We start from the raw sequence: 572,822 nt of genomic DNA, 5'->3' as shown, positions 1-572,822 counted from the left end.
TTTGGTTGGGGGGATTTTTTTGCCTCCATTCTTACATGCTGCTTTCTCTCTTCCTTTCACACTCTGTGATCGAGGAGACAGCAAATTGTTGTGAATGTGTGCGAAGCGTGTTAAGGTTTGCTGAGAGGGGCGCTCAAAGCCCACCCTGAATAGGCCATCAGCTCTTATCACCAGTAGGAACTAAGGGCTTTTGCTATAGGGTTCCCTTTTCAGTATAGGGTGATAGCCGTAACTGTATCATACATTGCAGGATAGAGAATCAAGTGCATCAGCCAGTGGTAATAGCACACTATCCATTTCTCGAGGGACCAGTCGCTAGTGGTAAGGGATGGAACTGTCCACCTCCCCAGTTCCTTTTCTGAACAAGAATAGTCATCACAATTTATTCCTTGATCCAACCTAGGCATACACATGCACACCTTCAACTTCCCCTGCAGTCCCACTGCCAAGACTTGCCCTGAATTATTGTAATTTGGTATCCATACCCTTTATGATATTCAGGAATCTTCAGCACTATTGCAAGCTGATCTGGGGTTTTTTATGCCAAGAAATTTATTTATCCAGGTCCCTCCAGCATATCTATCTATATGCACAAAAAGGCAGTCACCTAATGTTGAAGGGACTCATTCCTCAACATGCTCTGGCAATGGATACTGGGAGTCTTGCTTCCAGCCCTGTGGTTTCTCCAGAGTCTTCTGGATCACTTGCATTTAACCAGTTGCATGTCTCTAGCTGCAATAAAGCTAATTTGTCATCCTTGAAATACATTGAGCAGGTAGCCAAGAGCGGGAGCAAAAACAACAGAGACGCCCAGCTGACTTTTAGTAGGGCAGTTTGCAATCCTATAAACAGGCAGTCCTGTCAGAAGTTTAGGGAGCTGAGAGCTCTGCTTAGTCTAAGGAAAAGCAGGCTGGCAGTGGATGAAATTTGTTTTATGTAAGTTTAAATCTCTAGTTTGCAGCAAGAACACTTAGCCTCAGTGAGGCTGCAAGCTGTGTTCTGTGTTCTGATGGTTTTCTATGGGATAATGACAAGATTGGAAAGCAGAAGAGCACTGAGCAATAGGGGTTTGCAAAAGAAGCATTTGCTCAGTGTCCCCCCCCTTCTCTTTTTTGCATTGGTGCATCTTAGACGGCATAGGAGTCATGGACAAGCTGGTGGGTAAAGGAAGTCTGCACACAAACGTAATCTTTGTTTACTATAGATGCAAGGGGTTTGAATTTGGGGGAAAGAACTGCAAAAGCCTGTTACGTTTCGGAAGAATCAGGAAGATTAGGAGCTTGCTATGTCTCTCCAGCTATCCTCTGTTAGGAAATAACTTGCATCTGCCTGGAAACCTATCCTCCTCCAAGACTGACTTTCCTTTCTGTACCTAATGCTCCTGTCTATGATTAGAAGCATTGACAATCCTCAACAGCCCCTGAGACTTAGAACATGCCCATGTGTTTGTTTGAATCCACATCCCCACCTAGCGGTGTTCTTCTTCCCATCCAGGTGTGGCCACACCCAAACACAGCACTCTGGGCCCAGTTCCCAGGTGAACCGTGGACTTGGCCTAAACCAGACATCCATTCAGATACTCTTATATCTGTGGCACACACTATATTTCCCTGCCTTCCTCTCTAGAGCTATGGCAAAACACCCAAGGCTCTTCTGGCAATTAGTGCCAGGGCGCAGCCAAGCTTCCTGCCTGGATCAGCCATGTCTTTTGGCCGAGCCAGTAATGGATCTTGCAGGTGAGGTGGAAGAGAAGTTTCTGACACCGCAGAAAGTCACACAGGGCCCTCCCCCTTCCGAGCTACGTCAGGGCTCATGCTTTGGTCGTCTTAAATTGTGAAAAGTGGTCTTCTATAGCTGGATGTACAGGAGAGCCCCCTGGAAGCATTCATATCCCACAAGCCTGCCGTCTCTCCTTCCCTCCTTTTATATGTATTCTTAAACTTTGTACAGGTAGTTCCAAAGCACACTGTTCCCCCCGTTTCCTCTGTATGTGTGTTTGTGCACGCGTGCGTGTCCTAAGCCGAGTTGCTGTGCAATTCAAATCTTGGCTTGTTTTACTTCCAAGGGGGAGGAATGTGTTTGAGGGTGGATCTTCTTTTTTTCCTCCCCTGTGCAATACCTACTTCCTGTCTCCTAGATTCAGACTATTAGGACACTTTTGATGGACTGTATTATTATTATTTTTGTAACTGTATTGGAAGCGTGTGCTTCCGTTGGCTTTTCTCTGACAGTTTAAATGTTTTGTTGGGTTTTGCCATTAAAATATAAGGATGGACATTTTACTTCCTCTCCCTCTTTCTGCCTGCGGTGGGTGGGGTTTATAATAGACAAGGTCTTCTGTGCCCCAAGAAAACCTGGTGTTATGTCCCTTTTGTGAACAGGGGCTCCCTACATACATTGACGTATACACTGTTTGGAATGGCTTCTAAGCCTAAGTATTAGTAATAATTATTATTATTTTATTATTTATACCACGCCCATCTGGCTGCGTTTTCCCCGCCACTTTGGGGAAGTGGAAACAGCAGATCAGATTGCCCAGCGTCCTTTAGCTTCCTTGTCTCTCTGTACCTGTTGTAAGCATTGTAAGCTTAGGATGTGGAACTGCTGGCTGGTTCTCAAATCTTTTTCTGCCGTGTATTCCAACCCATGGGCCATGTTCAAATATCACAGTAGGTTGCAAACTATGGCTTACCCCACATGAGCAAAGCAGGCCTGCTTTGTTCCTCACTGCTAGCATGTGGAAGAAACAAACCATTATTCCTGACATATGGTTATGTCAGAACCAGGAATTGCGTTCTTTTGCTCCAGACAAACCACAATGATAAGCCAACGTTTCTTCTTACCTGTTGTGGTTTGTCTGAGCAAAAAGCAAACTATGGTCCCTGGTTCAGTCAGATGCAATGCTAAGCCCAAGCATCATGGTTTGTTTCTTCCGTGCACTACCAGGGAGGAGAAAAGTGGGCACGTTTTGCACCATAAACCATGGCTGATAGCTTACTGTGACATGCAGCTTCCACCTGTGTGTTGTGGGAATGACAGTTGTGGACAATGTGACATCACAGTGCCCATGTACATTTATGTTTCTGTCCCACTGTCTATGCCATTGCAGGTAGCCGTTTCTTAACACGTTACTGTGGACTGAAATGCACACTTGGGAAGCTGTTGTCATATTGCATCATATAAACCTCATGCAGCTTCCTGGAACAGTTGTCATCTTAACGTGTTGTTGCAAAAAAAAAAAACCAGTCTTGGGGAAACTTTTTAAACATTACAATTTATTGTGGTATGCACTCAGTAGACAAACAGATTACTTCATTTGAGAGGGAAGGGTTTCCTTGTGGAATAAAAGCAGACCTCACCATCAGAAAAAGAACCTCTCAAGAAGGTATGAATATTGAACAGGATTAGAAGAAAGATGTTTTGTCCAGGAATGAAGAGCATTTTCAGCTGCAAGCAACACTACATCCAAAAATACATACCCTTTCACACATGCATCTTTTCCTCCTCTTTAGTTCACACTTATTTCTAGCAGGGTTTACGTCCATGTAAATGTATTTTTAGATTGCAGCTGCAATCTGGCATGAAGAATAGTGGAGAATTCCCTGCTTAACTGAGGTGATCAGCTTTGTGCCTGAAGTATAGGGCAGGGACTCCCAGAAGGCTGCATCATCAATTTTATTCTGGCAGGGGGGTAGCAGGCTCCTACGAGGGAGCTTGTACACATGAATCAGACTTTCCTTTTTCATTTGCAGTAGATTTTCTTTTTCATAATATAGCTTGGAATTTTTAATCAATGTTTATTTTGGAGCTCCTCAAAAGAACTCTTTGGCATTCACTACCCTGCCCATAAATTGCCTGGTCATATCTCCTAAAAGGATATGCGGTTTCAAACTTAAGACTGAGGTCTGATTGTAATTCTGCTCCCGGCTTAGCTTGCTGACTCATATTTGGGGGGAATATCTCATTTCCGCCTCCTTTTTAACAGTTTCCCTCTCCATAATTCTCAATATTTTGGGGGGAGATTTTGGATCCAAATGCATCCAAATGCTCCATAGCAAGGATGGCTGCTCTTTACTAGTGCTGTGCATTCAGTAAAATTCTGGGGAACCTACCAGACTGCATATTTCGTAAGTAATACATGGCATTTGAACATACCTTAAAATGCAGGACTTTAAAAAGCTTCTGCAAACTAATCATGGGGAAAAGACATTTATTGTAATGTAGCAGTTACCTTTTCTCCTTTTGGACAGCCAGAAGATGTCCAATTTAGTTCTTCACTCTAACCTTTGAAATTGCCTGTGTGTACTAAGATCCCTTGGGTGTTTTCCACTTAAGTGCTTCAGATGATGCCATTCCATGCAGAAGGTAGCAGTAGGACTATGTGTGTAGTTGTGCACAACATACCTGCCCACGCAGTTCCAAGAGCACAGTTGAAGAAGAAGCATAAAGAAGATATCTGCTTTATCACTACCCTAAGGAGTCTCAAAGCGGCTAACAATCTCCTTTCCCTTCCTCCCCCACAACAAACACTGTGAGGTGAGTGAGGCTGAGAGACGTCAGAGAAGTGTGACTAGCCCAAGGTCACCCAGCAGCTGCATGTGGAGGAGCGGGAAAGCGAACCTGGTTCACCAGATTACGAGTCCACAGTTGTAAGCTATGCCATTGAGGGGGGGGAGGTCTACATATTTTAGTGCCTAAAACTCCATATCTTTTGATTTCACCATGTTTCTTCTTAGCAAGTCCCAGGTTAGAACCACTAAACACTTTCTAATAGCTTGGGTACAATTCTAGCTAGAATTCTGTTCTCGTAGGATTACAGCTATCACATGCTACTGAGGAGGGTATCAGTCTTCAAATGTGGCATTGCATTCATATGGCTTCCCATGGCCTTTAGGAAACTGTGCAATTGTGCGAGGAAGACTCCTGCAATTTGTAGACAAGCAGAGGGGAGTGGGGGGGGGGAGGGAGGCAACAGACAAAGCCAAGCAAATCAAAAGTACAAGGCCATGCTTTCATGTGCCAAGTACATCTGTGTGCAGCAGAGCCTAGCCTGGATGTATATCCTGCCAGCACCTTAATTAACCAGGAAAACTTGCCATAAATGAATGACAGCATGCACAAGAGAGCTAGTGTTCAGACCTATGTTTTTCTTCCCATCCAGAATACAAAAGACGAAGCCAAGGCTTTTTACACCCTGAGCACACTGTCACACTTCCACTAAGATATTCACATTTTGACAAACAGGCAGTTTGCTCTTGAAGCAAACGGGCAGTGTGATCTTGGCTGATCTTTCCCCACCCTTCTACCACTGTGATCCTACTCCACTTTTGAAGAAACCTGGACATGGGTTTGTGTTCTCCAATAAAACAACAGCCTGGACCTCCATTGCTACTTCTCTGCAGCTCCACTTTTCTTTCAGAAACTTTCATGTTCAAAGATTGCATCACCCATCCATGAATGCCTTTTCAGTTATGCAGCAAAAGGTAAAGGACCCCTGGACAATTAAGTCCAGTTGAATTCGACTATGGGGTGTGGCGGTCATCTCCACTTTCAGGCCGAGGGTGTGGCGGTCATCTCCACTTTCAGGCTGTCTGCAGACAGCTCTTCCAAGCCCCGGACCACTTACCACTTTCAATGTTGCTATTTCATTAAGAGGATGTCATTTTCTCCTAACCATAATAGCTCTCTTCAAAAAATACATTTTAGCTTTCCTAAGTTGATCAGTAGAGTTCCTCAAAATTTGCAGAGATCAACAGCACTAGCAAGAGAGAAAATTCATTGAGTGCTTAGTTTTGCTTCATGTATACTCAACACTAAAGAACCATATGAAGCTATTTATCCCCATTCAGCAAAGGAGAAACAGACTTCTCTGCATGGTGCAGGTGTGCTTAAGAATGAATTCATGCCCCGCATCAGCCTTACTGTATGCTCATTAGGGTCCCACTGAACTTGCCAAATACTACTACTGCTATGCTTTTTTCTTCATCTCCCAAGATTTGGTTTGCACTGTAAGGGTTGCCATTTCAAGCGGCACAAAAAAACATTCATGCCAGAGGCAGGGGACTACCACTTTTTCCATGCCTATTTGCAATTCTTGTTTCTCTGATCTGCTGGAGCGAGAAATTTATTCTTGTTGCTCAGGCAACTGAGCCAGTATTCCATACTTTGCCACGCAGCTTCAGCAGTTTCGTTGCTTGCCAGTGTGGCATAACAAGACTTTTTACACCAGCCCAGTTCCACGATTTGCATCTTTGGATGTGCATGGGGAGATATGCCACCATTCAAAGCCACCGCTTGTTATGCACATTAAGTGTCTGAGGCTCAGGACTGGGGAACCAGTGGCCCTCCAGTAGCTGTTGGAAAACAGCTCCTATCATCCATGACTATTGACTATGCTGGCCTTTGCTGATGGCAGCTTGGAGTCCAAAACATCTGAATGAGATCATTTTGGCTATCCCTACAACAACCGGACAAAGGGACGCGGGTGGCGCTGTGGGTTAAACCACAGAGCCTAGGACTTGCCGATCAGAAGGTCGGCGGTTCGAATCCCCGCAACGGGGTGAGCTCCCGTTGCTTGGTCCCCGCTCCTGCCAACCTAGCAGTTCAAAAGCACGTCAAAGTGCAAGTAGATAAATAGGTACCGCTCCAGTGGGAAGGTAAACGGCGTTTCCGTGTGCTGCTCTGGTTCGCCAGAAGCGGTTTAGTCATGCTGGCCTGGAAGCTGTCTGCGGACAAACGCTGGCTCCCTCAGCCAATAAAGTGAGATGAGCGCCGCAACCCCAGAGTTGGTCACGACTGGACCTAATGGTCAGGGGTCCCTTTACCTTTTTTTTACAACAACCGGACTGAGGCCAGTCACTGGAATTAGATGAGTAACGTGGGGGTTCAAGTGCTCCCATTTGAATTAGTACACATTATGCTCTTCTAGGTGAAGTAGAAAAGGCTTAAAAACCAGGCTGTGAAATACAATATTTTATGAATGGCAGTACTTCGTAGTTCAGTTCATAAGTTTATTGTTCTAGCCAAAGGCCAGGATAAACTTGTAGCAATAGTATCAATAAAATACTACAGAACATACATCAATAATTTAAGCCAACATCCATGGTGGAAATGGAGAGAAGGTAGCAGGGACACCAACAAACTCAAATCCAGCTTGAGTTCTGATTAAACCTGAATCACCACAACAATTTAGCAATTTTTTTCTAAGTCCTTTTTCCTGATTCCCCCCCCCCCAGCCAGTGCATAGAGAGCCACTCTCTGTGTTACGAAGCTATTACTGCCATCCAAAAGAAATTGAACTATTTTGCTTGCAAAATACAGAAAGTAATCTCCTGAGTCTCTATATAACAGACAGGATAGCAGATAATGAGTGATGTCTTATGAATACCGGTGGTCAAACACCCTCTTGCAGTGTCCTCCAGCAATGCCTCAGTGGTCAGATCATGGCAAAGAGGAAGCTCCACCCCACCAAGCACCTGCTCCCACCCAAGACAAAATCCACATGCAAAGCTGCTACCGATGTCACTGGCAATTTATGTCTGCCTCAGTGGTGGGCAAACACTAAAAAGCACCCACCTCTAGACCAATCCAGGAGCAGGACACATGGCGTCCAGGCAAGGAGATCGGTTAACTGGCTTGATGATACACCCCAAGTGCTTTCTCAGGCTAGCACCACCTCTTCAAAAATGCCTTCCCATACCTTCTCATCAGAGTTACAAGGGTAAATCCAGGGTACCAAATGCAACAAGAGGAGGTCCTCCACTGCAGCATGAACCCTGTAGTCCAGTAGTAAAGGGGGTTCTGTCCAATTACTCTCTGCTGATGTGTCCCCTACAGCTAGGGATGTGGGAATCCCACTGCCTGTGGGTGGTCTCCTTGGGAGTAGAGTTTGGCAACTTTGGCCTGCCTCCCCAGACACTAAACTACTGATAATGTGGTTCAGATGGTCTAAGCAACTGTGGGAAAATGACCAGCCCTTTACTGTCCAGCAACCAGCATAACCCAGAAATCCAATACAGTAATTTACACAAAAGGAGTATATGCAGTATAGGGAAAGAAAGAGTGAATATGTAGATCAAAATTGATATAAAAACTACCAGAATGGAACTACACTAATCCAAAGTAACACTGCAAAACTTAACTCTCATTGGTTACCTCTGATGTTGGCAGCTTCAGGCATCAGATGCAGGTTGAGGGATCAAGAGGGATAAAGGACTGCTTGGCAACAGTCGTCTTTTCAAGAGTTTACAGCGCGGGCCTAGACCCTGTGGCATTACCAGCACCACCCCATACTAAGGCCCTGCAGACAAGCAGCATAAACCATGGTTTGCTTATATGCTTGGAAGCTCAGTTTCCACAAAACAAAGTTTGCTGTGGTGTCTCAAATCAGGCACCGGTCTCTGAGTCCTGAAACATATGAGAAGAAAATTTGTTGATCCTCCATATATTGAAGTGCAAACTGAAAAAGAAGCCACACAGAAGTAAGGTACTCATTGGAACTGCCTATTGCGGCTCTGCATACAGGAGACATTTCAGGGGAAACGTGCATGCATTTTAGCACACACACATGAGATAATCCTTGAGCTGAAGTTGGGGACCAGCCAGCAATATGTGAATTAAGAGTAGGGACGGCTTGGCAAGAAACCATTGTGTTGAAGCAGCTCATAAACTCCTTGACAGCTTTAGCCCCCTCTGCACAACCTCCCAGAGGGGGGGGGGGTTTGGAAAAACGGTCTCATACCTCACCACAAACCAATTCCTTAGGTATGACATGAGCTCCCACAGTCTACTGGCAGCTCAGCAGGAGAGCCAGACTCAGCATTCCTCTCTGGACTGGAGAAAAGTGAACGGGTCATTTCCTAAGATTTTACAGTTGTGAGATACTCAGGGGAGGTGGGGTGGAGGCTCTGGGAGAATGCAGCCCTCAAGTGACAACAGTGACACAATAACTCTGTGAGACCCAAATAATAATCACAAATCAGCGAGCCAGCTTCTGAGTTTCACAGGACTATCCCTCAGAGGGAAAGAAGCGAGAGGTGTGGAGGGGAAACACTGCTGGTAGAGTCATGGACAAAATCTCATCTTGCAACATGGTGCTGTCTAAAGGTTAACAAATTTATTGCATGGTAGCACAAGCTTTCATGGACTTAGGGGCAGGGCTTTTTTTCAACCAGAACTCTCAGGTGGGCACCATTGCTATTCTAAGAGAATGAGGGAGGTGTTCAAGTTGAGTTCCAGTACCTCTTTTTCTAGGAAAAACAGTACTGCGGGGCATGTGTCTACAAAAGCGAATGCCATAATAACTTGGTTAGAGTTTAAGGTGCCACGAGACTCTTTGATTATTTACTTACTTACTGCAAGAGACCAAGATGGCCACCCCTCTGGAAAGCCTTAAGATGAAAATTCATGAAACTCTTAACTAGGTTAGACTGTAACCACAGGCTGCACCAGATTATACTGGGACAAAGAAGCAACGCCAAGATGCTTCTGAAATATAAATGCCTGCCTTTCTCTGCATCCATCTCTGGGACTGATCTGAACTCCCAGGTCTCTTGTATGGCAGAGAACGGAAGTGAAGGAGAGCATTATCTGTCTATCAGTATTTATGCCCCACCTTTCCACTGTAAATAATGCTCAGGAGTAGTTCAGATGAACAAAACCCACTCTGACATTACTATTTTGACAAAACAAACAATACCGTTTAAAGGGATGCTAACCTTTTTACTGGTAGCTACAAGGCAAGTATGCAAAGCATTAGAAGCATAAACAAGGCTATCTTAAGCATACCCGGTGCCGTGGTGCAAAGATCCCTCCGGCGGCGCCACCCCTGGCAACTCCAAAGCAAGGGAGGGGGTGTGGAAAATGTCCTCTGCCTCCCCCAGCGTGGTGGCGGTGATGAAACAGGAAAACATGCTGGCGGACGTGCTCTCTGGCATCGGGGCGCCCGAGAAGGCAGCCCGGGAAGGCTGTGCGCCGCCTTTCACCGGGACGCAGGAGGAGGACAACGACCGAGAGCAGGGCCGTCTTTAGCAGATGCAGAGCCTAAGCCTCTGTGGGGATCGCTCTCCTTCTGCAGAGGCTTGGGAAGAAAGCTGCACGCCTGCCCACCATATAGTTGGTGGGGCGCAGCTGGAGGGCGTGCAGGGAAAGGGGAGGCTGCCAGCAAAGCTGCGCAGCTCCCCCATTCGCTAGGGTGCCCCTGAGAGGCCGGCACCCTGGCGCAACAAACCACTAAGACCAATGAGAAAGACGGCTCTGAGCATAAGGATGGATGGATAATACAATAATGGTAAAAACTATGCCTGGAATAATGCACCAGTTGAGAAGTTGACCAAGTAAGATGGCCAGACTATGAGGATGATTTATTCTCTCAAGTGTTTCTTGTTGAAAAGTCAAATGCAATCACACAGTTAAATTAGAGCCACTCCACCAAGATGTCAAAGTGGGTGGAAGATTCTGGATAGTTAAAAGTACAGCACGCAGTTAATCTATGGAACTCACTCCAGTAGAAGGCAGCAACCTAGATGGCTTTAAAAGAGGATTAGACAAATTTAGAGGGCTATTGATAGCTACTAGCCATGATGACTGTGCCATACATCCACAGTTGGAGATAGCAATACTTCTGAATACCAGCTGATGGAAATCACAGGAGGAAAGAAGTGTTCTTGTGCTCGAACCTGCTTGTGGATTTCCCACAGTTAACGACTGAGAATAGGCTACTGGACTGGATGGGCCATTGGCCTGATCCAGCAAGCTCTTTCTATGTTCTTAATGTTAGAATGCAAGAAGACAAAGCCATTACCCAGGGATGCAGTCAGTTTGAATATGGTTAACAATCATTAGGACACGATGCTAAATTTAAAAGCTTGTTTTCATCCCCTGTGGATTTTCAGAGTGCGTCATTCCTTCATTATTTGACAAACTGTTCCCCACCCCCAGCACACACTCCTCTGCTAAGTATTATTGTCTCCATCCTTCTGGTTGGACTGTCTGTGTTCTCCCTAGCTTTGGGCTATGGGTTCATTTAGACTGGGCTTCTTCCCAAGAGGTTTCCACCCACATCCATATGTCCTGCTTGCAACTGTTTATGTCAATCTCATCCACACTTTGATAGCTAGAGATTAAGAGTCAATTGCATGTTTTAGGTTGGGCCACATTCACAAGTGACGTGAGGAACACCACCATTTACAGTGGTATGTGACACTTAGGAATGTGATTATTAATATGCAACAGGAAGCAGAAGAAAAGTCATTTTAAAACTGGACATGCATTGTAACCAATGTCGGTTTTGCATTCAGCATATACATACTGGAAATTCAAAGTAATTTAAGCAGTGCTTCTGAAAACGGGCTGCTTTTTACACTCTCTGGAAAGAGCAGTCTAATGGGGGAACTGGTAGCTCATTTAGCAGTATCAAGAACTGACATGGTACATACTAGATCACTGAAGATTTCGGAAGTTGCTAAATCACCTCCCAATGCAATCCTTGGAGGACTCTTATGAGTGAAAAACATGACACAAAGTAATGTGCAAAATGGCATTGTGAGTTTCTTCTGGGCTAAGACTGGGCTAGTAACTTACAGACATCAAGGTGCTAGGGCGATATTTCCACTAGAGGTACAATTAACACTTTTAAACTGTGTAATACACCACTTTTGAACATGGGACAAAACGTGAAAAAGAGCAGTTTTAAAACAAGCCTGTTTAGATGACATTGGCTTTATTTTCAAAACCGAGGTGTGACAGGTGCCAAAACATCACCCTCACTAAACACAATGCTTAATTTTAATGGTCACAATGCAATGTGCAAGCTCTCAAGAGTTGCACGAAACTTGTCCGCAAGCCAAATCTTTGGGTTTTAAACGACAGAAAAGAAATGAAAAGTGAGGGAGAATATGTTTTTGAACGGAGGCGAAAAAAGGGCTTGGTGCAAACAGCCACATTGATGTTGCATGTATCGCATCTGTGGGATGAAACCCACCTTGAGCCTGCACTGCAATGCCTGTGTCCGAGAGAAGGAAGAAAGAGGCCAAGAAGGTAGTTTCCAGACTCTGGCAAACGTTGCTCGGAGTCCCCATGGAAGAAGGCGAGGAGGACGAAGACGCAGGACAGGAATTGGGGTAGGACTAGCCTCTGGGGGTCTCTGCAGCAACTTAGGCCCAGCTTGAGTTTGCCCTGTCTGAGCTGGTCCGCCTTTTGTCTCCAATTCCATGAGGGAAGGGGGGGTGGAGGAGGAGGAGCCTTGGAAGTAACTTTGGGCTCCCCAAACTACCTTTGGTGGTCAGCTGGGCGTGACGTCAGGGGCCGCCGCCGCCGCCGTGCCGCGCAAGGTTGTGCCCACATGTGACCAGCTTAAACTAGTTCTGAAGACACAAAGGGAAAGGCAAGGCGAGATAAGGAGCCAGATAGCGGGGCGGGCGGTGGAGCAGGGCCAGGCGAGCGGCACGGCAAGCAGGAGGAGCAGCCTTCGTCACGACAGAGCGACCCAGGCACCGGCAACGAGACCCGCAGCATCCATCCAGGCAAGTCGCGCACCGGGCGCGCTCTTCTTGCGCGCCAAACTTCGCCGCCGCCGGCGGGAAAGGGGAGGCCGGCGCCCAAAGTGGCGCGCGGCGGAGGAAGGTGCGCTCCGCAGAGCCGTGCCCCAGGGCGGGGACGGGGGACCCCGAGCGACTCGTGTACCTCTGTGAGGAAAGCCTCCGTCCCCAGAAAGAGGGATCCTGGTTGCGCTTGAGTTTCCTTTTCCCAACCTTATAAAGCGCCCATGTTTGGAGTTCCCCGGGAACTTTTGCTCTAGCGGCCCCGAGCGAAGATCCAGTGTAAACGCTGTAACACACGTTTGGTCACTGGCACGGCGGGCGGGCGGGAGGGTGTCGAGGCTCCATCACAAATGAAAGGGGTCCTTCCCCACCCCACCCCCCGGCGCTCCCGGAGCCTCTCCAGCTTTTAAAGAAAGGGGCCGAGATGATGCACAGGCTGAGGCGCGAAGTTACCTTTTCCGAGAGGGGGAAGCGGGAAAGAGGAGCGGCGGGATAGCCGTTCAGAGCTGATCCCTTTCGCCGGTTATTTCCTGCCCGGCCTAAATAACATTGATGGTGAAGGGATGCGGCGGATCTGTTGGTTGAAACTTTTTTGCCCCAGGATCTTTGGGAGTCCGGCAAGAGTCTGGATGCTGAGACGCCACGGGGAACCAACCTGTATCTTTCTAGTTCCCTCAGAAAAACCCGGTGTGTTGCAGGGTGAAGAGAAAGGGTGGGAAGACTTCTCTGGGTGTGCCCTGTGTGCTAGATGCAAATATTGAGTCCTGTGTTTCCACACCTTTAGTTACCAGGGAGTGTTGTTTTATTTGTGTTCTGAGCACTAGGTTCATTATGCTATCTGGTACCACATATACAAGATCACACCCTGCTCTCTGTAGTAAGCAATCCGAAAGATCAGTCTGCATACATATAGTGTGTGCGCACATATGTTTGCGAGCATACATTGAAAGTGGTCGCAATGGAACAACAGGGCTTAAAGAGCGCTAAGTTACTTAAGTGAGCTAGAGCCTGTACCCTTATTATCTTTAGTAAGCGTTCTTCTGCCCAGACATCTCTGTAGAAGTGCATGTAGCTCACTTTGTGCCTGCCACCCTCTAATCCGGATTCTTTGGGCTAATATTGCTAGTGACTGGAGATGTGTGTTTGTGACTTGGGTATTCCTGATCCCTGTAAGGGTCTGCAAAAGATGCCCTTGAGATCCCACCCAGTTCCAAGGCAATTTTGGTTGAGGATTTTTTTTATTTTTTTGAGGGGAAACAGAAGAGTGGGGTCTCTATTCAGTCAGTCCCACAGTGGTATGCTTTATGATTATGCACGGAGGGAGAATTTCAATGGCTGCTGGTTCTTTCTCCTGCTGCAATTGAGACAGTGCTGTGCATTCCTCCTTTGGTTCTGTTGTTGCTGGAGTTGACCCTCGCTCAGCACGGAACTCCCCAAGCCAGGCAGGAGCCAGGCATTTTGGAGCACAAGAATGCATCTCATGCAAAATGTGAGCACCTCTATTGAAAAAGCCCCTCCACTTGGATCTGCTCCAGCTTGGAGAAGAATGAGAGAAGGTTGTTGTCGTATGTCTGCCATTCCACCCCCCACCGCCACCCCATGGCTGGTTCCAGGAAGGAAGTGTCCCAGTGAAACTAGGACACCTCGTTTCACTCTGAGCACACACACACTCAAACTGTGTGTTTCTTTTTATGAGAGGGGAAGTGGGTGGTCAAGTCTTTAAAAACCCCTTTCACTAGCTGTTGCAGCCATGGTTCAGAACCCTTCGTAAAGGGGGCTTCCCTCAGAGCTCAGCGTGTTTCCTCTACCAAGCCTTGATCCATGCTTCTTTGAAGTGCGTCTTTATCCAGCCTTCTTATAGATAGATGTAACAGCAGAGGTGCAAGGCTGCATCCTGCTCTTCAGATACTCCTGTTCTGGGATGGTCTCCACACACCCAAAGCCTGAAAACTCTTGGCAACAAGGAGGTACTGAGGTAATTCCTGTTTCTCCTCCCCCCCCCCCCCCATTACTCTTCAGGATCTTGGGCTATGGCCAGAATGCACAGAGCTGTGCACCTTTAAAAACCTTCTGAAACTACTTCTACAGTTGGAATTCAGACCAGTTTGTCATATATTTACCAACTTTAGATTCACTGTTCTGTTTGCAAGAATGCTGATTTTCCTTCCCATGTTTTTGGAAATTTTGAGTACCTGTAGTAGGTGTTTAGGAGGGTGCTCAATAACACATTTTAGGTCCTGTCTTTCATTTCAATCTGCAGTCCTAATGAGTTGGTGGGTTTGGGGGAAGTGGCCACTTTATGAAAGCCAAGAATCTTGGAATTTTGCAGAATTTGAAGCTGGATTTTAAGCCATGATAGTGTTGAGATCTCTGACTGTGTCTCCAAATGCTCTCCTACTCTTGAGTTTCTTGATGATGATGATGATGATGATGATACCAATTTCCCTCTGCATCTCCACATGCCATTATGATTTGTTAAAATTTGATCCGTTGTGCTTGGTGATGATAAACCTATAGGAAAGACCTCAATCAGAAAAGCAACGTTTCTTCCATGCTGTCAGGGTAGCATTCCTGTTATTTTGCTGGCCGAAAGATCATGTTAAGGGTAGGGAATGAGGGAGAGGTTTGCATTCAAAGCTGAACTTAACCAAGTTCATCCTTTCTTGAAACAATACACAAACAGAAACACTTACCTGAATTTTGCAGTGCAGTTCTCCGGCCAAGAAAGGTGTAAAAAAAATGCATGTACTGGGTAAACTAAAACACTCATAGAAATGCATAATATTAGGGGAAGTTGCTTTGGGGGAAATGTATTAGAGCAAAACTGCATATAACAATGGATTTATTAGGAGAAATTCACACTAAAATACTGGTGAATTTCCATGAGAATTAAAAAAGAAGATAGAAAATTGCTACAGAAATGTAGAGAATTGAATTTGGGGTTGGAAAAATGAGAAACAGGGAGACCCGAAATTGACAGATCCATACATCCCTAGTCAGGAGCCCCTGTGTCTGCCAACCATTCCTGAGACTAGTTATGCATAGCCCTCTATGGGTTCACTCCACCTTTTAGAGACTAAAGCCTCCTTATGTACCCTAGCCTCTTTAGCTTTTTTATTAATTTATTTTATTAATTTATTTTAGCATTTATATTCTACCTTTCCCCCGATGAGTTCAAGCTGGCATACGTGGTTCTCCCTGTCCCTCATTTTATCCTCACAACCCCCCCCCCCATGAGGGAGGTTAGACTGGGTGGTCCCTGGTCACCCAAGTGAGCATCACTTTCCTTGGTTTCAGTGCTTGAAATGCCATATACCCGAAAGACTGCACCACATATTTTTGATTTCACTGTGCGACCACCCTGTTTAAAGTTGTGGTGGTTTCATTGGGTGCTTCCCAGTGGGATTATTTAGTCTTGTTTTTCAAGTGCCAGGTGTGCTGATTCAGGGCACCCAAGGCTAGCAAGCCGCATGGGAATAGTGGGAATCCATCTTGCTGGATAGATGCTAAGTAGGGCAGCCCAGGTAAATGGAAACATTGGCAATGTTTGGTGCTTCTTCCTTGACAATGCAGTCTTGTCCTGTTGACTTCAGTGGGGCTTGCTCCCAGGTAAGCTTTGTCCTCTTTCCAGATTGATGCTCAATCAGTGGGGAAGGAATCTCGTTGGGATGCAGCCTTAAAGAGAGATTTTGCTTGTGCCATGTATACCCCAGGAAACATTTGCAATGGTGAGGAAGAGGAGGGGGCCTGAGAATAGAAGGTGGCAGGAGAGGAGGCAGGGAAGGAAGGATCTGAAACCTGCCAGGACACAGCCTGAGGGAAAGGAGGTGGGAGAGAGTGGAAGGATCGTGCATATTGTTGAAGCTGCATTTGGCTGTAGGAAATGGAAACCTGAGGGGACTGTTGAGGCCAACTTTTCCTGCATTTTTATAAGAAGGAGGGGGCAAGTCCAAAGATGCAGAAACACAAAGGACCCAAGAGGAAGGGCTCATGGTAAAACAGGTCGGAGAGGGCTGGGAGGAGAAGGCATGTGGTAGCTCTCGAGACAGAGCAGGAAGCAAACACCAGAAAGAAGGTGGGTGGTCAGGGCACCTTAGCAATTCAGAGTGGCTGCAGCTGCCATTAAATGCCCTATGTTTTAATTTAATGGATCTCTCTTATTTGAAGTTCTTTGTCCCTCACAAAAGAAATCATACGTCCCTTGTTTTGGAGCCCATGGTTTTCAAAGTAGTCAGTGTTTAAGTAATTTTGTTCTGGCAGCATCTCTGTATGCAGGGGAAGAAGTTAGATGCGAGTCCTGCATAGTGATGAAAGCGAGCTTCATGTCTCTCTCTCAAACTTCCATCTAGTCTGGCCTGGTTCTCTAAACTCACTGAGGAGTGTTGGTGAAATAGTTCAAAAGTTTTGTGAATCTGTTTATTCCCACCTAGTTTCGGAGTGAGTTAACACGATAAATCCAAACATTTTCTGAATGATATGCCACCACTATCTTATTGTGTGCAAGCAGTGCCTCTCTTTTTCTTAAAATATTCCTGCCTTCCTCACGTTGTTAGATGATGAGCTAATAATGATGCTTGCCACATAAGCATGTAATCATGTTGACATCTGCAGTGCACCATGAAGAAAATCTGTTTCTTGCCATGGAGGGAACTTTGGGTCATATCCATACCATACATTTAAAGCACTATCGTACCACTTTAAGAGTCATGGCTCCCCCCCCCCCAATGTCAATTCTGCCTTTGAAATCCCAGTAATGTCCAGGAAACTCTGGATGTATGGCAGCCCTAGTTAAGGGTGCTGGGGACTATACCTTTGTGAGGGGTCTTCTTAACAGCCTTAATGAACTACCATTCCTAGAATTTTTGGGGGAAGACATGACTCTTAAAGTGGTACAAGAGTGCTTTCAGTGTGTGGTGTGGGTGTGACCCTGATGTGAAGGAAATCTGGAGCCAAAGAAATAAGGGAAAACTGGAGTGTGGGTCACTTGCAATGTAGTGGATCATGTGCTAGTTTTGAGGGTTGAAAGCAACTATTCAAGTTCCTTCTGGGCCATGAAGCTTAGCCTACCATATGGTGAGATCCTGCACATGCCCACTCAAAAGTAAGGCCTGTTGTGTTCAATGGGGTGTATTCTCGGGAAAGGGTACAGGATTGCAGGTGGTTGCCAAGATGACAAATAAGCATTTTGCAGTTTATATATTTTTTCATATAGATTGTTATATGCCCTGTGGCTGGCTTGGCGTAGTGAATGAGGAGAACTCTGTCGGAAGGTTCGAGAAATAAGCTCTGTGGGATTCACTCGCCGCCCCCAGGGTCAGGTATTACATATGGTGGCTCTGCTAACACCTTTATAATCCTTTGCTCCATTGTCCTTCCTTCAGCATTTATGCAGCAGCAGAACTAGGAATGATTAGAAATTAGTTTTGCATAATAAGCTGGTACTTATTAGGAAGAGAGAAGCAGGGATTATTATCCCCCAAAGTGGGAACAGCCCATCCTGAGAGATTCTGTATGTAAGACAGGTGAGCAGTGCTTACATTCTGGAACGAGTGCAGATGCCTTTGAGGACAGAGAAAGCAAACCAGAACAGCTGGGTGGACGGGGACTTGACAGTTTTTCCTGTTCTGACAGAGATTTGGACGGTTCCTGTAAAAAGCACGCCTCCTCCAGCAATGTGTTCTGTGACTGAGGAGAGGGCTGTGTATTCTTCCCATCCTTTATGGAGATCCCTGCAGAGGCAATATACAAGTTGCTTGACTGCAGTAAGCACTAAAACTCAGAGGCAGGGGAGAGCTGCTGATTACCATCCCACTTATTTGAGGAGACAGGGCACCTGGAGAAAACAGATAAGTAGATTGGCTCTAATAGGGGTGCGTGTAGCAAGATGCTGCTGTTGACACTTTGAGCCCAGTTCTGTGTTTGCTTAGATGTAAGTCCCGCTGATTGAACAGGACTTACTTCCAAGTAAATAGGTGAGCTTGAAGCGGCAGAGAATCTTGCATTGCCACTGTGAAGGAGCTCAGTGCATGCGGGATGACTCATCTGGTGGAGAGGAGGCAGTGCAGCATCTAAATCTCCAAGTGCCGACAACCGGGTTAGAAGTGACACCTGGAACAGATCTTGCTTGGCAGAGAAGGGAGGCCAGGGAAAGTGAAAGGGCCCCTCGTTATTGTGTTTGGCACCTGCGACCCCATTCCAGCATCACCCAGAGGTTTTCCATGGACTTGGTCCAGGGTTAGACAAATCCTTGGCAATCCTGACTGTTGCCAAAGTATGTCTAAATTTTCAGCTGCAGCTCAGCATGTGCAGCCTGTGAGGAGAAAGCGTTAGCAGAAATGAGGTATGCTCTAAGACCTGGATACAGGAAAAGTTAAACGCGACAGGCATATAATGAATTGTCGAGGATCCAGGGAGAGCAGCTCACCAAAAATATCAAGGGTTCTGTAGGGGAAGGGGAACTGCCCCAAATATTAGTTTCATCTTAACAATAAATTTCTCACTTGGGATTGTTTAAACTGTCTCTCCCTGACCCCCATGCACAGAATATCTGATAGTTGGTGTACTCCCTTCCTTTAATTTCTGTCTCGTTCTGTATCACTGCTCGACTTGTAAAGCTTTGTCCCACAAGGGAATAGAGTACATTCTTGAAATGATCAGCAAGAGGGATGAAGGAGAGAAGAAGCATTGAAATAAATGTTTCAATTTTGGGAGAGAAAGCTTAGTATACGCACAGAAGAACAAAACTGAAAAGGAAGGAATAAGCTGATTTCTTCTTCTAGTTTTGCTTTCTCTTCACTTCAGATGAATTCACAGTAGCCACCGGCCCATCTCTTACCTTAAGCTCATTGGAAAGGTAAAGGACCTAATGCTTGCACTCTGCTGAGGTGCAGAAAGACAACGACAACTGTTCCCACAGTTACCAGCAAACAGGACTGTGGTAGTGATGTGGGTTGCAGAACTAAGCGCAGCCTCCCAAAATTAGCCTTCAGCAGATGGCGTAGCACAAAACAAGTCCTGACTTCTAAGAACGCTATTGAATTACACAGGTCAGTTGCATGGCTGGTTTGCTGTTTGTTTGTTTACTGTGCAAACTAGTGTCTTCTCCTCTCTCCTTGCCCGCTGTACACCTGTCCTATTAGAGTCTGCATTCGAGAACTTGCATATAACTATTCTGTTTACTTTAAAAAAATGGACTCTGCAACAAGGTGAGCAAATTCCCGTGCTTCTAGCCCTAGTTATGGCTACTCTTAGTTCTACTGAACCACATCACTTCCACAGCCAAATGTGCTCAGGTTCAGGTGGGTTTGTCTTGCCACATATTTCTCCCCCATCCAGCATACATGCTAAATGTGTTCCTTGCATTTGCTCTTAATTTAATTGTTACATTTTAACGGAGGAAGGTATACCCTCCCACTGCACGTTGGGAGATTGGCCATGTTCCTGACAGCAGTCACTGCAGAGGAGGCAGATTGCTGAAGCTGGAGAGAACAGCAGACTGCAGGCTGATGCCAAGAAGGGAAGGGCAGAGGACCCGTGCCACAGGACAGAATAAGTGCATGGAGCATATCTAAACAAGAACAACAGTTTTTTTGCTGGATTTTGAAGTGGTCAAAGGAGGAAACTGAGGATGATAATTATCTGTGTTTCTTTTTTCTTTTTGCATGAAGAAAAGGACAATTAGAGCTCCAGGAGACCAAGATGATAGAACTGCAATAGGCCAGTCCAGAGGAGATGAGGCTCTTACTGTGGAATTTGTAGCACACAAGAGCCAAGCAGCATTAGAAAGAGAAATAAAGGCAAAATGAAGAACAAAATGGATATTGTAGTGATGCTTTTGCACTTAACCAAATAGACCAGGTTCAGACAGATTTGTCCCAGGGTTCATATACCATAGTTTACTAGCAGCCCTGTACCCTCATGTTGATTGGGAATGCTAAGGGGGGGGGCAATTTTGTAATGGGTAGTTTAAAAGTACATTATTGAAAGGTTCAGTTCTCCATCTTGATTCAAAATGGAATCCAGTTTTATCCAAGAAAGACTTGCCCCTCAATCTCGGGAACCATCACATAAAATTTGGTTAAGAGATGTTAAGAAATGTCAAAAGGCACAGCAAACAGAAAAAGTAACATTCCAAAATATATAGTAGAAGATGAAGCCATGAACAAGCACTGTGGCCATGTATTCCTCCCTTGCCCCTCCTTTATACGCTGGTTTCAGTGTGGAGATCTTGCTTGCATTTAAGTCAGAGTTCTCCGTAACATCCAAACAGATTAGGATAAGCCAGGATCTGATCCGCTTTAAAATGCCAGCTCAAGATAGAAGTGCACTGAGTAAACCTACATTAATGTGTATTGCCGTTGCTTCCATATTTAGGCTATTGTTCCCTACCTTCTTGCAACTAGTTGCAGTCATTACAGATATCATCAGCTGCAGGGAAAGAAACAAGGAATCCCACAGAGATCTTGTGAGCTGAGTTAGCCTTCAGGCCATGCCTGGTTGCTGTGCAGCACTTTTCCACAGTGAAAATTATTCAGATAATATTAATAACAAGAAGAAGTTGAAGATGATCTCCCGGGGGAATAATTCATGTTCGCTGTTTGGTGGGGAGGGACATTCAGCCTGGATTGATTTGTTACCTTTGCGGTCTGTTTGCTGCTCTGTGCAGCCAGGTCTCATGCCATGCCAGCAGCTTCTGAAGCAGGAAGACACATCAAGGATTGGCAGAACATGGGGTTACTTCTGACATTTCTGCCAGCATTCCTTGGAGGCCACAGGGCTATCATAGAAAATTGAACAACATCTGCCCAGCCCACATTGTGTAGCGGTTAAGGGTGTTCGATTCGGATTGAAGAACCCAGGCTCTGATCCCCACAAAGCCAAAGCCAAAATATAAATATAACAAATAAATTAAATTCCTGCTTGGTTTAAAACTTACCATAACTTGACCAAGTGGAAGCAGCAACCAGATTGCAAACCCTAATGTGAGAATTGGTCCAGAATGAAAGTGCCGTCCCCCCTGCAAAATGAACACAATATATTCACATAGGGTATTATTCATTTTAGACTCTTGCTATTACTCTTTCCAAAATAACTTAAGCTTTACAGTAGCTGGTCACAGAAGAGATGGTTTAGGTTTCAACTTGCTAGGTATCTGTTATTGAGCCTAGCAGAAGCCATTCTTTGCCTCCTTAACTCCCACTGGAAGGGGGACAAATGGCTCAGACCGCCATGACCCACATCTGGCAAATCTTGTTGTCAGATATTCCAGTCATGGAAGAGCTTGGATCTGGACCACTCTTGGTGCTGAGCTCCTGCCCTCTTGGGCTCTGCCTTGACAGGCCCTTGTCTCCCCCGAGGGGAGTTCCCCTGCTGAAGGGGGCAGGGGAAGTGGCCTTCGTCCCTTAGGCGTTGCCTTCAGCTCCCCAGCCTGTGTAATTCTCTGTGACAGTTCAATTCAGAATGAATCTGGCCGCTTCACAGCAACAGACATACAAAAGGTGAGCCCAGTGGAGCCTGAATAATGAAGAGAGCTGCTCTCTGCAGTGGGCTGCCTGGGGGACACTGTGGGGGAAGGGGCAAAAATGCTGACCTAGTGTTTCTTTTCCCTCGGTCCTCCGGGCTATTTCTTTCCCCTACACTGAGCACGGCATGTTTCATCCCAGTCTGTGATGCAATCGGTTCCTCTGAACTGCTCTGGCAGTGGGGGCAGAGGCAAAGGACTGTGTCTGATACACTTCCAAGTTGCCTTGTCCAAAGCACCATTTATAACCTGTTTTTCCCCTTCCCCCACTTTTTTCCTCTTCACGGGCATATTGGAAGGAGGATTAAATATCCCACAAGTGCATATAATGGAAGACATGTGCTAGTTAGATCCCCCAGCACAACAAAGATACCGTGAAGTTGTTGCATGTTTTCAAAGTCAATGCAAAACCACCGCACTGCAAAAGCCCCAGATCCATCATGTGCCAGAAGCCTTAACTAAACAGCTAAGCTAAGTTTCCAGTCCTCATGCCCAGGTCTCTGGAGCCTTAGCTTCAGCCTAGAGTGCTACCACTCACCTTTAGTATATAGAACGATGTAAATTCCGCTGCAGCACCATGCAACTTTGAAATCATGTATCAGTCATGGTATTGAGAATCACCTTTTATTTTTATGTATCTTTTAAAAAATTTCTAAGCTTTAGGCTCTGTAGACTGTTAACAACTCGGAAGCCAGGAAATGGCTGATCAGGATTTTCATTGGTTCAAGGATAGATCTTTGGTGCCCTGCGTAGTCTGCTTCGTGCCTATGGGAATTAGAATAAAACATGCAAAACAAGCATGAACATGTGCATCATGTATGCAAATTGCAGAATTCAGAGGTGTAAGGGGGAATAATTTTGGTGTTTTGCGTGTGGCTCTGTTACAAGTTAATTTATGAGTTTTGTGATGCAAAAACTGTGGGGGAGAGTAGGAGGATCTATATTTTAAACCCAGATGGAAGTTGTGCCATCCACTTATTCTTTGGGGCCCCCTGTAACCATTTCAGGAGTTGCAGAACTGCAGCTTAAATCAGCTGTGGTTGTTGGCAGTGCAGTACCTCAGCATTCCAGTACTTGATAAATTAAGGCCAAAATTACCAAAATCCAGTGGCAAACAAAAGACCTCCCCCTCCGTGGTATAGACATACTCACAGTTTGTCATCCTGGTGCCATTGAAAAGTGTTACACATACAGAAAAGGATGCTCTAGCAAATTCTGTAGAACTAAGCAGTCCCTTTGCTTTCTGGTACATCCCCACTTTCCTCCATCACCACTCTTAGTGTGGGAGCACCAGGTGAATGAGTTTGCTGGATCTACCTTTATTTATTATTTCATTACTGCTGGACTCTTCCAGGTGAGTAAGATTTGCATTCCTGCCCTGTTATCTGTTTGCAGGTATTGGAAAAATAAAATAACCTGAGTAACATGTCTTTCCTCCAATGTTCTCGTGAGACTCTTTGTTGAAACAAAGTTTTTATAAGAAGAGAATCACAAGGCTGGCCACTAGTTCACTCTAGCTAGGCCATAGATGAATGGTGCTTCACCAAACTGCCTGTTGAATACTCCGCTACTCTCAACATCTGCCCTGGAGGCAGTTCAGATCTCTTGGTGTACTGCACTGAGTCTGTGGGCAGAAACACATCCTAGCTGACATGCTGCAATGCTACAGTGCACTCACTTCCCTGCTTCTTCTCTACACCTGCAGTTTCCCTTCTTTATGGTGCGCACATACACACACACACGGGCACACTCTTGCTTGCGCTCTCTCGCTGAGCCTTGTTTCCATAGATAGACCTTTTGTGGGGATATGGTAATAGGCTGACATTAAGAGAGCCAGCAGGGGGAGCAGCCTGCCTTCTAAAGCTCCACATGAGATCTAATTGTGTTGAGCTTTTATTTTTAATCTTCTGTTTTAGTTCTCAAAAACTCTGCCTGTTGGGGGCTTCTTTTCCCACCCTGGATTCTTTTTGAGCTGGATAAAGATTCCATGGCAGCTGAGATCCCCCCGACCTCGGGGAGCTTTGGCATTGGCGAGGTAGCCTGCTGAGCACCAGATAAAAGAGGCAGTGGGAAATGAGGGAAAATGTGGGAGCATTTGAGGGGAGTGGGGAGCAGGGCCTCACTATTGCCAGCCCGCAGAAGCCTTCTGGCTTCCGAAAGGCAGCAGCAGCATAAATCCCTTTGGCAGGTTTGCTTTTTCCCAGTTTCCACTTCGTTGCTCTAGATTTGCAGTCTAGGAAAGGGGGGTGTCAGAGACCAGGGTGGGGTAGAAAGTTTGCAGTGCTCCTCAGATTATTTATTTGCTTATTAAAAGGGGGGAAAGGCCCCGAGTCTTGTTCAATTTCTGCCATAGGCCCACAATAGGTGCAGGAGAATAACGTCATTTTGTTTTACCTTGTGGGCCAAAGGCTCATTGTGAGGGGAAGTGCCCATTGACTCGCACCACTGTGGGAATGGCGTGTTTGTGTCTCAGTAAGTGCAGGCCTTGTGCGGGCTTGCCAAGTGGCACAACACACCAAAAAAGGGAAGCACAACAGAGCAAGAAAAGACAGACATCCCAGCAATGGCAGGGAAGAAATGCTCTCAAAGGCATTGTGTTAATCCCAGTGGGTCGTCTCCAGTGCTAGTCCTGCTCAGAGTAGCCCATTGAAATTAATGGACCTCTTAGTTAACCAGGTCTATTAATTTCAGTGGGTCTACTCTCTGTGTGTTTCAGACAAATACCAGTAGCTCTTTGTCAGATCACTGTTTGTATCTCCTTGCTCCAAACTGAGTCACTCTTGCAAAAGTCACTGAGGTTGCCAGTCCATTAGCGCCAGTTATTAAAGAAAGTACCATTGATAACAGCCCTCAGAAAGAGAGCTGTTTGCTCAAAATATGTTGTGAATCATACAGCCATTACTAATAACTGATTCCCAAACCTTCTGGGTTTCAGTTTCCATACTCTTAATGCTGCCCTTGCAGAAGTCAGCAGGGAGAAGGCGGGTGGGGACAAAACTAGAATTGCATTTCTCTTCCTGTCATTGGCTCTGGTGCCACCTACTGTTGGCCTCCCTGCCTTCCACCCTATCAGTTCCATTGAGCACCAGCCATCACTGCAGGGCTTTGATGCATGAGTTGATTCCTTATCCTTTCCTTCTACAGAATGCAGGTCCGTGGACTCTATTTGCTTTTGGTTCTGATCCTTCTGGCTGCATCTTCTGAGGCTGGCAAGAATAAGAAAGGTGAGCTGACTAGGAGAGTTCTGGCTAGCAAGTGGGATGCAGCCTGATGTTCTGAGGGCTTGCTTGTAGGGCGTGGGCAGGGGCTGCATTTAATGCCTTACAGTGACCTGGGGGAAAAGGAGAAGCTGTTTGTTGTGTGTTATAATGATTGCCGGCTCCCTTATGATCACTGCAGAAAAGGTGAAGAAAAATGGCTCGGATTGCGAGGAATGGCGCTGGGGTCCCTGCGTCCCCAACAGCAAAGACTGTGGTGTTGGCTTCCGCGAGGGAACTTGTAACGAAGAGACCAAGAAACTTAAGTGCAAGATCCCCTGCAACTGGAAGAAGGAATTTGGAGGTGAGTGTGTGTGTTGCCCTGAGAGAGAGAAGGGTGAGACTTAGGGAATGACACACCAGTCTTAAATGGGACCTTGGGAAGCCAGCCAGCCTACCAGCTTAACAAATTCTGGAGAAATTGTGGTTCTTTGCCTGGAACGATTGCAGGCAGTTAGCGAGGAGTGTGCATTCAGTCTTGGGGGTCATGTGCACACCGTATGCTAACTTACTGCCAACGTTAATGCAGTGTCGGTTTTTGCTGTTTACAGTGAGTTTGCAATTGATAATGTGCTCGTTCTGCATCCAGCACTTCTGTATTAGATGCACATTCTGTGGCTTCTGGAGGCAACTGGGCTTTCCGCAGAGATACTTGACTGCGGTTTCTGGCAGCTGTCATTCATTTGAAGCAGACTTCCCCAACCTGATGCACTCCAGATGTTGTTGGACTGCAACTCCCTTCATCCCTGACCATGGACTGTGCTGGCTAGGGCTGATGAGAGTTGAAGTCCACAACATCTGGAGGCAGACGGTTGGGGAAGACTGTCCTTCTGCTTAGGAGCATAGATAAGGTTGCATTATACCAAGTTGGACTATCAGTCCCTCAAGCTCAGTTTTGCCTAGATGGCTCATCCAGCCTGCAAGTGCCAGGGATTGAACCTGGAATCTTCTGGGTGCAAAGCACACACTCTACCTTTCTACCTTACTCCTTATCTGAGAGAGAATATCTATAGTGGTTGAAGGACAGAGAGATTCTGGTAGGGGGTCTTGGATCCAAAGGGAAACAAGATGGTGGTGGCAGTATGGGGCAGAGTCCCTTTTATCTGGGTCCCACTGAAAAGGTTGCCATCACCAAGAGATAAAAGTACAGCTTCCATGTCACTCGCCTTCTGTCGAGATACCAGATTATCTGTCCATACTCAGTCCAATACTCTGAGCAACTCCTGATATACCATCATTTCCCAACAACTCTCAGGGCAGTGGGATCAAGGAGGATCCAGGAGTACAGAGGACAGTAGATTCCAGAAAATAACTTGGATCTGAGCAGAGAATTAAGTGGCTTGAATGCTGACTGGAAGTTTTCTACACTTTTAAGCCACGCCTCACACATTCCCTTTGTCTTGCTATTCCCACTTCCTAGTTACTTCCATGCTCCTGTGTCTGCTTCTTCTCTATTTAGGTTAGTGAGGAATTAGGTTGTGGCTGGCTGGAGAAGAGGTTTGGCAGTCAGTGCTAGCTTTGCAGCTTCCTTTTTCCCTCCACTGTGGATTCCTCCCCTTTGTTTGCTTGCTATTTACAGCATTGGTGTTTATCCATGTACCAGGTCCTTGAAAATTACCTGTTTGTTTGGTGTTGTATTTTAAAGAGTCAGGCCTACAAACCACAAAGTTCCTAGTTCCATGACAATGTTGTGCAGCAGTTGCTACCAATCCATTTACCCTGATCCAGCTAACATTTAGTCCCAGTAACATTTAGATCTGCTACTTGTTGAGCCGCATGGACATGATTCATAGCAATTTGGTAGATAGCCATGGTGAACGCTCTTTGGGATCTTAGGTGTCTCACGGACAGGACCATTGTTTGTTTGCTATAACAGATCTAATGGCTCTTAACTTCTCTCCTAGCTGATTGCAAGTATAAGTTTGAGAGCTGGGGTGGTTGTGACTCGGCAACAGGTCTGAAGTCCCGTTCGGGCACTCTGAAGAAGGCCCTCTACAATGCCGAGTGCCAGGAAACTATACAAGTGACCAAGCCCTGCTCTCCTAAGGCCAAGTCAAAATCCAAAGGTGAGTCCCAGCTCTTAGGCTCCCTTTTCCTGCCTTAGATAATTTGCCACGCATTACTCTTGATGATCCAAGAAGGATATAACTCCTGTGTTAGGGATGGCAAATTAGGAAACATGCAGTTTTCTAGGCAATTGCCATATTGCTCTAAAACACACTGGCAGCACAGTATTGCTTGGAGAACTACAGCTGACTCATGAGCTGAGTGTTTGTCTCACTGGTGTCTTTATACGTGCTGACCTTTTACAAGAAAACACCCGTGATAGTTCACAAGCACCCAGGTGATGACAAGATTGCAATTATATGGTGCTTCAGGTGCTGAGAGGAATCTAAAGCCCACAGTGTTTGTCCCCCAGGGGTGCATTTGTGTGAATGGGGAGAAGCTGGAGGCTGGAGTGAGGTGTCAATAAATGGTAGAATCTTTATACCTGCAAGGCAAGTGCAAGTGTCCAGACAGGAGGAACCCAAAAAGCGACAAGACTGGATGTGCTCCAGATGCACAGCTTGTATGCTAATGCAAATCCAGGAGACTAGTGGTCAACTGGCGTGTTAAGAGTGCTAGTAAATGCCGGACCAGCACAGAAATAAATGAGAATGTGTGGGGCCCCTGTATGTGGTGTGTTGCACTAATGATCTTCCATTTGTTTTAAGCAGCCAGAAAAGGAAAGGGGAAGGACTAGAACGATGGATGCAGCCCCACTGTCTTCAGGGCATGGTGCCTGAACCCTCTTGGACACACACCACTTGGAGCTCCAGCGTGGTCCCTCCCAGCTTGGCAGACCTTTTGCCACATCCCACCCCTCTTCTGCCTCCACAACCTTGCCCTTCACTGACATACCATTTCTAATCACTAGTTTCCTAGGGAGCAAGCGCACCCTGTCGTGAAGAAAGCGCCCTTTTGCCTTCCCTGTAACATCTCCTTTCTACCATGCTTCCCCTCTTCCCGATCTGTGCATCTCGGTGCTCTTTGCTCTGGTTTGTTTCCCCGGAATTCCGCACGATGCGTTTTGAGATGCGGCTGGGCTCTGCTAAGTTGTGGATAGAGTTCTTCACCTTTGGGCTCCTTGGCTGAAGCCATATGGCCCTTTGGCGCATCTCTCTCTCTCTCTCTTGCAAGCTTGGCAGCGAGGCCTGTGGTTTCCTCGTCCCCCATGCAACTTCCCATAGGCAAAACTCCAAATTAAGTTAGCCGAGGAAACTGATTTGGAGAGTGTAATGGAGGGGAGGGGAAAGGGGGGAGTTAATGAGAAGGGGGGAGCCCTATGCCTGCCTTACATTCCTCATAAGGTGACTGTGTGCAGCAGGACTTACTTTGGTTTCGCTTTGAGCCCCTCAGACTTACAAGGGGCTAATTCAGTGCCTGCTGCCCAGGGTGCTGTGTGTGAATGTCTGTTTCTGCCTCCCCCCTCCAATATATATAAATATATATATCCAGTACAGGCTTGTTCATAAGCAGACCATCCAGAAGGTGTGTGTGTTTTCAATGAGCTGTGTTTGACCTTTTGTCAACAAACCACCTTTTGCCTTTCCTTCGCCACCCAAGAATCTCCCTAGAGTTATGAGCATTGTCTTATCTTTTTCAGTCGCAATGTCCTCATTCCTTCTGTCCCTTCTTGTCTCTATATTTGCTGGGACACTGTGGCCTTGTCCTCCTTTTACTGGTGCTGGGTAAGCCCTCTTTGCTTTTTACAATGCCCCCTCTTTTCCAATAAAAGTCTTTTTACAAAAAAAAGAAGAAAGTCCTCTTTTTTGTGGGGGTGGAGTGGGTTGACGCCGTATTTCTGTGTCAAAGAGCTGCAAGCCCATGTGGTACAGAAGTGCTGGCTGTGTAGGAGGATCGCAGCTAGCCAGGCCGTGCTGGGCCTAGTGCCACCATGGGAAGGAGCACAACAAGACTCTGAGCTGTCACTGGAGGAAGGCCGCCACTTCGAGCTTGACAACGCTCAGTAGGCCAGGAAAAATCTGACAGGCATTGACTGCAGGGCTGGGGTAAGGAGCTTGCTGTCCATTCAGATTTCCCTGCTGTTGTGTTTTTTTTAGGCCGATGGAGTGAAACAAACTTGACGTCGGGGATATTTAAAACAACCGCTTTGGGCAAGGTGAGAATAAATACAGGGTTTCTCTGCCAAGGAGAGCTCGAGTGACATGGCGTTGAGCTCCAGATACCTGTCAGCTTTCCAGAGCCAAATGGTCTGTCACAGGAAAAGTCTCTGTTGAGTTTCCTGCCTCTCAGCTGGTAAAGAAGGGCTCGGTCTAAGACCAAGGACAGTTAAACAAAGCAGGATGAGGCAACAGGGTCTTTCCTCTTAGACTGGATTGTAGGTGGTCTGGAGAGTGAATTTCCCCTGCAGTATGAGGGGGGAACCTCTGGTCCACTGGATCCCCTGCTGTCATTTCCTCCAAGGCCCTACACCCTCCTTCGCCCTTCTGCCCTATTGCACCCCTATTTTCTTCACTGCTTGGCTTTTTTTTTTTTTTTTTTGCCAATGGGCTGAGCAGCACTGGGCTGAGGATGGGGGATCTCACACAAAGCGAAGTTTCAATTGGGGCAACCTTCTCCCCACCCACCCTCACATTTGGCTGACTGGTGAGAAACAGTCCGAGCAGCGGGGTGGGGCTTCAGAGCATCTTGCCCTCAAACTGCCCATGAGAGATTTGTATGAATATGGTGTGGAAATGGCTTTAACCCTGTCCACTGCTGGCAGAACTTTGTCCCTTAATTGCCCAAACTCTTACATCATTTTTATCCAGTCCAGCAATTAAAAAGGGGATGAATTCCACGCTGAATTTGTCTGATCGTTCTGTCAGCACAAGCATTTTGGCTTGCTAAATGAAACAGTCCCTCCTTTCCTCTTGTTGCATGCTGTTCCCATCCTCCCCCAAGCCAATTTCAGGGTATGGGGCAGCTAGGAGATTGGGGGTGGGGAGCCTTGTTGCGTGCAAACCTTAGACAGTGCTTCCACTGACGAGACTCATTCGTTCCATCCCACCCTCAGTGTTTATTCTTAACTGGGCTTCTTATAGAAGACAATGCAGTCTTGCCTGCACCAACTTAAGAATACCGTGTAGGTAACAAGGGAAGGAAGCATTCCTAAACTGGAGGAGAGTGGATTCTTTCAGGCATTGATTGTACCTCAAATGTCCGAGATGGAATGTGTGAGCAGGCAGACTAATGGTATTTAATTTTATTTGTCAACTAGTAAGTAACTTGTGCACATATTTGCATGGCTGTCACAATGGACCCTAAATCCCACAGCAGAAACTAACTTTGCATCTTAAACCAAGTCAAGTGTTACTAGGTGATTTCTCATCCCATCTGCCTTGGACAAGGAAAGCAAAGAACCTCCATTTGGTGTTGAGTAAATGGGCACCAAACAAGTCATCAACCCAATATTTTACCAGTGTGGAGAAATGTCTTCAGTGTATTTCATGGATGATCATTAGTCCCAAAGTTCATTTTAAGAAATATAGTTTATATTTTATTTCAGAGAGCTGGTGATTCATTATGAAATGATTCGTGTGCAGAAGCACTTAACATGTATATTTTATTTTTAACAAGCAGCAAACAACAGCAAGATTTCCCTTTCATATAGAATTCTTGTAGGAAAATCATTGGAACTTTCACTGGCTTGTGGTCGTGTTGTCTGGCAGCAGCCCTCCATTTTGTGCTCCTGTTTAATTATTTGAAGGCTGCTTACTTCCCTTCTCCAGGACAACTTCCTTGTTTTTTGCTTTGTTTAAAGTAGTCACACCTATTCCTCATGCTCTCCATGCCACAAAGCTGCTACTTTCATTATGGCAGGAACCAGAGATTACTGGTGGGTCAAGGTCCTGGGCTTCCAATTAACTAGACAGGCAGGTGTCATGGCATTCCTCTTCCCCCGCCCCACAAACATTTAAGAAAGCAGGAGTGCAAATGCCATGAATATTTTACCAGCTGCTCCCTGGATTCCTTCAACTCATTTCTATCCCGAGTTGTTTTCATATTACCGTCAGAGAGAGACGGGTGAGTTGTCAAAAGCTTATTAAGTCATTTGCTGCTTTCTCTCACAACAGGATTTTCTTTTTTTAAAAAAAAAAAGTTTCTAAACTGCATAGTGTTGTATTTCTTTTTCTACAGAAGGTAAAATATATAAGTGCATAAAGTCAATTAAATAGAATTACCATAGAAGCAATTCAATAAAATGCCATATTTTATGTTGCATGAACTGAATGGGTGGATTTGGGTAAGTGTCTCCTGGCATTGCTTTCTGCTGCTCTTAACAAGTGCCAGAAAGAAGAAGTTGATACATTGGCCATGTTTGGCTGCATTCAGAGCTCTAGAAATTTACAGTAGCCTCTGCCAATCTGTTGCTCTACAGAGGTTTTGCACTACAACTCCCAGCGGTGGCTGGAGCTGATGGGAATTGTAGTTGAGAACATCTGCAGGGTACCAGTTGGGCAAAGGTGAGTTCAGGGGAATAGCTGGAAATCAGAAATCAGTTGTACTGTGTTAAATATTGGTTTCTCTCTGGGCTTTATGAATGCAGCCTCAGTATCAAACACTGTTGAAGAGCTTTGGTGGCACCTTTTGCCATAATAAATGTATTGGTCTTAGGGTGCTGTGGGACACTTCTTTTCGCTGGAAGAAACGTGGCCACCCTTCTGGAAATCTGTAGTATCTGAAATGCATCAGGACTCTGCAATTTGCAACACAGAAGTGCTACATATATGATTTCTTTCTACATTCAGAATTGGCACGCTCCAACCTCTTTTGTAGAAACAGCTTTAGGCCAGTTTCCCAGTGGGAAAGAGTTCTAGCTTACTGGTAGAGTGCCTGTTGCACCTGCAAAAGGCTCCTTGCAGATTCCATATCCAGGTTGGGTCTGAAATGACACTTGTCTTAAATCAAGGAGAGCCTCTGCCAATCAGTATAAACTAGGAGTAACCCTCCATTTGGTGAACGGTCAACCTGGACTTGTATGACCAATGATCAGGGATGATGGCTATTGCGGTACAATATGAGTTTGACCAAACTTCGGGAGGCAGTGGAATACAGGAGTGCCTGGAGTGCTCTGGTACACGAAGGGGGTCACGAAGAGTAGGACACAACTAAACAACAACATCTGGAGAGTAGCCTGCTAGTTGCCCACAATATCGACAGTACTGAGCCAGGTAGATCAATAGTCTTGACTTGATATCCATTCGTTTCTTATGCTCCCTGCCCTGGCTCATTCTGATCTAGCTTCAAATATTGCTCAGCTTGGTGCTATTGGGCATCCCTGTGCGCTTTCCATTGAAATTAATAACAAGAGCCTGCCAAGTCAGACCAATGGCCCATCTAATCCATCATTCAGCTCTCACAGCAGCTAGCCAGGTGCCTAGGGGAAGCCTGCAAGCAGAACCTGAGCACAACAGCCCTCTCTCCACTTGTGACTCCAAGCAACTCCTATTTACTGACTCTGGCAGTGGGAGTCTAGCCATTAGGGCTAGCAGGCACTGTCAAACAATGTCCACGAATTTGCCTAATTCTCTTTTAAAACCACCTGAGTTGGTGGCCGTCACTGCCTCTTACAGGAGCGATTTTAACTGCTCTGTTAGTTTCTTTTGCTTCATTGGTTAGCCCTGAGTTCTAATATTATGAGATGTGGGGGAAACATAGAGTTGAAAGAGGCCCTGAGGATCATCTAGTCCAACCCCCTGCAGTGCAGGAATATGCAGTTGTCAAATACGGGGATTGAACCTTGGCATTATCAGCACCATGCTCTAACCAACTGAGCTTTCCAGGCCCTCCAGACCTTTCCCACTTTCTCTATGCCTGCATAATTTTACGTACCTCTACCATATTCTCTCTTACCTTTTCCCTAAACTGAAAAGCTGCAGACACCAAATCCCATTTATTACAACTGGGTTGGTGCAAAATATATTTGTCTTCCCTTCTAGGATCTGTTCACACCGCACCTTATCTTTCTCTCCGCTCACCATTGTATCCCAGTGGCCTCTTACTTCCATGGTGACACAGCTTGCCCTTCTGCCTCCCTGCAACTCCTCTCCCACGTGGGTCAAGTGACCTAGATTGGGAAACTCTTGGCACTGAAGCTGCCCTAACCTCTCAACCTCTTGGTGGAGGCAGCTGTTGTAGGTTTAGGCGGCTATTCTGCTGAGGCCAGCAAAAGAGCCTCCACATGGTTGGGAGTGCAGGCATGCTGCCCAGTCAGTACCTATTGACAAAGGGGCCTCTGAGGGTCTTTGTGTTCCTGCAGGGACAGCTGCCTGAGTGCCTGCCCATCCCTCCTCCTTGCTCTCCCCCCAGTGCACCCCTTCGCTGATCGGAACAAAATCCCTGCCCCAGGCGCTTGAGCTCCCTCAGTTAATGCGGCATAATTGCTACCAGACCTGCACAGGGCTGGAAATGCTGCAGGAAGATTGGAACCAGACTCTGGGGCAGGCGAAGATCCCTTGGGCAGACAGCGTGCAGGGCAGTGCCCAGCTAACCTGGGTCAAAGTGCGGGTTGAGTCTCCAGAGGTCCCAGAGGAGCTCATTCAGGATTGGTCCCAAAGCCATGAAAACTAGACAGAGAGTCGCCCTCTTCAGATCCATCCCATTACTTTGGCCGAGTGATGCATCCATTTCCTTTTGCCCAGGGAACCCTCTAATCATAGGAAAGGATCATTTGTAGGCTCCTGTGGGGGCAGTTTTCCTGCCTCGACCTAGCAGAAGAAGCTTGCAAAGTTTACTCAGCACATTCCATGCTGGAGAGGAAAAGTCTGGCGTCCTTGTCAATCGGCAATGATTCTTGCACTCAACCAGGAACTTCTCATAAACCATTGGGCTTTGGGGATGGGGCTGATGGAAGATGGAGCCTTGTGACACTGAGAGGGCTACAGAGCCCCATCCTTGTTTCATAATTTCAAATTTAATCCACCCTATGCCTAAACTGCTTGCATGTGAGTATTGAAAGAGGACCAAAAAAAATGACCCAAAGAGCTAATATATTTACTTCAATTACTTTATTGGTTTAAGTGGGGCCGGCTGTTAGTTGTAACAATTAAAAAAACCTGCAAGGCATTTGGGGCAACATGATGCAAATTATTCTAAAGGCAGTGGCAGTATGGCTGCCTCCCCAGCAGAATGAGGCAGCAGCCTTTGGCCAACTACAATGGCGTCTCGCAGGCTGAGAGTCCTTCACCATGAGACGGAGACTTCCGTGCCTGTGTACACTGGCCCAGTCTATGCCAGGTCCTTGATCTGCATTTCTTGCTGACGTGCCTGAGGGTGCAGACACCCTCTGGGCTCTGGAGAAACTGAGCAACAGCTGGAATGGGTTGTTCTGTGCTGGACATCATGAATATCCTGGGATTTAGGCTGTACACTTTACACTGGAGCCCACATGCTGAGGACTCCATGACGACACCGACTAGAAGGGAGGTTAAGTCCATTTACAAAGCTCGGTGGCTATCTTCTTGATATGCCCACAGGCACTTGGAGCAGAAGCAAGCGGGGAGGTCTCTAGTTTCCCTCCCCCAGCCCCTATAAGCAGGGATGAAGAAACTGCAGCCCTCCAGCAGTTGCTGCACTACAACTCCCATCATCCTTGACCATTGTCCATGCTGGCTGCAGCTGATGGGAGCTGGAGTCCAACATCATGATGAGGGTCACCTGTTGCCTATTCCTACCCTACAGAGGAGTCTTTCCCAACCATGGGTTCCCAGACGGTCTCAGACTACATCTCCCATTATCCCCGACCACTGGGCTAGGAATGATGGGAGTTGTAGTCCAACCATATCTTGGAACCCAAGGTTGAGAAAGGCTTCTATAGAGGAACCAAAAATCTCTTCGGTAAAGGGCATCTCCCTTAACCAAGTCCTTGGAGCCAGGAGGACACTGTGGTGCAGCTGGCATCTAAAAAAAGCAACCCAAAATGAAGGGAAACCCTGTTTACATTAAAAGAGGCTACATGGCCTTTGAAAGTCTCCCCAGTACAGGAATATCCCGCTATTGCAGATGCCTGGTGCAACGTTATCCTCCAAGGGCCTTGTCAAGCATTTGCCGCCTCAAGGACAGTCGCTCTTCACATCGACACAAATACCTTTGTAGAAGCATTTCCCTTGGCATGTGGTCAAAAATGTCACAGTGCTGACTCTGTCTCTCTGTGCGTGCGCACATGTGCCGTTTGCAATTTTTTATTGTTCAAAACAACTCAGGTGTGTCATTGTTTCAAGGTAGGAGTGAGTCTCTCCGTTCAGCAGGCTGGCTGGCGGGCTCAGCTGCCGGCCACGGGGAGACAAGATGGAGTCAGCACAGGATGAAAGTTCCTTAGGAAGCCTCTTAAGCAGGCAGGTTTGGTTCCAGCTGTAGAATACTCTCCCTGAGGGGAACAAATCCCACTGGAAACTCAACCGGGAAAAGGGCTAGGATGTATGAAAGGGATTAAGTGTGCCTTGGTTGGTCATCTAGTCTGAGCATGCCCAGCCTAAGGCTCCAAGCAGAATCCACTGCCAGCTTGGTGGCTGGCGATGAGACAGTCCCCTTCTGCCTGCACATTCATAGTTTATGATTTTGTTAGCATTGCTGAACCTTCCCATTCTCTCTCTCTCTCTCTCTCTCTCTCTCTCTCTCTCTCTCTCACACACACACACACACACACATACTCATACACACCACAAGTGCAAAACCACCAAGACATCCATGGAAGGGAATAACTTCCATTTACATGTTTGTGTGTCCCACTTAGCACATCAGCATAGGCATCAGAAGGGGACACTGCTTTTATCTAGTGATATCAAAGGTTAATGGAAGTTCAGCCAGCATTTCAGGAGGAACAAGGCAGGGAGTGGGATCCACGAAGTCTGTCCATGACGCCTTATTGCAGCATCCAGTCCCTGACTTATTTCTCCTTCATTTTCTGGAGAAGCGCAGTCAGGGGTCGTAGAGGCGCAAGGACTGCTTTGTGACTTGAAGGCTGATCAGGATTAAAAGGGTTGTGTCTTATCTCTGGTTTTAGTTTTGCATTTGGTGAAAGGCTCCCTCTGGAATCCAGTGACACAGTTGCAGCAGTACATCTGTCTGGTTGGAGAATAAAAGAACAAGTCTCCACAACACCTTGCTTCCAGATTATCTTGCCGTGCCGATGTTCCTGTACTGACACATGAGAAGGTGCTTAAAGGTTTTCTTGAAGGTGGCGTTGCAAAGAGCGTAACAAGCTGGGTTGATGGTACTGTTGACATAGCACAGCCAGTACCCGATATACCAGACCGTGTCAGGGACACAATAATCGCAGAAGGTATTAATGAGGACCATCACATTGTAAGGCGTCCATGTCAGGATGAAGGCCAGTAAGATGGCAAAGATGGTTCTGGTGACTTTCTTCTCCCGGGCTGCCATTTGACGCTTCTTCCTGACCTGACTCCTGGCAATGCTAGCAAATTTCCTGGCAACGTTCGCCGGGCGGCTGTTGGACAAGGTGATTGGAGTGGAGCTGGCTTCTTTGTCTGGGACAATCTCAATGGCGGTGACACATTCAGTTCCGGTTTGCTTTGTGACAATCTTAATTTTGGACCACTTGGAGGCAGGGTTAAGCCGTGTCGGGGCTGGGCTCTGCTCCAGATCAGCCGGTGCAATTTCCAGCACCGGCTTCTCTTTGTTGGTCTGGGTGATGCTCACTGTGCTGGATTCATTGGACGTCTCCTTCTCCTCCTGGTGGCCAGTGGTCTCTGACTGCTGTAAGGGCTGCTCTTCTACTTTCCCGTTTTTTGCCTCCTCCTTCACCTCCGCCGCTTTCTTTGGAGAGTTGTTGTTATTCTGCTTGACCAGAGGGCTCTTCAGGAAGCCAAGTGACTTGGACTTCTTCTCCTTCTTGCTCTCAGGCTTGTGCCTTCTGATGCGGCTCCGGCTGGCCAGCGAAATGTGGATGTAGAGCACAGTCATGATGACCACGGGGAGGTAGAAAGCCGCGATGGCTGTGCCAAAGGTCACCGCCGGGTTGGAGAGGAACTGGATGTAACACTGCTCTTTCTCAACTGTCCTCTCCCCAACAATGAACTGCCAAAACAAGATGGCGGGTGCCCAGAGGATAAAGGACAATATCCAAGCGACTGCAATCATCAGCCCTGCCATTTTGGTTGTCCGCCTAGCTGGGTAGGTCAGGGGCTTGGTGACACAGAAGTAGCGGTCAAAACTGATGATGAGCAAGTTCATGACAGAGGCGTTGCTCACCACGTAGTCCAGAGCCAGCCAGAGGTCACAGACCACAGCCCCTAGTGGCCAATAGCCCTTGATGATGTAGACTGTGTAAAGGTTCATGGAAAAGACTCCAATTATCAGGTCAGCACAGGCCAAGCTGAAGAGGAAGTAGTTGTTTACAGTCTGAAGCTGGCGGTTCACTTTGATAGACAGCATGACCAAGATATTCCCTACCACGGTGACAAGGCTAAGCGACCCTGTGACGGTGGCTATGAAGACCATCTCCACCGTCTTATACTTGGGGGTGTCCTCCTTCGTGAAGTTGTCATTGGTGAAGTTGGGCATCTTTATCAGGTGAGAAGACAAGTTGTATGCAGAATCTGCAGAAAGAGAGGCAGGGAGAGAAAGACATTGAAGAAATATTATGCATCTGCAACACTCGGTCAGGAACGTCAGTGTGGTGCAAGCCTTAAAGGGTCAGATGAGAACTGGGGAGACCCAGGTTTGGATCCCCACTCAGTAATGAAGCTCATACCTTGGCCCTGTTGACTAACTGGTCCAGGCTTTAAGATATGGAACAATACCTTGTTGAAAGGTATCTGTGCACTTCCATCTCCTAGACTTGGTCTGTGTTTGAAGCACATGACTTCCCCCTTCCCAAATCCTGGGAACTGTAGTTTGTTAAGGCTGCAAGGAACTGTAGCACTCTGGGGGCTAGTTCCTGGGATTTTGTGGGTGATGCCATGGGCTTTAAAGGTCTAGTGTGTATGCCGCCTCAGAAAACATTTCCACCTGGCCAGCCTACAGAGCAATAGATAAAGCAAACCTGAACGTTACTACCAGGAAGTTGTAGGAGAGCGCTAAGCAAACTGGGAAAGAAGCCAGTGTCCTGTTCCACCCCTGGACGGATTGTCAGCTCAGCCAGAACAGCCGTGTCTCTTCAAAGCCCAGCATTTTCCCAGGCCTGTGTTATCTTTAACCCATGTCTGAAAAATCCTTCTGTACTGTTTCCATCTGCCCCCAAATCTCTCTGGCCCTCTCCAAGGGAGCTATTTATGGCAGCAGCTTGACTGGTGGAGTGGGGCAGCCTCAGAAGGAGCTCACAACCTTTTTCAAATTATTTCATGAGTTTATGTAGATGCACGGAGCTCCAGAGAAAACAAGTGAGATTGGGGAGGGGGGTTGTGACCATCTAATAGGCCTGTGGATCCTGCATTCTGTAAGGTTTTGCTGAGGGGAGCCCACCCTCTGCTGGATATTCTTGGTATTGTACCATTGCAGTCAGCAGTCCGAGGACTTCTGCAAAGTCTGCCTCTTTTCCAGCAGAGTGTGCCCTTATACAGTGGTACCTCGGGTTACAGACGCTTCAAGTTACAGATGCTTCAGAAGTTTGCTTCAGGATGAGAACAGACGGTTAAGAACTTTGCTTCAGGATGAGAACAGAAATCGTGCAGCGGCAGCAGGAGTCCCAATAGCTAAAGTGGTACCTCAGGTTAAGAACAGTTTCAGGTTAAGAACAGACCTCTGGAACGAATTAAGTTCTTAACCCGAGGTACCACTGTAGAAGACTTTTCCTAGGCCTGGGGACACATTCTTCTGTGCAAGTTGGAGAAATGTTCGCTGTTTGCCTGTGATACAGCGTTTGGCTTAGCTTGCAGTAGAGTGTGGGCTACCGTAGCCACTTAAAATGAGTCAGTTTCCCTAAATTGTGTGCAGACAGTCTGTCAGGGCTTGTGGAATGCCCCATGGGACCTGTGGGATTTTACTGGTACTTTCAGCATGGCTGCAAATGCTTTTGGGGAGCAATTGCCTAGATTTCCTACAGAGGCGGTTTTAAGGTGGAGCAACCAGTGCAGTCACAGTGGGAGCCACAATGCAGGGGCACGAAAACAACACAGCAGGGTGGAGCGTGAGAGGCAGGGGGAGCTGAATTTCAACATCGCATAGGGCACTGCTGAAATTTGGGAGCCCAAAGTCCACCACTGTTTCTTTGCACTGTCACACTCAGTGCACCACATTACACCATTCCTGGCTTAAGAGGGAAGCACGCTTGTGCAAATCCTTTTTCTCCTTCCTGTCTTATCAAATGCACTGTGGACTGCATTAGGGCTGCCATATGTCCAGAATTCCCAAGACATAACCGGAATACTGCAGTCGGCAGCAGTGGCCAGGCGGAAATCAGCTCCACCCTAAAAGGTCCAGGAAAATCCAGACATTTAGCAGCCCATGCCGATTTCCCATAAAAATAGCTCCAAAATGGCATATTCTGTTTTGCAATTTTGCCAAGAAAAGCTCAACAACTTACTAATCTGGGGGTCCCTTTCAAATGTTCAGTTGCCCCAGGGGCAGAGTGTCTGCATTTTCTTCTGGCCTTCCTAGGAATAAAAGAATCAAAGAGTCGGAAGGGACCCGAAGGGTCATTCCTAGTCGAACCCCCTGCAATGTAGGAATCTTCGATAAGGAAGGCACAAGTTCCTCCTTACTGAGGGGTTGGGAATCTGTGATTGCAGCTGTTGGTAGACTGCCTCTGCCAGCATGGTCAATGGGCAGGTCTGATGGCAGTTATAGTCCCAAAACGTTGGTGGGGGCACCAGGTTGGGAAAAGTTGCTTCATATCAATGTTCTGATCATTAATATATTTACTCAGAAGGAAGTCACACTGGTTTCAATATTGTTTCTGTCCATAGTTTATGTGCAAAAATGTAATGAAAATAAATATTACAAAAATAAGGCTCACATACAAATGTTTAAGACTGCAGCCTTAATTCTAATTCCAATTTAAGATTCTATTTTCATTATTATTTGTCTTCCCCAGGTGCTTCTAAAATTCAAGAGAACAATAAGAGGAAGCCTCCTTGGTCTGTCTTGGAGAAGCAGGATCTGAGTGGGTAGAAAGGATTGCTTTTAGCAGCGGCATAACCGAACTTACAGCTCAACCGGGGGGGGGGCGGATTTCTGAGCATAGCGATGCAGCGATGGAAAGTTTTACCTGTTGAATTTCTGCATGTTATGCAGCTCTTAAAGGCGTAGGAATGTTGGCAGAAAAAAGGGAGCAAGCAATCATAGGTACCAGGTTGCATCAGAGGTCTCTTGACAAATAGTTCTGAAATATACTCAGAGTTGCAAAGTGATTTCATGCTCTTTATTCAGCTCATAGTGGTGAGGAGGAATGAATGAAAGTCCCCTCAAAGTATCTGCTTTATATACATTATTTACACAATGGGCTGCACATGATTGGCTAATTCCGGAATTCTACTGTAAGCCAATCAGGTTGTGGATTCACTTCTATCTGGAGCATGATTGGGTGGTTCCTGCCAACAATCATACTGCTGCATTGTTCTAGGACCAATCAGACTGCTGCATTCTGAATCCTATTGTTCTAGGACCAATCAGACTGCTGCCTTTTGGATCCTATTGTTCTAGGACCAATCAGACTGCTGCAGTTTGGATCCTATTCAACTCAGTACATAACAAGTTCAGTAAAATAATCAAGATCGCTCAAGTAAGTGACTCATAAGTCAGGCTAGTGAAGCAAGTGAGAATAATATTAATAGTATTCCCTGTTCAGAGAGAGAGAAGGAGGCAACTCTGAGGTGAAAAGGGCAGGCGGGGGGGGGGAGCAAAATGGCGATGAAACAAATACTGTATTGAAAGGATGGGTGAAATCTACCTCTAGACAAGGTTACATCTATTTACTCTAAATTCACCTGGGACTGAATGAGTTATTATTGTTATTCTTGATTAAATTTAAATGGCTGCCTATCAATAAACCTCCTCCGGTAGCTTACAAAACACACAAAAACAAAAATTTCATACTATGTTTATAAATACAAAGTTCAGTAAGTAAAACAACCAAAATCAGTAGCAATTGGTGCGATGCAGCGACAGGTCTTTCATTTGCCCTCGCTGATTAAAATTGGCACCCACCAGTTAATCAGCCAAAGTTTTAGTCTGTTAATCTACCAATTGAACCAATTAAACCCTGCAGTCCTAGTTGAAAAATTCTCGCCCAATCAGAAAAGCAATTTGACTATTCCATCACATACATGAACAAGCCTTTGCAAGATAATTCCTAACTTTTGACAGGGGGGAAGGCGGAGAGAGAGAGAGAGAGGGAGAGAGAGAGAGAGAGAGAGAGAGAGAGAGAGAGAGTCTCTGAGACAGGCTGTGTCACTTCACTGCCTAGAAGTGGCTGCCGTTTCTAGGTCAGCTTCTCAGCCTGAAGCTACCAATTATCTCCTCCGGCCCTGGCCAGGTTCTGCAGATTTTAATAGGACAATGAAATCCTTGCTCTGTAAACCGGCAGCTCCCCCATTTCCACAAGCTCCTCCAGAGATGGCTTCAGTGTATCATCCTTGCACAATCCCCATGTGATGGGAAACAGTTCTGACAGCCTGAGGCTGTTTCCTTCTCTCTCCTCAACCTCCCAAGCCACCCAAGGCCCTGTAGCTGGAATAAATGAAGGATGAACTCCACTCGGAGGCAGCCTGAGAGAAAGCTGGTGATACAGCACCATATCCCTAGTCAGTGGCGTAGCGTGGGGGGTGCAGGGGGTGCCGGCCGCACCGGGAGCAACATCTGGGGGTTAGGGTTAGGGGGCGCAAATCCATGGGTTAGGGGGCGCAAATTACTTGCCTTGCCCCGGGTGCTGACAACCCATGCTACGCCACTGTCCCTAGTTAAGTTTTTCCACACAGTGAGATTAGGATGGAGAAGATGTTGTGGATGAGACCAGGCTGTGTAGGCAATAATAAAACATTAGCAAATCCTTTCTACTTATTAGCCTGGTTTAATAAGACAATGTTTTGTGAAGTCAAAACAGAACTGAACAATATATATAAGAAGACTCCAAGTGGAAATATCCTGTTTTGTGACAAGAATGTTTCAGTTACAAGACAGGTAATTATACCTGGGCAGTGGAAAGCTAGGTTTGAATCTGCCAAAAAGCCGACAGAATGCCTTTAAGCTAAGTCACTATCTCTAGGCCTAGACAACCTCGCAAGGCTGTTAAGAGGATAAAATGAGCACTTTGAAATAGGACTGGGTAGAAATATGAAGGAGGGAGGGAGCGAGGAGATCATGGGAATTTGGTTTGTTGATTAATTTCTGGCTACAGAATATAATTTTGGTTGAGATGGAGGCTAGATCGTTTTCTTCTTCTGCCAAAGGTAGCAGCAGTGAAAGTATTGGGAGAAATGTAAGTCAGCAAGCCAACTTTTGTGAAAAGCCCCTTTTTCATCAGAATCAACTGGAATTCAGATGCAGTTTCTTTTTACTTTTCGAGTAATGGCTTCTTCATGCCATAATGCCAAACTATAATTAAAGCAAACTGAGCTTCATTAGCCGACATCAGGCAATGAACAAATCATAGCTAAGCTGCTGTGGTTTGGATGCTCGAATAAACCATGGCTTAATACACTATATAATGCACTATAGTTTAACAAACCATTGCTTAGCATTATGTGCTAACCAAGCCAGTGGGACTGGCTTCTGAGTCTTAGCCTTGCATGGCACAAAGGGAGCATTCTGGTGAGCTGAAATAAAACATCAACAAATCAGTTTCTCCCTCTTCTCTCTCACGTGTGCGTCTTCTGTTTGTGACATTTCCCTAACCCTGACCATTTCCCTTTGCCCCCAATGTCATTCATCCCATTTCTTGTGTCTCTTTCCCCTGTTTACTGCTGTCTGGCATATCTGTAGAGTGCAAGGGCCCAGGAGAAATTGCAGATCTGACGCAATGATGTTTTGAAAAAGGTTCTCTGGGCATGATAACCATTGGGAGCGATAAAGATAGATGCCAATTGGATTTGCTCCTCGCCACTCTTCTGGAGAGGTCAGCAGATGGCTTCGCAGACACACTTTGACCAGTAATCTGGGACAAACTCAATTTCTGTCCTCCTCATCCCCTACCTCCCACCTTTGTGTTTTACAGATGGTTTGGCTTCCTTTATGGTTGTGTTCACACTGCTCTTTGCTCTGCCTCCACCATATCTATCCTGTCATTTCTTACGAAATTCTGAGTTTTGATGCGTTTCCCCTCCAAACCAGCTTTGCCAAATTGAGAAAGAAGAACAACCTGGCTGCGTGGAAAGCAGGTAATGGATTCACAGCCTATATATTGCCATCACCTTCGTGGCCTTGTTACACCTGGGAGGTAAGATTGAGCAGTGTGGTTCGAGAAAAGAAATCAAAAAGTAAAAGAGGCTATTACTGGGTGGGAAAATGGGGGAAATAGTTTTCCTAAACACACTGATTGGGAGAGTAGGCATCAGTGAACATAATGAGATATATATACAGACATACATGGGCATAGCAAGGATTTTTGTTGGGGTGGGGGCAGCCCAAGTTGTTGAGCTTTTTTCATGGGTAAATATACCCCCCAGACTTTGGTTGGGCGGCAGGCTTCTGCTAGGGGGACGGAACCTAAGTTAATTGAGTACTTTCAATGCTTTTCAATAATTTGCATGCTATAGCCATGCAGACATATTGCATGTTGAGAGTACATAAGCCCCTCTGCCTGAGAACCAGAAACTTTGCATCATTCTGATATGTCTTCAAGCTAAGTACATATGCAGCCTAAGTCTCCTTCTTGCTAGAATACCCTCAGATATGTTCTCTAAATAGGAAAGTGCAGCAACTAAAAACAGGCTAAGTGGAAGCATCTGCCCAATAAGAATAATCACCAGGGGGAGAAAAAGGACAAACACTAATAAGTCTGTAGGAGGAACATGTAGATACGGGAACAACATGAATTAGATAAACCAATTAATTTCTCTAAGCCATATGAATGTAATCTCCTCCCAGAGGAGATTGGCCTCTGATCTGTGGTTATTAAATCAGGACCTTTGGAGAAGAACAGAGCTTGGGAAGAGGTAGGCTGGTGGGCTGTCTCCTTCCCAGACAGCAAAAAGGGTTGATGTGATTATTTATTTCCTTTTAGATGCATTATAAAAAACAAAACAAAACAGGCTCTCTGGTACCCATCCAAATCAGCAGGCTGCCTCCAGCATTTAAACCTACATATTCCTCTTTCCCCATGTCAACTCTATACCTCTCCCTACCAGGAAACAAACCAACAAACCAGGGCAGAGCCCTCATCACAAACTTGGACTCTAAGGAAACTCAATTTTGCTGTCAATAAATGTGACAAGAATGCGCACTGAGAGCCATAACCTGAACAAGAGATCTGCGGTAGGTTTCTAAAACAACAATTTGTGACAAGGCAATGAAGAATTGTAATGCTCTTGTTAGGGCTGGAGTGGTGGTGGAGGAATGCTTCAGATGTAGGGCACTTCTTTTGGTGAAGGTTTAAGGCTAAGCAAGCAGAGTCCTTGAGGAGGCAGGTGATTTATGGAGATTTCTAGGGTGGGTGGTGTTTTGGAGGAGGGCATCTTCATTTAGTAGTCATTTTTAAAATAAATCTATGATGTGGCCACATGCGGAACACACTCATATACTTTTGCTGTGAAAAGGTTTGGTTTGGTGAAAAGTGCTAAAAATATGGAAATGGAGGTTTGGCACACACAAAAAGGTTAAAACTCCACCAAGAATTATTGTTGTTCTCATTGTAAGTGAATTGATCAAAAGGCGGACAATCTTCTTGAAATGAATGATGGATTCAGAGACAATGAGCAACAATGGTCAGCTGAGTACAGTTTTCCGGACGATCTCTCGCATTTCCTACCAAACCTATTCCGCCTCCTCCAGTGCCTGCAATTCATATAACTGCTCTGCATATGAATAATTGCTTTTTATCTCTCGCCCAGATTTCATTCTGCTTATGTCAAACAGGTTGTTTGGATAAATAATTCATCACAACTGCAAACTGCAATTTTTCGCACCCCTTCTACCCACATTTGAAAAGAGCGATGGCAACGTGCAAAATGTGTAAGGTCATGACCAACAATTCAGACAACCTGTTCAAGCCTCGTGGTGGCCGGGGCAGGGGGTGGGGAAGGCAAGGAGCATACTTCATCACATACAGGTTGGAAGGTTGTGTGAACTAGCTCTAGCAGTGAAACTAAGGAGATCTTTAATGGTACAAAAACTAAACAGTGTGTGACTCTGAGAAGCCAGTCATCAACTACTATTCCCTGTACGTCATCAACTTGCTGTTCACACTACATACAGTTCTCTCTCTCTCTCTCTCTCTCTCTCTCTCTCTCTCTCTCTCACACACACACACACACACACACACACACACACGGGTTTACTTTCAATAAGTAGGATCTTGGTTTTCGATCCATGTTGTTTGCTTGGTAACAGCAACAGCTAATTAAATCGCACATGGGTGAATCAGAGATGTAGTGCTCAGCGGCTAGGCACCAAATACACAATAATCAAGTGTGAAGAAATCAAGTAATAGATTTTTTTCTAGACATTCCTTCAGAAGTTTGCTCCAGGTGTTTAGTGGTTCAGTCTTTCGTTCACACAGCAATGCTGCTAGGAGGTTGTTTGCTTAGCCAGTTAGTTCATGGATTTTACATATCGTGGTCTACGGTTCTCCAGTCGCTAAGGAGAAAAAAATGCCACCAAGGAATACTCAGAAGGAAAAAGAACTAAGAACTGCATAAGTGCTTGAAAAATAAATGAAATTGTACCTTCATGTGGAAGGGAGAACACTGATGGAATGAATAAGATAATGGTGCAAAAATATAATGAATGCCATGTTCCTTCTCCCTTCCCCCGCCTCCTCATTACGCCTTTTCCCTTAGCAGGAGCACTCGTAGACAAAGGCACTTTGCAAGTATTTTTTATAAACGTGCTTTTTGTTGCTATCGGTGTAATGGTTGGTGTGTTAAACGTGCTGCTATGTGCCATGCGAAAGGGGTGGGAGGTTGGAATCAGGTCGACAAAGGCTACGTGTGTCCCTCTCCCCACTGTGTTTCAAGTCCCCTTTTTTATATCGCTTTACACCCCAGAGAGGGGGGCAGGGATGCCACCACCTGATGAACATTGTCTCCTTCATTTCCTTTCACCTGCAGCTATCGCCTAGTCAATGGAGCTATCATCCACACATGTGCAACAGCCACACCTCGGCTTGACCGTAGCTTCCAATTTCTAATGAAACGGAAGCTGGTTTGAGGGAAAACTCATTGGGCAACAGTGCTGCTCAAGAAACTGCAGGATACATATGGATTGTGGCTAACCTTATGGGTGGTCAGCTTCAAACACCAATAGTGTGAGCACACTGGAGCCTAGAGCAAAGGGTCAAGTGTACACAGCCAAAGAGGGGTGGGAATCCTAACCCTACTTACCTGGGAGCCCCATTGAATTCAATGGCTCTTACAGATCTAAACTTTCAGAAATGTATCTTGATACATTTTCATTGCATGGGGCGTAGGAGCCAACTCCTTGGGGCCAAGGTCCCTTCGGATCCCCCAATAAAATATTTGAGGGGGCTGGCCCTCCACCAAGTTGATGGGCATTCAAATGGTATGTGTGAGATTGATTATGGGGACAGGGCTTACCTGCCCCCCCCCCAATATTTTATTCAAGTTGGCAGCCCTGCAAGGGGGCCTGGTAGTATTGTTCATACACAATGTGTTTAAAGTCTCCATAGGGATTTATTCCCTTTGTATTATGTCAAAGAGTTCAGAGCAAAGTACATACTGCAGATCTTCCACCACCACCACTGCCAGTTTATCTTCACGAAAACCCTGTGGAGGGGATTAGATTGCGAGATAGGGATTGGCCCAAAGTCACCCAGTGACCTTCATGGCTAGGTGGGGATTCGAACCTGCATCTCCCTAGTCCTAGTCTGATGTGCTGACCACTACACTACACAAACACCGCCTGACCTGTTCCACAAAAGCACAGAGAAATTACCTCAGCCAGAGGAAGCAGAGGTAGATTAACCTCCCCTCTTCAGAGATTGTAGTTACAGCCTGCAGGGCTTCTAGCGGGACACCTCTCCCCTCCTTGGTACTCCTGCCAGCAGGGCTAAAAGCTGTAACCTGAGAGTAAATCCCATTGAATTCAATGGGATAGGTGTCAAATTGAATTTGATGGGACTTATATAGACTTGATCTGTAAAATCTAAGCAGCTTTCTTAGTGTATGGAAACTTCTTGCACCAGCAATCTGCATATAAAAAGATCCTGTATGTAGATGTCTAACGAAGCCTTTGCAAATGTGCACTAAGGATTCACACTAAGGCAGTTTTCCATGGGCATAGCCAAGCGGGGCAGGGAGGGGCAGCGTCCCCCCAATCAATAAAAATACATAGCTAACTGAGGTTCGGGCCCCCCGAAAAGGCCTGCCTCCCCCTAACAAAAATCCTGTCTATGCCCAGGCCCTTTTCACTGGAACATGAGCTTGAGGAAAGATCCTGAGCAGCTTCTAGAAGATAGGTAGGATGGGGGGGGGGGTGCAATAAGCCTGCCCTCCTTCCAGTGCAAGTCTATCCCTGCTTAGAAGCCTCTGTTTTGGCAAATGACGTTGCCTCTGTGAAGTCCATAGCCCTTAATGCCCCTGTGCCCTACTCATGGAATGTGCCAGGAGTCTAAGGAATCCTGTTTCTATAGGAACCTGGTTTTGGTGAAGAGATTCACCGGCACATGTGGCCAACAGCCACTAGGTGGCGCACTTGATTCTGGGAAATACGCTTTAAAAAGCGAAAGCCTCCTCTTGCTGCGCTAACAGTAAGTGGTGTTGATAGGTCAATACTATTACATCTGATTGATCAGTGTGGCACTGCCAAGACTATGGCATCCTACTGATAACAGCTTTGATCCTGTTAACAGGCAGGGTTCTTCTCCAGCTGAGCCCCAGACAGTTGTTTGCAAAGGTTGATTTGCACAATACACTTTTCGCCTGCGGAGAAACTCCTGACATAGAGGAACACAGCAAACTGATGCGATACTCAGTTGAACTCCTGGTCCATCCAGTTCAGCATCAACTATACTGATCAGCAGAGTTTCAGGCTGGAGATATTCCCATTCTTACCTGGCCAGAGAATGAACCTGAGACCATTTACATGCAAAACAGATGCTCCACAGATTCCTCTTAACCTTGCCAGGCATGTGCTTATGTGAGAAAACATAAATGTATGAAATGAGTCGTCAGAACTATGGACCACAATAATGCCCAAGTACTCAGTAGCACTTTTTCTCCAGCTCCCGTTGTCACAGAAGGGTTTGGATTTGATATCCCGCTTTATGACTACCCAAAGGAGTCTCAAAGTGGCTAACATTCTCTTTTCCCTTCTTCCGACCACAACAAACACTCTTGTGAGGTGAGTGGGGCTGAGAGACTTCAGAGAAGTGTGACTCGCCCAAGGTGAACCCGGTTCACCAGATTACGAGTCTACCGCTCTTAACCACTACACCACACTACACCACACTGGCTCCCAGCAATTGCACCACACTGGCTCCCAGCAATCGCTGTGACATCCACTGCTTGCTTCACATGTTATTGTCTGTCATCTGTCTGTCTGTCTGTCTATCTGTCTAGTTACTTTGTCAAATGCTTTCCCTCTCCCATTGCAATCAAAGCAAACTGAAATAATTCACAAATGAAAACAATTTGGTCCTGAAAGTAAATCTAATGATCACCAGGCAAGAAGGCTAACCAAACAACACCAATAGCAAGACCATCATCAGTGACTGTGGGAATAGGCAAAACAACAGCAAAAATGTAACTGAATGGCTGAAAGCACAGTGACAGCTTCCCCTCCAGAAAGAGAGGAGATATAGATAAATATGCTTGTCCGTGTGAGTGCATACTATGGGAAGGTTGAGACTGCTGTGCTGGACAGACAGAGTACTCTGTGTATTCCCCACCCCTCCTTCCTAAGGCTCTCATTATAGTTTAGCTTGAGGGCCTGGCTGCTTTCTAACAGTGCTGATGTGCTTTGCAGTCACATTCAATCACTCCAACACAAAATTCATGCACAGCTAATGAAAGGATGCATCCAGTTTGGGTTTGGTGGCATCTTCATTCGCAGGGCAAATTAACCTACAGAAAAGCAGGACCTGACTCGGAGGGGCTGCAACCCAGGATCTGTGTTGCTGTCATGATGGAGAAGCCCTGCTGGTAGTCTCATTTGGCTGAGGCAGTGTGAGCGGCTGCTTTTCCTCAGCAGGGTCTACTCACTAGGAGTATCCTTCCTATGTCAGTACTCCATCATGTCCCCTTGCCAAATATTGTGGTCAGTAAACTAAAGCAGATATTGGATTATGAGCTTTTTGTCAATACATACTTAATTCTAGCCCTTTCAACCTCTTCCAATATAGAACACTAGGTCTGGGTGAAAGGTTGGGTTTTTAACCATGCTCTTTTTTATGTTTCTGCCTGCAGCTGGTCTCCAAACTCAAAGTAGCTTCCACCATAAAACACAAGAGAAAGATGGACCACATTGCTGTTTAAAACACCTGACGCAAAATAATGTATTTACTGTTGAGTCAGGAGCATCCAACTTTTGAGCTGCAAAGAACTCTGTCAGAAGAAGGGCAGCTGAAGGCTTGGTCAAATGTTTCAATGATGTAGAAGACGACTTGCCCTCCTAGTACTGCGTATGATTCACAATTCAATTATTGCTACTGAATGTCAGTCATTGGCAAAATGTTCTTAGGAGTTTGTAGTAAGTGAAGGCTATCTGCTAAAAAAAAATTTAAAAACCCAAATACAATGATTTCTTTTGGAAGTACAATAAGCACCTACTTGTCAGTGCCTGTGACATCACCAAAAATGAGATAATAAATTATTCCTCCCCCAAACCTCAACTGAGGTGCACAGTTATGAAACTGGTTTTAAATATACAGAATGGTTTAGCTCATTAAAAAAATTACCATGCACACCTGCATGGGGGGGACACAACATCTGTCCGCATAAGTGACCTGACTTCTCAGCAATCTTAGCTGTCAGGTGGCCAAGGTTGGCACAAACACACAAGGATGTGCCTGAATACAAATAGTTCAGCAATAGTGCTGGCAGCTCTGGGTGGGTAACTCTTCCTCTCCTATAACTACAAGTGTTGCAAGATCTGGGATGAAGTCACCAACTAGCACTAAGACCTTCAAATTGCTCTATAGGAAAGCGATGTTTTGTACCAGCCCTAATGCACTGCATGGAGAGAGAACATTATTAATCAATGCAAACATCATTAATAGCTCAGAGGAGATGCTTCTGCATATGAACCAATACAGTGTTCATTATGAGATAATAAACTCAACTTTATTGTGTCTCTTCATCCTCTGGGAAAACGCAGCTAATATGATGTATATGCCATCATGTGCCAGCCATGGCCTTCTGCCATTTACATTGGCTAAATGTGTTGTCGGCATGAGAATAAATGAGCACAAATCAGGCATGACAAATGGTAACAACTCAGGGAGAGCATTCAGGACAAAACTTGAAAGTAGCCATACAAAATAAATAAATGCATTAAAAACAAAAATCAAACAGAAAGACTCTGTGCAAAGCCACAGAATAGAAATTCAAAGGCAGATTTGACATGATCAGACAAGGGCTGAATAGGCAGCGGTCAGCAAACTTTTTCTTTTCTTTTTTTTAAAAAAATAATATTTATTAAAGTTTTAAAGGTTACAGAAAGAAAAAGTAAAAAACACCATTTTAAACAAAAACAATACAACACATCACAATAAGGAAGAAACAAGAAAGAAAAAAAGAAAGAAAAAACAAAAAAAAATCCATTAAAGCAAACTTTTTCAGCAGGAGGCCAGTCCACTGTCCCTCAGACCATGTGGGGGGCCAGACTATATTTTTTTTGGGGGGGGAATGAACAAATTCCTATGCCCCACAAATAACCCAGAGATGCATTTTAAATAAAAGCACACATTCTATTCATGTAAAAACACCAGGCAGGCCCCACAAATAACCCAGAGATGCATTTTAAATAAAAGGACACATTCTACTCATGTAAAAACATGCTGATTCCCGAACCTTCCACGGGCCAGATTTAGAAGGTTATTTGGCCGGATCCGGTCCCTGGGCCTCAGTTTGCCTACCCATGGAATAGAGGCTAAGAGCTTGTCCACACTTCTGCTTGTCCTGTGCCTAGAAAGCAGAGGATGAAGCCATTTTCCCTTTGCCCCACTCCTTTCCCAGGGAAAACCCACTCTTTAGCTCCAAATTGGAACAAATGGCAAAGAGTGATCTTCCCCGAGGGAAAGCAGTGTGACAAGCAGAAGTGTGGATAAGCCCTTATAGCATAAAGTTATGCATGTTTTACTTCGAAGAAAGACAATGTTCCCTGGGGTTACCCCCTGGTAAAGTGTCCATAGGACTAGGGCTTGGGAGCGGCCAGCTTACTACAAGAAGTGATGCTATGCTGGCTGGGACTGAAGAGAATTCTAGTCTATTTTTTGCCAGATCGTCTTTTGCCAGATCTGTACACTATTCTCTGCCAGTTCACTAGCAGCTGGTAGTGAGTCACCCTCTCCTCCTCTTTTTCACTGGACCTTGTTAGGATTTGATTCTGCATAATAGTGGAGCACACCTCCCTTTGCCATTCCTGGGTCTTCTGGCCTCACTTTGCAGTAATATCCCCTTCTCCTTTTCTGTGCCTTATGTGTGCGCCGATTAAAGATGCTCTTCACGAACTGGTGAGATAGATGGAGGTGGGATAAACCCTGTGGTCCTTCAGATGTTATCGGGCCCCATCTCCTACCAGCCCCAGCCAGCATGGCCACTGGACAAGATTGCAATCCAGCAAAATCTGGAACACCACCAGCTCCCCACTCCTGAAGTTGTTGGCATTTGTCTGTCTCAGGAGATAATGGAGCAATGAGCCCTTAGGGGTGTAGTCAAACTGCCGAAAGGTTGCAGCGCCTGCTGTGGCTGTAGAGACCGATACAGGAGAGACATGTTTTGTTGCAGCTTGGGCAGAAGAAGGCTGCTCCAAGGGCAACATGGCATTTCTTCTCTCTGCACTCATCCCAGCGGTCATTCCTCCTCTGGTCAGTACTGTGGATGCAAGGCCTGTCTATCTCCAGGAGCTGAGCTGCGATCATCTGCAAAGGATTCCCACACGCAGAGCTGTAGCTACAGGGGTAGGGCAGGGTTAGCCAGGGATTTTTGCCCTGGTTGAAGCCTCCCCCAGAGGGGCAGCATTGAGGCTCTCAGCCTGTGTGTGCACAAATGCACATGGTTGTTGCTTTTTGCCAAACTGAGTCTTTGACCCAGGTGAGATAAAGCCAAGTTTCACCCCTGCCCACATGGTGGAGTTGAAGTTGCCAGCCCTCATGTCACGTTTTCAAGCATCTTTGTAGTGCAGAATTGGGACTCAGCTATATTAGTCAAAAAACAGCATTTTGAATGCGTTATAAACATGCAACATCAGATGCACTGTACATAGAGCACAAAACTTTTCTATGTGATTTTACATAGCATTTCCCCCCTTTTGTTATAACAATTTTATTTATGACTTATTTATAACATCGTCCCCCCATGTATAGATCCACCCTTGGTCTGCCAACCGGCCTGGTGCCTGAAGCCAGCTCCTCACAGGGTACATCCTTAGGATCCTTCTATCTTCCATTCTGTGGACATGAGAAAGCCAGTGTAGACATCACTGAACATGCTGGGAATGTTGACTCCACCCGCAAAAGCATATACCACAACACATTGGTTAGCCTTTCAGGTGCCACCAGACCATTCTTCCCCCATCAAGTGCTGTCTACTTTAATTTTTGTAATGCCTAGGTAAGAGTGACATAGATTACCCTGTATCAATTTAACCCATCATGCAGATGAGCCCTTGCTTGGCACCTGAGATGTTAGAGATCTGCTCGCACAAAGCATGTTGCTCCACCATGCAATTACCATGATTGTGAACTCCGCCTCGCCGTGATTGGACAGAGGTGGCAATCATGAAGAGCTAGGAGCATCACCTCGAGACTCGAGATGGAGCGCCGAGTTGCCACTTAGTTTTAATGCAGCTTGACTGGGTGCTTTTTTGGCACTCAGCCATTCCTCTTTAGCTCTGCCTCGATGCTAAGCAATGAGCAATTTGAAATTTGAATACATTTAAATGAATTAACCTATTCAACTGTGCAATGTCTCTTGTTTGCCCCTGGGACACGGAGGGAGAGAGAGCGAGAGCGCTGGAGGCAGTTTAGCAGGAGACTTGCTCTCCAGCACATGTTTCCGCTTCCCGCAATCAGCATAGCTCTGTTCCATAATGCCTAAGAGGGCTTAGCCACACTTACTTTTCCTCCGCTCTTTCCAGGCATGGTCAGCACTTTAAGGCTCTGTGTCCGAGCACCCTTGGCGCTTTCCCCATGAAAACCCACTCTTTAAAGCTCCATCGGAGCAAACGGCAATCCGCAGAAAATCCAAATTGCCGTTTGTTCCAGTTGAGCTTTAAAGAGTAGGTTTTCATAGGGAAAGTTTAGGGGTGGAGAGACCCACACTTGGACATGGAACTTTTAAGCTGTACCTGTGCATGGAAACATATATAAAAATAAAATATTTTTTTAAAGAAATATTTATTAAAGTTTTACAAAAATATAAATACAAAAACATATAATAAAAGAAAAAAGAAAAATAAAGATAAAAGTACAGAAAAAATAAGAAAAATTAAAAATAATTCCATTTTTCATAACTTAAAACTCATTTGCTTGTTTCTTTGACCTCCTCACACCTCCCCTTCTTGTATTCCCATTTAAATAATCAAATAAGCAAATCCTTACCCTCTTTCATTTATCTTAGCTCTATATCTTAACATTTTATAACTCTATATTTTCATCCATTATCAATTCATTTTTGCATATTCTTATTAACTTTGTTGCTAATACCACTTATTTCCAATCCAGCATCATTTTAACATTCATTAATTTTACAGTGTTTCTGCAAATAATCTTTAAATTTCTTCCAATCTTCTTCCACCAACTCTTCTCCCAGGTCTCGGATTCTGCCAGTCATTTCCGCCAATTCCATAAAGTCCATCACTTTCATCTGCCACTCTTCCAGGGTGGGTAGATCTTGTGTCTTCCAATACTTTGCAATAAGTATTCTTGCTGCTGTTGTTGCATACATAAAAAACGTTCTATCCTTCTTTGGCACCAATTGGCTGACTATGCCCAGGAGAAAGGCCTCTGGCTTCTTCATCAAGAACATAAGAGCTCCACTGGATCAAGGCAATGGGTCTTCTAATACTGGGGGGGGGACCCCAACCCAAATCCCACGCATGTCGGAGGAGTGACATTATTCATTGGTGAGGGGATACACTCTGTACATGATCAGAGGCACTCTTTTAAAGCCAATGTTTCACTTAGTCCATCACTGAGCACTGAAGCAGGTTATGGGAAGTCAGATCTGGAGCTAAGCTCTAGTGAGCCTTGACCAAGCTGAGCCCAGAGCAAAGTTCACTGCTTTGAATTGTCACCAAAGGCCAAGGTCAAGGGATGCCAAGAGGCCATGAGAAGTCAGGTTCCTGGAGCCAGTGAGAAAATTTGCCCAAAACCCAGAGATGGTCTGAGTGAGAATCATTCCAACCCAATTGCCAGCCCCACACTGCTAATCTCTGCTTGCCAAAAAGCACTAAAAGGGTAAAGATCTAAAGGGATTAGTTCTGTCATGTTAAACTGCTGGCTGTAATGCAGGTTTCAGCATTTAGAACTAAACCCCTGAGGATGGAGCCAGAAATGGAAGGGAGGGAAGGTGGGAGAGAGAGAGAGAGAGAGAGAGAGAGAGAGAGAGAGAGAGAGGAAGCAGGAGGATGGAGCGATGGCAGGATGAAGAGTGAGGGGGAGGAGGCCGGAATGATAAACAGATATTTATGCTTATGAAGCATGTGCCTCAGAGAGAGAGAGAGAGAGAGAGAGAGAGAGAGAGAGAGAGAGAGAGAGGCTATGCAGTCAGGGATGGTTTTCAGCGATAATAGCTTTATCTAATAGTCGTTAATTAGTTACTGAGTCACGGCACCCGGTTTACATTTAGCAAGCGATTGTTCTAGCTGACAGATGTACACCCCTTCGAGAGTGTGAACAGAGCGCTCTTGTGCATGCCAGTAAGTACCTCCTAGGCACCTTAGAAATGTCTTGGGATAGAGAAGCAGCTCAGTGCTGCTCAGAGACAGGGATGGATCTACTATGAAACTAATGACAGATGTTCCAAGTGTCCCTATTTTCCAGGAACAGTCCAGGATTTACAGAAGCCATCCTGGTTTCTGATTTGATCCCGGAATGTCCTACTTTTCCTTACGACGTCCCTATTTCCATTGGAGAAATGTTAGAGGGTATGGAGTTATGAACCAAAAAGGTGAGTAACTATGCAACCTCTAGAAGACATCTGAAGGCAGCCCTGTATAGGGAAGTTTTTTAAAATAATATTTAATGTTTTATTATGTTGTTATATATGTTGGAAGCCACCCAGAGTGGCTGGGGCAACCCAGTCAGATGGATGGGTTATGTATAAACAAACAAACATTATTATTATTATTATTATTATTATTATTATTATTATTATTATTGAATAGGACATCCCTCTTTGCATCGGAGAAATGTTGGCGCGTATGTAATGAAGCTTAAGCTTCAAGGGCTCCAGAAGTGACTTTAGTCTACATTGCTTAAAAAGTTTGCTTTAAAAAGTGCACCATGCATGTATATAACATTTCCCTAATTTTCCCTAATTTTCATCCCCACATCAGAGAATAGTTGGAAGGGACTACAAGGATCATCTAGTCCAACCTTCTGCAATGCAGGAATATTTCACCCCATGTGGGACTTGAACTCATGGTCTAACAACTGACCTGTTACTCAAAAACTATAAGCCATAGGATTTTTTCTATTCACACTGGTGACTTTGACAGGTGAGATAATCCAGTACAGCAATTTTAATCAAAATTGAAGATGAAGTAGCTTCATGGCAGCATCCCATGCTGCTGGCCGCTCCTGCCAGGGGTAGATCACATGATGCTCTCCAGCTAATGTGACTCCAATTCCCATCACCCCTGACCATTAGTCATGTGAACTGAGGCTGATGGGAGTTGGAGTCCAACAACTTCTGGGGGCACCATATTGGCTGGCCCTAGTTTATATGCATACTTCTTTTACCTTTGAAACAATACAAAATCTAGCAAAAAACCAAGAAAGCAAACAAACAAAAATATGCCAGCCCCATTTATTAGAGGCAAAAGTGTGCATATGAGCACTGATCTTTCAAGCATGTGTTACAGAACCAAGGTAAAGGTAAAGGTAAAGGGACCCCTGACTATTAGGTCCAGTTGTGACCGATTCTGGGGTTGCGGCGTTCATCTCGCTTTATTGGCCGAGGGAGCCACAGCTTCCGGGTCATGTGGCCAGCATGACTAAGCCGCTTCTGGCAAACCAGAGCAGTGCACGGAAACACCGTTTACCTTCCCGCCAGAGCGGTACCTATTTATCTACTTTCACTTTGTGCTTTTGAACTGCTAGGTTGGCAGGAGCAGGGACCGAACAACGGGAGCTCACCCCGTCGTGGGGATTCAAACCGCCGACCTTCTGATCAGCAAGTCCTAGGCTCTGTGGTTTAACCCACAGCAGAACCAAGGCAGACACTTAATCCAAGGAAAAGCAGCTTTGGGAGAGGACAACGTGAAGCAGAGAACCAGTGAGGAAGGGGGGGGGGGCTTAACTCATTGCCCTCCTGAAACATCCCCTGCCTCAGCCACTTCCTTTCCCCTCCGTCACATGCAAGTGGTGATCAGGGAGAAACAATGGCCAAGGCTAAGGTCTGAAAATCACAACATTAAACTAGACTTACAAAATGACAGATTTGTAAATGGCTACAAATTACACACACACACACACACACACACACACACACACACACACACACATTTGATCGTCATCAAAGATGCCCCCAAATAAAAAATGATCACAACCCAAGGAACACTTATGGTGTGTGTGAGTGAACATTTCCTGAGCAGTAAGCTTGAATTCTACTTGATCAACTTTGTAAGCAGATGGTTGGGGAGCTGCTGAATAATGGTCAGATCTTTACCCAGGTCTTATTGCACCTCAGCTTTCCCTTTGTACTGGGACTGTGATGATCTGGAGTTTATCACGATGGTCCTGCACTTGCTTGGCCCTCTATGTTTCCAGCTGAAAAGCACCCAACTCCATTTTGGGAGTTGGCAACGCTACTTTCTCTTACTTGGTATGTGTGTTGCTGTGTCTGTCACCTAGGCAACAATAAGAAGGCACTGGTCAACCTTCCCTGGAGAGTTGTCAGAAATTGTATTCTTTCTGGGATTCCTGATTTAAATGCTAATAAGTTAGTTAGCAAGCAGGAATTTGTTTACTCAGCTCCAGGAGCAAGTTGTCATTCATGTTTAATTGACCCAGGGGTCTAGAGGTGTGGAAATACGATCATTATCCAAGGAGGAGCTGGCAATCTTAAAAAAATGAACTCTGTCTCAGCATCTATGTTTGAGAGAGAAAGGCTGGCTGGAGCTGCTCCAGAGCCTACGCTGGTGTAATGGATCTAAATAGTGGGATTGAAATGAAGCACTCTCGGACAGTGCATAAAACAAAGGTAGCCATGCTGGGTTTTGAAGTTCAGACAACATACACAAGTCTTGAATTGACTTGGCATTAACACCCCAGCCCAAAACTGAAGAATGGCATCTGCCTAAGCAATTCCTGATGTTAAGCATATTTTTAATTGACTGCCTATGAATTCAACTCTGTGCCTCTCTAGAAGGACATTTTAAAAGCCCTGGATCATACCAAATGCCCAAATGCCCATTGAGTTCAGCATCCTATTTTCCAACCAAAAAGACCCCAAAGAAGTTTATAAACAGGGAATGGAGACAATCACCCTCTCCTGCTCTTCAGCAGCTCACATTCCTGGGACTGACAAACTCTGCTGTCATGTCTCGATTAAATCTCAGTTAGTTAGCCCATGTCTGGTCTGTTACCAACAGCCTCCCTGTGACATGTAGAAAATAGATTGGTGTCATCAACGTACACCCCAAATCTCCCAGTTATTTCATGTAGATATTAAACAGCATGGGGACAAAGTGGAAATTCACAGGGTGTCAGTCAGCAGTCCCCTGGTGCTCCTTTCTGAAACCTGCCCTCTTTAAAGGACCACAACCAGAAGAATATAGTGAACCCAGGTTCCATCCTGGCCCAGCAGTCCAGCAGGATGCCCCTGAGGTTGACACCCAAGGCATCTAGCAGAACCAGCTTCCCTGTCAACTTCTTGGCTACAATCATCCGCCATGCTAGAGTGTGGCTTGGCTGGAGATGTCAGGTTACTGCTTGCAACAGGAATGGTCAATATCCTTAATGCTTCAATCCAAATGAGACAACACACTTATTTATATAGCTTAGACTAGCGCACCACCTATCCAGGCTGGCTGTAGAGCATCAAGACTCTCCACAGCCACATTCTTCCTCTGCTCCCATTTGGGGCATATTGTCCATCAGTGCATTGATGATACCAACTATGTCTCTATTTCCAACATATCTCAGAGAGGCTGAGGTCCTTAACCAGTATTTGGATTTGGCAATGGACTGATGTGGGCAAACAAACTGAGATTTAATTCAGACATTACATCTCTTCTGTGCCCTCCACTGCATACTATAAGCCCTTTCATCACCCCCTGGCTCAGCCTTCTGTGCATTCTTGCCACAGCAACGTTCTTCTTTGGCTGGAAGACAGGCAGAGTAATGCACATGCTAGCTTCAAGTCTTCCTCCTCTGTTCTGCCATTGCTATGGCAGGGGTCTTGTGCTAAGTTAGGTAGACATTTCCCAAATACATTTTGGAAAGGTGGATCATCATCATCATATTTGTCAGGAATAGCTGCACAAGAACTGCATGGGAGATTTTTTTAATGTATTTATTTATTACATTTATATATCACTTTTATCTTCCAAGGAGCTCAAAGTGGGGCACATGGTTCTCCTCCTCCCTGTTTCTTCCTGTGAGGTAGGTTAGGCTAAGAAATGGTGACTGGCCCAAGGTCACTCAATGAACTTCATGGCTGATTGGGATTTGAACCCTGGTCTCCAAGGTCATAGTCCAACACTCTAACCATTACACCACACTGACTCTCATATGTAATTTAAGAGGTAGGATAAGGATTTTCCCTCTTACCCATTCTTATGCTGAACCAAATCCTCAACAACGATCTCTAACAAAGAAATGCCAACTCACAGTCAACAAACTACAATTCCCAGAATTCCTTGGGAACAGGGAGGAGCCAATAAGGTTAAAGCTTTATAAAAGTGATGTTTTTGTTGACTTGTTCACTATAACTCACAGTATAGGTTTGATGTGGGGATAAAGTTGGATAACCCCATACTTGCTGATCCAAGTCAGGCTGCAAATATGATAAATGATTAGTTCTTTCCTGTCCAGAATACTGCCAATGGAAGTATAGTTGTATATTGTATATGTTGCAACTTCCTTCTGGAGAACAGACATGTGAATACCAGGGGACACATCTTTTCATAGACTTAGTAATAACTCTGTGGCAGGGTAGACTGTGCAGAATGACTTATGAGCCTGTTTTGCAGGAATCTCATTCCAATTCCATAGCTGACAGTAAAGCTGTAATTTAATATAGTTCTCTTGAAGTAATATTGCAATTCGATGGAATCAAGACTTATGTTTAAGGACTCCTGTTGGAAAGAGACAATTTGTTTAAATGATGCCAAGTTGATTGACATAAGCCTTCATATCAGTCTGCACAGGGAGCTCCCAAAGAACTCGAGCAGGAAAGATGTTTGGAGGACGTACGGCACGAGTGTGACATTGCCACTAGTACAGCTCGCTTGTAATCATATTTACTCAGATGCAAGTCTCGTGGGTTCCAACAGCATTTGCTCTCAAGGCCAAACTACACATTATGTTAAATGCACAATTGCACCCAGCATGCCTGGATGTTGTTGGTTAAATTTAAGCCATGGGGAGAGCAGGATCAGGGGACTTCAGTGTGCAGAACGGGTTATTTTTCTTTACCCCTGTGTCAAGATCCCAATGAAAATCACCCTCCCTCCTCTGCTCCTTCAATAGTGGCTTCCCTCCAATACCAAATAGCGATCAGTATTTATTTATTTACTTAGTGTTTATGAACTGCCACCTCATGTAAAATACTCAACTGCAGAAGCTCAGTGTGGGGGAAAGCATTAACCTTCCTCCCTTGCTCCCTCAGTCCTAATCATACTCAAAGTAGCTGCTATGTAATGAAAAACACAGCCAGACATATTGAAACAGAAGAATGGGTGACAGCAGAGCATGATGGAATGGTGGGTGGAGTCAGAATGAGTGGCCTGTCACTAGCAACAGAGAACAAGTCTGCTCTATCCTCCGTGTGACAGCTCTTCATATATTTTAAGAACACTATGATGTCTCTCCTCCCCATAGCCTTAATCTTTCCTTCTCCAAGGAGGACTGGCCCTACCATTTAGCAGAGTGAGCAGTTGCCTCAGGTGGCAGATGTGGTGGAGAGGCAGTAGCAGCCTCCACCCTCAGTCATTTCTCCATAGTCTCCTGCCTGTTCTCCTCTTTTGGAGTACAGAGCTGTATCTGCCTTGGGGCCTGTCTTAGCACAACTATACCAGCTGGCTATGTTCACAGATGCAGTGGAGGATGCTATTCCACAACCAGCATTAAAGTTGAGATTTAGCTGCCAGTCCAGCTTGGCATGGGCGGGAGGGGTTGACAACCATCTTGTCCTTTGCCGCAGGCAGCAAAATGCTTGGTGACAGGTGGAGAAAGTCGCTTGAGAAGGACAGGAGAAGTGGCAATTGAGACAGAGGCAGGAGAGAGAGGGAAGGAGGGAGGGAGGCAGAGAGGGGAGGAGGAGGAGGAGGAGGAGGAGGAGGAGGAGGAGGAGGAGGAGGGGCAAAGGGGAAAATGAGGGTTAAAAAGGAGCACCAGGTACGCTACATCAGGATAGTAGAACTATTTTGCTATTCTGTATTAAATGATCACTTGCACTGATGGTTGTTTCCCATAAAATAAATGTATGTACTGATTTTCAAATGCACGCATGTGTTGTGCTCTGGGGGATTGTAGGTTAGGAGATCTCCTCCCACACGCTGACTTTGAACTACACAGCGAGGAAAATAAATAGTCCTGCTTCCCTCCGCAAATCAGTAGGTAGTGGCAAGAGCTTATTTGAGGGAGGATTAAGGAATGCCTTGACTCAGCAGGCCAGCTGAGTGACTGACCTAGTGACACACGTCACACATGATCACACGTCTAATTTTATGTGCGCTTTGGCTCCTTGGCTTCATACTTAACAGCAATTTCCCGGGAGGAACACAACACAACACAACACAACACAGCCTGCTCCATTTAGAATAGGGTGGGATGGAAACCACAGCACATTACCATAGTACATTATTTCCTCGACATTATGACTCTTTATGAAACTTATTCAATTAATCCTTTGATTGTGTTAGGTTAGATTTGCATTAGCAATTATTATCATTATTATCAGCAGCAGAAGCAGGGGCATTAGCATGACAGTAGTTTCCCATTTTTAAAGACAATGCTTCTTCTACAGTAATGACAACCTCGTGTATCTTGGGGTGGAATATTTTTTATTTTAATCGACACTTTACGTAACGCGTTGATTTTATTTGGCTGTTACCTTGGGGTCGTTACCAGGGTTTCTGATGATGGCAGGGTTCACTTCAGCTCAGTGCTGAAACCACTTTTGAACAAAAGGTTTCCTCCTGCAAATCTGTGGAGCAAAGTCCAAAGTGCCTCTGGGCATATGCAGAGGGCTCTCTCCTGGCCGTAGTCAGCACAATGTCATGTTTGATTAGAGAAAAGAAGGGCTTTGATTCCAGCCAGGCGGGAGCCCCAGCACTGCTTTGCTAGAGATTCCGCTCTTGATCTTGATCTTTCTCAAGCCCTCAGGATTTGATTGGTTTATAAATCTAATAATAATAATACTCAGCATGTCTGCTGCACCCTTTGAGTGCTCCAAGTGCTCCTTACGCATGGCTTCAGTCCTTTTGAGCAGTGAGTATTGCTATGCCCACATTGCTGTAGCTGAGAGAACATTGCGCTGAAAGAATAGCCCTTTTGGATCAGATCAGCGCTCCATTCAATGCCTAAATGTCTCTGGGAATGCACAAGCAAAGCATGAAGGCAGTGGTCTTCCAACATTCAGTGGCACAGAAACATGGAATTCAGAGGTTCTGTATAGCCCTCAAGGTGAATGGCCATAGATGAACCTCTCCTCCATCTGCATTATACATTTAAAGCAGCAGCAGACCAGACATGGCTTCCTCCAAAGAGTCCTGGGACCTGACGTTTGTTAAAGGTGCTGAGAGTTATTAGGAGACCAGACCCTCAAAGTGTTCCTATTTCCCAGGGACATCCTTGATTTAGAGAAGCCGTCCCGGTTTCTGATTTGATCCCAGAATGTCCTGCTTTCCCTTAGATGTCCCTATTTTCATTGGAGAAATATTGGAGGGTATGGGTATCCAACCCCAGAGCCGTCTGAAGGCAATCCTGTACAGAGAGGTTTTTAAAAAAATGTTTAATGCTTTATTATTATTTTTTATATGTTGGAAGCTGCTCAGAGTGGCTGGCGCAACCCAGGAAGATATGTAGGGTATAAATAGTAAAAATTATCATTATAGAGTGGGACGTCCCTATTTTCATCGGAGAAATGTTGGAGGGTATGGGAGACCCCTATTCCCTTCATGGGCCTACTGCTCTCAGAGAGGTTTTCCTTCTTCCCAGGGAACTCTGGGAAACATTGCTCTGATGGAGTGACTTGCTTGACACCCTGTAGCTCTCCAGATGTTACTGGGCTCCAGTATGGCCACCTGCAGCCCATCAACATCTGGAAGACCACAGTGGGTGGAGAAGGCCCTTATTCATTGCCATGAGCTCATTGGAAGAAAGGTCAGACACAAGTGAAATAAATTAAATAAAATTAATGGTGCCCCTGTTACCTACTTCCTAGTCCTAATCTGTCTTACCTCATAAATAACACTAGAAAAACCCAGCTACCAGTCATTCTGGGCCGTTTACCTATAATTTCCCAAAGAAAAACTGTTGCTGGCACCCTCTGTGCTACTGCCCACTAAGGAACTTTAAGTATAGTTATGGAATCCACTCCCACAAGGAACAGTGATGGCCACCAACTTGAATGGCTTCAAAAGCAGATTAGACCAAAAAATAGACAAACAAACAAGCACAGATTAGACACGTTCATGGAGGAGAAGGACACCAATGGCTACTAGCTATGATGGCTCTATTACACATCCACTGTTGAATGCCAGCTGCTGGAAACCTCAGGAGGAAAGAGTGGTGTGGCATTCAGGTCCTGTTGGGGGCTTCCCATAGACATCTGGTTGGCCACTGTGAGAACAGGATGCTGGGCCAGATGACCCATTGGCCTGATCCAGCAGGTTCTTCTTATGTTCGTACCTTTCTTGCTATTTGAACAACAATGCATTTAAATCTGTGAAAACAGATTTCTGTGTTCACCCAAAAGCTTTGCTAGCGGAGCTGCTTCTGCAGGAGCGACCCCCCAAAAAACACACACACACTTTCTGCCCAGTGTGGGTTTGGCATGAATGAAATCAGATTTTAATTATCAGTGGTGGAGCCTTTCAGTGGTAGTTCCTAGAACCCCGGAGGCATTGAAGGTGCCGTGTGATTCCGGGCTTCAGAACAGCAACTTCTGTCTTCATGCACACAAGCAATTATCCACAGTGTCCTTTTCAAAGGCTCTGCCCTGCACATTTGTATCCATCAATCTGTCGTGTAGGATCCCCTCCCACGCTCAGCACCATAGTCATTAGGAGCAAACAATGAGAAAATGGAGAGCTGCTGACGCTCGGGAGAATTGTGGATGGAGATGCTACAGAAATGAAATAGGCATTGAGGTTCTCACAGAAAAAAGTATCACAAAATAATACTCTCATAGAGTTGGAAGGGACCTTGAAGGGCATGTGGTGCAAGCCCTGCAATGCAGGAATCTTTTTTGCCCAGCATGGGGCTGGAACCCATGGCTCTGAGTTTAAGAATCTACTCTGGGGATATTTGCAGAAGTCATGAATGTGGTGCCCTCCAGATGCTTTGGATTACCTCTCCCACCCACTTCAGTCAGCATGGTCAATGGTCAGAGATACTGGGAGTCATAATCCATAACATCTGGAGGGCACACAGGGGCCACCTGCCATACAGAGACTAGGTTGTATCCAACCGAATTTGGCTCAAAGTAAACTCACTGAAATAAATGGGCCTAAGTTAATCACTTGGGACGTGGGTGGTGCTGTGGTGTAAACCACTGAGCCTTGGGCTTGCCAATCGGAAGGTCGGTGGTTTGAATCCTCACGACGGGGTGAGCTCCCATTGATCGGTCCCTGCTCCTGCCAACATAGAAGTTTGAAAGCACGTCAAAGTGCAAGTAGATAAATAGGTAGTGCTCCACTGGGAAGGTAAACAGCGTTTCTGTGTGTTGCTCTGGTTCGTCAGAAGCCAGTTAGTCATGCTGGCCACATGACCCAGAGTCGTTTGCAAGTGGACTTAACTGTCAGGGGTCCTTTACCTTTACCTTTTTAAGTTAATCGCTTACATTAATTTCAATAGGTCTGCCTTGAGTACGATTAACACTGGCTACATCTCAGTATTCCCATACACCGGGCACCATACGACCTCAAAAGAGGGACATGTATGGATGAGGAGAAATGGCCTCAAAAGTCAAATTAAGAACCCTGACTGGCCCCATTTGCCCAGTCCAGAGGTTCCCTAACCATGTCACAAGTGACTATCATATAGTACAACAAGACAGAAGATGGGGCCACAGTGAAAAAGAATCAGGTTTGCAATAGCAAGGTGTTTGTGAGCCACCCTGGCAAGTGCTGCATCCATGGACAAAATATTTGCATAGCTAGATCAGCACGGAAGGGGACATCTGTGTGTTTCATATGCAGCATTCCCATTACAATACATGGAAGATGTGAGAAGGGAAGGACTGGACCCCAATGCTGTGTATTATAAATGGAAAAAGTGTCCTGGAAACAATTGATACAGTGCTCAAGTATCAAAGTAAGAAATATCTTGTGTTATAAATGACCTATCTGCTTTCCCTAAACAATATCTACATAGAATTGAAAAGCTGTTTTTTAAATGAATTGTACACCAAGGGTGGCTTGCAATCATTTACATCTACATTAAAAAATATAATCTTCACAGCCTGATTACCTATTCATTTCCCAGTTGTAGCATTGTGTGCAGTATAGAAAGACTCAGAAGTCAGTCCCTTTGCAGCATACTTCTGTGTAAATGGCTTAGGACTGCAGCCTTTAACGATGTGCAGGCGTCAAAGTACCCGGTTTTTTCAAGATCTGTATCACGCATTGCATGCCACCCAGAAGCCAATGCTATTGTATTAGCAAAGATGTATCGCCTCCTCCCTCTGCGCAAAGCTATGCCTTCTCCAAAAGATGCTGAAGGGTAGCCAGACTGCTTAGTCAATGGACTAATGTCAGGCCATGATGAGCAAATGCTTTGTGTATCTTTCCTTTGGAACAGGCCAGCAGTTTATCTGTGTGCTCCCTTCAGCTTTATGCGGACAGATAAGACATTCAATAAGACAAGATCTAGTTAACCTTTGGGAAGCCAGGCTCTTCTAGTTAATTAACTTTAAGAATAGCTTTAAAGTGAATTCTGTAAGGTCTTTAAACCAGATTGGTAAGCAGATATCACTTTGTCACTCCAGTCCAATGTAATCTAAATACTCCCTTGGGGAAAGGCCACAGCTCAGTGCTTCAAACACTGGAATCTACAGGAAAAGCTGGGGAAAACTCCTGGAGAACTGCTGCCAATCACAACCAACAGAGACCCTCCACTGTAGTCGGACTACAACTCCTGTGGAGGCTGATGCCCACTGGATAAGTGAGGAAGAAGGCGGGGAGGCCAAATTGGGTGGTAAAGGTAAAGGTAAAGGTAAAGGACCCCTGGCCATTAGGTCCAGTCGTGGCCGACTCTGGGGTTGCGGCGCTCATCTCGCTTTATTGGCCGAGGGAGCCGGCGTATAGCTTCTGGGTCATGTGGCCAGCATGACTCAGCCACTTCTGGCAAACCAGAGCAGCGCACGGAAATGCCGTTTACCTTCCCGCCGGAGTGGTACCTAGTTATCTACTTGCACTTTGACGTGCTTTTGAACTGCTAGGTTGGCAGGAGCAGGGACCGAGCAACGGGAGCTCACCCCGTCGCGGGGATTCAAACCGCCGACCTTCTGATCGGCAAGTCCTAGGCTCTGTGGTTTAACCCACAGCGCCACCCGCGTCCCTAAAGTGGGTGGAGCCAGAGCCAATTATAGGAAAGGTCAACTAAGGGTTTATCCACACTTCCGTTTCCCCTGCTACTTCCTCTCAGGAAAACCCATGGTTTAGCACAGAATTGGAGCAAACAGCAAATTGCTGTTCGTTCTAATTTATAGATAAATAGTGGGATCTCTGGGGGAAAGTGATGGAGCAAAGGCAAAACCACTTGGATCCATGCCTAGAAAGTTTGGGACAAGCGGAAAACTGCTCAGACCTGTGTTTTCTTGGTACAGGACAAGCACAAGTGTGGATGAACCCTAGTTCCGGCTTTGTCCCCAACCTCCTCCCTGTTTAATTCTACATGGCAACATGGAGACTAAGGAAGAAGCTGGCAGTCAGTGGCATCCCCTGGACTGGTTGTAACTTAGGGGGTAGGCAGGCGGAGGCTGGTTGAGGGCAGACTGAGCTTGGTGGGGCCTCCACTGTTAACAACTCTCAACACTTCTGCCCACTGGCCACGCTGGCTGGGGCCAATAGGTCCTGAGCCCAACAGCATCTTGAGGACATCGCATTGGCTGCTCCAGATGTAAACAATATTGAGTTAGATGGACAAATGTTTCACCTAGTTGAAGGCAGCTTCCTATGGCCAATGGTGGGTTACAACATAGCATGCCCCATTTTAGCTGATAGATAACAGGGAGGTGCAATATTAATCTTATTAATAAGATTAATATTGTATATGTACATTTTTCTAAGCTTTTTCTGCTTTTAATTTGAATTCTGATCCACTCTGCATAAAGGGTTGGATTAGATGAGCCTTGGCGTCCCTTCCAACTCTACAATTCTACTGTTATATAAAAATGAAGCTCTGTGGTCCCCATCCACTATAATAAGGGATCTTAAAACAGCTATAGCTTCCCCTCTTTGACCAAAGTGGATGAAATTTCCAGGCACAGAAGCTCCCTTCAGAGTGCAAACAAATAGGTCTGGAGATTTTTTGTGGAGGAAGTAAAATGGATTTACTTTCCTCCATAATCCTTTATTGAGGGAATGTCTCTTGCTCTTTCATATCTTAATATAATTAAGAGATAGCCATGTGACATCTTTGGTTGTAGGTACATTTTTTGATACCTTGCAGCTTCATACTGGTCTTTCCCCTCCAGTGCTTGTTTGTATTTCCCAATAGGCCTCTTATAGGCCTTACAACATGAGGCTGCCTAGAAGACTGCTTAAGGAGTACTGAGGAGCTGTGGGCTTACTTATTTATTATTAAAGTAAAACAATGTAGGATTTTAAAAAAACTTAAGTGCAGCATTTAAAGACAATCCTCTGCTGCTGCGCTTTAATAACAACAACAACAAAAGTCCAGAGGTTGTCAAGTGCTCCACAGGCAGCGGCAGAGCAAGTCAATCGGGCACCTGGGGCAGCGCGCGTGCCCTGCGCCCATGGACAGGGCCAGCCACCCGCGGGGTGGGGGCGGGCAGGGCCGGACGCTCTGCAGGGCCTCCAAGGAGTCTGCCTGCCTCCTCCCACTCAGTCACCCAACAGTTGAGGGGGAGGCAGTGGGCGGACCGTTTGGGGAAGCGTGGAGCCTGCGGGTGCCCAAGCCACCGCATCACTCCCAAGAGAGACGTGTGGTTCAGGTGTGCTGCAGGCCCCGTGGTGAGTGCTGCCCAGCATTTTGTCACCCCCCTCAGTGGTGACACCCGGGGCGGCCCACCCCATCACACACCCCTTCCTCCGCCCCTGTCCACAGGCAGCATTTTGGACATCCTTACTTCTTGCAAAGCCTATGGACCTAGGGAAACATAGAAATAGACAGGTAAACATAGCGATGATAGGCTTTGTGGGGGTCCTAATCCAGTTTAGAGATTTTACAGAATTGCACTTCACACACCAAGCGGATGCAAACCCCCAATAGAAATCTGAATAAACCACTAACAAGTGAGAGTTATGATTCAATTAAAGCTGGGTCTCCCATGTAAAACCTCATAGCCCACTAAGTCTTCTTGCACCCATCTCTGTCGTCGTCCTGTTCTAGAAAGTTATAACTATGGAGTGAATTGGAAGGCTTTTCAGACGGAGACACCATAGAGCTGTAAATCTCAGGAAGTCTGAGGAGTCTAGAGGGAGATTCTTACAATTAAATGATTATGTTGCTCCCTTCTGTCTGGTACTGACTGGTGCTGACCTCTCATTCCACATTTCCTATCTTCCCCACAGTCCTTGCACAGATAGGCACAACTTGACCACCACTGGTCCTCTTTGCCCTCCAACCAAGCTAGAGGCCTGCTGCCACTCAATCAGTGTTGAAGTGGACTTGTGCCAAACCAAGGAACTACAAGCAGCTAGAGAAACTGCATAAGCAGAGCATTTAAATCCAAATTGTTTTGGTAATCTGGTACACGGGGAGCAAATGGCTTGGCAGGCATCATGGAAATCTTCTGGGGGTGCACTGGTGCCCACAGGCACTGCATTGGTGACCTCCGTGATAGTGAATCATTAGCATTAGCCCAGCTCATCAGCTCTCTTCCTGGAATCTCAAAGCGGCTAACAATCTCCTTTCCCTTCCTTCCCTACAACAAACACTCTATGAAGTGTGTGAGGCTGAGAGACTTCAGAGAAGTGTGACTAACCCAAGGTCACCCAGCAGCTGCATGTGGAGGAGCAGGGAAGCGAACCCGGTTCACCAGATTACGAGTCCACTGCTCTTAACCACAACAGCACACTGGCTCTCTAGAAATGCACAACAACTGATGTTTAAGCTACATCCCTTTTTTTTTAATGCTTTATTGGTTTTAAAAACAAACAATACAAAACAGTCATCAAAAATGATCACAAATCAATACTTATTACAAAAAAAGATTTAAGTTCACACATAACTAATTCCAACATGACTTCCAAATCCCCCATTGTGGTTCCTAAATTACTTTTTTGACTACGCACTTAACTTTATCTCTCCTAAGTTATTCAGTTGTATTAGTTTTGTTATGTTCTCTTATTTCATGCAGAGGTCAATCCAGGCCTGCCAAAGAATTTAAGTTTTTACAATGTTCTTTCAGGTATTCTCTGTAAATGTTCCACTCTCTATTGAATATTTAGTCTGTATGGTCTCGGAATCTTGCTGTCAATCTTGCTAGCTCTGCATATTCTAACATTTTGTTCTGCCAATCCAATTTAGAGGGAATAGAATTTCCTTTCCATCCCTTTGCAATTAGAATTCTTGCTGCTGCTATTGCATACATAAAAATTCTCCTTAAATTTGTTGGAATTTCGTTATTCATTATGCCCAGCAGGAAGGCTTCGGGCTTCTTAGGGAAGGAACATTTAAACATTTTTTAAAGCTCATTATATATTGTTCCCCAAAAATCCCTTATATTTTTGCAGTTCCACCACATGTGGATCATCATGCCTTCTGCCTCCCTGCATTTCCGACAAACGCTTGACCTGCATTTATACATTTTGGCCAGTTTTACATCTGTAGAGCATTTTCATGAAATTCACTTTCAAAGCATAGCACGCAGTGAATTTCAGGTCGTCCCTCCATAACCTTTCCCATGATTCCATTTAAATATTGTAACCAAAGTCTCTGGCCCATTGTACCATTACTGATTTTACTTCTTCCTCCTTGATCTCCCAGTCAAGGAGAAGTCTGTACATTTTAGAGAGCGGGGTGTTTTTTTGGGGGGAGTGGTGGTTAGGTCTTTCTTGAGTCTTGAAAGTTCTGTGGAAAAAGTTTCTGTTTGTCCTTTGGAAATGTTTTGTTTAGTTGGAAATATTGCAACCAATCAGTCAAATGGCTCCAAATTTCTTCAATTTTTAAATTTTTTTAGCCTATTTTCTTTTTCTTCCAATAGATCTTTGTAAGTTGCCCAATTACTTCTCATTTTTTTAACCAAGAATGCTTCTGTCGGGGATAGCCACCATGGCATTTTTGGCTCTAATAAGTCCTTATACTTAGCCCACACCATATATAACGATTTCCTAACCACGTGGTTCAAGAAGCCTTTGTGGACTTTGACCTTCTCATATCTTAAATAGGCGTGCCAACCATATCTATTATTGAATCCTTCTAGTCAGTATTTTGTAGTGTCAACCATTCCTGGATCCAGGAGAGACAAGCCATCTCATGATACAGTTTCAGATCTGGCAGTGGAAAAAAACCCCTCTCTTTAACATCAATTAATAGTTTGTGGTTAATCCTGGGTTTTTTTACCCTGCCAGATAAATCTTGATATGTGTCTCTGTCAATCTTTGAAACAGATTGCTCCCCTGATCACTGGAATTGATTGGAATAGAAAGATCATTTTTGGGAGCACGTTTATTTTTATTGTAGAGATTCTTCCCCTAAAGCAGATGTTTAGCCTGCTCCAGATCTCCAAATTCTTTTTACATCTCCTTCCAGGTCTTGACGTAATTGTCCTGGAATAGATTGATATTCTTTGTCGTGAGTCAAATACCCAGATAATTTACCTTTTTTTGCTAATTTCCAAACCACTAATTTCTTGTAGTTCACTTTTTTCTTGGATCCCCATATTTTTTTACCAGTAATTTCATGTGTGTTTTTGCTATTGAGTTTGAGTATTCCCCAATTTTAAGCAGGTTTTAGTTTCAGCTAATTAATCATCAGCTGAAACCATCAGCGGTACAGGAGGCGGTCCTATGAATCCACTGGGACTTAAAGCTGAGCAAATGTGCATAGGACCAAGACCTGTGTCATTCCAGAAGGAGATGGTGCTTCCTTCTTTGCTTTCTGTGCATGAACCCTTTTCTAAGTTTTCAGCATTTTTGTTATAATTTGAAAATCAAGCAAGGCTGTTTAATGAGATGCTTTGGAGGGGTGGGAGTCAATTCTTAAGCCAAAATATTAAAGCTACAATTGCTTCCTGATTATGTTGATTGCAGCAATGCAGCTGACAGGCCCAGGCTAGGACTCGAGCACAGAGTATCTGCACATGATGCAATAAGATAGATCTGGAGAATGTGTATATCACTTTCCAAACACTGGAGAAGTGCCCTTTTGTAAGTAGCAAGATCCCCCCCTGCCAGCAGCCCTGTTCTGCATTATCTGAGAGACAAGAAGCTTGGCTGCTATGCCAGAGCCAGAGGTGTTCCTACAACTACGCAATTGCCCCGAGAGATGCACTCCTCCCTCCCAGGTTCTAAGGGAGTAATTACAGGGCAGGTGACAGGGTGCTTGTGCTCTTCACAGATACGCTGCAGGGGATGGGAAGTGGGGAAAGCAGTCCTTGTCTACCAAACAGGCCTTAATCCACTGGGCCTCAAGAGGACAACTGGCTGAGGGGTGAAGAAAACAAAGGAGCACACCCAGCTTCCCAAGAACTGCATCCTATCTTTTTCTTGTTTCAAGTGTTCTTCAGTAAGGGTGTTAAAGTGAGCTTGGTTGAGCTTTCCTCAGCCTGGTGTCTGATGAGAGTTGTTGTCCAAAATATCTGGAGAGCCCTAGCTGGGGAAGATTACTCTGAATAGCAATATTTTCACAATCGGCTTGCTGCCGATAGTGCTGCCATTGCAGCAATAGTGGCCTATCTAGTCAAGCATCCTGTTCTTACAGATGCCTGTGGCAAGGACTGGTTCATACTGGAATGACAGGGGTTTATTTGTTTATTATTTAAATGTATGCCCTGCCTTTAGGCACCCAGAGACACACACCTTTCCCCCATGGCTAGATCCCATGCCATCCAGGCAACATTTAATAGTGAAATCACATAAGATCATGTGGGAACTTCTAATTATTATTGGCAAGGGTACAGAACTGGGATCCAGGAATGCTCTGGCAATGTTCCGGTAATGTATACAATTGCCCTCAGATTTTCTTCTTGCATAACACTCAAAGCACTGCAGCACCCATGGAAAGCTTCTCGTCCATATGCCCTCCTAGAGAGTTGTCATGTTAAACTAGTGGGGTCAGTAAAAATCATAGCTTTTTAAAAAAAATAATCACACATTGACCAGCAGTCAAGGAAAGTGTAAAGACTGTGCTTGATAGCTGTGTACAGATGGTTCCTGTGAACATATCTGCCTGAAGATGGAACCATTTGCTGGTTGCTGAAAATGGTTCCTCTCACACATCTCAGCAGGAAAAGCAAATCTTCTATAGGGGGAAGCTGATTAGGTTAACTAAGATATGGCTCTGCTAATCATGCTCTGTACACTGTCATTGGTGTCAGCTTCGTTCCTCCTGTTTGGTATCTAATCCCATCATGGGAAAAGGTGGATGGAGCTTTGCCACACATTTCCTGGCTTGAAGTCATGGGCAAAAGCCAAACAGTAATTTGAAAAACAAAAACCAAGAGTCTGCTCACAGGATCAGTCAGAGGAGCAAACACAAAGACATGGCAAGAGAAGCAGAGTGGACAGGAACAAATCCAGTCAATTAAGGGTTCAGGGAGTCATCTAACTGAATGTATTGTTACCATTCAGGAGCATTCCGTACAGGACTAGGATGATAAATTGCTATGGCCAGGCTTGCAATGAATTAATGCATCGACTAATTAGATATGCAGCACTGTGCCATTACCCTCAGTAGTACCAGGATGAGACCTGTGCAGAACAGAGCCTTTGTTGAGACGATGGTGGTTTTTCTTTTTAAAAAAGTACGGTATATTGGAAGAAACCCTTAAGAAAGCAGATGATTTTCAATTATCCATTACTCCTGCAAGAGAGGCTCTGAGGGCTGATTATTTCAAATCCTTTGTGTAAATAAATATACCTGCAGACATGATCCACCAAGCTGAATAAGTGCTTCAGCCATCGATTACAGCCTGCCCAGTGCTCAACACATACCCACTGACCAGTTTTAGAAGTCCCAGATTGGTGACAAAAGCAGGAGATTTATCAAATCCCTGGCGGATTGTCAGGCAGCATTTGGCTTGCTGGGTCACAAATGAACAGGCCTGATAACAAATGTAGGGTAGCAATTAGACCTTGAGAATCTGAAAGCCACAAAAATCCCAACTGATGCTGTTTTTGTAAAAAATAAAAATAAAACCAATAAAAGTGGGAACAGTCATGGCATAGACATTTTCACTACCAACCCACTTTCTGTAAGGTGAAAATGAATTTGCAAAGTCTCCTGGACAGCCCAGGGAACAATTCTAAAGAAAAAGGTAGATGTGTGACTCATGGGCGTAGCCGGGGGGGCAGGGAGGGGCAGCTGCCCCCCAATCAATTAAAATAAATAAAAATACATAGCTAACTGCGGTTCTGCCCCCCCCAAAGGCCTGCCCCCCACAACAGAAATCCTGGCTACACCCATGGTGTGACTACACAGAATGCTTTGCGCTGCTAATGTAGCTACAGCCTCACTTTTCAAGAAACAACTTTCTTTACCACGTCTGTCTGTTGCAATCAAATTGACACAGATAAATGTGAAGTATTAATGTATTGGGGGTACAGAAGCAGTTGGCTGCATGGTAGTGAAAATCCCTTTGGGGTGAGATGTAAAAGAATCACGATCTCCAGCTGCGATCTAGCGGTGCCCCTTCTCCACAAACATCTGGAGGGAAGAAGTGCTTTGCACTGCACTGACAGGCAACATCCAGCTGCTTTTCCTGCTGTAGCTCTGAATCAGCCACCTGCGGCCAAGCAGCTTCCTCGGGGGGCTTGGGAAGGGGGTGCACCATCATCCTACAGCGTTGCGACACGGTTGCCAAACAACCAACATTGCTCTTCAGCCCTAAACACCTATTTGCCAACACACAACATATGGTATTTTATTCACATACTTGTGATTATATCTCAAAATGACAAATCGTTTTAGATGATATAGAGAACAGCTAGAGAAAAAAGTATGAACCTATTCGGGGCATTTCCTTACTTCTAAATGCCTGCAGCATGAGTTTTGCACATAAACATTCCTTTTTCATACTGCTTAATGGGACACACTGTTGGGTTGCTATTTGCCGGATTTTGGCAGTCTTCAAAGTCATTAAGCAGGTGTGCTAATACCAGATCTCATCCCTGCCACCAATTTTGGTTCCCTGGTTGTGTCTCAGCCAATATTGTCTTGATCAATTTAGGGCAATTACATACAGACTTCCATATGTATACGTACCTTGGGCCCTAGATAACTCCCTCCCCAAAGAGGCATGTCTGGCATGTTCATTATATCCTGACTTTTGACACTTGGGTGATTGTTTTAAGGACACATCTTTGCTTTCAGGATTGCATGTTGTTTTGAGTTGTTATTGATATTGTGCTTTAAGGCTGTAAGCCACCCTGGGGCATTAGGGTGAAATGTGGACAATATATTAACAACAACTGCCTTAGACAGTAATATTAGGCAAGTAAGACATTTCTCATAAATACTAAGGTTCTGAATCAGCTAGCAAGTCCCGCTGGTGGAAGCCCACACAAAAACCTTCACCACACAAGGGGACCTTCGCTCACCTCTTCCCTCTGTGCACCCCTGCCATTGGCTGCCCCCAGAGCAGCACAAAGGTGAAAAGTGGATGGAATTGTTTCATCTGGCAGAATTATTGCCATTGTGCTATGTGGAATCCCTCTCTAAGTGTTTCCCATGTCCAGTAAGCTTTATTAGCTAGGCCAGGGTTTTGGAAACATGGGTCTCCAGCCGTTTTGGGACTGCAAATCCCATCATCCCTAGCTAGCAGGACAAGTGGGCAGTGGGAAGCCATGGAGAAGGGACAGTACCAAGGCAAAGGAAATGACCTTGCTGAAGTGTGTTTGTGGCTGAACGGAGCCTCGGAACAATGGACTTTCTAGTTTGTATTGAAAGTTCCAAAGTTGCTTATGGACAACAAGCTAGGAAAGCTCAATCTGCAGCTGAGACACACAGCAATCCTAGGCAGCCAAAAGCCCACCAACAAGGCCCCAGTTAGTTATCCATAACAGCACTGCTTTTGTAAAAAAATAAAATTCATGAAAGAGAGTGCAGAAGTTTTCACCACCAACCTGCTTTCTTTAGGCTGAAATTGAACGGAAGACTTTTTTTCAGTAACACATGAAAACCCTCCCCTGTTCTTACATGCAGAAGCGGCTTGATCCATAAACTGTCATTTGTGTGAACAGCTTCTATGTTCATGCAAAGTTTGACTTATGCCTTATTCCTCCCCTCCACACGCACACTCTGCAGATAATTCAAATGCCTTATATTAATGATGTGTTGCTTTTGACCCTGCATTGCAAGGGAACAAACTGCAAGCAAGAACTAGCCCATCCCGTTCCTGTCAATTAAATTGGAAGTCTCAAGACCCTCAGATAACTTAATTGAACAGATTAATAGACTGCAGCAGGTGGCATGTTTTAGCATGAAAACATTGCCCTTTTCTACTGAACCACGCCAACGATACGTCATTTCTAAATTTAGATTAAAAAGGAATTGTAGTTAAAGGAAACTACGGTCGCACATTGAGGTCAGTATACATCTAAACCAAGGAAACCTATTAAGTGTATTGCATTAGCCCTCGTTTTCACAGAGCCAGCCTCTACGGCACCCATGCATCAAACCCCTTAAATGTTATATTCTCTCAATATCATATTGTGACTGTCTGGATCTTCTGTCAGTTTGTATAGACTTTGTGAACTGTAAGTCAGACAAAGAAAGCCAATGCCAGGAGCACTTTTCATGGCAATATTAACTCCTCCACGTGACATATGTTTCTGTTCAAGAGCCGTGCTTCTAAATGCCACCAAAATCTTACAGCAGGGCATTCCGAGGCTGTGCCTTTCTGGCTTGATCCATGTATTAGAAGGCATATGCTTAACTTCAAGAGTGTCCGTCCTCCCATCCTTACCTGCACATAGCCACCCTTTTCCACTGCTGGCATGAGTTTTATGCCCTACTGACTTCCACACTAATTACCTAACTAACTACCTTATAAGAAGCTACCAATTAGACAGCATATTTGGAGCCTCTTACGGAAACAGACATGATATTCCCAAAATGGGACTGGCATCCCTTTCTTTGTCAATAGGTCTTCCTTTGACAATGGGTGCGTTTCAATAAGCTGGAGGACGAATTCCCCACCTGCCCCGAGAGGGACCATCCCTACAAAGCTAGAACTCCTAGTGGCCGTTTTCCCTGACATAGGAGCCTCCTCTTTGTTCTCGCAATCGGCACGAGCTGTGTAAACGTTGTAAGTTACAGGCACACACGCCAGGTTTTTATTGGCTTAGCAGTGTTTTCCCCAAAGAACTTTGGGATCCGCCTTTCTGTGCAGGGGGCTAGAAATAGGTAATGGAAACTTCACCACAACTTCTCCTAATCACACTTCCCAGGATTGTTTATGAGAAGCCACAACAGTATAAAACCAAAATAAGTATCTGGTGCAGATAAACGGCTTTGAGTATTTTTCTTGCAATCAAGCAGTATATGCATGTATGAAAGCAATATGCTCTGTATGAACTGTGACTGGTCAGGAGGCTGCAAATCAGGGGCAGGGAACCTCTTGCTTTCCAGGTGTTGTCGGACTCCAACTCCCATTGGCCCCGGCCAGCATGGGATGATCTGAGTTGCAGTCCAACAACATCTGGGAAGCAATAGGTTCCTCATCCCTGCTGCCTTTCCAGCATTTGAAGGGCAGACCGTCATTTGGCTGTAGCACTTGTAACATGCTGGAGTTGACTTTTTCATCAGATTTGCAATGGTTAAACCAAGCTTCAGAATGGTCCGGTACATTAAAGTTGCCTCTCCAACCCCCAACCCCCACATTCTGGTTCAATGTATATTTTCAGATGCCTTGAACCATATGCAAATCCAGAGTTCAGGAAATACCAGTTCAGTACATGCACTGAAAAAGTTGAACCATCTTGACTTCAACATGTAACAACCATTGTTTTTTTCCCCCTATTTAAAAAAAAACCACCATGCTATTTGAAACATCATCAAATCTGGGTTATTTCTGGTAAGTCAAGGTTCCATTTATCTTTAATTAGCCCAACCGTACATAAATATCTTCTAGATGAGCATCACACGGACACTTATTTTTGCATGCATATGGCATTTCGTTAATAAGAAAAATGTGTTTTCAATTTTCCCCAGCGCAAATAGGAGAGGGAGACGCCAGGTGTTTTTGTATTATTTTATCTGAATAGTTGTGACTTTTCTAACTCAATCAGATTGCAACATGGGACCTGATTCACTTTCACCAACCCGTTCACTTTGTACATCATGACCCACATCATTTACTTACAGACTTTCGGAGGCAGGTATTCATTTGGAAATTAACCACTGAGATGCAGGCAGTTTGCTGCTGGGAAAAGACCTCTCTTTGGCAAAGAGGACAGAAAGGCAGGTGCCTGCTTTGATGCCCGGATACCAAGAGGTGCTTGCTCTCATGTCACTAAATTCAACCTTTGCATAATGGGTCTGCCCTCGAAATGAACAATGTAAGCATTACACCAAATTAAGCCGCTGTTTAAACAGGAGCGCAGCAATGAGAGCACAGTGATAGCTAGAACATCATGTTATACTTCTGTCTTGTTTGTTTATCCAGCACTGCTCTGAGTCATTTTATACCCTGCAATGTATAGAGCAAAACGAAAAGAAAGGGCTTCTGGGCAATGCCACATGGATGGGTGGGATCAAAAGCTACATTAAAATAAATGGATGCAGTTCAAAGAAGGGGAATTACTGCAGGGATTGATGAAATTCTTGAAAAGAAGCATGCCTCCAAGTCATTTGGGAGCAAAGGCAAGGGAAAGTAGTCCATATTGCATGTCTTTCAGGCTACAGCAACTTGCATTGAACTTTACTAAGTAAAGAATAGATGCATAGAATTGTGCTGTAAATTTCACAATTTATGAGTCAATCTGTTGAGTTCCAGAGGTCAACTTTTGTTTGTTTTTGAAATGCAGGGTGCTAGCAAAGCTGTCCTGTTGGTATCCTATTAGTGGGGATTCGTTTCCACCACTAAACCCCCCTCCCCATCACTCTTGCAAATTCATCCAGAGATCCTAGAAATCACTCTGCCTAAACTGGACTCAGAGTTTATCCTGATTCCACCCCGCAGTTACTGTCCTATCAAAATGTATCATTCACAGGCACATATATTGGCATTCTCGCACACTTGTCACCAGAACAGTGGTCACTCCCAACAGGACAGAGTATGCCACATCACATCCTTGTATGTGTCCTTCATCTAAAACAACTTTGCTAACATTCACCCTTTACCAACCTTTCCCCTACCATGCCTCGCCTCTCACCATGAACCTTATTTCTCCCTCTCTCCCTTATGTTGCCCCTGTACTGTTGAAAGTTCAAGTACAGAACTGTAGAGTTGGAAGAAACCACGAGGGTCATCTATTCCAACCCCCTGCAATGCAGGAATCTTTAGCCCAATGCGGGGCTCAAACCCACGACCCTGAGATTAAGAGGCTCATGCTCTACCATGGGGCAGGGTCCTAGTTTGCTTCTGCTCATGGATAAAGTGCCGAGTAAACAGATGGCAAATGTGCAAGCAATAATCAAGTCACAGTCACCGTTGGTAACATGGGACAGAACCTACACTTTGCCACCATCTAGCCTTGGTTACAGAGCAACTGGAGCGCCTGCATTAAGTGAGCTACAACCAACTCCACCACGGTCATATCTCACCCACAGCCGTCCCTCTTATCAGTTCCATTTTTATTGGTGCGTGGGGCAGGGACCAAAGGCCCCCCACCCCCGCATCCCCACAGTTCCAGCCCACTGAAGGACCAAGGAGAAAGGGACAAAGCACTGCAACTCTTCATCCCCTAATTAGCACGCGTTTAGCCAAGAGGGACGATCCACATTTACATAATCCTGAATCCTGCTCCTGGAATGCTGCAGCCAGCAGAATCAAAGGAGCTGGATCTGAAGTCAGGTTAATCCTCCCGCAACTTCCATAGCCAGGTGGCTTTGCCACAAGGGCAGTTCGATGCCACAACTCCCCGAACGTGGGGCTCTGCCTCAGAGCTTTTTCTCTCTCGGTTCAGATTGGGAGAACGCGGGACTGTGAAGGCAGGAGGGCAGTGGGTGGAACAAGGGCAGGATAACTGCCCCTCGTCCCCGTTGGGGAAAGGACTGTTCTTTATCATTCATATTTATCAGCTGGTTCAAGCCAGCCGAGCGGCTCAGACCTCTCACCTTGAACCTGCACCCCATCGCTCCAGATATTTGGGGGTGGGGAAGGAGGTGTCTTTCCAGCAGTGAACTAAATGAACTCTGCACTCGCACAGAAACTCTCGCCCGCTCACTCATTGCTTGAAAACATGTGGTAGGTCCTGGTTCGAACTCAGCCCTTGGTGTCCATCCCTCCATCCTACTGCCTTACATTCACTGCTGTGAGTGAACCCCACTGTCAGACGTATCACGGTGCTGCGGGACGTTTGGTCCAGAGCAAAGGCAAGAGTTGGGGGCAGCTGGTAGGAATCCCAGATACTCTTTCTACAATACCCAATTCGAGAGGGGTAAATCCATCCAACCTGCACCAGGTTTTCTCGTGGGTGTTATTACAATCACCACGCTTAGAGAAATAATGAAGCAGAAGAAGCCGCGCAATAGACGTTGCAGACAAATGGACCTCGGGAAAGTTTGTGGGGGAGCAATGAAGAAAGGTGATTCCATTTGCTCCAGATCGTCCCTCAACGCAAAGTTTGAGGGAACGCAACCGCGTGCTCCCCCTCCCCACAGATGTTCGTCTCCTGGATGTCACCCCCCTTCCCAGAGGCTGGGGGGTGGGTTGTGTTTCTTTGGTTTTCGCTTCTCCTTAGATCCCACGTGCCAAACTTGCCCCTTCTCAGTGTGCCTTAAGTAGTACCCGGAGTGTCCTTGCTCCGGAGCAGAGGTCGCTGGAGGACCCCGTGGCGCCCCAGTGGTTCCTACCGGACAGAGAAGGCAGCAGGGAAACGGATGCTCGACCCAAACGGATGCCCGTCTCTCAATCCGGTTAACTCGTTTGCTCCCCCGGGTTTGGGTGCGGGGATCGAGATCACACAAAAGCCAGCTCGGAGGGTGACCTACTGGAGCCCTTTCGCACGCTAAAGGGGTAAAGGCATTCCCAGCGGCCCCGATCCCAAGGCAAGAGCCCGTCTCCGCGAGTGAAACTTACCAGCCATGCCCCACCGCTTGTCCGTGGCGTTCTCAAAGCCCATTTCCCCGCACTTGGGCGGCAGGCGCGGATCAGAGGAGACGGAGGAGCCCTCGCCCTCCAGGATCCGCTTCATGGGACGTTCTCCGGAGCATCTTCCCGCTCTCCAAACTCCTCTCTGACCACCTGGGGCTGGGAAGGAGTTCGGGCAAGCCGCTGGCCACCGCTCTGGGGGAGGGCGTGTGTGTGTGTGTGTGTGGTGCGGGCACCCAGTCCTCCCTCTTCCCCAGATGTGCTTCCCGCTCCTACTAACTAGCGCGCGCGCACTTTTCTCCCCAATGCAAGAAAATCAGCGAGGCAGCCCAGGAAAGGGGGGAAAATGATGTAATGGCGCCTCATCCAATCATTAGGGCGCTGCGAGCGCTACTTTTCCTCCTCTTTATTGTTCCCCTTCAGCCTGGGAACTGGGGCCGCCGCTGGAAAACAGGGGCGGGGAGTGGAGAGACCAGGGGAGACACCCACGAGGTCATCCGTCTCACCACTCACTCGGCACGCTATCTCCACTATCTCCTCGGGTCAAAGGGGTCTCCCCATCCAGCCACCGGAGCGAGGCGACCTGGAGAAGCCTCCCCGCGCTCCGCCCTGGCAGTAGGGAAAGCTTGAATGAGCGCGACCTGGAAAGGACGCTGGTTCACGTCTGTTTAAACGGAGATGGGTGGCTCTGCTTGGGGACAAAGGCGTGCTCTAAGGCTGTTGGGAGGAAAGCTTTCACGTCCGTGAGCTGGAGAGGAAATTGAGAAAGCCGGTTAAGCCCTGATTAAACAGAGGGCCGGGGTGGCTCCGTCGGCTCCCCTGAGCTCAGAGCAATTTGCCAACTCCGGTGGAGCGAAGTGTGTCTGTTCTGGAAGCCTTAGGGAAGCTGGTTGTTATTTTGGAAGAAAGCGCCCTGCCAGTTCCACGTCCGGGTGCTTTCAGGACCAGAAAGGCTAAAGCGCCCGACAGGCGATTCAGCACTGGACAGCTCCTCGCGGAGCGGGTCGCGCAAACGAGCCCAACCACGCAGCTGAGCAGCGAGGAGAGGTTTGCTAATGTCGCTCTCAAGGTTTCCTCATTTCCCCTTGGCTGGGTTTTGAGGCTGTTGGCGTCAAGAGAGCCCTCACTGTAGGACTTGGGGGCGGAAGTTCAAGGTCCCATTCTGCAGAAAAAGGCCCCAGACGCAGCAAGGTTCGTTTATTGCATTTTTAAGGAAGTGAAGTAATACACGCTGCCATCTATAAAACAAAGGGATCCATTAGCCTGGCGTCTAATACTACTACTAGGCAGGCATCTAATATGACCCAACTGACTCTGTGGACCCACTCTTAGCAAGAGGCCTTCGTAGGGTAGCAGCCCAGAGACTGGGAGTCCCTGGTGCCACCTCTGTCATAGCGTACATGGTGAGTGAGGTATACTGCTGTGTATTAGCCTCAGGCCTTTATGCAACCTACAATATGGAGATAATGTGGACCTGTCTCAGATGCAAAGGTTACTGAGATAAGAGATGGCCTCTGAAGTGCTACATACAACAGTGGCCAGCTCTGTCCAATGAAGACCACTATTGGTGTGGAAAGCTTGTCATCGAAGCAATCAATCCAGTAAAACATGGGCTGGGGATCTCAGGGACCAAGTGTAACCCTTCATATGCACACACACAAAAACACATTTCATTTCTGGACCACTTTATGATTTTAAGGGAGGGGGAATCTCAAAGTGGTTTGCAACACATTAAAACATCAAATAAAACAACCCAGAAGAAAACATTACTGGAGAAAGTCAAATATAAAGTATAAACACATGCACATGCACACACAAAAAATAAAATAAAATTACAAGTTTGGGTAGACCTACCTAAACAAAGAAGTTTTTGGCAACTGCCAAAAACAATGCAGTGAAGGCACCTGCTTATCAATGGATAGGGAGTACCAGTGTAGGTAGGTAGGCTTCACTGCCCCCCCTGCCCCCCCTGCCCACAGCAGTCCGGAAAGGCTTTTCTAATGGTGCCAACCAAGACCTCTATGGTTCACTATTAGAACTATTTAGGGAAGGCTGGGTAATAAGTAAAGACTCAGAGCCAATTCTAGCACAGCACAGTTGTGTTGAAGATGAAAAATACTGGGAATATGAACCAGTATAGAAACTGTGCAGTGTTTAGCAATTTATCATTGTACAAGCCCTAGACCACCTACAATATTTTTTTTTGGGGGGGGTTGTATGTTCAGGTTATCTCAGCCCCCTTCCCTGAATATTCAGGTTTTGTTCTTAGAAGAAGTAACCCCTTAGCCTTTGTACTTAATGAGATATATGATACATACCTCCTGAATGAAAGCAATGTGATTGACAAGCACTTTGAATATATGTTTGAATTTTTGTATGTTTTGTTTTGTTTACATTTGCTCATGACAAGAGAGTCTCAAAAACAACTTATAACACAAATGTAAAAAAAAAGACAGCAAACTAAAACTGCCCCTCCCCATAAACAGCATAAGCCTGATCACCAATAGGTTAACCAAGTAGAAAAAGAAAAAGAAAGCAAAAAATATTGATAATCAAATGCCAGGAAGAAGAGGAAAGTCACTGCTTGGCACTGAAAATATGTTAATATAGGAGCCAGGCAAATCTCATCTGGGAGAGTATTCCACAAGTGAGGAGCCATCACTGAAAAGGCTCTCCAAGCTTCTGCCAAAGGGAATGCCTCTGGTGATGAGCTCAGGGCCCGAGTAAGCACACATGTAGTCAGTAAGTTGAAGGCAAGATCTAGCCATAAAGAGGCACATTTATGTCCACTTATCGTGAAAGATATTTTTGTGATTAACTATGGGAGGAATGTGGTCTAAACCACTTTAAATCTACCCAGCTATTTGTAGTAAGAAGTTTGCTGTTGCATATGGGCCGATGAGCACTTACTGTTCCCAAACCTAACCCTGCAGGAAGCCATCTAATCAGACTTTAATTTGATTCTGACCTGTTTTTAGGAGGTAATTTAATTATTGTTTGATTTTATCCAATGTTTTATATTTGATGTTAGCCGCCCTGAGCCTAACTTTGGCCAGGCAGGGCGGGATATAAATAAAAGTTTTTTGTTGTTATTATTGAGTTATAATGGCCTTCCTCCATAAAGCTCCCCTCTATAGGTCTGAACCCTGCCCTGCATTGCTGGAATGGAAAACTTGCAATGCATGCAATCCTATTAAGTAAGGACACTTTCGTTCATTCCCCTGAGATGCAAAAGGATCTACCTTAAATCCCTCAGTTATAAGAGAATCTCTTCTAAGGAGCCACTTGGTAAGAACAGCAGGACTCCATCACTGCAGCAGAACCTGCTATAAATCCTCCAGCTCTGGGGATAAAATTTCACTCCAGAGGCAGAGCATCAAGTTGTTTTTATCACTTCTTTCTCTGTCTCTCATTCTGCTTTCCTACTCGGATTCCTCAAATACTCCTGTCAGCACAACAGATCAGGCAGACGAGAGATCAGTGATGCTATAATAAAAAAACAGGGAAATACATCCACAAAGGCAGCAGCTGTTCACATTTCAGCAGATGACACATTGATCTGAAACCCTGCAATTTCACCTGACATTCATTTTAAATATTGATGGGGGAATTTTTCCTCTTCCTCTCTCTCTCTCTCTCTCTCTCTCTCTCTCTCTCTCTCTCTCTCTCTCTCTCTCTGAATGCACCTTTCTCCCCCTCTCCCCACCTCAAATGTCATTGTAGGTTAATGCACACACAAAAGTATTCTTAACTCAAACTGTTTAGTGGTCATCTTAAACAGAACACTTGTGGATAGACATCACTGGGGAAATCTGACTCTGGAATTCAGTGTGCTGCATATCTCTCCATGGAACAGCCTCTCACAATTCAGCACCACGGACAGAGTGTCCACACCTACACAACAGAGAAACTTGTAATGTGGGGAGCTGAAAGAGACATTGCTTTGATTCATTGCTTGGTTTATAATAAAAGCACCCCTTGAAGTGTGAATGAAGTGGAAGCATATACATTACTCAGCTCTTGAAGAGGAGTCTTCTGAGATGTACACCAGATGTACCACAAATAAAACAGAAGAATAACCTATATTAAGTTAAATAAATGATCTCCCTGCCATTTCAGACCTAGCAACCTGCTCCTCCAATTTGTAGGGCAACCACAATAAGAGTTATAAGTACCAGTTCATCATATCCAATATAGTCCATTGAACCATAAGACTCTGAAGGGGCATTGCCTTCCCAGATCCCTCACAGGAGGAAGATCAATGGTCTCTTTTCGCTCCACCTGGTCTAGCTAATTTGATTTGGGAGTCAAGTGTCTGGAAGTCAGATTAATACTCCTCATCCAAACTGGGCTGGTTACTTTCCCTCTCTCTTGTGGAACCCAGTCTCTCTATCACCATAAAACTAGCGAAGTTGAAATTGCATTGTGAGTGGAATGAATAAGAATCATGGACAATGCTCAGCAGACTTTCGCAGGGAACAGGCTATCCATTAAAAAAAAAAAAACTTCTGTATTTTTCACACGGAATGAAGTTTTATATGACAAAGTCCACTTTTCCAGAAATGAGTTGCCACACCTCAACAGCTTCTCTGCTCCCTTTATGTCAATTCCTCACTTGCATGTGGTGGTTTGTTAGTGAAATAAAAGGAATGACAAAATTCAGTTCCCTTCCTGACATATTTTATAGGCATTCCCAGTGGAGCCAGTTCCAAGACAATTTGGTGCCTGTGGCAGAAAATCCAAATGGTACCCTCTCTCCTACTAATTAGTAGGGAACATTACTCTACCAAGATGTTCTGCTGCACAAAGTTTATTGAAAGGAAAAGAAGGTGCATTGTCTGTTTGTAACTCCAGCTCTTTGCAATGAGGTCTGTGCAGGAGAACTTCCTGGTTGATTATTTCTTCCTGAGATCTATTGAACTCTCTGCTTCTCACTCTACTGCCCTTAATGACACCCAAGACAAGTCACCTGAGGCTGCTGCCTCATCTTGCCTCATTACAGGACTCCCAAGCAGACAGCAGGACTCCCACGCAAGTCTGAGCCCCAGAACCTCTCCTTTGAGAAATGGAGCAGATTTTGTGGAACCCCTTGTTAAGAGACTGTCATTATTTCAAGAACCCAGAATCTAAAGGGACATCAGCTAAGAGGAGGGGGGGAGGCTGAGCTTGCTGTCTCAGCTGTGCCCTTGCTTGGAGTTTCCTGCCCTGAGAGACGAAGACATTTCTGAGTCACAGCAAAGATAATAACATATTGTAATAGAGGCCATTTTCACTCCTGTCACTTTGTCAGCGTTAGACACTTCAGATGCATCATTCAGTCTCTGGGAAAGGTCAGGCACAGAAACTGCTTGCTGCAGCTCCTATTGTGCTTCTCTCCACCTACCTGGGACAAATCCATCTTCCCTGGACACTGGAGGCAAGGCACAGAAATGCTTGTTGTTCTCCTCACCACAGGCAAGTTCCCTACATTGTCCAGCAAGCCTCTAGGAAGAGGTGGGGAAGCTCTTATGCAAAAGAGAGTGAGAGACAAGACTGGCGTAAACCAGGGGCCTAATCTGATGAAAAACAATAGCAATTGCATTTGTCGTTCCTGTGTCAAAAGAGCATTGTAGGTCATCTTTACACTGAAAATGAGGCAGGGGTGAGGGGAGCTAACCTCCTCTTCCCTCCCCATGCTCCATAGTCCAGGGACTCTTCTCATAGTGTGGCTCTGATATCAGCTAATTTGGGAGTAAAGTGGATGAAGGGCAAGGAGGTAAGCAGGGCTAGCAATAAGGTTGAGCGATAGGCATCTGCCAGAAGTGAGCCTAGGGCCCAGTTCCCACTGGGACTTGAGCCAGGGTCAAGGGCTGCACAGAACCATGTTAGAGCAAAAGGAGCCTGCCTTTCAGATAAGGTCCCAGCCCAGAAAAGAGGCTCTTTTTAACAGCTCTTCCTGTCTGGGAAGCTGGGATGTAACAGCACCCAGTTGGGTGGGCCATTCTACAACCCGAGAATAGTCAGGAAGATACTCTGAACAGCAGTTCTGATCATCTCATCCAGGGGTCAGCAGACATTTTCAACAGGGGGCCGGTCCACTGTCCCTAAGGCCAGGGGGCCGGACTATATTTTGGGGAGGGAAATGAATGAATTCCTATGCCCCACAAATACCCCAGAGATGCATTTTAAATAAAAGGACACATTCTACTCATGTGAAAATATGCTGATTCCCAGACCATCCGTGGGCTGGATTTAGAAGGCGATTGGGCTGGATCCAGCCCCCGGGCCTTAGTTTGCCTACCCATGATCTCATCCTTCATAAATCTGTCTCTCAAAAGGCTATTAGTCATGATGGCCACACCCTGTCTTTAGGATCAAGGGCAGTATGCCTCTGAATACTAGTTGCTGAGGAACACGAAGAAGAGAGGGCTATTGGGGTCTGTGCCCTGCTTATGGGGTTTCCCGTAGGCACCTGGTTGGCCAGTGTGCAGGAACAGAATATTGGACTAGATGGGTCTTTGGTCTGATCTACCAGAACTCTTCTGGGCTCACCATGACAGTCACATGCAAAGCTAACAGCTTCTGGTTCCAACCCTGATAGCTTCCTAGAAGGAAGGCTTGGCTTAGCTCACCTCCCCTTCCTGCCCCTTTTGATGTCAAAATCAGACACAAACAACATATCCGTACCCCACACTTATGTGACACGTGGAACATCAAAAATGGCTTTCCCTGCTGCGTCTAGTTTCTTCAGCCTCCAATTCCATCTCCAGTTCCTCGAATCCAAAAAACTCTGGAGATGTACACCAGGGCAAATCTAGTCGATTTATCTGCTGGGATGAATGAGTGGTGCAGGCACTCGTGTGCTTACCCAGAATGTTACATTTCACAAGCCTGCCAAAAAAAGAAGACCAGGCCATGCTGAGTCATATTGCTAGGCTGTTTCTCAGCGCTGCTTATATTGGTGAGTCATCTGGGGTTAAAAACCTTTGGGAAGAAAAGAACCATAGCAGGAAACACTGCGTTCCTGCTGAGGAGGGACCCTTCATCTGTGTTCAAGTACACTTCAAATGCTGGACTAGCATTGCCAGCTGCAATCCCACAGTTCACTCCTCTGTTGTTCACATGCCATAGTTCTTACATCCTTCTTTCCATCCATCCTGGACACTGGGAAGCCATCTCATTTTACACCAAGTGATTAAAAAAAAGCATGGTTTTCGTTCAAGCCTGACCAACTGGTCCCAACATGTTAAAACTTTACCAACTGCATAACAGGTATGGGGAAAATTTGGCCCTCCAGATGTTTCTGAACTACCACTCCCAGCATCCCTGGCTATTAGTCATGCTTGCTGGGGCAGGTGAGAGTTCAGCAATAGATGGAGGGCCAATGCTTCCCCACCCCTGCTGTATAAGCTTCTGAGAAATAGTGCAGATCCATGAACAAGCAAGTCTTCTCCTGTCCACGTGTCCTGTCCCTTATCTTCTCCAGCATCAATGAACGTATGCAAATCTGCCTTGTGCCCAGTATGACATTGGTCTTTCTAGAAAAGTATTATATACTCTGGCACTGATTCTCCAATAACTTGGGCAGTGAGGAATCTTCCTCGGTCCTACTACCTGAGGTCTTTTAAACCTAAGCTTGGAGTCTTCTGTGTGTGAAGCACATAACCACTGACCTATGGCTCTTTTCCCCACATCATTAAAAACAACTGCAATCCTGCCAACAGACCATCCATGGCAATCCTGCCAACAGACCATCCATGCCAACAGAAACTTGCATGCAGATCTCAGAACTCCAAGGAACCTCTTTCAGCTTGTGGTCTTGATGGGATGGTTGCCATAAAAACACCTGTTGACAAAAGCATTTCCTGTCAAGTCTTCTTCTAAGTTAACTTCAAGCCAACTAATTTGCTTCTTGTCTGTCCTCCCCATCTTGAGCCCTCCCCAATGTCAACAACAAAGCTAGACAGAAACTACGAGAACTTTCATCTGAAGGCAGCAGGGGAAAGAAGCTCAACTTGCTCTGCTTCAAAGACAGTTTGATTACACTGGAGTCGTGTTAGTTGATTGGATTCCTGTTTCAAGCCTTGACTCCCCACGGATAGACACAAGACCATAATGAACAGCATGGATTCTTCCTCCAGAGCTGATCAGACACCGAGATCAAAAAGTGTAATCAAACTGGGTGGAAAAACCTGAGCTGTTACATGGTTAATTCTCATACACTAGTTCCACCCACCCTCATTAGTCAGAAGAACTTGGGGCTCTCTTGTGCGTGTAAAAGTAAATGTTTCAGCAAATGCAATCAGAGTACAATTTGCTGCTTCTTCTCTCTCTCTCTTTCAAGAATTCTAATGCACTTATCCAGGTCTCAGAAGCTATTACGAAGTTCCCTTGGAGAATGTCCCCCACTTACTCAAAAACAGAATCACCAAGAACACAAGAAGAGCCGGCTGGATCAGGACGGTGACCCACCTGGTCCCCCCCACATGGCTGTGCAAAACCTGCAGGCAAGACCTGAGCACAAGGGCAGTCTCCCTCCTGCACTTTCAACCAACTGGCATTTAGAAACATTACTGCCTCTCTCACACACACCATTTAAAAAAATTCAGAAAAATGAGCTGGACCCACAAGGGGGTCTGCATCTGCCATTCTCTCCCAACACACCACCACCATCCCTCTTGCTGGTACTGCATCTTGTTGCAACCCAGAGTTGGTTCTCAAGGCTTGCGCTGCCTTTGCGTCCATCAACCTGCTCCCTGAATAGCTGTAAAATGAACTCAGACTTGGCTGCAGCGCTTGTCTTCTTCCACTGTGTGCTGAGAGGGCTATTTATTTATTATGACCGTTTATAATCCACCCAAAGCTCCCAAGGTGGAAGATGCATAGATATTTAAAACCAAGAATTAACAATATAAAACTAAACCAAATACAATACGCATCAATAAAATTACAATAAAATCACTATAAAAGCCACAGGCAGCACCAGCTAAACGAGGCACTCTTGTTCCTAACCATATTGCATTAGTACGTCAACATTTGCTGCTTTTCAACAGGGTACAATTTGAGCTAACTTGTGAACGTAATGTCTCTGGTGACTTTTAGATGTCTCTGAAAGCAAACACTGAAGGCTGGCTGCTCCTTGCACCAGTTCTAGTTCAGCCCTGTCCCCTGATTAAAAACGTATACTGTAGAAAGCCTTGAACTTCTACATACTTTTCCAAATTTGGGGAGATCGAAGATGGAGCCTGCTGCGCGGACCCGTTTGCAAATGATACCGGTGGATGCTTGATGCAGTGACATGATTGCTTTCAAAAATTTATAGTCTACCATGCTTCGAAATTGATTCTTTTGTTGGCTTAGCACAATTGAATAAATCACTATGGAAATGTTAGCAGCTACAGAAGACAAATCGAACTTTCCATAGATGGCTCGCTATAGAAAAGACATGTAGAAAACTCAACCATTGTTATCCAACTCCCTGATCCTAATGACGGCTGATGGCTTCTGTGCACAATCCACTGGGGAAATCTCTGGCAAAAAAAAAACCCCTGAAGACAATGGGAACTGCACAAAAGGACTATTGCAGGAGAACTCCTTGCAGCTTGTGGGAACAGAGGAAGGTGCCTTATACAGATTCAGACAAGCGGTCCATCTAAGTCAGCATCCAGCACTGGCTGGCAGCATCTCTTCAGAATTTCAGGGAGGAGTCTTTCCAATGATATAATGAGATGTTGGGGATTGAACCTAGAACCTTCTTCATGTAGAACGGGTGCTGTCCCACTGAGCTATCCCCCTTGTGTGGCTAGAAAAGGGACCCAAGAGAAGTGACCTCGCTCATTGGCCCATAGATATAAAGGCCATATGCAGACTGCTAGGAAACCAGATACGTTGCATGGATGCACAGGAACACATGTGTACATCCATGCCCCTTTGACTAGCTTTTAAAAGGAACTGAAAGTTCAGGCAGTTCCTGGTGTTACCTATTAAAAGGCTCAAGTAGCAGGTAACAGGAAATACCTCCAGCTCAGACTCCTGATCGCCACTGCCAGTCAGAGCAGATAGTGCAGGCATCCTGACCTGGAATGGGGCAGCTGCCTCTGTTCTTCTGCATTGTGCCTGCTCTGCAAGGATATTACACCAATCCTGCAAGCAGAAAAGACTAAGGCAGGTTTGATGACCTGGGTGCCACAACATAAGGGCTGTTCTTTGCAATTGTAGCAAAACCAAAAAAATAGCATCCCAACTGCATTTTACCATTTGCTAGATATTCCCAGATATCCCCTTTGTCCAGCACCAACGTCATCATATTTAGTCTCTATATAATAGATAGAAGTTATTTTGTAGCATGGAGGTGGGGAACAAGAAAGAAATGCATGGCTGTTATCAACTTTAAAAAAACCACACACACAACACAGCAGAACAGAGTAAGTACTGCAGTGTTGCCTTTGCACAGCAAGGAAGCATACAGAAAACAAGGACATTTTAAAATTTAATTGTAATGAAAGTTCCTAAAATGGTAAGGAAGTACAGGGTAGGGAAGGACATCACTTTGCTGTTTTCTGTGTATTTATTTGTTTAAAAAGCATTAGTGCTGGACAAGTAATCCAGCTTTGCGTTTGCACAGCAGGCAAGCTCACAACCACTGAAAACATTTCTTTTAAAAATGTAAAACCAAAGGTGCTGTCTTAGGTTCAAAATCGGCCACTTACGCTGCTTTGGGAAAGGTCACCTGCTTTGCAAGCAAAAAGCTCTCCGGTTCAAACTGCAACAGCTCTAGGGAGGGCTGGAACCCTTGGGAGCCATTGCGAGTCAGTGCGGACAATACTGGGGTAGATGGACCATTGATCTGGTTAGGTATATAAGGCCACTTCCTACACCTTTTGCCCAAACAGATATGCTGGTGGAGCCAGTGGCAGAGCTACATGCCCCAGCACCCGGAGTGCAGAACCTGCGGGGGCATGGCTGGCGTGTGTCCCAGGGGTGTGCTGCATGTCCTGGGGTGCGTGGTGGGCAGCGCGTGTCCCGAGGGGCTGGCCGCGATGTCACCCCCCCCCAGGATGGCACCCGGGGCGGACCGCTTCCCCCGCCCCCACCTTTGTCCGCTAGTGGGTGGAGCATGCTGCAAGGTAGACATTACATTGGTGAAGGCACCCCAGCAGAACAGCTGAAACAAGGCAGATGGGATGGGGATAAACAAACTTGCACCATATCCTACACTCCCTCCCTTTGGATAGCAAAGGCAAAACTTTACATCAGCCCCAGGCTGGATGAAGAGAATTTCCCTCCCATCAACTTCAGTGGGGGGGGGATTAAAAAATAGCTGCCCCAGCATCATTGTCCACAATGTCAGTGTTACCACGACAAAGCCTAGGCTATGACGGAACTCAGCACCCAATCACAGCACAACAACCACCAGTATCTGGGGGGGGGGGGAGCACATGCTGTTGTGTCAAACTGCTACCATGGCACCCCATACCTGCTTTTGTTAGATATGACTACTCCGTCTTCTTTGAATGACATTCCTCTTATTGCAGTTGGCAGCATAATCACTACAACAGAAACACTCATCCCCATGTGCAGGTCATGCGACTCCACCCATTGCCACTGCATGCTAAACACGTGTGAGGATCAATGCTCAGGGATCTGCAGCAGAACAAATCCCGTCTGGGTTTTGCTAACAGCTCCAAAGGGGGAAGCACTCCATTCAGAGTTCCTATAGTCTCCCACTCCACTCCTGCTGCCCCTTGCAGGGAAAAACTGAAGCATAAGACCTAGTGGAGTATTCAAGTGGTGGCATAGTTGTTCTCTTTCTCTCCTATGCCACCACTTGAATACTCCACTAGGTCTTATGCTTCAGTTTTTCCCTGCAAGGGGCTGCAGGCTGAACTCTTACAAGTATAGGACTAGGGTAGTCAGGGGAGGACCTTTAACCACTGTGCTGCATTGCTATGTACGCCACACCTTCTGCACATCTATTAAATGTTCAGGATCCCCCTCTCCTTTTACATAGGGTCACCCTAGGATCCATTGCCCATCGTGTTTATGAAGAGGGAGGCTCATGCCATGGCCAGCAGTTGTGACCAAGCTGGTTCCAGCTGGTCTTCCCTGGAGTTGGTAATCTGCTTGCTCCAGGACAGTTGTGTACCCTTACATACTCCACAACAAATCACCTTTGCATCAGGTGAAGGTGTTTCAACATGGAGCTGGGTCGCCACTACACAAGGGTCACCACCCCACCTGTTCCTTTGCTGCCTGTGAAGTCCCTGTCCAAGGCACAGGAGACCTGCTGGGGCAGGGGTCAACAACGTAATGTCTGTGCATGCCCACGTGCCTGCAAATGTCTTCCTTGGCACCCCTGGGTGCCCTCCACACTGACTGAAATTAGGCTTGAAGGAAGTTTTCTATTTAAGCCAGTAGTTGCAGGAGCTGTGTGTGTGTGTGATGCCCACAACCGTTCCTCTGGTTTGCAATTGACGCATGGGTCCAAAAAGGATGGTGATCCCCGTGCTAGCATGAACCATTGGCAATTTTCAGGATAGCCTCCATTCAAATAAGGGCTATGCCAATGCCACATGTTTTGTTTCTTAGTTGGCAGGGAGTGACAAATAGAAACCTCCCTCCTGCATCCTCTTAGGATCTGGCTCAGGATGGAATTCTAATAGAAGCAGGTGCAGAAATGCCTTTAGGCTCATAATCCTATTTACTCTTGCTTAGCAGTCAATATTGGTGCACTCAGCAGGACTCCCTCTTGCATAGGATCAGCCTGCATATGTTGTTGGGTGGACACAATGACACGGCTTAGCATTCTGGGAGATTTACATGCAGATCCAAAGCAGGGTTACTCAGAACCAATTTCCTCTCTGTGCAATGGATATTACTTCTGAGTGAGTGTGCTTTGGCTGCAGTCTAAATGCCACTGAAATCAAATGGATTTGTTTCTGAGTATACATGATTGAGGACTGCGCTGGTTGATCTTATTAACAGGCTGGTTTCACCAATTCTTGAGAAATTCCATTGTGTTGCAGATTCTCTTTCTTGCTGATGCCACAAGGTTTAAGTGAGGATAAAATAAGATAGGAATGACAAAGTCCTTTGCACAGTGGAAGTGCCATTTAATGACCACCTCAGCATCTATAAAAGACACCCAGCAAACAATGAAATTGCTTGATCCACAGATGCTACGTGTGGAAAACAGTCTTAGCTGCACCCCTCCTATACAAATCTGGTGTTTCTCTTTTATTATTATATGTACTGTCATTTCCTCCTGTATTTTTTACAGCATTTACATCCTAGACCTGGAGTTGTTAACGTTTTGGGTGGCGCCATGTCCACTTCACTGCTCGGAATGACAGCTGCTCCCAGCAATTAAGTTTTACTTTTTACTTGCTCTGTGACATCAATAAATGCCGCAGCTCGAGGCAGGGTGATGCAGTGCTTTGGCACACTGAGCTGGCCTGCCTGCGTTGATCAACGTGGAGGCAGGTGCGGCTGGGATGAGACTAGACTAGGCTTCCTCAAACTCAGCCCTCCAGATGTTTTTGGCCTACAACTCCCATGATCCCTAGCTAGCAGGACCAGTGGTCAGAGATGATGGGAATTGTAGTCTCAAAACACCTGGAGGTTGAGGAAGCCTGGACTAGACTGCTGTAATGCATTGTGCGTGGAGATTCTCTTGAAGATTACTCAGAAACTGTACTTGGTATAGTACAGATGCTGAGTTGCTATGTTTAAAGAACTTCCCTGATTCCCTGGCCATTTCTGAGCACAATTCAAAGTGAAGGCACTTAGCTTTAAAGTCCTACACAGGTTGGGTCCTGGGAGGAGCACCTTTTCATGCATCAACATGCAGGGAGATCATCTTTGGAGCTTCTACTCTGGGCATCCCCTGCCATTTGAGGTGGGGAGCAACAAGGGGAAGGGACAGTGTGTGAGCTCTGGGCAAGGCACTCCACTCCATCAAGGGGCCCACTGACATGGGTGGGGTCCTGATAACTCCAAGGTTGCAGGTTTGTTCACCATATGGGCCACCTGCATATTCCTGCATCAGAGGGGGTTGAACTAGATGACTCTCAAGGTCCCTCCCAACTCCACAATTCTATGATTCTAAGAGGCCCCTTGACTCACTGCCAGGAGAACATCAAGAGTGCTGCTGGCATGTTTAGGTGGACATGTAAAAGGGTAAAAGATTATCGGGAAATGATCTATAATGAAGTGAAAAAAATGTTTAAAAGTACTTCTCCCCCCCCCAAAAAAAAATCCCCTAGAGTCCTTTCTTTTGGGGATAATTCAGACTGAAATCCCCAGGTGTCAGAAGAGGTTATTTATGTATGCAACAACTGCAGCCCGTGTTTTGTTAGGCCCAAAATGGAAAATGAGTGAGGTCCCAACCAAAGAAGAATGGCAACTTAAGTTGACAGAATATGCATAACTCGCAGACTTATTCTATATAGAATAAGAGAACAAGAAGAACATACGTTTAAAGAAGATTGGAAAACGTCTATTGAATATATGGAAAATAATTCTATACAGCTGAAAACCCTGGCAGCATTAAGATAAATTCAACAGAGCAAAGAAGTTTTGATGGATGCAGTAATGGAAAACTGATTGGTATAGTTTTTGTAAAATATGCAGGGATTTAAGATATGTAAAATGAAGCATGGAAAGAGAAGAAGGAAAGTCACTGATATCTTAAGGATGTAAAATGAGTATTTGAAATTGTATAACAGAAAATTAAAATAATAAAATAATAACGATTGCTGCTGGTGTGTGGGTGGGCCCTCAGTCAATGTTTCAACCATGCTGGTGCCAGCCCTGGAAATTGTAGAATTGCTTCCCACCAGACAGCCTTGACTTGTGTCTCTGTGAACTGGCTTTCAGCACCTGGCAAAGACCTTTGCTCCTTAATATCTGGTGAGTTTTTAATACAGGATTCTTTTATTGCTGCTGTTTCATTTTGCCCTCTTATTGGTTCTTTTCATTTATGTATTTAAAATATTTCTAAGCCACCATTTAGAGCACCAACCTCAGAAAATGCGCTGAAATCATCAGATCCTAGTAAACCACTATAAAACAGCAAGTCAAGCCAGAAAGATACCATGGAAAGTGATTTTTCATAAAGCAGATTTAAAACAGCTCTGAATTTCAAAAAATAAAAATAAAATAAACCAACCAAGGAAAAAAACCTCAAGAAAAGGTGACCAAGATGAGTCTTCAAGGCCTGATTGAAGGTTTGTAGTGTAGGGGACAAACACCACTAAATTTAAAGGGAGCTCTGCAACTGGCTGCTTCCAGGACCATTTGGGAAAAGTCATTTTCATAGCAAACAACAGTGCATGCGACTGAAAGCTGCGTATTCCGTGAAACAGTTTTTGTTGGCTCCTTATTAAATTGTCTTTGGCAGTGTTTAAAACAATCTAATAAAAGCTGATTATTAATAAACTTTACTGCTCTGAAACTTCTCTTCTCAGCCGGTCTCTGGGGTCTCGTTTCATACAGTTTTCTTCCTGGACTTAACTCGCACCCATTAATATCTATCTCAGATGCAGTCATTCGTTAAGACGTAATTTGACTTCAGGCCTAATGCCCCTAAAAAGAGAAGAAGAAACCATCTTGGTATTCTTATTTGAAAACGAGGTCCTGAAATCCTCTCAGGCATTAAAGGGTTTTGATTGATTGGTTTTTATGCAGCTCCGACTAACAAACAATTTGGGTTGGCAGATTAAGGGGGAAAAACAGTTATTGCAGTAAAGATGGGGTATAAAAGGAGTCATGAGGTTGGTCATATTCTGCATAAGTATCTGTGCATATTATATTTGCTATCATACTTTATTATCTGTTTTCAGATGTTTCCTTTCTTTATTGCCTTTCCCATAAAATTATCTATGCCTCTTGTCTGCTTCGAACAATTACTTTGTCTCCATTATCCACTGGCAAAGATCCACCAGGTTCCTTTCGCCTTCGTTCCTTCTTGCTCCCACATGCGATTTATAATCCTGGGAAGCTAAAGATGCCCTCTCTTTTATAGCCTTTCCCATAAAATTCTCCCTGACTCCTGTCTGCCTTCACTATTACTTTGTCTCTGTTATCAGCTGGTCCAGGTCTAGCCAGATCCTTTCGCTTTAAATCTTCCCTAATCACACTCCCACATTCAGTGGATAAATCTGGGAACTTACAGCAGGAGGTATGCTTTTATGGGTGCTGAATAGAAATATAGCTGCATCTTCTGTCTTGAAAGGGAACTGATCTCATTTACTTGTTGCACCATCTCATTAACAATTGCGACCAGAGGGATGTGGTGATGGGAAAGCATCTCAAGAAGATAGAACAAGCCCAAAGGAATAATAATGGAGGATTATAAAGTCCAACGGGTTCTCCAGCAGAACTTCACTCAAGCTCTGCTCCTGCCATGTTAAAACAAGCCCACCTGTCTCTGAAAGACATTCACTTCTACTGGAACAATATACTACGTCTGACATACTATTTCTAAATTTCTTTCTGGAGGAATCCCTAGAACAGTTATGTGGGGAGGGGAGAGGGGGAATTGTTCTGTCTGGCAAGCTGAAAAGCTTGCATTGACATGTTTACTGCAGGGCTAAGTTGAGTTTTGCCCATAGTCCAGTGACATCTGGGAGAACCACCAATTCTCCATTCCTGCTCCTGAGGTTCAGGTTCGCTGTCAGGGGTGCTGATCAATCCAGCTTGATCACCAAACGGCATCCTTGGCTGCCTCCATCATCCGCTGTGGCCTAAATAGCCTGGCAACAGTCACCCAGGCTGTGATAAGCATCGGACCACTGTGGTACATGCAAGGCTTCCTTTGAAGACGTCACAGAAACCTTCATTAGTCTCCAAAGCAGCTGCTAGGCTGCTAACAGAGACCAACCAACTGGAACACCTATTGCCAAACCTTAAAGAGGTGCACTGACTGCTTCTCTGTTTCAGGGTGGAATTTAGGCTGAGGGTGCTAAGAATTAAAACAGGGAGGAAAGCTTATATTCATGCTGGCTGCTGGAAGACAAAATGAACAGAGCAATGGAACAATGGGAAAGCTCCCTGTAAGTGATCAGTTCAGGCCTCGGGGTGGGGGGGTACTCTTTGTCCTTCATCTGAGGGGAGGGGGAGAGGACAGTGTCAGAAAGAGAAGTAAAAGAGGTAGTTCTGGTCCCTGCTCATCATCAGCATTCAGTCCCTGACAGGTTGTGGCACCCACACCTGTTTAAAAGTTTTAAATAGCCTGGGACTCAGTCAAGGGACTTGTTCCCCATACTACCACCACCCCAACTTCTTAAAAGGGTGGTTACTTCTTAGTGGAAGTTCTTTCCTCATGTAAGCTCACACAGCACAAAATGTGACATCCTTCTGACACCAGGCATATATATTATGTTATATATTATAATGTGCATATATATCATTTTATTTTTTTAACCTTTTAAAAATATGTTATAACCTTTTACTTTTTTATCCTTCTGTTGTAGTAATTGGTTATTATGTTTATTTGCGCTGCTCAAAAAGGTTTTTTTTAACTGAACAAATAAATAAATAAAATAATACACCCCCCCCCAAAGCTGCAGTTTAGAGTGACTCAGACCAGGCACTGCCTCCATTTGACCAATCAGAAGCAGCTTAACCATGAGGCAATATGAGGCAGCCATCTTTGGCTTCACATTGGGAATTGTCATATGGAGCCAGCTCTGCCATTAGGCAGAATGAGGCAGGTACCTCAGGCCGCAATAGTGCGGATCAGTAAACAGCAGCAAAGTCTCAGAGACCAGAATTATATGTGTCTCATAGCCTAACAGGCCTCCCACTAAGCCAGCATGCTGCCTGTATATGTTGTCCCATCACCAGTGCTGAAATAAGAGTCAGCTGCCAGTCTGCTCAACTTCTGTGTGTGGAATGAGTGGAGACGTTTTTATCTCAGGCAGCAAAGTGTTTTGGGCTGGCCCTCAATTAGGCACAGTTGGCAGGCAGATCATGGACATCCCATGTCTACCAAAGGCCTATCCCAGTGAATGCATACGCTGGCCCAAAGGGATGAGAAATGCTTTGCCTCTTGTGTGTATTCAGGCTGCAGCTAGAGAACCAGAAAGAAGGCTGACCAAGGACTCAGCGATGACAACCTTGTTGGATGGCCATGTGGTATCCATGTGGTATCCTACCTACCTCCATATAACAGGACATCCCCCAAACTGCTTTAATCCAGCTCCCCTTCTTCAAGTGCCCAAAACAGCTTTTGGCCTATGCCAGCGATGGTGCTAGAAGTTAACATTTGTGTGTATGAGTATGTATCCCTATGCATTATGGCTCAGGAATGTACAAAATTCATATGCACATATCCCAAGGCCTATTGGAGATAATGCATATTGCCCAGGAAATGTGTACGATTCCCCCTTCAAGGAAGGACTATGTGCACATTCCCCATGAGGTCTCATGTGCACAATGGCTGGTTGTTTTGCACATACAACACACACACACACTCCTATTTTGCTATTAGCTAGTAATACTCTTGATGAATATATTATTATATTATACTTGTTCCGGGACTATACTACTTTAGACTGAAGGTAGTACATACTACAGATATATATATATATATATATATATATATATATATATATATATATAGGGGAGGTTTAGAAATATATTATCTACCACCTGTTCATAGAAAACTAGCTGTCAAAGAAAATAGTTCTATCCTAGTCTTCTCCACATATGCTAGTTTTGTATGAATGAAAAGGGATCCCCCCCCCCTAATTTAGAAGCATTTAGCAATGACTGCTCACCATTTGCGTCGGTGGGTGGCTTTTGCAACCCATGTCTGAAGCAGATTACCATAGAAGAAGCTGAGATGGGGTGGTGGTGGTGGTGGTACCCAAAGAGAAGCTGTTGCTGCAACCTAACACTGCCTAATAAGAAACTGAGTCTCACTCCTCACATCAGATGCGGAGTTTTAGAGGGGCTGGGGCACAGTGGATCTCACCAAAGAGAGAATTTGACACCAATCATGAGCTGATAGTGACTTCTGAAGGGATGCTGCAATGACACTGAACTCAAGACGTTGAAGTTTGCCTTGACATGAAAACGTCACTGTGATGCCTTGACATAATTCCCTTTCAAAGTACTTTCCACTTGAAGAGGCATTTATCACTTGCCACTCTAGTGATTTAAGCAATGAAAGCCATTTCAGAAAGATAATGAAGTAATTAGCGAGAGGCTCTCTGGACATATATCATTATTCACCTGCCTGAGACAGATTTTGCCTTCCTTTCTCCTGAGCAGGCAGGATCCTGCACCTTTGGGAAGCTGTTGTTGAAATGGCCTTCTCACCTCCAATCTTCTACAGGCATATTTGTCCTCCTTTCCCGTAATAGCTTATATTGGATTTTCCTTCCTAGACCCCACTCCAAACTTGAGAGGGGAAGCAATGTTTCTTTTTTGGGGGGGGAGCTGCTGGCATAGCAAAAAGGCACACGGTCAACTGGACTTCTGTGGAAATGTGGAGGGAAGTTGCATGTTCTCCATGGAGACTTTATTGCCTCAGTTTTGTACCAGAGAGATACATATTTTCTTTGATGTGATGAATTCAGGAAATATCTCCTTACCTGAAAAAAAGTTGGTGAATGTGTTCCAGAGAGGTAGCCATGGTGGCCTGTATCAGCAGAAAGAGCTCATCCACACATCTTCTGGTTTCACTGCTTTCCCTCCGCCAGGAAAACCCACTCTTTATTGCTGAATCAGAGCAAACATCAATTGGTTTTCCATGGATTTATGTTTGTTCTGATTCAGTGTTTGTTTCCCGGGGAAAGCCATGGTGCAAATGGAAAACTTAGACTTGTGCCTAGAAAACATGGGACAAGCAGAAAACATCTTGGACCCGTGCTTTCTAGGCATGGGACGACCAGAAGTGTAGATGAGCCCTCTCTCTCACCCTCCAACATATTTTCTCCTACCCACAAGATACAAACACTTCTGGTTCCTTTTTTCTGAGCTTCGCACACTGCACTTCAAATATTTTCTCCCTCTTGCACACACTGACTGTGTCCCTCCTCCTCAATACACACATGCAGATTTTTTCCATTTTTACTCTTGGCCTCGCACATGTCATGCACTTGTAGAAATTCTTGGTTCCATCTGCTCCCCGCTTCCCCCACACTCCCCAACAGACCTGCTAAACCAATTCCTACGTCTTTAATATTCATAAAAGTCAACTTGGGTCTAAAGAAAACATGTGGTTGATGATGAAAGTATTTACATTGCAAATCACATTAAATAACCCTCCTGTAGTCAGCCTTGTGATACATGCTAATCCTTCTATCAAGCCGAGAGAGCGAGAGAAGGAAGAATCAAATCCCCTTCCACTTTAGACTCCAAAGGGAGGCTGCACCAAATGTTGTCATCAACACCTGTTTCTTCATAATGTGAAACTGAGACCCTGTATAGCAGAACCAGCACTTCATTCCTATTCCCAAAGAAAGGAGGGAATCGACACAGAAAACATGTATATATATAATGGGGGGGGGGGAGAGAGAGAGATGCAGACAGAAAATGTGAACACGTCAAGCAGAGACTATGCATGATTAGAAAAGAGGGAGGATCTTTGCACAAATGTGTTGGCATTGATGAGTCAGGTGAATGCGCAGAGAGGGAATTGCAGAGGAAATGTGCTGCTAAAACTTTATGTAGCTTTGGCACATAACAGCCCAGAGATCCTGCCTGTACCTTTAAATCAGGCAGGAACCTGTGGCATTCCAGATGTTGCCACACTACAACTTCCTTCCTCTTTTCCTAACCATCAGTGGGGAGATGGAATGGAACAACAGCCGAAGGGTCACAGATCCCCTACCCCTGCTTTAAATGTTCTGAGCTGCGAGTAAAGATGCATCTATGATCTTTTCCAGCCTCTTACACCACTGGTCTCATTTACTCCATGCTTGCTGCACTGGGCCATAAATAGGTGGGAAAGTGAAGCCGTGCAGGAGTGGACAGGGAACCCAGCCACAGGGGCAGACCTTGGGATTTCAAATTTCAGCAGCACCCTGTTCAGTGCCAAAATTCAACACCACGCCTCCTGGCCTCTTGCCTTCCATTCTACATCATAGATACCGCACCCACTGTAGCACCCCAAGGACTCTGCACCCAGTACAACCGAACCGGTCACACTCCCCTAAGCCCATCTCTGCCAGCGACTTTATATTTACCCTTGAAATTTTGACAGCAAAAGGCAAAATCTTTGAGTGACTGTCAAGCAGCTCTAGTGTGTGTGTGTGTGCGTGTATATGTGTGTGTGTGTGTGTGTGAGAGAGAGAGAGAGAGAGAGAGAGAGAGAGAGAGAGAGAGAGAGAATTCTTTCAGATGTTGTTAATGCATAGTGGGAGCAAAATTGCAACAGAGCTGCCACCCCACCCTACATGCCTTAATTTCAAGATCTACATAAAGCCTGCATGCAAACAACTTTGGCCACCTTGAGTAAATGCAGACTTTCAAAATGAAAGTGCAACTGTTGGGGGCACAGACGGCAACCCTACACCACAATCTTGTACCCTCCCCCCATATGCATTCATTACATTTAAAAAGAGCTTGCATGTGGATCAGGACTTCAGAGCAATAATTTTCAACCTTTTCAGATCCTGGACTCATTTTAATCCCAACATGCAATTAAAAGGGGGGGCACTTCACAAGGGAACTAAATACCTATTTGTTCCAAATTGCTTTTTCTTGATACGTATACTTTGCTGCTGTTAACTGATCGGGTGCTGAATTTATTTTATTCACTGCAATTATATTATGCCAAGTCCCATGCTGCTGCTTACCTCTATTCTTGCCTGCTGCTGCTTTCTTGATTTTTATTCCTGACTTTTATGCAGCTTCTGTATGTTTTGTGGTATTTTTTGTTTTTGCTTTTATTGTGATTTTATATTTATATGATGGAAACCACCTTGTGAGGGCTTAGTGCTAGTTCCAGCAGTTCAGTGCTTTCCTAGGTTAAGTTTACTTTGGAAGGAAGTGACGTATTTGTGTTTTTTAAAATGTTTGAGTTTATTTACAAATGTACAGGTTGACCATAGGTGGAGACATAGCTTATACACACCACCAAACAGCAAATTACACAGCCCTCCAGCAGATTCCCAGAGAAGCCTCCCTCAAAAAAATATAAAGGTACCTCTCAGAGCCTGCTCTCTCTGTCTGTCTCTCTCCACAACTTTCAATCTGTCTCACAAAATGCTTTTCTGTTATCATGTCCCCTCCTTCTGGCTTGGAAAATAAGTTGTGGGGGAGGGGGGAATGAGGATGAGTCACCTTCTCCAACTAACTTCTAGCTGGAAAAACAGCAGCCTGTGGGCCTCATCTGGCCCATGAGCCCTGGATGTAATTAACTGGCAATAGTGGCAGCTTCCGTGGCAAGGAAGAGCAGATTGAAGGAAAAAAGGAAAGAGTGCTGTGATCTGCTTGGATGCCCTCATGAATCATCGGAGCAGATTAGAGAGCTGCTTTCTGTTTCTCATGGACTCCATTCTACTCTTCGCTCCTACCAATGTCTCCATAGGCGGTGTTGGGCCGGGGTAAGAAGAGCTCTCTTGGGCCCAGAACAGCGTGGCTTCAGCAGGAAATGGGGTGCTGGTCTGGGGTGTGCATGTTCATGTGGTAATGTGCTAGAGCAGAGGGGATGGGGGGGTGAGTGGTGCTGGGCCTTGGGAGACAAACCACTAGTATGCTTCTTGGTTGTTTTCTGATTTACATGCCACAAAGCATATAAGAATGGAGAGCAGATGGATCAAAGAAGATCCACTTCATCTACTTGCAGGGGACTTGGCCTTAACTTTCATTTACCCCCATCTGCCGCTGAGTCTTGAAAGTAAGGGGGTGGGGTGGGGTATGAAGGGGTGGGGTGGGCAAGAGCAGGGGGGGACAACACCCACTTTGGGGGGCAAAGGGATCCAGAAGGTTCCCGAGAGGTCAATGTGGCCACATGAGATGTAAGCCACCCTTCTTCTCGCCCCCTTGCAATGGTTGCACGTAAAAGCCCCTGGCAGAAGTTGTGCCTGGCAACTTTGCCCATGCATATTATGGGACATGTGCACTCCTTCTGAAAATGGTCTCCTTCCCTACAGACCCTCTTGAGTGTCATGACTGGCAGTGGTGGGGTCTCTTGGAGTCCGTCACATACAGAAGATGGGGAGGGGAGAAGAGAGAGCTTTCTCTGCGGCATCCCCTCCAGTGTTTCGCAAACCTGGGTCTTCAGCTGTTGTTGGACTACAACTCCCATCATCCCTAACCACCACTAGTCCTGCTAGCTAGGGATGATGGGAGTTGTAGTCCAACACTGTGGGCCTAAGCTGTGGACTTCACTCACCACAGAGGTGTACCTAACACCTTCACTATTTAGTTCTCATCTCACACTGAAGATGCACCTCTTCATTTTTTACACCTGAGATATAGAATTGTAGAATCACCAAGTTGGGACGAGTCCCAGGGGCCATCTAGTTCAGCCCCTGTAATGCAGGAATCACAGCTAAATATGTATTTTAGAAAGTAATTAGTTTTAACTTATTTTAATAGTTCATTTAAAAATTATTGTAACCCACTCTGGGACTTCTTTGCAAAGGACCTGTAAGAATCTAATACTTATGAAGTTAATACTAACAGCAATTCTGGCCCCATCAGCCTTCTGATGTCCAACCCCTAACCCCCCCATTCACTAGATTATAAACAAATAAACAAGAGCCTGGTTTTGGAGACTATTAGAGCAGAGAAATAAAAGTGGCCAGCAAGCAGCATCTGTATTGGGCCATCAAAGCAGCACAAAGGCTGCTGCCTGTCTCCCCTCGGTGGTTAAGAGACAGAGACAGGTATTAGCACAAAGCATTTGTTCTCCCATTCAATCTGCAGGCAGATAGGGATGTTGTTTCCTATAGGAAAACTGTCCTGTCCATCAGCTCACTTTGAGGAAACTGCCAGCCTCTCTGCGGAAAGAGAGCAGAGGATGATCCTGTGCTTGAGAACCATCACAATGCAGCTCATGGGCATCCTGCAGACCAGGTGTAAGAAGCCACAGCAGTTTATAAGTGTACTGCAAAGGGGAATCATTGAGCTACACTCCTAGCCCTGTGTACACATAAGGGAGACTTTACAGGAGAATTCTGTAATTGTTGCTTGTGAATAGATCTCAAAATGCATACCATAAGGGAGTTAAGGCTGCAATCAGATGCACACTTACACATGAGTATATAATTGAAATAAATGGGACAACAGAGTAAATATGCATAGGGCTGAACTGCAGAACTTCTCCTTACATGCAGCACTCAGGAGTACCAGTCTTTACTTTTGCATCTGAAGCAAAACCATTTCTCTCTCTCATTCTCTCTCTCTCTCTCTCTCTCTCTCTCTCTCTCTCTCTCTCTCTCATGCACACACACACACACACAGAGAGAGAAAGAGAGAGAGAGAGAGAGAGAGAGAGAGAGAGAGAGAGAGAGAGAGCGCACTCTGGATTGCAATTCATTCTTGTCTTTTTTTCAAATTAAACACAGGAGATGGAATTTAGAGGAAGGGAAATAACAGCCCTTCTAAAATTTGTTGCCCGCAGTGTCCACTTCACCCTAAGGTTGGCTTTGGTAGTTATATTTTCATCCTTTGCTTATCACTGATAATCATCAGAAGCACCAGCTATGGACACTGTCCCTTACAGAACTTAAATGCAGAGATAGCATAACACCAAAGTTAATTGATTGTGGTATATGGGCATCCCATACAGCTGAGCAGTTAAAACTACTATTATGCTCCTTGTCTATAGAGAGAATCCCACCAGGAGTTAACCAATGGAGCTGGGATACCACAAGGGTCTTAATTACTGTCAAAAATTGATCTGAGGGAAGGAGGAGAAGGAGGAGAAGGGGAAAGCCTCCTCGGAGCTTCCCAGGAGGAGGCCATTTTTGGCACAACCTAACCCTGTCATGTTTTCTGTTAAAACAAGGAACAGGGGAGGAAAACAATGCAAACACTTCACAAGAAAGCAGTGTTCAGCAGGTAGCATTAAGCTCAACTTCCTCTCCACTTCCTGGATTCCTTGTAAACATAAAATAATGAAAAAACAAACAAAAAAATTCCTTCCAGTAGCACCTTAAAGACCAACTAAGTTAGTTCTTGGTATGAGCTTTCGTGTGCATGCACACTTCTTCAGATAAAATAATGAAAGATTCCACACACACACCCTAAATAGACACCACATTTGTGTACTTATTTATCTTTACCAAATACACAAATATGGTGTCTATTTAGGGGGTATGTGTGGAATCTTTCATTATTTTATGACCTTTCGTGCTGTGGAAATATGCCTAACCAATCACCCACAGAATACTGTAAGATTCAGGCAATAATATGGACAGCCATACAGGTTCCCCCAACTGTGGGATTCTACTGTTGCCCACAGAGGCCATCTTGGAGTGGGCAGAATAGTTTCCACCACAGATCAAGTGTACTCCAACTTCCTCCTTAGGTTACTAATAAAGAAAGCCAATGACTGTTGATAATGAGGGTATAATTGCGGAAGCTCATCAAAAGGCAGGAACCGGGCCTCCACTTGAGAGGCACAAAAGGGAATCATGACAATATGGTTAATGGGCAATAAGCTGCCCATCGGGTTTGAATGTGATTTAATTGGTATTTTAAGAGCAGTATTCAAAGCATCAGTGATGTGGCTTGTGTGGGCCCAGTTTCCCAGTCTGTGTGTACAAGACTGCACTCTGGAGCCTTCTCATTCCACGGTCTGAATTTAGTTCCTTCTCATCAGGTAGCAGCGTCTGCAAACAGGCCGCCAGCATGTCATTCTGTTTGTCATTAATGCTAAGCAATTAGCTACTCATTTTTATCAGTCAGATGAGAAGAAAAATCATTGAAACATTTGTAAAGCGCCCATTGGAGAATTATATGGATGACAGCTCTAAGTAAAGAGGCAGATGAAAATTATAGACCTTCCTACGCTTAAAATGTCCTCCTTCAATAGTCTCCAGAGATATCATTTCTGGATGACTGCAATAGGAAAAGAGCTGCATCTTTCTTCCTCCAATCAAGAAGAACTCGCTGTACTTTCATGTCTCATTACACCAGCCCCAGACTGGCCTAGCAAGAGAACTCCTGCCACAGTCCATTTTGTGTGTGTTCAGTAAACATGGACCAAGGAGGGAAATAGGTGCTAAGCCAGAGTAAACTTATGGGCCTTCTGGGGTCCCTCCTCAGGAAATCAGATGTAGGGAGTCCAAGAACTGGGATGAATCGAGGCCATTTTTGCTATATGTGAAGGTGTTAAGGGGACATAATCAAAAGAAGACCATGTGCCTGATCTAACTAGGCAGCAGGAGAGTTTGTGGCATGGCTTGTGGCAGGGTGTGTGGTGTATCTGTGGTGTACCAATCAAAGACTTTCCTGTGTTGTAAACATTGGGCAACATTCAATCAAATAAAAGTACTGGTTCAAGGATTAGCATGTGTGCACTGAGTCCTCTCCACAGAAGGAGTCCTTCTGCACGCACCCTGTAGGTTGTCCCTCAAATGTGCTCTGGGGTGGGGGTGGGGAACCCAGAACAAATCTAGTGGGGTGCTGGTGGAGAAGAGGGGGAGAACATTTCAGCATGCAATGATAAATCCTTGTGCTGGTGGAACGTCTTCCTTAGCACCACATTGAATATAACTCATTATGCCAGACCTGTTGCTTGTACTTGTGGTGTCCCAAACTGCAAAAGAGACACCCTTGCATCCAATCCATGACTCTCCCATTTTAGTTCCAGAGGTAGAGTGCACTGCTGCCCCTGTACCTGCAGGGATGAAGAGGAGTTCATGCCCTGCAGAGGACTCTTAGAAGACACCAGCTGAAACTCATTGCTATGTGCCCCTTGTCATGTACTTTAAATTTGTCCCCAATACAGGAAAACTCAGGATTGCTGTCTAGACTGCAAGAAACAGCTGTGCTGATGGGCTCCAGCAGAAGCAAACATGAGAAGGAAGAGCACTCCCTGTGCTGGGGAAAGTCTTTCAGTTGCTAGCACTGTTTCCAAAGAAGGACTTTGACTTGCATGTGATTAGCACCGGGAAAGGATGGGTCTGCAGAGCCAGCTATAAAGACCTCCAGTAGTATCCTGAACCTTGCAATGCCTCTTCTGGTTCAGCTCTGCCTCTAAGCCTCGTGATCTAGTTACTGGGCTGGACAGGTCCCTTGCTGTTTTGGCAGCAGAACAACTTCCATCCATACACATACGCAAACATTTCCCTTCCTACTATCATGGCTTTTTAAATTTTACTTCCAGGTCATAGTTCTCTCCTGGTAGTGCCAGAGAGTTCCACTTTTATCTCTCCCTGGCCTGGAAGCAAGACTAGCAAATGAATGCCTTCTTTCTGGTGTGCCTTTCAAAGAATCTCAGGGATTACACAATGAGGGACACGATGACTGAGACCTCCCCTCATGCCATTGATGCCTTCCCATTTATGGCTAATGAACCTTGCAAGCCACTGCTCAGTATGTCATGTTGCATTTTCCTTGATGTGTGTCTCCTTGAGGGCCATCTGAGAAAGGGCCTGCCTGGGACTTGACATCAGCTGCATTCCTGGACCCAAGCTCAGCTGGCGAAGGAGCACAACAAGGGCAAACCTGGCCAGATCTCTGCAGGTGCTCTGGGAAGGAGGATTTATCGCTCCTGTTAGAGTTAAGTGCAGCATTCTTTTCCCCATTCTTGTGCGCTGTGTTCTCATTTCCATCAATAATCATCCACTTTTGTGTTTTAAAAAGACGGCTGCTGCTATTTTAAGGATGCACTCAATTCTGTCACATTTGCCATATAAGCACGACATGAGGTATTTCAATATAATTGTTTTGTTGCAGACTCGGCTCTTACAACTCTCACTTTTGTAGGCAGAAGGAGGGAGAGGTGCAGCACTCTCAATCACTCCTTTTATGGTGTTCAAAAAGCAGAACTCCAAATCTTCATCAGGCTGTTTAGCTGTCCATGATGAGACACAAGAATCCATTGCTAAAATGCTATGTCTTTTAATGCCTCACTCAGCAAGAGCAAAGCTGGTGGGCAACATAAAGAAAATATTGAGCGGTTCTTATTTTTTGCTTGATGGACATACCACTCTCTTTTATCTAGTACTTCCAAACTGTAGTCCATGGAGGTTGATGGCCCTTGAGGTACTCTAACATGCAGCTGCTGCTTCTATCAGAGGTGTTGCAAAAGTGTGCTACTGTCCCATCATTCAAATTCCAGAAATGATGGGAATTCACAATGAAGCACAGATGCACCCATCTTCTCCATACATAAAGAAGGGCTATTATGGCTCAGTGGCAGAGCCCAATTCCCCATCATCTCCAGGTAAGGCTCAAAATAGCACCTGTTTGCAGCCCCAGAGAACTGTAGAGCAGACTCTCTCTATATTTTGGTGCTCTCCATGTATTTTGAACTACAGCTTCCATCCTCCCGGAACATTGGCCATGTTGGCTGGGTGTTGGGAGTTGGAATCCAAAATGTTAGGAGGGCAGGAGACTGAGGAAAGCTAGTGCAGGCAATTCTGACTACATGGAGCAATGGTCTAATTAGGTGTCAGGAAGATTCCTCCGTAGAACTCAGCCTGGAGATTACCTCTGTTCTTTTAAATCCTCAGTGGAATCGGGAGATGAGGCAGCCTGGGCTTCTCCCTTTTGGTTCTCCTGCTATCCTTACATGCGCTGTTCTTGTTCAACTGCTCTAACAAGCCAGACAGCAGAGATGGAATGGGAAGTGGGCAGATGAAAGGGCCAAAAGAAAAACAGCCAGCAGACACTGAAGTTGCCTTGTCTCCTGTTGCAGCCATGAATTTAAAGGTACAGAGGAAATATCTGTGTTGGAAACTATCAATAACGCTCTTTCCTTTCTCTATTGAAAACCCAAAGCTGTTGTGTCTACTGCCAAGGCGAGGATATTCAAGGGAGCCTTCCCCCGTTAGGATTCCCAGTTATTTGCAGTCCATAAACTGATAGAAAGGTGAGCTTTTGTGGGATGAGACAGGTCCAAATGTTGCCTAGATCTGCCTATTCCAATTCAGAGGAACATAGGGAGCTCCCTTAGCTACTGAACTGGTGTATTGTGACCACTGCTGGGTAGCAGGTCTGTGGAGTTTTAGACAGAGGCCCTGTTGTTGTTTAGTCGTTTAGTCGTGTCCGACTCTTTGTGACCCCATGGACCAGAGCACGCCAGGCACTCCCTTCTTCCACTGCCTCCCGCAGTTTGGTCAGACTCATGTTTGCAGCTTCGAGAACACTGTCCAACCATCTCGTCCTCTGTCGTCCCCTTCTCCTTGTGCCCTCAGTCTTTCCCAACATCAGGGTCTTTTCCAGGGAGTCTTATCTTCTCATGAGGTGGCCAAAGTATTGGAGCCTCAGCTTCACGATCTTTCCTTCCAGTGAGCACCCAGGGCTGATTTCCTTAAGAATGAATAGGTTTGATCTTCTTGCAGTCCATGGGACTCTCAAGAGGACTCTCAGAGGCCCTAGTCCCAGCCTTATCTCAAGATGCCTGCCTGGGGTTGAACCTAGCATGTGATCTTATCACTGATCTATGGCTCCCCCCCCCCCCCACAACTCTCTGAGTTTGAACTAGCAACTTTCTGAGCATGTCTATGCCTACTTTGCAGACTGCTGCACCACAGAAGCCCACTAAATTCTATATTCCAACCAAGGATGCCCTGCACCTCAGATAGCAGCAGTTTACTCTTGGTGTAACTTCAGCAGTAGAGCACTACTGTCCTGTCCACACTAGCAAGGCAGCAGGCAGTGGTGGCTGGTGTCCCTGGGGCTGGTTGGACAGAAAGCAAGGAGGCCAACAGTAGGCAGTGCCACAGCCAATGACAGGTGGAGCCAACTAACTCTAGTTTTGTCCCCCTCCTTGTTGAGTTCTACAGGGACTAAGGAGGAGGCACCTGACAGTCAGAGCCCCTCCCAGGGCTGGTTGTAAGAAAGAAGGGAGAATGGCTGAAGACAGACTTAAGATGGTTGGCCCTAATGCACCAGCCTTCACTGACAGAGGGTCACAAACTCCTCTGGCTCACTGTAGCGTGTCTGCACCCATGGAGGTGAAGTACTTTGCTGCTTAGTGCTATTTAAGGGAGGCAGGGTGGGTGCAATCATAGCCCACAGAGTTCCAGTTTGGAGATCACCACTTGCAATGGTGGATTTGGAGCTTTTATAGATTAGTGGATGCTGGGCATCTATCAAGTCCTTTATTAAGACAGGCAGGAACAGCCTGCAGCCTCTTTCACGCAGTCACTAAGCATGTATGAGCCTAAGGGCTAATAGGAGATCAAAATATTGCTTAGAGCAAAATGCCACAAATTCTCATTTGCAATCAATATCATGCAAACTGCACTGGCAGAGTGCCCACTTTGAGCATCAGTGCCAAAAGAACCTGGACTGTGATGATTTCAGACACTGTGAGCATAATTACCATGTTCACAGCAAAGCCAGAAAAGGCACATTTACGTTCTTGGGGGAGCGTTACTTAGGAATCTAATGAACAAACAAGCAATCAGCTGTGCTGCAGTTGGGGATTTGGGGGCTTTGGACAAATGAATGGGGGAAACAGATTTAATATTTGGAGTGGAGGTACATTTCCACAGCATCCCACTTCTCTTAACAATGAAATATCAGCAAACGATGCTCAAGGAGCAAGCCAGGGGAATGTGCTTTGAGTGCATTTTTTAGTAATTCTGCGCCAAGAGCTTAGTTTGGAGAATCAGTCCGGGGCTGAGAACTTTCCCCTTTGACCGTGATGCGCCAGCTTTGGTGCACAGATCCTGGCTTGCATTGTATGGAGAAACATTCCAGGTTTATTTTCATGGGTTGTTAACCAGCATTTTAAGCCAATTTGGACCTAACGGAGAACTCTGGCTCAGTACAAACCAGCACCTTCCTGCCTAAGCCAACGCACAACTGGAGGAAGGGCACTTAACCACTCCGTCAGCCATTGCACCAAGCCCCCTTCCCACCCCCACCCCGTCTCTCCCATTCATGGTTAATTTCTGTGCAAGGCAGCCTGACGATACCCGCCTTTTAATAACCAGGCCACTAAATAAGTATTTGCTTTGATGCGCCCATTGTTCCGGGTTCCCTTCTGCTGGATGTAATCACTGGCGCCGCTCCGGCACAATGCGGGCGGCGCGCCTCACCCCAGGCAGCGCTCCTTCGCGCCGAGGTTTGGACAGGCCCTGCGCCGCCCCCGCACCTATTTACCTAAGCAAGAGAGCTCATGAATATTCATGCCAGCCCCAGGACTGTTCAAAGGCAATCAGACCAGGAGGAATGCTGCTGCTCAAAGGCTGCAAAGCGTCGCCTTGACCTTTTTGCACGAGTGTGCAAAACCGCAGTCGCTAGAAAAACAGCCGGCAATTGCTGTGTCAATACAGAGTTTAAGGCAGGCGGAGGAAAGCATGTAATTTCCCCTCCCGAGGAAAGGCAGGCTCCAGAGATCGAGGGAGGGAGGGAGGGAGGCGTCGTGTGTGAGCTGGCAATTTCTATCCGCATGGCCGGTTTATGAAATCCTCTCCTGTCCATGCCGTGCCCTCCCTGGCTCCCTGGCAATAAGAACCTGTCGCCCTGATTGGATAATGGACAAACGTGGAAGGCGAGGCAGAAAGGGCTTCTCGGTTCCTTTCGGATGGGCGGTAACAGCGCACGGGGCGAGACCCACAGCTGGGGGTGTCAGAGACTTCGGCGCACCACAAACAACCCTTTAAGCCTGCAATCATATATATGGAAGATCTTAGGGGGGAAGTGTGCTGCTGGAAAGCTGGCAATCCACACAAAATTGCCACTGACTGAGAAGGCAATTGGCACTTGGAGCTGCCTACTGGAGGCAGTGGGGCAATTAAGTAATTCTAGACACGACTTAATGGTGCTCTTTCGATAGCAATGTGAATTACCTTAATTGCTTCAAATATGCTAAGCAAACGCTGCTGTGTTTGGATGCCGAGAGGGGTCTTGGACGTCCGTCGCAAAGTCCTGTTGTGATGGCAGTACTGGCTGATGTCTGCGGTTGCCAGGCACAAATATCCATACGATACATAGGAGCCAACTCCTAGGGGCTGAGGTCCCTTCAGTCTCCCTAATAAAATTTTGAAGGGGTCCCCCCTCAAGTTGATGGGTATTGCCACTCAAGTGGTGTGTGCGGGCCATATCTTGTGATCAAATATGCAGGGTGGGGCTTACCTGCCCCCCCCATATTTTATTCAAGTTGGCAGCTCTGGAAGAATGCACTTTATCAAAGATTGGACCCACTGGTTCAATACATTCCATTGTGAAAGTGTGTGTGTACAGAGTATCAGCATAAGGCTTGGAACTGCCAATTGACAGAACTGCTATTAAAAGTTTCCCCCCAGTGTTCTAGAATCTAGACTCTATTTTCAGAATGCCATCATAAGAAGCATGGACTGCAATGGATTTCTAAAAAGAGAGGTGCTGCATTGGAGCCTTGGCAAATGCCCCAGAATGCCCCTTTGCAAATGCCCTGCTCCATCATTGTGAGAGCCAGAGAACTGCCCCTTTCACTTTTGTGCTTGTTTTGTCACTGAGTTCACTGGTGCTGTGGTTTAGATTGTGTCAAGAGATGGCAGAGTCCTTTACTGCCATTGCATGGTCTCCAGCACAAAGGCCCACTGGGTTTTGCAAGACAATCCCTGGGCAATCCTTTGGCAGATCCTATCTCATCCTGCCTTGAGTCTGTCATTTGGAAAGTGGGCATCAACTTTGGCACAGTTCTCATACTGCTTTTGAGGGCATATCAACACTGTGGACTTAATTGGTTTAATAGTAGTTCCATCTCTCTTGAAGGACCTTGGGAACAGCTGTTCTGTGAGAAGGGATCTCTAACAGAGAAGTTTCAGCACTTCAAAAAAAAAAACCCCAAAAAACAGAATCCCTGGGAGACTTTGGGGAAAGCCTTGGAAGCTAAGCTTTTATAAAGCCTATACAGCACAGAATTCTCTGTCCTGAGTGTCAGGTGCACTGTGTTGGTGTGTCTGACACCAAGCAAATCATCTGTCTGGAAATGCCCCTAGAAAGAAGCTTAATTCTGCTTGAAAAGCCTGTGTAGGCAGATACACAGTGTACAGTGTAAGTGTGTAGTGCAGATAATGTCCCAAATGAACCAGCAAGATCAGCACAGGTGATCATGCAAACCCAGCAAAAGGAGTCCAAACTTCTATGCTGGCAGGTGGGTGTTTTGTTTTTGCTGTGTATTCCACTTCCTGCGTATTTGAGGCTAAACCTGGTGCATCCTTAGAGCAAATAGTAATGAAGACACCATAAGAATTCAATCAGATGCCCGTTTCAGTTGGAGGGACCCGGGAGAGAGGATCTTCAGGGTGCAGGAGAATGGGTCTGTTCTTTGCCGGCCGAGCTAATAGTCCTATATTACATTATGGTCTGTGATTTGTGTATCAGCTGCCTCTTTAGATTTATCAGCGTAATTCCTGATCCTGCCTTGTCAGAGATCATTATAATCATCTTCCTACATTATCCATCAACGGATAATGGGGAGAGTAAATGTGGTGGGTGGGGACCTACAAGGATAGGCCTGGAGAGGTGGAGAAAGCACAACATTTCTTGAATATGCAGTGAAACTACAGAAAAACATTTAAGTATGCCTGTATGGCAGAAGAGCGTAACTGGCATTCTCCATGGCATGGAGTACCTTGGAACAGGTTGACTGACTTCTGAGTAAGCACGCAAAAAACCGGCTGCTCATGAAACTGAGCAGTAAACTTGGCTCATTGTTCCATCACCATTGCAGGTATCATGGGTAGAAGTGAAAGGCAGGGCCTTTTCTGCAGTGGCTCCCAGATTGTGGAACTCCCCTCTCCAGGGAGATATGCCAGGCTCCTTCTTTGCTTTATTCAAAAAGACAGTTAAGGCCCATTTGTCCCAGCAGATTTTTTTTTATGTCTGCTGGTGGCTGTATTTTAATATGGAATGACTTGTTGATGCTGCTGTCTGTGATGTTGTTGTTATAGTTTTTTAATGTGATGTTTTTCTTGCTTTGAAAGTTTTATGTTTTGTGGCTAATTGTTTTAATTAGGTTGCTAGCTGCTTTGAGTATAGAAACATAGGACATTCACCAGCAGGAGGTTGCAGATGTGACATTCTTGGCTTATTATTACAGTAATGTACTTGGAAGCTTATATACTTTCTAATGTACTATTATGGGAGATGATGATCTAACAAAAGACAACTTCTTTATTTAATATTTCCTACTAACTGGCAAAGACTGCAGAAAGGAGATTTTATCAACAGTATAAGTCATGACTGCTTGGCAATGGAATGTGAAAGAGTGAGATATTTAGCAAGAGCATCTGAACCACCTTTCAGTGTAGGCTAGAGCAGAAAGTATGCACAATTTTAATTAAGCACTTTCACCTCAACCATCCCATAACTGGTGCCCTCCCAGTGTTTTTGAACCATGATGCCCATCAGGTCAATGGGCAAGTTGAAGTCCAGAACATCTGGAGGGCACCTGGTTGGGGAACACTGTCTTAGTTAATCAACCCATCTGAGAGAGAGTTCTTCACAATACAGTATTGTGCATGATTAGTGGTCCAAGTTAGAAGATGGGAGTCACATCCTCATCTGCCTTGCAAGATAGATGAACCCCCCAACAAGTTGCATCCCTTGGGAAACTGTGACACTGGAGACCTAAATGGCGATACAACTATGAGATGTGCATCCAAGTGAACCTTGACAGAATTTGCCTGCAGAAATTGCCCCTGTTGCTCAGAGAGCAAATGTTGGAGAGGTAATCTGGGCAGCCAGATGTTGCACACAGCAATCCCTTGGGATGCATTTGTGCTGTAACACTATAAGAGACAGGTCTTTGCAATATGAATTTTCTCTTTTTAATCCATCAGTATTTATTGATGCTTTTTAAATGAAGTTTTATGGATGTTTTTTGCTGATTTTAGTCTCATATCTTGCATAACACCTTGATATATTTTAATGAAAGGGTGGGTTATAAACACATAAAGAAATCAAGTAGCTTGATCAATCAAGAACTTGCACTAGAGAGAAAAAGATGGAACCAGAAAAGAGGCAACCCATTGTCTTTGCCTAGCAGCATTCTCTGTTATACCCAATAATCCTAGGGTTGCCATATTTCAAAAAGTAAGATTCCTAACACCAGCAAAATTGTTGAGCTTTTATAAGGAAATCCACCCAAATTGTTAAGCTTTTCTTGGGAACAAACCCAAATTGTTGAGCTTTTTTGGGGGGGCCTACCCCAAAACTAGTGATTTTAAGATTTTTGAGCTGTTTCCGCTGCTTTTTCCATCATGTTGCCATACATCTGGGTTTTCCCTAACATTTTGCCAATTCGACAAAATTTCCCCCGATGCCATTTTTACACCCGTAAACCAGAACGTGTCAGGAATTTTCCAGATGTATTGCAAGCCTACAATAATCCAAGATGGAAACCTGGGAAGAATCAACAGGAGCTCTATTTTAGACTTGGCATGAACCCCGGTGCAGGGGGCGGGGAGGCTAGTTGAGGGCTAGACATTAACCCATTTAAGCATCTTGGGTACCCAGGTATCCCGTAGGGCAAGGCCAGATGAAGGCATTACAGTAACTTTCATAAAGCAAAGGCATAATCAATCCCTCCACTGGGTGCCTCTGAACTGTGAAATTCCATTCCTCTCCTCTGTTGGAAGCCTCCCTTTTTCTACCTAAGGGAGATCTAGCAATGGGAGAAAATTAAATAATGCTTGATTCAATTCTGGCCACTGTTGGAAATAGAATTCTCAGGCAGATGGGCCGTAGCCCTGCCCCTGCCCTTATGCTGTTAACTCTTGCCTTCAACAAGCTGGCTTGTGATATGGCCAAGAGACTGGCTGAAGAAAGGACCTCTTCACATAATGCTGAATCAACTTCTGGGATTCGTTTTGATGAGTCACTCACCAACTTAGATGACTACAGTGGTACCTTGGGTTAAGTACTTAATTCGTTCCGGAGGTCTGTTCTTAACCTGAAACTGTTCTTAACCTGAAGCACCACTTTAGCTAATGGGGCCTCCTGCTGCCTCCACGCCGCCAGAGCACGATTTCTGTTCTCATCCTGAAGCAAAGTTCTTAACCCGAGGTACTATTTCTGGGTTAGCGGAGTCTGTAACCTGAAGCGTATGTAACCGGAAGCATATGAAACCCGAGGTACCAATGTGCTTAGAAAAAGGATTTGATGTTCTCGAAGGAGAAGGTATCCTGATGGAGAGACCAAGAATCCCTTCCTGGAAGTTTCAAAGCAGAAGCTAGATAGCCACCTGCTAGGGATGCTCGCACCTTGCATTTCCAGCACCAAGCGCAGAGATGGATTAGGTGCCCTACAAGGTCTATGAGCTCTGACAGATGAAGAGACCCTACCTATTTAGGGGCAGTTTACCTCTGGGTTGGATGGTGTTTTGTATGCCTCCTTCTGGCAACTCCTGCAGCCAAGTTGGTGCCAAACATATTGCTCTGCTTTTCTTTGGACCACATCACCAGGGCCAAGAGGGGGTCTTGCAGTCTGGGCAGCCCAGGACCTCCATACATGGAGGGAGGTCACTTTGGTGCTGGGGAGAATAAAAAGCTGGGGGTTGCTCCTGTCTTCACCCCCTGCTTGTCACCTTGTTGTGGGCATCTTGGAGGCTGCTGGAGGAAATAGGATGATGGGCTATGTAGAACTTGCTCTCATCCCGCAAGGCCATTCTGATGAGACTGGACTAGGTGGCCTTATGACCATAGCTGTCAACTTTTCCCTTTTCTTGCAAGGAATCCTATTCGGAATAAGGGAATTTCCCTTTAAAAAAGGGCAAAGTTGACAGCTATGCTTATGACAGGGAATGGAAACTTGTAGCCATATGAAGGACTGTGGCTTAGGGGTAGAGCATCTACTTTGTGTGCAGAAGGTCTCAGGTTTGATCCCCGGAATTTCCAGGCAGGGCTGGGAGAGAATCCTGCCTGAATTCCTAGAGAGCTGCTGCTGGTCAGTGTAGACTGTACTAAGGTAGCTGGACCAATGTTTTGACTCAGTGTAAGGCAGTTTCCTATGTTTCAGATGTTGTTAGACTCCAAAAGTCTCATTCAGTTCTGCCAATGATCAGGGATAACGGGAGCTGTAGTCTAACAACCTCTGGAGGGCCATAGGAACCCCCACCTCACCCATAACTTTTGCAATATTCTACCAGAAGGGTTTTGTGAAAAGCAGACAGGGAGGCAGTTGAGGAGAAAGGAGGAAATTTGGAAGAGGACTTTGAGATGGAAGTTAAAGAGGCAATGGAGCCCATGAGGCTGGGCAGGTGGGGGGGCGGAGAGAGGAGCTGGCAGCTAAGTGGATGCTAACATCCCACCTAAGATTTTTCTGGAAGAGCAGTTTCCTCTCCTTTTGCTGCAAAGCAAATCCCTGAAGATCCAATGAAGGTGAAAATTGGAAGCCTCTGTTTTGGCAGTAATCCCTCACCTCTAGTTAATTCCCAGTAATTGCATCATTTATTTAAATAAGGCTCAGAGCAGCGAGTGTAGCCAAAAAAAAAAAAAAGCTGGTGAGGCCAACCTTGCTCAGCCAGCCCCAAGTGTGTGTGTGCGTGCGTGTGTACATAACATCCTACAAGGAGCGATCAATATGGCTGGTGCAACAAACCTGCCCCATCCCTGCACAGCTCTGGCACACACACACCCTCCCTCATTTCTAATTATAGCAGCTACAGGCAGGCATCGCTGTTTCCCAACCCATACAGCTGGATCTGTGCCAGGCCCAGAAACATAGGATCCATTTGATATGGCCGTGTTTTCTGTTTATAAGCCGTTGTTTGGCAGAGCACAAAGCGCACCATCACTTTGTCCCTTGGTCTCGCATCACTGGCTTTGCACAGAGATGCCTTCAGCCAAACAAAAGGAAGGACGCAGATCCACCTGGGCGGCTCCTGGCAGCAGATGGTGGAGGATGCGGAGGAACGAGAACAGGAGGGAGGGAGGGAACTCCCTGCACTAGTGCTAAACTGCACTCTTGGTAGGTTAAGCAGAGGACATGGCCCAGTGCCTCTGCTCCTTGCTTCTTAGGCCAAGAGTTGGCTCCAGGCCTTGGGGCAGTTTTGCTATTATTTATAGCGCAGAGGCGTGTGCCACCGGAGATGAACAAATCATGCATCTGATGCTCAAAAGAAGCGACAGCAGGAACAGACCCCATGTGCTTGCAGTCATGGGACTAAGAAGATGCATTAAGCGATTCCTTAATCAGGGGTCGGAGGCCACCAGTCCAAGTTATGAGAGCCTCCTGGCTGCTGCTGTGATTGCTGTGAGGAACAGGGGCACTGGCTGAAACCTAGCCAGGGTCAGAGGGGCTCACTGAAGACAGATACATCCTTTGGGCTACGGGTCTCTGGAGGGAGGAGCTGTTGTGAAAGATAGAGAAGTGCAAATAGAATGAGGGCACCATGCAGTGGATTGACCCTGTTGTTTATCCTGAATGTCTCTGCAGCTCTCAGTACCAACCATGATAACCTTTCGGAGGAGGTGTCACAGTTGTATGCTGCAGCTTTTGACTTTCCATTCCAGAAGGTAGTGCTGGGAGACCTTGGCTCTCTTGCAGGGTTCTGCTTTATCCCCCACCCCCGAGTTGTTTCACATCTACCTGACTCTGCTGAGTGAGCTTGTCTGAAGATTTGGAGGGAGTTGCCTTCAATAGGCAGCACAGAAACACCTGACACTGCATTGTACTGCCAAAGGCCACTGGTCTATGCATCTCTTCATCATCAGCACTGCACCAGCCTTGTTTAGGACTTTGTGGGACAGAACCAGTACTTTGAATTGTGCCTGGAAATGGACTGGAAGCCCCTGTCATTGCCTAGCCAAGCTGTGCATATGTCACTCTTTTTCTCTCACTCTCATCAATCAATCCTTTGGGTAGTTCATCACTAATACTGCTCTTCTATGAACTCCCGCCAGTAACTTTGCAGGCATCTGTTGGGTATTGGTTTTTCTTTGCTTTAAAATCAGAGCCGCTGCAGGCACCCTGATAAATGGATTGAAACAGACTGCCTGATGTCACCCTCGCTACTGTACAGCGCTGGTATGCATCTTCTCTTCTGAACATTTAAATGCTGCTGTCTGTTATGACACCCTTCACTAAATCTCAGCGCACATCTCCTGCCACATGCCTAGCATGTGGTCTCCATTTTCTCTTTCCCTGCAGTGCGAGTAGCTCAGCATTGTTTCAGGAAGCTGTGCTCACCAATCCTGTAATGCAAGGACCAGAAAGCTCCATGTGGGACAAGGCGGACCAGACGAGATGCCTCCTGGGAGAGAAAGAGAGAGAGAGAGCCAAGTTTGTGTCACTGAGCATGGCTCATTGCAAAATGCAAATCGGGAGTAAGGGCTTTGGATGGAGAACTTCTGACAGCCCGGGAGCCATTAGCAAACATGCTCCAGTTTGCTGGCCAGAGAAGCGCACAGGACTTATTAGCCTCTTCCACAAGATCAGTGGAGCAGGAGGTGACAAGGCTGCACATTTGCCTGACCACAAGAAATAGGAATGGATTTCTAGGGGAAGCATTTATAGCTCTGACTGAACACAGGCTGCAATTCTATGCACTTTTCTGGGAGTAAACACCATTGAACGCAATGGGACTTACTTGCAAGTAAAGATGCATATGATTATACTGACAGTATGCCAAGAAGGCCTCATTGTGCCATGATTACTGGAGTAAAAGATTGACCAAGGACTGAGGCTTATGACTGACTATGGGTATGCATGCAATAGCTGTGTCTGTGAGGCAGGGGCAATGTTCAGGATGGCTTCTGTCACACAGCAAGGCAGTTGTGGGCACCTACTATGGCGAAACACATATAATTATGGCACTGCACCACAAACTCAGTTATCCATGTGTTCACATTGCAGTGGATGCCTCCAAATAGTTCACCAAGGGCTGAACCTGCACAGATTTTCCCAGCCCTTCCGTCACAGCTCCTGTGCATCTCAGTGCTTGTGCAGTTCAGTTCCTAGATGTTCCCCAGGCAGCTCTGCTCAGATTGTTAATGGCCAAAAGAACTCTGTGCCCTCTTCCAGCTGCATCAAAGAACCCATCAAGCTTGATTGCCAGGCACAAAAATGTCAGCCAGCTGCGAGGAGGGCGGCTGACCTTCAGGCATGTGTAGGATCAGCAAAAAAGCAGCACCCGGTTTTTGCACAAGAAAGGCACACTGAGTAGAAACTAGCCCCACCCAAACAGGAATAACCCTTCCCATTCATTTTGGAGAGGATCTAAAAGCCAGTGGCGTGGTCCCTTAGAAAAATGAATGCTTTGCCTGGGCCTAAATCTTTTGAATCCATTATGGATTCATATGATAGAATTACAGAGTTTGAGGGGGCCATATAAGTGACATAGGGAATCCAGAGCTAAAGGAGCATCTCCAGCAGATGGCTGTCTGGAGGGGGAGAGCCCACCTCCCATCCCAGGTCAGTTGTGGGGAACCTTTGTACCTCCAGATGCTGCTGAATTACCACTCCCATCATCCCCAGCAAGCACGGCCAATGTCCAGGGATGATGGGAGTTGTAGTTCAGCAACATTTAGAGGGCCAAAGGTTCTCCATACCTGTCCTAGATAATTGGTTCCATAGTCATGAGGTTTCTTCTAAGGTTCAGTCAATGAGCTTGAGTAAACCACTCTTAGCCTCTGTTTCCTTAAGTGTCAGGAATCTAGTCGTTGCTGAGGAAGTACCAATGTAGTTCTTTTGTGATATGCACTTCTAGAATGGTTTGTTTCATGGAGTTTTTTTCCCCCTGATCATTCTAAAGCAAGGATCTGGAACCTGAGGTTAGAATCATAGAATTGTAGAGGGAGAGTTAGAAGGGATACCAAGGATCATCTAGTCCAACCCTCTGCAATGCAGGAATCTCTGCTAAAGCATCCATGACATATGGCCATCCAACCTCTGCTTAAAAACCTCCAAGGAGGGAGAGTCCACCACCTTCCAAGGTTCCATGGTTGAATATCTCTTACTCTCAGAAAGTTATTCCTGATGATTAATCAGAATCTCCTTTCTTGTAGCTTAAAGCCACTGGTTCGAGTCCTATCCTCCAGAGCAGGAGAAAACAAGCTTGCTGCATCTTCCATGTGACAGCCCTTCAGATATTTGAAGGTGGCTATCAAGTCTCCTCTCAGTCTCCTCTTTTCCAGGCTAAACATATCCAGCTCCTTCAAGAGCTCCTTGTAAGGCTTAGTTTCTAGACCCTTGATCATCTTGTTCACCCTCCTCTGCATACGTTCCAGCTTGTCAACATCTTTCCTAAATTGTGGTGCCCAATCTGACCAACGCAGAATAGAGCAGGACTATTACTTCCCTTTATCAGGACACTACTGTTGATGTGGCCTAGAACAGCATTAGCTTTTTTTGCTGCTGCATCACACTGTTGACTCTTGTTAAGCTTGTTGGTCCACTAAGACCCCTAGATCCTTTTCACATGTACTGCTAAAAAGCAAGGTTCTCCAGATGTTGTTGAACTTCAATTCCCATCAGCTTCACCCAGCAAGGTCAACAGTTAGGATGGTGGGAACTGTAGTCCCATGATATGTGGAGGGCCACAGGTTCCCTATCCCTATCCTATAATTTGTCATGTCTCTGTTTCAGTGTGGTTTTGTAAGCCGGTTCTGGCCTCTCAGTTACGGAGGGGAGAGGGAACTGAGGTAATTTTTTGCATAAAGAAAGAAAACAACATCAAGTTCACACCCTAAAAAAAATTTGGGTAGGGGATTTGGATGTTCAAAATAGCACCCCTTAGCTGTTCTCTTCCATTTATAAGCTCAGAAAAATACACAATTTCCTGGCTGTTTGCTGGTGCTTGGGAGGCACTGCCTCCCTCTGAGTACTGGAAAGAAAGGAAGAGATGGCTGGAGCTACCAGGGTTAGGGAATCTGGCTGGCCTCAGGAGTGTTCGAAGCCACCTCAAAGCCATTCAGAGAGTAGCAACCCGGTGGGGTCACCCAGAGCGGTCTCTGGACTTTGACAGGGACAAGAACCAGTTTTCCCATAAGCAAGGTTGATTGGCAGTTCTGTTTTGCTTCTGGAGCAGCTTAGTCCTCCTCCCCTACTGGAAAGCAAAAGCAGAAAACACATATTTCTTCCTCTGGTACCCAGGCCTCTGCCTGCCTACCTCCCTGAACTCTCTGTTTTTTCTCCCCATCCACTCTGTTGAGATGAAGATTATGAACTCTTCAACATACCAGGGGCTTGGCTTTCTCCCTTTTTTTTTTTGCTCTTCTTAATCTGTTAATGTAAAGCACCCTGTACATTTATGGTGCATTATGATGATGATAATAGCCTGCTTTTCGTTTAACTCATGACATTTTCTTGAGCCAGCCGGATTTTATTGCCAGACATTTTTCTTGGGTGTTTAGGCAGCATCTCGGGATCAGGGATATTGATCGCTGCTGTGCACTGCTTGCGTCGTGTTAATTAACCACTCTGGGAGCCTTTTTGGCTGAAGAGCTGGGTAAATAGGCTTTTAATAAATAAAAAAATAAACTGATTATGGTGAAATGAACAAAACACCATGACTTACCAGGAGGATTCTGTTTCAGTGCAGGAGGTTTTGAACAGAACACCCATTTTTCCAAGGCCCTTCCATGGAAGATTCTCCAGCTACCGATCTCCTCACCTTGCCTTCACCAGGGCTGACCCAGCTATATTACCCCAATCCTACACCAGCTGACTATATTTTTTTCTGGTTTAATTCAAAGTGTAAGTTTTGCATTTAAAGCCCTAAACCACTGGGATCCAGATTACCTCAGGGACTCTTCTAAAGGACTTCCTGCAAGGTAACATTGACATCTGAGGCTTGGCTTCAGACCCCACCTTTGTGTGAGTTCAGATGCGCAGGTATCCCAGGACAGGGCCTTTTCAGTGGTGGTGCCAAGAATGGTGGATTCCCTGCCTTCCTCTTGGAGGGCTATGGAGCCCCTTCTCTCTGTTACTTAGCCTTTTAGATGATAGTCTGGAAACAGTTTTGCTTTTGGCAAGCTTATGCTTCTTGAGGTTGTTTTTTTTTGCAATTTGATGCAGCTGGATTTTTAAGCTGGTGTTTTGGACTTGCTTTTCTTGATTGCTCTTTTAAACTGTTTTGTTTGTTTGCATGATGATTGTTATTTATCATATTTAGTTTTATTGCTGCCTTGTAAGCCACTTTGTGTCTCCAGGGATAGAAAAGCAGGGTGAAAATAATAAAACAAACCATAGAGGCAAACTAGGTGAAGCTTAGCGATGTGAAAATGTTTGGGGTTGTCTGCTCAGCCATTTGAAAGAAAGGAAGAAAAAGGAAGAAAGAGATTGCCTACTATTTTGGAGAAGATGCACAGAGACAGTTGAATGAGATCCACTGCATTACTAGACTCCCTCTGGAGAGTCTTCCAATTGCCATCTGTTGCATAGACGTACTTGTAAGATGGAAGGGTGTGAAGAAATGTCTAACATTCAAAATGAAACCAACTGAAGGGTATCATGCTCCATTCAGTCTGTTATACTGCTGAGCATATCATAAGATACAAGTGGGAGGGATTTTAATTTGCCTAGGAAAAATTCTGGCTTCATTGATGTGCTCTTGGTGGAACTAGTTGGCTTAAAGCCTGACCCACAACAGAATCAATGAAACCGATTCTACATTTCACAGCAACAATATATCAAAGGCAAAGGCATTTGCCTCACTGAATTCTTCTCCCCTTGATTCCGAGGAGGAGAAATGTCTGCTGGCAGCCAGATCCTTAAGGAACTCAGATGCCTGGTTCCATCTCAGGCACACAGGTTCAAAGTGTTGTTGCTGACCTTTAAAGCCCTAAATGGCCTCGGTCCAGTATATCTGAAGGAGCGTCTCCACCCCCATCGTTCTACCCGGACACTGAGGTCCAGCTCCGAGGGCCTTCTGGCGGTTCCCTCACTGCGAGAAGCCAAGTTACAGGGAACCAGGCAGAGGGCCTTCTCGGTAGTGGCACCCTCCCTGTGGAACGCCCTCCCACCAGATGTCAAAGAGAACAACAACCACCAGATTTTAGAAGACATCTGAAGGCAGCCCTGTTTAGGGAAGCTTTTAATGTTTGATGTATTACAGTATTTTAATATTTTTTTTGGAAGCCGCCCAGAGTGGCTGGGGAAGCCCAGCCAGATGGGTGGGGTATAAATAATAAATTATTATTATTATTATTATTATTATTATTATTATTATTATTATTATTACAGGACTCAGCTTTGTCTGGCTTTTCCTATTTCCAGAAGCAAAATCTCTCTTCTGCTTTTGTCTGAAGTCTCCTGCAGAGCACCCCATTTCTTTCCTGTCTCTTTCAAAGCAGCAGCTAACTCTGCTCACTCAGTAGGACCTGGATTAGGGCCAGCGGGAGAGGTGAACAGAACATGGTTCAGATAAAAAAATCTGCCCATCAGGTTTCACCTGCATACTGAAAGCTCAGTTTGACAAAACATGGTTACCTATCAGCAGGACACAGTTGCATTAATGGACCACCAGTGTGTATTTCTTAGTAAATTAGCAGCATGGTTTTAGCCAATTAACCTATCCATTACTCTATGAGAAACCTCAGAATTACTGCAAGGGTTCTTTCCACAACCTGCGAAAAGGAGGAATGAGTTTTCCTTTCCATTGCCAGAGCCAGCCTGACTACATGAGCAACCCAAGCAGTATCTTGGGGTGACAATACTTTTAGGGGCTCAATTACCCTGGTGCATCTGCACTTTCGTTGGAAGTAACCCTGGGAGCTATCTTAGGATGGGCTTTGTAGTAGGAGGTGCAAGCTCAGCCTTTCTCAACTTTGGGCCCTCAAATGTAGTTGGACTACAACTCCCATCATCCCTGGTCTTGCTAGCTAGGGATGATGGGAGTTGTACTCCAACAACATCTGGGTTGCGAGTGAGAACAAAGGAGAGGCAAGCCACAGGTGTGCCTTCATTCATGTGTTCCTGGTGGAACAGGAGTGTGGCTAATGTTTCATTGTGTGAGGGGTGATGGTGGTCCCTGCTCCCTTGAAAGAGGCTGCGGTACAACTACTCTGAAAGAAACTGTCGCTGGAACTCTTGGACTGGAGCAACTACCAACCAGTCACAAAGACCCCCTTCTTGGGGAAGGTGTTGGGGAGAGATGTGGTGGGGCAGCTGCAAGAATTCTTGGATGACTCTGATTATTTAGATCTCTTTCCACCTGGGTTCAAGCCTGGCTATGGGACTGAGTTGTCCTCAGTCACCTGATGGATGATCTTCACAGAGAACAGGACAAGGGGAGTGTGACTTTGCTCTTGCTTCTTGATATCTTTGTGGCTTTCCATACCATATAGACCAGGCTTCCTCAACCTCGGCCCTCCAGATGTTTTGAGACTACAATTCCCTTCATCTCTGACCACTGGTCCTGCTAGCTAGGGATCATGGGAACTGTAGGCCAAAAACACCTGGAGAGGCCATATAGGTGCAGGACTGGTGCCTCCATGCAGTGGTGCTCCCTGCCTGCAGAAGCATCCCAGGTGTGGAACTTGACTCAAGGGATGCTCTCAACAGCGGAAGGCTGTTGTCCCAGCTGTTTCCATCTTGACTGTGGTTGCTGCATGGTTGGAAGGGGAAACCATGCACTAGTGGGGTGTAGTGGTTAAGAGTGTTCGGCTAGTTCTAGGAAGCCTCAGGTTCAAACCACACCAAGCCATGAATCTCATAGCCTACCTCTCAAGGTTGTTCTGAGGATAAAACAGAGGGAGAAAAGAAGAACCCAGTGCACCATTTGCACTATTCAGAGGGTTATAAATAAATACTGGAAACAGACTTCCTTTACCTGCTTGTGGTTCTGGAACAGCATTGGGATGCCTGTCCTCTTGCTGATTCCCACAGAGTCCATTTTTGCACAAGATTTGCTTTGTCTTCAATATTTGCCAATAGCTGGAGAAACCAAGCAACCGCACCCCGCAGGAAATGTGAACAGCGACGGCACAAGCCTTCTGGCACGTGAGCACAGCTTCTCGGCATCTCCTCTCGACTGCTGCGGAGGCTCCTGGGTCAGGGGGGTCCCTCTGCTATCCGTCTCCTTGATCAATAGAGACGGATGTGTGACAGGTACAGCTGACACGTTACTGTCGTGATTGAGCTGGGATTCTTCAAACAGCGCTGAACTGTGACACAAATTATACTTTTATGAGGCCTATTAGGCCATCTGGATGGATTTTAAAAAGCCTTAATTGAGATGGAGCAGGGGCTGCTTAAAGCAAAGAGGAATCTTGGTAGCATCAGCTCATTTATTATTGCCCTCAGCTCAACTATTCATGTTAAGTAATTGGAAAGAGCCGGGGGGGGGGGGGTAGAGGGGGCACATGATGCCTTTCCACCAGCTGGGGAGTGGGAATGAAGAAAGAAGCCAAAGCACACCTGCCTGACATACATTTGCTGGTTTCTTTTCATCCAAAGTCACATCGGTGGGTAAAAAGAAATGGTCTCCTTGCGTCCTGCACCCCTTCAGCTTAAATCGCTGGTTCACTTCTGTACTTTCTCGGAGGCAGCAATGTGTTGATTGGAGGGATAGGAACAGCAAGGGAACTGCTCTGTTTATTACGTAACTATATTTGCATCCTTTTCACCTAGGAGCTCAAGCCAGTGTACATAGAATCATAGAACAGTGGAGTTGGAAGGGACCACAAGTGTAATCTAGTCCCACCAGCTGCAATCTTTTGCCCGACATGGGTCTCAAACTCGCAGCCCTGAGATTGAGAGCCTCATGCTCTACTGACTGAGCTATCCACAGGGATATAGTTCTCCCCTCCTTCCATTTCATCTTCACAATAACCCTGTGAGGTAGGTTAGGAGAAAGCTCCCAAAATGTTTGGACCCAGTGGTACATGGTTGATGGAGGACTCTGGGTGAGAGGCGAGGAAATGTCAGCATGCCAGGGTGAGAGGCTGGGAGGAGAAATGAAATATCCCAGTTGGGAGCTGGGAGGGGCTACTACCTTCTATGGGTGGCAAGGGCTAAGAATTACCCTTCAGAGAGGACTCCACATTCTATTTCTTTCCCTTTTTTTGTAGCTATTTTATTACTGTAGTATGAAAAACTTTAATAAAAATCTTACTATCGACAAAACTTTTGGACCCAGGTAGGTAGGTAGGTAGGTAGGTAGAGTTAAACCACAGAACCTAGGACTTGCCGATCAGAAGGTCAGCGGTTCAAATCCCTGAGACGGGGGTGAGCTCCTGTTGCTCGGTCCCAGCTCCTGCCAACCTAGCAATTCAAAAGCACATCAAAGTGCAAGTAGATAAATAGATACCGCTCTGGCGGGAAGGTAAACGGCGTTTCCGTGCGCTGCTCTGGTTCTCCAGAAGCGGCTTAGTCATGCTGGCCACATGACCCGGAAGCTGTACGCCGGCTCCCTCGGCAAATAAAGCGAGATGAGCACCGCAACCCCAGAGTCGGCCACGACTGGACCTAATGGTCAGGGGTCCCTTACCTTAGGTAGGATCTAGCAGAACAGAATTATACAAATTTCTAGAACTGGGATGAGGTGTGGCTCTCTAGCTGTTGTTATTAGACTCCAGCCAGCATGGCCAATGGTCAGGGATGGGTATTGTGGTCCACCAATATCTGCAGGTCACCATGTTGCCTATCCCACCTCTCGAAGGAGATCCATTAATTCTCATGGGTTGATGAGCTCAGGCCCATCCACTGCTATGGGTCTCTTTAGAGCTTTGATGGTCCTGAAATATATTTTCCCTGCTGAAGTTTGCATTAGGCTGAATCATCTCCCAGTTGTGGCATTGACAAGCCCTCCTACCCACATAAGAAACTACACCTCCCTCCCTTCTAGCTCTCTGAGAAAGAGAAGAGTTGGCACAGAGAGATGCTGTTGCGTTCTTCAATCACCCTCGCATATGTCATCCATGAAGCTAGAGAGGGTTGCATCAGAAGAGACGGCTTCTAGCAACAGGTGCCTCCTTCTGCATATTGCTTAGTGAAAGGCATGCACCATTATGGACTATTTATCTCCTAGGAAGCAGAAGCAAGCACACTGTTTTTCTTTATATGGATGGGTAAAATGTTGGAAGTGAAACAAAGAAATATGAAAACCGACTCCTAGCAATTGCAGAGCACTTTGCACATGGTAAAATGCTACACAATTAATCATAAACCTATATCATGGAAGTGGCCTTAATTCCTTATTGGAATTTTTTCCCCCAGCGGTGTTAGTTGTGTCAGTTATGTTGTCTGTATTATTATCAACAATCATTTTATGAAAGGAGAATGTTAATAACATAATTATCACTGTATTTCATTTCTTTCTTGACCTCACAGTCAACAACCTCCCCTCCCCACCCCTTGTAACTCAAAATAATACTTCATGCATCTGATGAAGTGAACCCTAGTCCTCAAAGGCTAATGTTATAATCAGTCTGTTAACCTTTAATGTGCCACAAGACTCTTTGCCTTTTTTACTGGAATGAATGTGATGGATTTCAGCTGCTCAAGCACGCAGAGTCTCTCAGCTGGAAGAAGCACCTTCGCTCAGAAAATTAAAGTATGCATTTCAGCAAAATGAAAAAGCAAGCATGGGAGCTGAAAAAGACAATTGGAACCTAAATGGATTCCTGTTTTACTTGAGCATTGTCAAGCCAGAACACAGGCAGGAGGGAGGAGGTGTCTCTGTAGGCAGCAGCTGGGTAATACAAAGAGAAATCACTAGAAGAGGAGATCTAAGCTATCCTCTAGTTCAGCCTTCCCCAATTTGGTACCTCCAGCTGTTTTGGACAGCAGCTCACATAAGCCTTAGCTAACACAGTCATGCTGTCTGGGGCTGATGGGAATTGTAGTCTGAAACATATTGGAGGCACCAGGTTGGGACAAAACTGTGTTTGCCTTCAAGCACGGACCTGTACTTCTTCCAGGGAGAATAACCTAGAAAGCTCATTGCAAGGGACTAGCATGAGAGGCCAAGCAGGGAGAAAGTGGCCTTGGCAGACTGGTCATCTGCTCTCATGTAAAGTCTGGCTGAGGCTGCTCCACATTATGAGGTGGGGCAGGGCTCCCATGTGCACTTCCTTTAAGGGACTTCCTTCCAAGTAAACAGACTGGGCTCCATGGCTCATTAAAATCACTGTTCTCACTGATTAAGTTACCCCCATCCAACACTATTTCTGTCCTTGCAAAATTCCAAGCATGTCTTAGAATAGCTGCTTCTCCAGAAGTTAAGATCTATGTTGTCAAGATCACTGAAGACAAATGAGTTAACCTTTGACAACAACCATTCACAAGATCACTTCCCATGTAACCTTTCATAGATGTAATATTATTTTACTAAACAGATATAGAGCAGGAAAGCTTCAGATATAGGGTGTCCCTACATCTGAGGCTGTGTGTGTGTGTGTGTGTGTGTGTGTGTGTGTGTGTGTTGGACTAACTGATCCACTGGGCCCCTCTGAATCCTACATTTTGGTCCTTTATCATTGTTCTTCAGAAGAATGAAGGGGGGCCACCTTTTTATTATCCTGATTGCATTTAAAAAATGTCTTTTTTAAAAAAGTGGTAATTGGACAACTATTCAGCATCAAGTGATATTGGGCACCTGTCCTTTCCCCCCATTCTCCTGCCCAGTCACTGGAATACACCAGGATTTATGATGCTTTCCTCTGAGGGCACCACAAAGGCATTGCCAAGCTAGACTGCAACTGTTAGAAGCACAGCCCTGCTCAAACACAAGAGAATGGCAGGCAACCAAAGGAATCTGACATAAAGCCAGGGCATGGCAATCTAAAAAAAACCCCCAAACAAACCCATTACTGGAATCTGTTCATGGTATGGAATAATGCTTGTCACTCCAGCTCTTATGAGGAACTTCTACCTAAACGTTTTAGAGAGCAGAACTGATACCATGCAACAAAGCCAATGCCAAGAGGTAGCCTGGGACATGCTTATCCATCTTCCTGTGTTTATCTGCTTATGCCCCTGAACCAAGTGTGAGAAATCTGCATAGATGACATTTTTATAGATCGTGATATTTACCTGTAATATGAGAGGGCTCTAGTGTGAAAAATGGTATTTCTGTGTGCTTAGATGGAAGGCTTTATAGAGCGAGGAAGCTATATTGGGCACAGAGACAGGGAGGTCTATGCAACACTTAGCATTTGCACTGTACATTACAAGGGTTGAAGGCATTTCATGTTTAATACCTTGGTAACCCTAAAAACAATCCTGTAAAGTATACAGTATCTGGATTATTATGTTAGGTGGCTATAAGGTAAGGCTGAAGTGAGATTGAAACCAGGGATAGGGAATTATGGGTTCCTCAGATGTGTGAGAGGGATGCGGGTGGCGCTGTGGGTAAAAGCCTCAGCGCCTAGGGCTTGCCGATCGAAAGGTCGGCGGTTCGAATCCCCGCGGCAGGGTGCGCTCCCGTTGCTCGGTCCCAGCGCCTGCCAACCTAGCAGTTCGAAAGCACCCCCGGGTGCAAGTAGATAAATAGGGACCGCATACTGGCGGGAAGGTAAACGGCGTTTCCGTGTGCTGCGCTGGCTCGCCAGATGCAGCTTTGTCACGCTGGCCACGTGACCCAGAAGTGTCTCCGGACAGCGCTGGCCCTCGGCCTCTTGAGTGAGATGGGCGCACAACCCTAGAGTCTGTCAAGACTGGCCCGTACGGGCAGGGGTACCTTTACCTTTACCTTTACAGATGTGTGAGACTACAACTCCCAACATCCCTAGCCAGTGGCCATCTTGGCTGGGAGTGACGGAAGTTGGAATCCAACAGTACTGAGTGTGGCTGGGTGTTACAAGCCCCTCATTCATTAATTAAACCATGAACTTCTGGGCTCACATCCTACACATTTAACAAATATGCTACAGAGCAGTAAGTAGCCAGATAGTTGCCCCAACATCATATGTTAAGAGGCAAGAAACTATTGAAATTATTGACTGACAGCTGGCGTGCTGGTGTTGTTGTTTATTAACTAAATTTCTTAATTTTTATTATTATATGTTTTATCCTTACATCAGCTGCATTTCAGACCCAGCTCGGTTAAAAACCAAGGTGCACTAAATAAAATAGAAGACTGAGTATCAAAACTGACTGATTCCAGACACTATAAGTTAAATGGAATTTCCATATTCATAGCTCTGAGTGATAGATGACACTAGGAAATTAAGATGGGAAAGCTCTGAATTTTCTGGCCACAGATACATAAAGGACAGTAATGAACACCATGAACGTCATCTTCCTCAAAAACATCAGCTTAGGTTACACTTTGTCTGAATTCAGATGCAGTAACAAATCATGCTTACAAAGATGAGCATATGCAAGCTCCAGGGATGTGCATGTCGTGCAGGGATGGCCCCAGAGAAAGTAGTTTGGGGGAGCAAAGAGGTGGCTTAGCCCATTATTGGAAGAGCAATGATTTAATCAAGGCTACAGGACTTAATAGGGATGCGGGTGGCGCTGTGGGTTAAACCACAGAGCCTAGGACTTGCCGATCGGAAGGTCGGCGGTTCAAATCCCCGTGACGGGGTGAGCTCCCATTGCTCGGTCCCTGCTCCTGCCCACCTAGCAGTTCAAAAGCACGTCAAAGTGCAAGTAGATAAATAGGGACTGCTCCGGCAGGAAGCTAAACGGTGTTTCTGTGCGCTGCTCTGGTTCGCCAGAAGCGGCTTAGTCATGCTGGCCACATGACCCGGAAGCTGTACGCCGGCTCCCTCGGCCAATAAAGCGAGATGAGCGCCACAACCCCAGAGTCGGCCACGACTGGACCTAATGGTCAGGGGTCCCTTTACCTTTTATAGGACCTTAATATACTGTGGTTGGGAGCAAAAGGGGTAGCAGGAAATGTTTTTGGGGAAGCGGCCAATATTTCTCTCATATGTAAAATTATATACATGTAATTTTATTAAGTTTTCTGTTTTACAATTTAAAATACTCATTTTACATCCTTAAAATATCAATGACTTCCCTCCTCTTTCCATGGTTCATTTTACATATCATAAATCCCTGCATATTTTACAAAAAACTATACCATTCAGTATTCCATTATTGCATCCATCAAAACTTTTTTACACTGTTGAATTTATCTTAACGCTGCCAGCATTTTCAGCTGTACTACTTCTCATCACCTCATAAAGTCATCTCTGCTCATTTGTTCTCCCATTTCTGCCCCCCTTTGCCATGTAAGAGTGGAAGAGATTAGTAGATTCCACTTCTAGTTAGCAGGAGAGTGTGATTTGCTGTTGTGTCTTCATGTGAACAGAAGAACTCTGCTGGATCAGACTAAAGGCCTATGTAGTCCGGAAGGCTGTTCTTCAGTAGACAATCCAATGTCCCCAGGAAGGACATGAGAGTAACAGCTCTCTCCATCTGTTGTTCCTCTGTGACTGCTCTTCAGAGTCACCCTACTTCTGAAGCTTGAGGCTGTATGAAGTAGTCTAAGTCCCCTTTGAAAACCACCTAAGCTGTTAGTTATCACCCCCATCTTATGGAACTGAATTTGATGGATTCAGTTATGCCTTGTGTGAAGTATTTTCTTTGGTCTGCCCTGAATCACTTCCAGTCATTGGATGATCCTGAGCACTAGCATCATGAAATAAGAAGAAACCCTGGTTTGCTCAAACTGTACAGTGGTGCCTCGCAAGACGAAATTAATTCGTTCTTTTCGTCTTGCGATGTTTTTCGTCTTGCGAAGCACAGTCAGTCGCAACTGCACCTCTTCAAGCGGTTTTAAGAAAACGGAAACAAACTCGCAAGACGTTTTCGTCTTGCGAAGCAAGCCCATAGGGAAAATCGTCTTGCGAAGCAACTCAAAAAACGAAAAACTCTTTCGTCTTGCGAGTTTTTCGTCTTCCGAGGCATTCGTCTTGCGAGGTACCACTGTAGCTTGCCCACAAACCAGGATCCCAAACCATGTTTTGATCCTAGTTTGGAATCTTCTTTCCCCCTTATTAATTAATTTATCTGAATATATATAAACAGCCAACTCATAAAAAGTGTATTGGCAGTGTACAACAGAATACAGTACATAACAAATGACCAACACAATAAAACCCCTCTCTTTTCATTTTTCTGTGGACAGACAACGGTTCAAGCAGAGTAGACTTTGCTTACTGGGATGCAAATTTGTGTTGTGGTATCATCAGCTAGAAGCAGAAGCTTCTAATCTCCCCTCCTTCCCTTTGCATGCAGAGGAAGGGGAGAAGGGAGCATGTGAGCCTTTGGCTTGAACATAATTGTCCTCGTAATGACAGACCATGGCTTGTCATTATGTCTGAATTGAGCCAATATTGGGCAAGACAAAGGCACACAGTTAACAGAGCAAAACTGAATGACTAGAGAGATGCTTGAGGGAGTGCATAGTGCTGATGCTGTTCTTGTTCTCCGTAGTCCATGGCCACGGCCAAAGTCCTGCAGCTGGAGCATTTCGAGGCATATTATAAAACACGGCTTTGTCCTTGGTAATTCCATTTGTTGCCGTTCTTTACTCCAGGCCCCTAGAGCCCAGCAGCAGAAACTTAGTGGCTGAGCAAGGCTGCTTTTGGAAATGCATAAGTATCAGTTTGGTTTCTTCCTTAAAGAATGGTTTTAATTAGTATTTGCTTTGATATAGGTGATTAGCAGGGGGCTTCTGGCAGTGCAACTTGGGCACTTTCACAGTGGGCAGGCAGATGTGGGCCTGCCACATCTTCCATAGTATTTAAGCGTTTTAATGTCACCCTCCTAATAGCTACCAGTCAGTCTTCATTAGGCAACTGAGGCTCTTCTAATTATGCCTATGGCTGAACCCACTGCACTTGGTAACGGAAGAGGCTTTCTGATGGCCTTGAACATTTCAGCAGGATCAAGTTTGAGAACACAACCATGATATTTACTTGACAGAATAACACTGCTGTCTTCTTGTTAATTATCTCCACTGTCTCATTACCAGGGATAATTGAAGAAGAGCCATGCCTTGTCTGTTTCACAGAGGAAGGGGCAGGTGAAAGAGTGGAGTAGAAACTTACCTGTCATTTTTGTCAAGGTGGCAACTACAGTTCATCATCCTGGAGTCAGACCGGCTTCTGGGTAACTTTCACTTGGATTTGGCAGGAGTAAAATTGGAGAGGGAGGGTAGCCGTAGCAAAACTGGTGTGTGGTGTAATGTTTCCTGGTGTGTGTGTTTTTAAAATGTACATGGCCCAGATAATTCATTGTTAATGAGTGGTATAAAAATGCTGCCAAATATCATAAATAGCAAATATGTTCTGCTTCAAAAAAAGACAAAGTGACATTCTTTGAAGCTAAAACATGGGATAGTGAGGATCAAAGTAATAAGTCTCATAACAACATAAGCATTTATCAAATTTACAGTGCAATCCTACATATGTCTACTCAGAAGTAAGTTCCGTTGAGTTAAATGAGGCTCACTTTCAGGTAAGTGGGTATTTGATTGCATCCTTAATCAGTATAAGGTCCAACTCACACATTAATTTAGCAGCACAGCCTCTTTCCCTCAAGGCTGAGTCCCAGACTGCTGCAGCACCAACCGCAAGGAGGGAAAATGTAGGCCAGCCAAACTACATGTTTCTTCTCCCGGGAGGTGCTGATGTGAAGAGTCATTCCATTTGAATGGCACGAGTAATTTCTTTTTCCTAAAGTAACCTGAGCAAGATGGGATCAGACAGTGTGGAAGAGATTTCCTACAACACTTTGGCAACATCTGTGTTAAGCTTACATTTCTTAAGTTAGTCACATTCATTTATTTCAGTGGATCTACTCTGAGTAGGACTAGCACTGGAGTCAATCCTACATGTCTCTCAGCCATCATGTCTCTCAGGTGATTTCCTGGCAGTAGCAAAATAATCATAAAATTAGGGAAGTAACTTTTATTTTGGATCAGTCGTGTCCTTAATTTTCTGGCAGAATCATTATAGCCATTTCAGCACCATGGTCAGTGGACCGTCTTCTGCCTATTTATGTTTTCCCTACTGTCTGGCAACTTAACAAAGACACACATTGTGCTTTAGCCCATTGGAGCAAGAGGTAAATGCTATATTTACTTTCAGAAAGCTAAGTGGTAGCAAGGAGATTATTTGTTAGTTACAAAAAAATGGAAGGGGGTGCACCACTGGTGATCTGTGCCAAAACAGGGCGCAGGCAGCAACTGCCCCAGGGTAAAACTAATAATCAATTTTAGACATATGGATCTATCTGAATTTTTAAAAACTTCCATGGTACAAAAGAGTTTGACACTGCAATGTTCTTGAGACCTGCAAACTGCTCCAGGGGGTTTGCACATTTTGCTCAACTACTTCCCGTGTAAAAAACAAAACAACAGGAAAGCAAATAAAATCTCTTGGGAGAAGGTGCAGAAATGGAAGTAAGCGACTGGGCCCCAATGTCCAATGGAACTGATAGAACAGCCTTCCCATACCTGGTGCCATCCAGGCATTTTGAAATACAACTCCCCATCAGCAGCAAGCAGGGCCAATGGTCAAGGGATGGGATGGGAACTGTAGTCCCATCACGAGGCACCAAGCTGGAGTAAAGCTGCTCTAGGACAAGATGACTGCCTTAAGTTCCACTGCTTTCTAATAAAACCGCAGCACATTCCAGCCTGTGGGTACTCCATCACCATGTTCTCCTGTGATTAGTGGGGCATACTTTCAAGTAAATGTGAATAAAGATGGCAGCATTAGTCACAACTTCAGCTGGACTGGGGCCCCTCTGGCTTCAAGTTGCATGCAGCACAAGCTTTCTATAGAAGTGGAGCTCTAAGCAGTATAATAAAAAAAGATGAGAAATCTTGCTGGAGTAGGTGGAAGGACAGAGGTTGGTTTCAGAAACCATACATCAAAGCACTTTGGAGCCCATTAAAACCTCTCTGGGAGGAGAGAGGAAAAAAAGTCTGCTGAAATGCCTGGTCAGCAGCCAGAGAATGCTGTGCTGATAACAGGCTCTTGCTTATCCCCAGCTCCGTCTTAAGTCTGACACAAAAATAAATAATCTGCAAATTAAAGTTCGCTTCTGAAACAGCAGCTTTGCCCAGTGCTCTGCTCTGAAGGATAGATTAGAGCTGATCTGTGATCAGAGCCAACCTGTGATCCTATCAGGGTATTACTGTATTATTGAACTGGGAATTGAGCAACCTATTTTAATAGCTATGATCTTATCAGGACCTAGCACTAAAATTACAGGAAAAAGACCACACTCCATTTTCTACAAGGGAGCAGAGAAATCACACCAAATTCTTGAGGGTGAAAATGTTTTACTCTCTGCCTCCAAATTCACCCTGCTCTGAACCCTCACTGGCAACCAGTGTTATGTATATGGTAGTACTAGCAACGTGGGAAGAGCTTTGCAAACAGCCCAAAAAAGATTTGGTTGTATAAAATAACCTGAAGTGTAGTCTTTGGCAGCAGGTGTGACAAAGGCATGGTATCTTAACCATGGAGTAAGACGTGTGCTTCACTAACTTTCTGTTTGAGGACCCTCCCCCATCCCACACACCCAATTTTCTTTCTCTTCATGGCCACTACTTTATGAGGACTTAGAATTTTTTTAGAAAGGGTGTACGTTTGTACAGTGGTACCTCGGGTTACAGACGCTTCAGGTTACAGACGCTTCAGGTTACAGACTCTGCTAACCCAGAAAGAGTACCTCGGGTTAAGAACTTTGCTTCAGGATGAGAACAGAAATCACGCAGCGGCAGTGGCGGGCGGCCCCATTAGCGAAAGTGGTACCTCAGGTTAAGAACAGTTTCAGGTTAAGAACAGACCTCCAGAACGAATTAAGTTCTTAACCTGAGGTACCACTGTATAAGACAAAGGTGCATAAGATGATGGAAGAACGTCAGACCTTCCATTGAGGCTGAATGTTGGAAGAAGATTCAGGACAGATGAAAGAAAGTACAGCACATAGTTAAACTCCCACAAGACGTAGGAATGGCCACCAACTTGGAGGGCTTTAAAAGAGTATTAGGACATGTTCATGGAGAACAGGACTATCAATGGCTACTATCTATAATGGCTCTACTCTACCCCTCTGAATAATAGTTGCAGGAAATACAAATGTGCAGAGTGCTGTTGCACCCATTTCCTGTTTGTGGGCTTCCCATAGATATCAGGTTGGCCACTGTGAGAACAGGATGCTAGACTGATGGACCTTTGGCCTGATCCAGTAGGGCTCCTTAGATGTTCTTAACTGTTCTCTTCTCGGTTGCCTAAAAAACCCCAGCCACCAGAAATAATTGCCTCGGCTGCTGCCTCAGCACAACAGCATAAGGATAAGCACAAATCGTGAGTGCCCCTGCCTACCAAACTCTCTTCTTTGGGCTCTTCGCTGTGGATTTTTGCTGGCCTGGCACGTTTATAATGTTGAGCTAGGCCTGCATTGGCCACAAAAGTTTATAGCACAAGCCTAATCATGTCTACTCAGAAGTAAGTCCTATTAAAGTCAATGGGTCTTACTCCCAGGTAAATGATATTAGGGCTGCCATTTCACTTGTATGTTGCAGCTTAACATAAATAACGTCCATTTTAGAAAAGGGCCCAAACCCTCTTTAGGAGCTAACTATGCTTGTCCAAGTTTCCTGGAAAGGAATGCTGTGATCACCAATAGTCAGCATGGATTTCTGAAAAATAAGTCATGTCAGACTAACCTGATCTCGTTTTTTGACAGAATTACAAGCCTGGTAGATGAAGGGAACGCAGTGGATGTAGCCTACCTTGATTTCAGCAAGGCATTTGACAAGGTGCCCCATGATATTCTTGTAAAGAAGCTGGTAAAATGCGGTCTTGACTATGCTACCACTCAGTGGATTTGTAACTGGCTGACTGACCGAACCCAAAGGGTGCTCATCAATGGTTCCTCTTCATCCTGGAGAAGAGTGACTAGTGGGGTGCCACAGGGTTCTGTCTTGGGCCCGGTCTTATTCAACATCTTTATCAACGACTTGGATGATGGACTCAAGGGCATCCTGATCAAATTTGCAGATGACACCAAACTGGGAGGGGTGGCTAACACCCCAGAGGACAGGAACACACTTCAAAACGACCTTGACAGATTAGAGAACTGGGCCAAAACAAACAAGATGAATTTTAACAGGGAGAAATGTAAAGTATTGCACTTGGGCAAAAAAAATGAGAGGCACAAATACAAGATGGGTGACACCTGGCTTGAGAGCACTACATGTGAAAAGGATCTAGGAGTCTTGGTTGACCACAAACTTGACATGAGCCAACAGTGTGACGCGGCAGCTAAAAAAGCCAATGCAATTCTGGGCTGCATCAATAGGAGTATAGCATCTAGATCAAGGGAAGTAATAGTGCCACTGTATTCTGCTCTGGTCAGACCTCACCTGGAGTACTGTGTCCAGTTCTGGGCACCACAGTTCAAGAAGGACATTGACAAACTGGAAAGTGTCCAGAGGAGGGCAACCAAAATGGTCAAAGGCCTGGAAACGATGCCTTATGAGGAACGGCTAAGGGAGCTGGGCATGTTTAGCCTGGAGAAGAGGAGGTTAAGGGGTGATATGATAGCCATGTTCAAATATATAAAAGGATGTCACATAGAGGAGGGAGAAAGGTTGTTTTCTGCTGCTCCAGAGAAGCGGACACGGAGCAATGGATCCAAACTACAAGAAAGAAGATTCCACCTAAACATTAGGAAGAACTTCCTGACAGTAAGAGCTGTTCGACAGTGGAATTTGCTGCCAAGGAGTGTGGTGGAGTCTCCTTCTTTGGAGGTCTTTAAGCAGAGGCTTGACAACCATATGTCAGGAGTGCTCTGATGGTGTTTCCTGCTTGGCAGGGGGTTGGACTCGATGGCCCTTGTGGTCTCTTCCAACTCTATGATTCTATGATTCTATTCTATGATTCTATGATTCTAAGTTTCATGCCTTGCCACTGAAGGTATCTGATCCATTTCTTTTGCAGGATCAATCTGACAGGCATAGACTGCAGGGCAGGGTGTTGTCACGCTGGTCTCTTTCAGAAAGGCATTCCAGGAAGTGGTTATGCATTTTCTATCTACCTCTCCTCCTGCTTTCTTATTGTAAAAACTAATCAACATTGTTGCTAGGTAGAAATATGCTACTTACTCTGCTTTCATTAGCACGAAGAATGGAATCTTATTTGCACAAAGTTTCCTGATTGTCTTGCACAAGACCCTGCTTCTTGCCATCTTGTATGACAAGGACTGGTTCATGTCCTGAGGATGGGCAACATCCTTTTGCTCAGTGCTGCACCATTTCCTTAATAAAAGTTAAACACTTTCCCAGTTGGGTGTCATCTGCAAATTTGATGAGCATCCCCTTAATACCTCCATCCTAGTTGTTTATAAACCCCCAGGACAGAACCCTGCAGCACCCCACTTGTCACTTTTTCAGCATGACAAGGAATCATTACTGAGCACTCTTTGGATTCAGTCAGTCACCCAGATTAATACTACTTTTATGATACATTTTGAATGCCAAACTCATTATTTCTTAATAGACTACCTTCTTCGATTTTCAGTGTCTCTGTGGATTTTAATGGTCTGTGCATACCCCTGCTTAAATGCTTTGTTATGTAACATTTTACTAATAATCAGATACTTCAGCTTTATGAAGAAACCAGAGTTTCTTTCAAGTAAGCATAGCTTGGTGGAGGGAAAACAGAGCACCTGCATTATCACAGCAAGCTGGTGACTGGTGGTCAGCATCAGGCCTCCAAAGATTTTGTCTGACCTACAGCTCATTGAAGTCACAAGCCTGTGCCTTCTTGGATGAGATCTGTAGGAGTCTTAGAGCAGAATTGCCTTGGCTTTCTTTTCTGACTTCCTGAATTCCTTTACTCCAAACTTGCTTAAGAGATTGCTAAGAGGGAGTAGAGAGAAGACAGTACTCCCATCTTCAGTGAAGATGTCCAGAAAGAAAGGCATTTTTGCCCCGCAGTCATTCTCCCCTGAGCTATGGCCATGTTGTCGTGGCTGAGAACCCAGCTCTTGAATAGCTTTGTTGGGAGAAACACGCATGCACACATTAGGAAGAAGGCCACCACTGTGATAGTAGACCAGGAGAGTCAATGTGGTGTCCTCCCAATGTTGTCGGACTACAATTCCCATCATCCTGGGCCATTGGCTGTGCTGACAGAGGCTGATGGGAACTGGAGTCCAGCAACTTCTGGAGGGCCCCACATTAGCTTACCCCTGTGGAAGACCCGCTGTGTTGTTCAAGTCACACAAAGGAGAGTCGGACAAGGGGGAAAGAGACAGTGAAGGGTGGAAACATTCCTGTCAAAGCCTCATCAGCTTTAAACTTGACATGGCCCCCTTCACCTCCTGGCACCACAGGCAGGACACCAGAGCATGAAAAACCTGGACGTCTGGTGTGCCAGGCTGTACAGATTGGGCACCATTTGCTCCAGTATGTGCTGCAGGCTAGCAACGCTAACTTGAAAGGAAAAACAAACACGAGGAAAGGGAAGTAACCAAGAACAGATGAGATGTGCTTCGATGAGGGACGCTGTGGGGAAACAAATACGTATATTTGCTGGAACGCAGCGAACATGTTTTAATGAGCCTCCCACCCAATTACCATGGCAGGGATGCCAGGCAGTGACAGCAGGGTGGAGGAAGTGGGGAGGGAGAGAGGAAGGGAGGGAGGGAGAGGCCAGTGCTCCTTCAGGGAAGGAGAGCAGGGATAGGAAAGGAAAGGAAGGGGCACGAGGCAGTAATTGGTCCGTGCTCCACAGAGAACGTTGGCTGGGAATCAAGGTTCGTGGCCCCCTTGGTGCCTGCGCTCCCCCTCCCTTTCTCAGCACAGAGCTCCCCTTGCACAGATTTCGGAGGAGAATGACATTTACATGCTGTGTGCTGAGATCCCAATTAAAGCTAGGACAGCTCACCACATGGCACGCTTTAATTAATATGCCTTTTCCTGTTGGAGAACAGCTTTGCTGACAGATTGGGACTAAGTGGAGAGAGAGCAGCTGCTCCAAGGAGGGCTGCTTCTTCCATCCACTTCAGTCCAGGGCAGGGCAGCGAGGCAGGTCTGCCCCTTCCGCAGGGTGGCAGCTCCTCCTCTGCGTGGATCCGAGGAACAGCCAATGCCCATCCAGGCTGAGTCTACCGGGAGAGTAAGAGCACCCCACGCCCCACACTGTACACAAACACAAGTGCATGGCGTATGTTGTTGTTGGGTTCCGTTCATTTATCTGCATTTCTGTGGGAATAGAAGTGGGGAATTCCATCTCCCCACATCTCCTCCTCCTTGAACAGACAATGCAACACACACACACAAAGCAGCGTGGGTGGGATGGGGGAAGCTAAGTAAGCAAGAGGGAAAGACTCAATGGGGAACGAAAAAGGTGGAACAGTTATCAATCTTGCAAACCACTGGAAGATAATCACAAGTCTACTAATTCTCAGGCTGAAAAGTAGCTGAACTGGATCAATTCAGGTGTTTCCTCCTTATCATTAAACAGAAAAAGTTCTCTCTCTCTTGGACTGTTCGTTCTTCTGGGTGTCTCACTTCAGTTTTCTGCCTAGGATTAACAGCCTGTATGGAGCATCCATCTGAAACTTCACCTCTGAGAAAGAGGAGCCCCTTCTTAGTAGCAATTAATTTATGGTATCTGCAGGGAAACAATCCTGCATGCCTGTCGTTGTGGGTCTTCCTTCCAGAATGCTTTTTAAAGGGGCGGGGGATGCATATCAAGGAAGGAAGCCGGATGTGGTGCCTCTAGTGCACCAACCTTTTGGGGGGACTGTGAGCACATTTTCGGACAGGAGAAACTGTCACGAGAATCACTGCTGCACACTGCAACCAAGCAACACTCCACAACCTATTCTATTGATTATGATGGAATGCTTCATTCAAGCCCGATTTCAGCATAGAAACCTAATATCATAGAATATCGCTCTGGTGAACTCCCTAGTTGACCAGTTTTCTGATGCACCAGGGTTTTCTGAGGCAGTGAGCCTGCAGTTGGGGCAGGAGCAGAAGGTTGCACTATGCCAGTGGTGTCCAAACCTTTTTCAAAAAGGGCCAGATTTGATGAAGTGAAGGGCCGACCAAAGGGCTGACCAAAGTTGTTAAGTTGTTGACCTTTTTTTAGGATTAAAGTTGTGGAGGGTTTTTTAAGGATTTTACCTCAGGAAACAAACTGCCATAAGGGCCGAATTAGGCCCCCAAAATGGACTTTGGACATGCCTGCACTATGCGGATTCTGATCCAATCTTACAGAGGTGGGGAAACTTTCAGCTTGAGGGCCACATTTTCTTCTGAGGGAGCACATGGCAGAGCTGGGCAGGGCCAGAGAAATGAATGTAAATTGTACCTTTAGATAGTAGGCTAGTTTCTGAACCCACCCACACCCTCTCTGTCCTCCTCCTCCCTAGCAACCTGCCATCGTGGCCAAAGACAGAAGGACTATGGACTTCAGAAGGCAGCCCCTAACGAAGGCTCAAAAATAGTGACAGCCTGCATCTTTTTTGATGAAGCAAAAATAAAAATGAAAAAGAGCAAGCAAGAGAGAGGCCATCCACCATGGACACCCAAGTCAGAAGGTCTGCATATTCCTCTGTTTGCTATTAAGATTGACATTTTACTAGTAAATAAAGAGAAAAATTCCCTACCATCACCGGCTCCTGGCCTTTGGTGAATTTTAAAAGGATGTGAGAGAGAAGTGGCAAAGCAAACAGAGACAAGGGAATGTGAAAACAAAGACATGGACAAACACCTATATTACTAGGAGGTAAAGAACCAACACACTCCAGAAGAACTGTCTTAAAAGCATTCAGCCATTGCTTTGGGGCATATGGGGTTGTTAGGGGAGGGATGGTACCTCTGGTGGGGGACTCCTCCTGGGGTAATTTGTCCAGTTTTGGTCCTCAACTTGCACTCAGATCTTTCCTGTGGCTCCTAGCATGCAACAGCGGCCACACCATGGGAATGGTTTTGACTGGCAGGCTAAACCAGGTGAGGGTAGCTGATGGTGTGGGAATGTTCAGGGTGGCAGGAGACAATATATTGTTTATTAATATCCTTCCTAACTTGTGCTAGCAAGTTCCTTTACTTAGCAGAATGCATTCCCCTTCACACAGCAGAAAATTAGTTGCAAACTCGTGTGAGTTTCTTAAGACAATAAACAATTCAATCTGGCTTGTCCAGATTGAAATGTGTTCTAATATTTTCCTGGTAAGACCCCTTGAATCCCTCCTAAAAGAATAAAGACACCACAGTCTTATTCATAAGCATTAAAAAAAAGTTTACTCACTATCAGACAGAGCACAGTGTGATCCCTGAAGGCAGGCTTTAGGCTTAAAGTTACAAAACAGGTTTACTCCATAAGGGAGATGTCCTGAGGGACTGCTTGGCTGGCAGCCAGCAGTTCATTCCAGGAAGTACGCAGGACGAAAAGAAGGCAGCATGCCTTGGCCTTTTACTAGGTCTGGAAAGGTCACGCCCACCCACTAGCCACATGCAAGGGAGGATGCTCCAGGCCAGGAGGAACAGGAAGTCTCGACTGGCTGGACCAAACACTCCCTTGCATGTCCACTCTAGCAAAACAAGGAATGTTGTTTTTGACTGCTCCCAGTGGATTAAATCCCACAGATGGGTCTCAAACCCTAAGTGAGTTAGGGACTTCCCCTGTATGCAAAGACAGGCTCTGGTAGATGGAGCGGACGAGACCAAAAGTGAGTCCCACAGGCAAGAAGACAGTTTCTGCATGCACTCTACAGGGAAGCTTGTCAACCTGGGAAGATAGCCTTGTACATCTCCTTCTGGAAACTCCTGCAGCCAAGTTGGTGCCAAAAGCATTGCTCTGCTTTCCTTTGGACTATCTCAGAAAGGTTGAGAGGGGGAATCTGGGCAGCCCAGCACTTCCATACAGGCTGCCCAGGCTTGTGCCCCAGGGAGGTCATTTCAGTATTGCTAACACAGCGGTTTGACTTCACCCCCGGAGGCACACTCCATTGTCTCTTGAGACAGATACCAACAATTGCCTTCTTTGCATCTACACTCTTGTTCATGTTTAAAAATTTGGACTCAGTGCTGGCTTGGCCTCTGAACATCCGCTACTGGGGCTTTAAGGGGTTTCTAGCCAACCTTTTTCCAGTCATTGCGTAAGAGGGTTCTACTCTGCCTTTTTCACCATTAAGTAGTTTTCTCTTTTTGCCAGCTCTTAACCAGAGTTCTACAACAGCTTAGCATTCCCAGTTCCCTCCTCCTCTTGAGTAACCTAGATAACTGTGTGTCATCAGCAAGTTTCAGTTCTGCTAGTACCCTTCTTGCCACCCATTAAGACATTTATAGAACATGGGCTTTGGTTTAGATCCTTAGCCCAACCTATTATAACCTTTCATGCTGAGAATTGGCCATTTATTTCGGCTTCCTATCACAACTGTTTTTAATCTACAAGAGAACCTTACCTCTAACCCTAAAGGTGGCCACATTTCCTTAAACACCTGCCTTGTGTGGGGCTTTTTTTATCAAATGGCTTTTTGAAAGTTTAATACATTTTCTCGCCAGCCTTCTCCTTCATCCATGCTTCTTAAGATGTCTAGCAGGTGGCTGAGCCAAGAAAAGCCTTGAGTCTTCAGATGACTCCCTGCACCCAAATGATAGATCTCTCATTTCATTCCCAGCTGTGGAATCTGGGAACATCAGCAAACAGTAGGAGGGTATAGTCAGGTTTACCAAGCCAGGTTTCGTTTAAATGTTATGAGTTGTCACCTCCAGCCAATGGAAAGCTGCATGTTCTAGTGGTGCACCACAAGACAAGTACACCACCCAGAGCTATGTGTTCGTCAGACAGTAGTCCTCAAAATAAATAACGTTGGTCTTATGAAACCCATCCTTCCCCTTTATTGTGGAAGGAATAGCTAATAGGTATTTGACTCACTGCGCAGAGTAGACACCAAGGGAAGGGTTAGTCAATGCCAAAGGTGTAGCTCCTTGGCACTACCCTGCTCATGTGTGAGAACACAAACACAATACATCTGCAAAAGGCTAGTGATGCAACTGAATGCAGCAAGAAGCTATGGAGATGTAGAGGTGAAGATACAGTGTAAGGGGAGGGTGGTAAACCTGCAGCCTTCCAGATGCTGCTAGATTGCAATTCCCACCATCTTAGAGCATTAGCCATGTTACATGGAGCTGAAGGGAGCTGGAGTCCAACAACATCTGCACAGGACCACAGGTTGCGCTTCCCTAGCATAAGAGGTGGGCTCAGAGGTTCCCACTGCCCTTTATTTATATCCCACCCATCAAAAGGCATTTCCAAAGCAGCTGGAGGACCAACTCAGATATACCAGAGGCAAAAGTATGCAATATGACATGGTTATTATGTATGTGTCCTTTGTGTGTACTGCTGTCATCCCAAGCATTAGCGCTTGAATTATAGAGGAATTAATGAAATCAACACCTCCTCCCTGTTTTAGCTCCATCATGCTTTAGATTTCTAAAAAATAGTAGCTAAGGGGGACATCACAAAAGGGGTTGGGTCCCCCTGGCACCCTTGTAATTCAGGCACTACCAGACTTTAGAGGCACCAAGTCTACCCACCGACTCAACACAGTAAATTGGCTGTAATCAGTACAACTTGGGGGGAGTGGGGAAAGACGTGGTACCTACCCACTGCTCATTACTGCCTCCTAGGTTGTTCACATTTTGTAGTCCATCCATCCAGCGTTTGCATCTTCATCACAAATGTTGTCTGCAGCATTGGCAGATCCTACCTGCTTTTCATACCCCATGCAACAGGATTCCAAATTATTATGTTTTTTAAAACATTACCTAGCTCTTAAGAAAGTTTTCATGTCCCTTTTCCAGAGGAACAGAGTCCATTAAGAAAAGCTGATTAGGCTGCAGCTAGAAGATCTGATTGGTCAGGCTTCCTTCACATTCACACCCCACATTATTTGAGTTGAATATGGAGTGATCCCACACTACAAATAACGCAGCACAACACATGGGCAGGTCTAATCGTGCACAGGAGGGGGCTCCCCATGGAATCAGCACCCTTGCTGGATGCCAAGATGGACCTATGTGTTCAACCCTACCATGTGGGTTGCACTGTTCAGACATTATTTCAGTGTGATGAAAACCAGGGAGGAAAGAAGTTCACTTATCACCAGAACCTGCGTATTTTAAATAAGAGACCCACCAATATCACTTCATAATGTTCAGTATTTTTGTTCTGCCTTCTGGCTTGGTAATAGCAACCATGTCAAAAATGTGCTGCCTCAACCCAGATATTGAAAAACACTGGCTCATTATGAAATTTAAAATCTATGTGCAGCTATAATTGCAAAAAAACAAAAGTCCTGGCCAGTCTTCTGAGAAGATGACAAACAAACCTGAGGCTCCAAATTCCTTTCAAGAAATGGCACCAAAAGAAATAATAGTTTTCTATTTAACACCAGGACCTTCAACCTTGCTGTTTGGTCACCAGTGGCAGGGAAAGGCAATTAAGAACTCGTCTGGCAGGTATTCTCTGCAAGTTCTTAGGGAAGAAGGAGACTTTAGAAAAAATGTAGTCTTTTGCATGAAACACCCTGATTCACTCTCCTGCTAATGTAATGCAAGCCTTCCCAATCCACCACACCCCCATCTCACATACCCGCTTTCCTCCAGTGTAGTGAACCATTTGTGAACTCTAGGCATTAGTCTATTCCCATGTAGGCATGCGGCAAAGCTATAGATGGGAATTCCATTATCTGGCCGAGGCTCCTGTAGCTCAGAAGTGCAACTGGCACAGGGCAGATTTTAGTGCTTCATTAACACTCTGATGAGGCCTGGCAGCCAGCTGATTTGATTTAAAGTTCATTTCCATGCTGTGATTTAAGGAAACGTTTGCTTAATGTTCTCTAACAGACTCCTCTGACTGTGAGCATAAGAGCTACTTAACAATAGGCTTTATTTATTGTCATGCACTCATGGTGCTGAGAAGACACAGGAGCTAGGCTGAGGGCAGTCTCTTGCAGGTGCTGTGTAAGCATTTCTCAAAAGTATCAGGGTAAATTCACTTTCCTGCACCAGCAGGGTAACTGGCTGTTTCCTTTCTTCTCCTCCAAGATGTGTTTTTTTAATAAAAAAAACCCCCAAAGTTTAAAAGAATTCAGTTTCTTAGCAAAGCAGGCCAATACTGCTTGTTTCCAGAGTCAAGCAGAGAAGACCCTCTCCCACACATTTTTCCTGGGACTTTCAGGAGAAAGCCCCCCTCTTCCCCCAAAGTATGGTCAAGTGAACAGGATGGCACAAGCATGAGCCCATTATTCCAAATACGTTCAACCCAAGCCCTTACCCACAAGAGAAGACAGGAGTCCAGAGAAGGGTTTGTCATATTTTAATGACGTTGATCTTTGGTGTTTCCCTCATTAGCACACTCTCCCCCTACCTTCCTGCTACAAGCTCACTGGGATGGAGAGTTACAAACGAAAAGGAAAATCACATTTTAGACTAGAAACAAAAAAATATCAGCGCCTTGATTTCTCCACTAGAAACTACATGTACAAGGTCAAGGTTTTTCACATGCAACACCTTACATCACAGACACATACCTCACGCTCTGACGCGGAGCTAACCCTCTCTTCCCACCCGCCCCACCCCGCCCCACACAGGGAAGTGCAACCTGGCCATGGCACCATGATCCCGCCAAGCCTCGCCAGGTTGAATTACTATTATTGGCACAGCAAGGGGTGCGAAGTCCTGGGCAACTTCTGTCTAAGTGCCATCTTTACTGGGGTGTGGTTCCCACCCTACCCACATGCTTTACAACTATAATGTTGCCCCACCCACAGCAGCCCCTAAGAGAGTCCTGCTTGCATACAAAGTAGATACTCTTAAAACAAAAGGCCCACACTCCCGAGAGGTTCCTGAGCATGAAGGGATGGTGAAGCCCAAGCACAGCTCTCCCCACCTCCAGTTCTGGGCTGGAAAGAAGAGTAGAACAGAGCCTTGGAGAAGACTACCTTGCCTCATCCAGTCTGCATTATCTCAAGCCATCCAAATCTTCAACTCCTGAAGAGTCGCCTAGCACTTGCTAGCAGGGTGGCAGGGAGTAGAACTCTGGCCTGGAAGATAAATCCACTCTGGTAGCAGAGCTGGGGTGCAAATCCCCTCCACAGTAGCACTTAAACATACACACTCAATAAAGGTTTCAGGTCTCCAAAAGGAAGAGACTACAGTCCTTTTTTATCTGATTAGCTGGTAAGTCAAAAGAAGGGAAAGCGTTTTTTTTTTTAAATAAAAAACCCAAAACAAAGAGTAACATTAAAAGCACTGCAGGGTTAGGGCAAAGCTTAATGGATTCCTGTAGCCAGTGAGCTGAGAAATTTACATAAGGCTCAGCTGAATATCAAGGTTTATTACAGCTACTGTAGAAAATGTGCAGCAAAATGGATGCGGGAAGCTAAGACACAGAATAAAACCTCTTTAAGGATCCTCCTATACAACTGATGGTCTCCCTCTCATCTCCCACCCCTATATACCAATGCCCACTGAGTTACCAGCATCTGGTCAGAGCCAAAATCTCCTACTCCTTCAGTTCCTGGTCAGCTGTGAGGTACAAGTCTCTGCTTAGCAGTACAAGAGTAGCACCAACATACAATTCACCTCTACCTGTTCCGAGATTCTCCACTGGTGCCACCATTACTGTAGAAGTTGGTATTGTCAGGAAGATGGTTATTATTACTTAGGTCACTGTACTCAACTGGTCCCTCAGTGTCCATCAAGGACTGAGCCTGCTCTGACAGGCTCTGCCCACTAGCTTCTTCTCCCTCCACCTCGTCAGAGGACGTCCGTGGGCTCAAGCCACGCTCTGTCACCTGCATGGACTCAGAAAGGGTTCGTCCTTCAAGCTCAGATAACAGCTCCTGGGAAGTGGATGGCTGAGCTGAGCTACCATCTGTTCCAATGGATTCAGTGCCAGTTTGAGAACTGCGGTGGATCCGGTGACTCACAATGATATTGTTGCCAAAACCACCCATGGATGCCATGGTGGTGCTTTGCTCTCGCTGGACCACAGCAGTCATGCCACCCTCAGCCATCAGCCTTTGGATTCGGATCAGAGCATCCTCCCCAGAAGCCCCATATTCTGGACCACCTGGAAGAGAGGAAGAGGGAGGCAGCTTAATTTTTGTTTAGAAGATTGGTATCCGTATCTTTTCATCAAAAAGGCAGCTGACAACATTATTTAAAACACTACAATACTACAACACTATAACACACTACAATAATACAACAAGGTAAAACAGAAAATAATATTATAGCAGGAAATGTACGGATAAATTCTCACCAATCTTAAATGCTGTCAAAAGCCTGAGCATATAAAAATAGCTTTCAGCCAATGCCTGAAAGGCAGAAATCTGTGGCACAAAAAAGGCCATGAAATAGGCAAGGAAAGAACAGGATGATGCACACCAGTTGGGAAAGCAAGCAGCATGTATAGGATGCTACTATGTCCTAAAAAATTCTCTAATGTTTAAATTGCCTACAATTAGCCTGGTGGTTCCAAATAGCATTTGTATAATCACTGCATGTTGAGTACTCGCTTGTTGCACTCATTTCACATATCTTCCTTCAGGAATGTGTTCTTTTACGTGTCTATCACTTTGTGAGCAGTACATACCCTATTTTTTGTACTTCAGAAAAATTCAAACCCCTCTTTGCAGCAGCCACAGCACTATTCTTTTGTAATTTATATGTAGGAGTTAAAACAGACAAGCAGCAGTCACACATTTATTGCTGGGCTGCACCATTACCTTCCACAAGTGTGTGAACTGATTGTTTGACCACAAAAGCTAACATGCCATGTTAAGAGAAGGCTAATGAAAAGCCTTCTCTTTAAGTAGCTAATTATGTAAGAGCCCCTAGTACTTCACATGGTGAAACATTCAAACATCCATCCCCACATCCACAGTATGCAATGGGGTCATCCTGCAACAGTTTCATCATGTGGGGCTTCTGCTCCTCTGTTTAAGTTCTGGAACATGGCTAAGTTTTCACAAAATGGGCACCTACTGGATAAGACTGTGAGACTATTGGTAACAACCAACATTTCTTAAGTGTTGTGTGCCGCACCAAGACCTCTTCAGTTCCACTGTTTGAAAGGCCAGCAGCGACATCAGCCCAGCACCACATCAAGCCTATTCTCCCAACAGTGATGGAATATTGCACGTAAGAGGTAGAAGACTGGGACCAAGGGAGTTCAAGTGTTAATGCAACTAGCATACACTAAAGTACTATTTGACTGCCTACTGGACCACTGCATGCTACTGCCAGTGGTAAATAACCAATTTCTTTCCTATTAACATTTCATTTGAATTTTTGCTTAAAATAGTACATGTTGCAACATTAAGTGGTTCAAGAAAACATCTACTACAGAAACAAGATACCAACCACTTCCAATCCTAGCAAATCTCCCACCTAGATAATATCCAGCAATAGATTCATAGGGTTGAATCTAATGTAGTCATAGAGTAGAACCACTGAAATCATGACTAGCTTAAATTTCATTTATTTCAATGTTGCTACCTTAAGGACAGCAAAGTATGGAACCAGCATATAGCCTTCAACCAAGAAATTTTTCACACTGTTATATATGTATAAAAATCTAATTTCAAATTCATTTAGAGTGTGTGTGTGTGTGTGTGTGTGTGTGTGTGCGTGCACACGCTTGTAAATGAGCTCTTATTTATAGGTTCCCACATAGCATGAGACTTGTCCCAATAAATACTTGAAAATTGGCTGAACATTTTGAAGTTACCTTTCAACCACAAAAATCATTTGGCAGTCAACTAAGCTGTGGAGTGCACAACTCAACACAGGTTTCAAGTAAAGGCATCCTTTTTGAAATCAACGTTTTAAAATTGGATTAGCAGAATAATGTGCTTTATAGTCCCAAGGCCTACACCCTCATAACCTGCATCCAAATGTGATGCAAAAAAAGTGGTCCACTGTTGGATTGCTCAACCAAAAGTGGAAATAAGAGGTATGCACATTTTTCAATTGTGTCTGCTTACTAAACAAGTCACTGCCCCCTTTCCTCTCAGACTGTGGAAAAAAGCACTGCCTATTCTTCAAGCCCTCAAAGAATCATGAATTGTGGAAAGAATGGTGCCCCAAGGAATAATTGTAGCTAGGAAAAAAAATGGCTCACTGGAACAGCCTGGTGGAAAGATCAGCAATTAGCTGCCTCTCACTTATAGGCTGCTGAAAAGAAATATCCTTATTCAATGGAATGTTCTGAATTGCTCCATAGAGGGATGCAGCAGCCACAGGCTACCTGATCCTTATTAAAGATATAAATCTTTCTTCCAGCCTTCAAAGAGCCATCAGGACCAATTACAAGAGAGGAAGAAGTGGCCAAATGCTTCCTAAGCAACAGGCAAACTGAACAGAACATTGGAAAAAACAACAGCTTAAAAACTAATGTTGAATGAAAAGCAAAATAAACTAACACTTAACACACAGTTACGTACCCAATATAGCTTGGAATTATTTGCCACAGTACAAAGATACTAGAAGCACAGGTGTGCAGAGTATGGAAGCAGATTTTCTGTCAAATATGTACTAGGAAAGCATGCAATGTACCATCAAATGCTCCTCTAAGTTCCCATAGCATTAAGCAAACAGAAAGGAGTTCAAGTAAGCTACATGAGAATGTTTTTCTCTAAGGAAAATGCTTTTTACATACTGTTTACACTACAGCTTTCCCCTGGGATGAAAACTGTTAATAAGCAATACTGACATTAGGTGCTAAAAGTAGATAATGACAAAGAATCTCAATTGGAATCAATGCTATTTAGCTTATTCATAAAGTGATCTGGAGTCAGAGGTGAGCAGTAAGTTAGTCCAGTTTATGGATGACACATTATTCAGGATAGCAAAAACCCAAGAGGACTGTGAGGAGTGTTTAAAAAAACAAAACCTCTTGAAACTGGATGAATGAGCAACAAAATGCTGGATGAGGTTAAAGGCAAGTTACATACATACTGAGACAAAGATAACACTTCAGTTGATATCTGAGGTAGCTAGGAAAGAGATGTTGACATTGTGGCATATAAAAACGTAAGAACCTGCTGATTGGATCAGGCCAAAGGCCCACTTAGTCCAGCATCCTGTTCTCACAGTGGTGAATGAGATGTATATGGGTAGCCCACAAGCAGGACTTGAGGCAGGCCTCCTACAGCTGAGGTACAGAATAGCTATCATGGGTGGTAGCTCTATGAAAAAAATGGCCAAAAAAACCAGCTGGGAGATTGCAGGAAAGGGAGGGACACTCCTAGAGGTGATGATCTCTTCTTTTATACAAATATATCTTCTATCCTAAGCTGTAGAACAAAATATATACACTCAGAGCAGCCCTGGTGATAACTTGGAGAAGTTTACGGCCATGTTCAACCATGAGTTTGGCATCCCAAGTTTCTCAGAGCATTCACCAATACACTCAGAAGAAAAGATTACCCCAGTCAGCATGTGCTTAGTTTAAACATTCCAAAATTCAGAGTAGTCATGACCGTCTGCTACATGAAAAACAACAAAGTCTTGTAGTACCTTCAAGACTAAAAAAATATTATGGTATACAGTAATACATGTTAGTCATTAAGATGCTACAAGACTGTTGCTGCAAAGTACTAAAATGGCTACAAGACATTGGAATGCCTAAATAATTTTCTTAAGACCTTAAGGTGCTACAAGACTTTTTGTTCTTTCTCCATCATTAACATCTACATTTTGGGAAGCTACCCTTCTATAGCTTTTGGTGACCAAAATCCCAGTTTATGCGAATCACAGCTATAAATGTAAGCTGTATTTAAGCAACTTATATTACACAAATGAGAAAAGATGAGTAAGGAGTGACATGATGACAAAAGTTTATAAAATTATGCATGGCACAGAGAAGGTGAACAGCTTTTTCATTTCAAGAAGACTCCAGTCCAGTAACTAATGCAGTATTACTATAGCTAGTGGACAACAAGGAAAAGGGGAGGAGGGGTCCATGTTGTTTCTCCTCTCTGAAGCTATTCATAGCAAAAAACTTCACTGCACTTACCCATCTGCTGAGAATACATCAGGAAAGGGTGACCATCTTCAAGCAAGGAAGACCTTCAGGCATTCTCTCTTATTATTAGCAAGTACTATCCTTATCTCAAGGGTATTCAAGCTTTAGCTAAATCTAGCATCTTTCATTGGATACTGTTGGAATGACTTGAGTGAGGTAGATATTAACTACACCTATAGACCTTCTGCTTTATGTGAACAAAACCAGCCCCAAGTACTAGAAACCATCTAAATATTTCTTAGCACCTGACGTCTTCCCTTTGTATATCTTTGTCATATAAAATGAGGAGCTCATCCTTTTTAGAAATGTAAGTCTACCACACTTGTCAGCTATTGCTTCACTTGCAAGCCCTAGGATGTGCTGAGCCTTTCAGGCAGAACATGCCAACATGCTCTTCCTTCCTGGCTTCCTCTTCCACACAAGTCATCTGTTTTAATTCTGCGGCAAGGGCAAAATTCCAGGGGCTGGGGCTGTTGCCTAGTCCCAGAAGCAGCAGGTGCTGATTTCACAGCAGGGCTGGCTGCTTGGTAATTTATCATGTCAGGAGTGATCTGATTAATAAAGACTAGGAAATGCAGAGAAGCCGAAGCTAGCATTTTTACCAAGGGCTTCATCTTCAGCAGCATTGTTAGGCCCACAAGGCATCAGCATTTGCCCTGTTGCTCTCTTGGCCTAGCTCATTCCCCCTCTCCCTCCCCTGAATGTATTAGCACTTCCATCTAACAAATTTCAGACAGGAAGCAGTTTTCATCATGTGCAGCAAGAACACAGAGTCCCACGGCATCTTTAAAGATGCACACGTTTATTGTGGCATGAGCCAACTTCAGCAAATGCAACAGGTGTTTCCCCCAGATGACAAGAACTGAATTGCACATTATAAAAAGGTGCAGCACTCTTTCCTCAGTGTAAGAGAAGTGGATGCAGCACATGATCTAAAGGCTGAATGTCAACCATTACCCAAAGTAACAAGCAGCAGCAATAGAAGAAAGTATCTCAAGAGGTTTTCCAATGTTGTTTTGCATAGATATTCATTCCTGGACACTATGCCCTTTTCAGGCTTTATTAGTAATTTAGATGTACCATGCTTATGTATTGGTGATAAGTAGCAATTTTGATGCCCCACCTATAAAAAAGGCTCAACATAATCAGTTGGAACATCATGAGAACTACTACTTTATGAAAAAAATTAAAAAATGCCCAGTAGCACCTTAGAGACCAAATAAGTTTGTTCTGGGTATAAGCTACAGTATTGCTACAGGACAATTTTTAAATTTATTTCAACTGCGTCAGACCAACACAGCTACCTACCTGAATCTACTACTTTATGGTGCCATGCAACTCCTGTAAATTTGTTGCTCTAAGCCAATTATGCAGCTTGTTATTGGGATATTACAGAGCCAGGAGGGAGGGAGATCATATACTCAGGTGGGAAAGAGTGATTCAAATGGCTCCTGGTTATGAACATGTATTGAGTCACAGTGGAATTTCAACATAAGGAAGCAGCTCCCATGCGCTAATGAAAGTGCAGCTGAGCTCTGAGTCCCAAATATCTTTTTATAACGAATGAAATTATAAGCAGGTGGGTGCCATATGGTATTTAGATCACAGTTTTATAAATTTGCCTCTAATCATGATTGTATAAATAAATTAAATAGCATTGTTCCATATGGTTCATTGTTCAGGAGATATTTTTCTAATCGAGTAGTTTTTAAAGTTCTTGCTTTAAAAAGCCCTGTCTACACAAACTCATCTCCCAAGGGAACACTAATATCTGCCGTGGAGTACCATGCATGTTGCAAAAGATTATGTAAAGAGCTCTAGAACACACATTCTGTCCATGCAGAATACTGGCTAGATTCAGTGGGACTCACCATTGCTTCATACAAAATTTGCAACCCAACACACCGTATACCCTGCACATGCAACTTTGCATTTACAGGAGCATCAATAAATGTGGGCAGGTATCTTACTAGGATTGTTGCTCACCATTACTGATCTTCTCAATGAACAGCCTTCAGTAAACACCCTAGGGTTGTTTACAACAAGACAAGAAACCACCAGCATAATCAATTATTTCCCCCCAACATGACAAAGACTGGTCTTGCATCTAAAACAAGACTAATTAGTTTTCTATCTACTTAAACTAGCCCTTGGAGTCCTTTTGCTTGGTGTTATAAAAACTAATAATTTACTGCTGTTTGCATGACATTTATTTGCAAATATGAAAAAGTGGAAACAACTATATTACTCATATATATTTAAGTTCCGTTTCTCCATGGTGAAAGAACATTTGCAGTCCTGTTGCATCCTTTTTCTTGTTAGTTTTTTTTAAAAAGGCAGAGTTTTGAATGTTTAGAATTCCTCCACTGGTGATAATGGATATCCAGCAGCGACATTTTATGATACTCCTTTCATGGAGACCTGCGGGATTCTTAACTCAAATCACTGGGCAACATAAATGATTGCTTGGGTGCTTTTTGGTCTTCTTGCTTGTTTTGATCACCTTGCTCTCAGACTGCCATAGCTTTTATATGGCCCACACAGAAACAATAATTTGGAAAACCGACATCGCCACTATATATTATAACCCTATTAGAAAAAAGAACATTACTGTATTTGATACCAGTTTTTGGTGGGTTTTTGGTGGTTTCTTAGAAAAATAGGTGCCGGTTCTCACCATAAAGTTGTTACAGTAAGTGCCACACTTTTTAACAACAAAAAAGAGATGCCAGTACTGCGTACCCTTGAGTGCCCCCTTAAAAAAAAAAAAGACTGCTTATTAATTGCATGTGTGCAGGTGGGAGAGATTTTTAGAAGCAGATTCATTATTATACATGAAATTCTGTCCGGGAAGGATACTGTATAATTTCTCTAATATTACAGGGGATTTTAAAAGTTTAATTAAAGGTAGGAAGTTGAGTTCTATAGATCTTTTATACTATTTGATAAGATGATTGCAAGGTATTTAATTTTTGTGCTTCACTGCATGCATTTTACCCTTAGAAGTAAATAACTTTGATTTAGAATAATTTTATGACAAGGAACCTTTTCATCTCTTTCATAATACTTGGGGGGGAAAGGTTAATAATTCTAAAATGGTTAGAACATCTTAAGTTCACTAGTTCCTAAATATACAATCCTCTTTTTCCCTGCTACCCATAAATCCTTTTTAGCAATGGGTTCTATAAGTAAAGCAAAAAGGGTGCCTAGGGGCATCCTTGACATAACTCTCTAAAAAGGTGAAAATGAAGTTTGCTATGTGCCCTTAAACTTCAATCAATCTTAGAAGGGAAAATGACAGCAAATAAATGACTAAATTCAAACCAGCTGAAAAACCAACTCGGGAAAGACAACACTGGGTGATGTGAGCAGATGTAACACAGAGGGAAAAGCAGCTGCTGTCCTTTCACTTTGGTTGTTCCCACACTGGAAATCACCTTAAAGCAAAATCTACCCTTCAAACACCTGAGCTGTTCTGCCATTCGCTCTAGGTGGATGTCATTCAGAGAACGGACCCACCAAGTTTTTGAAACAGCCCAAAGCCAGCCTCTCAATGAGCACAACTTAAATTAAAAAAAAATATATGTGTCCACTGCAACACAAAAACAAAACCCTATTGCCTATACATACAGTCACCATCATGGTATCTCATTCCACAGAGAGGGACACTGGTGCAAGTCCACAATTCCAATCCATTTTGCTCAGTCTGAAAGAATGATCAGGTACTAGATACAAAATTCAGAAAGCAACTACCAGATTCCTCATTTAAAATGACTTAACTGTATTTGAAGGAGGACTAAAGTCCTGAAAATTTGATTCCAAAGCAATTGGCAACCACATTGGAGGCCTCTACAGTTAAAGGAGGTATTTCCCAAGGAACTGGGGAAACTTTTACATCCAGAATGATTTTCCTACATGTGTTCAACACACTCTACATGAACCTGAATAACTGAAGAAGTAAGTTCTGAAAAATGAATTCACCCTGCACTGGAGACCCCCAGAAATGGACAAAGATATTCAAGGTAAAAGACCACAAACTCGTTCAAGGATGATTATCACTAGCTCATATGCCATATGACTTCTCATTGGACTCTGAAATATCTTGGCTACAAATCTCAAGTCATGGAAGAAACCCTGACATCAAGATGACAAGACGCTGCACCATCTCCCTTTGCATCATTGCAAATTATTTAGGAATTTGATTTTAAAATTAAGAACAATTGCTCTCATTATTAAGTCAAAGGCTTGACGACTTGCCAAGGATTGGGTATATGATCAATTCCCCTTCACTGTTCTGCCAGTGCCCTCATATTTATAGGTTGACAACCTCAGTATTTGGCCAGAAGTGATAAGAATAATAGCCATTATGAGCAAAATCTGTGTCCTGTTTATTTCAATGAAAGAGTTAAACATGTGCTTAAATCTCCCCCATGGAATCAATGGGACTGAAAGTGTGGAATTGGATTGGATATTGCCTTGTACTGGAAACATTTTTAACCAGCAAGAGATCTTTGAGCCTGACATTTGTCATTTTCATTTGCCTAAACTTACATTTCTTTGATTGATGTAGGCTTTAGCAGCAACAGAGTACACAAGACAGCAATTAACTGACAGAAAAGGAAACATCTGCACTAGAGGGATTCACTTTTAATAAGTTTACTCACATTATCGTCATCCTTCCAAAGAAGGAGCAGAGACTCTCAGAAAGACAATCTCTGCAGAACCCTGCAGAAGGGGAAACGGGCTACATTTACCAACGTGACAAAGACCTGTTTCTAATGCTATGCTGTAGGTCTTTCCACATGACACCTGTGATAAAAAGTGCCCTGCCCTGGCAAAGCATTATACACATTAAGAAAGCCTGCAATCCAAGCCATTTGTAATACACATTTCTCCTTTTCTGTCTTCTTCCAAAGTAGTCACTGAACCAACTGAGTAATGTCTTTTATCATCCTGCTGAGTGCCACCAATACTATTCAGTCTCATAATGATTTACATCAACAAAGCTCTTTACAAATACTAATTAATCCACAAAACCTCCTGGGGAAATACTGTAGGAAATGTTTATTCCATTTTACAGACAAATTCAATCATTTTCAAAGGCTGCATGGCGAGTTCATGGCAGACTTGGGATATTCACTCAGGAATTTTTGAATCCTAACTGTGTTACTTGATTGGCAGAGAATACTGCTTCGCTTTTATAGTTATGGCTGAGCTTCTCCTCACCCCCTGGCTTGCCTTGTAAGCAGTTCAGTTGTTCTAAGCTTTGGGGGAAATGTGGTCTTTCCGGGCTTTTTCTGAGAAAGCACCAAGCCCAGCAATGCTTGGAGCCAGCCCTCTCTGCTGGTCCCCTTCCCTTCCCAAAAGCTTACTATTGGGGGTGAGATAAACTGTAGTAGTGAGGACTTGCAGAGGCATCCACACCTTATCTTTATGAACTATCAAATTACTGATGGGAAAGCTGGGAAACAGGAATTCTAAATTCTCTCAGCTTAATGGATTAAAGTGGAAGACATTAGGAACTCTGCTACCCAGTAGCAATCTGAGCATGTTTAGACTGAACAGTAAATATTTAGTTTCTCCTCCTCCACTCCTCCCACCCCGCTTGCTTTATTAAGCTATACTAAAGACTGAGCAGAATTTAGGGTTCTCAAGTAACATTAACTATATATAATAAAAAATAGGGAAAACAAGCTTCCAATTTTCTCCTGGTGGTCATGCTGGGAGAGCAGGGGGTAGGGGAGCTACAGTTCAGCATTAGAAGCAAACACAATTATTATCCACTCAATCTACTGACAAATGTGGTGGTTCCTGATATCTGATGCAAATCTACTTTCTGAATTTATCCTCAAATAGAAACCTGAAGGAAAGATTGCAATCACTTCACAGTAACTGATTTTACAACTGCTGCGAGCGGAAGCTGTGCCTGTAACAAAAAATGAATTGCTTACTGAGATGACAAGTCAAGGTGTTATGTCCTACAAACTAACATGCTCTATCTCTATTTAGTGCAAGTGGAAAAGACCCCTATATCTTTGTTCAAAGGAAGCCTAGCATCTATGATAGGGCAGCTGATAAACAGGAGCACTATAGAATTGTTTTAAGGATTTACTTTAGTATGGATGACTCCAAACAATCTGATTTTCTGGTGAACCTTCCTATCTGCACAGGTTGATGCATTCTGTGTCAGTGGTCTTTTACAAATGACATCAGTGGGAGGAATCTGGCTTCCAGCTTGAAACCCAGCACGTTCACAAGAATTTCCAGAATCCCAGCTTTAACTTTTAAAAGTCTCTAAGCTCTCAGAGTTGCACAGGAATAATAATAAAAACAAATCAAGATACTGAAATCAAAACATAGGGTGGGCAGTGTTTCCAAACAGCTAGTGGAAGGGAATGAGTTGCCCTATTAGTATTCAGACAGTCCAGATCAAGCCAGTTCTTCAGTATCTCTTGAGGTCTGGCCTTCTGGTACTTCTCCCCCCGCCCCCAAAGAGTATACCTAAGGTCTAAGTGAAACATATGTTCCCACAGAGACTATGGGTAGGTGGCAAGCATTATTTCAGAAGCTAAGCATCAAAACATTATTTAGATGTGGGCACCTGCTGGCAGAAAAACAACAACAGAGAAGAGCGCAGGAGGAGACATAGTGCTGGTGACCAACAACTGATTTCCATCAGTTGCTTGTCATCATTCAGTGAAGTCCCCAACATACTTGCAAATGTTTGCAATTCACACAACGTTTGTGGTCTGTTATGTGTGAGAGAAATGTTTTCTAAACCTCCGCAAGTGACACAGAGAGGAAAAGTTTCCTTTGCTAGAATCTTGGCACTCTTTAATCTGAGGAAGGAGCAGCAATTTGTTGGCTTATTGATAATGTTTTAGATGCAAGCCTCTTTGGACACAAGCTCAAGAGGTGTGAAGACCAAAAGGAAGGTAACCTATACTGGAAAAATTACAAGATTCTTTCACTCTATCAAGGAAGGCTGTGGCTATGGATAAGGCAGCTTTTATATGTAGATAAATTCTACTTTTAAGAATGTCACATCCCATGTTCCCTTACACAGTGTATAAGACAACAACTTTTGGTTATTTTACATCAGTTCTAACCTTCTGCAGTCCCTGAAGCAGAACCTCCTGGTTCCTGAACTTCCCTCTCCGTTTGTGTCTCTGCGTTCTGCAGCTGAGGAGCCAGAGTCTGTGTGCCCTGTGATGTCACAGAAGTGGTTGGGTTCCGTGGCTGCAGGCCTATGGCATTCATTAGACCCATGTCCCTGTCTGTCCTCCATGTGGCTCTGCTAGTTCTAAAGAGAGAGAGAGAAAGAAATTGAAGGGTAAACACACAACATCCTCTATGTTCCTGAAAACAGTAATTTATCAGTAATTTGTCCTGCACTTCAGTGAACACCATAAGCATCTTCTTTGTACAATGATCTAGATGTTGTGCACTATAGTTTGCATCATCCCTGACCACTGGCAATGCTGGAAGTTGCCATCCAAAACATCTGGAGGACACTATACTGGCTAAACATGATCTAGAACAGGGATGTCCAACCAGTAGATCACGATCTACCAGCAGATCCCTGGCTTATCCTGGTAGATTGTGGGATCCTTATTGTGTACAAAAAGCTAAAAAACTGTGCAATCCTCCCCCCCACCCCAAAAAAGCTCAACAACTCTGAGCACTTCACTCCTAAAAAAAAGTTCAACAGCTCTGGGCAATCCACCCACCCCATGCACACTCCTCCTTCCAAGGACAATGGGTAGAACACTGCCAGTTTTTTAATACTGGGAGTAGATCACAGTCTCTGGAGAGTTGGACATGCCTGATCTAGAAGGTAGTCAAAGTGTCTATTTAGCTATCCTCTACCTTTTATCTCTATGAATGATTTTGGTTAAAGACCTCAGTGTTAGTGCCAGATTCTCTGTTTTAGGTTGTAACTAGTCTCGCCTCGCAGCATTTCCCTTACCATCATTTATTTCTATTTCATGTAACATTTTCACACAAAGCACATATAGCTTCTCAAATGACTTAAATGAGGGTATGATTGGCAGCTAGAAGGACTGCAGTTGACAGATGTATTTTAAAATTTCAGCCTGCACCAGTGAATAGACCAAACGTAACCACTGGTAGTCAGTCAAGTGCCAAAGGGAAGATAAGTTTTAAATATTCAGCCATCATAAGAGGGAAACACAGGCATAACCAGCCCTTGTAAATTTGATGGAAGAAACATACAGCTCAGCATGTGCTCCCAAGCTATGACTGATTGCCCCTACACTCATCCCCCAAGACTCACCCAGGCCGCTCGGTACTCCTGCTGTTGGAATGCACAGTGAAGACGGTCTCATTCAGCTGGTCCCAGTAGTACTCAACCCCAGAGTTTAAGGCCCTGCCGTACAAAAGGAAAATGGGAAATTAAGACATTTTTCTCCATAAGACCTCTATAGGAAGACGTAACCATGCTACTATACTTGGCAAAATAATCAGTTTCAGAACTTGCAGCATATATTGTCAAAATGTGAACTATATAATCAGGCCGGGTCCCACAAACCTGTCTGTTCACCTGTGATCATGGTTGCTACTATGTGGAGAGTCATTTGCATTCTGAGATTTTCTACTTGGATTTGGTTATTTTCAGCACACTGCTATGAATGCCCAGAAGTAGCAAGGTATAAATCTTATTTGCGTGAAGAGCAGCTGTAAACTTTGGTAGCTACATATAAACTAACCCTGTCAAAACATTCAGTGGCAGAGCCCTATGATGCCTAATGGCAGCAGAAGGGCTTCTTAAAGGATCAGGCAGTAGGACTACTGAGGAACACATGCATCCGTAAAGCTCCATAAACAGGACCATATTGCTCAGGTGGAATTTTGCATGCAAGACTGTTCGTATGTGTGACCCTTATAAGCAGCCAGATAATTATTGTCTGGCTTATTTATGGCATTACCATTAGCCTGGTAGCTGACTGACAAATGGATTAGGCCTACCTGAGTCAAGAAAGTGTAGTTTTATTTTACTTTAGGTTTTTCAAGAAGCACCTGTCTGACACACATAAACATACTTCAGTATGCTTTCACTTCCCCTTCAAATTTCATCTATTCTGCATTGAAGTCCTGGAAATTAATAACAGCTGTGTTAATTACCCACCCAAGACTCCAAGGAATTGTGGAGTCCTCAAGATAGTGCCATTAGGGACATTCCAAGATGTGGGAGCAAGAAAACTAGACAATCATGAAGCGCATCTAACTAACCTAATGGAACTAAAATTTAAGACAGACATAATATGCTTTCTGTAGTCACTCTTTGAACCCATGTGACAAGCAGCAACCCTAGCCTAGCCTTGCCCACAGCAACAAAAATTGGAAGTATGGCATATTGAGGGCATATATTAAGAGCTTCAGAGTAGGGAGAAGCTCAGTCAGGTGTGAAAGGTCCCCAAGGTCAGCTTGACAAATTTTGTGATTGCACAGGTCCCTGGTTGACTTAAGACACATGAAGTACCACTGAAGAAGTGTTCCACAAGTGTCCTGAGCACTGTTTAGCATAATAAAGCTCTGGAAGCTAACTGTCTAAATATGTGCCCTACAACAAAAGCAACACACTTCATTAATAAGATACATGCCTGTTAAGGAGTGCTTGCAAATTTTATACAAAATACGGACAGCCCCGTTTATGTGGGGGTTATGTTCCGAGCCACCACATGGATCGGGGAAATCATGTATAACTGAAACTCATTGAAAAAGCCTGCAAACACCCCATTCTGCCCTTTTAGTGACGTCTTTATGACGTTTCTGGGTCACTTCCAGGTTCGGCACAATGTGCAAATACATGGTTGCACACATATTGAATGTGCATAAATGGGGGGCTTTCTGTATTTCAGTGGAGAAAAAATGTGTAACCTGTGTGAAGATTGTTTCTTGCAATACTCACACAAGTTTTGTACTTTGTGAAACTTATAAACAAAATGGAGAGCAACAACTGAACATAACTACAGATGTGTCATGTAACAATTTCCATACTGTCCCAACAAATGCTCTTCCACGTGGGAAATTTGTAACCTTTGAAGCTACCTTCACATGTGGTGCTAAAATGCTTATGCCATAAAAACAACTCCTACTGGATGCAAATTTGGATTCAGCTATGACAGTCAAAAGCACAAAAGATCAAGATAGCAGGCCTCTGTAGAAGGTTTCATTCCAAATTCTCAAACCTTCCCCTTGTAGATTAACTAGCATATTTGCAGTCTCAATGTAACAAGCAAGCACCAAGGTGATTTGGCAGGATACTAGGAATAGGTTGCCATCTGTCACTTAAATCCGAGGAAGATGTAAATCAAAATCTCTGCATTTATAATATCTTACACAGAGTGAAATAAAATAAAAACTAAAAAAACCTCATTTCCCATTTTTAATTTTGGGCTGCAGCAAACAAGGTATTCCAGCAGAGCCTGTGGCTCCGTAATAAGCTTCTGTCAGGCACCCTTCCCAACACAAAATATCGGCAGCAGTGAGGATCTCAATCCAGTCATTATTTGAGATTGTATTTCCCCCACTCTACCATCCCAGTCAGAATAAAGGAGGTACAGATTGACCACCTTTTCAGAAGGTGATCTAGAACTAAGTTTGCTCTACCAGCAAGAAAGCAAAGAATCCAGTGTCATTACTTGCCCTCATAGTTTTAAGGCAATGTAAAACAAGCCTTTTCATCCCTCCATTCTTTTTTTGCTGGATGCTGTAAACACAGCCTTTAACACCCCTCTATACTCTGCTGCCGTGTTGGAAACTGAGATATGAAAGCTAGGAGCTAAATTTCACCTTAAACCTAGGTTATGGGCGCCGCAACGGAATGGCCAGGCGTGCTTTTTTTATAACAAGATTACAAAGCTGAAAATGAATGAACTTCTACTAAAACCTTATATTCATTTTTCACATAGTCTAGTCCTCATCTGAAGACTGAAAAAAACAAATCCACACGTCCCCTGCTCCCCCCCCCCATATTCCTATGTGGGTTCATATGGAGAAACCCAGCCTGATGGGTGGGGTTTAAATAAGCAATTATTATTACTATTATTTCCCCAGTCCTCAGAGAGTGGCTGGAAGTGGGGAGGAAGAAATCTTAGGCACAGTACTAAGGCCCAGAGCTCAGAAACTGCTCGTATTAATGAAATTCCCAGTCACAAACTGTGCCTAGAACAATGGGAGTTTTGAATGCTGATCTGCTGCCAACTGAAAGAAGCGGGACTTTACAAGAACATTTTGGCCCTTGCAAAAAGCAGGGGACAAATCACTTGAATGATTTGAAGGGGCTAAAAGCAGACCACTAGTTTGGAAATGGTAATTAGGCAGGATGCGGAGATCAAGGGTGCAGGTATTGGAGGTGCCAAGCAAGCTCCCTTGGGAGCCATAAGTGGGGAGCCCAGTCTTGTGTTGCCACCCTCTGGACCTATCACAGAGGAGGCACTCAGAAGAATGGCCTCAGGTGACAGTCGCAGTGTCTGGGTTGGTTAACATGGGGAGAGGCGGTCCTTGGGGTATTGCACACTTGAGCCCTTTAATGCTTTCTAAGTCAAAACCAGCACTTTGAACTGGGCCCAGAAACTAACTGGCAGCCAGCGTAGTAGGGCCAGGATTGGCGTTATGTGCTCAAACCATCTTGCCCGGGTGAGCAACCTGGCTGCTGAATTGTGCACTGGCTGAAGTTTCTGAACCATCTTCAGAAAAAACCCCACATATAAAATGTTGCAGAAATCTAACCTAGAGGTTAGATTTACTTGGAAGGATGGGAACTATAAATTTTAAAAGGCATAAGGAAAGCCAGAGGGGAAAAAACCCTAAAACAAATGAGCATCCAGGATAAGTCCCATAACTGTTTATTCCATGCTTGTTCCATGCTTTCCCAGGTACATTGATTGGCAGAGTAAATAATGCAACTGCAGAGGTGATTCAAATTGTGTTTCTTTCTGGAAACAGGTGAAAACACTTGTAGCTATCTGGCGTCACATATGCAACCTGATTATTCTCAGCTACATTCCACATGAGCAGCTCTTCCATGCTGTGGGGTAAATGCTTACTGCTGCTCATATCACACACACACACACACACACACACTAAAATCAGGGACAACTGGAGATTTAAACATGATGCAAGATCTACAGGAAACAAATATACAGCTGCAATTTTGCCTCTTTGTGAACTGAACATTTAGCCTCTATTGATGCAGGCTTCAGGGTTTCAGAATAAAGGCAAACCTAGAGCAAACTAGATACCATACAGACCTAAGGTCACAAGGCAGATTCCTGGAATTGCCATATGAAGATACAGTCTTCATTCTGGGTGAAGCTAAGAAATGCCATTGCTGTGCCTGTCTGAAGAGCTGAGGTGGTGAATGGGCTTCAAGGTAGAAGAACATAATGGATTCTTAATGCAAAAGCTTCTACTTAAGACCCATCATGTGCAGAATGTGGACTTGTTTCACTCATCCAAATAAGTCATTCCCTTCTAATGTGCATGCGTATAGAAACACTAGGCAAAGGAAACAAGAAGCCCATATCCTGCAGTTTTGGTGTTTGTTTTAGGAAAGACGCCAATACTGTTAAGATAATTGGCTGAGCAGTAAGTGACTGCACAAACAGGCATGCTAACGAAACAAATAGGATTAGCAAGTGGATTCTGTTCAAACTCATGCTGTTTTTTAAATCAAGACCAGCACAACAGGCATAGGTGACCACTGACATTTTACTGCCTTAATAGCAGCATACTGTATCTTCTCCTAACAGCCCTTGTACACCAGCTACTGCTTGGATCAAATTTACCAAACAAGGCTTAAGAATAGAAAATTTAGCCATGTCAAAACAACATTTTTGTGAGAATCCCCTGCCAAGGCAGTAAGGCTGCCCTACATTCAAGCAAAGAGAGAGAGAGAGAGAGGAAGCAAGATTTGGGAGGACAGTTCAAAACCATTCACAGAACAATAGCAGCAGTAGCAACAAACGGAATGGCTGTAGGGCGTTTCTGGAAGTATACTAAAAAATGTGCCTTCATGATCAGAAATCCAATCTACAAACCAAAAAGATATGCATTCATTTATTCATTTACCCAGTAAATTTACCCAGTAACTAGAAACTGTGCACTGGCATCTAAGGGGCAAAAGGTGTTCTACAGTGGGTGAGCAGGGCCCAGGAAACATAGTAAAGAGGTGAGACTTATAATGATGGGGCAGGTATGACCTCTTGCCTGCTAGAAACGCTATCCACACGTTTGATATATATTTTTTAATTAAAAAAACCCTCCCGTATGACTTTAACCTTTTCTCAGCAGCCATGAGGTCTAAAAACTTGCTGGACTCGAATGCTAAACTTCCTGATTTTATGTTCAATGCCATATTTAACATTTATTAAACTGACCCTCTAGAGTTTGCTTTGCATTGCTACAGTCTCCAGAAGCCCAAACAGTTGACACTGAAGGTGCATCTTTTTTATAAAAAAAAACCCATTCACCTCCAAGAATCCTCTGAGATATGCTATATTATGAATGGGAGATGTCTCCTCTGGATCATAGTAATAATTGGTAGTAGGGACCACGGCTGCTTCTCAGATTGTAATCTATACACAGTGGAAGTGATTCCCCCCTACACACACACACTTTATGAAGATACTGGACTTCCAGCAACAACTTTTTCTGCTTCTTCTTGCTGTTTGAAGAGTGTCTGTTAATTCCTAATTGCAATCATTTCCAGTCCCCATGCACAGTGATGAAGTGGCAGAATTCAACTTCAAGTAGCTTCTACTCTAGTCAATTTCACTCTGAAGAATTAATATTTTCTTCAACAGCAAGGAACTGCTGAAAGGAGACACAACTGTGTATCTCTCTCTCTCTCTCTCTCTCTCTCTCTCTCTCTCTCTCTCTCTCACACACACACACACACACACACACACAAACACAAACACACACTTATATCCCACTCTTCCTCCCAAAGTTGTCCAGGTAGTCATCTTTAAAGAACTAGTGTAAATGCACACATTCTTGTTTTCAATAGACTTAAGGGAACTATTTCAAAACTACTCCTGCATTGTATGCAAGACTCACTCTAAGGGCACTATCCAGTAAGTGCCTGCAATTTTCACACCACAATGAAAACGTCTACAGCACTAGAGCTGGTCATGCTGCTCGAATCTAATCCCAGCTTCTCCTCAAAACCCGCTAAAAAAGATAGGCAATATGTACCGTATTTTTTGCTCCATAAGACTCACTTTTAATAATAATAATAATAATAATAATAATAATAATAATAATAATAATTTATTATTTGTACCCCGCCCATCTGGCTGGGCTTCCCCAGCCACTCTGGGCGGCTTCCCAAAAAATATTAAAATCCTCTAATACATCAGACATTAAAAGCTTCCCTAAATAGGGCTGCCTTCAGATGTCTTCTAAAAGTCTAATAGTTGTTGTTCTCTTTGACATCTGGTGACTTTTTCCCTCCTAAAAAGTAAGGGGAAATGTGTGTGCGTCTTATGGAGCGAATGCAGGCTGCGAAGCTATCCCAGAAGCCAGAACAGCAAGAGGGATTGCTGCTTTCACTGCGCAGCGATCCCTCTTGCTGTTCTGGCTTCTGAGATTCAGAATATTTTTTTCCTTGTTTTCCTCCTCCACAAACTAGGTGCGTCTGTTGGTGGTCTGGTGCGTCTTATAGAGCGAAAAATATGGTATTTATTTCTCACGTTTTTCAGATGCTCAAGGTAACTCACAAACATGTTTTTAAATGATGCCATGAAAAGTTTGATACCGATAGGCACTGAATTGACCCAACATAATAAAATGTGAAAAATAAGCAAGTCCTTTTACTGCAGCCAGTTGAATTGGTGATGCAAGCCTTAAGCTTGCCCAGGGGGAGTGTGTGTGTCTATGTGTAAATAAAAAAATAAATGGCCTCATTCCGGGCTAGAAAAAGAGTGTTGCAATATTTGACTGTAAACTCCACAGTCCAAGTTTATTGCATAGATGTTCTACAAAGCATGGAGCTTGTTAGTTTACTGGAGAGATTAAAAATCAGAATCTACAAACTGAACAAACCTTTTAAACCATGCTGATAGCCTAGAACTTCAGCCACTTAAGATGATAACAATGCTACCACTGCTTACATTGTTTTGATCCCTTGGAATAGCTTAAGCTATTTAGGTCCTGTCAGAGCAGAGAGCTACTTAAAATCTTTAAGCTACTTGAACTGCTCTAAAGCTTTACAGCATATTTTAAATTGTGTTATGCTCTTAAGAGCATCTTAAACTTCAATGTACTCTTTAAGGCTAGGTAGTGTTGAGCCGATTTTAAGTTCCAAGAATGATCAACCCAACCTTAACACTTAAGGCTAACAACTTCAAAACCTTTTTTCTTTAAAAAAAAAAAACTAGCTCAAAATAGAAGAAAATTATTTGCACAAAGCAAAGTCAATAACATTACAAACTGTAAGAGTAACCCTATACCTCAAGAGAATAATGCACACAGCTTACAGCTCCCAAGTTATTACCATGATTATATACAAGTAGTAGCAAGATCTTTGAAGCTGTAATTTGAACCTTAGATGTCTTCACACACACATATACACATTCTCTATAACAGAAAGAGATAGTATAGGAAAAATCCCTCCCTTGTGCATCGTCCCAATTGGTAACTAAGATTTGAGTCATGTCACCAGTCACATTACGTTCATTTCCAGTTAGGGGGCTGTTTCTCTTGCCATTCTGTCTCCTACTCAATTGAGCAAATGGAGAAACTGCCTTGTCCCTTATTCCTCTTCACCACTCAGCCATGTTGTAGAACTAGTTCTCCTCCCATTACCTGGCTATTCCAGTTGTGTTACCCCAACTTCTAAAATTACATTACAGATCAGCATATGCTGTCTTCCAATTATACCTCCAAATTCAGGGATGACATTTTTTGGGAGTGGAGGAGGACATGGCAAAAAGCAACAGACATTAAAACTATGGAAAAGTAGGGCTATTTACGCTTTCCTCGTTATTTTTATTTAGTGTTCTTATTTGTCTTTATAGAGAAACATGCAGAACCTAATTCTTTACATTAAAATTTCCCTCAAAAGCTGCAAGCTTGGGTCAGAGAGAAATGGAGAACCCACCAAATATACTGATTGGTTATTAGCATCATAAACTATGAGTTATAGCTATTGCATAAGCCACTCACATATGGCTTAGAGTGCATTTGAGTCCTATTTCCACAGTGGTGATGGCAGACAAGAGTTTACTTTTCTGCCACCATTTTGTCTGCACAGTGCCTTCCAGAGGAGCTACTCCAAAAGGCAAAGGACCTGTTACAATCTGACCCTTGGAGGGAAATAGTAATGTCCTAAGCTGCTTGTTGTGACCAATATGCAAAGCTCCTTGTGGATAAAACAATTTCATTCGCTCAGACAGACTCCACATTAATTAGAGAATTGCTTTTGGGTGTTCAAACTGTCTCCGACTGACATGTTCATATGGATTTATTTTGGTAACCTTTTGCAGCCTGAGAGGTAAAAGTGACCACTCGCATACTTGATCCTTGCTCATTCTGGCACATTAGACTGGCTGAGGTTGGGAGCAGGGGAGACTCTGAATGACCGAGGTTCTTAATGCTCCATTGAAAGAGGGGTCTATTCATGTGGTGCAAAAAGCAAAGGCTGATCCAACTACTTATCAGTCGCAAATATGTCATTTTGGGAAGAGATATTCAAGCAAAATGTCATTTTCTTTTATATGTATCCATCCTCCATCTCTTGCTTCAATTTCATTGTTTATTTTTGTATATTCACTTTCTTGGTCTTCTGGCCCTCTGTTAGCCTTTACATCTTATTTCTAATTCTGTTTTCAAATGTTCGTGCCTTTTTGCTTACTATTCCTTATTTAAAGCATACATTACCACCTGATATTTGGTGAATTGAATCTTTTCCCTCACCTGTTTACTAATGTATGACTAAGATGCTATTCTATTAACTTTGGCATTTTCTTTCCAGTCTATTTTGTTTCTGCCAAGTGCCTAGTTGCATAGGTTATATCCTCTAATGCAGGGTTGGATAAGTGGCGACCCTCCAGGTAATTGTTGGGCTACAACTCCCAGCAACTGGACAACAATGGTCAGGGATGGCGGGAGTTGTAGTCCTGCAACACTCACAGGGCCAAAGGTTCCTCACCCTTGCTCTAATGTCATCTTAAAAAAAAGTTTTCTAGATATTCAGTGAACATTACAACACCAACGTTCAGCTGTTCACAATTTAGAATATTAAAAATGTGAGTCATTAAAGCCCTCTCCAGGCATCCATCATGTTGTAAAGGGGGAAAGGGGGCTAGCTCTGTCCTCCTGTTGCCATGCTGTAACTCTCCTGTCCACATAGAGGCTCCCAGCTTCAGAAGTTCACCCTCCAACTTGTGGAGGGTGATGAAACAGTAATGAGGAAAGCATTAGTGCATTCATCCCTGCTACCTCCCACCTGCCACTCACATGTTTACTTTTAAAAAAAATACCTAAAGAGGGTTTGAGGATTTTAGAAATTATTGTGAATTTGCCACAAGTGAATAGGCATTACACATTTTATTACCTAAGAAAAAAGAGTTTTGAAAGCTGTTTTGTGTGACTTCATAGTATCTTGGGATAGATGCCTGTAAAAAACGGTCAATATATGCTCCAGATGTGTCCTTTAAATAAACTAACACAGTTTATCTGTACCATCAGGGGAGAAATCTTGGGAGGCTGGGATTTGGACAGCTTGAGAAACCTAGACTGCAGGAACGTGCCACTTTCTGACAGCAGTAACAAAAGAGCTACTGAGAAAAGAAAAGAAAGAACTACACAGAAGGACTTCAGCTTGCCAAGGTGAAATAAGAATATTCTAAATACGTTAGGGAAAAGGTGAGTTAATAAGAACGTCCATTCATTGGTGAAGAAAAGGAAAAATGACTCAGGTGGCTTTATTTAGCAAAAACAAAAAAGCTAGAGCATCTTGCACAATAAAGGGAAGAATTTTAATGACAAGAGTTATCATCAAAAGGAGGTAATCAAATAAACCAAACTTGTATTTGATAGTAAGTACACAACACAAAGGGGTATTAATAAAGCTGGTAAATGAAATGCATTGGATTTACCTATTGATTCTGTCATTATATAAAACTGGAGTGATATTCAGAACCACGTATGAATAATAACTCCATAAGGAAATGGCAGACAGAATTTGTCAATTGGCAGTCTCCTGGATCTTTTTTAAAAAGTAACCAAATAAGAGAAAAATAGATCCATTAACATCTAAAAGGAGAATGAATAACCAGAAAGATTTATATGTTTGTTTTGTTTGTTTATTTGGATATATGGATATGAAAGTAAAAAAAGGTAAAGGGACCCCTAACCATTAGGTCCAGTCGTGGCCGACTCTGGGGCTGCGGCGCTCATCTCGCTTTATTCGCCGATGGAGCCGGTGTATAGCTTCTGGGTCATGTGGCCAGCATGACTAAGCCGCTTCTGGCGAACCAGAGCAGCGCACGGAAACGCCGTTTACCTTCCCGCTGGGGCGGTACCTATTTATCTACTTGCACTTTGAACTGCTAGGTGGGCAGGAGCAGGGTCCGAGCAATGGGAGCTCACCATGTCACGGGGATTTGAACCGCCAACCTTCTGATCAGCAAGTCCTAGGCTCTGTGGTTTAACCCACAGCGCCACCCGCGTCCCTTAGATATGAAAGTTGTAATATATTAATATTATTGCTATAAACTACCAAGTGCCAAATATACTCAGAAAAGTCCTTGGCATACTCAGAGAAAGCTGCTCAATATGTAACTATTGTATGTGAATGCTCTTCAGCACACTGAAATGATTTAAGATCCACAAAGACTCCAGGGTTTTATATTCAACATGACAAGCAGACTGGACTGCTAAGTTGCCCATTTACTTCTACATTGAAAATATCTGAGCTGTCTAGCTACAAGCAAGGAGCATCACATTAGTCAATGCTTTAACATATCCCAGGGGTACAGAAAGCAGCAAGCAAAATAATTCACATACACACTGTACAAGAAGCTTGCGGCTATTAAATAAGCTGATCCTAAATCCATAAACATGTAGGAAAGGCACCACAGGAATGCAAAGGCAAAATTTCCTTTTGTTAATGCCTGTGTCCACTTTAAAAAAAGTAAGTATGCCACAAAATTCTCCCATTTTGTGTTCTGTCAGCAAAGACAAACATACTAATGCTTGGTCCAACCTTCTATTGCCATGGTAACTTTGAAAATAAGGATTCAATCTATGGGATCTCTAAGCAATTTGTTGGGTCAGATGGCTAACCTATCTTAGCTAAGAATGAGACCACTACAGAACCTCCATCTAGCCTTCAACAGTCACCTTGGCCAAGAATGATTACACTTAAAAGGTAAACAATGCATCAGGGTCTCTAATGACTGAAAAGGCTGGCAGGTAAATGGTGTTAGCCACCAGACACACATGACAGATAGATACATTGGGGCTATATACCCAAAACTAGGTGAAAAATAAGCTGCCCTCACAGAATGATGCGTGGTTGTGAAGAAATGAAGTGGCACAGAAAAGCAATCTCAGGATCATAGTATAATTGTATTTTAAATTACATTTTTTACATTTGTGCTTATGATAATTCTGTATTCTATATCATGCATATTAATATAATGTTTAGAGCACTGACACCAGCCCATAAGCTAGGATTATTCTTTTCAGCTTAGTCATCAACACATGGGGGAAATCCAATCTTTGGCTGAAAACTTTACAAACTTGAAATAAATAATGGTTACTTCTCTCTTTGGAGTCACTTCATGATAATTGGATATATTTCCTTACTGCCCTTCGGGGAACATATGTGCACATCTAAGTACAATTAGAGAACCATTTTTACTTAGTCTCCTGTTCACAAAACATCTTACAGATAAAAATGAAAGAGGGACCTGGTGCACAGGACAGGCAAGGGTTTGGGTTCATAAAAAGGATGAGAGCCTTGGGCATTAATTTGGGGTACACCAACCCTTGTTATTAGCTGTATATTAGCTACTTCCACAAACGAGAGGGCGTTTTCTGTGGTAGCAGCCCAACTTTGGACTGAACTAAGGAGGCACCCTGCCACCAACATTACAAATTTTTCGCTGCTATTGGCCCATGCATTTTAGATTATTGATGGTTCTGAGGAACTGCATCCTTTTATTCCATTTTTAAGCTTTTGGGGTTTTTAATCTTGTATTTTGTTGCCAGTTTTAAATTGTATCTTTATGTTGTGTGAATCTTATTCATACTTCTGTATGCTAACCTGGAGTCCCTGGTTAAAAAATAATGTAATTCTAAATCAATATAACCACCAAGTAGCCCACACAGCTATAAACAAACAAACTTTGATGCCACAATGTATCCTGGCCAAGATACAAATGGATTAATGAAGTTCTTTTAATCACACTCGATTCCTTTCCTTTCTCCCTCCCCCTCCCTGCCCCATGGTACTTCTTTTGTATATTTAGGCTATTGGAAGAAATCAACTTCCTGTGCAATCTCATACTTTTTTCTGTTAGACATTATGACAGAGGAAGCTAGATATACAGCAGACATGTGTTTAGCTTTGTTACACCGAACCATATTTATCTATTATCTGACACTATAATATTCCACACTCCCCTTGCTAGCCAGTGTTGAGAATGGATGGTGAGGAAATAAGGATTGTTGATAACAGGACACAGGGGGTAATTAAACACGTGACAGCTGTTCCTACAGCAGCTGCATGTTTGGCATCAAGTTTGGTTTGGGACATAGAAAACAGACATCCACACATGAGCAACACTTGTGATTCCACATAAATGAATGTCAACTTTTCAAAGGCAACATAAAAAAAGTGTGTTCAATTAAGACAGGCCAAACCAAATAACGACTAACAAGGTGACCCAAAATTTAGGGAACTTCGGACGTGTGATTTGCATTGTACTGAATACTACATACATATTGGGGCTTCTTTCCTATTAGAAGTCATATTTAAGCCCAGGGACAAAGCTGTCAGAAAATATTGAAGCCTAAATGAACATTCCTTCAGTTAACCTACTCATTTACCATTTCTAAGCTGCTGCTTCTTAACAAACAAACAAACAAACAAACAAACAAACAAACAAACAAGAAAAGTTAACTTCACAGCTATATTATGAGTCACCTGGGTAAGAGAACGGTACAGTATTATCAAATGCAAAAGGAAGAAAAAACAGGGAGGCTGACACAAGAGTTTTGGAAAGCTATATTATACCTGATAGGTATATTATATTTGCTCAATGGTTCCTGCTTTTCATAAACTTCAAAGATTAAAGATGAAATATGAAGTTATGGTAATTTTAAAGGAGGAAACAAACACTACAATAGTTATCAGGGGAGAAATTAATCACTGAAAGTTTCGTTATAATTGAGGATGAACTGCTGATAGAAAATTCATATGAACTAAGGGTAAGAAGGCGCTCAGGCTCTAAACCAAGCACTTACTCCGGTCGGCAAATCACCAGGTCCCCCTTATTAGTGCCATATGCCAATCCCAAGCCTGGTTCAGGCAGCCAGCGAGCAGAATTTATGCTGACGTGTCTCCTTTGGTCAGCAGGCATTGGGTACAAGACGTTGAATACTCTCTGAAAGGGAAAAAAACACATACATCAATGCTTCAAACAGGTAACAGCAAGTTGCCAATAGACCAAAATTATCTCAACAATTATCTCAACAAAGACAATAAACATTAAACAACCTGAATAAAAAGTTAGCGACACAGCAGTCTTTCTAGAATGGGGAAAGGGACTGCAAGATGCCGTTGGGGTAAGAAGATGGAAAGAGCTGGATCAGGTTAATGGTCAAGCATCCTCTTTCTCACAGGGGCCAACCGTAAGTTAACCATGTGACGTACTACTTGCATTGGGAAGTTTTTTATGTTTGATGCTTTATTATGTTTTATATACAGTGGTACCTCGGGATAAGTACTTAATTCATTCTGGAGATCCGTAGTTAACCTGAAACTGTTCTTAACCTGAAGCACCACTTTAGCTAATGGGGCCTCCTGCTGCTGCCGCGCTGCCGGAGCACGATTTCTGTTCTCTGTCCTGAAGCAAAGTTCTTAACCTGAAGCACTATTTCTGGGTTAGCGGAGTCTGCAACCTGAAGCGTATGTAACCTGAAGCGTATGTAACCCGAGGTACCACTGTATTCTGTAAGCCGTCCAGAGTGGCTGGAGAAACCCAGCCAGATGGGTGGGGTAGTAGTAGTAGTAGTAGTAGTAGTAGTAGTAATAATAATAATAATAATAATAATAATAATAATAATAATAACAACAACAACAAAAAAACATGTAGGATGCAGAACTTCAGTGATGTATGCAATTCACTACTGCACAACAATGCAGAAGTTAGAATGCACCAGCAGAATGAGGCAGCAGAGAATACAATGATGTTGGCCAGAAATAAGGAGAGGTGTTCAAGGCAATAGCATATTGCAGTATAAGTATTGTGACAGCTGATATCCAGCAGTGCTTATATCCAACTGTATCTTGATGAACCCCCTTACCACTGCTTTCCATCCACCCTCTGATCCTCTATGAATCGTTTTTGCATTATATCTTCTACTATACCTACCATAGTGAGCTTGTAGGTCAACATTTATTGTTTATAGAATTATAGCAACAACAATGACACATCAATAATGTTGCACACCAACAACAGGCAACCCTACTAGAATATCAAGTGACTCTTCTCAAATGTTTCTGCCAAAAGATATTCATCAGTGCTCTTTGGTCTTTTATTTTGCTCAGCAGAGTAAGAGACATTCAGTGTCAATTGAGCTGCTGTCTAGTCCCTGGTGTTCTCTACAATACTTACACAATCTCAGCATATTTGCCCTATTCTTTTCTTCTTTTGACTAGGTAGGGAAGAATCCTATGTATGCTGATACCATCAGTTGCCATGGAGATTATGTTATGCACTCCAATTTTAATGGGGTTATGATAGCAGAAAGGCATTTATAAGAGCAAAGCAGCACTTATTCAGAAAACAAGCATTGTTTGAAGTGTGACAGAATGAAAAGAACACACCCCATGATTATACTGCAAACCTATTTCATAAACAAACAGTTTCTCCTGGGCAATTGCCTCCTGTTAAGGAACAGCAGCTAGCAGATCTGGTTTCCAAGGCTTGCCTCCGTGTCTTGCATTTGCTGTACTACACACTCACTGGCCTTGTTCACATGTCATCTAAACCATACTGAATGGATTTACTGTGATCATGCCTGTATGATCTGTGTTTATCCTCCTTGCTAGCATGAGGAAGAAGCAAATCATAATTTTCAGTTTAGTGTTAAGCCTAAACCAGAGATCATGCTTTCTCAAGTTCCCAAAGCATGATCTGTAGCTAAGGCTGGGTCTCGTCTTACTGAATTAAGTTTTTGGGAGCAAAAGAATACATAATCCCTAATTGACTGTAACGCCAAGTCAGGGATCATGGCTTATTTCCTCTGCAGGCTAGTGGGAAACAGACATACAGACCAGAAGAACATTATCACAGTACATCAATAACTGTAGTTTACTCAGATATGCAAACTGAGTGTTTGCTGCACTGTTAATTGCTGTACATCTTCCTCCAATTGAAGACCTCAGGTTTCTCAAGAACTTTTCCCCAAAACTTTTTTCTGGGTTCATGCTTTAGGTTAGTGGCCAACTAACATATATACACACCTACTCACAGGCTGGCATACTTAAATTTAACAACTGTGTTCCCTAACAGTTTGCACATGATTTAAAAAAAAACACCAAACTGAATGAATGTCACTTGCATGCACATAAAAGTTACCAACAACTTCTTATTTGCAGAGATAACTTTCCTACTTTTCCCACATTACCAGCAGCATGATAGCAGCACAAACCCCACACCCCTACCCCCTTCTACCCTTTCCCCATTGTGGCTTAATACATTCTACATCAGGCTTCCTCAACCGTGGCCCTCAAGATGTTTTTGGCCTGCAACTCCTATGATCCCTAGCTAGCAGGACCAGTGGTCAGGGATGATAGGAATTGTAGTCTCAAAACATCTGGAGGGATGTGGCTGAGGAAGCCCGTTCTACATGCACAACACTCACTTTACTAATACAGGGACCGATAACTGCAATACTTCGTAAGACTATATAGTACACTCTTGCTACATTCCTGGTCACAAAACTATACGAAGTTTGTAAGGCACTTCAGAATTCTCAACCAGATTGATTTCATAGTAAAACAGTACTGTATGGCATAATAAGCTCTTAGTGTTGCTGCTATAATGTGAAATATATGACTGAGAAGAATTATGTTCAAGTAAGGAAATTTACCTGGTGAGGGTTCATTTAGTCACACAGCAGTGCTCACCAATCTGTAGCGAATCTGTAGTGCCTGCTTTGTCATCTTCTTAAAATCCATATAACTTTGGGTCAAGGTCTTGAGTATGACTTAACTGAGTGTATGAGAGTTAAGCAGTCACTGTTCACTAGTGTACAGATAGTGAAACTGTGGCCCTCCTGATGTTGGTCTACTATGCTGATCGGCCCCAGCCAGCATGGCCAACAACCAGGGATGATGCAAGTTGTCGTCCAACAACATCACCCTAAGAACCACAGATTCCCTACCCCTGCACTGGTGAGGGAGAACCCCTCCCATTTCTTCCTGTCCATCTAGGTTTGACTAGCAGTCATATTCCATGATGGCAGCTGAACTAGCAGTCCTGCTGGCACTAAATGCAGGCATAATAAATGCTTTCCATCTAGCAGCAGAAGCGCCTAAGATTTCAGTATCAGACCCCGTGGAGCTATAAGGGAGTTGATGGATAGAATAGCTGATGGCAAAGGCAGAAAGAAGAGAACAGTGATAGATGGCAGAGGACAGTGTGACATGGTCAGTGAAAGAGAAAATGAAGGGGCAAGTAAGTTGGAAATGGAACAGCAATTCTCCATGTGCGCTTTATGTGATAAGCTGGTTAAATTATTTCACTGATGAGTTTGAAGCTTGGAGGCCATGGACAGTTTTCTCTCTCTTGTCCACTGTGCCTCCATGCGCTAGTGCTTTTTGACACAGCAGTCACAGTGTCACTAGAAATGTATGTCTCAGATTATTCCTAATAATCATTGTTATCGCTTGCCACTTAAAGCAACATTTGAAGGCAGGCACTAAAGTCTGTGAAGAGAAAGATATAGACTCGAAAAACAAAGTGATGTTTGCAATAGAATAAGCATTGGTCATTTCTCCTTTTCTCCTAGCTAGGGAGAAATTTCAAATGCACTGTGCACTTCAGAATGGCTAAAAGTGGAGTAATAGTTTCTTGGCTTTCCCTGAAGCTATGAAGCCAAGTATAGGTAATGGTGACCCTCAATATATTTAAGAACAAGACACCATGACTCAGCTTTTTCAAATAGTACTTTCTGTTTTACAAAGGCTAGAAATTTTCAGTTCTTTTCTTCATTTACTTATTCTGCTATGGACTTCTGACCAGATGAATACATATCACTACGTCATCAATATATGGTTGACGTATAGTCTTGCATATTGTTCTACTGAGGCCCAGCTGGCTGAGAGGGGAGGATGAACTGACAGCTTTAAGTACATCCTCTGCTTTTGTCATTGTAACTTTGGCCATATCTTTACCAAACTGGATTTTTGCTGTATTCTGTATTTTGATAGTTAAGCAAATTGCTGAAAGGTGTAGTTCATAAGTTGTTGTACCTACAATGCTAAGAAAAAGGACTGTCAATATTTTTTTCAGTAAAATGACAGTTTTTGCTAGCCTATTATAAGATTAGTGGCTGTTGGAACACTTTGCTAGAGATCAGCAGTAGCTTGGAGCAGAATCCTGTTTGGCTCAGTTCCTATTTCTATCTGAACTAGCTGCCAAATACTCATCCATCTCCTGTCATTCAATGGCAGGATCTTCAAGATTTCTGCTGCGTTTCCTCTTTGATCTGCCCTCCACCCCCGCAATGAACACAGCCTATTGTCTAGGTTAGGTCTATTTTCTAGATTCACTTGCTTTCCAATTTTTAGTTTCAGGAATTGCTTGTGCAATTGGGCTACTGGGAGAAACAGGCAAGAAAGTGAACCAATGAGACACTCAGTTAGTCACAAGCCAAGTACATTTCCCAGTGGAAGTTACATTGTGTGACTGTTCCCCTGAAAACCTATCCTTGTCAATTTCCTTCTAACTGCTTGCTAGTCAGTTAAAAATACCTCCTTAAATGATTATTTCCCTGCTCTTAAGAGATACCATGTGGTGCCTCCTAAAGCACCCTCAGAGACAGCTTAATGAGTGACTCAACAGTTGGCAGGTCAGCAATAAACTATGATTTTTTTAAAAGCAGGATTAAAAAAAAAACAACTACCAAGAGATGCCAGTGCTTTAGCTTTATTTGTTGTGCAGTATTCGTCTCATGGGCCATACACATATTAGAGAATAAATGAGCACATAGCTCTATAGCATATATTCATAAAACATTCTGAGCAACTATTAGCATTCTCGGGGCTGTGCTGTTTCAGTTGTTTTGGGCAAATAATGCACCCATCCATTTTATGTTTGAAGTTGGCTTTGTCACATCTTATTGATTTTCTAAGGATTAATTTCAGACTCAAATCCACTTCATTCAAACCATGCTTCCTAAGGACAAAATGAATATACATTATATTGAAGGCTTGAATCTAGTTGTAATTTCTTATGATACCTGAGCCACTTTCTTGGGGTGCTGTAAATCCAGGACTCACTCTGGTGCTTAGGATGGTTAGCATGCCTATAAATTTGGACATAGCCTCCTAGCCAATGATTGTGGAGTAAGGGCATCTGTTGAACAGAGCATCTGTCTGTCTGTCTGTCTGTCTGTCTGTCCTGTCCTGTCCTGTCCCAGGAAGCTGCCTACTGAATTCAGCACCTCTCTCCAAAATCTTCCAGATGGACTATGATTCAACAGCCACAAATACAGATACAGTTTCTTAATGCTACCTTTCTCAATATGAATTTAGTTTCATTTGACTGCATTTAATAAGATTGATTAGAATCTTATAAATGAGTAGTACCTCCATTACAGCAAAAAATTCTACTAGAATTTCAAAAGGAATAAAGGCAAGTGTTCCTGTGAAGCCTCATTATCTGTCTTCTTTCCCTCTTTCTTGCTTTAACTTATTCATAGATTCCGCCATCACCCCACTTCTTATAAACACAAAATAAAGGGGGGAGGATCTGTTTCACTATTCTTCCTTTGCACAAATAAATTTGCTCCTTTTAAACCTCCTTTGAGATATAACAGGGTCCTTGTTGGGATTTAGAGGCTTTCTACATTGGCATGGCACATAATTTACCCCATAGGCAGGACAGTGGTAGTAAACAATGTTCAACTGGGTTTAAAAGCAGGGAATTCATTATGCCTTTCATGGTGCCAAAAAAAAGCACGTGAGAAACCATATGTGAATGCTTTCAACAGGTGTTCTTCCAATCTGAACAAGCTGTAAGCAACCAGGGTTGTGTACATTTAGGTTGCCTGAAAAATCTTCCCATTCTCCAGCACAGGGGTAGCTAACCTTTTTCAACCTGAGGGCTGCATTGACGGTCAGCCAGCCTTCTATGGTCACATGCCAGTGGTTGGTGCAGCAAATGTATATCCACATACTGTGCTCTCTTTCTCAGATACACAGTCATACACACATAAACATGCAGGCAGACAAAAGTGCACACATAGTGTTTCTAGCCTTCTCTACCCCAGTGCTAGGATGGTGGTGGCAGCTGGAAATGCTGGGGTTTTGTTTTTTTACTTTACACAGGTCATTTTGTGCAAAGGGAACAGGCAACATCTCTCCCCACCCTGATTCTAGCACGGGTATACTACCTTGAGCTCCTTAGAGGAAAGGCAGGATATAAATATATTGAGAAATTATTTTTATTTTAATTTTAAGGGTGAGAAACATTCAGATTCTGAGACAATCATATATGCAGGCTATTTCACAGGTGGCTAAGTGTTCATGGTCATTTCTCCCCGACTTTCTTCCTCCTGCTGTCTGCGGAGTTCTGATCAAATTACCTTAAGCTTGAGCATTTGTTGCAGCTTAGCTGTAGCAAATCCTCTTTTATTAATAGAAGAGAAAATTTTACATTCATTCCTGTTGGAAAATAAATAAATAAAAACAAACCAATTCTAAAAAATAAATCACAACACTACAGGAATAATAATTATAGCAACTAATTCTTCAGCTGACTTCTGCATTTTCTCTAAGGGAGAAAACATGGAAAAAAACCTATGAAAACATAGGTCATCCTTCCTATATCACCTTCCTATGCAAATATCTGACTCTCAGTATTAAGCAAACAGGATATTGTGCAAGGTATAAGCAGCAGCTCTCCAAAGGTCTTTCACAGACCTTATTTTCATTAACTGGAAATGCAGGGAAGTGGAGCTGGGATGTTCTACATGCCAAGCATATACACTCAGGTAGTCCTCCTATAAAATATACCATTGTATTCTAGAATAACCATGCTAACTAGTTACTGCAAGACACAGAGTTATAGTATCTTACAGGATAGCACGCTTATAATTTGGACATATGAAGCTGCCTTAGGTTAGTTTATGATAAAAACTAACACACCACCCAATTGATCATGGCATGCATTTCATAGGAAGGAGTTTACTGCATCTCTTGATATGTGTCATTCTAAATTCCAATTGCTTTCAGGGCTTGAAATGTTTTTGGGATGAATTCAACACTGCACTATGTTGATCGTTCTGCAGGGCAAGCATTTCTGGGGGTTCTCCTGCCTCCCCCCCCCAGCCTGGACTTAAAACTTGTGCAATGGTGCTCCTTCACCCCCCACAATGTATATGAAAGTGGGTTCTGGCAAGAGTTTTAAAGAACCCACTGCCCTGGAACAGCACATTTGCCCCATCTGGCAAGCTGAAATGCTTGCTCTGAGGGAACAACTGGAAGGGCTTGTCATTGAATTCCTCCCAAATACTTTACAAATTTCTTGCCTAGCTTTTCCTGAGCTACAATTGGGGAACACCCAACAACCACTGAGTCTTGTGATGACATTATTTCATTAAGTCAAAAGTGGGAAACAGTTGTTGGGGCAGATCCTGAGCTCTCTTTTCCTCCCTGGGCCACTTTAACTGGTGGACAGGGTTGTCCTTTTTGTCAAACGCCTGACTGTCAAGTGATTCAACTTCAAAGGAAAGGATCAGCAGCACATTCCTTTGCAGCCTGGCCTGAGTTCAAGCAGTCACTTCAAAGGAAAAAACGTTCCTTTGGTTTGATCTTAAGATGGACTTGTCTTTGGCACCAAACTTAAAAGGTGCCAAATGCAACTCCTACTTGCCAGGGAACAACTGGACGTGCACATTAAGGCTCCTACACACCTGGTGTCACAGATGATATCAGGTGTGGGGCAAGTAGGCATGGTTTGGTAAAAACAAACTCACAGGCCAAATTAGTTCCCCCGCCAGGCCAATTTGGCCTGTGGGCTGGAGGTTCCCCTTTGCTGCATTAAGTTAAAATACTTTAACCTGAATTGAATCAGGACATGGTGTTTGGCCTTTCAGATAAATTCAGTTCCAACAATAGAGTACATCTTTGCCAAGATTGGCTGCAAGCTTGACTTCCTATATTTATACCTCAACCCCTTTCAAAGCTTCATGCAGGTAGCAATTTAAAGCCTATTACAACACACTAAAACTCCAACCTTCCTGCAAGCTTAACCCTAGTACTGAAATCCAGCCCCAAAGAATTACATCTTACAATATTTTTCTGAAAGATGCTCAGGATTCGGGCAATTTCAAAGGGAAGGAAGCTCTGTGACTGAGTAGGGAAAGCAGAAGAAACAAACTCATCCAAATCCCTCTTTGCACCCTGCCCGAATATAGCAAAATATGGTCTCTGTTATCCCACCAACAGCCAGCACATTTCAGACCTACATGACTTATTTCATAATTGTAGAATTTAAACCTCATAAAATACAAATAATGAATGTGCAATAGACCCAAAATCCCCCTACATGCCAAAACCAACATCTAACACATTGTGGCCCTACCAAATGATTAGCTTACCTATTCAGGTTATAGTACCATGATCAACAAGCAAACATTTGAAAAACAACCTTAATTAATATTGTGGTTTTATTACAAAACTTGAAAGTACACAGAGTTACATTCAAAACTCATCATTTAAGAAGGTATGCCAATTATCAGTTTATGCACTTTTTATTGTTGTGCTCAAAGATGATCATTAAAAAATAAATCACAGTTTTACTGTGTTCCCAATTGTTTGTCAGGTCTTTGATTACAAGGTGAGAGGGGAATAAATGAAGCAGGAAAAAAACTTCAGAGAAACTTGATACCATGAAATCTAGAAATGTCATTCAAACTTTCCCAGACTTGACACAGTCAAACATGAGATTTTAATAAATGAGCCAAACAACAGAAACAGAGGTCCCTAAATTTGGAACCAATTGTATTTAACTTTTTAGTTCATCATATGTACAAAGGGGAAGAGGAACATCATATTAGTGGAAGTAAATACTCTTAACATTTTTAAAGAATAGACAGTACTAGGCTGGAAAAGACCAGAAGCCAAATGTATACTGGTGGCGGTGTGGAACTAATACAGTGGTACCCTGAGTTACAAACGCTTCAGGTTACAAACGCTACAAACTCTGCTAACCTGGAAGAGTTACCTCGAGTTGAGAACTTTGCCCCAGGATGAGAACGGAAATCGTGTGCCAGCAGCACAGTGGCAGCAAGAGGACCCATTAGCGAAAGCACGCCTCTACTTAAGAACAGTTTCAGGTTAAGAACGGACCTCTGGAACGAATTAAGTTCGTAACTAGAGGTACCACTGTATGTTACTTCCTAATCAAATTCTCATGTAACCTTTAGAGCAAGAAATAAGGAACAAATCCACACTACCATTAGACTTGAAGGAGTTAGCATGAAGGTGCACACAACATTGTTTAAGTGTGGTTTTCCAAAGCATAATCAGGTATTACAGCAGATTAACTGGAGTTCCACAAGTATAGTCTGATTATCTGTTCAAAAAGGTCTGGAGGAAAGTGTGAGCAGCACAACTTTCACAGTTAATTGTAAGCTGGTGTGGGTATTAGTGTGTGCATAGTAATTAAAATTTTGAGACATGCCAGAAACAGGAAGCTCTCAAGAGAGATTGAAAGTGACCAATAAAATTGAATGCTAAACTCATAATAAAAATGAAACTAGATAAGAATCAATGAGATAAAACTCAAAATGATAATTCAGGCTGAATACAACAGGTTATTTGAATAATTAATCTACAGGGATCATGCTCGTCACAGATCTACAAAGAGATTAATTTATAGTAAAGTCTGTGAAGACAATTTTCACTGAATAATCTTATCTTCAGGGTGCTCCTCTAAAATTATTCCACAGTACATGAGTTAGGATCGTATCTATACTTACATGGAAAAGATCATACCATTAATGAAATCAAATAGCTGGAAATGGGAAAGCTACTTCGAGGTTCCAATAACAGTCACAAGCAGCAGTTTCTTCCTTGGCAAGAACACTGAGATCTGCCCCAGACTTTGTTAAATCATTAAGTGAGCAGTTCTAAAGTACTAATTTCTCTGCATTTTGAACAGTTTGCAAACTAACAATAGAAACAAGAGTGAAATCTAAGCAGTTAACCAGAACGTAAAAAGCTGGTATGTTCCCTGCATTTCCCCAAAGAACTAAATTTATGGTAGGAACAATGCTGCTAAAATAGATGAAAAGTTCAGAAGAGACACTGAACACTAGGGAAAAACATTTTTTCTTGCTTTATCAGTTATGCAATTCTAATTCTGGAATCTATTCCGAAGTGTCCAGCTGCCAGCCAGCCAGAGGTCAGAACTAGATTGAGATTAAAATAGGGGTAATTTTTGGGAAACCACTGCAAAAGGAGACATTTGTTGAGGAAGCACTGTTCTGAATTCTTTTTCTGCCTTCAGTCACTTCATCACATTCCTGCCTGGCCAACATGACAAGTCCAGGAATCACTGTCCTTGCTTAAAATCAGCTTGTTTTCCACTCAATGGCAACAAGCTGGGCTCACCTTTTAACACTTTTAGGGATAGCTGAATGTGAGTTTTCCCTTCTGTAATTGATGCTGTAGACTTTTAACTTTTCTGTTTTATTCTTTATTTTAAATATAATTATATGTTTATTTTTATTGTACCTTGTCCTTTGTTTTTTTGTGAACAGTGGGTAATAAATATTTATAACAAATGAACAGGATATAGTGAAATCTGGTTATGAAGCACTGTGAAATCATACACATGACTGATCAGGATCAGCCTGGGAAGGCGAAAAGCCAAAGCACTGGCTGATTTTGAGGAAGCAACAACCTGGTCCTCACATAATGCCAGCCCAAGGTATGTCTTAGTGTGAACAAGGAGCATGCTAGTGCCCAGTTAAAAAAATCAGTCACTTCACTTCTCTCCTCCTTCTCCTGCGCTACCCAAACCTAAACCACAGTTTGGCTGAGTGTTATGTCCAAACTCAGGCTTCTCATTTGTCTTAGTCCAAACAAGCCACAAACTTTAACCAAAGTTTGGTTCTTATATCATTTGGTGGGGGCTGGGGGAAAGAGACAAGAAACTTGGGTTCAAACATAACATTAAACTTGGCTTAGCATTATGTGTGAATGAGGCCACTGACAGAGAAAGGACTCTTCCTTTCTCTCTCAAAAAAGGTGAACACTAAGTAACTAAGATGTTTCAGGAACTATTTCAGTCCTTTCCCTACCAGGGTTTTTATTTAATCTAGATGGGTAAATTTCCTTTCCCAGGTTGCAATCTCTTCTCTTCTGTTTTTTCAGGGACTGGTGATGAACACTTGATTTAGGCAAGTCTTTAGTTCGGAATAATGCCACACATCCAAAGCAATATGTAATTGTAATCTGGCTCTCTTTTTTGTTTTCTTTTAACTAGATTGCCTTGTTTTATTGTATCTAAATTCTTGTTCCACTCAACTATAGAAACATTGCCAAATAGTTCCATGAGTTATAGATGGCCAGAATTAACACCAAAGCCACTACCTCTACCACTGACGAAACCTACCTGCAAACAAAAATCTAATAAAAATAAAAGTGTTTATTTTTTCTGTTTTGAGAATACAGTATATGAGAGTGTATGAATGAGAATGTTATGAAGTACTATTAGTTAAAAATACTAAGGGAACTCCACCAGCAGTAGAAAACAAAACTATCTATAGTAAAACATTCTTTTGAAGGTTTCACATATCTCTGGTAGAGAGGCAAGATATAAAGTTGCTGTAACAGATAAGAACTTAGTTGTGCTAACTGTTTTTGTGTGCAGGGGAATTGCTGTGTATATACAAGCATTAACACACAACATTCTTATTCTTTCTCAACTTATTTTTCAGGAGTCACTTGTATATTCCTGGAGACGCTGTTTAATCTCCAGGTCAAAATGATAATGCATGGGCTGATTAACCCATAAATAATATAGGAAACTTTATTCAGAATAGCATTTTTAAAAATTTAGGCAATTCCCAATTTAATCAATTGGTCTGTTCAGGGAAGAGCTCTAGTTAGATTTACACCTTCCTTTATTGAAAGAGCTCAGGGCAAGTAGCAATTATACTGAGATGTGGTTCCCTGACACTGAAGGGCTAACAGTCTAAGTTTACTGGTTCCCAGATGATGAAAGCAACATTGGTTGCAAATAGGAAATCTTAAAGCAGATAATACCCTTCTAATGTATGTTCCGACTAAATAAATATTATTCATTTATAAAGCACATTATAAGTGGTACTTCAGAAGTGGATTTTTTCTATTTTACTGAAGGATAACTAAGACTGAATGATAATGATTTATCAAATGCCATTGAGTAATCCATGGTTAAGATGGATTCCTTGCTCTAGAATTGCCCCCATTCAGACTAGACCATGCAGACCACTAATATAACGAAACACAGAGCATTACCATTAGATAAAACTAATGGCCCTACAATATGGTCTGAAGGCAAATGAGACCACTACCTTGCTGAAGCTAAGCAGGACTTGGTGTGGTCGGTGCCTGGATGGGCTACTACTTTTGAACAACATATGCACACCACCTTGGGTTCCATGATGGAAGCAAGACAAGAAATAAATACTTAACAAACAAACAAACATCATCAAATGCTTAGCTGGTGATCGACTCATTTTCAAGTTATATAGCCTTTTTGCTATTTGGTTTAGAAAACTTTTTTTTCCACAGTGGTAGCTACTATCAGAGGTACACCGTGGGGGGTGCTGTGGGTGCTGTGGCCCCAGGTGCAATTTTGAGAAGGGGAAGAAACAGGCATCCCCACAGCAGGCTCCTTCATCTGAGCTTGGCTCTGTGCCAAAGGAGCTGCGCTTTGGCTGTGGTGCTTGTGCCTGGCGCAGCTCCGCCCCTGAGTCAGGCCTGACGCAGGAGAGGAGAGCAGGCACACCTCATGTCCGGTGACAGCAGCTCTGCCGCTAGGTCACTTCTGGCCCAGCGGCGGAGAACATCCTACCTCGGCCGTGGTGAGGCACGTCCAGCTGCAGCAGCACTGCCTCCCCCTGACCCGGCGGCGGAGAGCAGGGGGAGAGTGGGGGGCAAAGCTGCTGTCTGCTTTCCTTGTCCTGGCTGCAGAAGCTCCACTGCAGGGTCAGGCCTGACCCGGCGGCAGAGTAGGAGGAGAGTGGGCAGCAGCTTCCCTGCCCCTCTCCTAACCCTGACCTGGGGCACGCGGAGGGGACTCTCCATGCCCCACCCCTCTCTGGGCCGTGCCATGCACACTCACTTCAGGCAGCTCCACCGCTGCTTATTATGTGAAACTAAGACACTGGACAGTGAAAACTAAACACATAACTAAGGCTGGAAGCCACTGCCTTACACAACACAGTAGTATTTACTTCCACGTAAACATGCCTAGTTGTAAGACAATGAAACAATAATACAGACATAGAGATAAATAGCTGGAGAAGCAAAGAAATACTATACTACTTACCCTCATTGAGGTCTCCCCTCCATGTGGCTGCTGCAGCCTGAAGACCTGAGCCACCATATGTTCTGTGGAAGGGTGCAAGAGGATACGACGGGATGCCAGTCCTACCATGACATACCTGCCCATTGGGGACAGGCTCACAGAAATAGCATTGGGACCTAGAGATAAACACAAATACATATTTGCTTTCTTCACTTAGGGACCTGCATGATGATTTCTACCTTCCTTCATGCCAATTTCTGCAACTGGGGCTGTAACAAATTCACTCTATGAATCCTTGTAAAAACAACCATACAAGATTACCAGTTAATAATCTGCAAGAAGATTATTTTTTATTGCAGAATCATTAAAGACAAAAGAAATAGAAAACAAAAAGGCAAAAAATACAGGGAGGGGAGGAAAATCCAGCAGCTCACATTAACAAAACATTTAAACATAAATACATCCACCTTAGTTTATACATGAAGATCAATATATGCTGTCCAAATATGTATCCAAGCAAAGTTGGTGTTTATAGAAAGTACACTAAAATGTACCAACAGTATTAAGGTCATCAAAACATTGCATTAGAGGTGGCAGATATTTATCCTTCCAGACTCATAATATAAGTCTCCTAGTGATTATTAGGGCATATAAGATCCATTATTGCCATCCTGTTGTTGATCTCCATACTAGAGGAATATAATTTAGAAGTACATAAACACCTACAAATTTCAAGGATTTTGCCAATACAAAATTGGAGGTGACTACAACTTCAGAACCCGCCACCCTCAATTTCCTCCTACAGGATCACAACATGTGTTTCAGCATTGCATTTCCAGCATCTATCTGAATTAGACAATGCCTTTTTACAGAATCAATCTCAATTTTAAATCTAAAGAAACATTTTATATGGACTCTAAAGCAATTTCCCATTGTTTAGGTAGATCATATTCCAGTTCACAGAAAGCCAGGGCTTGCCGTTTGTTGCTCCAAACTTCAGGAAAGGTCTAGAGAACAGAAGTGATTCAGTAGTGTGTACTTGTGCTCATGCTAGGTCATGGTTTATGGTTTGCTGTGATGTATGAAATCTACTGTTTTATCAGTTTGATCTCTGGAACATGACATTTTCATTTCGAAGTGTATCCAATATTAAAACCCTGATTCCCCACCCCCCGCCCTAAACCACTTGACCCGTCAATGAGCTCTTACCAAATCGCTTTGTGTACAGCATCTCGCCCAAGTTATGTGGTGCTAGGGAATATACTGCCAGTATTCCCTCATCAGGAAAGCCCCGTTGACTACTAGGAATGAAGGCTGCCAGGAGCTGCCCGTCTGCAGAAATATCACAACTGGCATCATTGTATATCTTGCAGTTCTGAACAAGCACATTCACAGAGGCTGAAAAAGAAAAAAGAAGGATCAAGAATTTCAGCTGGAAATAAGGGAGAATAGAAAATACACCCATAAAAAAAACACTGCATTTTATACAAAAGGCTGTGGAACTTGGGCTTTCCCAAAGCTGTTCAGAGGCATTACTTGTCTTGCTGGGTTACAATATCTCTCAAGAAGAAGATGGCAAAGATGAGGATTGGAGATCCATGCACTCTTAGAACCAAGCATGAATGAAGCACTTTGGTCCCTGGGAAATAGCTGTTCACAAAGCTGAAAATTAAAAGCATTAGATCTGACAATAATAAAAAAAGCATTTCTTGCCTTGTTACTCTCCTTATATTATTGCATAATATCAATTGCAGTCGTTGCTATGACAATGCAGTGAAGGGCAGAATGATGACAAATAGGCACATTTAAGAATCATAGAATCATAGAGTTGGAAGAGACCACAAGGGCCATCGAGTCCAACCCCCTGCCAAGCAGGAAACACCATCAGAGCACTCCTGACATATGGTTGTCAAGCCTCTGCTTAAAGACCTCCAAAGAAGGAGACTCCACCACACTCCTTAGCAGCAAATTCCACTGTCGAACAGCTCTTACTGTCAGGAAGTTCTTCCTAATGTTTAGGTGGAATCTTCTTTCTTGTAGTTTGGATCCATTGCTCCGTGTCTGCTTCTCTGGAGCAGCAGAAAACAACCTTTCTCCCTCCTCTATGTGACATCCTTTTATATATTTGAACATGGCTATCATATCACCCCTTAACCTCCTCTTCTCCAGGCTAAACATGCCCAGCTCCCTTAGCCGTTCCTCATAAGGCATCGTTTCCAGGCCCTTGACCATTTTGGTTGCCCTCCTCTGGACACGTTCCAGTTTGTCAGTGTCCTTCTTGAACTGTGGTGCACAGAACTGGAGACAGTACTCCAGGTGAGGTCTGACCAGAGCAGAATACAGAGGCACTATTACTTCCCTTGATCTAGATGCTATGCTCCTATTGATGCAGCCCAGAATTGCATTGGCTTTTTTAGCTGCCGCGTCACACTGTTGGCTCATGTCAAGTTTGTGGTCAACCAAGACTCCTAGATCCTTTTCACATGTACTGCTCTCAAGCCAGGTGTCACCCATCTTGTATTTGTGCCTCTCGGTTTTTTTGCCCAAGTGCAATACTTTACATTTCTCCCTGTTAAAATTCATCTTGTTTGTTTTGGCCCAGTTCTCTAATCTGTCAAGGTCATTTTGAAGTGTGATCCTGTCCTCTGGGGTGTTAGCCACCCCTCCCAGTTTGGTGTCATCTGCAAATTTGATCAGGATGCCCTTGAGGCCATCATCCAAGTCGTTGATAAAGATGTTGAATAAGACCGGGCCCAAGACAGAACCCTGTGGCACCCCACTAGTCACTCTTCTCCAGGATGAAGAGGAACCATTGATGAGCACCCTTTGGGTTCGGTCAGTCAGCCAGTTACAAATCCACTGAGTGGCAGCATAGTCAAGACCGCATTTTACCAGCTTCTTTACAAGAATATCATGGGGCACCTTGTCAAATGCCTTGCTGAAATCAAGGTAGGCTACATCCACTGCATTCCCTTCATCTACCAAGCTTGTAAGTCTGTCAAAAAACGAGATCAGGTTAGTTTGACATGACTTATTTTTCAGAAATCCATGCTGACTACTGGTGATCACAGCATTCCTTTCTAGGTGCTCACAGACTGTTTGCTTAATGATCTGCTCCAGAATCTTCCCTGGTATTGATGTCAGACTGACTGGGCAGTAATTATTTGGGTCCTCTCTTTTCCCCTTTTTGAAAATAGGGACAACATTTGCCCTCCTCCAGTCTGCCGGAACTTCGCCTGTTCTCCAGGAATTCTCAAAGATGACTGCCAGTGGTTCTGAAATCACATCTGCCAGTTCTTTTAATACTCTTGGATGCAGTTCATCTGGCCCTGGAGACTTGAATACATCTAAACTAGCCAAGTATTCTTGTACTATCTCCTTAGTTATTCTGGGCTGTGTTTCCTCTGCTGAATCATTTGCTCCAAATTCTTCAGGTCGGGCATTGTTTTCTTTATCGGAGAAGACTGAGGCAAAGAAGGCATTGAGGAGTTCAGCCCTTTCTGTGTCCCCTGTTTGCATTTCATCAACTTCTCCTCTGAGTGACTCCACTGTTTCTTTGTTCTTCCTTTTGCTACGAACATACCCATAAAAGCCTTTTTTGTTGCTTTTAACCTCTCTAGCAAGCCTGAGTTCATTCTGTGCTTTAGCTTTTCTGACTTTGTGTCTACACGTGCTGGCTATTTGTTTGAATTCCTCTTTGCTGGTTTCCCCCCTTTTCCATTTTTTGTACACATCCTTTTTTAATCTTAACTCGGTTAAAAGTTCTTTAGATAGCCACCCTGGCTTCTTTAGGTACCTTCCATGTTTCCGTCTCATTGGTATTGCCTGAAGTTGTGCTTTTACTATCTCCCTCTTAACAAACTCCCAGCCATCATGAACTCCCTTTCCTTTTAGTACTACTGTCCATGGGATCTCACCCAGCACTTCCCTAAGTTTTATGAAGTCGGCTTTCTTAAAATCAAGAAATTGAGTCCTAGTATGCTTGGCTGCTCCTTTCCGCTGTATAGTAAACTTCAGAAGAGCATGATCACTTGCGCCTAATGATCCTTCCACTTCTACCCCACTAACCAGGTCATCAACATTGGTTAGGACCAGATCTAAAATGGCTGTTCCTCTTGTTGCTTCTCCCACTTTCTGGACAATGAAGTTGTCTGCAAGGCCAGTGAGGAATCTGTTTGACCTTATGCTCTTGGCTGAGTTTGACATCCAACAAATATCCGGGTAATTGAAGTCCCCCATTACTATTAGCTCCCTTCCTTTTGCATGCTTGGCCATCTGTTCCAGGAAGGCATCATCTATGTCCTCCGTTTGGCTTGGGGATCTATAGTAAACTCCCACAATGAGGTCACTGTTATTCTTCTCTCCCTTAATTTTGACCCAAATGCTCTCACTTTGGCTTTGAGGTTCTAAATCTTGGATCTCTTCACAGGTATACACATCCCTGACATATAACGCCACTCCTCCTCCTTTCTTGTCTGGTCTGTTTCTCTGAAATAGATTGTATCCCTCCATTATTACATTCCAATCGTGGGACTTATCCCACCAGGTTTCAGTGATGCCTATTATGTCATATTTAGTTTGCTGTACCAAGAGCTCAAGCTCATCTTGTTTATTTCCCATGCTTTGCGCATTAGTGTACAGACATTGAAGTCCATTAATCATTCCCCCGTGTCTCTTATTTAAGGATTTTTTCCTCCCACCACTAGGTCTGCGTGCTGTTTGCTCCATTTGGTCTATGACATTGGGATGATCATCTTCATCAATTGATAGACTCCTACCTTCAGGAGCACTGTCTCCCTCCCCCACATTAGTCAGTTTAAAGCCCTCCTGATGAGGTTTCTGAGATTTTTGGCAAAAACATTCCTCCCAACTGTTGTGAGGTGCAGCCCATCACTTGCCAGAAGTCCATCTTTAAGAAACTGCAGTCCGTGATCTAAGAATCCAAACCGTTCCTGTTTACACCATTTGCGAAGCCAGTTGTTCACTTCCACTATTTTTCCCTCTCTCCCTGGGCCACGTCGTTCAACTGGGAGGACAGATGAGATGACAATTTGTGCATTTAATTGCTTCAATTTCCTGCCCAGAGCCTCGTAATCTCTTTTGATCTTCTGGAGGCTATTGCTTGCAGTGTCATTGGTTCCCACATGAACCAAGAGGAAGGGGTATTTGTCAGTGGGTTTTATGATTCCTTGCAGTCGTTCAGTTACATCTTGGATCTTAGCCCCGGGGAGACAGCACACTTCCCGAGACATCTTGTCAGGCCCACAGATCACTGCTTCTGTTCCCCTCAGTAGGGAACCCCCTATCACCACTACACGCCTCCTCTTAGGTCTGGTTGGGGTTCTTCCGTGAGCTGTCCGTTCCAAGGTCGCCTGCACATTCCCTGAGGACTGACTTTGCTGCTCGTCTTCATATACCTGATCGACTGTAATGAGGGAGAGATCCTCAAATGGAGTCTGCTCTTCGTCTTCCATGCTAGGGGAGAGGACCTCAAAGCGATTGTGTATTTCTAAACAATCAGAGCGAACCCTGGGCCTCCTACTTCTTTGAGTCACGTTTCTCCATATATCTGGCTCCTGTGTTGGTGTACTAGCCTCCTTCTCAGGGGAGTCCCCTGTCTCCTCCTTGGTGGAGACGGTGTGCTCTGTTGCTTCCAAGAAGAGCTCCAGCTCGCTAATTCTTTGGAGCGTAGCTACACGTTCCTCCAGTTGCTGGACTTTGTCTTTTAAGAGGGCAATCAACATGCAATTGCTGCAGGTAAAGCGGCCTGCAACCTTTGGCAAGATGGCAAACATTGCGCAGGAACCGCAGGCGACTGCAGCTGTTCCCTCACCCTCCATCTTGTGAACGTGTAGTTGGGGGTGACTACAGCGGTCCTCCATCATAAAAAGCGTGAAGACAGGACAAATAACTCCCCCCCAAAAAAAACCTAGGTCTCCCCCAACAAACATTTGAGACTAGCTCCCCTAAATCTAAAAGATGGATAAAACTGCGCGCGCCACTACCTCAACAGAAACCCTGCCCCCTCTGACCTTTGCACAGGGAGAGCAGCTAATCAGCCACAAAGAAACCCACACACAAGAAAACCCTTTTTTGCACCTTCTTCAGCTGCTGCCCTGCAAGCTCTGAAGAATTTGTGGACATCTGCGACCAATGCAGGAGAAGCCAAGAAATTCTTTTGGAAGTATTGAAATTACATACATAGGTAGTAAATGAACATATTAAATATGTTATGGGAGAAAGCCCATTTTGGTGCCAGCACATACAGGTTCGTCATGTCTGTTAAGTTAAACACACTCATTTCTTTCTTCTTCAACATCCAAACTCCAGCCAACTGCTGCCACTTTTACCTAGTGATGTCTGGGAACTTCTCCAAGTTCAGGCTCAGAGAATAACATTATGGATTTGAAAAACCTACCTGAAATGAGTAATACAACCCTCTAAAGTCTTCTGCACCCCATGGCCATCTCCACCAATGCTCACCCTTCAGAAAATCTATTCTCCCCTTCTCTTGCAAGTGATAGGGAAGAGACAAAGTGGTGAACACACAGGGGGATTTCTGCCATTCCCACCACTATCACTCCTCACTGTTACCCTTACGTGCTGATAGAGACATAAAGCCCAGGGGATTGTGGGAGCTATGTTCTGAGGACTGCTACAATTCTACCATTAGAGACTGGGTCCAATCTTATGGCAGGGTAGATACTGCACTGCTTCTTTCCCTCGCATGTAGTTGGGACCTGAAAGGAAGTGGGAATTTCTTCCAAATTTGCCACACACACCCCCCCACACACACCATCAGTCAACCACAGGAGGACTAATCTTGTTATAGGATAGGGCCACAGATAGCAAACAGAAAGCCAAGCTTGTTATCACCATTTACAATGCTTATATTTCATATCCTATAGATTGAACTTGGCTCAGCCTAGGTCTTGCCTTGCCTTCTTTCTTCCAGGGTGGATTTGATCTCACCTCACAACCACTAGGTTGCCACTCCCTCCCTACGCTTTCTAATCCACAAGAGGAAAAAATTGCATACAATTTATTTATTTTTTTGCCAGCTCATCATGTTGCTGAAGCATCAGAAAAGGTTGGAGCTGGAAGAATTTCTCCTTCTATGCATCTTTTAAAAGATACATGCTGCTTCTGCATGACAGACTTGGAAACCATATACAGTGTTACCTCGGGTTAAGTACTTAATTCATTCCAGAGGTCCGTTCTTAACCTGAAAGTGTTCTTCACCTGAAGCACCACTTTAGCTAATGGGGCCTCCTGCTGCTGCCGCACTGCCGGAGCACGATTTCTGTTCTCATCCTGAAGCAAAGTTCTTAACCCAAGGTACTATTTCTGGGTTAGCAGAGTCTGTAACCTAAAGCGTATGTAACCTGAAGCGTGTGTAACCCGAGGTACTACTGTATCCAACTGGGCTATTTGCCCCACAGCCCTCTGTCTTCCAGAGATTTCTTGCACACTCAATTCTTTCCTGCCCTTCTTATTCAACCTTCTTATTCTTATGCAACTGTTGGTCCCCAGTGCAACTTTTTTATTTGGCCTTTTCTTCAGCAACGTGACTCTACTATTCGCTGTTTCCTGCTTTTTCGTCCTGCTGTCTAAATCAGTCTTGCTTTGTTTAATCTACACTGGTTCTCAGTTTCTGCTTTTAGGCCCTATTTTGAGGTTTTTCTCTACCTCCCTATATTTACCCTTCCTCTTATACAGTCCTTGGCTTTGCTACCTTTTTATTTCCTCAACCTCCTCCTACCTCATTCACTCAGCCCACTTTGGTCATCCACCTTTTTTGCCCCATAGTTTCTTCTTCCTTCTAGAACCTCTTGTTACTCAGTCTGCCTACTTTATCCACACAACTTCTCCTATTGTACAATCAACATTAGGCTTTTGAGTCAGCCAAACCAGCTTTGTAATTTCCCTCACACTCCATTTTGCCTAGTTTGTTTTCCTAACATTCAATGCCACTGTTGCTGATGGCCCCACCCTCACATTAAAATATACAGACTAATATGTTTCTAGCAAGATGCTTTCAGAAGTGAAGAATCTGCGCTAATGAAACGTTCGCTAACATGAGCATTTAGAGGAGGAAGAATTGTCTACATCAGAGAAATTGTTGCAACTCGACTGCCTTTCATCTCTGGTTTTCTTTTACATTGTTAATGATGCCAAGATCAAAGATCAATTGGGACACCAAGGAACACTTACGTATAAAACGGAGGGAGATCCAGAACTATCAGCAAGAGACATACTCTGTTTCTTGTGAAAACACAACTATTAGTGGCAACCACAATACTCTGATGATTCTCAACAACTGGCTTTTCTTATGGGCTGTTTATTTTTACACATCTCAATTCCTGTTTAACATTTCATTTCTAATTGGGTTATTTTCAATCTGTTGTGTGGTGAATTAGAAGACACATTTATCAAATAACCACTATTGACTCTCAATTAAACCCTGACTTATGTTAACATGAGAGACAGGATTTCTAGCTACTAGTTGAATGATGGCCTCAAAGTAGCATTAGCTACATGTTCACCACTTAAACTTAATATGGTGCACATGCAACTAATCATGTGTAACACTGACCACCTAATATCTGAGAAGGCATGGAATGTGGTGGAAATCACATCAATGCAGGCAAAGGACTGCACTATGTTTACTGGAATTGGAGTCACAATCCAAATTCTGAAATTGCCAATTCCCCTTCCCCATCCTGAAAGACTTAAGAGAATTTAAAAGGCTTTCATTTAAACTGTTCCATGGAAGACAAGATCACATATTCAACTCCTCTGACTAAGAATCCCATGTTAAAGGGAAAGGACATATACTATTCACTCTAGTATTAGGAAAATAAGCACATGATGGGATGACATTTTATGATATGGCTGCTAAATAGACACTTAAAATTTCTGATTATTTAATTAACCATACAAGTTTCTCTTCTCAAAAGGGGTCTGTTTTATTCATACCAAAATCCATTCTCACTCTGTTCAAGCCTATATCTAGCTTTCTTGAATTCAGAAAGCATGAATCTAGCAGTCATGATTAGCTGTGAGTCACATCAGCTTTTTAAAGTCTACTACTTGAGTCTTCTGACAGCCTATTACAAAGCTGCTGTGACATATGCTAATTTTTTAGCAAGATTACTGCCGCCAAATTGTAAGTGTCCATGAAGGTGAACCTCTGAGCTGCCATTACGTACCTGCTACTTTTATTTTACTTTATCTGTTTCATAAAATCTAAATACCACTTGATTGTAAAACAACAACAACCCTCAATTATGAAATAAAACACATTTTGCATACTTGTTAGAGGCCGCACCTTTTCTGGTTTGTCTCCTGGAAACAACTGTTTTATAATAAGATTTTCTAGAGGTACTGTTGTGAACTGATTTCTGAAGTTCTTGCCTACTGACACATCAAGCAGACACCTCCACTGTACTCTTTTCAAAGCCTGCTAAAAACATTTTTGCTTAGGCAAGCAAATCCAGACATGTAGAATGTTGACATGTGTTTTAATCTGATTTTCAGTATATCACTGGTTTGTAATTATTTTTTTAATGTTTTTAATAGTCATTCTTTTATTGATAATTTTATTGTTTTATTCTTTTTACCAGCAGGGAGCAGGATTTGATCTCCACACACCAACCCAACCGATGAGCAGAAATTAAAGTCCTTCTTCTTTAAATTGGAGGGAGGGAGGGAGGTGGCATTGGAGTTCACACCACTGCTGCCACCTGCTTAAAGGAGCAGCAACATAAAACACCATTTGAAACAGGAATTCCCTTCCTATAAGGCAGAGTGGTGATGGGAGGCTGCTTCAAAGGCTGCTTTATTGTTTTAAAACAATTATCTCACTTCCATTGCAAGCAAGCAGTTAAAACATTCTCCCCTTTAAAGGAGGGGAGAGGATGTTTCAAAAGGTGCTTTGCTAAGCCATGGAGGGAATTTTGACAAGATCAGACCCATGGAGCCAAAAAAGTTCCCCACCTGTCATCTAGTAACCAGATTAGGGTTAAACCTCTACACCCAGCTCAGCACTCCATTGGGGATGCAAATCACCCCATCCTCAGCCATCAAATGGATCATTTCATGAGCAGGGAGGAAGTGATAACCCATCCTCCTCATCTGATCTACATGGATCCGCAGAGGAGTGGGGCTATGTGTCAGTGTGGTAGAGCAGCAGTATGTGGCTCCCAAAGACAGGGAGCAAGCACACTGCCAAGTCTTCAGCTGAGTCAATTTCCTTAAATGACACAAGCTTTTGGCTTTATTTGCCTTCAGCAACACTGCAGTTTAATCAAAGCTGACTGGATAAATTGCATCATGGCATCATGATGTCAGCATTAATCCCTAACTAGCTGTGATTACTGGAGGAGGGGGTGACCCCTTTGCCACCAAATGGCACCAGAGCAGCAGCAGCAGCTCAATGTTACGGCCAATGCATTAAATACAGAATATGCCAGGTTCAAATCCTGGTATTTCCAAAGAGCCAAGAAAAAAATTCCCATCTGAAATGTTGGTCAGCTGCTGCCAGTCAATATACACATCACTAGATAGAATAGTGGTCTGACTTGGTATAAGCACATACACTTTTTAAAAAAAAAACCACAGTCCTCATTGCACCACAGGCACCCAGCTGAAGCCGTGATTGTACCCCGCGAGCATCAAGTGCACTGATCACTGAGGTAAAACAATTAACAAAATGAAGAACTCATAAATATGACTGCACAGAGATCATGAAGAACTACAGCTTGCTGCTAAGTGCTGTGAAAAGGTGAGCTGTGTAAAGCTTGAGTGGTGTTTTACAATGAGCAGAAGCTGCCCTCTCACCTTGACATGTTCAAGAGGAGAATCTGGCAAAATTCTATTCAAAATCCAATTAATAATTGAAATTATAAAGGATTATGTCCTGCTTCACAAGTTGCCTTTGCAATTCGGCTCCCTTTCCAGCTTACCATTGCTTATTTCAGGTAAGTCAAATTTGGTGAAATCCCACCACTGAAGCCGGTAGGTGGTGTTGGCAATATTACTCGCTACAGCAGACTGCCCATCTCCAATCACAGCCCCTAGGGACAAAACGAAAAGAAGATTAGTGAAGTTGAGCGATTGATTTAGTAAACAAAGCAATCAAAACACACCAGCTGGAAGGGAGGAAGTCCAAAGGTTTTTTGACTCCTTAGCACAATCAAAGAGGCAAGTCAGAGGACGCATGAAAGCCAAAGAAATAAGAAAGATGCATCTAAAAATGATAACATCATTGGAAGACTTTAAATGGTAAGCAACAATAAATCATCAAGATTACAGAGTTGTATTCACCCTGGAATTGTGAAAAATACTGAAAAATTGCAAAACCAGTAACTATAATACATAATCCTGCACTAAAATGAAGATAACATGACAGTGAATTTATTTTATTTAAATAATTTATAAAATAAAAATTCTAATACAGCATCAAAACAAAAAGAATACATTAAATCCATCTGTAAAGGCCACAGAAGCAATATCCAAGAATGTTACCCAGAAAAAAACCCAGGCTAAAGAACAAATTATTGGTGTCATCCAAGTTTCCACAGGGCATGTATTCCAAAGTCTTTTATTTTTATTGCTTCATAGAACAATCAATCTGTGCCTGTGCCAATATGCTGCTGTGTTATGATCCAAGCATATATTCACTCTAAAAAGTTCCTCCCTGATGCAGACTGCCGTCTAAGCCAGCCAATACCTCTGCCATCTTGGAACCTTCAAGGTTCCAACAGTGGCATCCCTAGTGCCAAGGAAGCATAACTTTCTAAGTTTTCTGTCCATACAGATACACTACCTAATGCCTTAACATAGAATGGTCAAAACAGGCAAAAATACATGGGCAAAAATAGTCCGGTCTCCGTCTTCAAGGAGTTTACAATCTAAAATAAGACAATGGGGAATGCAAAAGATGTGAGAGTCAAGTGTTGAGAAGAGTATGGGAAAAGACAGTTACATTTATTTTTCAAAGATCAGTTGCAGCTGAAAATAAACATAAATGTGATAAAGCTAAAGGTGATGTGGAAAAGGAGAGTTTTGAGGAGAAGAGGCAGTGTCATGTCTGTCAGACAGAGCAATCCACCCCACCCAAATTTACCATGCAGAATGGTGTTTGGATGAGGGAGAGGTGATCCTCCTAGCCCTGCCCGGTTTCATCACTGAGCAGTGCTCCAAAGCGCTTGCCCAAACATGAGAAGAGCCTTCTGGAGCAGGCATCTTGCTTTCTCAGTGGCCTACCAGATACATATGGGAAGCACACAAGTAGGACTTGAGAGCAACGGTGCAACAACACCCTCCCTTCCCGTGGTTATCAGAACTGGTATTCAGCAGTGTTGGCTGGAAGCCCCCCTAAAAGGGGTGTTTGTGGGGCTCCGCCAGCAGAGGATTTGCTGGATCTTGAGCTGGTCCTGATACCAACATGTGACTGCATCAGCCTGGGAGCTGGAGAAGCAAATATTTTCCCCCTTCCACTCTCCACCACTTTCTGCCCATCTACCCCTCTCCATTCAGCACTGATGATGCCAGCTGGCAGTTTGAATTGCCCCCTTAGATCTTGTGAAGCCTGCAGTTAGCTAAAACATTGTGAACATTATATTCCAATCACTATATTCTTTGAAGGAAGCTACAGGAGAATTTGCAACTCCAATGCTGAACAAAAAAAATCCAGGTAATTCAGACTGTGCTACATGCCAGACAGTCCAATTGTTTTGGCAGATGATTCAAGTTTGCTATGCACTGCTAGGCATGAAAGCATACAAGGTGAACAGGCCTAGTTGTCTATGTTCTTTCCATTCTTCTCTCCTTTTGGCCTCTGCTTATCAAAACCTAGCAAGAAGCAGAGTACTGTGAAAGAAAGGCACAGGGAGGGGAAACTCTAATGTCCTCATATATATATATTTTACACATGAAATAGAAAGCCAAAAGGAAAGAGAGACAATGAATTGAAGAGGGAGATTTTTGAAATGAATCTATCAGCCCTTTTGCATGAACTAGTCAATTTTGGGCAGCCACCTAATTCCACAACAAGTTTAAGGAATACAGTATGTCCTAGCAAAAATAAGGGCTTTCATAATGTGCACTCTGCCACATCAGACCTGTCCTCCACAATACACTGCTTGGTCTATACTGTGATACCTCGGGTTACATACGCTTCAGGTTACATATGCTTCAGGTTACAGACTCCGCTAACCCAGAAATAGTACCTCGGGTTAAGAACTTTGCTTCAGGATGAGAACAGAAATCGTGCTCCGGCGGTGTGGCAGCAGCAGGAGGCCCCATTAGCTAAAATGGTGCTTCAGGTTAAGAACAGTTTCAGGTTAAGAACGGACCTCCAGAATGAATTAAGTACTTAACCCAAGGTACCACTGTATAGTAATTTTAGTTGCATTTGTAGGATATGCAGGTAAAGCAAATGTAAGAACCAAACAGTACGGAGCAAACATAAGAAGATAACATCATTTTACTCAGCCATGTTGCTTCCTGGCCCAGGACCTTAGAGGCTACGTGGACTGTTAGCAGAAATCAGTGGGATAAAATATTAATTGCAACTACATAAAAGTAAGGATAGGAACCTGTGGCCCTTCAGGTGCTTTTGTATTCGAACCCCCATTAGTATGGCCAATAGTCAGAAATGATTAGAGCTGTAATCCAAAAACCTGTAGCATCAACCATTCCTAACTTAAAGTGACCAGTAGAAATATTTTAGCACTGATGAAAGCTCAATGGTCTGCTCCTTGCCACTACTGTGAAAAAAAAAATCACAACCTCTATTCAAAGATTATTTAGATTTCAAAATGCTGAAGTGGAAGCTGAAGGGCAATTGAAATGCAGTAAACGTGGGTTTGATTGGCAACTTTCCTGCGTCTGTCTATCACTGGATAATGAACACTGGGGGATGACAGAAATGAAGATAAATCCTTTCTGCAGTACCCCTCCTTCTCCAACAGCTCTCAGTCAACATATGACAGAAGAGACATGGGAGGAAATCAGCACTTCAACAACAAAATGGGGTTGTGCTCACCCTGTTGCGCAATGCCTTCATGCAACTCATCCATCCATCATTTAGAAGATGTGTGCTTTTGAAGCATATTGTGGAATCGACAATATTTGAGTGATACATCACATGTGCATGTATATAAACTTGGACCAGCCCAGATGGTATGCCTTTGGAACAGCCAAGTGATGGTAAAGAATGGACATTCTGATCCAAAGAGAACATTCCAAGAATACTTTCCTTTTGGTTTAGCAATCTTGGCCTTCATGGTAAAAAAGTCTATGCAATTTTTTCCTCAGCCACAAGTCTAAGGTGAAGAACCATTTTAGAAAGAAAAGTAGGGGCGGGGGCAGCAGAGAAAGGAGTAGTCTCCTTTGACAGCTTGCTTCTATGACAATTTTCTGCGATTTGACTGATTTGACAGTTTTACTATTCCAAAAATTAAACTTCAGGAGTGGAATGGAAAGTCCATTTGTAAAACATAGTACATTAGGATCTGTATAGTACATTAGGATCTGTTATATCCAACCAATATGATGGGGTTGCACTTCCTCTGAAGGAAGGCTCATTTGACAGCAACAGTAAACTGAGCCTTAAAAAAAAATCTTTATTAATAAATATATAAAAATATTGGATTAGGTGCAACTTTTTCAACAAGAGTTAGGATAATCTATGCAAATCAGGGTGCTTTTGTTTCTGTTAATGAGATAAACTCAAATATATTGTATTTAAAAACAGAAACACAACAGGGCTTCTCCCACTCCATTATTGTTTTATTGCATCCTTAGCTGAAGCCACAAAATGTAATAAAACAATTAAGGGGGTTAAAGTAGGATTCGAGGAACGTAAAGCCAACTTATTCACAGACTATGTAGCAGTATTTGTAACTAATAGCGATAATTCACTTTAAAAGTTAATAATTTTGATTAAAGATTTTAGTGAAGTCTCAGTTTATAAAAACAATTTTAGAAACCCAAATGGAAAGCTTTAGCATGGGTAGGCCTGTGAAAGAAAAAATACCCAAATGTACAATCCCATGAAGAGATTTTCCAATTAATTACCTGGGAATATGGTTTATGCAAAATATCAAAGGCTTAATCCAAATATAATAATGTTAAATTATTATAGGAAGTGGAAGGTGATACAAGTCTACCGGGGGGCGGGGGAATCTCCCAGATTGGGGAAAGCACGGCTTTAAAAAATACAGTCTTGCCAAAGACGCACATTTTTAGTTTTAAATATACTGTTATTATTACTGTAGATGTGATATGTCCTATGCTTGTTCATGTACTATAATGCCATGCTTTAGTATTATGTCCATATATAATTTCCCCCCTCACACCATCACACAACTTACAAAGGTAACTAACAATTATTCACAAGTATAGAGAATTTGGGAGACTTTGTTCTCCTAGCAAAAACCTATCAATGTCATTAAAAGAATTACTCAGAAAAACTGCTAGTTTCTCTTACTTTGGAAAAGCTTGATTAAACTTTGTTTAACTGTCACTCAGTTCAAGTTAGGTATTTTAAAATTGGCTTGTGTATTAAATACATCCCCCACAACGGTCTGCTGATGTTTGTTTCCAATTTATTTTTGCTTTTAACTAGTTTTTCACTTTCTATGAATATATATACACACAGTATATATATATATACCCCTGATGTACAGCCACACAGCCATTTCAAAAGGCTGTTGGCCCTTACTGATATGTTGAGAGCAGCCTGATAAAGGATTAGGGAATGAAAACCTAACTCTGGGACATGCAGCAAATGGTGCAGGCATGTTCAATTACCCAAAAGGTGGCACATTTTAGAAAACATTAGGTTGGGGAATACTATTTGGCAGACAGAAGCTTCACACAAGGAAAAAAATCAAATTTTCAAACAATTACACAGGCTGTTTGTTGTTATATAACCTGTTCCTCAGTAGGATCTTGAGACAAGAAACAAAAGAATAAGTTAATCAGTGTGCTCTCCCCTGCTTCTAGGTTTGAAGGATTTTCCAGAATATTGAATGATACTTGCCTGACAAGAACAGTTTTCAAAAAGAGATGTTTTTCCTAAAACTGCTATAGCATAGATTCCTATTTAGATGAAGATGTTTCTCTGTTTTTATTTGGCAATGATTTGTGATGGGACCTACTGAATGCAACTGATTTAATTTTATTTGTAACATTTGTTTTCCATGAGCAAATTGTAGGCTCTTCAACACTTCTCCAGAGTATTCATGAAGTGCTGCATTGTTTTCCAGAATTCTATTCCATTAATTGTTAGCTCTTTGTACAATGTGTTCTGCAGCAATTGTATTTCCTATTGGTCTAATCCCAATCTTTTTTCTTGATACACCAGGAAAGAATCTAGTGATATGAACAACTGGCTGTGTTTGATCATGGGACATGATGATTCTATCTGTTTTTAGTACAAATGGGACAACAGTGCTCATAAAACATGGACTTCATATAAAGAGCACATTTTTGGCATTGCCATGTACTCCTTTTAAATATCCACCAGCCATTTCACACAAACACACACCGTCCCCACCATTGTTTGGGAGTGCAGCCTCCCGCCATCCGATTCATCACTGCCATACACCTTGATGTTGCAATGGTCAAGCATCTTTCTATAAGTGCCAGGCCGCAATTATTTGCCTGTAGTTTAACAGGTATAGATTCAACTCCTCTGCAGTATCTCTATATGCTACTGAGGCATTTGCCATGCACTAGCGGCACAGAGCACCAAAGGTGACCTCAGCCGGTATAGTTTTGCTAAACTGCAAGTACTTGCTTGTAAAAAAAACCAAAAGAATAAAGGTAACATGTAGATCTATCATGTGCAGCCACAATGTGAAAACCGTACAGGCTTTTTTCCCATGCAGAAGTGCTGTGTAGGAAAGCTATTGTGTTTAAGATGCTCACCGTAAAATCACATTGGGAAGGCTATAAAGCAAGCTTCCTCAAACTCGGCCCTCCAGATGTTTTAAGACTATAATTCCCATCAACCCTGAGCACTGGTCCTGCTAGCTAGGGATCATGGGAGTTGTAGGCCAAAAACATCTGGAGGGCTGAGTTTGATGAAGCCTGCTATAAAGGAAAAGTGAATTTCTTAGAACTGCAACATAACTTTTTAAAAATATATATATATATTTATTAAAATTTCAGAGGAAATACAAAAATATATAAAAAAAGAAAAAAGAGGGGGAAAAGAAGACAAAAAGATACAAAATACAGAAAAATAAAAATAGTTAAAAACAAATCAGTCATTCCATATCCTATCTTTCATCTGCCTATTTCCCTGACTTCCTCACACCTCCCTTTTTTGTATCCTGATTCAGTCATTGTTTCAGCAAATCCTTTCTATATTTTAGCTTATAACCAATTAATTAACTCTATACATCCTATCCATCTTTCACCATATTCTGATGTTCAATTTACCTTACTTTATTTAACCTTATCTTACCATAAAATACCTTAACCTTATCTTACCATAAAATACCGTAAAATACCTTAAAACTTAAAAACTTAATACTTATTTATCCTTATATCATTTCTGCTAAAGCCAGACAATTTCATTCCAACATTCTCCCTAATATTCATTAATTTTACAGCAATTCCCAAAATAAAAATTTTTCTTTATAGACTCTTCCAGATTTCATCCAACGTCCCTTCTTCCTGGTCTCGGGTTGTGTCAGTCCTTATTATCCAATTCCATCTAGTCCATCAACCTGGTAGTCTGATATCCGAGGCTCTTAAGTCTCTTCCATGCCCCTTCTGCAGATCTTTTTCTTCTTGTTTATACTTGCACTTTTCCTTGTCTTTTGTTGGTCTCTTTCTTAGTTTCTTTCCTTTCTCCTTAGGGAGTAGGTCTCCGGGGAATTTCCATCCATACTCATGTCCATCTCCCCACTTCAAACCAGCCCATTCCCCACAGTCCCACTCCCCACAGCCATCAATATAATCCAAAAGATCTTTAACAGCATATTTCAAAAGCTCTCCAAAGTTGAGATCCTCCTCAGCTCCAAATTCCTTCAGGCCTAATTCAAGTTCATTCTTCCAAAACAGCGGCTTATACTCCTGCAGGGCCTCGGGTCTCACCATTTGTGTTGCTTGAGGTAGCACCGTAGCTTCCTCCATTATTATCTGCCCTTGCATTTGCCCAGTCAAACCAGTTTCCTGGATTGGTCCCTGTACAATTTCTATGTCAATATTCTCTATTTGTCCACATTCACTAGTTGCAACAGTCATCAAATCCAACTTCTCATTCATCAGATCCACCTTCTCATGCAACTGCTCCAGCAAAGCACTTGTCTTGCAAAAAGCAATCACCAGGACTTCTTCCAAACACATTTTTATTCAAGGTCACAGTCTGGTCCCACGATGTTAATCTCGCAGCTGTGAAATCCCCAAGTAAACTGCAGCAACAATTTGACAAGCTCCCTCTAGAAGATACAATTTCTATTTGTGTCCATTTTTTAAAATCATGTCCAACAAAAGAAAGTTACTTTCAGTTTTCAAATATTTTGTTTCTTTAGAATGTAACAGGCAGCAGTGGAATCAATTTGTTTCTCTTTTTTCTTACTATCTGTCAAAATGTTCCATTCACAGTCAATGAACGTCTCCGAAAATTTCTGTCTCTGGTACCCCGTTCCCAGGTTTGAGACGGTAGAAACTTATTTTCCTTTACTCCCTCTCCTGCAGGCTTGAACAGTTTAACCCCCCCCCTTTTCTCCTGCTTCCAAGGGGGTTTTAATGGTTATAAATGAAGGAAATTTCGACCTTTGTAAAGCGACTTTCCAGGCTATTAGCTTACAAGATTTTTGCTTCAGTCTATTTACAGAAAGCGGAAGGCGGACTTCCTGTCTTGAACCTTCCCGCTTCGGTGCCAAATTAAAATATTTCTTGATCCAATTTTCCGTTTCTACTCACGGGTACTTGTTTAGAATCCAATTGTTGACAGGAAAAAGTCAGCGCTCTCCGGCAATGGCAATGCAGCTTCCCTCCGTGAAAATAGCAGTCAGTTCGCAGCACCGCGCCGACCACCCTCCTTCGCTCCGGAGCCCCAAAATGGGGTTCCCCGTGAATAGGGGAGGCGCTCCTGGTGCTCTGCCGAACCCCACGTTCCCAGGCTTCTACCACCTGGGATTTCTAGCGGGTCCCCACCTTTGTCGCGGTGGGTAGACCCAGTTTCCACGGAGACAGTTCCTCCGGTTGGAGAAACTCCGCCATTTCGCCGATGGCGCTAACCCGGAAGTCCAGAACTGCAACATAACTGGCTGCCAAAATTAAGTTCTCTGTCAACCATGTATGCCAGGCAACTGAACATAGTATCTTGCGCAGAATTAGCTTCGCAAAGGTTATCAACCACTATGACCAGAAGCTGAATTATTTCAGGGAAGGGAGCACACACTATTTTTTCAGCACCTAAACAAGTATCAACATATTAAGGGCTTATGCACTGAAAGCATACTGCTAATACATTTCAGTCTTTCCAGAATAATCCTACAAGTCAGGATTGGAAGGCACTCGTGTGGAATATAGTTCACATGTACAGTGGTACCTCGGGTTAAGAACTTAATTCATTCCGGAGGTCCGTTCTTAACCTGAAACTGTTCTTAACCACTTTAGCTAATGGGGCCTCCTGCTGCCGCCGTGCTGCCGCTGCACAATTTCTGTTCTCATCCTGAAGCAAAGTTCTTAACCCGAGGTACTATTTCTGGGTTAGCAGAGTCTGTAACCTGAAGCGTCTGTAACCTGAAGTGTCTGTAACCCGAGGTACCACTGTACTGCATTGTTGTAGCAATCAAACACTATATTGTGGTGGCAGGAGCTGATGGGAACTGTAACATAGAACACATGGAGGGCATCAGGTTGGATCAAGGCAACTCTGGAACTATGTGAACTGTGTAGGTAACCATTGATAGTGAAGGTAAATGAAATTATTACAAGCAACAGTTTGTTTTTCCATACAGTGGTACCTCTGGTTATGAGCGCCTCGGGTTACGTTTTTTTGGGTTACAAACGTTTTTAACCCGGAAGTGAGTGTTCCAAGCTCTCGGAGGCCTCGCTGCTGGCCGGAATCAAACCCGGACATTGATGGGGCCTGCAGAGGCTCCACGACTGGGCTCCAGCAGCGGGAGCTCTTGGAGGCCTCCGTGAATGCTGAGAGCCAGGCCCCGATATCTGCAGGATGCCCCGCAGGTCACATCCCAGCCCCGAAGTTAGGTAAGATACACTTACCTAACGAAGACCAAGAGCAGTGAAGCTGTTAAGAAAACAAAGATGAGCCTGGCTGAAAAGCCCTTTACCAACCCTTGCCCCACCCTCAGTTATAGAAAGATGGCACCTAACCAGGTACCCTGTGGGGGGGGAGTGCAAAATTTTGGGATTCTGCAAGGGATTTATTTATGTGAGTCTGCCCTGTTCCTTTGTCTCTGCTTTGTTCCTTCGTTTGGGGGACTTCTGGGGGGCTCTGCCCTCTGCCATTGTTTTGGGGATTGTGTGGAGCTCAGTTCAGCTACTGGTTGATTGTGTGACTACAAAAATGGATAAAAGACCCCCATACAAACAATGACTATAATCAGTGCATGTAAGAAAAAAATAAATGTAAATTTTTTCATCTACAATACTATCTTATTTATTTTATAGTACAGTACATTGATTATTGCCTTCATTTTATGGATCAATGGTCTCATTAGAAAGTAAAATTCATGTTAAATTGCTGCTTTAGGGGGTGTTTTTCATCGTCTGGAACGGATCGATCCACTTTTCCATTACTTTCAATGGGAAAGTGCGCTTCAGGTTAAGAACACTTCAGGTTAAGAACAGACTTCCGGAACCAATTAAGTACTTAACCTGAGGTACCACCGTATCCTTAAATCAGCTTCAATTCCATGAAATAATATAGGCAAGAAGGCATGTGTTATACTACAATCTGAGTTCTTGGAAGGGCTCACCACCCAGACACTGTCCCATTTAGTCACATCACATTTAGCCACCCTTTGCCACATCACAAGATATAGACAACAATGGAAAATGAATCAGATTATGTTATCCTGCAATTCAAGGTTAACAATAACGGGTTCATACTAACGGCAAACAAATTTAAAGACATTTATATTTGCCTAGCTCATCTAGCACTTAACAAGAGTACAGGTTCACACATCTCCTTTAGTCACCTTTTCAACTTATAGGTGAAAGCAAAGAAGTGAAGTTCTTCTGCGGGCTTCTGAAATCACTGTGAACTGGCAGGGTCTTAGAAAACTGATCTGTACGTTGTTACAGAGCCTCTCATATAAAAGGCTGCTCTCTGTAGTTCAACCCCTTGATCTCATTGCCTGGTTACTTTTCCATCTTCATTAAATGCTGTAGAAATCTGGTTTTTAGTCTACACATCACTGTTTATACTTTGCACAAAAACAGAGCAAGATCTATGCCTGGCAGGCAGTTCTTTGTGTAAAGCTCTCTCTTCCTTCTTTCTGACTTTTCAGAGCATGAAATATGCCTGCTAATTCTAAATGCTTCACATGGCAAGCCTTGCAGTGCAGGACAAAGGGACTACCCTTCTTCTAGTAAACTTTAATTTGTATATTTTCTTCTTGTAGGAAACAACTGGAGAGCAATCATGGTAGCTATTCTTTCCTGCTTTACTAACTACTAATAAGGGAAGCTTGCTGTAGAGTCTTTAACTAACTATAGAGCTTCACTGACAAACCATCTTTATAGAACTCTTCATTTTCCTGCTGTAGGGTCAATGGCTCAAGATAACAGAGTCCAAAATATTTATGTTAATGTTCTAATCTCACCAAATTATTGTGAGAGCGCTCTCTCCCACAAAGCATTATTTCTGTCAAAGAAGAATATCAAGGGCTGTGTGAGAGAACTATTCCATAGAGCGAATGTAACTATTTTTGTCCCAATTTCTCAACTGCCTTGTCCTTAATGCTCAGGGGGAGATATTGCTGATGTTTTAAACAGCATTTAGCTCACGACAAAAATCAGGCAGAATACATGCCAAATGCTCAGACTTCTAAGAACCTAACGTGAGCCACCGAAAGCTGTTCCAACACAAAAGCTATCTTGCCTTTCCAAACTCCGCTCTGGCTTAGGTTTTTGCCAGGTCTTCAGGGGACTTCTACATCTGTTCATAAAAGCACACAGAAAGGCCCTCTGCATTGATTCATTGTCTCAGCTTGTGTGGGCATAACTGAGAGAGTGGTTAAACTTACCCAAGATTCTGAAGACTTAAGGAATATGATGGAGTCACCAACCTGTTGCACACAAAGGCCTTCACTGCCGTCCACAGTCTCTGAGCTTTATTAAAATTAATTAATTTTAATTTTAACTAGAGAAATATTATATTCCTGCAGATGCAAGAGTCTGTGCTCTTCCACTCCTACTTATTGGGCAGTGAACTCTTCCCCTCCTCAGAGGGACCAATGAGGAGTGGTGATGGTTTCCCTGCTCCCTTCATGGTTTGCCTTCCCACTTTTACTACAATCGGAAAGTGTATTTATGGGGGGGGGGTGGAGTGAGGAGGCTGTCTTCCCCCTTTTCTTAACCCAAATGGCATTTTGGTGTAGGGGTGGGACAAGCAGTGAGGGGAGATGCCTTTCCAGACATGGAGAGCATTTTGATAGGAGGGGAAGTGTAAAGGCAACGTGCCTTCCTCACTTACTTTAAGGGTTGCCTTCTTGCTGTTTTTTGCATTTCGATTTAGAGTGGGTAAGGGAGGGACAAAAGAGATGTCTTCCCTACTAGGCTTAAGGCTTGTCTCAATGCTTTTCTTGCCCCAATGGGAGTTTTTATTTGGGGCTTTATGTCCTCACTATCAGGTGCACTGTGTACCCATTTAAAGTAACCCCCAGACAGAAATGGAAGGTGAGTCACAGTGGATGCACATTGCCTGTCTCACTCACTGAATCATCACCGTGTCATGGTGAGTGGGTTTGCATGTTCCTATGACCCTTGTGAGCGAAGCCGTCTGAAGTCTTGTACTAACAGCAGGGTCACCCAAGGCAGTAAGGTGAAAGGGGAGGAGCTAGACAAAGAATGATCCAAAAAGTCATCGGCAGCAGAACAGGTGGAAGATAACAGGTGGAAGACTGTGCGTTGGTCAGCGTGCACTGATCTACACAAATAAAACAAATTTACACACAGGCGTCTTCCAAAAACCCATCCGAAACCGAAACCCAAAAAAAGTCCCATGGCGATCGGCAAATGGTAATGGGGGCAGGACCGTGAAATCTAGAAGACCCTAGTCATGAACCCGCACATGGGTGGTGGATACAGATTCAGTCGTTCTGACTCAAGGAATGAGGCAGTTGAGTAGTTCAGCAGCTGTATCCATGACTAAGCTGTCCTATTTAGGATCCACTCTGCTCACCCCGAATAGGGGGAGGGGTTAGAAAAGGTCTCCTAAACATAGTCTGCCTTTTTACCCCCCTGACTGGATTACCGTGCCCAGCTTTCTCCTGAATGAAGTACAGTGTTTGAGGACCAGGACATTCGAAGGGAAACCAAAATGCTTGTTTACAAAGTTATTGTACTACCAACCTTACTGTATGCTTGTGAAACATAGACCACTTATAAATGCCATCTCCAACTCCTCAAAAGATTCCATCAATGGTGTCTCCAAAAATTTTTACATATCACTTAGGAAGACAGGCAAACTAATGACAGTATACTGGAAGAAGCAAAGATCACCAGTGTCGAAGCAATGATTCTTCAACATCAACTTTGTTGGACTGGTCATGTTGTGTGGATGCCTGATTATCGTCTTCCAAAGCAGCTATTCTATTCCCAATTTAAGAGTGGAAAGCGTAATGCTGGTGGTCAACAAAAGAGGTTTAAAGACTCAAGATAAATCTAAAAATATATAGTATAACACATACAACTGGTAAACACTGGCATGTGAGCGCTCCAATTGGAGAACAGCTTTTACCAAAGGTGTCATGGACTTTGAAGATGCTCAAACTCAGGATGAAAGGGAGATAAGTGCTGAGAAGAAGGCGCATTAGGCAAACCCTCATCATGATCAACTCCCACCCAAAAACCTATGTGCCCACTGTGGAAGGACATGTGGATCCAGAATTGGCCTCCACAGTCACTTATGGACTCACTGTTAAGACCATGTTCATGGAAGATAATCTTACTCGGCTACAAGTGATCACCAAAGAAGCAGCAGCAGCAACAGAAGAAGAAATTGCCTGGATTGCTCGGCTGCAGGACACTTGAGTTTCCTTTCAGTCTATTGAGTCCCTTTCTTTCTACTGAGATTTGCCTCCAATTTTCAATCCTGGAAGCAGCAAATGAAATGCAGAGCAACTGGTAGCATGAATCCAACAAACAATCCCTTCCCCTCTGTTCCTCTGCTGAGTCTTTCTATAGATTTCCTGCCCATGGTTGATTTTTCTAAGTTACATACAGTCAAAATCTGACAAATCAACATAAGATATTGCCAGTGAGCAACATGCCCAAGTTAAAATATATACACTACACCCGATTAGCATTGTATGACTGGAGTAGTTCTGCTCTACAAGTATTTACTTGAACTGAATTCATACTAATGTGAGGGGATGTTAAGGCTAATAGCACACCCATAGGGGAATAGGAGCTTCATTAATAAAAATGAAGTTCTTGACAACTTAAATAAACCCGCTTTTGTAAAGATGGTCATAAGGGAAACCAGTGCTGACAGCTCGTGCCTACTATAGATTACACACCTAGAGCACTCTGTGCTCATTAAGAGCCACTACCCAGTGTGATGGCTCCCAGGCCAGCTGCTGAGCCTGAGCAGCATCATTCACCTTGTCTGAAAGACACTAGGCTGAAGGACAGTGCCTGAGGGAGTAGTTTACGATTCTTCCCAAATTTGATGGCAAGGGAGCTTGAGCAGATGCTAGGATATGGGAAAGTTGGGACAAGACAGCAGAATAGTATAGGAACAGAAAAGTGGCAAATAAGTGGGTAAGACAATAAAAACAGAGGTATCAAGAGATTAGGTAAGACCAAAGGGCAGCAGACTATATCTAGGAGGAATCCCAATTGTAAGAAATTGTTGTACACCTCAAATTCTAATAGGATGAAGGATGGCACATAAATGCTTTAAGTAAGAAAAATCTGAAGATCTACTGGTCCTAAAGTTTCAAGCAATCTGACAATGACCTATATAACCAGTATGCAAACACAGAGGCTCTTCGCAGTGTTGTAACCCTCCCTGGAACCTTATGGTAAAGAGTGGGTAAAAAGTGAAATAAATAAATAACTACTAAACCGCATTAGTACAAGAAATTTGGTGTTTGTTAATTTTTCTGTATTTTATGAGTCGATAATATTTTAATGATGTTCCCTGTTCTAGCCTCAGCAACTCCTAACACCTTTCAAAAGATCTGGTTTGAAACATGTCAAAGCATTTATACCCCAATCTCAGCCAGAAACTCCCCGAGAATTAAATATCAGCTAACACAATACAATCCCTGTCCCCAGGCTTACAATCTAAAAATACAGAACACAAAAGGAATAAGGGACAAGTAAGAAAGAAAACACAGCAAACTCCTGCATTAGGTAAAGGTAAAGGGACCCTTGACCATTAGGTCCAGTCATGGCTGACTCTGGGGTTGCGGCGCTCATCTCACTTTATTGGCCGAGGGAGCCAGCGTACAGCTTCCGGGTCATGTGGCCAGCATGACTAAGCCGCCTTCTGGAGAACCAGAGCAGCACACGGAAACACTATTTACCTTCCTGCCGGAGCGGTACCTATTTATCTACTTGCACTTTGACGTGCTTTCGAACTGCTAAGTTGGCAGGAGCTGGGGCCGAGCAATGGGAGCTCACCCTGTCGTGGGGATTCAAACCGCCGACCTTCTGATTGGCAAGTCCTAGGCTCTGTGGTTTAACCCAAAACGCCACCCTATTGTGAAGTTCTTATAATAACCAGCTGGAATAGAAACAGGGCCTTCTCGGGACCTGAAAAGTAGCAGGTGACTCAACCTTCTTGAAAATGGTTGAAATGCAGCCAGAAGTTGTTGACTGTACAGGGTGGGACCTATGTCTTCTGGGGCCTAGCTGGAAACTTTTATTTTCCATCTCAGGAGGTAGATTCATAGGGTCCCAATTTATACCATTGCCCCAAGAAGATAAAGTTATAAAAATCTCATGGCACCATAAACCAGTTAGCTCCTAAGGCGTGACCATACTTACTGTTTTAACATGGTCACTGTTCACTCCGGTTTGTGGGGAAAGGAAATTTATGAGCTAAACTTGACTATCTGTGATACAAAGGAATGATACAAGCATTAAAAATAAAAATAAAAATAAGCTGGAAGGATGAAGATCTGTGGGCTTTTGGGAAGGCCCTGAATAAACATTAGTGCCATCTGTGATGTGAAATTTATATCAATACAAAAGAAAAGGAAAGCTACTTAACAGGCAGAAAATCCAGCGAGTTAAAGTGCTTGGATGTACAGTTCAGGACAACAGGTAGAATTATATGTCAGTATCTAGTTAAATGGTTAATTTATCCAATATCTGCTTATGCTAGTGGCTCAGCAGAATGTCAGCCCATACCTGTTCCAACTCAGCAGGATTTAACATAATTGAATAATAGATACACAAGCCAGGAGAGAAGTATGTTATCTCTTTATATATTATGACCACAATCTCAAACAGACTTAAGTCCATTGGAAGTCAGTAAGTTTAGGAGTGCCTATCTATATCAGATCACGATCCAGGGGTTGGGGTTGGGTTTATTTATTTTATTTTTTGGTTTTTTTGTTTAAGTCATAGAGTTGAAAAATATGTCTCAGGCAAGTTATAAATCAAACCGCAGCTTAGGGCAAAATACAGAGGAACTACTCAGCTTTTAGCCCTTGGCAGACAAAAAAAGCATCTTTCAAGTAAGTTGAATTTCTTTTCAGGGCAGAGTTGACCTTAATCCAACTTAAATTAGTTCAACATATTTCAAAACACCACTAAGCAGAACTGACCACAAAGTGGCTATCCAGCATAACAGCAACATTTTTCTTTGAACAAGTTGCTAACAGGAAATAGGAAGAAATTTTGACAGGAAAAGAAATGAGCTACTACTGTCAGTAAGGAAAAATGGTTACTACAGCTACATCTATCAAGATAACTGACTATAAATTCCATAGTAGTTTATAGTAGAATGTACAGAGCAACATAAAAAAGAAAAATAAATTAACTTTTCACGGACCAAGAAGCTACAGATTTAGGGCCACCAAGCATCCTGCTCATTCTAAAAGTCTAAGGACACTGGTGCAGTTTGTATGTGGTGGACCCTCCTCTCCACCTGCAAAAGATGATGTAAATTTGTGTCTTCTTTTGCAAGTGAGTCGGAGGGCCCAATGCATATAGAGTGTACTTGACCCAGAAAATGCTGCTGTCAACCTGACCACAAGTCACTCTTGGCAATTCCAAAAGAAACAAAGTTAAAATAAAGTAGGAATAAGAGCAGATGAAAGAAAAGACAGCTAAGCCTGTTGACTTGGTAGAACAGGATGGATGGATGGATGGATGGATGGAAGGAAGGGGGAGGCAATCTGGTATAAGAGACTGCAGATTACCCACCCACCCCCATTAAAGCACTATGCAAGGAGAGAACTTACTGAAGAGAGAAAGGTAAAGCAAACATCCAACACAAATAAAAAGCATAGCAACTCAAGCATACAAACAAATAAGACATTGCCACATGGAGTCCCATAAGGAAACAATAGAAAAATAGAAAGTTGAAGATGTGGCTCTTTATTCGCATGAAGCAAACGCACGCACCCATACAGGGTCTGCTTCCAATTGTCAAAAGCTCCCTGGGCCCTGCCAACAGCTACATGGTGCACGTGGAATAAAAAAAATAAAATCATTTATTCAGATGTCCACACACAGCATGGAAGACACCAGGAGACTATGTATTAATGCTCTTCTACACATGGAATTCTCTTCACAAGGATAATATTTGATTGTGAATTATCAGAAGACTTTTCAGATCATGTATTCATTGCAGCTCCCAAACTAAAGTCCAACCAAACTAGAGTCAGGGAACACAGTAACAGCAGCAGCAGGGAAGCAACAGCAAAACTCGGCGGCAAGTACACACCAATCTATCTGCCAGGGATGAGTGCCTGTTGACTTATAGTGAGAAGAGTTCCCAGCAGCCTCAGACACAAGGACAGCCTGTTCCATTTCATCACCTGAGTTAAATGGAAACTGCTGCCTACTGCCCTGCCTTCTGACACCATGGTGCTCCAGTTCTCGCTAATCTTGGCGGGAGCTTGGGTTTCCTCCAACGGTTGCTGATCAGCTCTCCACCCCACCCCCAGTTGCAGTTAAGAAATGGAGTGGATCCATGAAAGATGGTAGGCATCCTTTTGCTGAAGACCAATGTGTTGTACATACTAAAATGTATTTCTCCCAGTACAAGGTCTGGTCTCCCAGTACAATTGTGGGTTACACACCTGCAAGTCAGGATGAACAGGGCTGTTCAAAGGCAGGCATATCGCCCTTAAAGAAATGCTGGAGGCTGTTAACCCTTTTGGTCTAGGAGGTAGAACTGCATACTATCCTAGAGCTAGTCCTGCATGTACGTGCCCTAAATAATCTTACTGGCCTCAGATATTTATGGAGCAGTTGTCTTACCTACAGCTGGACTGAAAGGATCCATATACTACCAACCTAAAGTCTTTCTGAGTGAACACATGAAAAGGATACAGCTACAAGGGGAATCACATATGATGGCAGAAATAAATACAAAAGACTGGCCACCAGATGCGTTTTAAGATCATTTAATTTTAAAAGAAATAGTTTATGAGATCAATGGCTTGTACATGCAGCATTGTTCAAGGCCTAATTGATCTTCATTTCTGTTTAACAAAAAGCTTCCCTAAACCTGATTATGAGCTGTGTAAAACAAGAAATAATGGTGTGATCAATGTGAAGCTTCACTGTAATGATCAACTAAGATCCTACCCTTTGTTCATCATCTCTGAGTTATGTATTCACTGTCTGCTCAAGGAACAGAAATGAATAACAATATTTGCACAAAATATTCAAATACAGGCTTCCATACATTTTAAAATAAAGTTATATAGTGTACAAATTCCCTGGTCATAAGGTTGTCTTGAGAGCATTCATACTTAGAAAGGATATACTCTGTGTGTGAATAAAATAGGAGTGCCCTCCAATTTTGATAGATTGAGTGGGGTATAACTTTATCTTTTTGCTAGCCTTCAGCTTCAAGTTTGAATGGAAAAAGTTTTTTTAATGCTTTTTCAATTGCCCATCTATGGTGCTACTGTGAACCACTAAGGGAGTGGGGGTCACAAACTCATGCATAGTTTCAAGGGGCTTCGCGCATTAGTCATTATTTTCCTCCGTGCAAAAACTGTGTGCTGCGGGTAATGCCCTCTTAAAAGATCCAACAGAATGTGAGAAAGTACTTTTATGGCTGACTAAGTGAGCTTTAACGCCTACAAAGAGACACAAAGTCCCAAGGGGCTTCATCGCCCACAAAGATTGGAGCAATGCTGCAAATACACATCCCTTCCAGCTTACTGATAACTAGAAAGATGCATTTTTGGCAAGATAGTGAAGCAGTAGAATAATGCAACCCTTTGATCACAAATACCTTTCTGTCTTTACAACACTTGATCAGCCTCTCTTAACGATATCAGCAGCTCCCTATTTACACAATCACAGAGAACAAAACTCTGGAAGCTCCACTTTTAAAACCTGTAACAAGGCAGAGCTCTGGCTTTGACTCTTTCACTATGTTGATACTGAGCAACCTTTAGGTCAAACATGGGGAACCTCCAGCCTGGCAGGACTCTCAAACTTGTTGCATCCGTTCCTCCAGGTCAAACTTGTGATCCAAGCTCCCCAAAAATAGTTTCCCCGCTAACGTAACTATTGCAAAGCCTAACAGAGCGTTTGTAGTTTAATTTAAGTGGCAATCCAAACAGCTGTATTACTGCCTTTGCTCTTTTGACATGGAAATTGGTTTCACTAGATGCTATTTATTCTGCCTTTTCTGCTGTTTTTAACTGGTCATGTTTTGATTGTAATGAATTGTAATGAATCATAGTGTTATATTGTATACCACTCTGAAACAAATGCTATGCAGTGGGTTCAAACCTTGTAGAATAAAAACTTCCCACTCTACTATTCTACGATTCTTTGAAACAAAACAAAAAGAACTTGGTGAAGTCTCTCACTCAGCAGTTCCATGAACGAGAAACATTAAGCCTAAACTAGATGAGATGCTGGCAGTTCTGAGTGTTCAAATAAGGAATTACCCCATTGTGACCCTCATATTTCTGATGAGAAATTTAAATGTTAAAATGTTCTGTTTTAGAAACTTCAAATTGCAAATAATTAAGTGTGTGAAAGAAGAAAAGCCTGGTTTTGTACTTCAAACAGAAGTCAGAGTTATGTTGTATTGGGGTTCAGCTTGCTGTATACCAAGAGCCAATGATTCCGATGCTGAAATCTGAAGGTTTCATTTATGCTAGACACCACAGCTTTTATAAGATTCAATGGAATATGATATGTGGATATTCCTTTCAAACCTATTATTTAATAGTTCTACACCAATGAAATTTTGGAATTCCAGTGTGAACTTGGTGAATTGCTGGAAGCCTGTGGCTGGAAAGAATGCAAAGTGCAAGCTCCGAACTGTTTCATGGTCTGAAGTCAGAGAGCAACTTGGCCAGTCTTTGGGAGACTATGAAGAGATTCAAAGATGAGTTTAACAAGAGACTTATTAAGAAGTGAAAATCAAACCTGAGAGAGTCAGAAACTGGAAGAAGCAATAGCAACCGCCAGGGGGAGCCCACAGAGGGACCCGGAGATGAGGAAGTCTGGTAGTTAACTAGCAGATGACAAAGAGGAGAGAGCCAATGCCCTAAAGATGAAATCAATAAAGGCAGAAGCTAAGACAGTTTGCAAAGAAGGGAAGAAGACTGCAACAGCCCTCCTTTGGGAATTGCTAAGGCCACTATATCAGCAGGTAGCAAAAACAGCAAATATCCAACTAGAGACAAGACTTCTGGTGAAGACCATGTAAAAAGTCTGTGAGGAAGAGAAGACTTTGATGCATCCTTACCAGTCTGTAATTTAACTAAGGGCAGAGCTGAAAGGGTAATGGGCTAGTGGTGGTGGTGGTGGTGGTGGTGGTGGTGGTTACTGCTGCACAAACACCTATTTAAAGCAACAGTACTATATGCAGTTATCAACTACTGCTATGTAATCAACCTGTGAATAAATATTATTTATATTATAATAAATATTGAATAAATATTATAAATATTGAATAAATATTGAATAAATAAATATTGAATAAATATTATTTATATTATTTTTAAGCTTTAACAAAGCTTTTAAGCTTTAACAAATCACCAATGTCTCACAACAAATGTAATTGATCTGTAAAAAACACAAACTGAAAAAAGCGATGCACATACTTTTGTAAACTAAGAAAATCTTTAATAAAAACTATTTCAAAATAATTACAATATATTTGTTTTCTATTTCAAGCCCTGGTCTGTCTCTCCCATGCCTATAGACAAGTACTATATGGGTTTATCTGTTTTTTAAGAAGGCTATATATTGGTATTTTTATTTAAATCCTAATGACTGTAGCAAGAACACAAAAAGGGCAATAGAAGCAAGCAGCCCTGTTTAGGGAAGCTTTTAATGTTTGATGTATTACAGTATTTTAATATTTTTTTGGAAGCCGCCCAGAGTGGCTGGGGAAGCCCAGCCAGATGGGCGGGGTATAAATAATAAATTATTATTTTTTTAAAAGTACATTAAATGTATGGTTATGTGACAGGTATCCAGCATGTTATACTATAATGATGGAATTGTAAACCCTAGCTTGCCCACAATACACCACATATTTGGTGACAGATGGTGGAATAAAAAACATGCACATCATGACCACTATCCAGAATAGTTCAGTTTTAAAGATAAAAGGAGCTTTCTGAGTACAAAACCAACCAAGAACAATTCCAGTATTGAGATGTACACAGAGGGTTCTACTGAAGTCCTTGTCTGTGTGCCCCTTTTAAAATCAAGCCCCTATTCCCTTCTTTATGCATGGAACCGCCCATCATGTATAAACACAGAACTTCCATTAGTGCATCTAATTGAATGCTTAGTCTCATTGAAACAGGGGCAGCATAGGTGCAATGCTGGCTCTCCAGCCTGCTTAGGAAATTTGTAATGATTAACAATTCCTAGATTCATAATGATTAGCAATGATTAAGAAATTATTTTGCATTGTTGGCTACTGTGATTGTGATGACACATTCTAGAGATTGCTTACCATAGTTAGCAAAACAGAAACCCGAGAGCCAGTGTTATGTTTACACCAGCCTAAAGATTGAAAAACAAAAGGTTCTCCATAATTAGGCCTTGCTCGTTAGTTTCTTTCAAAAGACATCAAAGAGAATTATTAAATAATATTTGGTTGGCATAAGCCCCAAGTCACAATAGCAAGCAATGTAAAGATCAGGAGGAAGGATGCTAATTAGAAAGGGGCCTGTGAGCTATATTCTCTTCCAAACAGGCTCCTGACTCTCACCTCAGCCCCTTTCCTCAGAACCAATTGTAGAATATGAAAGTACAGAGAAATACCCACCTGCTTTATCTAGTCCACAGGAATGACAACACTGTCAACTTTTTAAAAGATAAAACAGCTAACAAAACCAAGCAACTGCCTATCTTTTCCTCAGAGTAAAGTTGGGATTAAGTCTTGAGTGAAAGCATTAAAAAAAACTTCCATAAGACACTTAGTAAGACAGGGACTGGTGAGTTGGTGGTCAGGGCTGCCTTCAACATATCATTAGGTCCCTATTAAGAAGAAAAAATGAGAAGAACTTGGAGGAACTACTGGCTCAAATAGCAAAAGTAGCAACACACAGCAAAAGATCAACCGGTTTACTCACTCTTCAGGTGTTTATTTCCAGTGAAGCAGCCTTGCCATTCAGCTAGCTTCTGCCAGTTACTATACTTTTGTTCTGGACTTCAAACTAAACTAACGACATCTGAAAAAAGCTTCAACAAGCAGCTATATTCATTCAAATAAAACTATTCACTGAAGAAAGCTGCCTGCAGCACCTCAAAAACCTTTTGACCAACTTGGCCTTGCTTAGATCTTTCAAAAAAGTCTCTTAACTCCTAGTAAGAGAATTCTTGAATAAGTAAACATGAAGGCCAAAGGTCTATATTCATAGTCTGAAAAAGCAGTGAAATGACATCCTCTGATCTGTCATTAGCAATGTAATCATGATGCCAGTACCCACTTCCCCATATGATAGTGATAATTACCAAACAGAAAGCTAATAATTTCCTAACATTCTCCTCTCTACAGTGACAGAGACATGCTGTCACAGAATATCTCCTCCCATGTAAAAGGAGACACAGGAATGCTAAAAACATTTGCATATTCCTAGATTCTTTTGGTGTATCCTTCTGAACACAAACCAGGACTGCTCAAAAGACTATCCTCCATACTGTGGCATTAATCTTCAGAATGCAAAGATCAAAATGGAGAACAGGGAAACAGGAACATCAGCACATTTAAGACACAAGCTGGGTTTAGACATCACTTTAAACACAGTGGTACCTCGGGTTAAGTACTTAATTCGTTCTGGAGGTCTGTTCTTAACCTGAAACTGTTCTTAACCTGAAGCACCACTTTAGCTAATGGGGCCTCCTGCTACCACCGTGCCGCCGAAGCACGATTTCTGTTCTCATCCTGAAGCAAAGTTCTTAACCTGAAGCACTATTTTTGGGTTAGCGGAGTCTGTAACCTGAAGCGTATGTAACCCGAGGTACCACTGTACTGTAAAGCGCATCTTTAGTTTTACCATTCTCCAGATTCCGTTTTTGTCCACTGTACATTGATGTAAGTAAAAGTTGGCTATGCTCTACTATAAACCATGGGAACTGGCCAGTTTATTATGGATTAAACTCAACACTTAAAATTTATGCATTCACCCAATGAGTCTCAGTGCATTAATTAATATGCAGATGATTTGTCAATTCACTTTTGACATCCTGTGTGATTCTGCCCCCAGCACAGCAGATGGTTAAAGTTAAGTATGCCAATTGGCCTAGCTGCACCATGGACTACAACCACCTTATCAAGGATCACTAAGTGTCAGCTTGTGTTTACTGCTTAGAAGAGGTCATCTGAGACAGCAGAAGTATCAAATATCTTACATCAATTATTTCATTTGCAGAAAACCTGTCTTACAATAGGCTTGGTAGTATTTGACTCACTTCTATACAGATATCAACACAGAACAAGTTTAGAATTTTAAAAGTGATGGTTGGCCCTGTTTTATAATACACTTAGTGACATAACATTATGGTGAAAGTCCCAACAAGTCAAGATGACAGCAGAGAAACAAAAGAGAGGAAAGGCAGGAACTTGCAATATTTGTTGAACTCAGTGCTTTATATAAGGGTACATGTGACCTTGTACATTTGTCATTCATTAATTAAATACCATCTTAGAAAAACTAGGTGAAATGCTCAATAAAATGCCACATACTGGTTTTGCTGTCCAACTAATAGTACCAGAGAAACTGGCTCTGGGTAATAGAACCTAGGAGATTATAACACAAAATCCGTCTTACCAGAGACCCTTAATTGAAGGGAGAAAATTTAGTATTAAAAGGGTTGAATGCAGAAGAAGTGTCATTCCAGAACATTGAGAAAGTCTGAGTAGCTACTTGGAATATGGTTTCCAAGGCAACTAAACCAGCTTGTTAACATGCTCACTTTCATCATTAAAGAAAAAAGTAAAAGGTAATTGGGTTAATTATTGAAGCAACAGCCAGAATATAGCCAGCATACCACCACTAATTGTCCATTTACCTAAGGCGTTTAAACAGCAGTTCAGATTCCTACTGGGGTGAAATGTATCACAATTCATTCACTTGAATGAGTAGCTTACATAAAAAGTGAGTGGATAATCAATTAAAGAGCCATGTACAGATGCAGAATTCCCTAACAGGAAATCATTTCTTACAAACCACAGTTGCTGTATTCAGATGATTTCCAAATCCTGGTTTGAATATTGCAAACGAGCCTTTTCAACATATATGACATGAGCACAATTTTTAAAAAAATCAAAACCATTACTGAAGGGATAAACCAGTAGATAAAACAAAAAGTACACCACTGCATCAAACAAAGAAAATAACCCCCAAAGCAGTAAACCAAACTATTAAGCCAAAACAAGCATACAGATATTGTGAGAACATAACTGAATATAAATCAGCTACAAAAAGCCCAGAGCATCAGGACAAAGTTTGTCTGGCTTCCGAAGCATTACAGAGAAGGTGGAAGGCAGATGTCACCTTCCATACATGGGATACAATAAAAGAAAAGGCCCTCCTTCCGGTAGCCATCACCTAACCTAAATACCACTGGAAAGGGCACCCAGAGAAAGATCTCTAATAGCACTCTTAGTTGCCAGGTAGGCAGACACAGTGTCATTCAGGGGGGTGGGGGCCTAAGAGGGCTATTTGGCCTGGGCCAAAAAATTTAGACACATTAATTTTTGGGCATTTGATAAGTTTCACAACTTGTTTTTCTGCATGCTGGACCAAATTGTGACACACACACTCCCAGTTTAGAGATGCAAACTAAAAGAAGAGGTGCAATTTAGCAAAAGACTCTTCTTGTTGCTGTTAAATGATATATGTTTTGTCATATGCTTAGCATCAACTGTGATATTACACAAAAGCTCTCCTGTTCTAGTCTATGAGAAGAGGCTGTGGTTTGCAAGGAGGAACTGGTGGTGCTAATGGTTAAATGGTGTAGGATACATCGCAATTTAATTGGATAGAATATTGCCTGCATAGTCCCTGTCTCTTCCTTTTGAACTGTGGTGGGTACAAGCCATAGCATGGCAAACAACAGGCATCTCTGGTCTGGGCAAATAGACACTTTTGCTAGTGGGCTGGGCCTGGGAGATTTGTTTGCACCAGCCTCTCTTGTGTCCCTGGCGACTTAGATACTGATTCAGTAGTCAACTTACTCTCAGGTGCCTCCCCAAGAGGAGGCTCTTTACTGAAAGGACTGACATGAGTGGTGGCCCTTTAGGGGGTGCCTGTCAAGAGGTCTCTGATATCACAGGGGTGAGACTCCTTTCCGAAAAACTGCTTCAACCTTATTACAGTGGTACCTCGGGTTAAGTACTTAATTCGTTCCGGAGGTCCATTCTTAACCTGAAACTGTTCTTAACCTGAAGCACCACTTTAGCTAATGGGGCCTCCTGCTGCTGCCACGCAGCGGTGGCACGATTTCTGTTCTCATCCTGAAGCAAAGTTCTTAACTTGAAGCACTATTTCTGGGTTAGCGGAGTCCGTAACCTGAAGCTTATGTAACCTGAAGCGTATGTAACCCGAGGTACCACTGTACTGTGGTACCCTGGTCTCCGAACAGCCCTGTTAACAAACTATTTGGTGAATGAATTCCGCAAAACTGGAAGCAGGTGTTCCAGTTAGTGAACTTTGCTTCAGAAGATGCACGGAAGCCAAATGGTGGAGGGCACTGGCGGCGGGAGGCCTCATTAGGGAAAGCGCACCTCGGTTTAAGAACGGCTTTGGTTTAAGAACAGACTTCCAGAAAGGATTAAATTCGTAAACCGAGGTAGCACTGTATTATTTATTGAATTTATATACCGCCCTATACCTGCAGGTATAGTTCCACCCAAGAATACTTGTGCTATCTGAATTCAGCTTCAGTCTATAATCCCTCAGTCATCCCATTGCTAACTACAGGATATTAAAGCGAGTATGAACGGTGTTGCCGTAGCTGGATAATTCAAATGTGAATTTAGTTCAGTGTTAATCTCTACTGTAGTGATCACATAAGGAAACAGCAATAAAGTACCTAGAAAATCAGAGTGTATTTTTATTTAAAGTAATGGTATTTATATGCCTAGCACTGTTGGTAGGTAAGGCAATTCAAATGTTATGTCGTTCTGATGGGGAGGTTCCCAAAATGCCTTTCTGGGGTGCCAAATATTTACTTGTATCCAATGCCTAGGTTCAAAGATATCAACAAGTATAAGCACACTCCATCAAAGGAACATGAAAGGAGACAGCTACTAGCAGCTAGAAGAATTTGCCTTTCACCCTCAAAACTAGGTAACATTTCTTGTTATCACCACAAGCAGCTGAAAGATTCTTAACAGGGAGCAGAAGCAGATGTCTCCAGCTAAGCAGAGCAGGGGGGAAATTCGGCAGCGTTGCCTGGCAGCAAATTATCATCATCTCCTGGTGAGCTATTTCCATATTCCTACGACAAAATCCCACACAGAAAACCAGAATAGGGAAAGGATGCATCTCGTCGAAAAGCAACAAGCACTAGCAAAGAGGTGCTTAGCAACCTTAAAGTGTTGCAAGAAAAATGTAAGAAATGGGGATATTGTATCATACCTGGTAAAGTCTCCTTTCTACAGATGAGCAAAGTGACAAGATCACTTCCTCAGCAAATAGGAGGGAGAAAGTTAAAAGTGCCCTTATCTGGTAGAGGGAGGCTCCTACCCTCAGTCTGGAATAGCAAAAGACTTGAAACAAAAAACTTTAATGACTAAAGAACAATGCCAGTCAAACAAAGAGCCTCTCAAGAAATTTTGAACCATATGGAATCTGAAAGGGTGGGGTGGATGGAATGGCCCTCCCCTTATTCCCAGAAGTTTAATTTACTAGATAAGACAAAGCAAACTATCCCCATATCATGTCTACTCCTATTCAATGGGTCTTACTCCCACATAAGTGAGGTTAGGAACACATTATTAGTAAGAGGACAACAGTATTATTATCATTATAAATATGTGCCCAGATTTTATTTGGCATACCTATTCACAGACATCATGCTCTTGGTTATAGTCTTCTTATACTAACAGCATACACAAAAAGTAGACCAGCTCTATACCTTTTCATCAGAATGCAACAGAATAAATATATTACAATAGTGGGAGACTTCCATATGTTGTTAGCCTACAACTCCCATCAGACCTAGCCATCAAGGATGATGGGAGTTGTAGTCCAACAACATCTGAAGGACATTGTGTTGGCCACTATGTTAGAGGATTTCCAAGAGATCAATAAGGCAAGAAAGTCCCTGAAAAAGAATATGCTTATTTAGCTTACTACAGCACCCTTTAAAATCCAAGAGCACATTGTTATAAGCTTAATCTAGACAAACATTAGATCATTATTGCATTAGGTACTAACAAATACCAAATTCAAGGTGCATGAACCACCTCTATAGAAATTCTGTCATCACAAAAAATCTCGTTTTATCTACCTTCTACCTACTCACAGACAAAGTACTTTCTAGTTGGCTGTGCAATATTCGTATATATTGCCAAAGTTTTAATATGCACCTATTAGGATCCTAATTGAATCTGAACTGCTCTTGAGAAGTTTTACAGCCCAGAACATGAACAAGGCACCCTATAATTGAATTAGAGGGACCTGCAGCAAACTGATCATTAGCTTGTCAGAATGTTAATTTTTAAGAGAAAAAGAAACAGAAACACTTATGCTTTTGAAAAGAAGTTTTCAAAAATTGTTCTGCCTGTCCTTGTTCTTGAATTAAATTCTAGGATTTCCCTGCGTGCAGCTTTCTTTCCAAAAGAATGTGCTATCAGTAAATACGAAAAATGTGCACAAATGGATAATACAGTCATTCTGGAGTCTATCTTTGCGTTTATAGATTAAGGCCATGTCAGTTTTGATTTTCATACCCATCCTAGCTCACCTATATAAGTATCAGATTCAAAAAAAGAGGAGCAAGAGATCCTTACCTGCCAAAACCCTGTTAACAGAGGAATGAGTGGCCAAACCAGGCTGTCCCCGCTCATGGAAAATCCCAGCATAAGGCAAGTACTCTGGCAGCAAGAAACGCCTAGAAGGGGAGACAGAATCCATGAAAAATACTGCCAAACCACTGAGACCAGGGTTAATGCAATGCCACATGTGCAGGTCTTACCTGGGGACAAAGCGCCCAAGGGATGGGGCAGACATGCGGGCATTCCGAGGAGCTCGATGTCTTGATCTGTCTCCGTTGTCCCTTAAGGAGGAATAAAGAATATGTTAATTACAGATTCCACATTGTCAGGTTAGGATACGAGAACTCTTCTAAGCCAGGCACCATGATCAATACAGAACCAATGTCAAGCAATCTGCTTACAACTTTTTAAAATCTACTCCCGTTTCTACTGCACTACAGTAAAGGTCACCAATTTAATACACTGATCTCACTCATGCCCCACATGTGAGCAAGAAGTAGGACAAAGTGTGGAATAATCCACTACTCCCTCCATAATAATCTGGACCAATATTCCTATTTTGGCAATTTTCCTAAATAAAATATTAAAACTGAGGAGAGACAGGAGAGACACTTGTACGTCCTGAACATACAGTATTTAGTTGCCTCCACATATTGCTTTGAATGAACATGGGTTCTATAAAATGCACTTTTACTCCAACACCTTACACAGGTAGCTAAGGCTCCACAGGCTTGCAGAGAAAAAACAAGTTACTGTTCATGCTTCCCATTCCAAGACATCTCCATCTCATTAAGCAGCAGATCAATTGTGCACCACCATTTAAGAGCACCTGCAAGGAAGATGTGTGCCATATGCCATACAATTTAACACTAAACCTACACAATTCTCTTCCTAACACTTTACCCTGGTATGTTTCAGGAGCCCACTACTAAAATTTTAAAGGCTCCTATTCTATTTAATTCAAACATAAACATTTCATTTTGATTCTCCCATGCCTAAGATAAACCCCAGTGAAAGATGGTGGCATTGGTACTCCTCTGAAGAGTGTTTCTGAGAGGCAACTAGAGCACCACCAGGTGGGTATTGTCTCAAAGAGGCAGAAAATGTCATCCTTTCTGGATGTGAACTCCTCTTCTTGAAAGAGGCAATTCCCCTGCCCCCCGCCCCCAGCTATGTTGAGTCTTAAGTCATTCATTCATACAAGGTTCGTACACAGGATTCAACAAGTCATTTCTTACTTAGTGTTCATATAATACAGCAATACTATTGCCCTGTCGTGTGAAAGGATAGCTGTACATTTCTCAGCCAGCACCAGGCACAAGCTAGTGGTGCCTTAGTGCACCTTCTCAAAGTGACACTCAAGTTAGCTGCTCACCACTGCCTTTCCCATAGCTCTGCAGGAGCATCTGGGTGATCACTGCTGGAAGGTGGAATGCTAGTCTGATCCAGCAAAGCAGTTTCAACATCCTTATGCCTGTTTGAGTGGTTCTATGGTATGAAAACATTCAGCATTTAACAACAACAATAAAAGGAAATGGAGACTCTGGTATTGCTATGTTGCCAGCTCAAGGTTAGTTCAGCCCCTTCAGAAAATAAAACTCAAGAACCTTCCAACTGCTCCAGATTGGTAGGTGGCATTTATGTAGCATATCAACACTGCCAAAAGAGGGCAAGGAAAGCAGATGTTATGATTGCAGTGCAAAGACAAAACAAGGCATCTCAGGTTTTTAAAGTGCTATAGTAAATTTAATAGCTTAATTTTTACTCTGACAAAGTTCAATGGGACTGTTACCCTAAAGGCAATGTATATGGGATCGCAGCATATACAAACATTGAATAAATTATGTATGTAAGCTTGCAAAGGCAATTTAGCAGCAAAATGGCAATTAACAGGACATAGTATATATTTTGAAGGTTTTCCCAAGAACATAAAAAGATGCTACAGGATAGGAATCTTAGGAGTTTCCTGCCCCTAAGCTGTAACCCAGGGCGTAGAAACTGAGAATCCATCTGAATCAAGTAATACCTGAGGGCAGGAATCTACTGTAAAGATAGTCATCGGCTTTCCCCAAGTAATAGGGTAAAATGCAAATCCCTGGGATAAATATCCCAAGAGACATAGAAGAACAGGAAAACCAGCAACCAACTGGCGTTTTGACATCTGAAAAAAAGGCCACTCAAGGTCAGGGTACCAAAAGCAGGAAAGAGAAATAAGAAGGAGAAATCAACAGTCTTGCAGAATGTAGGCAGAGAAGGATCCCTTAGACCGAGCAGAGGTTCTCAAAACTTTCTATCCCCAGGGCTCACTTGAGAACACTGAAAATTACTGATGCCCACCAGTAACAACAACAACATGGCCGTCCATAGAGTGAACCAATCACAAAATTATGGCTGATTGAGGTCGAACTTGCATATTTGGAAATTGCTATTTTTCACCTCATAAGATTATCTTGTGGCAGGGACTTGTATAGTTCAGCTTTCCTTATGCTAAGTCAAAATACTGGAAGGAATTCAACATCACACTATGACAATCGTTTTGTTGGGGTAAGCATTTCAGCTTTCCAGAAAAAATGATCCTTGCTCTCCCCGGCCCTGAGGTGTTCCAGGGGTTCTTCCAACCCCATGAGAGCCAATTTCATGGGGCACAGTGGAGGAGATGGGGGAAAGCCCCATTGTGCAATCAGAAATCCTGGAGCAGGACTTTGCTTATTGGACTCCTTAGTTGAATCGTGCTCACAGGTTCTGAAGATACTGTGCTTCATTCTCTTCATCTTAGGCAAAAGTTGCTGATCCAGAAGATGATCAAAACAATGAAAGCTTTTTATTTTATATTTTCCTCCTGCTGCAACATGCCTCAAAGTATTTTTACTCCGCTCCTGCTATTTCTTCTCCACTTCCCCTTTCATACTTAATTTGTACTGCAGCCTTCCAGGAGCTTCTGAGTTTTAATCAATATTCCCCACTTTCCCTCCCTTCTTCTTCTTCTTCAGTTGTTATTGTTGATGTTGTTAAAACCATTGCTCTGCAGCTCAGAAAACTGAAGCCATTCGAAAACTGCCTGCTTTTTATAGAGGGCCCTATAAATAGCTAAAAGAATGAGATATTCATGGAAGTTCTTAACCAGTTTTTCCAGCAAGTTTATTTTTTTAAAAAATTATCTCTTTAGAATTAAATCACACTTCCATGTTCAGCCCTTTTCAATAAAACAGCTGGATGTGTGGCAGTTTGTTACAATGTTCTGCCCTGGGCCCAGTATTACTGTCACCAAGAGAGATACAAATAAAAGTGTTGACAAGACTCTTATAGGTATTTAACTTTCATTAAATACCTATAAATGAACCCGTCAAGAACCACTGTTGGCAGGACTGGCAGCAACAGCAGCAGACATAGTCTATACTTATAATATTTTATTCTCTTGCCAATTATTCAGTATCAAATGTGCATTTTTTATTTGATTTCCTTTTGAAACGTTTAAATTACCTTGGTTGCATTAAATGTGCATTCTGTAGTTGACCTCTGTATTGTGTCTTCTGTATACAGTGTCTTCTTAATGGACTGAACTATAAACTTAAAAGAAGTACCACAACTTAAATATTTTAAATACCTAAGTTTTTTGAACTGACCTAACCCTCTTGTCAACTCTTTTTAAATATCCCTCTTGTTGTTAGTAACTTCCCTTCATTCAAATCAAAATGGCTGAAATGTTAAGTCCACTCTAATATTCTTAGGTTATCAGGTTCCCTTCTTTAAGCAAAAGGAGGATTAATCTAAACTACTAATTTATACAACTAGCCAATTAATACAACTGCTATGCATCTAAACGCGGGTGGTGCTGTGGGACGCGGGTGGCGCTGTGGGTAAAACCTCAGTGCCTAGGACTTGCTGATCACAAGGTCGGCAGTTCGAATCCCCGCAGCGGGGTGAGCTCCCGTCGTTCGGTCCCAGCTCCTGCCCACCTAGCAGTTTGAAAGCACCCCTAAGTGCAAGTAGATAAATAGGTACCGCTTTATAGCGGGAAGGTAAACGGCGTTTCTGTGTGCGGCGCTGGTGCTGGCTCGCCAGATGCCGCTTAGTCACGCTGGCCACGTGACCCGGAAGTGTCTCCAGACAGCGCTGGCTCCCGGCCTTTTGAGCGAGATGAGCGCGCAACCCTAGAGTCGGACACGACTGGCCCTTACGGGCAGGGGTACCTTTACCTTTACCTATGCATCTAAAGCCAAATCATCAGAAAGTCCATTTAGAGTAAAAGGGAGAGGCATCTTAACAGATTAATCTTAAATAGATTTTCCTCCCCAAATTATCTAAAAATTGTGCTGATCAGTTAAAAGGAAATAATTAAGTTAAAAATAAACTTTTAAAACAATTGCTAAGATTTTGAAGGATTTATCACCATGGAGAGGAAAGAAGAGAGAAGTATGCTGAATAAAAGAACATTCAAATTACACAAAAGCATTTTCCTGACAGGATATGTATTAGACTGTGGAAGCAATCTCCCAAGAGATGGACTAAAAATGTAATAAAATTTAAGAGGAGGGGGAGAACACTAGAAAAATGCAAGGAACAATTTCATATTGGCTGTAAATATGCTAGTAGATTAGAGTCTCCTCTTGCCACTCGAATCTCATTTTCGTACAGAATTTAATTTATAAAGTAGCAGCCAGGTAGAGCCAGATTGCCATGCTCACGAAGTTTTAGGTAGCCTTTCCCACTTGTGAAATGTCATTCCCTCCCTACCTGTGACATGGGAAACACCAAACTTGCCAATTTATCAGTTAAAGTTTTAAGCCAGCAGGGCTGCAGATAGTGGGTTATTAATGGTTCTCGCAAAGAAGTGGGGAAAAACGCTAAACTACAGCCTTGATTACGTCTCACATGGCCATTTAAAGAATAAAAAGATTTCTACAACATAGAAAAGCACTTCACAAGATCAAGTACCTCTGACAAGTACCAAATACAAGAGGATTCATCACCTGGTCAAATGATATGCAGTGCAGCAGAGCCCTGCTAAATGCCGAAGATGAATTGCTATAGGAAAGCCAGTTTGAAAAAATGAAGTCACAAGTCTGTGTCCTGACCCAGAAACTAAATGAGTCTCCTATGATCCTACTTGTCTCACTGATAAATAATTAGCAAGACAACAATGAACTGTTATATTCAACTGCAGCAATGGGTCACTGGATACCATGGCAATTGGAAGTTTTCTAAAGGGAAAAGCAGAACGCTTGGCAAAAACACACCCTTAAAAAGCTGAAGTGTTAATAGACACCATATGAAGGCAGCATCAGTACAGATTAAAATGGTAATAGGGATGTTCCTCTAAAGAGGGAGCTTGCAATGATGAACAGATACTCTTCCCTTATTTGTCTGAAATCGTCCTCTCCCCTGCCCTACCTCACAGCAAGCAGGTAGCAACTGTGGCTGGCAGGGAAAGTCAGCAAATATTGGACAGCAGACTCTAGCAGGGGGCTTCAAATGGTCAAAGGGCTAGAAAGAACCATTTCTATCCCTGCAGGTCTAGTATAAAGAATTGAGATCACTTGTTTAAGTCTCCACAAAAACCAAAGAAAGGAAGATTTAGTCTGTACAAACAAAAGAATGTTCTTCTCAGAATTCATTAGAAGTTCTAGATTTTGGTTACTTCCACATCTACTGCTAATAGAATTCCATTGCAGTGGGGGAGCAGGCCGAACAAGTTCTGTGCAAATTACAAAATACTAACTTGTACTATACAGAGAACATAGGAGGAAATTCAACACTGTGCTACAGTGAACATCCGGCCAGTGCAAGCACTGCAGCTTGCCAGGTGGAACAATTCTCTGTTTTGGAAGCTCTCTTGCCCCCGCAATCCAGGGAGCACTGGGGAGAGGAAGGGGGAGGCCCCACTGTGGAAACAGAAGCCCCAATGCAGTAGTATACACGCCTACCTCATGTTTAATGGGCTTACTCCCAGGTAAGCGGTTAAAGGACAGCAGGCTAGGCTTTGGTTTTGGGTTGGCATTGAGGAAAACAGGGTTCTTGTGTCTTTAACAGCTGTATCTCCACAATCAGGACCAGCAGGATATAGCTGACTTCCTGTGGTAAATATGAGGTTGCTCAGGATAAGGGAGAAGCAGCAGCAACTGTATTCTCTGTACAGTGGTGCCTCGCAAGACGAAATTAATTCGTTCCGCGAATTTTTCCGTCTAGCGAATTTTTCGTCTTGCGAAGCATGAAATCCCATAGGAATGCATTGAAAATCAATTAATGCGTTCCTATGGTCAAAAAAAGTCCAAACAAAGCCAAATTTGGTACAACAAGAGTTTATTAAGTGCTCTTTAAAGTCACACATACTGTAAAGAGCATTTCAAAATTCAAACCCAGAATTTTTTTTAAAAAACAGCAGAGTGGCCCAATGGTCACAGAAAATCATAAAAATGCAGAAAAAAAACGCAAGCTTCCAGATTATTGCAAACCCCTCCCCAACTGTTCCCCCAGCCACCCAGCACACAGAAATTCAAATCCAGAATTTTTTTTAAAAAACAGCAGAGTGCTCCAATGGTCACAAAAAATCATAAAAATGCAGGGGGAAAAACAAGCTTCCAGATTCTTGCAAACCCCTCCCCAACACCAAGTCCTTGAATTCCAAACACCCCAACCCAAAATCCAACCCCTCCCCAAAGTTTTAAAAGCTTAACTTACCAAATGGCTGCAAAAGAAGTTTTGGAAAAGCTTCAAAAATCACCAAAGTCTTTAAAAACCTCAAAAAAGGCTACTATGTACACTGCGTTCTATGAGTTGCTCCTCGAAGTCAAGTCGCAACTCTATTAACGGTGTTAAGAAAAAGGAAACAAACTTGCAAGACGTTTTCCTCTTGCGAAGCAAGCCCATAGGGAAAATCGTCTTGCGAAGCAGCTCAAAAAACGGAAAACCCTTTCGTCTAGCGAGTTTTCCGTCTTGCGAGGCATTCGTCTTGCGGGGCACCACTGTAATCCTGTGTTGTGCCATTTTGTGACTGGTGCCCACTGCACACTCAAAGTTCAAAATGGTCCACTGGTCCAAAAAAGCTGGTGAGACCCGGTGTACCCCATTCACAACAGAAAACCACTCAGAATGGTTAATTTGTCTCATATATGTTAGACAAATAGGCCCACCTTGTATTCAAAAAAAGGAAAGGCACAAAATAGTTTGGCTATAAAGCATCATTTGAAGAATATGAAAGTAACTTAGATGTCATACAACCACTGATCCAACAACCAAATGAATGAGAGGGCATGAAAAGTAGAGGAGATACAATATCCAAAAAAATTATTTTATATGAAGTGGTTTCTATTAAGTAGCTTACTCTTGAATGCAGGAATGTTTTATGAAACAGTGATGAAAAATTTCAGAGGTTTTCAGACAGAGCAACTCATGGTCCTGAGAATCTGTATTTCAGTGTGTGTCAAAACACAATAAAATCTGCATATTTTTCCATCGCTTGCTGAAGACAGATGGCAGAATTAAGGACATTGCCATATTTATATGTGTAAATTTTCAGTCTAAGAATGTAACCTTTCTGTGCTCAAGGAAACTACTTATAGCAGGTCCAACTCCTGTGAGATACTTAGGAACAATTATGTTGCTGCATAATACTTAACATACATGCAAGAAAAAATAGATTATGAGCTTCACAACTCATCCACCTAATACTAAAAATGTGTTGGAGAATTCTGGAAAATCCCATGAATGAAACTGCAAGCTGGCTGTGCATGACAGTGGCTTCTTGGAGAAAATAATAATCTGAAGGTTATGTTAAAGAGATTTTTCCCATTCCCAATCAGATATAGATCTAGTCAGTGTTCGAAGGAGCATTTTGCGAGAGCAAATTTCATTAGCGCGAGCAGTTTCTGAGCTCTGGATACATTACTGAGCCTAAAATTTCAGATTAAAACTGTAGAATGGAAGAAAAGGAAAACTGTTTTCTGCATCCCCACTTCCAGCTACTCTCTTAAGACTGGATAAGAGACCCTCTGAAGAATATTAGGGGGGTGGGCAGAGGAAAGACTAGACCATGTGAAAAATGAACATAATATTTTAGCTGCAGTTCATTCATTTTCAGCTTTGTATTCTTGTTATAAAAAAGTGCGCCTAGACATTCTCTTGTTGCGTCCATAACGTAGGTTTAAGGTGCCATTTACTGTAGATCCTAGCTTTCATATCTCAGTTTCTAACACTAATCTAGTCAAACTGTAGGTCTGTGTCTCTCTCTCCTTTTTAAAATCCAGCATGGTATAGGAGCTAGATAAGAGACTGGAATATGGGAAGCTTAAGTTCAGGTTCTCCACTCCTCAATAAAGTGGGCTAGGAAACTTTGTGTAAAGAACTCTAAGCCAACCTCATGCAGGATACTGATTTAATAATAGACCATCTTGGGTGCTTTGGCAGAAAGGTGGTACATGCAATAATAAATAGGTGTAAAGTAATACACAGAAGAGCGTAGCAATAAGTATTATCCTGACCAGCAATGTATGAAGTTTCAGGAACAGAAACTGTTCTCCCAAACACCAGAAGCAACACCACCTACTACCTAAAGAAGGATGTGTACAATATTGCTGCTATCACACAAGAATGATCACTTGGAAAAGATGAGAAAAGTCTGCATCATATTAGAATGTAAGAAAAACCCTGATGGATTAGACCAAAGGCTTAGTCAGTTCAGCATTTTGTTCCCACTGTGGTCAACCAGATGACAATAGGAACCACTTTATGGCTAGTGCTCCCCAGCAACTGATACCCAGAGGCATACTGCCTCCGCTACTGGAGATGGCTATATAGCCATTATGACTAGCAGCCTTGACAGCTTTATGCTCCATGACTATCACCTTTCCACTCTATAAACAGGTTGTTTAAATAATTATCCATAATTTATATTTTATATAAATAAAGGCAAAAAAGGAAAAAATGATGCTAAGAAATTCAGAAACACAAAACCTTCAGTGAGGAAAGGAAAGGTTCCACCTAAAAGGGCCCCTCTACCAGTTTCCCAATCAGCCAAGAAGGGTAACCGCATAGAAGATAATACCTCAAACGCATAGAGGAGCAGAGATCACAATGGAACATTTGTTACCAAAAAGCACAGCTAGTGCATAGGACACAAATGCACTCCCTTCCCTACTCAGCATGAAATAAAAGGCAGTTTGGGTATGGCTGACTGAATCACTTTCCTGAATGGACCCCTTCCCTGCTTGAATATTATCTGCAGGAGAACACATTTCTCCACAGGTATCTGCTTAGCCCTGTGAATGAAGAATGTACCAATTCTTTTTAGCAGTCAAGCCCCCTTCCCTAGAGGATGAATAGGAGGCAGTAATGGAAATAACTGAGGGTTGCTCTTGCTGAGCTTTCCCCATCACAATAGGCCTCAGCAGGCTGCCTCACTCCTCCAGCCTGCAGTGCTGCTTAGGGAAAGCTATTAGGCGGCTGACGCTTCTACATATCTCCCCTCATTTACATCTTACACAAACAAAACCACAATGAAAGGGGGAAGACACACTCATTCCCCTGCACTTCCGAGTAGTTAATTGCTAGAGCATGAAATGACAGCTCCAAAGAACAAGGGTTCTGCCTCCACCATAAATTCTCTCCCCAGAAGGTTATTTCCTGCTGCTCTAGGAGGAGCCCAGTTCAGACTACCTGGTTCAACTGGAATTCAAGAGTATGAGCAGTTTAGATTATTACCTGAGCTGATGGCACTATAGAATCAACATGGATTGTGATGGAGTACTCCATCTACTCAGTCCCAGCTGGAGAGCATTTTTGAGGAGGTAAGAAATATCTATCCCAGTCAAGCAGTTTACAGGTCATATGATTGCTAAGAACCACAGAGAAGACTATTGTGGAGACACGCTGTACTGTACTTGTACTTTGAGATTAGAACTGCCACAAGAAAGATCACTTGAAAGTGTCCTTATTGGCTTAGAAACTGAATAAACAGGAAGCAAAACAAAAACAACACTCATTCACTTAAAAAGCAAAGAGTCTTGTGGCACCCTAAAGACTAATATATGAAGTAGATTCTAGACGATGAATAAAATTGTTAGCTTTTAGGGCACTACAAGATGCTTTATCGTTGATGTAAATTGTTACTTATCTGTTTGTCATCAAGAAATTCAGGAAGCAAAAGTACCAACTTAAGGAGGCAGCAGGGTTGCACATATTCATTATGAAAGCCATAATATAAGAGACTGAGCAAATCAGATAGGGATATCTAGCCAGCCTGGAATTACTGTACTCTTCAACTCTGATTAGGGGGCTTTTTACACTGGATCAATATACTCAGAATATATGAATCTAAAGCCCCATTTCCAAAAAGTCATTTTCTCTTCTTTCAGCCCCCTGCTCATACAACAACCACAACTATGGGTTACTGTGGCAATGAACATTACCAGTTATCAGGTGTGCTCTACACTTTTGATAATTATAAGTTCTGTAGCATATTAAAACATATGACTGCATTAATGCATTCAGGGAACTGACAGAAGCTTTAGTTAAATAAGTGATTCTTAAGGAAAATATGAATAGACAACAGAACACCAAAATGACCATTCTCTTCCACTGCACCAGTACTAACCTTGGAAAGCTGAATAGGATTCAAGTTTAGCCAGCTAATGTGTCTACTTACCCATCCAAATGCACAACAACTTGAAAAGTTGCTGCAGTTGCCTTCCATTTATTAAAAATAGACTGGTTAATGTGTTCAGTTATTGAGGAAGGATTCATCTAACAAGCTGCATCAGCGCAAGGTGAGGGATTCCACTTACTCCACAAGGCTTCTCCTCCTCTCGCCTCAAACTGGCTATAGCAGGAGGTTGGGAGAACCCCCAGAACAGCATGCAGCAGGAGGAGAGTGGGGATCATTCCATCTGGCAAGTTGCAGCACTAGTTGATTTTCACCCATGGTCTTTGAGAAGTATGAATGAAACCTACTATCTTATTTAAAAAACCCTCAAGGTGCTTATGAACAGAAGAAGAGAGGAAAAGTCAAGCATGGTGAAAAAAGAAGAATGGACACTTACTCAAAGTCTTCAAATTCCAGATCATTTCCTTCTACAGATGGACCTGTATTCTCAGAAGTGGAAGCAGAAGATGAAGATGAACGGAGCCGATTCTGCTGGTATCGCATGGAGCGCTGACGAATACTATCTCTGCGTGAAAGATACTGGATCATTCTCTGGGCATAATAAGCAGCAGGAGACAACCTGAAAATATGAGAGACCATTGTTAGTTCAGAAGCAAGTCTCACCAGATACAACTGAACTTGCTTTCCCATTAAATGTTTAGCACTGCAACTTTATTGTCCAAATCTGTATCTGCAGTTAAAAGATTTCTCCCACTTCCTGAACTTTGATGTATCCATAATTCATACAACCAATATCTAAGGTAGATCAGTGTTACACCCTTATTACTTTTGTTGTTGAGGAGTAGAGACTCAGAAATAGTGCATTGCCATCTAAGTGAGTTCACCAACCAAGGTGACATCTACAGTTCATATTTCCAACTTTCATTCTCGGCTGCCCTGTTGACAGCCAGCTGGGACAATTAAAAAAGTGTCTCAGACCCCATAAAATTTACTTTCAGTCTCTCCTCACCCTACTAAAATATAAACAAAAATTCAGCCAACTACCTGGATTTCTCTCCCCGGCCTCCCCAATTTTCTGCTCTTTCTTTCCCTTCCTATTCCTCATCCCCATAAATATATAATGCATGGAGAATGTTGATTTCTCTTTTGATGTTACAAAATGAATCTCTTAACCTGTTTTCTACAAGTTCAGGTAAGATCTATGTTTAAACAAATGATCTACCACCATCGTGCCTAGTTTGGCCCTAGCTCTTTGCTCAGACAGAATAGTTCCCATCAGCTATATCCAAGGAGTCAATAACTACTGGTCATGATGATTTCATCCTGCCTCTAAATATCAGTTGCTGGGGAGAGCTATTGCTCACAAGCAGAACATCCTAAAGGCACTTGGTTGGCCTCTATGGAAAAGAGGGCTGAGGACTAGATGGACCTTTGATCTGAACTCCAGGGCAATTTTTGTGTTCTTGTGTAATAGACATTTCCTCACATTTAGAAAATAAATAATTCAGATTCTTGTAACTCGATTCCATTGGTTTGAGTCAAAGAAGAATAGCCATGAACTGACCACTGAACCTACCATCCAATAACATTAGTGTATCCAAGACATAGTAATATTGGCATCTCTTAAGAAATACACTTGTATTCCAGAATTTAGCTGTCCTTTGCAAAACACATTACTTGTTTGTCTTTTTTGGTAATCATTCTTTATATATGTGCAATGACGGACCTAAAGTGCTATCAGGATGGAGAACTCAAACAGGCCAATTATCCTGTAAGCCTTCTGTTTAATTGTAAGCAGGCGGCAACAAATTTTAAGAATTTTTTTGTAGGTTAGGAAGAACAGATTCTTAAGTATTTTTATTTCAAATCCCAGTGGTTTGTGACATTTCAGGAATAACTGTCAGCAATTCTTTTTTGCCAATTCCTTTATCACTCTAATTATATCACCTTTCATATGGTCAATTTTTCAACACTCTCATTTGATTCCAACAATACTTACAAAGTTCCCATTATCTCAAAAAAAGCCAACCTTGACTTCTCCTCTTTGAACAGAGATTTAAATCAATCACTTTAGACACAATTGATTTTATCTCGGCCATATATGGATCAGCCTACTTTTTCTGTAGGATTTGCCCTGCTACCAATTCATTCACACAAAGCTTGTTTCATTACTCATGTTACATTGCGTTTTTCTTTACTTAACCATCTATCCTCCTTTCCCTTACTTGTCTATGCCTAGTAAGGAGTTTTTGTGAATTTTTTTACCAGTAATATTCAGTTTTTTCAAGCTACACTGTTCACTTTATTCTTTGTAGAGCTGTGTTTTTCAAAAAGCTCTGTCATCAGTGGCACCTTAATTATAGCACCCAAAGAATTTCCTACATCAATACTTCCTCTCATTACCTTATTATTTCTTAATTTTTTCAAAAGATGCTTTCTACAAACCCCTCTTTCTGCACTCTGAATTCCCATGTCTTACTCGGATCCAAATAAGTCATCATCAACATTATTCCTTGTTACTACATCATTCATTCCCATCCTATTAATAATGCAGCATATCTAAGAAGACTTATGTGCTTCTGATCACAGCATTATCTTGCACATTATATAAGGAGTTCATAGTCTCTATTTAGCTCTATAGATGCCTCTACTCTTTCACTAACACTATTCAAAACAGGCTCTGCACAGTCCAGACCACTGCAGGAGATGGTTCCTTAAACACAAATCCCTATTATGTTTTATAGCAACAACATAGTTGGTACGTCATCTGTAACTATGAACAAGAAGCAGCTTTAGGCCCGGAAAAGAGTATGAAACTTTTTCTTCTTCTTTTTGCAACATGGAAGTGAAAAGCAAAGAAACTGACAGGCAAGGATAACAACAAACCAATGTGAACAAATGCTAGTAGTATATATACTTAGTTTCCATTTCAGACTCATTTCAGGAAAAGGGGAAATGGCTTAAGCTAAAGGCTTTATGGAACAAGTGTGTCTTGAAGGGAGAGACAACAAACAGAGTAATTTTCCTTTGCATTCTCTTCTTCTCTCTAGGTATGCCTTTTTCTTTAAATGAGTGGTAGTGTAAAAGGAATAGTCAGAGACGGAATACAATGAAAAGAACATCACATACTCCTCTTATTTTGTGGTTCACAGGAGCCCACAAAGTTATCTCTGGGTTCAATTCTGTCCTTACCTAGCTGGATCAGGATAGATTGGATGTTCCCGAGATCCTGCCCCATCATAACGGGATAATGAAATGAGTGAAGACTCCAATAGCCTCCTAAGGAAGAAAACAAAAAGCTTTAACTGGAAAGTTGAAACTACTAGCATCCCATGTGTCCACCTTCTTGAGTTCTCTCAAATTAAAATGTCAAAGTCCATATATTCTTTAGTATTTTTTTACCCACCCACCACATCTTCATAGCCAATGTAACAATGGTAGAACTCAATTAATTTCACCTTCTAGTGAAGTCATGGCCCAGTTTCTTTCACTGTTCACGATATTAAAAGCCTTACAAGTAAAAAAAAGGACCTTTATGATCTAACATTCAATGAAGTACCATCCTCTATGGGTTATTTCAGCACAATGTCAACAAACATAGATTACCACACAATGCACATAGGCTGGGAGCATGGAAATAAATCAGGTAATATTCAATTTCCAGATACCATTCCCTCACAGGGCTGTTTCAGGTGTTAAAGTTCCATTAAAAACAATAATAGAATACATATAGTTACACTTGCAATCTAACACTTTCTCTCCTGTGCACACACAGTTGGAAAAACATTTGACATGGTTCCTCCACTGAATACACATCTCAGGAACAGGCAGCAAAAGAAATGCACATGGAATTGTTGGGTGTACGTAGCTGCTGCCACTGCCATCCCACCCAATGATTCATGTTAATTTTGTGTAAGCCACTTACATTACTTAAAACTGTTTAGTATTCCACTAACAATAACAAAAAACATTACTTTGTTTTTTGTCCAGGCAGCCAAAATTACCAAATACCATAATGGACATACAAACAAATTATGCAAGGCTGCTGTTAAAGGGATTGTTCTACATCAAGTAAAGTCTATGGGCTGCATCCAACATTATCTGTACAGTGGTACCTCTGTTTACATACAGTGGTACCTCGGGTTACATACGCTTCAGGTTACATACGCTTCAGGTATGAATTAAGTACCACTGTACTTAATTCGTTCCGAAGGTCCATTCTTAACCTGAAACGGTTCTTAGCCTCAAGCACCACTTTAGCTAATGGGACCTCCCGCTGCTGCCGCGCCGCCAGAGCATGATTTCTGTTCTCATCCTGAAGCAAAGTTCTTAACCCGAGGTACTATTTTTGAGTTAGCGGAGTCTGAAACCTGAAGCGTATGTAACCTAAAGTGTTTGTAACCTGAGGTACCACTGTACACTAATACAAGTGCTGTTGTGCTAGCAGACAGTTGACCTTTATTGTTGCACAACAGAGAGATCCAATACCACAGTTGTGCTTCTAGAGACTGATGGATCTATTGTGCAACCAAATTACCAGCAATCTCCTTATGCATTCTTTTGCAGAACATTATGCTGATGTAAACAATTTCATCAGGAAAACAAGTATACCACTTAATGACTTTAACTTAGTGCTACATTCCTTTAGCAGGTTTGTCAGACTTGGAATATGGTTAAATTTATTAGGTTTAAGATTAAACATTAAACATTAAACTCTTGGGCTGGGGTATTGTTTAGGGGAAGGTTGTTGCTGTTATTTATATTAATTGTTTGTATCTTTGTTTTAGATCTTATTATGATTTATGTGGAAATTGTTCGATTTCATTGTGTATTTTTATGTTTATTGTTTATGACTACTTTTTTTATGTTTGTAATCATGTGTTTTTTCATGTTGTAAGCCGCCTTGTGCATGGTTTGAACTATGGAAAGGCAGCATACAAATAAAATGATGTATGTATGTAAACATCTCCTCCCAAATGATATTCTTTGAAACTTTCTTGGGAAAGTCATCTTTAGATTTGCTTTATGGTACTTTGTTTATTATGTTTTATTTTATTATACATTCCTTGCTGTGTCCTTTGATAGAAAGGAAAGGCAGCTAGATAGACAGACAGACAGATAAGATAGATAAGCCATTAAAAATATGGAACTCTTGATTTCATAATAACTGACCATAGTGTAGCATGGATCTGGATTAATATCATATCGCAATATTAAAAATGCTGGCTGTTAACAGAAACAAGCAACCGTGTTCTTTCAGAGAACAAAGCTTTCACATAGAATTACATTCTATGTACATACAATTATTTCAATTACCTGTACATGTGAGTTGTACACACAGCTATCATGGATAAGGATAGATAATTCTGTATATATAATTTTCATTAAATTTTCTGTTTTACCATTTAAAATACTTATTTTACATCCTTAAGATATCAATGACTTCCCTTCCTCTCTTTCCATAGATCATTTTACATATCATAAACCTCTGCATATTTTACAAAAACTATACCATTTAGTATTCCATTACTGCATCCATCAAAACTTATTTACACTGCTGAATTTATCTTAATGCTGCCAGCATTTTCAGCTGTACACAATTATTTCCCATATATTCAATAAACATTTTCCAATCTTCTTCAATCTTGTTCTCTTATTCCAGGGGTCAGCAAGGTTTACCTTGCCTGGGCCAGTTCACTCCAGCAGAGATCCCTCTGTGGGCCGGATCGCATGCCCGTGCTCATGATTTCTGCCGTCTGCGCAGACGCAATTTTCAGCACCGTGGAAGCGAGTCCCCGCGCCAGTTTAGCGCAGCGCACGGGGACTCGCCAAGCGGGAGGCTCAGTTCAGGGGTGACTCATGGGCCGGTTAAATGACCCCCGTGGGCCACTTGTGGCCCATGGGCCTTAGGTTGCCTACCCATTTCTTATTCTATATGATAAGTCTGCAAGCTGTGCATATTAAGGATAGATAATTTTGGTAATTTGAAAGAGATGACCCTGGCCTCTTTCAGGCCAGGATCACACAAGGAAGTAAACAAAATTCCCTGGTCCTTTTAACTAAGCAAGGAAGTAAAGTCAAGGTGTTGTACAAACATCATCTTGTGGTAAAACTTTCTCTTCCATAATCACAAGGGGTAGCCAAGAACAAACCTTGACTTAGTTGCCATGCTACGCTAAACTAAAAAGGACCCAAGAGGAGCAAAGCAGATGTGATCTCTTCCATGGTAGCCCACATGTTCACACTAAACCATGGTTCAGCTAGGCACTATGTGCATACACAGCCCCTGACATGGTGCATAAAGCAAAGTTTTAATGCTAACTGAGTAATAGCCCACTGCAAATATAATTAGTCTGGAACTGTATTTCACATCTCAGTTATCCTTCTAGATAATGGATCAGGGACCCTTGGCCCTCCATGCAAGTATGGTTAGGGATGATGGGAGATGTAATTCAACAACATCTGGAGGACCAAAGCTTCTCCACACCTGTTCTGGGCCATGCATCAATCCTTAAAGGCTCCTTCTTTGGTAGTCTGTTTCTGTTTGAACTGTAAGAGGCTATGGTCTAGAATCTCTACCCCAAAGGAATGGCCAGTCCCAATCAACATGACTTCTAACAATCAATACCACAAACAGGAAGCATTAGATGATGTCCAGGTTTCGAAGAACATGAACAGAGGCTTGACAACCATATGTCAGGAGTGCTCTGATGGTGTTTCCTGCTTGGCAGGGGGTTGGACTCGATGGCCCTTGTGGTCTCTTCCAACTCTATGATTCTATGATTCTATGAACACCACTGTACATGTGTAAAATGTACAGAATTGGAAGTGGGAAAGGGATTTCTTGCCAAGGCAAGCAAACCCAGCTAGGCTCTCAGAACAGCCCCAGCATCCAACCAGACTTTAGGTCCAAAGAGCCAAGGAGAAGGTTCACTGGATTATTTCATCAGTTCTTGAATTTACTACAAAAGCTAGAAATCTGGCATCTGAAGAACCTTAGCAGTTTTAATTCCATCAATCACACTTGCAGACAATGCTTCAGGTTAAGGCTCAGACTGAGATTGGATAGGACATGAAAGAAAATAAAAAAGGGACAAACTTCACAAGGTGCTGAAGGAAAAAAATATGACTCATTTACAAAAGTGCCCCAATTTTCTATTTTTGTGCCTAAAAGGTTTCAAGTTTAATGGTTTCCCTTCAGAGGCAAAGGACAAACACTCCACATTCCAGAGAAAAGAAACGACTATTACCTCTGACAAAATTATTTATACTGCAATGACGCTAGGCGCAACTGAAAATACTTCAGTTGCCTCCACCATGTGGAGGCCTTTTCTGTGAAAGTGGCAAAAAGTTTGGAATGCCATACCAAGGAGACACATCTGATGCTAGCATTACAATATTTTCAGTGGCATGATAAAGCCATCATTTTTACTCAGACAATTTAGATAGGATTTTAGTCTGAACTGCTTTTTCTGTTCCTTAGTTTTGTTTTGAACCCACTCTTTATTTTGTTTTTAAATAATGTCTACATGTGCTATATAAATGATTAACACACTTCTGTACACTATCCTTGAATCTTCAGATGAAGAGCTATTGAGAAATATTCTAAATAAATAAATAGCTATAGATAGGTAGTAGTGATAATTTCTTTCAATTTATAACCCTATTCCATTTTTGCCAGGAAACACTAAATATTATTTTGAAAATTCAGTTCCTCTCAGGTGAATTTATACAAAATCAAACTAAATCTATTGCATAACACATACTTAAATTTCTTGTGAGCTCTGAATGTGTTTTTCCTTAGGGGACAATATATTTATTTTTAAAGAACAACCCACATTGTCCTGTTAATTGACTGAGGAGAGATCACAAGTCAGCACTTTGCTAGAGGGAAATCACATATGCAAAAGACTGCGACATCAATAGGTTACGAGTTGATAGGAATTGTGATTTGCTTTTTCACAAACTTCTTTCAATAGTTTGTGAAATAAGGAAATCAAGCATTTGTCAAGCTTAATTGTCAAGCTTAAAGCTAAAGACCTGTAGCATCTACTACTACTGACGGAAGCAAAAGCAGATTCCACAAACAAATCTTATGTGCTGATACTTGTTCATAGGCCATGCCACAGAATGGAATACATTAATTAGAAAGTTTCAAGAAGAGGTGCTTGCCAACTGCTGAGTTTCCCAAATTTAATGTTCAAACCCCTGTGAATTTGTCACACTGCATTTAGCAAGACCTGCTTCAACCCAAAGCATAATGGCAGTCAGTGGTCATAACCACAGCACAAAGGATTATTGGTCAACCTCTCCCATCTTTGGAAGAATTGTACGGTTCCCGTTGTCTTAGGAAAGCAAACAACATCCTGCAGGATTCATCTCACCCGGGATACAGTCTGTTTGCACTACTGCCTTCTGGCAGGAGATATAGAAACATCAAGTCAAGGACAAATAGACTGAAAAACAGTTTTTACCCGAGAGCTGTGGCCCTTTTGAATGCTGTAACTCGATAGTGTGACCTGGGAGATTGATGGGTGTGGGTGTGGCTGGAATGTGGTTTGTTGGTTGTTGTTGTTGTTTTGCTTTTGTTGTTTTTAAGGGATGGCATCCAATTTCGTTGCACTTGTGCAATGTTGCACGTGTGTAATGACAATAAAGAATCTATCTATCTATCTATCTATCTATCTATTTAAGTACATCAGCTTTATGATATTCTATGAGCTACAAAAACCACAATGCTGAATTGAAACTTCTTTCTATGTGCTCACAACAAGTTTTACCTTTCCTCATTCTGTGTCTTTGCTTACAAATTAATGTGCACTAGACTCCCACAAAACAGTTTTGTTTTCACACCAAAATAATAGTTACTGTTCAAAAAGTTTGTATTTTATGCTTCAACTTAACAGAAATATCAAAATGTGGTTTTCTACTGCACACAAGTGCATAGTAAGGCTGGGCGATATCTGGTTTTTCATGTCACAATATATCGCCAGCTAAACATCACAGCACAACATACCAATATACAGTGGTATCTCTGATTACAAACTTAATTCGTTCCAGAGGTCCGTTCTTAAGCTGAAACCGTTCTTATCCTGAGGCATGCTTTTGCTAATGGGGCCTCCTGCTGCACGTGCGCCTCTGGCGTGCGATTTTTGTTTGCATCCTGGGGCAAAGTTCACAAGCAGGAGCAGCTACTTCCGAGTTAGCGGAGCTCGTAACCTGAAGCGTTTGTAACCAGAGGTACCACTGTATCACGATCTGAAATAAGATGGAGCTTTGTAGAGGTGAACATGGTAATATCCTAGCAACTGCTACTAAGTTACAGGTCTAAATCACCACACACTGATGAAATCGTCGCTTCAACAGCAGGCAAGGCAAAATGCATCCAAACAGGACTTTGGTTTGGGGCTTGGATACCAAGTGGTGGTATTCAGGTCCAGGACAATCCAAAATACAGTGATGAGTCATTCTGAATACAAATAACCTGGGGAAATGTTGAACAACAACAAAAAAATCTAAATTTGATGCATATAATTATATGAAAATTAACTCAATGATAGCATGCTTCAAATAAACAAAGATTTCTGGAGAATATATTGAGTTTTAGGAGCAAATTTAAAATTAACAAAAGTAGTAGATTTAGTAAAATATTAATTAAACTTGCATATGATTAACAATTTAATCTGTTTTCTACCAATTTAAGAGTAATTTACTAGTGTCAACTTGTATCTTCTTCGCCACTCAGAGGACCAACTGTAATTCTATGAATGAGTAAGCACCACTTATTTCAACTAAACTTACTTCTACTTTCATTGGTAAGCCCCATTGAATTCAGTAGGGCTTACTTCTGAGAAGACATGCATTTGCTTGCACTGTTGAATGACAAGCACCCACCCTCCCCCCATCATTCTCACCTCACAACAACCACCCAATCTCCCATTTCAGCATAAGGCAGCAACTTAATTCCCCCTTTTGTGACACCTTAACTCAAATTATTTCTGTCCCAATGTACCTTTATTGTGCTTTTAGCACAATATAGACATCTCTTTAAAATGAAAGGAGAGCTAGTCATCTCAAATATCTGACCAAAACTGGCTAGCTACCATGTACTATCAGATACAGTGAAGGATCAGAAGTAGGGATACCAAAGAATAATCCAGAAATTGGGGAAGTTAAAAATATCTGCAATTCAAGGATGCTGTTGCATCAATGTTGGATACCTAATCCCATTTTGAATAATATTCAAAAGCACAGGTTGTTATCAACCAGTCATGTTGAATCCTTTTCCCCATCTAACACAAAACGATCTCTGGAGTGCTTCACAAAGCTCAAGCCTAAGGCCTCTGCATAACTTTTTAAACTAGCACCCCACAATGCACACTGAATGATCCAGGAGTTTCCAACAGAAACATTCTGCTGAAGATTCATTTTCACAACAGTCTTCAAGATACAGCCTAGCATTTATTTAGATTTATATCCCAGCTTATCCCTGGAGGTTCAGAGTGGGCAACATTTATAAAACATCATCATAAAAAATGTATGCAAACATACTAAAATAAAACCCCTACTTATCCCTTGGCCTCTGAGGGCCCATTTATACAATCAGTAGAATCAAGCAGTAAAGCTTTTCCTGCATTTCCAATGTTTCCTTTAATTAGCTTGAAGAGAACTTCTGTGCCCTTACTTCTGTTAAGGGCCCTGACAAAATATCAAGAGACACCAAGACATGCTATGAACAACAGACACATGAATGCCAGGGTCCAACAAGGAGAAAACGAAGTTGCAGAATTCCGATAATCTCTATACAGTGCTGCAAGGGACTGTTATTATTGTGCCCAAAACTAGCACCAACATTTTATTAGTTAAAATAAATTTGTTCAGGGCTAAAGCTAATGTTGTGGGTCAAGCTAAACTAAAGAGCACCTCCTAAAAGCCTGATAAATGGCTTCAATAATGCAGATGCTTCTACACTGAAAGACTCTGTGACCTGTAACACTAACATAGTCATCAAAAGCATTCAAAGAATCAAGGCTTGCTTTAAGAAGGCCCATGGGTTGCCGGGCAAGACAAAGACATTACCTTTTGGAATATGTCCAGCTCCAGGAGTCTGCAAGCAGCAATACCAGTTTTAATGTACTCTAAAGCAGGAAGAAGGCACCTGTGGCCCTCCAAATGTTGCTGGACTACAACTCCCAGCATTCCTGATCCTTGGCCATGCTGGCTGGGAACGATAGGTGTTGGAATGCATAAACATCTGGAGGACCACAGATTCCCCACCCTGCTATAAAAGCTTGAATTCTCAACCCAACACTACCCATGACACAAGGACTATCAAACAAAGGGTGGGAGGGGGCACAAGCCTTTTCAGTGCCCCAATGCAGACAACCCCTCTACTTCATTCCACACAAGTTAACAAAACACCCTCAAGGCTAGAGAGCACAGGACAAAGAAGCTGATCTACCAATAGCTACTACTACATTGCTCAACACCAGCCCCTTGTCTATTCCATTTGTATAATGCAGGTGTATAGGAGTGTTGAATTTGCAACCTGCCAGCAGTAGCAATCAAGTGGGAAGGGTGTGCAAAGGGTAGTAGCGATGTTTTTCGCGAGCTGACAAATAAACTGAAGACAGGGATGACACATCAGAGATGGGCTGTTTGGCATGAAAGTAGATTTTGTATAGCAAGTGGTGGCACATAGGAATGTCAGGCCTGAAGTAGAGAAAAGGCAAATGGGAGCAGCACCAGTGTAAGGATTTTGATGCATTCAGACTGGGTTATGTGGAGCATATTTATAAGTGAGCTACTGGACCTAATTACCTCCCCCATCAAAACCAGTATTTTCTTTGTGGCAGAGTGAAAAATTATGCTATGTGTGATCCCTGGATATCTTCCAAGTGATGAGCTTGGCCCTTCACTCCTTTCCAGTTGATGCCTCTGCAATAAGAAATGAAAGCTGGTATACCGCCTAGTGTAAAATGTTGATTTATGAACACAGAAGGGAGAAGAGATACATAGCCAGGGATGTATTCAATCACAGAGCACGGGATTGGGGGACACGCAACTGGTAGAACTGGGTGCAGAATTCTGCTGAGAATTCCCAAAAACAAACCAGTGAGTGTCTAGCTGTTATGCTATAAAGATATGCCAGAAAGTATACAGGCTATGCCTACTGAAACCTCAGAAGCCAGAGGAACACCTAAATAAGTTTTCTAGTGTCAGGGGACAGGGCATCAATGCCCTGCATGTTTCCTAACTCCTTCAAGGACAATCAGTTAAAATCAGAATAAAATTATTTAATGCTTACCATTTTAAATTTAACGCAATTTAAAGTGGTAAACGGGATGCGGGTGGCGCTGTGGGTTAAACAACAGAGCCTAGGACTTGCCAATCAGAAGGTTGGCGGTTCGAATCCTCATGACGGGGTGAGCTCCCATTGCTCGGTCCCTGCTCCTGCCAACCTAGCAGCTCGAAAGCACCCAAAAAAGTGCAAGTAGATTCATAGGTACCGCTCCGGCAGGAAGGTAAACGGCATTTCCGTTGTGTCGGTGTTCCATTGCACCAGAAGCAGCTTAGTCATGCTGGCCACCTGATCCAGAAAAACTGTCTGTTGAGCGAACAAATGCCGGCTCCCTCGGCCTGTAAATAGAATTGAGCACCGCAACCCCAGAGTCGTTCGCAACCGGACTTAACTGTCAGGGGTCCCTCTACCTTTACGTTTGATGTCACACCAGGAGTGCCCCCTTTGAATTCCAAGTTTTTCCTCAGCCAGACTGCCCAGATCTACATCTGGCTAGCAATAGGCTCAAGAACCAATTGCTCTGCAAGCTGTCTAGACAACATGAAAATTGTCACAAATGACAGCTAAAGCACAATTAGCCGAGAAACTGCAATTTCCATTCTGTTCCCCGCTCAGCAGAAGAATCGCACATTAGCATCCTCCAGATTGTCAATCAATGCCTCAGTGATGAAGATTAACTCTACGCACTGTGAGAGGTGCTGTAGATCTGGCTTACTAAATTAGCCTTTGTCTTTTTAAAAATCTTTTACTATCAAGAGGCATAAATTGCTGTCTGTTCAATAGTGCTCTCTGTTGCGATGTCAACAAATTGTCTGCTTCCAGATATTAGTACCTGTGGAAAGGGCTTTGCAAGACCACTGCACCTGCTCAATGTTATTTCGAGGGCTGGAAGCATACACTGCTGCTGAAAACAGACGAAAGGATCTGAAAGTCCCAATTAGACTGCTAATAAGTTTTCAAAAGAAATTTTTCTGAGAGCTTCTCTTTGCCCAAGAACACTGTGATCTGAATTGCAATGGAATGGATTAGAATTAAAAACAGCAAACAGAGTGAAATATTAAAGTGACACAATTGTCAAACTGCCAGGGAGCCCAAGTCAACCATTCCTTGGTAAAACTAGAAAAAGGGAGTCAACATAAACACTGTTCCCAGTATCTTAGTTCTTCATGGGAGAGTCATTTTAAAAGCAGATCCCATTTCACAACACTGCAAGAAGCAGTCTTTCCATACCTGCCTAAGATGCTATGGAGCAAGAAAGCCAATGGTTACCTTTAAAGATTTAAACGCATTCAACATCGGGCCTTCCTGGCAGAACAAGATATTTGGAGGTAGCATCTTAGAGCTTCTCTTCATGCCCAGAAAGTAGGGAGGAAACTAAACCAATGCCATCTTAAATATAAGATATTGTGTTGGGCAATGTATGCTTATTTTGCAATTTCTTAATCCTATAGACTAATAAACTAGCTCACTCTCCAAGCAAAGTATCCATATATAGTAAAAATGACACCATGTACACATAATAAAAGCTCACCTTGTTTTTAGATGTGTCTATCACAATATGGGTGACACTCTCTGAAAAATGATACTCCCTTCTATGTAAATGGAGGCATGCATCTTCTAAGATTGCACCTATCTGCAGGGTTTTTTAAGTACTTTAATTGCCCAATTAAAAGGTTTTTAAAAATACATTACTGATTAAATGCCTAAACACTGAAGGCTTATATAGAAAGCTTCAGTCTTGCTCTGCTCTCACACCTAGACATTACTTGAACACACAAAGAGCAAAAGGACTCTGACTGATACCACAGTTCCAAGGTTTATCAGGTGCACAGAAACACTGTTATACAGTGGTACCTCGGGTTAAGAACTTAATTCGTTCTGGGAGTCCGTTCTTAACCTGAAACTGTTCTTAACCTGAGGTATCACTTTAGCTAATGGGGCCTCCTGCTGCAGCCGCGCTGCTGGAGCACGATTTCTGTTCTCATCCTGAAGCAAAGTTCTTAACCTGAGGTATTATTTCTGGGTTAATTCAGAGTCTGTAATCGGAAGCGTCTGTAACCCGAGGTACCACTGTATAAAAACATATAGAAAAGATAGTGTAGTATAACAGCAACAAGACTGAGGTGCAAAATCAGGATATAGCTAGCTCACATTTTGCCTCTGCAATGAAATCATGAGATTGCCTTAAGCCTCAGTGCGCACACCACACCACCATCTGCAGTATGGGAGATAATCCTGATTTACCTTGGAAGGCTCCTGTATGGATTACAACGAGATAATTCATGTGAAGCACTTTGAACACTTGAAAGCACTACACACATTTAAGTATTGTGATTAAATGTAGCATTGAAACAAAATAAACAACAATAGTAGCTCTGCTGGATTAGGCCAATGGCCCATCTAATCCAGCATCCTGTTCTTACAGTGGCCAACAAGATGCCAATGGTCCTGACAACAAGATGACAATCAGGTCCTGAGCACAACAGTACTCTTCCCTCCTGCAGTTTCCAGCAACTGGTATTCAGATGCATATGGCCTCTCATCATGGAGGCTGAGTATAGTAATTGTAGCTAGTAATCACTGGTAATCTAATTTGTCTAATCCTCTTTTAAAGCCATCCTAGATGGAGGCTATCACAGTCTCCAATGAGAGTGAAAAAGTACTTTCTATTGTCTACCCTGACGCTTCCTACATTTGGTGTCATTGGAGATCCACGGACTTTAGTGTTGTGAGAACACATATCATGCATAATTTTATATACTTCTGTCATGTCTCCTCCTACTTGCCTTCTCTCTAATGTAAAAAGCCCCCAAAGCTGTAACCGTTCCTAATGGAAGAGTTTCTTTATCCCCTTCATCACCTGAGTTGCTCTTTTCTGAACCTTTTTCAAGTCTACAATATCCTTTCCGAGATGAAGAGATCAGTTGCAGTCACACCATAAATGTGTATAATGGCATTATGGCATTGACATTATGATGGGGTGACATCTTCACTGAGCTATCCACTACAACCCCAAGGTCTTGCTCTTAGTCAATCGTTGCCACTTCAGACTCCATAAGCATATATGTGAAATTAATAATTTTTTGCACCTACATGCATCACTTAACACTCATTTACACTGAATTACATTTGCCATTTTACCACCCATTCACACAGTTTGGAGAGTTCTTTTGGGACCTCTTCCCAATGGCCAGAATTAGCAGCACTCAGAAGATTCTGTCTATTTGTATTTCAGCATGAGTTAGTGTTCCTCCAATCAGGCATACAAAGAACAGCAGCACATACAGGTATACAAGAGGCAATTCTTACTTTTACATAATCTTAAGCGTAAAACATTTCAAATGCAATAGTGAAGTGCACTTCTCATTTTAATTCAGAAAAAAATAAAACAAATGTTTCTTGGCTGTGAGAGATTTAGGAACCATTAGTAAAATTGATCCCTTTTGGAATTTTTCTTTAAGATAGTAGAGAACTAGCATATGTCCTGTGTTAATTCCCCTTCTGTGGTTCAATGCAGAAAGGATGGGGTGAGTTATATCACTGCAGACTCAAAGCTATCTGGAGCAATCAGTTAAACAAGCATATGGAAAAATAATTAGAATGCACATTAGTTACCCAACAGACCAGAATGGCTAAATTGGAGAAAGCCAAAGTCATCACTTTTCCACTTAAACTCATCAAGTGAAGCCACAGATATCTCCACCCACCTTTGCATTAGGCAGAACCCTGCTGGGAGTAAGGTCCCCAGGTAATTGGATCCCAAAGCTGTAGCTCTCCCCATTGCAAAATTCTATAATGAGCAAATAATTACATCAACATGCTCCAGTAAGACAAAAGCTGCTCTGCACAAGTTTTATAGCCAGGTACAAAAAATAAAACAAGTGTACAGCTAAATTAAATCCTGCCCATTTTAATCCACCACCACCCTTATCCACGCTACCTCTCTTCAAAATATCAAATTAGTACAGTTGTACCTTGTTTTGCAGCCCTGATCCGTTCCGGAGTCCCGGCCGCTAGCCAAAAAGGACGCAGGGCAAAGCGCCGCGTCTGCACATGCGCAAAGCGCAGTTTAGCACTTCTGCACATGCGTGAGCAGCAAACCTGGAAGTTACCCATTCCGGTACTTCTGGGTTTGCTGCGGACATTCGCCGGAATGGACGCTAGACAAGGCGGACGTTCGAGGAGGTATTACTGTACCATAGTGAACTGGTGGGCTACCAAATGGCGTCTTTTTAGAAGAAACAGAATATGCCAAGAAATGTATTTTAGTGCTTTGACCCAAGGCAGAGCACACATAGAAGGGTTAAAAAGGTGACAAGGTGGCTGTAGTTAGACTAGATGTTACTAAAGTCTGACCTTGAATTCCTTTTTGGAGGAGAGAAAATATAGCTCCTGTATCCAACAGTTTAATCAATGTACCAAGTAAGTACTCAATATTCAGTTAGAAGAGTCAGTTGTTAGTTTGCAATCTACTTCCCATCAGGATAGTCCCTGGTGCAGTGTCAGCATTATTATGCTTCTATTGTTTGTGGTATATATTTTGCATGCTCCTCACACGCAGTCTCCAATACACACATCATTTTCAGCCCAGCCCCAGAACAGGGCGGAAGCAGAACGGGCTTATATATACAATGACCAGGAACACAACCCCCACACAAACGGAGAGTTTCCTGTATTGTGATACATAAAAGAGCCCATTGGACTGAGAATATAAGAACACTCATCAGTCCTGCAATCTCACCTAGTACCTCCCCTCTTAATTGCTAATTCTCTCAAGAGGGCTGTCTATTACACATAGGGTAATGCACTGGATTTTTTTCATTCACTTTATGTTTCAAGAATTCCTAGATGACCTACAGCAACTTTCTTGCCTCTCTTTTTGGGTGCTCAGCTGCAACCTGAGGAGATGGTGTTCGATCATTCAGAGTACGTTCCTAAAACACAAGCCTCAAAATATCTTATTCTTGTTTCATTTGGCCATTGCTCCAGTTCACTGCATATTGTTTTTGCAGTGTACACATATATATTCACTCCATTACAGTATTTGCTGTGGGCACATACTATATTTTTAACAGGGAAGTTGTTTCGTGGACATGGTTGTTTCTTCTCTCTGTTGCATAAAACTGATTTTTAAAATGCCTGTTCTCACTGGCTAAAAGGGAGAAATCAATTTTCACAAATCAAAAATTTAATATGTTTTAGGCTGTTTGGCAACATGGAACCTTCACAAACACCTTGTTTAAAAAAAGCCCATGCATTTCAATTCAGACTGTGAGCAACTACCAGAATGGCAGGAACAAGATTCCTGCTTCTACCTTAGATACAATAACAATGAAACCACATCTAGGCCAGGAATGGTTCAGATATTGCCCCTCCCTTATCGGTTTATAGCACAGCTCAGAGAGAAGCAGGCACGGAAGCATAAAGTCCTCTATTAGTCATTATGAAAGTGAGGGAGGAAGAAGCATGTATTTCTCCCACCAAACTTCAACAACAAAAGGAATCAGAGTAAAAGGGCAAAAGTAGTGAAATAGCAGTAGCGTTAGTGTTCCCAAAATAGGAAGCTACAGTGGGTGCAGAAAAGATTGCGCAAAGAGAAATCTCAAACAGAACCATGAGTCAAAAAGGAACAATTGCGAATAATACAAGCCTATCTTTCTTCTATCAAAAGTTGTTATAACACAATTGGGGGTGGACAAAGGACCATTTCCCTAATTCTTTGTGATGAAGACTGATGCTTATTTGCTTTTTAAAAAAATTATGTGAAATGTTCTGCATCAACCTTCCCCAGCCTGGTGGCTTCCATCAGCCACAACTTCCATTAGCCACAGCCATGCTGGTTGGGGGGTGATGGGAGTTGCAATCCAAAACATTCAGAGGCCATTGGCTTAGGGAAGGTGTCACTCTACATTCTTGATAGACTTTCAAATTGTGAATCCTCCCTTACCTGTCCACTTTCAATCAAACTTTTACAGGATGAGTCTTTTTAAAGAGGCCCAGTGGAACACGTGTACTCTGTATCCACAGGGCCTCTTTTAAAAGACTCACCCTGTAGTATTTGCCCTCTGCAATCACACCCAGTTTGTTTATTGCATTGGAGTTGGAATGTGGGTAAGCAACATGTGAGCACAAGTAATGCATAAGCCACAAGTAAATCTGCAGAGGGAATGCAATGAGTAAGAATCTGGTGTTCAGGCTAGTGTCCAGTAGCTCCATTGGCCTCTTTACAATTATTCTTTGCTGATGGTGATTAAGTTAAAATAGAGAACAACCATCACAAAGTGGGAGAGACCAATACTCTTATATCTAGAATTCTCCAATATCTCCATGAACAAATTACACATGTTGCACAGAACAGAGATTGCACATCTTGCAAGGTGTACAGTTAAGACAAAAGACAGACAACAGAAACACAGTAGACCATTCCAGTTAACAGATACCCAGGTTAAACAGGAACAAGAGAGTATGCCATAAAACCCTTCAATACAAGGCACGAAAGTCAGGTATGCCTGGTCTAAAAATGTTACTGCAAGCCATATGAACTGTCAAGTGCAAATATAGTAGTAACCAACCTAAAGCTGGGGCAGGCAGACGGTAGATAAAGATTTTCTGGTAGGTTGCTGGATGATCTTCAGTAGATCAGCAAGTTGTTTATTCAAAGCAAGTAAAGTGAGTTATCTGCCATGAATGGTCTTGTGTTGACCACTTATCTTCCTGACTCAGTATGCCTTAACTACCAAGTGACCAGGTCACTTTGGCTTCATTCCCTTAATCATCATTCTGTATCTAGCTCCTCACAACAATCCTGCATCTGGCACTGGTTGACAGACCCTGGGATTCAAGTGAAAAACAACTTCTGATTTAAAGAGTATTAATTACAGATTTACTAAGTAAAACTTCAAATGGAACAGGTCTGAATCCATAAGAGTAGGACAGCTGAAATTTAATTTGACTGTCTACATCATTCTACATAAGAACACCAATCTTATGCTATCAATCTTAAGACTTTATTACAATCTTAATCCCATTCATTTTTATTTAAACACAACATTTATTTAGAGAAACTTTCATTTTGGACATAAAAATGGCAAGTAAAAACAAAATCCCCACCTCTACCCACTGGAAGTGAAGTCTTAGTACACCTTTTTATTTTCTAATTCAAAAGAGTTTGCTCAGTTTTCAGCTTTCAGGTATTGGTTCTTATATTAGCTTATGGACTTCTGTATCCAGTCTACTTCTACCTTCTTTTCAAATAATATCACATTATTTTAATATCACATGGCAATGCCAACATTTCTTTTTTACATTCATATTTTCTAAAAGCCTTAAAAATGTTGTGAATGAAAACATGCCAGTATTCCAATAGGCATAGATGCTTCCAACATACACAAGAGCAAAACCACTTTCCTTCTTCCCATTATTCTGTGGATCATTTCAGATGGCTTATTAAGAAAGAGAACTCAAGCGCAGTTGGATTCATTTATTGTGCTTCTTTCTGCCATTCACCACCTGCAATCTACACCAGGGGTCAGCAAACTTTTTCAGCATGAAGCCGGTCCACTGTCCCTCAGACCTTGTGGGGGGCCAGACTATATTTAGAAAAATAATAATGAACAAATTCCTATGCCCCACAAATAACCCAGATGCATTTTAAATAAAAGCACACATTCTACTCATGTAAAAACACTAGGCAGGCCCCACAAATAACCCAGAGATGCACTTTAAATAAAAGGACACATTCTACTCATGTAAAAACATGCTGATTCCCAGACCGTCCGCAGGCCGGATTTAGGTGATTGGGCCGGATCCAGCCCTGGGTCTTACGTTTGCCTACCCATGATCTACACAGTGAAGCTATGTGTTTATAACACTTTTAACAGCCATGGCATCCTCCAAAAGAATCATGAGAATCTGAACTGATTGAGAGCAAAGAATTTTTAGCAATCCTTAGCTGCCCATCCATCATCCAACAGAATAGAAGCCAGTGTAGATCTGTTCAAAGAGGGAGTGACTCTCAAAATTAGTTTAAATCTACAGTGTGGATAAGCTCTTTAACTTGAATAAAGGTAAAGGTAAAGGAACCCCTGACATTAGGTCCAGTCGTGACCGACTCTGGGGTTGTGGCGCTCATCTCGCTTTATTGGCCGAGGGACAGCTTCCGGGTCATGTGGCCAGGATGACTAAGCCACTTCTGGCGAACCAGAGCAACACACGGAAACGCCGTTTACCTTCCCGCTGGAGCGGTATCTATTTATCTACTTGCACTCTGATGTGCTTTCGAACTGCTAGGTGGGCAGGAACAGGGACCGAGCAACAGGAGCTCACCCCATCGCGGGGATTCGAACCGCCAACCTTCTGATTGGGAAGTCCAAAGCTCTGTGGTTTAACCCACAGCACCACCCAAGGAGATGCTTAAAGGCAAAAAATAATTGTATGAATACAGAGCTTTCAGCGCTATCTGTGTGAGCATTTAACACAAATAAAAGTAACCTCACTATGAGTTCACAGCAAAGAATGTCTTGTAGTAATAATAGAAAATCCTTTATATCTAAAGACATATCAAGTTGCTCGCATACAAAGCAAATTAAGTTTAAAGTCTGCCCTATAATGTTCACTGGACTGGCACAGTTAGCACGTGCCAGCCTATGGTTATTTCATCCTTTTTGAAGGTATTAGGTGCTTAACGTACATTTAGAGAGACTTCATTGGGATAGATTCTGCACATTATTTCCCAAATACCCTGTGACTCTATAATCCAAAAGGCATCAAGCTGGGACAGTCTATATTGACAACAGTGTGTTGACAAAGAAAGGAGACTTAACTAAAAACAGTTTCATAATAGGGATGTGTCAAATTTAAGAAAACTTAGTTGAACCTCAAATCAATTGTATCTGCACATGATTAAACCTATTCTGAAGGGGAAAGCACTGTTTTTACATGAAACCTGTGTTTTGCAGCACACTGTTTTAGAAGAAAAATACTTTCCCTCCTGTGAGACAGAGGAAAGGAAAAAGTTGAAGTATGAGATGTATAGCAAATCAATATATCAGTGTATTAAAAACTTAGTTGTGTCTGTCCAGATTGGGTGACTTGAGTCAGTTAGGTGTACAGTTTCATTTCATCACCTCTAGTTCTAGTTTCAGCTAGAGTGTATGAGAGAGAGTGAGGACTCAGCTATACAGCTGCAAATAAAGTGTTTTAAATGTGTTGTGAAGTGCATTATACAAATGTGACACTAGATGGAGACAGTGAGCTATGCCAAATTCAATGCATTTTTCAAAACTTTTTTTAAAAAGCATTTTCACAGCCTCTTTTTAATGTGTGTACATTCTACTAGAGAGATGGAGAATATGAATGTGGTTCAGGCATGAGCATCTGCCCAATGTGGTAAAGAAGGTACAAAGAAAGATGGTACAAAGATTGCTGGTAATGATTTTATATAAACAGCGCTGGCTCCCGGCCTCTAGAGTGAGATGAGCGCACAACCCTAGAGTCTGGCAAGACTGGCCCGTACGGGCAGGGGTACCTTTACCTTTATAAATGGGTGCGGGTGGCGCTGTGGGTTAAACCACTGAGCCTAGGGCTTCCCGGTCAGAAGGTCGGCGGTTCGAATCCCTGCGACGGGGTGAGCTCCCGTTGCTCGGTCCCTGCTCCTGCCCACCTAGCAGTTCGAAAGCACATCAAAGTGCAAGTAGATAAATAGGTACCGCTCCAGCGGGAAGGTAAACGGCGTTTCTGTGCACTGCTCTGGTTCGCCAGAAGCAGCTTAGTCATGCTGGCCACATGACCCGGAAGCTGTACGCCGGCTCCCTCAGCCAATAAAGCGAGATGAGCGTCGCAACCCCAGAATCGGTCACAACTGGACCTAATGGTCAGGGGTCCCTTTACCTTTACTATCTATCTATATCTATATCTATATCTATATGTTGTGTCTTTTTAGCTGTATGCTTCTCAGTCTTTGTTCATCTGCCTTCTTGCCAACTTCAATTAGTTTCTGCCTTAGTTTGTGGTTATTTTTGTTTTCTTCAGTTGGTCAAGCCTTCTACATTTAAAGGGAAACCTTTTTGCCTTTGATTGCTGTTTGCTTTTCTCAATAACCATTTCCCTGTACTTGTTTCCACCTTTCTGAATCTGTGGAAAATACTCTAGCTATGTTTATATTATTTTGGTTTCTAATCAAGCAGGCATAAAACTTAAAAGTACACTTTTGTTACTCTCCTATCCTGCACTCCCAGGGAGCATTGCTTATAAAGATCCATATAAAAAAAGTGTTTGGTGTGTGCCACGTTTCATATTTTTATTCCAAATAATGCAATTTTTGGCTTAACTGCTCAACTAAGAAGCAAAGTTTGCTGATGATGTCAAATAATTCAGTATAGTGAAAATCCAAAGGGCCTGTGAAGAGGTCCAAAATGATCTATTGAAATTGAATGAATGAGAAAGAAATGACAAAGAGAAATTCAAAATAAATAAGCACAGTAAGTGATGCACAATGGGGCAAAAAAGTTAACTTCACATTTACACTGGTGGAGTCTCACCTAGCAGCAACTAGTGAGATAAGATCTTGGTCTGTGTTTCACAGCTCATTGAAAAAGTCAACAGCATAAGGCAGATGTGAACAGAGAAAAAATTCCATGCTAGGGATTAGGGACTGACAATAAGACAGCCAGACTCATAATAATTTTATATCAATCTCTGGATGCAGCTACAATTAGAATTCGATACACGTGAAACAGTCTTTTTGAGATGGGATTATCAGCAGAGGTGAAGAACAACCAAAACCATCAATAAATTGAAGCATGTCCCCCACAAGAAAATGCTGAAGCATATGTTGTTCAGTTTTAGAAGAAAAGATGACAACCAAAAGTGATATTTATAAAGTTTCACAGACAGAAACATTTATCTCCCTCTTTCATAATACCACAGGCCATCCAATGAAATTGACCACAGATTCAGGAATTTACATAATGCGTAAGAAATTTTCTGTAACAAATTGTGGTGCTAGCCACTGATTTAGATGGCTCTAAAGGAGGCTAAGACAAATTCAAAGAAGAAGAGTTTATCTATTAACTAGGGTAGTTTGTGGAACCTCCATCTTCCACTGAATAACTGCAGAGTTGGGGGGCAGGGCAGGGCGGGGAAGAGAAAGGGAGGGGGGAGAGGAAACAGCACAAGAGGACTGCAACCTTCATGACCTGTTTGTGGGCTTCTCTGAAGCTCTGGGCCCATCACCTGTGAAATATAGGACACTGAACTGGATAAAAGATCCCTGCTGAATCAGACTGTTTTTAAGCTTGTGTCTACCATTTTAAATTTCTGTAAAGCACTTGTATTAAGAAATCAAGATCAATTATTTTAAAAACTCAACTGATGTAGTCAAATAAATGTTCAGGCCCCACTTAACAAATTACATTTAGATCCTGTAAGGCAGTGGTTTTCAACCAGTATGTTATGGCACCCTGGGGTGCCTTTGAATGATAGCCAGGGGTGCCACGGGGAACACTGGCCTCTGTTCCTTTCCTTCCCTCCCTCCTCTGATGCCCTCTTGCATCTCTGCCTCCCAAAGGCTTGCACAACTGTTTGTTGCAGCAGACCTGGATACAAGCTCCCCAGGCAAATGGTGCCTCTGGGGTTGGCCATGGGGTGCCTCCCAAGCCCCTGTGGGACAGTGTGAGGAGGCACCTCTCTTTATGGGGGCAGCTCAGAGACTAGGGGTGGCAGCAGTGGCTGCCCAGGACTCCCAAGAAGAGGGGAGAGGAGAGGAGGCTGAGGGAATGCCCCACAAGGAATAGTGTTTGAAAAAGGATGAGAAGCTGCCAGATCTGCAGGCCAGGGGCGACATAATTGGGCTCTTGAGCCCCACAGGGGTGCCACAGAAAGAATGCAGTTGGTCAAAGGAGCAGTGGACTAAAAAAGGTTGAAAATACCTGCTGTATGGGAAAAGTTTAGGAATGTATCATCTAAATATACATGCACAGTGACTAGGACCTGGTGATCTTGCTACAAAGAAGGTAACAACAACGTTTATACCACATCCATCTGGCAAAGGGTTGGTTCAGATGACCGCCACGCTGGGAGGCTCCCAGCAGAATAGGAAAAACACAATAAAACATCAAACATTAAAAACTTCCCTAAACAGGTCTGCCTTCAGATGTCTTCTAAAAGTCAGATAGTTGTTTATTTCCTTGACCTCTGAAGGGCAGGTGTTCCATTGAAAAGGCCCTCTGCTTGATTCCCTGTGACTATTGAAAAGGCCCTCTGCTTGATTCCCTGTAACTTCGCTTCTCGTAGTGAGGGAACCAGCAGAAGACCCTTGGAGGAGGACCTTGAATGAAGATTTCTTAAAATTATATTCAGCTGGAGAAAGAGCTGTGTTTTTGCTCTTTAATACTGTTTCACAACAGTATTCTTATATCATCTTTAAAGATGTTATCAACCCACCATTGAGTTTGAGAGATGCACCCTCTACTGGCAAAAAGAAAAGAACACTGTCTTGCATAAAGTAAATCATGCTATTTAACACAAATATACATGGAGGTTATGGTCTATAGATCTATATCAGTGTTAAAAGGTGGATTAAGAACCAGGGGTGTTTGCTGTCATTCATCTGTCTCAGGAGACAATGGAAGATGCAGTCCTGAGGCTGAAAATAAAATCTCCTATCACATTTCTGCATGTTAATTCATTGGAAGAAATGTTACTGGTATTAATGTGATCTGCTCGGTGGTGGGGGAAAAGTACCGAACAATTAAAATATAATGGCAACCAGGCATTTGTCTTTGCATGTCATGCCCAGAATGTATGTCTTGTTTAGTATTTTAGACAGTGGAGCTCTGGAAAGTGAAATATGGCTTGTAAGAAAGGATGAATGGGTTCAAGTGGGATTGAGTTGAGCTTAATTTGTTGTTGGTGGTGGTTTGTCCGTTGTTGGTATCCATTTGCCTCAGGACACAATGGAGGAGTAGGCCTTTGGGGGTGAAGTCAAACCATTGGAGACTGACAGCGCCTGCTGTGACTGTAGAGACCAATACAGGAGAGACATGTTTTATAGCAGGTGGGGCAGATGAAGGCATCCAGTTTTGTTGCTACAGGTGCACTGTTGCGTTTCTTCTCTGTGCTCCTTTCAGAGGTTTGTTCATCCTCCTCTAGTCACTACTGTGGATACACAACCTGTCTGTCTCACTAATTAAAAAACTAGAAAGCAACAAAACTTTCTTTACACAAAATCTTTAAGCCACTCAGGTCAGACAGAAGATGTAAACAATTATATAAAGTAAATTAAATTTTGGATAGGAATTCCCACAAAACATGCAGAAATTTAAGAGGAAAGTCTCCACACAGAGAAACATATATGTACATTCAAGAATACACAGGGAAAATATAAAGTACTAAGAAGTCACTAGCAGCAAGGTACCACTATGGCTTGGAAAATGGCAGACTTCTCTTTCTAAAAGCTTTTTAAAGCAGATATTGGATGACAATCTATCAGGATGCTGTACTGGTGAATTTCCTGCACTGGCTAAGGGTTGGTCCAAATGACCTTTTCTACTCTATTATTCAATACAATAGTACTGTTAAGTTTCAGTCACAAATCTGAAAGGCATTTCAAGATGGCTAGAAAATACAGAAATCAAGATATGAGAAGGCCAGTACGGTCAAATCAAAAGGCACCCAAACTTCTGGTTTTATTCCCAACTCTTCTAGTCATGCTGTAAAAGTTTCTACAACCCTTCCAAAAGTTGGAGGGTTCACCATCAATGAAAGCAACATGAACATCATTTAGCATAAAAAGAAACTTCAATAAACAGTTGCCGCAGGCAGAGATAAATGTATTAAAACATCTGAATATAAATATTAACATTTCCCTATCTAAGCAGGAACAGTAGCAATGCCAGCAGCTTGGCTTGAGAATTGTGTCTGGCTCATCTCATCTGGTGCCAGGCCAAGTTATAAGCTGGTTACTTCTGTTTCATAAAAAGAAAGATCTGAAATCTTGTGCTCTGCTCCAGCAACTGACAATCTCATTGTGGTGGTGGGCAGAAGTCAGGCCAGTGCTCCATGTCTAATTGCGTGGCTAATGCCATGACTAAATAGTAGAACATCTGTTCTGCATGCAGAAGGTTCTAGTTTAATCCCTATCATCTCCAGATAGGGGTAGTAATATGGTCTGACTTGGTGAAAGGTGGCTTCATATGATCCTAATTTTCAGAGGACTACCTACCACTTGCTAAGTGTTAGGATTTTTGCAACAAATACCAGCCTGCATGGATCAAGATTGTTCCAGAAAAGAACTTAAGATGTTTTGGAACAAGTTCGGTATCATACCACCAATCTGCCCAAGTGTTTTTTTGCAAAAGAAAAAAAGGGGGAAAAATAACCTCAAGCTTTTGACTGTTCTCTTTAGCACTGGTGGGAAGAAATAGCCAGGGTAGGGTGCTGTAAGATTCGTAAGTTTCTGTTCTAACTATGTGTACAGCGTTAGAAACTCAGATATATAAGCTAGGCACCAGGGTTATAGTCGCCAAAATGAAATGTCTAGGTGCCATTTTTGGGCCAGACGGCCGAAAAGCCGTATTTTTCAATACGAGTTTTTGGTTTCTGAAATTTGTTCACATTGTGCAGATAAAATATTGCGGATAGAATGCTAAAGGATGTGTTGTTAGTGTGCAAAAACAGGCAAGATCTAAGGATCCCCAGACATGCACCTCCAGATGGTGGAGATGTCAGGCACCATCCTGGTGCCCAGGCATCTGCACTTGGTTGCAACAGGCCAACAGCCAGGTGCAAATTCGCCTAGTGCCTGGCAAATTTCAAACGTATGTGCACTCCTTCCTAATTTGGGGTTTGACTGCCTCCCCCATGCAGACATTGTGTGAGAGGCCCCACCTTCTTTTTTAAAAATAGTCCCTCAATTAAAATTATCCATAGTTAATGAGGTGATTCAGCTGAACTCAATACCCAGGAAAGATTATATGGGTTGTCTCTATGACCTTGCTCCTCCTCTCATTCCTCCTTATATTGCTACTTGGACCTTTTGCTCCATCAGTTCCAATATGATAGAGTAGCAGAAAATCATATATGATGCTGGCAAATCAAGTATCCAAGTGCCAGTCCTCATGTAGTCAAAATTATGCCATGGACACACAATAGGGAGGTATTAGCATGCCTATAGGAACCCCAATATTTGCAAAGCACAAAAACCTTTCCTTCTTTACTTTCTATCACCACCTGTATTTATTTTTCTCTTGCAGTTCCCCATCACATGGATGCCCTTTCCCAATGAAACAACCCATCATTTTCACCCTTCTACCCGACATCCAGTTCTCAGCCTCCGTTATTCAGATAAAAAAGTTAGCAGAAGTGGGAAGGAGATAATTTTTCTCCAGCTTGGACAATCTTAGCCAACAAAAAAGAACAACCTGGACATCATAATGTTCACCTTAGATTAGAGTTGAATGAGCTGCCAAAAAAGAGGAACCTTGGCAGGATTGATTAATAAATGAAGAAATCTGCATCTACAAATTATAGCAGATTGCATTGCAAGTGTGAACTAAACATTACTGTTTCATGCTAAATGAACCTGCAATTAAAACAAAAATTAACTGACAAGGAGGGTAGGCAGTCACAATCTGCTAGCTCAACACTTTCAAGAAATGTAATGTTACAAACTGCGTTATCCCATAACATGGAAAATAGTTACAGGCTTTATCTCATTATTTGAAAACACTTAACATGCAATCCTAGCCACACTTACTCAGGGATAAGTCCCAAAGTCAGCAAGACTTACTTCCAAGTAAACATGCCTAGAAAAACAAAGATAAAAACACTGCAAAAGGCTGCCAGAAGATGATCAGAGTACCAACTTTGTGTCTTGCTTAGTGATTTTCCTCTCATCCACCAGCATACTTAATGAAGTAGCTTGCGCACTGACACAGCAGTATTTCCAAAATTCAGTCACCCTGGGGTCCAACGGAGAGACAGACAGGCAGATGGTGAAAGCATCTGTAAACAAGAGGTCCTGTCCTTCAAACAGCACCAATCAAAAGATCACTGGAGAAAATTAAGTCTTCATATCCCTCATTGCTTTGAAGCAGACATATGGCCTTATTTCACCTTACAGTGTACACATCCACAAAATATTGCATTATGCATTACCTGGAGACCAAAGTCCCATGGCTAGAGCACAGTGTCTGTGCCAAGTCATGCTAAGCAGCCTACCCTGGCTTTTCCGATAAAACTGTCTGGAAGGGGCATGTGCTGTTTTTATTGGGGTTCTCGCTTATCTCCTTTGATTAACAAAATGAGACCAAGGATAAGATCAAGAAAACCAATTAGATGCTTATTAATGCCTATGTTATTAGCTTCAGATAATTAGTCCAGAGCAGTCAAAAAACAGAACTCTCTTTTCACACATGGCCAATCTGTGAAACATGATTCAGAGAGGGACAGCCTTCATTTAGTCATCATTAGCTCCATTCACCCGGTGCAGGCACACACTTCACAAATAAGGAACTTCTCAAACAGATAAACGAGGTCAAGGAAATGAAGCCCACGCATAGGTAGCAAGCACAACCTGTTTTCATCTTTCAACCTTCTTTTAAGGCTTTCAGCTACCAATTCAACAGCTGCATTGCTAAGTGTGACATCTGCTGGATGAACTAGCAACAGACACTATTTAATACCAGAATTTATTTGCTGATCCCTCACCTCTAGTACATCATCACAGCCACATGACTTTCCTTGGGAGTTCTGCACCTTCCTTTGTGTTGTCTGCTGCTCAAAATGTGTGTGACACCACAGATTACTAGATTACTCTAGTAATCTAGAGTAAAGTGACAAAAGTAAAGTAATAACCAGCTCTTCCCTTCATATCTGACCTTGGTTTAGCAGTTTTGATATTCAGAGGCTGCTGCTGCTGAGAGCTGGTTCAGGTCACCAATAGTAGACTCTGGTTTCCTTTAGCCATTCATAAACTCTCAGTCTGGGAGAACTCCCATATCCTGGATTTCTAGTTGACAGCAAAAGAAGGTTGCAGTATAGTACACACACTTTTGGCTTTTATGAATTGATAGAGGACTGCAGTGCCTTATTTCCCACTTTGACATTTCAGCAATTATTTAGATCAACAAAATTAGCTCAAGATTTCAAGTATTGGTCTATAATGGGAACTGCCCTGGAACGCTGCTCAGAAGCTAGACCTGGGACATAATAGCTCACATCTCCATAGGGATGGGTGAGTGGGGGCACATTAACAATCAGGTTTCAGCCTTGTCACTGGCTTTCTATTGCCTTCCTAGCAAATGTTCAATGTACCAATTGAACCGCAGAAAGTTATACTAGGTATAACTTTACAGAACAACTTCACTCCATCACATCCCTTCACAATCAGCGTTAGAAACTGGGATAAAAAAGCTACGAGCCAAAAGGCTTCTGGGACCTGGGTTGTGGGCACCCAAACAGAATGTCTAGTCGCCATTGGGGGGGTTGGCAGCACTTATTATTTATTATTTTGATAAACATGAACGAATACGCAATTCACTTAAGTGACACATTGTTAATATCACATTTTTAGCAGAAATTGTTAATACATGTTTAATTTGGTGTTTACAATAAAAATATTGGTACCATGCTTCAGTTTTCAAAACACTCTACTCTTTATTATGAAACTCCTTAACATATTGTCTATCCTTGACATATACTCCAAAGAACATACATTTCAGTAATCCTTGAGTGACAGCTAGGTACAAAAAATGGCACCCAGACTTTCTGAGGTGCTCACAAATGGTGAATCTTTAGGTGGAAAATATGCCTGGCGCCCTGCTAATTTCTAACCCTGTTGACAATTGTAGTATCCTGTCACAGCCTTTGGCCTCATTCACTTCTACCTCCAGTTGCACAAAAAGTTTTACCATAGTTTCTACTTAACACTGTTGCCGGTAACGTCTGAAACAGAGAAGCAGCATACTCCCCGAGTCCTGCACACCTGATCACTACTCTCCCTCTTTGCCAGGTAAAGGTCCCATATAATTGCCCCTTCACATACATTCCTAAATTTAAATACTCCTGGCATAGGACTCACACTAGTAATAGTAAGAGCAACTGAGGCACCAGCTCCTGCTTCATACTGAAAAAAGGAAAATATTCATCAGAGTGTCGGAAGTGAAGAGAATGTGAAATAGTGTTTTGCACAGCGAAAAGCTACTGAAGCTTTGTGCTACTGGAATTCTTAAGGACTGAATACCAAAAACAAGCCTGAGCACTAGGCTGCATACTATAAATTCATTTACCATAGCAAGAAGCATCTGGTCAGAGAGATAAAATGTCAGTCACAGCTGCCAGCACCTCAGAGGGGATGGCAGGAACATAAGCATCTATGACAGTTAAGTCACCCCAAATATTCAATCAGCTGGATCATAAGCAACAAAGAAAGAGAAGTCCAAATAGGTCACAGTGACCATTCCCTAAGAAAGAACCAGCTTGCCTTCTAAACTATAACTGCACTAGAGAAAAAGGAGCCAACCCGAAGCTCTCTAGATGTTTTGCACTGCAACTCTCAGCAGCACCAGCCAGCACACCAGGTTGGCAAAGACTGCCTTGGAGACTTTTAAGTCTTCCAAGCATTTCTAGGAGTAACGTCCGTCTCATAAATCTACTTTCCTCTTCCCCAATCCAATTCCATGGCCCCACAGATACTCTCCACAGCTTTCCTTTTTGTTTGCATGCACAGGCACCCTTTCACTCAGCCCCCTTGTCCCTGTTACTGTGTATCTTATACGGCTTTTTCTTTGTATTTATTTAAAAAAATGTATATGAATGTTTTAAGATGATCTATATCTGTAATGCCTAATAAAAGTTTGGAAAAAGAAAGCACTGACCGCCTCTTCTGATTAGACAATGGGGCAGCATAACAAATGGATACTTCTCTGAGACTATACATCATCAATACTTTAATTAAACACAATCCCATTCTTTCTAGTTTAGTCCTCTAGGTAAGAGGGTCTACAGATCACTTTCCAGGCCTGTTAAACACAGCAAATGCTGAAGGGCCTCCTACATGTGGTAATCACTGTTCCTTGTCATTCAAAGAACATCACTAGTTCAGCCTAAGGTGAAAGCCCCTTGGTTGCTGCAAAATGGTTTGAACTGATGCAATACCTGCATGCCATTTGGTGGGTGAGGGCTTGTATAGGTATGAAGAGGACAGCTGCCAATTTCAAAGGCATTCAAGGTAAGATTAGTCATTCATGAACAACGGGCACCTGACAAGATGAGTGTTAGGTAAACTTAGGAAAAGAAAATGTAATCTTACAAGCAGCCAGAAAAACACAGGGAAGTGGGGGAATAGAGGCAGGGATTTTAAAATAGGAGTTATTCTGTCATCACCAATATTCATCATGCAGCTAAGAGAAATGTTATTCTCAAATCAATTCAGGAGCAGATTTCCTGAAGCAATAAAGGAAAGGGATATAATTCCCTCAAAATATACCATCAGCATTCCTGTTTGTTTTCTTTTGTGGTGATCAGGCATAATCCAATACCAGGAAGAAATGTTTCAGATACTATCTCAACCACCTACAAGTCATTGGCAGATATACAATTGAAGAACAGGGTGACGTAAGAATTGGCATTATTTCTCACTATGGGAGAAATAATTGTCACATGCAGATGTAATGATAAGTAGTTGAACCATCTTAGATTCAGAATTAATCCTGAAAAGTAAGGAGCTGTTTTCCCTATACTTAACAACTGGGAACATACGAAAAGCCTAGTGGACTGCATTTGCTGCCATTGTTAACAAGTGCTACAGTTAGCTACTCCAAGCACTGCCTCAATGACGTAAGAATGAGACTTGGGGAGAAGAGTTACTTTCAGCTAGAAATTATAGTACTCTCCTCTGAATGCTTACTCTACGCTTTAGATAGGTGCCCCACTGCAGCCAGCAACTGATCCCTGAATCCAATATTGCTACCAGCCAGATTCATGGCAGCATCAGAAATGAGTACCTCCAGATCTTCAGTAGTTCACACTTCAATGGTACAGCTTCAGAAAGACTGAGGAGGAATTAGAACGGTCTAGCAATCTTACCTCCTAAGCGAATCCTCCTCTGAACTTTCCTCAGGCATTTCCTGGTTTAAGGCGTCCTGTGATACATTCCCAGGTCTATTTGAAGCAGATTGGCTGTAAACTCTTTCCCAGTGCCCCGTCTCCTGGTTAAAGACCACTCCCACGGTCCTTTCCTCTGGCGGATTAGAAGATCTTCCCAGTGGCAGTCTGCTAGAGGGAGAAGTTCTACTTTCCATTCTCTCGGAAGGTGGTAGCTGGCTACTGCTGGATGGCACACCTTCAAATGTGCTTTGGACCTGCCCTGGTGCATATCTAGGTGTACTTCTTTCCCAGCGAAGTGTGTCATTGTTAAAAGTCAGCAGGTTGTGACAGGCTCGACAGCGGTTCAGGTGCCCCCGTGACAAATTGGAATTGTTTTCACTGCTATGTGGGGTCTGTTGATGAGAAGGACCAGGTCTATCAGGCTCGATGTTGTTATTAAGCATCTCCTGGGCTTGATGTGACTGACTGGGTTCACCACCTATCCCCTGATCTAGCTCCTGAAGCCTATCATATTCCAAGAAGAACCGCCTCAAGTCACACTGAAACTCATTGCGAATGCTGGTTGGATTGCTTGGACCAGCATTGCTAGTGCTTTCAGCTTCAGCACTAGGAGCTGGAAAACCCCTCCCTTCTGTAGCTGAAGTATATACAGAGGACTGGGAGCTTCCTTCCTGCTGTCTCAGTACCGACAACAAGCTCACTGAAGAGGCACTGGTTCTAGGAGGAGGCATACCTTCCAACTCAGAGCGAGGGCCCATATTCAACACTGTTCGAGTCCACTCAGAACCCTCCAACCCAGAGGCCATCTCTCTTGTAGACTGGTGAAATCTGGACGAGTGGCCAGACAAAGGCCCACTAAGGGATCTACGAGTGGGGCCGAGGCTAAGGTTGCGCAGGGTGTTGCCCGCAGTACTGCTTTGTACAGTGCTGAAAGCAGATGGTCGGTTAAGGAGTCCCTGCTCCTGCTGTGCTGTAGTTGCCTGCTCCTGGGGCTGGTAAGGCTCCATTTGCACAGAAGAAAAGGAAGTGCCAGTGGACCCAGAGGATGTGGAAGGGGTGTTGTCCTGGGACGGAAAAAGAGAAGGAAGTCTTGCACTAGAACATCGCCTGCAAAGGCACAGCACCCCCAGATGTTGGCAACATTTTACTGAGGGGAAATTGACAGGCTCACTGAGGCCATTATAGGCAGATGCTCTAGAGGCTTCACTAGCTGGAGGTGGTGGTGGTGGAGGTGGAGGTGGTGGTGGTGGAGGAGGAGGGAGAGGAGGAGGAGGGGAGGGAGTAGCCGAGTCTTGCATGGCGTTTTGCTCTCCCACCTGGATACCAGAAGAACGTGAGGACAGCATATGCAGGAAGTTATGAAGGAGTGGTGTGCGTCTCACAGGCTGAGATTGGAGGATGGAACGCTGACGATAGTGTGGCATTTCGGTACTATCCACAGGTATTTCCACCTCTTCATCGTTCTGCAGAAGAAAGTGCAAGTGATCAATTACCTTGCATCAAAATAAGATGCAAAAACGGGATGCACTTTGCCACAAGCAAAGCAGAGACTCTGCCCTTGGGCAGGACAAAGTTACTGAGAGACTCTCTATTACTATTATTTTTAACTACTCAGATCCAGGAAAGAAACACAAAGGTAACTCATGTTGTTACAGTTAACTCCGACAATGGCAATTCTGCCAAAGGTGAACCACAACTTCATTTTATACAAAGAGCAGATAGCCTTTTTGGTCTGAGGGTCACATTCACCCTCAGTCAACCCTCCTGGAACCATATACCTGTAGCGTATATGCACATGTGCATGCATGTGTGCGTGCGCACACACAGATCTCTCCCTCCTCAATTGCTCTGTGCAGATCAGCTGAGGATACCCTGTCTCTGCTCCAATGATCAAGCTGATGACGAGGGAGAAAATGATTTATATCCTCATTCAGGGACTGGATCTGCCCACCTCAGAGCTATGCCTATTTTTATTTTTTTTTAAAGCTGCCACCAAAATTGGTGGGGGTACTGTTGGCAGCTACAAGAGCCAGGCTTCCAGTTCATGAAACTGGGAGACACCACACTCCAATACCGTCTATATGATTTTTTTAAAAAATCCTGCTTTTATTGCAAACTGAACCAAACAGAAGCCAAGAGGCTGCTTGAGATCTGCCTGAGGGGGAAAGTAGCTGAAAGAGTTAAATTGATCGCCTCAAGGAATATGATGTCACAAGTTATATGTATAGGACATGACCTTGGGCAATATGACCCAGTCAGCCATCAGTACAATAAGGTACCCTTCCAGATTCTCTGTGAACCAGCAATAGGTACCCTTTTAAGACCTGAGAGAGAAAGCAGAAGATTGTCAAGGGAGAGGGCACCATATTAGTCTTACACAGTTCACAGGAGTGAAGCACTAATGCAGCTCATAAACTTCATCACAGACAAGGAGGCTTTGGGCTGACCAGTATGGATAGCTACAACAGCAAAGCAATCAGCAGCACAGCAAGGCCAAGTATTCGTGAAAATTTCAGAACTTTGGGTATGAATTAACATTTATTCTGTAGTACTATATCACAGCCTTTTTTTCTTTTCATAGGAAGCTGAGACCAAATTACCACGTGGTTTTCTATCCAGGTGTCACCAGATTCACACATATTTAGATTTAAGCATTCTACATCAAATACACCTAGACCATTCATATTCAGTCAGTTTAAAAACAGCAAATATCCACTGTCTATTTAATAGGACACAGAACTCTACACCAGGAAACACCAGTTATACGTCTAATAACTGAATTAAAAAGTTACCTGTTGATTGGAAGGGTTAACAATTGCTGTGAGTAAATAATGCCCAAGAGGATCGAACCGAACTAGTCTGAAACAAAGAAGAAAGGTTTAATTTTAACAGAACAAGCTGTTCCATTAAATAGTACTATCGAGAAGGACTTCTTGCATTTCTGTAGTGCGCCACAATGTAAAGAAACACCAAGTTTCAGATTCACAAATAACAGGGAGTGGGAGATGTTCATCCATCCCTGAAGTGTACCCAATTCCCACAATGGCAAAACACTGCCAGGCATGTGAATGAGAAAACACTGTACACAATTTAGCAAAATGAACATTCAAATAACAGGAACTGCTAAGGAAGAAGACTGCATTGGTAGATTGAGGAAGCTGAATGGCCACAGAAGCATGTGAGCCTGCCACGTTTCAGACTCCACGGTATATTGTTTCTAGAAAGAAAAGAAAACAACTGACTGATTTTACATCTCCATATCTGAGCAAGAAATCTGAAGACAAGGCTAAGAAAACAGGAATCTGAGCACCGTATCCAAAGGCCCAAACAGCAAGATCTCGGCACACTACGTTGTTCAATTTTTGCTCATGAATTCCAATTCAAGAGTAAACTCTTCCAAGTCCAAAAAAGAAGGACCTCCAAAATGAATTGTTATACATATTACAAAATTTGAAGAAAAGAAAATTTTACTTCCCAAGATATAAACTTGCTTTATGGTGCTTTAGCTTAATTATTTAAGTCTTACACATGGTAGATACAGTACTTTAGCCCAATATATTGTCATTATAATCTCATGTTTCCTGTATATAGTGTTGAGTATATTAGCAAAGATTAACCTTCCATTAGCTTTCCAGGACCGCCCTGAGGTCTATGGATAAAGGTTGGTATACAAATTTAAGTAAACAAACAAACAAATTACTTACTTACTTCATGGCTACCTTTTACTCCTAACTGCCATTTCTCACTACCAAAACTTCAAAACAGATATGACAATTAGATTCTCTTCCTCTAATGAGTCATTAATCTATTTTTCTTCCTGCTCAACAAAGGCTAAGCACCACTATGCTTCATAGTTAACAAGAAACTAGTGGGGAAATCTAGCATTGACCTTACTTAGAATGCCTAGAACTTGTCATTTGTTAAGACAACCCACAGTAGCAGCCTCCAAAAGAGCAACCACATGTTCACCTGTCTGCATCATTTTGCACTCCTTCATAAGACCCCTCTCTCTAATAGCACAGAGCTGCTTCTAGCCATCTTCAGTTATTTTCTGTTAACTTTATAGGCTGCATGACCAAGTCACATGATGCAACCTGACACTGTCTGCCTGAGATATAAAAGTTGGGCTAAGCTAGCTCAGACTACCAAGAGATCCTGAAATAGTAGTAACAACTGGAAAATGCCTTCCCATGTCTGGATTTTAAACAGATATTCATGCTCTGGTATACATTCTAACAATAATTCTAGCAATCTCTGCCCTACATGATTCTAAGTAAAACATTCAATGAATCTCATATTACTGCCCAATTGCCTGGTAACAGTACTAATGAAATGCTACAGTTGTATGAAAAATGTACCTACACAATGAAAAACTGTAACAGGTGAGCCTGTAAAAAAATGACACATTTCTCTGCTCAAGTAAAACTCTGGATAACTAGTCTCTTGCTGCTCCATAATAAATGCATTGGTAATAGCAACTACCAGGGATATTCTATGGCAGGTTTTATAAATAGTGCCAAGTTTGTCCCGCTATTTGTCTGGAAAAATATTTGCTTTTGTCCATCATGTGTATACTCCAAGCCTTCCTATAACAAGAACACATGGCAGCTAAGAACACAAAATACGTTTAGAATACATTAACAGAATAAAACCATCATTAAAACCGTATCAAATCACAGCAGCAGAATACTCTAATACTTCTCCTGTAACATCAGAGTTAGCTTATACAATTTTCCTTATAGATTATTGTAATACATTATATGTGGTGCTGCCTTTGAAGGCTTGCTGGAAACTGCCATCAGTACAGAATATGGCTGAAAGAGTACTAACTATGATTGTATTACACAAGGACTTCATCATCTTCACTGACTCCCAGTCCAATTCCAGTTCCAATTCAATTCCAGGTTCTGACTTTTAAAGCCCTTCATAAGCTTGGGACCACAGCATCCAAAGGATCCTCTTCTCCCATATGTACCCAACAATGACCTCTTATCATTGTGTGCCCTCACAAGCTAAAGAAAGGTAGGAAGCCAGGATAGTGGCCCCTTGCTTGTGGAATGCTTTTCAAAATTGGTGAAGATGCTTTTATTCTCACAGGCCTTTAAAATCTTATCTTTTATCCTTATTTTTTAAGGTGGTATTTCTATGGCCATAATGATCTGTTTTGAGCTTATTATTTAAATGCTACTTCTTAGAATTAGAAACACAGTAAGCAGATAAATAAATATGATTGCAGTCTATAGGGCCAGGCCTACTTGACTTGAGCAGTTAAACCACACTGTGTGCCTTCAAGTCCGTACTTTCATCTTCTGGTTTACTAGTGAACCCTGGGGTGCAATTAAGAGTTTTCCAAGCTGTCTCCAGTGTCATAGGGTTTTGTTTTTTTCCATTTCTGGCTAAAACTATGTCCCAAGCAATTATCTTGAGGATTTTTCCTCAAGATTGCTCCCTCTTATCTTCGTCTTCAACTAGATACACTCATGCAGAAGGATTACTCACCGGACTCTCTCCATTTCACTGGCTGTTTTCACAACTGCAAAAGGCTCCCGGCGACTCCAGTCCCAGAAGTGGATCTCATTGGCTGTTGCAATTAGCAGGAGCTGGGCCGTTGGATGGAAAGCCAAAGATGCTATGGCATTGTTGCTATCTGTAAACCAGCTCTCACTTCCACCCTGGGAGCAAACCAATCTATGGTCAATGGTATTGAAACACAGTAATTCCAAACAGGATCCCATATACACTATATGGTGACCTAGATTTATATCACAAGCATCATCGCATGTGCTTCCGTTTTATATCACCCCCCCCCCAACTGCATAGCCAAATTTTAAAGACCTTTGTCTCACTAATTACAGGAAAATCATTATATACTGTTTGTATAGGCTGTCTGAGACTCACTGAATGTTTCAGAGTAATTAAAAGAATTTGATTATGTAGAAACATTTCAGCCCTTCAACATTAGTATGGATAAAGATCATGACACACTACAGTACTACTTAGAGAAAGCATTTTTTAATTCTTGAAACCTACAGTAATCTTTCACTGAAATGTTTGCAGAAATAATTATAGGTCATCCAAAGGCTTTATCATTAACTAGCACAAGATTTCTGCTACAGCCTGCCAATAAGGCTCTCAACTGGCAGAGTTGGCATTTCATGATCAGAAAATAAAACAAATCCATAACAGTAAGGTAAACAGGTGATATTTGGAGGGATGGAACCATGAATTTGGGTTTATCCCTATTACTAGAATAATATGAGAAAATGCTACAGTGAAGAAGGTCCCACACCAGTGTGGCAATGCATGGATTAGCCTGGCATAGAGTGAGGTAAAGAGCATTAAAAGGAACTTACGTGCAAATCCCAGATTCTAACCTCTCCATCAAGGCACCCTGAAGCAATAAGCCCTGGAATGGTAGGATGAAAGGTTACACACCATGGTGTGCGTCGATGCCCAACTAGAGAGTGAACACATTTGCCCGTTTTCACCTCAGTGATGTAAATATTGTGATTCACATGAGTAGAAGCCATAAGGGTCCTGGGGAAATTAAAAAGCAACATAAAAGAAGGGGAGGGAGGATGGGAAGAGAAGGTTGTTTAGCAAGCAATTTTGGATGCAGAAACAGAGGAGAGAAAAATATGAACCTGTACAGATATGCCTCATTGCCTGTCAAGCCCAACACCCAAACCACCAAGACATCACAGCTCCAAGACCAACTTTCTAAAAATAAGTCAATGATACTTCAATCTAACCAGCCTCACAGCACACATACTTGAGTTTTAGAAAGCTTACGTGTAAGATTGTTAAAAGTTAATAATTATATTTCCCACGTTAACAGGTAAGAGAATAGTTACCTGTTAATAATTAAAGTACATTTTTGTCATTCTAATATAGTAAATATTCCAAAAAGACTTAACCATTACTCAAGAATAGTAGAGTAGTAAACTCAGCTATACAGTGGTGCCTCGCAAGACTAAATTAATTCGTTCCGCAAGTTTTTTCCTTTTGCGAGTTTTTCGTCTTGCAAAGCACGGTTTCCCATAGGAATGCATTGAAAATCAATCAATGCATTCCTATGGAGACCGTCCAGGGACAGAGGGGAAGCGCCGCGCACCTTCCCCTATGTCCCCGGACCTGTTTAAAGCAAGGGAAGGGGCAGCGGGGAGAATCGCTTCTCCCCATTGCCGCCCCTTGCTTCAAAAGAGGGGACAGAGGGCGCCTTCCCCTCTGTCCCGGGACCCCTTTTGAACCAAGGGGCGGCAACGGGGAGAAGATCGCTTCTCCCCATTGCCGCCCCTTGGTTCAAAAGGGGTCCGGGGAGAGAGGGGAAGGCGTGCGCGCCTTCCCCTCTGTCCCCGGAGATTGCGGGGCTGGCAACGGGGAGAAGCGATCTTCTCCCCGCCACCCCTTGCTTCAAAAGAGGTCCGGGGACAGCAGGGAAGACGCGCTGCGCTTCCCCGCTATCCCCGGAGCTTGCGGGGCAAGCTTCGTTTTGCGAAGCAAGCCCATAGGGAAAGGTGTCTTGCGAAGCGGCTAAGAAAACGAAAAACTCCTTCGTCTAGCGAGTTTTTCGTCTTCCGAGGCGTTCGTCTTGCGGGGTACCACTGTATTTTTAACTGGTCAAATGCTCATAAAATGATAGGTTCTCCAAATTGTGCTTTCCACCTTAATATCTATACCATACCATCCCTACAGGGTGAGTCACTCCCAATTTTCAAACATCACTTCTTTCTGATATGCACTGCAACAATCTTGCTTGTGGTACATTTGGACAGTGGCCAGGCCCTAAGCTCTCTTGTATACGAAAGCCAATTCCTGGTTCTCATCTGTCACACTCTAGAAAAAGGGTAATCAATGTAATGCTCTCCAAATGTTCCTGGACTCCAAACTATCATTAGTCTCAACCAGCATAGATGATAGTCAGGGATAATAGGAACAACCTCAAGGACACCATGTTGGTTACCCCTGCTCTGGGGTGACCAATTAAAAGAAAATATGAGGTGGCTATGAAAACAGGGATGGAATAAGTTTTCATTGGCTCAGCCTTGCATACTGTTCTATGAAACAAAAGCAAGCGGACTACAAGGACATTTGAGAGGGTGGAGGAGCAAAATTGTATTCACTAAGCTGTATTCACTAAAGGAAAATTGATACTACCACAGTAGGAACAAAACCTCCACAGGGCTCTCGAGGACTTAGCACCTTCCCTGTAGGGTCCCTGAACCAACCAACACAACAAGCATTTCACCAGTTTATATGAACATCTCCTGCTACCAAGTTCTTTGCAAGTCTACATTCTGTCATTATCATAGTTTGCAAAGAGTATTCCATGTACACAAGTAGTTTCAAATAATCAAAAGAGTGAGCAGCACTTGGTATAGCGAAGATGGAAGACTCTTTGGAAGCTCTCACAGGTATGCTGAGGAACATTTCTCTTCGCAAATCTTTCTAACAGATAAAAGGGAACATAAAATAAATAATAAATAAATAAAAAGAGAACAGAAAATATATACATAGATGTGTACCTGTCTGGACTGAATGCCAGTAGAAAGGTGGAGCGTGGACTGTCTGGCAACTCAACCTTCTGAAAGTCAAAAGAGCACAAAACATTTTCTGAGCTCAAAGTATCAGTGAAGTATACCAGTACCCCTCCCTCGTGTGAAGTTTGAGAGAAGAAATGATACTTTTGCACAATTGTTCCAGGAGTATGAAAGGGTTATAAAAAATTTAAAAGGTTCTATCCATTTATTCTGAATCTGGCACATACCAGATAAAAATATTTAATTCAAATTCAGAAACCTAAGAAGTATATATATAACTCAAATTACCCACAGGAAGAAGTGTCATACCCAGCCTGAAGCTCCATGGTTAAGAACTTGCTTTGTATGCCAAACTATCCTAGATCACTGTATGTTTAGGTAGGACTAGGTAAGACCCACAAAGGGAACCCTTAAGTATTGTCAGTGTAGATAATGCTGAGCTACTTGAACCAATGTTCTGATTTTGTGCAAGGCAGCTTCCTAAGTTCAGTTGACTTGTAAGTGTGTCATAAGGAGCTTTACCTTGCCCTCCCATTTCATCCAACGGGTTTTGTCTTCTACCAACTCCTGCAGAAGACGCTGTGCTCCCAAAGCTTGTGTGCCCCGTTCTCGGCCCCAAAGGATTCGAACAGCATTCTTCTCTGGTACAACCTTCATGGCTTTTACTGTCTCAGTGCAGGGGAATGAGTCACCGAGAGACACCAGATCACAAGTGCCAATAATCTACACAAGTGCCATCCACTCCTTGCAAGGCTGTCCTCATGGAAATCTAGATAGTGAAGATATATTTCAAGGAACCCAAGTCAGATGTTTCCAAGAGGTCAATACAAATTGGTATCTCTCTGTGTAATTGTTAACATTCCATCCCCACCAACATAGCATTACTATTATCATCATCAGATTCTCAAGAGAGACCACTGTAATTGCAGCACATTCAAGACAGATCTTCCTCAGGTTGCAGAATGATGGGCCCAGGTCCAGCATTTTCATGCCAAATCTAACACATAGTAGATGGCCTGCAAAGTCTTACGAGAAAAACTTTGTGTAGTTGGAGATTTAACAAACAGCAAGTCACTCTCTTATTAGCCATGGTTCACTGAACACCTGATTCATGTTCACTTCACTACATGGATACTCTTGTCAAACTTTTTTAAAATAACTCTTCGTAAGAATTGATTTGTGGCAATTTCATTTTCAAATGTATTTTGTAGAATTTAGAATAAAAGTATTTTCCAGTCAAGACAGTTTCAGCTTTAAAAAAAATATCTTTGAGAAAGATAGAACATAAACAGATTACATTTACAGTGGTACCTCAGGTTAAGTACTTAATTTGTTCCGGAGGTCCGTTCTTAACCTGAAGCTGTTCTTAATCTGAAGCACCACTTTAGCTAATGGGCCCTCCTGCTGCTGCTGTGCCGCCGGAGCACAATTTCTGTTCTCATCCTGAAGCAAAGTTCTTAATCTGAAGCACTATTTCAGGTTAGTGTGTAACCTGAAGCGTTTGTAACCCGAGGTACCACTGTACTGCTGCTAAATCACTTCCTGTCATCATAAAACTCACCATATGAGTTATGTCACAGGCCGAATAAAGTGACCTAACCCAAATCACATAGCAAATACACCACCAAGTTGGATGTGAAGATATTTCCAGGTCAAGCACACCATCAACTGGATTTACGAAAGCTGGTCTCATCAAATACTACAAACTATCAAGGCATAATATGAAACTGGGGAGTTCTCCTTACAAATTTTACTTTATTGAGAACAACTTCCAGACTGCTGACCCAAGACAACAGCTGCTTACCAAGACGGATATTTTTAATCAATTGCAAGAAAAGAAACTTTCCTTACTAAGGAAAGTTAACAGAGAGAGTTCTCAAGGGAATTTTCTTGAGGAATTGCTTTGCTCACCAGTGTAATAAATCAAGTTTACATAAAGTTAATGTGTATACATTTGATTAACTTTCATAATCCATTCTGAGTGCAATCTGAGAGTGGTTTTTCTTTCTTCCTTTATGACTGGCCCCGGGGGTGGGGGTGCTCTGAATGGGCGGAACACCTAGGCTTAATTTGTTTCAAACACTGATGTTTTTAATTTTTAAAAGAATTACGCAACTGTATGATCACATGGGTAAAGCCAGTCATCTTTAAGATTTAATCTAAGTAAACCTTTTACAAAGAAAATACGAATACCATTATGCAGAAGATTAATGTGTTCATTCTACCCTCAACCATTTACAACTGCACTTCCTCATGTCCTGTTTCTATTCCTTGTGCAAATTGGGAACAGAGAAAACTCCTCTTTCACACTTGTTCCATAATAGGAAGAAGTTGGAGTCACTCACACTTTTTCTTTCCACTTCAAAAGCAAATACACATACATCAACCCCTTTGGGAATCTGATCTGGCATGAGAGTGCGCCGTGGACATTCCAAGGGATATCCCATCACTATTATACATTGGTTTCACTCATCAATATTCTGAAAGAATGCTAGATATCTACCTGGTAATGTTTATCAGATTTTGGAAAAGTGTTTCTACTGCTTTCAACTCCAGGTACATACAGAACAGTTCTAGCAATTGTGTGAAAGCCTGTTTAATCAAGAGCAGAATAAATGAATGCAGATGCCAGTTGCCAACAAAAACACCAGAAACCTCCTCTGAGGAAGAAGCATGGGATGTCATGGAGCACCCCAGTACTTAATACTTAATACTTGGAAGAACTTGAAAAAAATCCAAAGTGCCTCAGCTCATGAATGTCTTGCCTGGAACCCAAAATAATCCATCCAACCATATAATGAGCCCTGCCTTGATTTCTAAGTAAGGTCCATTTGATACCTTTATTGACATACTTTTGGCACCAAGTAAACACTTTCCTTTTCCACCAGGTTTTTGATGGTGCAAATCAAGGCTCCCACACACCTGGGAACAGGTAATACAAATTAAGGATAAGTTAACAGAAGCACATGGAAGAGCCTTGGCTCACTTGAGAGCATAATACTCCAATTCATATCATGCATGTTTCCAATGCTCTTCATGTGCAACTTACCCAATCAGCCCACATTTATTTAGTGAACAAAGCTAGGAAAGGGGTAATCAATGTTGCTGTAAACCGAGAGCATCACAAAGCATACAATGAATCAGAAACAACAAAAGGTTTAGGGATACCAAGCACACAGCTGTGGTAACCAAGATGGCGCCCTCCATATGTTGTGGACTACAACTGCCATTAGTCCCAGCTAGCATGCCCAAAGGTGAGAAACAATGGGGAGTTGCAGTTCACAACATCTGGAGAGCACCATGTTGGCTACCCCTGCTCTGCAGGAAACATTCAGCAATCAGTAATCTTAATATCTTTTGCTGTAATTATTGACTAACCCAAGCCTCTTTCACTAATAGACATGGGTAGTGAATGTGATGCCCTCCATTTGTTTTTGAACTATACTTTCATCAACCTTGACCATTGGCCATGCTGGCTGAGGCCAATGGGAACTGGAGCCCAGAACATCTGGAGAGCGCCACATTGGCTATCCCTATTTCAAAACTTACATCCTATGTCTTTCTACTTCATTTGTTTCGTGTAATCCATGAACTTGTTCAACACAGAAAGAGCAAGACCAACATGAAATCTGAACAATCAACCAAAAACACTGGCATGGGTTGCATGGCTGCAATTCTAACCATATTTAATAGGAAGTATAAGTCATTGAGGGTAATGAGGCTTACCTCTCAGTAAATGTGTTTAGAATTGTGTTGCACACATCTCAGACATCCGTATCTCAGAGCATATTGTAGTATCCATATTAATATCAGGTCAAAAGTGGCAATTTACACAAGGTTAAACCCAAGACACTGGTCACAATACAGCATTCATCAGCTATATAAATGGCTATAAAGGGGGGGACGACCAGAACAAGGATGACTTGGCAAGGCAGTATTGCACTGAGAAATTGCTAACCTCCACACTCCCTGACAGCATTTACTGTACCCAATAAATCCTTGCCATAAAAATCAAAAGCTGCCCCACAAGCTGCAAAATTCCTACTGGAAAGTTGTCCTTTTATTCTTATAGCCACTTTTAGAACACAGGGAGAAGCAGACCAAATGTCCCCTAATAACAGAGAATAAATCATCACATTACAAGAGAGAGTGAAGATCCCTATCCATATTTACTATTATTTAGAATACAGTGGTACCTCGGATTAAGAACTTAATTCATTCTGGAGGTCTGTTCTTAACCTGAAACTGTTCTTAACCTGAGGTACCACTTTAGCTAATGGGGCCTACCACGCCGCCACTGCACGATTTCTGTTCTCATCCTGAAGCAAATTTCTTTATCCGAGGTACTATTTCTGGATTAGAGGAGTCTATAACCTGAAGCGTCTGTAACCTGAAGTGTCTGTAACCTGAGGTACCACCATACTTCAATCCCCATTCTATAATCCCAAGATGCTCCCTGAGATGCTCTCAAAGTGGCTTACAGAAATAAAAACTACACAGTAACTGCATGGAACCAGAATTATTTAGGCAGCATTTTCTGCTTGCATCCTTGCTCTTCCATGGTGTCATACCAGGAACAGCCCTCACTAAAATCTTGAGGCAAAGGAGCATGGCCGAGCAGCTGGCTCTTGCTCATTCCATGAGGGAAGCAGTATTTTCTTGCTGGCAGTTGCCAGGCAGCAGGTCCTTTGAGGCATAGTAGTAGAGGCGAGCAGCTGGAACTCACTCAGCCCCATGATGAAGGCCAGTTGTCCCCTGCTAGCAGTTGGTACTTCCAAGGCAATTGTGCCCACCAAGGTCCTCTAAAGTTAAATAAGAGGCTGAGCACCTCAATTTCACTCAACCAAATGGAAGAAACTGCAAATTTTAAACAATAAAATTCCAGCAACATTTTATTTTCCTGCCATGCATAACTTAATTCCCTTATCAGAACATGCTTCTTGCCATAACTCTGTAATGCAATGAAGTTCATTTGTTATTTTGAAGCTATAACCCACTGTTTTAAGGTCCACAGCAGCAGGCCAGTATTAGCATAAACTACCAATAGCCAAAACAGGTCCCAGTAGTTTCACACAGATTGCAACAGCATCTGCTTTCTTGTTTTCCTCAAAGACGTCTTACAACATTCTGTGAGCAACTGGATTAGCTAATGAAAGCAAATCAAATTTAGAGTCCTATAGCTCTTCAGTAATAAAAGTACAAGACAACAAGAACATCAACAGTAAATGGCTCTAGAGATAGTAAGCAGAAGGTAACCATTAATTTACAGTGATGAACAGAGGTGTGCACCTCAAAACTCTGAACTGGACCTTTTTCTTATTAACCAACATTAGATCTGCTCTAGCCCAAATTTTCAAAAACAAAGTAGTAGCAGGGACATTTGGGGGTGGGGGAATGTGGTAACACTTTTGCCTGTCTGGTAACTCTTGCCTATTTTGCTATATTTTAAATACATTGTAAGTTGCTTACTTTGGTTAGTAGGTGGGGTGTAAATACTCCAAATGAATGAATGAATGAATGAATTGTAACCTGCAAAAGCATCTGAACAGTGAAATTGTGCATTAATGGCATTTTGTATGAAAATATTTAGCAGTGTTTCAAAGAAATGTAAGTCTAAAAGTATACAGTGGTACCTCTGGTTACGAACTTAATTCGTTCCGGAGGTCTGTTCTTAACCTGAAACCATTCTTAACCTGAGGTACCACTTTAACTAATGGGGCCTCCTGCTGCCACCGCGCGATTTCTGTTCTCATCCCGAGGTAAAGTTGAGGTACTATTTCTGAGTTAGTGGAGTCTGTAACCCAAAGTGTTTGTAACCCGAGGTACCACTGTACTGAGAAAAGTTACAGGACCAACTACTATTGCTTAGTGGATGACCCAATGTACAGCTGCTGCACTTGGATCCTCTCTCTCTGCCCCTGCTCAACAACAAGTCCTAGAGTCCTGAGAAAGAGAATAATAAGCATGAAACCAGACAAAGGACCAATCACTTGCCAACCATGAGAATGAGATGCCATTCTATTGTTTGCTTGTTTGTCATCATTCCTCCAAAGGAGCCCAGGGTGATGTACAAACATATATCCATCATAACACACACAGTAAAAATGTACCACTAAAACAATTATTAACTCATTAAAACACTGGTTCCAGTACTGTTGCCAAGGGTTAAACATTTAAACTACAAAAGCCTAGATGAATTAAAATGTCTTTAATTGACGTCTGAAAACCAAAGTGGGGGCGACAGGCATACCTATGGGGGTAATTCTAGAATTCGGGTCCCACTATGGAGAAGGCCCTTCTACAGATCCTTGCTCCCCAAATCCTGATGGGGGGCTGCAATAGCCTCCCATTGCTAATCTTAAGGATCAAGTTGGCAGGAAATGGAGGTTTGAGTCCTAAGTTGTTGAAGACTTTGCAAGCCATTACTAATAACTTGAATTAGGCCCAGTGGAACACAAACCACCAGTGCAGTTTTTAGGATTGGTTATACATGATTCCATCTTGCTGCCCTAGATATAAGCATGGGAGCTGCATTCTGCAGGATGAAAGGAAAGAATGAAGTAATGAAAACTGTTTTGGAAGAACTTGTAGTACTGCCTGTAGAACAGCACATGTTGCAAGGTGCAGAAGCAGCCCTAACGCAATTATACTCCATTATTTTATATAAGCCACCTTGAAAATCCTTCTGGATCCAAAGGTGGAAAAGAAAGTATTTTTTTAATAAACTGTTCACAGCACTGAGAATAGGCAGCAAAATGGCAGATATCTGTATGTATGTGAACAAGTGTTCAAATTCCCTAATATACTTTATTAGTAACATCTGAGGGAATTTTGGCTGCTCCTCTCAAACTGGCACCTAGCCTCTGTCATTTGTAACCTATTTGGATTACTGCCATGAACTCTACACAGGACTGCCTCCTGTTTGAAAGATGCAGATGGTGCAAGAGCCAACCGTTCACCTTATGATGGGTACACTTTATAAAGAACATATTATTCCTGTTTTATCAGTTGCACTATCTGCCTATTTGCTTCCAGGCCCAATTTAAAGTGCTGGTTCTCAGTTTTAAAGCAGTGTACAGCTTGGATCCTACATACCAGTGAAAGTCTCCTCCTCCATAAATACCTCCCCATCTCTAATTTCCCAACCTGCTGGGGAGACTCTGTTCATGTCCCTTCTTACACACATGTGAAATAGAAAGGCACGGATCCAGGTCTTCTCCACTGTACCATTCAGTCTATGGAATACCCTTCTAACAATAGTCTCTTTTGCCCCTACTTTGACGACTGTTCACAGGCAGTGAATATTTAAGAAGGTGCTTTTGATGGGCTAAAATAGCAGCAGCTGTAGATCTGTTCTTGAGCTAATTTACTTTCAGCAGCTGCTTTACATGTCTTTAATATCTTGTTACATTGGTTGGTTTTAACCACGTTTTATTATAGTTTCTGAACTGTGGACACTACTTCAGTTGAAGCATATGCTAGAGATGAGTGAACAATAAAACAATCAAAGCCTCTGGCACAGTGGGAGTTAGGTTAGTTCCAGTACCACTTCTTGCAAGTGCCTCAACTCTAGAGAAAAAGGGAGGGAAGTCATATTCCCACATATGAGAATGTATTTTCCAAAGGCCTTTGTATTAAAAAGCTGGAGGGCTGCAACTAATTGTCCCATTTCAGTTCATACAATCCATGCATCTGTATCCATGTAATAGGTCATAATAGACAAGTTTTATTTCTGTGGAACCACATGCAATGTCTCTGCTGTGGTTTGGCACTCTCAGTTTGAGAAACAATTTCCTACCAAACTGTGAAGTACAATAAGTTTTCTCTTATCAGCTAAGTGCAGGCCTGGTCAATTTTGAGTTTTCTGAGAGAAAATCAATGTTGCAATAGCAAAAGCTAGTTTTAAAATGTGCCCAGATGTTCCTGCTGTGGATGCACATTTACATCATTATAGTCTGAAATGCCATCTTCTCCTCAGAGACAAAAGTCAGGGGAAACTTGGTCCTACCATTTGCTATAGAAGTTTGCTGAATCACGAGGATTTGGTAATGATACTAAACTCCCCACATACACACACACACTTGCCAAATAATTTTCTCCCCTACTCCCCAAATAAGTTTTTCAACATTTGAAGAACTGATTCTGCTTTATTTATTTATTTATTTATTTGTTTGTTTTTAATAGAGACTACTCAAGTTAAATGAGTTATATATAGTACTTTTTTAAAAAGGGAAGAAAGTTCTTAAAGTCAGGCTCAAGCCAACATAGAAAACACGAAAAACAATGCATCTCTTTTTAAGTCCGAACGCTGATGCTCACATGGTTAAGAAAAGGAGAATCTTTTTTAAAAATCTACAAAGAATGAATGCAGAAAAAGCCAGCTCCTATACTCAAGGGGGATACTTACCATGGAGTTTCTCAAGCCTAAAATTTATGTTAACTGGATGTGAATTGATGAGACTGTCCAGTTGTTTACAATGCAACTCAATACATAAAAGATCAAAGAATAGTTCTAAGATTTTTCTTACCAAAACAAAGGAAAAGTAGATCCACAGATGATAGAACTTGGCAGGTTTGGAACTAGTGCATTCCTGAATGACAATCTGAAGAAGACATGAAGGAGGGAAAGTAAGCTTGGGTTATACTTCACAGTGGCAAAAACGACGAAGACAAAATGAAAAAGAGATAATAAAACAATCATTCTAGTAAGCACACTTTTAATAGCACTTTGCTGAGTTGGGTTAAGGCAACAAAACACAGACTGGAACTTGTCAACTCAGAAAGAACATTCTGAGAGACAAGGCCTTGTGAAAGCTATATATTATACAACATAATATACACATTACATTGTTAGACTGCAGTAATACTACACAATGGCCCAGTTTACACATCACCCTAAACCATATTTTAAACTAATGATGTTGTAATGTGAATGAGCAATGTGCTGGTGCACACTGTTCAGAAGAGTCCACAGCATTCATCCCCGCTCCTGTTGCATTGAAAATGAAACAAGACAGAGAGCTTAGCTTGTTGTGTTGTCCAAACCCGGACTCACAGTTTGCTTCTCTCCAAGCCAAAGTGGTAACCAAAGTTGTTCTTGGCTTTATATACCATTCATGGTTTGTTTGAAGAGAAGTAACCATAAGCTCAGGTTCAAATATGACAAAACAGACGCCAGCTGATCTCATCTGCAACATGGCAGAAATGGGGAAAGAGCACTGGGGGAAATTTTGTGCAGCACAAACCAACACATGCAGCCGTTGTCTGTTTTAAAATATGGTTTAATGACACTCAAACTGCACTTGTGTGGTCTGTTCTAAAGCAGGTATGTCCAAAGTCCGTGGGGGGGGGGATATCTAGCCCCCTGGCTGGTTAAATTCGGCCCCTGTGGCAGTTTATTTCTTGGGGTTAAATCCTAAAAAAACAACTTCAACAACTTTGGGGTAAAATCGTAAAAAAAGCTCAACAACTTTGGTCAGCCCTCATGCATTTTCACGTCATCAAATCTGGCCCTCTTTGAAAAAAGTTTGGGCACCCCAATCTGAAGGACTGCAGCAGTAGAAAACCCTAAATAAGGCACTCCACAATACTGTCACCTCTGCAAAAGGGGCCTCTCATAAATACTCAATCAAGAGCACAATAGTGCTATTTGACAATTTCACATTAAATAAAACTTTCCATGACCTTTTTTGTAATGATTTTTTGCTCACCCTTTTGAATCTATCTGTACACCTGCCTATGTTTCAAAGTTAAGATTATAATACTGCAGATATGTCTTTGTTTAATTTCTTTTTTTAACAACCCAGTCTTTTTGGCCATTCAGCCTTACTGGAGCTTCATCAAGCAACATTCCAATCCTCTGTAAGGTTACTCCAACAGAAGTAAGGTAAATCCTACAGAAGTAAGGTAAATCCTACAGAATTCAGCGGCACTTCCTTCAAGATTTCATCCTTAAAGGAAGCTCAACATAAGTTTTCTCACCCAGCTTCCCTTAGAAGGCCAGTTATATAACCACCCTTCAAATATTTCAATCCTCTAACTTTTACAATTGTGCATATACAGATAATTTTTTTTTAACTGTATTAAAATGCAATTATATTTCAGTTTCATTTGCTTTATAAGGGGACTAGCAACACCAGTTAAAGCAATCAATCTGTTTTAATCTATTTTTAATGCGGTATGTTACCTTGGGACCATCTGATGAAAAGGTAGATATTAAATATAATAATAATAATAATAATAATAATAATTATTATTTATCAGTTTTAGACCTAAAATATTTGCTCTGCTGGTTCTTCCTGTGCCTATTGCTTGGTTTTATCATACAAAACCATTTGTGTATTTTAGGGTATATCACCTAATAATTTTAGTGGTGACAACAGCAAGTTTATTTTTTAAAAAAATACTTGGATGAAGTAGTTATCCATTCATTCAGATCTGCAAGTACAACACAAATGGGAGTAACAGTAAACATGTTGGATGAAAAGCAAAACAACTCCAGATAGTTTCAAAATGAAGAGCTGAGGAGTTAACAATGAAGTAAAATTCAACAAGGTCAAATGTAAAATGTATATACGAGACACATCCAAGACACAACTATAAAAGCAGGTGTGCCAATACTCAATAATACTTCTGAGAAAAATGTAAACAAATGAAATGAGCAATGAAGGCAATGATGCAGCTCCAAAGCTTAATGCCATCCTGAGATCTGTATCTGCATTAGATTTGTATTAAATACTGTAGTTCTTTCTGTACTACCCAACGCTGAGCAGAGAAGTTTCATTCAGTGTGTTATGTTTACCCAGATACCTCAGTTAAAAAAAGATGATGATAGGTAGAAGATTCAGAGAAAAACTACAAAAGTGATAAACAGTCTAGAAAGCAAGTCATATTAAGACAAACTAAAGAACTGAGATAGGAATAACATGCTGCCAGTATTCAAATATTAACAAGCTTCCAGAAAATAGTAAATGAAAAAATATTTTCTGTATCTAAGAAGCAGTTAATATAAACTGCAAGAAAACATATTTAGGTGACATGTTAGGAAATTTGTTTAAGTATTTAAAAATCTGAATCAAATGTGAAAGGCACTTGTGGAATTTACTTTCAGATTTACAGAAAAACTCAGGAGGACAGGTGAGCATGAACTACTGAGATTTCAAATACTACAGGTTTATGCAGACAGGCAAAACTGCTAAGATTTATGAAAACGTATGCTCTGTTGTCACTTTCCTCAGAAAGACGTTTTTTGGATCACCTCATGGCTTATAGAAGTTGCAACATCCAGTTTTGCACAGTATAACCAAAGTGGCATTTTAATTTTAGCCATGTTTCAGACAGAAAACATCAAACTAACTTATCTAAAATTAAGTGTACTTCCCTGCAAACTTGCAATGTGTTTTGTTGGGGGGAGGGCAAAGTTTTGAATAAAACTTGGAATTGGGGGTGGGGGGGAGCTAAGTAGGGCTTCAGTATTTTATTTAGCACACTCTTCTCCAAGCTACCTGTCTTCTATCTCCATAACCCATTTATTCTAAGTTGCCATACTCTCTCCTCGCAATACACACTGAAGTCCAAATCCTTAAAGCATACCAAACACACACAGTTTAGAAAACTAATAAGCAATTTCATGGTACAGAACACACACACACACACCAACATATACCAGCCCACAATTCTGTAAAATCCTGATGACCGGAAAAAACAATTGTATCCCAATTGTGGTGTTAAATATATGGCTGGATGGAGTTATAAAAACATTGGGGAAAACAGGCTTGAGTTCTCCGAACCAAATACCTTCTTCTACATACAAAGCCTCACAACCCTCTTCACATTTAATTATTCTTAATAATAATTAATTAAGACCCGTGTACAGAGAGACCCCAGCGAGCTAACAGCCAACTCTCCCTGCAATCTCGTGCTCGTTTCCTCAGAGCCAAGCCGTCGTGGTCCCCGTGCCCACCAGGCCTTACTCTCAAGGAAGCGCAGGCAGGCTCGGAGCCACATTCGCACAGGAAAACAGACATCCCGCTGCGAAAAATTCCTCCTCGCATCCCTGAAAAGGGGAAATACCCGTGCGGCCGAGTGTTTACGTGGGCGGAGGGGAACCGAATGTATTTTAAATTAAGGAAGCGCTGCCTCCCTGTATTCAGACCGACGGCTCCGGAAACAACACAGGGCGGGCCTTCAGAGCCTCGCTCTGCGGGTCCCGGGAAGGAAGGCCAAGGCCGCCAGGAGTCTGGCTAGCTGGTTCTCCGAGCGGGGAGGACGCGGGGGCCACAGTCAGGCAGCCTCCTCGCGAGAAAGACGCGGCTGCGGGAGGCTCCGCGGTGGGCGGGGTGGAGCGGAGGACCTCGACGCCAGGCGACCCTTCCTGAAACGCGTCCCGCCCTTCGCCTCAGGCTCCCCAACTCCCCGACCGGCCCCACCCGCCGTGTTTCTCTCCCCGCCGGCTTGAGGGAGCGCGGCAACCCCCCTAGAGAGGAACGAGGCCCGGAGCCTCTAGGCCCAGAGCCTACCTGAGGCGAGGGGGGGGCGGGCTGGCCAAGGCCTGGCGCCCTCGAATCCCGGAGAGGACCGGAGCGGTGGCGTGAGGCACGCTCCGGGCTGGTCGGGGCCTGGTCCAGGGAGGGACAACCCAAATCCGACGGCGGCCTCTCCCCCTGCAGTTTCTGCCGCCGCTGCTGCTGCTCCGAGTTACTACCAAGGCCAGGGCGCCTAGCCGAGCACCTAAGCAGCCGAGTGCGGAGATGCCGAGTGTCGAGCCAATCGAACGGCAGGCGCAAAAAGCGGAGCAGGGCTGACGAATGGAACGCAGAGAGCGGGATCGGCGCTGTCCTCGCGACCGGGGGGCGGGGAAAGAAGGCAGGGGGCGGGGCCCACGGGGAGGCCTGCGTCAGGAGGCGCCTCCTTCCGGGGCTCTGAGATCGTCTGCTGCGAAACAAGCCCTTAGCCGAGGGATACGTGGAGGGGAGATGTTCACCTTCACATCGCCCTCGTCCCCTTGGTAATCATCTGCCAGGGACCTCCATAAAGTACAACACATGTTCTTTAAAAATGGCTACACCCCACCCCCGCAAAAACAAAGCCATAAATAACCACCACTGCCTCCAATACATTTTTATTGTAAGACTTAGGGAAAAAATCAGTATAACTTTATTTGGCAAACGATGACTGCGCACTGGATTTTTGTTCCCTTAAAAAAAATAATCACATTTCCCAAATTTCCCCATACACTATCAATTCCACTTTCTATAATGAACGCACACTCTTTTGTGCAGAAAAAAAGGTTCACGTCCACACCACACATTGAAAGCTTTCCCCCTAGTTTGTGCTAGGATTTGGGGGAAACCGTGCACTTTATATGTATGGCCGTTGGCTTAGGATAAGCCCCATTGAACTCACCAGGACTCGTTATGAAGTAAATATGCACAGGGTTGCTGTTAAAACTGGTGGCACTGATGACTCACCTACATTAGTCAAAAAAACAGTGTTTTGAAAGTGTTATAAACATGCAACACCAGATGGTGCTGTAGAACAAACCAGATGGTTCTGTAGTGTTTTTTTCGTTCGTTATAACGATTTAATTTGTGACTTATAGTGTTTTTTCCTGTGTGTAGATCCACGCTGAAACAGAGACTTAAGAGGCCTCCTACTGCTACCACATTGTGATTTACTTCTGAGTAAGCCTACATAAGGTTGTGCTGCATGACTTTCTAGATGTGTCTGAGGATATTAGTTCTGCTAAAAAACTAAGAAAAGGCACAAGAAGCAAATGCTTGTATTCAACAACTCACAAAGCAAAATGTACTACTCCCTGTGCAACAGCTGCAATCATAACCCCTTTTACCTGGGGGTAAACCCCATTGAATTCAATAGGAGTTTCTCTGAGTAGACAAAGTTAGGATTGCATTAAGACTAGGCTCTCTTTAGGCTTGCTTTTCCCATCTTTTCCCATCTATTCCTCTTAGCTCTCAGAGTCACTGACAGCTCTGCCATGATATCATCAGGAGCTATGCATCATAATTACAACACAAATATAATTAAGGACAGGTACTTAATGAAGGTCCTGCATCACCTGCTTGTGCAACAATATGTTGTACATGTAGGTGTCTGAGTTTCATAAGGCCCTCTCGTTTCTAATCAGTTTTGCAGCACCAGATTTAGGGTGGTGTGGGTGATTCACCCTGCACAGGGCACTAAGCTGAGGGGGAGAAAAATTGAGAAGATCCATAACTGAGAAGATCCATTTTGAATGGCACCAAATTTTGTCCGCACCCAAGGCACCACGTTACAACAGATTACCAAACTCTGTCCCTGAGTTTTGCCTCAATCTGGTTTCTGAGTTTAGCATATATTAGCATTGTTGCCTAAATGCTAGCCTGACAAACATTCATTCAGAGTTACAGCAGCACATCCTAGCATTGCAGCATGTTCTCAAATACCATAGGTAAAAGGTAAAGGGACCCCTGACCATTAGGTCCAGTCGTGGCCGACTCTGGGGTTGAGGCACTCATCTCGCTTTATTGACCAAGGGAGCCGGCATGGTCATGTGGCCAGCATGACTAAGCCGCTTCTGGCGAACCAGAGCAGCGCACAGAAACACCGTTTACCTTCCCGTTGGAGCGGTACCTATTTATCTACTTGTACTCTGACTTGCTTTCAAACTGCTAGGTTGGCAGGAGCAGGGACCGAACCGCTGACCTTCTGATTGGCAAGTCCTAGGCTCAGTGGTTTAACCCACAGCGCCACCCGTATCCCGGATCTCAAATACCATAGCAAACATTTAAATTACAGAAGTACTTTACATATCTTGTAAAATAAATTTTGGAATATGGAGTCAATTTTTCTACAAATGAGTTCAAAAAGCTTTTCCTCACCATGGTTACTAGCTTTCTATATATTTGGCACACAGTTAGATCTAGCTGCAACATTACCAAGACTGGAAACCAACTATCATAGGTACATCTTCCTGGCAGTTAAGTCCCAGTGAACTGTACTTCTGAGTAGACATGCATTGACTTACACCGTTAGAAATGGAATCTAGAGCAGGGCAAATACTGTAAGCAGGTAAGAATTTATTCCCATCATAGGCACTGGCTTTAAGGAGCCAAGGCTCTTTGCACCACCTCAGGTTTTTTTTGAGGGGGCAGGTTCCCCATTATTGAGATTGGGTACAGAGCTGGGCATGGAGTGACATCAGGACTTCTTTTCCAGGCCAGGGCCTCACCTGGGGTAGAAGTAGTTAAGAATGGAAAAAGGGTGCTGGAACCAAATCCTTAACCCATCACTGGAAACCATAAACACCAACAACTGGGAAACACTGGCCTGCAAGCACTCCAACTGGAGAACAGCCTTTACCAAAGGTGTCATGGGCTTTGAAGACACTCGAACTCAGGACGAAAGGGAGAAACATGCTAAGAGGAAGGCACACTTGGCAAACCCTCACAGTGATCAACTCCCGCCTGGAAACTTATGTCCCCGCTGTGGAAGGACGTGTGGATCCAGAATTGGCCTCCACAGTCACTTACGGACTCACTGTTAAAACCGTGTTTATGAGTTAATGACACCTCGTGTGAATTGATTTGGGAGGCCTATGATACCCTGTGTGCGGAGGCTTTGACTGTGATAGAGAAAAAACAGAAAGGGAGAGCAAAAAGCATAAAAGGTTATTATATGTGATGGCAATGTAAAATCATTAAAAAAGCCTGGGATCAGACATATAAAGATTTGAAAACAAATTGGGAAATGATTGTTGTTCAAAAAACTGAAGTTATGACATGGAGATGTACAGAACTTGTTGGACTTATTGAACAAAATACATTGTTCCTGTATGAAAGATTGGACACCAGGCCCTACAGAAGGAATAAGCCTCCGTTAAAGAAGACAAAGAAGACTGGTAAACTAAACTATTGAACTATACAGGATAAACTAGTTAATGTAGAACCCAAGACAGAAAGAGGACTTTGCATAATAAAAAAGGGGTAAAGGTTTAATGCTCATCTTTTAAGCTTTGTGTACAGACTTTCACGTTAGTATAACTTTTAAAACTCACTTGTATTAAGATGAACAAAGTTTAAAAGTTGAATTATTAAGATTATAAGGACGTGCACGAACAAGTATTAAACAATGAAACCAAGAGGGGGAGGGGAGGGAAGTCAAGCAAAAATAATGGTTTAAATTTTTTTATTATGATGGTTTTTTTCTCCATTATATATTGTTGTTTTTATGTTTATTTTTATGTTCTTTTTGGAAAATTAATAAATTGTTATAAAAAAACAAAAACCATGTTTATGGAAGACAATCTTACTCAGTTATGAGTGATCGCCAAAGAAGACTCCCTAATCTGACACTAACATAGACTCCATGAGGTGCAAGTCTCTGTGAAGAATGTAGGGGTCTCTACAATAAACCTTTCTTACACCCACAGTGAGAGGTTAATCTCTAGTTTAATGATTACTAAGACTTTACAAAGATTTGTGTTGGTACATTGGGCAGAAGTAAGGATATTTGATCATAAGGAATATTTTTGTAGATTTGTTGAGGCTATTTTTGCTCTGACCTCTCATTCTTGATGACTCAGGAATTACATGTCCGTTTCAATGTTGGCCATTTTCCCATTTTGTAACTGGGACAACAAAATGGACCACAAACCATTCCTTCCCTCCTACCTCAATCTATATAATAACAACATCCCTTTCTGTTACACAAATCCAGTTGCTGTTGGATGAAAAAAGGCAGACCAGAGTGATAAGTTACCAAGCAAAAAAAGAGGAATGCTTCTATTTTTAACCATGTGTAAGCCACTTTTACAGTTTAGTTAGTTGGCATTCGTCTGTCTCAAGAGACAATGGAAAAGTGCACCATCAAGGGTAAAGTTAAACTGTTGGGTGAATTACAGCACCTGCTGTGTCTGTACAGACCAATATGGGTGAACTTCAGTTAATAACTGAAACAAAAGTGTTCCGAATCTGTTACACCATACACAAGATACATTTTATTATTTTTAAATACTTAAAAATACAATATTAAACTGAATATGCATTCCTCCCATATCATATTGTCCTTGATAAATGGTCCTCCAATAAGGCTGGACACTAAAAAGTAGCAGGTACTGAAATACTGAGTACTGACGGAATCAGATACAATGTGCACAATGAAACCAAAATAGTATATTAAATGCAAAATATTATACAAACACAAAATTTCAATTTCAATAGTTGCATCCCCATTTATTTCTCTTGCTGAATGTAAGAGGAAAATCAGGATCTATCATAATTGTTTGCATGTCTTTTAATATGTCCAACTTAGTATGTCTTGTAATGTTAGCTAAAATGAGTGAGTAATAATTCCTGACGAACTCGATCAGCTTCAGAGTCAAGTGATTCCATATGTTCATATTCTTCCTCTGGCTGTTCCATCTGTCCCATCGTTTGGGAAGACCACACATCCAGTCCATGCTCTAGAGAAATGTTATGAAGCACGCAGCAAGCCAGAATGATGTGGCTGGCCTTCTCGGGAGAATACTGCAACGTGCCCTTTGACCCATCCAGACAACGGAAGTGGGACCGAATTGTCCTGAATGTACGTTCAATGACATTGTGAGTGGCTGAATGTGCCATGTTATACCGGCACTCTGCAGGCGTTTCAGGAATATGCAGAGGGGTCATTAGCCAAGTGCGAAGAAAGAATGAACTATCACCTGTCAAAAGAAAAAGAAAGATCACAAACCAAACAGGGACAGGAGAGTGCAAATAATTCCATCACCTGATAATAAAACCAGGCATCTATATGAAGCCAGTTATGTGTATGAAACCAGGAGGGCAACCAAGATGATCAAGGGTCTGGAAACTAAGCCTTATGAGGAGCGCTTGAAGGAGCTGGCTATGTTTAGCCTGGAAGAGGAGACTGAGAGGAGATATGATAGCCATCTTCAAATATCTTAAGGCCTGCCACATGGAGGAGGGAGCATGCTTGTTTTCTCCTGCTCTGGAGGGTAGGACTCAAACCAATGGCTTCAAGTTGCAAGAAAGGAGATTCAGACTAAACATTCGGTAAAACTTTCAGACAGTCAGAGCTGTTGACCACGAGAAGTGGTGGACTCTCCCTCCTTGAAGGTTTTTAATCAAAGGTTGGATGGCCATCTGTCACTGATGCTTTTGCAGAGGTTCCTGCATTGCAAGGGGTTGGGCTAGATGACCCTTGGGGTCCCTTCCAACTCTAAGATTCTATGTTTTATGCTACCCTATTATTCTGTTTCATGCTACCTTTGTTTGATTTATCTTTACAGAGGGAGAACTGTAAAATCTGCAGTTTTGACACATAAATGTTATGTGGCATGTTACAGAACCAAACAGAAATTCCACCAAAATAGACTTTCAAAGATGCCAGTCATGAGAAAGAACTTACCAAGTAGCCAGCCATCTTTGTGCATGCCAGCTTCAAACTGGTTCCTGAGGGCTGACTGCTGCAGCACAGCACAGTCCTGCAAGCTGCCTGGCCAGTGTGTTTCCGCACTCAGTAGCATTCCCCTGGCGTCACAAACCATGAGGCAGTTTAAAGAATGAAGGCCCTTTCTATTCACATATGACAAGTCCTCAGCACTGGGTGCCTTTATTGCGACATGGTTGCAATCAACTAGTCCTAGTACCCCTGGCATACCTGCCAGCCCATAAAAGTCATCTTTCAGATGCTGCACCGACACTTCATCATCTGGGAAATGAATGAACTGAGATGCCCTCTCCACCAGGGCCTCAGTAACATTGGCAACACAACGGCTCATAGAGGCCTGGCTGATGCCAATGGCATCTCCCATGCGAGTCTGGAAAGAACCAGAAGTGTAAAAACCTAATGCAGCAAGAATTTGCGTCTCTGGGCTAATGGCCCTTGATCGTTGTGTAGGACGAGAAAGGCTGGCACCCAGAAGATCCACCAGATAGTAAATGAAGTGACGTGGGAAGCCATACATAGACACCAGATATTCATCAGTCACATCCTCCAGTTTGAAACGATCAAGTGTTCGATGCCCACGACCATATAGCAAGAGATCACAATCAAGAATGGCTATGGGAACAGCCATGATGGGTTGATCTTTCTTCTCTCTACTCACCTACATTGGAGCCAAAAAAAAGGAAAATTGAGGACATGGATCCTAACAGCCTACTTGATTCTACTAATACTAATTACACACAAATAAACCTATTGGCTTAAGTAAATAGGGTTTTGAAATTAGTTTACAAATGTACACTTTAATTTAACTTGGCATTTACACTAATTGCTATGAGACCAGATCATACAAATGAGAACTCAAGGAAAAGAAATATAGAAAACTTTCCCACAGTCCTATTAACGTGGCTGAGTCCTACCAGATAACATTCTACCAGAAAAGTTGACAATATTATCTCCATGGGATTCTGCTATTAATTTCAATGAAAGAGCCAATGAATCATGGTCGTAGTTCTGGGAAATTTCCAGTGGAATTTTTTTTGGAGCTGTATATAATTTCACACAGGGTCGTGGGACATTATTGAGAAAGCAAGAATGCACAATTAGTACTGACCTTGGGTCATACGCAAAATTGGAACTGTTGAGTACATATTTCACAATAAATTAGTGCTATGTTTACATTCTCTCTCTGAACCGGTTAAACAAGACTAGGAAAATTTCTTTCTTTATGTGTTACTGCATTAAAATTAATTGGCTGTATGAGGCATGAGGGTGTGAATTGGCAAAACTTAAGCTGGTGATATTTTTAGAAACGTGCAGCACTGAAAAACAAAGAGTTGCTTTGTTCTAATGCTTGTTAATAAGCTGTGCTGTCCCTCAAGGATATTTTTTCTGTTTGTCCAAGTGCACACAAAATCTAGAATTCTGGAACAACTGGAGTTGATAAATGTACTGAAACTATGTGCCTAAGAAGAGCAAGTTATATAAACAGAGATGCTTCACCCAACCACTCTTTTCCATTGTTAAGCAAGTCAGTCATATTCTAGTGGCAAGGAGCTGTCTTGAGAACCAAGGAGTTCCAATCTTGCAAAATCAAAGTTTCAACAAAGTAATACTGTATTTATTGTATCCTGTTTTTTAATGTCTACCAGTGACTCCCAGTAGTTATAATACAAAGGAGACAGGTAGGTATCTAATTAAATAGCAATGTAAGGGGCACTTTGGTATCAGATATAGCCTATAAGTTTAGGGTGGCATCTCTACAAGAGAATTTTTCTGTTCTCAGCTGGAGTCCATTGCTGGAAAGAGCCAAAATGTTAATAGTTTGCATTATCTCCTCATTCCTGCATGTAATAAGCATTTCCCCCTCTTCATATACCCATGTGTTGCATTACATAAACATAACATTCTGTCCCTCTGAATGTATGGACAATGCTTGATTGTCATCCCCTCTCTCATAATAGTTGTGTTATTGTGCACTCACAAGATTAACAATTTAATAATAATAATAAAAACCAAAAACCAATGGATTGAATCTGGTCTGGTTCCTCTATGAACATCTGATACCAAAGGTGTGAATTCCCCCAAACAACTGAGGGATTACCTAGTATTAGCCATCATTGAAAATAAGCCCACAAAAGTAATTAGCTCACCACCACAGCTTACTAAGAAGCCAGAAGTCTGTGTTGCCATGGTGGCCATGGAGGAGGGAAAGTCCCCTCTTCTGTGGCCAACATGAAAATGCAAGCTACTAGACTCTTAGAAGGCAGCTTTTTTAACCAGCTTGCTAAGTGAAAGGGCATGTAGGAAGGAAGGGTATATCTGCTCCTCCTTCACTAGCCTATTTCGTGGTTATGAAAGAATAGGCTTTCCTTCCTGCCTGGTTAGCAAAGAAACCAAGTGGACTGGCAGAAAAGAGACCAAGTAACCCACACCTCCTCCACCAACCTGTTCATTCACCTACATGAATTTCCTGGTCACCCATGAGTACCAGGCAAGTTGTCAAAAACAAGGCAGGTTTTACCTACGTCAATAAACCAACTCAGAAGACGTGCCAGCATACATACAGACTCTGCTACCAAGACTCAGCTACACAGCTGCAAATAAAATATTTTAAATGTGCTGTAGAGTGCAATATAGAATTGTGACACTAGATGGCGAGAGTGAGCTATGCCAAATTCAATGTATTTTTCAAAACTTTTTTTAAAAAAGCATTCTCATAGTGTTTTCTAAATGTGTGTAGATTCCAGCCAAGAGACTAAAAGATAAATGCTTTCCCTTTTCCAGCAATGAATACAAAAGTAGTTGCAACTGACATATGTGTAATATATTATTTTGTCTCAGTAACAGCTGAGGCAATATGTCTACTTAAAAAAATTATTCCTGGTATTTAGCAGCTAGTTGTTAAGCCCACAATTAACTGTTGTAACTGATATGTCATTAATATCCCTATCATCATTTTGAGATAAATAGATTTAGGAGGAAATGTAGCATCATTATCAATGTCTGAGAATGCAATGTTTTGTCTTGTAACATACATGAGACACATCTATATGAGTATGTCTACAAAAACATGCAATAACCTTTGTGCAGCAAAATACACGTCTGACGCTCAAGACTATGTTTGAAGAAGAAAGTGCACCCAAAGAAGGAGGCCATCTCCAGGCATCTGGTTAGTCACTGTGTGAGAGCACAATACAGAATCAAATGGGCCTGTGGTCTAATCCAGCTGGGTTCTCATGTGTCACTTTCAAGGTTTCATTCACGCTTCTCGGTTGAGCCACCAGGAATGACTTTCCTAAAGGACCCAAAGCATGAATGACGGAAGGTGAAGGGGTGCAAGAGAGGGAGAAGAATGGCAACAAGGCATTAAACTGTTTGTGGTGGGAAGTGAAGGGCACCTGATGAAGCAGGAACTGCAAAAGAGAGCTGAAAAGCAGGCAGGTCTCTGCGAAAGGGGCATGAATTTGCCTTATTGGAGGATGCTGTGAAAGCAGAACATGCAGCAGGGTAACCCAACAGTAGTTGTGGGAAATCTCACCCGCTCCAACTCTCCCCATCAGCACCGGCCAGCATGGCCAATGGTGGCAACGGTAGTGCAACACCATCTGGTGGACCAGTGCCGGATTTACGTATAAACTAAACAAGTTATAGCTTAGGGCTCCACTCTCTTGGGGGTCCCAAAAAAATTTAAAGGGGGAAAAAATGGATGTACATTTCCAAAATATAAGATAAAAAACAAATAAAATAAAACCTACATACAGTAACAGTATTTTGTATTGTGTAGGCTCCTATTTGTTATGTGCAAATGGCTTTAGATACCTATTAGGTCCATAAATTACCATATAGTATATACAGTATTCAACACAAAAAACAGCGGCAATTTGTTGTTGACAAAGGACAGCTGGACATATAAAGGGTCCCATTACCTTCAGTAGCCTAGGGCCTCATCAAACCTAAATCCGGCCCTGTGGTGGACTACAAGTTCCTCCCTAGAGAAGCGGGGAGAAGACTGGGGGGGGCGCAAGGGGGTCTTCCAAGGAGGACGGAAGCGGGAGAGGGGTTCTGCGCTTGGAGAAAGACTGAAAGCGCAGGATATATATACTGTAAGCACGTTTCGCGGCGCGGCTACGCGTCCACACCTCCCTCTCCGCCGGGCCTCCGGTTTACCCCGATAGCGCAAGGGAGCCTGTCCCGAAGTCCCTTCCCAGCACCCGGATCCCGAGGCGGAGCTCCAAGTCCCTCTCACGACGCCCGGCCTGTTCATTCCCAATCGCAGATTCCTCACGAGACCGGCCCTTCACCCCTTTAAGCCTCCCAGGTGGGCATTCCCGCCTCCCGCCGATAATTAACGTCTGCGGGCTGGCCCACTGGGGCGGGGGGGGGGGTCGCTGATAACGGGAGGCGGGTCCTCGTCTCTGTGGAAAGTGCCGCGGCGGATGCGGAGTCAGCGCTCCCCGCTTGCCCCGAGCGGATGAAAACAAACAGCAGCAATGGCGGCGGTGGCGGCGGCTGCCCGGGGAGTCTGCGGCCGTGAGGGACACCCTGGATGTGTAACCTGCGACGACGGGCAGGTCGGCTCGTAGGGCCTGAGCGACTTCTCCTCGAAGGCCGGCGCCGGTTCCTCAGAGCCTTCCTCGAAGGGGCGGCACAAGCGGAGACTCCACACGTACGCGGGCCAGCCAGCCTCGGGCATTCCCAACCCCTTCCCTGGGCTGGACCAAGCACTGGGCAGCGGCGAGTGGAGGCCGGATATTGGTCACCCGCCTCGGGACTAAAGGTCCCAACAGCCCTTCTCCCCAGCAGGCGCTGTTTTCCCGGCAGGCTTGGGCTACGAATCTACGAACCACCCCCCCCCCGCCATATTCCCAGACGGGGCTGAGGAAAGCCTTGTCCCGCGCGGGAATTGGGCAGCGGAGCCGAGCGCGAAAGGTGCGCTAAGGAAGAAGGGAGACGAGAGGCGGGCGGCCCTCAAGTCTGCGGGGCCGAAGGGGTCTTGGTGTTGCGAGCCCCCGTTGGGGTTCCTGAGGTGACCCCAGCAAAGGACGTTCACTGCCACGTCTCCTCTCCGAGGAAAGAAGCCACAGGAGGCGGCGAGGGCGGCACCTTCCAGCCCTTCCAGTCGAAACCAGCCGCGAGGATTTCGGAGAGGCCCACTGGGTCTGACCCATGAGGAGGGACTAAGATAGCCTCCGGGCTCGTCCCCGGAATGAGACCCCGAGCCGTCACCTCAGCCTTCTCCCCGCAGGTAATTCCCCCCTGCACCTCAGATGCACATAATTTGATGGGTTTCGACTAGGCTTCTGCTGGAGTAGGGTGATGGGTCTGCTTCCACAGAGTAGGTAGGGGTGGGGAGAGCAGCGGATGACAGTCTGATTGTATAGAGTTGTGGGTAGTAGGGAAAATAGGGCTGTGAGGACTGTTTATTTCTAGACAAACCTTTCAGAACCTAAGGAGTACTGAAAATAAAACCTCCTTGAGGATGTGATGTAGTCAACGTATGACGTGGCACGTGCATGACCTTGGGTTTAAACCCAGCCGCACCACTAAATTTCTTAGCGTGTGTGATGTGGGAGCTTGAATATATCTGTAACTTATTTCATGACCTTGCCAAAAGGGAGTTTTGTTGACTGACGTTGTTTCAGATCTGCTGTTGATAACTGATTAAGCGGCTTTAAAGCAACAGTATTCAAAGGATTCCAGTAACACAGGACCTATTTTCACTAACTAGTTCTACATCATGTGTTCCTTTGAGGATCAAGCTGCCAGTCTTTATGCTGCATACTTTGTCTTCATCATGTGATCTGACCTCATGGTCTTTTGATCTAGAGATATTTCTAAATCTTTCAGGCAACAATGTGACTGAAATAATGTGAGGCTTTTCTAACTCTTGGGCCACAATTCAACACAAATTCAAGTATGCTTAAGTTCACTGAAATCTTAACCAAAAAGTGCAATTCTGCTACGAGGAGTGGGACTTTCTCTCTAGTTAATACGTTTAGTATTTCAGTCTTGGTGTGCCTAACTCTGCATTGGAATGTGGCTCTGGGTCTTTAAAATACCTATTGCGTAATGGAAAAACTAGGCCATTCGCATAAACAAAAAATAGTTTAGTTAGAATCACTGGCTTTTTTGAATTTCAATAAAAGAGAAAAGGCATTTTAGAAACATGTTTTTATTTGCCTTAAAATTACATTTCTTTTCCCCTAGAATTTATATTAACTTAGGGACTAAGCAATGTTTGCTACCTTCCAGTTTGTTGTAACAACAAGAATAAAAAAGTTGATAATCATAGTTTGGTTCCTATCAAGAAGAAAATCTACCTCAAAACCTAAAATAGGGCTGCTTCATATTTACAGGAATTAAGGCATATGCCTCTGTGTACTATATCTGCCAATAGGGTTCCTTGTAAAGTGTTAGAATTTTATGTCTGCTCTAGTTGATTTTCATGTATGCTGCATTCACTGAGGGACCCCAGAGCCAGCCGTGGCTTTTGATGACATCTGTAGTGCGCACACAAATCAAACAGAATATGGTTCTTGCACATAGTGGGCAGTGTTGTAGGTACACATATTATACTATGCACATTGGAAGCAGCCCTCAGGAGGTACAAAATGGGGAATTCTTGTAAGCTGTCTCACTATTTTAGGAAATATAATAAATGGGGATAAGTGAACCATAGGTCTTTAGGACATCATATTTAGTATTTTCTCCAAATTTAGAAATATATGTTCATAATGTAACAGAATTAATTTTCATTCCAGAACAAAATGAGATCCAGCTTGTCAAGTTTATAAACATATGCTTTCTATCACAGAATCTGTACTAAGAGCAAATTCAATTATCCAAGTGCCAGTGTTTATGTAATCAGAACATTACCATGCATGCACAAGAGAGAGATATCAGCAGGCTTCTGGGTATCCCAGCTTGCAAAAGTACTAAAAATCTTTAGGTTGAGGCAGGGGAGTCAAAACAGCCCATTGAAGGCTGAGTACATTGACAGAGGTGGGTGATGCCAGGAGTGTAAGGAAGGAAGGCTTGGCTGACTGGAGCACTATACAGAAGCACTCCATACTGCAACATATTCTTACTGGCCCAAAATATTATATAGTCATGTTTCCTTCTAATGCTGTTAAATAATTTATGATTATTATTACATGTAGCTGTTGTTTTTTAATTCAGGAAATCAGTAACTTACAGTGGATTCCCACAAACTCTCCTTTCTAGGTACTGAGCAGGCTGAAATTTATATAGTAATAATTATTATTATTATTATTATTATTATTTGTACCCCGCCCATCTGGCTGGGTTTCCCCGGCCACTCTGGGCGGCTTCCAACAAAGATGAAAGATACACTAAAATGTCACATATTAAAAACTTCCCTGAACAGGGCTGCCTTCAGATGTCTTCTGAGTGTCAGGTAGATGTTTATCGCTTTGACATCTGATGGGATGGCGTTCCACAGGGCGGGCGCCACTACCGAGAAGGCCCTCTGCCTGGTTCCCTGTAACTTGGCCTCTCGCAGTGAGGGAACCGCCAGGAGGCCCTTGGAGCTGGACCTCAGTGTCCGGGCAGAACGATGGGTGAGGAGACGCTCCTTCAGATATACTGGACCGAGGCCGTTTAGGGCTTTAAAGGTCAGCACCAACACTTTGAATTGTGCTCGGAAACGTACTGGGAGCCAATGTAGGTCTTTCAAGACCAGTGTTATATGGTCTCGGCAGCCGCTCCCAGTCACCAGTCTAGCTGCCGCATTCTGGATTAGTTGTAGTTTCCGGGTCACCTTCAAAGGTAGCCCCACGTAGAGCGCATTGCAGCAGTCCAAGAGGGAGATAACCAGAGCATGTACCACTCTGGCGAGACAGTCTGCAGGCAGATAGGGTCTCAGCCTACGTACCAGATGGAGCTGGTAAACAGCTGCCCTGGATACAGATTTGACCTGTGCCTCCATGGACAGCTGTGAGTCCAAAATGACTCCCAGGCTGCGCACCTGGTCCTTCAGGGGCACAGTTACCCCATTCAGGACCAGGGAATCCTCCACACCTGCCCGCCTCCTGTCCCCCAAAAACAGTACTTCTGTCTTGTCAGGATTCAACCTCAATCTGTTAGCCGCCATCCATCCTCCAACCGCTTCCAGACACTCACACAGGACCTTCACCGCCTTCACTGGTTCTGATTTAAAAGAGAGGTAGAGCTGGGTATCATCCGCATACTGATGAACACCCAGCCCAAACCCCCTGATGATCTCTCCCAGTGGCTGCATGTAAATGTTGAAAAGCATGGGGGAGAGGACAGAACCCTGAGGCACCCCACAAGTGAGAGCCCAGGGGTCTGAACACTCATCCCCCACCACCACTTTCTGAACACGGCCCAGGAGGAAGGAGCCTTTAACATTTCTTGCCTTTAACATTACACTCAGTTCTCTGGGTCCAAGAAAGACTAATGGTGAGGTGGCATACATTAGATCTGCCTGGACTTGAATTCAAGGATAATTATTTCTCCTGAAAGAATCAACCCCTAAGTTGGAGCTCTATCTAGTGTTTCTTGTTCCTCTTAGGAGATTGTGATGCAAATGTTGCCAAGACAACTGCTCCCTACTCTCAAAACATGGTAAACAGGCAAAGGAGGAGCAGGTTCATAAATGCTTTGTGTGTCACCCAGATGTGTTTGGCTTTTATTTGAATTTTTTTATTGGGCTCTTTTAAAATGTTTTCCTGCTTTTAAGGAGTTTGCACTAGAGAAAGCAATGCTGCTGTTAATTGGAAAGCCTTGTGAAATAGAAAACTGTCTTATACTGAGTGCATCTAGCCCAGTACTGGTTGTTTTGACTGGCAGTAGCTTTCAAAGTTGTTGAACCAAAGTTTTTCACATCCTCCTGTTACCCAAGTGCTTTTAACTGGTGATTAAACCTGGAACTTTCTGCCTCCAAAGTTAATGCCTTACTACTGACCTACAGCTTGGCCCAAAGTGAATGATCTGTAACCTGAGAATCATGAAGTATCTCTGATATTCTAGTACCTTGTGAAGGTTCTAGAATCACTGCACTGAGAGACATAACCAGTATAATTGTCCATCCTGTATTCTCATTGAAATGCTATATGGGTTGAGGTTACTAATTTCTTAACACCCTTTGTTTTAAATGTGTGCCAGAATGGAGAGCAAAGAAAGCTGTTTCCTTACCCTGTAAAAAGAAACCTGCCACCACAGTGTTATTGAAGAACAGTTTTGATCTGAGAGAAGGCGATATCTAGCTTTTGGAAAAAAAGTCATTGTAATTTGTTTTTGCTGCTTTATTACTCCGTTTTAATTAATACTTATTAATTTAATTTTTTTTGTAAACCGCTTTGTGAGATTTACCTGAAAAGTGTTATATAAATAATAATAAATGAAATATTTTGCTTTAGATATGCTGTGTATTATAGTTACTCAGGAAAGAGGCACTAAAAGCAACAAGGGTTTAGAGTAGGATTGGTCCCGTGGAAATTACCACCATGCAGTAAAGCACAAGCGTGTCTGAAATATACAATAGACCATCACAAAGAAGGTGTGTCACATATGTGAATTTGTGTTAGATTTCCATTATATAATGGAAGTTTTTCTTCAAAACTTCAAAAATGAAAATTTTGATAAGTGCTACAGTTTGTGTGTATGGATTTTCATGTGAGGATGGGGATGTCAGTTGCAAAAAGGCTTTCTGAAGCCTAGAACCCAATAGTTCCCTGACCTGACTAGCTCATAGGTAAAAAATATCACCTTTTAGATAATGTTGGTTATCCTCTGGGCTGAAAATAAATATTCTGACATTAAGGCTCCAGCTGTGTTCAGTAACATTGGTAGATCACTGAGAAAAATAGTGTGTGATGTTTAGCATGATCCACTCAAATTCACGGGACAAGTTAGTCAATTTGTGTTCCATTGATTTCAGTGGGTCTTCTCAAGCACGACTTAGTCTGTATCCAGCTCATGATCCATATATTGGTCAAATTCTGATATATAAAACTTTATTTTCAGCAAGCAAACATGCAAATTTTCCTAACTACAGCTTAGGTCAAATCTGTTGGCCCTTTTTGTTCTACACTGCATTTTATCTGTCACAGTTTCATGATAACTAGGTAGGTATCATTGTTCATTTATCAGGAAATGAAATAGTTTATCAAATATCACACCTGTTTAGAGAAAGAGACAGTATTATTCAGGTGTACTTCGCACTTTTGCCCAGTGCTGAGTCCATTGCATTTTAACATTATATTGTTTCAAGGAATGTACCTGTGAAGCATTCTGGGATGGTGAAGAGATGGGATGGTGGGGAGTGTCTGGGGGTATCTTGAAGACATTTATTATGGCATGAACTTTCACAGACTAGCACCTGCTCATAAGTATGACTTAGCTACAGTAGGGCTGTGACATGACAAATGCCAGCTCTGCCCACATATCCACTCCAGCAACACAATTGGAGGACTTAATAAAAATATCATCAGCTATACTGCCATCAGGGGGTCAGTCACCTGCCAGTACTGCTCTGCTGCCTACATAGGTCAATTTTTATGCAAAGAATGACTTCCATGTGTAGACTCTCGTTGCTTTGTACAAATGTGCTTCTTTAAATGCATATAATGACCAAACTCATTTGGCACTTAGTTCTAGCAAGTTCAGCAGCTTAAATGAAATGTAATCTTTTCCTGCTCCAGTTCCCATAACAACTGAGCTGATTCTGAAAATGCACATAAACTTTTCACTGGTGCATATTCTCTTCGTGGCTAGTAGTTTATTAATGTAAATCACACAAATTTATCTCAGCAAGGTTAAGATTAGTTTTATGTCTCTTTAAGAGTACCATAGTTTCCTGAAGTTCATTAACTTTTATTAGTTTAAATAATATAGTAAGCTCTCCTGTTAGTAACAAATTGGAATATTTATGCCTGTTCTATTCTAGATTTCCATATGCAATGGACACTGATCTCAGCTCCCAGGACAGGAAGGACCTGGACAAGTTCATCAAATTTTTTGCCCTGAAGGTAATTTTTTGTTTTTGGGAATAGAAGTAAAAAAAAAAATCCACATTCCTGTTGCACTGTGACAAACCAAAACTCCCTGTACTTATTGCAGTGCCACATGCTGCCGTGCCATAATGTTGATTGATGCAATGTCAAAACCTTTTAAAACAACATTTTCTGCTGATCTCTGACTTCATTTGGATTTCTAAAAATATAGATTATAGTATCAAAACAAAACAAAGCCCCATAGTCATCCAGCTTTTGAATATGACAAGCTCTTATTTGACTGTCAGGTGACTTGTCTGCAGACCTTGGGACTGAATCACATATGCTTAAGAGTCAAGAAAAGGGAGTTTGGAACTGGGATTCCAGGTAGACAAAGCAGGAAGCCACACAGTGGTGAGGTTAGGGAAGGGAAGGGAGGTATCTAGATATCAAAGCCTTGCTTATAGACAGCATCCTATAGCACCCATTGATTGTCCTGCGCTGATTGACTGAGATTAGTATAGATGTTGCAGAGCAAGCTGGTAAAGCGTATGTACAGATTAAAGGAGAAATGTATGGTTTTACCAACAAGAGAGGTGAATGATCTCAACAGCAAGAGGGGAAGGATAAAATCATGGAAGACCAACAAAAACACTGAAGTAGTGAAAGCGTTTACTTTTGTTTCTGTGTTTCATCTCATCTCTCTCCTTTTAGTAACAAATCTTGACTTCTCACAAATCTCATATTTTCTCTTTCAGACTGTACAAGTGATTGTCCAGGCCCGACTTGGTGAAAAAATCTGTACTCGATCATCATCCTCGCCAACAGGCTCTGACTGGGTAAACTATATTCCTCATAGCAATCCCATTATTCCCATACTTGTGTCATGTTAAGATACAGGAAACAAAAGACTGAAGCAGAACTGCAGACATAGAACCATGCAAAAATGTTAAAACAGTATTCCTTTTCTTTTTAACCACATAAAACTACTATTTGGGCATCTTGTGGTACTGGATATAAAAATAATATATATGTCTGAATAGTTTCTACCTCAGCTGATTCTGGGTAGATTTCTCTTAATTGCTTTTCATCTTTGGCTCTGATAAAAGCTCTCAAGAGAGGAACTGTAAATAGAACAGGGAAGGAGCTGGGAAATTTTTGTGATGATATTATCTGCTTTACAAAAAAAAAGTAAAGCAAGGCTGTTATTAGTAATCATCAGTGTGTGACAGTGTCAGGCCTGGTCGTTGTCCTCTTCAGATCACCACACAAACGCTTCTTGTTCTTTTATAAAACTTTTTATTGCGTATTAACAAAACAATCTTATAAACGGTTCTTAAATATTATTCCTCAGAGTCACTTCTTTCAGATACCTTCTGAGCTCTGCTTCTCCATGACCAGCCACTCTCAAAATGTGGAACGCGCCCTTCCCTTTCTTTTCCCGCTCTTTTTTCTAACCACCTGGCTATAGCTGGCTTGTATCTCCCCTCCTCCGAATCTGAGCTAGAACTTAACCCTTGCCTTTCTTGGGAACAGCCGGTCCCTCCCTGTTGTTCCTCCTGTTCTCTTCTATTAGATTCACTGCTCCCCTCCCCCCCTTGGGGAATGCTTTCTCCCTCTGAGAAACTGGAAACTTCTAACTCTTCCCTGACAGACAGCAGAGAATATTTTGTCCTGTTGTCATCTTTATACGAATCTAATGTGTACCTCAAATTTCAAAACCTGGAAACCAAAAAAGTATTTGATTGCGAATGTAAATGCGGCATCAAATCTAATGCGCACACTAATTTTTGTGATGAAATTTGGCAAAAAAAGGTGTGCATTACATTTGAGTAAATACAGTAAGTTGTACGTTCCAATACATACATTCCTGTTGTGTGACACATGGTAGATTTCTCAAATAAGTTCCTCAAAAGTAAAATCAACTCTCTTAATTTTGCAGTTCAACTTGGCAATCAAAGATATCCCAGAAGTTACCCATGAAGCAAAAAAAGCCTTGGCAGGACAGCTGCCTGCTGTTGGGCGATCAATGTGTGTGGAAATCTCTCTCAAAACCTCTGAGGTAAAGCCTAAGCAAAACTATACTTCTGCCATCTTCATGCTTTAAGGCTCATGTCAGCAATGTCTTCATACTATACACATGATATCTATTGCAAGCGTTTTTTAGCGCACCACTACTGACACTGTTAAGGAGAGTCTATACATAAAAAAGAGCCACCCTAGGTCATAAACTGCAGTTACTATGTTGTTGTCACATTCTTTGTAGCGGGTTGTGTAGAGGCACCCTAACTATCCAAAATAGTTTTTCAGCCTAAATACAGTATCTGTTTTTAAAATAATCATCATTAGAAAAATAAAACATGAACTGTATGATGGTTACCACGTATAGGGTTGAGCTTTAAACAAGCAAACAAACTGCTTTCAACAAACAGCCCACCAGAAGCATGTGGGCTGGGGCCAAACTGTTGAGGCCATTTGTAAGTATATTTGTCATTTGAAGTCAAAAGGAAGCTGAGCGCATCTCACAAGGGGGGAAAGGTGCTCCTGTTTTTATATACAAATCTTTAATCTTATGAATCAGAAGGAGCAAACCATAGCTACAAATTCATTATTACATGAAGTATTTTGAATTTTGTGTCTCCATTCAACTTCCAAAGAAACCACAGTAAGATCAAAAAAGATTATTCATATGATGATAAACTTATTTTGCAGGTTTTTCCCATTCATTGAGCATCTCACAAAGATGTTATTTAATCATTCCTTTTTCCACTGCAGGGGGATTCCATGGAGTTGGAAATTTGGTGTTTGGAAATGAATGAAAAGTAAGTGTGTGTTGCTGATTCTTGTCCAATAAGCAGATATTCCTTGGCTGACTGAGTGCATAAGGGCACAGGACTTCATCTGAATACTAGTTGCTGGGAAACAACAATGGGAGAGGGCTGTTGCACTCATGTTCTGTTTGTGGGCTTCCCATATGCATTTGGTTGGCCACTGTGGGAAACAGAATACTCAACTAAATAGTTATTTGGTCTGATACAGCAGGACTCTTAGTCATGTTCTTAGTCATGTTCACAGTTTCCCCACTTGCTTTGAAGCAGATATAACAGGGTAGAGCTAAAACCATATGAGGTTTGGATTATCTTCAATGACTATAGTTGCAATCCAATATGGTTAAATGGTAATAGCAACCACTCCGTGTGCACTCAGGTTTAGGAAATGCATGAATTACGAAATAGGAAAGTTGAGTTAAATTAGGTTGTTTTCTGTTGGTTGTTTTGGTTGTTGGTGATTTTAAATGACTAATTTAAATCAATTCACCCTGGATCTAAAAGGGCAGTTATTATTAGATGGCAGAAAGCTCTAAAATAAATCCTCCTATTGACCCATGATTTAAATGGCCTGTTTTGATTTAACAATGTTGTAGAAGACACTGGAGTTAAATTATCTACAGTGAGTCAGCAGTTTAGTTCTGATTTTTTTTTTTTAATTCTGCATCAGGCAAACATAATTAGCCACAAGCATCTGCTGCTTCGTAGCTTTTACTTGTCTCCTAGACTAGAAAAATTGCAAAGGGACTTAAGGTTTTATGACATTTATCATTCAAGTAAGAGAGAACTCTTGGTATCTGTTAGCTGAGAAATTCAAGTGTCTTTTCACAGAACATACCTACTCAGTATTTAAAGTCATGTGTATCTTTTTGGCTAGGTGCTGAAGTACAAGGATTTCTAATTGATTAAAAATAAGAATTATGCAAGATAATTATATAGGTATCTATCTGCTTGGCAGGGGGTTGGACTCGATGGCCCTTGTGGTCTCTTCCAGCTCTATGATTCTATGATTCTATGATTCTACAAGCTATATAAGAAAATAAGCTACAAAATGCTCAAAAACTTAACAGTGATTAATTCTAGTACAAGATTATTTGTAACTTCTGCAAATACTTTTTTGCAATTAGATAAATATTCTTTGGGAACAAATTGCATAAGGTATATGAATAGATTGTGTTTCTGAGGGCAGGTTGTAATCTCAATTGCTTCTATTTTACATGGCTAAATCTAAAGTAGACCACAAATGTCACTGTCTCTAGCTTGTATTAGTGTACTTTGTGTCACTTCATTGAGAATATTGGACTAACTCATTTCTGTGTGCTTTTTAGGTGTGATAAAGAAATCAAAGTTTCCTACACTGTGTACAACAGACTGTCTCTATTACTGAAGTCTTTACTTGCTATAACAAGGGTGACTCCTGCCTACAGACTCTCTAGGAAACAAGGTCATGAATATGTAATATTGTACAGGTAATAAATATTGAAATAGAAACAATAGAACTATTGGCTCTTATGCACTTTTCCCACTTCTTTTTTCCTATGGTATTTTGCAATTCTTGATCAACGCTTCATTATTTTTCTTTAGCTTCTCCATATTCTTAGAATATCTTTCCCTTTAAAAGCCAACTTGCTTCCTCAGTTGTTTCCTTTAAAAGGATCCTTAGTTAAAGCATAACTTTTTTCTCCCATCTTTGTCTTAGAACATGTCTGGTAGAAAGTTTTCGAACTGCTAAAGGTTTGGCAGGTGAGGGGGGATCCTTTTTAAATAGAAAAGGCAAGCCTGAATTGGGTCTTGCAATGGTACTTCTGGTTCATCTGATGGAATATGAGCTGTGGGTTCAGATTTCCAGCTCAGCCATGAATTTACTGGATGACGGCATTGGACAAACTGCTGTCTTTCAGTCCCAGTTAATAATAATAATAATAATAATAATAATAATAATAATAATAATTTTTTAAAAAAATATCTATATACTGCCATCCCCAGCCGAAGCCGGGCTCAGGGCGGCTAACAACAATGTACTCATGAGTAAAAGGCAATAATACTCAGATAAATATTGTATAGGTAAAGAATCTTAATCTTGTAAAGTACTTTGTAAATCAGAAGACCCAGCTCAATGATAAACACTTAATGCACCTGACTTTATACTACCTAGTAGACTATATTTAATGTGCACTCTCTCTCTCTCATAGGATATACTTCGGAGAAGTTCAGCTGAGTGGCTTGGGAGAAGGTATGGTTTGGCAATGAACAAACTAGCTGAAGACTTTAAAAAAAACCAATTACTATATACCAGTAACATGAAGGATTTTGGATGTAGAGGAAATTAGGAGAGTCCCTTACTGGAGGTCAATAATAGCAATATAACATTTATTAACAGCACGTGCATCAGTCCCTACATGGACTAGCACAATTAGTAAAATAACTTTTTTTAAAAAGATGCTGAGAGATTTATTAGGAAGAGGTATGCCTTCAGTAAGGGATATGGCAGGAGAGCATATTGTTATCCCTTTGTTGCTAGCAGAATGACATAAACTGTCATTCAGCAACAGAGAAATGGCAAATCAATCTTTATCTTTAATGCTGACTATTAAATTATTATTATTATTATTATTATTATTATTAATTATTGGTAATTTTTCTTCTATTTCCATAGGATTTCAGACCGTCCGTGTTGGGACAGTGGGTACTCCATTAGGCACCATCACTTTGTCCTGTGCCTACAGAATCAACCTAGCTTTCATGTCTACCAGGTGAGAGCATGAGAGTCAAACTAATCCACATTTTCCAGGACACTTTCCATTTCTGAAGCCCAAAATCCTGGGCTTCTCAGATTTTTGGGAGTGATATTGTTTGGTAGCCCTGAGTCATGCTCCTGAACACCAATTTCCTTGTTCATGTGTGGAGTTGCAGGGTTGAATTGTGGGGATGCTCTGCTTCCCATTAACTGATGCAGAAGAGCAGTTTAGCTGTCAGAATTGGGGTTGCAGCAGAGAAGAGAACACAGTCTTATGAATAACACCATTTGCTTGTTGCATTGCAGGCAGTTTGAGAGGACCCCACCTATCATGGGGATTATCATTGATCACTTTGTGGACCGTCCCTACCCCAGCTCCTCACCCATGCATCCCTGCAATTACAGGTGAGGAAATGCAAATCACAGATCATAGGTGAAGGCAGTTCTTCCCAAATACAGAGCCTCTACATCATGCACTGCTGGGTGTAGAAAAGAAAAAGTCCTTACATGAAATGGAAAACCCTGCATTTTCTATTCTATAAGAAGTGGGTGAATGGCATATGGTCTAGAGCAGTGTTCCCCAACCTTGGGCCTCCAGCTGTTTTTGGACTACAATTCCCATCATCCTTGACCACTGGTCTTGCTAGCGAGGGATGATGGGAGTTGTAGTCCAAAAACAGCTGGAGGCCCAAGGTTGGGGAACACTGGTCTAGAGGGTTCTTAGACTTTCAGACTCTCTCCAGTTCATGTAGACAGTGGTTCACATGAATTCTCATTTGCATCATTAGTATATAATCAGAAAAAAATACAATGCAGAGTGAAAACTCTTAACTGCTAAGTGAAATGAGTTGCAGAAGAAAGCTAACACAGTGCATTGCAAGCATTGATTTTAGTGTTTGTACACTCAACTGTCAGCATTCAAAAGCATTCGTGGTTCATTTATTTCATATAGTTTTCAAATACTGGATCTACTTTAATTTGTGAAAGGGAATGTTTACCAGCAGATACTTCTGCTGGGGGAAGAGGGACTGGAGGTATGCCATCTCCCTCACTTTTTGCAACCCTCAGGAGCAGTGAAACTAGGAACTGATGAATAGCTACCCCCTCCTTATCCAGCGGAGGCATCTTGGAAGTGGAATTCCTCTTATGGGAAGCCTAGAGCCAACCCATTGCAATGTAGAATATTTTGACAAAGAATCATAGAATTTTAGAGTTTGAAGGGTCCTCTAGTCCAACCCTCTGCAGTGCAGGAATCTCAACTGAAGCATACATAACAGGTGGTCATAAAAATCAAAGGGTTCTTTTAGCAAAAGGTTTTATTTTATAAACATTTCCTTTGCAGTCAGACCAAAAACAATGATAAGGTGCTTTAAACTGGTTTTGAAGCTACGTTTTGTACATCTCTACAGCATAGCTGTCAACATTTCCCTTTTCTTGTGAGGGATCCTATTCGGAATAAGGGAATTTCCCTTTAAAAAAGGGAAATGTTGACAGCTATGTTCTACAGCTGGTAGCATAGGTAACATTTATCAGGAAGAATCTTCCTAACAAAAACTAAAAGGCAGATAGGTGAATAATGTTTCATACTTCTCCTGGACAAATAAAATCCAGACTTAACCCACTCTAGTAGCATTTATTTAAACCCCGATAAGGAAAGAGTTAGAGCTCCTTCATAATTCTCCTTTCAACTCCACTCAGATGTTCTGGGTCTGTCTACAATGTCTGTCTCTGTATGTACTTTAAGTCTTGCATTTTATTGAACATTCCCATTTTGAAGTTTATCTCCTCCTGTTACAGAACAGCTGGTGAGGAAAATGCATACCCATCAGTGGAAGATTCTCAAGAAGCCTGCACCACCTCTTTTTCTACTTCTCCACCATCACAGGTAAACAATTTTTCAGAGACCATTGTATGTTTTCCAGCATGCCTCTTTCAGAGAGGCAGCTAGCTGTACTGTCATGTTTGCCAACAAGGCACGTTTTAGTTTACAGACACTTGTATTTTTAGTTAACGTTTTAAGAAATTGAATATTACAGATTGTTAGACAAATACAAAAATGAAGGTTACTGAAAACTAAATGATAGTTTACTGCATCTGTGCCTAATGATAAATTTCCTTGTGCATACATTTCACTTCTACAAAAATTCTGTCTCTTTATAGATAAAACAATGTGGTATTGGTCACACTTGATTGCACAGAGTACAATTTAAGTTCTGAATCAATTTTGCTGACAATCTGTTGATTGCAGAGTATTCACGTGTTTCCATCCTGCTGCAATTTAAAAACCTTTCTCTATACCTGGCAATTGTAAAAAACTTAAAGATGGGTCACTTTTCTCTTCTCTGTTCCTTTTAAAACTTTGCATACTCAGGCCGATGTATTCAATAGATTTAAAAGACTGGCAAAGAGCCTTTGGAGCTGTGCAGTTGGTGTTGAAGGTTTAGTTTTCGAATCTCCTTCACTAGGGCAACCCTGGTGTGGAAATGAGTTTCTGATTGCATTTCCAGAAGAGAAGATATCATAGAATCATAGAGTTGGAAGAGACCACAAGGGCCATCGAGTCCAACCCCCTGCCAAGCAGGAAACTGTGGCTACAGCTATGTAAACAGATGTTGTTAGGGAAGGAGAAGGCATGTAACACTTGTTGTGCACATAATCCTAGGAAACTGCTGAGGATCATATCTTAACTTCAGGCTAGAGGATGAGGGCATGCTCTACAGGCAGCTGTGGGTTGGGCACAGCCTTCTGCTTCACCCCTGTTTTCCTGGATCAAAGTGTCCAATTCCAATTTATGTATGTTTTGGGGCACTCTAAAGATTTTTGCCTTATGCTTAGGGGCTCTCCTGGTTGCCCAGTCAAATATCACAGAAGAAACAAGTTCCTATAAAAGGTTCTGAATCTGTTACTTCAGTTGCCTCAATCAAACTCTAGTTTGAAGACACATGGCTTCTGACTTTGACAGTCAGCACAGCTGATGAGTTTGTGGCTCAAGGCTTTTTCTCTGTTCTTGATAGGGTTTGTGCTCAGCTGCTCTGTAACAGGGTGAGGTATCTTTAAAAAAAACAACAGTGTTTGACAAAGCCTATTGTCTTACTGTTTGTATTGAACCTTCAAGCCTAGTGCAACTGGAGATTGCTTTGATCACTGAGATGCATGAGGACTTAGTGTGATCTTCACTTTATATAGCTCCCCCTTCGCTCAGTTGTCACCAACAGCTATTCAAGCCTAGTTGTTAAGATGATCAATAATAATAATAATAATAATAATAATAATAATAATAATAATAATTCCTACTACATCTGACTTTAGAAGAGAGTTTCAGGCTGTTGGTTATATATGATCAGCAGTGAATTCATTGATAAAGACTACAACTAGGAACACTTTTTTTTATTTCAGTTTCCTGACATTTTAAACCCTTTATAAGGCATGCAGCTCAACTGCAATTCTGCAACTCTTTGACATGTATGAATGTTTCTCATAGCTGTAGCCACAGTCCTCACCAACATTCACTTCATCCAATTCTTTTCAGTTTTTCTTTCTGAAGTCTTTTTCTTTCTTTTCCTTTTGTGTTTTCTTTTGTGCGTCTGTGTTCAGTGTGTATTTACTGTCACTAAAGCACATTTTCAGACCCCTCCTCCTGTCGTGACGGATACATTGAAGGGCCCTTTGATGGGGCTGACCTTTTCACATCAAGTGAGTTCATAGTAGTAAAAAATATGTTTGGCCTGACAACACCTTTAAAATAAAGAAGGTGCATGACAAAAGTATTTTTTCACTAACTAGTAAATCATTTTCCTTAGATTTGGCTCTTTAGGCTGGTTAGCCTAAAATAAAACATGCATTTGAGTTTAATGTGCTTAGACGTTTGCAAAATCTGTTCAGTTACTGACTACCTTTTAGAAAAGAAAATGAATCAAACATCTCTGAAGTTATAAATTTATTGTCTTTATTGCTGAACAGGAAATTTGCAAAGAAGCAATGAAAATATGTAGTTTAGACCACAGGGCAAACTGTATAGAGCAATTGTAGAATACTGATTGCTTCGTGGAATACAGTTTTCTGGAAATTGCTGTATGTTTTCTTGAGTTGACCAGGGACAGGAAATAAACAGTATTTTTCACCTCTGAAGAAATTAAAAGTTTATTGTCACCATTGTAAAGGGCTGAAGCAGTTATTGTACCTCAGGAGTCAATTTTATTCTAGTGGATTAATTTTGTTATAGTTGGCCTTAGACATTGGCTTTTGGAGCACATTAATTAATTACTGTGAGCCCAGTATTCCACATAGGCATTTCTTCTGTTTCTTTTCCAGAGCTTTCCGATAGCCCAGTGAGGAATTTAATATTTTGTTGTCGAATGTTTTTCTGTAGCTGTTTCAGACTGTGCTTTGGGGGTGTGATACCAATAGATTCTATTTTTTAATGTTACCTGAGTCATTTTGAAAACAGTCCTGTTTTTATTTGTTTGAATTCCCTGAAATCCTGTTTTCATTTGTTTTATATGCTTTTACACAACTGTTATTTTAAGGGTTTGATGTAGTATTCTTTTTTTAATGATATTGTTTATTAGGTTATATATGCAATTTAAAGATTTTTAAAATATTAAGCAGAGGAAGGTTTGGGCTATGAGGTGGACTTTCACATTGAGGACTATAAAATGCCTGCTCTGGAAACTTTTGCCTCTATAACTGAGATGCAGAATGTGAGGCTTTATGTTCGGGCTTTGCCCTTCTTGGTGTGGGAGTCAAAGAGAGGCATGCAGTTGGTCACATGCTTTGTTTGACAATGAACCTATATCCACAGTTAGAGTCTGCTGTCAGAGCAATGGTTTTCCAGGCTTCTTCTGTAGCATTTATTTAATAAAGGCAGTGAAAATCAATAGGAAGTTGAAGTAGCATATAACAATAATATATAAAACATTTCAATAAAACACAGAACAGTCATTTAAAAAAACCTCATAGAAAACAAATAATAAACACAGCTTTTAAGTAATTGCTCTCTTGTCCAGCATGTTATTGGTCAACATACTTCATACTATCCTCTCAGTCCTATATGAATGTCATCTCCATCATTTGTAGGTGTTGATCATCATTTTAAAGCAAAATCCAGGCTTGAGAGTGGTCCCTGGTAATCCTAAACACAACTTGAAAATAAGTTCCATTGAAATCGGTGGCAACTTTTTCTTTTAAGTAAAGATGTTTAGGATTGGTTTGGTTTAGTTTGGTTTTGTGTGTGCATGTGGCTCAGACTACCTCAGTTCCAGCCTAGTATTTTATTCTGTAAATCTGATTTCTTTTCCTGGCCTTTTCCAGTAATTCTGAAAATTATTCAGACTGTGTGGGGTTTTCCCTTTCTCTCCCTTTCCCTTTCCCCCTCTCATTTCTTAGCTCTCCAGCTCTCGTCTTTCTTATCAGCCTACAGCCCTGGGAGTTGGATCAGCTGACCTGGCCTACCCAGTAGTCTTTGCTGGCGGCTTGAGTGCTGCACATCCTCACCAGGTATTCTTAGAGGTTTGAGACCATTTTATATGTCTCATAGCTAACTCTGTTCCTTAACTGTTGACATATTTCTCTATCCATTCTTACCCCATTATTTTACTTGTAGGGTACAGTCAGAGCTGAGCAACATGAGAAGCAGCCTTGCTTTCCCTGTTAAGAAATTTGAAGGCTTTCTGCCATAAAGCAAAGAAAACTGGAGGATATCCTAGTCAAGTGCTGGGAATGTGGGGCCAGTGCCCAGCTTTCTTTGTCATGTCTGGTTATCACTCTCCTTAGTTGATAATTTCTTCTGGTGCTCCCTGTCTTAACTTCATTGTAAGTGACTGAGATCCTCTCCAGCTCTCTTTACCTGTTGGTAGGAAGCCTTCAGGCAGAACCAGGCTGTTTCTCATATCATGAGTATAACATGTAACCAGCTGTCAGCTACCTATCATTGAGAGTCAGGCAACCATACACTTGAAAATAAAAGAGCCTAGAGCTTTTTTAAATGAATACTAAAATATCTAATTTTCTTATCCCTTTCTCCTCCAGTTGATGGTTCCAGGGAAGGATGGAGGAGTGCCCTTGATTCCTAGCCAACCAGTTCATGGCACTCAGGCTGATCATGAGAGAATGGCCACATGCACCCCTTTGGATGGGGGTCACTACTCTGCAGTTACTCCAGCTAGCAGGTAAGTTTTCCATCTCTCCATGGTGATTCATAGCCTTACTACAGGTTTTAAAAATAATAATTCATTTGCTAGGCTATAAGCAGCTTTCTGGAAAGAGGCAGTTAGGAAGATCATTAGAGGATTTTAACTTTCCCTAATTCAGATTCTTTTTCCTCCCTTTCTTTCCCCCCCAAAGTGAAAGTGCAGAGAAAGCACGTGTAAGTAGGATTCTCCTACATTTGCAGTAACTACAGCCCTGTAGGAAGATAGGACAGTAATTTTACAAATCCAACAGCCGTTTGATAGAATGTTTTCATAGTAAAATGCATCTACACACATAAAATCAACATTATTTAGTATTCAGTAATTACAGTAACTTTCACTATTCTTGATGGATCAGTACCTAAAGTTCAGCATTGTTTTGGACTTTGGAAACTTTACAAATTTCAGTAGCAGCTAAAAATGTAAGAACTGGAGCTGTACTCTTGGTAAGATCTACATCTGTCTGATCCAGCTACTTTTAATGCCACTATTTCCACCTTGTGACATTTCATTAGTTCCACATACTAGACTCTTCATTAGTAATAATAAAGTAGTTGTGGTTTCATTTCTGTAAAATGACTGACTGCAGGTACTAAAGCATAGTTGTAGCTTCTAACAAGAATGCCTCAAACACCAATTCCTGCAGAGCTTCTGTTAGGGTTAAGCACAAACCTTGCCCTTTAGAGTTGAGGACAGGATCAACACTGACATTTGCAGTTTAATACTGGTAGCTTTGGCAAACTTAACATTTCTATTTTTCCTGAGGATGTAATTTAGACAAGCGCCTGGGATGCTAGTCTCAAATTGCCCACTGTCTGTCCCCTTAAATAAACTTAAATAAACATGCAAACACTTCATCTTCACTTGTAAAGCCGTAACACTATTTAATACTGGTTCAGCCAGCACTGCTGTACAGTTCAATTTCTTGATGTTAGTACATTTCAATTAATGTTAGGAAGCTCCCACAAGCTTAGAAGAAGCCAATTTAGTGTTTTTTATGTTTATGTGTGATATCAATATATACAGATTGACAGATCCACATGTGCCAATTAATCACCATATTTGACAGGAATAAATCATCCATGCATACTACACCTCAAAGTCATGAAATGGGATACAAATGCAATAAAAAATAGGGCTTTCAAATGCTGAAGAGGTGTAGGGCGCACTATTTGGTCTAGGGCCTGTTCACATGTATTCCATAATCTCTGGGTAGTGCCCCTGTTCATATGGCTGTAATCTCCCTCTCCACACCTGTACCTGCATCCATGAGGGATATGATCAGGAGGCTCTAAAGGCCTGGAATGACATTGCCTTTTGAAGACATTTATGGTGTGGATATTAATTCAACATACAAATCACAACTTGAAGTGGGGAGATACCCATGAAAATATTAAGAAAACAAAATCCATTGAGGAAAATTCTGTTTTGCACAAAGAAAGAGAAAAGAGTAGTGAAATATTCTGTGGGAAGAGTTTTGTAGTCTTTTATCTAGAATGTGGCTGGGAGGGTTCTGTTCAAATTGTATTACACAAATCCTCTACCAACTTCACTGGTTACCAGTTTGTTCTCAGGCTCAATTCAAAATGTTGGCTTTGATATTTAAAATCTTGGGACCACAATATGTTAAGACACACACACACCCTGCAAATGAGTCTGTCCAGGATTTCTACTCCACTTTGGAGGCCTTCCTTTGGGATCACCACCTTCACCACTATCTGAAATACAGCAAGTGGGTACCCAGGAGAGGGCCTTTTCAGTTTTACTTGGGGTGACTACTGAGATAACTTTGATTCACCATGAACTTTGCTGATATTTTTTACACATTATGCATTGTCCTTTGTGTGTAGAATACTGCCTTTTGTACCTGCAGTACAACATATGGGTAAACAAATAATACACTCTCATGTACCAGTGCTTCATTCCAGAGCTCGTGCAGAGCAAGAAAAACAAAAGGAAATCAATTAATACCCCTTCTCTTTTCTCTCTCAGTGAGGACACAGAAACTGTATCTAACAGCAGTGAAGGAAAGAGTGGGTCCCCACATGATCTCTGGGAGACAATATTTGTGCGGAAGGTGGGAGCCTTTGTCAATAAACCTATCAACCAGGTAATTTAAGTTCATTGATCTTGGAGACTTTGTATCAGAAATATGGTGGTTGCAAGACTTGCATTGAGCAAGGGGTTGGACAAGGTCTTTTCCAGCTCTGAAATTCTATGATGTGCTGTTCTTTAGGAAAGAAAAAACACAAGGAATATCCTTTCCTTGAAACAGCAGGCAGAAAACAACAGCAGCCTTTCTATTTCTTTCTCCTTTGAACATTAGTTGATCATAGTTTGAAGATTCACAGTGCTGTGTTGCATGCTGGGTAAGAGGAGCGGCATTTGACTGAACATTTGGGATTCTGTCTTTTGATCCTTTCTAGGTGACCATGGCCAGTTTAGACATTCCTTTTGCTATGTTTGCTCCCAAGAACATTGAGCCAGAAGATAATGACCCCATGGTAAGAAATGCCAGTCTTGCTCAGTCCTGCCTTCTCAGATTTGAGTGGGTCTTAATTTCCTAACCCAGCCATTAGCATGCTTGTGCTTTCTGACTGAAAAACATAACTTTTAGCATCCATTTAATTCCCTCATGCCAGTGTTTGGGTATGTTGGTCTGACACTTGGATCTCTTCAACAGGTGAATCCTCCTGACTCTCCAGAAATAGAGTCTCCCCTCCAGGGCAGCCTACACTCTGTGGGCTCCAGTGGCAGCAGCAATGGGAACATCCATGACGATTTTGTTATGGTTGATTTTGTAAGTTGATGCAGCCCTTTACATACACATACATCCTTCGCCTCGATGTCTGAAGCAGAACTGAAATGCTAAAATATATGAAATTCCTTGGGAAAAGGCATCTTCACAGAACCAATGTGGGGCAAATGGCTCTGAATATTATTTCATTAAAAAGCAGCAGTGTACTGATGTGGCCTCCCAAAATATTGAAAGACTGAGCTTGCAGGAATTCCAGCATATTGGACCCTTTTGAGAGACCTGAAACTTTTATTCTTAAGAACCCATGATGAGTTTTACTCATGGGACTAGAACTCAAAGGCTATTTGATGCAGCCTTCTGTCCAAAAGTGGCCCTTTTCACAAACTGTCACCCCAAATCAATCTCAGCAAATTCTCTACATCACTCAGATTGTAGGGTGACATGAGCAAAGAGCAGTATCTAAGAAGGTGGTCTACAACACAGGTTATAATAATAACAATTTATTATTTATATGCTGCCTATTTGACTGGGTTGCCCCAGCCACTCTGGGCGGCTCCCAACAAAAATAGTAAAAGCAATATAACATCACACACTACAGACTAAAGGTTCACCTGCAGTCCAGAGAATAGCCAGATGACCAGTTTTGATAGGAGAAAGATGAAAACATGTTCTACTATATGCCGTACATTGTGCTGTTGTTGGGTGAAACAATGGAATGCATTTCATTGGTAGTGGTTAAATACATTATCAGATGATGATTGAACAGAGCACTGTTGTGTTATCAATGTACAGCTGACTGATATTTGTCCATTTAATTCTAGAAACCAGCATTTTCTAAGGATGACATTCTCCCAATAGACCTTGGAACATTCTACCGTGAATTTCAGAATCCTCCTCAGCTCAGCAGCCTCTCCATTGACATTGGGGCTCAGTCCATGGCAGAAGATCTGGTATGCAAAAATGGGATTTCAGTTTGAGGGACATTGCTCCCTGCCATACATAAACCAAATATGCCTTATTTGAGAGGACTGATCAAACAGGTCATTCATTATTTAATGTGTTAGATAACTGTGCTGTGAACTCAAAAGTGCCAACGCCAAGTTCAAATCTTTTGTAAGTGCTATAAAAATACATGGCCTTAGGCAGGCCACTTTCTCAACACCTTAGACCGCCCCAGTGACCACCCACACAATGTACTGGAATAATCATTTTGACATGCCTTACAGGGTTTTTGTAGGGTTCCTTGAGATAAAGCACAGTATATGAAGAAGTAACATTTTGAAGTACAACATAAATATGTTGTTACAAGATCGTCCAAGGTGTTTTCTGACACTGGTTCTCATTTCCCTGCTTCCCTACATCCTCAGAATTGTACCATCCTTAGCTCCCTCAGACAATATCCTGCACTCAGTCACAACTTCATATGTTCTCCTATGTGCAAAACTGATTCCTTAAGCACAGTGCTCCCCCTGCCCTTTGAGCATATCTTTCCTATGAGGTCTTTGTCTTAACTCTTCAGTCTTCATTCCCAACTGTAGCCGAGCAAGTCTGACTGCATTTGCTCACACTCTTCTCTCCCTCCCTTTTGTTTTCTCTGCTTTATTATAGATCATATGCTCTTCATGGTTAATGACATGTTTGTTTTTGCCTCTGAAACTCTGTAAAATGTACAAAAGGTTTTTAAAGAAAATCCCTGCAAGTTGCCATCTGTTAGCAGCAGGCTGACAAGTGTAATTGTGCTAAAGCTGTTCCAGCAAATTTCAGAGGTCACAATCTCATGCACCTCACACCTACAAACAAGCCATGGACTTGGATAGATGCTGTTTACAGCATTTTACTCCTTTCCAGGGTAGCTGTGCATACAGGTTGGCAGAACTTGAGCATTTCATAGTTTGATAGTAATGTTGTGCTGAATCAAATCTGTCTTCAGATAAGGCATTATTATTATTAATTATGCCTTACTCTGCTCTTCTGTTTTATGTTTTTTGAACTACCTCTTTTACTCCTGTGTCTCAGGGGTGAGGAGCCTGTGGTCCCTCAAATGCTCTTGGACTACCATGCCCATCATCCCTTACCATTGACCATGTTGGCTGGTGCTGATGGGAGTTGGAGTTCAACAACATCTGGAGGGCCCCCACACCTGCTGTGTATTATGTTAAAAAAAAAGAACTGGCTAATGTAGCTACTGATAATTTTTCTTTGTCTTCACAGGATTCTCTACCAGATAAACTGGCTGTCCATGAGAAAAATGTCAAAGAATTTGATGCCTTTGTAGAGACCTTACAGTAAAACGGCTTATTCTACAGCAGCATTGAACTTTTTAGACACCCTGGAAAAGGAAGCCCATGCATTCTGCCTTTCTTCCCTTAGTGTCTTGTTCTGTCCCCATCCCCCAATTTCGTAGGCACTATTGCTTTGCTCTGTCAGGTGCAGAAACAGTGGTCTGTATCTCTTTGAACTAGTCCTTGGGAAGGGTGTGACTTGCTTTCCTACCCGTGTGAGGTTCGTATTGAATACAGTGCATTAGGAAACAAGAGCAAGGCCTGTTCTTCTTCCGTTTTCTCATGTGTTGAGAGACACCGATGCTTCTTCCTCCCTCAACAGGGCTCTACAATCTGGTTTCCTGGGGACAGTCTTTTTCCCTGCATCTGCAGTAACGCCAAGCAGAAATAACTCTAACTAAATGTAACTGTCTTGTGAGCACTGTAGATTCTGCTAGCGTGGTTCAAACACCGGCTTGCCTTCAGCAAGCGCAGCTAAAACATAAGGGCAAGGGGCCGTTTTTCACCAGTGGTGCCCTAAACAAAGCAAACACAATGTTGCACATCTGTGTGGAAACAAGAATTGAGGGGCCTGACCTGATTGTCTAGTGCAGTTTCAAAGTAAGCCACAGACGCTAAAAGAATTGTTTTTTGCATATTACCTGCCAACACGGTGTGTGTCAATATATTGCCTCCCCAAGACCACAAGCATGGTCTGTGGCATTTGGAGAAGATCCAGAGTTTGTAGGCTGTGTTTACAGTCAGCAGTTGTAAATATGAATTAGGAATCCTAATTCTCTAGGGTTATTTAATTTGGGGGGGGGGTCTTTAGTCCAAAGTTCTTTCCTCTATTCCCCTCAAATGTTGCTGCTCTATCATAAAATAAGAAATATTTATTACTCTAAAGGAAACCTATATTTAAAAAAAATGTATGTGGATGCTTTCACTTTGTAAAGTAGCCATATAGGCTGCTTTGTCCTTTGTCACTGCAAGTATGTTGTTCCAAACAGCTGTCATTTCCCCCGCTCCCGTTTGCAGGGTAAACTATAATACTTATTTTCAGAAACAGACATGGTTATGCTTTCAAAGTGATCTCTTCTGGTGACTCGATTTCCATTCTGCCCTGTTGGGTCTGTGGATGTCATAAATAAAAATGCACATGTTGATGCAGTGCACTGGTAGAAAGTTTCTAAAATGATTGTCTCTGACAGGCTTATACATTCGCTGTGATCTGCACTTAGTTAGAAAGTAGCTTTTTCAGACAAGCACATTTTAAAGAAGTTTGTGGTACTTGTTTTAATTGATGGGGTTTTGATTGGCTAAAAGTTTATTTTTGTAATGACTTAGCCATTAAGCAGTGTGATTGGCTGACATTGCTATGTGTTTGATCTGCCTGCTCTGTTCTTCACCAAATATGGGGAAGGAAAAACAACACTAAGCATCAGCTCAGGGATAAGTTAGACTCTGGGCACAACTTCTTTCTTCCTTTTCATTAGAAACCAGGCTGAGACTGCAATCCTGTGCAAACTTTCTTGCGAGTAAATCCCATTAAACTCTGTGGAAGTTAATTCTGAGGAAACATGCTTAGGATTGTACTGTAAAATGCCGAAGACCATTCCCTGCAACCTGTTATAAACTATTTCTTATGACTGTGGACATGAAGGACCATTTATGGTTTCCTGATTAAAGTAATGAGATGTTAACTTCCTGAAGTATATGGTTCCATTTCTTGTTGATGAAGGGGGTTTGTTTGTTTTAGACAACAGCCATAATTTAACCATGTAGCCTCTCTAGGTTTCTCACCCCTACTGCTGGACAGAAATGAGCTGAAGCTCCAATTTCTTGCCTTCAAGCATGTTGCTGTTTTGCATTACTAACTCTCAGTACCTACTGGCAATGCCTTTGCATGACTGGTCCATGAAAAAACATGATCTAACCCCAGTCTCTGTGCTCCTGGGTAGTTGTCTTTGGCAGAAGTAATATCAATATCAAAACTACCCCTAAAAGTCTCTTGCAAAATGCCACAAACTGTGTAATGTCTGATCCAGGGCCTTCTGTGGTTTGTTAGGTGCTTTGGGAATTCTTCATCCTTCTAGCCAGACTGGAATATAGCACAATGAAATTATATTTCTATAATGACCTACAAGGTGACCAATGGTTTTCCCAAGACCAGCTGATGATGATAGTACAGTGGTACCTCTAGTTACGAACTTAATTCATTCCAGAGGTCCGTTCTTAACCTGAAACTGTTCTTAACTAGAGGCGTGCTTTCGCTAATGGGGCCTCTTGCTGCTGCTGCGCCGCCAGCACACGATTTCCATTCTCATCCTGGGGCAAAGTTCTCAACTTGAGGTAACTCTTCCATGTTAGCGGAGTTTGTAACCTGAATCATTTGTAACCTGAGGCGTTTGTAACTCGAGGTATGGTACCACTGTACTGCTATGGAGATAATGTCTACATAAGTTGGCTTTAGTGCACTGACAAGAGAATCTGTTAAGGGAACATCTGCCTGCTCTCTGGTTAGTTACTTGCAGAGTGGCTGATCCCGCTGCAATGATCAAGTGACATTTGCCTCCCTACCAGCCAAATTATAGTTACTAGATCACTCGTAACTATTTTTTGCAGCTTCCCCCTGAAGTTTTTCCATATGATGGCAATGCCTGTATAGTTTCTCCTCTTCGCGCCAAGATGCTGCAATAGTTAAAGGAAGTTAGCCAGTTGCTGCCTGTCCCATTTGCTTCAGACCAATATATCTCTGCACAGAACTGCCATGGAAGGGCCCAATAAATACAGATGTGCCTCTATGCACGGAATATGCAGTGCTGCTGGGTTTTTTATACTGCTTTCTTTGTGGTTTTCCAAGTCTTGCTACTTGGTTCAGTTTAAGAGTAAATTATTCCTTAGTTAGACCTGATCAAGATATTAATTTACTAATGTAAAACGGGGATCCAGTTTTTTTCAGACTTTCAAAGATAGATATCTTACTGCCCCTTATGTGGTACTTTATTGCAGTAAATGAGAATACAGTGGAACTCGGGTTAATTCGTTCTGGAGGTCTGTTCTTAACCCGAAACTGTTCTTAACTTGAGGTACCACTTTAGCTAATGGGGCCTCCCGCTGCTGCCGCTGCACCACCACTGCGCAATTTCTGTTCTCATCCTGAAGCAAAGTTCTTAACCCAAGGTACTATTTCTGGCTTAGCAGAGTCTGTAATCTGAAGCGTCTGTAACCCGAGGTACCACTGTACATAGCTAATAATTTACAAGTGCTTTGGTTAAAAGGAAAAGGGTCCTCAATTATATTTCTTTGGAACTAATTTTCAAGAGTTACTTCAACATGTATTCATATACTTTCCAATAAAAATGTTATGTAACTTACTTGAGCTGTCAGCCAGAGGCCTAGTGAAAAGTCTTTATTTTAAAGAGATAAGTGGTGGAGCTGCTGGAAAATGCTAACTCTTCAACTACTTTAGTTACTGAAATACAATTTCATTTTTTAAAAAATCAACATGGTTTACAGCAATTCTATATACACAATAAAAACATTTAAAATCACAGGTCATCAACTACCTATATTCCAGACAGTGTGTTTCTTATTATGCATATGTCTGATGCCATCAAAAGGTTTTGAAGGTGAATATTGAATATACCTATTCAATCTCCAGTGGAAGAGTATTCCACAGGATTGGGCCAATGGCATGAAAGACTTGGTTTCTTGTTGGTGTCAAATAAGCCATACCGGGGGATGACCAGCAATGTGCCTACAGAGGCACTCAGTAGTTGAGCTGGTTCAGATGGTCCCAAAGGTACCTCAGGCCCAAGTTGTTTAGTGTTTGTAAATTAACTACCAAGCCAAGTTCAACAGCCTTGTATTAACAGGCAACCAGTGTAGATGTTTTAATTAGTGTTGTCAGCCATGTGCCCCCATCAGTCTAGCTACCACAATCTGCACCAGCTGGAGGTTCTGCATCAGGCCCAATGGCCAGCCACAGAAAGTTCATTGGAATGATCAAGCCTTGAGGTTACCAACACAGAAGTTGGTGGTAGTGCCATTCTTAAACCAAAAGCCAGTAAAAAAGGGGGGGGTCAAAGGCAGGGGCACATCCTCCCTTCACACAGGGGAAAACATTTGTCATACCCATTATCTAGCAAAGATTGATTTTCACCAGCTTTCACTTGGGGGAACATGATTGCCTGGGAAATGATCAGCTATGAGTTCAGGTTGGTGAACGTAAGATGAATAAACCTTAAAACTAGGAACTGGGTGCTAGTGATGTTGAAGATGAATATACTATATTAAATACAGTGAGTCTACATGAGGGTTCAGTTCCTCACTCAAAGTCAAGATTATGCACTCCCTTCCCTAAGCCCAGTAAACAAGGAATACCCTGCTGGGGGTGTGGGGTGCGGGATAAATATGCACAGGGGAGGATTTCCCCAGCTCTATTCCTCGTCTGCATAAGGTGATTGCACAAGTAAAACAAGCACAAGCTGCAGGTTTACTGTATATAGCACAGACAGCTATGAAGCAAGTAATGTAACAAAGTACAGCCTGAATAAAAGGTGGAAAAGTCCCATGATCAATTTACACCTACCAGACAGTGCTACACTGGGCAAAGGATGAACAAATAACCTTCTCCCTGAAGGGGATTAGATATGCATTTCACCACTTACTGTATTGTTGTATAGGCACCAGGTGGATGATACTAATCAGTCTCTTTTGTTGACTGATTCTAGAACAACACATTGAAGAAAAACACCAAAACTGGTATTGGCTTTGGGTTTTTATTGAAGTACAAAAAGTGCAAACTGTGAAATACAAGATTGGTACCATTAGAAGGAAATAAACATGGGTGTGTAAATTAATGTCACAGTAAAAATAAAAATAAAAAACCCCAGCCCTGCTCCCAATAAACATCAATGAGAACAAAAATGCAAGATAACAGCAACAAAAAGCAAAGCTGTAAACTCTGCATACAGACCCCAGTGGAGAACACGCAACCAGGGGTCACTTGGCCATCAAAGACCTCTGCTGAGTCAGCAAAGAGACTTGCCATAAGGCAAAGGTGGAAAACCGGCAGCCTTCCAGATGTTGCTGGATCACAATTCCCATCATCCCTGAAAACGGGCCAGGCTGGCTATGGCTAATGGGCACTGGAGTCCAACATCTGGAGGGCCACAGGTTCCCCACTCCTACCACAAGGCATCCAATTAGCTTCAGCATAAGCAGCAGCACCCATAAGCTGTTTTCACTACAGATACATGACTGACTGCTAGAGGTGAGAGCACAGAGTGTATTCAGGAGGTACCAAGACACTGATGGGCTTTATTAGGCAAGCAAAGGATACAATAGAGATGGAGCGCTCCACCCACAGAAGCACTGTGGCCAATATCTAACATGGAAGCTACATGACAAGGAGGCAGCCAAGCAGGTGTAGCACTGGAAGTTTGCAGGAGGACAGAAAACAATGTGCATCCATGGCGATCTAACCAGCTCTTGGCCTCTATTACAAGAGGAGCATGGAAGGACATAATTGGCCCTTTGAGATGCTGGTCTTCTAGTAATTCCAACCACTTGCTTGGATGCCTACCATCCTAATTCAGACAGCACACATGGCAGCAATCAAAAAAAGGGAAGGGGAAGGAAGTTCGGAGTTAACTGGCCAAAGATGCAAACTTAATTCGTAGGGTGCAGTCAGGCCTAGCATGCAGCTCCACCAATCGCCCACAATGGTAAGAGATTTGAAAATGGAAAAAAAATGGTGAGGGGAGAGGGCAATGAGGCAAAGCAGACATTGCTGCCATGTATGTACTCCAGGTGTCCTGGAAGCTCCCACAAAGTAGGGAAAGCAACAGAGCTATTTTACACTGGCTTACTTGCAGGGGTTTGTGAGTGCACTTTTAACTGTGTGCAGTAGCTAGCAATACAAAGATTTGCAATGTGTTTGGGGGTGGGGGAAATCACACACGCACACAAATTGGGAATCTGTGGACTTCATAAAAGTGTTACTGGGCAGCTATGACAGCACTTTCTCCCTCCTGCCTGATCTTGCTCCTAATCCTAAAAGAAGATGAGGAATTAATGTTACAGTGCAGTGGCTGAACCTGCAGCCTTGTGTCCTAAAGTGCCTGGGCCTTCCATTTCTGAGGCAATGATTTCCATGGAAACCAGCTGCTTCTCCTTCCAACCTGGGAACTCTGAACAGGAGCGAGCAAGTTAACTATGCTAAACTATTCTATACAAGAGACACTAGAAGGCAAAAGCCTCTTGCTCCTCCCATTGCTGTTCACTTGTTAGTGTTCTTGGTGAAAGCCTCTCCATGTCTCAGCTAAACAGAAAAATCAATATTCCCAACTGCTGTGTTGTTCCAAAATTTCGAACTAAGTTTATATGTTACCAGACTGAACACTTCCTATATGCTGACTGATCCTGTACCTTACGTAGGATGATGAACTCTGACCAACACATTAGTCAGCCCCTCATAATAGTGTCAAGCACTTCGGTTCACCATTTCCAGCCATCTGTGACAGATGTGGAATCCAATTCACTGGATCTGGCTGGGCTATGGGCACTGATAATTCACATGCAGATTTTAGTGCTGATCATTTGTTACTTTAAAACCATAGCACAGGCCTTCCTTTATTCAGTTTTAAACAGTAGCCTACTGTGCATTTACAAAACACACCTTGCCAGCTTCCCTCTAACTGTCTTGTGACAGGAAGCCACAGGTTCTGGGAAGGTGGAGAAAAGCACCTCCAACTTCTCTGTAATCCTGTGAAACTCCAAGCTTGCTATTTTACAGGGCCAACTAATGGGTTGGGTGCGGACAAAATAGCCTTACGACAGTTGGCAGTAATACATTGTGAAAATGCACTTTTACAACACTATTAAAAAGCAAAAGCTTCTATAGGCCCAGCAGAAAACTGCTATTTTTGAGAGAACACATTTGGCTTAAAACTTATGTGCTTAGGCCAATGGCTTAGCCTAGTTTAGAGTTCAGCATAACTCAGCTTTCTGATCTGAAAGGGGGAACAACTCACATAGGCAAGAATCTATGGAATAACCATACTGCATGGCTGCATAACCTTTCTCAGGTGAGAGAAAAGAGCAGCAATGCTTCCTATCTCCATGTGCCAAGGAAACAAAGGGTCCATCAGAGCCATTCTGGTATTCGCAAAACAACTATATTTCAGCTCAACAAGGACACAATGGCAGTGATCCTTCAATGAGAAAACTCACCTTCCCCTAATTTTGGCACAAGATTGCCCAGTAGATTGGGGCAAGGAGGTTTCTGCATAAGGTTCTTGAGTTTGGCCTCAGTGATCTGTCTTTTGCTTGAGTATGCTCTCATCACAATGGTAAGGCAGCAGCAACCAGAGGCACAGATGTCTGTGCTTCAGTTACAGGAATGGGCAGTGTTTTAATCTGGCCTTTGGCATTTTGAAGAGCTAATACCACCACAGCAGGCACCCCCTGCATGACTCCTACCGTCTGGCAGGGGGGAGAGCAAAACACACAAAATCACTATCCCCCCCCCCGAAAAAAATGGAAAACCTTAATGGCAAGGCCAGTTTCGCAGAGACACTCTCTTCAGAAGGGCATTACAAAAAGAGTGGGCTCCACAATATCTATGGGGACTAACCTTTAAATCATGGCAGGGAAACTGTAACAGCACCTACCACAAGTGCTAGAGTTCCTTGAAATGTACAAATAGCTCTCTATTCAGAAACATGGGCACTTCCAGGACAAAGCAATCTTCTTTTATACCCCATGTTTTCCATAGGGCTAGGGGTCAGCTTTTCCATCAAGGGTAGCAAGCTGGTTGTGTTCAGTAGTGGCCGTAGCCTTCCAAAATGGGAATGTTCAGAACTGACTTGGGTGCATGTGGAGAACCAATGTGAGCCAAAGAAGAGAAGTAGAAATAGATTCCTCTCAGCCAAAGGGCCACTGCAGCAACACGTATTAGTCCAGATCACACAGGCACCAAGAGGTAGGGATTCTGCTGGGGTACAAGAAGAGCTACTTGATGGGAGCAATTTGGGAAAGGAAGGGAACTGAAGGAATTAAGAGGAATATGGACACTCCACTTCTAGAGATGGGGAGGCCAGCTTCCCAGCCCACTTGACCACCCCTTCTCTCTTTCTTTCTTTCTTTCTTTCTTTCTTTCTTTCTTTCTTTCTCTCTCTCTCTCTCTCTCTCTCTCTCTCTCTCTCTCTCTGTCTCTCTCTCTCCCTCTTTCACGCACATGTGCACACACACACACACACTCAATACCATCTCCTACTCCTCTTTCACTCCACTCATTACCTTATGCTTTTCTAAGCTTGGCCACGCTTCCAAGATAAAGTAGAAAGGAAAAGGGGAGGGGGAGGGAAGGAAGGAAGTGGTCACAGTGGACACATGGTGTGTCAGCACAAACAGGCTCTCAATCAAGCCTCCAGGCTCTGGAAAAGCTCCCTCTGGTTGTCCAGTAGGAATTTGCTGAACGTATTGATAGGATTAATGGCTTTGAGGGTAATGGCTGCATCTTTGGCCCACAGCAGGTTTGGGCCAAAAACAACAGCCAGGTTAGTGTTGGTCATCTTGTTGATGTCGCTGTTAGCAGAGACCTACGTAGGAGGGAGGAAGAAAATACTTCATTTTAGAGACAAATATATTTTGATTCTGTCTTCCCTAGCTCCTCATCATCTGCCTCTAGAGAGCTCTAGGCTTATACACAAAGGAACATCCAATGGAAAGCATGCATGAAGAGATAACTTGCAGACGAGACACTAAAATGTGGCAGCAATAATTCTTGCTCCTTCACTGGCTGGAAATTTTAGCCTGAAACTCTTTTCTTCTATTGATTAATGGAAATAAAACCTCCTTTTGCACCAACTCCTCCTTTAATCATTTAGGCTTCAAGCTTTCAGAGAGAAGCATTAACAGATTACTTAAATGGTGAAACAGATGTTGTAAATCATAGCCTTTTGCGGGGTGTAACAGCAACAACCCCACCCCATTGGCTGTCCCCAGCATCAAGTATCCAGATGTACTCTACTTCTTAACACACAGGCACCATTTAGTTACTATAGTTCGCAAATTCACAAGAGAGAAAAGCCTAATTCACCCTGAAAGCCATTTAAGCCCATTCCTATCATCGTATCTTGTGGCAGCAAATTTCAGATGTTGCATACATGCTGTGCAAAGAAATGCTCTGGGACAGCTCACCTGCACAAGGAAGGACATCAGTGAACACAGCACTTGGTAATTTTCTTCCGGGAGACTCTGGAGGGTTTTGCGAACAATTTCCACACGCTTTTCTTCCTCTACACCTGGAAAGGAAAGCAAGTGGGGCATTTATACCAGCAAGCAAAGTCCTAGCTTTCATGTGGAGAGACGGATTGCAGAGGAAAAGCCCTCAAATAGTCATAACCTTGGATCCCAAACGCCTTGCAAGTCAAACGTTTTGGCTCCTGAACGCCACAAACCCGGAAGCGAGTGTTCCGGTTTGTGAATGTTCTTTGGAACCCGAACGTCTGACGGGGCTTCCACGGCTTCCGATTGGCTGCAGGAGCTTGGAAGTCGAACAGACTTCTGGAACGGATTCCGTTCAGCTTCCAAGGTACGACTGTACTAGAATTAGGATACTAATTACTATACTGCCCTGGGAAAGAGTAATACAGCCAATCTGCTGTAGAGTACAGCACAACTCTGGGTAGAGCATATTTAGAGGAGTTTTCTGCTTTGGGATCAGGACACTCTCGGTAGCCACTCACTGTAGAAACTGACGACGTCATTGTAGAGACCATAGGTGAGGAGAGGCTCAGGCAGCTCCCGCAAGAAGGTCTTGAGAATCACAGCCGGCAGGTGCACGTCCTCATATTGCACAAAGTCCACAGGCAGCCCTGGTAAGAGAGTGGATAGGTTCAAAGCCATAACTAGAGCACCAAGGCTGAGCCCCCTCCACCTGGCAGAATAAGGAACTTATCCAAAGACCAGGAACTGGAGGCAGAAGCATGGCAGGAGCAGGTAACACACTGTCAAAAAAAAAAAAAAAAGGACCAGTGGTACTCAATCCTCCTCCAAAGCAGCAATCATTAGGAGCATTGCAAGAATTGCTCCAAAAATACCAGCAACAGGATTCCAGCAAATATTAGGGAAATGGAGAGACACACATCCCAGAGGATGCAACAGAGGAAACAGATTATACATTGATCAAACATAATTGCTGTGGAAGGTTAAGCACCTACTTTATCCAGGGGGTAGAGATTTAGACTGGAATAGGTTTATGTCAAAAGGAATAAACTCCTTGGATTCCAGCCAAGTTTCAAACAGAGATCTATTCAGAAGTTAAAGCACATTGTGGAAGGGCACAAGTCCAAAGTGCTAAGGGCAGATTTGGGGCCTAGACAAAAAGAATGGTGGAAAGGAGCAGTGGAGTAACTTAAGCAGACTTCTGGAACCTAATGCAGGCACTTACCCATATTATATTTCTGCTGAACTTCTCTGACCGTCTGGGTGTTTGCTGATCGTCGGAAAATCCCCTCTGTGTTAAGAGCTGGGGACAAAGAGAAACAGAAGAGCACAGTCTCAGGGAAGACCTACCACACATAACAGCAAGTCTTTCCAATAGCAGAGGACAAGGACATCCTGAAAGCCACATGCACAGAGACACTTGCATGGGAACAGCTATGCAGAAGGCACTTTGGGAATTAGGTTAGTAGAATCCCTGAGCTCCCTAGTGTTCAGTTCTGCTGTGTCTTTCTGAAGACCAGAATCAAATGGCAAAAAAAATAGTAAGATGGGCAGTGGAAAAAGAATGAGTCTGTGCTAAAGCATCTTAAAAGGGCTAAGCTGATGCAACAGAAGGGTGCTGTTGGGAGACAAAGGACAGAGGATGTAGCAACAAGACAAGTCAGAAGAGGGTTCTTCCTAGCTCACTCACCATGCTGCTGCAGATAGGCAATGGTCTCCCTTACCACAAGTGGAATGGGATTCTGATCCAAGCTCTTCTCCCGTAAGCTGTTGAGAAAGGAGAAGCTTAGACTCTTCCTGTCACTTCCCCCAAAGAAACATCTTTGAATCAGACATAATATCCAGTGTATCACTGGCCCTGATCTAGAAAGCTCAAGGCTGGCAAAAGTCAAGCTAACCACAGGTGCAGATTCAAGATGGTTGGAAAGCATTTCCAGAACTACCCACAGATAGACTATAGGTATCACTGGTCCACCGAGAAAAGAAAAAAGATGGGGATACTCACTGCTGGAGAGAAACTCCAAACTGTTGGTTTGGCAGAGGTGGGCGTGGTGGGGTTACTTTCTGAGGCACTTGGGAGGGCTTCTGCAGGGATCTCAGATATTCATCATACCTACAGTGAGAGACAGACACAAACATGTATGTATGGAATCATTCTAAACTACACCAAAAAGTGCTAAGCTGGTATCCAGTGTCCCATTATCCTGTAAACACAAGCCCAGAGGCCCTGGCACTACGCTAGTTACAAGCTACTTCTTGTAAGAACTACTTACAAGCTACTTCTGCTACATCAGTTGCGAGGATCCTTTTTTAGCCCGAAGACACACTCCCTCTTGGGAAACCTTCTGAGGGTCACATGACAATAAAGAGCAAGCCATGCAGAGGAGAGAGTCATCTCAGCAGCTCACAACATCATACTGTATGTGCTGACAAGTCAGACTCCCAGTGTCCCTTCGCCACCCCACTCCCTCTCTGCTCACCCTGTTCTCCTCCCTCTTACAGCCTCCTCTACAGAAACAAAAGGTAAGCTAGTAGGCAAAGTGGATAATGATGATGATGTTGATAATAATAATAATAACAACAGGTATAAAAGCATAATGAAACATCAAACAATAACAATCTAATCCAATATAAAAAGTCACAATAACTTTAAAACAAACAACTTATGTCAAGCAAAGCAACATTAAACAATCCATCAGAATCTAATAGTAAACAGTAAAATTAGACACCAGCAAATAATTAAACATGCTCTCACTTTAGCACCTGGCTTGGGATACCCAGCTGCTCCAGTTTCACATGCTCCTCCAGGTCACTCAGGTAGTTTGCATAGAAAATCTTCCGTCCAAACTTAAAGCTGCAAGACAGGTGACAAACCAGTAAGAAAGAAATTAGGGTACAGAGTAGCAGCACTAGTGAGATGAAGAGGTAAAAATGGTACCGAGAACTGTGAGGCAATGCTTGTGTACCAGTTGCACCACTCTGCAGTTCCCCAACACATAGGCAGGGATTTGTCCATTACTGAAATACCCCAGCTAGGCCTGACAATGTGCTAAAAGGTACTCTCTGGTGCCTCAACCTGGGGATTTTGCTGACAATACAAGTTATGTCCTTTGTTATTTCCTCCTCATTCTCTGGCAGAGGCCAGGAAATATCTGAAGCAAGTCTGGGCTATTAGCCAACTAAAGGACAACAATGCAAGCAGGGGCCTGCATGTCAGGGTCAGTCACACAGCATAAGTCAGAAACAAAGTTTATCAAACCTAATTCTTCAGTTAGACAGAAAAGAGGAAGCAACAAGCTCCAGTGAAGTACTAATCTGCAGGACAATTTCCACACTCTCAGAGATCAAGAGTATGCAGGAACATGATACCCACTTTCCTCTGACCTCATAGGACTACATAATGCAATTCAAGGCACACACTGAAAGCTTTGGACAGAAAATGGAGGGGATCTTGCAACTATGACAGGATATAGCTGACATCAGTGAGCAACAGCTGTCTAAAAATGATATGGAATATACAAGATGAGCCATCTATGCATATCCTTGCAATGAACAAACCCTCTAGGAGCCCCACATTATAGAAATTATAGCTTATAGAAATTAGAGCCAATATTGTGTAGTGACAAGCCACGGAGATGCAAAGTGGAGATCTGAACCTGCAACTGTGGGTCACTTTCTCTCTCTCTCTCTCTCTCTCAATCTAATCTATCTCATAGAGTTGTTACTGTTAGGATATTTCCGTTCCACCTTAAAAGGGAGCAGGATGTTTGTATAACAGCCTGCGCGTTTCCTGTCTCACAGGATGTTTATGTTTGTCTGTTCCTTTCGTTTTCAGCTGTTTTGCCTGAGCAGTCGGAGCAGACGGTCATGTCTCCTTTGTTCTGACCAACGCCTAGCAAACTGTAAATATGCATGTTCTGCTCTCATGCTTGTGCAACTTTTTGCTGTGTGAATTCTGCTGTCAGAGTGTGCACTAAGCCTGAGGCTTAGTGTCGCTGAATTGCTGATATTGCCTGACTACGGGAGGTCGATGGATCGTCCGGCACCGAGCTTGGGGGCTCAGATGGACTTTATCTCCCTGGCAGTATCCCAACAACAGGTTATGGGCCCAGATTCACAGCACTTGCAGGAGAGTAAGACAGCGACAGACTGCAAAAAGGTATGTGCTGGAAAAGTGAAATCAGAGGCTTTTCTGAATGCCGGCAAGAGTCTTTGATGTCCGGCAAAGACTAATTGGCCTGGGAGCCGAGCCAGAGGCATCGTGATTAATGGGCTGTCGAGATAACACGTCTTTGAAGGCATAACGGCTCACGTAAAAAGCTGGAATGGAGTTTTTCCAAGCTTCGGAGGCCACTGAGTGCCCTAAGTTAAATCGGCACAACTATCAGACCTGGGCAAAATGGTGTGAGAGTTTGCTGCGTCAGTTTGGAGTCTGGCATACTGTCTCTCAAGCCACTCCAGTTCCTCGGACAGAGAAATGGCAGGCCCAGGATTCGAGGGCCGTGGATATTATAGTTTTATCCGTCTCTCTGGAGGAAATAAAGACGCTTGCTGGAAATCTCACGGCACGTGACATGTGGGATGCTTTGAAAAAGGCCCACCTGCCAATCACCCCAGCCCAGTGTTTGAATGCATCGGAGGTCCTGGCTGTTTCCCAGAATGCTAGTGAATGCAGGGATGCTGAGGGCACCGAGTGCAAGCTGCAGGGGGAGAAGACTGCCACGTCATCCCAGGCAGCATTCCAGCCTCCAGGGGGAGCCAAAGAGTCGGCTGCTGAGAGCTCTGTTTCTCGTGAGAACCAAGGTCAGAGCCTATGCAGAGGCCGGAAGGCCAGGTGTAAACAAAGGATAAAGCCTGCAGATGGCCAGGAGCGGGGGGGCAAGTTGCAAAAGCCCATGCCAGTGGAAAACAAGGCTATGTTTGCTGGCACAGCTCCACCAAAGGCTAAAGGCACGTCTGATGGCCAGGAGCGGGGGGGCAAGTTGCAAAAGCCCACGCCAGTGGAAAACAAGGCTATGTTTGCTGGCACAGCTCCACCAAAGGCTAAAGGCACGTCTGATGGCCAGGAGCAGGGGGGCAAGTTGCAAAAGCCCACGCCAGTGGAAAACAAGGCTATGTTTGCTGGCACAGCTCCACCAAAGGCTAAAGGCACGTCTGATGGCCAGGAGCAGGGGGGCAAGTTGCAAAAGCCCTTGCCAGTGGAAAACAAGGCTATGTTTGCTGGCACAGCTTCACCAAAGGCTAAAGGCAAGCTGCAAAAGCCCACGCCGGTGGGAAACAAGGCCAAGGCCAGGTTTGTTATTGACTCTGGGGCCACGAGCCATCTCACCAAAGACCGCCATCTGTTTATCTCCTTCACACCTCAAGATGGAGAGGTCCAGCTGGCTGATGGAAGGACTTTGCAAGCTACAGGAGTTGGAACTGTGAAACTTGCAAGTCTGAATACTACCATCAAAGATGTACTTTTTGTTCCAGGAGCTGCGGGCAATTTGATTAGTGTACCACAGCTGACTGGGCGTGGTTTTGAGGTTTCCTTCAAGAGGACTGTCTGTGTCATCAGAAAAGACAAAGAGGACATTTTGCATGCAAAGTTGATGGATGGTTTGTTCTGTCTAACTTATGATGACAATGCTGTTATATCTAATGCTGATACTTGTTGTGTTGCACAAACTAACAAGGTTCTTCATGCAGGATGCATTCATGATGCACATCGAAGATTTTGTCACCTCTCTTGGCAAGCGCTAGCCAAGATGCCTGAGTTGGTTGAAGGTTTGGACATCAAACCTTGTAAATATCACATGAAATGTGTATCTTGTGCAGAGAACAAGGTGAAGGTTGCTCCAAAAGGCAAGGAGTCTAGCAGGCAGGCTTCCAAACCCTACCAGCTAGTTCACGCAGACCTGGTAGGTCCTCTAGCGCCCTCTTTGGGAGGAGCAAGGTACTTCATGGTTCTAATTGATTCTTTTTCCAGGTACATTCATGTGTTTATGCTCGAGCAGAAATCGCAAGCATTTCCTAGGTTCAAGGCATTCTGTGCTTGGTTGGAGAATGCTCATGGTAAACGTATTGGTTGTCTGTTTACTGATCGGGGCGGGGAGTTCACTTCTCAGCAGTTTGAAGCTTTCCTGACTGAGAAGGGAATCCAGCATGACATGTCAACGCCTAGATCGCCATGGATGAATGGGCTTGCGGAGAGAGCAAATCAAACGTTGCTGCAAGGGATAAAAACCTTGTTGCATGATGCCAATCTCCCTGAGAAGTTTTGGGGGGAGGCTTTGGCGAATTTTGTTTATTCTTTTAACAGGAGACTGTCATCACCTATTGGCTGCACTCCCTATGAGAAGATGTTTGGTAAGAAACCTAATGTCAAGCACTTGAAAATCTTTGGTTCTGACATGTGGGTGCACACCCCACAAAGCAACAAGCTTGGGAAGCGTGGGGCACATGGTTTGTTCATGGGGTACGAAAAAGGTGCATACAGGGTATGGATGACTAACTCTAAATCCATAAAGTTCACAAGGAGAGTTGAGTACAATCCTAAGTGGGGGGAAAATGTGGGAATTTTCCAGAGTTACCCAGAGGAAGATGTAGGTGATGTGAAGAAAGCAGATCATGCTGAGAAAGCTGAGGAAACTGAGGATGATGATGATGATGATGATGATCAGAGTTCGGATTCCAGTTCAGTGGGTGGCGCTGCTGCTGCTGTCAGTGACAGTGATGACACAGCAGACTACAAGAGCGCAAAGGCCTCAGTCAGACCATCTGATGAGTCTGACAATGAACTGGAAGAACCACTGTTCACCATTGGTCACTTTTCTCCTAAGAAGGAGGAGATGAGTCCAGAAGACTTGCGTCTGGTTCGCAGGTCTGAAAGGGCGACCAAGGGCAAACCTCCAAAGAGATTTGCTGATGAGTTTGCTAAGACGGCAACTGCTGTTCTTAGTAGCTCAGAGAAGGTGTGGGAACCTTCAAGCTTCAAAGAGGTCCAGGAGTTAACCTCTAAAGATGCTGAGCCTTGGCTTAATGCCATGAAGGCTGAAGTTGATTCCTTGAACAGGAACCAAACTTGGGAGCTGGTACCGGTAGTCCCAGGGATGAGACTGGTTGGCAGCAAATGGGTCTTCAAGGCCAAGACAGACCAGAATGGCAAGGTTGTCAGACACAAAGCCAGATTGGTTGCCAGAGGTTTTTCACAGGTACCAGGGCAGGATTACCATGAGACCTACTCACCCACGGTCAAATATGAGAGCATTCGGCTGATGCTCAAGATCGCTGCGGAGGAGAAACTGCATGTTTCCCATCATGACATAAATACAGCTTTTTTGTACGGGATTTTGGGGGAGGAGCTGTACATGCTTCCACCTGACGGGATGCAGATACAGAAGGGAATGGTCTGTAAACTGCGGAAATCCTTATATGGTCTCAAGCAGAGTGCCAGGTGTTGGAACACAAAACTCACTGAAACGTTGCTTTCTCTAGGTTTTCACCAGGGCAAAGCTGATCCATGTGTGTTTGTCAAGGAGGAGGGGCAAAACAAACTGTATTGTTTATGTTTTGTTGATGATCTTCTGATGTTTTGGAAGAATCAGGCTTTTTACCAAAGCACCCTAGCTCAGCTGAAGGAGCACTTTGACATGAAGGATCTTGGTGAGGTATCCAACTATCTTTCTCTGCAGGTGGAGAGGGACCAAGCAGGTAATTTTCTGGTACACCAAACACAGAAAATTGCTGATGTATTAACCAGGTTGAATTTGGTTGATGCAAACCCAGCAGACACACCGATGGTGACAGGTTACCAGGTAGATAGTACTGCTGAAGCGTTTTCTGACACAACGCTGTACAGATGCATTCTAGGCAAGTTGAATTTCATTGCTAGATGTTCAAGACCTGACATTGCTGTAAGCACTAACCTGCTGAGCAGACATGCTAACAATCCTACTGTTCAGGATTGGAAAGCTCTGAAGCGCATAGCCCGCTATTTGAAAGGGACTATGCACTACAGGCTGAAGTTCACCAGTCAGAAGACTGGAGGTCTTGAAATCTTTGCAGATGCAAGTTTTGGAAGTGACACCACGGATGGTACAAGCACTTCTGGAGTATGCTACATGTACAACCACTGCCTATTTGACTGGTTGTGCAAAAAGCAGACAACAGTTAGCCTAAGTTCCTGTGAAGCAGAACTCAATGCTCTGTCATTTTCACTCATGGATTGTGAATGGTTGATGCAACTGTTTAAGGACATTGGGGTTTCTGTGAAATGTCCTATACAAGTGTATCAAGACAATAGATCTTGTTTGGCTTTGCTGAACTCGGAGAGTTGCAAGCAAAGGACCAAGTACTTGCAGATTAAGCTACATCGTGCAAGAGAGTGTATTCAGAAAGGACTCATTCAGGTGTCCTACATGCCAGGAAATGAAATTCCTGCTGATCTGTTGTCTAAGGTTGTTAACAGAGAACAACTTAAGGTTTACGTACAAAGGTTGCAATTGGGTTGAACCACAGGTACTACAGGTTACACGGAAAGGGGGAGGATGTTAGGATATTTCCGTTCCACCTTAAAAGGGAGCAGGATGTTTGTATAACAGCCTGCGCGTTTCCTGTCTCACAGGATGTTTATGTTTGTCTGTTCCTTTCGTTTTCAGCTGTTTTGCCTGAGCAGTCGGAGCAGACGGTCATGTCTCCTTTGTTCTGACCAACGCCTAGCAAACTGTAAATATGCATGTTCTGCTCTCATGCTTGTGCAACTTTTTGCTGTGTGAATTCTGCTGTCAGAGTGTGCACTAAGCCTGAGGCTTAGTGTCGCTGAATTGCTGATATTGCCTGACTACGGGAGGTCGATGGATCGTCCGGCACCGAGCTTGGGGGCTCAGATGGACTTTATCTCCCTGGCAGTATCCCAACAGTTACGAGGATAAAACTGTGGGTAACAATGCATGCTGCCCTCAAGCTTCATGGAGGAAGGACATGGATAAAAATGTAAAATTAAATGAAAGGTGTTATCAGATGCTGTCATCACAGTAAGTGTTTACAAATACACAAGTTACCAGCAACCTACTTAACAAAAAAGTCTCAGGATTCTAATGATAAAACCCCACTTGGCTCCTAAGGAAGCCACTCTTCCTCATACCAAAGCGAGTTCCACCACAGAGCAAAGTACCTTTGCACTTTCCTACCTGATCAAGGGCTTGAAGAGAATCAGCAGTGTCTTGATGAACATCGTTGGGTGCACAATGTACAATGCTTTGATGTTCTTCTTGTATCTAATAATGAGAGAAAGATGAGAAGCCAAGCCAACCCCTTTCACCCAAAAAAGTTCCCACACAGCAATTTGACCCTTGCAAAATCCACAGCCACACATACTTACTTGCGGTCAAATTCCCGGTAGGCATCCCGCAGCCAGCTCAGGGATGGCTTGTTCTCACTGGTCAGGCCATGGTGCAAATAGACTAAGGTGTAATCACTCTCAACATACTGGTCCAATGTATACTTCAAATAGCTGAGGAGAGATGGACATACCTAAGCTCCAGAGCTTTTTAAAAATATGCATTTGCTTCTTTGCCTCCTGCAGTCACAGCATAAGGAAAGTAATATAGGTAATACAGGCACAGAGGTAGCGAATATACAGCCAGAGGGTGGGGTCAGATTGATGAAGGGCACTCCTAACCAAGTGCTTAAAGAATTTTGACTTATATCTTAGTTAGGGGTTAATTGGTACCCAAATTCATGTAGTCAAAATCATTACAGATTTGAATGATCAGGGGAAAGTCTCAGGTCTAATCTTCACCAAAGCAGGTGGTTCGCTCCAGCAGCACTCACCTCAGCAGTTTCACATGATCAAGCTGATAGCTGGGAGGCATCCGGCAGGCACTGAACAGAATTACTTTCCGCCCATACTTGTCGTCACCTGAGGACAAAAAATGCCACACATCACAGCAGGTTGAAAGACAAAGCATGAAGACACCACAATAGGTAAATAATGGAGCACTGCTTGTGGAGTACTCAACTATTCCAAGGTGATCCTAGAGGAAAGTTCAAAGGCTCTGCTTTGTCAAAAAAGTTAACAATGCAACATGAAACTTCACCAGTATGGGGAGAAGGCGGCATTTTGAGAGGACCCAAGGGTGAGAAGTAGAATAGAGCAAGGCACGATGAAAAGAAATTATGAGGGGCACATACTCTTGGATCACGAGCAGACAATTTGAAATGATTCTCAAGCAGGAAAGAGCCTAAAATACCCCCAGAGGAGCAGAGTATCCACAGGGTTATTCTAGTAAGCATTGCTGAGGTTTGTGATTCCAAGGTGGAGAGGGGAGGAAAGACAACACTTCCCCCACAAACATTCAGAGAAAAGGTCACGGATCCTTTACAAAGTATTGGCCTTGTCCATCATTTTCCCCCAGTGTATCCACAGTTCCATACCACCTGCTGTCCCTGTAGATGAGGAAAAAACTAGAACACAAGCAAAATCAAGAACTGCACAATGACGAATTGGCCTGAAACACTATGGATCAGAAAGCGAATCAGCAGTGAGAAGAAGCCACCAGCACACTGCAGAAGCACAAGATTTTGTGCTATCAGCCTGGAACAAATACTCTGTAAAATAATCTTTAACTTCTTCCCCAGTCCCAAATGAGGCAGATGACCTAGTAAGTCTGCTTCAGCAGTGTTACAAACTAGGCCTGGGGGTGATATATAGCTCTTGTCACATGAAAGTCCAATAAATGCCTTACCATGGGTTTTTTCTGGTTATTTCATGACAGTGAAATTACCACTAATGTGAAATTTATGACAACAGTAAAAGCCTTTGCAATAATCTATGGCTAAGAGCAGTAATAATGACTTATCAGTAGAACAACGCATAAACACAGGTTTTGCCTCTCTGTCTACTTACAATGAGCGGAGCTAAAAGCATTTGATAAGTAAGACAAAATTGTAGAAGGAAGCGGGTCATATTAATGAATGGCCATTAAATGCTCTGGTTGATCATGGACTTCTCACTAGAAGTTACCTCATCAGCAGCTGGTTGCACTTGACAATGTTAGCTCTATTCTAAGAACATTCATGCTACAATAAATTTTGGTCTGAATCACCCTCTCTCAGGATCAATCTCTTCACGCACACAAACCTGTATCCACGAGGAAGAAATTGTGTACCAATGACCATCTCCTATGTGTGCAAAGGTACACATTTCTGCATATGAGGAGGGACTAGATTGGGGCTTTCACTAACATAACAGTGAAGATGTTAAAAATATACACCTTCCATGCTGCAAAGTCAGCCACCATCATTTATTACCTTTACCTCACATTTATTACCACTACCAGCCCACTTTATACTTAATCCAGGCTCAGAAGGGAATAGAATTTTGTTTTTTAAAAAGTAAAATAAAATAAGGAAGATGGCCTCAGGATTCTGTGAGTTCTACATACTCAAAAGAACAAAAAGCATGAAGTCTGTTCAGTACACATACTGGATGGCAAATGAAACTCATTCATGGGTGATAAAGATTTATTTAATTTAGAAGGCAACCCTTTGGTCTTCCCTCTACCCTCAACTGTCACTTAGCAGCAACCATTCCATTAAGTTACAAATGAGGGAGATGGAAAGCAGGAGCATTCCATAAACTCTAAGGAACTTGCTCCTTTTGGCTCTTCTTCTCCCTGGACCCTTGCTATCCCAGTTGGTCTTCATAATAGCTTTGTAACTTTACAATCTGGTGCCAGACTTTACATGTTTTCCTCTTCCTTCCTTATCACTTTCTCTCCCTTTCTCTGTGTTTTTAAGAAAGTAAGCAGGGACAGTCTTGTTTTTATTGATCTCTAGGGTAAGCTGCTCTAGTAGCTTTTTTTTTATACTAAAAAGCAAGGTAGAAAAGCTTTAAATATACCAACTACAACCCATGATCCAAACAAATCAAATGCCTTCATGAGAGGGAAGTAACTAAAAGTCATGGATACATCTTTCAGTGTTTTACTTCACAGAGCAGAGAAAGTAGGAGTGGCAGTCTCTAGTATGTTGTATATACACAAAAGGAATGACAATCTGCACATCACAGGAACAGAAAGAGTCAATTAAGCTATGTATCTAGTATGCTACTCTACCCACCTAAAACCCTAACCATAATAAGAGATTCCCTTCATCCTGCCTATTTTCCTCTTCTCATTTGACTTCCTTCAACACATAAACAGAAATTATGTAGCTATAAAACTTACTCCACCCCCTCCAAAAAAAATATGCAAACAGCTGCAGCACGGGAAGTCAAGGACATGCTTAAGGTAGAGGGGGAGCACCAGGTAAATGCCATGGGGATGCAAGGATGATATACCATCACATGAACACATGTGAAGCATGCGAAGGTAGAAGACATTGCAGGACAACATGGCACCCACCAGAGACAGAAAAAAAAGAAGAGCAATGCAGAGGTCATCCGGAATGACCGTACAAAACTACAGCCAGATCACAAGACCAATGTCCAACAGTTTATCCCACGGTTGCCCAAAAATAGAGTACCTAACCAAGGGACTTCCAAACAGCTTCCCATATATTCAATGGCCACAAACTGTGTGTACGCACATCCAGTGTATGCACTGGAGTAGATTGCAGATGCTCCTGGCAGTACATTGAATGGTGTCACAATCTTGTGACCAATGTAGTAAAATGGTGCTCCTATGAGATATTTTGCAGCCTTGCACCCCTTTTTGATGAGAACAAAAATAATTCCCGGTACGCATGATGGTGCAATATATCATGAAAAGAAACCCTATTAGGTTGGAAGAAGAAATGCTCCTGCCCAAAGAAGTCTGAGTGGCAAGACCTGAATGGTAGTATCTGTTGACTCTGCAAACCACAGCTGTTCTATTAAGAAATGGAGAATCTTCCTTTGACAAAGACAATGTGAATTTCTGTAATGGAAAATGGGAAAAGAACCTGAATAGATTAATAACTCAGGTGTGGAATTATAGTAGTCACTTTCACCAATGCAACATTTTATGATAATTAGTCCTGTGCAGATGTTTTTGAGAAATTGATTTTTAAAACTTGGCAGTGTATAAATAGAACACAATGCAAGATCAAACTATATTGACATCTACTGCTTTAGAGCAGCATTTTCCAACTGGTGGGTCAGAAAACAACATCAGGCAGATGGGGTATTTAGGATGGATCTTCAAATTGCCAGCTGTAAGTGTCAAGAGAAAGGTACACATATAACTATGGTTCCACTTCAAGGTCTTAAAGTTGGAAAAGACTACAACTTCAGGTCAAACCTAGCTCCTCAGGACCTGGACAATTAAAAGCCAGTTTATGGTTACACTTGCCCCACAAGCTTCTGGTTACCTGAAGTAAGTATCCCATATGCAATCTCAAATCAAGTGATGAAGCCTCTTAATAGTCACTGATTCTTTCTAGTTCATCTCCTGATTGTTCTCCAGTATTTGTTTTTCATAGACTAAGCAAGGCTTATTTCTATAGGCTTCTACTTCTAGACCATGCTCTAGTCAAGGTAGCATAACATTCCATTAAATGCAAATATACACCCTAACACTAATCTTGTATGACACAACTAGATAGAGTCCCATCAGTCCATGCAGGGAGCATTGAGCATGTACCCAACAGTAAGCAATTATTCAACTGCCTTTGTCCCAAACGGGTTAGCTGTAATTATCATAAAAGCTCCTGCTTAAATCTGAAATAAAGCCCCTGCTGGTGTTGAACCATAAAAATATTGTATGCATTAGAAATTCCATTGCACAGTTGTGGTGTGTGGCGCTGTTGTTACCAGGTACAGCTGCAAAGCTAACAATAACAACAACTTCTACAAGACTATCTTCAAATAAACTAAAGCACTTCCATGTTGTGCATTATCTAGAAAAATCCCCAGGCCATTTGAAATTTAAGCAACAAGTCCAAAGTGTGATAAACTTCAGGAACACTATGAAACAATAACCCATGTGTCAAGTTTCTATGCAAATCAAATGAGAAAATCATTTCATAAAAAATCATTTTTTTAATGAAATGATTAATGCCTCAGGTGTGGAATTACAGTACTCATCTGCACATGGCAGCCCATTTAATTAGAAATGTTCTGCTATTGCAGTACAAAGTGTAAAATACCCTAGGTTATAACACAGCAGCATTTTATAATTCACACAGACACACACATACACACTGACATTCTCCCCATCTAGGAAAACATGTCCACGTCACATTGTTTGACGTGCAGCAGTTCTTTTATTCCTCTGAGAATACTCTGGTTAACAACCGCACTTCCCACAGCAGGGATTCTTTCCATGGGGGGCGGGGATGCATCTAAATTAACCTAAGTGAATAAGGAAACAACAGATTGTTTAAAAGCTTCAGAGAAGTTCTCAGAATGCAGAATGTGGAGAACTGCGTGTTGCAAATAACACAGTGAGTTGTCACACATCTTGATTAAACAGGAAGTCTATGGCTGCTCCTTTTCCTGCACTATCAAGCTGATGACATGACCCTTAAAGTGATCGGGGAAATGGCTTGAGACATAACGCAGGCAAAGAAATGAAAGCAATGGTGGTATAGTTAAGAGCCAGCACCTCTTTGTCTAGGGCATTTATATTTCTGAAGGTACAAAACAGTCTTGTCATCATAAACAAGGCTGAAAAAATTCAGGGTTCTTGGCAGTTCAAGGTGCTTCCTCTACACCACTTCAGTGATCAAAGTGACCTTCATGGAGCTTCTAGATATATGCAGAGATGCCTAAGGAAGCCAAAAGTCAATGGCTACATTTAGAGATGGAGAACAGGGGCATTTTTCAGCCACAACTCAGTTCCAGCACCTCTCAGGTTGCCATCATAAGAGAACAAGGGATGTGTTCATGATGAGTTCTGGCACCTCTTTTTCTAGAAAAATAGCACAGTGGAGAACTGACACTAGTCAGTGTTTCCAAGTAACCATCTACTTGCATCTAAACTGGTGGAGAAATGATTAGCATAGAATCAGAGACATGATCTGCAGATACAGCAGGCCAGTGACCACTTGCAAGAAGAGATGATGAAGAATGGAAGACCTACAATGGAATAAACAGAGAATGGCAGGAAAATGTACTTGCATAGGTTGTTCCGCAAACAATGGGTTCAGCCTACTGCTGGGTCACAGGGGATAAAGAAGGCCAAGTTCTGCCAAAGATTTGTGTCTGAATGATGCCACAGTGGGAATAAAGCAACAACAGCTCCATCCTGCATAGATTCCAAATAAGATAAATCACACATCACTGTCATGCAATATCCTGCAAACTTAGCTGCAGAAGAAATCACCCGCAAAAGATTTCCGATTGGGAAAGTTAGCAGTAATGACTGCCTGGGAGACATGTCCTGATGGATAGTACACCCATCACCATTCAAGAAAAAAAGAAGGCAGGCTGAAGCACCAAATGAGAACTGCGGCACCCAAAGTGAAGACCGCAAGCTGAAGTCCACACAGAGCTCTGCCAGGGAATTTCCAAGCCACGTATCCAGTTTGGAAAGCTACCAAGATGGCTATACCACCAGCTTAGAGAAGCATGGCTGCAATCTACTTGACATAATGCACATCAAGTACAACTTTGAGGTTCTGGGATGCCACCCTCAGCTTTGCAGAATTTGGGCTCCCCTGAGATAACCCAGCCACAGGCCACAGTCATGCTAAAGAATGCCACATTCTTTAAATGCCAATGACACCAGGTATTCCACCTACCTGGCTGGACCCCATGAAGTGCACCCTGCCCTGGAGGAACAGAAACAAAGTTACATTATACCATAATAACCAAAGTCCTTTAACCAGAATAATCTTAAGGACTGAGCTGAAAGGGCTGGACAGAAAAGTTCCAACACACACACACAGTTGCATACACTCACAACTACAACAAGCTCAAAAACATGATTACCTAGTTGTTAACTAGATCTAGAAGTTGATTTTTCCCCCTCCTCCCTTTCTAGACTCTGCTACAATCTGGATGAACTATTGCTTTTTTATATGTCAGGTTTCCCATACAAGGTATGCATGAAAAGGTAAACAATAGCTTTTTCATACTACCAGACATTTAAACAACAGGATATTGCTAATACTGAAAAGTCAGTGAACCCATTTTCAGTTACAAAAATGAATGTTCCCATGTCCATTTCAAGGTCCTTAATATTGGTCCTGATATATAGAAAATAGAAAATAGAATGCTCTAGGATTTAAGAACTCAGAACCACCACCTGTTCCACTCCTCTTTCACACAAGTTTTGAGACCCAAGAGCAGCCAGTCACAGGGGAGTTTAAGAAATAACTTCAGTTCCTAACACTTCTGGGATCAAGGACTGCTTCTTGCTCGGCAGAACTAAAAAAAACAAAACAATAATTCAGGAAATCAAATCCCTCATTACTTGGTCAATACCTCTGAAAAGCCAGCAAACATACACAGGCAGAAGCAGGAAGAGAAGTTCCTGTAGATTACAGGAAAGTAAGCATGCTCCATTTGAGGCAAAAGGATGTACATCGCCAAAGGACAGCCCTAGGCCAGATCCTAGAGCAATGATGCTGAACCTAGGTCCTTCAGATGTTGTTGGGACTACAACTCCAATCACCCCTGACCATTGGCCATGCTGGCCAGGACTGATGGGTGATGTAGACCAACAACATTTAGAGGGCCACAGGTTCCCTATCCTTTACCTAGAGTGTCCCAAAGTCCCACTACAACACATAGACGCATGCTCAACGGCAGTCTCCCAGTTTTAAAAATGCTGCTGCAAGAACACAGAAAGAAAGCCTTAAGAGGTTTTCCCCAAATCAATCACTGGAGTACAGCATGATAACTGCTCATCAGACACTGAAATAATTGAATTCAAAAGTATTAACAATCATTTCCAATAATTCAGCCTAAAGCAGAATCAAACAAAGAAAGGAAACCAAAAGATTTACTAATCAATGCTCCCCATCACAAGTTATTCCAGCAACTTTCATACTTCTAGACTCCAGAGAACCCCAGAATTGTCAAGGCATATCAAGGGCCCCAAGGCCACAGTAATAAAAGATAGGCGTCCCAAAGGTTAAATTCAGAATAGCCTATGGCATGTAATCTGGATGATCACTTGGGATAAGGACATGGCATTTCCATTGTCTTAAAAACCAAAGTTACAACGCTGCCTGGTATCAGAAATGACCACATTTCCCCAAAGTTCAGGTTGCGTCTCTGCCTCAGACAACCATCCCTAGTTCAACAAGGAAGTTGCATATCTACCTAGACTAGCCTAATATTTAGCTACAGCTACAACTCCCATCATTTGTGACCACAGGCATTGTTGGCTGTGGTGGGAGTCCAACAACATCTGAAAGGGCACAAGTTAGAGGATTAAAAAGAGCCTCCTGCTTCCATTGTGCAAGCTATCAATCAGTAGCAGCCGTGGTTCAGGTTGTCACCTGGAGATAGAAGAAACAAAATCAGCCTTGAAATGCCTTCAAGACATTGATAGCTGCCAATAGATACAGCATCTAGTCAAACTATTTCTTTGCAGTCATTTTGTTTAGTTGTGCTTTTTTAATTTTTTTGGCAAAAGGTGGACAAATTAACTTTTCCTAATTAGGACAAGAACTCTGAACAGGGAATTTCAGTAAATGGAGGCTATTGGCAGTATATACAATCCCACACAACCCTTGCCGATGTGCCTCTATTGTAAGTATAGTAATAAAGAGCCTACACATTTATGTGTATTTAAAGCTTTTACTTTCTGAGATGATTCTCTAAATATTGAGTATACTAGTGGTGCTAGAAATGCATCTATGCAATCCACATTTTAAAGATATATAGCTATTAGTTAAATTCCAGCTTGCTCTTCACTCACACCGCAACTCCACCCACAAGCCTAATTGGCACTGAAAATTCACAGAACCATGTTGAGAGCTAAGGGAGCCCACAGTGAAGAGATTTTTTCCATCATTCAGGATGTCAGAAGCCAACACAGTGCTAACGCTCTGGGTGATAGATGTTAGAGGAATCTAAGGCATGTGGTTGCCAGTTAAAAAAATATTAAGTGAAATGAATCTTCAGTAATACATAGTCCTACAGGGGAAAGCACTTCAAAATACATCTATACGAACAAAGAAATAACTAATGTTATCAATAGTGGAAAAGGATATGTCAGTTGTTAGGGAATTCTTTATTTATCAAAGTATATGAATGTGCAATACTGCCAGAGTTGGGCATGATGTTAGTGAAGCTCATTCAATTGGCTGAAATCCTGGAATGTCAGCAATAGAGCTATTATTATACATTTGAATAACAATGCGTATCAGAAAATATCTTGTTTGAACTCATCTAGTCACTTAACACTGGGGATCTTTGTTTGATTAAATTGTTTAATGTCAATTCACCAATTCGCCAATTCACCAGGGAATAGAAAGATATCCTCAATGTATCTGCAATGGGAGGAGAGAACTATCCCATCCTGAGGACTTCTCAGGTCACACACTGAAAATCAAAACTAAATTCAAAAACTGTTAAGATGTGTTTTGTCTCAGAGGAAATAACCATTCCTTGAACTATCCTGAGCAGCCAGAATGTCTGGAGGAGAGAAACTCCAGAGAATTCAGTAATTTTAGAGCCCAAAACAAACTACCAAGCCAAAACAAACTACCAAGCTACCAAGAAGGGAGGAGATGAACTCCACGCAGATGTTAGTAAAGTGTAAGTAAAAGCATAAGTAAAAGCTAAGCACAGCTCCTACTTCTTCCAGATCATTTGCCATTTCAATTTCTTCCCTTTTCTAACGATCAATTGCTTGCTATAAATTAACCAGTCTTCACTTCTATATTGCACTGGTTGGCAGTAGCTATCAATGTGCATAAGGAATAATGGTCTGTATAGCCAAGAGGATGTACTGTTGCAATACCTGGCATAATGGTCAATAGCAAAAGCTGGTGATAAATAAACTCCCAGCATTTATTCCTGCCTCCAGTTTCTGAACAGCACTGCCAGCAATCTGCCAGCAATCATTTACACAGCAAATTTCCTCTTTGCAGGAAACCAAGTTTGCTAAAATCAGTAACTGAACTGCAGACAATGTAAGTGAAGCAGCCATACAGGACAACCCAGGAATGTCAGTGAAATGTAAGGAAAAAAGAAAAAAGAAAAATACGGAAGGCAAATGGGTCACATATCAGCAATTAGTAAAAGAAGATCAAGGCCAATTAAGGTTAAGATCTTATGAAGAACTTGGCCAATATTGTAATACATGGCTACAATATTATCAAATTGATCACCTATTCAGGCAGGATAAGATTATCGGATTTGGCAAAGAAGAATCAAAACTACAGTGTTATTAAAAAATCCTAAAAAGATATTATCTAAAATGTATAATCTATTATTAGAATAGGAATTTAAAGATGAAGAGGTGAAGGAAGTTATGATTAAGTGGGCCACAGATATAGGCCACATGATTTGTTTAGATCAATGGGAGAAATTATGGAAATATGATATCAAATTCACAGCCTGTGTCACAATCAGAGAAAATATAATGAAAATGATATATCAATGGTATTTAACCGCGGTCAAATTGGCGAAAATTTATAAATCAAAATCTAATTTGTGCTGGAGATATAAAACAGAGATAGGAACCATGTATCATATGTGGTGGGAGTGTGTGTATATTAAAAAATTTGGAGTAACATTCAAGAGGAACTTAAAAAAATGCTTAAAATATCATGTAAAAAACCCCAGAGGCGTTCCTCTTGTGAATTATATCGACTGACATTCCTGCCACTAGGAAAAAAGTTTTCTTATATGCAACCGCTGCGGCCAGAATGATTATAGCAAAAAATTGGAAGGGAGAAAAAACTCCCTCAATAAAAGAATGGCAAATAAGATTTTATGAATATATAGATTCAGCAAGACTTACACCAGTGGTAAGAGGCCAATCAGACCAAAACTGATAGAGGAGTGGACTTGCATGAAGGAATACATCAAAAAACATTGTTCTGGTATTAATATATCAATATGCAATGAATGAAACTTATAGAGTAAAAAATTAAGAAGAAATGGGTATAAGATGAGATAGTCAAAAATAATAGTGATAACACAGCAAAAAGAAGAAAAGAAATAAAGGAAGCCACACATAGGTGGAGGGAAGTCAAGATTTATGTTTGTATGTTTTGTTTGTTTGTTTTCTTTTTTGTAATCTAAATTGAGAGGTGTGTGTATCTATGTATAATAAGTTTGTTTAGCGTTCTGTTTTGTGTTTGTAAGTATTGCATTTATAAGTTTTTTTAAAAAATAATTAAGATTTAACTCTTTCCCTGCAGCTGTGGCACAATTCCACACTCCAGGATGCTCCACAGGAGAAGTGGGGAACCTGTGGCATTCCAGGTGATACTGGACTACATTTTTATATTCCATTACCATTGGCAATATAGGGAAGTTCACAGGTTGCCCACTGATGCCCTGGACTCAAGTGTGACTTGGCAGTCACCTAAAGTTGACTGATTTGTTCAGACAGTTGAGGGATTTGCCATGGCTCAGGAAAATTAGAGGCACACATGCAGAGTCTCTTCTAGCCTGCAAACAAGTTAAAACAGTTTTTCTTCGGGAGAATGAGTTTTCAGGTTTGCACATACTATTTTTCTCCCACCTTCTTCTCTCCAAAGAACTCAAGGTGAGGTACAGTACGTGTTCGTGGTCCTCCCTTCCTGCTATTTATTCTCATAACAACTCTATGTGGTAGGCCAGGATGAGGGATAATGGGTTCTATCTGATTATGTCATACTGACAGTGGACACACTGCAATCAATGGAATTAAATTATTCTGAGTATGACTCAGTCGGATACAAGCCAATGAATGACCCAAGGTCATCTAGTAGACTTCATGGCAGACCATGGATTTGAACTCTTCTAAGTCCAGTATGCTATAGTCACTATTTATCAGAATGTATTTTCAAAGCTTATGTGATACTTTTCATTAGCAAAAATATTGATGCAGTTCACAATACACAAAATCCATTAAAATCAAGTAAAACAAACAATTAAAATCAAGTAAAAACATTATTGCAATAACCACAGTAACTGGAACAACAGAAACTGGTGACATTGTCAGGAAATGCCAGGGGAAAGAGACAGGTCTTCAACAGTTGGTGGAAACATCCCAGTTTTGGAACCCATCCACCCTGGAATGCATCCCATTGAGCAGATGCTACAATAGAAAAGGCCCTTCTCCAGACCCCAGCCAACCAAACCTCAGTAACTCATGGTACTATCAGCCAATGCAACATCTGACTGAGGAGTTCATAACGTAGTTTGTAAGTCTGGGGTCAGATTGCTGCTTCAAGTGACTATCAAATAACTCTAATGGGCCCATGGTTCTCAAAGTTCTCTTCCTCTGTACAATTGCTATTTTCACAACGACGATGACCACTATGTGAATCAAGCTATTTGGCTGGATCCAGACTACCCATGGGCAGAACTGCACCTACGAGTCAAAGAATCTTCCAGGACAGCATGGACAGTTGTGCCGTGACCTGCAAGGGAAACAGGCAAAAACAGCTTCCTCCCTGCTTCCTTCCTCCAGCAGGAGCCTCTGCTGGATCTTGGCTCCTTCTACAAACAGAAGGAATCCTATCATTCACTAAAGGACAACTTGGGATCCAACCTATTGTTGGGCCACTGCTGGTTTATTTTATTTTATTTATATACTGCCCTTCATCATAAGATCTCAGGACAGTTCACAGAATAAAATACAGGATAAAAACATGAACATAAATAAAACAAAACAGCAAAACAATAAAATAGACCCTATATCCCAAGACATTATGCCATATCAAAATGCTTTCTGAAGTAGAAGACAAAGAAATGAAAAGAACCCATTACCTGCCACTTCCACAATCTGGTGTCTAGCAATGTCGTAGTATGGGTCATCCCATCGTAAGTGAGTGACAGGGTCAGGGGAGCCCTTGAAGTCATCTACATTTTAAAATAAAGGGGATGGGGTGAGAGGAAAATGCAGAGAACATAAAAACCAGCACAGCTATACGAAGATACAAAAACACAGAGAAGGGATCAGGTCATAGGCGCCGACTCCATGGGGCTTGAGGGGGCCCGAGCCCCCTCAAAAATTCGTTTGGGGGGGCTCCGCCCCCCCAATAATCTCCGGCGCCCCTCCAGCAGAGCGCCATCGCCGCCCCTCCCCCAGCCCAAAATGCACAGGGGGGGCGGGCTGCATGCCTCCTGCCCTCCCTCCCGAGCAAAAGCTCCACCCAATTTCCTTTGGAGCTGATTAATAGGCGCAGCACGCTCTCCCCTATTCGCTCACGAGGAGGCGGCGCCACTTTATTTGCATATTCATGAGCTTATTTATTATTCATGAGCTTTCCCGGGCCCCCCCAATATTTTTTATAAGTCCGCGTCGCTGGATCAGGTATATCACAGAACCAGAAGGAACTCTGATGAATAGCATTAGTTTTGTGCAATTGTTCATTTTACGTTCAATAAAAAACATCGCATGCATTCAGACCGATTGTGCTAGCTTATTTGTCAATATTTGCCTCAAATGTATAAACACACTATTAGTGGAAAGTAATCAATGATCTAAAATTCTCCACTACAGAATTCCACATTCATCTACTAGAATAAACTATTTACACTGCACAGACAGGCAGATACTTCTCTGGCATATAAGGTCTGTAGCATTCTATGCTCTCACCACCCCGTTTAGATAATATCTACACCCCAGTTTAGATACAGGGGCTAACTAGTACTTCTGCAGCATCTTAAAGAGGAAAGAGATGCAGACAGGCAAAGACCTCAGAGAATGCTCCACTAGACTACCCTTGCCCCCACAGGGCTATATACAACTATCATGCAAGAACATAACACAAAAAGAACCTGCTGAACCCTGAATCTTGTTATTTTTCCACTTATTTATTATGTTATTAATTATTTTGATATCATTTGGGTGCTGCCTATCCTGAAAGTCTGGATATAAATAAATCTAATAAATAAAAAGCTATTAAAGGTATATTTTAAGATTAGTGCTGCAGGATATAGATTCCTTTCTAGTCATTTCATTGCTAGTAAAAGTACTCACCTGACTTAGGAAAAACAGGCACTTCATCTGGTGGCCAGTTCTTATCATCTAGAGAGGCCAATTTGAGCTGATTAAGGGATTCATTGGTATCCTCCAAACTCAGGTCTTCCTGTAGATCAGGGTATTGCTCCATGTTTTCCAAGCTTTAACTGCTCTCCTAAAAAACCCAGAAGGAAGAGCACAGGGATTCACAGATCAAGCAAGCAAATACATAGCAATCTTCAGTATCATCTCCCAAAGCTGCTCTCCTTTATATATTGCCACAGATGTCTTGTCCAGAAGAACCTTTCCTCATATCAAAGGTGAGAGGGGGCTGGCTGGGGGAACACCACTGGCTGTACTCCATCCATTTCCCCCTCCTGTGCAAATACAGCCTGGTTGCTTTCTGTTTGTAGCATACAAGCCAAAACGCAACAGATTACACCAACCCCCTGCCTGACGCATTGATTCTAAAGGCTCCCATTTCCTGCGCTCCATTGGCAGAGTTGGCAAATAGCCAAACAGCTTGCACAGCAAGGTGTTGCAGTGGAAGGGTGCCCAAATACTCCTTCCCCCACTGGCCTATCAAACCAACAACAGAGACACACATGAGGATTCTTCACAGTGCTACAAGCAGAACTGTGAGGGGGCAGATTCAACAATAGACAGGTTGTCCTTGAGTGGCGCATGTTGAAAAAGCAGCCAAAGAGTTCTGGGGTTTGAGAAGAACTCAGTTTCTAGTACTTTTGGACCTTCTCCATGAAGAAATGTCATTCTTAGCTTGAGAAAGACAACAGTTTTGGAATTTTGGATGTTCACTAAAACATTAATGGACTCCTGATTAGAGTCACCACCAAAGGAGGCACACCACTGGTCAATAAATAACTGCATATATGAGATCACTAGAAAGGTTAATCATTGTTCTCAAGAGGTAGGACATGAACACAGTTCTATCATGAAACAAGAAACAGAAAGTGCCTCCAAAAACAACTGGTCTAAAATATCAGCCCTCAAACAGAAGTTAAGTTACTGCGACCAAAGCTAATGCTACAGCTAATATCAGAGATCAATATTAGCATTTCAATAAATATATGGTCAGAGAAGGTCAAATGAATGTCACTCATGCTTCGTTAAGGGAATCTCTGGACATTTCCCAAAAAATTCACGAGTGTTTGTCCAAATTCTGATTGTTGAAGGGAGCTGCGATTTGCACAAGACCTCTTCCCTTCTCCTTCAATGCTTACACAATTATTTCATTGTCCTTATTTTCCAGATGGCTGTAAGCTTATTGCGCAGCAAGTCAAATCGCATTCCTGTAACCAGACAAAACACGACATATATGGGCAGATGATCTTCAAGGCAGATCAGGAAGTATTCAGGGCACAGCAGATCAGCAAAGTCAGCCTCAGCTATTCTTTGCTAGTCTCTCCAGGCTGGAGGAGATGCTTGACCTCAGTGGGGGTAAAGAGCAAGGCACTTTGCTCCTCTGAGCTATTAGCTAATGCTGTAACCATGCTTAAATTGCAGTCAACCATCTGCCCTTAGCAATATACCCAGTTTCTATGGAAACTTTAACTAGCATTTGCCGTGACTCATTCGTTTTGAAACAACTCTAGTTCCAGCATCTTACTCTCACAGTTATCTAAAATTGTCCAAAAAAACCTACCCTGGCAGCAGGATGCAGACAGCCCCAAGCTTTCTTCTACCAAGGGATTCTGAATATTCTCAACTCGTGGTGCGCAACTGGATCACTGCAGTGTTGGAGGGCTACAGTTTTGCCAGATCTGCACTAGAAAAGCACTTAAGAATAAGTTATGAGCTCTATGAGGCAGATATGCTACTGATATTCTTTTTAGCAGGAGAATTTATTATTTTTACATCCCATGTACAGAAAGAAGACTCTTGCTGAACATGGAAAACTGGTTATTGAATGTAGACATTGCCAAACTAGTGGATGGGAAAGAATTTGGAGTACTGGGTATTTGGGATTCTGGTGGACAAAACTCATGTGGTATTCTGGTGGACAAAACTCATACAGCTTTATGGACGAAATTACATATACATTTTTCTCACTTGATGACTTAGAACTGGGATCACCAATGTGGTTCCTGGGTGTGCACATACATCTACAGAAGCCTTCCCTGGAGCACCTTACCCTGCTAAGTTAAGCTTTAAAAAAGGACTCTGATTGTAGCTAACAGAACATGTGGTGTGCATTTGGATGAGGTGTGTGGCACTCTCAACAGTTTATCCAATTTATGTGTACCCTCAGGTCCAAAAAAAGGTTGGTCTCACTCAACTGAGAAGCTTACTGAAATGACCACCACAGACCAAACACTATAGTCAAATTTCATACCACCTAAAAAACTTGAGTGTTCAGTGGAGACTGATCCTATGCCTAGCAGAGAGTTAAGCATATCTTAATGCTTCCTATCATATTATGAAATAACTCCTCTTACTCTGGATCTTTCCGCTAGGTCTGTTCTCCATTTGGAGGCAGACACAGTGAAAATATTTTTTGAAATCTCATTTTCCCTAGTGTCAGGTAGTGTTGTAGCTAAATATGCCTATTCATTTAAAAATCTGATCCAGATCTAAATGCTTTTACACAAAAGTCAGCAAAATAAAAGAGTTGTGCAAGACTCCACCAACTCACAATATTCAGCATTCAGACTCAATCATAATCTAAACTCCTTTAACATCCCATGCTCTAGGAATGGTAAACCTGTGACCCTTCGGATGTAGGATTACAGTTCCTATCATCCCTGATCATTGACAATGCTGGCTGGATAAGATGAAGGTTAGAGTCCAACAACGTCTGAAAGGTCACAGGCTCACCATTCCTAAGGCATGAGATGTTAAAGGACTTTAGATTATGGATGAATTTGACTGCTGAATATTGTGTTGAAAATTCCACAGCCTTGCCATATAGACTTTGTGTTTCTACTTCATTTTTGCCCCATGTGACAAACATCACTGAGATCTGAAAAATTTAATGGGTTATTCAACCATGGGTTTACATTCAGGAATGTAAGAATGCCTGAGGAGTCTTTGACTTGCACATTCTCCTCCCCTTGTACATTACTGATTACTGAAAATCAGTAACTGATTACTGAAAATCAGGACTGAAACCTAGCTGGCTTGCTTTTTCATCCAAACTGGAAAACCGTTATTTCCATTTGCCTGAAAATGATACTACGTTCTCATAACACCAAATTATGGTTGGTGTTACATTTGAAGCACCCTAAGCTTCATGGTCATTCATTTATTGTATTATTTAGCAGTAGGCTTTTTCTAATCTATGCTTCACTGAAATAGTTATCAAGAGCTGGGGGGTGGGGGAAGAGAATGTGGTATTTCTAATTAGCTGCAGGTCCTTTCTGGATTCTATCCAGCAGAGCCAATCCCTTAGTTGACACTTATTCAAGGTCAAAGCAGAGCTCAGTTCTAGAAAACAATAATGATCTAAAACATCTTGACAAGCTGCTTTCCAGAGTTGGTTTTCACCCAATTCCATATAGCATAGTACAGGAAAACTCTCAATAGGCATAGTAGTATTTTTAAAAATATACTTTAACTAGCCACTCTTGCCTTAATTGGTTCTTTATGAGGACGAGCTGCTGATATTCCTGTTTGCAGAGAGTATAGCTTTCGGGGGGGGGGGGGACATTCTGCGCAATTTCCAAAACTTTAATGGAGTTGAATCAAAGCCACATATTTCAATGCTACAAAGAGGATTTGAATAAGTGGTTTGTTACCAAATATTTTTATGGCAGGTTCAATCAGTTTCCCTCCCTTATTGTAACAGAACTTCATCAATGCCACTATGGTTTTTTGTGCTTTGGCTTTCACTGCCTCCATATGGCACTTCCAAAAGAGGGTTTCACTAAAGAGTAGGCCCAGGTATGGTATCGAGCAAGTGTGTTCTGTAGCTTTCTGATCTAAGCACCATTTATACCTAGGACCAGGGCATTTTTTAAAGTCAGAACTCACCAGAACTTGGTCCCACACCTTTCAGGTGGGCATCATTGTCATTATAAAAACAAGGGAAGTGTTCATAGTGAGTTCTGGCACCTCTTTTTCTAAATAGCACTGCCTAGGACTGTGTTTGCCAAAAAGCATAATCTTGGTCTTAGAGTATTTTATGGATAGGCTTCCCAATTTATTGTTTTTGCTGAACACCTCCAGGAGCTTTTTGAGACCCAATCGGGAATGAGAGAGGAGCACTAAATCATCTGCATACATCAAGATTGAGATTGTTCCTGAGAGAGGGGTGTTTGCATTGGCTCAATATGGCACCAAATAATTCATATAAATGCTAAAATGAGTGGGAGCCATAATGCAACCTTGCTTCACTCCTCGCAACATTCTGAAAGCATCAGTCACACCACCATTTAAACCTACTCTGACCCTCATTTATGTACAGCAAATCTCCACAGGGAAACTATTCCATAGATGCAGTATTATAACTTGTTCCATACTTCCATAAACCAAATGTCCTTAAATGATAACTGGAAAAGGGATCTCTCTGAAGATATTAACTGCAAGAGAGGTTTTCAACTAATTGTAATTTTAAGATTCCTGCTTAAGATTCCTGCTTTTAGCTCATGGGAACAGCACACCCTATTTCTTTCATATTATCAACAACCCTGCTGACTCAATATAGAAGTGTCCACTACAGCTGTTTGGGCCTCCAGTGCTGCGTTGATTGCAAAATCCACATAATTTTATCCATATTTCAGTACGGTAAAGAAAGGCAGCCATTATATTTACCTAGCCAACACTGTTGTCAACCTCAAAGGGAGGGACCAGAAGAGTAAAGCCAAAGTATTCCCTCCCTCAGATCCCCCCTCCCCTCAGAAGCCACCAGCTTAAATCAAACAGGATACACTCACTGAACAAAGCAATCTGCTGAACACCCAGAACTGAGTTAGGTGACAGAACTAAAAAGACACCATACCTTTCCTGTCAGATCATAAACCTGACTACTCAGTCCCTGCCTCAGCTAACCTTTTCCAGCTGCTGAGCTTACACTGAGACTCTGGAAATGTTACACAAATTCAATCATGGGGTGGGGGGTGAGGGAGAATTGTGCCACATGTTCAATGCATATGCCTACCCTGCTTCCAGGATAATTCTGTCTATTTGCCTGAGGGTTTTTACTGCAAGCTCAAAGGACATGAAAACATAGATCTCAAACATTTCATTTAAACCAAAGAACTTTAAAATTTGACTGCTTTTGTTTAGCAGGAACTGGTGAACATCAAAGACTTCCAAGCAGGCTATATAATCTCTCTAATTTCTTTCACTCATTATCTCAAAGCAAAAAATTGTCATGAAAGTGGGCATTCCTGTCATATTTCCTTCTTCAGAATGCTCTTCACAAGTCAGACATAATAATCCTATAAGTGGCTTCATCCTAGTTCAATGCTCTGTTTATGGACATGCATTAACCAAAACACAATAAATAATGATTTCTCCTTAAACAAGTGCTATCACACCTCTCTGGTTTTACTGAGCCCCTACCACACCCCACACTTCCCACTCTCTCCTTTACAGAACTTTACAACTCCCCCTTTTCTTTCCAGCTCAAATATGTAAACCACAAAGTCCTAGTGACAATCTTGTGATGGGCCACAAAGTCTTATGCAGTAGACTCAAGTATTTGTGGGGTTACATATACCACAGAAGCATGATGTAAGAATCCTGATAAAAGCAGGATAAAGCAGTTTCTGTGAGATGATTTATCCAAACTAGCAAAGAATACATTTAGAATTACCAGACTCAAACCCCCAAAGGGCTCCAGAAACTTTGAAAGTTTAAATTAAAATAGTTACATACCACCTCTTTAAAATATCAAGATGGAGTGCAACAAAATAATTCAGTGTAACAAAGCAATTCTATATACAATAGAAACAGTCCGATAAAAGAAACATAACACAAACACAGGAACCGGGAACCATTCAAGTCATTGTATCAGAGGCCAGGGAAGCCTCAAATAAGGTAGCTGTGTTTTTAACAGCAGATGAAAGCTCACCACAGCAGGTACATCTCACAGGCTGGAGGCCAAAAAGGAGAAGGCCCTCTTCCAGCTTAACATGAGATAAGTCTCTGTGGGCCACAGAATAAGTGATAGGGCCTTCTCTGAAGACCTTAGCGAGCAGACACATCTATATGGGAGAAGGCAGTCTCTCAAATAACCTTTTTTCCCTTAAGTTTAGGAATATGTAGGTATAATGAAACCTTCAACTTCACTTAGCAGCACAATTCCCTCAACACAGATATTATATGCTGCAGCTTCCAAACTAGCCTTAAGGCCAGTCCCACACGGACCAAACTGCCATAATGCAGTCTTGAGCTTACCAATGCATGGGTCACTGTAGCTTGGCTGCACTGGTCCAAGAATGGTCACAGCTAGTGCAAGAGTACAAGGTGGTAAAAGTAACCTTTAGCCACTGAGGTCACTTGTACCCCCAGAAATAAAGAATGATCAAGGAGCACCCCCATATGACATTCCAGTTCCAGTAGAGGGAGTAGAACCCTGGTCCAGAAAAAGCAAACTCCCAAAATCCACGCACAGAGCTAGTCGCTTACAGGGCCTTGGTCTTAACAGGATTCACCCCCACTTCCTGTGCATACCACATACTCATCCAGGGCTTGCACAGTCACACTTGATTCAGATGTAACAGAGAAATGGAGTACCATCAGCATATGCTTAACTCCATGGTACAAATGGGGTCCCTAGTGGAACCCAACAGCTTCATACAGATGGCAGTGGAGACATCACAATTCACTCCAGCACCCTTCTGCATAACGGACAGGCGGCCAACACACAGTCATCCAATACTACTCTGACAAGCCCCATTCAATAGAAATCGGGAGTTTTGGCACTATTTTTACGGCGGGAAAGTCTTTATAGGTTTGCTTTTAAGCAACCCGCACCCCTTGACCTTACGACCCCTGCTTAACTCAGTTGCAAGTATTTCCCAAATTCCAAGTATTTCCCCCCAAAAAAGTGTGCACAGGTGGCAAGGGTTTGGGTCCTAAAATCAGTTCACTTTAAAGTAAACGGACGTTTCCCATCTCTCCCCACCCCCGCCGCCTTTAAGCACCTGCACGCACGCGCACACTCCTAAAAGCCTCCCCAGTGTAGGCACCTCCACCTCCAGCACCAAAAAAGATCTCCAGGAAAGGACCGAGGGCGGGGGGAGCGGCTCCTTAACAACAAAGGCATGGGGACCCCTTGGGTTGCTGAGGGAGGTGGGGGGGCGTCTTCCAAAATCTGACATAGATCTGAACCTGGCAGCCCTGAGAACGACGACACCCACGGAAATGGTGGGAGGGTCGAGACAGAAGCCCAGCCCAGAAGCCTGGCAGCGGTCCCTGCTTGACAAGAGACCTCCCTCCTTCCCACCGAAAGTCACGCTGAGGCTGGAGTCGACGCATGCGCCCTCCCTCAACTTCGTCCCCAGCCCCTCGTCCCCCCCCCCAATAAGCAGGAGAATAAACCCAGAAGGAGCCCCGCCCCTCGAAGCGGCGCCTGGGCCTCCACTCACTATTTATCTCATGAAGGTGTGCGCGGTGGGGGGAAGGAAAGAGATGCAGCCCCGACGCCGACGACGCGCGCCCAGTACGGAGTTCCTGCGCTGCGCGCTCCCTGAGCGCTCCTCCGCTCGCCAGCAGCCGCCACTCCCGCCTGTCAAACCCCCTCCTTTCACAAACATCCGCCTCCGAACCGGAAAAAGGACGAGTCTCCGTGGCAACACGCTCCCGCCTCCTCGGGGAAAGGCCGGCGAGAGAAAGGGAAAAGCCGTCCGGGCGCAAACACGGCGCGCTGCGCGGAACGTTCCGCCCAGGAGCCGTTATGGAGCAGAGCGCCGGCCAGAGTGAGGGCGAGCGGGTGTCTTTCGGGAGACGGGAGGGAGCGGAGAGCGCTTGCCGCCCCGCGTCCTTGACTGCTCTCACCGTCCCTTTCGTGTCTCTGCTTCCCTTTCAGGTCGGCCCCCGGACGCGCGCGGCGGTGGCGGCTGGTCCTGCTGCCCAGTGTGGAGCCTTCCGCGGGGCTTAGCCCTGGGCCCTTCCCTGTCCGCCGAGAGGGGCCTTGGGGTGTGGTGTGTGGGGAGCCCTTTGCAGCCGGGGGCGCTGCTGCTCCTGCTTGGTCCGGAGGAAGAGGAGCAGGAGGCGGGCGCCTGCCCGGCGGTGAGCGATGGGCGGGCAAGTTTGGGCCTCCAGTCAGAGCCCTCAGGTCGGTGGGGGCGCCCTCTCGCGACCCTCTGCCCGGCCGACCACATCTAGACGCCCGACCCTTCTCGGTTGCCGGGAGAAGGGATTCTGACAGGCGCAGCTTGTTATATCCACCAGTTAAGAAAGCAGCTTGCTTGCCCAATTTCTCTCTTCAAAGTGCAGCTGTCCTGGTCTTAGTGCTATCTAGTCACTTTTTGGTGGCCAAAAAATAGTTTCGATTGGTTTCTGGTATCCTTGACACCTGCACATGGGTGGGAGAAAGGGGATAGAAGGCATTTCCCCCTCTCTCATAATGCTAGAGCTTCCCAGTAAGCTAACGAACAGGATAGAAAAGGAAGTACTGTACTTACACAGCTCATAATTAATATGCAGAATTCATTGTCACACTATATGGGGACCACTAGCTTAGATGACATTAAAAGATGATTTAAAAAGTTCAGAGGGAATATATACCAATGGTTATTAGCCACAGTGTTTCAGCAGCTGAATGCCACTGAATACCATGACAGAGTGGGCTATTGCCCTCATATCAGACTTGTTAGAATGCTGAGCTAGATGGTCCTTTTGTCCAAATTAGCAAGGTTTTTCATGTTAGAAGGTAACTGAACACACATCTAGCTCTGGTGCCACTGTTTCCTCTTTCTGTCTATAAAAGTCTGAACTGTAGTCACTTCATGTTACTTAGTTGTCCCATTGAGAATGTGCTTCAGAGGTGAAGTTTGTCTCTCCCTTCCTCATGAAGCAGTCGTGTATCTGCTCCATCATGCACACAACTCAGCCCTCACTTGGCGTACCCCTGCTCATTGCATGGGTTGAAACTGACTGAATGTGGCATGATGTCTGCTTAGTTTATATTCCACTTTACTAGTAAGTACTCAAGACAACTTACACTCAGACACATTCTTATCCATTCAACAATTCTGTGAAGGAGCACTGAAAGTTATTGTTGCTCAAGGCCACTTACTCCTCTATTATTATCTGCAGTTTTAGTCTCCTACATAGTCTAGCCACTACTGTGCACTACTCCCAGCTGCTTAGAAGGTCACTGCAGAGTGACCGCAACTGTGTAGGGAGAGTTGGTCATCTGTAGTATCAGGCCATCTAGCGAGGCAAGTATTTACTACAACTGAATGAAAATGGGGGGATAGTTTGTAGCTGCTGAAGCTCTATAGACAAACAGTTCACCACATGGCTATATTTCCCCAAAGTGATTTTATAAATAATATCTAAGCTCATCCCATTTCTGACAATTCAGTTGAACATGTGTTGAATTACAGTAGTTGCCAATAATTGTTACTGTAGATCTGAGGGCTGAACTGTATGTGATATAGTAGCAATCACTGTATTTTAGGATTATTTTTTTAATATCTTAAAAAACATACTGCAGAGGGAGGATAATGAGATGGTGAAGCAGTGCTTAGGGAAGATGATTAACTCTTTCCCCTTATTTCCATGATTGAAATCACACAGTGCTTACTTCAGAGTAAGGAAGCGATCTTTACTCAGGCTACCAGCAAGCACAGGTTCAGTCGTAAAGAGTTCAAGTTAAGCCCCACATTGGCAAAAGATTCCTGCATTGCAGGACCAGATGGCCCTCGAGTTCCCTTCCAGCTCTACAATTCTTGATTCTATGAATGACGCTAGAAGATGTCCCAATGGTTGTCACACCCCTCCCACCAAGTTTTAAAAAGACTAGGTGGAGTATGTTCACTCACGAGACTCTCTTGCCTCACTAGCCAGCTTCTGTGTGTGCTTCTCTGGGGTAGATGCAGCTGATCCCACCTACAAAAGTGGTGCCAGGTTTGTGGCCACAAGACTGTCCTGCCCCTCTCCCTCCAGCTGCTCTTGCTCAGCTCCTCCCACTGGCTAGTCAGAGTCGTCCTCCCTCCCTAATAATTATCTGCGCCTCTCAAGAGGAGCGGTGACAAGAGCTAAGAGGATGTAGCTTTGTTTCCCCTTTTCTGACATCTAAAGTTGTATGGAGAAGACCCACACCCTCCACCTCCAGGTGCCCAATCCTGATAGGACCGAGGGGCCCATGACATTACCTGACTCCCTCCCCACCTCCTGGAGGGCAAACAACAGCTCATTCATTTTTATTTTGACAAATTATGTATTGCTTAATTACGGTAGTCTCTTAAATAAAGTACAATAGTGTAATACAATAAAGATAAAAATCAGTTGAAACCATAAATCCGTCAATTTCATTTAAATGTCTGCCAGAATAAAAACTCCTCAGTAGGCACCCAATGTTCAACAGGGAGGAAGATTGTCTGACCTCAAATAGAAGGGAGTTCCATAAAATTGGGCCCACAGTACTGAACGCACAGCTGCTAGAGGATGTGAGCTGTGCATTTAAACTTAGGATGGTAATTTCAACAGAGTAAACAGTGTGAAGTCCGTGATCCAGGTGAGGGTGCATAGCTGCTGTCAAGTAAATAAAAAGACATTGGAAGACCTAACAGCATATTGCCTACACTATATGTATGTTGGCCCTGAGGGCATAGGCCACCACACTCATTCTTAATATGCCAGCTTGATTGTTGAATTGACCCTCAGGTGAAAAGGACAGCTAGCCCATTAGTTCTGGGCTTAAGATCTGCCCGTGGGAATTAAAATACCTCTCTAACTGGGACTCCCCTTACTCTCGTGTTTCAGGAACTTCCACCAGCCTGCTGGAAAGAGGCTTCTGCTTGCAACAGGATAGCAAGCTGGAAAAGGTGCGTTCTGCTTCACAACTTTCTCAGCAAACTTCATACATCTAATGAAGTGGTTTGTTGGCTACGATCATTCAAACCATAATGAACAAGTTAGGGTCAATTCATGCAAACTGTTTTTTAACTTGTTTGTAAACCACATAGATGTTTTACTATCAATCCTGCTTGAGTCAGGCTGAAAATTATGTAAGTTGTGAGAATCAGACTTTAGTATTTATCTCACCAACAGCACTTAACGTTTTTCCGGCAACCAGCATGGGGCCATTTCTGTTGAAAAGCTTGTGGCTGCACCACAAGCTCAGTGTTTGTTATGACAAACCGTAGTGCAGTGATCACTTGATGGTTTCTACAAGCAGCCAGATGAATTTTCAGCATATGATGATGTGAAGGACTTTATTCTCACACATCTCAAAAATCAATCCAGATATATAACAGAGCAATGAGATGATAAACTTTGCTCCATGGTTGGGACCAACTGGCAGTCAAGTGAGCCAAAATCAGATATGATCCTGGAATTTATTTCTGATGACTCTGTATGCCTCTGTAAATCCAAAAGTAACTGGTGATATTGCGAGAGGATATATCGGTTCTGGTATGTTAGCCACTGAAGAATGGGTGATAAATATGTGATCAATAAACATTTTTGCTGCAGATATAGAAACTGGCCTGTTTAATAGCAACTAGCTCTGTTCTTTTCCTCTGTCACCCCAGGAGCTGAGCAGCTCCTCTGCTGTCTTTCTTCTCATCTTGCAACTTTTTCCTAATGCTGAAGGAAATCAGCTACAGGGTAGGGATGCAGGTCAACCAACAGAATGAGGAAGAAACTCAGCAGAGTCACTGTCCTTTCTCCTTGGGTTATCTTGTGTCACAGAAGCTGTAATGTGGTTCTGACTGGCAGGAAAGCAGAAATTGGATTGCTGTGCGGGGCTTGCAAGGAGCTCTATAAACCCCCCACAGCAATGCAGCAAGCAGCTGATTCCTGCAACAAGCAGGCTTCCATTCTTCCACCCGTCAACTGATGGGCAGGAGAGCCGAATCCTACTTTTTGCAGGGAACTCTAGGGGAAGCATTGGATCTCACCTATCTGGGCAGTAGAGCTGAAGCCTGCTTTCCCTAACCAATGCACAGTCAGGCTCCCAATGTGTATTGGCGTCTGTGTCTCTACCTGCCCCATATATGATGTCATGTATGGGGCAGGTGGGTGTAATTTGGTGGGAACTGCCTTCTGGGCCAAACTGGAACCCTTGGCAGTCAAAATCTGGTCTTCAGCCTGGAGGTTCCCCACCCCTGATCTAAAAGCAAATGAATAATCCCTCCCAAAATTGGACTGCAACTCCCCCCAGATCAGGGATGGTAGGCATTACAGTCCAGCAGCACCTACTGAGTACAATGTTGGCTACTCCTGATATATAGAATGCACTGTAAGTTTCAGTTCCTTTTGTGGTTTCCTTTTTTCTCTTCCTCACTGGTACTCCCTGCCCATACCCAGAATCTCACTTTTCTTCCCATCCTGTTCAACTTCCTTTAAAATACTGGCAAAGAAATATTACAAATGTAATACATTTATGCAAAATAAACAAGTATATGCTTTGTGTTTTCTTGGAGCAGAATCAGAAACATGAACCCTCCCTGAAGGATGGTCAAGTTTTCCTTAGAGAATTCTCGGGCGAGCTGAAATGTCAGGCTTATTGGTCTCTTAGGCTATATTGACAAAAAACCTCTGTGTTAATCCATCTAAGTTGCCTCTTATCAATAATTATGATACATGCATTCCATGTTTTCATCTGGAAAGGAAACTAAGTGGATTACAGCTTTTTAAAAAATGAACTCCATTTACATAGAAAAAAACTTAAATTCATAAAAATTGAGAAGAAAAAGTGGGACATATTCAAGTAAGCAGGTGTTCTAATAAGAGCCAGTGCACTGGAACTTCCTCCCTTCTCTCATGCCAAAATCCCCAGAAGAGTGTTCAGGGGAAGGAGAGGGGAGATTGTTCTGTCCAGCAACTGAAATGCCTTTGCTGATAGGATTGTAATATCTCTATGATGAATTCCACCCTTAAAAACATAAATAAAATCAGTAAGTGATATTCAGTGCTAGTCCTATTTTGAGTAGACCTGTTTACATTAATGGACTTGACTCACTTAGGCTCATTAATTTCATTGGCTCTATTCTGCCTGGACTTAATTGAATACAACTCAATATTTTGCAGCTAGCAATAAATTTCTATTCAGTTTAACAAAGATCTCTTAAATAATTATTCATCTTCCTAAAAAATAGAATGGTAAAGCTAAATATATTCATTTAGCCTTTGAAGAGGGCAATTTAACCAATCAGTCATGAGCCAGCAATTTTGTGCTGATGAAACGTCCTATATGTGACTTTAAATATAACAAACGTTGAAGCAGCCGCAAGTCTTTTGTACCCTTAATCAGTACTCTTGCATGGCCACTATCAAGAATCCATTTTGTTTGAACTAGGTGTTTTGTTACCTGTATGGTTTCATAAACTGCTTTCAGGAAAGTTTAAAGGTTCAATCACTGTACCACCAAGGAGGACCCCTGCCTAAAACTCTGGAGAACTACTACCAGTCAGTGTATGTGAACAATGCTGAGTTAGATGGACTCAAAAATCTGTCTCAACAAAAGGTAACTTCAGAAAAAGTATTCTGAATTGACTTTTCCTAGGGGTCTGCTCAAAAAAACCGTCAGGATCTATAGACATATTATTTGATAGACCTTACTGAGGCCCCCTTAAGTCTCGCATAACACCCACCTGCACTGCCTCTTCTAGAGCCTTGTCATGCCCCTGTGCTTCGGACAAAGCCCATATTGGATACTGATGCTTGGCATAATGTGTTTTACAGCTTGGTGAAGCAAAGCCGGGATAAAGATGAGGCAAATGTGGCATTAGTATGGATCAATGGGGAGCTCCACATCCAAATATGCTGTCCCATTGCTGCTGGCAGTGAACTGCTGTACTGGTTAGCAGAGGCCAGTCCCGCTTGCCTGGAAAAGAATGCACCAGCAAATATATCCGATGGGGTATTTGTCGCAGAGAGGAAAACGGTAGAGGAGCAGCTAGCTAAGACCACCACTGTGGAAGCAGAGACTTTGACACAGAAAGGAGATGCTTCCCTAGATGGCGATGCAATAGATTCCTTTGCAGGTACTGTACCTGAATTCCTAGAATCTTAGTCAGAAGGGGGTATCACGGGTGATTTAAACAGCATCAGAAACAGGAAGGGCTTTTATTCTTTAAAAAAAATGACTTAACATACTTGGTAATAGAAACATGCATGTTCCTTAAGCAAAGAACTCCGCTGCCAAGTTCTGCACACCCAGGCAACTGTAGTTGAAGCACCCTGTGTTTTGTCCTTCCTTTCACAAAAAGAGTTTATGGTACATGATTTGATTTTCACAGACCTAAATTGTCATCTGTTTTTGAACAAACTCAGACTGATAGTAATATTTTAACTTGAAAGTTAGGGGCTCCTTTTCCCCCTTCAAATGATACTGTGGGAGGCAACTTGTTCAGAATGTATACACTCTCTTGCTGTGAATAAGGAATATTTCTGCAGTGCTTTCAGGGTACAATCCCCTGAGAGGCTGGCTTTCAGCATCCCAAGTACAGAGAATGGGAACCAAGTGTGGAAGAATATTCTTGCCCAGGACAATTCAATCAGCCCACAGCCAGGCAGAAGTGGAACTCAGGCCAATGTCCACTCCTCTAGCCGGTGACCTTTATTTTGCTCAACAGCACTGGCCAGCCCCACCCTTGCAAACAGTGCTTTCCTATTTTATTGCAGTGCTGGAGGAGGCGATTTCTTTGAGAAGTGCACATGGTGAATCAGAATGTTTATCATGCCAGAGCACATTTGATCAGATATCTGAGGGTATGTCTGCACTAGAAGCTTGTGTTAGTTTTATACCATTTTAACAATCATGGGCACCCACAAATAATCTTTGAGAGTTGTAGTTTGGTGGGGGCACTAAGAATTATTGTAATTCAGCCTTTAAGCTTCAGCTCTTGATGCAGAATCCAGATGCCTGACTTTAGGTGCAGTGCACAGATTATGGTTCCTCCTTTTAAGTTACGGTTATTTGCATGTTCATACACTCTGAGGAGCCTATTTACTTACTTATGTTCCTGGCCCTTTCAGATATGTGGGCAACTCCTGTCTATAATGCTAGAATCAGTCAGGCTCCTTACTATCTCTGTTTCCTCACACACAATTGTGTACACAGAACTTCATTTCCCTATGACATTCTATATCCATGTCTGTTTCCTTAAGAATTTTCTTAGGTGAATTAAACTGCTCAAGGTAACTCTGCTTGTTGTAAATAAGGGAGAAACACAGGTCCCTGGTATTGTGACTGTGTGGATAAGCTGTTTTAGTTTGCAATTCTTGCTTTCTAAAGAAAACAGCAAATATTACAAATGATAAGAGTGTTGAAATTTGCTGTTTCTACACATTTCTGTAACCTCATTCTGAGTTATGTAGTAAAGCACTTCAGAGAAATCCAATGTGCATCAAAAAGATTAAGGAAGCTGTGCTTCCAAAGTGAGCCTTACAGAAGATACTGAAATATTCCTCCCCAAATTCTAAACTTTTAGGATATTTAAATTCAAGCAGAGTTCCCTAGCTAAAACCAGCTATGTTTCAATTCTCAGAAGCACTGCTTTGATAACTAGTGGGATTTCTCAAGCCTCTGTGCTCTGCAAAAGATCTCTGTTCAGCATGATTGAGGCAGTGGGTGGGGAGTGGAGCAGTGCATAGAAACAGAAGTCTCACCTTGAAGTGTCAATAATTACTTTGTTTTCTTTGTTAAGGGAGCTAATGGTTACTGGTTCAAATTGCAGGTGCTCTTGATATCCCCAAGGTTGTGCAGCAGAAAGCCAGAGCCCATTGTCTTCCTTTGCTGGATAAGAAGCTGCCAGTCAAGCAACCTCCTGGTCTGGAAAATGATCACAAGAAAAGGAATGAAGATGGGTTCCTGCAACATGAGCTCAAGGACTCCAAGGAGCAGCATGGAGAGAAGCAGCCCATTGTGAGCTGCTCTGTGACTGAGAAGGGTGGAAGTAAAGAGGATGGTGTGCTGCATCCTCAAACGGAGCAAGTGAATGAGACACTATCCAAGGTAAAACCGACTGACATGTGTTCACAGCTGCCCCCATCCAGTGCAATTCAACCCAGTGCTCACTTGGCTGAGAAGGTGGAGGTGTTGAAGGGCCAATCTTGTGCTGATGGAGGCCCCAGTGGATGTGCCATGTCTACACCCAGGGACAGGGCAGAGGAGCAGAGAGAAAATCCCAAGCAGGAGGAAGTGTCTCCAAGCAACATGGGTGGTGCTCCACAGCTCAAGGAGGCAGACCACAAACGACGATACCGGTGCGAAGAGTGTGGCAAAGCCTTCCTGCAGCTGTGCCACCTGAAGAAGCACCACTTTGTGCACACTGATCACAAACCGTTCCTGTGCACAGAGTGTGGCAAGAGCTATAGCTCGGAAGAAAGCTTTAAAGCGCACACACTGGGCCACCGAGGGGTGCGGCCATTCCCCTGCCCACAGTGCCACAAGAGTTACGGCACCAAACGGGACCTTCAAGAACACCAGGTGCTGCACACAGGCCAGCGCCCTTTTGTATGCCCTGACTGTGGGAAATCCTTTGCCCGCCGGCCCTCTCTTCGGATCCATCGCAAAACCCACCAGGCTAAGGAGCCAAGGCCATCTGCTGCCCCCGCCTGCCAGTGTGTGATATGTGAGCGGCAGCTGGCCAACCCTGGGTCGTTGCGCAACCATATGCGGCTGCACACAGGGGAACGCCCGTATACCTGCCCCTACTGCCCCAAGTCTTTCCGCCAGCAGGGCAATCTCCGTGGGCACCTTCGGTTGCATACAGGGGAGCGTCCCTACCACTGCCACTTCTGTGGAGATGCCTTCCCGCAGCGCCCTGAGCTGCGCCGTCACCTGATCTCCCACACAGGTGAGGCTCACCTGTGCACAGTGTGTGGGAAAGCACTGCGTGATCCCCACACGTTACGGGCTCACGAACGTTTGCACACAGGCGAGCGCCCTTTCCGCTGCCATCTGTGCCCCAAATCCTATCCTCTGGCCACAAAATTGCGACGCCACCAGAGAGCCCACCACGCTGACAAGCCGCACCAGTGCCAAATTTGTGGCATGGGCTACGCCCTCCCCCAGAGCCTGCGACGTCACCAGCTTGAGCACAAAGGAAACCTAGATGGGGATCCATCCAAAAGGGGCACGAAAGCCCCCCAGGAGCTGCCAGCTTCAGAGCAGCCAGCTGTGCTGGTAGTGCACTCTGTGGACAGGGCAGGGCCTGGAAACCACACAGAGCTCCTTATCACCAATGATGGGCACTATGTTACTGCACAGCAGAGCTCTGCCAAGCACAAGAACGTCATTGAGATTGCTGTCTCGGACACGGAGAAAGAATGCATCATTGTGCAGGAGCAGGGCTCCACCAGTGACATGTTTATTATTCAAGAGGGTGTCAGTTTTAGCACAGTGGCAGAGGTGGTGGAGGTGGAGGTGGGGACATGACCGTCAATTTTTTTTGCAGATGGCATTAAAACATCTTTGGAAGTCTAAATGTGCTCTTTCTATGTGTTTGCAAGAAAACAGCATGTGGGTTATGAAATATCTACTGGAATGTCTAGAAGGGAATAGGTGACTTCAGTTTGGCCAAGGCTATGGCTGGATTCCCACCATCATTTCGAAAGCCCGCAAGCCTGGGCAAAAGCCTGATAGATGAGGCTATGCCTGGAAGAAAGCCTTCACCATGCATCTTTTCTATACTATCAGAATTTGTTTCAAATTGATCCACTGTCAGGAACTGTACCAGTTCTGCTTGTGTGTTACATACGTTTAGTGAAAACGTGGCAAAACTGACTGAGTGGTGAAGATTCTGCAGATTCCCACATAGTTATACACATATGGTCCAAAAATTAATGCAGTCGAAAGTATATCTTTTTTTAAAGTAAAAGAGCAGGAACTTCCAACAATTTTCTGAGGTGTGCAAGGATTATGTCAACACCAGTGAGGGTTCAAAGTTCTTTAGCTTCAAAGGTATAAATAACAGGAAGCTACTGCTCCTGACTCATTTGCCCAAGCTGTGCTTAGATGTGCTTTAACTTGATACTTGCTGCATCTGAGTAGGGGATGAAGCCATCAGATGCCTGCTTTAATTACAGTTAATGACAACATTGGCTAAGATCCAACTCCCACATTTCTTGGTGATATAAGCAGCTCTCAAAAACATTGCGGAGGTAGCACATGCAGTCAATCGTGTGACTCAGACAGAACATAAAGGTGTTTCTTTTGCCAGTTACACCTCTCCATGGGCTTGTGCTGGTGATGCTGTGATAGTCACCATGCAATCTAGCCAAATTGTGGTTGTTGGTTATGTATATTATTACCATGATGTGGGGTCCTGACTGCCCAGAGACTTTTGTTTGATACCTACCAAGACAGTGTTTGGGTTTTGCCCAAGTCAACACATTGCAATCTGAGTGAGAATTGTAGATCCCAGAGTAGCTGCAACTGTAATCCAAAGGTTTGCTTTTAAAATCAAACCAGTTCATTGGATCTGGTAAATATCATCTCAGCAGTAGCATATGATACCTGTGTTGCTGGATTAGACCACTTCATACTGCAGGAGCAAGATTCAAATGGTGACAGTTTTCATTCACATGGAAGTAAATCAATGAGGAAGAGCTTTGCTATGCCTGTAATGCATTTCATTACAGTATATAAAAACAACGACAAATGAAAATGATGCTTAATTACATTGTCTCGTTTTAACATAGTACTTTGCCAAATTTTATACTTTTGTTTTGTTTAGCTTTTCCTTGACGGTGAGTATCACAGACTTCCTGTCAGGAGGTCATGTTGCACCATAGTGTTGCAATGTATAGTTAGTAGTTTTGGTCCAAGCTAATTTGAATTAATTTTGGATGGGATTTTTTTTATTTTCCATTTTTTATATCACTTTATGCCGTTGTATTCACTACTTGAGAGTAATTTTCTTCTTCCCAGCATCCTGTGGTGATAGGCCAGTCGGGTATTTTAACACATAGGAAACTGAGCCAAGAGAGTCTGAATTGCCCAAAGCCAAATCAAAACTTCACGGCTGGGTAGAAACTGGATTGCTAGTGTCTGTGGTCCAATATGACATTTTAACAGTTCTTCCTTAGTGCTTTGCTATTTCCAGAAAATACATTGAGGTTTGCACTTGGGTTTATTCATTCGCTAGGTGGCTCCCATTGTCAACAATATAATTTATTTATATGGTCACAGCCTCTGCAAAGTGGTGTTCATTTACCACATGCTTCCTTCTTGGATACTTAGGATGGGCCAGCTGTCATTTGGTGCTGGTAGCAATAGGTCACATAACTACACTTGTTGCTTTTCCTACGTCTCTGCTACCCCCCCCCCCCATTTCCAAACTGTTTTGATAAAGTAAACAGATGCTTGAGATTACAGTACTGACTTCCTACTGTTGGGCTCACCCAGTGGAACATTTACAAGCAGTCACAAAGGAAGCAGTCTTTTGAGGCAGTAGGATTTGGAGCAGTGATCTAGAATGGCTGGCATGTATTGTATGTTTTTTGTCTTTTCCAAGTGAGTGGTGCAGCTTTTGCATGTATCAATATTGACACAGCTGCAAAGTGACTTGCTGATGCCAAAACCCAAGAAATCCACGCATGAGTCAAAATATCAATCTTCTGTCATTGCTGATGTGGTGTCAAGCACGTTTGTTGGTTGCGCTGATCCCAACCAATCACAGATTGGAGGGAGGTGTCTTATGCCAGTCTTTTAAGCATATGCACTTGTTTGCATGATGCACATGGTTTGAAAACAAGGGGTTGGGGGTCCTGTGATAATGTCTCAGACAAAAAAACTCTTTGAGCCACTTATGTAAGGGCTCAAACACACAAGATAGTTTACTATCTTTTGTGTCATGTTTAGAAGGTGGCGAGAATTAAGCAGACTTGGGTACCAGTTTTTAAGTTACGAAATTATTACAAGGTCAAGGAGAGGTAAACAAGTCAAGGAGAGGTAAAGCCAAATGGAGATAGCCTTTTAGCTGAGATAATTGAGTGGCCCTGCTTCCCATCTTTCCTTCTGCTGCAACCTGATGGATCGGCAGTTATTAATATTTACTAGATCTGTATGTAGGAATGGGAAAGAGATTGTAGCAGATGTTATAAGGTGAAAGGGGGACTTGTTCAGGAAGTTAGAAATGCTGAACTAAGAAGGGCTACTAGTCTGATCTCAGCCTTCACAAAGGTTCAGGTTTGAGAAGATGTTACAGGAAGCAGTGTTGTAGTCTTGACAGCTTGCGAATGTTCTTCAAAAGTTTCCCTTCATACATGGGCCGAACTCTTTGTCTGGATGTTCTCCTGTGGTTGAACTCAGGCTCTGCCTAAATATCCCAGTAAGCTAGACCAATTTCTCAAATCTCTCTGCTTTATTGTGTGTTAGAAAGAGACTCTGTGTTCTTCAAACTCTGCAATCTGTTGGAGGTGGGGACTGTGCAATTGCTCTTTGTACAAGTGGCCAAAGAGTCACTTCCCAGCTACCCTAATGCTAATATTTACCTTGTGTACGGTGGAGATAACAAATACTAACCATTATAGAAGAGAGACAGAGAAGAGCAAGAGGAAAAGGGCTGAGATTGATAGTTCTCTAAGCTCCTCCTACACTTACAGTTTGTCTCAGATGAGGACGGGGTAGGGACTTGTTTTACTAAACGGTGGACTAATTTGGAATCTCCAAAGACCTAAATTCCAAGTGATGAATTTGATGTTGCTAATTTCTTTTGATCAAGAGTATGTGGCTCAGATTATGGCATTGGGCTACTCCTAAGAATTTCAAGATCTAACTGTACTGGCTCCTAATTTAATTATTTTACCAATGAGACTCATCTCAATAAATTTGAAGATAATAATTGCTTTGCTGGATTTATCAAGTCCAGCATTCTGTTTCTAGTAGACAGTCAGATGTCTCTAGAAGTTCATAAGCAAGGTGATAGTCACTCTGTGGTGTTTTGTTCATCTGATAGTCAGAGCTGTGCTGCCCCTGAAAATGGAGGTTCCATTTAGCCAGGGCTATTTTCAGGGGGAACTCACTCGAACTTAGTTCTGGCACCTGTCAGGTGGGTGCCTTTGCCATACTAAGAGAATGAGGGAGGCTTTCATGGTGAGTTCTGGCACCTTTTTTCCTCAAAAAGTAGCACTGCATTGAACTAAAATAGACTTTGATGAACCTTGCCTTTATTAATTTGCCTAATCCTTTTAAGAAGTTGCCAAGCTGCTAGTGACTATCCTCACATCTTATTGTCTTACATTATGTGTGAAGAAGTGCTTCCTTTTAAAGTCCTGCACCTAGTCCATCAGCTACACTGAGTGTACGTAAGTGTTATGAAAGCAGAAGACATTTCGCTCTAGCTGCTCGCTCCAAGCAATCATGATTTTACAAACTTCTGTGTTCCTTCTTAAAGTAACACCCCATGTTCTCAAGCCTATCTTCATTTGAAAGGTGCTCTGGGCCTTTGAGTTTAGCTGCCTTTCCATACCCATTTGAACCCAATGAAGCTTTTGTATTCAATTTTGTATATTGTATTCAATGAATATTGAATATCATGTTCAGTGAATACAATAATTATTCATCTGTATTCACCTTACAGGACTTGCACTACAATCTTGAAGAGTTTATGACATGCATCTGTTTGAGAATTACGTTTACCCATTAAAAGTGGGTGGTCAGTATACCAAATATTTGTTTTAAGTTCATTTATGTCCAAACCACAATTAAACGGGGAAAATTTTAAAAATACAAATGAACTGAAACAGGATGCAAATATTTAATGACTTGACTCCTTGGTGTCTTTCATGTGTTCTGACTTCTTTGACTCCTCTCCAACACACATATAATCAAGCACCTCTCTTTGGGCATTCAGAAAGAAGTCATGGGGATCTCATTGGATTTTTGCTGAGAGACATTGTGGAAGGGAGAAGAAATTCACTCTCTCGGTGAGAGAAATTGTGGAAGGGAGAAGAAATTCACTCTCTCGGTGTATTCTAGGACAGAATCACAGAAGTAAAGACAGGGAATAGACCTTTTGGCATCTGGATTAAATATCTGCAACAGGAGGGTTTTATAAACAAATGGTAGTTCCCTTATTTTAAGCCAGGATAGCCAAATGTCCTCTGCTTTATGAAATAATGACGTAATAATATGACGTGCATATTGTTTCCTATTGTCAGTCCATGTTTATTTGGTGTTCTGAGACCACAAGCAATCTACATGTGTGGATGGAATTGTTCTTATTCCATTGGCTGCTTGTGCCACCCAGGCACCTGAAAGCAAAAATGCAAGGGAGGGAGAGAAAACCCAGGATGGGTGAGATAGTGAGATCCTCAAACTTACTGTCCCTGACACACTGTGACCTGGTTCCTGTTTCTTCATCCTGGTTCAACATTAACCCAGGCTGGGCTGCAATCATTCTTCATCCATTTCCTCTGCAATCTTCCTGCAGTCAGGCGCACACGCAATGGGACAGAGCAGAACCAGAATGCTGAGGACCCTTCTCCTTGCCATTCTTCTGGACCTCTCACTAAGCTACAACCAGGGTAAGGAAATCAGCCTGCTCAGCAGTGAACAGGCAGCAATCTTAAGAACATGTGCTAAGGGGATGAATGTTGAACTCTGGGGTTTCTGAGAAAACGTGTAGGCTTGTGCTGCAATTGACTAGTAGAGCAGATAGCAATACTCATTCTGTTGGCCTCCTACATTGGAAGTTCAGTGTGGCAGATCAAGCACCCAGGGAAAATAGGAAGCTTTATTATACTGAGTCCATTGGTCCATCTATCTCTTATTGTCTACATTCACTGGCAGTGGCTCTCCAGGGTCTCTCCCAGTCCCATCTGGCGATGCCAGCAGTTGAACCCAGGACCTTCTGCCTGCTAAGGGAGGCTCTACAACTGAGCTACAGCCCTGAATCCCAGCAGCAGCCCCATTGAAAGAGACTGAGCATGGCTGAGATGGAGAGGATGTGGCAGCTGTATAGAGAGGCAGGCATGTCACTCCATGTTTCAGAGACTCCCAGCTTTGGAGCAGGAAGGATCTCGGGTGATAATTGAGCAAAGATGGTGGAGGTGGGGCAGCGCTGTGCCAGAACTCACTCTCTCCAGACCAGTTATCGTTTAGCTTTTGTATTTGAGTATGCCCACCTGAATAACCAAACACACGGGAGTTACATCCCATGATAGTGTGTCTTTTTCCATGCTTCTTGCTGGAAGATAGATGGGACGGGGGGGAGGGGAGGTTCCCCAATGGACGCCTCTTTGTTGGAGTTCTTTATCTTAACAGGAAGGCTCTTCTTAACTCTTAATAGAGTTAGCAGGAACATGGCACTTACCAAAATATTAAAATGTACTCCTCAAGTACCTTTTTGAGGAGAGGCATGTGTATGCAGTTTAACCACTTCAGAGGCAGGGTGTGCCCTCTGGGTTGTATCCAACTAAGCAATACATCAAGTAATGCATTGAAAAGAATTATCTTATGTTGTTCACGTCGATCAATTTCAGTGGTTTGCATTGGATACAGCCTTATGCCTGCAATGGCAGCTTCCTAAGCAGCAGTTGTATTAGTCTATTGCAGCAGCCAAAGCAACAGAGTCTTGTGGCATCTTAAAAAATGACACAGTGGACTCTTCTGCTAAATTGCTGGCCTTCAAGCTGCCACAGAGCACCCTGTTGTTTCTCTCTCCAATAGAGGAGACCTGGTCAGAAACCCTGTCTCACCTTTTCCTAACCTGATACCATTCAGATCTTGCTGGACTACAGTTCCCATCATCCCTGACCGTTGGCTATACTTGTTGTTAGGCTGATGGGAGTAGGAGTCTGACAATATTGGAGGGCACCAGATTGGAGAAGGCTGCCTCTGTTCCAACCCAACCCCTAGCTTGACGCTTTCCGCTGTGGGGTAGCTCTGTGATTCTTCTCATCCTTCAGCAACCATTGCTAGATCTTAATCAGATGGAGGGGGGATTTATACCCCTACCCATCCCACAGACCAAATTTGATGGGTGGGTAGGGGACATACCTGCCAATCAGCTGATGTTACAATTATGTCAGGTGACATGGTGCTTTGAACCCCCTGTAATCAGCTCATTGTTGAGTGTTCAAAGCTTCATGCAGGACTCTTCAAGGAGCTTGCAAAGAGCCATGCACTGTGCTTGAGGTCCCGGCAAACAGCTGATTGTTGGTGCTTCAGAAGACAAGTGTCTTCTGAAACCCCACCAATCAGCTGGTTGGCAGGACTTCAGAAACAACTGAACAGTCATCTTAAGGAGCCTCTTTTGTTCCAGCCTAGCTTCCATTTTACCTGCTCGAACCTAGTATCAAAGCCTAGTATCATCAGATGACTGGCAGGTAGGCATGGCTTGACCAACATGGCCTAATTATTTAGCCTCATGGGCCAGACATTCCCCACCCCTGACTGAGACTGAAAGTTCTAATGTCTGAATGTGAAAAAGGGAAATGAGAGGACTACAAAGGTTCAGATTCTGGGGTGGGCAAACAGAGACCAGCACACGTGCCAGCAAAGAGGCACACAGGACGAGGGCTGAGTAAATACGTTTTTCTGTGCAAACAGGAATAGGGTAAGTGTCCATAGAGCAGAAAGAGACCTGCCACTTGGAAGTGGTCAGTTCTGGGCACAACCCTGATACTAAACTGAACAAGAGTCTTGGTTCTACCACCATAAGACCAGAATAGACTAGAAATATTATTTTCTATTTGGTGCTTTGTGAATACTTTTTTTCTTATTCCAGCAGGTTTTTTTTATTGAATTCTGATTGTATAGTTTAAACTCATGTTTATTCCTATTGTATTGGGTCTCCTGCACACTGCTTAGAAATGACTGCAGTCAAGAGGCATGCAAATGGTTGAAATAAATAAATGCCATAAAGGTGAAGATTAGGTGAGAAATTCACACTGGGTTGTATCCAGCGCTGCACACATGGAGTTCCACTGACAGTAGTGTTGGATCGGCCCCATTGAGATCTAGAAGTGAAAAATCGGCATTTGACAGAACTTCCTGTTTTTTCTGTTGTAACACAAGACTGTCAACGGTTGGGCAATGCATTACATCTGTAATCAGGCAGCTGGAGCCTACAAAGGGGAGAACATTGTAGGAATGCAGAGCTGATATCCTGAAACATGCAACATTATACTGAAAACATGACAATGGCTTGCCCTTCTCCACCATGTGTGGTGTACCTCCGTGGGCTGAATCATCTGGAAATTTTCTTCGTAGCAGCTTTCTGCAGGTGCCCAGTTCTGCTTCTGGACCACTGATGTCCAGACTGTGTCATCTGATCTGTCTGTGTTTGCGTTGTGGTGGTTAATCATGTCTTGGAGGAGAGGGCTGGCTGTAGGGTCCTTCCCACTCAATGGTCCTTCAGAATTACAATTGCCCCAGTGAATGAGCCTCCACACTAAGGACTGACTGATGGGTGTTCTGCTCTTGCTAGTCTTTCTCGATCAGAAGCAAGCACTCTCTTTGCTGAAGCGCTCAAGGCGAGCCAACAAAGGATACTTAGAAGAGGTGCGCAAAGGCAATCTAGAACGGGAGTGCCTGGAGGAAGTGTGCAGCTATGAAGAAGCCCGTGAAGCCATTGAGTCTAATGCCCAAACAGTAGGTATCATTCCACTTTCCTTCCTGCAGAACAAGGCCTGTTAAGTCACATATTCAAGGGCCCAGCAACCACTGTGAGGATTTCACAGTGGATTTCTTCTTCCCCAGTCTCCTTCCAGATGTTGTAATTTTATTTTATTTTATGAAAAATGTATTAATTTAATAACAACAAAAAGTGCAAACATAGCAAAAAGAAAAGAAACAAATAATGATTTAAACCATAATGCATCACAGCTTGGAAGGACAAAGTACAAAGACCCAGTGGAGCTCTAAAGGGATAATAAATTGTTTAAATAAAGATACCCTTTACAAATAATAAAGATTTATAAAAATAAATCTAGGAGGCTTAGTTTGGTCAGAATCGAGTATACACTTCCAGATTTAACACTAAATACGTTACTTCTGGTAAATTAGCTAGAGAACTGTGAAAAAATTGTGTCCTGGGCTTTTTAGACTCATCTACCCATGTACTATCTAAAATCAAAGGGGCGCATTGGTAGCCAGATGTGACATTTTTTCCAGCTCTTCTACACCACTACATTTCTCAGATGTATGTCCCAATTAAATTCCCATCGTGATTTTTGACTCTGGGCCCCAAATGAGGCATTAATAATAAATTTGTATAATATAGAAACCAGTCCCTTTACATAATGTGTCGTATCTTTGACCAGTCATTCAAAAGGAGTCCGTTGTCTGGTAGCATCTCTTAGAAGAACAGATGAGAAATGACCTCCACTGGAAGCCCAATAACCAGGGAAAGCATTTATCCCCACACATGTTTTTATATATGCTATAGACAATAGGAACGGTTTCTGTAAATAATAATCCATTAAGCAATATAGTTGACAGGACATTATCGTAAGACTTCCCCTTGCTCCTAAAGACTGGGTGATACTATAGGACGGGCTTCCTCAACCTTGGCACGCCAGATGTTTTGAGACTACAATTCCCATCATCCCTGACCACTGGTCCTGCTAGCTAGGGATCATGGGAGTTGTAGGCCAAAAACATCTGGAGGGCCAAAGTTCCGGAAGCCTGCTGTAGGATGTAAGTGGGGACAGGCCCGGTGCAGATGCCACCACCCTATTCAGCCAAACCTTAAAGGTTGTTATATTAAAATATACTGGCTAGCTATGTCAAAGATCTAAATTTGTACTTCTAAAATGGGTGGATGTTGTTGGACTGCTACCCCCATCATCCCTTGTCCACTGGCCACACTAGCTGAGGCTGATGGGAACTGGAGTCTAACAACATATGGAAGGCTGGCTGAGGGCTTGTTTAATTCATGCAGTAGTTACCCTTGAGCTATGTGCATCTCATAATTGCAATAGATTTAATTTGATGGCAGAAGCAAAATCAGATGTGTCCTCTCTCTTGCTGAGTCATGACAATCATATCTCATGCTGCCCCCAAAGAGCTCAGAGTGGTGTCTCATCCTGACAGCTTACAGGGTAAGACCTTTCTAGCATCAGCAGTACTGTAGAACTGCATCAGTTGACTTACTCGTTCTTGGGTATTTCTTTCTAAGTGAGCACTTTTGTTTTGCAGGATATATTCTGGGCACAATACTCAGGTATGCATGTCTAAAGCTCTTGTCAAATACCCTTACTATTTGTATATTGTTTACCACTGAACCTTATTCCAAGATCTGGCTTTCACAGGCTCTGGAGAATTATGTCTCTACGTCAATGGCCAGTATTAGCCTTGCATATCGCAGAGCAGCAGTTCCTGCAAATACTTATTTGGAGTTAAATCCTTTGAAATCAGCAGAACATCTCCAAATAAACATGCATAGGATGATAAAGTTGCAAGCATAATAGTAGCATATCTAAATTCTTCCTTCTTCTGTTACCATATTTGATCTTGGAGCTCTTGCTGTGGAAGTCCAATTGCACAAACTAATCCAGTCATACCATTAAAATTGACCCAACTACTTTGGCCATAACATATACACACACACACTTTCCCCACAGTTGTGTCAACTAATTTCCTCCAGCCGTGTCCTCCAGTTTCCTCTCTCTTCCTGTCCCTTCAGTAACTACTATCACCACACCAAGCTTCAAAGTTTTTCATGTTGCTGCTCTTCATCCATTCATGTTTAGTTATTGGTCAGCTGGACTTGGTCAACTTGCATCTCCTGCTGCTGCCAATGTCCTCCCACCCATTGGCTAGATCCCCGTTTCTGCATAGGATTGATCCTTTCGCTAGTCCTTTCTCCCTTGCTATTTGCCTATCCCTAAGCAACACATCATATTCATTAAGATGGCACTGATGGCAGCTGCCAAAGCAAGGCTGGACCGTTCATCTGTTTTAAAAATGGAGAAACAGAAACTTCTCCCTAATTCATCCTTGCCCAATGTTTGGGTGAAATCCAGTGTCACGTGACATCTGTGCAATGGGAATTTTTGCTTCTCTTTCCCCCTGAAGCCCCCATAAATCTGCTGTGGGTGGTCTCCTAATCCTCCACATCAGATTTGTGGGATTGGGAGTGGAGAAGAGAGGAAGGAGATCTCCTGCTGCACAAACGGGAAGTCGGTTACACTGGCAGACAGCCACAGTTGGATTTCACCCCTTGGGGGCTTTTGGAGCCAGAAAAATGAGAGTTGCTTTCCTATCTCCCAATGGCTGTGTGCTGCTCTCAGTATCAGAGAGGCAGCATGCCTCTGAGTACCAGTTGCTGGAAATCACAAGTGCAGAGAGGGCTGTTGCATTCAGTCCCCCTTGCAAGCTTCCCATGGTCAATCCTGTTGAGCTGTTCTTATGAGCTGAAGATCCCTTTAAGCTGAATTGTATTACTCTCTTCCCAGTATGTAAGTCTCAGAAGCAGCCCAGAGCAGCTCTCGATGAGTGCCTGAAAGGTAAGCAGCTTAACAGTGAGTCTGTGATGCCCTGGCGGTGGTGAGTGCAAGGAATCTGCTTTCTCTGAAGAGACTGGAGGCAAATTCTAAATAAGGCAAGACCACTGAGAAGCATTCCTCTCAGGAGAGTCCCTCTCTCTTTCCTAAACGCGCAGAGGGACACTGCTGCAAACAACATTTTAGCAGATGTGCATGATTTATATACTATTTATTATATTCATTGCAGTTACTTGCACCCCCTGCTTTCAGGATACAAATCCTTGCAAGGTATCTTAAAGGAACATTGAACTACACTCATAATTTCACAATAAACAATATGAAGATAGAACAAGTCATCAGGATTCTTGCCCATAGGGCAGCTGGTGGCAGAGCGGGGCATGGGGGAGATCTGCTGCCTAATGTAGACACTAACAATACTGTAACTTGTGAGAGAGACAGGATGGGTTTTGAAATTCACAAATGTAGTATAAAAGAGATGAAGCCAGAGCCTGGTTCCTTGCTGAACATGCGTATCTCTAAAAACAAAAACACATTTGTCTCCTGCAATGTGTGATGTGCCCAAATATCACTTTGGGTTATCTGTTAAGAAAACCAATTAGCAAATATAATAAATGCGTAATATTATTATAGTCTGTAACAAACACATTGCAGGACTATCTAACCAATTCCACCAGTACAAGGATTCCTCTTTATTCAACATATCTTTCCCTTCCTCTCCTCTCTCCACCCCACTCCTGAACCTGTTCTGGGGTTTCCCGCATCCTTCCAGAGCAATTTGGGGAGGGAGGGGGATTTGAGGAAGGTGGGGAAAGGAGAAGAGGGGATGCTCCACTGTGCACATGGAAATCCTTGTGCTGGCCTATGAAGTTAGTTGGGGTCCTTCTAAGTCTGTGGGGCATCTTAGCTGTTCCAGAGTATAGCATGGATCCAGCCCTCCTCCCCATACGAAATAGAGAAATGTAAACAAGATAAAAATTGCCCAGCACTTTCTTCATTTTCTTTTCAGCACCAAGGGCAGCCTAGGAGCAAATGTTGTATATTGAAAATAGTTCAATGGTTTTCCATGTTGATATAATCTTCAGAAGGAGTTGCACCCTGAAAGGTGACCTAAAATATATATAATCAGATATAAATACAATAATATAAAGGCCTGTGTTTGGCTTGGGTGCCAAATGTGTCTTGATCAAGGAACGATTGCCTATGTGAATGGTCTATCCCAAACTCTCACCACTGATAGAACATGTATTTTCAAGCACAGTGTTTTCTCTGTGTGTTCTTTCTACTGACCCATTAAACATAATGCTTTTCAATGGAGTCAGTTCCCAGATTCAGCTGCCCCTTCTGAAGTGTAGAGCAATCAAGTGTAGCTAAACCAAGGGACATAGAAGCACCTCTGAACTAGCGCTTGTTATGTGTATCAGCCTACATCCAAACCACTGAGATGTCTTGACTCTCTGAATATGCTGCTAGCTGTTCCATTTAACTGCATCCTGTATTTTTCATTCCAACAGGTGACTGTGTCAAAGATGCGGGGCAGAATTATAGGGGATCCATTTCGTTCACCAAGTCAGGAATTGAATGCCAGTACTGGTCGAGCAAATTTCCTCACAAGCCTGAGTAAGTTTGCTTGCTTGTTTGTTTGAAAAAAAAAAAAACATTTCTGTGCCACCCTTTGCTTGCAGGGCCAGCCTCTGAACTGGAGGCAACTCAAGCCTGACTTCCACTTGCCTTCACACAACACTGGATGGAGAGACTGAGCAGAGAATAAGGATCCAGTCGCCTCCCCATTGCATCTTGGGTTTTAATTGGAAGCACAAAGCGCAAGGGAATATTGTACAGGAGAATATTAGTGTGCTCTAGGGAAAAAGGGGATCTGCAGGTGCGAGTAGCATGACAATAAATGTGAAACCTCCCCCCCCCCCCAAAAAAACCCCTTTGAAATATATAGGATTTCTATGGCAGTTCCTGGGAAGAGAAATTATTGAGGGAAGGAGACGAAACCTTTGAGAATCACTGAGTTAACCACGTAAACAAAACTTTCAAGGACTAGCATCCACGTCATCAAATGCATGAAGTGTTATCCTCAGTTATCCTTGGAAGGGGGAATTGTAAGCAATGTGGTTGGAGGGGAATGAAAACAATGCGGACGACAGGGACAATTGAGTAAAAGCTTGAATGTCTTCAGATAAGCAGAGCGGCCCTTCCCAATAGCCGTGAGCTGCAAGATAGCCAATGGAGGACATGCCCAGCCAATTGCATCAGGGGAAGGAGGGGTGGAATCTGAAATCTGTGCACAAGCATATGTGCATTTTGGTGTACAAGAACATGCGGTGTGCACATGCTGGGCGGGAAGCCATAGCCAGTCATAGCTGTTCTTGATATACGTGCACAGTGAAATGCAGACATGTGATTGCTGTACGTGACTATCTGTGTCTGGGCTTCACCTCTTTTTCTTCTTCCAAGGGAGTGCTTTTCATGTAGAATATGCCATAAACTACCGTGCAGTCCTTTTGGACGCAAGATCCAGAGTTCCCTTACTGCAAGCCCAACTATAAGAGGAGGGATTTTCTGTTTCCCTGTATCTCTCTACTGTATCGTGCTTTCTTTTAGCTTCAACACGACAAGCCACCCAGGTGCCAACCTCACTGAAAACTACTGTCGGAATCCAAACAACAACACAAGGGGCCCCTGGTGCTACACCCGAAACCCAGTCGTGCGTGCAGAAGAGTGTGCTGTACCTGTGTGTGGTGAGTCTAGTGCTGATACTCCAGGTATAATAATAATAATAGTAGTAGTAGTAGTAATTTATTTATACTCCACCCATCTGACTGGGTTTCCCCAGTGTCAGGCTTCAGGGACTCAGCTTCCCCCTCCCCTCCCCCCTTTGGCAGTAGATAAGCGAAACAAAGCAAAAGGCGTCTCTTACCAGTTATAATTTTTAATGATCACAGCGAGAGAACAAAGAATCCATTTCCAGGAATGAAGGTGCTCCCAATTAAGGGTTCTACCCACTTCCCCCCAGTTACCCATGTCACTTCCGCATCTTGCAACCTGATCTCGCAACCACTGTGCTTTCTGAGCAGCCACCTTATCTGCTCTCCTTGACCTGGGGCTGAGTGGATGGTGAAAGGGATCCAGTGGATCCAGTGAAAGGGAGTCTGTTAACTCTCTCTCTTTCAGTGTTTCCTCTCCTAGCTGCTCCCCATCCAGTATTTCCCAGCTTCTGCCTTCTGAACTATGTCCCTCTGCAAACTACTGTTCCAAATCTATACTGTCCTCCTGCTCCTGGGAAGATTCAGGAGCAGGGGGAGGGGGAGGCTCCCACCATTCCTCCTCAGTGCAGCCCTCCTCAGCGCAGTCCCTGACACCCAGCCACTCTGGGCGGCTCCCAACACGATAAAACACCCAACATTAAAAACGTCCTTAAACAGGGATGCCTAAAGATGTCTGAAGTAGAGTTTGATTAAAGGTAAAGGTACCCCTGCCCGTACGGGCCAGTCGTGTCCGACTCTAGGGTTGCGCGCTCATCTCGCTCAAGAGGCACTTCCGGGTCACGTGGCCAGCGTGACGAAGCTGCTCTGGCGAGCCTGCACCAACGCAGCACACGGAAACGCCGTTTACCTTCCCGCTATAAAGCGGTACCTATTTATCTACTTGCACTTAGGGGTGCTTTCAAACTGCTAGGTGGGCAGGAGCTGGGACCGAACGACGGGAGCTCACCCCGCCGCGGGGATTCGAACCGCCGACCATGCGATCAGCAAGTCCTAGGCACTGAGGTTTTACCCACAGCGCCACCCATGTCCCTTTAGAGTTTGATTAGGTCCCTCCTTTCAATTCCAGGCTTATGTGCACAGCTTCCCTTCTAAAACCAATATAGATACGGTGAAGGAGAACTTCTTAAACAAAACGATGGTCATGGTTCCCTTGCTCCTCGTTTTTCAGGTGAGAACCGGACCTCGGTTCCAATTTCCCCAAGGACCCCAGGGCAAGAGCAGAAGAAGCAAGGGCCTTGTGTGCCGAACAAGGGGCTGCAGTATACGGGGACCCTCTCGGTCACCCTTTCCGGGGCCCAGTGCTTGCCATGGGCCTCAGAACAAGCAAGAGCGATGAGCCACGGGAAACCCTTCCATGGCAATCCTAACCTGGTGCAGAATTATTGCCGCAACCCTGATGAGGACGACGAAGGCGTCTGGTGCTACATCAACCATCCTAACGTGACCTTTGACTATTGTGACTTGAACTACTGCGGTAAGGAGCCTGCAAGAGACGGGCCTTTGCTTTTTGTGGTAAAGAGGAGTTTCTTAAGATGAGACGGGAGGATGGTTTATGTGGGAGAGCCAGTTGCATGCTGGGAGTCATGTATGCATGTTGGTATTGGTGTGCACGTGTTGAAAGCTTCACACGGATTTGATGGGCTTCCACTAACTTAATCGCTTTCTCTCGTGGCCTGCAGGTAGGAAGTAGATAGGGTGGCCAGGAAGAACAGAAGGCAGGGCTCTTGTGCCTTTTAATGGTTATGTAGAGCTGTGATGGGCAGATTGCAGGCTTGCAGGATCTACCAGTGCATGTGTGTGTGTGTGTGTGTGTGTGTGTGTGTGTGTGTGTGTGTGTTTGTTTGAACCCTGAGGTCCACCAGCCAGAGTCAAGTGGAAAATAATGTCCCAGCCAGGCAGACATATGCTAAGAACGCATGCTGAGCCCAGGAAGTCGTGATCAGTAAACAGAACCACAAACCTGCTCTGGCTTTTCACCCAGTCACTCTTTTTCATCCTTTTAGAACATAGCATGGGAAGCTTAAGTTATTGCTATTGTTAGACAACTGGGAGTGAGATTGCGAATCACCCCAAGACCTCCCCACAGATCCCAATCTTTATTCTGCCTACCCCTGTTGTAGAAAAGGAGATGGCCATACAGGCAACACCTGCTGAACACCCCCCCCCCCACACACATAACTTTTGAAAGTGCATAAGTATCCTGAAAATAGCCCCCTGCCCCTGCTTGTATCTGGCCATTGTAGAAAGTAGATTTAGCAGGAATGAGGAAACTGACTCTTCTGTGAATTAAGTTCTTCTCCGCCCTGGTCTTCTCTTTCAGAAAGTTTTGTGGATGATTTCGATTATGAGGATGAGCAAAGAGCAGGCCGGACTACTGTCCAAGAACACAAAACCTTCTTTGATCCTAAGACATTTGGTCAAGGCGAAGCAGGTGAGAGGGCCAAGATAAAGTCAAAAGAAAGAAAAATAACAATTAAGCCACAACTTCTTCATACAACACATTGCTGAATAATCGGACCCTTTTTAAATACTGTATTGGCACAGGGGCTGGAATGGGTTCTCTTCTTGCTGATTGTGGTTACTGGCTCCACCTTGTGGTCAAAGGCAGAAAAGCAAGCAGGCTCTTCTAGAATCCTGTTTGCTTTCCTTCCTTCATTGAAGCAGCCACTTATATGGTTAGCTATCCAAACTCTCCTCAGACTAATTTTTTCCTAGTTGGTGTGAATGTTCTTGTTTATCTCATTTTTGGAATTTATTTTTTTTTAGTTTTTTTATTTTCAATGCAGAATCATAACAAAAATTACAAACATTGAATCCAAAATAATACTATCCAGACAAAAATCCCGGGAACATATAGAAAAAAAACAGAAAAGGAAAAGGGGGGAAAAAAAAGCAAAGGAAACGAAACGAAACTAAACAAAAACAAAAAAGCACACATCTACAGAACAAAACCATATCATTACGTACATAAACACAAATTGACTTCCTTCCTTTGTTCTAAGACCTCAAAAAAATTACTCTTACTGTATTGTTGTGTCTAATTAGATTACTTCCATCTTTGTGCTTTTTTACACCATTTTTCTTATTCTTAGTATATTTTCTTATTCTTAGTATATTGGTGTGTAATGAATGATGCTTTACATAGGCTCATTTTTGGAAAATTATGGCATGGGTTGGACCTGATGAAATCCCATTTCTCCTGTGGCCCTGACTTGCCTCGGTGAGGGAGATGCCGTCTGATGAAAGAACCTGATGTCAATTCAGTGTCTGCTGCTTCTCAAGCACACACTGCCTGAGAATGGCTCAACCCGGTTCTGCTGAAGCAAGAAGCAGACTATCATTTTTGAAGAGGCAATTCCTCCTGAGTGAATGGGGGGAGGGGAATGTCTCTTTTCAGACAGTGGCTGCTAACCACAGTGTGTAGGAGTGGGTATTAGGAATATATCCCCGCTCATATAATCAGTGGCACCTTTTTAATTGATCAGAAACTTTCCAAGCACTCACAGCCTTCCTTGTACACCTTTAGATGCCAGGCAAAAACATTCCTTTTCAACCAGGCCTATGGCTGATTAACATCCTATATCCTTTTAAGTGTTTTTGTGGGAGGGGACTTATTGGTTTGTTTGTTTTATTATGTATTTTGTGTTCTCATTTTGTATTTTTATATTGTGAACGAAGGACGGTATACTAACTAACTAACCAACCAACTAACTAACTAACTAACTAACTAACTAACTAACTAATAGCAGCCAACATTCACTAGCTAAAAAAAACAACCAAAAAACACCTCTGCCAGATGGCTACCCAAGGACACAGTGGTGTCACATGCTCTGACCTGTACTTGGTTGGCCTTGGTGCAAGATGCCACTTGTACTGTTGTGGTCACATGTCCTGTTTCATTGTCCAGAGCTCACTGGAGAACCAAGTGTGTTTCAGGCTCCGCGGTGCCAAAGTGGGCACTTAGGGGTGATACTGCTGATGACCCTGTCCATTCCCCAGCGAGATCAGAGCTATAACAGAAGCATCTAACCAGAAGATCCCCCAGAACGTTCAGGAGGTGGGCTAGAAGGGGATGCTTTCCCCATCCATTCAGACATGGTCCTATCCAGCCAGAGTTTCTTAGCATCCCTTAACTTAAGGGTGGAATAGCATAAGTCCGATAATCTAGCTGGCACTCATGTAAACCTTTTGAAAGGAATAAAAAGAGCATTTTATATAGACTGTCCAGGACTGAACCTATGCTCCAAATCAACTCCCATTATTCACCTTTCCAACAAGATGAGATAAATTTCCAGCTCCGGGTCCATGTCTTAGTCACCACCAATTATTATTTTCTTGTAGCAGAAATGCTAGCTTATGAAAGATATGTTCATATTTGAGAACTGGGTAGTTACAGAAGAATGGATCTGTATTTCCAGACTGTGGTTCCCGTCCTCTGTTTGAGAAGCTGCACGTATCTGATAAGACTGAGCAGGAGCTGCTGGACTCCTATCTGGCAGGCCGAATTGTGAAGGGATCCGATGCTGAAAAAGGCAGTTCCCCGTGGTAAGCATCATAACTGAGGTTTGCTTATGTTCCTTTCCCATGCCTGTCTACTCTTTTGCATGGACGGGTGACCTTTCGGAACTCCGTAAATGGCACTAGCAACTCCAGGAAGAGACTTTTGCAATTTGTGTTTCTGCCTCATTCTTCCTTTGAAGCACAACAATGGCCTGTCAGTAGAAAGATGCTAGTCTGTTTTGTTCTCTGCTGCCTGTGCTCTGGTCATGTGCTATTTTGGCTAAGACACTGAGCCTTGCCTCTCTTTCCCTGCCTATTTTGTTCTAGGCAAGTGATGCTGTTCAGGAAGAGCCCCCAGGAGCTGCTATGTGGAGCCAGTCTCCTCAGTAATCGCTGGGTCCTAACTGCTGCCCATTGCATCTTCTACCCACCTTGGGATAAGAATTTCACTAAAGACGACATCATTGTACGGATTGGCAAACACGACCGGAAGGTGTAAGAGATTGGAAAGGAAATTATAAATCTTTCAAATTACATACTGACCATAGGCCATAAGAGCTCTATATAAATGCCTCTTTTCTTTATGGGAAAAGGGAAACCATTTGGGGACACAGACAAAAATCCTAGAATTGTAGAGTTGGAAGGGACCTTGAGGGTCATCTAGTTCAACCCCCTGCAATGCAGGAATCTCAGCATCTGTGACAGATGGCCACCCAACCTCTGCTTAAAAACCTCCAGGGAAAGAGTCCACCACCTCTTGTGGGAGTCTGTTCCACTGTCAAACAGCTCTTGCCATCAGAAAGTTCTTCCTGACGTTTAGTCAGAATTGATTCTGGGCATGCAGAACACTAACCATGCTTCTTGGTGTCAAGGGAAATCTTCCAGGATCCAAGGCGTCATGCATCCACACACTAAATTCAAAGTATGCACATTTTATATATCATTCTTAGGCTTGCCCCACTATGCCAAATGGTCAGAAGTCCCAGGGGCTTAGCATTTACCCAGCTTTGGTTTCCTTTGTATGGAGGTCTCTGGAAGGTTATGGCATTTTTTAAGTTTATTGACAAATATACAGGTTGAGCATAGATTTAGGGAAAACACACTAACAGAAAGCCAGTTTGATTGCCTGACCTCCAGAAAGAGGCAACTGTAATGAAGGCAATTTCTCTGAACTTGAATAGCCCATAAAGCCAGCTCTTTCTGCCACACTGAAAACTGTAGTCTCCTTCGTTCCTTTGCCCAGAAAAATATAAAAACAGACCTAGATTGCATCATTCTTACTTAGGGGAGGGGGTTATGCTTATGCCCCCACTTCTATGATCTTTCATTCCTATCCAGTACATCCCAGAGTGTTCCTGTATCAAAAAGTAATTCCCTAGCAATTAGTTCCCATGGAGACACATTACCTGAACATACAACCTGTATTCCCCCCCCCCTTGCCACAGTTAAGGAGCCTCCAGAAGTCCTATTTCACCATCTACTTGGCTTGGGCTTATTGTAAACTGTAGTCAAGTTGAAGGCATCTTGATGATAGTATTTAAATATGTCAATTGCTTCTCTCTCTTTTTTTGGGAAATGTTTCAGCTATGAGAGGACCATGGAGAAAATTATGTTGATAGAGAAAGTCATCATTCACCCCAAGTACAATTGGAAGGAGAATCTAGACCGGGACATCGCACTGTTACTACTGAAGAAGCCTGTTGAGTTCAGCAACTATATACATCCAGTCTGTTTACCCACTAAAGAGATTGTTCAAAGGTAAGGAGACAGAAGGTGATGGTTGTAATGGGAGCAGCCCCATTCAAAATGATAGGGAACCTGTCAAGTTAAGCCAGTGGTTTGTAAACCTTTGGTGAGGGGGACAGTTGGCCCATCCAGACATTGTGTCATCACTTAAGTAGATTGTGAGTGTCCTCAAACATGCATCTTCCCAGTCTTACCACTGATAAAATCTGGAATGGCAGCAACACTGGGAAAAGGCAACCTTGGGATTGACTAATGAATCCCTTTCTGCCTTCCACTGAAGGTGGGTAGTCTTCACTAGCAGGATGCAAGTTGCCACCAGGCCTGGTCCTGCTATTAGGCAGACTGAGGCAGTGGATGCTGGGTGGTAGGGAGCAGCAGCAAGATGTATGTGTACCACTCAAGCTGCCCTGCATCTTCTGAGCTAGCCTGCCGTCCTCAGACATGGTATGCAATATAACTGTTAGAAAAGGGTAGGGTGCAGCTAACCTACATGATAATGAGAGCTTAAAAGTAACTTTAAATAAGTCCCACTTTGGCTTACTTCCAATTTAAGTGTGCAGAAGGTTACAACTCAATTGCTTTATCTACTTTGGCCTCTGGTCCCACCAATCATTGGTATGTGGCCCCCAGAAGACGGTTTATGAGGGTATGCGGCCCTCAAGCTGAAAAGCTTTCCCCACCGCTGCTTTAAGGGTTCTGCTTCCTGAAGGGAGTTGCCTGCAACAGAAGGTGGGTTGCCTAAAGAGAATGGATAGAACACTTGATATCCTAGCAGAAGGATTTTAGGAAGCTGGCTGGACACACACTTCCCAGCCATTCGCGCTGAATTAAAAAGTAGATGGGCAAAGAGTGCAAAATGAATAGGGAGTCTACGTTTAGATGGATCTTAACTGTGAGTACCTAGTCCAAAGTACTGATTGCAAAAGGAGCCCCATGTGCAGACCTGGGGTGGAAGATCTGAACCTTAAGACAAATGATGGATTTACTGGTAGGGATGGTGTTTGTTCTTCTTGCCTAATAGAATGCACATGTGGCAGCTGTGTGCAAAAGAGGCCAAATGCAGAGTAAAGTATGCGTGGTTTGTACATCCACAGCCATTGCACCTTGTAGGCCAGGGGTCATGCACACGTGAGACAGACAGTGTGTGTTTTAAGGAGTGTTTCTATTCCCACGGTTGAAGAAATACAATGAGAGCACAGCCAGTCTGGAAAACTCGGGATTTTGCAAAGAACAAAATGGAAACATCCTGTTTGATGTAACTTGCCATTTATTTCTGGAGTCTAGCCTTGCTTCCTTCCCTATGTGCTCCAGATACCTACAGAGGACTTCACCATGGGTGCCTTCCTTCCTGTAGCACCCTTGTCTCTGCTGAAGAATTCAGCACACACAAGAGACACCAGTTTTTTGTTTGGAGCAGTGTAATTAGGATTAAGACAAACCATTACATATACATAACAAAAGGAAACATGTTTTGCCTACAAATGTCAGCCAAAATGATTTTAAGCTACTGGGGTTTGTGTTGTTTTTTGTTCTGTAGCCTGATGCTAACGGGATATAAAGGGCGTGTGACTGGTTGGGGAAACCTACAAGAGACATGGACCTCTGGCAGGTCACCTCTGCCTGGCATACTACAGCAGGTGAACCTCCCTATTGTGCCACGGGAAACTTGCAAGGCATCCACCAAGATTAGAGTCACAGACAACATGTTCTGTGCAGGTACGTTTTCTTTAGCATCTGATACGTTCTTTCAACTGAGGGAGAAACTGGTGAGGTTATGTATCTGTGTGGTTGGGAATACTGAAGGAAAAGCCAACAATGTCAACTGGAAGTGAGCCAAGCCACATGTTTCAAGGGAAGGAGAGTATGAGCCAATCTGAACTGGGATGAGATACGATTACCACAGTAAGACAGCTGGAACTGTCCTTCACCATATAAATACTCCTACCCCCAACCCCCTTGGCTGGTGACAATCTGGACTCCCAGACTGAAGAATCTTGACAAGTGGCCTCCCCTCACAAACTGGGCAATACCTCAGTGGCCTCCAGCTGTGTCTAAGGGAGGGATATTTCCCTTTGGTCTGGCTAGTACTGTTCCCTGAGTGAAGCTGCTGCACAAAATAGGAAGACCCATAAGCCTACATGATGTCCTCCAATTTAATGCTAAGGAAGGCACCACCAGTCAGGTGAGACACTTGGCCAAGCTAGCACCAGGCCCTGAGCAAAATTGCAACAGGCCAGGAACTCCCAGCCTGGAGTGGGGAGAGGAAATAATGTATTAGTGTGGGCGGTGTAATGAAAATCCAGGCTAGACACCAGGCTGTGCCTTTGACAAAGCTCAGCTGAGAAGAAACACAAAGTAGGCTGAAGCTCAAGAGGTGAGACAGGAGTGCTTCATACGTTTAGCAGGTATTTGCTTGTATCCTGTACACATGAGGCAGATATACAAATGGTGAAGCAAATACATGGAGTGATGAAAACAGGCTGCAGAGATCCATAACTGGGTCCCCTAGCATATCTGATCTACCTCACATTGCTGTACAGAAACACACAGTCCGATCCCAATTCATACTGAAATGACAATAAATGGAAGAATAGTGAAAGCAACATGGAAATTTATGGAGATAGATCCCAGTTTTAGTTAACTAAGGGCTGATCCCCCCTTTCTGGAAAAAGAGATTTCTGGTTGCTTGAGAAGGCAGTACACAGGCACTGATTTCTAAAAGATTAAGTATCAGAAAGTGAAAAGCAGCAAAAGGAAAACAGAAGAGATTGAATTCACTATTGTCAACCTCAGATGCCTTTTCTTGTTGTTTAGGGTACAGCCCTGAAGATTCTCAAAGAGGAGACGCCTGCGAAGGTGACAGTGGAGGCCCTTTTGTCATGAAGGTATGTGTAATGCTCCAAGTGACATAATACATCAATCTCAAGTGGCAGCAAAAGGGTGACATGTGTCATGACTTCTTTGGTGGGCCCCGAGCTTAAAATATTGGATCAATAATAGAGGAACAGTGCTCACATTTCAGCAAGGATGCAGGGAGCCTTGTAAGCAAAGCAATCACTTCAGCCTCTGGCAAGAGAAACCTCTTTGTCATTTGGCAGTCTGCTGTTCAGGGTGGAGACTGGTTGGCCCTACCCACTATGGGGTTCAGTCCCTCCCACCATCAGCAGGTCACTCGTTACAGCCCTGAGTGAACGCCACCCTCCGTGGGGGGCGGGGGGAGCTTTCCACCTGACATAGAAACAAGCTTGTGGATCCAATTTATATTGAGAAGTCAATCTTCACATGCATTGTTGGGCAACAAGCCCAACATCCCACATCTTTGCGATTAAGGGTGAGATTTCCTTTTAGAAAAGAGATACTCATAAAGCTCCACTGTAAGAAATACCTGGATCTGGACCTTCTATGGGCTCTGAAAGACTTGAAATATAGAGTCCTGCTGCTACTGCTTGCCCTTTTTATCTGACCTATATGCTTTTCCCCAGTATGCTGACTCTTCCTTGGTGCTCTTGCACTCTCCTCTCTCCAGAACCCAACAGATAATCGGTGGTATCAGACGGGTATCGTCTCATGGGGAGAAGGCTGTGATCGTGATGGCAAATATGGATTCTATACCCATGTCTTCCGCCTGAAGAAATGGTTGCAAAAGGTTACTGAGAAACATGGGCATTAAAGAACTTAAGCTCAGCACCTGCACAATGATTTAGAGATGTATGTATACTGGTCAAACATGACAGGTAACTAAAAGCCTAAGGAAGGAAACGTATTTTGGCACAAACCTCAATAAAGGTTCTGGACCAAGTACTCAAATCTCCTTTGTTGTCAATTGCAAAAAAGTGAACTTAGCAGTACAGGTACTACTTGAAAAGTTAGCAAAGCAAAACTGTGACTAAGGTGAATGTACTGTATCTGGTTGAATGAACAAGTTAAATAGCTGTGCAGGATAACCCTACGCAGGATCTTTTAGAATCAAGCCTCACAATATACAATGGGAAATCCTCAAGTGTGGCTAGGGTTACAACCTCAGCATAAGAAGTTGTAAGTTATGTGGCCTTATTTATCTTAGAGTAACAAAGGTAGGAGTACACTTAGCCTGCGTTTTTGCCTTCAAAAAGGAGAGAGTAAAAGAAGTTGCCTATAGTTTATCAGTTTCGGGGCTCTGGGCAGAAAGCAGATACATTTCGATTCTTCCAGCAATTTCAATACAAAAAATATAGTTCAAAGTTCAGAGTGAAACTACAAGCACCACTTTATGATATTCATGGGAGTAAACCAAAGGGCAGCTTGTGTGTTCTTTGGTGTGGTAGCTGTGGGATGTAGTTTTATTCAATCCCATTAAACAAAAAACAGTAGTGTCTGCAAGCAAAGAAATGTACCCCACCATTGTCACAGCTGTTAAATTGAGCCTTTTCTACAGCAGGGAGCATTTCTAAGTGAGGCATCGTTAAAAGATACAATGGAGAAAACTAGTCAAAATTCCATGAACATTGACAAAGGTTGCATACATACTATATCTTTAATTTCCCGCCTCAAAGAATTTTGGGCCCTATTTGTTATGGGTTGCTGAGAATTGTAAATCTGGGAGTGATAAACTACACTGCCCAGAATTCTTTGAAGGAAAGAATGTGCTTCGATTGTGCTATAAGGATATGGTGCATACGCTATTAAGATAGTTTATATTCATAAAAAACCTGTTATTCATACTAATGCTTAACAGACGTCCTTTCAGACACAGGTAGGCAAAGGAGCTAGTTCTCCTTGAGTACCTATCATAGGTAGATCACCAAGACTGAGGGAGTACAGAGAATTTTAGTAGTAAAATGTAACATTTATTCAAACATACTGTAGAAACATTTCCATTGGCTCTAGGTTAAGCTAAACGTGGCTTAAATAGGGCATTTCTGAAACCAGCACTGAAAGGGGAGAATGTATCAAAACTAAAGCCACACCTATTGGTGGGGAGAGCATCTTTTTAGAGAAAACAAAGTTTGCCAGAGATTTCATTGCATTTCCAAATCTCACTAATGACACACATACACCCCCCCAGCAAATTGTATTTCTAATGACCATTACCTCTCCGTTCCTTGCACTTACTATACCAGTGTGAGCTCCAACATAAGAGTAAGGAGCAGGGCATCAGCTACAAGAGGAGGCTATCACTAGATGTGCACAAGCAGCAACTCAGAGCCCCACAAACTGTATGCATTTTGCACCACTGCAAGGCACACCAAAGTGCTATAGAATGATGTGGCTGGCAGGTGCTGATTCAATCTTTCATAGCCCTAGCTAAGGCAGCTGATTCAATATGAAGTGGCATCCACTGAAAAAAACTGCAAGTTAAAAATGGGAAGTGTGCAGAGTCCTCCCAGAAGGCAAATAATGCACACTCTGGGATGCGCCCTCTTATGGGCATCGATTCCAAATCAGCATACACATCATAATGTGTACACAATGACCAACGAAGTTTATAAAGACAACCAATTTGATTTGATGCAACACTAAACTATGGTGAATAGTAAATGCTATTTAATCAACGTCTAACAAGCACGAAGAAATGCAAATGAAATTAAATCTCTGTCAGCCACAGGAAAGAGCTGGTATTTCTGGGAGCATGTTAAAGCCGGTGCAATGCCACTTATGTCAAAATATCCAAGGCAGGGGCAGAGGAGGGAAGATTAACCTAGAAATTACTCCAACAACTGTGTGCTATAGCAGTTCTGAGTCTCAGATTGTAAGAGGCACACAAATGCATAACCCATACATAAAAGCAGCAAGTCCTCCAGAACAATTCCCCACAACCACATCCATGTGACCTTCAACTGCCACAGTATAATTCACCTTCTGAGAACACATGTATTTTGGAAACAGTGTCCCCAAGACTATGTTCTCAACCACTAGCAGCAATCACTGATCATACATTTACTACAAAACTTTCAGGCTGACAGCAGAGCTAAAAATATATCTAAGAGCAAATTAGCACATTGAAATATTCTGGGCTCCAGCATGTATAGCAACTGACATATGAGGAAAGGCCAACATGTCTTCAGTGTAGGATACTGATCATCCACCATGTTAAAAAATCAGTTCTCAAAATGGATGAAACTAAACCCTTAAAAGGAACCTGAGCATTCTAGCACTTGTAGGCTAACTAGATTAAAATACAGAGAAGGGCTTGGAAAGTGGTTTTTTAGGGGGTGAAATGTTCTGCCTCTGCCCTACGCTATTCTGGAAGCCATGGCAAGACTAACAGTGCTCTCAATAGAAATCAAAGATTTCTTCAACCTGAAGCATGCTTGCAATGTTAGTGTCTCAGCTTCTCCATGAAAGTTAATCTGCTGTGAAGGTTTAGACAGCAGCTCACGGACAACTAGAAATGCTGAGTCACTTGTAACTAAGAACATGGATGGACATTTCTCACCAACAGCCACTGCTGCTCCCAGAGAGTTAATGCAAACTTTATTTACAAAAAGACACTTAGTTAATTCATGCCATGCGTCCGTACAGAAACTGTTCAAGGATTATATGGAGAAGAAGTTGTTAAAAAGAAAAGGAAAACCACTGAAGAGCTTCTAAGAGTTAAGAGCTAAGAAAGAGAAGACAACTTTACAAATAAAGTTATGAGAAACTGGATTGAAGAGAATGGTTGTTTACAGCTCTGTACACTAAAACTAATACAGACAGTCTTCTACGGTCAATAAATGCTCACAGAGAAGCAAAGTATGTACAAAGACTTGTGCCACAATGACTTGGATCCTCCTCCAAGATCTGCTGTATTATACACATAAACCAGTTTGTATACAGAAGGCCTACATGAGGCCACTTAACTATGAAGACTTCTAGTTTAGTAAACTAAAGATGGACAGCTCTTCAACAGCCACGCTGTCTGATGCAATTTCACTTGCGGCTGCTTTTTATTCTCTCCAGTCTTTTTTTCAAGTCATCAATATTAGATGCTGCAGAGGAGGAAGTGGTGGTTCCAATGCCAGAAGAGTGGGTCTGATTGGAGTCCAGATCGATGTGCTGGTATTGTTCCCGTGACTCACGGAGCTGTGAAAGCTTACTGTGGAGCATATCTGTGGAGGATGCAACTGTAGGGACTGATGGCTTGGACAGCTGGGAGGTCAGGGGTGCTCTGTCTTCCTGCTGTGGACAGAAACAATGCTCAAAACACTTGTTCTAAAGCAATAATTATCAATACCAGAGCATTTTCTGTTCTGCTTACTATTTGGAAACCATTCAAAAAAAGGTGGTGTGCTTTTACGAGTTTAGAATAATGAGTGGGTTCATACTCCTGTGCTTATAGTGCAATCCTGATTATGGGATTGCTAAAGTGAACGATCCAGTATCTTGGCTTGCTCCTCCACCAATTGCATTTTCACTACATACAGCATCTGTCAGCTGGAAAGGAATTTGCTCAAGCACGCTTGATGCATAATAAATTAACACATGGCATTTGTTTGAGTCCACATCAGACACAAAGCTGAAGCTTTGATGCTATTCCATTCTGAGAGGGAGCCAGTCTTTGTAGAAACAATCGTCTAACAATACCTTTGTGACTGAACCAAAAACATCTTAACAATTCAAAGACAGTGTGAGAAATCAGGTCACAACTTGCTAGCTTCCATTTCCCCCACTCTCATTAGAAAGTGCTCAACTGAAGCTTCGAGATGGTTCACACATCTAAGGAACCACTGAACACTGTTCCAAAGTTTATCTAGATGTGGTCCTGGGTCAGTTTCTCCAGTGATTTATCAGGCATTAATGTTCTAGCATCTCTGCCCCATATAAACAGTATGTTTCTTTACAATTTTATTAGTTGTCACAGCTCAATATGCACTGATTAATTCTGTAACCTTTACACATTATTATTATTATTATTATTATTGCAAATCAAATATTTTATTGCCACAAAACCATTCTTTTCAAGTGCAGTCTATACACAGGCTTGCCCATCTGTGCTGATATGATAGTACGCCAAGCCTACACACGCTCATAGAACAATAAGCAGTAGTGCAAAAGCCTGACGTTTAGAGCTTTGGAGGCAAAAATACATTAGGCCTTCCCCTATCAGACAGTTCATGCACTACATACAAAGAAAAATGTGTATCATTGGTTGAGAGATCAATGAACTTCAGAATCGATCACCCCAAGAGGCTCAATGGTTTCATGACAGGCAAGATCAGCAAGCCCCTCTTATGTTACAGGGAAAACAGCAGCTCAAGTGATATCACTCGTGCTTTGTCTTTCCTCAGTTCTGTGCAGCGCCTGAAGTAGCTTCCTGTCCCAACTGGCTGCCCCAAGGAGTCTAGCGAAAGCAAGTAGTCTGCAAGCAAAGATGTGTCAAGCCTTCTGCCCCAAGAGCAAACATGCCATGAGAGACAAGGATTCACCAAGGGCTAGAGAAAGAGAGAGGATGCTGAAACACAGACACTGCCGCATACGTAAATCGAGAGAATACCTTTGCATTGTCAAGGCCACATCGTTGCCTGAGGATTTTTAGCCTTTCCAAGTAGACGGAAGGCCCCACCTCTTCCCCATTGGCATTTCCTATAGATGAAGGGACTGTATTGGTGGGAGTAGGGATACACGATACCTCCATCTGTGGAGAAACCCCTGGAATATGGAAAAAACAAAAACAAAAAACAAACACAAACACAAAAAATGAGTCCAAGCAGACACCAACTGAGGATTGTGATGTTTCTCAGGGTCCATGTGGTGTAGGAGCTGCTGCACTTTCTGTGCTCCTGGGATAACCTCAGAAGCCTTGGACCATGAGTCCACTGCATGGCTCCTACTCCTGCCAGCACTGCTTTTCCTGAAACGGGAGCAACACTGGCTATGGGAAAGAACCAAGATGTGGGTTCTTCCTATGTAGCAGTCTGAGGTTTCTGATGATTTTTTAAGAGGTGAAGGAAAATGAGCCAAGCTGCAGTGGCCCCAGTGTAGTTCGGATGCCAGGATGTGTCCTTATTGGTTCAGAGGTCTTTTAATATGCCTACTTCTGCAGTGGGAGTGACGCTGTTGATTCACAGCAGCTGTGACTTTGCAGACTACTTGCTTTTACTAATGTTTTCGTGGGTAGGAAGGCTGAGAACAAGCCTTTATGTATGTTACAAAGCAATTAGGAAAGGCAATGCTGCTTTCCCCTCTTGCATTGTAACATGGGATGGTGAGACTTGCTGATCTGAAGCTTGTGGATCGGGAGATACAATTTTCTTTGCTTCTACGTAGCCCAGGAACCAGCTCTTAGGGGGGAAAGTCAAATGCAATTACCTCCTGAGGCCAACAGAAATATGCTTGGTGAGAGACCATTGTGCAATTGCCCTATAATGTTTTAATTTCATGCCTATATTTCATACCACCAGTTACAAAAGAACAGATGAATTATTTCTGAAGCCCCCTACAGTCAATTACTAACTCGGGGAAAGCCTGACAGCCGCATTAGGATGGCAGCCACTGGCTCCCTCTAGTCCATGCTGTCACCGTGCTCTGGGAGTTACCTGTAGAAGGAATGCGCCCTTTGCCCTCCCTTTCCATTTCAATCAGTCGGAGACCTCGTTCCACATAGCTCTGGAAGAACTGTGAGGAGTTTTTTAGGAAGGGCTCAATGTCTGCATCAGAATACTTCTTTTTATATTCATAAAGCTCTGCCAGACCCTGCAAAAAGAAGAGCTTCAGTCATTCAAAAGTTACATGTTTACAAAATCATCACCAGCTTTAAGGTTAAAGGTGAGTGTGCTGCAAAACTGGTAAACACAACCGAATTTGAAGGTGTCCACTACAAAAGGCCCAGGGCCAAACTGCTTTTAATTTGGCAGGATTTATTTGCTTTGGAGGGGCTTATATGCCAGCAAATTTTATCCATGTCTGTCAAATGGTGTGTGTGTGTGTATTACTTCCCATTAATTAACTGGGACGAGGAAATGTGAAATGGTTTTGGACTGACTCAGCACCTCAGACTGAGGCAGGCTGTTTTCCAAAGTGCCATATCAGGGTCTGAACCTAAACTTGTGGTTGGTATACACTCCTAACATCTACCACCACCCAGAGCACTGTCAACAATACAGTGGTCCTTGGTTACAAACGGTTCGGGTTACAAACGCTTCAGGTTACAGACTCCGCTAACCCGGAAGTAGTACCTCGGGTTAAGAACTTTACCTCAGGATGAGAACAGAAATTGTGTGGCGGCAGAGGAAGGCCCCATTAGCTAAAGTGGTAGCTCAGGTTAAGAACAGTTTCAGGTTAAGAATGGACCTCCAGAACGAATTAAGTTTTTAATCAGAGATACCACTGTAATTAGAATTAGTCCACAGAATGACATTCACACAACGCACATTTGCTTTTCAACAACAGAGCATTTTGACTCCTTTAACCCATCCAGATGAGGAAACAATCATATCTACCTTTCCCTTAGCCAGGTGAATCAGCCAGCATACATCACACTGGCATGCAAGGCACAATGTAACCCTGTGGCACTATGCATCATAGCACTTTCCAACAGCTGCCACCTTAGCACCCAACTCATTAAAATGTCCCAGTCTCTGTGCATAGTAGCACTGGAGCGCTACAGAAAGTGCTCTGGCCATGAGAGAACAGTGATTTAGATCATCCAGGTGATCAAAGTGCTTTTTTAAAAATATCCCAATCTGGAAAGACCCCCACTCCAACAGGCAAAGGAGGACTGGTACTTACCGTGAAGATTACCTCCTGCTGGAGTGCAGAGTGCATCTAGGATCCACTCTTCTTTGCTAATCAACCAATAGCTGGTTTTCATTAAGACTCATGAATCAAATTCAAGCCGATTCACTATATTCTTTATTTCACGATGGACAACACTCCCAAATGAGCCCTTTGGGAATTCATTATAAGTACCAAAGTTCCTAATTTTTCACCTCCCACCATGGTAATAAAGCCCTCACCTCTTTAGTGTTTTCTTTAGACCCAATTTTCTTAAATATCTCTGCTAAAATATCATTCACTTTGGCCTTTGGTGTCTTTTCATCCTATAAAAAGAAATTGAGACATATTACCAAAATAGAGGGGTGACAGTTTAGGCAGTTGAAGCATTTCTATAAATATAATAAAGGGCAGATAAGTTGTCCTGATTGAACCAGTAGGTCTTGGTTGCTATTGCTATTAGAGTAAGAGTGGTCAGCTGCAGATTCCATACATTTTGCACAATTAGGAATCTCCAACACCAACAAGTAGTAAGTCTATGCAATGACATGGTGCTCAATAGCCATGAACTGTACCAGGTCTTGCTGTATAAGTCAAGACCTGGTCAACCATGAATGCACTAGGTGACCTGGAGGCACAGGATTACTGGACTGGGAAGAACTTGCATCAACCACCATGCAATGATACAGGTTTATGGTCAGTTGTAGGTTTGTGTGAGAATCCAACCCCAAGCAGGATTAAAGATGTACTGTGGCGAAGAAACAGATGTGCCCTCTTCCACCTCTTGGCTATCCTGCTCTGAAGCTCTACAACCTATGATACATACATACATACATACAGGGTGGTGAGAATCACTGTTTCCACATTCTGTTTCAGATGAACCTCTGGACAGAACATAGACATTTTTAACCTTGTGGTGGTGGTGGTGGTGGGGAGTCCTAGCATCCAGCTGTTCAAGGAACCAGCTGAGATAATAAGAGGCCAATGGGCATTAGCATTAGCACACACCAGTAAGAATAAGATGTTAACCTTGTAATTAAAGAGGCACAAGATGCAACAATGTTAAATTAAAAATGTACATTTTAACATTAGTACTTGCTAGCAGTTGTGCTGCACCAAGTTTGTATGGGTTTGAATTTCAATGTTACTGTTCTAGAGGAGACAAAGTTTATGCCAAGAAGCAAGCCCCTCCCTCTTCACACAGCTTTCTCTTCTGTTGGCTACACATGAAAGGGGAAGAGGAAGGCAAGACAGTCAGATCATGCTCCATTCTCCTTCCTTTAGAAGTGAACAGAGATACCTGAAGAGCTTAATCAGTCTTCTGAATGGTCCGAGGTAAAAGCACGACACAATTCAGAAAAGATTCCAGTTGTGTGCCCAGTAAACTGACAAGCTTCACCCCTGGGTGTCATGTTAAACAATTTTTAAAAATATGGAATACGTACTGTGCGAGAAGCTCCCTTTTCTGTGCCTTTGTCAGACTTGCTTCCAGTTTGGTCCAAGGAGTGTTTCATCATTTTGCACAGGTGGGCCTCTAACTCCGACTCATTCTTGTTATCTATCATTGTTAGATGATCCAAAAGCTAGGAAGAAGTGGGATACCTTTTAATTAAGAAACCTTTTGTTATTCCAGAGATCATAAGCACCTTGGGGTGAAGCAGTTTGCTCTCACCTTGGGTCCCTTCAGCTTGCACAAGGTGTGAATCAAAGTCTTCAGCGTCCGTATTGGGAATTCACTCTTGCATTGCTTTAGTTTTTCTTTTGGAAATACCTTCATAAAGATGTGGATGTCCAACATGATTCGGTCCAGATTGATAGTGTTGATAGTTTCAGGGAGAAGTCTTACCATTCTCCATAAACACTGTGGGGGAGGGGGGAAAGGTAGATGGTTTCTTTGATAAACATTAAGACAAAGCAAGTCCTCACAGTAATCTAAGAATGTCATCTCTGAACTTGGTTCTTTGAGCTTAAAATGATATATGGATTATTCCTTCACAATGGGCTTGGTGCCTGCCCAAACATAAGAATGCCCCAAGTCCTGTCTGCAATATCTTTGTAAATGTTGCAACCTCCCACTCAGTCCCCAGCCTTCCCTGCATTGTGTGAGGAAGTTTGCAGGGGGCTTCTACTTGCATTTGCTTGAATAGGAGTAGACTCATCCTGCACTTGTGAGCAGAGGCCCCCTGCCGACTTCCCACACAATGCAGGGAAGGTTGGGGAGTGGGGGGAGGGCACAATGGCCATGAAGATGTCCCCTTTCATGCTTTTGAGCATTCACATGTCTAGGTAAATGCAGGAACCTGACATGTTGTGATGTCTGGGCCTGAGTTTGTTTTCTCCCAAACAAATCACAGGCATTAAGGAAAGAACAAACCCTGGTTAGTACTCTTGTTTGGCTGGAGAGAGACAAGCCACAAACCCAGGGGCCACAACAAGTCAGATTCTGGCTTGTTCCCCAGAAGCATGGCAAGAGCAGAAGCTGTGCAGAAAAGAAGCAAGAAGTTCTCAACAGCACAAACAAGCATGTTCTGCATTCATATCAAATTATAGCTTGTTTTAAACTGAGGTTTAATGTGATTTGCAAATCAGGCAATATTTAGTTGTGCATTCATGCTAGAGTCATTTCCAGTACAGCCAATAACCACACTTTTTTGTAGAAGGACCATGAATAGGAGTAATGAGAGAGTCTGCTAATACACAATCACTATGCAATAGAAAATTGAAATAAAAAACAGAACAAGAACAATACACACCTTCATTACTAGTTCTGAGAACTTGGGAGAGCTTGCTGTTGTTAATAGACAGTCCTGGAGAAGAACAAGCAGGGCACTAGGATGAAAAAAATGAAGCATTAACTAACTATACAAATTCCACAAGTATCTCCAGAAATACATGGGACAACACACATTGATTGGCCAGTTCAGCTTCTTAACACAGTGCTATGCAATTTCTTGCACAATATCAACATTTTCATTATTATTATCTTATAATTTAATGTAATTTTATTTTTATTTACATTTGCATGCTGTTCTAAAACTTCAAGCTTTTTGGGTGGCTTACAATAAATAGGTAAAAAAACTACTGAAATACAAAGTAAAACATAAAAACATGAAAGGGAGTGGGGAGAGAATCCAATATAAATACAACAAAACTTGCTGGAGCATCAAAATTAAAATAGATTTAAAGAGAGGTTCAGACTGCTCAAGTTATTCAAAATACCGATAAAGGGAATGAGATCATTCAGCATTTTTAGAGATAAGACTGGATGAGATCTCAGATTTGTACCCGTAGAGCACAGAGATTTGAACAAACCTCAAGGTTAAATGACTGCCTGGGTTTAGTGTAACTTGATCAGCAACTGCAGAAAGATCTGACAATGCGGTAATAAACTATAACAAGGAAGACCAATAATATCTCATCAAGCAGGTGTTCAAATTGTAGCACATGCTACGTCTTGTGGTAAGAGGCTGCAGTGATGAGGGATTTGTTAAGATGTTTGCCCTTAGCAAAAATCTATTTACCTCAATATGTTTGTTTGATCAGATTTCTCCAGAACTTTTACCACCAAGAGGTTGACTGATTTGATAACCTGCTGGTCTTCCTCTAGATCATCAACTCTCGAATCCAGCATTAAGGTAATGAGGCCATGCATCAAGTCCTTCAGCACTCCTGCAGAGGCCTCCCGGGCTAAGCTTTCAATCTGGAACAACTGCCAATGGAATTCAAGTGTTAGATACCAGGATATATTCAGGATAAAACACTACAGTCTAGATTAGCACCCCAAAACTCCATTTCTTGCTGCTACCTGATTTGAGGGAAGTAAATACCTATTTTCATACATCTCACTGAAGCTTTTTATTGCCAAGAATGATAAAAATACTGATAAAAGTTAGGGATTAGCATCAGTATAGGATTTGCTTTTAATCTGTATCTGTAAGAAACCATATATGCTTCAGAACTGCTATTGTGTCTTTCCGGTTAAATCCAAAGAGGTCCCCAGCTCTATAATAGAATTTTTTTTAATGGCTGCAACTTTTCCTCCTTTTTCACAAAGCAGGATGAAACTTGCGGGTACAGGAGTCCATCCAGAGTGGATCAAGGCTGTAAACTACCTAGATACCAAAATAGTTTACAGCACAGAAGTGTTACAGTACTTTAAGAGGCAATTGTATAGCGCAACAAAAACTAAACTAAAGACACTATTAATTGGTTCTACTGGCTGAAACTTCCACCACGTTTTCCCGATCAAAAGCCTTACCGAAATCATGTTTCCAATGATGCAACTGTACAACTTGACTATCTCATCCTTGTCTAGTTTCTCATCAGCCATGTGCGTATTGTAAATGAGTCGCAGCTGCATGAAGGTAGCTATTAGAAACTGGTCAATGTGGCCTGACATAGCTTCTGCTTTGTCCTCTTGTCGCAAAACCTCATCAATCTGCAGACAAACCCAACATTATAGCAAGTTTTTAATAATGGTATCATTTCCATGAATAGCATGAAAAATGAAGAGTCTTGTGGCCCCTTAAAGGCTAATAATTTAGTATAACAAATATATAAACTGCCATAAAACTCTGGTTTTGCTGCAATAAACTAGAAATTATTCAATATAGTTTCCTGTTATCTACTGTACCAACAGACATACTGTTTATGTCCTAAGAAAACCCACTTTTACAACCCAAGTAAGCCAGACCATAGTTTAATTACCTAAAGCTTAATTAAGAGCCTATCAATGATTCTATAAGATTTTCTGGTGTTTCATTTTCATGCATGAAATCTGCTCCATTGCTGCAACACATAGCAAGGCAAGCAACGAGCCTGCCCCATCTTGCCTGTATCTCATCAACAGGCAACCCAAGGCCCCATCAAGCTTAAACCAGCCTATGTTATGGTAGTGAGATTTTTAGTATATGTGCTGCTGAAGCAAGCATCAGACATCCACCTGGAAGATGGAAAAAGACATTTTGCACTAACACCCTCTTTTCTTTCTCGTCAAGAACAGCGAGTCAGATGGCCCCTGTGCACTTGGCTTTGTCACCAGGGAGGTTCTGGGTGGCACTTGTGTCACCAACACTCAGCTCCACCAAATGTGCAACTCATCACTCTCGCATAATACTTGCTGACCCCATCAGTGTTATGTAGCTGCCAACCAGAGAGGCCTTCACTCACCTGTGCTAGAGCTTGGATACTAGTATTGATATCACCACTGGCTACCTGGGAGATGACAAAGTTGATGGTGGAAGCTGTGTTACTGTGCATATCATCAAAGTGTGGAGAGACGGCACGGATCCTGGGTGGAGAAACAGTGTTATAGCTTAAAGGGCAGCAGATTCAGTAAGTCACTAAGGAGCCTGGGTTAAAAGATTAGAAGCAATTTGTCATCTCCAGGCAGTTCAGATTAAAAGCACCCCATTTTCTTTAAAGTGGATAGAGCAAGTTGATTAATGTCTGAATATTTTGAATATCTGAATGTCTGAGTATTACACAAAAGCCACCTTAATGGGAGCAACCCTACCCCACTCAGTATGTTGTCCCCAAAGTTATGTTTGGATCTCTCTTATCAGGGCTGTGTAGAGTAGGGGGGTTAAGGAAAGGTGCCGGTACTCATATCTTGATAAAGAAATGTTGTGGTGCCAGAAGAAAAAGGTTGCTGTAGGCAGCAAAAAGAAGGGTGATGGTACTCTGTACCAGAAAGTATTGTCACATAACAACAAGGGCTGTGTATAACTGGCAAAGTAAACCATAAAACCTTTTATGCAGATAAAATGTTGATATATCTGACCTTTTCCATAATTATTCTGCTTTCAAGATCCAGGCTTTCAAAGAATTTGAACATTTTGGCAAAGGCTATGAATAGGAGATAGTACTGTCCACAATAAGCTTAAAGATTCCATACCCCAACCCAACCTCCAACCTTTGCCTTAGCCTGTAAGAAAGAAAAAATATGCCCTGTGACCTCAATGGGAACCATACCATTCTCAGGATGCCCAGTGTAGCAACATGTAAACTCCATAGCTGCACAGCAATACCATGTTTAATGCACACCATTCTGAACATACCTCTGGTAAGAATTTAGTATGAAATGTGAATGAGGATATTAGCCATTGTACATGTGGCTAATAAAAATATTTAGGGAAGGGAGATAATATTTGAAAGAGTGCAGTTTGAAAGTCTTCCTGGTTTGACACAGTTTCCACATTTTAAAGCTTCTCCCTGAAGCTTCCTTTATATAAGGGAACTTGGCTTCATATAGGAGATTGATATACCTAAACTACACACACACACACACACACACTCCCCCAGAGTTGCCTCATTAGCAGTCCTTGATCTGCACTCACTTGGGTTCAGGGATCAAAACTGGTTCAAATATATCATCCAGTTTGTGCTGGACAAGTGCTGGCATTTCACATCGCACTCTGCCATTATCATTTTCTATCTCATCTAGATCCAGTTGAAACTCCCGTGGAACTGCATGCGTCGTCTCCGAGTGGCCACTCATGTTACGGGCTTGGCTACAGAAATCAAGAAAAGCATTTTTTATTATCAGGGTTCCACAAACCTACCCATCATGTCACCCGTGGTGACTGCCCCTCCATCCCACACCCCCAGCGCACACAAACCTTTTCAAGTTCTCCATAAGCTGCATATAACTTGGAGAACAGTGCCTTTTCTCCCTTCCTGATAGGATTTTGCAAGAGGCACAGCCAAATCAATTACCCACCCTTTCCCCAAGTTTTTTGCGGTTCACAGAGGACTCTAGAGAGAAAATAGGTTTCTCTTTCTCTCTGGGCTTTTGCAGGATTTGGGGAAAAGTTCATAGTGATCACAAGTAATGGTTGGCTATTAAGCCAAGCTAACATTTGTGGACCCGATTATTATGGCTGATGCAACAATCCATGCTGGCATCTATCACTAGTTCCTAATCTTCCATATCAACATAGATAAGGAAATCTATTCAGCCCCATCAGCAATTACCGTAGGTGCTGGGAATCCAGAACTTTTTGATAAGGTGCTGCTGGCTTCCCCTCAACACCTATAGGCCTTGCAGCAGGGACAGCAGCAAAGACATGCTCTACTGCACAATGCTAAACTGAATGTGACAGTAAAACAATCCTGGTAGGTTCATTATTTGGCTCTCTTCCCATATAAGGGAAAGACATTACAGTAAATGCAGCCCAGCAAGCACAAAATGCCCTAGAATGAATTTTGCACTCTCCAAATTCAACTCCCTATTATGCCTATTTTGCTAGAGCCTGCCTACACAAAAGGGCATTTTAGAATAGAAAAAAGCACATGGCATTAGGAACAAGAAGCATTCCATTTCCAGAAGTGCTTTTAAGCTTAGATTTACTTCTTAATTTCCTTATATGAGCTTCCCAAATAATAGCTGTTGCATTACATTTGATGCTGATCAGGCTCCAGGTATCTCAAATCTTCTACCAGTGACTCAAGACTGGAAGGGTTAAAGCAATCTGGTCTTACAATGTATCCCACTGACACTAGTCAGATTCCTGAAAATTGCAAAGTTTAGCTCTTTTACAGCTGAGAGGTAAGCCACTATTATCAGTATTATTTTTAAAAAACAAAAACATAGCCAAGAAACAGCAACCTGCCTGACACCACTCAATGATTTTCACAGCAAAGATGGAACTTGAAGCCAGGCTTCCCAAACAGCACACTTAATATGAATTGTTGCATTGAAATCAATGGGACTTATTCTCAAGTATGTTTAGGATTAGGGCATGGGAAAGGTAAGACAAAGCTATAAGAGCCCTGCTACCAAGGATTTAGTGGTCAGTACTTACATCCTATAAGTGCGATACATAATTCTGTCCATGGAGAAGCAGTGAAAAAAGGCACAATACCATTTAGAAAGCATTCAAGACACGACAAAACAAATGAAGTAAGGTTCAAACATTTTGATTTGCAGCATTTTTTTGCAGTTTGCGACACATGCAGACATAGATGATTAAAACAAAAGACAAAAACACAAGGCAACAGCAAGGTATGCTTTTTGCACAGACTGTGGAAATGTCAGGCAAACATTGCATTTCCCCACTTTACATACTTGAGTTTGGAAGACATGTCTTCAGCCGGTCCTTTCCTCATCATGTTAGCATTGGCACTCGCACTCTGAGCCCTCTGTGGCTTCTCTTCCACCTGCTTTGCTGAAGTGGCATTTGGCCTCTTAGCAGACCGCTTTATTCGCTCCTCCAACATGCTCATGTCTTTCTCCGAAAGCTGTACAAGAGAGCAACTTTTCAGTGCCATGACAGGTATGCTCCTTAGTTCAGACTCCAATGCCATTAAGAGTGTTTCAAAACCTTTGCTGTTCCTGTGTACTACTAGACTTACAATACAGCTAACCCCACCCCTTAGCCTAGTTCCTGTACTCAGCAATTATGCCTACTGCTGGACTGCCTGTTTAGTTATAAAGTGTACCAAAATTCCTTCAAGCATCAAGTAGGAACAGGCAGAATCTGGCATTTAATTAAATAAAATACCAACACAACACCACCCTCTACAGCACTGTGAAACATAGTCCAGTTTGGGAAACAGGCTAAAGGAATTTGGAGAAGCAGCAATTTTGGGGGAAAAATATGATTCCCATAATACTTGCTTAGTGAAGAATTATATAGTTTGAACCACTGAAAAAGCAACACCTATTTATGAAGAATTTGATGGAATTAGAGAAATCAGGTATTCATGAAGGAAGGAAAACCCAAAGCTTCATTGCCTCCCATATAATCCTGATTAGGAATCAAAAGAGTGGTTATGGACTAAAAGGAACCAAAGACTGAAGGCGGTCATTTCCCCTGGGAACTTCCTCCTTTAGTTTCCTGTAGGCAAGTGCACCCCAGCCCTTCTATCAAATGGCACCTCAGAGGACAACCATGTGAAGCTACTTTTCAATAAGATCTGAGAGCAACTTTATCTTCTCCTATATGCACAACTATGTAATAAAACAAAGGGGCTATTGCTTCCCCAAATTCCTTGTCAATTTTGGAAACCAACCTATTCTCTTTGTGTTGCAGTTACCTATGGTGCATTCCGGGTGCTCCTATTACTCCCAGTGCACCTCTCAATGCAGACAAGAATCATGGAATATATTATGTGCTTCCGCTTTGTGTCTCAAGCTGTCTCACTGTATCCGTATGCCATGGCCAGTTTGTGAGATGAGGATGAGTGGCTTGTATGTGCCTTCTCCTCTGACTGATGCAACTACCTTCAGCTCCTCCCTGTTCTAATAGTCCTAAAGTATTTTGAATTACAAGGCTCAAAGCAAACAGGGAAGCCAAACTGTTTTGTATGTTGCTGTTTATAAATACACATTCCTTACAAGGAAGACAGCACCTACTCCTGCTTCACAATTCATAACTGTTCTAGAGTTCAGAATTCATCATTTTTTTAAAAAAAAAGTATATTTGTTCTTGACACTCAAACAGAGCTTTCAACATTAATCGCAACTGACCTGAGGAACTTGCCTATCCATTCACGACATTACCTGAGTGACACACTACTAAACATTCAATATTTTAAATATTGCCTGTCCATTTCGGTTTACTCACATTTCCAATCTGCTTGAACACTTGGTCTCCATGAACATTGTAAACTGTTACAATGGTGTTGAGTGCAGCATTTCTGACAGTGTTGTCCCTGTCACCAATATGAATGGCAATTTCCTTTAAGACTTTGCCTGGAGTTGGCTGGCACACATTCATGCCGTATGATTCAACAAGACATCCCAGCTCTTCCAAGCATTCTACAGAGAAACCAAACAGAAATGGACATCTATGAAAACAAAAGGCTGCACCCATTTGGTTTACAAAATACTTGTTGATGCTTTTGTATATTCTAAATCTGATTTATTATGAATAAAAATAGGATCTTTTATAGTAATTTTATGAACCCCATGTATTTGCAAGGGAAAGGTAGAGTAGTATCCAACTAAGTTACAAAATCAATTAAATTAATAGACCTATGTTGGTTAGCAAATGTACATTACTTTCAATTGCTCTACTGTGTATATGAAGAAAAATGGATGCAATCCTTTGTCTTCAAAAATGCTGAGTAACCCAGAATTAAGTCTTTGCTAGTTCACATTCTTCATTCATTTGATTAAAAGTTTTCAAGAAAGCACTGCTTGAAAAACTTAATCCAAAACTCCAGCATAAAGCCTCTGAATTACAACTCATCAAGAACCTCAGTTTCCTTTAGCTGAATAGAAATAATGATTTTTGTAAAAATTGCATAATGGGTGAAAATTAGCTTACGAATGCCAGGATATCCTGGCATCAGGACGCACCTTCCTGAAATCATGGAGAGCTGTTGCCAGTCAGTGTCGACCAGGGTAGCCAATGTGGTCCCTTTTAGATATTATTGGTTTACAGTTCTCATCAGCTCCAGCCAGCATTGGCAATGGTCAGGTATGATGGGAGCTTTAGTACAGCAACATCTGGAGGGCAATGCATTAGCCATCCCTCAAGGTAGACAATAATGAGTTAGGTGGGCCAATGGCACAAGGCAGCTTCCTATGTTGAAATGCATTCAAGTCCACAAAATCTTATGCCGTAATTATTGTAGTATAAGGGACCACAAGGCTTTGTTTCTGTAAACTTAATATCCTAATCTGCAGTGCATTTTAGTGACCAACAGCTTCTGCTAAAGCAGAGTTTTCCAAACTGTGTCACAACACGTTGAGTGTGTCAGCTACAGTGTGTAGGTGTGTTGCACGAATGATCCTCGCACTCCTCCCAGGGCTGGAAAAGGGTTAGTTTAACCTCTGGTTTGATAGTAAAAGTGAATTACTGTGTCGTTAAATGATGAATGTCTAAAAAGTGTGTCACCAATATGAAAAGTTTGGAAACCTCTGTGCTAAAGCCTCTCACCTGCCCGCTGTTTTGAGTTCTTTGACTTTGTTCCCTCCATGATAAAAGTGAACATCTTGCTGGCTGGGTAGACAAGGCACATCCTGTTTAGAATGGCACGGACATCTCTGCGGATAACATCTTTTGGTTCCCCAACCTGGAAGGTGAGGAGGAAATATTTGCAGATTTATAGAAGCTGGAAGAAGCCATTAGGATGCTTATTCTGGAGGGTGCTGGCTCCTAGTCCACCCCAGCCAAGTCCTTCTCTCAAACAAACATTGTGCCTTCCAGTGACTGGGAAAAAAGAATACTGGGAAGTATGAGGATAAGGGATAAATGATGGATATTGTATGATGTATGTACGAGTTGTAAAAATCCATTAAAAAAAAGAATACCCTGGGTGTTTGTACCACTGGATACAGCAAGGAGAAAGGTTCATATTCCCCATGAGTGAGAAACGCCATGAAAGGCAGAACTGATGGAAACTGGAATACTCATTCCTATTGGCTAGAATGGTAACTGTTTTCCAGTTCTGGTTCTGCAGGCTCCAGAGAAAGGTGGGCTTAGTGTATTTTGTGAGTGACGTGACTCAAAAACTTTTGCCAGATTTGGATACCTTCAAAACAAGGTAGGGGATGAAGGAGGTGGCCTCATTTTCAGTTAGATGGTACTCTTCTTGGTTCAGCATGGCAAAAAGCAGCTTGAGGTACTCCAGGACCTTCATCAGGACACTTGTGTTGGTGTCAAAGAATCGCAGTGTGAGCCACTTCAGGATTAGATCCAGACAGCTGATCACTCCATCCCTTTCACTATCCAAATGCTAGAAGAAAAAGCAAATTGCAGTGTCAAGTTCGGACAAATAGGCAGCACTTAAAATTAAAGAGTCATCTGACAAGCCAAACAATAACTTGGAAACTTTCCTGGTACCAGACACTGAAAGATGGCTGGACCGCACACGCATAATAGCTACTTGCGTCGGCTCCTATAATTAGCTTCACTGTATACACCTGTTGCACAAGGCCTAGATGAGAAAACTGGGAGGCTGATACTAATTGCCCTATTCTTACGAGACTATAATGTAGGGCTCTGCGTTGAACAGGGAGTTTCCAAAGCTTGCATGCTCTGGGTAACCTCCTTTATACTTTTCACCACCAATGTTGCTACTATAATTCTTCATCTACAACCACAAATACAGTCTTCTCACCTCAACCATAACAGCAATAGCTTTGTTGTGGTGCTGAAAATCTGCATGGAACATCTCATCTTGCAACCACTTGGCAACACAGCTGGACATCTGAGTCTTCAGTTGCTCAATATATTCATCACGAGGAGTAGTAAAGTTCCATTTCAAAACCTGCGAGGGCGAAAAACAGTATCAGCACCCTGCTCAAGAGAAGGTGTGAACAGCATTAACTTCAGTCCCTGAACCTAAAAAAATCACCTCAAGGTTAGGAAGGGGAGAGGGAGATTGCTTCTTTTAAAGAAAATATACCTATAATGATTCATCTGGTTGGTAACACATCTGGTGTTAGATGGTTTAGGTTAAAAAATATGTAAATAGTACCTGTCTTCTAATTATATAGATATCAAAAGGAATTAATGTTGGTAGAGAGAGGGAAAATATTTTCCTTCACAAATGTATCTGTTCACTTAAATATGGATACAATAAATTTTGTTTCAATTCCTATCACAGTATTATTTTACCCTCACAATAACCTTTGAAGTGGATTAGACTGAACCTACGCCAATTGCATTGACCTATTTCATACTTAATAACAGTGCTTTATTTGAAAAAAGGAGGTGCTGGTATGCACCCCCTCCCCCACCACTGCTTCCCGCCCCCAGAGGCATTTTGGCAAGACCCGCCAAAGTGGATCTTCCACAAAGTGGCATGACTAGAGGGGCCATTTACTTGACATGCAGAGCACTCTTGTGGTGCAGCTAGAGTGGCCCACGTAGCAAGAAAAGGAGGAAAAAGCAACATTGGCCACTCTAGCCATAACACTTTGTGGTAGGGTAAAGCAGTCCTCTACCACAAAGTGCAGTAGTTACTGCCTAAAAAAACCCAAAACCTGCCTAACCAGCAACCATAGTTTAGTGCTATACAAACAAGCAGTAAGCATCAAGCTCATATGTTTCCTCTCTAGCACTTTTGTGTGGAAAACACAGCTGTGTTTTTTTAAATGAAAAAGCATTAACAGGTTACTCCTAAAATGAATAGCATTTAACTTACAGTAGTTAGGTATCTGCTACTGCTAACTTTAGGTATCTGCGTAAGGATGTTTGGGAAGGGTTATAAGAGTGCTTTTGCAGACAATAATATTTGTATGTAGAAATACTATTATCTGCAAAAGCACTCTTATAACTCTTGCCAAACATCCTTACGCAGATACCTAAAGACCGAGCAACAGGTTCTGTATCAAAGTTCCAGCAGAGTCCTAGAAATCAGAGGTTGTTAATTTCTCTCACCTTTAATCCTTTTTCATCTTTCATCCTTTGCTCTTTCCCATTTGGTACTAAGATAAAAACTGGACCAGATCGGTCATCATCATCCTTCAAGTTGGATTTACTTGGTACTTTCTTCCCCTGTATACCCTAAAAAAACCACAACACTGAATACATTCTTTCAAAATTGCAATCTCCTAGGTTGCAATCCTACACAATTACCTGGGAGTAAGCTACATTGAACTCAATAGCACGTACTTCTGAGCAGGTAGTGTAGCACTGCACTCCAAGTATGTTTTACTCAGCAGAAGAAACACTATCCCGCTAGCATGCAGGAGAAAGAGATTGCCCACTCATAAGTTGTGTTAAAATGTGTGCTGAAGCCTTCAGGTGTATATTTTAGTACATGAAGAAGAAGCCCACCATAGTGCGTAGATTTTTAGTGTAGCAAGATTTCCTTCCAGGTCAGTGCACTAGTCACAGGTGATACCCACTTATTACCTGTTTGGTAGGCTTGTTCTTTGTCAGATTGCTATTGCCTTTGGTGAGGCTTGTATTAGCATCAGAATGCTGAAATAAGTCATAAAATGCTCAGTGGTTAATAGCAGGCTCCAAATCATACCATTATATTTCTGGTGTATGCCACATCAGCAATATTTTTAATCCCTCTGAGTGCTGCTTAAGGTAAATATGGACCATTCTTTGTTATGTGCAAGCCTGCTGTACTTGCTTACAAACTCCAAATAGGAACTACAATGCATCTAAAGGTAAGACTGGGGAACAGCCAGCCCACAGACTCCTCTCCTCAGCTCCTCGTGGCAATTAGGTTTAGAAAAAAGGACCCATTTGTGTAAATGGGACTTTTTAAAACCCTAACTGCCTAACAGGGAAGGGAGGATTAAACCTTCCCTGTGCACCACCATCCTTCTCCCCACTTCCAAATCACCCTCCCTGTCATGGCAATTGTACTTGGAGATAAAATTCCCATTCTCTCACTCATTGTTTATTCTCATTACTACAGGGTGGGGTCAGGAGGGGAAGCACTAGGCTTAGGGGGGAAAGGTTACTTGAGTGCTGCTGCAGGGTAGGAAGAGAGTGATGGTGGCAGCAGAGACAGAGCGAAAAAGTGCTCCACCATCAGCTCTGGCTCTGCCCACCAACTTGAGCTCCCATCACTCGCAATAAGCAGCTCCTAAAAGTAGTATGGATGTAAATGGACATACAAATCTGGCCTAACATGGAATCAGATGGGTCCCTTTCAGTCCAACAATATCTATTATTCCTAGTAGTGGCTCTTCAAAAACTCTGGCTATCCCAGCTACCCAGTCCTCCCCCCCCCTTTAAAACAAACCCCACCCTCAATATATTTTGAGATTTTGCTCCAGACAGAGAGCACATTCTTACCACAAAACTGTTTATTTTATAGAACAGGATTGCTAACCTTCTTAATTATCAAATCTCCAGATAGTTTACACTAAATGTAAAGTATACACAAACACAATGAAACTTCCTAGACTTCAACCACTACCTTTGTGCTGAAGTAGAATTTACCTTGGATTTGGGGGCTGTTCCTCCTGCTTTGGCTTTTTTGGCATCAGCCTTGGACTCCATGGTGCTGGACGAATAATCTTCACCAGAACCTTCAGATCAACATAATTTTAACTACACAATAAGGCTGGAAACAGACCCAGCATGCAACAAGTTCCCCCCACATAAAGCAGATTTCAGCTTGCACCACGTCACATTGCAAACTACTTTTAAAAGCAACTTTCACAAATGCTTTGCAATGTTCTGTTTATGTCAGAATTTTTACATCACCTTTCTTAGACATATGAAAAATATGTCTCCTGCTCAAAGAATCCACACTCTTTAATCCACACTCGACATACTCAAACCCTTGAGAAGTACCTTTTTGAATCCAGGCATTAATTTGGTTCTTATTAGGAAGGAAACCATCACTAAGACAAAATATAAACTTATATTTGTCTGGTTCTTGCAGCAAATTGTAAATCCAGAAGTATCTAAGATTGATTGAGTGCTTAGAGTTGCTCTACACTTAATGTTCCTTATATATACAAAGGGGGGGCACCATTCCTTTAGTGATGGCTTACTCAGCTAGTATTCCAAGATAGGCAAAGAAATTGTTATTGTCAATTGACCCCAACAGACCTCCTGCAAATTACACATATTCTGAGAGTAACATAGGACCAAGCCACTTTTAAGTCTCCCGTCTTTTGTTCCGATACTATGGAAAGAAACATGATAGGCGAAAAACTAAAGCCTTTTCCATTTTATTCAATGTGAAACCACTGTGGAAATAATTCAGATAGGTCTAAACTTACAAACAATATGCTTAAAATGACTGCTCCTTGCTCACACAGCACATCATGACCATAAGATTGTCATTACAGGCTTCTATGCTATAGACCCAAGGAACTTCAGTAGGATCCTGTTTATAATCTCCTAGATTTTGCAGTGTCTATCTGTAGACACACCTGGCTTATAAATATAATAGAACCTCTATTCCTCTTAAAATACAGGTTTGCTCAATGTGGGATGTCAATGGAATGAAGAAAGATTACCTGATGCAACTTGAGATTTGGCTGCAGCAGCTCCTACTGCTCTGGAAGATGCCTTGGAAAGTGGAGCAGGTTTGGCAGGCATATTAGCTTTGGCTTTTTCAAGCATGGCAAGTACTTGGTCTTTGGAAGTTGGCTAGAAAGCAAAAGAAAGAATTTAAAAGGCACCTAATGGCACATGCCTCCTATTTTGCAAGTCACTACATACATGGAAAATAGTTTTTTCTTAACAGTCATCTGGGGGTCAACATAGTTGAAAGAAGACAGTGATCACATTCCTAGTACCAATGATATTGTGAATATACTTCATCCAATGTACAAAGTTGTTAATTTGCAGTTTTATAAGTTGCCTTATACAGAATCAGAAAATCTGTCCAGCTAGCTCAATATTGGTTATATTGACACCAGGTTTTCAGAGAGAATTCTTTCCCAGCTCTACATGGAGAAACCAGGGATTGATCTCAAGACTTTGGCATGTAAAACAAATGCTCTACTACTGAACTACATTTTCTCCATTGTTTAATTTCCCATAAAGCAAATCATGATGTTACACACAGAGAGATATATGTGCAGATGCACACACACACACCCCATTTGTACTCAGCTATTTTGTTTGTTTGCTATACCTTAAGCTTGCCAGTGGCTTTGGCCATCTTCTCAAAGCCTAGATGCATCATAAAGAATGGCAGAGCATCTTGTGCCTTTTTACGGACATCTCCATTTCGATCTTCAAGGCAAGAGTATAGGTGAGGCACACATAAAACCAAGTCTGATGGAACAGAGCGGAGAGTGGGGAGCTTATCAGCCAGCCAACCTAAAAGCTGGGAGAAAAGAAAGAAGATCCCTTAATTCTGCAGAAAGCAATACACCTTGGATATAAACAGGAATCCCTGCTTATAGACATAAGTACACTCATTTTCTGCCGATCCAATGTTTTCAGAAGGTTCCAGAAATCTTATTCCATGTCCTACATGTCCTGCAGTGAGGGGTAAAAGTAACTGCTAAAGGGGAGAGAAAGGTATTGCTGAGATATTCATCACTATTACTGTGTGTTGTGATCTTGTCTGGTGTAGTTGGTTTAGGGGAATAATCCACTCTTGCCTGGCTTACTCCTGCTCACTTGAGGGGAACAGACTTCCATTCACAGAGCAAGGCCTCCACTTCTGCCCCCCCTCTCTCGAAATGAGCTGCAGAGAGTTCAGGTGTGCGCAGGAAACACAATAGTTGTTGGTACAAGTTTACAGTTTGTTCAAGAACAAAATAACGAACCCTCAAAATGCTTCAGAAAATTCCTATTTGATACTTGCCACTCTTGGGACACTAAAAGGAACTACAGCATCCAAAAGTACAATACAAAGAAAGGCCTCATTTAACTACATTACATATATAATTTACCCACCTAAATTGACATAATATAAAGTAGCTTTTCTCAGTTTCTCTTGACAAAGGATAAATGCAAAGTTCATTTACATAGAACAATCTTTTACCTCTTGCCTTAGGAAAGGATTCTCCTTCTTTAGCTCTTCAGAAAGGTCCTCCCCTTCCAACCACTCTTTCATGCCTGTCTGCTCTATCCAGGCATTCACGGTTGTTAGAGAAGCTGCTCGGACATTACTCTGAAGAAAAAACAAGATTTACACATGCTAAACTTCAGCAGCAGTAAGAAAATCAACAGAGCAAGGTTTGGGGGTCTTTTTGCAAATATTTCCCATTAAACGTACTTTTATTTCAGTACGCAGATTGCTTGAAAGACTGCAAGGGTCAGGGAACAACGGCTTCTTACTATACAGGCCCAAGTGGAAAGCCATTAAAAGATTCCATCTTTTATAAGGAGTTCCTACCTGTCTAACACATTTGTGTATGATACTTACAAAATAATTTTGGAGGGAGAAGGAAAGGAATTTAGTCTTCCTTGTACTCCCCCCCTCTTCCCTAAGGATTAGTGCTAATGTGACCTTTCAAAACACTCAGTGTTTTGTGGACAGATAGCACCTGCACTCAGCGAAATATTCAAATTACACCTCTTTCTTGACGTGGAAATTACAGCACATACAAAAAAGTGTACATTTCCTACAACAGAGACACAAAACTCTGAATCCTGAGTATACAACTGCTATCCAATATTAGAAGCGCTACATGCCAGTGGTGGGTGTGTCCACCCCGCACTCTTTATGCACAGCACTCTTTATACACAGCTAATAAGGCCACACTGCTTTCCCAGCTTCCCAACACCACACAACACTGGTGGTTACAGAGAGGAGGAGGAGGACAGTAACTTTAATAAGGGACAGTGGTATATGTCAGTGTTAAATGAGGTCATATTCAAACAAGAAACAAGGTGATTTGGGTCTCAAATAGCCTTCATTCCTACAGGCTGTACTGAGAAATATGTGAGTCTACCTTACTGTCTCCAAGAATTGTGACGATGGGAATGCCCAGGTTTTTCACATGCTGCTTGATATTTGGGCCCATAGCAGTAGCAAGTTGTTGAAGGATGGTCAGGGTTTGCTGCACCTGGAAACAGAAGAAACACATGAACTTTAACTCCGAAATTGTCTTAGTCTACCTGCTCTGGCCATTTTAATGATCCAGTGTGTCATGTCTCTCTTTTTCAGAAGCTTGTGAAGCAGTATGTTCTAACTTGTAGATAATAAATGTTGCATTGTGGAGTGCTATTATTCACATTCCCAGTGACAACATTCAATCCCTTCTCTTGATTTTCTGCAATGAATCAGTATTCTGTGGATACTTTGGATGCTCTGTCCTCATTCAGCTGATTTGGGGGTTCAATCCCCTTTGTGATCCCCCCCCCAAATTATTGCAGTTATGCAAACCCTGAGGTTCCAACATTTCCCTCTTGCATGTAGTTGGGGGTTTTTTTTGTTTTTTTTGTTTTGCTATGTAAACACTTCTAGCCTAAACATCAGAAAAAGAAGAAATTGGAGATGTTGATGTATGTTCACTTTCCTGGGTGTCAATCCTATCTGTTGTTCTCTCTCTCTGACAACGTTTTCCTGGGATTCTTAACTGAAGTGTTACTAGCAGAAGGGTGCTTAGATTACTCCAGGGCTTTATGTCATTCATGATTTGCCCAAGGCTGTGGAGCTCTGATCATCAAGGTTTTAAGGTTTAAAGAGAGGTAGGACCATATCGCTTGCTCTCTCTGTGAACTGTTTTTCTCCTTGGATGACTACATAGAAGAAGGAACTGAGGAATCTAAAGCCATGTGGGTCTGCCACATCCTAAATTATTTGAAGTGAGGTGAACAAGGGACCTTTGGAACGTTAAGGTTTTAAGCCATTTGGTGATCCCATGCTAGTCAATTGACTGGATAGTACAGGTACCCTTACAGTAAAAGCTAGCAGAGTTGTGAATCTATATAGAAATACAGTGGTACCTCGAGTTATAAACACCTCAGGATACAAACATTTCAGGTTACAAACTCCACTAACCTGGAAGAGTTACCTCAAATTGAGAACTTTGCCCCAGGATGAGAACGGAAATCGTGTGCCGGTGGCGCAGTGGCAGCAAGAGGCCCCATTAGCAAAAGCCCACCTCTAGTTAAGAACAGTTTCAGGTTAACATATTAAGTTCATAACTAGAGGTACCACTGTAGGTTTTTTCTGATCAGTTGTGGGATACTGGTTCCAATCGAGCATTGCGGAATGGTTAGCATTCCCTCTATTTATTGCCTTAAAGCTCCCCTGCACACTGTGTGTGTGTGTGTGTTTTCACAACAGTAAAACACAGAGTTCAGGTACTTTCTCACAAGTATTCTTTCTTAATTGCTGTCTCCGTCAGCCTCTCTCCAATTATAACAGAGAGCTATGCAATTCAGGGTCCTTAAAGACAGGTCACTTTAAAAACCAGCAATGATCATATCATAGGGCGGTGAGCCCATTCTGGCTTCCCCAAAGACTGATTTAAGTGTAAGGCCTATTCCAAGCAAGTACAAAACCAAGCAGTCTAGGCAGTTTCTTGCATATGGAACTTGATTGCAAACAGATGCCTGTTTAGACAGACTTATTGTTGTTGTTTTTGATAGATAAGCAGCAGAAAAAGTAACAAAATAATTAAATTACTGTCCACACACTGGAAAACAGCTGTGTATACATGGAAAACAGTATGTGCAACTGTAGGGAAAGCTACAAACACACAAATTTTATGGGCATTTATAATCAAAGTAGTGTTGTAATTTAAATTTGCATTTGTTTCAGATCACAGAACCATGATCATCTGTAGTGGACTTTCAGGACAAACAGAAGCACCATTAACAGGGAGTTATGAAATCTGCCCAGCTGTGCTTTAGAGCATGTGCAACAAAGGGATTAACAAAGCTCAATTGTACTAATGTTGTGCTTTCAGTAGTATAGTGCATTTCCTCTGCTTTGACAGCAACAGAGCAGGTTCTCTGAGGTGCACAGAATATATTTATAGCTGTACCATTTCCACTGTTTGTGCCAAAAGAACATCCACATCAACAGACAAACTAGCAATTGTAGAACTCTAGAGCTCCTTATTGTAGGAAAGAGATTAAATTGCATTAAAATGTCATACTAGATAACACTGTCATTTCAATCCTCCATGAAAAATTTAAATGAAACTAGTATTCATAACTGAAAGATGACAAGACTACAAAAAGTTTATTTTCAATACAACAACTTAACATAACCTACCAGGATTTTATTGGAATCATTAAGACGACTCTTCAGTGCAGGTGCAAGTTCGCCTATGTTTGGCTGTATGAATTTGGCTTCATTAATTATGCTTGTTACTTCATCCAGACCCTCCTTTCGGATTTTCCAGTTTTTATCACCAATTTTAGACACTAATTCAGATGTGATCTTATCACTAAAAAGAAGAGGAAGAGTTAGCACCTCAGATTATAGTTTCTGTTAAACAAGATGAAATACACTATAAGTATCTTAACAGTGCATACAGAGAATACAAATTTACAACATAGCTTACAGATGAGTAACTATAAATTTGCACGTTGAAGTTGTAGCTATAAAAATTGTCCTCGGCATGCCAAAGCCATACAAACCTGATATCAGTTCTTGGCAAGAGATCCACAACATCATTTCCTGCATCCTCTTGTTCATCTCCTTCCTCCCCATCATCTCCACTGCCAGCCACGTGTCTGGTATTGCCTCGAGTTGGAGCAGGTGTTGTTTGTCCTTGCATCTGAAATGTCAAATGAGCATGCATATTTGGGGGGTGGGTGTCAGCAGTGGTTAGACAGTCACATCATCTTGGTTTACATGCTTGCACAACACTGTATCTTAACTGAAAGTGGCACAAGCTAAGGCTCCTAAATTGGTGCAATAAGCCGCTGAATACAAACATTTGCAGCACTTCGGAAGAAGCTTACTTTTTCAAACTCAGCATCTATTTGGGAAAGAAGAGCAGGTTTCTCATCCTCGAAGAACATCCGCAAGGGGGGCCCCACGTACAGATACATGACACCTAATAAGGTAATTGCAGATGTTCTCACCGCCTGTCAAACAGGAAAAAGAAAGGCTCAATTTCAACCATTCAGACTGTATTTAGAACTTAAGTTTGAAGAGAAGTTTACTCACAGGATTTGTAGCGGCAAGAGCAGTCTTAACGTTGCTGATAAAAGCCTTTACATTCAATCTGGGGAGAGGGGGAAACACACAGATTAGCTGAAAGCAGCACAACAATGCATATAAAGTAGCAAGACACGGGACAGCTACTTGTTTGCTTTGGAACAATTTGTAAGAAGCATCTCTAGTTTTCTGTTCAGCTCTCATTTACACAATGTACTTTGTTTTCACAATGGGATTGAAATTCAAATGGTACCTACAAGAAAATGCATTTAATAATCCTGAGAACTGAACTAGTTTCATTTTTCTGAGGCAGGTGGTTTGAAGCTTCCTTGCTGAGAATTTGCACATTATACAGGAAACGTAGGACAGGGGAAATAGTGGGTAAACAGGCCCAATGTATTTAGTTTTTAGTGAAAGACTAGATGTCAGTCCAACTAAAGAATGGAAGGTAGGGCAAGGGGGGAAAAACAACCTCTTTCCTGTTCCAACTTTCTTTCAGAGTTGGAACAACTACATTGCCTCACCCTACTGTCACTACTTGTCAAAGGCTAGATGTCAAGAATCAGAAAGAGAAAGTTATTGGCCATGTGTCTTTTCTGACCATCATTTGACTATTATTGCCCATCTTAAATCTCTCTAGATAAGCTTGTAGTTAATTCTAGAGTAGTTTCTCTGACCCAGGTAAGTCTTTAACTGAATTACAGGAACCAACCAGAAATTCTTTAACTATAGAAACTTAATAAACCATGGGGTAATGATGGAGTCTTCAAACATTAAAGGGAATCACACAGGTTCTCCTTAAGCCTGAATTTAAGAATTTTTTTATAAAATAATGATATTATACCAGATTAATGGTATATAACACCAACAAGAATATCCTAGTGACTGCTGGAAATGCCAGGAAAACAAGAATTATCACATGGGGGATGCAAAGACACATTTCAGCCAGACAAATATACTCAACACAAGTCTGCTGAAGGATGTGGTCTAGGGAGAGGGTGTGTGGCAGGGGGAGAGTCCAGAGGACCAGATGGAGAAACTGGGAGAGCCATATTCAGCTCCCAGCCCTGAGGTTCTCCACCCATTTTAGGTGGTGCCCGATGATACAATAACTGACTGTAGTGCTTGATCTATGAGTCAAATGGCTCCTTTATATTAAAGCTCTTTATTCTAATATTTTGAAACTTACCCAGAAAACCCAAACTCTTTAATTGCATTTGAAAGCCAATTCAAGGTTTCCGATTGGTTCTTTGGATTCTTCTGAGAAAAGGCCATTGACATTACCTAGAATGAAAATGTAAGACTTTACCCACCTCCACAAATCAGGAACACACAACCTTCTAAAATAGACATGATACCTATGTGTCAGGGAACTGCCATCGGAAGCACAGGAGGTGAAAGGGCTCACAGAGGTTGGGAGAGACTTATCAGCTGAGGAGGGAACCAGCAGGGGGAGAGAAGGAGCTCCAAGGGAAAGTGAGGCGGAGGGATGGCTCAGAGACACTTCCAGTGAAAGCAGTGGGGAGGTTTCAGGACCTCCTATAGGGACACCCACTCCTCGCCGGAAACTGTCGCGCCGAGAGTCCAGAAGGTGCGTTTCCGTTAAGGAGCTTTTATGCTGGAAGAGGTTCCGTAAACGCCCACTGTCAGATTCTACCAGCGACTGACGGAGCCATGCTTAAGGAGCTCCGTTACAGACAGAGGTTTGTGGACTTAGCCAAACTCTGAGGGATTAGGAATTTCACGCACAAGCAGCTCATTATCCCATCACACTATGGGTGCAGTGACACTCACAAAGATTGCAAACAGCACCCAAGAGGCACTCCACTCCCTTCTACTGGATTTTTTAAAGCCTTAAAAAGAAAATTAGCCAAATGACAAGATCTCTACTTCCTGCACCTGCCATTGCTCAGCTGTGCAATGGGCTGGAAGAATCTGAAGCAGTGACCTCTTCCCAGAGCTATAACCTCTGGTGATAACAAACTTGGCCCCCACCTCCGCACCACCCTGTCCCTCCAACCTGGTGACCTGGCTTGTTGCTGCCCATGGTTTGCAAAAAGGCTTTTGGGGGGAGTCAGAGGAAGCAGCATGGGGCAGTTCCATTGCTAACAAGATATTTGCTGCTGCACATGGCAAGCAGAAGCCTTTTGTTTTGTGTACAGGGAGTGTGACAGTGGTGGGTGAACAGAGCAATCTAGGTCTACCCATGAACCAGTCATTTTGAGGCTAGCCATACTCCTGCAGCAACCATTTTGTAATGACACCTTTGACTGTTTCACCTAAGCCGCCCATGAGACAAAGAAGGTTGGAAGGCAGTTTATGGCACATGGCCACACAAACTTGTTGCAATTATCTTAAGAACATAGGAAGAGCCTGTTGGATCAGGCCAATGGCTCATCTAGGCCGGCATTCTTTTCCCACAGTGGCCGAACAGATGCCTGTGGGAAACCAGCAAGTGGGATTCTGAGCTCAAGAGCACTTTCCCCTCCTGCGGTATCAGCAACTTGCTCCCAGTAATTCAGTCTCAAAAGGAGGACAATGTAAAACTGAGCAGCAAAAACTTCTATTAACATTGCATGAAGAGAGCTTTGATTAAATTACTGCTTTTGAAAATACAGCTAGAACTCATGCAGCCACAAGAATATGGCAGTAAGACTAACTAAAACAAATGACCAATAAACATGTAAAAACTGGTTTCATACTATTGTTAGCCTTCCACATACCTGTTCAGCAGTCCAAGGCAGCTGACATGCTTCCGCTATTGCTGTCAGCGCTTCTTTTGCATTATTTCCACATTTCACATCACCAATCTTATCCACAAGACCATCCAGCACAATTTGTGCAGACGTTTTGGAGAAGGTTCCCTTCTGAGCAATCAAAGCAACTATGTGAAGTTTTATCTGCATCACCTGCATAGGAAAAATAAAGGATGTGAATGTAGCCAACATTCCGCTTCAGCCCATGCCTCGTAGCTTTGGCTGTATGTTCCGAGGTCTGATTTGGTTGATTCAGCATACTATTCTGAAGAGATTAGTTCTCAATGCTTTCCTAAACACCAATGTAATTTTGCAGGACTTCAGTTGCTATAAAAGATTACAGTAGTTAATGCTACAGCTTTTCCTAGCAGTAGGTCCATTAATAGCACAACAGTATTGCTTTACCTGAAAGTTGGTCTCTTTCCATCCAGGTTTCTTGGCCAACATCCTTACCAGAGCCTGGCAAGGCATTTCAGTTCGATCCATCAGCTCAACAGCCTTAAAGAGTAGGAGAGGATGATAATTAATTCTATAAAATGCAAACATTATACAATCCAGCGCTCATTAGGGAACTCTTTTTCAAGTTATAGTCAGGCCTCCATTTAGCATCCACAGAATCTATTATCTTAACAAGAGATGTATCTATTATTCCCTTCATTTTAGGAAGAGGAGTTTTCAATTTTAAAAGTTTCACATGAAAATTATCAAAAGCAGCTTCTCTGTTTTGGAGATTTTGAATCCTAAGCCAGATTTTGGTTAAATATCCTCCCCCATTCCCCTTGTTATCTTAAGGAAAGGGAAAGGGAAAATGACTTTGAAACACACATAATGTATATGCTGACTGAGATGAAGACTATATCAAATCTTCACCATACAACCCCATCACTTTGGTTCCATCTTTGTAAAGCTAACAGTGTGGGCTGGTTTAAAGGTTTCATGAACAGATGAGATGTGTGTTCCACAGCTATCAAGGGGAGAACATAGGATAGCAAGATATTACCAAGGGTGGGCAGGGGAGAGAAGGAAGAAGATAATTATTGTTGGGACTCCCATCATCCTTAGTCAATGTGACCAATAGGCAGGGATGATGGGACCAACATCATATGGGGATTCAAAACTGGTTGCCCTAAACCCTTCATAAGCACTTGCTGGACTGCAGAAGCAAGGAATACTCAGCCTCAGGAGGAAATAACACACCAAAACAGAACAATAATATAACTGTTTTTGAAATAGCCTAAGCAAAAGTGTGTGGGAAGAAGCAATTCACAGCTCTCCATCAGTGAAGCTGCAAGACTAGCTAATGAATTTGAAGGGGATGTTTGATAGAGGGGGAAATGCAATTTCCCAGAAATAGTGTTCTAGCTTCGAAAAAGATGTCTGCATGTCCCATCAGAACAAACTCTGCATTTAGTAAGAAAGGGATAGTCCAGAAGGTTATGAAGCATAGTATGATGCCCAAGGGTTTCAGTGGACTTCAAAAGCTATGAACAGGTGGTGTATACAGCTCAAGAGACCACTTATCTGATTCAGGCTAACTTCCAAAAGACCACACTCTTGATTACCTTTTGAAATTCTTCCATGCAAGCAAGCCTTTCTTTCCAGTTGCCACTGTCTAGCTGCTGTAGGCAAGCAGCTGGTAGGACAGCTGAAGCCTTCTCTTCACATACCTCTATCTGCAAACAAAAAGAGAAAAGGAAAAAATTATTATTTTGGTAGATTATTCTTGTGCTGCAGCATATTTTATATAGCCAAGGGACCTAAATTAAAAAGAAAACCATACCCATGAGAGCACCTGTACAAAATGGTGTAATAATTAACACTACACTGAACTGTACTTGTGGTGTACTCCTTTAGTTAAGAAAAACTTTAGGTTTGTACCTTGCAGGGCTGCTATAAAACATCTGATGCTTTCCCTTTTATTTGGGCCAAGAATAACCAAGCCATTTCACATCCATGGTAGGCAGATGCATAAACTACAATATTGCTTTTAAAATGTCCTAAAACTGGTGTCCACACAAATGGCTAGAACATTTCAACTGATCCTGAATACTACTACCATATAATTTAGCAAACAATTCCCATTCTGGCCTTCTCTAATTCCTTTATGTTCTCTCCCCCTTTCTTCTTCAGCATGTTCATAAGACCACTGATCTTTAGATGCAGCACAAAAGTATTATACAGTGGTACCTCAGGTTAAGTACTTAATTTGTTCCGGAGGTCCGTTCTTAACCTGAAACTGTTCTTAACCTGAAGCACCACTTTAGCTAATGGGGCCTCCCACTGCCTCCACGCCACCAGAGCACAATTTCTGTTCTCATCCTGAAGCAAAGTTCTTAACCCGAGGTACTATTTCTGGGTTAGCGGAGTCTGTAACCTGAAGCGTATGTAACCCGAGGTACCACTGTATCTGGCTTTAAATTAAAAAAAAGGCTGCCCTTGCTAATTTTGTGACTTACTCTAGGGAAATACCGCTATGTTTAGACCTAACAGTGACTCAAATAATGTGAACATTATTTTGTACCAAATCAAACCTCTTTGTCTATCCAGCTCTGTGCTGTCTACACTGACTGACAACAGCTCCCCAGAGTTTGAGGCAGAAGCCTTTTCCCAGTCCTATCTGGGGAGATGCCATTAGGGACTGAACCCGGGACCTTCTGCATGCAAAGCAGATGCTCTACTACTGAGCTATGACACTTCACAGGAAAAAAAATGAACAGGTACTTTTTTAAAAACAGCATTTTACACTGAATTTTAACACAGATGAAGCACTCACCGAGAGTTCTGGCTCAAATATCTCCTTTACTTCAGATCCTTTCTTGCCTTTTGTTCCAGTACTTCCTGCCCCACCAGCTGCAGCTTGCTTGCCCTTCTTGGGTGGGCCACCAGACTACACAGGAAGAAAGCAGCAGGTAAAGTCAGTTAAAGTTCTGAATCAAGTTCTGAATCCAAGCAAAGCTTGGATTGAAGCTTTAAAATGATGACCATGCCAGCTGTTGGGATGAGGGTAGGAAATTGAGTGAAAAGTAAAAAAAGAAAGGGATTCTCATTTTCCAGACTGCCTTTTCTCAAAAGACTAGCATCTGTCTACATCACATTTCTGCTTTTCCCATATACTCAGCCATCGAAATGTGATGTTTTAGGCTGATGGCATATCAACACAACTAAGGTATGCGTGACGATAGGCACCAGCTGGAATACTGTAATGAACTTTCCTTGGGACTGTATTCGAAGATGCATTTGGATACCTCATTTGGTGCAAAATTCAATAGCAATGGTTTCCCTTTTTTGTACCAAAACAAATTCTATTTTGATAGCAATTCATAGTGTCAGTTATTACCCTTAAATACCCTAAACAGTTTACATCAATACTTATTAAAGGGCAGTCAGTCTATGTCCATATGATGCAATATCTGTTGTAGCTCCCAAGATAGAGCACTCCCTTCCCCTGGGAAAAACATCTGGCTCCCTATTTGTTCATTTGCCAATGCAGCTAGTGTACTTTCTCATTGTGAACATGAAATTAATTATTTATATTAACATAGGTCTACTCAAAATTTAAACTGATTAAGTTTCCCTTACCTTAGCCGCAGGTGCCTTTTTCTGTGCACCAGATTTGGAATTATCTTTTGTATCTTTGTCTCCTGCAGCCCCTGAAAGAGCTGGAGCCTTCCCAGCAACAGGTTTGCTCTCTTTTCTATCGGTTCCTCCACTGGCTCTACTACCACCAGCCAGCTCCACCTTTTCAGCAGACTCTTTAATCTAGTGGACAGAATCAGAAGACCAAAGGAGTTACAAAAAATCTTCAGTATGTAACCATTAAGGCCTCCAAGACTCACTTATAATGCTTCTTATGAATGCTAACACATTTTGTTACTTTGAGGTGTTATCTGTATAATGTTATTAATAATAATAACTTATTTGAAACCCACCCATCTGACTGGTTTGCCCCAGCCACTCTTAAAGCAAATAGAGGAATCAAAGAAGCTTAGCGAATAAAGGGAGTCTCAGAGGTAAGGAACTTTTTTATATGAAGGGCCACTTAGCAACAGGAAAACTCAACAGAATGGAAAAGAAAAGACTTTGACTGCCTCTTTGAAAGCTTCCTTCAGGCAGAGGTGGCAAATTCTGCACTGGGAACAAGAAGTCAAGGGACATGGAGGCACAGCTCCTTTAAGTCTAACCACCTCTTTCCCCTTCATTCCTAAAGAAGCTCCTTCCCCATCACTATGTACTGCTTGTCTCTTGCTGGGAAAGGCTCAGGACTGAAGGGGTGGAGGCCCCAGAGCATGACTTTGCCATGGGCCACATGAAAGTTGGTTACAAGCTGAAATGCAGCACCCGGACTGTGGAGGTTCCCCACCAGTGGCCTAAAGCCCATGTACAGGCCTTCCCCAATGCTGATGTCTTTAGAAACTGCCAAAGCCTGATGATTCAGTGTCAAAACAGTGAGACTTACCCGGTCTAGTTTTAGTTTGTCCACATCTGTTAGGAAAGGATTCACCGCTTTCTCACCTGCCACCTTCAGGGCAGTACCCAGGGCTTCAAATGCAGCATCTCTAACTTCTGGAGCTGAATCATTAATATGCTGTAGCAAAAACACAAGACCTGAAGAGTTTGCCAACTAGATTTCTCGTTCACACTATTATTATTTATTATATTTCTTCATTTTTTTATTTTGCCCAAGGTAACCCAAAACGACTTACAAACAAAAAGAAAAAAAGGGGGGAACCACTCCTACATTGATAGATTAAAAACCAAGGGGGGAAAGATACATTAAAAATCATACGCACTTCTAAAAGGCCACATGTAGTTAAAGGTCAAAGGTCTGGTTATAGAGAAAAGTTCTGCCTGGCACCAGTCAAGCCTCCAGACCTCAAATTACAACTGCAGAGCCTGGGTTGGTTCATATGGCGAGAGGTGGTCCTTGGGGTCCTGAGCCACATACAGCTTTATAGGTCAAGAGCAGCCCTTTGAATTAGGCCCAAAAACCTATTGATAGCAAGTACAGTCAGGCCAGGATTGGTGTTATATGCTCAAGCTGTTTTGCTTTGGTGAGCACCCGGTTGCTAAATTCTTCACAAGCTGAAGCTTCTGAACTATCTTCAAAGGCAGCCCTACATATAACATATTGCAGTAATCTAACCAAAAAAATGGATGATGCTCCACCACATTATGATGATGATGATGATTATTGAGCATTGCAGCAAAAGGACAGAAATTATTAATTGCATTGATTCTTACAATTTGTCTTAAGCCCTGGATTTTTCTTGTAAACATGCACAATGTGTAAGCCCTTTTCATAGTAAACCAAGCACAAAAAAGCAATTGTGTTAAATGCTACAAAGCTTATTTGGCTTTCCTCCCTTTGGAGAGCTACTGCTCTCATACTGGTCTCATCTCTCCTCAGGGTCCCTTCTAACTCTACAATTCTATGATTCTATAATCTCCTTTCCTCTCCAGAGTTAAGGCAAGTTGCCTGCTCTCCTACCTGGTTGAAATAAAATTCTTCTATGAAACAGTTCATAATTGTTGTGCATCCCAGCACAAGAATCACTACGGAAACATTCTGTTCCACATACTACTTTCAGCCGAATACAGACCTCTACAATGCTAAGAACTTCTTTTTTTTACCTTGAGAAGCGCAGCGCAGAAGGGTTTCAGCAGGCTCTTAGAAAGGACAGTAGAATTGCAGTGACGAAAGCTTCTTGCGATGAAGAGGGATGTCTGTTGCTTGATGGTTGGGTTTTTGTTATCCATCACAGCCAATATATCCTCACTTAGATTTTGTAACGTGGTCTAGAATGGTTGGTTAAAGGATATTAGTTCTGGCGAAACCATGGTCTGCTAAACTTGTTTAAAATACTACTAGCCATGCACTTACAGTCAGGAAGATTGCATCAATGGCTTCTTGCAATGCTTGTACGACCTGCGGCTTTTTCTCCTTGAACTTCTCTAAGATGGTTGGGACAACCTATAAAAATTGTTACCAAGGTATTAAAAGAAGTTGAAATTAATGTTTGTTTTCCCACTGTGCTCTAGGAGAGTGCACAATAAGGAAACTCCTGTTTGCCCCCTACACAGAAAAACAAACACACTGAACTTGTACTACTTCAAGGAACACTGTGCGAGTAGCCTATTCAAGATAGCCCTTTAAAATAAGTTTAAATATTAAGAAGTGCTCTTATTTTTCCTTTAAAAAGGGGGGAAAGCGAGGTGGGGAAGCCTTCCTGTAGATGCTCTTTTTCATCTCACTTTGTTAGAAGTTTAACAGAAGAGTTTCATATTCAAGCAGCAGGAACCAGTAATAGCCCAGTTCTAACTTCAGATATTCTATTCTGCAGATAATAGTTGTATTCTGTGTAGTGACCTGCATACTTACATGACCTGCATACTGTCCAAATTTCTTCCTGAGACCAGTAGCCAGTCCAGCAAGGCATTTGGCAGCCAAAGCAACCAACATTACATTGGTATCCTTTCCAACAACCTGTGGGGGAAGAGGAACATTACAATCCAATAGTCTGAGATCTCAGATTATTTGGATGGGATGTCTAAACAAGCAGCAGCAGTGTACCTCTGCAAACTCAGGAGAACCATACTAGACACTGCATTTCCCCACCCAACCCCTTCTTATTCCACCTATATAAATTGCACTCCGACGTTTTGAATGTCAGATTTCTATTCCCATTCCAGCAATTCAAACACTGTCACAAGATCAAATGAATCCCATGAATGAACTTTATAATCACACTCTGTGTTAACCAATGAATTATCAAACCTGTTTTTAAATACAGTAAAAGTGATGCCACATATTTGGCTTGGAAAGGACTATTTGGGTATTAGAGAGATCCTTGCCTTTTTAAGAGCTTTCACCAAGTCTGCATAGTCTCCAGCTTCAAGTTTGGGATTTTTAACTAGCACTTCCACTGCTTCCAAAGCTTCTTTTCTCTCTTGCCATTTTTTGGCCTCCTGCAATGCAAAACATAAAAATTATATATACCTTGGTCTTCAGAAATTGTTGCAAATCCTGTAAGGTTAACCAGAACACTTGCAGACAGAGCCCTCTTCAGCCATTTGTTTTTTACACTGACAGTATAGATTTTTCTATGTGTGCTGAGGGAAAACTTTTACCACCAGCAGACATAGACGCAAATAGATGTGCACTGTTTCTGGAAAAACATGTAGCCTTATATATACAACATGATTTATGTCTATGTATATGCATTATTGGACATGATGCGCTTTTGTGCTGAGGCAGCAGCTCTGTGTACAAGAGAAGCACCTTCACACACTTGTAGAAACTCAAGATAAACAATAATAAAAGCACTTTTATTATTTTCATTCAATGACAGCTCAGGAGTTCCCACCAAATACTTTAATGTCCCTGAACATGAAGCCATTTTAATTAAGACTGCTGAAAAATGAAGCTGTTTTGTAGATACATAGAACATGACAGTTAATTGTGAAAGAAAATGGGGAAGATAGTTTAGTGTCTATGGTTCAGAAAAAGATTATTCATTTGTGTATTTATTATTAAGGTTACAGAAGGAATAATGGTTAACTGAATCACCACTTACAATTTTGTCATAGAAATCTTTAGGAAGTTTGGAGAGAATTTCAACAGCTTCCAGAAGTTCATAGGCATCCACCTGTGGAACAGCCTCATCACCATCATCTCCTCCTATTGAAAGAATTGTTAGTATATATAGCCAGACACTGTTATTATATATATTTTATCCTCCGCCTTCTTCTCTGACAAGACTCAATAAAGCTTAAAGATGATTAAACATCAATAGAATTTTAAAAAAATGTTTAAACATACGTTATAATATGTTCTAAATATGTTTAAAACATACAAATAATTTCAATAAAAACAGCATGGCACTTGTCCATGATGGGCTAATTATGTCACCATTTTTTACTTTATTATATGTAAAATAATAAGCTGTGAAGCAGAGTATTAACTCTGCAATCAATGACTTTTCCTAGAGATTGATGTGCATCAACATTTTATGCCAGCTTATGTTTTTTGACCACCTTCATCTGATTCTTAGTCAGCAAAGTTATCTACTGTGAAGTCCCAAATCAACAGTTACCTCCATCTGCATCTCCACCAGCTGCCTGTTGCTGCTCAAACTTTGCTTTCATTTCTTGCTGGGAGCGAAGGAACCGTGACTGCTTGGGAGCTGATACCGGTAGTTTGACCCATTCTTCTTCCAGCTCTTTTAACTGCAAGAATCAAAACACGAAATGTCCTACTGATATGTGTGCATTGCTATTCTCCCTTGTCACAAGTAAAACTGTTCCTTAACCTTGCCATAATCCCGAGCTACTGTAGGAAAGCTAGAGCAGAAGATCATTAACATCTCTTCATTACCTAGGTTCAATTTAACTGCTTTTGCACCAAATTAAATTCAGGGAAATTAATTAGTGTGCAGTGGACTCCAAAAACTCTGTCTTAAGGGGGGGCGGGGAGATTCACAGCAGTATACTTTCACTTAAGACAAGAAAATGACATTCATTATTTGCGAGCAGACAAATTTTGGACCATGTCAAACACAATTCCCAACTCAAGTTATTACTTGCTAACTTGAACATATGAATTACTATCACATCAGTTATGCAACATTTTATCAAGTCTGGCAGCTAACAATGCAGGCATAAGCTAAAAGTGATAAATCTATTATACAATGCTGTGACTTCACTTGAATGTGTGAATTTATCTGCCAGTTTAAAAATAGATAAAAATGTTGAGACAGACTCTAAAAACATGAAGCAAAATATTACATCTGAGATTTCTCATGGAAAATATTAGTTAAACATCAGTTCAAGCTAGGGTATGGTGGGCATTTCTTATTATATAATAAATTTGTAAGCCTGTCATGCTGAAGTTTGTGTAGCTGCCTAAGGCCAATGTAACGACAGAGCAGCAAGCAGGCAAGTTTAAGCAAGAGCTGTTTAAAGAAGGGTGGGAGGAGTTTCAGAGAGTGGTCTGTTTAAAGTTGGGGCAAGCTGTGAGGTGAAGGGAGACGTGGGTGTCCTGTGTGGGGCTTGGCAAAGAGATGGACAAGATGTAAAGAGAAGAGGGGGTGGCCAAGTGTGGGGGTATGGGGTTGGCAGCCCTAGTACAACAATATTTGCAGTTTTACTTTCCCTAAAACCGAGACCCTACTTCCAATTATCTCCTTTGCTTACTGGATAACAGTGCTCTTATTTATAAATTGCTCCTCTACTTAAAGGGGGGAAAGCCCAATGAAAACACAGATACACCACTGGGGTTCAAATATGCCTGCTCTCTTGCTTTTACTTAGCCACTTCATACTTAGAACATGGTCTGGGAGATACTCTACCTTTTGAAGCTTAAAGCTAAAGAAAGGGACATGGTTACCTGGTCACATTAAGCCTCTATGTGAAGTAGCATCTTGTTTGGGAAGGCTCCGCATGAGTTCTGGGTAAACCCCAGCCCTCCCTCATGCTTAGGTTAAAGATTTATTCATTTCCTCCCTTTTGCTCAAGTCAAAAGATCTAACAAAAATATACCCTGATCTACTGGTGGGCGGCTTCTTACACTAAAAATGCTCGAAAACAGTACTTGCCAAGCTTACCTGAACAGAGTTTATATTCTGTAATGGAGGCCTGAGAGCATCCCTTATCCACCGATAGATCTCAACAGCGAGAAGTTTGGCTTCATCTCGAACAGCCTTCTCTCGAGACTCAAAGAGTTTTGGCAACACTTTGATTATTGGCTTCAGTGAGATTATTTTTGAACCAAATTCACTGAAATGCAAGACAAACAAACAAACAAATAAATAATGCACATTGACTTGGTTATTCTTAGGTCCTGCTTGCACATCATGGTAAGCCACTGCCATGGTTTCCTGTGAACGAGCTGTGAACGTGGCTGAATCTCTTCATTGAGCCAGGAGCAACAATCCACAACCACTGGCTTAACGTAATGTGCAAAACAGCACTCATTGTTCCTTCCAAACAAACTGTTTGGTAAGCCAAGAACAAGTACTGGTTTGTTTGGAGAAAACTAACAATGAGGGCTGGTTTTCATGTTATACTTAGCCCAAGGTTCATGGTTTGCTGTTCCCAAATTTGACACAGGGAAGAGCAGAATAGGAGTGATTCAACAGCATACACTAGAATGCCACTTTTTAATGGTTTATGACTTACTGTGACATTAGAACATGGCTTATTTAAGTTATTATAATAGAAGAACTATGTATACTAGCTCTTTCATCTGGCAGATCTGTACTGTTAATCACTGTTAATCTGAGATTACTCATACTAAACTGCCAATATGTAAAACCTTCTCTTAACATTTAATTTGAAAAGTGTGTGAGTCTTTGAATACGATGCACAACACAAGACTAGATGCACTTGCAAGAATTTCTCACACAAATTCAATCCTAACTGTATTTAAGATTGCAGCCTTAAATGCAGATAGTTGCTTAAACTGGATTCCCTGCATTCCCCTCTTATGGAATTTCATGTTTGCCTACTTTTGAGTCATACAAACATGGGCAATGGGCTGAATCAATGTCATGTGAGTAAAGTTCTGCTCATGCAATGATTAATTTAGCAGCAGCTACAATACTCCTGCTTATAACTATCAAGTATATATACAATAATTTAGATACCTGGATTATAATCAACTGCTTATTAACAATCTCTGTATCTGAACATATGAATGGTGCAAGACTGAACAGTACTGAAGATGGAAATTAGTTTTTTCCATGGATTCCTTCACTGAAAACACTTTGAAAATGGAGTATTTGTGATTAGACTTGCAATTATTTAATAGACAAAACATAACCAAAGAAGTCAGAGAGGAATTAGATTAGTTATTTAGATGCATCCACAACATGATCGAGTGGGAGCTACCCATTTTTAAAGTCACAAACTACTTTTGAAACCACAATTTTTTTAAAAAAGTGACCTGGCATGCTATATGAGCTAGTATTAAAGTTAAAAGCCATTATGGGCATGTGACACTCTCATGGCTTCTTTGATCCTGGACAAATATTTTTGCTTTGTCTTTAACAACTATCTGAAAGCAGCAATTGTTGAACAACTATGCTACCAGCAGGAATGTTTTTAAGGAAACCATCTGTTAAATTGGATCGATTTCTCTCCTTGGCAATGCAGTAAGCTACAAGAGAGTTCATCAAGAGTCATACAATTCAGTGTATTGCTCTGTTCTAGTAGACTGTTATAATTGCTTCAGTGCACTCTCAGATACCAATACCAAATTCTATTAATCACCACAAACACCCCTCTCCTCACATGGCTGGAATGACAGCTTCTTCAGATTAACTTACCTTAGTGCTTTCCTCAGTGTTTCTATACATGCAACTATGATCTTGGGGTTCTTGTTGTCCAAGCCTTTCAGAAGCTCTTCTTGTACTATCTCCCCTTTCTCGATTTCAATAAACATAAGACATATGTCTGTGCCAAGCTCCTTGGCTCTAGCTTTAGGCTGATTAAACACTTTATTTACAACTCCAGACACCACTTCTCCTGTTGTTCTTTAAAAAAAGAAAAAGAAGGCAACACTTTTAGGTCACATAAACATTAACCATTCTGTTCCCTGGGGGAATTAAGTTTTGTTTGTTGTATGTACAGGAATGCACTCTACTCCAAACAAATCACAGCACTAATCTCCATCCATGTTCTTCGGTCTAATGCTGGACTCTTACATATCTTGTTAAATGACCTAAGGCAGCCATTTAAACATTTATTCTGATCACAGACAATTTTCATGCGAAGTGTATCTGAAGTGTCCTTTAATGACTCATTCCAACCCTAAGCAACAGGCAAATAGATCACCCTGAAATATAAGGTTCCCTTGTCATTCAAGAGTACATGTCAAATGTTGGTTTACAGACATGTATATGCATCACTTAATTTTTCTCTGCTTGACCAGCAGCTCTAAGGCTACCCATAAACCACTTGATGTAAGGCAGCAGCAATGTGATGCTCGCTTAAAAACTGCAACTGGATTTTGTACCCCTTTTAATTCCAAATCTTTGTCTACGATTGAAACTTTTTTTTCTGCTTTTCAAAGTTTACCGAAAAGTAACACTATTGTTAAAAGGTGTGTAAGATACAAATCTGAACGCATGCATTTATTACAAAGGAATGAAATTTTGGGTCAATTATGAAAGAGCAACAAAATCTTACAATAGGGAGATTACAAGGAGAATAGGTAAAAAATGAGGTTTTCATAGGAGCATTTCTAGAGTCTCAAGAAAAGTCAGAGTCACTTAATTAATGCTTCCTCTGGTGAATTATTTGCAGCAAGGCAAGAGCTGATAGAGTTCCTTCCTAGAAAATGTGGAGTGAAAGCAAACACCAAGTAACTTACTTTCCCGCTACATGGGCATTTTCAACATAGGCAAGGGCTGCTTCCAATCCTTTCAGTTGAGCAACTGCATTAGAGTCGGTCACAAATTTCTTTACAAGCCCAAGATACTTGGACCATTCAGGGCTCTTCTCATCATCTATCTTCTCAAACAGCTTCAAGGCTTCTTCATAGCCATTTAACCTAGCCTTCCACAACTAGGACAAGAATAGAAAGATATCAGGAAGATTTCTGCTTAACTTGAACAAGATGTTAACTCTCTAAAAGAATAGTTTTCTCTCCCCCCCTTTATTAGAACAATAAAAGCAGCAAGTGAGAACTAGCACCTAATTTTTTTCTATAGCTTCTCCCATAACGGACATATTTACTACCAGCCATTTCCATTTTGCTCTGTTAAACATTTATCAGTGACCCCATAAGACAAAAATCAAACAAAGTAGCTATTTTTCTATAGCCTCTATAACTGATTTTGAGAGTATTCGTAAAACTGGTCTTCCGTTATGGATGGAAGCAAAGTCACATGCAATGCAAGTCAGTGAGCAAACCTGTCTCATTTGAGAAGACATGCAGAAGAACATCAAACATTTCAAATAATTATACAAAAAGACCAAACAATTTCTAATAATAATAATTTATTATTTATACTCCGCCCAAAAGATTAGTGTATACACAAGTCATTTTGACGTTATCCATTAACAAGTTTGGCAGCTAACATACACACACTCAATCTTGTCTTAACCTGTGTTACAGTTTAAGACAATCTTCTCACCTTGTGTTCACATTTCTGATCAATGGGTAATTTCATCCATTCACTATCATCCCCCATGGTGCTTTAGTTTCTTGTAAATCAGTAATTCCTAGGTAGGAGGGTGGAAAGTAAAATTAACAGTCACTGGTCATAGTTGCCTTTGCAAAATACACACAAACCTCAATTTTTACTGTCAATACACTATCAATGCCACCATAAAAGGGCTATAGAAATTACAATGAAATGAGAAAATATATCATTAAGTAATTTGCTGTTCCTCTTTTGGCAGACACAAAAGCAACAGGAATCTTCCTTCAGAATTATATAGATGTAGCAATAATGTTCTGTAGTAAGGAACATAGTTAATCGGACTCTCATTCAGTCCCCTAAAGTGCTTTTAATATATTCTGAAACACACCCAACTGTAAGATCATTCCAAGACATATGCAAGTTTACATGGTATAGTAGTATTTTAACATAAATGCCGTTCTCAGAGCTGATACAGAGTCAACTTCATCAGGTCAATAATGTATTTCTAAATGCCAAATTCAACTAATGATGCACAATACAGAGCAAGTTATTAAGCCACTAAATTAACTGCACTTTTAATCCCGACAACCAGCATTTTCCAGACTGCAGAAGGACCTCTACCATCCTACAGCCTGTTCTATTTCCTGTCTGCACCACTAAAGTCTTGTTATTCACTTGCTGATATGCAATCTCACAACCCTCTGTCACCTCACTCAACACGGCTGCATCAACATGCCCTCATCCCATATTAACCCTAGAGTCAAGCGATTATTGCTGTACCATAACCAAATGGGCTACTATCAACTGGTGGAAATTTATCACAACAGCTCCTGGCAAGCAACAGCAAGTCTGTGGTGCCCCAAAGAACAGATTTAAAAAGCTTTTTTATGCAAGACTGTGGAAGAGAAACAGAATTTTAAGCAACTTCAAGTGATCTTACTGGTGTATTTTTTTTCCTATTCCTGTGTATAGGAAAAAATACACAAGGAAATCCAAATTCAGCAACAACTTTCAAACCACATTGGAGCTGGAGGAGGCCCCAGGATGACTTCCAAAGACCATTCAGCAGTGGAAAAACCTCTCATCTTCCAAAGAGAATATGCTTAACAAAAACACCATACACCTATTACCAGTTTAATCTAACTTTTGTGGCCAGGTTGAAAGGAGAGGTTAAGCTGGTAAAATAAGTCAACTATTTACACAGAATTACTTCACTGAAGCCACAGTAGGTTGAGATTGCCTTACCTAATATTAATTATGGACAGGAAGCCGAGCACCACCCAATAATTTCAATACCTGTTCCAACACCTCCTACACATTCTGTATAACGTCTGAACTAATGTATAAAATATTAAATAATGCCGAAAACATTTCAAGGTTCTCCAGAATAGTTACAAAGAGGTCATTTTTATTCATGCAAAAGAAAGAGTTGGAATGTATTTGAAGGCTATCTGGTCCAGCTAGTATAAATAAGATTTTCTTATATTAACAGTAAGGTATAGACACACTGGTAAGTTGACAAGTAAAGTCTAGAAGATTCAGGCATGCTGAAATCTACTCAAGGAGGCAAAAAGGTAACAGCATCACCAGCAAACTTGGGGAAACAGCATCTATTTTATTGATCGTATGCTGAATTAAAAGAAAAAAAGTCAACTTTGTATAATGTTACATTATTTTATTTTTTTATATAATGGCCTTTGAGTTACCTCAAATGGGAACAAGTATCCATTTCCAACTATGAGGCAAATTCCCCAAAGCACTTCAGGATTGTGTATGCAGCTGTTTAAGAATCACAGGCATCCCAATTACTGGTTTTGCTACAGAAGTGTACTCCCACTGTCAGTTATTACAGAAGGGATTACAAGATAGTCATTGATATTCAGCACCTAATATATACAACCTTCACAGATCACAGAATTCTTTTATTTTCCCTTATCACATTTTTACTCCTCGTCCTTCTCTTGGTATAATTTTCTTATAAAGCAAAATAAAAATTCAATAGTAGTATTTTATTGAAATAGTTAACAATAACATTAATACCAGTAGACCATAAGCACTGAAACTATAAGGCTCTTTGTGCCAGTTGTTAAATGTTAAAGAATGCAGGTGCAATTCTCTTTCCAAACAGTCAAAAATAAAGGACAAGCTTCAGGCTCCTAATTTAATAAGTTATGTAGGACAATCCCTCACACTGGCAACTAAAACTATGGCAGAAAATGCTTACCAGGTCCCTAAAAACTGTATAAAGAGCAAGTGCACTTATGAAATTTTAACAGTGAACCAGGCACTAAAATGCCATACAAAACAGGACGACTGTCAATGTTACAATAATTTTAAAAGCATATAGCGTGTTTGCAATAAACTAGTCATTAATCCAAGTTTCAAAATGTGAGGTAGTTTCCTTACATGTCATGTAGAAAAGCTACTCGTCTCTTATACTTTACTATATTTAAATATAGTACATAAGATTTTAAGTGAAGCACTGCAGTAGCTGCAAAAAAATATGAAGTTTTTTTTAAAACAATATTTTGTGGTCCTTTGCTATTTCAACAATACAAACAATGCTTTTAAAGTAGTTTCCCCCCCACTACCAACTTGAGTATTTTCCTCGCCTGTTGGCCTTAGATGGAAGTAGTCAGCTCCCTTTATGAGAAGAAAGCTAATGTCAGTGTTCAAGTGCTCAAAAAGGATATGGTTGGTTAAATTGGGATGCCCTCTAGTGTTGTTCTGGTTTCCAATTCCTTTCTGGGACACCTTGAACAGGTTTACCTGCTCTCACAACCACAGTCTTTCCCCTTGGAAAGACTCAAAATAGGTTAGGATGGTGCAAGACTCTTTTCCTTTGCACTCCCTGACCAAACTGACTCTGGATGCTTTCCTGCATTTGCCATAGAAGCAGCTTATGTTGCAGCTGGGGTAGCGTCAAAACCATGCAGTCAGCTGCCCCACATCACTTCTGTCCTGGTAATGTTTATCTCAAGCTGGGAAGATCATGCTGCTGCATAAACAGGCAGCATTTTTTCAGCAGATCCCAGACATCAGTAGGGGCAAATCACAGTCGTGCACCCACCCACCCAACGATCAACATGGCATGAAGCAAGCATTTTATGAATCAGCTATTGCTACAACACAATGAGCATACATGACATCTTAGAGCTTCATAAGCGCCCCTACCCCCGCTTAAAATAGACAATGGCTCTATTAAAATGTCATGCATTCAATCTTCAGTGGCTTGGAAGTAATGCCTTGTTAATAGTCATAGGCCCCTTGATTTTGAAAAAGAAAACTGAGGTGAGAGAGGGGAGCAAATGAACCCACAGCACATGAATGGAGATATGAACAGAGCCAGTGAGGAAGACAGAAGAAAAGGAGGGAGAACCAAAAGTAGCTCAGGATAGATGTGTTTAATTGCAGTACACACTGTGATCGCTACTTTTGAACTGATACTTGGACCACAGCCACTGTTGTCATTACTCCATAAGTTACTATTGTTTTGCTGCAACCAAGGAAAAGCTTTGCTCAATATCTCACTTAGAAGCAAAACCTCAGATTAATTTTTAATAAAACTTTCCTTTCCAATTCTATTTGCAAAACTTCACCTGTAGCTACCCAATGCTTAAAAGATGAAGCAACTGAAGATCAAATCTGTTCATTCAGCTTGCCCTTCTTTTTTTGCTTTTTATGGGGAACTCACATCTAATTTTATAATTATTCTATGACATTAGCTAGGCAGAGGAATTGTAATTTGTTCTGGACCACCTAGCAAGTATGGTGAGCCAAGAGTTTACAGTGGTGCCTCGCAAGACGAAATTAATTTGTTCCGCGAGTTTTGTCGTCTTGCGATTTTTTTCGTCTTGCGAAGCACGGTGTCGGGAAAGTTTTGGAAAAGCTTCAAAAATCACCAAAGTCTTTAAAAACCTCAAAAAAGGCTACCACACCGCGTTCTATGAGTTGCTCCTCGAAGTCAAGTCGCAACTGTATTAACGGTGTTAAGAAAAAGGAAACAAACTTGCAAGACGTTTCCGTCTTGCGAAGCAAGCCCATAGGGAAAATCGTCTTGCAAAGCAGCTCAAAAAACAAAAAACCCTTTCGTCTAGCGAGTTTTTTGTCTTGCGAGGCATTCGTCTTGCGAGGTACCACTGTATTACCCAGTGCATTCTACTGTTTAACATTGTGATGGACCTCCACCATCACCCACAGCAAGACTCGGCACAAAGATTCATCTATCAAACAACAACACAACCAAGCCATCTCAAAATGTTTCTTTTCAGAGAAGCTGCTTTGAGGACACAAATGATAAAAGCTTTCTAATATCAGAATTGTACAGAATTGATTGTGTTTTAAATACACAATGTGACTTTGAAGTATCTAATTGCAATCCTACATACAGCTATTCCAGAGTACACCACACTGAAATCCGTAAGATTTATTTCAAAGAAAACATCTTCAGATTGAGCTAAAGATATCAGATTGATCCAGCACCTTTATGACTTCTCAATTTCAACAGGATTAACAGACATGCTTAACTTTTTCCTACTTTCAGACAATGGGGACTTAAAAGTGCTTAAATTTGACTGCATCATTTGAAATATTTTACAGTATAGCAGTTGCTGTTTCAAATATAAAACAACAACAACAACAACAACAACAACAACAACAACAATAATTTTTATTATTTATTATTTATAACCCACCCATCTAGCTGGGTTTCCCCAGCTACTCTGGGCAGCTTCCAACAAAAGATTAAAATACAATTCATCAAATATTAAAAATTTCCCTAAACAGGGCTGCCTTCAGATGTCTTCTAAAAGAAAACAGCCAATCAAAAAAATCTGGGGAGAGAGAACAAATGAACTGAGCACTCCAACAAAGTAATCATATGTTTTCAGAAGCCAGAAACACAGTGCTTGATTAGGGTTCCTCTCAGAATTTAATAAATGGTAGGATTTTGATGATTTGGGTGTGTGAAGGGAGAAATACAATCTGCAGATCAATTCCTGGACTAGCCTATGCTAAACAACCTGGCCAAGCTAGGGCCTTTAAGAAACAATAGAGAGTCAGTGAGGAACTGTCCTTTCCCCCCACCCCAGGTGAACAGGGGATTTGGAAGGTTGCCAGCAAAACAATGTTTGAGGTGACAGGAAAAGGGAGTCTGGTAGTAAGGGGTTCTGGGAAGGAGGATGAAGAAGGGTTGGGAGCCTTTTTTGGACACGCTGCTTGAGAAAAATTACTGGGAGAAATGCTGTGGGGTACAAGCCCCTCTTGAAATGACCATGCTGTAAGATCTGGACTCCCTCAATGCAGATTGAAGGTGTAAATGAATGAATAACCCATATTTCTTAAAGCTACAACAGTCTCTGCTGTGTCTCAGTCCCCATGGGCTTTTGCCACCACCCAGCAGAGAGAGTGGGAGGCACCCAGCTTTGTAAAAGTCTTAATAAAATTGAAGCACGGGGTAGTGAGACTTACTTCTGGATAAACATTATAGAATTCTGCTATAACTCTAGGAACTGCTTGTTGTCAAAGGTAAAGGTAAAGGGACCCCTGACCATTAGGTCCAGTCGTGGCCGATTCTGGGGTTGCGGCGTTCATCTCACTTTATTGGCCAAGGGAGTCGGCGTACAGCTTCCTGGTCATGTGGCCAGCATGACTAAGCCGCTTCTGGTGAACCAGAGCAGCTCACGGAAACGCCGTTTACCTTCCCGCCGGAGCAGTATCTATTTATCTACTTGCACTTTGACGTGCTTTCGAACTGCTAGGTTGGCAAGAGCAGGGACCGAGCAACCGGAGCTCACCCCGTCGCGGGTATTCGAACCGCCGACCTTCTGATCGGCAAGTCCTAGGCTCTGTGGTTTAACCCACAGCGCCACAAGCCTTTTAAAATATTGTTTAGTACCATTTTCAAAAACTTTACTGTAATCCCCAAAAAATAATTCCTCAAATTTTATACCAAATTGGGATACAATACATCCCTGGAAGTCTTTTTTATGAAGAGGAGCGCAAGAAAAGAACACTCCCACCACTTGCAGAAGCAAGGCAAGTTGTTTACACAACAAGAGAGCCAGCAGAGAATCCTTATGCTGAGACAGGACCACTTGCCTCTGTTCACTGCCACTCTGCTTACTGAGTTTTTCCACAACTTATTTTAAATCACATTTCCTTCCAAATAAGAGTTGTTGTACCTGACTGCATCTGCATTCAGGAGCTGTTACATGGAAATATTCTAGGTAGGTTCTATGACTAAGTCCTGGAAACAGGGTGGGGAGCCCATGGTCCTTCAGATGGTGTTGAACAATGCCACCTATCATCCACAACCATTTACGGTACAATGCTAGTTGGGAGTCCCATTTGTTCCCCAACTCTGTTCTAGCGAAACCTAATATAGGTCCTCCATGAGTACCTCTTATTTTCTAAAATCTAATTAATGCTGTAGAGCCCTGCATCTTGCCCTAGTATTTACATGCATGTCTGAATGTCACTGACATGGAGGCAAGATAACACTTTTTTTTATTCAAGAAATCATTTTTTAATTAAAAAAATGCTCTGCAAAGCATCACAGATACAAAAAGCTTAAAATAAGTTTGCTTAGGCTGTGGCCTTCCAGATGTTGGATTCCAGTTAACATGACCAGTCAGGGATGATTAAGATATTTATACCCCACTTTTTAATATGTATCTCACAGCTGTTTACAGGAAAGAGCAAAACATACAACAGACCGAATTTAACGCTTAAGTTACAACATCAGAACGTAGAAAACATTAGAACAAGTTCATAACACAAGGACTTCCTGAAAAACCTTTTAAACCAGGGATCTCAAACAGGGATAGTCCCTGCTTGATTTCTAGTGGGAGTTGTAGTCCAACATCTGGAGAGTCAAAAATTAAGGATCCTTGGTTTAAATTTCAAAGAATGAAAATTCCTACGAAGCATAAAAAGCAAGCACCCTGAAATAGGGCCAGCGTTGTTGTTGTGAACATTCAGAGTAGAAGAGCATAACATAACACCTCCGTTCAAAATGCTCAAGCGCTCGATGTTGGGGATTCCTGACACCGGCCTTCTTCATTCAATACAATCTCGCGCCCATGCCACCCCACCTCACCCCAGCGTCTTCCAAGCACATACAGGGGAATCTCAAAAGATGATCCGAATCCCTTCCCTGTCAAGGATCCCCTTTCTGTCCCAGATCACATTGCCGGTCTAGACCTACAACGCACGTCCCCTTCCCCTGCGACAGGAATTGCCGAAGGCTCCCCAGACACCGTTTCCCGCTCTATGCCCAGCAGGGCCACATTTCCCCAGATACTGCAGCTCGGAGCCAGTCGGCATCTACAACCACCAGCACAACAAATCGGCCGACGCCGCTCGCCAGCCGGACCGACCGACCGAGAGACGCTGCTCGGTACAACTTGGCCACCCAATGCAGCGGGGCAGCAGGCCGCTCCCCCGGCATTGTTTATGACAGTCGCCCGCCCCAGCTGGCCTTCCCTGGGGATTTAGGCCTCGCCACCAGTGCCGCCGCCCTACCTTGCAGCGGGCGCCGGACAACGTCGCCTTCCCCCAGGCCGGACTAGGCCGGACTCTCGCTTGCCCAGCAACCGCGGCCCGGCTTAGCAGCAGGAGCGGGCGGAGAGCTGCATCTCCGACCGGCAGAGAAGGAGGCGCCTCCCCCAAGGGCGGGGCGCGTCGCAGCCGGCGACACCAACCTCCGCCTCCCGCCGCACCTGAGCGAAGGGCCTTCCCCGGGCCATGTGACAAACAAAGGCAGGGATCCCAGCCCTGGACGGACCATGCGCGCTCTCCGCCCCTTCGCTCCCCCCCACCCCCGATCAGAGGGGCAGAGCGCTTCTACGGAGGCTTCCGCGCCGCGGAGGGTCCCCACCCTAACCAGTTCGCAAGCCTTTTTGATTCCCTTTCTGTCGCAGACGGGTTCTCAAGCTGAAAAAGAAGCCTGGCCAGGAAGGCCAGTCGTCCACTTATGTTCAGACTAGCTAGCTTGACGGGTCGTGCTCCTGAAGAGGCTTCCGCGTATCTTAAGGCTTGCTGATCCCGCGGGGCTAGGAGCCCGACGGTATGTACAGGGTTGTGCTTATGTGTGATCTCTGTACTAGGGACCGTAAATTGAACCTGTTAAAAATAGTGGTCCGAAACAGAATCCGCAAGCATACGTTTAATTGCGAAAAGAACTACTCTGCCTCCAACTGCTTTCGAATAAACATTTTTTGTAACATTGCGCTGGTAAGCCAAAATAAGTGGCCTTTGAAAAACGTCCAGAGACCCATCTCCCTAAGAAGAACCAACTACAACGTCTTGCCTTATAGAACCTGTCAAAGTGCAACAACTTTCCTCAAATTTACAATTCTGTTCAGGAGACACCTTTAACTGCTCAGCGTTCTGTAGCACTACTCAATGCTTTGTTAGAATCACGTGTTTTATATAAGCATCAAAGCTTGGTTTTCCTGCCTTCTTACAATCACCTAACCTCAAAGGAACATAATGAAAGGTGCACACAAACACATCAGTATGCTGAAATGCTTTCCACCTACAATAGTAAAATGAAGCTCATAATCCTAATACCAGTCAAGGATAAATACTGCAACAACCACTTAATTTGCACGTGCCATTTCACAGCTTTAATAGACAGTACTACAGAAATCAGCAACTAGGTCATTGTCAGAGAAATTAGGTAAGCTCTACCCTTTATGGCTGCAAATGTCTGCAATACCCTACAGCAAGGGGAAAGCACCTCAAACAAATTTTTTTTAAAATACAAGTCAAGAAAAATAGGAACATGTTAATGTATCCAAACCTTAGCACGTTTCCATGCTTCTGAAATGCATTCAAGTTCTGTGTAACCATAATTCCCCTTTTAACAAGAACTTACCAGGTGGAAACAAAGTTAATAAACAAATCAACATCCACAAAGTTGAAGGAAACAGCATTTACCACTGCAAAAACAATCATTCATTCTGCTGGAATTCTCTATGTGACTGTCAAACCTGAGAGACCAGGGTTCAAATCCCCACTAAACCATGAAGCTCACTGGGCAACATTGGGCTTGTGTCATATACCTCACAGGGTTGTTGAGAAGATAAAAAGAGGGTGAATCATGCACACTGCCTTGAGTTTCTAAGTGGAAATGCTTGTAGTAAATAAATACATACATAAAGCTAGTAATAGGTTTTTTGGGGGGGAGTGTCTATTGGTGATTGTCATTAACACTGATAATCTTCGCTGCATTAAGCAGTTGGTCCCTTACCTCTCCAGCCCCAATCTGGCCACAGCGATCCACGCAACAGTCACCTCCAGGCTTGACTACTGTAATTCGCTCTACGCGGGGCTGCCCTTGAAACTGTCCCAGAAACTCCAGCGGGTGCAGAATGCTGCAGTGAGGCTTCTCATGGGGTCCCTGCCATGGGAGCATATTCACCCAGTGCTTTACCAGCTGCACTGGCTCCCGATGGAGTATAGGGTCAGGTTCAAGGTGCTGGGTTTGACCTTTAAAGCCCTTTGTGGCTTAGGGCCCTCGTATTTATGGGACCACCTCTCCTGGTATGCCCCGCAGAGGACCTTAAGGTCCATGAATAACCATTGTGTAGAGGTCCCAGGCCCTAAGGAAGTCAGACTATCCTCCACCAGGGCCAGGGCCTTTTCAGTGATGGCTTCGACCTGGTGGAATGCTCTGTCCCATGACACTAGGGCCCTACAGGATTTAATCTCCTTCCGCCGGGCCTGTAAACAGAGCTATTCCGCCTGGCCTTTAATTTGAACTCAGCCTGATATTTTATTTCCCTTCTCTTCCCCCCTCCCCCCTTTTTATGAAGATTACCCTTTCTGGGACCCCACCGCTAATTCTCCCCTGGCCTCCTTGCTGGCCCAAGTACAGTGGTACCTTGGATTAAGAATTTAATTCGTTCCGGAGGTCCGTTCTTAACCTGAAACTGTTCTTAACCTGAGGTACCAATTTAGATAATGGGGCCTCCCGCTGCGGAGTCTGTAACCTGAAGCGTCTGTAACCCGAGGTACCACTGTAGGTCTAATTTAGCCAGCTAGCCCAGGTGACTATCTAATGCTTATTGGATGGATTTCCCTCAAATTGATTTTTGAACTTTGAATTTTATTGTTATTCATGCTTTTATACTGTATTTTATGCTGCTTTTATGTTGTATTACAATTAAGTGTTTTAAATTTGTTGCTAGTCACCCTGAGCCAGGGTTTCTGAACCGGGAAGAGCAAGGTATAAATAAAAACTTATTATTTATTATTATTATTAAATCATTACACTATGAGCAAGAAATTTCACATACACCAACACAATATTCTTAAACAGAAATAATTCCTTTGACATTTGTGTATGGCACAATACAAAACAATAATGATTAAAATGATGAAGCCCAACCCTGCAAAACCATAAACAGAATAGAGCATGACGTAATTACAGTCTGCAGAATAATATTCCAGTACATATTCACATTTTTGCTTCATCCAGAAAAAAATGTTTTCACTGTATTTGCAACCAAATTCAGATGAAACATTTTCAAACAGTAATTGGTAACCTACTTGTAAGCACTAGAAGTATAACACAGTATCTGTATTCAGAGATTAAAAGGAAATGCGTCAGGTCTAGACCCACAAAGCTATTCAAGATTCTCAGTTCATTATCCTAAATGATGAAAGAGGTACCCACCAGTAGATTGCAGGAGACTTGAAGAACTGTTATTACTAGACCATAAAGAAGCTGCTGTTAGAAACAATGGAGTCTCTAAGTGTGCAGTAGCAATAGTGGGTAAAAATGTCAAAGTAAGACATTTTGAAGTTGTAACATGTTCTAGAGAGTGTTAAAAGAACAAGCATGTTCTGAAATAGAAGATCCATTATGTTCTATGGACTTTCCAAGTTCTGGAATAAAGTGCACTTAGCAACCATGATGAAAGCTACTTTCAGAACAGGGCAGGTGCCTAGGGAAAGGGTCAGCGCAGATATAACATTTTAATAGCTTACCCTCTTTATAAGTAGTTACCAATATTGCAGAGCCAAATTATCTCCAATATAAAGATGTCAGTATAAAATATGTAAGTGCACAGATGCCTAGGATTAATCCAATCCTCCTTGGGACATAGATGCTGGCATTTAAACATACCTCTCCTTCTACAAAAGGAATATTGCCTTCCCCGGTCAAGAGAGAAGTCAAATGAAGATATACTGCATAAACAAGTAATACTTCCAGGTATCTTAAACTGAAGGACCTCAAGGTCTTAATTATGAAACTTTTTTTAGGGGAGGGGATCAGGGTCAGCTTTCCAGAGGCATCAGGAAAGGGGGTATTGGACTATAGTACATGGATCTTTGGATATGATCCAGCAAGACTTTTTGAATGGGGTACCTCTTAGGTGTGTGATTATATGTAAGTATTATTGCCCACAATAAGCATTAATGTGCATCTCACTTTGTAGAAGGCACTAACAATGCCCATCAAACCACTCATACCTATAGGTATATAAGCATTCTAAGCATAGAAACCCTAGCAAATGGCTTGGATGTAAGGCCCACTGGAGGAAAAATCCTTCACAGAATAGTTCCTAAGTGTCTCTACTACACTAGAACCAGCTCCAGGTTTGATAGGCCCATACCAACTTGCTGTCTAGGGGACCCCTGTCCTCACCATAAGGCTCACTGTCTTCTTCACCCTCTTGCGTTGGAGGGTAGGGAATGGAGGTTGTTCCATGTTTGCCACTTCTATCACCAATAGCTCACCTGAACAAACTGACAGCAACAACATTCAACGACTGCCAAGAAAGGAAAGGCTGTTGGTACCGCGGACTGTCAATGCTGCTCATTAGTGCACCAGAGCAAGTGAACACCAATGGTTTCTGGGAACGGCAACTGCTGATGTGAGCTCCTCTGCCCACTTCTCCCTAAAAGCAGCTACTGACAATCATCACTGGTTCACAGTGGTGACAGCTGCCCTAGCATTCATCACTGCTCCCTATGTCATGGGTGAGCAAAGAGCCATCAGGGGTTCCTCTACTCCTCTGGGAAGCCCCTACCCAGGGCTAGATTCTTCTGGCAACTGCCATGGCCTCAGGAGAGCCCACTACCAACCACAACCTGTCTGTAGAAGTATCCATCATAGTAGCATGATTGGGTCCTCCTGAAGGTATTAACGTTCTACTCCTCTTCCCCTCTAGATACATGTAACATTGTGAACACCAATGCTTGTTATAGCCTCTCTTCATCCCTCAGTGAAGCAGATAGGAACGTCTAGTGTCTGTTTGTCAACTCACACATGCATCAAGCAAGCAGCACCAGTGGAAACCGAGAGGACAGACAAGCAGGTCCTGTTTCTAGTCGCCAGTGTCACTCACCCTACTGGGCAAGTGAGCTAGCAGCAATGGCAGCACAGAGTGGTATGGTGTTTACAGTTGCTCATTCAACTGCCTTCTCCCTTCACTAGAAGAGCAGTGGTGGAGCATCTGCTTTGCCTGCAGAAGGCCCCCTATAAAGTTGCTCCCAGTCAGGGCAAACAAGATTGAGCTAGATGAACCAGTGACCTGACTCAATACAAGAGCTTTTTGTATATTCCTAGTAGCGACTGGTACTACCTGCCTGCTCAAGTGGGCAACTGGCAGCAAGCAAAATTCTACCCCCTGCGCCGTGCCTAACCTTTGGGAGGGGAGATGCAAGTGAGTGAGTTTGCTTAGTGAAGCATGGGGCTTCCACCGGACAGCAAGTTGCTGAGCTCCCCCCCCCCAAACCTGCAGCCCTCAGCAGCGCATGCCCACACGCAGATAGAGATGACTCGAGCGGGAAGCCCTATTCCGCTGTGCACCTCAGAGAGAGTGCGGAGAGCGCGGGCTCGTGTTACAGGCGATGCCGAGATCGGTGGAGGGCCTTCCGTAGCTGCTGCTATTATTACTACTTAATAAATTTGTATGCCGCCCTTCATCGGTAGATCTCGGCGAGGTTCACAACATAAAAAACACAAGATAAAACACACACACAAAATGCTTAACAAAAACCAAGAACAAACGCAAACCACTAACCCTCCCTCCCCTCAAGAGCAGCGGGGTGGGGGGGATGGAGCTGTGTTGTGGAGCCCATCCTGAGGAACAGCAACTAGAGGACCAGAATGGCAGTAAGGACGAGGCGGAGCCCGGCCGCCTCAGAGCAACGGCCTTTCTCGGAGCTCCGCGCCCCGGCCGTCCTCGCCCAAGCCCCGCTTTCCATGCCCCTGCTGAAGCCCCCCTCTCATGCAGGCGGCGGATACTCACCTAGGCCGCGACCGGCCAGTCGGTAAGGCAAACCTCGGGCCGCTCCTCAAGTGGGTTTGAAATCACCGACGCAGGCCACACCTCCCAATATCCTCGTTCTCCATTGGCCTCCGCTATGCCCGCCCTTGCCCCCAATCTGACACTCCATTGGGCGGTTTGAATCCGGCCCTGCGCCTGGGTCCCTACCGGGGGGGGGGCTGCCTTCAGCTGCAACTCGCCTCGCGGGCGCTGCCCCTCGGCCGTTTGTTTCCCCAGCGACGCCGGCTCGGCTTGGAGCAGGTGCCGCCGCCGCCAGCCGAGAGGGAGACGTCCGGAATTTCGCGGAAGTTCTCGCGCTCAACCGCTTTCCGCTTGGAGAGTCCAGAGACGAAGTGGCGGAGGAGGAAGCCAAGGCGCTCTTCCGCTCTGTTTAGTTTCTAAAATGGGAGCTGGATAAAAGCCTCGCAGCTACCTTAGAATGTCCTTTTCATCGCTGCTAGGCTTTTCATAGCTGCGTGACAGGCAGATGTTCGTATGGTGCGTTTTCTGGCATGGAAATGGTGCAACAGAGACAGCTCCCCGCCCCCCACTGCCGGATTTACGTACATAAGCTAAACAAGCTATAGCTTAGGGCCTCACTCTCTTGGGGACCCCAAAAAAATGTAAAGGGGAAAAAACCTGGATGTACATTTCCAAAATATAAGATAAAAAACAAATAAAATAAAAGCTACATACAGCAACAGTGTTTTGTGTTGTGTGGACTCCTGTGATGTAAGTAATGGGTCCCCAATCATTTTAAGTTAGAGCTTAATAATTATTTCACTATTAATATATAATGGAACCTCGGGTTACAGACGCTTCAAGTTACAGACTCTGCTAACCCAGAAATAGTACCTTGGGTTAAGAACTTTGCTTCAGGATGAGACCAGAAATCACACGGTGGCGGCAGGAGGCCCCATTAGCTAAAGTGGTACCTCAGGTTAAGAACAGTTTCAGGTTAAGAACGGACCTCCAGAACAAATTAAGTTCTTAACCCGAGGTACCACTGTACTACTTCTTAATTGAAATCAACCACATCATATTGTCGGACTCCCCACTCCCCCATTAGACTCAGCCAGCATGGCTAATGGCCAGTCAGGGATGTTGGGAGGTGTAATTCAACATCACCTAGATGGTCAAAGTGAGCAATTTCTGCTATAAAACACCGTGGAATACTCTTATTGCACCCGCTCAGTTCTCGCCACTTTTGCCCAGTCTTTCAAGAGCTCTCCTTTCCGCCGCCTTCTGCCATGCTAGCAGCATACAGGCTTTGAGTGACGGCGCAAGATGACCAATGGAAGCTTCACAGATGAAATTTTCCTAGATTCGAGCAGCCAATCAAGAGACGAGCGGAGAAGTCCATTTTCTCCCTGCGTATTTTAAGCAGAGCAGTTGGATTGACACCGCCTCTGCCGTCTCCGTCACAACAATGACGACCAGGACAGAATAATAAGATCAGGGCGGACAGGTTCTTTCGTCCTGACTCATGACGTTGTCAGGGGCCATGCTGTTCTTATTCTTGCTTCACCTTCCCTTCCTCCTCTGAAGTGAAGGGGTGGATTCCAAAGACCTTTTTAAAAAGCCCACAACTGTAGGCAGCCACGTTGTTTCATAGGGGGAGATCCAAAAATAACAAGAGTAATAATGTATTAGGGCCAGTAAAAGAGCGCAGAGCAGTAAGCAAGCTTTCCAGTTGATGTAAACTTCAAGAGACTTTTATCTGATTGGATTAGGCAAATGAAGGGGCGAGGAGAGAACGTGATGAAAAAGTCCGCCAAGTTAAAATAGACAAAAGATTATGTGCGAGGTGTTGGTTGTGTTTAGAATAGATTTATGAAAGATTTAGAAAACTTATGGATTAGAATATTTGTGTGAGATTGTATGGGAAAAATACGGAATAACAGATACAATCTTGCTTAAAATGTATATATGCAGTGTAAGCGATGGAAGTCAATCAATGAAATTTTATTATTGAGCTATTTGTAGAATAAATTTGGAAGAAATTCTTCCAACTTTTCTTCTTTTTCTCCTTATTTTTTTCTTTTCTTCCTTTTTGTTCTTCTTTATATATGTGTGTTTATCAGAAATATATGTATGTATGTATTTGCAAAATTTTGCTTATATTTTGTAATAATTAAGTTAAATAAAATAATATTTTAAAAACAGCATTAAAATGTTACATAGACTAAAACAGCAATCCTAGCTTGCTTAAACATAATAGCACTTGCTTCAGAGAATATGTGCATAGGATTGGGTTCTAATTAGGCTAGTTTTGCTTTGTGCAAAACCTTTCAGGTTGAAGTAAAGGCTACCAGTGCAGAGAATAGTAAGAACTAGCAGTTTTTCGGTTTGTATGTTTCACTCTCACTGTTGTCTTTGGTGCAACCTAGTCATTTTTGCACCAATGCAGCCTAACCTAAGGTGGCAGTCATATACACATTTACTTTTAAACTCTACATGACTTATCCTTTGCCCTACTCATGCATGCATAGTGGTGTGTGTATATGCCCAGTGTTATCCGTTTCTCTCCTCCCCCCCCATTTCTTTTTGCAGATTATCCAGCCTGCTGAAGGGTCTTGAGGATCTCAAAAGTTTGCACACTTCTTTTTGCCCTAATGAAGGTGTCGTTCTTTATGGTCTGATCAGTGTTGAAAAAAATTGAAAGCTTGCTAATTCCCACCACTTCCAAGCCAAAAGCTATTCTGAGGCCTCTGGAGTGGAGGCAACATGCCTCTTCCTCTCCTGTCTCCTGGCCTTTTTCAGGAGGGCCCAAGAAAAGCGGTGTCCTGCTTCCTTCTTCCACCCACTTGTGTGTTCCTGTTGCTTCTTTATATAATAAAGTGATAAAATGCTGAATTCCAGCGAGTGATTAAGGATGGACACCATTCCCTTATATGAGAGAAAATAAAGGAGACATTGTGGGACAGAGATAAATAAAGGATGCCCTGTGTATCCCACTGTTGAAATGCAAGTTTTGTCTTCTTGAACTTTATCCCGTAGAACTCAGTGGATGCCATTAAGTAGTAAGCCACCTCCTATCGGCATCCACCCACTCTTGCTTTAACACATTTATCGTTGCCTCTTAATCTTAGGGGGAGGTCTTCACTAGGTTTTACTCCGCATAGAAATTAATCAACATGACCAAGTTAGGTCCATTAAGAAAACTTAGCTGTTTTCTGAATCCCTAGGTAGTAATCAGTTAAGTTGCCCATCATCAGCCTAGGGCAGGCAATTAAGATTAGCAACTCCAAAAACAGTTTCTAAAAAGGGTATCCTCTATCCCATGAATGTTTACATTCAGATTTAATTGGGTGATACAAATGGGTGATACAAAAACTTTTTATATGACGAGTTGGCATTTTTACCGGAATCAGCTGTTGATTATGGCATGACTGGTGGGTTGAGGCACCTTGCTGGAAAGATTCCAGCCTATTTGTATTTATCGGTAAGTTAACAAGGAGTATGACTTCCAGAACAGAGAAGATTGATTGACAAGACAACAAACACACTTCTGTCTATGAGCCTTCTAGCATTCAATTTCTTTTGGACTAATTTGAAGGAATCTAGGCTGTACTGAGTCTCCCTTAGCTTCTAGAAGGGTATTAGATAATTGTATGCAATGATACAAAGGTATTATATCCCTTTGTGGATCCTGCTTTGCATTTTTTAATCCATAGCAGACTGGTATATACCAAAGTTAATGAAGCAATTCAGAGTGTGATACATGAGCAGTTCCCCAATGTATGTTGCGTAGATGTTACAATTGTGTCACATTAAGACTGCAGTCCTATACAGTTATTCTGTTGAAAACAATAGGACTTCTAAATTAACACGTACCTCATCAGGCAATCTTTACTCCTACTTCTGGCCTTGTAGTGAAATTGTATCAGGTAGTTACAGGTGCCTCACCTGTTTTAGTACTGAACATTTTTGAGTGTAAGGCAGTGCTGGTACAGATGTGAATTGTTGTGTTTCCAATTCTATAAAATGCTTTACAGACTCAACACCATTTGACTACATTAACTTTCAACTCCACCTTACAGTAAGGTGATATATGAAGATGAAAGAACAGTACCATCTTCAAGATTCCTTGGTACCAATATTCAAATCTGTTTACTCCAAGTAAAGTGGCTTGGCAATTGCCATTACTGTCTTGGTAGGTGGTAGGCACAGCCTTGTCAACTATGGCAGAATTTCTAAAGCTGGATGAATAGAGCTGCTTTTTCCAGCCAGAATGTGGATGATATAACAAGATACAAGAACAATGAGCCCTTTTAGACAAACTGGAATGGACCGTTGCCAGTCCCACAGCTGAATCCTGCTGTTTGGAAAGAAGCATTTTGCTGTTTCCTCATTTCACATTCACGAACCAGCGATGTAAAAGGTTTACCATAAGTGAATCGCCAGTGTTCTTACATAGAATTATATGCTGATAGTTCCACTTTGTGTTTGGAGTAGCACATTCCCAGTGGTTAAGGAAAAGGGTGGAGAGATTTAATCAAGCTTCCTTTTTGAAATTAATGTATTTCCTAAACAAACATGGATTCTATCTGGTTTTTATAACAACTAAAACATATTGGTTTGTAATTAAATAGAATGTTTATATGACCTAGCAGCATAATTCAGAATCTTTGCTCATATAGTCCATATTCATGGACATGGAAGTAACCAAAGTTATTTCAATATGTATGTATAATAAATATTTTTATCCACTCTACTAGGGAATGGGACCAACCAAGAAAGTATGAGGATATTTGCATTCTTTCCCTTTTTCTTCTAGGAGAAAAGAAGTTATTTCTAATATCTGTAACTCATTGGATAATGATATGCAGATCCCTAAGCAGCACGGGAGAAGTCCACTGTTGTTTCTATTTTAATAGTCTTGCAAAGGGTAGAGAGTTGATATTTCAAGATTTATATGCAGGCTAAGAAGAGTAAACCAAATCTTTTTTCTTTCTTTTTTTAGTGATTATAACGTTTTAAGATGGCTGTATGTTATAGAGTAAATTAAGAATACTCAGGCATGAGAAATACATTCCTCTCATCTGATACCCAATAAGTAAACTTATTAACTACAATAATGAAAAGTCCAATAAAGTCCAATGATACTTTTTGCAGCTACACAAAAGCTTAAGTCTTGAGGTTCTTGTGTGTAGATGGAAATGCAGGCTAAATAATGTTAATAAAAATGTCTTCCACATCTGACCATAAGGCTATCAATGCAAAATGAGGACATTTTTATAAATGATACTGTGAATGATACTGCAACTTGCCCTTTGTGAATACTGATCATATACTTCTTACAGGGCCAATGAAGGGATCTGCTGCATATAAACCATGCTTATAGGTTTTTTTTTGTGTGCCAGTGTCTGTATGTGATGTGTCATGTTATATCATGTTTGCTATTTATCCCAAGGGTCTTACATGATGCATCACCTTATTTTATGCTGTGTGGGGCACATATTTTTGCTATTTTTTAAATATATATGCTGCCATTATCTATGCTACCTTGCTGTGAGGAAATATATAGATCTAAGGATGAATGTAGGCTAGATGTCAAGTACTGGAAATATGATTTTTAAGCTGGCCTTCAGAAGATGAAACTGCTCTCATTTGAACACAAAGCCTCTTTGGTTGTCACTGCACAGAAGGTACATGGCTGATTTACTGATGTACTGAACTTTGGGGGAACATTATTTTACATCTACACTTGAGAAACTGGGGGCAAGGCAGGACAGAAAAGTCATGCCAAAGGCACCATTGCCAAGGTCAAAGCAGACCACCAGCAGATGGGGAAAAGTCATCAAGTTATGGATGCAGCTGCAGGTGTCATCAAATCCACAAAATTAGTCTGGGGCAGTTAGGTACTCGATGTTTAAAGTCTGAAGCTGTAAGTCATAGTTTTGTCCATTAATAGAATGGACTCCAAAATGGTCAAATAATTGCTTCTGGACTAAAATCAATACCAGCTGTGGAGTATGTAACTAGGAACAATTTTGGCCAGGTTAATAGAAATTAATTTTCTAACTAGTTACAAACTTTGGTTAGTAATTATTTTTAAATTAGATTAGTGTTTAGATTTGTTAAGGAAGCTAATAAGGTAATTAGTCATTATTCTGTAAGTTCTCATTTTATTTGTAAGAATCATTTCACGTTTTGAATTATTGTAATCTGCTCATCTAGAAATGTAGTAAAGCACTGTAAACTTTCAATTTGGTTTGATTTATGACTCATGATTCTGGGATCAATCAGTATATTGAGAAACAGGGACACACACTGAACTAAAAGGGAAGCACAGAAATGTAAGGGACAAGAAGCAGAAGTGTGTACATTCTAAGCGATTCATTTGTAAACATTTAAATTGCCAGCATGAGAAATGCAAAAACCCTCTAAGCTTCATGGGGTCGTAATAGGCTCTATGAAATGCCAAGTTAATACCAGAGGGAAGCAAGCAGCAGCCCTACTAATTTGAGCTTCAGACATTTCTGGTGTTAGTCCTTGGCAGTGCCATAACCTGCCATATATAATATTCGTAACAGTTAATTCCCATTCCCCTGCTTTCACCCAAATCCTAAACCAGTTGTTGCTTCAAAGGTGAGAGTGTGATGGGATCTGTTTGATCTGGTCCCAACTCTGTCGCTTCTTCAAACGAGATGAGCCTTCATGTGGCCTGTTTGGGTAGCATTCGTGATTCACAACTCACAAGTCCAGCAGAGTGATTAAGAAAAGCTAAATTTATATTAAATTATCATCAAACCTAAAATACTGAGCATAGTAGTTAAATAACTTGGGGGGAAAGGGGAAATCCAATCTCTCCAGTGAGTAACATTTAAAACCATTACACAGAAAGGTAGGGAAATTGCTGCCAACAACTCAAGACAGACAGAGGCAGGATGTTCTTTTTACATAGTTAATCAGTGCTCGCGAGATTGTCCCCACTTCTGGCTTTCCACATTCTGCAAAGTCCAAGTGCAATGAGACTTTGCTTCATCAGCATTGGCAGTGAAGAGTCCCATATTACCAGCAGCATTGGCCAAAGGCTGCTTGCGCATCTCATCGCTGCTTACTTCACAAGTAGGAGTAAAGCTGTAGGTACCATTCTTCCAATCTTCTGCAGCCATTATGAGGGCTGCTAGGGGTCAGGTGGGTCAAGGGAAGGGGTTTGAGAAAGCAGGTCATTATGTAGACTGGAATGTGCAATAAAAAGTTGCAGAGAGACAAGGGGAGACATTAGTGGCAGTGGCACTCTCTCTGTTGATTTACTGAACTTGTAAGAGGACAAGTATTTTTCAATTATTTCCCAGCCTCCATTTTTAATATTTTTTCTTCTAATTGCAACTGCCTATATTCAACACTTCACCCTGGCCTGGTGGCCCTCATCAGTGCCAAGTGTCTGGTTTCATCTTTCCTAAACTCTTTTTTCAAATGCACATGGCCTTAATTTTGTCCATGGTTTCAGCAGCAGGGCTACCCTACCCCCACAGATCCCTTCAGCCTGACGAAGCTTCATTGGAGCCAACCCAAATAAATATATTTAAATTAAAATCTAATATATTCCCCTGGAAGTAGGGGGAAAGCCTAATAACAACATTGCTCCAAGCCTCAGTTCTAACCAACTTTTCATAGGGATGCACAACAGCAAGGGATCCCAGAGTGATCTAGTCCAGCCTCCTACAAAAGGCACCAGGATACAACTAGCACAATGTGATCTCCAGTGCTGTCTTTTTCAAAACGGCTATACTTGACTTTGCCCTTGTTCACATTACTATTTCATGGCCCATGAAACTGATATAATTGATGTAAATGAGAGATCTCCTCAAGCCAAAGTCCCTTGTCATGCTACTGCCTTTTCAAGAGATCACCAGTGGGCTAGGCAGGGTGCGTAACTGTTTGCCTTCCTGCAAGTGCTCTCCACATTGTCTTTTACAGGGTTTGTTTGTTTGTTTGTTTGTTTTGTCTCCCCTCACCAGACTCCCCCAAAATAAAGTGAGCCTAGTGTGGATGGCTCCTGTAGATGAGTGATTTTAATAACATAAATACAGCTAATTGGTTTAATTTGGACTTTAAGCTGCCGTTTTTACATTTTCGATCCTCAAGTTCTATCTTTTCGGATGGGTCAGAATCAGATGCCAATGGAAAATAATGGCTGAAGGAAGAGAATGCAGAGAAAATGGTAAAACACCATGGTGGGGATGGCAGTCACTTATGGATTTATGAATGCAGGCACAAGAGCTGGTGTGGTTCAATACATGGATCTCTATGAAAGTATGAGAGACTTAGGGTGGAATTCAACACTGCACAAATGGACTTCTGCTCGCATAACAGAACTTCACATTCTTCTCTAGTCTCCCACAGTCCCCACATCCCCCCAAACTCTGGAGCAGATTTTGAGTAGATGCAAGGGCGAAGAGTGGAAAGTAAAGTCTTATTGCACAGAGAAAAGTCTTTTCTGCTGATGCAGAGACAGCAATGAATGCAACTCTTAGTTCACATGGATAGCTAGGAGAGCAAAGCACAATAAATGACATGCAAATAAAGGAAGAGAGAGTAATAGCAGGTAAAACAGGAAAACAGTTCTGAGGTTGGACAGTCAGAATGAGAGTGTCTTTGATGGAAGAATATAAACGTGTCCTAGAAAGACTTGCTCACAGTACTGAAACTTTTAAGCACAGGTTGATTTTGCTGTGTGATGCTGCAGAAGTAGAGCTTTATGCATGTTTCCTTGAAATACAAAACTCGGCTCCCAAAATAATTCCAATTTATACCTTCCTCAAGATGAGAAAGCAAGAGGTTTTCCCGGCTACAAGTTGGGAAAGGTTGGGGTTAATTGTCAGGAATGCTGGGCTTGCACCATGATTGGCTTGCACTGTTCCTGCTGCAACCCAAAATTCCACTGTTTTATTTTTACAATACTGAGTGTGTGCAAACATGCCCAATATGTGTGGGCGAAGGCAACAGAGGATCACCAGCAAATGTAAAGAAACATGATGGAAATAGCAGAGGTGAGCAGGGATGGAGATGGTAGAGGGAACAGGCAGAAGCACGACATGTCTGCTGTGGACCATCTAGAAAGAAAAGGTGTCTGTGACAAAGATGCACTACTTATAACTGCTTCACACACTACGCAGCAACCAACACAATTGCCACTGTACAAACGCATCACCTACCCTAGCTTTCTTGTGCATGGACTCCTTCAATGAATGCAATTAAAAATACACAATTGTCATATTCATGTATCACAGTTTTAGGTGTGCAATAAAATATTTAACTCAACAAGACACATAAAGGGGAGGGTTGCCTTGTTGATGGAAATATAGACCTGTTATAGAGGGAAAGATGCAAGGGGGCAGGTTGCTAGAGTTGGATCGCTGGTTTTTTTAATGCTTGCGCCCTCCCTGCTTGGACTAGATGAGAGGAAGCAATCAGATCACGTAACTGTTTAGCCACAGGGAACCTGTGCTGCTCGTCAGAGTGTCACACTCACACAAGCAGAGTCTATACATCATGCGCTAATCACAAGAGAGGCACTTGCAGGAGCAAGGTGAGGGGATAGTGGTGCATATTCCCAGAGAATAAATAATGTGGTTATCAGCTCTGAATAGGACTTCCCTCAATGTAAGTGCTATCTTGCCAAATCATGTCTGGAACTGGCGGAGGAAGTATTTGGTTGCACAAACCACCACCTACAAAACATTTTGAAAAGGCCGTTTCTTAGCCTTGGTTCTCCCTTCATAGAATTGAAATCTTAACCTAGTAGCATTGAGGAGGAAAGGAACTTTACACAGTCAAACAGTTCTGGTGCCCTGCCTGACTCCCCGCCTGCCTGCCTTTGCCTAGCCACACACATTCATCATCTCTCAAATTGCACACACCCACTTTTTGACACCACACTACTCAACCCACACAGCAGATCCTAGAAGAAGGTGCGAGCAGACCCATCCGCCCAGAACTTCCAATCAGGAACGCTGGCAAGAAAAGGCTTAGAAAATGTCCCCTACTGGGTTTGTCCAGCAGCATGTTGGAGCTGGAACTTGCACCTGATGTTTCAGGTACACCCGCTGACCACTTATTATTCCATTTCCAAAACAGACAAACAAATAAAACATATTGCCCACTTGTGTTCCACAGGCTAACGTTGTTTTCAGTAGCACACATTTCCACAGGATGGGCCTGTGACTTGACTAACTAAGGAAGGTTATGATAAAATACCATTGCACCCGGCGCTTTCCTCGGAAGTCAAAGCTAATGGGAAGTGCAATAAAAACAGCGAGTCGTCCCTCCAGGGAACAGATGTGTTAAGTTCAATCTGAAAAAACCAGAAGTATGTTTTAGGAAGGGAGTGGGCATTCTGCCACACCAAACTGTGGCAGGAGCAACCTCTGTTGCCAGCAACAGACTCAAATGCTTTACCCTCGCAGGTGTTTCCCCACAGCTTAAAAAAAATGGTCATGGAAATTTAGTGCCCCTTCCAGTGAAGTTACAACTGTCGTTTGCTCTCCCCACACAAGTATCTGCAAAAGTGACCCGCTGTTACATCACCTTTCTCACTTCAGGCACTTCTACCTGGCCCCAAACCCTTTCATTTAAGATAGAAAGAGCGCAGTGCAAAATCTAGTTAGTGCCAACAGACTCTGAAGAAAGGTAGTTGTATCAGGAGCAGGGAACTTCAGAAACACTCATCCCTCCCTGGTGGCGTTGGAGTCCATGGCTAGCTGGTGCACTAGACCGAATGAAAGCTGCATCGGACACAGCTGCATCAACACCACAGCTTCTAGCAAAAGGGGACATATAAATAAACATCAATGAACAGTGAGCCAAGAGTCTCTAGGTTGTCTCCCACCTGCCACAAAGGCAGTTTAAGCTCAGGCTCCTCTCAGAAAGAAAGTCTCTGGGCTCTGTGTGACACAGAGGCAAGTCTCTTTTGAGTTCCTCCTGGAATTGCGGGCAAGATCCTATCTCATCAGTGCGAAAGGTGACAGAGGAGGGACAAGCGTCTCATTGCGTGCTTTAGACATCACTCTCTGTTGAGGGTTTGCGCTGGTGCTTCCAGCCTGTGTCTGGAAGGGAGCCGCGGCGCTCAGGGGTTGCTGCCGCGTTGATGCTGCTGCATTCTGACTGCTCCTCCTGCAGCAGCTGCTCAGTTTCGGTGTCATCCAGCGAGCCAGAGCTGGCTTGGATAGAGACCGTGTCAGTCTTCATGCAGACGTGGTCACGGAGGATACACCCCCGAGAGCTCCGTATCTGTTTCAGGTCGTCCCACTCTGATTCATCGCTGGACAAGAGGCATATCCCTTCCACAATCTTGATCTTTTCCTTGCTGTAACTGTGATCAGGGCCGGCCTGTGGATAGAGACAATAACATGAGACATGCGAGCTGAAGAGGAAAAAGTAGGTGCCAGAACACTGAAGTGCAGGAAACCCACAAGAGGCTGTTCCCTACTATGTGAACAAAGTCACATTGTACACTTGGGAGGGACTAAAGAGATGACCACTGCAACTTTCTGCTTGTTAGACCAAGCCCGCACAGCCACGAAGCAGGAAGTGCTTACAGAGAAGATGACTCCAGGTGCTCCAACTAACCAGGTGTAACCACACACTATGGTAATATTGGGCACAGCAGGGGAGGGAAGGAAAGAAGGTCATTAGCCAGACTGAACAGAGGAAAGAAAAAACAGTTTCTGACCCCCCAAATATGGTGCTAAAGTAGATCTCAAAAGCTAGCAAAAACCACCCACTGCAGACAAAAAAGTTATTGACACCTATCTGCATACCATACAGGCGTTTTCTTTCATTGTGGAGGTCCCTGACCTATCTTAAGAAAGGGAGCAAAAATCCCAGGGTCATGGGATGGGACACCAGAAAAGAGAGCTAGCTTTCACAGGTTTGCCAGACTCAAATGTCTGCGTGCATGAAATACTATCTAGATGCATCACGCGCTGCGTTTCCTAGCAGACCGGCTGTTACTGGCAATTCCATTACAAACTGCATCCCATCAACTCATGAAAAGATGTTACAGGCAGTGAAGAAATTGGGAGGACAAGTAATATCTCCCAAATCATGAGTAGTGAAAAGGAGCACTGGCGAAATCAAGCATTAAACTAGGAGACTTAAGATTCAGCTCCAGAATAGCCGCTGCAGATTAGATTATGAGAAGAATGCAGGCACTGACTCTTAGAAGGATGTCTCCCACTACACCAGGGGTAGCCAACCATGGTGCTGACCATGCTGACTAGGGATGATAGGAATCTGAGACCAACAGCATCTGGTGGGGTGCACTAGATGCTTCATAAGTCACCCTTCTGTATCCTGAGCTTTGTTCCAAAGTACAGGAAATGTACTGGAAACAGTTGAAAAATGTTGTCTATATTTGAGTGGGACACAGAAGCCAACCCTGGTTAATTCTACGCAAAAAGTGTCTGATGGGTATAAACATTGAAGTTAAGAAGCGCTGCACAGATCAGTCCAACCAGTAATTTTGTTAAAATAGCAAAGATTTAAAGAACACTCTCATAAAAACAGCAAGGTGCACACAGATTCGACATGGAGGAGAGGAAAATTAGAGGCAAGGAAACATGGAGGCAAGGAAAATTAGCAATAACTGTGCTTCACCAATTCCAGGAGGGGGGAAACCTCTTTACTGATCATACCCTGCACATGTATGATGGTGGGGTACAAATATTTTGTAAAGTTTTAAGCAGTTTCAAATTACTTAACCAAGGCAAAAACACTTTTCTTTCCCAGCACACAAACACACAAGTATTTCAGGGGTGTGTGTGCACACGCACGCACACTCACACACACAAAAAAGAGAGGGAGAGAAAGCCAGCCAAGAAGCAAGTAATATAAGACAGCATTAGGCCACTCATCAGCACTACAGGAATAAGGCAGGCAGAGGCTGCACAAATGCAGAGCTGTGATACCTGATATGAGGCTGTGGGCAGGTCAAAAGAGGAATGGTGAAAGGCTATCAGGGGGGTGAGAAAGATGCTGAGGAGGAAAGACAGAGAGACTAAGTGCTTTGAGACATCACAGCCCATAATAATAATAATAATAATAATAATAATAATAATAATAATAATAATATCTTTATTGTCATTGCCCCCTCTCGGGGACAACGAAATTACTTGACTGCTCCATAAAAACACTAATTAAACAATACAGTATAGTACAGCAAGGAAGATTAGATGACTTTCAAAGTCCAGGCTTCCCATTCAGGGCCGAGATCGCTCTGGAGAAGAAGCTGTTCTTAAGACGGCTCGTTCTTGTCTTCATCGTCCTGTATCTCCGTCCCGACGGCAGGAGCTCGAAGAGACAGTGACCAGGATGCGATGGATCTTTTACTATGTCCAGTGCCTTCCTATGGCACCTTGTGGCATAAATCTGCTCTAAGGTGGAGAGTGGGCAGCCAACAATGCTCTCTGCTGCCTTAACAACTCTGCACAACCCCATCCTGTCCTGGGTAGTACAGCTTCCGTACCACACACATAAGCCATAAGTGAGCACGCTCTCAATGGCACAGTGATAGAAGGCAAGCAGCAGTTTCTGCGGAAGATGGTTTTTCCTTAGAATTCTCAAAAAGTACAGTCTCTGCTGCGCCTTCTTCACAAGCCCCCTTGTGTTGACACTCCAGGACATATCCTATTGTAATTCAATGCCCAAAAATCTGAACGCTGTTACCCTCTCCACACAGACCCCATCAATCAAAAGTGGCTGGACATTGCTCTTCTGTCTCCTGAAGTCCACCACAAGCTCCTTTGTCTTCCTTGTATTTATGAGCAAGTTGTTAGCTCTGCACCACTCTGTCAGCCGCTCCACCTCATCTCTATAATCCGTTTCACCCTCCCTTTCAGGGATGAGCCCAATCACGGTTGTGTCATCTGCAAATTTGACAACCCTATTACTAGGGTGAGTAGCGACACAATCGTACGTGTAGAGAATATAAAGGAGCGGACTGAGTACGCATCCCTGTGGTGTTCCTGTGTTAGTCTTAAGCATATTAGAGGTATAAGGGCCCAACCGAACCCTCTGGGGGCGGTCTGACAAAAAGTCCAATATCCACCCACAAAGTGATAACGGAAGCCCCAGATCTTCCAGTTTAGACATCAGACGTTGTGGTAGAATGGTATTAAATGCCAAGCTGAAATCTAAAAAAAGCAGTCTGGCATAACCCCCCCGCTGCTCCAAATGTGCAAGGATGGCATGGAGGGCAATCGCCACAGCGTCCTCTGTTGATCTTTTCGTTTTATAAGCAAATTGGAATGTCCCTCTGGTAGGCAGGCAATGACATAATTTCGTACCAGCTTTTCAAAGCACTTCATGATTATAGGTGTGAGTGCTACTGGACGAAAGTCATTCAGATCTTCCGGGTTAGATTTTTTTGCTATTGGAACGATAATAGAGGACAGGATGGAACAATAGGCTGGGCTAGGGATCGATTTAAAATCCCAGTGAAAACTCCTGCTAGTTGATCTGCACAGTCTCTCAATACCCTTCCAGCTACCCCATCTGGCCCTGTGGCCTTCCTTGGGTTGCTGCCCTTCCAAATGCAACAATTTCCCATTAGTCTGCTCTCCCTCCCACTGGCGATCCATGCAGTGCACAGGCGCACCTGTCTAGCTGCATACAGCCATTCAGGACTACTGAACTACAGGGATCCCACCAGGCACTGGGGTGGGAACTGGGAGTGTGTCATCTTACATCAGCCTGAACCAGAGAAGGGGAAGAGAAGAGGTGCAGCAGCAGCAGCACCCCGAGCTCTGCTGAGAAGTCTGACTCTTCCCTCCATCAACTGTCACCTGCCATCAGGCTGCAGCAGAGGATGGAAGGGAAGGGATGCAGGGCCACTCCAACAGCTGGGAGGACAGCAACTTCTGGCACCTCCTCTCCATTAACTTTTCCACTCCCAATGGCCATTAACAGAAACTGTGACTAAGAATTTGTCTCACTTCCTCCTCTCTCCCAATCCATTTTTCCTTTGTGCCATATCTTTTTAAGCCTGGAGGCAGGGACTGTCTTGTTGCAGTGATTTGCAAGCCACTCTGGACTCCTTTTTTTTTTGGCTGAATAGAGGAATTAAAACTCTGAATAAGTGAACTCTTCATTTCCTTTGGGCAACAGGTGCCCCAAGACAAAAGCATCAAATAAATAGTATTGCTGGTTAACTTATATGAGTCATGTCAGTGGCTTTCTAATAATGTGAGAGGTGAAGGACAGGGTTCTTTAGGGTAGCTAGGACTGATGAGAATAAGACAAATTAGTTAGGCTTATTGCAATTTGATGTTTAAAACCACAGTGGCTTGACACAGATGAGTCATTCTAAAGGCATCTCTTACCTCCTTATAGCATAGCTGGTTATACATGGCTGGCTTGGGAACTGTTTCAATCTTTACCTCTTGGGTAGATGTCCGGTAAGAGGGGTTACTGTAGGTAAGGTTGCCCAGGCTAGGATCTGTGAACTTGGACTTCTTGTGCCTGCAGGAATACAACTGTCAACAAAGAGCCTCAACTGCTAAAGCCCTACTCTGCACTACTACTCTATCAGAAAAATAACTATGGTCTTGTATTTTCTCCTTTCTCAAACCATAAGAAGTCTTTTATATCAGATAGCAAACATCCCAGATAGCAAATCACAACTGCACTCATGGGAGGCAGCAAAAATTTATTGACTTGTATGCCAGTGGGAAAATCAGGGGCAATTCCACTGATAAGCAAGAGAGATCACATTCATGCAAAATGTTCAGAGTTCAAAGAGTCAATATGTAAGAACCAAACCAAGGCATGTGCAAATTTCCACAGGATTCCTTTGAACAATTTCCCAGGAACAACATTATGCAAGAACTGTAAATTAGGAGCATTAGCATCTCAGCCTCCCTTGTTTATGGTTACAACTTTGCTTTTTATTCCAGCTACGTCTCCAGGAATGCCACCACCACACCTGTTGCAGACCAACATGCCTATGTCCTCTGGCATTGGTTCCAATGAGGCATTTTTAACTACAGCAAGGAAGGCCTGGGCTTTGTCAGAAGTATTCCAACAAAAACATGAATTCAGAAGCACAGAGGGAATAGGGCAAGGAAATTACCTGTATATAATCACAGCACCAATTAGCAGCAGAATGATCAATATACTGAGAAGGCCTCCGATTATGTAACTGACGTGCAGTCCTCCTGAAAGAGGGCAACAGGTTAGATCGAGGATGACATTCTGTGTTCCTGTGTGTAAATATGTGTGCATGTTGACAGTGCTGATGGGGCCCTAGTTTTTGTACAGAATTACAAGAAAGTCAGAAAAGGCAACAACAATATTGACAGCCTTTTATTTTTATCGTGGCAATTCTTCCATTCCAAGAGTGTTTTCCTTTAGCCCATCTCTTTAACTCTTGATGCATGTGTTTGGTCAGCCAAAAGAACGAAATGATTTTGTACTTGTGTAAATGTTGTATACACCTTTGGGTAACAAAACAAGCAACCTAAAATTCATCTGAGTTGCTTATAATTCCGATCTGCTTTAGCTAAACCATCTACACCTATTCCCAATAACTCTTTTTCTTCTTTAATTTCATTACGCTTCCCTAGAAACTTTTCCAAGACCTTTTATTAGGAAGTAACTAATTAGCATTTTGGGGGGGAGGGCTGATAAGCAAAGACCAAATTATATCATGCAGTATTTGGACTCGCAATAAAAGTGGTTTGATTCCCTCCCTCCCTCCCTCCCTCCCTCCCTTGTACACCAACATCTCCTTACTAGAAGTCAAAATTTGCTGAGTCGTTCCATCATTCCAGAAGGCTACAGTGGGTGTGTAGCTGGGCAAACGCATGACTACTTTGCTATGAGCCAAAATAAATCTGCATGCATTTAACCCACACTGAGGCCTTGGTAACGCTATTGTTTATCGGTCTTGTGTCTGGGCCTCCAACATGATACATAGAAAGATCTGGTGCAGCCTGGGGCAATGCGGGATAATGTCAAAACTCACCAGTGGTTGCCGGCACAGCTTCACTTGCTCGGCTGCACAAGCTTTGGCCAACCTTTTTGTCAGAGCAGCTACACAGGGGGAAAAGGAAAGTAGTGAAAGGTCACAGAATTAAGAGTTGGAAGGGACCCCCAAGGGTCATCTAGTCCAAACCTCTGCAACGTAACTTCTGGCCAAGTAGAATGAACCCAACTGAGGCAGCTGGACATGAGGTTTGACAACAGAACAGCTTGGGGAAGGGTGGTCCAGATGCCCAATGTGTTTTTGAATCACATTTAATATGACATGCAGGAGGGGGAAAGAATACAGTAGCTGAACAGTACACATGAATGGAACAGCTCTGCCCCCCCCCCCCAATATCACCATCCTATTAAGAAGTGCAAAAATTCCTGCATAGTCTCTTTCCTCCTTGCTGGGGCAGGAGAGTCAGTGAGGAACTCTGCACCACCTTTCGTCACAATCATCTTTTAAAGCCACTCACTTTGCTTCTGTCGTTTCCAAAGATATATGGGGTTTGGTTGTCGAAGAGCCAGATCTACCAGCAGGGGTCTGGCTCTTTTTGCTTGCACGAGTGGTCTCGGGAATCAAAGGCCCCATGCCAGGAACTACACAGAACGCAAAGAGAAAGGGAAACAGAAGCTTAGGAAGGGGAGATAATTAAGCCAAACGCAGTTTGCAGAAATGCAGAAACTGCAATCTGTTCCCCCAGACGCAGCAGCAGGCAGTTAAGGTTCTGTCTATGGTTTTAACAGTGACCTGCTCCTAAGAAAACAAAAACTGCAGTGTAGCTACAGGTGGTTAACTGGGCTGCTACAGCCTGTATGGGAGCAGCAGAAAATATTGGCGTGCTCTTATTTTGCTAATCTCCAACCATCCCCGATGTTATATGCACATACATTTTTAAAGTTACTGCACACAAAGTGCCAATGAAATACAACGAACTGCTTTGAACTGTATCCGTCAGAGACCCATCCAGAATGCTAAAATATGCATCTGGGACATCTGGAGAACGGAAGGGAATTTCAAAGAGAAGTTTTCAAATTCATAAGGAGCCCAAGTCCAGAGGAGACAGGATAATGATTTCTTACACTGATCTGAATGCTTTGACTAGACTGCATTCTGCCGCCTAGGCTGTTCTATTTTCTGAAGGTGGCTTATTTAGGTTTCACAGGAAAAACTCCACAGAAAAAGTCCTCATGAAGCAGGAGCAAAAACATCGCGATTCCTGTCTGAAGGTCTGCAGCTCAAGCAACTTACCATTTGAGCAAGGCCGTCCATCTGGTTCATCTGGGCAAGCACAAACGAAGTCAGAAGCTCTGGCAAAACAGAGGTGGGTGCAGCCTCCATTACTGACTCCACAAGCGTTGGTGCCTAAAAGATGCAAACAGTGTATTTGACATTACCACCAGAAGAACATTGTTTTCTGTCCTCAACTGTGGGGGCTTCGCATTCTTATCAGCAAGACACAGTAGCTGATGGTCAAGAATAATGGTTCTTACCAAAGCCTCTCATGCACAAGGTTATTTTATTTATTGAAAAGCCCTTCTAAACCACTTAATATTTAAAAATCTCTAAAATATATACAAAAAAGAACATAAAAAAAGAACAGGATCACAAAATTCCTGTTTGTTGGGTCACTGTTGGATTGTATGTTGGTGTAGGGTTGCAGCAACTCTGGCAAGTAATCATGGGACTATACAAATAGGGAGAATAAATGGGCCACAATGCAGGTATCCTCTTTGTCTTATCTTGATATCGCTCCTTAGTCAATACCTTCCCATTCTTCTTTTATATTACAAAATCCATTAAGCTTGTGCTTTCTCAAAGACAAGAAGGAATTCATCTGAAAGATGACTTGTAATATTTCTTAATAAATATAACCGAATTAATTGTCATTACTGACAGGCAGTGTTAAAGAGGGGGTGTGTGTGTGTGTGTGTGTGTGTGTGTGTGTGTGTATCTATGAGCTCCCTACGGGGGTCTCTTCTGCAGAAGCCAGGATTTCAGGTGTCAGGGGTAATGGACTCTGACCACCACTACATGGTTGCTTTCAGAGTCCAGCCATTTTCCTTACCCCCACAGGGTAAGGAAAGTTAATATCAGACCTTCACTTATATGGGAATGAACAAAGGAATGTGTACGTATTACCACTGAGCAGGGGCTAATCTGCCCTACTGATCTCACTACCTGGACAGAAAAGCAGGCTGCTCCTTCTCAGCTGTGTCCTAGACTGCAGTCCATTTACTATATCCCCTAGAAGCGAATGGGAGCCATTGAGAACTAAACTAACCAGGCCCTACAGGGAGTTTGGTTTCTTTTGGAACTGGCTTTTTAATATGTAGATAATAGCAACGTTTTAAAGAATCTGATGCTTTGCCAGAATGATTTCTAAGTTTCTGCCCCATGCCTATTTTAAATACCAATGGTCTTCATTCTACTAGATGTCTTAAAAGAACCTGACAGGTGTTCAGAGACATGGTGGATGGCCTCAGCCCACAAGCAGCAATGGAGGCACAGATTTCTCAGGTTGGAGTACAATATCCATCTAGCATGACGCAGGTTTTGCATACCAGTCTATGTTTTATTTAAACAGTATGGGAGAGGGGTAGCTAATATCCCAGACTTAAAAAAAAAAATCAAAAAAAAAATCGCCTTATTCCTGTTTTTAGTATGACAAATCTTCACCCAAACTCTAAGTTTGAAGGGAAATTGCGTAACTCCACAACAGCAGTCCTAAGTCCATGATGCCGTATTATCCATGTACCAGCCTTACTAGCCGGAGTTGTTATATTCTCACCACAACTTCCTCCCATGACACCCTAGAGTCATGAAGGCACATCTGAAGATGTGGTCAAGTGGGGCGGGGGGCAGGGGGAGACTGAACAAGTGATTCTCTGTGTTGCAATTTTTGCAGGAAACATTTAAAATATATTCTGGAAGATGCACCCTGTTTGACTCTCATTATATATAAAGTGAGGAAACCCAGATTGTTGCATATACCTGTCTGCCTTTGAGGAGAGACTACAATGATATCCATAAGTCCTTCAACATTGCCTAACACAGTCTCCTTATTCCGACCAGAATATTTGTCCACTCGCTGGATAGATTTAGTTTGCCAGTCCGTCCAATAGAGCCACCTGTCTTGCTGCTCAGAAACGAAGAGATAAAGGGTTAGGAAGATACAACAACCATGTAGGAAGGTAACAAAAGTTTATTCAAGCAAAACCATTTCTCCAGTGTATGGCAGGAGGAAGAATGAGAACACCAACTTCTCCCAACACCCAGAAATTAAGAAAATATACTATTTCTTTGGGAGCTTATATATCTAGTGACATTGCAGAGTTCCCACCAAGGTCCTTTGTACCTGTGTCAAGGCAAAGGGATGCGACACTTGGCTGACCAGGACCTGACGCAGCTTCCCGTTGAGATCAGCACTCTCTATGCGGTCTAGATGAGCATCTACCCAATAAATCCTAGAAGAACAGAAAGTATGGGAAGTGAAACCAACCTCCACCATAACTTCCCACCCCAAAGAAAACGATTCCCCATCCTTCTTGCACTTCTTTACTGATGTGATGCAGAAGCTCCAGGCTGCCTTAAAAGCAGAGAAAGCACTTTTGCACATGGAAAGGGACTATATTATACTGACCTCCTAGTATCATAATCCAAGGTCAACCCATTGGGCCAGCCCAAGTCAGTGTTGATCAATATCTTGCGCTCAGAACCATCCAAGTTTGCGCGCTCAATTTTAGCGACTTGTCCCCAATCTGTCCAAAAGAGGTATCTGGGGGAAAACCAAACACAGGATGACACACAAACACACATAGATACACACACACCACACAGGCTGCTTCTGCACCAAATAGTTCTTTTTTGGAGATGAAGGGAAAAGCTGTTTCCTCTGAAACTTTTTGCTGCTATTATTTGCAATGGCTCTCCTTATTAGACTCTTCACAAGGGAGTAGATCTGCTGGTGGGGAGGGCTGGTGACTGCCTTTTGAAAAACATCTTCCTCCAGCCATCTGGCCAGCTGCAACTCTTCAACAAGACCAACAGGTCATCTGGTTCTAAGAGTCAGATTGTAGTCCTAACTCTTCTTGGTCCAGCAATGCTCACCTCTAGGCAAGAACAGAACCACAGGCAGGAGGGGCTCCAACAATCTAATCTGCAACTACTTGATGAAGTGCTACAGCTGAACAGCTGGCTGAATAGTGCGCGCTCATAAAGATCTGCTGGTAAAGGAGTCTACTTGGTCAACAGACCAGATGCTCCTATAGGCCGAAGGAGGGCCTTAACTTTTGAAGCACTACTCTCCTCCCTCCATCCCATTCTGCCTCTAGTTGCCCCCCAACTTACCCCTTCCTGGGAAAGACAGCAATTGCTCGGGGTTCATCCAGATTGTTATTAATTAGCACTTTCCTGCAGCTGCCATCTAGTCTTGCAACTTCAATAGTGTTGCGGCCCGTGTCAGTCCAGTAGAGGTTTCTAGCCACCCAGTCCACAGCTAGACCATCGGTAGTCTTCAGTCCTTGACCAATAACTGTTTCCATATTGCTGCCATTAAGGTCTGCTCGCCTGGAAAACAGTAGATACCAATGAAAATAAGAATTTCTGCCTATTAAAATACCACATTGTAAGGCAGATCTCGCAATACAAAGACCGGCTAGCGAGTCTCATGTAATTAATGAATTAATGCACCAAAAGGAAGCTAATGGGTTCCTACCTGATGACATCTAAGAAGACATCTGTGTAGTAAATTTTGCCATCTACGCTGTCATAGTCCAGAGAGATAACATTGTTCAGTTCTGGGACAGGAACGTGAACATCAGTGTGATCGCTAGTGTCTAGTGAGATGCGGCGGATAGAGCCTCGACTAGAGAAGAGCAGGTAGGTTTCAGGAGAAGGATCGCAGGTCCTCTCGTCGCTCTTCAACTGGATACCAGTAGGGCAGGCACAGGAGAAGCCTTCAGGATTTGGCAGACAGAGATGGGAGCACCCACCATTCCTCACGCCACACTTGTTAGCACCTATGGGAAAACAAAGGAAGTCTCTCAGACTGGACTTTCCTGTGGTCCATATTAATTCAGTACTCTCCTACACAGTCCTTGCAAACAGGAGATTCTCAAGCAAAAGTAGGCACAAACATTTGTAGGCCCTGACTAAGGCTACTACTACCCAGTGTACCTCAGGTAATTTTTTAAAGGGTTGTAGAAAAAGTTAGAGGGACCACAGAAAGATGGAACTTCAGAAAGCAAAGCCTGCCAGTGTCTCTGAAGAAAAAACACCCCCTGACTGCACCCCCAAAATGATCAACAAGATAGGTGACAAGAGGGTCTCGATTTTGCGTTATCCTTTGCCAGCACAATGGCACCAATAATGCTGTTTCAAACTGTGGGGAAACCCTAGCCCTACAGGGGAAATAGCAGGATGAACTCCTGGCAACTAAATAAACATACAGAACAGGCACTTGAGAAGGTTGTAAGTGTGAGGATGACAAGACAGCTGATTCAAATAAAATGGAAGGCTTCAAAGTGCTTGAGTGGTTTGAATGTAGTTTGGTTTAAAAAAAAAGAAAAGTTTGAGTAGCTAGGATTAAGCAAGGCTTCCCAACTCAGTGCTCTCCAGAGGCTGCTGGACCTAAACTCCCATCAGCTCCAGCCAGCATGGTCAATAGTCAGGGTTGATGGGCATTGTAGTCCAACAACAACTGACTCACATAGCCTGGCAAGGCTAGATTAGAGAACGGAGCAAGATCTGCAGAAAAGGCACAAAGGCCAAGTAAGAATTCTGATGTGAAAAAATCCTTGAAGAAGAAATGCAAAGAATTAAAGCATTGCAGTAAACAGTATCTGGGAGTGGTTGGGGGTGCAGAGGAGAAGTAAAGAACCCCCTTGGTGCCAGCTTCTAAGAGGACTCTTCAAACAATGTTTGGCTTGATGGGAAATCTGGGGGGGAAACTTACCCAGAGGGTGCTTCCTGTCAACAGCCTGGATGTCCATTAAGCCAGGGAGGTTTGCCCTGACTAAGATGACGTTAGCACCAGTGTTCTTGTCCGCCCTGTGGATGCTACGTGTTTGCCAATCTGTCCAGTAGATGTGGGAATCCAGCAGAGTGAGGCCGTAAGGGTGCTGTACTGGAGAAAGCAAGGTGCGGCGGTTTGCACCATTCAGGTCTGCAGCCTCAATGCGCTGAAGGACAGAGATGGAATGTTTATTCCCTTTTTGAGAGACAGAGAAAATCCCCAGAAAGCTGAAAACAAAGGCCCCAGGTAGCTATGATTCCAAGCTACCATATTAGAAAAATCTCACAAGCATACTTGGTTATCTCTTCGCTGGGCAACTGTAGCTGCAGTTCATCAAGTGACAACACGTGAGCAATACCCATCAAAATGCAGTGTTTGAGGTTAACGCCAGGCAACATGAAAGCCTTGCCTTTGGCACTTGAATCCTGATAGGGATTTCTGATATGGAAGTCACCAAGAGATGTTGCAATAACTGGCCTCATTTGCATGTTACGATAAAACACAGTTAAACTGCTCACAATGCTCAGAAGTCATTGCTTCGCTCCTGCTCCCAGCTGCACTAGGAGAAGCAAGCCACGAGTCTTGTTGCATTGTGCTGTCTCAAGCAAACCACAAGTGGTAGTCTAGCTTTATTCTTCATTTTCGGGCAAACAAGCCATGATCCCGGGTTCAGATTGACACAAGCCAAGGGGTCATGGTTTGTTGTTCCTGGCACAGCACAGGGAGGAGGACCAAGGAAGGACCAGAGCAGGGAATTTCTGAGCAGGATGCACTACAGCGAATGGCTTAGCAGCTCATTTGTGCTCCACCACAGCTGAATGTCAGACATTAATTATGGCTTAATGCGTGTGCCACTGCTACCGCTGAGCGATGAACCTGCACTTATGAATTCCCTTAGTCCTCAAGGACTCTTAAATCCCTCTCATGCCACCCCTTCCTTCAGATATAAAGTTATGAACTCCACCCCAAGAAAACATTCTGCACGCCTTGTAGCAGTTCCAACCTCAGTATGTGCATCAGCCCAGAGCAGTTGTGATCCAGCTCGATCCACAGCCAGTCCATTCGGCCATCCCAGGTTGTTGTTGATAAGCACCGTGCGCCTGGAGCCGTCCATGCCAGCTTGTTCCAGCTTGGCGTTCTCTCCCCAGTCCGTCCAATACATAAAACTGAAGGAAGAGTAAAAGCTAGTAAGCGACCAACTGAGAAGCCAGCATGGGAATTATTCCCATGTCTTCCCATCCTCTGCCTTTCCCTTGACCAAGACGTACTACAGCCAGCACTCACCCCATCTCGTGATACAGGGCAATGGCTCTTGGGCTGTCCAGGTTTTCCCATACCAAAACTCTCCTCATTGACCCATCCAGGTTGCCCACTTCAATCCTTTTGGTCCCTGTGTCAGTCCAATACACTTTGCGACCGATAGCATCCACTGCTAGTCCATCTGTGGTTTGCAACCCTAGTAAAAAAGCAGTAGCAATGTCATTGTTTCTTGCTACTTGCTAACCATCACATTTAGGATCTTCCCTCCTTAAAAACATCCGCAAGATTCACCAGGCATTTCTTACCATAAATATTCCTAGGTACTCCATGAGTAAACTCTAGAGAACTGACTATGCTATTAAGACTGTGCTCACATCACCCGGCAAAATCCATCTCTGAAAGCACCCTGGAGGAGTAGCTATTCCAGTAAAGCATCTATTACCTGTAGTAACAATATCTTCATATTGAGATCCATCTAAGGCAGCCCTGCTAATCTTCCTCAGGGTGCTGTCTGACCAATAGACCTTTCCTGAAGAAGAAATAGGAGAACATCAGCAACATCTACATAGAAAATCCTAAAAATAGGCATTAAAGAAGTAGCATTAGCAGATGAGGAAAGTAATGGGGAAAGCCATTTGGTGTGCTTTTGTTAAGCCCAGTTAAAAAACAACAGCAGCAGTGCTACCTGTTACTGCAGGTATTTACTGATGAAACACACCACTCACAGGCATTATGAAACATATACTCTTAAAAAATGAACACATTGTGATATGCTCTTCAAAAGGGCAGAAGCTATAACTGTATTGACATTACATGAAAAGTTATTTATTAGTATGTTTATTACCAAAAGCATAAGAGATATTTTTAAAAAATATTTCTACTTTTTTCCTTCTCCTTCTCTCTCTCTCTTTTTACTAAAGACCAATTCTCAGTCTACAACTTAACAATTTGTAGATCAGGGATAGAGAACCCAAGGCTTCCACATGTTGTTAGACTTTGAGTCCAACCAGACCCCACTGGACCAGTGCTTAAAATGGTTAAATGACACATTTCAGACCTTCTTGAGGATCCACTCCGATGGCAATAGCGTTTTTCATGGTGACATTGACTGACACAACTACGTCGGCAAAATACGGGATGTCAAGAGAAACCAGCCGAATATCTGACCTTCTAGCAAAGATCAGGAAGCTAGTCATGCCTGCGGAGTTGAAGACAATAATATATTCCACATTTAACACTGTTCCACTCAGCAGTTTCATATATGCCATCTCTGAGCTAACCAAGAGGATATTTTCAAATATTGTTTTTGAATCTTATTGTTTTTGGTGCTTTGAAAAAAATTAAGTTTAATAGTTTTATTGTATGCTTGTAAAATGTCTTGAGACTCACGTGAAAGGCAATTCAAGAATTAGTAATTGCCATCACAATTGCCAAACATTAAAAAAAAACTCCAGGTAAACATTTCTGCTAAGGATGTCACTGGGATGATCTGTTACAGATCACATATAATGGTATGACAAAGGGGATACAGAATGAAAGAGTAGAAACAAGAGTTACAGCTCTAGGGCTCTGAAATAAAGGTTGTGCATCTTCCATGCTTCTTGTGGCACAAGCATAGAATTTGCTGCTTTGAGCATACATTACTTCTCATCCTCAGAAAATATATGACTTCTGGTTTTCAGGGGACAGCATCTTATTTTCTTTTCTGGATCTCGAGCCATGTCTACCATTCCTTTGGTCTCTTTTGCCCTGTTGCCTATCTTAATAGCCAAATCTGCTTTGTTTCATTGCCTTCTGACATTCTTTAAAGGTAAAGGGACCCCTGACCATTAGGTCCAGTCGTGACCGACTCTGGGGTTGCGGCGCTCATCTCGCTTTATTGGCCGAGGGAGCCGGCGTACAGCTTCCGGGTCATGTAGCCAGCAGGACTAAGCCGCTTCTGGCGAACCAGAGCAGCGCACAGAAACGCCGTTTACCTTCCCGCCGGAGCGGTACCTATTTATCTACTTGCACTTTGACGTGCTTTTGAACTGCTAGGTTGGCAGGAGCTGGGAGCGAGCAACGGGCGCTCATCCTGTCGCGGGGATTCGAACCACCGACCTTCTGATCAGCAAGTCCTAGGTTCTGTGGTTTAACCCACAGTGCCACCCGCGTCCCTTTTTGACATTCTTTACTTTACCATAAATCCTAAATGTTCAGGCAGAATCATGCTAATTATGCCATATATTAAATGTGCACAATATATTCTGATTGCAGAATCTGGGTTTCCCTGGGCCAAGATTTATTTGGTGGGGGTATTCATACCAAGAGCATTTTTTGTGTTTCCCAAGCCTATGTGGCACCCTCCAGACGTTGTTGGACTCCAACTCCTGCCAGCCCCAGCCAGCACAGCTACTGGTCAGGGATGATTTGAGCTGGGGTGCAGCAACACTGGCTATCCCTGTTGTAGGGCTTTGTACCTAGAGGCCTATCAAGAGCAGGCTCTGGGGATTAGAGACCCATATGCTGCAGAATGTGAGGAGACCTACCTGGTAAGCAAGTCTTGCCATCTGGCTGTAGGTTGATACCGGTGGGACAAGTACAGCTGTGACCTTTAGGAAGAGGAGCCAGGAGGCAAAGATGACTGCATCCACCATTATTGACTGTGCATGCTGTATGTACTGAAAAAAAGGAGAAGAAAACAATGCATCACGACAAGGCCAGACAGAGAAGCCCAAAGCATTCTGGAAAATGATATATAATGAGTTGGGGGGGAATGTTTAAAATAACTTTTGTGAAAAAAACTGAAGCTTTTTTAAAAAATGAATTTTAGATGCAGAAATACCAAAGGAGCAGAAAAGACTGTTCATGTACGCGATGATGGCAGCACAGATACTTTTGGCCCAGAGATGGAAGGAAGACAAAGTCCTGACCAGAGAGGAACGGCTGATAAAGGTGATGGATTACGCCGAAATGGCAGAAATGACCGGGTAGATCAGAAATCAAGAAGATAGAAATTTTACTAAGGAATGGGGGGAAATTATAATTTATCTTGCAGAACACTGAAAGCAACTAAAAACTTTGGCCGGATTGTAACAATACTTGTCATGTGACAAGAACTATGGGAAAACAAGGTCTTTTTTATTATTAAGAAAATGGAGAATCTTATAAGATGCAGCTGAAAAAAGGAATGTTGATGGAACCCATGGAGGGGTGGAAGAAAGTCCAAGGATTCAGGGAATCCTTTATATGTATGGTTATGATAGTAATATAATAACTTATAATAATTTTATTATTTATACCACACCCATCTGAATAAAAATGTAAACTGTAAAAACCAATAAAAACATTGTAAAAGAAAGAAAGTGGAGAATCCCAATGCAGAATATGTCAGGAAGAGACTGCATCAGGCAAGGCCTCTTTCCACCTGCCTTGCCCCACCCTCCGGCCCTAGGAGGCCTCATAAGGGAGCTGTTCCTGGAGGAAGAACTGTGAGGGGAGAGACTCCATCAGGCAAAGCCTCCTTCCACCAGCCTTGCTCTACCCTCTAGTCTCTGCTTCTTAATGTGTATTGTATTGTTTTATGTACAGTCATACCTCGGGTTGAAGTAGCTTTGGGATAAGTATTTTCGGGTTGCGCGCTGTGGCGACCCGGAAGTAATGGAGCGCGTTACTTCCAGGTTTCTCCACTCGCGCATGTGCAGTCAAAATGACGTCACGCGCATGCACAGAAGTGGTGAGTTGCGACCCGCTCAGACGCAGGTTGTGTTCGCTTCTGGATGCGAACGGGGCTCCAGAACGGATCCCATTCGCATCCAGAGGTACCACTGTACTGTGGCTTGCCGTTATTTTATTGATTATAGTTTAGATATTATTTATTATAACTGTTGAGTGGATTTCTGTTTAACTTTTATATGTTGATATTATTATTTTATACTATGATTGTTGAATGTTACTTTTTTGATGTAGGTTGCCTATTTTAAAGTTATGTTTTATTATCACATTTTTGTATTGCATTAGATTGTTATAAGATGTACATTTTTTGTTTCTTCAGCTTGTAAACAGCCTTGAGTTTTACAAGCTAGAAAGTTTTACAAGACAGAAAGACGGTATACAAATTAAAAATGATGATGATAACAGCAACAGCATGCTTCAAAATTCTACAAGCATGCACGGGAACGTAAACGGCACAGAGGAGCTCTTTCCATGAAAAATGAGTCACAAAGGATTCATTCGCATGTACTTTTGAGATAAATTTCTGTTGGGGTGCAGGGTGCTTAGAATCACAGAATTGTAGAGTTGGAAGGAACCCTGAGGATTGCCTATAGTCCAAATCCCTGCAATGCAGGAAGAGGCAGTCATCCCATAGAGGCTCTCTAGCTATAAGGTCATGCCAAGCAGCAAGGGATGGTGCATCCCCTCCCATGTACCTGAAGGCCTGTGCCGATGGAAGACGTGGATGTCCATGAGGTTCTCCAGGTTGTCCTGCAGAGTTTCACGATTCTGCCCCGTCCTTTTGTCAGCACTCTGGATGCTCTTTGCCTGCCAATCGGTCCAGTAGAGCCGAGCTCCATAAAGAGTAAGCCCAAAGGGATGAGGCAGGTTGCTTCCAATCAGCACCTGTCAGTCCCCAAAACAAAGACCCGCAAGAAGTTTTAGGAACAACACACAGCCGGCATGGCAACAGGGACCCAAGGGGCTGTTTTTCAGTCCAAAGAGCCACATATCCTTCTGGGCAACTTCCCAGGGGCCACGTGCAATTGGTGGGTGCGGCCAGAGGCAAAAAGGGTCTGTGCAACAAGTAGCCTGTATTTTACCCTCTCTATCCTCCATGCAGGCAAGCAAAAGACATTATCAGAGTTGAAGGACACATTCTAACCAGGTAAAAGCACAGGGGGTGTAAAACAGGACCAGGGAGGCCTGGGAAGAGGTCTGAGGACCAGGCAGAGAGACCTGGAGGGCATATTTGGCCCCTGGGCCCCAGGTTCCCCACCCTGGTCTAGAGGCTGCAGGCAGCCCCAGCAATGCATCCATCTCTCTCCTTGTACTTTTACCAGTATGCATTCTTCACTCAGAAGTAGATTGATTTGCAGGTTCAGACAGACATTAATTCAAAGCATTATTTTATTTTTAATTTTTTGGGTCTATAACAAGGCGGTCCCTACCCTCGGACTAATTATCTAAGCAGCCGAGACCTTTTGGAGACCAGAAGTAAGTTGCATTGGACCAAGTGGCAAACACACATCCCAGTACATTTCTGAGCACAATTCAAAGTGTTGGTGGTGACCTTTAAAGCCCTAAACGGCCTCGGTCCTGTATACCTGAAGGAGCGTCTCCACCCCCATCATCCAGCCCAGACACTGAGGTCGAGGGCAGAGGGCCTTCTGGTGGTTCCCTCGCTGCGAGAAGTGAGGTTACAGGGAACCAGGCAGAGAGCCTTCTCGGTAGTGGCGCCCGCCCTGTGGAACACCCTCCCAGCAGATGTCAAGGCAAAAAGCAACTATTTTACTTTTAAAGGGCAACTGAAGGAAGCCCTGTTTAGGGAAGTTTTTAATGTTTGATGCTGTATTGTTTTTAATATTCGGTTGGAAACCGCCCAGAGTGGCTGGGGAAACCCAGCCAAATGTGTGGGGTATAAATAAAAAAATATTACTATAATTATTACTACTACTACTACTATTATTATTAATCCCCAAGCAATTCCTATTTACAAAACCTTTCCCAGAAGCCTTCGATTCACCTTGGGTTTCTTACCTTCCTGTTGCTGCCATCCAGGCCAGCGTACTCAATTGTCTTCATGCCGGCATCTGCCCAATACAGACGATGAGATTCATAATCAATGGCTAGTCCATTGGGCCAGGTCAGGTTGGAAGAGATGATCACCAAGCGGTCAGAGGCGTCCATGCCCGCACGCTCAATCTTCGGGTTAGCCCCCCAGTCAGTCCAGTACATGAATCTGCGCACACACAAAACTGCACATGACTTCTGTTCCTTTAGCAGCAGAATTATTTCCCCCTGCCAATGAGCTCCACAAACGAACTGGCAAGTGCTTTCAACTTTCATAGGGACTACTCTCCTAAACCAGAATCTGTACACCCTACTCTAAGACTCCATGCAAAGAAAGAGTAATAAAAAATAAAAAAGGCTGCCAAGAGATCCCATTATCATGTGGGCCTTCTCTTTTCTGCAAAAATGAGGCAATAGAATTTCAGGACTTTCAGTTCAGAACTTCCATGTGCCATCAGACCATTCCATGAACTTCAAAAAATTAAGACAACACAGTTTCTCTTTAGTCTGTTTTTGTAGGCAAACCTAGGTTGCACTGCTTTCTCACAATGTCTCCTTCCAGGTAGTGACAGTAAGCGATATGAAATGGCCATAGCCAGAGACAGAGCATCAGGAATATAGGAAGCTGCCTTGTGCAGAGTCAGGCTACTGGTCCACCTAGCCTCACTATTGTCTACACTGACAGACAGTGGCTCTACAAGGTTTCAGGCAGGGGACTTTTCCGGTGCAAACTGGAGATGCTAGGGATTGTACTTGGGACCTTTGGCATGCAAGGCAGATGTTCTGCCAACGAGCTACAGCCCTTCCCAAACAGTGAAGGTCATAGAATTATAAAGTTGAGATCTAGTCTAACCCCTGCAATGCAGGAATCTTTTGTCCAACATGGGGCTCAACCCCACGACCCTGACATTAAGAGTGTTATGGTCTACTGACTGAGCTATCAATGTTAAAAAGCTAGGAACGGGTTTCTTTTTCTTTCTGTGGGACCTTGGCAAACTGAGATTTGTCCCTATTTGCAACCAGAAAGAACATTTCAAACTCCAGGTCAGATAAGGGCAGACCAGTTAAAGACCAATGAGTTAATTTGGCTTTTGTTTGTTTCTTTTATATTTTTACTGAAATTACACCTTGTCCTACAGGCAACTCTGATGAGGTATTCTTTGGCCCCTTCTGTTCTTGGCTTGCACATGAGGAGTTAAGGATGTTGGACACGGAGGAGGAGCCTTGCATTAGGGTAGCTGGACTAGGGCAGTCTGACTGCTCCCAGTCCTGCTGTTTTAGCAGAGCCATCCACACCGGCGTCCAGCCCCCCCCCCCAACCTTTTAGGAATTGCAACAGGGACCTTGCAGGGCAGTGGCATGAAAGATTTAAACACAATAGCACAAAGGAGACCCTGCTATGCAGACTCCTGCGAAAGCAGCTTCTCACCCTCCAACAGGGTCCACCACAATATCCCTGGGTCTGTCTAGATTCTCCCAGATCAGTACAGTCCGCATAGTTCCATCTGTGTTAGACACCTCTATCCGGTCTGTTCCTGCATAGATTAGAAGAAGAGGATGGAAAGACCATAAGCCTCCAGAGTCATAGGGGAGACCATTAAAGAGAAAAATCTAGACAAAAGTACAGTCTCCACTTCACTCCCATCACCAAAACTGAAAGTCTCAGCAAGCTAAATTGCTCAGCGACCCTGAGAAGTTTGCTTTAGAATCCCACTCCACATCTGTACAAACTCTCAGTCAACTAGGCTGCATTTTGAAGCAAGCTTACTTCGGAAGCAACTTCCACTAAAATCAGTGAAACAGAGGACCAGATGCTATTAGCATAGCCAAATGTAAATCATTTCCTGGACTGTACCACTTCAGGCTGCAGGTGACAGGCTGCATGTTTTGAACACTACACCATTGGGGGGGGGGAGACCTCTGTGCATAGAAAAATAGCATGTCAGGGACAAATGGAAGCTGGATCATCTTTGTACCTGAGCATACTTTTATTTTCCACATGCAGAGAAAATAAATCATGCTTCCCCTATGGGGAAGCATCCAGACATGCAGCCCTCAAGCCACAGTCTGAAACGGCTTGAGGAAAAGCTTTAATTCTGTGGTCTATACAAACAAATCCATATAGGAATAAGGTGCACAGCATGATGTTTGAAATGTCATGCAAGGACAATTGTGCGGCCATTGAGAACATCCTGTGGAAATTTCCCATTTCAAAACTTTACTTTCTTGGATTATTAAACAGGATCTCATACTCCCAGAATTTCTAGGAAAGCAGCAAAGCTGTATTTGGACACCATGGTTTAATTTTTAATGGGAAGAAAATGAGTCTCACCTACCCCTGAGCTATCCCCTGCCTCCCAACATAGTCACAAGAAGTTTGGCCCATTTTTGATTAACCACAACTCGCTGTACTGTTCAAACCTTACAAAACTGATGAACCTTGTTTCAAAACAGCCAACTTCAAACCACAGTTTATTAATCCAATTCGTTTCAACAAACCATAGTTAAGATTAACCACAGTTTACAGTTCAGATGTGACACATTAAAGTAATAGAATTTGGGAGAGGAAGCTTTCATTACTATCCTCACAACCAAGCTGGAGGAGGAGACAGGAGTGGGAAGCTACCAAACCCAGGGGGGGGGCGGGGGCATGGCTGATAAACCACAGATTTATTGTGATGTCTGAAAACAATCCATTGCATGTCCATAGAAGGATGTAATATGCCAACCAGTTTGTCTGTGGGGGAAGGGATATTGTTCATACTTCCAAATATGCATTATTTGGTATGGCCCAGTTAGGATTTAGGAGGCAATGCTCCAGAGACTAAGGTGGTTTTAGATAGTCAGTACCTGCATCTGTCCAGTACAACTTGTTGGTGACCCAGTCCACAGCCAGACCAGCAGGGCTTTCCAGGCTGCTATCTGCCACAACCTAGCAAGAAACAAAAGCAAGAAGGAATCTTAGGGGGAGAGAGGGGTACCCTTAACAGACTTGCTGCTGGATCCTGCTCAGGAGCAGAAACTTGTACTAGCCACATTCAACTACGAATGAATGGATGTTCACAGATAACTGAATATCAACGTCAAAGAGATGGATGCAGAACAAACTAAGACGTAGCATGCCATCATCTGGCTGCTCCAATGATAAATTGTGGGCACACACAAAAGATGATTAGAGAATTGATGTGCGCTAGCGGGACTTAAAATTTAATTTGTCCCAGATGTTTGAGAAAGGTACACTGTAATTATCTCCTGACAGTCTAGATCATATTCTAGCTATCTTCATTTCACTCATTTATTGGACGGCGCAGATGCCCTCATTTCAATGTTTGATTGCATTAGCTGCCCACAGGCACTTGCAAGGCGGCATGCGCATGCCGGTGTGCAGCCAAACCAGCAATACAGAGAAGTCAATCAAACTGAAATATTCATCTTCAAAAAGACTTAAATTTCCAAAACAACGCTGTGCGGTGCCTCACCACCCCAGAAGCACATTACCTCCTGTCCTGTTCCATCCCATTTTGCCCGACTAATGGAATCAGTGCCGACGTCCGTCCAGTAGACGTAATCATCCTTTGCATCCCAGTCCAGGGCCACTGCGTTGCGCACATCGGCCAAGGGGATGACGGCATCAGACAGGTCTTCTGTGTCGAAGCTGATACGACGGATGTCCATCCTTCGGGCAAAAAGCAGGAACTTGTCAAGACCTGATCAAAGGTCGAAAGGTCTTCTTTTAATTTCTCTAAGTTCAACAACATGGTAACAGACAACAGAAAATTATCTCGTTACGTCTTAAGCTCTGCTGCATCCACGCCCCTTTTGCATGGACTTCTATGACATGTGTATCCAATATAGTGGAGGACAGACAATGCATAGCTAGCAAGTGGGTAGGATGCTGTACGCATCTGCCGTTGGCAGAGGATGCTTGGGATGGGGACAGAGGAGGATGTGCTGCTGGGAAAGCATCTCCCCAAGGGAAGCAAATCTGACACAAAATGAAAGCGGGCTGACAGCCCTTCTAAAAGGAGGAGAATCATCCTTTCACCAGTCTCCCATATAAATAAGAGATAAGGACGTGAGGGCCCTGTTGGATCAGCCCAGTCAAGCCTAGTATCCTGTGTCTCACAGTGACCAAGTTGATGCTTCTGGAAAGCCCAGGAGCAGGGAACGAAAGCAAATTTGCCTTAGTAACTGGCATTCAGAGGTATACTGCTTCTGAATCAGGAGTGTCATGGCTAGGAGCTGTTCATAAACATATGCCCCATAACTTATTTACTAATTTATTTATAAGATTTCCTGTCTGTCCTTTGCCTTAAGGTCCCAGGGCAGGCAACAACAGAATATACAATTATAAAACAGATAAAACTGTTTAAAGTATAAAACAGGTGAATCCTTTCCACATGGAAACAGAACAGTATAAATTCAGTATAAAATTTGTCTGAACCCTGTTTAAGAAACAACTATGCAAGTGGCATGTGATAGTATATTTCATAAGTGAATTGCGCATTGTGTCTTTTGTCTGTCTCGAATCATGACTGATTCCATTAGGTGACCCTGAAATCTAGTATGACGTAAGAGAAACCATTCCCTCTATCCACATTCTCCACACCACTTTACAAACTCATGTCGTGTTCCATCTCCATCTCTTTATTGTGATGTAACCCACTTTTCAATTTAACAAAAAAAATCACAAAGCTGTCTTTTATTGTTCTAAGCGAAAAACCTTCAAACATATTCACCTTTTCATATAGGGCTCAATTACACCAATCATTTTGCAAGTTCTCTCCGGCATCTTTTCCAGCTCTATAGTATTTTTTTATAGATTCAACCAGAATCCAACACAACATTTAAAAGGCAGCTCTGCCATCTGTGTACATAAGCACTTTACATACTACCCATTTTGTTTACATAAACACTTTACAATACTGCCATTTTAACCTTCAATCCTTTCCCTGATCATCCATAGTATAGAATATGCCTTTTTTCTGTTTGTTTTGCCTGCAACCCTCCTCCTCTCTCTTTTTCTCTCTCTCTCTCACTTTCACATGCATGTGCGTGCGTGTGCACAGACACCTATCAAGGTGTAAAAGCTCTTCTTTATCACACTTACTCTGAGCACAGGTGTGGCTGCTGGTCTTCCGAAAGCCTGTGGGGCAAGCGCAGGTATACGACGTGTTGTTCGGTAGGCACAGGTGAGTGCAGCCCCCATTGCTGGCTCCGCAACGGTTTCTCCCTGCTCAAATAGCCAAAAACAACCACATATAAGGAAACTAGTAGAGAAAGCAAAGGCTTTAGTTGGTGTTTGGGAAAGATTCAGGGCTTCAAAAGGGCATGCTTTGGAAAAGCTGCTTTGAGTCTTCAAAGATAGCTCATGTGACCATGATCCCTCAAGTTGCTCTGCCCAAACATTCAGAATCAAGAGTCAAGATTTGGACCTTTAAAGCCTACCCTTTTTTCTAGGTGAAAATAAGCTGGAAAATAAAAAGGGAGGGTTTGAGAGGTCCGAGAGCACCCCACATTTATTTTGATAGGGGTTAATTTAATGAAACCTAACCCACTCAGAATTCTAACAGGACACATACTCTACAAATGTTTTTTTAACAACAGGGGATAGCTATTTTTTTCAGGCTCCATGTTTTAACCATGTCAGTGCAAATACAATGGGAGGAGTTCAACATACCACTAAAAGGACTATTCCGTCAACACAAGCGTTTCAGCTTGCCAGATGGAACCATCTCGCCCTGTCTCCCTGCCCCCAAACTCTGCTCTAGGAGTTCCCCTGATCCCACCCCCCACCCCCCGCATGTCAAATGTGGAAGAAAGGAGAAGGAGGAGGGGGAAAAAAACCTGTTACACTAGCAGAAGACCTTGTGCTGGCATCTCCTAGCAGGACTGATTAGCTGAATCTGGCCCAAGAGAGTCTCCGGATAGCAGGCGCTAGTCACCATAGCCCTTTTCCTTCTGAAGTTACCTGCTGGTTGGCGCTGAGGATGCAATGTGTGGATGTCCATGGGGAAGTGGAGCTTGTTGCGGATGATCTCCTGGTTCTTGCCAGTAAACTTGTTGGCGCTGTTTATGCTCTTGGTATGCCAATCTGTCCAGTACAGGCTGTCTTCAAACACTGTGATGGCAAATGGATGTGGAAGGCCTGCAGCAAGAGGGCAGTAAAGGCACATGGATTATTCTAGCCTCCAGAGAAAACAAAACCACTCTTTCTACTGAGTGCTTCTACCTCTAACTCAGAACTGTCTCCAATTAAAGGAGTAAGCATGGCCAAGTCACGAGCTGAGAAGACACAGATGAAGCCCACTCGAAGGAGAAACATGACTGCTGATTTAAGAAGGTAAGTATAGCTTAGATCAGAGCTGTGAACAATCTGCATACAGTGCATTCCTATTCTATGTGACTCGAGAGTTTAAACTTCACTTTGACTTGTGAAGGAGATGGGCAGCGGCCTCTCTCATTGCTAACTCTGCCTCATACAATTAAATGTGCAAGACACAGGCAGGGTGTGCACTGTGTCTGTAGTTTCTTAGCACTGGAAGTCCAGTGGCCAACAGTCCCACTGTCCTTATTCATTATTTCATCAGAGCCACTTTTTGCCTGCTCTCCGTTGAACTCAATCCCAGAGTGAGTCACAAGAAGAAATCCTAGTACAGTAATAAACTCAACAATAAAAACCACTGGAAAAACTCATCAAAATCCGTAACAGCAAATCAGAATCAGCAAGGGCAAGCTTCTACTCTATTTTGAAACCATTTATCCAAACGCCAGACTGAAAAGATATGACTTTAAAAGGCACCTAAAACCCATCAAATTTGGTGAGGGAGGGGCATTCCATTATCTCACCTTGGCTAATAACAGCCTTCCTGTTCTGTCCATCCAAGTCAGCCCTCTCAATAACGTGATGCTTGGCATCCACCCAATACATTCGATGCCCTGCATAGTCAATAGTTAGCCCGTTTGGCCAGAAAAGATGAGTGTCAGCAATGATGCGTCGATTGGAGCCATCCATGCTGGAGTACTCGATGCGAGGAGTATTTCCCCAGTCTGTCCAGTAGATGGTGCTATTGGAGAAGAGAAAAGTTGTAAAGGCTGGAAATATGGGATCTTTATGGATTATGTGAAAAGCAACCAGGCATATCTATGGCAAAATGATTGGTACAAGAGATTATGCATTCAGGTGTTCAGGAGCACTTATGAGGCCTAGGAGAATGGGAAGAGCTTCACTGCTAGGACAATAGTTCTCATGAGCAGAACTCTATTCAATAGATGCTCCTGCTGCTGGAGAAAGAGAGAAGATTTATTTATTTTTGCAAATTTCATTTTCCCCTGCAGCCCTCCGAAAAGTCACGCTGGAGGGTTGGGTGCAGGTGTGAAAGGGAAATTAGCAAAAAAAAAAAGAAGAACCGCACACAGCCCAGTTGGTTTTGTCTGCAGGTCAGCTTGGCCAGTTTCAGTTCAGTATGTTTGGACAAATAAATTAACATGGGATCTACCACCCTGAAAACCAACCCCTCCTCACTCACCCCTCCATGGGGTGAAGGGCAATTGCGCGAGGCTTCTCCAGGTTCTCCCAGAGAAGCACCTTCCGGTGGGTGCCGTCCAAGTTTGCCACTTCAATGCGAGATGTTCCAGAGTCTGTCCAGTACAGCTTGTCGTGGATCCAGTCAATGGCCAATCCACCTGGGACACAAAACAGAAGGGAAGTCAAGGTGATTAGTGTATTCTGTGCAACGAAGAGAATCCCATGAAGCAACTACCACAATTTTTCCCCTCCTAAAGGAAAAGGGGAGCAGAGTCCTTCCTTCGCCATGCCTTGCCAAATCAAAGCAGCGCTACACTAGCAAAACCACTAGTTTATCGACCTAGAGATTCATCATTCCCCGCTTCAATATATGCAGTCAATATATTTCTATTCCCCGTGACTCTGAAATTCTCAAAGACGCTCACCTGGGCTCTCCAGCCCTGTGGACACAACTTCCTCCACATTGCTGCCATTGAGATTAGCCCTCATGATGCGGTCCAGTGTGACGTCAGACCAGAAGACTAACTCCTTGCTATGGTGGAAATCAAGGGCGATAGCATTCTCCAGGTTGTTCAGCAGCAAGGTATACTCTGACCGGTGGGGTAAGACCTGCCGGATATCAATCCGATTGGCAAAAAGCAACACAGGCTCCGGCCCTGAAGGACATGGACAGACAAAGGGAGGGGGGCTGGTAAGATTGGACGCCATCACTGTCATAAAGACAACGCAGGGTCTCTAAAACACACAGAGAAATGTATTAACAAGAACATCTATACCAATATCAGGATGTTGCCTGACCACTGTAGTACATGCACCAGTAACCTCAAGACTGGACTACTTCAATGCAATCTACATGGGGCTGCCCTTGGGTCTGGTTCAGAAGCTCCAGCCGAATCTAGTGGCCAGACTGGCGATGGGGATCCCTGCCAACGCCATTGCTAAAACATCTGCGCTGGTTGCCCATTGAGGTCCTTGTATTAATTTTTGAAGCCCTGGAACAAGTTAGGTCCAGGGTACCTCAGGGATCTCTTGAACCCTTCTATCCCAGCTTGATCGCTGAGAACGTCGGCAGGAGAGTCGGTGGTTGCTCCCCATGTTGGCGAGGCTCACTGGACAGAGCCTTTAGTGTCATTGGCCCAGCCCTCTGGAATGCTCTGCCGATATAGAACCAGCAAACGTCTTCCATTTCAACTCCTTCCTTATAAACTCAATCTGAAATGTGGGGAAGGGAATCTGAAAATTTTGCCTATTGGGGTGGGGTTGCATATGGGCCACAGCACCCACGTCAACCCTCCCTTCCCATAACTGCTCTGTTTTGCTCAAGTCAGAATCTGCAGCCCTTGCTGATGGGACTGGCACAGCTGCCATGTGGTTTCTCAGGAATCAGATGAATCAGCATATCTAAATCCTAGCAAAAAAGCCTCACATAAGCACTGCAAATCTCTTGGCTCAGCCACCTCAAAGCCTTTGACAAGCAAACATTCACTAAAAATCCAATCGTGCTCTTCATTCCAGGCTTCCCGACACCCACTCTGCTACTTCTTACCCTGATGTGCAACTGCCTGCTAAGATGCTCAAAGCACAGCCATAGAGCTTCACCACTGCCACCAAACATACCCATTTTCTATTTTCAACAGGAGCATGCAGGCAGGGGGGAGATAAAGAAAGAGCATGGGTCTTATTCTATGGTGCAATCAGCAACTCAGAATTGAACTCCAAATAAAAGCTGAAGCTCCAAACTAAGCCGACAACATTGCATCAGGCACGGTTGTGTTTTCTAGGTAGTGACCATCCAACCAGAGCGGAGAATCCCTTCGTACCCAGGGCTTTACAGCTGCGCTTGTCGGGGCGAAGTTCGTAGCCTTGCTCACACCAGCACTGGAAGCCGCCCTCGTTGTTGGTGCATCCCTGGCTGCAATAGCCTTCCTCTGCACACTCATTCACGTCTGAAGCAGGGAAAAGGAAGAAAGTATTCAGGTGTGCAAAAGGGACTGGAAAGCTCTTCCTTATGCTCTGGATTCCACACTTGTTAATTTTCAGCTCACTACATGATAGAGATCGCAAGAGGAGCTAAGAACTTAAGAGCGCAGACCAACAGGCCTTTCAGCTCAGTATATCCAGTGGGCAAACAGCACATGAGTCCCAGAGCAATTAAGTCGTTGGCCCTACACTTGTTTAAACCCCAGTCCTGGCAGCACTGGGGTAGAGGCCAGAGCAGGAATCTAAAATATACATCCACTCATATTGTAGACATGCATGATTCTACCAACAGATGGCTCAAGGCATGAGGCTGCTGACCTTGACATGACCTCCCATCCTCCAGGAGCCTGTAACCTGTGTGGCAGGTACACTGCACCGTCCCTCGAGTCATCTGGCACTTCTGGGCGCAGCCCCCGTTGTTGAGGTTGCAGTTTTCTTCTCCAGTTCGAAGACCTGAAGAAGAAGCACATTTAGTTGAAAACTCACCAGGCAGCTGCTTATTTTTTCTAAAATGCTGCGGAAGCCCTACAAAGGCCAGGTTAACACATCACATTAAACCGTAGCTTTTCAAAAAAAAAAAAAAAAAACCACCTATGGCTTAATGTGAATTGTCAGTATATTGGTGCATGCTGCTCGCATTTTACTTCCCCACTCCTGCCGGAAACAATCCACACTCTGCGCGTTGTCTGAACCCAGGGCTTATGGTTTGTTTCTCTCCAAACAAACCATGAGTGTAAGCCAAGGTTTGCTCTTGGCTTACTGCTTATGGTCTGTTTACAGGAAACAAACCATGGGCACAGGTTCAGATTACACCAGAAGCCAGACCGTGACCTGTCTCAGGGCACTGCAGCAGGAGCAGAGGAGGAACAAAGCACCTATGTTTCCTGCAGTGCGTGGCAGCATGTTTCTTGTCCACACTAAATCACAGTTTATTTTAGGTATGGTCTAATGTGATGTGAAATGTCTGGGAAATTCCAGACGTACGGCAGCCCTGACTTACGGCAATTTTGGTCAGGGCTCTCATCGCTGCCATCTCCACAGTCATTTACACCATTGCACAGCTTTCTTTGACCAATGCAGCGTCCATTTCTGCACAGAAATTGATCTGGGGCACACTGGGGACTTCCTAAAGGGGCATAAAGGAAAGTTAGAAGCAGTTAAGAGAAAGTAATCTAATTTTCATGTACAGTAAGGATATTGGTTTATCCCCATTTACAGTCACATTCTAGAAGATTCCACGGCCTCAGTAAAATACAGGAAGCTGCCTAACACCAAGTCAGAACACTGACCTACTGTATCTAGCTTAGTAGCCTCAACTTACACTGTAACTTGCTATATACATTGGGTGGTATTCAATGCTAGTCCCACAAAGAGTAAATCCATTGAAGTTAATGGACATGACTAACTCACATCTATTATTTTCAACGGGATTTCATTAACAACTATGAAAACCATTTAATAAAAACAAGTATTAAAATGAAGGCTCGGGGCATACTGGTTTGCTTCATCCAGTAGTTGGAACCAAATTCTGGAACTCCCTTCCCAATTCTGTAAATTCTAATATTTAAGAACTGATTCTAATACAGGAAGGCTAATTGGGGTGGGGGGACACACAAAACCCTGCAACACAATGGTTTGCTTTCACAGTTTTCACCTGTATCCTCGCAGTTTTCTTCATCGCTGTAATCAGTGCAATCATCCTCCCCATCGCAGCGCCAAGACAGGCGGACACAGCGGCCGGATTTACAGCGGAACTGGTCAGCTGTGCACATAGACGTAGCTGAGGAAATAAAAATGAGAGAACTCAGTGAATTCCACCTCTTCATCATCATGGGTTTTTTTGTATGTCACTTTACCCGAAAGTGCCTCACACCATCAGAAATGGTTTAGATAACTTTTCAGTAGAATTCACTAATTGGAAAGCATCCCTAACTTTAAATATAAAGTCTCATTTTAATTTTATATACTGTGATCTTTTTATGTGAACCGCCCTTCGGCCTCTGGGTACAGGGAGGTATAATAATAATAATAATAATAATAATAATAATAATAAGAAGAAGAAGAAGAAGAAGAAGGCAAATATTGAATAAGGCAAATAAGCATGTATCAGAAAAGTTTACATAACACAGCAACGTTTAAATATTATTCACTAACTGCAAAACATCCCTAAATTGAAATAGCCATTCAAGCATTAATAGGCCAAACATATTAATGAATATATACTAAGATTAAACGAATACCTAGCAACAGAAATATAATCCAAACAACAAAGCCAGCGTGTCTTATCCAAAACTGAAAGTTGCCCCATCTGATATCACCACGGCCACACACACCCCTTGCTGCCCCTGCACTAAACCTCTTCTGCAAGCCCCAAGGCACTCACTGCAATTCTTCTCATCCGATTGATCGTCACAGTCAAAGTCACCGTCACATCTCCATCCAGCATTAATGCACAAACCATTGTTGCACATGAACTCGCCTGAGCGGCATGGCTGGTGAGAGGCTGCAATAAGAAGACAGTGCATTACAATCCATTCTTTATTGAGCCCAGATTAGAGTAAATCCCAGGTACCTCCACTGCATGTTCCCTAGGACATTCCCTTTCTTGCCTTTCCACCCCAGTGTTAATTCTGGGGAAATCCCTTGTTGCAAACAGAATCGCTGGAAGCAAATGTATTCTTGGATTTGTACTATTTCTTCTGAGCGTAGAAGCTATGGATTCTCAATGCAGCACAGTTTTGTCTTCTCAGAAATGAAATTGATTTTTTTTTTAAAATGCAATGCAGCAACCCACCCAGCATGCCATCGCCCCAGGTAACTTACAGCAGTCGGATTCATCAGACCAGTCCCCACAATCATCGTCTCCATCACAGTGGTAGATGTCCAGGATACAGCGCCCATATGCACACTGGAACTCCTCCAGGCTACATGTTGTTGCTGGAATATCTGATGCTAAAAAAAAGGATGAAGAATACTTATGTAAGGCTAGCCACCCTGTGCTTTTGGCACTGTGAGCAACAAGGTACACAGGAACGCAGAAAATGGCCTTCAATCAAGTCACACCTTGGTACATCTAGGCCAGAACTTCAGGCAGGAATCTTTCCCAGCACTACCTGAAGATGTCAGGAATTGAAACAGGGACCTTCTGCAGGCAAAGCAAATGACCTAGCACTAAACTGTGGCTCTTCTCCAATACAGAAAGACAAAAGAGGAAGGCATCACGCATATACAAGCCTGCCACTACACTGAAAAGTGTCAGTGTTACCTGCACTGCAGCAAATCTTTATTTCTGGACGAAATGTTCATTGCTTTGCAAGTATCCACCAAGAATGAAACCTTTGCAGCCCTTCCCTACTGTTATCCCAATACTAGATATCAGAAAAATGAAAAAATCACGGTGGTGCCGCACCCTGATGAACGCTACCAAAAATAGAATTATTTGGGCAGGCAGACGCAGCAGCATGTGTGTGTGTGTGACAGTACACATATTAAGAACAGCAGATTTCAGCGCATGGACAAATCCATGGGGGAACCATAATGTGAACTGACTTATGGCGATCCGCAAGCATGCCAAGTGTTCATCAAGTGCTCTGAGCCCACTGTTTTCTAAAGGCCCCCAAAAAGCAAGCTAACCTTTTGAGATAGCTCCAGGCCATCACAGAGCTATAATTTTCCCTGTCCCTGGAACCACACCCATATACACCTAAGAACTGACTGTGCCAAGGTCTGATGGTAGCCAAGTTTCTAAGGCTGAAAAGCAGAGGGCACATTTGAGGGTTTAAATCTTGCTAACACTGCTGTGCAGAAGACATCCTGAGCGGTGCCAGGCTTTTGAAGAATTCGGCTTCTTTCAAAATGATGCCAGAACAAACATCTCTCTCTCCCCCTTTTTTTTATTGTAAGAATTCTTCCCAAGAACTCTGACCCTGTGCAACACCCAGCATAATCTATGACAAAGGTTTTACAATGAAGCCCTTCTCCACGGCAATTCTTTATGGCACAGAAAAGAGCCCTCCAAGGAGAATTAGGCAGGACAAGAACATTCTGTGTGTGCTGGGACAATGTGCCCAGGCACCGCTGTCAGGACTGTAAGATTCAAAGAGGGAAGAAACCAGAACCACAGAACACAAAAAGAAAAAGATACTCTGGGAGGAAGCCTGAGCAGAACTGCCACAGCAGGGGATGCACAAGTGTTCACACACACACACACACACACACACACACCAGCATTAGATTAGGTAAGGCAAATGAACGGCCACCAAGAGCCTAGCACAGTGGAATCCAGACCAAGGGTGAGCAGTGGTACATCTTCCGGTGATCCACAGAAGATCAGTAAATCTGACTCCTGACCAATTTACCAATAGCAGCGTGAGTGGAGAGGAAAACCCCCCCCTCTCTAAATTAGACTGCTGAAAGAATGAAACCCTGGTATGAATGAAAATCAAAGAGTAGATTTTTTTATTTTTGCACTTAAAAATTCAACTTGGTTCTGGTACTACAAACAGATTCCGGGGTCACACACATGCTGCTCCACAATTAGAAGTGCTTGCATTCTCCCTCCCCACTAAGCCAATGTTTTGCACGTGGCTCTGGTTGTAGGGAAAAGGGTAGAGCTTAAAAGCTCAACACATGCTCATCACCTCTGGTTCAGACAATGCTTGGGGTCAACCATTCTGGCCATGTATCTTTTCCCATTGCAAATACTAACCAAGAGGGATGGGGAACTTGGGGGCAGAGAAGCACCAATGATGTAGCAAGGCTACACCTTTCTAAAAGGAGGAAATACTACTCACCTTGGGTGTGTTTTTTCAAAAAGCTATGAAGGCAGATTTTAAAGAAGTACCCAGGCCTAAGAAGATACCTTTCCTAATCCCTCTTTTACCCTGCCGCTAAACATGGCAACGTTTGAGTTTCGTTCCTCTCCCATCCCTGAGGCATGGATGTTTATTAATAACCAGGGAGGGAAGGCCCAGCCAATGAACAGGAGAGAAAGAGAGAGGTTGGCTTTCTCTCTCAGAGCCTTTTTCCTGGCTCAGAAGTCTTTGCAGCTTTGGCTGCTGGCCAGCTCTTATTATCTGGGGAGATAAAAGACAACCCCACACAACACCCTTCCCCACCCTTGCCCTTCAGGAGCTGGCAGCCCCGGTCGTCTTCCCCACCCCCACCCCCAGACCTTTTGAAGTTTCCTCCTATCTAGAACAAATTCTGCAAAATGCCCTTGAGACAGAAGTGGAGGAGGAGGAAGAGAGGGAGTTCTGCCATTGCTACTGCTCAGACATAGAGGTAAGGGGGGAAACAGAAACCTGATAAAAAGCGCCAAATGACTTGCAGAAAACAGGCAACCCCACAATAGGCTACAGCCAGCTCCCCCAATACTCCCAGCAGCTAACTCCAAAAATCTTTTAACTCACTGGTGATAAAACTTAAGGACCAAGCAAAGGGAGATTATGCGAGGGATGATTCCATAGGCTGCAGCCAAGGATAAAGTCCTGGGAAGGAATTCATTGAGAGTGCTTCCTCAGAATCTTTGGGACAAATTCAAGCAGATCCTCTTCCACCACCCGCCCACCCCAAAAAGTTGAGCCGCTTTCCCATGCTCACAAAAATCTTTGCTCAAGGTGTGGTTCAAAGCCCCAGTGCTCAGGAAACAGATAGGGGAAACAAACCTCAAGTTGCCAAGAGATACCAGAGATATACAAAATGAGTAACATGGTGGCTTTTATGGGACCAAGAAAACAAATAGACTAACTTAAAAGAAAAAAAGCAGCACTACTTTCTTAAGTGGTAGCAAAAGGTTAGCCAAATTTTTCCTACCAAGAGAGCAACAATAGCTTGTATCAAAAGATACAGGCTGCTCAGGGGGTTGCAGTCATCTTAGTCTCACAAATTTAGAAACACGGAGAACTTTTACACACAACTATGAGTAATTGAACGTGGCTGGTAGCTTGGTTTGGCTGCAGATGTTGAAAACTTTGCAGAGTGGTTTATTCCCCCTCCCTGCTTCTACAGGGGCAGTAGGTCAGTGTTGGGAACTGGGAGCCCAGGTTTCAAATCCATTGTCAGCCATGAAGTTCACTGGGTGACCCAGGGCGCGCCCCTGTCTCATAACCTAACCTACCTCACAGGATTGTTGTGGGGATAAAATGGGGAGGGGGAGACCACGTATGTCAATTTGAGCTCCTTGGAAGAAATGTTTTTAATGATAACCAACCTGCATAATGGGGGGTGGGGGTGGTTAACATGCCCTTCCTTTGAAGAAAACGGCAAGTCCAACACAACTCTCCCCTTCACATAAGTGTTTCTGGAGTAACACTCAAGGAAGAATATGAATGGAAATGGTGACGTTGCAACTAAAAATCTTATTGCTTTCTCTTTGAGCAGCATATCAGACCCTTTAAAGTTCGTCCTTGCTCACAGGTATTTCTTGAATAATGAATACGGATTTTCAACTGCAATGTGACTTTTCCCCATTTGCGTTTATTGCGAGTCACTCTAAAAAACATTCGTGTGGGAGAACGCATTGCTCTTTTAAGACAGAAAGAGAAGAAAGGTGCTGCAGAAGGTTACAGCTGCTCTAGCTGCAGCCCATTATCATTTCAAAGCTTAAGACAGATGCATGCTGTTATCAAAGGGAGGAGGGGTGATGTAATTTTAAGCAGAGCTTTGGGCTCAGGAGTATGAATTTGGCAAAATGCCTGCACAGATTTGCACTGCTAATCTATATGCTCTATTACACCACTGCAAGGCTTCAGAGTCACAATAGGTCCTTATTTCAAGAGAAAACTGACGTATGCCTAGCATTCATTACAAAAGATACCATGTGACATCAGAGTGGAAAGTACGACTTGGGGGAGAGAGAATACTTACGGCAGTTCTCTTCATCTGATCCATCCTTGCAGTCTGTATCCCCATCACAGAACCAGTGTTCAGCAATGCAGCTGCCATCGCTGCAGCGGAACTCCTTGTCCGAACACTTCCTCATATCTGGAAGGCAGGACAAGAAGCAGTTCAATGGAAAGGTCATTCCCCCATCCCATCCCACCCTCCTAGGCGACCCACCTGTCAACATGAGAAGGTGCCTCAACACCCACCTCATCATCTGCTAGCCCACAAATGTGCTCACTGCTTATGTGCTCTTTCCTTTTTAATACAGTGGTACCTCGGGTTAAGAACTTAATTCATTCTGGAGGCCCGTTCTTAACCTGAGGTACCACTTTAGCTAATGGGGCCTCCTGCTGCCGCCACCTGTTCTCATCCTGAAGCAAAGTTCTTAACCCGAGGTACTATTTCTGGGTTAGCAGAGTCTGTAACCTGAAGCATCTGTAACCCAAGGTACCACTGTACTAGGCAATGGGTTAATTTTTGAATGGATCTTCAGGAATTCTGAAGAAATACAAGAAGGTTCACACAAGGCTGGTGATAACATGACAATGGGGTTTTGTCTGGGAGAGGCCCAATCTTCCAGGAGCAGCCTATAGCAACAAAGGAATGCAGCATAGTTCCTGTTGCTTGGCCCAGAATAATCAAATGTGTAATCTTAATTTCCTCTGAGGTAGCTAGTGTGGTGTAATGGTTGGAAGCGTTGGACTAGGAACTGGGAGACTAGGGTTCACCCTAAAGCTCACTGGGTGACCTTGGGCAGGCCACTGTCTCTCAGCCAGATGTACCTCACGAGGTTGTGAGAATAAAATGGGGGGGGGGGAGAGAGAACCACGTATGCCACCTTGAGCTCCTTAGAGGAAAGGCGGGATTTGCAGGTTATATAAATATAACTTTAACATCATATCATATACAATAACTGTCTGGTTGGAGAGTAATTCCCAGCCTTCTCCCTCTGTGCAAATACTTTGTGAGCATTTTTTGTTTCGATCTCACCCACTGACTTGGAAGCAGTGACCAACCAGCCCTATCTGCTACACTAAATCCCCACTGCCAGCAGTCTTCTTGCAAAGATTCTGAAATGCACAAATCTTAGCCCACTGCCTTCAACAAAAGTCCACGCAAGCCCTTCTCTAGCAATCTCTGTGGGATTTGGCTACTAACCACATTGTTCATCGCTGTTGTCTCCACAGTCATTGTCACCGTCACAGTGCCACAGGCTGCGTATGCAGTATCCATTCTGGCATGAAAACTCATCCTCCTTGCACTCCCGGGGAGCTGTAAAGTATACAGGAAGCACAAACGGCGAGCAAAGTCAGAAACACACACAGGTTCGCTTAGCCAGGAAAGTGTTTGTGTGCTGCCCAGCATCATTGAGAACTGTGTCCTCTTTCAATTTATGGGGCAGGCCCTTATTACGGGAGCCCAGCATCAAGCGAACAGCAGCATGAGGACACCATCCCCAAGGGCTTGAGGCAGCCCATCCCACCTACCAGAGGAGGCCACTCAATGCCCAGCCTGGCTGGGACTGCAAACTACACCACAGTCATTACAACTGCTGCTAATAATAACAATGGTGGTTTTTAGTGACCTGTCTTACTCCTGTAAAGAGCCAGCTGTGCTTGAGATACGCCAGCTATGCTCTTTGTGCTCTCGGAAAACGATTCTGAGCACGAGACCTGCAGAAGCAGATTGCCAGGTGGGGGTGGAGCCACAACGCCAGCTTCCCAGGCAGGTGAGTCACGACTCTGGAGCCGCTATCCTACCAAGTGGGGTGGAACAGCAGTAGTGGCTCTGCCCTGTTTCTGAGGACCGGCGATGAATGAACTTACGGCAGTCTTGCTCATCAGAGTCATCTTCGCAGTCATTGTCTCCATCGCAGACCCATGAGCGACGGATGCACTTGCCGTTGTCGCAGTGAAAATCCAAGGGGGAGCAAGTGGGCAGCACTAGAATGGAAGGAGGAGAAGAGAGGGAACTGATTAAGAGCACCAATACATGGGGTTTTTGTTTTGTTTTGTTTTAATCCTACAACACTTGTGCCAAGAGAACTAGAAACAATAAAAGAGAAATTACACATGACCAACTTACTAAAACAAAGTTAGTAACCGTAATGAACCCAGGATACTTCTGTCTGGGCAGGGCTCTCTTTATCCAAGCTTTTTTTTTTTCCTTTCATTTTTTTTTCTTCAAAATAATAAAAACGGTTACAAGGAAAACTGGGTGTAAGTCTAGTTATGTAATACAATCTCCACCAAAAATAGAACATTACATTGATTATGTAATGTCATTTCAAGCATATTCTTAAGGCATTAGTGATTAATATCACTCTCTGCAGACAAATTTGAGTAGTTGGTGGGAGAGAATTGTTATGTTTATTCCTTGCATATGAAAAGAAGGAAGACCAGGATTCTTTTTTTGGTCAATATTTTTTATTCCATTTTTTATAATGTATATAAAACAGAGAGAACAGATATAACAACTGGTGAAAATGAAAAGATGAAAAACAAAACTATAAAACAAGTACAAGGTTTCAACAAGGGTATCTCTTTTTGTTACACACCTTCTGCTACCCTTCTTAGCCTGGTTAGTCACTCTGAGATGACCGCATCCCAAATGCTGCTCAACCATACCTCGAGGGTAGCTCAGCCTGAGATTTCCAAAAGCACACTATCACCAAAAGTGAAAGCTGCATGACATAAAGGCAATGCAGAACAGGAATCGCTATGCCAAGAGCTATAGCTTAGTTGGTAGAGCATCTGCTTTGCATGCAGAATGTCCCATGATGGATCCCTGAGTAGGGCACCTCTGGGTGGGGCTGGGAAGAGGGCCCAGCCTGAAATCCTGGAGGGCCACTGTCACTCAGTGTAGACAGGCTAACGGTCTGGGCTCAGTATAAGGAAGCTTCCTACATTCCTGGCAAAAGGGGGAAACCTATTTCTCTCCCCTCCTTCTTTTAACTAAGCAAGAGAATGCGTGCGGATGCCAGACGACAAATGAGCCACAAGGGCACACTTGTTGCTCTATTAGTTGTTCATTTGGAGAGGCCCCAACTACATCCCAAGACGCGCGCAGTGAGAATGCGTCCACAATTCTCAGCGGTTATTCAGTACTGGCAGCCTCACATCCCCAAGCAAGCAAGAAGAATAATCCCTTAGAAAGGTGAAGCTGCCATCCGTAAAAGGCCGGAATTCAAAAGGACAGCATAAATCAATCACAGCCCTGCCTCCCCCCTCAGGGTTGAAAGAAACTCTCAGCCTTTGGGAGGGCTGCGCTTTCAAGGGCTGCCAACTATGACTGGAAGGGAGTAGCACCGGGACTTTGCTCCTGACAGGTGTGTTCTCCAAAGGAACAATGTTACTTCCAACTATTTTTTAAAAAAGAAAGGAAGAATAGAACAGAGCAAAGAGAAGATGGAGATTGTGAAACCCTTTCATCCCTGCCTGGTCTGCTGATACTATCTCCCAGCTGTCATCACCTGGGCTTCTTCCCTTCCACCAACACAGAATGGCAGGGGAATGAATGCAGCAGTAACACACACACAAGGAGCAGGAGGAAAGAGAAGTGCCCTTGCAGTCTAGGAACTGGATGGTCAGTGTTGCTTGCTTCAAGCTCCACATCAACTGGAATTGCCTGCCACTGTCCAGTGCAAACAACAGTTAACCACACAATACAGATTGTCCTTTTCCATTTCCCCATTTACCTGACTTTATCTAAGGCAACGGCTGCAAGTTTAACATGGGAAGCAAAGCCTATGTTCCCAGCCTTACCAGCCTTGAAGACTCGTATCTCAAATGGAAGGAAGGAAAAACTGTTCCTAGCCAAGGGAGAAAGGGATGCAAAAGTTACCACAACATATAACCAGACTGTTATTGGAAGATGAACTTCAAAATTAGTTGCGTGCTCCTCCAATGGGTGGCCTTACTCCTTACAATTAAAAGTCCTCTCTTCTAAAATGCTCCAGGTGAATAGGTGGAATGGGATTATGTTGGCTGGCCCCAAACTCACCTCTGAGCTCTGGAACAGAAGCTGAAAATAAGGTTTTTACAAGCCAGAGCTGCAAAGGAAGAAGAAGGAATGCACTGGTACATTCCCAATACTTGCTTACAAATTTGGCATCACGGCTTTGTCTGATGTCAAACAGCTCCAGGTGACAGGCCTTGTTTTCTCATAACCACCTCACAGGTCATATGGGGAGGTATGGTCGGTGTTATTAGTTTGTTTTTTAACATGTTGGAACATTCAAACATGGGGCCTCCATTTGCATTCTGAATTGGTGTAATTCCAGAAGGCCCATGTCATGTGCTTTCTAAATCCATAGACCAGTCCTTCCTCGACAGCAATTAGGTACCATTCAAATGACTGCTTTCATGGGTTGGACCAGCAAACTATGCTCATGATGAAACAATTGAATGCTTCACAGATCCAAACAGCAATGCTTCACATATCACACAACTCCTAGAACACAACTGCAAGGGCACACTTGGATTAAACCATCAAGCTTTGGTTTTTTCCCTTCAGATCTCTTAATGTGAGGTTGAGTACCCCCTTATTTTGCCTTGCATGAACAGCAGAAGAAATATTTGTTGTTTCATATATTTCAGGTTAAAACAAGAATGTAAACCTGCTGGTTGACAATCTAAGATCATGCACATTTAATTCTCGGCTCAATTACAACACTCTGTAACCCCTTACTGGTTAAATGCAGTATGAAAAATGAAGTTTTGTGACTGGGACGCTTTCAAAACAATGTATAAGCCATACCAATTCTGCTCTTTCTATATCTAATGTAACTTAAGCTACTTTTCCATCCTGGCCAATGAAGAGTAAGGCATAACTAGAAAGCCTATTTATTCTGAACTATCTCTTCATTTCCTTAACTCCTGGAAATACTGTCTTCCTCTCCATAAAAAGGGGGGGAGGTGTTTTAAGACCTAGAAAGGCAGAGCACATTGATGTGATGGGAGAGGAGATAGCACTTTCTCTGCGCAGACCAAACTCTCCCAGGCCTCAGCTGTAGCACACACACACACAATCCCACCCCTCCCAACATATGCAGCCTTGAGCCCCAGCATGACTAATCACCAAAGGTCTGAGCAGTAGCCGCCTGGAAGGGAATTTGCATGCTGGCTCTCTGGGGGAGAATTCTTCTGGCTCCCACAGGGTTAGGCCATTAGCGCTGGTTCATAGCGGATACCATTATCCTATTGAACCGCTGCTACTCTCATGAGGCAACTGCTCAAAATGAAATTCCAAACCTACAGGGAGTAGCTTCTCCCAATGTAATGCCCTCCTTAAATATGAAAAATGAGCTTCAAGTTAGGGGGAGAGAGAGAGGGGCCGGAGGGAAAGTGACACAGGGAAACGGTTACACACAAAGAGGGGCCCTTGTTCCCTCTTCAGCATGTCTGCCAATCCAGCAAAGTCAGGCTGTGTTCTTCATACTTGGCCATGGGTGGACCATCTTCAAACTTGCAAGATCTATTTTGGATTTTTACTAGAACTTCAAGCTCCACCAACCAGAGCCAGGTGCAAAATAATAGCTCAGGGTGGATGGACACACAGTTATAATTAAGGAATGGGGTGCTGGTGCAAGCACATCCTCAGTCCAGGAGTTTGTTTCCTGTATCATAGAACATCACATCCCAAGAAGAACGTAAGCTCCTAAGAAGAACATAAGCAATGTGCTATGATATTAGACTGCTGGATAAATTGCAGTAGATCAGGAAGAGTTTTGACAACTAAATGCTTGACAATGGCAACAACAGAAGCCTTTTTCTTTCAAAGTAGACTGTTAGAGGAGGGATAGTACCTCTGGCGGGGGAAACGTCATGTTCCTTCTGGGGTCTACCTCTGGTCCTCACCCTGCACTCAGCTCTCACCTGTAACTCCCAGAAGCTGTCAGCATGTGACAGCAGCAACACACCAGGAAACCATTCTGACTGGCCAGCTTAACCAGGTGAGGGTAGCTGATGGGTCTCAAACCCTTGGTGAGTTAAGGACTTCCCCTGTGTGTGAAGACAGGTTCTGGTGGATTGAGCAGCTGAGACTAATATAGGGTCCAATGGTCAAGAAGGTAGTTTCTGTAGAGTGAAGGGAGGGACAGAAAGGGACCCATCTAGGGGAAGGAAAACTCGGATCCTAAACCTCTGCTGCCTTGTGTGGTATCTTCAGGAGAAGAAAAGGCTAAGGAGTAAATCCTACACAAATCCAGAGTGGAGCCTCCTTCTGGCAACTCCTGTAGCCAAGCTGGTGCCAAATGTATTCCTCTGATTTCCTTTAGACCACCTCAGTGAGGTCAAGTGGGGGGGGGTCCTCGTTGGTTGGGCAGCCCAGGACATCCAGATACATTGCCCATTTTCTACCTTGAAAATGGAAACTGCTCCAACTCCTATGTCAGCCTAGGTCTTCAGTGAAACAATTACTCCCAGTTTTGAAGTGGAAATCACATTCACCTTTCCTTAGCCCTTTAGAAACCTCCCCAGCGAGTCTGGGAAAGTGATGCAATGGGTATGAAAGCAAAAGCCCTTCCTTCCTTCCTTCACTCCACCTATGTTAGGAGGTCCCGGAGTACACACAATTGGGGTGAAAAACCAAGGGAAGTGTCTGACTAAATAGTAATTATAAAATGATTGCATCCTTGCCAATAAAAATAAAAATAAACCAAACGCTAGAGTTCCATCCAGGAAACTGCAATTAACAGCAGTCAAAGGGTATCAGCAAAAGTCTAAAAAAAGGAGAATAGCTCAATACTGTTTTGCATCAAGAGTTAGAAGCATGACAGAGGATGCACTCAGTGGAAAGAATCTGGCTCTCCAAAAACATGTGCATACCCTGGAGGCCAGAGTCAAGGCGGCCAACTTTGAGGAGCTGAAGGAGACAGAGAGAAAATTACCTCCACTGTCAGAGTAAGTCTGTTTCTGAATACCAGTTGCTGGAAATCACAGGAGAGTAGAGCACTGTTGTACTCAGGTCCTGCTTATGGTCTTCCCACAGGGATCTGGTTGGCCACTGTGAGAACAGGATGCTGGACTAGATGCGCAACTGGCACCATCCAGCTAGCCCTTCTTAAGTTCTTATACGATATCTATAACATAAGCTGACCACTTTTTTCAAAAGTCCACATATACCTTATATATTGCATACATATAGTACATGAAGTGGCACTGTATGTAAAAGAAGACTTAAGTTATGAGGCTTTTCATCTAGTCAATCCAAGATTCAGGAGCCATTGGCTCCTTCCAACCACAAAACCTTGCTTTAGAAACCAATGAAAAAGCCAATATTGCTGCTTGGGATTTGTTGTTGTTTAGTCGTTTAGTCGTGTCCGACTCTTCGTGACCCCATGGACCAGAGCACGCCAGGCACCTCTGTCCTCCACTACCTCCCGCAGTTTGGTCAAACTCATGCTGGTAACCTCAAAAACACTATCCAACCATCTCGTCCTCTGTCGCCCCCTTCTCCTTGTGCCCTCCATCTTTCCCAGCATCAGTGTCTTCTCCAGGGAGTCTTCTCTTCTCATGAGGTGGCCAAAGTACTGGAGCCTCAGCTTCATGATCTTGGGATTAGCAGCCAATAAATAGATATCCTATATTCTTCTTTATTTCCCATTTCATTCAACCATGCTGGAAATACCCACATACATCAATGGCCATCAACCGGCAAAATCCAAATGAAAAAGACCTTTCTCTTTTCCTCCTATCACTGAGGCAGCATTCACAAGAGCCTCTATAAGGAGCTCCTGTATTTCCAAGGTGTTTGATTTTCTAAAACCCTTCTAAAAGCACATAATTATGCTTGATAACTTCTCAAGTGCCAAATTGCCCATTTTCACAATGGGGAAAAACTGTACTTAACTAGCATTAGTTTCCAGCCTAAAAAGCAGGTGGTTTCAAAGGCAATCAGTAATCCCATTAGTGACTATAAGTTCCATGAAGGATTCCTACATGAGGATGGGTGAAAAAGCAGAAAAGCAGCAAAAGCCTCTCCTCTCAAAACACTTCATTATCAAGGCTGACCTTTAGGCTGGCACAACTAAACCCTTTTGAACATACTAAATTCAGCCTAAATCTTCTTCTCACTCCCAACCAAAAATCTTTTAGAGCAGCTTCATTTGCATTATATTTGCATCAAAGGGTTAATCTTTGCAGAGAGGTAAAAACATGTATACTATCATATATAGTGGATGGCATTCAACTTTTCCCCTCCCCTCAGAGTAGACTCATTGAAACAAATGACCATGACTAACTTGGGTCCATGAATTTCAATAGGAATTCTAAGTAAAACTTAGCTGAATATCATTGTGTGGCATGTTTTATTTTGGTTCACCTACATGGATCACGGACACTGCTGTTGCATTGTGAACAGCTTTAAGCATATTTATAATATGTTGTTGTTGCTGTTGCTGTGTATTAAAAATGCAATAAACCCTGTGCTCACTGCTTTTGTGTTCCATTTTTGTGTTCAGAAGAAAGAAATGAAAGAAATGTAATAACCAAACAAAAACAATGCATGTGGTCTCTCTCACCCACATTATTGGCTTTCATTTGTGACCCAAGAACTGTAAGGCAACAGTTGACTGTGACTTGAGAAAGGGATCAGCCAGGCTTCCAGAAGATGGCAAAAATCAGCTCTTTGTGCTTCTCCTCTACTTTGCTTTGGGTCAAGCATCCAAGCAACTGAGATGCCTGGCCTAAGCTGAATGCCCAGGTGCTCATGAAGCGAAGGCAGCTCTGCGCTTTTGCCTAGCTCCGTGCTTGTCATGGAACGCTCTGCGCTCTATGCCAGGTCCGAGAAGGAGGACTCTGGGGAGGGCCTCAGCGGGACTGGGGGGGGGGATTATGGGGCACCCTCCCTAAGTGATCAGAGAGAGAAAGACCAGGGGGCAAGTGGGAGCAACAGAGCTGATCAGGATGGAGGTGAACCCCTAGCACCTCTTTCCCCATTGCCTGACAAGGAGGGAGGAGTAACGCTGGTTGCTCTGGCGATGCAGTGGGCATCTGGCAGCACATGAGCATCAGCACAATGACACTGACAGTTGAGTGCAGGTGGGAAAGACTGACTCAGTCCTTTAGTGCCATGTGCCCGGCAGGTGGGTGGGCAAGCTGCGGATGAGGGGTGTGCAGCTCCCACACCTGTACTCCCTTAGGTACAAGGCACACCTGGTAATGGGAGGGATCCTTAAGGCATGAGGAGGCCGAGCATCCTTGTTGTTGACACAACTTCCCTGGGTGGATGTTTGGGAAAGGAGTTGCGTGAGGACCAAGAGTGATGGAAGGCAGTAGGGACCTGTTGGAAGAAGGTGAAGGAGCAATGTCTGGGGGAGAGCTGTGTTGGAGGGAAGAGCAGCAGACATCAAGAGGACGGAAAGAGAAGGGCTGCAAGCTGCCAGGTCGGGCCAGGAGCTCTTGAACTCTGGATGGTGGACTACTATTTGAGGGACACGCTCCCTGAGCACACCCCAACCCCACAGCACAACTGTGACACTGGAGACAAGCCAACTCCCCGAGATAGGAAGTGCTCTTTGAAAGCCACATACCCAAGGACTGACTCTGAAGCAATGATATCAGATAACAAGGAGAACAAGGAGAATACTTCAGAGGATGAAGTATGTCAGGGAAAGACACAAAATCAGAGCAGCCGCTAACAAGAAAGACATGGGTGAGTGCATCCATAAGCTCATTCTGCAATTGACAAGCAACAAAAAGAAAAAAGAAAGAAAAGCAATGCTTTGATTGTCATATGCTGTTCATTGCTCACTTCAACATGATTCTGCACTTCACATACGCTGCTGCTAATTCCCACTCCCCTTGTTTTTAAGAAGGCTGTTGTTGCTGTTTCTGTAAGGGCACATTCTAATTCATTGCTCTCTGCCACACTTGATTTTAAAGACTCTTGCTGGCTCCCCCTCCTCGAAAATGATGATGGCACTCTGCAGCTCCAGAGAGGCAAGGCAAGGGGCTCGTGCATTCATTTCTCTAAGTATGAACCAATGGCACTTCTAATTTCACTTAGTTTTAAACTATGGAACTCAGTCCCACAGGAGGCGGTGGGGGCCATCAATTTTGATAGCTTTAGAACAGTATTAGACAAATTCATGGAGCAGAGAGCTATTGATGGCTACTAGCCATGATGGCTATGCTCTGCCACCACACTTGGAGGCAGCAATGATTTTGAATACCAGTTGCTGGATACCACAAGAGGTTTGCACTCAAATCCTGCTTGCTGGTTTCTCAGAGGTATCTGGTTGGCCACTGTGAGAACAGGATGCTGGCCACTGGCCTCATCCACCAAGCTCATCTTATGTTCTTAATAAAGCAGAAGTGCAAGCCACAGAAAATTTATTGGGAGGTCTAAAGCATCTCTACCTCCTTTTTCTCTATGGCTTTTTCAGCCACATAGGCACATTTCAACAGGTACAAAAGAACAGAAACCAAAAATATTCTCCCCTACACCAAACTAAGGCTTGGTACCAACGTGCCTCCTCGTGTCTTCAGATAAGCCCATCCCAATTAAATATTTAGAGGGCAGATGGATTTCATTTTTATTTTTTGGCCTAGGGAAAATGAGTAGATTAATTCAGTTGGAGGAAAAGAAAGAAGACAACTAAGGAAACTAAACAGACACTGGTTTGGTAAAGATGAAAATCCTTCAAATGTAAAGTTTGCAGATGAAAAAGGAAGTGATGCTGCTTACCGGCAAGACCATTTACCATATTTTTTGCTCTATGAGACTCATTTTTTCCCTCCTAAAAATAAGGGGGAATGTGTGTGCGTCTTATGGAGCGAATGCAGGCTGCGCAGCTATCCCAGAAGCCAGAACAGCAAGAGAGATCGCTGCTTTCACTGCGCAGCGATCCCTCTTGTTGTTCTGGCTTCTGAGATTCAGAATATTTTTTTATTGTTTTCCTCCTCCAAAAACTAGGTGCGTCTTATAGAGCGAAAAATACGGTATATGAGAAAACAAGAACTGCAAAGGAGGTGCAAGGCTATGAGGTTCAGAAAAATGCTTTGTATGTATTTTTTAAACCATCACCGTAGCCAAGTAACATGCAAGACTCGTTAAAAAAAACCACAGCTAGGAGACTCTCACATCACAGTATTTGAACAGACATACTAGACACACAGCATGTGAGACGCTGGGCAGTTACCAAAGGTGAAAATTGAGTTGCACTACCAAATATACAGCAATAATTTAAGGTTTGCACCTGATCCAGAGCACCATGATGATCCCTTTCCGAAATGTGCACTGCCTCCTTAGGCTTCATAACTATATCTGTTCAATCAACCCTTCACACATTCCCTTTGCACATGAGTGCATTCAGTTATTTCAGAAACAATATAAAATTATTTGCAGCACAGCTTAAGACCACACCGTTGGAGTAAAGTTTATTTAAAACCACATTTAAAAAGACACTATGAAGACACCAGAGCCTCTTGGGGGAGGCCATTCCCATGATTCCACGTGATTCTTTACGCTCCTCCTTGATCAGTCATGTCTTCTTCTGGGGAAGTTTGATGGCTCCTGTGGAATTCCTTGACAACAGAAGTTCAGCAAGAGCCATCCCTCCTCATTTCTATAAGTCTTCTTAAAATTGTATTATTCAGACAGGTGTTTCAAAACAGAGATTCTTTGCCAACCAGTTGTTACTGTGAGCTTAATGATGTTTCATTGAAATGCGTACTGCTGTTTTTGGTCTGTATAACCCCTTGCAATATTTTATATGAAAAGGCCATTTATAACTAAATAAATAAATAAATAAATAAATCCATCTTTCAGGTAACCTTGTCCCAAGGCGTTTAGAAATGTAAAGAAATCCAGCATTGAAAATGGGGTCCGGAAATGTATGTGTGCATGTACAATGACTGCTGCACACATGTAGACAGAAAGACAGACATAGATATATATACATGTGCGTGCGTGCACACATGTAAGTATGGATTTTTTTAAAAAGTAAAATGGCTACATTCTACTTTTCAGGAATCACTGATCCTTATTTCATAATCTGAGGGCAGAGAATTATAAATCGGGGCTCTCTTTATTCAGATGAAGTGCATTTTTACTTTGAGATTTCATTACTGTGTACTTCTGGATATTAAAAATACTAACAATTAGCATCCTTGTTTTGGCTCTACAGTCATTGTGATGGCAGTTCTTATGCAAATAGGACAGTCTGTCTGCAGAAGTGCAAATCTTGGAATTGTGGATGCACTGTAATTATGATTCAAGTCTAGATCTCTCTGAGGGAGGTTCTGTCCTTTTTCTGCATTGCTAAAACTCAACTTTCAAGTCAACTGATGTACATGGAGAATCATTACTAGACATTTAAAATAGAAAAGTCGTTTGCTATTATGGATTTTGGCAGGCATCTTTTGCAGTAGCTTGTCTCATTGTTCAACTCCTATTTCAGCAAGGATGCTTGCTCCTCAGTAGAAATGAGATCATTCTTTCTAGAGAGGGGTATGCATAGTTTTGCAAAACAAAAACAAAAAATGAGAAGCTTTTCTGTAGGTTTTTCATGGTTGTTGCACATTTCAATGTGGATGTTCTCAGTGCACATTCTCCCACATTCAAGGATAAGGTATGTTTTACCTGCTTCTTGTTTCAGACTTTTGGGGCTGAAAGGTACATCTATGTGAATCACTTGTAAGGGTGGTGAAATTGTTTTGCCTATTTATAAATCAGTTTTTATACCACTTTCCTTGTTCTGGGGGAATCCTGTGATTTTGTCCGTTGTTTCTAGTGCTCTTGAGGACCTTCTCCTTTGTTTTAGGACCACAAGGGAAAACTGAAGGTTGGAGACATCCCCACCCACACCGGCTGCAAACTCTGTTTTGTTTTCTTTTTGTTGACAGCATGGGCCACAAAAGCTAATTAAGCAAGCAGCTAGCTCTCCTCACAGCCACAACCTTCCAAGAACGCCAACAAAGGAAATGTCTGGAAAAGGGACATGTTGCAACACGTCCCAAGTTAGCAACATGCCACTGACTCTGCTGGACTGGAAGAAACTCTTAGGGCAGATACTTGTCGCAGGCCACGGTGGTGGCAAAAAACGACCTGTGAATTTTCACAGCACCCAGGCACACACCAATCTTCTTTCGCCTCAGTCCTTCCCCTCTCCCTCCCTCCCTCCCTCTTCAGAATGGACCATTCGCTTACTGCAGCCGTCTTCATCACTGTGGTCCCCGCAGTCATTGTCACCATCGCACTGCCACTGAGCAGGGATGCAAGTGCATTCGCCAAAAGCACTAACAGCACAGGTGAAGTGGTTTCGTCCGCAAGCGCACTCTGCGCTGCTGCTGCTGCCTGCACCTGCAGGGAGAAAATAATTGACATGCTTTAGAGGTAAGAAAAAGCAAGGGACACCTAACATCACATTAATGCGCATGAATGCAGAGCAAAATGACATTGGGAATATTCCTATGAACCACACACACTCCCAGCATTCCACTGTGTGTTAAGATTCCCGAGATGCAACTGAGTGGAAGCAACGACTGAAAAGCAATCATTCGGGGGGGGGGGGAATCTAAGGGTTGGTTCCACAGCCAAATATCTGGAGCAGCTTACAGCAATATCCTATTTACAACACCTCCATCTCCGCATCACCACCACACACATGCATGGATCCCATATTTGGGCAATTCCCAGAGTCCTTGGCAGATATATGATGACTTAAATAAAGTAGGGAGGCCTGCAGGTTTTTATAGGCTTTCTAACTGTTTACTCTCATCCCTTGATTCCAGAAAGGGGATAAGCTGAAGGATATTCCACAAAACCACAGTGCACATATGCCATCATTTCCGCTTCATAAAAAAAGGCAGCTGCTCTTCAGCCAGCATTGTCATGTGCTGATTTCCATTTTTTCTTTCACCTTCTCACAGCTGAAATGCTCACAGACTTATAGTGATATTATAATGATACTGTACCTGAAATAGGAGATATGTTCAAGGTACGTGGTCATATCAAGAATAGAAACAAGGAAGTAGCTACAAACAGACTGCGTGAAGTCAAACTCTTTGCAAGTAAGTTCTGCCTCTAAAAATAGGACACGTGTGATAGCTCACTCATGTGTTTCAGAAACCCAGAACAGGATCCATGCCTCTGATTATGACCCTCTCAGCGTCTCATGTTCCATCCCTGGTCAACTAAGGAGATTCGGAAATGAGCAGGAAGTCAGGGCACCTGCCTATTAGGCAAGCAAAGCAGTGCTTAAGGGGATAAAATATACGCTTCTCGTAATCAAGTCAAAATGTTTCTGGTGCTGCTTGGGCTGATGCAGACTTTAAATCCGGTAACAGCTATGGTATCTCTTCTAAGTGCAAAGTATTTCTCTAGAATCTTTCATGTTGTCAGAGGGAAAAGCAATTTACCCAACGTTTGTCCAAAAATTGTATCACCTTTCTTAGAGACAAGGAAGAAGATATTTCACCCCTTACGCCGAAGAAAGGGATCTGCTTCCCACAACCTTTTATTAATTCTCTACTGATGCTATCAATCAGCCATCGTTACAGCAAGATAATATTGCTGGCTCTTCATTAGCATGCCATTGCTCTACATTCTTTGGAGAACTGCTTCATTTAGGAAGCTTAACAATTGAGGAAGGTTGTACTTTTACACACAGGCTAGTTAGCAAGACAATCTTCTTTGATCTGAAGGGATATTCTTTCCATAAATGAACTTCAGAAGCAAATGGCTACTATTCCTTCGCTTGTCACTTGAAGCAGTGATTTTTAACCTCAAGTAGCAGTTTCCCACTGAAGAAAAGTACAGTTAATCCAGTCTTAATAGAGGGATTTGCTGACCCATTGTTTTAACAGAGAACTTTTCTGTCAGAAACTGGGAAGGCCACACTGCACTCATATGTTCTGATGACAGAAGAAACATCACTCACTGATATAGTCCACAAAGATCTGTTAACGCAGCATAAGAAGCAGAACAAATTTCAACCAGGGGTCCAACACCTGACCAGAATCCCACCTACTTATAAGTGGCTACGTAATGTGGTATTGTAGGTCACCAATTTCACAGGTGTCAAGGTCCACTGGCTCAGTATCATGCTCCATGGGCACCTTTGGAAGATGACACAGTCCAAGCTTAATTACAGTATCTCTGTCATAAGATATTCGTTGACTGGTTAGTTGCATTTCTATCCCACCTTTACTCCAAGTTGCTCACGGTGACATACATGGCTCTCCATATTATCCACACAACAGCTCTGAGACAGGTCAGGCTGAGAGTTGATGACAGGCCCAAGTGAGCTTCATAGCTCAGTGGGGATTTAAACTCCTGGTCTGCCATTCACAGGACACCCAAGGAGATGTTGAGTTTAAAGTTTATGTGTGGTGTTGTTGTTAAACATAAATGTTTACTCCACCATTTCTGAAACATAAGGTAATAATGAAGGAAGATTTTAAGGCTAATTTAGCTCCCCAGTCTGGAGCTGGAAGCATTGAAGCTTCCACCTCTCCTTGTACAATCAACACATTCATGTAATGCTATACAAATACATGAGGCATAACACACTCGTGGAAATATTTTCCTGCTTGAACCAAGGACCAGCTATAGTAGGTTTACGTTGCCTGGGCTGATTCACTCCAGCAGACATCCCTCTGTGGGCTGGATCGTGCGCACGCGTGAGCGCGCCTGTCCACGATTTCCGGCGTCTGTGCAGACACAATTTCCAGCGTCTGCATCTGCCCAAACACAATTTTCGGCTTCTGCACATGCACAGACGTGATTTCCGGTGCTGCGGAAGTGAGTCCCTGTGCCGTGCCGGTTTAGAGCAGTGTGCGGGTACTCGCCGAGCAGGCGGCTCGGTTCGGGGGAGGCTCGTGGGCCGGTTAAACAAGCCCCGTGGGCCGCTTGTGGCCCATGGGCCTTAGGTTGCCTACCCCTGAGCTATAGCTTTTCCCTCACCTTCACTAAACCTCATGGAGACACTGATGCAGAAACTTTTGACATTCAGAAGTTTCCCTTTTTATTCTTTAAAAGCTTAAGGGAACATGTCAAGCAAATTCAGCAGGTCTGATTTATACAGACAAGGAAGAGAAATTCAACAAGTCTATACAGGTCAGATAAGGTTTATGGCTTGGGTAAGCATAAATGGCAGCAATCACACATACTATAAAGATTAACAGGAACCCAAGGAAAGTACTTTTCCATGATAAAGGAATGGAGCACGGAAAGCAATAAATCTCAAGGGTAGCAAAACTGAAGAGTGACTGGAAGGAGAGAAAAAGAGTGCTTGTAAACATTTGCCTTGAAAGCCAATGACTGGAGGTAACTTTTCCAGTACCCACTGAAAGCTGCTGCCAATTCTAAGGAAGTCTGGGCTAGCCAATAAAAATGCAATTTATTCTGGTAAAACAGCAATGGTCTGAAAGGCATATGCAAGCACACTATCATGTGGAAGTGAAAGAATCAGCTACTCTGAAAGAAGAATAACTCTGCCCCACCCTCACTTTAAAAAGACTAAGTGGCTGCACCTTTGATTAAAAAGCAAGACTGAGTTCCCATGTCTACCCTATGTTAATTAAGTGTGACAATGGGTTGAGCAGCTTCCCTTTAAATACCTCGTAAGTCACCACATCTTTAGAAATGAAAATGCTGCAATATCTCCAAGGGCTCAGAGCATATTGGGGAAAGCTTTGCAGGATGATAATTTATATCATGGCCCGCTATTCAGAAAAGTAATTATAATTGGCTCGGATATGAACACAAAAGTCAAAAGCTGGCTGAAGAACCATAAACAAAGGGTAATGAGAAACAGCAACATACCAAACTGCAGGAGGGATGGAGCTCTTAGAAACTACAGGGATCACAGTTAGATCCATTGTTTTAAAACATCTTCATTAGTGACCTGGAAAAGGGGAACTTATCCACAGAGGTGTTTTCAGAAAACACCAAAACAGGAAAAGCAGCAAATGCCCATGAGAGAGCAAAATAAAAGCATCAGATAAGAGGCAGAAAATTCAGTGTCATATAATTCACATCCGGTAGGAAGCAATCTAACATAGATATCTGAAGAGAGAAAAATTGAAATACTAATGCTGCAATAGCAAGTTTCCTGATATGCCGGTATGTCATTGTTACAAGTAATGATTTTAAAATATAAAAATGCCGCAATCTTAGAGAGGTTGTTTTGGCCAGATCCTAACCCATTTACTAAGTAAGTCACTATGAGTTCAATGGAACTGACTCGCACATGAATCAGGAGTGCATCATCATTTGGTCATTAATTCCAATGTAATGTCAGCAAGCATAGTTAAATTCAAGCCCCATTACTTAACAAGAAAACCTAGGGGGGGAAATCTACATATATAGGAAATCTGATATACAGTAGTACCTCGGGTTACATATGCTTCAGGTTACATACGCTTCAGGTTACAGACTCCGCTAACCCAGAAATAGTACCTCGGGTTAAGAACTTTGCTTCAGGATGAGAACAGAAATTGCACGACGGCAGCGCAGCAGCAGTGGGAGGCCCCATTAGATAAAGTGGTGCTTCAGGTTAAGAACAGTTTCAGGTTAAGAACGAACCTCCAGAACGAATTAAGTACGTAACCAGAGGTACCACTGTATTAAACTAATATTTAACTAATAGATAGGCATTTCCTGCAGACTATGCTGCTGACACCTGGAACTGACAAGGCCAGCAATGGAAATTCCAGTCTTCTCATCTGATCCTTCTCCATCATGTTGCAGAAACTGCTCTGATCTCCTCTGCCTTCCAAAAATCCTAGGGTACTGTCACTTCCTACTCTCCAACACCCATCCAAGAATTACCTCTTTCTTTCTATATTTGTTGCTAAAACCCTAATTCATGTTCCAGTCACATCTTACGTAGACTACTGCAACCTCCCTCCTTCCCAGCCTTTGCTCTCGTCATCTCTGCACTTTTCAGGCAAATCAGAATGCTGCTTAGGCTAAAGTTAACTCTTGCCCAATGCTGCAATCCCAACTTTGTCTTTCGGCTTCTGCACTGACTCCCTGATATTTTCTGCATCAACTTTTGTATGCATTACTACTGGAACAAAATGTTTAATACCTCTAATAATCACGACATCAGGCATTATTGACCAATAATGCACTTACTAATACCATTCATTTAGAGTTCAATTTAGAATCCTTAGTACAGTTGGCATTTTATAAGGATGTTCATGGATTTGAAAGGAAAGCTTAAAAACATGGTTAGTATACAATTCTTCTCTGTATCTCACGCCTGGAGAAAAACTTAGAAAGATGCATGTCAAATAGTAAAAGCTCCTCCCCTAAATGTATATTACATGTCAAGACTTTCTAAAACACAGGTTATGCATAAATCTGGATTTTCAAGATATTGAGGTAACTACAGCATGGCTCTTAAAAGTCCACCCAACTTGCTGGGAGAGAGAAATTTTCTCCTATTCTGGCAGCCCAGCACCCACCATTTTCAGGCAAATTTATGCAAATTATCCACAGCCATTAAGCTTCCAGTGCATTGCAAATTGATGCTTAGTCTCTTCATTTTCTCAATTCTTATATTTTGATGGTGCTTGATCTCCCTCTGTTCCCTGCTCTGATATTTTGGTACTGACTTCCAAGGCACTGGATACAGTCCAGTCTCTTAAGACAGATCTCATCACTACATATCTGTCCTAACTCCCAGAGGTCAGATTCTTCTGGTTGCTTAATTTGTTGTAGATAGGATACAGAACTCCAGGCGGTGAGGACACTGAACTTCCTGTTTGCCAAATGCATTTCCTACCATTAGACATGTTTTAAATATTCATGTCAAATGCTATCACATTGCAAACTATCCAATAACTAACTCTTCAAGGAGAATAAAACAGGAAAAACACACTTAATCTTTAGGTGGTATTTCATATTCAAATTACAAACACTAGTCAGGAATGATTTTCTAACACCCAACCCTCTCAGTAATGTGATCCTCACTCCATGCATCTAAGGTTCAGAACCAACATGATCACCAACATGTTATATGGCTTTGACATCAAGATGTTATCAGGTATATCACATAAAGAACTGCCAATCAAACTGGAAACCACTAATAAATTTTCTTCAGCATATGTCAGTCAAGTTGAGCTGTCTCACACCACTGTGTCAGCTGCAAAATATGACAGAATAAGGGGAACATAATCAGCAAACACTGCATATCATCTATCATATCATGTAAATTATATGAAAATTGAAGTGCAAAGAAACACACAATTATAGAGTTGGATGGGACCACAAGGGTCATCTAGTCCAACCCACTGCAATTCTGGAAACATGGGGCTCGAATCCGCAACCCTGAGGTCAAGATTATCATGCTCTATTGTCTGAGCTATCCCAGGCCATGCAAGCTAAAAGGCAGGATGTTCTTCTGGCTATTATGTCATGATATGCATTAAAACCTTCAGAGCCAAACAAATCCCTTTGGTGTTGAATGCTTTAACAAATTTGCACACCTTCTTCGAGAAAATAAATTTTCTGCCCACACATCTAGGAAGCCATTTCTCTTATTATTCTTTTCCATCAGTTTAGGAGTAAAAACATATTTTCTTTTGCTGAGGAACATTAATCATATTTTTTTTCATAATACAAACATTATTTGAATTACCATTCCCATTACAATCATTAATAAACCATTATCACCATTATGAAGGGGAATACATATTCTCCAGCCTATTAATCTTGTTTCAAGAGAACAGGATCCTAACAGCCTGACCTGAAGAGGCCTATCAAGGTTGCCACACCAGGCACACTTGGCTGAATGTTAGCCACACTGAACATGGCAGGACTCCCAAACAAATCTGCCTGGGATTGTGCTGCGATATTCCATTCCCTAACACTAAATTGCAGCTCACTCTAGACCAGGGGTAGGCAACTTAAGGTCCATGGGCCCCAAGCCGCCCACAGGGGTCGTTTAACCGGCCCCTGAGCCACCCGCTTTGCGAGTCCCCGCATGCTGCGCTAAACCAGCGCAGCGTGGCGCAGGAACTTGCTTCCGCAGTGCCAGAAATCACGTCTGCGCATGCTCAGACACCAGAATTTGCGGCCACGCACGCACGCACACGATCCGGCCCACGGAGGGATCTCTGCTGGAGTGAACCGGTCCAGGTGGGGTAAACCTTGCCGACCCCTGCTCTAGACCCTTCTGACACCCGAAACCAAACTGAAGGATGCAGTCCATGAACAACACCAGCAGCAAAGCTGACGTGGGATCTTTTCAGATTCAGAGTCTGTAGTGTAGAGACTGGAATCAGAAGTGGAAAAATGATGCTACTGGTAAATTTAAAAGAGGGGCAACATAATCATCTCAGTAAAATTCCAGCCATAAAAACAGGTCTAAAAATTTGCATCAGAATCCAGGGCAAATAAAAAGCACTGAAAAGACATCCGAGTTGGTGCCCAGCAAACCTGCCTAAGGAGAGTATTCCACAACCAGGGGGCAACAACAGAGAAGGCAGTTTCCTTGGCCACCCCCACCTTACTTCAAAAGTCAGGGGACTTGGAAGAATGGCCTCGGTAGGTGGTCTTAGAATGGAGGTCCATGCAGGAGAAAAGAGTCTTTCAGGTAACTGGGACACAAGCCATTTAAGGGAAAGAAGCAAAGGTGTAGCCATGGAGATTATATGGGGATGGAATGTAAAGACAAGGAAAAGAGCAGAGGCAGTACAGTACTCCATTTAATCATTTAGGTAAAAATGAAACCTGTCTTCTGTTCCAATGCACTGGCCAATAGGTATACATACACTGCAAAGACTGATGAGTACCTGGGCATATTAGACTACCTGAAGTTTTATACCAACTTACTGTACAATGCCGTGTAACACGTTCCCCAACTGCCTGTGTGCTTTTGGCAACACAGCACAATATTTCTCGCTAGGGGCCTGGAGAAAACCCATTTTTCTGTGTTGTAGGGAAGTACCCATTTCACCAGCAGAGCTGCAATTGGCAGAGGATAAGAAAACAAGAGCTCAGGCTCAGTATGACATTTTTGAGGATTCTGAGGGCTGCAAGAGAACCCTATTCATTATTGTGGCATGACATAAGCAAAACTTGAACCAGAACTTTTATACTAAAGGGTCAGCAAAGGGGTTATTTTGGAATAAGAATGTCAACACTTCAACGGTGGAGCATCTGTGCAAAGCGGCTACTCTGCTGCTACTCTCTATTCCACCAGAATCTGGGAAGGCAAGCCACAGTGGCCTAGCCTTGCAGGAGGAGTTCTCCAGTGAAGGAGAGGGCGGCCATTTGTGGTAAGAATTGAGACAGAACCTTCTACTCTGCAATCCCACAGGCAGAGGAACTTCAAAAGCTGAACCACAAGATAAATGCAGCTATCTTGGGAAAAAGAATTACTCTATAAAAGTTTTTTTAAACATATAACCAAACATACACAGTAAATATTATGTTTCCCTTAGAGAACGAGCAAAATAGGGAGAATTATTAACTGCCCAGACTGAGCTGACTATGGCAGAATTAGGCCAGGCTCATCAAATAAGGGGCACCACATGACCACAATGTCATCACAGATCCCCCACTGCTAACCAGAAAACTGGAAGAAATTAAGACTTGAAAGTAAAAGGCATCCTGGCCATTTTTTTTGTGGGAGAGCAGGGGAAAACCACAATGATAAATACTTTTTATGGGTTTATATGGGGCTAGATGTTTCCAGCAGTGCTGCCAGAAAGAAAAGCAAGATGCACCATGGTGGAAGTTACTGCACAGCTGCCATACAAGCAAAAAAGTTCAGGCCTGTTCAGCCCACCCACATCTCACCTGCTTTTCTACAGAGCTTGCGAATAGTCATGCTTCAGTTCTCACTGCCTCCTGGCTCCAGTCTCCCTTATGAAAAGTCTTCCTCAGTACAGAGAACAAGCTTGCCCTGGCCCTCACCAAGATCCAGTCCTTGACTCTACGGATGGAGGAGAGGGTTGGGGGACCCCAGGCCAGTGGACCTGCCAGGCCCGCCCATTTGGCCTGCTAATGCCATTTTAGCCAAGCCACATCCACCAGTCCTAACATGATACATGACATCAAGTGTGGGGCAGGTAAACAAGTGGCTGGACCAAAGAGGTTTGCAGCCACCACCAGTCAAAAGCTTTCCCCCCTCTCTCATAACACTTGAGGAAATCCCATGAAGCTGAATGTTGGAAGATTCAGGACAGGCTAAAGGAAGTACTTCTTCACAAAGAGCATAGCTAGACTTTGCTCCCCTGAGAAGTAGTAATGGCCACCAACTTAAAGAGTTTTAAAAGAGGATTAGACAAATATATAGAGGATAAAACTATCAATGGCTACCAGCCACAATGATAGTTTTCTACCTCCAATGTCTCTGGATGCCATTTGTTGAGAGTCACAAGTGGGGAGAGGACTATTGTTCTTCCGTCTTGTTTGCAGGCTTCCCACAAACATCTGGCTGGCCCCTGTGAGAACAGGATGCCTTTGGCCTGATTCAGCAAGGCTTTTCAGCCGATTGTCCGCTGGGAAGTTCTCTAATCCATTATGATCCTCACTTCAACATTAATTCAACGGCTGTATCATGGTTTCATCCCTGAGCTTGTGAGAGAATGGCTTCAGTTGTTATAGAAGACTCAGCATGAGAGAAAAGCTACAGAGCAAGGAGAAAAGAAACCACCTCAACATTTACAAACCTCAGTCAGATACGACCAGGGTTTTATATCCTATTTCAGAAGCACTGCAACACTGACTTTTGAGTGCTGCACATATAAGCCAAAGCCATTGTTATTCTTCACCTCTGAAGTTCAAACTCATCTGATATGCTTGTTGACCCACCTGGACTGTGGGACAGAGCACGAAACTGAAATGAGGCATTTCCAAGCTTAATTCAGAAGATCATTTTTCTTCCTCTCCCCACCCTTCCCTATCTACTCTGCGACTAAACACATCATTAGGCAAACCCTAATGGAAACCAATTCAGTGTCACAGTTGTGTGTCAGGAGTTCCACACTTAACTCAGGAAATTAAAATAAAGCCTCCTGCTCCACTTCAGCAATCAAAGTATGGCGTGTCTTTCCTGTCTTGGCCTCTGACCTGAATGAAGTGCGATTGCATCCTGTGATACCGGAAAACAAAGGCCAGTTAGGCTCTAGAGATGTTGATGCAGGTCCCAATCTCTTGTAGTAGTGTTTAGATTACTGAAAGGCTTACATTAAAAAGGGAAGGCCAGCTCCACAGCAATTGTTGACACTGGAATTAGATTGTTCCTCCATGAAGAGGCTGCCCGTCTGACTGGCACAGTTCCAAAACTTAAATGCTACTGTTACTTAGAGTCCTGAATTAGTTTTGGATTTGGGGAGTTTGTGTTGATCCAGAGCCAAAGGAAACATGAAAACTGGAGGAAAATTTGTTAAATGTTGACAGAGCCACAGGAGGGGAACTTCAGCAAAGCTACCAAGAAACACCGGGATATTTTATTTTTTTAAAAAAAGACACACAACACAACAAAACAAAACAGGGGAACTGAAGAAGAGGAAAGTTCCAGCCACATGATAGAAGGGTTAGTTCCTCCTGCAGACTTGGACATAACCAGTTATTTTTATTCAGTACCCATTACTGCACTTCCAGGAAAACAGTGAAGCATGTGTGCTTCTAACCTCTCTAAGCGTAGTTCACAGTCCAGAATCTAGCATACCAGCTACTATTCTGCTGATGCAGCCACCACAGAATTTGCAACTCGGTGCAAAATTCACCCTTACATAACAACAACAACCCACATTCACACACACAAACAATGTTTGTGTAATTCCACTAAATAAGCACAATTCATACAGGACACAGAATTCAGCTCTTCCTGACACCAACTTCGGGTCACCTTGGTGCAAAATCTTAAAAACGGTTTAAGCTGCCACATTTCTGGTATCTATGATTCTTGCACACCTGCTCTTTTGGTCCTGCTCAACAGCAGCTTCAGCAGGAAACAAATGACCAAAATGAAACATATGGTCTGACAGGAGGTCCTCTTATAGACAGTGATTTTTCTGTATTTCAGTGCTTCACAGTTTTAGCCCTGATCTTAATTGCAAGGTAATCTTGCAGTAGGCAAATTCGGAAACTAAGGCCAAAGTGGCAATCAGCTGATGGGCAAAATGAGCAAACTATCTGGTGGGTGGGTGGGTGGGTGGGTGTGAGAGAGAGAGAGAATATGAACAGGAGTAGAAGGAGCAATTATAGCACACACATACGAGGAAAAAGCTGGGTAGCAAGAATGTCAACTTTCCTCTTTCAACAAATAGGCCCTAAGTGAATATTTCTGTCCTCGTCTATATCTGAATTGCATCTGAAATTGTTTATTATATACACAATGGTTTCAACTGTTTTTATATATGTATTTGTTGCATGTTTTTGTTGTACTATGAAAGCACTTCAAGATGGTGCATAGGATGAGATTCATGACAGAACAACATCTGCCAGATTCTACTGAAGGTTTTTATAAAAAATATATCTTATACAAACACAGCAGTGCTTTTGTTTGTGCATTTCAAATTTCATGCAATACTTAATATTTATATACCACTTTTCCTAAAAGCACAAAGCTTCTCACTTCATTGTAATCCTTTCTGGAAGCCAGCAGAACCAATATTAGCATCGTCATTGTAAAGACAAAGCTAGCAGACAATAAGAACTACCAGGTACTTCCAGCTCAAAATTCATGTTCTCAAATTTGCATGATAGGTGAGCTGAGCTCTACAGCATCAAATGGTTTTAATAATTAGGAGGGGCTTTCAGTGGGCGATACCCTCCTGTTCCAAGTTTTACTCAAGGTGGAATGGTCTTCAGTTTCAGATAGATGCTATTTATTTGGGAGGCCACCCAGTTGGGAGTAATTGGCAACACTGCTGTTTCTATCTGAGACAGGCAATATAACCCACCTCAGAAGCTTGCATCTGTCCCCCCAGTTCCCCATCCTCCCCAAATGTGTACTGGACACTGAACAAACCCGTTGAGAATGTTCCCAAAGGCCCACAAAGGACCTTTGTTCTCCTCCCAATTGTGTCCTGCTCTTTTCACCTCCCTACGGAAACATTTCCAAACCAGTGGGCACACACGTGTGTGGGGGGGGGGGTGTCCTTGCAGGGACTGAGGGAGTGTAGAATGACTGGATAACTTTCCTGAGAGTGTTTCTACAGTCCTATCTGTTAGCACACCCTCCCCGCCGCCCACATTCCTATTTGGAAAGCTGGACTATATGGAGTAGGGGAGAGGGAGAGAAAAGGGCAGAGGACCGCCCGCCCCTGCTTCTACTTTGCAGCACACTGCTCCCTTTCACGAGGCTCCAGTAGCTTGTGTGAAACGATCAGCTGCACTCCTCTGCAGCGCAAACTAACTAAAGAACAACACGTTAAACAAGTGACAGAAGGAGCAGAGGGCATGGATCAGGCAGTCTCCAGACACAGCGGCAGTTCACTAACAAGCTGCTCAGACAGAGCACCAAGACAAATAAGACAAACAGGAAAGACATGGACAAGCAAGCTCCCCATCTTTATTCTAGCTGTCGGTCATTTTTCTTATTCGAGTGAGAGTAGAACAATGAGGATTTGTCAAGCGTGACCATATACGTTCCCAAGGGTCTAAAAATGCCCAAAAGCAAAGGACACAAATGCTTTACTTGGGAAGTGAAAGTTGACAATCCAGGCACTTCTCCAAAGTTGGCAACTAACTGTGCCAACCAGCCCTTCTGCCACCCCCTCCCCTTTTTCAATTTTCATTTGATAAAAGGAGGTTTGGTGCTATTCTATAGGGGAAGTCTAGACGTACAGCTATTCTCATCCAGTAGCCCAAATGCTTTACTTGGGAAGGGAAATTTGACAATCCAGGCACTTCTCCAAAGTTGGCAACTAACTGTGCCAACCAGCCCTTCTGCACCCCCTTTTAAATTTTCATTTGATAAAAGAAGGTTTGGTGCTATTCTATAGGGGAAGTCTAGACGTACAGCTATTCTCATCCAGTAGCCCATATACAACAAAAACCCTCAGATCATCTTTACAACTTTGCCTGCTCCCATCAAGGAAGCATTTGAGGCCCTAGCAGTATTATTTTTCTAGAAAAAGAGGTGCCGGAACTCACCATGAACACCTCCATCATTCTCTTAGTAGAATGGTAATGGCATCCACCTGAGAGATGCCAGAACTGACTTCTGGCGAGTTCCGCCTGAAAAAAAAGTCCTGGGTCCTAGATATCTGTGCTGATTCCCAGTAACTTTTCCTTAGTTCCTCAGACCAAGTTTCATCAATGTTAGCAACCATTCTGCTCCTGGCCATTGAGATGCTTCTAGTCGCATTCACAAGCAGTGTGTGATGGTAGATCATCTTCTCCAGTGGTTTGTCCCCCAGTATCCGATATTCAGGTGTATACTGCTTGTATACCATTCATCTACTTATCCTCCATATTTTTACATGGATCTGCACAATGTGGGAACACAGTGAAGAAAATAGGCTTAGCTATAGGAATACGTCCCAATTCTATAGAACAGTCACCAAGGGAAATGATTTGACAAAAATTGCTGGCCTGCAAGTCACCTGGCAAAGACAACATTCCAGGGACTAGTCTCAGTTTTTGTTTCTAGGTATTTGGCCACTGAGGTTTTTCCACAAATTATCCTAATAACAAATATATTTTTGCTCTTGAATAAAATCTGTCAACCTGCAAGGGGTTAAAGCCTGGTTATCACGTACTAGTAGCCTGACAACTCTTGTGTCTGCAGTGGTCTACAATGGTCTCAGATTTTTTATATAATCAGTTTCCATTGCTGTTAATCAGTGCACTACTATTTAAGTATATAAAAAAAGCCAAACACAACATGAGCTAAATGGACAGAAATCTATTCAGCCCAACTCTATCTGGCCAGCCAAATCTCATGACCAGCTGGATTGCCCCTTCCCTTGCTTGCCCAGCAGGATGCCCAAAAATGGCGTGTGAACATTTCCCTCTGCCCTTGCTGCAGCATTAAAATGAACAATAGTCTCTGCCAGTGTCATTCATCTCCTCCTGTTGCCAGACTGTTTTGTTCTTTCTTGTCCCTTTTCACCTTACAGGGAGGGGCTTTTAGAAGCCCAACCGACTGGCAACAATACAAGAAGAAGAAGAAGAAGAAGAATCTTTCATATTTCCAGGGGAGTTATTATTATTATTTATCAGAAGGGAGGTTAAGGTTAAAAGACAAGAAGTGTTGTCATTCCCTTGCACAGCAGATAGAAGGCAGAACCACCACCCCCTCAAAGTTCTCAGGCCCCAGCTGACCTGTTCCATTCCAGAACTGGTTTCTCCGTTTGAAGGAGTGCAGAATTTGCTGGAGAGTGAGGGTCATAGGGGAACAAAACTCTCTTTTCTTCTTTAGGAAGTGGGGACTACATAATTGCTGAGAGGCAGCTTCCTGGTGGAAATCAACATGGATCCCAGCTCATACTCGGTGCTGTTTTGTGTGCAAGCATGTGGCCTTTCATCGTCTCCCTCTCATTCATTTCGGATCATTGAGAGGGAAGGAGGGCGTAAGCACCAAGCCACCAGCAGTTCAACGGCACCCCGCCCTGACCAAGTGGCTCAAATGAAAAGGCAGTTACTACAACACAAAACTAAAACAGGGAAGAGAGAGAGAGAGCGAATCCAACAGGATCTGCAGAAGGAACACATTCAGTCATGACCCTTTGCAGCCAGCCATTTGAGCAGGAGGAGCCTGTCCCGGTCATCAGTCATCAGCTGGTCCTCCAACCAAAAAGCGTGGCAATACAAAATGAGAGAGGGTGAATGGGAAGGGAGGACTTGTGATTTCTGCTTTCAGGAGCCTACTTATATATTACAAGCGAATTTGTATAACCAGTCTGCCAGCCTCTCCCCAAGAACCCTCTGGTGCAGGGGAGATCTAAAGCAGAGAAGTAATGAGAGAAGAGGTGCTTAACTGCTTCCTTGCCTATTCTTTCATCAGGGTGGCCCCTCTCATATGTTGTCAATAAAGAATTGCATCAACAAAAAAAGAGGGCAAAAGGGTGACACTGATTTGCATGCACTTTGAATATGGAAATTTATATGTATAGATGCATATTTCGAATTTAAATGGGGGAAGCATCTCTCACCCTAGTGGGGAAGCCTGGGAGCAGGTGACCCAAGTATTTGCTAAGTCTGCTGCCCAAGTGCTATACAGGTGCCTGGAACGTCAAGGTCCCCGCTCGCCAGGGTGGATAAAAATCAATGATTTCTATTTTTTAAAAAAATATTTAAATTGGATTTTTAAAATAAAATGCTTTTGGAGGAAAAATCTTTGTAAATATAGTTTTCTATTTAAGTTACATTATAGTCCAAAGGCTATTAATCAGGAAATAGGATTTGTTTTAAGTTTTTCATGTGTGCTAAAACTCAGTCTAAGTTGTTTTTTTTAATTGTTTAACCACATCAGTTAACAAACATGGATACATATACTATAATGTTATTGCTTTAGTTAAATAAATTGTTTAAATTGGTATTAAGGAAATTATTATTTTTCTCCTTCCAATAAAGCACAGAAAAGTTGTCCAAATATAAACAGTTAATTATGAAATTATTGTGAGGTTTAATAAGTTATCTGCCTATGTATTTCTAATAGTATAGCCAAATCAGTAATTTTTGGTATAACTGTAAAAACTACTCTGAAAATTTCTTATTTCAAAAATGAAACCTTCCTCTGGTTGTAAAGATTATACCAGCAAGAAAGAGTCTTTCTGTAAAATTTTTTTTTATTTAAATCAAATCTCACTGACTAGTGATTTAAATAGATTTGATTTAAATCAATTACACCCTGCTGCTCGCCCTTCTTAGGGTTTTTTAAATGAAAAAATCTCTAAGCCAGACAGCCCTTCAGAACGAAGACACCTTCAAACAGAGGGTGGACACTGCTCAAACCTGCTTCATTCACTCAGAAGTGACTTTTCAAATAAAGTACCGGTAATAGGGCCATGACATGTGTTTGCATGCAGTTAGTACTTACAGAGTTTTGGTTTCACTGCAGATCGGGGACAATAGATGGATGCTGCCCCCATGAATCAGATGAATTTCTGCAACATGCCCACAGAACATGTTAAGATTAAAATACTTCTATCTCTGTCATGTTTCAAGTGCATGTAGATTTTAAACTAGGTAGCAGATGTAATAAAAACTGGTTGGGTGACAGCAAGAAAAAGGAGAGAATCAAAAAGAGAAAGTGGGAGGTACAAAATATAATAGATCATTCTGAGGTTGAATATGGGGTTCGGCAGTTCTATATATGCACCCAGATTTGTTGGACTGACATTCTCTCTCTCTCTGCCCTCTCAGACTTCACCCTAAAACAGAATCCTTTCAACGCCTTAAAAAGCACACCACGTGCCTAGAAATCCAAAACTCACAAGCTCATAGAGTTAACAATAAATGATGCTACATCACTGAACAATATAGATATATTTGCTTTCAATCTAACATTACAGATAGATTAGAGATAGGGAGATGATAGAATAATTGTGTGTACAGATTCTATTTTGCACAAAGGGAGTCCATGGAACATAGGAAATTCCAGCTGCTCTGGAAGAAAAGTGTGTGGAGGGGGATCCTTTATTTGGCATTTGAAATTGAACAGCTGTCAACTTTTGGCAGCTTCACGTGTGACTTTTTTAAACATGTGAAATAAATATGGTAATTTATTTCATCCTCAGAGAGGCAGAGAACAATGAAAAAGCTGGATAAGAAAGGCAAGGCCCTACCTTGGCACCTGAATGCTGTAGACATGGAGAAAGTAGCAGCTGAACACAGGGAGGGAAAGTCAAATTTTCCTTACCCTATACCCTGTCTATGATCAACCCTGCCCCAGGCACCCAGAATCAATTTCATGCCAGGGCCAAGGTGTGAACTGCACCTTCAGCTATATTTTTAACCTGCTGTCTACTCAGCTTGGCTAGTCTCTTCAGTTACATGCATGCTTTGACATCGGCCAGGTGCACAAGCCTAGGGGGCGGGGAGGGCAGAAGGCTACACATGGGAAGGTGTGGTGACAAGGCCTCTGCATGCTAGCACTTTTTGGGCACAAGCCACTTACGCACCTTTACTTTCAAATTGCATCATTAAAGAAAACACAAAGTTGTAGTAACAGGTAACAGGAAGATCAGCTACAGGCAACTTTTATAAACAGAAAACCAGTGCTGTCCCTGATGCATACAGACCATCCCATATTCTCAACCTACTGCTCTTGTACTATCAAGGGGAAATAAGTAGCAGAAAGACAAGCAAAAGCCTGCTGGCGTGTTGAAGAAGAGCATCAAATATTAAAGAGGTGTTTTGACAATATTTGAGAAGTCATAACAGAATCGTGCAGGCAAACTTCCATTAAGAAGTAGCAAAGACTAGATGCCATAGCCAAGAATACCCTGCCCCTTGGTCCCAGATTTTGGACACCTCTGGATAAGAACAATGTCTAATAGTGGGGAGCTGGGGCAAGGGCATGCATTCAAGCCATGTCCCAACATCCTCATGCGCATCCATCCCCATGTACCTTGGCCCAACCTTCCTATGTTGAGTGGGGTAGTTCTGCAGGTGCGTTCAGTCATGGATTAACCCTCCATGTGACCAGGGACCCTGCTCTAGAACTGTTCGAGAACTGAACAGGCAAGGCTGATTCCGCATGGGGATGTTGGGGCAGGTTCGCATGCACGCACCTGTTCCCACTTTTCAACATAACATGTTCAGGCAAATTCCTGAACACAACTAAGAAGACGAAGAACTCCTAAGCAGTTGTTAAGGCATGACTGAGAGCGTATGGTAGAATACATTTATGCAGTTGATGTTTAAAGCCTGGGGCCAGGTTAACAGCAGCTCTTTGAACTGAGCCCAGAAATAACATGGTAATCACTTCAAGTCAGTTGAGGTGCAGCATTTTTGACCAGTTCTGGTTTCCAAACATTCTTCAAAGGTAGCACTATGTACACTGCAGCAATCCAAAAGAGGTTTGTTTCCATGGCATGTATCACAGTGGCAGGGTCCTCAACAAAGAGGATGGATGAACAACCATTTCTGGATAATCTGGGCCACTCACTCAGCTCTGAAGGGCCTCCCCTAGGAGCTTCATTTAGATGTCGAAAAGCACGGCGAACCAGGTGGGAGACTCCCAAGACTGTTCACAATCCCCCAGCAGTACCTTCAGCCACATTCCCATCAGGTTGTGCAAGTCAGTATTTACTTAGGTTATGTTGATGTTCTTAGTGACATTCTATGGATATTTCATTCATTTTATTCTCACATGTTGTACATCGCCTTGAAATATTTCTTACAGAAGTGAGGATCATAAATATGTAGACAGATAAATAAATGAATACAACTGTCAATGCCAAAAAATGCCATTGAAACAGACAGCTGGTTCAGGATACTATGGGTCAACGGTGTCAAAAGCTGCCATGAGGTCAAAGAGAATCACAGGATCTACCCCCTGGTAAAGGTCACTTAAATGGGTCCGAAAAATCAAGTTACTCAGGAAATTGTAGGTTATTAATTGTCCTGCTGCCATTCTGCAGCTACCAAATATTGCACATCAGGTAAATCTGCTGGTAACTATATGAATTATTCCAAAAATTATGAACTGTACACTTAGGATGTCCCAAGTGAAATCAACTAATTGTGTAGAGGAGAGGAAGCTCCTCTCACCTCACTATATTGTCAGTTTCCTTTTCCATTGGTTCCTTAAATTAATCTCCCTCTGGGATTTAGTGGTGTAACAAGGCCAGTCAGGTAAACTCTTTATCTATTAGTATTGCAGAAGTCTTTGCTTACAAACAACAGACAGGCACAGGATGAAGGAAAACAGTGTCTATAGAAAATCACACTATTTAAATACAACTGTGGAGGACAGAGGTGCCTGGCGTGCTCTGGTCCATGGGGTCACGAAGAGTCGGACACGACTAAACGACTAAACAACAACAAATACAACTGCCTGCTTTTCAGATTATCTCTTCTCATTTGAAGTGGCTCATAAAAGGGATATAGCTCTATGCCACCAATGTGATCCTAAGCATCAAAACTGCCAAAGGACTCATTATGTAGTGTTCAGTTGTTCCGAATTTTACAGCAAAGAATTCAACCCTTCAAATTCTCTGTCAGACAGCTTTTCAAGCTGAAGATTAAAGTGTTGTTTTAAACCTACAAAGCCTTACAAAACACCTTTCTCCATAGGAACCATGCTGGACTCTGAGGCAAGAAGACCGGAGGGTGGTGGCAAGATAACGGGCCTTTTGAGTAGTGCCCCCCCTCACCTTAAGGAACATTCAGGGCGTCTCACCTGGCAAACACTAACCATTTTTCTGTTGTCACACAAAGAGGTTTCTCTTCTCCCAGGCATTTGAATGTTAATTTTCTGCAGCAGTTGATGCCATTTTCTGGGTCATTTGTCTGGTGGTCAAGCCTCTGTTTGAAGAATGGGAGGATTTGTTTTAAATAGCTTAACCATGTTGGTGTTTTGTATTTGGGTTTGCTTTTTTTTTTAATGTACTGCATACTGGAAATTTTATCCCTGTAAGTAATTTGATAATTTCTGAATGGAAAGCGACCAATAAAGTAAATAAATAAATCAATAATTATCAATAATTACTACAAATAAATCAATAATTTCCAAATGGCAGGCCTTCAGCGAACTTGTAAACAGGTTGGCAGGTTCCTAGTTATGCATTTGGGTGGAAAATATGTCCCAAGGCTTTTTAAAGGAGAGACTGTTTCATCTGGTTTTACAGATGAGTGTGAACCTGGGAAAATTCATTTTACTAAATAATATATATATAAAAATAGAACCACTAATCTGTGGACTTAGCATGAGGGCAACATTTGTTTATCTAACAAACAGACAAAGGAAAGATAAGGTACATATCATATTTTTTAAGCCAAAAGCCAAACAGAGACTCTAATGTTTTGTTTTGTTTATCTGGGAAACCAAGGTTCTAAGTGCAGTGCTATCATATTTGCTTATGAGGTTTCAGTCAAGTTACTCTCTCCCATTTAGCTTCCCAGCTGTAAAAGGAAACGATAGCAGCAACTTCATTTTGTACTAAGTTGTTATATGCATGTACCTCTCTCTGCATGCACATATGCAGGATTCCCTCAGATTTTGTCACAGTTTACTAACAGCTTCAGGATCTTTTCTGCTAAGAGTAAGCCACTAGTCCTGCATGTGCCAGGTACTTCACATCACCCTCTCAGTGCTTCATCCACACTTTCCCACAATGGCAAACACACACTGTATTTTGGATTTTGCTGGATTATTTGCGAGGGATTGCTGGATGGATGATCCTACCTCACTAGATGACATTTTTGTCCCTAGCAATTCTGCCCTATGCACATCAGCAAAAGAAAAATCTTCCCGAACCCCATTACTCAGAGAGACAGACAATCTAAAAGACAGTAAATTATATACACAATTTATGAGACAGAAAATTTTACAGCTCTGTGTGAAGATTTAAAACTGCATCATTTATATATCTTTTTAAATGTTTTGCCAATTTTAAAAAATGTTTTACCCATTCAAATCTATGCGACAATTTAGTAGTGACTAAGTTAAGTTCCTGTGGTGTCAAATAACTTTCTCAAGGTCAGAGCCTATAATACGTACACCTAAGATGTCATATATACCCACACCTCTATGTTATTTTAAAGAACTTGTTTAGTGAGTGAGCTTGAGGTGAAGCAGTGGGCAAGGCATTTCATAAATATGTTTGTTCAGATATAAGTGGGTAACTTAGACAATTAGCTTAGGCTGCAATCCAAACCCTAACCCCCCCCCCAATGCATCTGACTGGGGTCAGCGTGGGTTGGAATGGGCAGAAGTTTCTATATATACCTTTCTTTATCGGCTACAGTTACTTAAGGGACATGAATGGCACTGTGGTCCAAACCACAGAGTCTCTTGGGCCCCGCACAACAGGGTGAGCTCCCGTTGCTCTGTCACAGCACCTGCCAACCTAGCAGTTCGAAAGCACACCAGTGCAAGTAGATAAATAGGTACCGCTGTGGCGGGAAGGTAAACAGCGTTTCCATGCACTCTGGCACTCGCCACGGTCCTCCATGCGCCAGAAGCAGTTTAGTCATGCTGGCCACAGGACCTGAAAAGCTGTCTGTGGACAAACGCCAGCTCCCTCAGCCTGAAAGCGGAGATGAATGCTGGACCTAACCGTCAGGGGTCCTTTAACTTTTACCTGTGCCTTTAAAGTTACTTTGAGGCATCTGCATATCCATAGCTAGCGCAAATATAAGCCACAATGGCTTATAGTAAATTTTCAAGTGCCACTTGGCTGTAACAGCTAATTTAAATGCACCCTTAGAACTCAAACACTGGAACTCATTTGAGCCAAAGCCCTGAATCAAGACATATCAACACCGGCAGCCCTTATTCCTGGAATCTGTGGATTTGTATTAAAAAGAAGAGCTTCTCTCCTTATGTGTCATGTTCATTTCCCTCTCCCTGGGTGAACCAAATCTGCACAGGAATCTCGCAGGGCTTCCACCTGGTCAGCTTTGTATTTCAAGCACTAATAAAAAATAAAGCAAGTCTTGTTGAAATTAAACCCTGCCAAAAACACAAATTAACAAAGCAAGAGATAGCCCCCGCCCTCAATGCATTTATCCTTCTTTCCACATGCACACGCACCTCCTCTTGTTACCACCACTCCCCCCCCCTAAAAAGAGCCATTAGGAGAAAGCTGTGGAAATATTTGCCCCAAACTGGAGATTGTTGCAGAGTCTCGCTGTATTGTAGATGGGAATACACACAGCAAACTTGCACTGTGAGGAGCCCTGCGGGAATCCAGCCGCTTTGGGGAGGCTTTGTGAGTCCAGCTCTGCATGCACTGGCCAGGCCATTGTGAAAAGGAAACAGAAAAACCATTACCAACCTAAACCCTCTCCCCCCACCCCCATTTCCATTCTCGCTCTTTAGCAATTCTTTCCTCCCTCCCTTCTCTCCCTCCCCCCTTCCTCAAGACAAATTGAGATGGGAGCGGAGGGCTGCTTTTAAAGGGAGTGAAAAGGCTTCCTCCGTTAGATTTAAGGCAACAAGTCAGAGCTGCAAGGAGCCTTTTATCCACCAGGGAAGCCTCCCACTGCTCCCAGGCTGGGCTGAGCTGGAATCCTGGGGTTCAGCTTTCTGAAGCCTGCCATTGATTTGTCACTGGTGATAAGTGAGGCCAGAACGGTTCCCACAATCCCCTGCAGAGGCGAAGATTCTCCCACAATGCCCAAGGGGAGAAACATTTTAAAGAGAGAGAGAGAGAGCAAAAGAAAGGAATACAGAATTTAGAGGTCAAAAAATCTGGGATGTTTCTTTTCTCCGACAACAAAATAAGTGACTATTCTGCAGCTCAGCCAGGGAGGAGACAATGCTTCAAAAGGACAGCACGGCAGCTAATGTGAATTCCTCCATGTCCCTCTTGGTAAGAAAGCAAGACATTGGATTTCTTCAATATATTTGCGCCCAGTGGGCTTCTGTGTGCCAGCTCCATACAACAATATTCCTGTAGCAATTTGCAACTGTTCCTATGCCAATCTCCGAGTCTTTTAAATCTTCCTTACTTACACATGGGCACTCTTCACCCCCCAAGGAGATGTTGTCAGAGGACAGTTCTATTTGGGAGGCCCCTTTCTCACAAATTAAACAAAAGGGAGTTTTAAAAATGAAAGTCTGGAAGATTAATTAGAAGAGCAACAGAGAGCACGTGCAGAGAAAAAGCTGCGCTACCCAAGCCAAGGAAAGCAGAACCATAATAAAATGCCTACGGGCAGATACTGATGCAAAAGCAGAAAAGGCATATTATTTTTTTAAGTAGGATATAAGTACCATAGAGGACAGGATTGGGGGAAAAGCTAAAGGTAAAAGTAAAGGGACCCCTGACAGCTAGGTCCAGTCACGGACAACTCTGGGGCTGCGGCACTCATCTTGCTTTACTGGCCGAGGGAGCCGCATAATCAGCAAATTTCTCAACCCTACCCTTCATCTTTGGGAAGCTCAGAAGGTCCCAGGTTCAATTCCAGGTGTTTCCAGACAGCGCTTGAGAGCCTACTGCCAGCCAAAGTAGACAAAACTAAACTAGACAGACCAATGGTTCAGGTTCAGTGGACGGGAGCTTTCTATGTTCTTCTGCTTTTCAAACCATATGACCGGCCCTAGAGGCAGAAATACAAGATCAGGTGTTTTGCTATATTTTATCAGCAGTGGTATCCACAGCCATGTGAAATCTGTTTCCCTCTGGTGCAGTCTTCCTTAGCTAGAAGTACACTGAGTGAGGCACTTGCTCCTTACTTGTGGTACACTGTGATTCATCTTTGAATTGACCATCTTGACTCATGTTAGGGATTTAAATTGATTATATTTCAGTACTTTCTAATCCATGATTCTATGAAAAAACACAGAAAACTCTTCTTCTTTTTTTACAGTACTTTCCAAATAGTCATGATAAGTCTGCTGCAACAAAAACTACTTGTAAAGGGAATTGGGGGTTGCTCGTGCGTAAGGGGGCTGCTGCTCTAGGCAACGTTGTCTGGCTAAACCTTTCCCTGGCTGGACAGCCCTTTCTCCGTGGCTGTGTCAGTCACTGGCAGAATCCGTCAGTGGGCGTTTCCTGAACTTCTTCCAACATAAAAGCTCCTTGACGCCAAGTCTCTGCCTAGCCTCCCTGCGCGGAAGTCTTCTGCGCAGAGTGGGCATGGCCAGTGGAGATCCTGGGCTCTCCCCGCTGGTCTCTGTGTAAAAGTCTTGGAGCCATCTCTCCGAAGTCCTTCCCTGCTCCCCTTTCTTCCTGGTGTCACGCCGATTTCCTTCCCCAAAGGAAAGTGTTCTCTCTCTCCCTGCTGGTCCCTTCTCCTGCATCGTTGGGGAGCCTTACCTCCACTCTTGGCTCCGATGGCAGTTCCCTGACACTACTTAAGGGCAAATCTCTTTTAAGATAAAGTTTCCATGGACAAGAGCCCATTTTGATACTTGCCTGAAGCTTTACCTTCCTCTGACATATACACGTAGACACATAGTACAGACTAGGAGGCGGGATGTTATTACAAAGTAAGACCAGAAGGCCTAGCAATGCAAGAGGGAGGTGTGTCATATTTGTGCACAGCACAAATGATTTAAAAGATCCCACCAGAGTGGGCGTGGATCCATTTGCAACTGGTATTCTGTACAAATGTGAAGACTGTCACACTTGGTAGGCAAAGCTGAGTCTGTCTGGATTTGTTTGGGGATATAATAACTTCATGGCTTGTGAAGAACTGTGAGACTGGAGTGTCACAGAATCACAGAATTGTTGGAAGGGACCCTGAGGGTCATCTAGTCCAACCCACTGCAATGCAGGAATCCTGCCCATGGTCATTCCTGTGTGGGCTCAAACCACCAGCCTTCAGATGCAGTGACCCACTCCTATAAACTCAAGAGTTCATTGAGAGCCTGCAGTCCTGTGAGCATGGCTGCATAAGGATCTGCTTCTCACCTAGGCAAGTGGCTACTTACAAACCCCCATTCCATTTGTAGTATCTGCCTCCTTGTACAAGATTGAATCAAGCGATTTCCCTCCAATCATGCTTCACCCAGAAAGCAACGTGTGTGTGTGTGTGTGTGTGTGTGTGTGTGTGTAAATTGAGCACGTATCAACATTAGTATTTAAAAGTTAAATTTGTATTAAGCATTATATTAATACAGGCATTGTTTCTGCTCTTGATCTGTTGTTAGCTGAACAGAATCATAGAATCACAGAAGCATGGGATTGTGGAATTGGAAGGGACCGCAAGGGTTAGCTTTGCTAAGGCATACATGATGGATGGCCAGCAAACCTCCAGCTTGGCATTCTAACAAAAAAAGTTAATTGGGATATGAGCAACAAAGATAAATTAGCTTTCGTGGGATATATTTTCTGTGTGCACAAAATAATCCTGTGTCACACAGACTTAATGTCTCAGCACATACATTTTATTTGAGATTAGTTACCCAACTCCAAATGGGCAACAGCAAATGTAGTCCAGCTATGACAGCCTTCTTCAACACTGTTGCCATCCAGATGTTTTGAACTACAAACCCCGTGATGGAAATTGTGGTTGAAATGATCTGACGTCACCAAGTTGTGAAAGGCTGTGCTAAGAATAGGCAAAAGTGACAAAATCGTCTACTGGGTCATCAGAATATCTATAGCGTTCACAGAAAAGGGCCACGCTCTCATAGGAAACAGAATTTTTTAAGTACAGGTGGCAGAGGAACTGTGCCCCTATCCAAGCTTTCAAACAGTGGTTTGTGCCTTGAATTATACTGGACACTCATACAATGGGTGAAGCAAGTCACCGAGCGCACTACAAAGCCATTCCTGAAGTATGCTGTAGACTTGTAAATCATTGTCGATTCTATAGTTTGGCTTGTAAAACAAATAGAGCATTCCATTCAGCAACAAAACAAACAAACAAACAAACAAACAAAAAACAGGAGGTAAAGAATAAAAAGCCAATGTCAGCCTCTCATCCCGTAGATGAGAAAAATGGAGAGGGCAGAAGAAACTTCTGAAGACCAGTAACTGAAAGAAGATATTGGTAAACGAAGGAGGAAACCTATAGCCAACCACAATTCAATAGAGGGTGTATGTCAAAGGGATCTGGGCCTAAATTATATGCAGACAACATCAGATTAAATTGTTTATCTAGGTGCCACTGCTGTTATGATTCATTTGACTGACTATTATACTGTTTTAGTATCTGATGTGTAGGTTGCTTCAAGAGCCTGTTTATAGCTGAAGACATTTGTATGTGCATATGTATGTATGCTGAATACATATAAAATATATACTGGTAATTCTAGTTGCTATTAGCAAAGCAGAAACCTGAAATTTGAATCTTGCAAGTAAGGCTCTTGGGGGGGGGGAGTAATGGTTTGGAGGGGCCTTTGCTAACCTGGTTCCCTCCAGAATTTTTGGACTGGGGCTGGTGGGAGTTGTAATCCAAAATAACTGGAGGGCACCAGGAGGGCAAATGCTGTTGTGTCCCATATTTTTGTGCATTCCAAAATTAGCGAAGAAATCAATGAACCGTTTACAGTTATTATATAGCCACAGTAGCAGACCTATTTTGAAAAGGGCAAGTTGGCAGAACTGCATTTTGCCATATAATGAAAAAGAGGGGGAATAGGTTCTTCAACTTATAGTTAAAAACTGCTCAACTTGTTGCAAAGTATATGCCTGAACCCAGTGACCAATATGAAACTTGACAGTGCAGGAAACGTAAGTTTTAAAGTACGGTCCATGCTGAATTTAGGGTAGAGGGGAGAACACACGGCTTAGTTTGAATAAGTTAAATATTTGAAAAGACACTCTGGCACAAAGTAATTTGTAAAGTAATTTGTAAAGCAGGGCAGTGGGGGGAATTATAAAATGTCCAGGCAGAGATTCCACAGGTGCAGCTTCACTAGACACTTGCTACAGAGACACCCAAAACTTTCTGCTTGATGAAGCCATAAAACATTTCTGTGCTGTTCCCTCACCACAGCAGCAGGTAGTGAATGTGCAGGCAGAAATTTCACAAGTTCCCCAAATACTTCCGCTCCCCTCATGCTCTTTATTGATTTTGTTAAGTATTACAATTATTCCATTTGTTACTCAAAAAAAGAAAAAAGAAAAAAAGAAAACACAATTCAACAAAAATGTCTCTGATACATTAAATCACAGATAAATAACCTTCTACTTTTTAGGTGTGACTTCCATCCACCTCACTACAGGTCCTTTTCCTCTTTTTTTAACTGCGTCCTTTTTCACCTTGTAATTCACCGGTATTGTATGAGATACATTATCTGTCTTGTTATATATAATTTGTGAAAATTAATCAAAGCACATTAAGGATTTTACTTGGGAACAATGTTTTTCTAAATATACTTTATAACACTCCCAAGAGGAAGGCATGGGAGAAGAACCCTGGTTTTTGCCATGAAAAATTTTTTGAGATTATGCTGAGGAAGCAAAGCTTAGCTTGCCAGCTCCCCTCTGCCTAGTTTTCTGTGTATCATCGTGGCCCAAGAAGCAGAAGCACTGATTTCTCACTCTTCTAGGTTCGCAGGATGGCACTATGTGGGCTGCATTCAGGATTCCATGTGTTTTATGTGCAGGAAAGGCCTAAGGAACAGGGCCTGCATGGTGTTTTAGTCCTTTCCAATTCTACTGTACTTTGTCTTGATTGTTAGGTGGGTTTCAACCAAGTTTCTATTCTATAGCAGACATTTCGCTTCCTTTGCGCTTTTCTACCGAGGACCTTAAAACCGTGAGACTCAGTTCCCTTGTTTTTCCATCTATATCTTTGTTTTTGTTTTGCTTCTATGTTCACTTGGAGAGGTTCAATAAGGCGTGTATGTGCCTGCCAGGATTCAGCCCTACCCAGATTTCAAACTTGAGGTCTCCTCAAGTGAAGAGCAGGAGCAGCAGGATCCCATCCCCAGCAGATCTCCATCCTGTCAATGATCCTGAGGAGCCATCACACACGGACTAACCAGACCACCTACCTCAATTCCTGGCTAGCTCCAAGACTTCCCTTCATCTCCTCCTGGCCATAGGAAAAGAGGAGACTGGCAAGAACTTCAGCACTGCCCCTGAAGTGCCCAGGTAGTTCCATGGGAGGCTATTGGGATGGGGCGGAGGAACCACATTGAAAGACCTGAGTGGATCAGGGTCTGAGCAAGAGCCAGGAAGGGGTGCAGCCTGCTAGACAGAGGTGCTTCGTTGCTAAACAAAGCAACTCCGATTTTCCTAACTTGGAGGAATGTGATTGTGCCAGTTTCCTAAATGTGGAGAATCACACGACAGATCTTGACGATATCTATAAAACGGTAACCACAAAACGTTAAAAGGGTCTGCCTTAAAATCTCTTATCAGCTGGCTCCATGAGAAGTCACAGTTCCTTTTGGAGTGTTTCCCTCCTCACCGGAGACCTCCAGCACAGCTGGTATTGTTGGTTTTACGGAGTCTGTTCCCTGAGCAAATCACTGGGCGAGCACCCAATCAAAGCAGAGAAAGGGCACCAAGCACAAGAGCCCCAATAGCACAGCAAGGATAAGGGGGTGGGGAAAGTGTGCACAGCACCTTTTGTCTGCTAAGTAGCAAGTGCTTCTGAGTGCTCTTGTCCATTCAGGCAGGCAGCTCAAAGGGGTGTGGGAGTCAGCCAGTGCTCAATGAGGACCACTTCAAAATCTGAATAATCTCCCAAGTGACCCCCTCTAAACACTCCCCAGGAGTCCTAAACATTCAGCACTTGGCTTGGGATAAGCGGCCACATTCAGTGCGAGTTAGTCCGCCATTCTTCCCACTTGCCAAAGGCCATGTTTTCAACCGATTGGGGGGCTTGTTTACATGATCATTTATTGTGACTTAACAAACCCAACTGCTCTAACTCACTTTAATCTGTTTACACTATCAAATGGGTTTAAACCCAAGGGTGAACCAGAATGAAAATAAGGAAACTTGCTGCAACTTCATCTCGAAAGAAGTGCCTATGCAATATACTACCATGGCGATTTCCACAGGTGAGCAGGCAGGTGTAGGTGGGGTTCGTGTTTCACAGAAAGCAAACACAGTAGCATAGCAATGATCCAAGATAGTAAGCAAGGAATGTAGCTAACACCCCACGCAATACCAAGCATGTGTAAACAAGAACTTCACGATAACTTCTATGAATCAATCTTGGAAACAACTAAAAACATCCCTAAATCATAAAAGTACGCCCTTGGAAATTCAGGATCCAATACTGCATTTTGGCTGCCTGCAAATGCTTTGCAGTTCTAGCCAGAACATCAACCATTGAAGTTTGATTTGTGGTGTGAGGCCACCTATGGCACTTTCAAAAAGGGGGTTATTAACAATTAAAATGCCCTCTCAGCCCACTACAGAATAGGGCCTGCATATACAAGAGAAACAAGATAGCTCAGTTGGTAGAGCATGAGACTGTTCATCTCAGGGCCATGGGTCCAAGCCCCTTGTTGGGTGAAAGATTCCTGCATGGCAGGGGGTTGGACTGCATGACCCTCGTGGGCCCTTCCACCTCTACAATTCCATGAGATACAGGGCACATTAGAATCAATTAGTCATGTAGGATTCTACATGACTCTGCATCTTATTTAAAGGGTCCTTTTAAATCTAAAATGGTAGGCCAATTGGTGTCAAAGAAAGATAGGACGTTTTTTATGTATGCTACAACAGCAGCAAGAGTTCTACTAGTAAAGTATTGGAAGACACAAGAACTACCCACGCTGGAAGAGTGGCAGACGAAGGTGATTGACTATATGGGACTGGCGGAGATGACGGGCAGAATCCGTGACCAAGGGAAAGAGACGGTGGAAGAAGACTGGAAGAAATTTAAATCTTATCTTAAGAACTGTTGTAAAATTATTGAGTGTTAAAATGTCATGGGTAAGGTAAAGCAGATTTGCAGCAATAAATGATTGGATAAGAGAAAAAAGGTTAAAGAAAGGGAATTATAAGTAATTTAGATTAGGGGTTGCTGAAAAAGTTCAAAACAGGGATGCAGAAAAGGGAGGCATGGGGAAGTCGATGAAATTGGGTATAAGGAAAAAAGGTTATGAAATTATACATGTTTATATGTTTGTTTGTTTTTGTATTGTTATTTGTAATGTCTTATAATATATGTTGGAAAACCAATAAAAATTTTATTAAAAAAAAATTAAATCTAAGAAGCCCCTGATGGATCAGGCCAATCGCCTAGGTAGTTGAGCATCCTGTTTTCACAGTGGGCAACCATGGCCACCATGGGAAGGGAATAGCTAGACAGGATTTGTAAAACCCAGTAAGGGTAAAAAGGTCCTTGATCTATGCTCTGGCCTCTTTGTGTCCATCACCCTGACTTCCACCTGGGTCAGGGATTCATAAAAATATGTATACTCTTTTAAACATTTTCTAATACACTTATCTGCAAAGTTTAGCTTTCATTTTTCTCCTTGTGGTTAATACAGATGGAATGGCTGAGAGGTGTCTACTATGTGCCAAAACAATGAAGACTGAAAGAGTGGTAGGCTCATGTGGATGCAGCCTCAGAGCTGATTCAAACATGAAGCAGCGTATGCTGCATCATTTTCTATGCTAACCTTTCCCCGGATGCATGAGCTTTCTATGTGCTGGGAGGTTTCAATGAGGAACATGGTGCAAAATGAATGATTCCCAACATGCTTTGAAATGGTGCAGGAGTGGGGAGCACTGCATCACGTGTGCATGTGCACACTGCAACTGGCTCAGAATTGTATTGAAAGAAACAAAATAGTTCCTTAATTCTGTTCTTGGAGCCCTTATAACAATACGTGAAAGCCAGTTGTATATGAACATACAATATAATCAGACACAGAGAAGGGTGTCTAGGACGTTCCTTGTTCCAAGTCTGATTGTACTGTGTTGTTAGTTCATCCATGTGGCTTGTTTTTGTTTTGTTAAACTTGTGTGGCTTGTTGACATGGCCTTTGCTAGCAATTAAGGGACAATTCGGTAATGGTAATACCTAATTATAAAATTAAATTAGCTTGTGATAGCTCATAATCCAAAGCCACCCCCAATGGTAAAAACAAAGCAACATTAAAACTAATAACCATGTCGCAAATTGTATAAACTATTTTACTTGTTTTTAATTGTATTATTAGATTGTTGTAACCCACTCTGAAACCTTATGGTGAGAAACATTATACATTAAAATAAAATTAGCCATACTCAAATCATACAACTGGCCAGTATAGCAACAATTTTTTATTATTATTTAAAACTATATATTCCTTGTTACAGCACCATACATTTAAAAATATTGTTAAATAGAATAAACATTTTACTTACAGTGTTAACCATTTTTGTATTTAAAAACTGCATTAGAATATTAATGATGAAATACGGTATTATGTGCAGAATGTGTATTCCACTAGAAAACAAAACACACAGAACTGATGTAGTAAACACAACCCAATTCTGAACCAATGCTGGAGCAGTTACTCTCATGTATTTATCTTTGAAATTACCTTCCCTGTTCATTGTACTCTGCAGCCCTCTGTCATGTGCTGCCTGATCTCTCAGCTTCTTGAAAATCAGTCACCAAAACCATTGGCTGGGTTGTTGATATTTCAGCACCCTAACACAGGATGGTTTGACCTGTGTGGATATGGCTTCTCTTACATATTCTATTATGTGGTTTGCTATTTTTAATACTTGCCTCTTCCTGTGAGCCAGTTTGTTCTCAGCTTTGTGGCTGGGAAAGTGACAAATACAAAACCAAATCAAAATTCTGAGTATGTTTCTATACTCCCCCCCCCCAATTAAAACTCTGCCAGCATCTGTCCTCAATGCAAAGCATTAAAACCCTTTCCCTTCCACTTCCCCTCCGTTGATGCCTTGCACCCCTTCATCTAGCACTTCAATATGCAATCAGCAAAGCGCATCTCACACCTGCCACTCAGGCCTTACAGTTTCAATCTTCCTCTTCAAGCTCTAGCGCTACTGTGCCTGAAGACAGACTGGCTCCTGCCAACACCTCTGCTCCTTCTTCTCTTTGTTGAAGAGGCACCTCTATAATTGTCCCTCACTGCTAAGTTTGCATCTTCTTCCGCAACACCTTCTGTCTCTGAACTTCCTTCCCTCTTTTCCTCTGAAATAAACACTTTGCTCTGACACTAATCCTTTCTTAAAGGCTATGACTGAACATATATGAAAACAGATGGAGGAGAATACATAAATGCTCCCACATTGCCAGAATGTCAACTCTACATCTCCCAGGAGTTGCCAACCATTTCTGGCCCATGCACATATTTGGATTTTCGAGTGAGTGCTATGGGCTCCCCTCCCCACCTTTGGCCCTTCCTCTCCCCTCTCCCCTCGATCAGGTCTTCCCCACAAGACTGAAAGAGACAAGGTGAGTGCAATGGCAGGTGGGACTGCCAACGTTCCCCCCCACCCCCCCAAAAAGCCTGTTCCCTTTAATTTTTTTAGATCAAGCATGTGAAGTTAAATTCATTCAAGTTAAATTGTGTATAAATTGCAAATTGACTGTATCTCATTTTGCGCATATGCCATATTAACCAAAATAAATATCTGCTGCACAATTTATCCAACCCAATGGGAACAAAGTTCCCATGACCTCAAGTGCACACCAAGCAGACCTCCTCAAACAACTCTTCCAAGACCGATTTAACTTTGAAGAGTTGAACTAGGAAAGAGGCAAAGACTTAAAAGAAACTGAATCATTTGGCAGACCAATAGCAAGAGTAGGTTTCCTGCCAAAGGCATTGCCCTTTCAAGTGGAGTGGGGAGAGCATAGGCATGAGAAGGAGAGTGGAAGATAGATGGGTCTTTCACTAATAAATGTTTCCTCTCTCTCTTATTCCTCTCCAGCATATCCCTTGAAGAGGGAAACAGTGAGTAGAGGAAGGCAGTTTTTTGGTCTTTCCAGGAAAAGCAACCAGGAATAAACTCCTGGAGATAAATTATACGGCACCTTTGTACAATTGCCTCTTTGTCAAGAGTGGGGTCTTTTTTTCCCCTTCTTCTTCCTCCCAGCGCTTTTTGTGGCCAGCTTTGGTTCTGCTCTGTTCACACCACTCCCTCTGCACAGAGGTAAAGGCAGAAAGGATACAGGTCAATGCTCAGTGCAAGGCAGAGTCAGACCCTCTATGAGCCTGACCCGCATTCCCTCTTCCCCCAATTTCTCTTCCATCCAAGAACTGTCCCCAAGTGTGAAAAGGTCCCATTAAAACATTTTCCAGAAGCCTTTACAGGGAATACATTATTTTGATGGATGCTCGGACTGAAGAGAAGAATTTCTAAGCACCAGAAAATAATGGAGCTTGTTCTAATGGCTTTAAGAGATGCCCAGAGGCACCAGGGAGATTTGCTTCTCTGTAAATCAAAACCGCAGAAATCCAGAAAATGGAGTTAAACAATTGAACGCCAGGAAGCAGCGAAATTGGGCTCTATTTAACTGCTGCTCTTGGTTACAGCCAACTTCAGGCTATTTGGAAAAACAGCACACATGCCACATCACCAGCACAAATTTAACAGGGGGAAACAAAGAGACAACAGGGGTCATAAAGAGGAGTGGCAAGAAGGAAACCAGGGAAAGCTAGGTCACCACCTTCTACCAGAGAGCTAGCCCGATTATGACTGAACACTAATGAGACATGCAATATTAAAACAATAACAATGATGCAACGGGGACAGAATAATCCGTAAACTGGGATGGACTGCCAGCCAGTTACAAAAAGAATAGTAAAGTTCTTGCCTATCTTAGTAACAAGGAATAAATTGATGTGCTGGTGATTAGTAGATGTGTTCTGAAGACTACTTCTGTGCTGATCACTTTGGTTTGGTTTTTAAAAAGAACTCACTGTTTGCTATTCAATAAGCACTGGATTTCCCCAAAGTAAATCACAATAGTGTATCATCCACCCAGCTTTCACAGGATCATTATTCTGATCAACAAACAGGGTGCACCTTGAGCACATTTAACCTACACTATTTCAACTACAAGTGGGCAAGGCGGGTGTGGTCTATGATCTTGTGAGAGCATCCCTACCAGTCCCAGGGTCTGTGTGTCAAATGAGCCTGAGAAGCAAGGTCAACAGCTTAAAAGCTCTTGTCGTGGTAACCACGAGCAGACTCAGCACGAAAATGGCTTTTTAGTTCTTGGCGTTGCTTCCAGGGCAAGGCACCCCAGCTCTAGGACGGATAGGGATGCTCTTTCTCTTCCCCTCACCAACTGCCTTCTAGAAGGCAGCCTAGCTTGGCTAGCCTCAGGGTGGTTCCAACGGTAACACGATTTTGGCTATACACAATTGCCGCAAATACGTGTTACCTTTGAAACCAATCCCTTGCATAAGATGTGGGCCAACTGTATAACCAGTACCAGTGATACTTATGTGAGATTTAGGAGCTTCACGGAGACGACGATGACACAACGGATATCAGAAACCGCTTGACTGGACTCTTTTGTCAGCAGATGTAACTAGGGAAGAAAAGCAAGTGATAAATTTATCTATTAGCCATGGGTAATCTTATGTGAGGTAACAGTATGATGGAGTATTTTAAAACCTTTGTATGTTTTGTAAGGAAGGGACATGAAGTGGCAGTGCAAACACATATTCAAGCTGGGCAGACATTTTAATCAATTGAATGTACACATTTATGATCCAAGCCTGGCTATAAAAGAAAGCAGATTTCATACATGCAACTTAAAGCATTTTTTGAGCCACCCTCATGCTTTGGATATACATATATGAAATACAAAAATGAAGTTCAACATGTATTATAAAAAGTTTTTTTTATTGAAAGATTTTCATTTATAAAGGAATAATGCAAAAAAAGAAAAATATAAAGAAAAAAGAAATGTGGAAAGAAATACCAATATATAACAAACAAACAAAATTTACACTGCCTTCTCTCTTTCAAAAAGCATGCATGTGCATCAGCCTTGATGCATATGGTATTATTTTAGAAAGTTGTTAAAGGATCTATGAAATTGAAAAGGTTTCCCTGTATCAGGCTGGTTTCAATAGGGAGGAGGAATGGTGGCCGAGGAGGCAGAAAAGTAAGGCGGAGAGGAGATACACACCATCACCAACTGCATTGAGATAGGATCACATCCAATTATAAGGTAACACAGGCAGGTTGAAAGAGAACCTTCTTCCACAATGACTGGAGAGTTTGTGGTGATATTTAAAGCAGTAAAACCGTAACTTATGCATGGGGACTGTGAGGAGGGAGGTCATTAAAGCATCTGAAAATAGATGTGTGATTTTAGCCTAGAAAGAAATTGCATAATGCCAACCTTTCCACAAAACAGCAAAAGCCAACGTTGTTCATTACAATTCTAAGGTCACGAATATTGATGCAACTTACTTAGCAATGGGGCAATGATAAAGCTTTCCACTGGAATACATTTGTTCCCACACTGGCAATTCTAGTCATCAAAAACACTTGCATGGTTGAGGCTACAATCCTATACCCGCTCACCTGGGACCAAACTTCGTTGGAACTCAGTGGGGCTTATTTCTGAGTATAGGATGGCACTGTAAATGAAGCTACTCAGTTTCGAACTACAGAATCTACTACGCTCCATCAATTCACAGAGTTAACTATGTATAAGCCCCCTGATTTCAAGGCACTTAAACTGGGCATTAGACTATGCTGGATCATAGCTTTCACATGCTGTAGAACCCTTTTTAAAGAGTTATGTTGTTGGAGGATAGGAGCAATCACAAACACTTGATTTACAGCAACCTTAGGACCCCCATGTGGGACACAGGTGGCGCTGTGGGTTAAACCACTGTGCTGCTTGGGCTTGCCGATTGAAAGGTCGGTGGTTCGAATCCCCGTGATGGGGTGAGCTCCCGTTGTTCGGTCCCAGCTCCTGCCAACCTAGCAATTCGAAAGCATGCAGTGCAAGTAGATAAATAGGTACCATTCTGGCGGGAAGGTAAACGGTGTTTCTGTGCACTGCTCTGGTTTCACCAGAAGCGGCTTAGTCATGCTGGCCACATGACCTGGAAAAACTGTCTGTGGAAGCGAACAAACACTGGCTCCCTTGGCCTGTAAAGCGAGATGAGTGCCGCAACCCCAGAGTCGTTTGCGACTGGACTTAATTGTTTAGGGGTCCCTTTACCTTTACCTAGGAACCCCATGTATGAAATAGATCATCTCACTACTCCAAAGGAAATGCTGGAAGAACAGCTAAGTATGGTGTCATCCACATTCAAGCAAGCAATCAAAAAGGGCACTACTTTGCTCTTACCAACTCTATACAAAACAAACAAGACCAATAATTCCTGGGATTACAATCTAGCAATGGTAGTGGAAGGGAATACACTTTACTTTCGCTTTCTATATTAGCAAACTCTGTTCTTGTCGAGATGGAGAAGGATTAAACCAGGGGTTAGCAACCTTTTTCAGCTGCGGGTGGTCCACTGTCTCTTAGACCCTATGGGGGCCGGACTATATTGGGGGGGGGGAATGAACAAATTCCTACGCCACACAAACAACCCAGAGATGCATTTTAAATAAAAGCACACATTCTACTCATGTGAAAACACACTGATTCCCAGACCGTCTGCAGGCTGGATTTAGAAGGTGATTAGGCCAGATCCGGCCCCCAGGCCTTAGGTTGCCTACCCTTGGATTAAACTGATATCCTTAACACTCAGCACAGGGAACAAAATCCCATAGAAGACCTACGCCTAACAAAACAGCCATGTCAGTGAACCAAAGATACTGCAAACTCAATGGTAAAAGCCGAACCGTTAGACACATTAACTTCATGGACAACAGCTGCAATTAGTGTTCTTTGTCATGATTTGTGTGAAATGCAGACAGCCACTAAATACAGTATGCCAATTAATGCAGTGTGAGCATGCTGAATGCCAAGAGAAGCCCAGCTCAAAGGCTCCTCCATCAGGTGAAGCCAGCAGCATACGGTACTTTTTAAAGGGCATGCACTTTCAAAAAGGAAATGGTTTATCATATTCCTAAAAAGATTTCCTTAAGTAATATTAAAGGAACAGCCACAGAAACAACAATAGAAAGGGGATTTAGCAAAGATCTTTGTTTATCTAATCTGTGTTTGGCAGGCACATTCATTAACAGGTTCATGGTTTCCTCTGTAAAATTAGGCTGTATCCAGAATATTATTTATCTGGAGAGATAGTAGTAGCAAGGCAATCTGCATCTGTTCCAGCACTGTTGGTGTTGTTATATTATTATTGTTTTATATCCCGCCCATCTAGTTGGGTTTCCCCAGCCAGTCTGGGGGAACATAATACAAGAGAATACAAGAGAAGTGGCAGAATGAGGGCGGGAGTTCCTAACTGCAGCTATGTCCCCATGTCACATACAGCTCAATAGTGGTGAAATTATCTACACCAATTGTATTTCACTCATAAAAGAAATACCACTCTAGCATGAGCATGTGTAGATGCGCATTCAGCTTTTCACAAACTAGAAAGATAATAAATATTTAACAGAGTATACTTTTTTAACTGTTCAGAAATGCTTGGGCACAGGGTAATGAAATGTGTTACAGTGGAACCTCGGTTTTTGAGCGTCTTGGAAGCTGAACATTTCGGAACCCAAATGCCAAAAACCAGGAAGTGAATGCTTCCGTTTTTGTCGAACGGCTTCCACTGCGTGTTTTTCCATTTTCTCAATGGAAATTGCAGACAGCCACTTTGCGCCTCGGTTCTCTGAAGTAGAATCCGTTCTTCCAGTACGGATTACGTTCTACAAGAGAGGTTCCACTGTAATTAAAAAATGGGCACCAAATACTCAGCAGGCACTGTGGCAGTCTCAATAAAAGGTATGCAGAGATACAGCAACGGTGCCAGCCATTCTTCTATGAACTGCTTTTATTTTCCCAGTCCTTGTTTTCGCTTGAAGCACTACAAAATTTGCGCATGCAGGGGGGGGGGGCGATGACACCAAAACATTGCAATGTAACCACTTCAATTATTTTGACAATCAAACAGTATGTAAATTTTATGAAATAAATAAATGAAATCACAGCGGCAGTCAAAGAGTTAAATCTTCAAAACCATGACTTTTGCATGGCCAAGTTTTCCTGCTTGCATAAAAGGTTTGCACAGCAAGAAGAATAAGAGCTTTTTAAAAATTGCATGGAAACACAAACATGAGATCTCACGGAGGGATTTTTACAAAGCTTCATATTGTATCTGTCTTACACTTGTTCCACTGTATAATCTGCATTATTGTCTTTTATTTTACATAGGATATAGTGTGTGTGTGTGTGTGTGTGAGAGAGAGAGAGAGAGAGAGAGAGAGAGAGAGAGAGAGAGAGAGAGAATGCTGTAAGAGCACCATAATTAGTATGTTTCAGTCCCACATCAATTAAGGGAACCTTTTTTTCATACTTCAATGCCCATAAAGAGAAAACAGTAAGGGCATTCTATGTATTCCATGGAAATAAGAAAAAAAGACAGAGCAACACTACAATAGCTTTAAATGAGTAAAAACAAAAATTCTGATAACCTGAAACGTTTTATATAAGCACATAGAGACAATTAATCTTTCTGTATTTGTATTCCTTTCTCATGGTTGTCACCCCTTAAAAGGAATAGAAGGAAAGCAAATTGTGAGAAACTCCTCATAATTTATTTGATCTCCTACCAAGATTCAGCTGGTGGGGCTTTTCAGTAATCCAATCTCCCAAGCTTATTATAAGGCTGTCTTGCCATTAATACTATGTGTGTACACCCTTTTAATATATATCACACACACACATGCAGTTTTTGTAAATGGTGGCCTGTTTCTTCCATGTTTTCCTCCCCCAATCCTTTTTATTTGCTTCCTAGAATAGCATTTTTCTAAACAAACAAAACCTGTCAGTAAAGAAACAGTAACAATAATAATAATAAATATCCCAGACAATCTGCATTCTAACATAAAAAGAAGTGTAACTATTTACATTTCTGCCTCATTTTCACAGACACAAACTGTGTTACTTGCCACCTCCTTTTGAGGATGAGGAGAAGCTATTGAACGCATAACTGGAAAAATAGGTATTACTTTTATTAAGGAGTGTAACTTGTTTGAGACTGAAAATATTTGTAAATATCTATTATTACCCTGCAGCAAACTAGCAAAACCTTTCATTTAAAAATGATGGGAATGTTACACCCACTATTTTTTTTTACCCCACCTTTTGAGTCTACTACAAATCACATGCTTTGTCTGTGTAATAACCTTTAAAAACTTAAACTAGATGGTACAGGAATAATTTAATTTATCCGGATTAGGAAAACTGTCTTAAAAAAGGAGCTACAACTGTGAACTCAAACTGACCTAATAGTAGCCGTTCAGAGTCTACCAAGTGGTTTAAAGATTAGAAAAGTTTGCCTCTGTGAAGTACTCCATTATACAATACTCACAGAATCATAGAATCAGAAGTGACCCCTAGGGTCATCTAGTCCAACCCCCTGCATTGCAGGAATCAAAGCAAAGCATCCGTGGCACATGACCACTCGACTTCTGCTTAAAAACTTCCAAACTACATTCTTCAGTTCCCAGACAGAGATCATTTTCCATTACTTCAGTCCCTACAAGGTAAGGTGTAAATTCTAAGTACAATTCAAAGTACTCATCTCCAATCAGCCCAGGAGAAATTTGCTTGCCTATAATAGATTTCTAAAGTAAAGCAGGAAAAAAATTCTGTGATTCTGTGAGCAAAGAAAGTCAAATGGGAATCCAGAGGTCCAAAGAGCTAGGAGTCCTTTCAGAGGAAAAAGCAGGAATCTAGGTGTCACTAGGCTCCTTGTTCTACATTGTTTCTTGCTTAAAGGGGTAAATCAAAAGGGTTCAATCAACAGAACCCTTCAATTAATTTGGTTTGCTGCATATATCATCATCATCACTTATTGCCAACCCTTTGCCAACAGATCCCAGGGTGGGTTACAGCAATTTAAAATTCAATATTAAAAGTTTTTTTAAAAAGTATAGTCACAGGAATAGGATGGGTCCTATAAATAAGTATCTCAGGTATCAAAGGCAGGGGTAATTCATACCAGCCAGACATGTACACTGGTAAATTTATTATCTGGCATTCTGAACTTCAGGACCGACATAACAACTTTTATCTTATCAGCCTTCTTTTTGATAGCTGCCATAGTACTTGCTGAAGCAAAGAGCTACCGTCAAATTAACCTGCGGGTCTCTTCCTTCTTCTATCATCTGCAATAGTCTCAGGAGAGCCCCCAAAGTTTGCAACCACTTTTTAGCACAGGTAGGCCAAAACTGCTCCTATGGGTCACTAGGGAAAGGGTGTATAGGCTGCTGAAGGTCCCAGATAGGAGCTGCTTAAACAAATTTTAGGTAACAGGGCTTAGAAGAACATCCGCTGAAGACTTCAGAGAACCTTGCCAAATGAGTCTCAGTCTCCATATATGGAAAAGTTGTACCACTCACTCACACATACATACATACATAGCACTGTGTCCTCAATTTCCAAAAGGAATGCTCCTGGTTCAGGGTTCTAGTCAACTAGTCAGGCCCTCCCCCATTCATACACAGATTTTCTTTTCCAACTAACACACATCATTCTGTGGCTACACAGCATGTTCAGCCCTTAGATGCCGCCTTAGGTTTGAGGGTTTTTTTAATGATTTTTTTGTACACCTGAAAACTTCAGTATTCCCTGTGGCACACCAATACCTTCCTCTTTGTTTCCAGCAGCCTTGTTTTGGTTGCAACCCTGTTAACACTCACCATCCGAGTAAACTATTACGGGAGGTAATAATACTGTATATAATACAGACAAGTATATAGAGATTCAAACATTAGGAGCACCAGTTCCCAATATTCTTTCATACTCTGGTGTGACCAAGAAACTGAAACCATGGTGAGTGCACAGATGGAAGCAGGCAGGGTTCTCCGTTGTTGAAATCACATGGGGCAGGAAATAGATTTAGCACCCTTTCCAGAAGGTGTCTGTTTCTGAATGCACTTAACAGTCGTACCTTGGATGTCGAACGGCTTAGTTGCCAAACGTTTCGGCTCCCAAATGATCGAAAACAGGAAGCTCCTGCAGCCAATTGGAAGCCGTGCTTTGGTTTTTGAATGGTTCCGGGAGTCAAACGGACTCCCGGAATGCATTCTGTTCGGCAACCAAGGCATGACTGTACTTTCTTCCACACAAATGAATGGCTGTCATGAATTCCTACGAGAAAAGGTAAAGGATGCACCTGGGCTGGGCTGGGATGAACTGAAGTTAAGATGGGTCTTCCATGCCAGAACCTGGATGGACCTGGTCTTCACTGACCTTTCCACTCAGGAGTCCCTAAAACTCTCCTCCACAAACAATCTATCATAATAATTGGGAGTTTGCTAGTATATTCATGATACTGAGTGACCGCATGTCACGGAGAAAAGGTACCAGGACAGAGGATGAAACTTCCACAAGTGCTTAAGTTCAAGCATCTATCTTAAAAATTTGATTGGAGTGCCAACTTCCCTCTACTATTAACTATTAAATTAAGGTCAAGGGGCATTCAAAATTATTGACAAGATGCAGCAATAAGTGTGAAATACTCTGTTTGAATCATTGCTATACAGTGGTACCTGGGGTTAAGTACTTAATTCGTTCCGGAGGTCCGTTCTTAACCTGAAACTATTATTAACCTGAAGCACCACTTTAGCTAATGGGACCTCCTGCTGCCGCCACGCCGCCGAAGCACAATTTCTGTTCTCATCCTGAAGCAAAGTTCTTAACCCAAGGTACTATTTCTGGATTAGCGGAGTCTGTAACCTGAAGCGTATGTAACCCGAGGTACCACTGTATTTTAACTATGGGGCATGGCGTGGAAGTCATGAAGGCATGCAATATTAACAAACTTATTGATTATGAACAAACGGCACCACACAAAGGCCAACCAACAGGTCTCACACAGCCACAGTAGCCTCACTTCTGAAGAACCTAAATCTTCCCATAGATACTGGCATGGCGCAGCACAACAGGGACACCACATAGAAGCTGTGAATAGGAATAGGGAGAGCAGATAACCTGTGTACACACCCCCAGATGCCGTACAAATAAAGGTGCAGCCTGACAGCACGGTACAGTATCACAACATTAAACAGGAAAGAGTTTCTTATCTGAAATTATTTGCTTGTGCCCTTCATTCTATTAACCTTTTAAGCATATGAAGTTGTCTTCACAATCACACTGGAGCTACTGTTCACAAAAACAAAGAGGCACCAGCTCTTGCAAGTATCCTAAATTTAAGCATAAATTATTTTTCCCAATTAATTTTTATTATTTTATTTCATCTAGCATACTTCAGCGCTGCAAGGAAGCAGGAACAAATGGAGGTAAAACTAAAATCAGTGAGTAGAAAAACTGAAGTAGAATGCATATATGTGGAAGAAAATGTGCTAAACTGTTTATTCAGGCATAAACGCCAGCACTTTTCCCCAGAGGGACACTCAGGAGAATAATGCTGGAATGAAGCCTCAGTTATGGATGTTGCTATTCCTGAGTCAACCTGGCATAAAAGTGCCTTCTGCAGACATCAACACACTGCCACTTAACAAGCAAGCATGACAAATGACCTACACTTTACAGCAAACCATCCCCCCAACAGTCATTAACTGCCAGGACACATTAAATAGAAGCACCTGGGTAGGAGCCAAAATAAAATCCCACCCAGTCCTCTATCTAGGCAGTGGTCTAGCCTTTAAATTGTTCTTTTACGCTCTCACAGAACTTGCCAGAGAAATTTAAACTCCTCCGGTTAGCAATAAAAATAAATTAAGGTTCCGCCTGTTCTATCCGGCATTTTCAAACTATCGCTCCTGCCACTGCAAGGGGGGGGTGTATGTGAGCGCAAGCAGCATTCTGATCAGAAAGGAACTGTTTAAGCTAAACACAACCTCATTGTGCCCCAAGGCCAATGCTTGTGAGAATGATGGGAGCCAATACTTCTAAGGCAGAGACTTCCTGCAACTCCCAATCAGCATCTGGAGAGACAGGTGGATGAAATTACACAGGCAGCAGCCAAAAGAAGAGGAAGATGCATTTATGCTTCCGACTTCCTGCTACAGAAAATGTCAACTTGTCCACAAACATCTGGGAAACTTCGCTCCCCCCCCAAACAACAACTTCAACTTATTAATAAACAGCAGAGCATATGCCCCCCCCACTCCAAGAACATAGTTACTATTACTCTGCCACTGTTTATTGAGCACCAATAATGTGCTCAGCACACATCTGTGAACCACTAATCACAACACATTTTCTACATCAGTTTCAAATACAGCACTGCAAAACACTTAAGATGCACAGTCTTCCTTCTAAGCAACAGGCAGGGAGAAAGCTGCTATTTTCTTCTTCACATGCTTTCCTGCTCCCAACATAGCATTTATTATGGGTGCTCACTTTGAGCATTTATTATTATTATTATTATTGTTGTTGTTGTTGTTGTTGTTGTTGTTGTTGTTATTACTATTACTACTTCTACTACTACTATAAAAGCACTCCCAAGACCACAAAAAATATGAGGGGAAAGAAAGTAAACTGAGCCCAAGATTCCACCCTAGCAGGTCTGTACCTTTAAGGGGCTTGTCTGGTAGGAAGAGCAGCTGCATTCCTGCTGAGGAAGGGCTGCTGTCCCAACACGCAAGAGAAGGCTAGAAATAACCTGCACACATACAACCTTCCAGCACTGAATTTAACAATGCCACAGTCTCTCACTCACCCGCAGCAGGGAAAGACAGAAAGAGGGAGAGAGAAGCGGGGGGGGGGTGAACAGAAAGGGATAAATTTAGTAGATCAACTTCAGAGGGGTGGAGGTGGGCGTATGTGCATCAAAAGCGGCGGCTGCCCTTTGGAGGAGTGGGGGGAGAGCAAGCATGTTTCAAGGCAAGAGTACATGAAGGAAGTGGAGATCCCTTTGCTGTGGCTTTGCAGGGATCCGGTTGGGTTGCAAGAAGAAACCTTTGAAGGGCTGGGACAGGAAAGCCGATCAGCGGCCCGAACAGATGCATGCTCTACACATTATGAGCTGCGAAGGCTGAGGAGGACGGGAATCGCCGGAGAACGAGGCGTGCGTGTGACGGATGGGACAAAGACAATGCCAAGTAGGGAAGAAGAAAGCAGGTAGTTAGCACGGCGGGATGCCCCGCGCGCCGGCGCCAGAAACACTCGAGCACCTCTTGCAAATGAGCAAAGCCGCCGCCGCCGCTCCACCCAGCTGCTCCTGCGCGTGGAGGGAGCGGGCTTAATTTGAGCCAGAGTTCAGCCAGGCTTTGCCCCAGAGCACCTCCCCACCACCAGCGGCTCGGGCAGTGTGTGCCGGATTTGGCCGGGGGGGGGCAAATCATTACGCGAAGTTGTTGTACCATGTGCAGAGTGCTCTTTCTGCCCTTGCCAAGTGAACACAGGCAACTCTCTCCGACACACCAACTCTCCGAAACTTGGATGCCATCACTTCTAGTTTTAGAAACAAAGGGGTGGGGGAAGGGAGGAGGAGAGAGAAGACTGCGAGGAGGTTTCTCTGGTCCACAGCCACGAGGGCAAGGACCCCGGGGAGCAAAGAAAGGGGGGGTTCCCTGCAACGCTAACCTAAGCGCGTTGGGTGCTATTTAAAAGTCCTGCTTTGTTCAGCGGGATTTGTTCCCAGGTACGTGCCCAGAGAGGGCTGCAGGTCTAGGAAAAGGGGAGCAGCTCTGTATAGGCTCAAGGCAAGAACACAGGCGCACCCGCAATGAGGGCCAGAAAAACGCCACTGGCCGAGTCCGGGGATTCCCGGCGAGAGCTCAAGTCGGGGCTCGGTCCGAAACGTGAAGCGAGACGAGCGCGCCTGAGCATGGGCCGAGCGCCTTTCGGGAAGCCCGGAGCAACTTCGACAGCGGGACGCCGCACGGCAGAAAGGCAAAGGAGAGAAAGGAGCCTTTCCCCGACGCAAGTGCCCTGCGCTGCGGCCGCTGAGAGCAGCGCGGGAAACCGGGGGGGGGGGGTGTCCCTTCGGAAGCGCTTACCTCGCACGTAGAAAAGGGCTCCCAGCAGCAGCAGCAGCAACAGCGGCTGAAGAGGAGGCGGGCGGACGCCCCCGAGCCGCCTCATGGTGGCGACCCCTGCTGCAGCTCCCGCAGCCCCTGCACGACGCAGCCTCTCCCCTGCTTGGCGAGCGGCGAACAGAAAGTTGAGTTCTCCCGAGTCGTCTCGCTGCACTGCGCCCGCGGCTCTCTGTCCCTCCCTCTCCCTCTTTCTCTCTCTCTCTCCGCGGTGCCGGCCGGGCGACCTTCCTCCTCCTCAGAGCAGCCGCCACCACCAGGCGCCAGGACTGGCCGGGGTGGCTCGCGGTGAGTCTGGCTCTGGTTGGAGCGGCGGCAGCGGCTGCTGCTGCTTCACTCGACCCCGCGCCGACGTCTCTCTCCACCCCGCAGGAGCGCGACGGCGAGATTGGGGCTCCCTCCGCCTGCCTGCTCCGCCTGCCCGCCCCCGGCCCTGCCCTCGGAGGAGGAGTCCCGACGGGGCAACCTCCGCCTTTGCTTCTCGCCGACAGGAGCGGCGGCGGCTACACGGCCGGGCACGTTTCCCCAAGTTGCGAGAGGGAGAAGACGAAGGCAGCTTGACGTCGCCTTCCCGCCTCAGCAAGAGCCCACAGAAGAGCAGTCGAAGCTGCCGTGTACTGACTCAGGTAGTCTAACTCAGAGGACTCCCTGCTACGCTAACAGTCTTCAACCTTTTCCTACGTGGGACCCACTTTTCTTCTAAACTGGTTTGGTCTTTTTGGAGAGGGACCTGGGACCCTCTGCATGCAAAGGAGAGGTGCTCTACCACCGGGTTGGAGCCCTTCAAATTATGATTTATTTGTTGCATTTATATCCCAACTTTTCCCTCCAAAGAGCTCAAAAGTGGTGTACATGGTTCTTTGCCTCCTCCTCAGTTCATCCTCACAACAACTCTATGAGGTAGGTTAGGCTAACCTACCAATGGGATTACCCAATGGGCTTCATGGGTGAGTGGGGATTTGAACCCTGATCTCCCAGATCTTAGTCCAGCACTCTAACCACAAAACTACACTGGCTCTCAAATCACCACCAGCACCAGGCCATCCCACACCTGCACCCCTTACAGGCTCAGAGCATTTTGAACACAAGTGGAAGTTTTCTCCCATAGTGTGCTCAGATTGGTGGCAAACCGCTGCCTCGCTCACACCATATAGGACAACTCCCCTCCCTTTGCTGATCAGCAGGTTCAAATGTACACATCATCCCTGTTCTCAGCTCAGACACAGCAGTTCCACTTCACTGTGTCCAGATGCATAACATTATCTATCACTCATTTCAATTTGCAGGTATTGAAGATGCACACATACTCTTCCTGGTTGCTTTTGGTACTTCATCAAAATGGGAAAGTGGTATGCACTTTTAAAGCTAGTTCAATAAAACTTTAAATGATATAGTGAGTTGAATGCAATGGTGGCTTTACACTAGCAGAAAGCACTTTACTCGTGCAAGACAGGCTGTGGCAGACCTACATTTCTGGAGCCCTGAAGCTTGAACTGTTATGGGGGTCCCTTCACAACCAGCAGTGCGGTAACACCTGATACTTCTGGGGTTGTTCCATGACAGATCACCACACCTCTACAACATCTGCACTACCAACTCTCAAACTTCAGGATTGTTGAAATATAAACAACAACAAAATAATCAAAATGAGTTGTGCGACTCAGATTGGGTCTACTAGATTCATTTTTTAAAAGCAGCCTGGGCTAAAGTCGCTTCTGGGGCCCTCTGGGATTAAAGACCCTGAAGCTTAAGATTCATTAGTTTCATAGCAGATCTGCCCTTGAAGGCAGGGTACCTGACTTTCACCAATACCTCTCTCACTCAATACTTGAGGTTGGGGGGGGGGGCTGCAGAATAGTGTCGGATATAACACAAAGGGCTGCAGTGGATAAAAGGATCGGCAAAACATCTATGATGAAATCCCTCCCCACTAGTGGAAAGCCACCATTGCACAGAAATAACTTTTTAAGTGAACAACAACAAAAAGCTACAATAAAAACTAATAGAGACTAATAACCCCCTTCCAAAAAACATATTGTTAAATTGACAACACTATCTCCCCATTCCGTCCCTTTGCTGCATGCAAGGATCTATGTTTCCTCAAAATATTGTAAATTTTCTGACTATTTGGTTGGTCCTAATAAAAGTATTGCTTGACTGTGGGTTTTAGTCTTTCCTTTGATGTTATGGAACAACATGGCTGCTTTTGTTTTTTAAAATATTGAGCTAAGTACCATGAGATAGGGAAGAAAGTAGGGAAAATACTGTAGTCCAGATAAAAAAAGAGGAATGTTCACAAGCTTTCCCATAACTCTTACAGACCACTAATCTATGGGAAGGAAACTTCTTAGCAAACCACTGGTCATTTCATGCCTCTCTTTAATGCTAGGTCAGTTATCCTAAAAATAATTCTAGCAAGGCCAGCCCTACCCTTAGGCAGAAAGAGATGGATGCCTTAGACAACAGATGCTGGTAAATGGTGAGGGGTTGGTTGGAGAGAATAGTTCTGTGTGCCATGCAGCCTGCCCTCTTGCATCTTCCAGTGTTGTATTTAAAGTTTCATCAAGTGTGAGGTTCTGGTCTTAGCAAAAATCTGAAAATAAAAACTTACTTACTGAACCCACAACAGCTATTCTGTATAGAAATCAAGAATTTGCGTACATCTGGCGCCTCTGATAAAGTGAAACCACTAGAGATAACTTTGGAATGAAGGCAATTCTGCAATTGTAAATGTTGCCAGACAGCTGAGGTAGGCAACTGGAACTCTGATCTGCGATTGTCACATGAATTTTGGGTCTTAGGTCTTTGGCAGCCATTGGTTCCATACATTCTAATAGCAAGTTTGCCTATTTCATAACTATTACTTGAGGCATCCAAGAAAAAAGTTATTGAACGCCCCTTTTAATGTGGAATTTGTTGAAATATTTATAGTACTTACAAGGTTATTGTAAGTTTTGTTTATGAGAATGTACTTGATTGCAGGATATTGCTTCATAAACTATACAAATTATTCTAAAAACGTAACAGCTCTATTTCACCATACAATCTGTATACAGTATTGGACTTGATGGGGAAATACAAATTGAGCTTGAAATGAGGCAAGACAGCAGCATTGTGAGTGAATTATTTGTCAGTTGTCTGCGTTATATGCTGTACACACCCTGTGAGGAGCCAGGTACGCAGTCTGGGATGCTCCTGGATCCAGCTGTGTCACTCAGTGGCCAAGAATAGCTTTTGGTAGTATGACAGCTGTGACCCTTCTTAAACCAGGATAACTTGAGGCATTGGTAACTTCATGCCTGGATTACTACAATGCACTCATTGTGGAGCTTCCATTGTGGCTGGATTTAGTGCAGAATGCTGCTGCACAATTGCTGAAAGGAGCAAGATTCTATCAGCATGCTATATCTCTGCTCAAAGATCAGAGTGGTTGCCAGTTTGTTAACAGGCCAAGTTGTATACTATTGTATACTGTTAGGACTTTACAACTTCGGGCTAATTTACTTGCAGGATCGCAATGTCTACTGCTTTGATCTGTGTACTTTTACAAGTGCCCTATAATGTTCTTTCTATATTGGTGAGGAGTCTATCTTTTAGTGTAGCAAGCACATATTCTTTGAAACTCCCTACCTACACCTAGGTGAGATATTTTGTATATATGTAATATTCCTAAATATTTAAAGTGCTTAGCAGACTATTGGGGGGAAAACTACTTCCAGACAGCAGGCTTAATCAGAGTCTCACAGACTGGAATTGCGATAGACAACTCTGAACCCTATTAAAAACCAGTTTGCCTCAACCAAAAGAGGTGAAGTTGCCATAATCCACAAGGTGTCTGTCTCTCACACACAAAGTTGCTTGATCAGATTGAAAACAACAAATAATCTTGTGACACCTTAAAAGAGTGACAGATTTATTGTGACCTAAGCTTTTGTGGAGAAGAGCTCACTCCATCAGTGTTATCTTCAGTTGCCAGATTTACTTAGTTGCAGGAGAGGGGGGGATAGTTGGTAAACAGTGGGTTCAAAAGGGCAGGAAATCTATGCAGCAATCTGCCTGTGAAATTTCTATGCAAATGCATACAAGATAAGGACAGAGTGGCTTATTCACAACACCAGCTTCTATGCTAATGCTATCTCTCTAGTGATGCCATGCACACCTATTCTGGGAAAAGAAGACTGTGTACACATTACCTTTTACTCCAGCTCCAGTGTGCTGCCAGTTCTGGTGTTTGAAGCTGAGTACACATGATATTAGCCAGAATCTATATGTACCCTGTAGTTTATTGAACAATACTCCGGTTACATGTGTTGCTCCCCAGACCATCTTCCATCTGATTTGAAAATGCAAGCCCCAGTTAAGCTGAGGTGTGTGCAGTTCAGGCCCCCATTATGCACAGATGACAGCTTTCTTCTGTAAGGAAATAGCTCTTCATTGTGTGGCTGAGGTTATTCAGTCATGTAACATCATTACTTGGACAGAACTGGTGTCCAGATTTGTTGCAGGGCCTAATCCAGAGGTCAGCAACCTTTTTCAGCTGTGGGCCGGTCCACCATCCCTCAGACCATGTGGGGGGCCGGATTATATGGGGGGGGGATGAACGAATTCCTATGCCCCACAAATAACCCAGAGATGCATTTTAAATAAAAGCACACATTCTACTCATGTAAAAACACGCTGATTCCTGGACCATCCGCGGGCCGGATTGAGAAGTTGATTGGGCCGCATCCAGCCCCCGGGCCTTAGTTTGCCTACCCCTGGCCTAATCTCTAGGGTTAGGCCTCTTGTCTTAAGTAGCCTGTGGCTGTGGGCAAGAAGTCAGTTTAGATTGCCTATAAGCAGGGACAAGCCAAGGCCTGCATAAGAGAAATATCATTATCCAGGTTGGGCTACTGATAATTGATAATATGCCAGAGCAGTTTTATCTGAGAGGTGACAACAAAATGTGTTCCATCAGTTCCAGTTCTGCACCTGTCCAGTCATAGGCAAAACCTTATTGATCTGTTTCCTCAGTTCATTTGGTGTATATTGTAGTTATACAATGTCCAAGGTTTTTCTTTCCTAGGGACTGGAACAAATGTGTTTATATACTCCTTGGCTATAGATGATGAATCATTTGGTTTGCTTTGAGAGGTAGCTCGAAGAAAAACAGGTAGATGTGTACAGCAGTCAGGTGGTTTCCAATACAGTGGTTACCTTGCTTCTTGAACTTCATCCGTTCCAAAATGTTTGAAAACAAAGGCGTGGCTTCTGATTGGTGCAGGTGCCCCGGAAACAATAGCCAACAGTCACACCAGACATTTGGCTTCTGAAAAACGTTCGAAAATAGGAACACTTACTTCTGGGTTTTCAGCATTTGGGAACCAATGTGTATGAGTACCAAGACATTTGGGGATTAAGGTAGCATTGTATAAGATGGTGTTTGTATGACCATTGCATGGTTGCATTGTGGTGTCCAGCCAATCCTGATGAGCAAGTGACCTATCGCTTTGCCTCTGTAATGTCCAGAAGGTGATGGGCCAGCTGTGTGGAATGGCCCAGGCTCAGGCACTGGAGATTGGTCCATTAGGGCAAATGGGGCACTGCTCCACCAATCTGACAGTGCCGTCTGCCAGACTCCACTTGGCTGCCTCCTGGAAGTGTCATTGCGTGTCAGATTCCTCCTCCTTACTCTCAATGTCAGTCTAGAAGAACTCAGCAGGGAGAAGGATGGGCAAAACACTGGAATGAGTTGGCTCTGTGTGTCATTGGCTATGACTCTTAACTATGAAGGAAGGTTGCAGCATTTGAGACTGTTTAGTTTAGATAAAAGATGTGTATGAGGTAACATGATAGAATCTATAAAATTATGCACGGCATGGAGAAAATGAAGAAATAATAAAAGTTTTTCTCCCTCTCTCGTAACACTAGGACTTATGGATATCCCATGAAGCTGAATGGTGGAAGATTCAGGACAGATAAAGTACTTCTTTATGCAGCACATACCGGTAGTTAAATTATGGAACTCACTCCCACAGCAAGCAGTGATGGCTGCCAGCCTACAAGGCTTTAAAAGACGGTAAGACAAATTCATGGAGTATAGGCTTCAGAAGCAAAGCTTCTGAAAATCAGTTGCTGGAAACCACAGGAGAGGAGAGTGCTTTTGTTCTCGAACCCTGTTTATGTGTTTTTCACAGGCATCTGGTTGACCAATGTGAGAACAGGATGCTGGACACGGTCAACCATGGGCCTGATCCAGCAGGCTCTTCTTATGTTCTTGTGTTTAATGTATTTCCACTACAGAAAGTGCTCAGTTATGCCTGGATATATGTGCTTAACAAAAGCACTTTCCTTTTTATGCCATAACTTGATTTTTCCTAGGGCCGTTGATGAGGATGGTGTTAAAGGGCTTCTGAGCCTTTGTGTGTCATATTGATTGGCTCTTCCTTTATCTACATGCTTATTGAATAAAGGCCTAAGAGGTGTGTTTGACTCTCTCTCTCTCTCTCTCTCTATTTCAAAATCTGTTGGCTCTAGCCTAACTCAATGTTTATCTATGAGTTGTGCCAACTTGTCCTTTTAGCCGCTACTAAGGTTGCCTGGCACTGAAGGCAGTGACCTCAAGATCACCTGTGGATCTTTAAAAAATATTGGAATCCTTTATTTTCAGTCCAGAATGTGACAGATGGGAAAGTTTAGATAACAATATTTCACACACAGTGTTAAGCAACTGTTTATTTTAAGCCATGGAGTTAACCAGAAGTTAACCCACAAACAATCAAACAAACCACGGCAAGTACTGTAAATATCTTCTGCTAACATCTAATTTGTAGAAATTCGATAGATTCATCACCCCCAGGAAGGTAGTTCAGGCATGGCCACCTTGGCCAGTTTAGGGATCTTGAGGTATTTCAGTATCCTGATAAAGAGAAGCTCGGCACCAAATTGTCCTTATCCTAAGCCTCAAGTGGCTAGGTACTTACAATGGCCAGGTTCTTCATGTCCACCAACCTTATATACCCCACCCGGTTCTGTTCTCCAGTCAGTATAGTGCATGTGTAATGAACACCACCCCACTTTCAAATAACATCTGTGTAGCTGGAGCTAGATGAATTGCATCTGGGTGGATTATTTGCCTAACAGGACGTTTGCATGTGGTTCTCTGGTGTAAGCACTGACCCAGGTCAGTGTGAGGGTTAACCAGACCATGTAATCAGGAACAGAAATCCAGACCACAAAAGGAAAATGATACAACCAAACTTCACAGCGTAATCACTACAAGTAGGTCTCAGTACGATTACTTTGCTCCCAAGGCTATCAACCGTAACAACCTAGCCCACAACAGGAAACAGTTACTGAATGATGATGGCTCCTCTCCCCAAGCAGCCTAATGTGCAACTTCAGGAGTGATGGCCAGTCCTTTGCTCCTCAGGTGGAAATGGAACCCTGATCTCCTGTGGTCAACCAACCAATGGAATAAATAAGATTGATTTTGGCAACTGCTGTCCAATAAATCTTGTCTGGAGCTGTGATGGATGGCTCGTCCTTCCCTTCCTTTTTGTCTCTCTCCAATTTATGCTCCTCTTGTCTCTTTGCATCCATGTTCTTCTCCCTTTTAAACTGTATACTGTTCTATGGTTCGGTGCCATATTGGTACACAAGGTGTATGGCACTTGCAAAGATGCCCTGTCTATAGGAAAATTATAAGCTCCCCAAAACATGGAAGAAATCTCATTATGCTCATTTGAATCATCCGTTTACTAGAACCTCAAGCCATTTCTGGACAGTGTTTCCCCTCTTCATTCTCATCTTCTCTTACATATATATACCGCATAGCCTCTTTTTGTTTCCAGTTCTTCCTCCAATGTTGGCACAGCTATTGAATTTGTTACTGTATGTTCAAGGTAATTCTGACCCATCAGCATCTGGTATGCTCTGCACTTTGGGGCAAATAAGGAACAGGGCACTACTAGCCAGCATCATGCATCAGATGAACAAGGATGCTATTTTTTACTTTTTCCCCGCTTTTCCTGTTATCTCCAGACATAAACATATTGTTGCACGCTGCCCCAATCTCCAAATCCACACAGATTTTATTTATTTCATAAACTTTATATACTGCTTAATTGTCAAGAAAACCCAACAACCTCCAAGTGGTTTACAAAAGCTGAAACAATAAAATTTAAAATACACAACCGTACTTTAAAACATACAAAGTTAAAATACTAAAACAGATTAAAATTACTGCAACTTTCTAAGCATCTGGGTAAGCTTGTCTAAGCAAGAATGTTTTTAGCAGGATCCAAAAAAAAAAGAGTACAGGGAAGGCACCTGCTTGATCTCAATAGGCAGGGAGTTCCAAAGTGAAGGTGCTGGCACACCCCAAAATCGAGTTCCTACAAATGTGGCACCTGCAGTAGTGTCAACTGAATTCTGTCAACCAAAGTAGTTGAGTGGTAAGGTAAGTAGTTGAGGGGTAAGGTAAACTCGTCCCAAGCAATCGCTTTCCTCCTGCCAGACTTTCACTGGCTTCCCATCTCTTTACTGTATGCATCAGTCTTAGGGTTCCCCAGCCTTGGCATCAAATAGGAATTCATTTCCTACAAGTTGTGTGGAGTTTGCATTGCAATAATTGCTGGCATTCTGAATTCAGTTTGAGGATTATAGTACAAAGATCCTGGTTACTTTTGAAAAGGAGGATGGTAAACAAAAATGAGGAGAAGCAAGGCTTTTTAAAAAAACACCCTGCACATTAAATTGTGCGGGGTTGAAACAGCATATTTAGGACAAGAATTTTTATACTCTAAACTTCTAGAGCTCTATGTGCATATCCGTTGCATTTTTAAATTTGTGGATTGTCTGATCTAAGCGAAGAGGTTGTGTCATTTTTGCTTTGTTCTATACAGAGCATATCAATGTGCTGGTAAATAATAAATATGGTCTCAAGTCACACCGTTTAGATTTGTATTTGATCTCTCTCACCAAAGTTGAGAACTCATTATTAATGAAAAAATATTTCACTGTCATTGACATTTTGTGGTGTTTGTGAGATTTTAAAGATTTGAATAGTTTGTTGGGCTTGGCTTTGTTTGGTCAGTTTTAAGGCATCCTATGTTTCCCGTATTTTATTTATTTATTTTTAAGGTATATATATTGTTATAGATACAGGGTGTCAGAGTTTGTGGGTGCAGGTCATCCATAATTATTAGATTTAGCAAAAGTTAGAATTAATCAAGGTTTGACTAAACATGGAAACCCCTGGATTTGGCTTATTGGCAGAGCTAGTTGAGTATGGGCCATTGGAGGATCCAAGGCTGATGGTGGCCAGTCATTAACCCATCAAGGAAGCCATTAAGAGGGTGGAGAGGTACCAGAAAAGGAGGTATGGGGGCCTTCCTCCAGCTGTGTGTTTGTGGGCAGAGACAAGAAAGGTTTAGGATTTCAGGTCTGGATGATGTAGGCTGGGGGGAAAATAGTTTCACTGGGTTAGCAGCGACAAGGAGGGGGCAGAATACAACATGGGTAGTCTTTGCTGTGCCTCATTTCCAAAAGGAGACACAGACCCTGGACCCCTGGAATCTCACACAGCTCTGAGACTGGGGTGGCGTGTAGCCCTATTTTATTGTAAATATCACAGAGAGAGAAAAAGAAAGAAACAGTGTCAGCTCATATTAACAACAAAAGTTATTCATAAATCCTAATTTCAACATATATAAATCCTAATTGCAACATATATATTAATATAAGCAGTCTCTATGTCCAAATAAATATCCAAACAAGACTGATGATTATAAGATACATGTTCAAATGTAGGAAGGGCAGTGAGGATTACAGATGGTAGGTATTTATCCTTCCAACCGTGAAGTATAAGGGCTGATCTGCACCTTCGTTTGCCCTGTCACTCACGCACCACCCCGCCCGCCCCGCCCCAGAAAACCCAAAGTTTAGTGCTAAATCAGAACAAGTTGGGTTTTTCACAGATTGCTGTTTGTTCCAACTTAGTGGTAAAGAGAGGGTTTTCCAGGGGAAAGCAGTGGGGCAAAGACAAAACCACTCTGACCCATGCCTTGACCAAGGGCAAGTAGAAAACGACTTGAACCCATGCTTTCTAGACACAGGATAAAGAGCCCTCAGTCTCTTTGCAACTATAAGGACTCTCAGGTTCTATTTCTTAGAGGTAGTTAAAACTATGCATTACAAAGTTTAAATACAGAAATCATAAAAAAACCGAAAGACTTTCCTTTATGTCTGGTGGTGTTGAGTGGAGGAATCCAGAAAGCCTCTCATTGCTTATCATCATATGGAGACCCATTTTTTAAAAGTCCTCAGGTTGGTTTAAATTTTATTTGTTTTCCTCTCCCGTGTAACTGATTCTCAATCCTACCTTTTTGAATCATCTGCTTCTCATCTTCTCTCCCCTAACCGTGGTTAATGCTCTAAAACCTCCAGGCCTTTCCATTTTGTCCAGATAACACTATAACCTTGTTGAAGATGTCCGCACCTGCAAATCAGCCTACAAGGGAAAGGGAAAACAAACACCTTTCTTTAACTACTCTCAATAATATATATGGCATAAGAGATCGCTTACATTTTAAAAGCACAAAAACCATAGAATTGACATTTTTGTATTAGCCCAAGCACTGCTGTCAAAGTGGTTTTTTGGAGCATATGAAACAGAGTTTTTGGAAGTTATTAGGTGTTTAGAGAAAAGGAGGTCCTTCTCCCCCTTCCTTGGTACCCTTCCCATCTTGCCACATCTTACTTTTACTGATCCTCTCTGATCTGTCATGTTTCCCATACCTTCTTTATTTCTCTTCAGTGTTTTTCTCTGAAGACACATCACAGACACACAGCACAATTTAGGACGTAATTAATTTTTTAAGACTCTGCGGGCTGCATATTGAAAACTTGCTTCTGTTTGAAAACTGTTCTTTTGGGAACCATGAGTACTGCCCAAGAGGATGGAGCACATTCTCCCCAGTTTCTTTTTCACATTGCACACAGAAACATCCATATCCACACATCTGGACAAGAGGAGAGAGAGACAGTGCTGAGTTACAGGGACAATTACTCCGCATACTGGAATGAGGGATGAGACGTACAGGCTTTCCTCGGTTGCCCCCCCAGGATGAGCTAAGTCTTGGCTGTCAGTTACATTTTCTATGCCAGGATTTCCAAGCAATATTTATTTTGACCGGGCATTTTAAAACCCGCCCCCGCCCCCCTCTGGCATGAGACTAAGCCTGCCAGAAATGGCTGTTTTTCTTCTCCGCATCATTAGGGAGGCAGCGTTCCAGCAGTGAAGGGTCACTCACTTGGTACTTAAGTACTTTTAAAGATGTTTCCTTTTCCTTACTGAACAGATAATTTGAACAGAAACTGTCAAGAGACTTTCCTTCAGTTTCTTCCTCCCCAAATCCACTTCTCCCTTTGTCATAGCTTGAACTCATCATGGCCAAAAGATGACCTCCCCTGAGCTTAATGTGATCAGCAGCCATGACAAGATGGCTCTGAGAATGCAGCCTTGTAAGAATTGCAGGGCTCAGGATACAGATTCCTAGTATTCTGAATGCAGCCCAAAGATTATGAACTCTAGATGACAAAGAAAAACATTTTTGTTTGCTTTAAATATATTAGCTCCGGAGGGATTACAGTAGATGAAGTGATTTGGTGAGATTGACAGAAATTTCTAAACTTTTTTTTTTTTAATTGAGACCTGTTTGCATTATAGAATTAGTTTGTGCTCAAGATTGGTATTTGCTTGGGGCTAACTGGTGCCCCTCTTAGTATATATGCCCAAACTTCCTTCAGCTTCCAAGCTTGAGTTTGAAAGGACTCTGTCATGGGGCAAAGTGCAGACCTAAGTCTTAGTTTACAGCAGTCCAGCTCTTCACAGTATTACAAACACTAAAGCTGTGTTCACACCCCTGTTTAGTGTGCATTCTTTTGGTTTCCTGTTTTTAAATCTGTGTTTGCTTGATGTTATCCAAAACACAATTGTGTACTGTAAAATGCTGCTGTTTGGTGTGCTGTTTCTCAAACCAGCTTCACACTTGGAACTCTTAAGCCATTTATTTCTAGCCAAGGTGTGAACATCTTTGCATTGGATAAAAACAAGTACTCTCACCAATGTTCCCTGGTGTGAACCCTTTGAAGCTGTGCTAAATTGAACAGCTGAGGGGAAAGTGCAGGGAACAGTTTCACTGTACTCTAAAGCAGTAATGTGAACACACCCTAGGTGTGAACCTTTTACTCCGAAATAGGTTGCACTGGCTTT

The 572,822-nt window shown here is 43.0% G+C and overlaps 9 protein-coding genes, 2 long non-coding RNA genes and 1 other non-coding gene across 37 annotated transcripts; 5 read left to right on the top strand and 7 right to left on the bottom strand.

The window, feature by feature from the left end:
• Nucleotides 1-12,289: 12,289 nt before the first annotated feature.
• Nucleotides 12,290-29,118, top strand: MDK (midkine). Of its 3 annotated transcripts, none has more exons than XM_053387207.1 (5): nt 12,290-12,521; nt 25,204-25,283; nt 25,459-25,620; nt 27,221-27,382; nt 28,031-29,118. In XM_053387207.1, the coding sequence occupies exons 2-5, from the start codon at nt 25,205-25,207 to the stop codon at nt 28,057-28,059; spliced, it is 432 nt and encodes a 143-aa protein (XP_053243182.1). In that variant the 5' UTR covers nt 12,290-12,521; nt 25,204; the 3' UTR covers nt 28,060-29,118. The 3 variants fall into 3 exon arrangements, with proteins under 3 accessions (XP_053243182.1, XP_053243199.1, XP_053243190.1); XM_053387224.1 differs by having other exon boundaries at nt 12,295-12,521; nt 28,034-29,118; XM_053387215.1 differs by lacking the exon at nt 12,290-12,521 and adding an exon at nt 14,348-14,514.
• A 5,242-nt stretch (nt 29,119-34,360) lies between these two features.
• On the bottom strand, nt 34,361-81,452 carry CHRM4 (cholinergic receptor muscarinic 4). The gene is made up of 2 exons (XM_053387192.1): nt 80,800-81,452; nt 34,361-37,921 (listed from the first exon to the last, which is right to left on the bottom strand). Exons 1-2 carry the CDS (start codon nt 80,912-80,914, stop codon nt 36,474-36,476), a joined length of 1,563 nt encoding a protein of 520 aa, XP_053243167.1. The 5' UTR covers nt 80,915-81,452; the 3' UTR covers nt 34,361-36,473.
• Nucleotides 81,453-148,108: 66,656 nt separating this feature from the next.
• AMBRA1 (autophagy and beclin 1 regulator 1) lies at nt 148,109-291,968 on the bottom strand. Of its 4 annotated transcripts, none has more exons than XM_053386900.1 (20): nt 291,777-291,968; nt 287,787-287,861; nt 282,097-282,180; nt 279,781-280,027; nt 279,244-279,302; nt 277,072-277,255; nt 276,218-276,390; nt 273,511-273,577; nt 270,698-272,181; nt 241,504-241,590; nt 238,748-238,930; nt 227,915-227,995; nt 227,730-227,830; nt 199,828-199,938; nt 190,070-190,258; nt 188,882-189,036; nt 175,347-175,486; nt 162,139-162,231; nt 160,952-161,145; nt 148,109-149,882 (listed from the first exon to the last, which is right to left on the bottom strand). In XM_053386900.1, the coding sequence occupies exons 4-20, from the start codon at nt 279,913-279,915 to the stop codon at nt 149,395-149,397; spliced, it is 3,924 nt and encodes a 1,307-aa protein (XP_053242875.1). In that variant the 5' UTR covers nt 279,916-280,027; nt 282,097-282,180; nt 287,787-287,861; nt 291,777-291,968; the 3' UTR covers nt 148,109-149,394. The 4 variants fall into 4 exon arrangements, with proteins under 4 accessions (XP_053242875.1, XP_053242884.1, XP_053242892.1 ...); XM_053386909.1 differs by having other exon boundaries at nt 282,111-282,180; XM_053386917.1 differs by lacking the exon at nt 282,097-282,180 and having other exon boundaries at nt 270,698-271,110; nt 272,035-272,181; nt 291,777-291,965.
• A 100-nt stretch (nt 291,969-292,068) lies between these two features.
• LOC128413161 (uncharacterized) lies at nt 292,069-294,851 on the top strand. Its single transcript, XR_008330264.1, has 3 exons — nt 292,069-292,264; nt 292,878-293,707; nt 294,037-294,851. It is a non-coding gene; the product is annotated as an uncharacterized LOC128413161 (long non-coding RNA).
• Nucleotides 294,852-296,231: 1,380 nt separating this feature from the next.
• HARBI1 (harbinger transposase derived 1) lies at nt 296,232-301,794 on the bottom strand. The gene is made up of 3 exons (XM_053387078.1): nt 301,632-301,794; nt 297,667-298,366; nt 296,232-296,959 (listed from the first exon to the last, which is right to left on the bottom strand). Exons 2-3 carry the CDS (start codon nt 298,334-298,336, stop codon nt 296,583-296,585), a joined length of 1,047 nt encoding a protein of 348 aa, XP_053243053.1. The 5' UTR covers nt 298,337-298,366; nt 301,632-301,794; the 3' UTR covers nt 296,232-296,582.
• A 158-nt stretch (nt 301,795-301,952) lies between these two features.
• On the top strand, nt 301,953-327,156 carry ATG13 (autophagy related 13). Of its 10 annotated transcripts, none has more exons than XM_053386981.1 (18): nt 301,958-302,950; nt 308,636-308,717; nt 309,440-309,520; nt 310,624-310,743; nt 311,457-311,503; nt 312,838-312,978; nt 313,702-313,742; nt 314,166-314,262; nt 314,553-314,651; nt 316,044-316,131; nt 317,841-317,939; nt 319,632-319,742; nt 320,274-320,413; nt 322,427-322,544; nt 322,861-322,938; nt 323,118-323,234; nt 324,014-324,142; nt 325,404-327,156. In XM_053386981.1, the coding sequence occupies exons 2-18, from the start codon at nt 308,649-308,651 to the stop codon at nt 325,479-325,481; spliced, it is 1,653 nt and encodes a 550-aa protein (XP_053242956.1). In that variant the 5' UTR covers nt 301,958-302,950; nt 308,636-308,648; the 3' UTR covers nt 325,482-327,156. The 10 variants fall into 10 exon arrangements, with proteins under 10 accessions (XP_053242983.1, XP_053243026.1, XP_053242956.1 ...); XM_053386991.1 differs by having other exon boundaries at nt 301,959-302,950; nt 319,659-319,742; XM_053387008.1 differs by lacking the exon at nt 314,553-314,651 and having other exon boundaries at nt 301,953-302,950.
• Nucleotides 327,157-333,739: 6,583 nt separating this feature from the next.
• Nucleotides 333,740-365,396, bottom strand: ARHGAP1 (Rho GTPase activating protein 1). Its single transcript, XM_053387066.1, has 13 exons — nt 365,292-365,396; nt 357,757-357,913; nt 356,541-356,633; nt 344,507-344,594; nt 344,055-344,186; nt 343,864-343,950; nt 337,446-337,544; nt 336,696-336,803; nt 336,381-336,457; nt 335,916-335,993; nt 335,212-335,340; nt 334,664-334,767; nt 333,740-334,062 (listed from the first exon to the last, which is right to left on the bottom strand). The coding sequence occupies exons 2-13, from the start codon at nt 357,887-357,889 to the stop codon at nt 333,883-333,885; spliced, it is 1,308 nt and encodes a 435-aa protein (XP_053243041.1). The 5' UTR covers nt 357,890-357,913; nt 365,292-365,396; the 3' UTR covers nt 333,740-333,882.
• On the top strand, nt 365,302-399,104 carry LOC128413097 (prothrombin-like). 6 transcript variants are annotated; one of them, XM_053386930.1, is made up of 17 exons: nt 365,302-365,621; nt 365,732-365,934; nt 368,638-368,699; nt 380,262-380,355; nt 383,262-383,425; nt 384,974-384,998; nt 386,233-386,283; nt 387,795-387,900; nt 388,894-389,030; nt 390,226-390,531; nt 391,378-391,488; nt 393,476-393,602; nt 393,885-394,052; nt 395,142-395,315; nt 396,841-397,019; nt 398,118-398,188; nt 398,830-399,104. In XM_053386930.1, exons 1-17 carry the CDS (start codon nt 365,302-365,304, stop codon nt 398,971-398,973), a joined length of 2,442 nt encoding a protein of 813 aa, XP_053242905.1. In that variant the 3' UTR covers nt 398,974-399,104. The 6 variants fall into 6 exon arrangements, with proteins under 6 accessions (XP_053242905.1, XP_053242916.1, XP_053242923.1 ...); XM_053386965.1 differs by lacking the exon at nt 365,732-365,934 and having other exon boundaries at nt 365,495-365,621; XM_053386974.1 differs by lacking the exons at nt 365,302-365,621; nt 365,732-365,934 and adding an exon at nt 365,626-365,731.
• Nucleotides 399,105-401,739: 2,635 nt separating this feature from the next.
• CKAP5 (cytoskeleton associated protein 5) lies at nt 401,740-443,419 on the bottom strand. Of its 4 annotated transcripts, none has more exons than XM_053386853.1 (44): nt 443,332-443,419; nt 442,566-442,759; nt 441,520-441,726; nt 439,798-439,969; nt 438,289-438,421; nt 437,770-437,873; nt 437,048-437,161; nt 436,575-436,679; nt 436,077-436,166; nt 435,827-435,991; nt 434,652-434,780; nt 433,775-433,954; nt 432,969-433,082; nt 431,758-431,868; nt 430,601-430,693; nt 430,163-430,348; nt 428,629-428,723; nt 427,449-427,506; nt 427,241-427,366; nt 426,914-427,053; nt 426,546-426,720; nt 424,270-424,383; nt 423,357-423,485; nt 422,496-422,690; nt 421,873-422,005; nt 420,842-420,930; nt 419,792-419,860; nt 419,315-419,440; nt 418,050-418,199; nt 417,462-417,665; nt 416,867-417,002; nt 415,547-415,740; nt 414,046-414,218; nt 412,316-412,489; nt 411,147-411,267; nt 410,236-410,415; nt 409,499-409,686; nt 408,731-408,806; nt 407,650-407,838; nt 407,423-407,560; nt 406,220-406,303; nt 404,801-404,957; nt 403,759-403,913; nt 401,740-402,443 (listed from the first exon to the last, which is right to left on the bottom strand). In XM_053386853.1, the coding sequence occupies exons 1-44, from the start codon at nt 443,386-443,388 to the stop codon at nt 402,195-402,197; spliced, it is 6,171 nt and encodes a 2,056-aa protein (XP_053242828.1). In that variant the 5' UTR covers nt 443,389-443,419; the 3' UTR covers nt 401,740-402,194. The 4 variants fall into 4 exon arrangements, with proteins under 4 accessions (XP_053242828.1, XP_053242837.1, XP_053242844.1 ...); XM_053386862.1 differs by having other exon boundaries at nt 401,740-402,440; XM_053386869.1 differs by lacking the exon at nt 419,792-419,860.
• LOC128403070 (small nucleolar RNA SNORD67) lies at nt 410,978-411,087 on the bottom strand. Its single transcript, XR_008327857.1, has one exon. It is a non-coding gene; the product is annotated as a small nucleolar RNA SNORD67 (small nucleolar RNA).
• LOC128413159 (uncharacterized) lies at nt 443,329-456,670 on the top strand. The gene is made up of 2 exons (XR_008330263.1): nt 443,329-443,423; nt 456,613-456,670. It is a non-coding gene; the product is annotated as an uncharacterized LOC128413159 (long non-coding RNA).
• A 10,718-nt stretch (nt 456,671-467,388) lies between these two features.
• LRP4 (LDL receptor related protein 4) lies at nt 467,389-560,995 on the bottom strand. Of its 4 annotated transcripts, XM_053386839.1 has the most exons (39): nt 560,531-560,995; nt 516,192-516,344; nt 504,866-504,982; nt 504,198-504,311; nt 503,022-503,138; nt 498,978-499,106; nt 498,538-498,657; nt 497,809-497,934; nt 497,155-497,280; nt 496,473-496,607; nt 495,995-496,120; nt 494,600-494,830; nt 494,176-494,332; nt 493,496-493,713; nt 492,618-492,794; nt 491,757-491,882; nt 490,145-490,353; nt 489,497-489,578; nt 488,076-488,181; nt 486,614-486,815; nt 485,290-485,479; nt 483,409-483,540; nt 481,938-482,078; nt 481,323-481,409; nt 480,905-481,076; nt 480,624-480,786; nt 479,561-479,786; nt 478,322-478,625; nt 477,955-478,173; nt 477,248-477,382; nt 476,963-477,071; nt 476,599-476,743; nt 474,856-474,969; nt 474,080-474,203; nt 473,602-473,669; nt 472,708-472,792; nt 471,959-472,097; nt 469,547-469,613; nt 467,861-467,966 (listed from the first exon to the last, which is right to left on the bottom strand). In XM_053386839.1, the coding sequence occupies exons 1-38, from the start codon at nt 560,613-560,615 to the stop codon at nt 469,569-469,571; spliced, it is 5,454 nt and encodes a 1,817-aa protein (XP_053242814.1). In that variant the 5' UTR covers nt 560,616-560,995; the 3' UTR covers nt 467,861-467,966; nt 469,547-469,568. The 4 variants fall into 4 exon arrangements, with proteins under 4 accessions (XP_053242804.1, XP_053242794.1, XP_053242784.1 ...); XM_053386829.1 differs by lacking the exon at nt 469,547-469,613 and having other exon boundaries at nt 467,389-467,966; nt 472,016-472,097; XM_053386819.1 differs by lacking the exon at nt 469,547-469,613 and having other exon boundaries at nt 467,389-467,966; nt 491,757-491,879; nt 560,531-560,994.
• Between the last annotated feature and the right edge of the window lie 11,827 nt (nt 560,996-572,822).

Source organism: Podarcis raffonei, chromosome 1, assembly GCF_027172205.1.
Source record: "Podarcis raffonei isolate rPodRaf1 chromosome 1, rPodRaf1.pri, whole genome shotgun sequence".
Taxonomy (NCBI): Eukaryota; Metazoa; Chordata; class Lepidosauria; order Squamata; family Lacertidae; genus Podarcis; species Podarcis raffonei.
Note: the sequence above shows the minus strand (reverse complement) of the source record. Positions and strands in the feature narration are given on the sequence as shown.

What these genes read in the sequence shown, in the direction of transcription:
- ARHGAP1 (XM_053387066.1), bottom strand. Translation starts at nt 357,889, where the DNA reads ATGGAGCAATACCCTGATCTACAGGAAGACCTGAGTTTGGAGGATACC. An exon ending in CTCTTCAAGCCCTTGATCAG is followed by an intron (nt 337,545 to 343,863) that starts GTAGGAAAGTGC and finishes CCTGTCTTGCAG; the next exon opens with CTTTAAGTTTGGACGGAAGA. An exon ending in TTTGGAGTTTCTCTCCAGCA is followed by an intron (nt 336,458 to 336,695) that starts GTGAGTATCCCC and finishes CTTTCTCAACAG; the next exon opens with CTTACGGGAGAAGAGCTTGG.
- CKAP5 (XM_053386853.1), bottom strand. Translation starts at nt 443,388, where the DNA reads ATGGGGGATGATAGTGAATGGATGAAATTACCCATTGATCAGAAATGT. An exon ending in TGGTGAAAGCTCTTAAAAAG is followed by an intron (nt 436,680 to 437,047) that starts GCAAGGATCTCT and finishes CTTCCCCCACAG; the next exon opens with GTTGTTGGAAAGGATACCAA. An exon ending in AAGATGAAAAAGGATTAAAG is followed by an intron (nt 418,200 to 419,314) that starts GTGAGAGAAATT and finishes TCGCCCTCGCAG; the next exon opens with GTTTTGAAATGGAACTTTAC.
- MDK (XM_053387207.1), top strand. Translation starts at nt 25,205, where the DNA reads ATGCAGGTCCGTGGACTCTATTTGCTTTTGGTTCTGATCCTTCTGGCT. An exon ending in CTGGAAGAAGGAATTTGGAG is followed by an intron (nt 25,621 to 27,220) that starts GTGAGTGTGTGT and finishes CTTCTCTCCTAG; the next exon opens with CTGATTGCAAGTATAAGTTT. An exon ending in GGCCAAGTCAAAATCCAAAG is followed by an intron (nt 27,383 to 28,030) that starts GTGAGTCCCAGC and finishes ATTTGTTTTAAG; the next exon opens with CAGCCAGAAAAGGAAAGGGG.
- LOC128413097 (XM_053386930.1), top strand. Translation starts at nt 365,302, where the DNA reads ATGAAGGTGTGCGCGGTGGGGGGAAGGAAAGAGATGCAGCCCCGACGC. An exon ending in GGAGCAGAGCGCCGGCCAGA is followed by an intron (nt 365,622 to 365,731) that starts GTGAGGGCGAGC and finishes CTTCCCTTTCAG; the next exon opens with GTCGGCCCCCGGACGCGCGC. An exon ending in AGGATAGCAAGCTGGAAAAG is followed by an intron (nt 368,700 to 380,261) that starts GTGCGTTCTGCT and finishes ATCTTCCTGCAG; the next exon opens with TCAGGCGCACACGCAATGGG.
- HARBI1 (XM_053387078.1), bottom strand. Translation starts at nt 298,336, where the DNA reads ATGGCTGTTCCCATAGCCATTCTTGATTGTGATCTCTTGCTATATGGT. An exon ending in CAAAGATGGCTGGCTACTTG is followed by an intron (nt 296,960 to 297,666) that starts GTAAGTTCTTTC and finishes TTCTTTTGACAG; the next exon opens with GTGATAGTTCATTCTTTCTT.
- CHRM4 (XM_053387192.1), bottom strand. Translation starts at nt 80,914, where the DNA reads ATGAAGCGGATCCTGGAGGGCGAGGGCTCCTCCGTCTCCTCTGATCCG. An exon ending in CAAGCGGTGGGGCATGGCTG is followed by an intron (nt 37,922 to 80,799) that starts GTAAGTTTCACT and finishes CTCTTTCTGCAG; the next exon opens with ATTCTGCATACAACTTGTCT.
- ATG13 (XM_053386981.1), top strand. Translation starts at nt 308,649, where the DNA reads ATGGACACTGATCTCAGCTCCCAGGACAGGAAGGACCTGGACAAGTTC. An exon ending in GCTGAGTGGCTTGGGAGAAG is followed by an intron (nt 313,743 to 314,165) that starts GTATGGTTTGGC and finishes CTATTTCCATAG; the next exon opens with GATTTCAGACCGTCCGTGTT. An exon ending in CTAGCTTTCATGTCTACCAG is followed by an intron (nt 314,263 to 314,552) that starts GTGAGAGCATGA and finishes GTTGCATTGCAG; the next exon opens with GCAGTTTGAGAGGACCCCAC.
- AMBRA1 (XM_053386900.1), bottom strand. Translation starts at nt 279,915, where the DNA reads ATGAAGGTTGTACCAGAGAAGAATGCTGTTCGAATCCTTTGGGGCCGA. An exon ending in TTAGAATCTGGGATTTGCAC is followed by an intron (nt 276,391 to 277,071) that starts GTAAGTTCCTTT and finishes GTTTGCTCCCAG; the next exon opens with GGTGGAAGTGAGAGCTGGTT. An exon ending in AGGAGTACCGAGCGGCCTGG is followed by an intron (nt 161,146 to 162,138) that starts GTGAGTCTTGGG and finishes CTCTCTCTTTAG; the next exon opens with AACTAGCAGAGCCACATGGA.
- LRP4 (XM_053386809.1), bottom strand. Translation starts at nt 560,615, where the DNA reads ATGAGGCGGCTCGGGGGCGTCCGCCCGCCTCCTCTTCAGCCGCTGTTG. An exon ending in CAACAGCGATGAACAATGTG is followed by an intron (nt 503,139 to 504,197) that starts GTTAGTAGCCAA and finishes CCTGCCTTCCAG; the next exon opens with ATATGAGGAAGTGTTCGGAC. An exon ending in GCGCAGCTGTAAAGCCCTGG is followed by an intron (nt 494,831 to 495,994) that starts GTACGAAGGGAT and finishes CATGTCCTTCAG; the next exon opens with GGCCGGAGCCTGTGTTGCTT.